The 576,716-nt window shown below is 39.9% G+C and overlaps 26 protein-coding genes, 1 long non-coding RNA gene and 1 pseudogene across 56 annotated transcripts; 17 read left to right on the forward strand and 11 right to left on the reverse strand.

Annotated features, from left to right (window-relative positions):
- Positions 1 to 7,336: 7,336 nt before the first annotated feature.
- inpp4b (inositol polyphosphate-4-phosphatase type II B) lies at positions 7,337 to 185,073 on the forward strand. 10 transcript variants are annotated; one of them, XM_088303809.1, is made up of 23 exons: positions 36,462 to 36,591; positions 36,678 to 37,046; positions 47,677 to 47,721; positions 52,196 to 52,314; positions 60,140 to 60,256; positions 103,615 to 103,694; positions 133,036 to 133,141; positions 138,612 to 138,678; positions 143,158 to 143,305; positions 150,856 to 150,986; positions 155,793 to 155,897; positions 158,268 to 158,376; positions 166,807 to 166,990; positions 171,416 to 171,670; positions 172,454 to 172,598; positions 174,181 to 174,356; positions 175,263 to 175,386; positions 175,493 to 175,619; positions 175,938 to 176,078; positions 177,168 to 177,265; positions 177,358 to 177,470; positions 179,001 to 179,155; positions 182,881 to 183,070. In XM_088303809.1, the coding sequence occupies exons 2-23, from the start codon at positions 36,959 to 36,961 to the stop codon at positions 183,053 to 183,055; spliced, it is 2,808 nt and encodes a 935-aa protein (XP_088159935.1). In that variant the 5' UTR covers positions 36,462 to 36,591; positions 36,678 to 36,958; the 3' UTR covers positions 183,056 to 183,070. The 10 variants fall into 10 exon arrangements, with proteins under 10 accessions (XP_088159938.1, XP_088159935.1, XP_088159936.1 ...); XM_088303812.1 differs by lacking the exons at positions 36,462 to 36,591; positions 36,678 to 37,046 and adding an exon at positions 7,337 to 7,447; XM_088303810.1 differs by having other exon boundaries at positions 36,509 to 37,046; positions 174,184 to 174,356.
- Positions 73,045 to 73,757, reverse strand: LOC148331944 (uncharacterized). The gene is made up of 3 exons (XR_015844763.1): positions 73,657 to 73,757; positions 73,325 to 73,422; positions 73,045 to 73,189 (listed from the first exon to the last, which is right to left on the reverse strand). It is a non-coding gene; the product is annotated as an uncharacterized LOC148331944 (long non-coding RNA).
- A 142-nt stretch (positions 185,074 to 185,215) lies between the features above and the next one.
- il15 (interleukin 15) lies at positions 185,216 to 196,210 on the reverse strand. Its single transcript, XM_088303820.1, has 6 exons — positions 195,907 to 196,210; positions 193,382 to 193,464; positions 191,841 to 191,928; positions 191,682 to 191,726; positions 189,889 to 190,023; positions 185,216 to 188,082 (listed from the first exon to the last, which is right to left on the reverse strand). The coding sequence occupies exons 1-6, from the start codon at positions 195,952 to 195,954 to the stop codon at positions 187,990 to 187,992; spliced, it is 492 nt and encodes a 163-aa protein (XP_088159946.1). The 5' UTR covers positions 195,955 to 196,210; the 3' UTR covers positions 185,216 to 187,989.
- A 312-nt stretch (positions 196,211 to 196,522) lies between these two features.
- On the reverse strand, positions 196,523 to 201,151 carry noazfp (nucleolar atypical zinc finger). The gene is made up of 10 exons (XM_088303819.1): positions 201,051 to 201,151; positions 200,573 to 200,716; positions 200,468 to 200,487; positions 200,332 to 200,402; positions 200,177 to 200,253; positions 198,679 to 198,805; positions 198,483 to 198,587; positions 198,345 to 198,391; positions 197,569 to 197,686; positions 196,523 to 197,473 (listed from the first exon to the last, which is right to left on the reverse strand). Exons 2-10 carry the CDS (start codon positions 200,690 to 200,692, stop codon positions 197,217 to 197,219), a joined length of 942 nt encoding a protein of 313 aa, XP_088159945.1. The 5' UTR covers positions 200,693 to 200,716; positions 201,051 to 201,151; the 3' UTR covers positions 196,523 to 197,216.
- Positions 201,152 to 202,440: 1,289 nt separating this feature from the next.
- rnf150a (ring finger protein 150a) lies at positions 202,441 to 216,323 on the forward strand. Its single transcript, XM_088303553.1, has 7 exons — positions 202,441 to 203,308; positions 208,551 to 208,801; positions 211,056 to 211,127; positions 211,198 to 211,280; positions 211,366 to 211,462; positions 212,627 to 212,840; positions 213,413 to 216,323. The coding sequence occupies exons 1-7, from the start codon at positions 202,825 to 202,827 to the stop codon at positions 213,496 to 213,498; spliced, it is 1,287 nt and encodes a 428-aa protein (XP_088159679.1). The 5' UTR covers positions 202,441 to 202,824; the 3' UTR covers positions 213,499 to 216,323.
- A 685-nt stretch (positions 216,324 to 217,008) lies between these two features.
- LOC148331948 (methionine--tRNA ligase, cytoplasmic-like) lies at positions 217,009 to 222,619 on the forward strand. Its single transcript, XM_088303739.1, has 4 exons — positions 217,009 to 217,440; positions 218,586 to 218,803; positions 219,734 to 219,902; positions 220,103 to 222,619. The coding sequence occupies exons 1-4, from the start codon at positions 217,068 to 217,070 to the stop codon at positions 220,285 to 220,287; spliced, it is 945 nt and encodes a 314-aa protein (XP_088159865.1). The 5' UTR covers positions 217,009 to 217,067; the 3' UTR covers positions 220,288 to 222,619.
- Positions 222,620 to 222,761: 142 nt separating this feature from the next.
- On the forward strand, positions 222,762 to 249,002 carry tbc1d9 (TBC1 domain family, member 9 (with GRAM domain)). The gene is made up of 22 exons (XM_088302622.1): positions 222,762 to 223,418; positions 232,916 to 233,026; positions 233,598 to 233,716; positions 234,736 to 234,964; positions 235,085 to 235,346; positions 235,423 to 235,630; positions 236,135 to 236,341; positions 236,434 to 236,589; positions 237,103 to 237,253; positions 238,043 to 238,257; positions 238,337 to 238,454; positions 238,833 to 239,118; positions 239,189 to 239,318; positions 241,911 to 242,009; positions 242,149 to 242,217; positions 242,534 to 242,774; positions 243,048 to 243,113; positions 243,174 to 243,260; positions 243,986 to 244,054; positions 245,133 to 245,236; positions 246,397 to 246,573; positions 248,028 to 249,002. Exons 1-22 carry the CDS (start codon positions 223,298 to 223,300, stop codon positions 248,481 to 248,483), a joined length of 3,681 nt encoding a protein of 1,226 aa, XP_088158748.1. The 5' UTR covers positions 222,762 to 223,297; the 3' UTR covers positions 248,484 to 249,002.
- A 3,984-nt stretch (positions 249,003 to 252,986) lies between these two features.
- ucp1 (uncoupling protein 1) lies at positions 252,987 to 258,280 on the forward strand. Of its 2 annotated transcripts, none has more exons than XM_088302445.1 (7): positions 252,987 to 253,253; positions 253,941 to 254,078; positions 254,144 to 254,348; positions 254,834 to 255,031; positions 255,767 to 255,868; positions 255,972 to 256,152; positions 257,191 to 258,280. In XM_088302445.1, exons 2-7 carry the CDS (start codon positions 253,953 to 253,955, stop codon positions 257,303 to 257,305), a joined length of 927 nt encoding a protein of 308 aa, XP_088158571.1. In that variant the 5' UTR covers positions 252,987 to 253,253; positions 253,941 to 253,952; the 3' UTR covers positions 257,306 to 258,280. The 2 variants fall into 2 exon arrangements, with proteins under 2 accessions (XP_088158571.1, XP_088158569.1); XM_088302443.1 differs by having other exon boundaries at positions 252,991 to 253,253; positions 253,881 to 254,078.
- Positions 257,886 to 263,229, reverse strand: elmod2 (ELMO/CED-12 domain containing 2). 2 transcript variants are annotated; one of them, XM_088302446.1, is made up of 9 exons: positions 263,102 to 263,229; positions 261,681 to 261,830; positions 261,325 to 261,353; positions 260,675 to 260,772; positions 260,470 to 260,599; positions 259,972 to 260,105; positions 259,823 to 259,891; positions 259,382 to 259,515; positions 257,886 to 258,764 (listed from the first exon to the last, which is right to left on the reverse strand). In XM_088302446.1, exons 1-9 carry the CDS (start codon positions 263,127 to 263,129, stop codon positions 258,613 to 258,615), a joined length of 924 nt encoding a protein of 307 aa, XP_088158572.1. In that variant the 5' UTR covers positions 263,130 to 263,229; the 3' UTR covers positions 257,886 to 258,612. The 2 variants fall into 2 exon arrangements, with proteins under 2 accessions (XP_088158572.1, XP_088158573.1); XM_088302447.1 differs by having other exon boundaries at positions 263,043 to 263,180.
- A 1,819-nt stretch (positions 263,230 to 265,048) lies between these two features.
- On the reverse strand, positions 265,049 to 267,316 carry LOC148331952 (natterin-3 pseudogene; annotated as a pseudogene).
- Positions 267,317 to 273,684: 6,368 nt separating this feature from the next.
- On the reverse strand, positions 273,685 to 278,222 carry pgap4 (post-GPI attachment to proteins GalNAc transferase 4). Its single transcript, XM_088302355.1, is given in 6 exon segments — positions 273,685 to 274,468; positions 275,906 to 276,320; positions 277,490 to 277,642; positions 277,802 to 277,892; positions 278,048 to 278,113; positions 278,178 to 278,222. Coding segments are annotated over 6 exon segments (1,554 nt in total).
- Positions 278,223 to 279,366: 1,144 nt separating this feature from the next.
- On the forward strand, positions 279,367 to 284,548 carry gprin3b (GPRIN family member 3b). Its single transcript, XM_088303076.1, has 2 exons — positions 279,367 to 279,566; positions 282,211 to 284,548. Exon 2 carries the CDS (start codon positions 282,266 to 282,268, stop codon positions 283,973 to 283,975), a length of 1,710 nt encoding a protein of 569 aa, XP_088159202.1. The 5' UTR covers positions 279,367 to 279,566; positions 282,211 to 282,265; the 3' UTR covers positions 283,976 to 284,548.
- Positions 284,549 to 291,515: 6,967 nt separating this feature from the next.
- LOC148331955 (uncharacterized) lies at positions 291,516 to 294,119 on the forward strand. Of its 2 annotated transcripts, XM_088303154.1 has the most exons (3): positions 291,516 to 291,897; positions 292,169 to 293,016; positions 293,604 to 294,119. In XM_088303154.1, the coding sequence occupies exons 2-3, from the start codon at positions 292,186 to 292,188 to the stop codon at positions 293,934 to 293,936; spliced, it is 1,164 nt and encodes a 387-aa protein (XP_088159280.1). In that variant the 5' UTR covers positions 291,516 to 291,897; positions 292,169 to 292,185; the 3' UTR covers positions 293,937 to 294,119. The 2 variants fall into 2 exon arrangements, with proteins under 2 accessions (XP_088159280.1, XP_088159281.1); XM_088303155.1 differs by having other exon boundaries at positions 291,516 to 293,016.
- Positions 294,120 to 294,200: 81 nt separating this feature from the next.
- LOC148331956 (uncharacterized) lies at positions 294,201 to 299,442 on the reverse strand. Of its 4 annotated transcripts, none has more exons than XM_088301646.1 (5): positions 299,213 to 299,442; positions 298,905 to 298,997; positions 298,498 to 298,581; positions 296,003 to 297,638; positions 294,201 to 295,376 (listed from the first exon to the last, which is right to left on the reverse strand). In XM_088301646.1, exons 3-5 carry the CDS (start codon positions 298,576 to 298,578, stop codon positions 295,183 to 295,185), a joined length of 1,911 nt encoding a protein of 636 aa, XP_088157772.1. In that variant the 5' UTR covers positions 298,579 to 298,581; positions 298,905 to 298,997; positions 299,213 to 299,442; the 3' UTR covers positions 294,201 to 295,182. The 4 variants fall into 4 exon arrangements, with proteins under 4 accessions (XP_088157772.1, XP_088157771.1, XP_088157769.1 ...); XM_088301645.1 differs by having other exon boundaries at positions 298,905 to 299,000; XM_088301643.1 differs by having other exon boundaries at positions 299,324 to 299,388.
- Positions 299,443 to 302,113: 2,671 nt separating this feature from the next.
- On the forward strand, positions 302,114 to 320,305 carry LOC148331957 (ovochymase-2). The gene is made up of 25 exons (XM_088302361.1): positions 302,114 to 302,285; positions 303,760 to 303,890; positions 305,251 to 305,344; positions 305,424 to 305,564; positions 305,697 to 305,794; positions 306,600 to 306,714; positions 306,799 to 307,014; positions 307,292 to 307,501; positions 308,688 to 308,828; positions 309,407 to 309,652; positions 309,720 to 309,905; positions 310,510 to 310,619; positions 310,704 to 310,804; positions 311,598 to 311,875; positions 311,998 to 312,161; positions 312,235 to 312,418; positions 312,731 to 312,949; positions 313,272 to 313,406; positions 313,950 to 314,171; positions 315,274 to 315,456; positions 316,751 to 316,863; positions 317,640 to 317,734; positions 317,807 to 318,096; positions 318,799 to 318,959; positions 320,103 to 320,305. The coding sequence occupies exons 1-25, from the start codon at positions 302,114 to 302,116 to the stop codon at positions 320,292 to 320,294; spliced, it is 4,197 nt and encodes a 1,398-aa protein (XP_088158487.1). The 3' UTR covers positions 320,295 to 320,305.
- A 738-nt stretch (positions 320,306 to 321,043) lies between these two features.
- Positions 321,044 to 369,199, forward strand: fam13a (family with sequence similarity 13 member A). Its single transcript, XM_088302787.1, has 24 exons — positions 321,044 to 321,296; positions 325,057 to 325,252; positions 326,209 to 326,418; positions 327,067 to 327,244; positions 328,254 to 328,392; positions 330,731 to 330,811; positions 334,693 to 334,898; positions 342,388 to 342,429; positions 344,464 to 344,505; positions 344,591 to 344,758; positions 345,875 to 346,058; positions 347,154 to 347,221; positions 347,404 to 347,446; positions 353,975 to 354,095; positions 359,645 to 359,861; positions 360,047 to 360,188; positions 360,902 to 360,983; positions 361,058 to 361,263; positions 361,339 to 361,422; positions 362,193 to 362,288; positions 364,700 to 364,846; positions 366,897 to 367,087; positions 367,250 to 367,351; positions 367,549 to 369,199. Exons 1-24 carry the CDS (start codon positions 321,270 to 321,272, stop codon positions 367,670 to 367,672), a joined length of 3,096 nt encoding a protein of 1,031 aa, XP_088158913.1. The 5' UTR covers positions 321,044 to 321,269; the 3' UTR covers positions 367,673 to 369,199.
- A 1,766-nt stretch (positions 369,200 to 370,965) lies between these two features.
- ppm1kb (protein phosphatase, Mg2+/Mn2+ dependent 1Kb) lies at positions 370,966 to 384,986 on the forward strand. Of its 2 annotated transcripts, none has more exons than XM_088302746.1 (7): positions 370,966 to 371,117; positions 372,371 to 372,899; positions 373,725 to 373,825; positions 378,388 to 378,553; positions 379,262 to 379,406; positions 379,760 to 379,894; positions 381,017 to 384,986. In XM_088302746.1, exons 2-7 carry the CDS (start codon positions 372,430 to 372,432, stop codon positions 381,146 to 381,148), a joined length of 1,149 nt encoding a protein of 382 aa, XP_088158872.1. In that variant the 5' UTR covers positions 370,966 to 371,117; positions 372,371 to 372,429; the 3' UTR covers positions 381,149 to 384,986. The 2 variants fall into 2 exon arrangements, with proteins under 2 accessions (XP_088158872.1, XP_088158873.1); XM_088302747.1 differs by having other exon boundaries at positions 370,970 to 371,117; positions 372,376 to 372,899.
- A 573-nt stretch (positions 384,987 to 385,559) lies between these two features.
- Positions 385,560 to 400,626, forward strand: abcg2d (ATP binding cassette subfamily G member 2 (JR blood group)). 2 transcript variants are annotated; one of them, XM_088302489.1, is made up of 16 exons: positions 385,560 to 385,632; positions 387,831 to 388,053; positions 390,377 to 390,436; positions 390,517 to 390,631; positions 390,885 to 391,037; positions 391,119 to 391,276; positions 391,365 to 391,516; positions 392,447 to 392,548; positions 392,637 to 392,887; positions 394,744 to 394,826; positions 395,236 to 395,325; positions 395,722 to 395,843; positions 396,662 to 396,816; positions 398,024 to 398,113; positions 398,184 to 398,290; positions 399,847 to 400,626. In XM_088302489.1, exons 1-16 carry the CDS (start codon positions 385,560 to 385,562, stop codon positions 399,992 to 399,994), a joined length of 2,082 nt encoding a protein of 693 aa, XP_088158615.1. In that variant the 3' UTR covers positions 399,995 to 400,626. The 2 variants fall into 2 exon arrangements, with proteins under 2 accessions (XP_088158615.1, XP_088158614.1); XM_088302488.1 differs by having other exon boundaries at positions 385,585 to 385,628.
- Positions 400,627 to 401,870: 1,244 nt separating this feature from the next.
- pkd2 (polycystic kidney disease 2) lies at positions 401,871 to 416,617 on the reverse strand. The gene is made up of 15 exons (XM_088302161.1): positions 416,521 to 416,617; positions 413,818 to 414,669; positions 413,181 to 413,294; positions 412,296 to 412,429; positions 410,478 to 410,953; positions 409,181 to 409,409; positions 407,949 to 408,119; positions 407,068 to 407,249; positions 406,527 to 406,647; positions 406,361 to 406,459; positions 406,161 to 406,282; positions 405,144 to 405,261; positions 404,061 to 404,227; positions 403,831 to 403,978; positions 401,871 to 403,063 (listed from the first exon to the last, which is right to left on the reverse strand). Exons 2-15 carry the CDS (start codon positions 414,233 to 414,235, stop codon positions 402,857 to 402,859), a joined length of 2,706 nt encoding a protein of 901 aa, XP_088158287.1. The 5' UTR covers positions 414,236 to 414,669; positions 416,521 to 416,617; the 3' UTR covers positions 401,871 to 402,856.
- On the forward strand, positions 416,189 to 427,946 carry g3bp2a (G3BP stress granule assembly factor 2a). 4 transcript variants are annotated; one of them, XM_088302162.1, is made up of 13 exons: positions 416,189 to 416,355; positions 417,743 to 417,861; positions 417,950 to 418,031; positions 419,046 to 419,219; positions 419,316 to 419,406; positions 419,579 to 419,684; positions 419,761 to 419,944; positions 421,195 to 421,290; positions 421,376 to 421,478; positions 421,573 to 421,632; positions 423,192 to 423,323; positions 423,443 to 423,570; positions 425,283 to 427,946. In XM_088302162.1, exons 2-13 carry the CDS (start codon positions 417,767 to 417,769, stop codon positions 425,565 to 425,567), a joined length of 1,536 nt encoding a protein of 511 aa, XP_088158288.1. In that variant the 5' UTR covers positions 416,189 to 416,355; positions 417,743 to 417,766; the 3' UTR covers positions 425,568 to 427,946. The 4 variants fall into 4 exon arrangements, with proteins under 4 accessions (XP_088158288.1, XP_088158289.1, XP_088158290.1 ...); XM_088302163.1 differs by having other exon boundaries at positions 423,443 to 423,561; XM_088302164.1 differs by lacking the exon at positions 421,573 to 421,632.
- Positions 427,947 to 429,810: 1,864 nt separating this feature from the next.
- Positions 429,811 to 449,576, forward strand: uso1 (USO1 vesicle transport factor). Of its 4 annotated transcripts, none has more exons than XM_088303643.1 (27): positions 429,811 to 430,062; positions 430,622 to 430,708; positions 432,413 to 432,477; positions 433,041 to 433,117; positions 433,298 to 433,309; positions 434,305 to 434,405; positions 435,634 to 435,736; positions 435,815 to 435,870; positions 435,954 to 436,074; positions 436,859 to 437,037; positions 437,253 to 437,393; positions 437,473 to 437,561; positions 437,860 to 438,014; positions 438,357 to 438,562; positions 439,377 to 439,397; positions 441,145 to 441,255; positions 441,582 to 441,700; positions 441,795 to 441,976; positions 442,985 to 443,106; positions 443,183 to 443,321; positions 444,067 to 444,236; positions 444,567 to 444,632; positions 444,718 to 444,816; positions 445,602 to 445,706; positions 446,339 to 446,554; positions 448,280 to 448,377; positions 449,276 to 449,576. In XM_088303643.1, the coding sequence occupies exons 1-26, from the start codon at positions 429,997 to 429,999 to the stop codon at positions 448,328 to 448,330; spliced, it is 2,859 nt and encodes a 952-aa protein (XP_088159769.1). In that variant the 5' UTR covers positions 429,811 to 429,996; the 3' UTR covers positions 448,331 to 448,377; positions 449,276 to 449,576. The 4 variants fall into 4 exon arrangements, with proteins under 4 accessions (XP_088159769.1, XP_088159770.1, XP_088159771.1 ...); XM_088303644.1 differs by having other exon boundaries at positions 448,280 to 448,354; XM_088303645.1 differs by having other exon boundaries at positions 448,280 to 448,344.
- A 985-nt stretch (positions 449,577 to 450,561) lies between these two features.
- On the forward strand, positions 450,562 to 479,515 carry coro2aa (coronin 2Aa). 2 transcript variants are annotated; one of them, XM_088303851.1, is made up of 12 exons: positions 450,562 to 450,736; positions 468,965 to 469,165; positions 470,526 to 470,642; positions 471,209 to 471,358; positions 471,732 to 471,911; positions 472,663 to 472,779; positions 474,668 to 474,772; positions 475,500 to 475,596; positions 476,362 to 476,474; positions 476,545 to 476,635; positions 477,216 to 477,430; positions 477,608 to 479,515. In XM_088303851.1, the coding sequence occupies exons 1-12, from the start codon at positions 450,722 to 450,724 to the stop codon at positions 477,740 to 477,742; spliced, it is 1,536 nt and encodes a 511-aa protein (XP_088159977.1). In that variant the 5' UTR covers positions 450,562 to 450,721; the 3' UTR covers positions 477,743 to 479,515. The 2 variants fall into 2 exon arrangements, with proteins under 2 accessions (XP_088159977.1, XP_088159978.1); XM_088303852.1 differs by lacking the exon at positions 450,562 to 450,736 and adding an exon at positions 459,775 to 459,983.
- An 816-nt stretch (positions 479,516 to 480,331) lies between these two features.
- On the reverse strand, positions 480,332 to 488,468 carry anp32b (acidic nuclear phosphoprotein 32 family member B). Of its 2 annotated transcripts, none has more exons than XM_088303857.1 (7): positions 488,201 to 488,468; positions 485,094 to 485,243; positions 484,904 to 485,026; positions 483,195 to 483,378; positions 482,378 to 482,508; positions 482,214 to 482,280; positions 480,332 to 481,073 (listed from the first exon to the last, which is right to left on the reverse strand). In XM_088303857.1, exons 1-7 carry the CDS (start codon positions 488,252 to 488,254, stop codon positions 480,991 to 480,993), a joined length of 792 nt encoding a protein of 263 aa, XP_088159983.1. In that variant the 5' UTR covers positions 488,255 to 488,468; the 3' UTR covers positions 480,332 to 480,990. The 2 variants fall into 2 exon arrangements, with proteins under 2 accessions (XP_088159983.1, XP_088159982.1); XM_088303856.1 differs by lacking the exon at positions 488,201 to 488,468 and adding an exon at positions 485,316 to 487,202.
- A 3,072-nt stretch (positions 488,469 to 491,540) lies between these two features.
- On the forward strand, positions 491,541 to 495,251 carry hemgn (hemogen). Of its 3 annotated transcripts, none has more exons than XM_088303853.1 (4): positions 491,543 to 492,693; positions 493,450 to 493,540; positions 493,897 to 494,798; positions 494,876 to 495,251. In XM_088303853.1, the coding sequence occupies exons 1-4, from the start codon at positions 492,636 to 492,638 to the stop codon at positions 494,911 to 494,913; spliced, it is 1,089 nt and encodes a 362-aa protein (XP_088159979.1). In that variant the 5' UTR covers positions 491,543 to 492,635; the 3' UTR covers positions 494,914 to 495,251. The 3 variants fall into 3 exon arrangements, with proteins under 3 accessions (XP_088159981.1, XP_088159979.1, XP_088159980.1); XM_088303854.1 differs by having other exon boundaries at positions 493,450 to 493,528; XM_088303855.1 differs by lacking the exon at positions 494,876 to 495,251 and having other exon boundaries at positions 491,541 to 492,693; positions 493,897 to 494,806.
- A 799-nt stretch (positions 495,252 to 496,050) lies between these two features.
- On the forward strand, positions 496,051 to 503,584 carry trmo (tRNA methyltransferase O). Its single transcript, XM_088301816.1, has 6 exons — positions 496,051 to 496,263; positions 497,648 to 497,790; positions 497,871 to 498,045; positions 500,087 to 500,244; positions 501,536 to 502,015; positions 503,146 to 503,584. Exons 1-6 carry the CDS (start codon positions 496,175 to 496,177, stop codon positions 503,379 to 503,381), a joined length of 1,281 nt encoding a protein of 426 aa, XP_088157942.1. The 5' UTR covers positions 496,051 to 496,174; the 3' UTR covers positions 503,382 to 503,584.
- An 837-nt stretch (positions 503,585 to 504,421) lies between these two features.
- On the forward strand, positions 504,422 to 518,073 carry spag5 (sperm associated antigen 5). Of its 2 annotated transcripts, none has more exons than XM_088303735.1 (25): positions 504,422 to 504,596; positions 504,698 to 504,779; positions 504,882 to 504,992; positions 505,437 to 507,349; positions 507,894 to 508,086; positions 508,162 to 508,278; positions 509,025 to 509,117; positions 509,934 to 510,068; positions 510,159 to 510,278; positions 510,378 to 510,470; positions 511,723 to 511,857; positions 512,098 to 512,191; positions 512,294 to 512,441; positions 512,991 to 513,041; positions 513,136 to 513,310; positions 513,778 to 513,899; positions 514,642 to 514,810; positions 514,893 to 515,031; positions 515,450 to 515,678; positions 516,387 to 516,519; positions 516,654 to 516,734; positions 516,810 to 516,959; positions 517,526 to 517,600; positions 517,679 to 517,759; positions 517,845 to 518,073. In XM_088303735.1, the coding sequence occupies exons 2-25, from the start codon at positions 504,753 to 504,755 to the stop codon at positions 517,914 to 517,916; spliced, it is 4,656 nt and encodes a 1,551-aa protein (XP_088159861.1). In that variant the 5' UTR covers positions 504,422 to 504,596; positions 504,698 to 504,752; the 3' UTR covers positions 517,917 to 518,073. The 2 variants fall into 2 exon arrangements, with proteins under 2 accessions (XP_088159861.1, XP_088159860.1); XM_088303734.1 differs by having other exon boundaries at positions 504,423 to 504,596; positions 515,441 to 515,678.
- A 1,085-nt stretch (positions 518,074 to 519,158) lies between these two features.
- On the reverse strand, positions 519,159 to 523,173 carry foxe1 (forkhead box E1). The gene is made up of 2 exons (XM_088301820.1): positions 523,027 to 523,173; positions 519,159 to 522,598 (listed from the first exon to the last, which is right to left on the reverse strand). Exon 2 carries the CDS (start codon positions 522,573 to 522,575, stop codon positions 521,511 to 521,513), a length of 1,065 nt encoding a protein of 354 aa, XP_088157946.1. The 5' UTR covers positions 522,576 to 522,598; positions 523,027 to 523,173; the 3' UTR covers positions 519,159 to 521,510.
- A 16,243-nt stretch (positions 523,174 to 539,416) lies between these two features.
- On the reverse strand, positions 539,417 to 572,301 carry sh3gl2a (SH3 domain containing GRB2 like 2a, endophilin A1). Of its 2 annotated transcripts, XM_088301817.1 has the most exons (13): positions 572,031 to 572,301; positions 549,663 to 549,731; positions 549,506 to 549,578; positions 548,493 to 548,636; positions 547,404 to 547,537; positions 547,181 to 547,339; positions 546,840 to 546,943; positions 546,034 to 546,152; positions 545,090 to 545,104; positions 544,945 to 544,956; positions 544,733 to 544,744; positions 543,303 to 543,314; positions 539,417 to 543,227 (listed from the first exon to the last, which is right to left on the reverse strand). In XM_088301817.1, exons 1-13 carry the CDS (start codon positions 572,073 to 572,075, stop codon positions 543,031 to 543,033), a joined length of 1,095 nt encoding a protein of 364 aa, XP_088157943.1. In that variant the 5' UTR covers positions 572,076 to 572,301; the 3' UTR covers positions 539,417 to 543,030. The 2 variants fall into 2 exon arrangements, with proteins under 2 accessions (XP_088157943.1, XP_088157945.1); XM_088301819.1 differs by lacking the exons at positions 544,733 to 544,744; positions 544,945 to 544,956; positions 545,090 to 545,104 and having other exon boundaries at positions 572,031 to 572,299.
- Between the last annotated feature and the right edge of the window lie 4,415 nt (positions 572,302 to 576,716).

The following is a 576,716-nucleotide window of genomic DNA, read 5'->3' on the forward strand; positions in this document are numbered from 1 at the left end:
GAGTTTGCCTGTTCTGTTCAGAAACTCATAACGTTATTGAAATGTGACGTGGAGTCAGTCAAACCAGATAGGAGGATAATAAACAGATGTATTCAGAAGCTGTAAGTGGAGCGCGCACAGACAAGCACGGCTCGCTCAGCACGGCAAATAAAATGTTCACGTGTTTGCTATAGTTTCTCTTAAAACGGCATACATACCTTAACTAGAATCCTGCATTGCATTTTATCCAAAGGTCCTTGTTAATCTTATTGTCAGAACTGGGCGGAATGGTCCGGCTCCTCCGGCCTGACTGGACGCCCATTTTTGGGGTGGGGTGCGGGGGGTGACAAATTTTAAAAAAGGGTTCGATTAACATCGGCCCCGAGGTTGATTTTAGTCCGGCTCTTGAATCGGCCCTTGCGCGTGTGATGAACCTTCTCGCGAAATGGGCAAATCACAAAAATTGCGCCAGAATGCGTCAAAAGCGCCACTACCAACTGTTTGTGTATGAAGAGACGTGAGACAGCAGTGTGCGTTCAAGCGTGCCTGCATTTCCCTATTTTGACATCATGTAACCTGCACCTTCCACCTGCTACTGGGGCATACCATTAGGAGAGTGGGGGGAAACACCACCATCTCTATAACACCAACAGTGCGTACTTACGTGCATTGGGAAATCTTATGGTGAAAAAGAAAGAATGAGACTAAGAAGACAAATAAGCATAATAACACCATAATCAAATAAGTAGATTTGAATCGTAAATTAGCCAGCTAATGATGTTTAAATAAAGCCTAACATCTCTCCCACGGTGGCGGCATGCACGGATTATTTTTTTTTTTTGGAACGCGTCGCGAGACAACAATTTTTTTGAATACGGCTGCAGGGTCGAGGCCGGAACGATACAAGAGATCGCGGCCCGAGGGCAGGGGACCGATCGGCAAGAAAGGGTCAAGTGCCCAGCTCTGGTAATTGTGCATTATTACTTCCGGTGACAGTGATTCTTCTTCGTGGTTTTAAAATTGCATTAATCCACCAGAATTGTACCTCGGTTAAAATGCACCGCAGGATTCTTGCTGAGATAAGTAGATTTTTAGGATAAAAATGAAAACTTTAACGTAGTTATTAGCCAAGGTTCCTCCGTAATCGTCCGCTTCTGGGCTTGTAGTTCAAGTTCCTCTCACAGCCTGCAGCTTGGTATTCATTGTTCATTTTGCATTTTAAAATTTACACTTGTTGTGTAACAAGTATATTGAAGGTTGGGAACCATGTCGGGAGGGTCGCAACGGTGTAATAGAGGCGTAAAATTCCCCAAAATAACAATTATAAATAAAAACGAGGTATTGCTGTACTTTATAAAGAAATGCTCTTATCCATGTCATGGCTGTCGGAATTTGGCAATTCCTACGATGAAAGTCAACAATCTTCATCTTTGAATGCACGAAAATCTGTTCACGTAAAAAGTTTGAAGTTGTTTGCAGCCTAATAATAATAAGGAAGATAAAACAATTTGAAGTGCCGTCCTATCGCTGATTGGATCTACAACACATTTCATTGCTTTGTTTGTCTTTGAAAATGGCAACTTGCAAAAATTTGTCACCTTTATTTCCCATTTTGCTATTCTCTAAAATAACCGAACTCCTTCCTTTTTGTCTCTGCTTGCTTGCACATTTGTCATCATGCCGCTCTTTTCTATCTGATTGAAACCGATTGCGTTTCTTATTTGTCATTGCCACGGGTTTCTCGCTCTGGAAATGTCCACGCTGGGCGTGCAGTCACTTTTCACAACATAAACTAGAATGGCTCTCAGTACAGCGCTGAGAGCGATAATTTATTATTTCACATCATGTAAGAAGCCACTCAAAAGTTTTGACTGTTTTATTACATTTTGAGCATACATATGAAAATAAATCAAATAGTTAGACAATAAAGTTGTGGCTCAAGTCATATTTGAACATTTAAAAAAAAAAAGAAAATAGGCAAAACATGACATGGATGACTAGCAATCTTCACAGACTAAAATAAAAAGAAACATTTTTAGAAAGCACATTGACATTTTGTAATTTATAATGTGAAAGTAAAGATTTATAATAAGGAAAGCACAAGTACACTTTTTCGCTCATAATTACCATGGATGAGCTACAAGACGTTGGTTGGATTACTTTCCAAAACAAACGCAAAATGTACCCATTAATGTGCGTGTGCGCGTGTGTCCGTGTGTTTGTTTTTAAACGCTCTAAATAAGGGTTGTTTTTTTTGTGGTCTTTTTTTTCCTCTGCCCGGAGGCGGAGAGCAGCATCTCTGCAGACAGTCAGCCATACATAAACATACTGTATGTTCCCTCTGTCATTGAAATTCATGAGGAGAGGAGGGAAGGGAAAAAAAAAAAAAGCACGGCCAATATTTCAAAAGCGGGTTCACAAGCGGCGGGCTATTTGTAAAAGCTGTTCAGATGAATACACATGAAACAAATGTTAACTCTGCTGACAGGCTATTAATAAAAAGGATGCTGTGTTTGATTTAGAGCACAGGCTGGGGAATAAGGACGAGAAGAAGGGGGCGGGGGTAGAAGCGGGCTGAATGAGGTGATATGTTATCTTGGGCTAACTGGAGGAAAACGACATTGAACCTGTCGTGAGACATTTGAGGCGTTCGGCATCTTGAACCCACGCCACAGCAGATATGAGGACATCTCATGACTGTCGAGGAATTAACACGAGAAAGATTTTCTGTGTATGTGCTGTATGTATATGCGCTTGCTTCATCTCGCTGTTTCCATAACAGGAGCAACAGTGGTAATTAAGAAGCAAACACACAAATGCTGTCCATGGAAAGCAAGAGCTTGTGGTGACATCGACAGACTGCAGCATGCCGAGACACCTCAGATGTCCCCAGTTGTTGCTTTGCCTGACAAACACCACAGAGGCTTTACAAACCTGACTTGGTTTTTGAAGTGCAGCCTGAGAGGCGCAATTAAGGGAATTGAGGAATCCTTTGGCCTCGATGGGGGTGTGTGTGTGTGTGAGTGTATGCGCGAGGTCTCTCATACAAATCTCCTTAATAGATTTAGGACTAGATTGGCATCATTCAACTTGATGTTGATTTGTAACAATCCAGTCAAGGTAAATTAATTAAACAAGTTGAATGAGAGAAGACATGCTTTTTATTAGTTATATAATGATACCAGTACTTACTTTGCACCTTAAATAGTATTTGATGCTACCATGGTGCCCTTTGCGACAACTGCTGGCAAATATTGCCAAAGACGACATTTACATAAATGCATCTTGAGTTGTCAACTTAGCAGCTGTGTTTACGGAAGCTTCGGAATGTCAATGTGGAGTAAACATTTTTGACTGGCAAATGTTCAAACGTATTCGCAAGTATGTTCTAACATATGCTAAAAACAGTTGGGAATTTTTTTTTTCCCATAGTGCCCCAGGTTATTGACTTGCACATGCGCATGTCCTTACAGTTAATGGGGAATAAAATGCAGAATGGAAATCATGCACAGCACGCATAATAAAATACTATAAAAAATGACAAATATACATTTACTTACCGTATTTAAATATCCAACTTATTGCTATGAGAACAATTATCGGTACAATGGTGAAAAAAGTGTTTTTACTTTTGCATGTGTAACTCCACGTTTGCAGTTCCAAGCTTCCGTCTGTATTGGATGTGGCCAAGTGAAGCGATTTTTTTAATATCCCTCATTCACTTGCTCATTGGTGATGTATCATCAAGCCCGAACTCTTTGGATTAATACTAAACCATTGCTTTTGAATGAATCATGTCATTCAAACTCAATTTTATGAATATTATCTGCTGATTTTATCGGTAATACGATGGACACATCCAATATGGTGGATGCTCTGACTTTGCTTGCAATGGACCTCCTGGGTCAACGGGTGTCTGCAGCAGAAATAAAAAAGAAAAGAAAATGGATCTTCATTTTTGATGTTGTGGTTCCTATGGTTTCTTTTATGAAACTGGTTTTCCTCCCCCATAGAAGCTAATGTTGCTTGATGAGGAAATCGCTTTGTCCATAAAATCCCAACTAATGGGGCGATACTTTTAGACCAGGGGTGCTCACACTTTTTCAGCATGCGAGCTACTTATAAAATGACCAAGGCAAAATGATCTACCTACTCTATAAAAATGCATATATATATATATATATATATATATATATATATATATATATATATATATATATATATATGCATTTTTATATAGATTTATTTATACATAAATATATATATACATTATATATATATTTATATATATATATTTATTTATACATATATATTTATTTATACATATATATAATTTATATATCTATATCTATATCTATATATATATATATATATATATATATATATATATATAGATATAGATATAGAGCGAGAGAGAGAAAGATTTTTGTGCAATGTATGTAGATGTAGCCAATCTCGGTGGCGGCTTTCGCTTTTCAAGCAAGTTGTCTGAAAAATGACTGCTGTCCTGACAACTGGCTTTTTAGTTCCTTCACCTTTCTCTTCCTCGGCTCGCTTTTCGGCGGAAAGTCGGTATCATATTTTCCATGAAGACGCCGAAAAACCCGCTCCACATTTCCCTTCTTTGGTATTGCGATGGTAGACTGGCAGATGAGGCAAACGCTCTTCGAATGTCATTGTGAAAAACAACTCCTCCCCCCATTCCGTATTAAAGTGATACCTTTTTGTCTTCTTACTTGGTCCAGCACCCCCACTCATGTTTATACCCGCCTTGAGTTCAAGAGAAAAAAACGAGGGCTTAAAATTGGAGGTAACCAACTCGCTCGCTTGTTAGTTGTGCTGCACTTAGCACCGTTGTTTGCCCATGCGTGGTGACCTATGTGTCACAAAAAAAAAGAAATCAGGTGTCATGTGACTGGGTGCCCTGTATCAATCACATGACGGATAATGATAAGCTGATATCTATTTTTTAATGTCATGCGATCTACCCATACTACCTTTGCGATCGACCGGTCGATCGCGATCGACGTAATGAGCACCCCTGTTTTAGACGATGACGGTATAGTAGAGATGTCATGTATATTTTGGTGACAAGTGATTGCAGTTTTCTGATATATGAAGCAACAGACACATTCCCTGAGTCGCATCAATTGATAGCACAGACAATTCTTTTGTATAGTTTATAAATATTTTGTTCTACTGACGTTTACTTTCGATGTAATTGGCACTGTTGGTCACTAGATGGTGCCACACTATTTAGTTTGACCCTGTAGATTAGAAAGAAGATGACAGAAAAAGTTTTTCGGACCAGCCTAGTTTTTGATGATTTACTGTGAAATGCTTTAATCCTGCTTTTTACGCCTACGGAGAGCATTGGCTCTATTTATTTTGTTTTGTTTGTTATGATTATTGATGTGGATTGTGAGAAGTTTGTTAGTAAACACATAGGCATTGTGCAATGTCTACAATATTCTTTTTATTTTATTATCAACTGCTCCTTATCTCTCTCAAGATATAAAATATCTGAAATCTGCTTGTATTATTTTCAAGTGTGTTTCAACCCCTTAAAAATATGTGCTGTAAACAGAGTATTTCGATAACCTTATTGCGGGAGTCATTTGGATGGACAGTAGAATGGCGATGAACATGTGTTCGGGTGGCGCTTATAGGGCTCTCTGTTGACCAGCTGTCACCGATCACGCTTGCTACTTTGTTTCCAGCCTTCTTGCCTTTTCCTTTCCCCCCGTAGCTGCCATCACACTTAGCCTGTCTTTAGTCCTTCCCCAGCCTCTCCTTGTGCTTGTCTTGCCGTTGAGGATTAATTATACCGAGCGCTCCAGGCCAATTGCGCTCTCATCACGGCCACACCAGATCCTTCACCAGGCGTTTTTTCTTTTCTTTTCTTCTGTTTTTCGTTGTCCCACCACTGAGCTCCTTGTCTCCCACAGCAGCCTCGGGCTGATCTAGGATGTTCCGCTCTGCTTTCCAAAGGGGAATGCGAGCAGAGAGAGTCTGCTGCAATTGGCTCGCCTCGTCGACCGCCGAGTTTTTTTACCCGCCTTTTCAACTCCTCGGGTGGTCCTTACATGTCCAAGTTGGGCGGACAAGACTCGTCTTAACCTCGTAGATATTAGCATTTGTTTTCACGATGAACCCGACGCAAATGGTTTGATCCTTGTTAGTTCAAAGCAATTATGAGCAAAACGATCCAAAGAAATGTTCAATTTTCAGAGGCATTGTTGAATTGTATCTCAGAATAGCAGCATACTTTTTTACCTAGCCTTGAGTATTTTTGTTAAGCGGAAAAGCAACTTTTTTATATTTCGCTTGATTGGAATCACTCGCTACTTTTATTACACAACCTTCCAACGCATGGGTTACGTTACCAGACCATCAATGCAATAAGTGAAAACTACGAGCATGTTTTTATAGCATTTTACACTTCAATCCGTTTACAGTGGACCCCCACTATTCACGGGTAATAAGGAATAGTGAAAATGTGCGTGTAATTGACGCACATGGAAAATAATTGTTGCAGCAATTTGTCGTGAAGAGTCCTTAAATCCCTAACGAGTCATATGACTGCAAAAGTACTCTTACTTGAGTACATTTGTTTGGCTATTTTCTTACCCACCTTTGGTTTTGTCGTACTTTCGGGTTGGTTTACCCAAAATGTCTTTTTTCCTGATTCACTGCACAAGGTTGCACTTTTCAAGGTTTACAAAGTGCTCATGTTAAGACCATGGATCATTCTGCAAATGCCTTTTTCAGGGCTTTTTCATATGCAAAAAAAAAAAAAAAGTACCAAATTGTGCAGGCGTGTTCATTGATGCGAAAGATGTTGGATCTCAAGGAATCGCTATATTTCCACAAGAGGCGCAATATTCATTGATTAACCTTAAACTAATGCATCACCAAATCAATCGCTTGTTATTTTAGGTAATCGATTATCATTTTGATACATTGTTTAAATTCAAAATGATCAAAACTTGCAAATTTGAGGCAAATTTCTGTCGTCCCCCACGAAAGCGGACTGACCACCAAAATTAAACATTTACTTTGGAAAGCAATGATCAACATTTTCTGACCAGATCCAAACTAAATGAATATTAATTAAGTTGTGCCATTTCTAGAATACACTGTCAGGTTGAAATAATGTCCAGATTTAAATAAAGAGGTGCAAATTAAAATTTTTGTTCAATGCAATTCATTGCCTAATCAACAGATTATCTGATTATTAAAATAACATTTATGGCCTTCTCAGACCACACGACCTTCTTGTCCTTCACAACAGTTTTATGTCAGACTACAAGATGTTGTTCTGTGTATTACAGCACGTGAGACGTCACACCAAGTCCGTCACCGACCAAACCCCGCCCAATCGTCGCATGCCTCCGTCAGGATTTTGTCCATCCGCGCAGGTCCGTTGGGGAGGCGGAAGAAGCAGCTGTCAGTCATATTCACTGAGGTATTATGGGGACGTGCGTTTGTTCTCTGCTAGAACGAGGCAAAAAAAGGAACAAAGAGACTTTAGAAGTGTTCCTGGATGGTGGGGAGATGGCAGTATGGACTGTCGAGTTTCCAAAACGAACCTAAGATAACCAGATGTGCAAAATCTGGCTACATTCGTGCATTAAAAGTTAATTTCCACCCAAAACCTTTTTGAGGAAAGATTCTCCAATGGAGCAAAGACCGCATGGCCATTATTTTGTTTCCGAGACCCGAGGGCGGCCCGACAGGCTTTTTGACCAACATGTTCTCCACTTTGACAGAAAATAACTTCAAAAAGAGAAATATGTTTTGTCATGCTGTGTTTTAACAAGCGCAGAGACTTTGAAAAGGGTGAAGACTAAGCGTTGGATTGCAATCATTTCTACCAAAACCCACTCAAAAAGTTATTTTTAAGTGCAAATCCAAAGTTCACTTATCCCCCTGCTACCTCATCCCGCAAAGTGGCTCGCTTTTTCGAGTGTGGCGAAGTGCTAAAATTTTCCATAAAATGCTTTAAATCATACAGTCGTGTGTGTTTCCTTCTTCTCAGGAGGAAACGCTACCATTTGTGTGGGTTAGTGTTGAGTCCTGACGGTAAAACCAGCTCAGGGGGTTGCGGTCATTATCTTTTAAAAAAAGCACAAAAATAGAGTGAAAATGCTCAAAAGTGTCTGGCTTCTGTTTTGTACTGCGCTGTGATTGGCCAGCCTGCATTGAGGGTGTTTCTTCATGAACAGTACATTAAGAGCAGGCCTTCTCAATTTGTGGGCGGCCCCCCAGGATGGTTGTCTGTAACCCCAGGAAACCTGCGTTTTTTTTTTTCTTTCTTCTTGTTGTTCTAGAATAAAGTGTAATTGCACATCCACGACAGTAGGTGGCAGTGGTGATCTCATTGGCAGAGTGTGCACAGGTAGTATTAGCTCTAAGGTGTTGGGTTTCTCTGCATGGATGGATGCGCATCAATAAACCATTTTTTTGGGGGGGGGAAATGCAGATTGGCACTTTATCCCTCCTTATTCAAGACTTTTTGGGGTTTAGAAGAAAAAAAGATAATGAGCCATTTGTTGTTGCAGTAAAATTAGGTTGAAGTGAGATGGCTCGGGCATCTGATTTGACGCCTCCCTGGTGAGGTGTTCTAGGCATGTCCCACCGGCAGGAGGTCCCGAGGATGACCCAGGACACGCTGGAGAGACTATGTCTCCCGGCTGGCCTGAGAATCCTTCCCGAAGAGTTGGAAGACGTGGCTGGGGAGAGGGAAGTCTGGGCTTCCCTGCTGAAGCTGCTGTTGCTGCAATCCGACCCCGGATAATCAGCGGATTTTTTAAGTGTGATATTGCAGTGTTTTGGGATCATGATTATGTGGCGCTATGCAATAAATGGTTACATAGAAATAGTTGCCCCGCCCCTCACAATTTTATTGTCGTTGGGCTTAATGTCATTTTCTAATGAGAACATGAGAGTTTAGTGTCTGTATGTCTATCAGGGTGCAATATTAGCTTCGCCAGCAGAGGGTGCCTAGGACCTTGCTCATCAGAGCCGACGCTGACTACCGTAGCAGAAGAACAGTCAGTTTGTGATGACGCAAGAGAAGCTGCGCTCCGAGAACATTTCTCAATGTTACTATTGTGCCCTGACAGGTAAACTGTATTGTAAATAAGTTAAAAATGATAAGAAAGAGTAGACAATGGTCACAAACGTTGAAGGTGTTGTAGATGTCTAAGCTAGATAGAAGATGTTTGTATATATATTAGTTTTTGAATGTGATTCGCTACGACGTACGTTTGCAATGGCGGATACGTAGTGCGACGCGACCGCGGGAGACGAAACACAACAGCATGATATGTCTAATTTGGTAACTGACGTCGCGATGTGTTTAGAAGTTGAAGTCGTGGCCGAAGTTAATGTGAAACAGGATAGGTTGTGTTATGAGGTGCCAGTATCAATCTTAGTGTTTCGCTAAGCTAAGCTCCAAAGTGCATGTTGAGGGCTTCTATTAGCACTAACCCGTTAGCCAGTGCTGGAAGCCATTGTCCACAGTTAATGTTTTAGAAATCTATTAATTTTTAGGTTTCATTACAAAGATATACATTGTTCATCCTGAAGTTGTCACTGTTTAAAACAACTGTAGTAAAGTGGATTAAACCAGTTCAGTATGTGAAAAAGTATTGTAAGAGCAACAGCTAAAACTATTTAATTTAATTATATTTTATTGAATTATAGTCTTTGTTATTAAACGTGCATATTGTGTTTTCCCTCACTAACATAATACAGCAAGTTATGTGGGTTAAGATATAAAACCATTGTCGTAGAATTGTCAGAAATTGTAATAGAAATGGTTATGGTGTAACCGTAGCAGAAGAACAGTCAGTTTGTGATGACGCAAGAGAAGCTGCGCTCCGAGAACATTTCTGAATGTTACTATTGTGCCCTGACAGGGGGAAGTTGCTGCTGATTGGAAAAAAATAAATATGTTGCACGGCAGATGAGTTGGCCCATCATTCTTAGCTGTGTAACAGTTACAAAATGACATTTTATTATTATTAATGAAATGTGTTGGGGGGGGGGTCTACTATTTGCAAATGTTTTGTGGCGAGTCTTGGTCCCTAATCCCAGCAAACTGCGAAGCTTCACTGTATATATCAGTCCCCTATTGTGGGACTGCTACAATAAAGGCGTAATGGCCACAGTAGGCCTCTGTATTTTCAGCAGACCATAATGTATAAAGTCATGTAAAAGCACCAAGTGGAATATTGCCACTCCATGAATATTAGCACAGCTTTAATTTGACAGCTGCTGTGTGGATGTACATGGTGTTTGAATGCAAACGACCAGCATAAAGATGGCCTGTATTAACTTCCCATTCACTGTGGGAGGGCTTTGCAAATGGGACCACCCGGGTCCCGGTCAAACAAGAGCTGGCACTGCATTAGAGCAGCTTTGGTGAGGTGATTCTTACTGGTAATTAAGCACAAACTCAAACTGAAAAGAATCAACCCTTGTTGACTTGCCTTTTGGGTTAGCATATACAGTGAAAGAAAAAAAATGTAAAAAAAATAAAAATAAATATATATACATATATATATATATATGTAGCACACGCTCAGTGTTTTGAAGTAACATTAATCAAGAGCAGTGAATGCGTGTTCACATGACAAATATTTGCTTATGCAATGGCCACTTTTTGAGAGAGGCCCAGTGTGGTTATAATGAGCTCTCCTTTATTTTTAGATCATTAGGACAGCGGAAGCTAAATTGGAATTTAAAATTGCAATGTAAAAATAAACACTCTGGAACGTATTAGGGGGTGCGTATGCTCCAAACGCGGCATAATCCCAGAAAGATAACTGATTCATGAAAAAATTGTAATAACAAAATCAATGAGATTTTGAAGCAAAGATGTTTTTAACAAATTAAATAGGAAATCTTGTGAGACAATATTGTAAACATAATTAATAATTGAATTTATTTTGTATTTTTTGAGAGTCCATTTTTACAGGAATTCCGCATGAAAAACACTGATGGGCAGACCCGTCAGTCGCTTTTAGTCCGGCCTGCATTGAAAAATAAGTGACGAGATGTTGCTAAGTCAAAATGGCGTGAAAGCAAATTGGAAATACAATCTATTAAAGAAGAATGATGGATTCGGTGGCGCGTAACACATGCATCACATTTCACTATGCACTTATTCATTATTATTTGTGTGGAGGACAGCTGAGCCATAACTCTCTCACACATGAGTGGAGAAAAATCACACACACACACGCACAAAAGATCAGGTTGGGCTTTAACAGGTGGAGCATAAATATGCTGGGCTGTATAGATCTGGGTCACGACGGTAGAACTCGCATATAGAACAGTGGTTCTCGAACTTCTTACCCAAAGCGCTACCTGAAAAAATGCGTATCTCGACTCCAAGTGCCACCTCATGACAAAAAAATGTAAACACATTTGCATAATAGGCACAAGTATTCAAAAAAACCGATGCAACAAATTTTTATTCTTAAAAAGGCAATTTCATATCATAAGACTTGTGTGCACCATGCTACATTCTAATTTACTAAAAGACTGGACTTAATGATTGAATAAAAATAACATGAAATGGTTTTGGGGTAAGGCAAGGCAAGGCAGTTTTAGCTATTTTGCGAGATTGCCAGATTATGACGCAATTTCTATGCAATGATATTCTGTATTTTGATATACAGTTGGTATGACTTTTTTTGGGGGGGGGTAACATACCAGTCGCTATTTACTATATTGGGAAATACAGGTTTAACTATGTTTCATTCTTTACCAATGCAGTGCGCAATCCTCATTGCATGTTCCGGGTTTTGTGTGTTGTTTTCAAGCTCGGCATAAGGATTTTTTTTTTTCTTATCTCCTCACGCTAAGTGGGGTCTTGACTGATATGTGGGGGGCATAGTTGTTGTTGTTATTTTGATCTATTGAACAATTCTTTTTAGCTGTATATTGGGTGCGGTGTAATTACACTTTCTACCACTAGATGGTAGTCCACCTATTTAGTTTGAGATGTATACTTGCCAGTAGAAGAACGCAGCTGGATTTTTTGTTGAATATGAGTGAATGTTATTTACTGCAATCCTGCTTTTTCAGCCAACAGAATGCCACAGCTGTAGGTCTGTTTTATAATGTACATCTTTTTTAAATGTGCCTGTAAAAGTGCTTTAAATGCCATAAAGCATGCTTATAGAGTATTTAAAGCGGGGGCTTCTTTAATAGAGATTTCTGTCTTTAATGCATGTTCTCGTAGCTCGTGTGATAAGATAAGGCGGCAAGTCTCCAGCTTTACTCAGCACTCCTTTTTGTCAAACCACCCAAACAGATGGACTTGCATCTCGGTTCAGCTTTTTGTGAATAAGGAGTTATTTGTTTCTTTCTGGACCCGATCAAGTGTTGACGTTTGTTTCCGGAGAGATTGGAAATCCTATTACATTTCCAAACGAGCCCGACCACTCATCCAGCTGGGTGCTTGATTGCCACGACAACCGCCGCTGATAGAAGGGCGACAGGTCGCACCGACGGTGTGTGTTATGTTCTGCCCGTTATACCTCATACAGAATCTATCACAAAGGTGTGGCTCATACTGGTCATGTAGCAGTTATTTTCACACACAGTGAGTGCAGGAAAGTGGTGTGCAAGTGGAAGTTAAAAAAAAAAAAAAAAGTGTCGTAAATTGTTGATGGCAAATTCTTGGGAGGGAAAAAAATAGAATAAAAAAATAGTCTGCCTTTCTTCCACTGTGTTGGCATGAAAAGTGCAAGAAGAGAAGCTAATGAAACCCAACAGGAATTGGTTCCGTTCTTTGAATTTTCTGCATCGAGACTGTCCAGAATTTCTTATTACAACCAGAGAAAAGGCATTAATTGATCAAAATCCAAACATATTATAAGATTTTAATGTTATTTTTAAGTCATTTTGGGTATTGCGTGAATATAAAGTAGGTCAAATTTGCCAGATTTCATAGATTGTTTTGTTTTGATTGCCACCTCAGAGCGACGCGCAAACTGACATTGGTTCAGAGCAACAAAATGTGCAATTGAAACATACATCCCACATTCATGTTAACAGATATCAGAAAGAAAATAGAGACTGCTAGATTTGGAAGGGCAAAATCAGCACTGACTGTATACAGTAAATGATGAGCAACGTATTTTGTAAATATCAAAGATGACACTTTTTTTTTTTTTAACAATAATGCCTTTTTCTTCCACTCTACCCTTGTAGAAGAAGTTGGGTACATGTATAGAGATTGTTAACATCTGAATATAGTATTAACAATAATAACATTTCATGAATATTTGGTCCCAAATTCAAAAGGATCCAAACTAGGATTAAACGATGACAACTCAAATTGAAACTGACAACAAAGTGAAGTAGAATGTAATTATCTATGGTTATCATTACCCATTTTCTCTTGACAAGACTGCGCAGCAACAAATAAAAGCCAATGAACAAGCGAGTTGACTCACTGTGATGCTCTATTCCACACCTTTTAATGCGATTATCCCCAGAAGTGAACTGGGTTGTACACTTGAGTCATCTCTTACCTAATTGAGAAAGACGACTGCTAACCACCTACCCCCCCCCCCCCGCCACCCCTGAGCTCCAGCTCGATATCCCATGCATCCGAGTCTCCTCAATTTGCTCAATACCAGAACGCCCCTCGGCAGCCCGAGATCGATGACGCCTCCCAGCACAAATCCTCTTGTCAGGTCTGTTAAAGGCTCGGGATCGAGTCCCAAGCCTGCCGAAGACCATCCATTTGGACTTTTGAATTATTTAGCATTCTCATACACACGTGGCTCAAGTCAAATGCGCGCCAGCTGGAAAATGACTTTCCCCCAATTAAATTGCTATTTGCCGAGTAAACGTGGAAGCGAAAGGCAAAGAGGAAGTCCTTCTTTGTGACTTTCTGTGCAAACTGGACATCTCGTTCCCATGAGCTAACACTGTCAACATTAGCTCCGCCGCTGTTGAAAAAAACAAAAAAAACATCAGCTGCTCTCTATGCAACGACAGCAAATCAAATATTGACATACTTTAGCATCATTTTTTTATGTGAAGTGTGTGGAACTGAGGCATTGCTTATTCACTCTCAAGTTTGCAGGCTGAAGAAGCACAAAACACGGCATTAGCGGAAGCGAGTTGCGCTACGTTCGTGCTAGGGAACAGCATTACTCTGCGACACCGGCATGAAAACAGGAGTTCAGTACGAAGTTCATCCATCTATCCATCCATTATCTAAGACACTTATCGTCATGAGGGTCGTGGGGTCAGAACAAAGTTCAATCACAAAAAGAAAAAGCCAGGAAAAACTCCATGTACTCGTGGAGCCTATTACATTAGTGTGGAAGCAGGGCTTAAGAACATGCAGAGAGTGGTTCCCATTTCATTAATACACTATGTCTTTATTAAAAATATTAGAATTAAAAAATAATAATGGACAATCAACTGTGAAGAATCACAAAATATGCGAAAAACATTACGTAAAAACGATTTTTTCATTTATATATTTTTTTTATGTAATTACACGGGTCAACATTATTATTATTTTTTCTTTTTACAAAATGTTTTAGTCGCAGATGGTAGTAAACTAATTTTTTTTTCTATAGCATCATGTTTTCATAATAATAATCATGTACATAATATAGTAATATATTTAAGAATTGAGGATTTTTTTCTTAAATGTCATAGCTACAAATTACAACACATGGTAAAATTAACAAAAAAAATAGGCTCTCAAAAATCTGATGTGCTAGGAAAAAAGTAAAGAGGTGTCAGGTATCAAAAATCCTCATCGTGTAATGACAGCAAAAACAATAAAATGTTTAAAAGCAGACTCTTGAGTGCAGGCTTGACGTTTTACCAATTTGTCTCTGCAATTTCAAACTGAATTCTACTTTTTGATGTTTTGTTTTTTTTCTAAAAAGCCAAGTGAGTCTACTTAATCCCCAATTGGTCACACATTGTGTAGTTTTCCTCTTTGGTGGCTCAGAAAAAAAGCACAAGCAAAAATCCACCGTGCTTCAGGTAAGGCGTCGCCTCCCCACTTTTTCCTTTCAGCATAGAGTCCGTCGACAAAGTTTTCCATTAAAAAGAATTCCCTTCAGTCGCTGCAGCAGTCATACATCAAGCGAGCGAAAATAGTCCTCCATTTTTGTGTCGGTGTGTATAAAAAAGAAGCCTCTGCGGTAAATATGTAGGCTATGAATACACACACTATCTCTTCATCTGACCATACTGGCATATCTAGTTTGCTCTTCAAAAAGCAGTTGAATTTCTATTACTCCAAAATAATTGACTTTTTTATCGCTTGTATACAAATCGTTGGGTCTCGAGGGTGTCTGGCCACCCGTCAAGTGTGGAAAAACACAAGCGAGTAAATCTTCTGTTCGATTCCCATTTCCAGAAAGGAGTCTGGGGGTGAGCCGTTGAATTGTATTTGGGGGGGGCCTCCAACATTTAAGAATGGTTCTTAACATGATTTAATAATTGATTATTAAAATGTACTGGATTATTCACTAGATTGTTTTTTCAACTTTGTGTGCCCCCCCACCACCCGTTCCCCAACACCAAGCAACATTATTTGTTAAAAAAATGAAAAAATACCATATATGCCTTCAGATTATTTCATAATGGTCTTAAAGTGAAGTAAAATAACAACCTGCCACCTAATAAAAAATATAAACCATCTTATATTGTGTATTCCAAATTATGCAGCCACCATATTTTCCTGACCTGAACCCTATTTAGAGCATGTTTGTGAGGAATATTATACATACTCTATATAAGGTAAGTTGAATTGGCAATAGTTGTGTTAAAAAAATGTTAAAAAGGCAAATTTTTCTCTTGAAAAATATTTTTTACTTTCATGTAAAATTAGGAGTCGTTCTCCGTAAGGTTATGCCTTATTTCCCATGCAAAACTTCACATTTCCCGTGTGAATTCAAAAAGTAACACATTTTTGTAACATCACATTTTTTTTCCCTCCATAAAATAAATTCATTCTAGTAAGACGTTTTTTTTCTGTGGGCGTTGAGCTAGATAGTCAGACTTTTTGGGTGAAATGAACAATTTGATTGGGATTAATTTGATGCACTTATATCTTAAAAAAAATCCAATTCAAATAGTTTTATCTTACATCCCTACTTATTCTCTAGAAAATTACTCATCTCGTAAACTTACCACATTTAAAAAAAGACTTTCCCTGGGAATTTAGACCTTAAGCTTGAAAAACGTAACTTTATTCTGGTAAGACGTCGGGAAACAATACTGACAACATATGCAAAGCAATCTCGGTGAGAGCACTCGAGGAAGGCCTGAATCGCGAATATGAACAAAGGGACTTTGCACTAAAACAACATTGCTCGAGCGCGGCCCGGGATGGAGTCGCGATTCTTTTATGAAGCATTTCACACGTTCCTCTCAGCACTCGTTGGTGCTTTCATTGGTTTCTTTGCAAACTGGCAGCTGCTTCCCTTAAACTAGTCTATTGTGCTGCAGACGTGGCGCTTTATAACTTTATTATGGCTTTTATTTCTCAAATGTCATCAAAGTGGTCTAATAGAATTATGCACCTGTCTGCATAGAACTCGTTTCATTTATCAAAAAAAGGGAAAACTAATCCTGGTATCAAGTGAAAAAAAACATGACGGCCCGTTTGTATAGGTCTAATTCGGTACTGTGTTTCACATAAATGGGTTGTGTACTTGTAAGTTCTGCTAACGAAGAAATAATGCCATCAAACTCTGGTCACAACTTTTTCTCTTAATCTTAACATAAATAAAATAACTGGTATTTAGAATTATTAAATCCAACTTTACTTTTGCGTGATTAAAACTCCTGCTAGAAATGACCATTTTATTCCCATAACATGAAGACATCCCCCCCCCAAAAAAATAGTTTAAAGTTTATTTTTTTTAAAATATGGACTTTTTCCTCAATTGACATTGTTCTGATAACACAACTTTATTGTAAAATGTTAGTGGCAGCGAGACCATTTAAAGATTTGAAAACAAATAATAGAATCTTAGAAAGAACTCTAAAATGTACAGGGAGCCAGTTGAAGGGATGCCACATGAGGAGTGATGTGCTCCCTTTTGCGAGTACCAGTCAAGAGGCGAGCAGCAACATTTTATACCAACTGAAAACGCTTGATGGAGGATTGATGACTCCAAAATAAAGTGCATTACAGTAATCTTAGCGAGATGTGACAAAGGCATGAATTACTGTTTCAAAGTTCTGTTGAGAAAGAAGATACTTTAACTTAGCTAGCTGCCCAAGAAAAAAAAGATGGATTTAACAACAGCACCAATCTTCCGGTCCAATTTAAAGATTTTAATTATAAGACCAAATAATAGAAATACCATGTTTCCTTAAGATGGAACCTAAAGGGAGCGGATACAATGAAAACAGCAGAGGCGCCAGGATTGAACCCTGTGGAATACCATACGACAATGGAGCAGTGCGGCACTCCGAGCAACCAAGCCTAACACAACAAATTTTGTCGGCCAAAAAAAACCTAAACCACTCAAGGGTGCTATCACTGATGCCCACGTGGAGCTACAAATGAGCCGACAGAATACTGTGGTCCACTGGATCAAACGTTGCAGTTAAATCCAACAAAAGCAGACATACCTAGTCTCCAAAGTCATTTACTAGGAGGATGTCATTAAAAACCCGTAACAGGGCTGACCCTGTGCGATGCATCATCTTGAAACTTGACTGGAAGACCTTTATGATGTTATGTTCCATCCAAGAAACATTTTACGCATGTGTACCACTTTTTCCAGATTTTTTTAAATGAAAGGCCGCTTGGAAATGGGTCTAAAATTTGACAATACATCTTGATCAAGGCCAGGTTTCTTGAACAAGGGTTGCACCACAGCATGTTAAAATTGTTAGGGTACTTCACCAGAAGACAGACTGTTGTTGCTAATGACAAAGACCGATTTACCTATACTTGGCAGAACCTCCTTAAAGAAATACGGAGAAACAGAGTCATAAGGGAAGCTGGATGGCGCAGTTTGGCAAATCAAATCCTCTGAAAATGTCAGGGAAACGGTTTCAAAAGAATTCAACACTGCTGAACACGGAACATTGGTGGTGGGATCACCTGTGATGTTTGAAACAAGAGTCCTAGCTGTGAAAAGTAAAAATATTAATAAAAAAAAGAGGAAAAATACGATCATATCGGCAGCCATTTTGAAGAGAAGCAATATTTCGTAGAGATAGGTTGACTGGGAAGATTTGCAAATATCCATGGTCGACCATCTTCATTTTGCATTTTTAAAGTTAAATTTGTCTTGTTACAAGTATTTAGTAGGTTGGGAACCATGTCAGGAGGGGTCGCAAGGGCGTAATAGAAGTGTAAATCCCTCAAAAATAAAAAAAGCCAACCTCCACTTTGCGGTTTTTCACTTTCGCGAGAGGTTCCGGTCCTTATTAACTGCGCAGAAGTGATTACTGTCCTTGATGAGTGCAAAAAACAAAACAAGATAAAACAACTATCCAAACATTGATATTGCTCCCTCAAGGAAAACAAGTTCCATTGTGGATTATTGAAGAGATCCGCAGCATCCTGACACTCCTCCACGTAACGAGCTCCTCGCTACTGCTTCACCTCTAATGATTCCGCAAAGGAATTTGTTTCTTGTTGGCGCGGGGGACACTATAGATCCCCCACACACACCTGCGCCAGCCAGACAACAGCTCGGCAAACGTTGTGTTCTTAATTGCACAGGTAACAAACCCCAGAAGGAGCAGGAGTTGACGACTTTCTTTTCTTCTTTTCTTTAGTGTGGCTTTGGTCAAGCGGTTCGTCCTAAATTATGGATGAGAAATAGAATGTCGGCAGTGAAGGGGTCGCATGCAAAGCTCTCACTGGTCCCAGCTGAATCTGCAGCACTGTGACACCAGCACATTCCTCGTTTTTGCAATGTTCTAATTAGCGAATGTAACGAGAATGCGGCTAATTGGTAAAGTTATGAGGATAATGCAGAAAAAAAAAGTATTTTACTAACATTGTCTCTTGGATTTTTTTCTTTGAAAAAGTCAGACTTTTTGCCTGAAAGATTTTGCTCACTAAAGACTTACATTTTTTTTTTTTTAAAAAGGCCACTTTTTTACTCTATTTAACTTTGCTCTTCAAAGTAGCTCCCCCCCCCCAAAATATAATTTTTAAATATAAAATATAAAATTTGGACCGCTCGAGTTTGACTGAGAGACAAGTGGAAACGTAATAGAGAAACACACACACGGGGGTCATATCCTTGGTAGAAACTTGCACGCACACGCGCACCTTTGTCCATTCAGCATCCATCACTCAGAGTTATCGTAACCACGTTCCGCCTTCCGGAGCGGCCGCGCTACACTTCCCCCTGTGGACCTGTCGTACATGCCTCACCGCCTCATTTTCAATTGTTCTTCGGCCACTCATCAATCACCCTTCAATGCGTGTGCATGTTCGTGTGCACACATCACACAAAAAATACTTTCCTCACCAAATAATATCATAACGACGAACATTGAAGTAGAAAGTTGGCCCAAATTTTCACCCAAAACAGAGTAGTGGTTTCATTCCCCAAAATGTTCATTTCTGGTAGGTCCCATTTGGCTTTGTTACTGGTTTTATGTAGGTAGGTCGCACCTTGCTGTTTTTTTTTCCCATTCTTACAGCCCTTTGTGAACAATGACAAATTTTATTTGTAGGTTTTGCAACTGTTGTGGCATGTTTGAGTCTCCAATTTGTTGTAATTAACATCTTGTGCTAGCGCCTTGCTATGATAGAATTAATCTCAACAGAATTGGCAGTACCTCACAAAAGTGAGTTCAACTCAATTTCTCAAACTATTTTCTCATGTCATGGGATAACGGTAAAGAAATGACACCTTGCTGCACAATAAGGTTGTCTAACTGTAAATTTACTCTCCCCACAGGTAACTCAACACACAGCTGTTAGCGTCTAATCTGCTTGCAACAAAAACGAGTAAACCCCTGAGGTGCCTTATTGAACTTCCAGTGACCAGTGTGAGAGCACTAACACCAAATTTAACACAGCAGCCCTCCATTCACACCGGAGACCTTCTGAACAAATGACATGACACCATGCAGGTAAAATCCCTAATTGGGCCCATTGTGGACATTTTCACTCAGGATTATGCTCCCCTCTGTTGCCAGAGGTTTAGACGTTAATGACTGTGTGTTGAGGGCAAAGTAAATTTACAATGTACAAGATCGATGCACATAGACTCCCTTATGTTGTAACAAAGTATCATTTCTTCAGTGTTTTCCCTTGGAAAGATTTGATGAAATATTTAGAAAACTGAAATGGGTGTCCTTAGTTTTGTGAGATGCTGTCCTTTTGAATGTTGACATAATGGAAGTTTAACTGTGTCACTGCAGTGGCTTCAATATGTCAATATAGGCAGTGCTCCCAGCGGCGCTCATATCGAGCAAATCTGCAGAGGCGCACATGTACTGGGTTAAACAGCGCACCTGTTTTAACTTGACAACGGCGCAGGTCGCAAGCTAAGTGATGGATTGTCATGTCGGAATCCCATTTTTTAACGGCCAAACGTAGCCATTCATCACTGTCTGTCCTGCTGGAATGGCCGCAGCAGTACGATGTGGGGTCAAGTAATGGGATACTCGGGGTATACATCGAGGTCTCTTTTTATTTTATTTATTTACTTTGTATTATTATCATGTAAAACTGATTGTAGCTTTTCTTGTCTTGTTCTTTTTGGGAAAACAAACTGAAATGCGGACGCGTTGCGAGGGACGTTTAAAAGGCACAGCTCAGAATGTCCCGAGTCATGACGTGCTTGAGTCAGAGGCTGAGCAGCATTTTGTTTGCTAACATTGTAGGAAGCATTCCATATGGAATTGATCAAAATATGACGTTATGATTTTGTTGATGATTTAGTGTAGCTGGAAACAAAAGGAGCCAGTTAGCAGGTTCAGGTACAATCGCTGATTAATTTGTTAGCGTTCGACTTCCAGTTTGTGTTGACATAGACTTACGTTAGCTTCTTTTGCTAGCTACGAAGTCTGATAGCCAGTTTAGACTCTTGGATACATCAGTCCAAATAAAATTCAACTCAGTGGGAAATACTTCCTTTGAAAGTTGACCAATTGGAAATCAGATTTTTAAGCAATGTTGGCTCTGTTTTTTTTTATCTTATTTGGGGAGGGTTCGTTTTCATATTTTTGATTGATTGACTCAAGCAGGTTTTTGTGACCCAAGATTTTTTATTTCGCAACAACTAACACACTTTTGAGTCTCATCTGTTTGTGATGTTTGGCATTGGCCTTAGGTTGGCTAATTGCTAACTACTGCATTATGGCTGCTGTTAGGACTCTGAAAAGAATTTCAAACAGAAAGGAATTTTTCTGGGAAATGTTTTTTACAGTTTGGCAGAGAAACAAAATTAGCCTGCTTTAGGGTTTTTACTTTTGACTGCCACTTCGTTAATCCCTAACAAAGACATTACTTCATCAAAACAGAAACAAGCTCTGAATGGAGCCTTTTTGGAGATAATACCTGCTCTTTGAGGTGCTCTCTAACCTCTCCAGACGACTCAATACCACATCCTACCGATTCTGTTTTACACTGAAAACAACACTGCGAATAGAAACATGCTTCAGAATTTTCTGCGCGTTTGAAGAACCTTCATGTTTTTATTATGGCACTATACCTCTCTATTGATTAAATACCATTTATTTGAGTCATAGTGTTGCACGCACTAAATCCCTGAGTAAAATTAGTCACGAGGATGTGTTGGCGGTGATATAAAATCAATTCTGGACCTCGGGGAAGAGTGTCTGGTAAGGTAATGGTACTTTTTTTTAGTCTGATAATGAATGTTTGAGACACATTGTCTTCATTAAAGCCGCTTTGGGATTGAAGCATGATCTTGTTTGTCTGGTTGAGGCGGGATCATTTTAAACTGTGCTGTAGAGTGTGTGGACTTGAATGCTTATTTACAACATTAAACATGAGTTTGTGAATAATTAATAGGCGTAAATGGGAATCTAACAGCTCCCGCTGTTTGCTGGACTTAATCATGGCTGGAAAAAAAGCAAACGCCACGAAGGATTTGTGTTTTTAAAGTTGTTTGATTTCATGATGAGAGGGATGGACAAACCTTGGGGAACTTTGGCGGTTTGGGTGAAGAATTTATTTGCAAGCATATTTGTAAAATTACCAATTGAATTTGGGTGTGCAGTACGGACGCGTTCACAGTTTTCCAAATGAGAGTCAAATTGTGCTTAATTCAAATGTATTTTATTTGATTTTTTTTCTTTATCTCCCAGTTCAAGTCTAATGAAAGTCAGCAAGCCTAATGCAAACACCAACTGACTAACTACTGAAATTAACATATACATTCTTCTGTAATTACAAAACTTCAAATGCCTACTTTAACACACAAGGTGCAGCAAGACAAACAGACCGTACAACATTATTTATATTACACAATTGTTATTGCGGAATTCATTGTTGAGGATCTTCTCTGCCTCATCTTCTTGCTCTTATGATGCATCTAATCCAATAAATCTAAGTGCTGGTTGGTGTGTCGCGGTAAAATGTGGTAGTACACGGAAGGATCGTAGCCCAAAATTGACCTGTGGCAGTCTTAATCATTTTTAGCCTTATTTATCGAGCTCACCCTTTCCCCCTCGCGGCCAATTTGTACAAGCGGCAGATGAAAAAGTGCCACGGCACAACGTCACTGGCGCATTCATCAATAAGCCTAAAATGACAGCCTCATTCGCGAGCCTCGTCGGCTGTGTCATTCCTGAGCCATGTTCGCGTCCGGTGCCAAAGGCTGTCCATTTACGGCCACTATCAGGACCACACATGTGCCACAAGCTCGGATAGCATCTCCATTTAATCCGCAAGCTCCGAGTCCCAATAAGCGCTCTTAGTCGTTGAAAATAGAGATAGCAGATGCCGATCATCACGGGCTTATTTATTTTGAAAAATATGAAATAAACTTTTAGAGCTCTTTTGTTTCACGGTTGACAAACAGTTTCCATCGCAACCAATTTATGGACGCTAACAAACATTGGCACATTTCTAACCGTCTTGTAAGTATGAAGACAAGTTAACCTTTGTATCAAAACACTAAAATAAAGTAAAACTCCGCGCCTTTGATAAGCAAGTCAATTCAATTCTGTTTATAAAGTGCCGATTCACAACAGAAGTTATCTCAAGTGACCTTACATGGAGCAGGAATAATCCACACTCCTCGTCCCTTATATGCATGTGTTTGGAAAAAAACAGACTCAACCTTGAGCACCTGGTAATGGTGGCAAGGATAATCAACCGCTCCGGGAAAAACCTCAACCACAACTCAGGTTTTGTTGGGTGACCGTCTGACTCGGCCTGTTGGTTTGAGCGACACACACGGTAGATTATGGAGAGCGAAAACAAAATAGAAAGGTTGAGCGATTGGGGGAGCAGCAGGAGAAGAATGGGCAAAACAACTGCGATATCAACTAAAATTGATTTTTAGAAATAGAAATAGAAATCCCTTTATTGTCATTGTACTCAAGTGTGCAACGAGATTAGAGGGCTCCCCTCTCCAGTGCAATACAACAATAATACAGACAAATATATAAATTAGATAAATAAATAAGACAGTGCAATGGAATTCAGTACTGAATAGGGCATATAGAAACACGTCACAATGCTGTTTTGCAAGGTTAGGGTGGTCTCGTGTGTGTGTGAGAGTTCAGTATGGAGATGGCTCTCGGAAAGAAACTGTTTCTCAGTCTATTGGTCCTTGATTTGATGCATCTGTAGCGCCTGCCAGAGGGCAACAGGTCGAACAGGTGTGAGTTTGGGTGGGTATTGTCTTTGACGATGTTGAGAGCCCTTCTGAGGCACCGGGCGGTGTAGATGTCCGACAGCGAGGGGAGAGGGCAGCCAATAATCCTTTGCGCTGTTTTGACTGTCCTCTGGAGCCTCACTCTGTCCGCCTCAGTGCAGCCGCTGTACCAGGTGGAGACACAGTACGTCAGCAGGCTCTCGATGGACGAGTGGTAGAAGGCCAGCAGCAGCTTCCTGTCCAGGTTACATTTCCTGAGGACTCTCAGGAAGTGCAGACGTTGGCGGACCTTCTTTACCACTGCTGTGGTGTTGTGACTCCAAGAAAGGTCGTCGGAGATCTGTACTCCCAATGAAGATGCCTGACGGACTTGAAGTAGATCTTTAAGGAATTAAGAATATTGCCTGCTCGTCGGCTTGTCTTTAGCCATATTGCTAACAGCTTTATGTTTCCAAGTTAATATATATTCCTTTTTATTTTGGTTGTATTGTGGGGCACTGGTTATCTTCACACTTTGATAGTTACAGCACAAAAACACACCAAAAAGTAAAAGAAAAACACATCTAAAATGTTTTTTTGTTTTTTTTAGCCTCAAAGCTTACCGAAAAATGAACACGGCAAAGGGCAAAGTAGTCTACCCTGAGGGACTCCACACTGCAGACCGCATGCTTATATTTTATTGCTGTTGCTTGGCACGAAAAAAGCTGAATAAATTCCACGTGTAACCATACTTGCCTGCACCATAACACTGCCTCTAGCATGATGTGGTATGCTTTGGATGATGAGGTTTTCCTTTCCTTTTTCATGTTTTTCTCTTAGGTGAGCCACACTTCATACAGTATTATCTCTTATGACCACAGGCACCGGGAGCCCTGGGGCGCTTCAAATCATGAATTTGTCTCACTTGGGCGGTAATTACGTGCCGATTGTGACGCTTGTTTTTTGAAGAGCCAGCCATTCTTAATGAAACCTAAAATGGTGCCTCCGAGCACTCATTCCAATCGCTCCTTATTTAGAATGTTTTTACCCTCGCTTTTAAATCCAGACCTCTGCTATTTTACACTACACTCTTTACTGCATTATTGATGCTAATAGAACATCATTATTGTAATTCTTATGACATTTTTTTGCGTGTGGCATGTGAACATTTCTCAGGGTGAGCAAACTCAGCAAGCATGCGAGCTGTAATGTTTGCAATGCGAGGCCGAGGGCCGTTGTGACGCCAGTTTGTGTTGACAGCAGATGTCGGTATTGGCCAAAATGGCAGCCCCTTGAAATGGATTTCAGTTAAACCGCCCTGCACGTTTGTTGACTTCAGATCTGTTTGGTCAGCAGTATAAGCCTGCCAATAAGAAGATTGATCACATTCTCCATCAGTGAGCCTCGCGATACATTCAGGGACGTCCCGTCACCTGCGGACCACAGTGACGGCATATTATGGAGCTTCTTGTTCGTACCTCTGTTCAACTGATTTGATGCTTTGAGGCAGCCGTCCCCCTCCTCGCCACACTCTTCTGTCCACGGTCATCCGCTCTCCTTTTCTGCTAGGTAGGCAAGTCTAGGGCAGAGGCACGACTTGAAAGAACCCTCACCTGCTCAACATAGTAGTCATGGCGATAACATCTCGATGCATGCAATTAGACGTGGTTAGAAATGCCTACGGATGTCAGGAGAAGAATTAAGCAAGAATTCTGAAGGAATGGATCACATTAAAGCTCTTTGTGATCCCCTAAATGTTATCACAGATGGTCTAGATTAGGATGAATGTGACTGTGCTGCTTCAGTGATGATAAAAGACTTTTTTACGCTTTGAAAATGCAAGAAACATAAAGCTCACAATGAGACTGGGCACTTTCAGTGTATATATACAGTAGATTAATTAATTATGTGGTGTATTTGTCTTTAACCTTTGCACGTTGAGTTTCCTTCCTTGTGGCCGAAAACATTTAGTTACGCAACTATAGTGAGTGCCAGCCGTCCACTTGAGTGGAGGCTTTTGTTGTTACAAAACATGGATATTATGTCGCTCAATTTTTTTAAAATATAAAATTATAAAATTCAATTCTAACATTCAGGGTGTACCCCGCCTACTGCCCGAAGACAGCTGGGATAGGCTCCAGCAATAATGGATGGATTTTCTATGATAAAAGTTTTCTTCATGTAACAGAAATGAAAAAAACTGAACTGTGTATATTGGTCATCTTCAACACCGCTTATCCTGTACAGGGTTGCGCTGGAGTGGGTGTTGCGGAGTGGCGTAACACCAAATTCGATACACCCAACTTTAAGAATTTCTTCAAGATGCTATCCTAGGCTGCAGCATATATCAAGATAATTTCGTAACGCCTTTTCCATGGGAAACAAAAATGAGTCTTACATATGTTATTTTTTTCCCCTGCTGATTATCTTCCACTAGGAGTTCCCTCGAGTCTTTCCGTGACACTTCACCAGGCTCCTTCTCCTTTTGTTGCTATTCGTTTCCCAGGTTGTTGGGAGTGAAAAAATAATTATCATTAGCTCTCCATCCTTATCTTCTACTCATTTTCCCCCTGCCATTAGCCTTGTCGCTGGGATTTAGCTGATAATGATTTGGTGCGGCAGTGTAAAGCTTAATGGCTTCGCTTTATCTTCAAAGGCTTCGGGTCGACAAGTTGCCGTTGCTTAGCAGACAATTATTAGGCTCCGAGCATTTATTGCGGATGTTTTTTTTGTGCTTGTGTACTGCCCAGACGTGATTAATCTGGGGCTAGCCCAAGAAGCTAATGTAGCTAGTGTATACCTTTGTGGCGCTTGTTGTCCAAGAGTGCAAACAGATGGACAAGAATGCACCGCAGCACTCACAGAAGATGCAAATTAAGGTGATGTGTTCACAAACTCGTTGGTGGCTAGCTAACAAGCAGTTTGTGTGGTACGCTAAAACACTTTGTCTATGTCTCCAGTGTTTCTTTTGTCAAACCGATTCTAATGCGTCATTCATGAAACGTCAGTCAGTAGCAAGTTGCTAGCATGAGAAGCCGAGTCAATATTATGTCTTCACTTTGTCAAAACTACAACCAGATGGGCTCAAATGCACAACAACAGTCACAGGAGTGATTTGTCCACAATTTAGCATCGAGTGTGAGCCGGCTAATGTAGTATGTATCATTGTCATTTGTCCTTTTTGTTTTCACTGCGCGTTACACTATAACTCTGCTGATAGCTCTTGAAATCACTCTGCCAAACACCTCATGTCTTGGTTGTGCTGTCGGTCGTCACAGCAGTGTGGCGCCTGAAGTGAAGGTTTTTTTACTTGGACAGAGTATTGTGCATACACAATAAATGGATTTGTCGATGGCTCCCTGCGCTCGGCTAATTGCAGTGAAAAGGGTTTGAAAAGATGGCCACTGATTTAGGAAAAAACCTGAACTGAAAACCTGCCCGTCCCCTTGAGAAATTCCAATCTATTGCATGAAGTGTTTTGCTCGGTTTGCTTTGGTGAAAGATGAAGTTGGAATTTAGTCACCAAGCAAATGCGAATTATGAGGGAATAAACCCTTAATTAAGAAAACGTACTCAATGCGTGTCCATGGTATTAAGAGCCTTTTTAAGGTCAGTGAAAACACTTGCAAAATATGGCTTTCATCTTCTGTGGTGGATATTTCTTCAGTTAATTCCACAAGTGCCATTGATGTCAAGTGCTTTGTTTAAATCCATACAGACTATTCTTAAAATATTGTATCGCTCTATGAATATATGTAACCTAATTTCAAACAATTTCTCCAATATCTTTGAAAATTGTGGAAGGACAGATATTGATTGGCCTGTAGTTGATCTCCATTTTCATGAATTGGAATAACTTTGGCTATTTTTATTTTGCCTGGATACACCTGTGAAATAAATACCAATGTACGTAAATGGTTCAATAACCAATTCAATAATATTCTTTACCAATATCATATCCGTATTTATGTAGTCAGTGGATCGCTTACTTACGCAACTTTTTACTATTTTTAATATTTCTACTTTTTCTATCTTGCCAAGAAAAATAGTATTCACATTATCGATTATTGTGTTTTTATTTCCATTGCCTTTTTTTAAAGATATAATTGCTGCAAGATTAGGGCCTATATTTACATATAAGTCATTAAAATTGTTTTATCAAAATTGTCAGAATTATTTTTCACTAAATGATTTGGAAGAGTTGATTTTATTGGATCATTTTTTAATTATGCTTTTTATTATCCACCAAGTAGCCTTCATGTTGCTTCTATTTTTATTTAGTAAATTGCCATAATGATCTTTTTATGTCTTTTTATTATCCATATTTTTAGATTTCTTATACCTGTCTTCTGCTTCTTTTGATCTCCCTTTCAAAAACATCTATATAAATAGCTCTTTTTCTTACAGGCATTGTGGTTTGTCGCTAGCATTCTTCTTTATAATCCTCCGGAATCCACAGCGTTTTTCATACAAATCTATCAATATTGTCATGAATGTATCGTATGGTATATTTACATCATGTACATACACTCCATCCCATTTCGGTTCTTTTAGGCTTTATTTCAGTGCCTCCAAGGCTACATTTGATCTGTTTTTTTTTAAATTTTTCTATGGTAATGCCCATTGTATTCCATTGATAATTTTTATAGAATGTATGTAAAAATAGGCAAATGATCGCTAGCAACACCTGTCAGGATCCCACACAGGACTTTTCCATCAATTGCGTTTTGTAAAAATACTACCAATGACCGTTGCACTTTTTGATGTTTTTCTTGTTGGTTTCGATATCGTTGGAGACATATTCTAACTGTACATTGAATTCATGAAATCACTTTAGTTCAGGGAGCTGGAGTTTTCCAAATCAATGTTTACATCTCCACATAAAAACACAATCTTGTTTTGATTTCAACAGGTCAATTATTAAATCTGCGGATGTTTTAAAAAACAAACCTGGAGATCTATAAAAACAGCTCATTATAACATTTCTAGACTACGGAAATCAACACATTTAAACTAAGTAATATATGAACGTAATGTGAGAATAATATAAAACCAGTAAACACGATCACTTGTCATTACTGTGCACGGTACTTCTGGATTCATTGATATAAAATAAAAAATATATAAATATAAAATAATAAATCCTTTTTGTTTAATAAATTCTTAACACCTGCAGTCAATATGAACCTGTTAATGTTGATGATCGACATCCTGCCACGTAAATACTTAACATCATGCCACTTGGATATGACAATCCTTTAATGGCAATAGTCTGAATACTGTGTTCCGCTGCTTTGTAGTCTGCAGTCTTTTTGTGTTTGTGTCAAGCTTGATGCAAATAACTGTGCTCCCTGACTGATGCCCATCCATTTTTCATGCCACCTTAAAAGCTGCCACTCCCCCAGCGACCGCACTGTATTGTTCACCTTGTACTTTGACCCTCCACATCGCACTCCTCCTGCCTCTATCGGTGGAATCAATAGCATTGATTCTCCCAGGGTTAATGGATTTTGCCGCCAAGGTGAGCGGGATGCACTTTAATCACGGGAGATCTTAAATATTTTATCAGTGCGAGCCAAAAGGTTTCCGAGACGGAGTCGGCGATGACAGAGGAAAGAGGTGCGTCGTGCATCTCGCACGCCATGCTAACAATGGGCCGGTGTTTCCACTTCAGTGGCACGATCGGGAGACAAAAGTGCAGGAAATAAGAGTGGAAAGAAATATGTTGAACTTTTCCTTGGGATTATTTTTAGGTTTGACGATAATGCATGTTGATGGACAAAATACGAACCACAACAAAACGGCACCAGCATTGATTTGAAAGAAGAATCTTTTATTGGTCAAATAATACAAAGTACATGACTGAATTGGACTGTCAGTTAAACCATGTGTCCAACTGAACTTGCCGAATGTCGCTTGAACGGTCTGTTAGTCAGCGGGTTTGTGAGTTGGTTGGCTGCTCATGGACCAGTTAAGGTAGGTTTGCTTGGTTGGCCAGTAAAAAACCTCGAACAATCGTCCAATTGAACTTTCCAGTCTTTTTTTAGTATAAGCTCTTTGATTGTCAAGATGTTTTTCAGGTGCTAATACACAGACTTAGTCACAGGTTTTGGTGGCTTTCAAAAACGTAAAATGACTTCCCCTTTTGAAGATGCTTTCCGATGTTGCGCTGTGCTGTACACTCCAGGCACAGAAGTGAGAGCACAGCTACAAAACAGGGAGCCTCTTTTATTTGCCGAATAGAAAGTCACTTGAAAGCTCTACGTTGGTTCAACTTGTTTTTGCCGGCGGTGAATATTTAAACATCGTCGCCATCTCTCGTTGCGATCCTTACTTCTGCTCATCTTTATTTGCAGAAAGTCAAACTCTTGTGCACTAAAAGAATAAATAAAACTGAGATGATTTGTTAGCGGGGTAGTTGGTTGGTTAATAAACAGATCAGTGATTGGTCAATTGATTAGCCAGTCTGTTGTGTAGTTTGTTGGTCTGCCGGCCCATCATTTAATCCATCCCTTGTTCAGTCAGCAGGTTATATAGCTGGTGTCTTTGTTAGTGACCCGGTTGGTCAGTCAGTTAGGTTGTTTATTAGTCATTCAGTAAGTTAGCTTGCTGTTTGGTCGATTGGTCAGTATAGTTGTGTGATGGGCAGCTGGTGAATCCGTTGTTCAATCAGTCCGTTGGCTGTTTGGTCAGTTAGTCATGTCGCCGGTTGTTTTGTTTGATCGTTGACGAGACAGTCAGTGGTTGTTCAATTGTATTTGTCAGTCAGTCGGTCAATTGGATGGTTAGTTTATATTTTTGTCTGGTCTCTCAATTAGTTAGTTTATTTAGATCTCTGTCCAGTTAGTTTATTTGTATGGTCAATTAGTTCGAGTTACTTGTTGGTTAGTTAGATTCTTGTGTGTTGTGTACGAGTGTTTCCAAAATGTGGTTGGAGGTTTCATTGTATCACACTCCGGAGCCATCGTCGTGAGAGCACAGAAAATAGCTAACACATTGTTTACCAACCAACAAGTGACTTTAAAGCTGTTTTTTTTTTTTAAAGCTGGGAATTTGTTTGCCATCCCTGCTACTTGTGAATATTTCAACACCGTCGCCACCTCTCCGACAGGAAGCCGTACCTTAGCTCATCTTTCTACCTTCCCTTCCTGCAGGAAATGAAAGTCGGGCACACTGGGAAGTTTTTCATCTCCAACCCAGAAGCAGCCACTTGCCAGTCTTAAGTCGTCTTTGCGAGTCATTACAGAGGTCTGACCGTGATTGCCAAATTGGATTAACAAAAGAGGACATTTGCATGAGCTCTTATACGCTGCTTTTAAATCTCACGCCGGCTCTGATTGTATTCGGGTCTCTTTTGTTCACGGCAATAATGAGGAAACACAATGATTCTTTCAAGAATTGACTGCTGCGTGATTAGTCCTCCACCCACCCACAACCCCTGCGAGTAATAAAATAGAGGCAACAAAAATGTATCCTTGACATAGTGTCAGCCTATAACTTTGATTTGATGCTACCAATTGTATTCTGAGCTTGTTTTTCAGCTGTCAGTGATGCTGCAAAATATAAACCGATGCGCTGGTTGTTTATTCCATCGTGTTTGTAAGGCCCATAGCATCTGCTCTACATATTCTTAAATATTGATTACTGACATCTTGAAGCAACCAATGAAGAAATCCAAATTTTAAACTCTATATTAACAATGTACACATTTTGTACATGTACATCTTTTTTTTTTTTTTTTTGATGATGTATGGAAGAAAGGACATGGCCGTAAAGTTATTGTGTATCTCTATTTTATAAATGAGAACAAAGTGGAGGAATATTAAAAATAATCATACTGGAGAAAAAGTTTGAAGTTATTTAAAAAATGTTTTTATTCATACCATGGCCATCAATTTTCTTTTGACAAAATTATCACTTCACTTTTGCAGTATTTCAATTTTATACTCATAATGGAGACAACTGATGCAATTTTACTTTGTGTGTCCCGAAATTGACTTTTCCTTTCTTTGATATTTCAACATGATCAAAATTACTTTATTCATGTAAACTGATGGCCTTCTGTCTCATATTAGGACATCATTCTTTTAACATTTCAACTTTAGTCTAATATTTATATCTATCTAGCTATCTATACATATTTACAAACAATATTATTTAATATTTATATTTATATACCACTTTTTCATGCAAATTTAGAACTTATTTGTTTAACATTTCCAATGTATTCTAAAAACTATTACTTAATTCTCTCAAAAGGAATTGATTTGTTCAATGGTGTCTTTTTTAAAATTTCATTCTTATAATTACAACCCCATCCTCCATTGGTCAGTCAGTATAATCTGTTGAATGGTCGATAGTAAAATTAATTTTTTGGGCCCGTTAGTCAGTTGGTCATATAATTAGTCCATTGGCCAGTCAGTCTGTTATCTGCTTGGTTGGTCAGTCAGTAAATTGGTAGTTGGATTGTTGGTCAGTCACTCAGCCGGGTGGATGGTCAGTGAGTTCGGATGTTGTTAAGTCGGTTGAAAGTTTAGATTAGTTAGCTTTTGTATATGTACAGTAGTTAGTAGCCAGTCACTTACTTACTTGCTTGACTAATCAGTCTGTCAGTGGGTAGGTAGTAATTTTCAGTTAATTAGTTAGTTAGTTGCTTAATCTGTCACTTGGCTGTTACTTGCTTGACTATCCGGTCAGTCAGTAAGTTGGTAGTTATGACAATTTTCAGTTTGTTAGTTAGTTAGTTGCTTTATCGATCTCTTGTTGCCGGTCCTTGCCTATGGAATGAGCTCCTATTAAATGTTAGGCGAGCCCCCACTCTGTCCATTTTTAAAACTAGTTTGAAGACTCATTTTTATTCTTTAGCTTTCGACTCAACACGAGACTGTTGCTCACTGTTCTTCTGGTATCTATTGTTTGTATTTGAATTTGTGTTCTAATTTCCCACTAATTGATTTTAAACCATATGGAAAGCGCTTTCTTACAGCTCCAGCTGTTGTAAAACGCGCTATATAAATAAAGTTGTTGTACTGTCTTGTCAGTCAGTTACTTGCTTGATTAGTCGGTCAGTAGTTGGTAGTTATATTGCTGGTGAGTCAGCTGGATGTTGGGTTGGTCAGAACGCTTGTTGGTTGGTTGTCTGGTTAGATCATTGGTTGGTAAGTTAGTCAGATAGTATATTTGTTATTAAGATGGCTTATCAATCAGTTGTGTGGATGCTCAGTTATTTAGCTGGACTCATTGTTGGTTAGTTGGATCACTGGGTGTTCTGTTAGTACAAATGGAAACAACCAAAAAGTGACTGATCACTAAAGAGCTTCTAACATTCGACTCTATATTGTTGCTTTCTCAGAGTGAAGTAGTAGTTGTCTGTAAAAGAAAGGCCTCCTGCTGGCCTGCAGCATCAGCAGATAACAACAACAAAAGCAACAACAGCTTTGGATTGGAATCGGCCCACGTTTCGACCTTAAGCGTCTCCTCCCTGCAAGAGGTCTGACCTTTTCCCATGAATCTCAGCACGTCGTTGATCCCCGAGCACCTTGTGCGTTCACGTTCCCTTGTCTTATCTAAAGGTTTGCTTGACACATCTGGCCAGAGCGCTTGTTGGAGTGTTTGTCAAGTGCTGATGCAGTCAGACTGAATGGGTCTATGCGGATGAACAGTACCATCTGAAATTATGAAAACTGGAATGTCAGTCAAAAGAGTTGAGACCTCCACTAAGGCCAAAGCCGGTCAATTGGCACGATAAATAACAGGAATTTATTATCTTTCAAATAGATAAATAAATGCAAAAATTCTATAGATTTACTCACTCTTTGAAGACACTTGATAGCCATGGATAGGGAATAAAAAGGTTTGTTGCCTGATGGCATTTTATCGGGATGCTTGAATTAATGCATTGCTCCTTATTAAGCCTAAAATGACAACTTTATTCTGAACACATTTCACTTTACTCATAACTACAGCAGTCCTTGTAAAATGATGACTCATGAATCAAGCGAAAAGAACTTTAAAGCTTAACACAAGCACGGAACATTTTGCACAGCTTCTAATGGGTCTCAAGTGCTTTGAGGAGGAGGTTAATGTGCAAATCTATTTTCCACTATAGACTGTTTATTTTCTGCACTGCCATGTACTGGCACTTGTCTCCATCTGCAGGTGCTTTTCCTAATGACTTCCCCCCAGTCTTCCTCTTTTGTCGTCAGCCTTTGATAAGACGCGTTCGCTTTGAAACAAAGCTGAATTAAAATATTAATGGATGAACGTTTCCATCAAGATGAAGACGGTGGTGTTCATCCTGTTGTGTTTGCAGCGACACAGCCATGATGAGAAGCGAGGAATGGATTTACCTCGCGTCTTATTGCTCCATCGGGGAGCAATTTATCTTCATTCAGGGCATTCGGCAGCAACCCAAAACTCAAACCAGTGCACCCCCTACCCGGCGAAACTCCAATGCGGCTTGGCTTCAGTCAAATAATTAATCATCACAAAATTTTTACTTTTAATGAGTATTATGGATTTTAGTTTGGCTCTGTGATTATAATTGCATTTCCCCTTTTTGCCATCACTGGTAAACCTTCTGTGGTTCTGGCCTCACCACTCTAACCAGGCCGTGGCCGCCCCCAGCAAACACCCTGGAACAAATATTAAAAATAAATAAGTAAAAAGCAAACAAAAAAGGAAATGCACACTCAAAATATGATAAAAAAAAAAGCAGCAATTGTGTAACCTATGTAACAAGCAATGACAGGAACAACTAATGAATGACCAAACTATGCTCAGCTAAAAAAAACAAAAAGAAAAACTCAACTAAATACGCAGCCATCCAACCGACAAATTAGTTTGCGAGCTATCCAGTAAGCCAACTAACTAGCCATTTAGTGAACTAGCTTTGTAACATACAAGCCGTTTTCGTTCTTCTTTACGGACCCGAATCAGATGGCCTTTCACATTTCTGTCACACTTTGTTCCAACAATAATTCCAAACATGTATATAAAAAAAAAAAATCAATTCTCATAACCCACCGTTTTTGATATTTTGTGCTAATTCACATAAATAACTTTAAATGTTTCTATCAACATTGTTCCAATACCACTCGCATATTCTATCACTAACCGTGATTGCTTATTTGCATATATCGCATAACCTGTAGCGGAAGTAACCACCGCAACTTTAGAAAGAATATTGACTTTAGGAATTCATATCCTCGGATATAGAGGAGGCGTATATCTTATTGGCTTTAATATGTGTGCCTCCTCTACATTTTAGGATAAAGCCCTTCTCTGAATTGCTGTACAGTGCGATAGAAGTGGCGATGTACGACGTATGTCTTTGACGGGTACTTTGGGAACGAACTGTTCTGCAATCTATCGAAATGAGAGAAAAAAGACACTTTTTTTGTCAGTGTGGGAGATTATGTGTAAAGATTGTTTTTCTTTTTCCTAAGGAGTGACCTACATTGTGTAGTATATGACATTTCATCACTGTGTGAGGCGTCGTTTTATTAAACTGATCACACCCAAACAAACGTGATTGCAAATGGCCATCGATTTGGTGGGCTCTGTTGTGTGGTGACCTTGTCAGGCGCACAGTAACAAACGCAAAGATGTTGTGGCGTGAGCATAGGCGGAATGTTGAAGCAGACGGTAAGAAGACGCATACCAAACTCGGCAGAGACCGCAACCAAAGCCCTAAAACCTATTGTTCCTCTCCATTCTTGAGTGTGAGCATCACTGCAACTTCGTCTTCTAGGTCTGTGGCCCATTAGGGTGATGTCTTCAGTCCACATTTTTATCTAGACAGCACTAAAATAAACCAATGTTGACCACCCCTCTTCTGAAAATCATTAACTGATTGAGTAAGTAGTTGATAGATTGAGTAACTGGTCTGGTTGATAGACTGACTAATAAAAGCAATTTAGTCAACTAACTGGACGATAGACTGAGTAACTAATTGGTTTATAGACTATCAAAACATTAGTCCACTAAATAACCAAAAAGTAGCCGATTAGTTAATTAACTAACTGGCTGACTGACTGACTAGCCATTTAACCAACGATCCAACTGGCTGGTGGCTGACTGACAGCCTTAATGAACCAATTAACTGTAACTATTAAACAACTTGCCCAATTAGCTACTGGTATACTTGGATAACTTGCTCACTCACTCACTATCTGGTTGACAGACCAGTGTGACCGAAATTGGCATATGGACTGAAAGTGTAGCCATCAATTAACAGGCTGGCTGACTGACCGTCTTAGCCATCGATCCAACTGGCAGAGGCGTGACTGAGTGACTGACTGACAAGTGTATCAACTAACTGACTGAGCGACTGACTAACTGTTTAGCCAACGGGTTACTTGGTTCACTCACTCACTGACTGACTGACTGACTCACTCACTCACTCACTGACTCACTCAAATCAATGCCTGACCAACTGTGTAGCCAGCTAACTCACCTTTTATTCAACTAGCTTCTTGGCTCACTAACTAATTGACAGATTAACTAATAAACTAATGACTAAAAAAAGTTGCCATTTAGACACTTCGCATACAAGACTAACTGACTGAGCAGCTACTTGGCTAACTAGCCAACTCACTGGTGGCTTGACTATGATTAAAAAAAAAAAACAACCTAGAGACTCATGCAGGGAGCGGGATTTAGAGAGAGGCAGACGGATGACAGGAATCAGAGGGAACATGTCTGCATTCAGTAAGGCGCGAGGAGAAATAGAGAGCAGGAGAGAGAGTTGTGTGTGTGTGTGTGTTTTTTGGCACTGTGCGTCGTCGAGGTGCGCTCGGGCAGCCTGAGATTAATGGATAGAGCCGCGTATCGCACATAACATCAATTCTGTCCTGCTTTTTCTTTCATTCCCAGTCTCACTCCCTCATCACTCTCCACCTCTACACCCCCCACCTCCCACTTCCTCCCCCCTCCCCTTTACCCGGTCCCTGGCTGGTCCCTCGTCTCCGAAAGGCATCTCGGATGCTGCTCGAGCGCGGTCGCAGATCGCTATCGCCGTGACGGCAGCTTCCCTGTCCAACTGTGCCGTTAGTCGGAAGTGGGTGGGGGTGGGGGGGAGCAAACTGGACTGGACGGTGGTGTTCCGCAGAGGAGGCTGGAGAAGAGGTGGAGGACCAGAAGGGGGAGCCGGACAGATGGATGCGGCTCGGGAGGCGGGATACTGCGCGGTTGACCTGAAGGAGCTGAGCGGCTGCCCTGGAGAGGAGTTGCCTCATGCCGCCGGTGAGCCTCCTGCATTGCCTTGTCTTTTCCTCATCCGGCTCCTCCACCTGTGTCCTCCACCCATGTCGTCCACCTGTGTCCTCCAGCCTCATCGCGCCGTTAAGCATCTCTGCAGCTTGATCGTTTCCCCATCTGTTTGTGTTTGCACCGGTTGCAGATTGCTTTCTAGCCCTTTAACACACATCCCATAAAGTGGATGTTTGTGTGTGTGCATGTGTGTCCTTCCAAGCGAAAGAAGATACCCCAGAGGGTTAGGGAGAAGATCAAAACAAACATACGTGACGGTGATTAAGTACATTGTGACAAATCATAAAAAGCAATTTCAAAATGGTGAAACATTTCCAGTAAATATGTTATGCAATTCTTAGAATTTTGCAACCCTACCACAAGTCATTCCCAAGTTAGTGTAGCAAAACATTAAAGGAGGCTCCTCAACTCACCCCAAAAAGAATTATATTAGACCGTGCTTTGGTGAACACGAAAAGAGCACCTTGGCGGGCTCATTGCGGCTATCCTGTGTTTGTGAAGCAGAAACCGTTGGATATTAAAACTGAGTGGAAGAAACTAAATACTCGAGTCCCTGCTATAAATCAAGCACCCATCTGCATGTGTACATTGAGTTGCTGTTCTGTTTTTTTATTTAAATAGTTAATTGGACTAAGTACCTAACTATTTTTGGTGGTTAGGTTCAAATTTTTTAAACGAATTTGGTGTTCTTGTATCAAGTCTATCAAATCTAATTGTCACATGCGCTTATAACTATCCTTCTGAAGGAAGGAATAAGATTACTGTGGTTTGAACCTGATGGTATGTATTGAGCCTTTTTTGGCGTTAAGCGACGCCATACTCAAGTTTAGCAATGTGGGAATGAGCTAGGCCGTTCCTTGTCAGTGAGTTAAAAAAAAATGTCACCTTCACGTATGTTTTAAGTTTTAAGTAGTTTGAACCGTGTGTTAAACTTTTTTATTTTTTATTTTTAAATTCATCTTTCCAAGCAACCATACCTTGTGTTAGGCAATGCCAAAATGATCCAAACAAGTCCCATATAGTCAGGGTGTTCAGCAAGCTAAGGCACTTTTGTGACATAGTGCAGCTGTCTGTCATTTTGCACTTACTTGAAGATCTCAAAGTTACTAAACTATATTAAGCCTTTTTGATCCTTTTATGGCCACCATAGTCTTGTTCGTCAATGCATAAATGTCCCATATAAGTCCCTCGGTGTGTTTAATTACTTCACGTTTGTGGTCTGGCGCAACCACGTATCCAATCTCATGAATGTACTTTTAAAAGAGAGGGGAAAAAATGACAACTTTAGAGTAGCTAACCAAATTGGGCCTTACACAAATAAAGTTGAATTGTATTTTTCAGACCCTTAGGGCCATATCTACACAGATTTGTGTTTGGCAATGCAGAAATGAGCGTCGGTGTGGTTAATAATGACGTTTGAGGCCCCAAGCAAATTTTGCTTGAATTTATTAAAGGTTCCCTTCAGGACCACCACATTCATGTTGGCCAATGGGCAAAAATTAGCCAAACAAGTCCTAGTTGGTGTGTTTAACTAGCTGTTTCATGCTCGCGGCATGGCTCAGTGCCTGTTTCAGTAGTAATTTAGGGTTTCGCCATGCGATTGCAGTGAAAATCCAGAGTGGTATGTGGGAAAGCGCAGGCCTTGTCATTTTGGCTGGCCTGGTATTTACTCGAGTGGTTCCAGAGAGTAAACATTGTCGTTTGGTACACTGGGGTTTGGGGGCTACACCTCTTATCTTTTCAACTTTTAAAGCAATGTGATAGGACATCAATCCTCCCTGTTTTTGCATAAATCGACTAATAACGCGCAAAATCTTTTGTTTTTAAGTAATGCATCTCGCTCTGGGGTCGGCAACCTTAATTACTCAGAGCCATTTGGACCTTCTCCCTCTGCCACAAAACCATTTTGACATTTAAAGAGAGGATAACGCGATATCATCGGTATGTTTAAAAAAACTATCGCATGTAACAAAAAAAAAAAAAAAATGGAACGCTGATTATAAACTCAGTTGAAGCAACCGTACTTTCAGGACTAAAAATCTAATTTATTTTCGTAGGTTGGCTTGACCTGCGATTTATACTCTGGAGCGAAAGAACGGTAATTACGCAGACAGCCACGAGAGGGCGCTCTAGCCTTATGCACTGATATCAACTATGCCTTGCAAAGACAACTGAAAACAGCTGAAAACACAAGCCCCTCAAGAGAATCATTCTGTAGACTAAGGAAGATGCAAGTAGTGAAATTTCAAGCTGACAACCGTAATCGATCAGCAGAGAGAAAGTTTGGCCTGAATGACAAACTTGTTAGGGAGTGGCGAAAAGCAGAGGCTAATCTCATATGAATAAAGATGAATAAAACAGAAAGCTTAGATGGTCACAGCTCGAGGAACAAGTTAGCCAGTGAGTGTTTAAACAACGTGCTGTGGGAAAGTATTGACAAAGATTCAATTACGGTACCTCTCTCCACGCTCAGGTCGTTGCCTAGGCGATGGATATAAAGGACTTTGCGGGAGGACCTTCTTGGTGCTTCCGCTTCATGCAACGTAACTGCCTCTCTATCAGAGCACGGACAGCGGTGTCCCAAAAACATTAACGTGAAGACTAAACACCTTTTCTGTTTGTGGTTATTTTTCATGTAGCTAAATAAACTTCATTGCTTTAGCATATCTAACACCTTGATGTATGTCATCAGGCGGCAGATGAGGTAATAGTGTGAAGCGCTTTGAGTACCCGCAAAAAAATGTGACTTATAGACCAAGTGTGACTTATATATGCGTTTTTTTTTTCCCACCTCATCATGCATTTTTGGGGCTTGTTCCATTTATAATCCGGAGCTACTTGTAGTTGGGAAAATACGGTAACTTTAAAATAGAATAGACATTGTCTACTGGATTTCTCGTCTTAGTCATGCAAAAAAACAAACAAACTAGCCTCCACTTGCAGCTAAACATACCGTAAGTGTGAACTAAATATGCATTCTGCTTCTTTGTTCTGTTATCATTTTATAGTTTATGGAGCATGCAGTCAGCCATCAACTTAAAAGAAAAGGATTATGTCACTTAACAAAGTCACATAATATACAAAATACCCAATAATCAGAATTAAATACACTAGCTAATTAAAACATTGATATTAGCTGCTTAATGGGATTTTTGTCCCTAAACCTCAGCTCAAATTGTCAGTGCATCAAGGCTACAGACGTCATCTTCATCTTAACACAAAAAGTTATTTTTCAGTTTTGTTTAAAACTGTTGTGTCTTACGTAACTACCTAATGGACTGGATTGACTAATTAACTGTTATTTAGTGTAATAGTGCCATCTACCTGGCTAACTAACTGCCTGGCAATTTGATCTTATACTGCTCGCTGGTAAGCGAACAAACTATGCTTTTTTTGTGCAACACTTCAAACTAAATGTTGTTGTGCAATATTGCTGTGTATCTTAACTGACCACCGGAGGTATGCCGACCCACGTGGGCCCAGTCCATCCTTCGTTGGAAGCCAGTTAGCGTCCAGAACATAAATTCTACGTCACGCACAGGCCTCGCACAGGCAGACCAAAAAAAAAAAAAAAAAAAAGGTCTCAAGGCCATTTGGCTGACTCGTACCGCCTGGGCGGACCTGAAATACTGACAAGAACTCACAGATGGACTTAAGTAATGACAATTGCACCCCTTCCTATACTATTGGTTAGGACAGTGAAGTATTGTATTTAAACTATACAGTGGATATCAACATACTCGAGGTTCAACTATATGCAGATTTTCACTATTCGTCAGCCAATCTGGTCAGTCCAGGGGTATCTAACAAGCAACTTCCTGTCATATTTGTGCAATAATGCAAACTACCTGGCTGACTAAGTGACTGAGAAGCTGTGTTGCGTCATACTGCTACATACCATCGCAATGCACTTCATCCTCCCAATTAACAATTCCCTCATTGCATTTTTGTCTTTTGTTCTAATTCGCACATGCACAATTAAATACATGCAAACACATTTGCATTGGCACAATCCAACCCCAGTTTGAACCCTACTTATGCCAGTGCGGGCATTCACTCCGTCACATTTGTGGATGATGTGACAGATGTGGGAGTGGAGCGGTCACCCTGCTGTGCTGCGTTTTTGTTTACCCAAGAAGAGCAAAGGGAAGCGCGTAATTAGCATGTTGCACACGCAAGACGGGCTTGACAGGCCCCCATTATCGGTGGCAAGGTGACATAGTTTACCTCCTTCTCCTCCTCTATGGTGACAGCACAGGGAAGTGGGTGATGCTTGCTACTTTGAAAGGTGGAATCCAATGGCAATTTTCCACTCCTCTTACCATGACGTTATGCTAATTTACTGGAGGCTGTTCACAGCAGGATTAGCCTGAGGTTTGTCACTGTTGTTTTTACTAAATAAGCTAACTAATTGTGGGGTTACTCTGTTGTACGGCTTGCTAACTAACAAACTGTTAACTAGATAACTTATTTACACTGTGCTGGTTATTAATTATTTAATGAAATAGCTAATTGATAGCTCTGCATCTGTTTAGCTAACTTGTATAAACAGTGCCAAAGGTTGAGTCTTATTAGTTTTTTTCTTTCTTTCTGTTCCATGCTCAAATACAGCACCAATACCTACCATCCATAACTACTGAAGTGTCGCAATTTGACTAGTTAAAGACTCTTAGTTTATCATCAACTAACTAACCCATCGTCCGTTATTTGCAAAATGGCTCACACACATTCTCACTCAACAAACCTTTGGCTATTTAGCCTAAAATACTGTATGTAAAAAAACCAATCGTAAATTTTCTGTAACATACCAATGTTTTTTTTTTTGTGCTATACCGTTTGCTCGCTAGTTAACCAATTAACTAAACACATAATTTTGTACAAGACTGCTACCTCCAGTTACAAGCTTACAAGACAGCATCTTGTGGGCTTGCTACTCGTGGTGACATAATCCACAATTTTGTGGGATTTATACTCTCTAACGGATTAATCGAGTTGGGTTATATCTTTCCCGTGGCGGTGTTTGTGGTCTGGCGAAAACTTGAGCGATGGCCGGCTACATCAAACATACGCGATGAGCCAGCCACGCATGCACGCACACACACGCAAACTTGAATTATTAATATCATCTCCAAATCCAAAGTAAATAGCATTGGGAATATAAACAGGGCTCGTTCACAGGCTAGGGCTCTTCCATGTAATATGTATTCATGAAGAGGGTAAGGGAGGCTATCGCCACACTGAGGGCTTTATCAAAGCTCTTTGGCAATTGCTTGTTCTTCTCACTGAGCCTGCAGTATATGCAAGTATATATTTATTTATTTATTTACTTTTTTTTGTAGAGTCAGGACTATCCAGCGTTTCTGTGAGGCGATGCAGCTTTCACACCTGCAAAATGTTACAGCGTCACGCTTTTCGCAAATAGTGGTTAAAAACAAGTGATTGACCCCGTGAATGTTAACTGCCTATATCATTAAATTAAACTTAATATACCACAAATTATGATCTTAAAACATTTTCATCCTCACTTTACAGAATTTCCATTAACAATAAATGGCTACAAATGAGTTGATTTTTGGAAAATAAATAAATACAATGATGTACGCACACAAGTGTTAAACTCGTAATTTCTGCTACCAAACCTGGCTCAATTGAGCCCTTCCACAATATAAAGCTTACCTCGCAGTCGATAGATGCCTTCAACGTAGTTGTCATGGACCAAGACAGCCACCCGATCTTTCACACATTCTAATGAATTGCCCTCACCCGTGTGCTCCCGCCTCCCAACTACGCCGATAGTGCCACCTGCAGACAGGCCTTGATAGATGTTGCTGTTATTCCTCCAGCCTCGATGAAAAGTGCACTGCAGCAGGCGATGCACACCTCATTTGCTTTTGGGGCCCCCGCGGGAGTCGCATCTGCATGTCGCCTGCCGCCTCGCCGGACTCATTAGCATATTCATAATGCCAGCGGATATCGATTGTGAGTGGTGCACCTGTGCCACTTGTCTTCCCGCACATCCGCGCCGCGTTTAGCTTTATGATTGTTGCTGATCTGTAATGAATTTAATTATTTTAATTAGCCATCCTGCATTTGCCTTGGTCCAGTTGATCCCTAGCATGTGTAGTGCTGAGGATAAAATTGACTTGTAATGGCCATGGTTACAGTCAGACTGCCGTAAAACACTAAAAGTTGAGGGAGTGAAAATAAAATAACCATGAATCCCTCAAAAAGGTTGTGCGGGTTCAAAAGAGGGAGCCATAAATCCCGCAATAGTCGTAGTAAAAAAAAAACAAAAAAAAAACTGCTACCCCCAGAAAGATTGGACTGTTTAAAAAAAAAAAAAACTCTTGAAAATCCTTCAAAAATTGCGCACATTTAAATAAGACCACTTTGAGTTGCACTGGTTTAAATAATACATCTCTAAATCTTCCAAAAGTGGATCAGATGACCATATTCCCCTAAAATGATCACAGGTTAAAAATATGACAATCAGAAAAAAATCCGACTCAAATAAGACTAAGCAGGTTAAAATAAATCTACAATAAATCCACCAAAAGTTGTGCAATTCAAATTAACTCAACCAGGATCCAGTAGTTGCTCACGTTTAAGTGAGACCACCGCAACTCCCTGAAAATTGTGTAGGTCAAAATAAGACTACAACTAATACCTACATGATTCGGAGATTAACTTTACTTCCATAAAGCCTTAAAAAATGTATGCTTTCAATTTAAGTTGTCTCAAATAAAACTACCATAAATCCCCCAAAATTGAACATGTTATGATAACGGTTCAGTAAATCCCAGCCCCCCAAAAATTGTTTGCGTCAAACAACACTGACTTGAATCCCTGATTCGTTGCACAGGCAAGACTAACCATAAAGCTCCCTAAAGTGTCCTAAACATTCCACTCAGACTTTCCTAAATTCTTCAAAAGTTGTGTTTGTTACAGAAAGACTAATCCTCCAAAAGTTCCACCAATTCAAAATAATACGACGTACATTCTTCAAAGGTTGCGTCTAAAATAAGACTGCCTGACATTGAACCAAGCGTTTTGCGCGCTTGTAAAGGACTTCCTTTCATTTTGTGTCCGCAGTATTTTAAGCCGACTGAAACATGTCATTACAGATAGCGGCGTAGTTCCCAGCGTATAGGGCCTCCCGAAAACGCCAGAAATGATAGATGTAGCCATTCATTGTAGATTATGCAAACACGCTGCAATCTTGGTGAGTGTCAGCGCAAGGCTTTCTAGTTATCCATTGTCCTTCGGGGCTCCCGTTGCGATGATGGCTGCAGGACCGACGTCTCATCCGTCACCGCTGCTGTAGCTCATTCATCACGTTCACGGTCGGGCACACAAACCGATGGAGCGAAGATCTGCACTGGATGGAAAATGGCAAAGAATCCTCTTCCAGGACGGCCTCGGACACAATCGGTCCCACCGTGGCTCATCAGCTCCACTAATGGACCGCGAAGACAATTCTTACCAAAGTACAGTACAAGGGAACCAAGCAACTTTGGATAACAAGCATTTTATACAACATGTGTGTACACACTATTCCTAAAGTATTGGAACAGTGAAGCCTTTAATTTTTTTAACTCTAGACTGAAATCATTTTGGTTTGACATCATAAGATAAATGTGACACAATGGAGAAATAGCTCAGCTTTCATTTCCAAGGATTTATTGTACATCAGGGACAGATTGAACAGCTTTTGTTTGAACGTTCCCATTTTTCATGTGTGTAAAAGTATTGGAATGCGAATATCTCCGGATGGATTTCAGAGTTAGCGTATGCCTGTGAAGACTGCTTTTGTACTTAAGGTTTTTAGCAACATGAAAACCTTTTCAAAATGAAGAGTCAATCTGAAAACAGTGGCCACAGCCAATACAACCATCTGGAATCCCCTGAAGAAGAAATAAAGCACTGGTGTACGAAGTAACAGACATCAAATGGGTAGACCAAAAAAAGCAGCAGCTGTTGATGATGAGAAACATTTTGAAAGAAAGACCCTAAAACAACTGTTAGTGACATCAATAACAGCCTCCAGAGGGGAAGAGTGAAGGCAATCAGCAAGTACAGAATCAACTCATAAGTGTGCGCAAACATCTGGCCTGACAAGTTGAAGAATTTTACCAAAGGAGTTCATTATGGACGGCAAAAGAGGAATCTGGGGACAGGCCAATCCCCAGACTTAAACCCCAAAGAGTAAAATTTTTCATTATAGTTTGTCATTTTGAGTTTTTTCTTTAAATTTAGTTAGTTTTAATTCATTTTCAAAGTGACTGTTAACTTTTTTGGTTTTGTTGAAAATGCCTCATTATAGTTGAATTTATTAGTTTTAGTATTGGTTTTATTTTATCGATTTATTTTTTTGTGTCCCATGATTGGTTGTCAATCATTCCAGACTGTACCGTGTTTCTCTCACTGAAAGCCAGCTGGGTTAGGCGCCAGCTCACACGCAACTCTAAGGAGGACACAAACTATAGTGAAGGGATCGTGAGAAATCAATCTCCAGACTTGCACTCTATAGAGCATGCATTTTTTTCCCCACCACATCCAGATAGGGTTGAGTGAATGAAGGTCATGAACAAAAGTACAAATGCTACACTAGAAGTTGCGTTTCTCCAGTCAACTAAATAACTAACTTATTTTGATGAAAAACAAAACAACATCTCACCCCTAGCCGGTTTCAGTCTTTATTTTTACGTGCTCGTAGGCACTCAGATACAGGCAGGCCAATTATCTATCCAAATAAACTTTTTTTTCTGCCGATTCTCGGCTTTCCAGTTCCTCAGGATGCGGCGTGTGTGCCGTTGTCGCGTTCGCGCCAGTGCTGATGAAACTTTGATAAGCGGCGATGACATGTCGAGCTGCGGCAGCCGAGAGCCCTTCAAGCTAGGAGGGCTGAGACGCTGCCAGATGTCAGGCCTGCGGGAGGGATTGTCACTTGAAACTCAGATGTTTTTTGGGGACTTTTTTCTAACAGTTCCTCTGCACATGTAGTGAAAATCTGTCCTGTTTTTTTTTTCTCTGCCGAGTGGCTATTAAAAATATCACAAGCCTACAAATGACAGAGGCCTCGTTATCGCATGCCAATTGCTACTGTCTTAATTGCGACATACACGCTTCTGGGGAATTTTTTTTTCAAACCAAATAATTTCTGAGCCTTTATTTTCAAGCATAGTATTAGATAAGGTTTGAAATTACATGAACACGTTTGTGCTATATTTACAGTGCAAAGTATTTATATATATTATCTAAAACCTGTTGCCGGACACCAGCAGTGAAGGATGCCGTCAAGCTGGAAAAGGAGTCCTGTTGGGTCTTTTTGGCCTGTGGGACTCCGGGGTCAGCTAATGGGTACGGGTTGGCCAAGCAGATTGCAGCCTTGGTGGTCACCGAGGCAAAAACTCGGGTGCGGGAGGAGTTTGGCAAGGCCATGGAGAATAACTTCCGGAGGGCTTCCAAGAAATTCTAGTCCACTATCCGGTGTCTCAGAAAGAGGAAGCATTGCACTGTCAAAACTGTACATCATGGAAATAGGCTGCGGCATGCCTCAACATGGGATGATGTAAATCAGTGGAGAGAATACTTCGAAGACCTCCTCAATCCCACTGACATGACAAACCCGTGAGGAAGCAGAGTCTAAGGTCTCTGAGGTGAGCTTTCTTATCTCTGGGGTTGAGGTCAGCGAGAGTTCCTAAAGGCTCTGGATTTTGTGCGGGTGTGTCCTCGTTGACACGTCCCTGCAACATCGCATGGACATTGAGGACAATGTCTGGGTGGTGGTTCCCCTTTTTAAGAAAGGGGACCGCGAGACATGTTCCAACTACAGGGGGATTACACCGCGGCAGGCGGTTGGGTGCAGCGTCTGCAGTGATGTGGACTCTGTATTGATCCGTTGTGGTGAAGCGGGAGCTGAGCAAGAAGGTGTCAGGAGTCTGTGTACGTTTCTACACTCACGTCTGGTCATGAGCTGTGGGCCGTGACCGAACGAATAGGATCCCCAAAGTGAGTTGCCTTCACAGGATTTCCAGGCCCTACCTTAGAGATAAGGTGAGACGCTCAGTCATTCAGGAGGCACTCAGAGTCGAGCCGCTGCTCCTCCACATTGAGCGGAGCCAATTGAGGTGGCTCGGGCAGTCTACTTTTCCCGGTTTATGAGCGCAAGTAAATGTGTAAAGTAAGAATATGCATCAAATATCGTGATGGAGGAAGACAACAGACCACCCAAACTGAGTTAGCATACTGCGGTCAGTTGTATTTGTTTTAGCTCATCTGTATCTGTTTGTAAAACAAAAAAACAAGAATTGTTTCTCTATTCTTTGTGAGGAAGAAGTTACATTGAATCAAACAGACACAGAATACAGAGGAAAAAAATAATACAATTTTCTGAACCAAATGTTTTTGGTTGACTGATGATCAATACAACCGCTGCCAGTATTTTAATTTGACTTTTGACTCTGAGCCACCCAATAAAAAAAAATAAATCACCCACAACTTGTTTTTGGAGATTGTGAAATATCAGTCGACTGTAATGATTCTCCAGCATAATCAAAAATGTTTGCTTCTTCTTTAACAAAAGACTTTCTTTTCCTTTCAGGTAATCCTCGCTTTCCCAAGATGCCCCAGGTGGAGTTCAGCCTGGGTAAGCACATTTTTTTACCCCCTGTCGTATTCAAAGGTTTTTAAGTAGAATCAAAGAAATAATGGGCCCTTTTTACTTTGATTAAGTTCTTACCATTTGAAGTGACATTATTAGTGTTCTCGTCTTCGTAAGTATGAATTTGTCTTTGATATGGCAAAAAAAGTCGCTTTGATCCAAATTGGCACTCTTTGCAGGGAACAGTTCTCTTTTTTTCTCTCCTCATGATGGACAGGCCTTCCCAATGTTGTTTTGCTTCGTGAAAGTGGCTGTGACCTTGTGAAGCAGATTACTAGAGTATTGAGTCATTAAACTTCTACCACCATTCTCCACCAGCGTCCAACGACGAAATCTAAATACATCAAATCGAGTATTTGACAAGAGTGGCTCAAATTTGGCAACAATCGGAAAAAAATATCTCTTAAAAAAAAAAAAGCGACCTTTTTTTTTTTTTTTTTTTTTTTAATTTTGAGTGGGACGACCCACAAAGATGCGGATAATGAAACTGTCTTCAGGGTCTCATGTTTGCCAAAAGTTTTAATATTTCCAAGCCATTTTTGGGGATCATATCCTGGATGATGGCCAAACGTTTTCTTTTTTAACCAGATGAGCACACCTGCATCATTTGTTGATTGTCACTCAAATGCTGATTTATGCAATTTGGCCTTAGAATAAAGAAAGCAATTTAAGCAGCAGGCCTTTGCAGGAGCCAACAAAGTGTCACAAACACAAACAAAGGCTGAGAGAACACTGTTGACACAATGACGAGAGGACATCTGCGAACTTTGTTTTGTGTTTGGAGATGCTCTCATTCATTTTTCATTCCACCCGAGATGTCGAGAGTTCTATTTCGAGAGAGTCCACAACAAAAATTGGAGATGGAAATGTTCCTTGAAGAATATTGTTTCCTTACTTACCAAATACTACTGTGAGTAGTAATTTGTATTTTTAGATTAGATTAGATTAGATTTAGATTAGTATTTTAATAGTCTTCACAAATTGTTTTTAAGACCACCTAATTTTCATTTTGATACTCAAGTGAAAATAAAAATGTCATAGCTGACACGTGACATTTTGCAGTATTAATAGGAAATCGTAGATGGTGCTAGCCGCTGCTTACAGTGTAACCGATCGCAATTACTTCCACCAAGGACAAAATTCAAGAGTTATTTTACAGGTTGTTTGTTGATGTCATGTGACAAAAACTCCTATCCTAGAAACTGGCATGGGGAGCAAGATAAAACCGGTTTTGCTTAAAAGGTGAATGCTTCTCCTTTAATGCAGGAAATTAATGACAATTTTCTAGTCTCTTTTTTTCAATTTCTCTGCTTACAGAAGCGGCATCTTAATGCCACAGAAGAGCGGCTGATAGTGGTATTGACGAGACATGAAATAAGGCCAGGTATCGGCTCAATATTATGCCTGGTATCGGAACTCGCTGTATTGATGATTGTTAGTTTGTAACTTCACAGCCAATTATTCAAACAAGCTTTGTGTGTGTGCGTGGGTGTGTGGGGCAATATACATTACAGTGAAGATTTGTGTTTTTTTTTTCTTTTTAATTGAGTCAGCCCCCCAACAGTTTTTTGGGCCGCAGATCATTTTCTCACAGACTTACTGTAACAGACCAGCATGAAAGCAAATAAAACCAAATGATTTTGATTGGACGTGAGATTCGCTTACTCCTTAAACTAATTTATCTATTGGAGAACTCATTAGCCAAGTAGTTCACATGTTTACATGTCCATATATTGAGTTCACCAGTGGCGGGCCGTGCATTTCACACCGAGGCCTTCAGTGAAGTCCTGCTTAGTCTGACTTGAATAAATCCCCCTCATAAAACCATCATTTATGACACAACGGCAGGAGAAATAATATACATACACACACTAACACGCTGCTGGGTGCTGGATGACTTGAAATCATGAGTGGCGGAACAAAGGATAAGCAGTTTTGGATCCAGCAGTTGTCCAGCAGCTTTCTAAACCAGTACAAGCATAATTAATTTTTTTTCTATTGTCTCTGATTGCCTTAAGTTAGGTGGACTATATAGCACAATGTTAGCACTTTTCTTGAATGTTGAATGAGTCTATTGTGGTCAGCTAATTTACGTCCTTTCTTATGACAACAAAAGCCTGATTGCTTTACTAAGCTTGGCGAGTGGCAAGCTGTGAGGGACCCCTGTGGTGACACGCCGAACCGTTGAAAAAAAAAAAGAAATATATATATATGTATGTATTTCCATTTTTACACAGGAAATCATGTAAATATAAATCTGTTCCCAGGTGGTTAAACGGTGCCTCCCACTCCCATCAAACCTATAATGATTCCAGTATAAAAAATTTTCACTGTCATAGCCTACTAGTGGAAAAAGAAGTTAACTGCAATGTGATCGAATTAAAAGTACTGATGACACGAGAGACAAGTAGATTTTGCAATTTTAACTTTTTTAGAGAAAGAAATTGTAAAATTTGGAGAAACAAAGCAACCGGTTAAATTTGTAAAGTTTTTTTTTTTAGTTTAAAGTATAATTTTTAAAAATACATATATTTCCGATGATAGAACTGTTTTCAAATGTTGGGTATTTGGGTAACGTTTCACAAAGAAAAAAGGAGCATTTTCTTGAGAATTATTAAGATATTTTTTAAAAACCATTACATTAATTTTTTTTTATGGAAAAATGTCTCATCTTTTAAGTTGTATATTTTCACAAGAGTAAGTCAGATAATATGTTTGCAAAAAACTGTTGTTGAAAGTCCATCATTCCATCCATCCATTATCTGAACCGCTTCTCCTCACAAGGTACGCAGGGGGGGTGCTGGAGCCTACCCCAGCTATCTCCGGGCAGTAGGCGGAGGACACCCTGAACTGGTTGCCAGCCAATCGCAGGGCACACATAGACGCACACCCATCCGCGCTCACAATCACACCTAGGGACAATTTAGAGTTTCCATCACCCTGCCATGCATGTTTTAGAATGTGGGAGGAAACCGGAGTACCAGGAGGAAACCCACGCAGGAAGACTGGAGCCGGAATCGAAGCCTGCACCTCTGCACTGTGAGGCGGAAGTGCTAACCGGTCTTCCACCGTGTCGCCGTTGTCGAAAGTCATTCAGAGAAAAAAAAAACTTCTTCTTCCTAGATTCAAAGCAAGTACATACAGCTGGTTTGTGTTCACTAATAAAAGGAAAAACACAAATTGAAAGAAAAATTGTATGATTTTGAGGGGTATTCACTTTCCGTGGTTCGACTGTGTGATGTTCTAGGTCGAGTTTTCAGAGTCGGTCGGTAGCCTAAAGACAAGCGTGACTTTGCCAAGGAAAGCGAAAGAGTTTGTTAATACATTCGTCATTGCCTCATATTGGCCGTGTTGGCAGCCGCCGGTTGTTCTTGAGTTCACTCGCAGCGCCTTTTGATTTGATTTGATTGCATCTTGAATTGAAAGGCCAACAGCAATGAGGGACAGCCTCATAAACATATTACTTCACTGCCAGGGCACTTTGTTGGCTTCTGTTGTCGTCGGCCTTTGATGCAATACAATTTTATGATTATTCCCCAGACTGTGTTTTGTACAAACGACTATTGGGCCCACACTCAAAAGAAAAAAAACCCACATTAGTCAATAAGTAAGATGAGGCTTAATTTTTTGTGATTTATTTTTTGTAAATCACCGAAAAAGCATATACTCATATCTTCTTTTTTTTTTTTACTGAGAAGTTGTGTTTACGAGAGAAATATTTATTTATGAGGAAAACAAATGTGTATATTCACATAAATCACATTTTCTTGAAAAACAAATATTTCCTGCTTTTTTAAATATTAAAATGCAAACAGTTTTAGATTAGACCAAGATTTTAAATAAACAAATTCAAAAAAGGCTTACTGACGATTCAACCTGATGAAACAGGAATTTCACCACTTGTTATTTTGAGTTTTGAACTTCACTAGTGTGTTATGTCTTTTGCTCACTTTTCTTTTTTTTTTAAACCAGTGGAGATTCAAAAATAGTGTTAACCGCAAAACAAAAATCCGCAACAAACTGCATTGACTCATACCTCATATCAAAGCACTTGCCAAGAGATTTCTTTCTGCCATAATTCTGTCAGTGTCTTCATGTACGATGATGTAATGATGAAAGAGAGATTTTTGTTTGGTCATGCTGAATATTAGTCCACAAATCAGTAGTCAGTGCCACGAGGTCTTACTGTACGTATCATTCAAACAAAGACCAAAAGGCGTAGACTGGAGCTGAAGGCATTTCATTCAAAGACAGAACATGGAGAAAAAAAATTTGTTCATGGGAAAAAAATGGAGTATAAAACCAATACAATCCGGTACAACTTTATTTGTATTGCGCAACCAGGGACAAATACAGCAATAATACAACAACAATCAAATTAACATTTCACATAAGAACACAGTCCCGTCATATGTACAACTGTAAGTTACACAAATGTTTTGTCTCTGCCCATGTGTAGCATGCAATGACCTGATGACATCAGGCCGAGACGGGACGCCCAGTGCGGTGGTCCACGTGGCTGTGGTGGACCCTCACAAGGATCGCCTGGTCTCCCACGCCTGCACGGAGATAGTTGAGGTAGGAAACACATTGTCGCTTCTCTTTTTGTGTTGGGGTTTCCAACTCCTGACAGGAGTGGACTGTAGCATTGAGCCAGGAGTGCTGTTACAGCTCCAGCTGTCGTCAAATGTGCTATATAAATAAGTTTGTATTGTATTGTCTTGTACGCACAGCCTGTGAGGGAGTCAATGTGGTAAGTAGCAAAAAGGTCAGGACAGGACAGAAGGCAAGAGCCAGCCTGTACTACGCAATGTGCGAAGGTGACGCGGTCAGTAGCAACGACAACAGGACAGGTAAGGACTGGAAAATTGAGGTAGGCAGTTTCGCAGGAAGTTGATGCAACTAGTAGTAAATAATTTAGGATTGGACGGGACAGGACAAGACAGGACAATTGAGGCAGTGTGTGGCACGAATGGCTATGCACTCGGGCTGAACGATTTTGAAAAATCAATTTTTTCCCAACTCAATCCTGCTATTGTGATTTAATAAGTGATTATTTTTTAATTTTCTAACAAACGCAAGTGGTAAATAAATCTGTATTAGATAAACACTATCACATTTTTTATACATAAATGTTTTGGTCGTCTAATGTAGGTTAGGCTTAGGCTAAAATAAGTGTCCGTGCCAGTATTTCCAAACTGTTTCCTTTCCGATTTGTAAATTGCATTCTCTTACATTGCGATGTCGATTTGAATTCGATTAATTGTCCAGCCCTACAATGCACTGCATCTTTTCATCGCCGTGAGCTCAACAGTGTGTCTACAGCAGCTGCCCCACTCTAGAAACACACCCCCTTTTACACACGCGCACGCCCCCCTAAAAAATCGACTGAGACTGGAATCATGTTCCCGCTAATCCACTAAAACAACCATCTCATTCAAAGCTGCGTTACGGCTGTTTCCCCCCCACCGCCCCCTCCCGTCAAGGAATCATGTGTGTGTGTGTGTGTGTGTGGGTGTGTGTGTGCTGGAAAGACAGGATGTGGTAGGATACTGAGTGCTCACTCTGCAGACACTCTTCTCAGTGCCATTTGGATTTCATGGCTGAGAGTGTGGAGGACTTGCAGACAGTATGGACTGTTTTGGATTTCCAGGCAGGGTAGGTCCACTCATCCTTTCAATCAAATGCGAGGACACACATTGTTTTATTAGCTGGTGAACTCTAAGACAACACTGGAGTGTTCAGTCCCTTTGAGAAGTTGACTTTGAACGGAGTGTTGTGAGGATGAGCAGAGCTTGTTTGGTCTGGAAAGTAAACACAACGGGTCTTGTAATTGCACAACGGTATTGTGGACCGGGAGGGTAGTGCCCCACCAGGTCCTGCAGATGACACTGTTTTTCTTCCCTTCCAATTTACAAAACCTTTGACAACAATTTGTCCCGAAGGAAACTACGGAACGAGTAATAATGAGTCATCATAAATATTTTATTACTCGATTGACAATTCATGACTGGCATACAAATATAAAAGGAAGTCAACTATTGTCAAGATTAATCATAAAAATAAAAAACAAACTTTGAATATTTTTAACTAGTCATGAAAGTGTATGAATAAGTTAAAGCCAACACATCTTTTTGTCAAAAGTTTTAGTCAAAGTAGTGATTGTTCCAACTCAGGAAGTCGACTTCAGAGTCAGGAATGAATGACTAAAGAATTTTAATAGTCAACTAAGTGGTGTTGGAAAAATCAATTCAGTCGATGAATCCATGATGCCATTGATATTTTTTTTTTAGCACAGTACAGCGGTTCTCGACTTTTTTTTGCATCACAGACTGGTTTCACTTGATGAGGATGAAATGTCAGAAACACCCAATTTTGAATTAACCGACTTCAAAACAAAGTAGAAAAGTCGATCAGTCCACTGATCAGTTCAACCTAAAAATTAACAACATAAAATTAGATCTTATCATAATTGTTTTTTTTGGTGGGTGACTGCGCCACATTTGGGAATACAATTTGCCACAACATCTGTAATCTTGTGAAGTTATGCTGAGGTCTCACAACTAGTTAAGGCTTGCATGGATTTTTTGTGAAAACTTTAGTGGGGCGAATTTTTGTACTGTATTGATTTTTTTTATCAACCGTATTTTCCGGACTTTAAGCCGCTACTTTTTCCTTCCTTTGACCGGTGGGGGCACCTTATAGTTCAGAAAACACGGTAAATAAATCTAACTTTATTATTTTTTTTCTCTTGGGTCTGTTCTGTTTTAATTAGCAAAGTTGTTGCCGTGTTAAGTGGCCCTGTTTTAAAAATCTGTTTATGTACCTTTATGTGCATTCACAGTAAAAAATTGTTCTGTACATGCAGTAAACAACTATTTTTTTCAACATAGAAAACTGCGGCTATACTTCGCCCTTTATTTGAATTTTTCAAAAAAGAGTTACTGTGGCTTATAGTCTGGAAAATACGGTAACACAGAGTTACGATCAAAGTTATTATAATTAACGAAAAGTAAAGAAATAGCGAAAGCTTAAATAGGAAAAAAAAGTTCATTAAATAAAATTAGAATGCTCTTTAAGAGATGAACTGAAACTACATTTTACATTTATTAAACTAAAACTTACTGTCCTTTTACTCATCATTATCAATTAATAGCATACATAAGCTTTCAGGGATCATTTTAAATTTCGTTTGAGCATTGTAGTTTACTTTTACTCTATTACACAAGACTCAGTGACCTTTTTTTGTCACTTACTGAAACTAATTAAAAACTAAAGTAATCCAATTGTTTAAAAATAAATAAATAAACAAATAACAATCTTCGTCTATGTCAAAACAAAAAGCTCCAATGAAAAATCCCAAACTATTGTAATCCTGGTTGTGATACAATTGCCAAATATATTCGGATGCATATCTACTCGTTTGATTATGGAGTTATGTCTTCTGTTTCAATTTGTGTTGTCATTTTCTGATCATTTATATTACGCCTTATGCAAAGCGCTTTGTTACAGCTCCAGCTGTCGTGAAATGCGCCGTATGAATTCAGTTGTATTGTATTGACGTCCTGTTCCTGTCGACAAATTTTCAAAATCTTACAGTAATCCAGGACGGAGCTCTGCTGCGAAACCATCAAAATAATCATGACCTACATTAATATCTCAAATCATAAAAATACCACCAACTATTATGCCGCAACACTTCAATCAAGCTCCTTTTCACCTTCTTACCAATAAAAATGTCGAACAACCTCCGATAAAATGATCTCCTCAACATTCAAAGCTTGTCTCTCATTCCAGTTGTATCACTACAACCTGCATCCTTGACAACAATTCCTTGGCAGAGCCCCACGAAATTGGCCTCGCAACAAGTGGCTGCACTAATTATTTCCCACATAAACACCCCCCACTGCTTAGAACGCCATTTAACTTATGAGGCATCCGATTTTTATGAGCACGTGTGTCCGTGAGAGAAAGCGTATGTTTGAAAGCGTAGCCGAGTGCCACCGCTACTTGTGACTGCGTGTGTGCGTGTGCGCCATTCCCAGCATGTCTCCTCCCAGCAGCTGCTTTCACTTGTGCCGCCACACACGATTGGCTTTGTGCGATCAATGTGGACTGCTCACTGGATGATGCGAAGGATTAATTTGGAAGATCAATGATGGAACGTGCCAGGTGCTCTTTGCCTCCCTCTCACTTTTGTCTTATCCATTTATCACATGGTGGGGTTAGTCAAAAGGGAACGTGACAGGGTTTAATCCCCTTATTTGGGGGCCATGAATGTTCTTTTGTTGCAGCTGTTTAAAGGGGAGGGTATGAAGGATCAGTTACACTAAGTTCCAAAGGTGGGCGCAAGGCAGGTATGTGCCAGTCAGAAGTCTCAAGCCTTAACCTTCAAGTTTCAAGCAAGTCTGAAGTGACCGTGGCAAAACAAAGTTAAGAGTCGAGTCATTTTTTTAGGTTAAGCAAGTCCCAAGTCAAGTCATACAATCTTGCTCGGTCACAAAATACAGTGATTATAAAAAGTCTACACACCCCTGATCAAATGTGAGGTTTTTGTGAGCTAAAGAAGTTCAATCTTAATAACGTAGCCGACTGTAAAACCTAATGCAGATCAAACTTAAAATGGAAGTCATCAAACAACTGACAACATATCAGTACCTCTGCAGAAAATGTTTAGATGTCCTAGAAGGCTTTCCCTGCCATTCTTTGCGTTATATTAGAAGCCGGAAGGTTTTGTACTAACGCTGACTGGTTTGGTGGCAGGTGTGTGCTGACACGCATTTAACATGCACTTCCGATATTTCAGAGTCCAGCAGTGGCTTGAGATCCAAGCGACTCAACGCATGAGTTTTACGACATACAAGGTGATGGTTGACAGTTTCTTTTTTTTTTGTTGTTTGCTTTTGCTTTGGCTTGCTGATGCAGACTTGAGATATTAGCGCTTTACGGTGGCAGCAAACTCAACACATTTTACAATAAGAATTTGAATAGTTCTTCACAAAAGACCCTTCAAGCTGTTTCATGCAGTGGAAGTTTTAGGTTCATTGTCAAACTAAACATAAAACATATTTCTACCTTGTGTATTTAAAACAGCCAACCGTTTACTGCTAATGCTAATTAGCGTCTATGAAACTAAGTACACTTGTCAATTAGTGAGTGAGGATCCGTGTCTGTCGCCTCTGCAGGAAGCACAATTTCTATTTCCTGTTTTATGCTTAGAAATAAACATTTTCGCAGAACATTCTGCTTGAACACTACATTTTTGGGACTTTAAACTTTGAAGGTTTCACCGTATAAAATCAGGACTTGGTTTTTATTCAGGCCAAGCATGTCTCCACGCCAATGGTCCTCTTAAGCACTACAATGGAAATGTAATTAAAAAAAAAATGTCATCGTCCTTGCGAGCCCCAGACTGTAAAATTTCTATTTGATCCACTTCTACTAACCCTTGTTAGCGTTCTACACATTTGCATCAATTTCCTGTATTTGACACGCGTACACCCTCTTTTCTGGCTGCATTGCATAACTGGGAACACATTAGCATTGCGAAGAGCTGCCAGCAAGCCCTCTAATATGTCTGCGGGAAAATCACATTTGCACACCACGGGAAGGGGGGGAAGATTTGACATCCGGCCAGGAGATAAAACGGCCTTTCATGCCTTGCCCTCTCTCTTGTACTGTATGTGTGTGGGTGTGTGTGTTCAATAATTATGAGTGGCCAAAGGGAGGGACTAAAATGGTGGAAACACAAACAGGCACACACAAACACAAACACACACACATAAATACACACTCTAAATGCCCCAAATTGTCCATTCCGCAGAAATTTGCGACCTTAAATGGCCAAAAACCCTTAAGTGCGCGTGTGTGTGTGTTTACCACTTGTACGACAGCCCGGTGCATATGTTTGTGTGCACGCGTGTCAGACTTAGCACTTGAGCTCATCTCGGCCCATCGGCAACACTTTAGAAGAGTCGCACCCGGCTGAGGCTGCCAAGCATGCTGGTAAGCTTGAATGAAACCTTTTCAGGGTGCCAGATTCTGAGTGTGTCTGTGTGTTTCTCTGAGTGTGAGTTTGGGTGCTCGTGTGAGTCAGAGTGCTGCTGTGTGTCAGGTGGCTGTCAGTGAGTTTGTGTACAGTAACTAAAAGAGAGTGCAATTGTGTGTGAGACTACCCATGAGAGGTGTACATGTCCACTTTTATTTCCAATGTGTCATTAATAACACGCGAGGCAATTTCCGCAAAACTCTGTGGAGCCTCGTGGCTCACGAGGCCACAGATGAATCCATTAAAACTTGTCTCAAAACGTTTGAACATGACCTCTCACGCCACCCGAGAGGGATTGAAAAAATAAATGGAAATGTCGACATAAATGTCAACGCGTGCCTCAGCTGCTTCCCGTTGTTGTTGATGTTCGACGGCAAACACTTGAACGGCTTCCAAATGTGAGATCTTTCGCCAATTGCTCACTGCAAGGTTAAGTATGAACACACACTTCATGTTATGTACTGATAGCACAAAATCTCACCGGTGTTTGCCAACTTTTTCATTTATTTATTTTTTACATTCAAGGGTGTGCCCAGACTTTCTATTGGATTTATCCGCCAGTCTGTCTAAATGCAAGTCATTAGTAAAGAAACTGTTGGCTGGAGACGCCCGGCGGAGGAGGAAGAGGAAGCCTCTCGTGTAAACACGAGAGTGCTTTGAATTAGGCCAATAGATCCAAAGTGGTTAAACCAAAAAAAAAAGAAGCCTTCACTTCCTGCTGTGATTCATGACCACACTTGTACAGGAGTAATGTTGTTGCTTTTAGACTCCAGTTTTCGATTATTTCATTTGGACGATGCATTATTTCTTGTCTTTCTGCTTATTGCAAGAAGGGCATTACCATGAAGAGCTTGCAAAAGTTGTCGTTTTCATGAATAACTGCTCAGAGGAGGTTTGCCTCAACCTCAACTTGGAAATTGGCCATTGACAATGCTGTTAATTTTCAGCTTCGGTTTTAGATTATTTGGAGGAGCTTTGTAAAACTTTTAACAGCGGATTATTTCTTGTCATTATTGTTTTAATAATAATAATAATAATAATAATAATAATATTGCCTTTATTAGTCCCACAATGGGGAAATTCGAGATTCAAACCCAGGCCTCCTGGGGAGACTGGGTCCTGAACGCGGCGCCTTAGACCACTCGGCCATCCTGGTTTAGTGGTTATTATTATTGACTTGCACGGGACAATCACATTCCAGTAATTGTATGTTTCTACATTTCATGTGCATGTGGCCGAGTCGTGGATTTTATTTTTTTTTATTTTCTCTGTGGTTTATTTTCAGTCTTTGTGTTTATTTCAATTTCTTATTCGGCAGGGTGGCAGCTTTTGTGCATGAGCGGCGAGAGAGGAAATTACATCAATTAGTGTCTGGCAAATTATGCGTTTCGCTTTTGGTCTTATTGTTCACAATGCCATTTATTTTGGGGATGTCGGGGGGGGACAATTTGTGGGTCATTTCTAGTCTGTTCATTCCCATTATTGAAATTGTAAAATTGGCCACAAATGGATTGTTGCTTTTGTTAAATCCATTTTTTTTTCCATTTCTTAATCAGCTGGCCAAAGTAATGTCTCCCCAGCACATAGAAAAATTAAACAAGTGATCCATGCCTTGGTTACATCTCGGCTGCAATGTACTTTATTTTGGAGTCAGCCAGTCCTCCCTCAAGTGTCTCCAGTGCTGCTGCTCGCCTTATAACTGGTGCAAATGCAATTCTGGCCTCCCTTCACTGCTCTCCCTGTTCACTTTGGAGTTCATTTTTAAGATCCTTTAATTGATTTTTAAATCTATAAATGGTCTCGCCCTTTTTTTTTAAGAGCTCTAAAAAAGAAAAGTTTATTTGAGTTGAGGTGAAAAAAAAGTACCTTCACTTTCATTGCAAATTCTGTCCGCGCTGGTACAAGAGTTGTATTGTTATTGTTGTTTTTGAACTCCAGTTTTAGACTATTCTATTTGGACGATGGTTCTTCCAAAATTAGAAGGCACACGCAGTCATATTAATAGCTAACAGCTGGCAAAGAGGTGATGTCCAGCATTTGAGCCCTGTGGTGCGTTTAAAGCTCAAACGTGACGAGCCGTGGATGGTTTGTACCTGTCAACATTTTTGTTCCTGGCTTCCATGCCAGCGCTCCGAGGACGTCCCCCCCCCCCCCCCCCCCCCCCCGGGGGACATCTCTATCTCCTTCTGTTGAGGAACGATTGATCCCAGCTGTTGGCTCGCTCCTCTTGCCAAAAGACTCCCATTGTGTGGCGCCCGTTTGGCTTCCTGCCTGTTCATTACCATGTCGTGCTGTCGGGGCGCACGCAATTGCAAATACGGAATTCTCATTCACGTTCTGTTTCTGACCCAACAGGCAAACAAGGACCCGTGCTTTCTGACCGGGGTGACCTTCTCCTCGGACTGTCCCGCCACCCAGGAAACACTCGTCAAGCTGACAGTGTATGATGTAAAGGACAAGCGCCAGGAAGCCGTGAGTAAACCGTTATATATGTTACGGGCTGGCAGCATACCTCCTGGCCTAAGGAAAGGGGACGTGAAATGAGTAAAAAAGAAAGCTAGTTCCTCTAAAAAATGAAGTCTGTTTTTTCTTCAGCTGAACTGTGGCATTAGTCAAGGTGGAGGGAATTATAAACAGTTCCAAATACCAGCCAGTGTTTGCACAAAACCTTGATGCTTCTTCTAGAAAGCAAAACATGTCAACAAAAGCCTACTAAAACATCTGAAATGGATTTGGCCTTAGTCGGAGGCACTCTATTTGGTGGCAGATATGCGTTGTCTGCGAGTTGGAATGTGATTGGATCATTCCAAACACAGCCAAATTCCCAATTATACAGTAAGTGGGTGTGCGCAATTGTGCAGGATTTAGCTTTGCTTCATTGTTCAAGTAAACTTGGCATTTGAAAAGGGATGTGTAGACTTTTATATCCACAGTATTCAAGCTTACACTTCTTGGTTTGCAATGCATGACACTTGATTTAAAAAATAAAATCAAATAAATATATATATATATATATATATATATTTTCTTTTTTAATTCAAAACAATAGCTCTCGCATAGCGGTATTTTTTTTTTCCTTTTACGTCCAATTTATTCACGTTAGATTGCATCCGATAGATTCGGCTGTTTAAAAAGGTCATGTGTCGCGACTTCCATAATTCATACTTGTCACTTTCAGACCTTTTGCTTTACGTTTTGAAAAAGGATGCCCCCCCAATCCCCTTCCTCAGAGGACATCAATCGAGACACATCAGTAGGACTGCCAAAAAGAACAAGAAAGGGAATCCTTCAAAGGCCGGGACCTCGCGTTCACACATTTTCAAACAGACGTTATGAGCCGGCTGTGCGTTCCCGATATAAATGGAGCGTCTCGTCGATCCCCGGGCGCCACAATCTTAATTTTCCATAAGTTCCAATGAAACATTCATGAGCTTTATGGTGAGTAAGGACTCCATTAGAGGACCGTGGAGCGGAATGAATCACGTTTAGGCCTCACGGAACATAGTTTGTACATTTGTGTTGTTCTTGTTGTCTTAGTTTGGAAATCGCAGCTTCTTGCAACAGTACACTAGTAGTTTGTATAAAAAAACAAATTGAGCTTTGCTTTCCCTGCCTTGTATCTATGTATATAAAAAAAAATCCATATGCCCAACCGAGCGAGTACTAGTGCTGGAGCGTGTCCCATTTTCATTACAAGATAAGCAAAACAATACGCCCAACAGACCGTGAAAATGTGGTCATGTTGAATAACATTGGATGAATTGTGGGAACTCTTCCAAATGCACCGCACATGTCTACCTAATCTATTTCTCTGTTACAAACACATAAATACAATAAAAAGCATTTTAGAGTGGTGTTTTAGAGGGAGGAACTAGGAATGCGGGACTGAAAATTTCGTACTTTTTTTAATTGATTTTCACATGTATGTTACATTCAGAGTCGTTGTTGGTGTAGTGGTGCATTCGCCTACCTTGTGTGCGGGCGGCGTGGGATCGGTTCCTGTTCAGAGACGGTTTCTGTGTGCCCCGTATCTGCCTCGCGACCACTTCACGGTGTAATCCCCCTCTTGTTGTAGGTGTTGAAAAATTCACTATTATTTTATATGATTTATTATTTATTCAATGTCCATGTCTACGTTTGCTCAAGCACCTTGACATTAAGTGCTATTAATGACATCCGATATTTCTGAACGAAGGTGGTTAAATCTGTCCCGTAGTTTACCTGCCTTTTGCAATTAAGTGACAGTTTTGTATTTGTGTGTGCTGGTGAAGCAGAAACCCCACTCCTTCTTTTTCGAAGTTAGCTTCATAACAAGAGCACAATAGTGTATTCTTAGGTGCCATTGAATATTCATGCGCAACAACACCCAAGTGAGTGCCGCACCGTATCCAGCCTCTGTTGTTTCTCCACCTCCTTCCTGAGTGCACGTCTTATCCGCCGCTGCCAGTCCCCACCGGAGGCTCCTCTACATATAGCGGCAGGCTAAGTGACTCAACACGTTGTGGACACGGGCGTTTTTTATTTCCTGGGCTCAGATTCCTCACAGGTTAGTGCTGGGAGGTTGAACAACAATTCAAAACCCTCCAGAACAACAGTTCGAAATAACTGCTACCGTACGTCATAGAAAACAAACAGAATGACTCGAAATATTCTGCATCGATTCGTCACTCATTTCTATCTAACATTTCTAAATAGTAACTGCCGCCTTGCACAATAGAAATAAACAGAACTGGAAAAACAATGTCAAGAAAGTTGCTGCAATGCAGTCTTGTATTATAAAGTGATACCAAATGCAAACACGGTGTGCCTGCTCAAATAAGCAGCTCAAAAAAAAATGTGTATATATATATATATATATATATATATATATATTTATATATATATATATATATATATAGAGAGAGAGAGAGAGCGAGAGAGAGCGAGAGAGAGCGAGAGAGAGAGAGAGAGAGAGAGCGAGCGAGCGAGCGAGAGAGCACGCGCATTGGAATGTCTGATTCTGTTCAATTTGATACACTCATCTTTTAAATGGAAAGCAATTTTCATATTAAAATTGGCATTTAGTAAACACGCTAGGCTACCTAAAATACGCGGAACTGGTAATCTATAAATTGAAAGCCAATGGTACGCTTTTGCTCAGGCACTTTCTTAATTCACTGCCATTGTTGATTAAGTCCCCCCCCCCTGAAATCAGTGGGTGATTATCTGATTATTCTTCACTGTAAACAAACATGGAAACGACTGTACTGATGCACAACCTCCAGTAGATAACATCCCAATTTTCCGATATGAGATCAGTACAGTTTTGTGAGTCCACTGGGTGAAACGGCTAATGCAGATTATAAAAGTTCAGAAAAAGGCAGAATCGAGATTTTTCTTTTCCTGGTGAAAGGAGAGTCTATTCTTTCATTTGGTAGATTTAGTGTATATGTAATCATTGATCACAATCTCCCGTGGGTCTTGGAAATATTGAAATGCTCTCAAATTAATTCAAAATCAGTGCCATTATTCCCTTAGATATTTAGTTCATGCTAACTGCCGCCTTGCACAATAGAAATAAACACAACAAGTCAAGGTGAGCGTGATTCTTTGAATGACTTCCTTGAAAGTACTGTCGAGATGCCGACACCTAAACACCTGGCTTTCGCACCGCTGCATAGATTTATTTTTTCCCTTAGCCGTATTAGCCTCGTCATTTTCAAACTAATCCCTATATTTCATGCCGTCGCTCACTGCTGCGCTTTGGAGTGCCATTTCTCTCTCGCCGCTGTCACTCTGTCAAGAGCACCATCCATGCAGAACGCGACGCTTCCCCTCAAGGAGGAGGCTTGGGAGGGGCTGAAGCCCGCCCGCTCCTTCCTTTCGGATGCAGCCCAAGCTCTCAGACGCGGGTTTTTGCAAGCAAAGACTTGAGCGATGACTCCAGTTTACAGTAAAAGAAAAGAAAACCACTTGCAAATGTTCTCTTGTTAGATGTTGCGTGGCTGACGTGGCGAAAGTACACTTTGCACTTGAGTTGACAGATATTCTGCCACAAAAGAGCTGTGAAAGAAAGAAGGGCTGGACATCATTAAAAGTAAGTAGTAGTAGTAGTAAAAGTATGTAAAGCAATAACTAACAATTAATATGATAGACTTGTCCCAGAGGGATTTCATTTTGGTCTAAAAAATTTTTCAAATAAAGTGCTTGCTTCAAGCAGTTCATTGCCATTCACAATTGAAGTTTGATGTAAAATTCAACAGAAAACCAAGAGAATTGTGTACATACCACAAGGAGAATCACTCAAAATCAAAGCACATGATGTACAAAATCGTTTGATGAATTAACGCTTGTGAAAGCGACTTTGTTCGTGTTTTTTTTTTTTTTTCAGCTTAGATGGGTAATTTTTGTCGCTGTCGTCTCAAGATTTGATAAGGTTGGGGAATTGTTGCCGCTTGCGTTTTTTTTTCTTTTTTTTGACTTTTGCTTTGGCACAGCAAGCCTTTGTGGCTTTTATTATGTCTCTTCCAAGACACTTTGCCCCGCAGCTGACAAACTCTCAGTGAGTCAACTCACTTGTTTGAATGCATTTGGAGCGACAATAGTTGCCGCTTATAGTAAATGCTTGCTCATGCAAATCTTACTGCCCCTACCCCCCCCCATAGCCTGCCATTCGGCCAGTGGAAAATTTCAATACCGTTTTACATAAAATTTAATTGCCATTTTTGACTGTTCCCATATTTGCGAAATTAATATGACAGTTACTTGGTAGCGTAAGCACTGATAATATTTGAACTGAGTTTACGAAGCAGACAAATACTTGACTAATAAATTAGTATATTAGTAAAGTAGTACGACTACTTTGTTGAACAATGGAAATGAACTCAAACTAACCTCCAAAGTAAAAGCCCGCGGCCACTTGCTCACGCACAACCCGGTAATTCCTTCCGAACGCTTTTTATTGCACAAAGCCGCCTCTTTGCATGCTAGAAACAAACCAAACGATTTCAAATAAACAATAATGCCGGTCGGCCCCTAAACGGATACAGCTTGACACAATGCAGCCTGTCAATTGGTCACAGGGAACACTCGCCTCTTGAAATAGACATCCGAATGTTGTCTTTTGTAGACTGGCGTTTATACAACAGACACGTTTGCGCCAAGCGGTAGCGTTGGGTTCACTTGAAGTCGGGTCAACAACAGATATCGTGAGATGTCAATACAGGCGGCACTACAATTGGTGTGAAACCCTCATTTGGGTAAAGCGGAGGCGTTTTCAGGTGAACAGCATGCAAGAGTGATTATTTGCGCGTCGCTTTTGGTGCTCACGAGAGGCTTAGAGCCTCGCTGATGACTGATGCGCTGCTTGTCGGCACAAACCTATTAGCTGGCAAACGCATTCAGCAGGCCATGCCGTTTATCACTTTGGACGGTTCTCGTGGTTTTCTCACCGTAAGCGAGTTGATGATGATGTCCCATTGTTTTCATAAAGCTGTCGTGAAATGTCAAATGGAGTGAAAATCCGCCTATTCCCACAAAGATATTTGTTCTTACCAGGCAGGTTTTGTGGAAAATCATTGCTTGATTTATGCATTTGTTCCCTCAAATATCACATGGTATTAGAATTTATTGAGAGTTGCTCTCTGGCTAGGCGGAAGAACAAATCTGTGTGTGATTTAAGAAATTAGTGTGTGTGTTTTTAAGCAGGCTTACTTATTTTAAGAAATCCTGACCAGTCCAATTTTCCTTTTCTAGTTTGCATGAATTAAGTGATGCATTCCTTTTTTGGCTTGTTTATTTTTTTCAAGTCCATCTTTTGTCGTGCATTTGTGACGTGTGACTGCCACGTGTGAAACACCACATGCTGCCTTCGGAACAGACGTGCTCTGCATCTGGAAAGCTGACATTTACGCTGGAGTTCAAGGCAAAAGTGCTGTCTTTGCACTAAATAACAGTCTGGCCTCGTCGAGTAAATAATGTCCAGGTCACACACTGCCAGCAGACTGGACATGGCATCTGTAAAGCTGACATTTTTGGTGGTGTTCAAGGAGGAAGTGCGACTGTAAGACAAAATCTGGGCTTATTAAAGGAAAAGTCAACCCCAAAGTTTTCTTTACAAGAATATGTTCTGTGTTTTCACTCGTCAAAATGTGGCTTAGTTTAAAAACTAAATCTTTAGCCATCGAAGGGAGCGGCCATTTTGCCACTTAGGGTCAACTGAAAAGGACATAGTTGCTCAGGCTTTCAACGAATCATGGGTTGGTTTCAGACAACAGGTGAGCCGTGATTCGTGGTTACCTGAGCCCTGAGCATGTCATTTTATTGAAAATACGGTTTTTGGGTTGACTTCTCTTTTTATTGTATCGTATTACATTAAGGAAAGAAACATCCATGAGAAGAAGAAAAAAAACATGTTTTAAGAGACATTTTAGCCTTTGAGATAAATTTTCAAAGCATAAATTGTGTGTTCAAGTAATAGATATAAGTCTTCATGTCTCACTGCCTGTTTTTGGAGTGGGGTAGCAGACATCTCAGCAAGTCCGTTTGATCATGCGCCGCCGCTCTGGAGTTGCGGTTCCCAATTATAAACTGCTGAAGTATGGAAATAGCAGCGTCAGTTAATCTTGGCCTGTCAATAACGCTGACGTGGAAAGGGCGGCGTCTTGACACTTTTTGGCACCGGCGGCTCCTTGTTCTTGGATGAGTGTCAGTGTGGTGGCAGTCTTGTGTATCAGGCCGGGGGTGGAGGGGCTTAACTATTTATTGGCAACGGCCTGGGCTGCAGTGATGAACGGCTGCATTCGCATCACCTCAGAGTTGCGATAACCGCCTCAAAATCAAGATGGGGAGCTCAATTCAATCCATAAGATCATGCGTTCAAATTTTCCTGCCATGCTCCACCTAAATGCAATGAGGGAACGTCCAATTCCTTGGAATTTAGTATCCTCCATATATCTCGTATACAAGGTTCAAAATCTCGGGGACATGTCCATGTTTGCAGGAGCCCGAGAAATGTCTAAATTGACTATAAACTTGACTCTGCATGCCAAAATGACAAACTGTGTCTTTTGAGGCATTGCTTTTAGTGACGCGACTCATGATAGGCATGCCCAGCGAATTTGGTGAATTTCTGGTTATGGGGAAGGTCTCGAAATGGGGGTTTAGTTGGCCGAAGAATAACAATGACCTTCCAAAAAAAATAAAAAATCTCAAGTCCCTCAAGAAATAGCTAAAATGTCCTTTTCAAACCAAAATGATGACTTCCTGTATCATTTTGGCCATGGCTTTCCGAGACTTATTTGTAACTCTGCTCCCGAAATGATGTGTCTACATAATTTGGACTTCTTAAGTGAAACTAGATGATCACACCAGCAAATGTTTGCGAGTCTTTTGGATTGGAAAAGCCCTCATCAAGGTTTACTTGGCCTTTTTTTTCTGACAATGTCATTTCAAGTGGGGCTTGACGCCACATGCTGAGGCTCCAATAAAACCTCAGAGTGTCTGTTATGAGAAGCACATAAATGCTTGCGCTCTATCAGAAATGACATTGCTCCTTACATCCTATTTTATAGGCAGTGTTAGGGTAACGTGTTAGAAAAGTAATGATATTACATTTAGGCGGTTACAAAATAATAAAAAAACGAGTAATTCTTACTATTTTAGCAATACTAAGCCAATTCATGAGTCTCGGAACATATTATGAAATCAGTACTACAATACACATTTAATCACATAAATTATAATGGAGTGCAGTTTTTACCTCACTTATAATGCAAGGCAAACACATCTGCTACTCTCAATACAAGCAGGAACAAACCTCAGTAAAAAGTTTTGTTAGACCAATTGCCAATGATATCATCTATCGCTACTATTTGTGTTAATGTGAGTACGTTGATAAGATAATCTCTGGTTTACAGTCTGAGATTTTCTTTTTTATTTACTGGACAAAATATCAGTTACATTAAAAAATGAATATAATCGATACAAATATTGATCAAACATATTGATCTCCCACCATAGATTAGAACACAGCACAATACAACTTTACTTATATAGCGCGTTTCACAACAGCTGGGGGCCTGCCTAACATTTAATCCACAAGCATCTGCTCTGCTGACCTGATGCATTTGAATGCAAATATTATCTTAAAATGAACTCTAAAATGCACTGGGAGCTTGTGAAGAGAGGCCAGAATTGGGGTGATGTGCTCCCTCCTCCGAGCTCCAGTTAAAGACAAGCAGCAGCATTTTGGACCAGTTGGAGCCGTGTGAGCGAGGAAAGGCTGACTCCAAAATAAAGTCCATTACAGTAATATAGTCTCGATGTAACGAAGGCATGGATTACTCTTTCTAAGTGAATGATCAATGACCAAATGATCAAACTTCAATTGTAATGACCGTTTCAAACCAAAGTGGCAAACTTACTTTTTCTATTTCGGCATAGTCTCTTGAGACTTTCTTGTGGATCAACAAAATAATGACACGCATACCCAATTTTTGGGGGCTGAATTTTCACGAAGAAATTTCATACACACATGATAGACATGCAGACCTAATTCTGGATTCATAACTGGAACTGGTTTCATGGACTGAATATTTAAAAAAATTACACATCCCTGGAAAGGGCCGCAAGAAGGCTACTTCAAGCCAAAATGGCAAACTTTCTTTGTCAGTGTATCTTGATACTTTTTTTGTGGGTCCACTCTTGATCGACATGCCTACCAAATTTCCGATCTGTGATAATGGATGGGGGCGGGATGGCAAGGTTCGGTCCCAGGCTCTGGCTTTCCTTTGTGGAGTGTTCATGTTCTCCCCATACCTGCTTGGGTTTTGTCCGGGTACTCCGGTTTCCTCCGACATTCCAAAAACATGCATGCTAGGAACACTCTAAATTGATTTTGGGGGCAACATTTTCAAACAACTGCAGACCTAATAAAATCTCACATGGGTTCTGAAGGGAGAAAGCTTCGCCAGTCTTGGTCTGCAAATGGTTCAGTTTGTACCCCAGACCAACAGTTTAGAAGCTCACAATGTTTTATCGACCGCTGAGACATATCAGGTCAAAAACATTTTCTTTTCACAAACCGTCCAACGCTATTAACTCATTGCTTTATTCCCCTCGAGTGGGGCCATAGAATGGCTCATCATGTCCATGAATATTTACATAATTTTTGTGGGCCTCATTAAACAAGAACCAGAAAACCAAATTAAAGCAGAGAGGCTAATTACTCATGCATATATAGGAAAAAAAGTGCTATGCAGATGTCTGACTGTGAGCTAGTTTAATGTGTGAAATAGAAATAAGCGTACTGAAACAAAACACCATCATGAAAACCTTTGTCTGCACAGGTTCAGTTACTTTAGTCACAACGTAACATGACATCAACAAACTCAATTCTACAATTTTCTCTTGGTAGTTTGCATTCAGTGGCTAGCTTTCAACGTCACCGCCTGTTCTTTTAACCTTAAAAAAAATTTAAAAATTATTATTTAATGAAATGACACATAATACAACAGTTATCGAAGATTTTTTTTAACCTGACCACTATTTTCATTTTCTTGACCAAAATGTTGAAAATGCACTTTGTGTAATTGATTATTTTTCAGATTTACAATATGCAGTAAGTTAACCAATTATTAAATAAATTAATTTAAAGTAAAGTTTTTACAAATACTTCTATAGATTTATATTTATTTTTTCAAGAAATAAATTGATTCACCAATTATGTGATTTTTTAAAAAATAATAAATTAATTATTTTTAAATACGCTAACATGTTCATTTTATTGATATTTTTATTTGAATATTGACAATAAATTAAGAAATTCAATAAAATTTTAAAAAGTCAAACTTATACAGTGTATATGTAATATTGTCCATTTTACAAATATTGGTTATATTATTAACCAATTATTTGGTAAAATCTCTCTGAAAATATGCTGTCATGGTGGGCGGCAGGGTGAGCGACTGGTTAGCACGGTGGCCTCACAGTGCAGAGATTTGATTCTGGCTCCGACCTTCCTGTATGGAGTTTGCATGTTCTCCCCGTGCCTGCGTGTTTTTTCTCCGGGTACTCCGGTTTCCTTCCCCATTCGAAAAACATGCATGGCAGGTGATTGAACACTCTAAATTGCCCCCTACGTATGAGTGTGAGCGCGGATGGTTGTTTGTCTAAGTGTGCCCTGCGATTGGCTGGCAACCAGTTCAGGGTGTACCCCGCCTACTATCTGATAGCTGGGATTCGCTCCAGCACCCCCCGTGACCCTTGTGAGGACAAGCGGGACAGATAACGGATGGATATTTTTAAGAAAATTAGATTATTACATCTGAACAAATGGTAAATAAAGAATGAATACATTTTAAAGCATTGGTTGTCAACTTTTGTGACCCGCATTTCCTGTTGTTGCAACTCACTTGGACAGAAGTTAGAAGCAATCAACTAAATGTTATTCCCCCCCCACCCCCACTACCTCAAAACCTTTGCACAGCACCATTTATCTTACCGGGCACACCCCAGGTAAGCCAATGGAGGTCACAGTGTGAACCTTATAGCGTGATGCGCCAACTCAAGGCTAAAGGAGCCATTTCCCAAAGCATTATTCATGTGAAAACTTAATCAAATACCCAAAAGCCCCCACCCAGCGTCCTCCTTGCGTAAATGATTTCAGTGATTGTTGGTGTCATCGGCTATGGAGGAGATTAGCAGACAAATGAATTAGTCCGTCATGGCTGATTTAGATGCTTGGGCAGACATTAATTTCTTTTCTTCCTGGGAAGGTAGTTTAGTCGAATTTTTTGCCATCCTATAATTATTATTATTATTATAATAACATACCTTTTTTTTTATGAGGAAAGAAAAGTGCTTGAGGAAAGTCCCCTTTCTGCTCGGCTTCCTGTGGCTTTCTGCTGTGTAATGCTTTCCTCTGAGAGAGAGACTGGTGGAAAGTGCTGATGCTGTTTTTTAGGTAGTGTGTGTGCGTGTGGGGGGGTGCGTGTGGGGGTTTGTGGGGGCGTGTGCGTGTGTGTGTGTTGGGACTCTTATTTTCCATTGTTAACTGCACAAGTGAAGAACATGCCAGCCCATGCCTGTGTCATGTGGCACGATATCGACTTAGTTTAGCCACCAAAACTAACAAAATGACGAAAACTACAAATAAAAAAAAAAATGATTTAAAAAAAAAAAAAAAAAACGCCCGAAAAGGATTATATAAACAAAAAGACAAAACAAAAGCAAAAAAAAAACAAACAAACCCAAAACTACCGAAACTACATTTTATGTTTACAAAACGAAATTAAGCTATCTATAATTGTAGAGAAAATGTCCTTTTTAATCTTTGGCAATTCATCTAATACGCGAGGCTTTGGGGTTGATTTTTAAATGTATTTATTTCATTACTGGCCGGAAAGATTGAACATCTGGGATTTGAAATCCTCTTGATGTGTGTCGCACAGAAGCGACATTGTCAAGCAGCAGCCAATATAAAACTCCCAGCAGATGAGGTTGCTTCGAGCAGACAAGTCACCAATCCTGTTCATGTTCCAAAGAACCCTTAATGTTCAGTTCATGTTAACCTGCCGACACCATAGCCAGGCAAAGAAAAAATGTCATTTGTCTCTTTCACTGCATCTATTTTGCTTTATGAGGTAGTAGATTTGCATATTTTACCAGTCACCATGCCATCTTTTTAAATTTTTGTTCAAATATTTCCAGCGCTTGAAATATCCGTCGGAAGTATGCCATGATGCAACTTATATATTGCAACCACAGACGCACTCATAGTGTCATAATGTGTGCGTTGTGTACGTGTTTTTTTTTTAATATATATAAAATATATATATATATATATATATAATATATATATATATAAAATATATATATATTTATATATAAAATATATGCTGTCAAGTGATAAATTTTTTTAACTAATTAATCACAAAGAATTCCATGATTAATCATGATTAATCCCATTTTTCAACTACTATTTTTTGCAAAGCTTGTAACAGATATTTACTTCCATAATATCTTCGAATTCATGCTAAATCACCAAATATGAAGTATATTTAATTCAAAGACTGTTCTATTTGCTTTCTTTACAAGCATTTTTCTTCGAAACATTCCTCAAAACTGCCCACAAGCGCCACACTCCAGCAGTGTTGGTTTGCAAGGCCCAGTGGTAACTTGAACAGTGTTTTGTTCTGAGACTTGCTAAAGATGTACAACTAATATGGCACAATATTTGCAAATTATTTTTGAAGTAAATCAAACTGAGTTAATTGAGTTAAAATGTTTAACTCAGTTAAAAGAAATTGGATTAATAACCTGAGTTTATGCTTTAATTTTGACAGCCCTAATATATATATATATATATATATATATATATATATATATATATATATATATACACACACAGTAGTGTATTGTATTTTTTTGTTTTTTTTTTGCTGATGATTTTGAAAGCTCACAATATAAACTTATGTGGCAGTTGCAGGAATACGATGGTGAGAAGGTATGAGCTGTTAAGTAACCGCAACCGCAAAGTGAATTCACAGTTCAATTTTGGCACTTCACTTGAAGAAATGTTCTCGCACCAGCTGCGATGGTCAGGTTATGCCTTAAAACCAATCCTCGCCCTAACTGGTGGAAGTTTTTAAATGAAGCTTCACCTGAGCGATAGAAGGTCACGGGCAGTCAATGTTGGTTTTTGGCCCTTCCGCTGATATGCGGCGATTTTCCTTATTCTCTGAATCTTTTGATATGTTGTACATAGACGTTGAAATCCCAACATCGCTTAGAATTGTTTGTTGAGAAAATTTGCTCATGCAGTTGTTCACAAAGTGATGAATCTCACCCCATCCTTGTTTGTGAACAAATTAGTCTTTCAGAGATGCTGTTTTTAGACCCAATCATTGCACTTACTGCTTTCCAATTAACCTGTTCACTTGTGAAATATTCCAAACTAATTCAAACTAAGAGAATAATTGTACAACAAAAAACAATATAGGTCATCATTTGACCATTAATGAAATTGTTTTTTTTTAGCTTAGTTGTAGGTCAGCATAGGTTGAACAGGATGTGAAAATCGTTGTATTGTGTTTTTCTTTACATCTTTTTGCAAAATGCCCCAAGCTCACTAGAATTGTGGTTTGTACTCAGGTTCTCATTTGCTTTTCCAGTATAAATAAGTGTTCAAAGAAAAAAAAAACTTGAATCTCAATATGTTCACGTCGTAGAATGCAAGAAAAGATGCTCACCTTTTTTTTTTTTATAACTTTTTTTAATGCGTTTCAACTAAGCTACAAAGATAGATCGAACCTCCAGCCTCCTCCAATCCATTCAGGCACTTAAAGATGAATCTTTTGGAGCATATTGCGTTGGCGTTTGTCTTTGGTCAGGCATTTGCACATTCCTGACCTTTGCCGAAGATAGCTGCAAGACAGAGAAATGACAATGTGAGGATTCCTAACGGTTTTAATAAATAAGAGGGAAAGTTTTTTTATTTCTTAAATAGTTGTAAACTCCCCGTTAAAGTAAACCAAAATGGAACACTGTACAGCTACTCACGTGGTATGTTACGGCAGACTTGGCCTGGCTTACATACGTTACAGCAGTAAGACACCTCCCAAAGAAGTTCAGACAATATTTGCATTCCAGAGCGTCACCTGAGTGGTCGAGTGGAGAGGGTTATTGGAGACAAGTTGAAATTCTTTTTTTCCTTTCTGCGTGTCTCATTATGGCTATTTTTCCCATCAGTCTATTTTCTGCATCTACCTCTCGAACACCAACTGTCCTGATGTCTTCCCTCGCTACACGTACACGAAAATTGTTCTTGAATACGAAATCTTCATATATACCTTCACGTTAAGACTTGAATGAAGAAAGAAAATGACACTCACCAGCTGTGAGCAGCACGGCAACGCAGAAAGCCAAGAGCAACCACTTCATTGTGTTGTTTACCGCAGTAGCCTGTCGTCGACTTGTCAGTTAAGGTTTCTTCCACTCAATGATCACTTCATTGACGTTATTTACTCACTGTGGGTGCGGCCTTCCCAGTCTTCTCCAAATATGTTTTTGTCAAGTGCTCAGTTGATTATTAATGAGACTGGTTCCAATCTCCTGGGATGATTTTTATAGAGCAGAAATTTTATTGTGTCATCAGCATAGAAACTTGCAGCGGAGTTGCCATGAGTATGGCTTATATTCGAGCTGTCGCAACTGAAATATTGAGCCCCGTAGGACACCTTTGAAAAGTGGTGACAAGTGATAGAAGACCTTCCGCACTCACTGACTGCATGCCTGACAGAGCGGTAGCTGTTAAACCTAGTGACCCGGTTTGATTGATTCATTTGTCGAACATGCAAACACATTACAAGATAAAAACACAAATTGGAAGAAAAGAAAGATAGAACATCATCAATGTCAAAGATCACTCGGTTTGCATGTTCAAATGGAGTCCAAAGAAGTCCAATACATATGTCGTCCTACCCCTTAGTTCACATATCAAATGATTACCCTGGTAGATTATTTTTATACAAAAAAGGATAAATGCTTATATACCAGATTTACATGGATACACGAGTTGTTTTTACAACATTTAATATATTTCTATATCATTTACAGCACGAAAGAACATACTATGGAAATTATTTTTAATACATTTATTTGTTTTCACATTTATTGGATCAGGAATTTGTTTTGCTAGTTTAGTACCAACTTTAATCAAATAATTATTGCATTTGTCAGTTAGATCTTTTTTTGATCCCTTATATTATTTATGAGAAGTCCACTTCTTATTTTATGATCAATTTTATTTGGGAATTGTTATCAATTGTGTCTGTGCTCTGTATCTGTTGTTATTCAACGAGGCTGCGTAATTACTGGGAAAATACAATTATTATGCATTATATTTACCAAGTCAGCTTTTCTTTTTGGTAGCCATAAGGTTTTAACAAATCAACATTAATTTATCCACAAAACCTCTCTCTTTTTTTTATTTCTTGAATAACTGAGCACATCTACTAGTTTCTCCTTGAAAATATCAAAATATACTGATTAACCCGTCTCAGTATCTTCACCTGAGGAAATTTTCTCACCTGCTGTGGTGAGCAATTTATGCAGTGTAAACCAATCCTCTGCCTTCTTAGCAAATATGTACCCATTATCCACCCAAATAATAATTATTTAAATTTATACTGAGTCAAGATCTTTGTTGTATTTTCCTGATCACCTCCAAAAAAGTGTTGACACTAACGTCACACAGGTTCAAATGAAAATAAATATAGAAGACTGAAATATTCTTTTACATAGATTGTACATCCGGGGCAGGCCACAACTGGTTAGCACGATGGCCTCACAATGCGGAGGTGCAGGATTCGATTCCGTCTCTGGCCTTCCTGTATGGACTTTGCATGTTCTCCCCATGCTTGTGTTGGTTTTCTCCGGGTACTCCGGTTTCCTTCCCCATTCCAAAAACATGCATGGCAGGTGATCGAACACTCTGAATTGCCCCTAGGTTTGAGTGTGAGCGCGGATGGTTGTTTGTCAATGTGTGCCCTGCGATTGGCTGGCAACCACTTCAGGGTGTCCCCCGCCTACTGCCCGAAGACAGATGAGATAGGCGCCAGCACCCTCTGTAACCCTTGTGAGGAGAAGCAGTACAGAGAATAATTTCTGTGATCCGTTGGATATTTCTCTTCAATGTTTCTCATTTTGTCAACCATAGCGCAGCATTTTGTAAGATCAAACAAGCTGACATCATCGCCTGACTAAAAAGATGTGCACTTGTTTCTTGGACCGTGTCTGTCACTTGTACTTTGATTTTATTTGAGAATTGACGTTCCTATTGTTTTCGTGAAAATTCTTTTTTTTAATATTTAATAATTAAGTCGCAATACACGAATACTAAAAAATGGGTCTGCACCGCCCCTTAGAGTGGTTCATCTGGGGTTCATCAAAGCCTTGCCGTTGTAAGTTAGACCTACGGCTATGAAAATTGTGCGGCACATGTAGCTTATTGAAATCTTTCGATTTCGTTATACGCTCTTGTCGCGGTGCTGTATACAATGAAAACCCGATACTGTTTTTTGAGGTTTTGAACCTGGGCGAAAACTCAAGAAACTTTGCACACACAATAGACCTGGGATGATAATGAATATTTTAGAGTTATCGTGTGCTATTTTCTACAAAAAAAGATCTATAGCGTCCCCTACAAATTTGTTACAAAGTGTGTTCCTGGTTCCATGTTTCACGTATATCTGTTAAAATTGTGAGGCATATGTAACTGTCCAAGACCTGCACACAACAGGCCTGGCATAAAAAAAAAAAAAATCTCTATTTTTGATGGTCATATTCCGATGTGTAAGTACCCAGACGTGCAAGTAACCCAACGTGGCAAGGGTTGCGAGGGCCCTTTATAGCTGCTCGCAGATCTAGTTTTACGTGTCATTGTGCTACCGGTCTCACTTTTGGGGAACTATTCCCAACACTTGAAGCGTCCACCGGCCGGCCGTACTACAGTAAATGTACAGCATACGACATAAAGTCGGTGCGCGTTGTGTCCGACAATTTCCATGATTAGTGAAGTTCTCATTACCACATTGTTGCCCGCGCATTATTGGACATATTATTTTGCCATTGAAGATCGAGCTTCAATTCGCACAACTGCCTCCGCTCCTTGCCACTCGTTCCTGTGCCGTTGCCGCTGTTGGCAGTCTTTTAGAATTCAAGGCGATCAGACTTGCTAAAACAGTGAGTCAAAATAATACTGGTAATTATCATGGATATTAACACTTCAAAAGTTGAAGATGGTACTGCATTGTGTGTTCTTGGTGGAGTCGGGTTCATGATGAGTTGATGCCTCTGCCAACAAAACAAAAGGTACTACCTCCCTCCACACAGGTTTGAATTAAAAAAAAATATACAGGAGGTGCAGTCTTGATCCCACTTGTACATTTTGTGTGACACAGTTAATAGTTGAGAGACAAGAACAAGACTGATTTTCCGGTTCAATAAGATTGGTTCAGTTTTCCTGTCCCATTCAGTCTTTTGTGTTGAGGGGCATCATCCGTAGAGCAGTCCTGACGATAAGCTAACTGGGGGCGTCGAGTGTGTTTGGGGCTGCTTCCTTTCTATGTCATGGCGACTTTCTCAAAGCACTTCATCATTGAAGAAGGTTTTACAAAGATGATATATATCTGTGAAGAGCAGCTAGGCTAAGCTGTGTAGAATGACGCAACGCAACAAAACCGGAGAACACTGAAATGACTGTTTCCGAGCATTGGAGATGATGAGCAAAGAGCTCATGACCACCACTTTGACCGTCATTAAAATATTGTTGCGCTGTAGGCCTGTAGAGGAGTTCAGCAAAAATGCGGTTGAGGTTTTATTCCTAAAAAACATTATTGTAAGCCCCAACAACATTCTGCACAGTTTGTACAGTTTATTCAGAAATTCTTTCAAGTACCACTAGAGGGAGCCTGCTCACCAATAATGGCACGTTGATCACTAATTTAGATGCTCCAGTGAACCGACATGAACATACATGTTTTTGGAAACACTGAAGATGATTTAGTGTTCTTGCTGAGTGACAAGATGGATGTTTGAGTTGTCTCACACCATTTGTGAAGAAAACGTGGAGCCTTAAAGCCAACAGCAATTTTCTATCTTCTTCGCAAATATGTACTAGTCATCTATCCAAATCCAAACTTTTTTTTAAAAAATAAATTACACATATAAAGTTGTAGCTTCAGTTAGCCTGCCATGGAAAATATGCTTTTTAAATTTTGGGGGGTTTCAAAATGTGGTAAAGTAACAATTACACGGCTCATGTGCGGTTCACAAGATGAGCCGTGATTGGTCGTTACCTGAGATCTGAGCACATGTCAACAGCAAGTGGCAAAACGTGTTTTTAAAGGTGTTCAGTGAATCCAGGCAAAATATGAACTTTTCACGCCTGAAAATGGTTACTCTCCCTTTAAGGCAGATTCCTTTTATAGCCCCTCCAGTTCAATTATGTGCAACCAATGTACACAACGTACACATACAAATTAATTAAAGCCGAAGGATATTTTTTTTCAACATACAAAAAGGTAGTGACTGTTAAATTACAGTGCCTCTACATAGGTTGCCTGACTACAATCATTCCAAGCGCCTTCTGCTGTGTTTTTGTCCCGCCATTGGCCCAGCATCAGGATAGAAATATCTGGGCCAGGGTATACACGTCCAGCACCTAAAACGGCCTACTTTAAGCAAGTCAAGACTTGTTTACCCGCGGTAACGGCATCCAAATGATTACGGTGACAGTCTAACCAAAGGGAGATCAGACACACGGCAGCCGGAGGTGCCAGGGGCGCCAAGCCAACACAACTCATGGTAATCGTGAATTAACAAGGGCACTCCGTATGAAAAAAAAACAAGCAAGTAGTGGTCACTGAGACACACACGTTTTCTTGTCATGCACCCAAATCAAGATTTATTCAGATCAAATTGTCCACTTTTAAAACTCGTTTGAAGACACATTTTCATTCTTTAGCTTTCGACACAACACGAGATATGTCGCTGTTCTGCTGTTCTTCTGGTATCTATTGTTCATGTGTTTTAATTTGTGTTCTAATTACCCGCTAATTTATATGACACCATATGGGAAGCGCTTTGTTACAGCTCCAGCTGTTGTGAATTGCGCGATATGAATAAAGTTGAATTGTATTGAGTTATATTTCAAAAGGGTCGCACCTTTGATGAGTGTTGTTGATTATTATTGAAACATATTATGGAAACTACTGTGAGCTGTTTAAGGGCCTGGATCTTACAAAGAAATGGGTCTTTGATAATCGCCACATGCATGATTACTCAGTAAACTTGCCGACTCGGTGGAGATGCGGCTGGTATGTGTGCTTGATGAAGTGCCTATGCACCACATACAATGTTGTGTGAAAACACTTCTATTGTGTGTGTGATTTTTTTTTTTCTATGCTCATAAGACTGTCTGACCATTGGCCCAACAGGATAGCGGCATATATGGGACAGCATCCAAAGTGGGCTAATTTTGGAAAGACAAGAATTGTTCAAAGTATATGCCACAGAATGTAATAAAAAATGCTCACATTTTTTTGAAGAAGAGAGTTTGATTCTCGAATCTCTTCAAACCCTTTTATGCGCTCCCTTATTTAAGGAACGCTGCAGAAGTCCATTTTGGAGCATGTTGCGTTGTGGGGGTGGGGTTTGTCGGCTGTCAGGCAGTCTGTTGTCACACTGTTGCATCTGCAAGACAGACAAAGGACAAAATGTGACAATCTGCAATGAATGACAGTGAACCCCATCACACCTGTGAAAAATCAACCAATCAGTGACAGCAGTTGTGTCTTTCTGGATGGCAATCATTAGGCGACAAGTAAGACAAAGAATAACCCGCGTGTCTACGTTAAACTCAGATAGTATAATACAGTTGTAAAGTTTTAGACCACTTTTTTTTCTCTTAGATATCTCAAACAGACCAATTTTCTACAGCTAACACAAAGATTAGTGATATGCTTTTTTCAGGGCCGATCCCGATTATTAATAGTCATGGATGCTGATATTTGAAGCCGATATTCATTAGTAGACAAAAGTGATTAAAATGGTGTCAAAATTTTGAAAATTAAAAACTGCAAAACTTGACTTAGTTTAAATTCTTTTAAGCACCTGTTTATTAAACAGGTTTAGAGATTCACAACATTTTAAAGCTTTTTTAGATCTTATAAAGTAGACTTTAAACTTTTTTTTTTATAAGTCTAACAAAAAGTGCATCGAGTTCCCAGGCTCAAATGCATGTCTTATAGTTCGATGAAAACAAACATCTCCTTAAAGTTTACGACAGCAAATAGTTTTCTAAATATCCACCATAATTGTAATGTTTATCCTTCACACATTTTTTTAAAATTCAAAAACAGAAAAGTGCATCCTCAATGGAGCAACTTCCCAGAAAAATAAACATCTCATCAACACATCTGTGTCTCCTCCCCACTGCTTTTTTGTGGGTGTTCTGTCACCAGAAAACGTGACATTTTTTGCTCAAGATGTTTTTTTCTCTTGCTGTAATTTGTCGTCAATTTTTGCACCATGTACAGATTTTCATATGAAGCGATGGTTGTTTTAAAATAAGTTTGAGTTGAGCTTTTAATGACATGTGACTTACACCCGCAGATTCCGGCACTCACTCACTTCTTTTCTCACCATTTCCCTCTCAGTATTATGATCAACATCTGCTTATCTCTGAAGCCATGTCGCTCCAGTTGCCAATGACCTCTGCAAATGTTACAATGTGGGAGCGATTAAATTTACACTCAAGGCAAGGCAGCAGAACTGGGTCTGAAACCCTTATTTTTATGTATATGACATAAAATGTAATGTTAGTGGTTGTGAGTTGAAGTAGACGGACATTTATTAAAATTTGGGTAAAGTCTGTTGCCTTACAACCGCTACTGTAGCGCGTGTGACTCAAGGTGAAAAAGCTTACAGCTGATTGGCTGCAGAAGGAACCAATCTGATGGTGCTGTAGGCGCAACAGAGAGAGAGAGAGACAGAACCGTGCTGCAGTGAGCGAAAATAAACCAGCTTTTACTTTATCAGACTTTCAATTAAAAAAAAAATACAAATGCCAAATATCAGCCCGGATAATTGGCCCAGCCAATAATCAGTCTATCACTAACAAAGAGCTGCACTTCTCAAAATGAAATTCTTTTCCATGGTCAGCAGACGTTATGCCGACTTCTTCAAATGCAAATTGCTTCATTCATTTGCTCCATTGGAGTGAAGATCTGAAGCTCTGAATCAAATATATTTTTTTAACACCATACTGCTAGGTTTATGGCATAATTGACAGTTTGTTTGGCTCATAAAATGTAAGTCAAACTTTTTCAATGCCCCACCAGACATCATCACTGGATTGTGGGTGGAGCAACTGTCGCCAGTGATAAATCCTATATATTGACATGCTATTGAAAAAGTTGCAATATTTTGCAGTAAAAGCGCTAAATGTTTGGGCCGAGGGAAGAAATATCTCGTTTGTGTTGAACACCCAAAATGTTTTGATCCCAGCAGGACGCTACTGTTAATCAAGATACAAACAAGCTGTATAATAAGCACATTTTATTTATTTTTTGCTTTCTCTTAGCATTCACATCACACAAATAAAGAATTTGAAACTCATTAGTGCACACCAACAGCGCTGGTGCATCCTGGCGCCAGCTGTGTCAGAAAGCGCAGTTGGCCTCCAAAGTCGCTTTTCTCGCGTAGGCGTTGCAACTCGGCAACTGACGGCTACAAGGTTGCGTTCGCTAAATACGGCGAGGTGCAAAAAATAGCTGATGGCAAGACGCGCACTCCCTTTGCAACTTGTTTACACCGTCAAGGTGGTCTGACATTACAGCCGCTTTATAGTCTCGACTTTACAGGCGTCCCACAGCGAAGGCAGCGGAACGCCCACACAATAAGGGCAAACCATTTGAGGGGTAGAAAAACACTGCGAAAACGGCATTTTTCCCGTTGGCATGTGGAAATGTCCCTCTTCTGATTTATTTATTTTTTTATTTCTGTTGAAAAACTCAATTATGAGCCATTTTTGTGCGAATAACAAAGCAATAAAAGTGGTGCTTTGGCGCTGTTTATGAATTCTTGGTGGTGGTGTTAGTTTAAATTTGTCGCTTGTGTTTTTTTGTTTTTTTTTTAAATTTAGTTTTGTTGTGTCATGACCCGTTCGGTCATGTCATGTCTTTGTTTTGTTGTCCCAGCTGAGTGGGGGGCGTTTCCTCCAGCGCTCGTTCCCTTCCCTTGTCATCGTTGCATGAGAGACGCGCCCACCAGCCACACACCGGTTCCTCATCAGTCACGCAGCTGTGTCACATTGACTGTCAATCACCCGGACTACTTAAGCGCTCAGGACCGACGGCTTGTTGTCGGGACATTGCTTCCTTTCCCTGATTGTCACGGCCGATTCCTGATATCGTTCTCGTTCTCGTTCTCGTTCTCGTTCTCGTTCTCGTTCTCGTTCTCGTTCTCGTTCTCGTTCTCGTTCTCGTTCACGCGCATAAGTTATTTGTCACTGACCCTGTTTTCCTCGTCAAGTTTAGTCTGTCCAGTCGCGTTCTTTGTCATCCTCATTGCTTTGCACTTCGTACGTTTGTTTCCCCGAGTTCATTGTTTGCATTAATTAAACTCCCCTTAAGTTACCTTTTTGCCTGGCTTCCCTGCATTTTGGGTCCTCCTCCTTCACCTCGCTACAAGCGAGCCTGACATGTTGATGGTCCATGAATGCATCATGCGCTGTCAACGTGAAATTCAGTGGCAGGCTGTGCATTTCTGACCCATGACTTAGGTGACCTAAACCAGTGTTTTTTCTACCATGCACCGGTGGATACAAAACCACAACTTTTGCGTTGGGGGTGGTGTTGGTTGACTAATAAGATGCTCGAGTAACAAATGCAAATCCACTTGTATTACGCACCAGACACCACAGAACAACTAGAACGCGCATGAACGAGTAACACAAAAACGGGGGTATTTCGTAGATATTGCAATAACTATTGAAAAGTGCGAACTTAGGGCACCACAGAACAAGTGTGACGCACCATAATGCTTTATAACGAACCGCTTAGCGCGTATTGTGCAGAATAGGCTTCGTACGTGGTTTGTTATTTTATTTATTTATTTATTTATTGCTAGATTTTGGGTTTAATATTAGCATAATGCCATCGAGACAATTTGCATTTGCACACGCATGAAGAGTCCATCATAAGATGGATGCGACCCTTCAAAATAAAATATTTTTCAGCCTCCAGTAATAGATAAACTGGAAGTACTTTTTCTTTTTTTCTTCTTTCGTCCATAGTGGCCCACGACCCAGTGGTTGCGGACCACTGACCTAAACCACTAATTAATAACGCCACTCGCACGATGTGGCAAAAATAATATGCAAAATGACACTACATTACAGAGCAAGAGAGAGGCCTTCCGTCCGTGTATGTAAGAATGAATACCATCATTACCAGGTCACGTTCCAAATTATTATGCAGTTTTTTTTCTCTACTTTTGGCTGCATCTGGTAAATTCAAAAGGGACCTAATCTCAGCGTGACCAAACCATCATTTGTCCCTGTTAATGCTCCATGTAGGTCCTCGCTGTCATTTGGTAACTCAAATCAACCCAACTCTGAACTCAAACCTTCATCCCATCCGTCTGCAGACAATCAGCCGTGGCGAGCACATTGTTACGTGTTGTTGTTTGTTATTACTGTTGTGTGCTGGAGGCTTTAGGCAGACCTCAGTGTGGTGTGCCAACATGCACGTTCAGCACCTCGCCAGTCGCCCTCTCCTCCTTGTAGGCCTAGGGCATCAATCGCCGGCTGTTGGGGCTGTTAACCAGCCCTGAGCTGCACCATTGATCTCTGTAATTGTCTCCCACTCTTCAAAGGCAGCCGGGAGTTGGTTTGATCCGAGCTGTTTACTTTCGCAGGCTCCTGTGGAACTAGCTTTTTGAAGACGAGAGCTATCAAGTACTTCAGGCATGAGCAGGCATATTATCGTACCATTACTGTGTGTGCGTGAGGGTGTGTGTGTGTGTGAGACGCTTAAAGGCCCGTGGCGGTGGTGGGTAGGTGGTGAGCCGGCAGCCCCTCACCATTACATAAGGACAGGGAATTTCAACCAGGATCTTTCCTTTCATCTCCTATAGAACAGTGACAAACGGCTCAAAAAGGACAGGTTTCAAGCAGCTTTTGGGCACCCCAGATTGAAGGTGATTGGAAAGAAAAGCTGTACGGCTGGTGTCCCAAGAGATGTATTTCCAACCCAAAGTACCAGTTTTCACTCTGCCGTGTGGGACACAATCAACCAGCAGAAGAGATCTTGCAATTTTTTGCTTCATTCAGTGCGTGAGAAGAGGTGAGAGTAGTGGCAGGCAACTTGTGGCTGCTTCGCCATGTGCTCACAATGGCCTGAGCATCTGACAGTTCCTGGCCGTTAAGAACATTGCTGTGCTGGGCCAACTTCCCTACTCACCTGACACTGATTCTGTGTAAAAAAAGATTTCTTCCTCTTTCACAAGCCCTAGGGGCTCATTAAGAGGACCCAATTTGAAGATGTGGATAACATCAAGATTGGAGTGTTAAAAGGCATAACAGAGAGGGCTGAGAATGTGATTTAAACACCAAGTGGATTATTTCAAAGGGAAAAGTTTGGTAGTTTGGATTTCAAATACATTTTGCAACATCACCTGTATGATCATTTTGCCATTGCGTTTATTTTATTTTTTTATTTATTTTTATGACAGTCTGAACGTCTCAATTCAGATTTTTTTACACCCTACTTGGGCCACAATGTGGCAATATGTGATTTTTTTTTTTTCTTTTTAATGCAACCGCAGCCGAACGGCCAGGTCGCATGTATTGACGTTGTTTTGAGTAACAGTATTGACTTTCTATTTTGCTGTCATTTAATCGCACTTGAAACATGAAGCATAAAGTGGCGCTTTACGGTGATAGTAACAATTCAGCTGCTAATTTGTTACACACGGCAATGACGTGATGTCTCCATGAAATGGAATTGAAAATCTTTGCCTCGTCATTATCGCCAAATACTGTATTTCTAACTCGAATTGAATTGCTCTTCTGTCGAAATGACCCGACATTTAGTTCTGTAAACACTACGTCGTGAGTGACGTCGCCTCTTCTGCACTTGCCACTGGCAACGCGTATGCAAGGTCGCATTTGTAACGTAATGTGAACGCTTACAAAAAACACTTTTTCTCTTGATGTTGATGCCCACTTTCTCAGCAGTGTTGGTAAGTACAGTAAATTATTATTTTTTTTTATTTTATTTTATTAATATGAAATATAAAACATCCATCCATTATCTGTGCCGTTTCTCCTCACAAGCGTTGCGGGGGGTGCGGGAGCCTATCCCAGCTATCTTCAGGCAGTAGACGGGGGACACCCTGAACTGGTTGAGTATAAAACATGTATTTGTATTTACTGAGAGATGTAGGGAGTATTAATGTTTTGATTCCAATTTACACGGAAATTAAGGTTACATTGCCAGCATAGGAACAGACCTCGTTCGTAAATTGAGGACTTCCTGTATCTTGTCCTAACTACAGTGAACCATGCGTTATACATTTCAGACCCACCTGCAATAGATGAAAATCCACAAAGCTTGCTCGCATCAAGTGAATTTGCATTTCTGTTGGTTAAATGACTGCTGTGAAAAAAAAATTTAAACACCAGTGACAACCAAAATATGCAGTTTTTTTTTTGTTTTGTTTTGTTTTGTTTTTTTTGTCAATGTTTCCAATGTCAAAGTTATCCACCAAAATAGAAAGCCATCCAAATAATACACGCTTGACTTTGACGTTCTTCCTCAAATTGTTAACATGTGTTTTTCACTCAACACTTTTCATCCAATGCTGGTTTGCGGTTTTGGGGGAACCCGAGTAATAAACATAATGAAGAAGAGAACGCTTTAAAGCCTTGCGTTCCAAAGCAGTAAAGCTGCTGTTGATGTGGTTTCTTGTTAGGGAGTCGACTTGATGTCAGGGTAGGAAGATGGAATTGTGCACGGGAGACGTGGCACACCCAAAAACAAAGTCGAAGCTAGATGCTAGGAGGCCTCGATGTGCCTGTTGAATATGTACTGTAGAAAACATTAAAACACATAAGGGCCGTATATATATATACATACGTATATATATATATATATATATATATATATATATATATATATATACATGTATATGTATATATATACATATATACGTATATATATATATATATGTGTTTTTTTTCTTTAATATATTTTTGTGTATTAATTTGTGTTCTAATTTACCACTACTAATTTATATTACACCATATGGAAAGCGCTTTGTTACAGCTCCAGCTGTTGTGAAATGCGCTATATAAAGCTGCTTTGTATTGTATAAAAAATAACCAGAGTAACAAGCCAAAACTAGTCATAAAAAACATACTTTGGGAAGATGTGAGCCCCAGTACCAGGAACAGAAACAGCAAACACAACTAATGACCCAACAAAGACAGAAAGACACCAGGGAACTAAATACAAAAAAAAGTGGACAAGAAAACCAATGAAACAAATGAGGAAAAAAGGGGAGAACATGACCAAACTGATGACATGTCCACACGGAAACAAAAAAAAAACTCCAAATAATGAAATGCATGTGTCTCTGGAAGGCTGTAATGTATATGCCTAGTCTGAAGAGGCGCTATTGCACAGCCATAGAGGTCACCGGAAAACAGAAGAAGAAGCCTGAGCGTAAAAGACAGACAAAGAAGACTAGTTTGAAAAAAAGGGTGAGTCCATAATTCAACACGATCATAGAAGGAAAGTTGTGTTTGGATGGATGATGAGGTGGAGCTGAAATGAAGAGATGGGCGGGTAAAGCTTGAAGCATTGAAGCTTATCTTCAAATTGGGCAAAATGCCTTCAGAGCTTTGGTACTTTAGTGAATGCATTATTAGTGACATCTAGTGGAGGAGTGAAGTCAAAGCAACCTACGGCTCTAAAGAGTGAAATATTCCCTCACTCATATTTCAGATACAATAGTCAAATAAATACGATGCCGATCAATGTATTTAAAGAAGCGTTTAGAATTCAGACCAAGTTGCTATTACGTTTTTGTTTGTTTTTTCGAAAATAAATGTGTTAAATAAATAATCTTGGACGTTCACCCAAAATATTTATTTCAAGTTTGTCAAAAGCTAAACTGTCTGCGATGTTTTTTATGAAAATGTGCATTGTGTTTGATGCTTCATAAAAACATCTATTTTTTGTTGAAGACTAAACTGTTTTCGAAGCTTACCAAAAGTACGGCATGGTCTTCATTACGGGCTCTAAATTGTCTTTGGTGTTTTTGTAAACACGTCTGTTAGGCACCTCAACGCTGGAAGGTTTCAAAAATTCGCTATTTTTCTCCAGGAGTAAATTGTCTTTGATGTAAATGCGGGCCCTCGAGAACAAACAGTTGTGTATCAAAGCGAACGGGTAGACGGCACGAATCAAGCGTTATCTGCTGACGGAAGCAAGAAAGTCGAAAGCAGCCATGCAACTTTATCAAAGCAACTTTATTTTTAAAACAAACGACACTCAAATCGATAGCAAGGGATTGGACGGGGTCACTATTGCCGTTTCTGCCAAGTCATGTTTGCAGACTAAGAACAGAGGATGCCTTGATTTTTTTTTTTGTTTTATCACCTCGTCTGCACTGCGTTTTAACATTAAAAATTTACGGAGTGAAAAGGAGCGCGAGGGAAGGTATCAGGAGTCTACCGCGCCTAACTCCGGGGAATTAGATTTTCTAGTTAGTCTCTTCAAAGGACATCCATAATAATCTCACTGTAGCCTACCCGCGCAAGCCTCTCAAAGGTCCTGCATAATCTGGCCGTTGGCCGGGCATCAAGTCAATGCTGTTGATTACGAAAACAGGAGAAAGGGAAAGGAGTTGGAAGTAATTACGCAGGTTTGCGAGGGCCACAGGCACTGTTTTCATTACATTGCTTAGTTAATTAGCTTGTCGTTAATGTTTACAAAACATGTATGCTGGCTACGATGCTTATGAAAACAAATACTATGTACCTAATTGTCTTCGATGTTTATGCGCGTTAGGTTAATCAAAGACTAAATTGTTTCTGAAGTTTTAGGATTTTGGATTGAGAGAGAAAATTGTCTTTGATAATTGTGAAAAACTGCTCGGTTAATCAAAGACTAAATTGACAATTATGTTTATGGAAGTGCATTGATAAATTTCATCGTTAAAGCAACGTTTTCCAGATAAATCCTGACTGCTTGCTAGCTTTAGGCTAAAGTTAGCTTTGTTGCACTCAGGTCAATTTATTAGCTCGTGTGTGTGTTATGGTAATGTTATGATAATTTGTTGGTTGTTCTCTTAACATGTCTTGACCGATGCAGTTAATGCAGAGCCAGTCAGTGGAAAACTCACAATAAACGAATCAATTCTACTGCTTCCATCATCAGTAAAGACTCGTGAGCCTGTTCCCGACATGCAAGCCCAAGCCATGACATTATTTACGTTCGTCATGCTTCACAGATGAGCTTTGAACGAGATTGGAATTTGCATAAAAGTTCAGAAATGAGCCACAAAAGTTTTGGAACAAAATTTTATGGACTGATGAAATCAAAATTAAACTTTACCAAAGTATGGTGAAAGCTTATGAGCCGGATAAAATGAAATAAAAGCTAGAATTGTGATAATTTGAAGATATTTATCTTTTGTTTTACATGACAAAAACCAAGGAGTTGACTTTGCCATTCCAATACTTTTGGAGGGAATATATTTTGGCATCTTCTGTCTCGTCCTTGCCCGAGCACGCACAACTGATTGCGGCGATATCCTCAATGTACTCGGAAATCACAGAATTTTTTTTATTTTTTATTAACAACCTTGGCGGAGGTCTGCTTCTCTCCTGCGTGCTACTGTAGCTGTTCTTTTTTTTTTTTCCTTCCTTGTGCTGGCGGCAAGCACTGACAAGCTGAAGAATGTCTGCACAGGCAAGCGGGGGAACGTCTCGCCATCTCAGTTCCTCTGCAAACGCTATCGGTTTGCTCCAAAGGAGACAGAGATAGATATTTAACTTGCGTGTTTGTCGTTCAGTGTTGAGTAGATCTTGCGCTGCTCGCAACTTGCCGTGGGAGAAGGAATCTATAAAGGAATTTCCCCAGGTGGTATCGAGCAGACAGCTTTGAGTGAGTAGGCCTATTTAGCTCCCGACTGAAATAGCTTTCCTGCTTTCCTAACCCTAACCTGTGTCACTCTTTGAGCCAGCCTAACTAAAAATTTAAAATACATTGCTTAACATACACTGTACATGAATTAATGTGCAACTAATTCCCTCTGGACCCATTTTGGGCCCCGACCAGAGTTTGGAAACCTTTTGCTTTTCGAGAACACATTTAAATGTTTTCCGCAACCAAACCGCTTCATCTGGGGATAATCCCATGAGAGATTTTGCACCGTCGTAATCTGATTGTTTTGAACATATCCGGCTTTGACCTACTGAGGCTATGAAAATGATGATTATTATTATTAATTTTTTTTTTACAAATTAATCTTTACTTGACATGATTTTATTTTCATTTCAGCACCCTTAGAAACCTCACTGATGACAGTGGTTGTTCTAATGTCTTTTATTTATGCCGTTGTTTTCTCACCGTGAGAATGCATTTTGGTTTAGGACAGCAAAAATGAACCTCGTAAGTGGGCAAATGAAATCATGGTTATTGGCTCTTTGAATTTCTGTCGCTCTTCATCTGACGTACGGCGGTCCCTGAAGGCCAAAAAGTAAAGCGCTGCGTTGCAAACCTTGAACGTGGAATAAGTTGGTGAGATATCAATAAGAGAATGAAATCAGCACGTTGAGGAATACAAAATGGCCACTTCAAACTAAAATGGCAAACTTGCTGTGTCTTTTCAAACAATTTTTTCTTTTTTATTTAGCTTTTTTTTTGTAGCTCTGCTTCCTGTGTTATTGCCTCCCAAATTTTGTGTTGCTAAGGGAAACTGTCTCTGGCCTTGTGGTGTTGAAAGTAGTTGCATAAAGCAAGCACAAACTGATTAAGGCGATGGTGAGTGCATTGAAATGAACCCATCAAGTCTTCATTTACACACAGGTACCTTGACTGATTAGTTTTGTTTGTTCTCTGCCCTCAAATTACATCTCAAATCAACTTTGCCCATTGAAATAAATATGCCATCAATTAACTTCAGTTCCCTCCCACCCCAATTTCTAGAGACAGAAGTGTCACGATGATTTTGAAGCGTCGACTCAGCGATCTAACGTATTTTCTGAACTATAAAGCGCTCTTACCGGTGAAAAAAAAATCCACAGAAAACCGCATTGTTGTATTAGCCGCATGGTTCAAAATCTAGGAAAAAAGTATCGGCTTATAGTCCGGAAAATACGGTACTCTAAATTGAGACCTGTACCGGGTTATTGGTGGATATTTTTAACATAAACCTATCAGCCAATCAGAAAAAAGCTTTCCTACATGTAGGGTGTTTTTTTTTTTTTTTTTTTTTTAGAAACCATGCAGTTGTACTATTTTGCAGAAGTTTGAAGGCATTTTTGGACCCAATTTTCTATCAGTGCTGCCACAAAAACATTCCCAAAAAAGATCCTCCCTCCAAAAATGAAATTTTCCAGGATTCATCTTGCCATTTTCAAAAATGTGGCTGTGTTGTGTTCCAGCTTGGCTCAGGGTTCGAGTCATTTACGGTTTAGCTAATATGAATTGTTTAAAGCTTTTCATTAGCTGGTAAGACAAAGTTATGTGGTTTGACATAAAGACGTATGTAATTGGAATTGTAAATATGTTGGTTTAAACATTCAGTTTAGAGTGGAAATAAACAGGTCATAAATCAATTTGTGACATTTTTGTTTGGTGGTGTGCCGTGATATTTAGTTTGAATGTCAAATATGTCCCTTTACTCCATAATGATGGGGAATCATTTGAATACACTGCAGTTCGATCCAAGCTGGCATCCCAGAAGCGACGATTAGGATGGATGGACGTGCATGCTGTTTGCCACTCATTTCTGCACACTGCTTATTAAACCGTAAAATGTGTTTAGCATTGACATTATGGCTACGTTGGAGCTGTTTATGCTGAGATTTTAATAATGCTGGGATATTAAAATATTGATCTGGTGCTTAATCTCCACTCTAATAAAACCAACAAATTGATTCACCATCCAAATCACCCCCCACTCCTGCTCCCAGCCGTTTTTGTTTTTCTTGTTGTTACTCATTGTCCACTTCATAATTTATTTTACGCACTGCGAGATGCCAGATCAGAGTTATCGCTAAATTATTCGAGCGTGTGGGGGAAAAAAAGCCACAGCAATTAAAAGTGGGCGTCCACGATTTAACACACTATAATTGCACTAATCACTGATTCAAGTTTCCCGCGGTCCAAAAAAAAAAAAGCTTCACACAAACCCACGAGGCATTCATTTGTTCCTTCTTTTAATCTCGTTTGTGCAATCTTTTCATTTTTAACGCGCCTGATTCAATACAAATGCAACTGATTACACTGTCGTACATCTAAGATGGTGTGATGTTAAAAATTGACCATGACAACAGTTCCAGAAACTCATCAACAAGTACAAACAAGTGTCATTATAGATTATATATTGCCTTTGGATGTGGAAAAACCCAAAGTGATTGAATGCAATTGGCTCATTGGGGGAAAGCCAGCTCTACAGATGTCATGCCTTAACCACCAGAAAAACACTTGCCAAAAATGATTTAAGTCCAAATTAGTGTTCTTACCTTTTTTTGATTTAGTTTCCTAAGGTTATTTAATTTGGACGAGCTGTTGATTTAATTTATTATTGAAGGCACAGTGTCTATTAGGCTGTTGGAAGAAATACATGGCCCAGTGTCGGTCTGTCTGTCCACGTGCTAGTTAGTTTGCAGGATTACACAAAAGCTACTGACCGAGTAATTGAAGGGGTGGCTAATGGGCCAAAGGGAGAGCCTACTTAATTTTGACGCAGGGCCAGATAAAAGTATGATCTGATCTACATCGCGGACCAAGTGGGACAGTAAAGGTAATTACGGACAATTTGCAGCACCATGGGCCATTTATTTTCCCATTGAGGTTAAAGGAGGCATCTATTTGCGGCACTGTGTTCATTCAGTTATATAGTTAGGAAGGTCGGTAACAAATTACTTGAATATACCTGACTAATTGAAACACATACATTTGGGTCCAGATCCAGATAATCCAGATGGAAGAATCAATCGCTTTTGTTCTAGCCCGTTTGTGTCAAGGGCCAAGTGAGGAAGTGTAAATCGTTACACCATTCCTCCAAATCCGCACAATGAGGTCAAAGTAGACGATTAAGTCAGGAAAGAACGTGAGGCACCGTGTCGTTGGTCAAGCGCCAAGAATGAGACCATCAGCTGACTTCCTTTTTTCTCTGCATGTCGGTTGACTGCCTGTTCCTTACATGCACCGGCACGTCTCAGGCCCACTGGGTATTAAACAAAAAATATGTATGTGTCATGAGAGTTACAGTCTTCAGGCAACTGCGGGGATAGGTTGCAAATTTCTTCCTTGAAAGCCTGAATGAAGCCACCGGGAGCTTGCCAAATCAAGATCAGCTCTTGTTAAAGAAATTTAAGTTTGTATGTTCATCTGTTAGTTTTGTTGTTTAGTTTGTCATCTTAGCAAGTTTCAAACTATAACTAATCTTACAGGCCCCCTTTGTTGCACATGCATTCGTATCTTTCTGGCCTCAAATTGAACTGTCCTATGGGTGCCAGGTACGGCTCCTCGCGAATGTGACTCCCCAACGCCAGAGCCCTTTTCTGTGAACACCTCCCTTGGGGTGTTGATGACCTCTTAGACCCTTAGCAGATAAAGTGAGACTCACTCGCTTCTAAGGCCGTAACTTATGACTTGGGGAGGTTCAGCACAAGGCTTGGTACCTCTAAAGCAACAATATCGTCATGGCCAGAGAGATAACTTGTATGTGTCAGGCCTTGTGAAAATACACCATACACCAAAAGATGTCTTGTAATCTGAAACCATTAGAATGGGCTGGAAGAGTGTGATGGAGTCAAATGTCAAGTTTCCCATTCTGTATTGCATATTCAAATTGCTTATGCTGATGCAAATAAAAACCATGTGTGCAGTCGAACACGCTGGCTTCGCCTCGGAGTTTGAGGGCTGCCCCGCGCGTAAATGACAGACAATCTTGGCTGGTTGATTCATTTGTTCAGGCTTGTTTTGATAGAAACATCCCTAACAGCTCTCTTGGTGTGGAATGTTTTTAATTGGAAAATATGTCAAGCTTGGATGCAGGACTGCCTTCTCATATTTTCTTGTTTTTATTTCGTTAAAACGGGTCTTGTGGTATAAAATATTACATAGAAATTACATGTAAATATAAAATATACAACTACCGATTATTATAATATTATTGTTGGTTATTGTGTCAATTAATCAGATTTAAAAAACAAGCTTTAATTTCCATCCCTATATTCAGAGCTAATGTACGAATATATGTTTATTAAGATTTTGTAATTGGTTAGGTCTGTCAACATGTCAGAAAATAGGCAGAATTGTTTGCAAATGTTTTATTCTGATTCAACACAAGTCTCATAAGTCTGCTTTTGTAAGAACTTCAGACATCTGATGTTAACTGCTCAGAGACTGAAATCCCGATGATTTGGACAGTTCTAAATCTAACAACAAAGCCTCCAAACAATCAATTATCAAAAATAATTGACGATTAATTTGGTAGTCACTTCGTTGTCGATTCATTGTTGCACCTCAAGTTATTTTCTAAAATCAGCTCCAATGTTAGCTTTTCAAATAAGATGACCCGAAAACCGATGCTTCTAGGCTGATTTGATTTTAACAAAGCAGAGAAAAAAGCTTACTTTTTTTTTTTATCAGTAGGGCACAAGATACAAGACCGAATTATGAATCGCTCTGTGCAATTTTATTTTATTTTTTTGTGGTAAAAAAGTTGTCGCAGTGAAATTGGCATTTTAAATGATAAATGTGTCAGTGAATATTGCTTGAATATCAAAGGTGGGTGCCCGTGGCCTTGTGGTGGAGGTTTACGCTCTGCCGAGTAGCTCTCCAGTTTACAGTGCATTCCTGCTAAGTATGTTTCAACTCATTCTTGGCTTATGTCGGCATTCAGAGGAGGGGATTTGCACATCAAAGTGTACTTGAGTCCCTCATCGTCAGGGCCAATAAGAGCACATTGACTCCATTGTGGGAGGTTTTACTTTTTCATCCTCTCGGCACGCGGGTCATCGTGTCCATGCGTGGTGACTTGACTGTTGTTCTGCTAAATGGATGTGGAAACGGGTTTAAATGTCTACTTGTGTTTGCCTGTGTACCTGCTCGGGGTGATAAGGGCCTGTGGGCCGCACCCTTTGTTCCGACGGAATTATTCGCTAATCCAACATGCCAGTGCAGACGGGTTAAAGCCGAGCTTGGTGTCACTGACTGTCGTGTTTTTTTGTTTGTTTGTTTTTTTGTGCATGGCCCGCTGTGGTTGTTCTACTTTCGATTCATTCATCGAGGCTCTTCAGTAGATGGCACTGTGGTGTATGGTGATGTATTGTTCTTATCTTTCTTTACTTTGCCAGTGTGTTTCCATCGGAATGTGCCTCCTGCCATCTTCCTCTCTCTTTTCTGTCCCAAACATCTTGAAACAATCATGCGGAACTTAGCTGACAACAAAGCTGATCCCCTGTAATGCGAGTAGCCTCCCAATCACAACCCAACCGATCGCCCCCTAATTGTTGTCTTGTTGACGAACAGTCAGTCACCAGCAACCCATTGATAACTTTACGGAATATCGACGAATCAACCAACAGATTGCCCATTCATCAACTTCTCACCAAGCAAACCAAACTGGCATTGGCAACTTTGCTGACCCCGCGATCATCCCCGGATCGTTGGCATTTTAATATCTTGGTAAATAAACTATCACCTACATAATCCCAACCACAATTTCACCAAACAACTGATGAACCAACTTTGCCCTGAACAAGCAAACGTCCCACCTCACCAACTGCTTGCTGAATAAGCAATCCCCTTCATCCCTGCCATCAAAAAATTCGCTGACGAATCGATTGGCCGCGTTGACAAATTTGTGCCACACAATCAATCACAATTATCTCCGTCGACAACTTTGCCCAATAGATCACCGCCACTCCATAGATGCCAACTTTATTGAACATTCAATCACCACGAGCCCATCAGCAACTTTGAAGCTCATAATTGAACTACACGACCATCGCAGCAACTTATTTAAAGATAAACCCCTGTCAACCATTTTGGCATCGAACTAATTGTTGGCAACTTTGCACCAAACAATCACGCATCCCCACCACACCCATTGACATCTGCATATGCATTGATCACCAACAACTTGCGTTGCCAACAGTACCTCACAACTGCTCACTCCTCCTTTTGAAATGTCCAAGCTCACCTCCCGATTATCTGATAAAGCTCCTTGTCGTTGTCAAGCTGCACATAAATGATAACCACCACCCCATTTTGATAACTTTACCAATCACCTCAGTGTTTTAAACAAACCGATGTAACATCCGTCGACCCCTTGACCAAACAATCTAGCACCAACACTCCGTCCAACCACTTTGCCAAAAAATAGATTGCCACATTTGCTGAACAGCTGTCCACCCGCACGTTACCAACTTAACGGAACAACCAATCAACCCAACCGAACAACTTAAACCCCAACAATCAATCACTACCAACCTACGTATTCCGCAACCCAAGAACCTGCTGTAGTTGTTTACAAGCAGTAAACGTAAACACAGCGATATGGGTCACATGTAAATAGATACGGATAGAGGCACTAAAACAGGAGCACTTGAAAGCGCTGCCTAAATCCTGGCTTAGCGGTCGCTGCCCCTTCATTGTGCGACACTCCAGTGTTAATGTTACACACACGCAAACACACACCATGCTGGCGTAGCGGGCGATGCTTTTTCTGTCGGCCGTGTGAGTCACGAGCCCTTCACTCCCCTCTGTCCTTCTCTCTTTCTCTCTCTGTCTCTAGCCTCCCTTCCTTCCTGTCCGTCTCGTCTTCCTCTCTGGTGCTGTTCTTCATCCCTCCCTCTCGCCGTCCCACCATTGCTCGTCCCTCCCTCAATCTCTCGCCCGCTCCGTCAACCGGTACGCCGGTACGCGCTCAGTCACAGCAGAGGCGTCTGCTGCCAGCGTCTGCGTTTTGCCTGTTGCTGCTGCCAAGAGCTCGATATGTGGACTTACTCCAGCTGACGACGCTTGCACGGCATCCTGGGAGCTTATTGTTGTTATAAAGAAGAAAAAGGGAGCAGGGTATCTTTGCCTCTTTCTTGTGACCTCTCCTTTCATTCTTCTGGCTTGGTGGCTGCAGCTGGGCTTGTGTGCAACATCACTGTAAGTCGACTTGCTCGTTTCTTTGTTTTGGTTGGATGTGTCGTTTAAAATGGAAAATGAATGTTCTTTTTTAAATATTCTCTGCCTCCCTCGGGTGTGGAATGTTCTGCACTCCTTTTCCCACTTTCATGGTGTTGCTTCAAGTTAACATTTTGGACTAGTATTTCACACAGGGTCTGCCAGCCTTATCTTGGTAAAAAATACAGACTTGCATATGTGGAACCTTACAATAAAAATAAGCAATTTTTTCACCCGATTTGAACTTTGAGACAATTTAAAGATTTCATATGGGCTGTGAAATATGTTATGAATATGACATCCCTTCTATTTTCTAAACAGTAAATCCATTTATTCCAGGATAAAGTTTTTTTAGGCTTAAGTTCTTATGTCATTCTTTTAATAACTGCATACCACATAGGGGGACCCTCACCCAGAAGGACTGTTGCACTCCTCGTGATGCTGCCGAGTGCCATTGTGGCGCAGTGTGTGGGGAGTTCTGCCTCTAGTTTTTATGAGTGGCTGACTGTCCAATAGTTTTTCTGCGATTCTGAATTTGAATCCTGCGTGAACATCATTTCAATTTTGCAAAAATGTCATGTTGTAGCACATGATCATTCACACACCAAAATTACATTTCCCGGTACCAGGATCAAGATAGTCCCAGCCAAAGCGTACCAATACAGTAGATACAGTATACTGTATTGCAATAATACTTGAGTAATTTCTTTAAATTTTTGCACCGAAAAAGCAAAGCATGGAGAGTCTCCGTCGCCATGAGCCTCTCAAAATAGTCACTCTCTCTTTTTTTTTTTACCTGTTTTCTGTCTGCAGGATTATTATTGCTACTGCAGCCAGAGCAGTCTTACCATGTTTTCCAATTCAGCCACGTTGCTTGATGTGCAGCGGGCCTAAAACAAAACATAATATACCAATTACTTCGCCTTATCTTGGCTTTGGGCCAATTAAAAGCTTTGTTATGATTGTGTCGTATCATTACAGCAGAGTAAATTGTTGTCATGTGATGCAACAAGCCTTTTTTGATTGGCTGTTGCGATATCATTTACCTGTGATTCAGATTTGGGATCACAGCCAAACTAACGGCTACTTGTGAAAACAAATTGAAGAACAACTGTGCCCTGCGTGACACTTCAGTCAGATTTGGCGGCGTTGCTTGGTATGCGCTGGGTCTGGGATGCTGTAGTACACAAAAAAAAAACTTGGTTTTTGCTAAAATAAACAAAATGAAAGAGATTATTGGTTTATTGATTTTGATTTATTTGTTTGTTCATGTATTTAGAGAGCTAGTTATTCAGTTGTGGGGAAAATTCATAAAATCTTTTTGGGAGAGTATATTTTGCGCATTTTTTGCTGTGACTTGCGAGTAAAATTTTGAGATACAAGCGCTTTATGGTAGCAGTGAACTCAACTTCACAATGAGGAGCTGCTTGGCAGATAACGAACAATTCTTTAACATGACACTTTAAGCTGTTTATTGCCACTGCCAGTTCAGGTTTTCTTTCAAACGAAACATAAAACAAAGAATTACGTACGTATTTATAACTACGTACTGTCGATTTGCCTTAAATCCGTTTCATGCCCAGCAATTCAAAACGTCCGTCTGATGAATAATAGCTATGTGGCGTTGTTGTAATGCTTTAAGCAATGGAAATTCAACACAACCAGTGCATCAACACATGTAGACAGACAACATAACAACACTCATACATATATTCTTTATCCTTAGCAAAATATGACTAACATTACCGCATCTTAATGAGTCACAGTGGTTGTAAAAATCTTTCTGGCTGCCCCCTGGGGCCCAATTCTCGCACACCAGAATCAAAATATAATGCAGAGTTTATTTAGATTCAATTTAATTATATTATTTAATTTTTTTAATTATTAATTTAGTAAGTACTATTTTTATTATTTTTTATATAATTCAAGGCACTATTAAACATAGACTACGAGACTAATCCTTTTGTTACAGCTTCTGTTTTAACATTAAAAACATCAAATGGCAATAAATTGACATTGCGCCGCTTAACAGTGTTTTCTTCTTCTCCGATGCCACATGACTTCATTTTTAATCGGCGCTGTCCAAACATTTACTCGTTAGCATATATGTGCATTTTCACCACATCTCTAACGACTTAATGAGGACAGCCAGTTCGGCCTTGTTTGCAGTGAAGGAAGGAGCGCTTTATTAGTGCCGACAACGCCGCTGACACTTCCTGGTATGAATGTGCTCATAATTCATAAATAAGAATCACATGATGCCTCTGATGTTGTTTTAAGTCACGCGCTGGCCCGGTCTGAACGCTTGTCCTCCAGAAGGCAGATGAGGTGGAAAGAGATGATGGACGGATAGTTTTGGCATGTGTGTGCATGCTTGTTTGTATGCGCGGCGTGTGTGTGCATGTCTGAGTGTTTGTGCATCACCAGTTCAGAGTTAACTTTAGCCAAGATATAGCAAGACAGGAGAAGCATTGGCTTTTAAATTCAACATGACCTGATTCATATCTAAAATTATAGTTTTCATTCATTTTTAGCTTATATTTTCATTTTGGTGCGAATAATTAGCAAGTTGGCTATGTAACTATTTGGATAAAAGGGTATAGTGAAATATAAGATAATGTTATTTAGATAGTTAGTTAGTTAGGTAACAAGCTAATTGGCCAGTTGTCTTAATGACGAGCTAGATGGCTAAATTGCTCTTTTCTTAATGAGCTATTTGGTTAGCACAGCTTTTGGGTATCTATCGTTGTCTTTTGTTCGTTAGTTGGTTAAGGGATAGTTTGTGACCAAGCTAGCGAGTTAGCTACGTGGCACAATGGTTATTTCTTTAGGCGTCTCAGTGGTTATGTATTTATTTGTTTAGGAAGGTCCTTGGTTACTTGCCGACATGGTTAGCTGATAGAATGTTACTTAACTTGGCTTGTTGACTAAGTAGTTAGATAGGTACTTAAGTTGACGACTCTTACTGGTTTGTTAGTTAGTTAGTTAGTTAGTTGAATGTTTGATTCTTTGCTAGCTTGTTGGTTAGTTGAGTTAAAGACTACCTGTGGTTATTTGGCAGCTAGTTATTTTCAGCTAGCTATTGTTTTAGTCAGTTGGTTCAGTGGTTATCCATCTATGGTTTGTTTAGTCTGTTTGCCACGTTTGTAGTTTTATTCTTAGCTCGCTAGTTAGTTAGTTGACTTGGTTAGATTGTACACTGTGTTCAATAGATGGCAAAATGATTACTGTAGATGGTGAGTTATCACTATAGTGCTGTGTATCTAGTTGTATCTGGTTTGTTGCTTTGGTAGACAACTGCCTAGTAAAACATTTGGCTCTATGCGTGTGCTTGTTTGTTTAGTCGGTCGCTAATTAGTTTGATGGATAAATGTAACTATTTGGATAAATGACTATCATCCATCCAATATCCAAGCCGCTTATCTCACAAGGGTCGCGGAAGTGCCAGAGCCAATCCCAGCTGTCATCAGGCAGTAGGCGCGTTACACCCTGAACTGGTTGCAAGCCAATTGCAGGGCACACGTACATTAGTTAAGCAATCATTGCTTGTTCCAGTTCATTTTTTAAATGAGTCAATGAGATGAGTTTGTGTGTCTGCCAAATGATACCAGTTGCATTCCAATGGTCACAGGTGCAAAGATGCATCAGGAGCGGAGCTCGGGAGCATCATAATCAATCCTTCTTGATCCTGCACTGGAGCGCCATTTGTCTTCCTCTGTGCTTTCTTTCGCGCCTCCTCTCAGCCCCTATCTTCCTCCTCATTTCACTTTGATCTCCCACCTGCGAGGGATGGTCTCTGGAGCTTCATTACTTTTAAAGCATTCACAGTGCGCGGCCATAAAAAGATGCCACTGAATGGATTTCCAAGATGGACTTGTAAGTAATGGCTACACTGGGCTGTAATGTCCCTGTGTAATGGTTTCGTGGTCTGCCACCCTCTCAAATACCTGTTTAGGATCACCACATAGCACCTGTCATGACCGCCATGTGGCAAATCTCAAGTCCTCTCAGATTTTGTTAGTTACTAGTTTTTGTTGCAACGTAGTTTAATAAATGCTATCTCATTTCGGCTAGTTGACCCAATGGGTAGATGTTCATAGTTTTTTCTTTTGAAACGTCACGTGTCGCATTTGCGACATTGTTGACAAGGTCTAACTTGACCGTGCAGCAGTTATAAAAAAAAAAATTCAAATTTCCCCATTGTGGGACTAATAAAGGACATCTTTATCTTTAGTTATTTTGTTAATAATAATATCGGCATGCATCACATTTATATGGCACTTTTCTGGACAACTGGACACTCAAAATGCGCACATTGGATACATTATTCATACACTCATGCATTCACACTGTGGTAGCGGTAAATTCCGTTCTGTGCATGGCTGCCAGTGTGCATCAACAGCCCCTCGGACCACCACCAAACAGTCACACCGAGCCTACGCCAGAGTGAGCAACACTGGAGGCAATGTGAATGAAATGTCTTGCCCAAGGACACGACGACATATGATTCGACAGGGCAAGAATCAAAAAGCGGACCCTCCGGTTACAGAACAACATGCTCCTACCTCTGAGCCGCGGTCATAACCGTGTTAGTTTGTGGTTAGTTAGTGCAAGAGCTACCTATCTATTTGATTCAAGGGCTCATTTTTTACTCAGCTGGCGAGTTGACTAGTTGAATTGACAATCATTAAGCTAGCTATTTAGTTTGCTAGTTAGCACAGTTTTTGTATAGTTAATTATTTAGTTAAATTATTGAGTAGCTTGTTGGATTAGTGGCTAGTTTACAAATATCTAATTGACTAAATAGTCAACAGTCCGCTTGCTATTTAGTTGCTTCTGTTTTGTTTGTTTTTTTATTCGAAAATGGCTAGTTTTCTAGCTACATATTTTGTAGATTGTGGGCTCTGTGTTTGTTTATTTAATATCGTAGCATAAGTGACTAATTTGATAGTTATCTAGCGCAGTGGTTCTCAACCTTTTTTCAGTGATTTAAAAATCTTTTTTCAGCCAAGTACTCCTTAACCAGCACAAAGCATTTTTGGGTTAAAAAAAAATCAACATTAATTGTCCTCTTTTGGATCAGAGAAGAGATCTGCAACTTCTGAGAATAAATCCAAATAAAACGTCACCTTCAACATACAACCGGAATTTTGCCGACTTTCCCTTCTTTTGCACTTGTGCTTGAGTTTTTCAGAAGGCTTACGCTTGAACCATGACTCCATTATTTGCGTCAAATGAACAAGGTTTATTCATTTAATTTTTTTCAAGTTCGGCGGGCCAGATTAAAACGTTTAACGGGACGCATGTTGCCCCCGGGTCGTAGTTTGCCCACGCCTGATCTAGAGCATTGGCGAGCCTACTAAATGGCTTTCTGTCGTTTTACAATTGTGTATGTGTTTGCGCTGGTTGACATTTACATGCATTTACTGCGCAAGTACGCAAATGTTTAGACATTCTTGACTGTTTATTTTGCATGTTCACATTTTCATGAAAAATGGCTTGTTAGATATATGGCTCAAAGACTCTTCAGTTTGTTAATTAATTTAGCTAAGTGGCTCGTTTGTTACTTAACTGTATGATTGGCAAGCTTACTAAATGAATCAATACTTAACTAAATGGCAAATGAGTTATTTTGTTAATTTAGTTCCTCACCCAACATTAGGTCAGTGAATGCTTCGTTAGTTGTCTTAAGTGGCTGAATGGGTAGCCAGCTAGCTATTTAGTCACTTATTTGGCTAGTTTCTTGCTTTGGTATTAGTTGGCACATTCACGACATGGGTCAGTCAGCTATGATAACAAACCTCAAGTGCTCTTATTGTTTTTTTTTTCCACATTTGTCGACTGACCTTTTCGTCCCCCGTTTCTTTCCGTGCGGACACTTTTTGGCCTTGAGCATGTGCGTGGATTTGGTGAGGGGGAGCAGGAAAAATCTCAAGGAGGAAATGATTGAAAGAAAAGGTCAGTAGGCATGACGCCTTTTTTTTTTTTATCTGATCCACGATTGCAAAGAGAGACACAAAGAGCATTTAGTTTCAGGAAGGAAGCCACATTTAAGTTAAAATTGAACAGACTGCAAGTATCCACAAATGATGTGGCTTGCCACTGTCGATGTAATTGACCAATGCAATGGAAACCTTTTGTACTACTCTGTATAAAGGTGCCTTTAATCACATCATCTACTTGTGCAGTATATCAAGTCACTTACATTTAGCTATCATTAGCACGTGCAATCCAATTGCACAATCAATTGCTGATACAAGGTCTTTCTTATTATCAAAATGATCTTCCTTTGTTTTGTAAATCCTTTCCAAAAGCCCTTTTCACTCAACAATAAAACATTTGGTACCACTGTCTACCATGATGACACCCACAAAAAAGTACCATGAACCCACCCATATAAAAAATTAAGGATGTTCAATAAGTATTTGTGGGTTATTTCGGTTCCTCTTAGGTTTTATTGGGCCTGATCATGCAGTAGGAAGCCCTACTTGAAATTTCCTAGTTGTCAAACTGAATGTCAACTAAATCCCCCCAACTTAGAAACTCAGCAAAGTATGCAGGCGTGTTCATCCGAGAGAGAGTTTGCGCTTTGTTCAAGGTTGAGGATGTTAACCACCATCCATTAATTTAGCTCGGTAGGGCCCCTGAAATTTGGGGGAAAGTCTGCTCCAATTCAACTAGCCAAGACAAATATGTGTTCCAAGCTAATTGGTGAGTTAGTAATTTTAGTTAAACACTAAAAGTTTGTTGCTTAACTATCTCGTTAAAATAATGGCTTGTCAGTATGTTATCTTGATGTCTAGTTGTCCACTAGCTGCTTATTGTCTCTGCTTATTTAATCAGCCAGTTGCCAGCTTGATGAAATGGCTAGCGAGTAAGTTAGACAGATCTCTAGTTGTTAGTGAGCTATCTATTTAATGAGCATTTATGTTAGTTAGCTAGTTAGTTAGTTAGTTAGGTTGAGCTGTTAACTAGTTTGGTAACTTTTAGTAAGCTTGTCACTTAGGTGAGTTAGTGCGTGCATGCTTGAGTTGTAACCAATCTGGCTGACTAGTTTGTACGTTAGCTAGCTTAGCTAGATGACTTTTGGTTAGCTGGTTATTTAGTGAGGTTGTTGGCTAATTGGTTTGATTAACTTGTTTCTATCAGATCTTTTAGTCTTGGCGCTTATGGTTCCTGTATTTTTCCAATCAGATATGTTTCAGCAATGGTGCTCACAAAACTTCTTAGTTCCGGGTTAAAGTTCCACCATGCCACTGTACAGCTGCTGTCATGATTCAAGATTTAATGACAACTTGTTGCCACGGACAGAAGCTGGTGAGACAAGAGTCAGTTGATTGGCAATTAATTTCTTGGTAATTGGCGTGAGAAGTTGCAACGTTAGTGTTAATTAATTGGAAAAACTCAACAGCACCTTATTTGTAATCAGTGTTAATCCGCCAAATGGCACAATTGGAGATGTTTAGAGATGCTTTGCGGAATAGAAGCTAGTCATTTCTCACCAAATCAAGCGGGATGTGCTGCCGTGTTTTAATTACGATCTTTTTGTATTTTTGCATCTGATGGTAATTACCAATTACTGCTCAGCGTCCTTGGCACTATTAAGGTCAGGCTTTTAGATGGTCTTGTGTTTTGTTTTTCCAACTTCCTCTAAATATGTCTTCGCTCACCTGGTTATTGATGGGTTTTGCTTCATGCTTTTCTTTTCTTTTCTTGACCCACTTGTTTGTGAGGCATCTGCATCACGCTCGCGGAAAACTTGTCCAAACTTGGCAAGTCTGAAAACTGCTAAATTAATGTTCAGGTTTGATTCAAAAGGTGTAAGTTACCTATTTTTTGTTGTCTGTCTCGTTTACACAGGGCAGCTTCCTGGGCAGTGCCACATTTTCGGTAGGCGATCTGCTTCGGGCCAAAGATGAACGACTGTCCTTGAGTCTCAGGTAGGCACATCTTTCTCACTTTTATTCAACTATAAAATATGTTCGCATCGGAACAAACGTCAAGTTGAATTTTTGTGTAACTGCCGTCGTCGGAAGCCTCATTTCTTGAAGAAATACAGGACACAGGGCAACATGGTTTTAGCTTACCCATTTGTCACGAAACTATTGCAAAAACGCTGAACCCTGAGCTGAAGTCTCTCAAGGACAGCTCATTCTGGGGTATTTGTTATTTGATTTATTTACTTATTTTTGCAAAGATGAATGGCTAGCTATCTAGGTCAAGTGCATTCACATGAATTGTCATGTAAAACAAAACTAATTTAAAAAAAAGATTTTGAGGCTTGCTAAGATAAAGTCTGTGAAGAAATGTTGGGCTTTGATGCGGATGATGGATGAATGGTTGATGAATGGATGGACGGACAGACGGATGGATGATGCATTGACAATGTGGGATTATCAACTGTTCCCTTTGATTGATTGAAAGATCAATCGACTCACTGTGTGGTATTCATTGGATCATTAACTGTTTCCATAGACAGATATCTCGGTAGAGAGATGGATCAATGAAAAGATGGTCATGTGGCAAATAGAAAAATAGATGGGAAGATGGTCAGACGACAATGTACAATAGAATAGAACGAAAATAAATAATAATACAACCTGTCCTCCATGATGTGGAAATGCCGCCATTTCTGCCTCACCACGCCAGTTCCACATTGCCATGATTGGTCTGTGAATTCCAGTAGTAGTTTCTTTCAAATAACAACTACTGATAATTCTAGCGTAGTCCTGAATCTGGCGAACCATCACTTCCGACCATCGAGGAGTCACGGTTTAAAGCTTCTTTTGATGCATGGGAAGTTGACTGAGGTTACTATGGCAACTGTCAAGACAAACACAACTCCAACTAAGTGCAGCGGTGTAATTGAGTACACAATGCCTGATGGCTTTTTTTAGCGAGCGCGTTCCACGGAGGACTGTGGATGTTTTTGCATTTATCTGTCATCTGATAAGATTTCACTCCCATTTGTATTGTCCGACCACGTGCAGTGGGGAAAATACGCCCCCTTTGGCAATTTTCTCTCTTTTGTTCCGCTTTTCATTTCCTGTCTGGCATAGCGGGAACACGGAATATAATTGTATCTCTCGCACAAACTGCTTTATAAAGAGCCTGCTCCCTATTTGCATTTTGCCATAGATAGCGTGACAAAGTCCTCCGGAGGCATTGTGCAGAAGTCTTTGGTTTTAATAGCTTCAGAAATGAAATCTAAATATATTTTGTCCCCGCCCCATCTCAAGTGTCACATTTTCTTGAGTGGTTAGCAGTATTATAGTTTCCTCTGATACTAAATATCACTTCGTCATCTCAATTCAGGAATGGAAGAAGTAATCGAATTACCATAAAAAAAAAACATTGCAAAACACAGCTATTCATCCTCACTAACTGGCCTAAATTGTTCAAATATAGTCGTATAAATCATTTTGATTGCTTTTACGGGAGTATTCGCTCTTATTCTGGTGAATTTACATCAGCCAGGTTGAGTAATGATTTTTCTGAATGTTTAAAAACAAATCCCTGAAGAAAATGAAAGTATTCTGTTTCTGGTTTCAAACTGCACAGGCCGTGTTTTAACCCACGTGTCGTGTTTAATGGCTCAACATAACCTGCTTCTTGTTTAAATGGCAAAAAAAAAAAAAAAAAAAATGCAAATCCAGGTTTGGTACGTAGTAGTAGTGGTACGCTCGCCTGACTTGTGTGCGGGCAGTGTGGAATTGGTTCCCACTAAGTGACCGTGTCTGTGTGTGTCCTGCAACTGGCTGGCGACCAGTTGAGGGTGCAATGTGCCTTTCGCCCTTCGTCAGCTGGGATGGGCCAGTACGGGACAAGCAGTGTTGAAGATGACACAGATACAGTCGGTAAAAGTGTAAAAATTGTAAACTTCTGTCATATCAGTATGATACAATTATTATTTTTTTAATTGTCAATTGTCACTTTCACCATTTAAAGTGATTGGATCATATATTCAACATTTTGTGCACAAACATCCGACAATAAACACACATTATTTCACTCATCTTTTTAAAAGATATGACTTTTTCTTTTTATGAGTCATCGTCGGCTGTTTGACCTGCAGATGAGCCTGTGAGTCACGGGTCACGTTGGCTCAGCTGGCCAAGCTGAGGACTGCAGCAAGCGCTTTGGTTTGAGATGGTGCCCTAAATGCAAAGTTACTCCGCAAAGGAGGGCAACTTGATTGAATCCTTTCAGCAGATCTCAAAAGCAATGTGACTTGGACCCGTGTTGCCTTCATAAGATCAAGTTTTTACCTGGCGTGGAGAATTGTAGGAAGGAAACAGCAATTTTTTTGACCCACACATATAAGTACATAAGACATTTTGAACTTAGACGAGAATCAAAATCCTCAAATTGAACCTGTCAAGATCGACATGATTCATAACCTTGTAAACATCAGAGGGAAGTTGACTCATTTTGTCGTGAATTGCAGTGAATTAGTTGCAAATAACACAAAAGTTGCCAACATCCAATCAAAAAAAAAATAAATGATCACTTTCTATACGGCTGTGACACTTATGTGCTTATGGCCACCGTGCAGCCTAATAGAAAATCACACAGAAATCCTAATCTCTTCAATGGTCAAACTGAGGACCATAGAATCTATTAACTGTTCAGGCAATGTTTTAATTAGCATTTGAGTATTCCTAACAGCAATGCAGTGTAAAAAGAAGTACAACATTGATGAGACACAAAATGAATGAATTAAATAAATAAATATTTAATGGGTCCTCGCCGGCGTTCCAATAGTTTAGAATTTTTCCATTCTCGTTAATTTTTAATTTTGTTTGAACTTTTTTTTTTAATTCTTAATTTTTAAATTCAGTTTTAGAGCAAGTTTTTCAGTTTCTAGTAATCATTTTTTGGAATCCATTTTATTTGAGTTTTTACTAGTTTTAGTCTCGGTTTTAGCCATTTTTTAAGATATGGATTATTTGTTGAATGCAACATAAAAAAGGTCACAAAGTTGTGTGTAATAAAGTAAACTCCAATTCTCAATCAAATGTTAGACCTTCCTTCTTCTGTACGGATGTACAGCAATACCGAAATAAATAAATTTAAAATGCACCCAGAGAGCCCGAATGTACATTAAGTGACAATTGAGCAAATAAAGGATATTTTTGCTTGAATTATAACTGTAGTTAGTTTTGTCAACGTAAGCTTGAGCTTAAGTTATCCTTCATTTTTCTTTTCAAGCATTTTTGTTTTCTGAATAAAAATATTTTTTTTCAATTTCAGCTTTATTTTGGTGGCCCTCACTAGGACCGCTGTTTGAAATTTAAGACCCAACACTCACTTCTCCCACCCTATTGTGTAAAAATCACACCAGACGCTGACATCATATCTTATTATTTGATGTTGCAATACTATGTTACAGTGCAAACGCGCACACTGTTGCGCCATATCCTGCCTGTCCTGTATAAAAGGCTCACCATGGGATCACCATTTTCAATCAGCCGGAACTGGGGACGTAGTCAAGGCTGAAGGAATTATCTACAGTTCCAAATACCAGTCAGTGTTGGCACAAAACTTCCATTGAGTTCAATTAAATGGTTTGTTTACCGCCAAGTCACAACAGAAGTAGTCTCAGTAACACATGGAGTGGATCTAGAACCACATTCTTAAGAGCTACTTAAAAAAAAAAAAAAAAACACTTCCGTGAGAAAACAAAAAAAATAAAAAAGTACTAGAACAGAATTCAGAGTGCAACCACAACCCCAGAAATAAGAGGGAGTGCAATTACTGTTTCTGTTGTTTATTTTTAAATCCCCTCGCAAGAAGAGTTCATTAATGTTGTATTGAGTTGTAAATGTTATAGGTCACGTGATTGTAGTGGAGGAATAGGGGTTAAAAACCTGGCCTTTGAATAGGGGTGTGTAGACTTATCATATCCACTGCAAATACATTTTGTTTTATAAATTTTAGGATAACGGCTAAACGAATGCAACAACTATTACAGGATCGTACGTCGCCCTCTGGCCATATGTTGCCCACCTCTTCTTTAGACACATCGTGACTCGTGGCTTTTAAAATGCAATAGCTCAGTCAAAAGAGCCGCTGATAGTCTCCGGCTTCCACGTATCCCAGGATGCCTTCTCTTGCATTGTGCGAGAGACTCAAAGACGGCGGTGCCGCAGAGCTCTCTCAATAATGCATGTTGTGTTTGCACACAGGAGGGAAATGACGTCCAGAGAGCGGAAGGCGCGTTCGCTCTCTGCAGTGATCACGTCCAAATGGTTGAGGCGCAGCTAATGTCCAAAATTGTGTACATCAAATAGACATTAGCGGCAATTTTAGGAGCAAATGAGTCCCACGGTGCGGACACAGACAGGCAGGCTCTCCTCTGAAGCTGCATTCCTTCAGGAGCATGATAATTTCAGATTTTTTTTTTTTTTTTTTGGGGTTATTGTTTTTTCACACTCCTGCCTGCGTAGTCATGGGAGCTCAGGGGAGTTTCACGCGGCGATTCGCCAGCATTTTGCATGTGTTATCCTATTGTGTGCGTGTGGACACCCACAGGGGAAGGGCAAAGCTGGCCCCTGCTGATGGAGCATATATGAATAAGATACATAATTTAAGTGCATTGATGTTGTTCTGTGGTTCCCATTGTGACATTGTGTTAGCATTTAGCATGGATTAACCTTAACGGAGTCAGTCGGGCTTTACTGTTTGTACACTCTAAGAACAGTTACATTAAAAATACAGAATAGGATTAAAAACGGACCAATCCGCTACTTGGATTAATTTGACCCAACTTTCTGGGTTGTTTTTCTATCAAATTTGGAGAAAAAAATGGGCTGTTTTCTACAAAACAACGCAAGGTGGGTCCAAATGACCCAATGAGTGGATCAGTCCATATTGACCCCAAATTGTGATTTCTTACCCAACTGTTTTTAGCGTGTCCCGTATTATTAGTACGGCTTGGCGGCAACACGCCAGCCGTCTCGTGTTCACTGGTTTCAAGCACTGATGTTAATTTTGATTGGCTGCGCATAACCAGTCGGCGACAGGCGTCCGTGCGCTCGGCATAAAAAAAGGCATATCTTCATCTTTCTGTGCCGGGGCAAGTCTAGTTTCCCACGTTTGTGAATTTGGGAGGCCACACTAAGCCATGATAGGCATTCCGGCGTTTTTGATTGTGTGCACCCGGAACATCAGGCCATTTGGTGGTCAAAAATAGATTTGGATTTTAGACTACCTAAAAGCAGGTATGAATTTTGGCGCAAGGGTTTGTAGATGATTTTGTTGAACTTGATTGAGACACAGGGCGATTATGAGGTCTCTGCACGTCTGTGGTGCATGTCATCTTATTCTATGCGTAAATATGACAATAGTGTGAGACAATTCCAGCCATTACTAAATCACTCTCGAAATAAATTCAGTGGTCCAACTTTACATCGACAAGCGGAGATGTTCTTACAGTTGCTTTTACTGTAAATGAGCTTTGCGCGTGCCGAGCCTTCGTCGACTCCAACGAATCCTTCTGCCATGTCGACCTCACGCTTCTCTCTGCGCTGCATTTAAAGGGAATGAGCCGGAAGCCGCTTTGATCGTCCAGTAGTCAATGGTGCAAACGCCCTCTTCTATCTGCGCCAGTCAAGCAAAATATCAAACGAAAGAAAACTCCACCCATGTACACAGTTAAACTCTAATTGAAGTATATAACTAAACTGTCTGTTAAGACAAAAACGTTTTTGTATAATAAATCCGATTGGACTGATATAGTCAATGTGGCGTGGTTTCTCATGCTTTCCCGCAATTTTGAGAGTATTAACCGTCGTGTCTATCTCACCTCATGGATTTGACTGTTATCTCTCAAGCGGAGGGCTCTCCGTGACCCACTTCCGCAGTTTAACATTTGATTTGAATGTGAATTTTAATGCTAGAGTTGAAGTGTGTGTATGTGTCACAGCGAAGCCACATTATCACGGATCACCGCGCCTGCCGCCTTTCGCCACGGTTCATTCATCCTCTCTCCGTTGGGTCCGAACATCTCCTCAAAAGTTTAACCTGCTATCGTGGTCCCATAACTCCCGTTCATCCTCACTAGGCCGACTTTACACAGAATCCGCCGTGGCTGATTATGTGTAAGCCGCAGCTAAAAGCCGAAAGATGTACCGTCTGATCCAGTGTTAGCGTACTTTTGCTTCTAATTCAGCGTAGTTAATCTGAAACGAGTCAAATAAATCACACTGTGGATGAAAACCACGCCACGCACCCCCTTCGATATCCTGACAAGAATGGTACACGCCCACTCCTCTGCTAACACCCTAAAAACAATAGCCAATGAGGGCATCATGTTTAATCACCCAATAATTATTTGTCGATAGATTCTGCAATGTAGTCACATTTACAGTTACACTGGTGATGTTTAAGCGCAGACGTTGCGCACCGCGTTCAACATCTGACGGAGCTGGCGTGCCCCTTCTCCCCTCACAAACACACCCAAGAAAGATCTCATCAAAGGATGTTAGTCACCCCGCCATTTACCGTGTATTGAATGTTTATCAGCCTTTCTGAGGGAATTTTTAAAGTTTTAATTCTTGTTTTTTGCATTTTAATGGGCATCAATTTTATGCCCGTTTTGGCTATTTGTGATCGGTTATAATTTTTTTTCCCAAACTTGTTGACAGATGATCATGTTAAGGCTACTGCTCACCACCTTTACCAACCAGACAGACATGACATGCCCCCTCTTTCTCACACGCAACATAAAAACTGTCCATTTATTGCCAATATTTTGTTTCCTTTTGAGCTTGTGCACTCCAAACTTGATTTCCTCGTCTAGACTGAGTTTGCAGTGTAGTTAAAGTCCAATTAACTTTTGGACAAAATTGGCACATCTGCTCTTCACTGTAAAAGGGATGTTATGTGCCGTGAGGGAAACAAAAAGTCCACAACCCAGGAAGCAGAGATAATGAGCCACCAAAAAAAAATAAAAAAAAAATGTATATTTTGTCCAAAGTAGCAACAAAAAATTACTATACTCAGATATAACCAAACTATCATATACTCAATAAAAGAAGGCTGCAACTGAAAATCACTTCATTCAATTTTCAGGGAGGGACTTGTGACTCCAAAAATGAACTAGCTCACCTCAGTACCTTGGCAAGACGGTGTGGAAGTCAAGGAAGCTGTCTAAATAGACTCAAGCTGATGTGGCTCAGGTGAGGGGGTGAGTCGCCACCTCTGTGTTTGGCCCCGCCTCCTGCCACGCTCTAGCACTGCAGAGAAGGAGAGGAGAGCAGAGATGAGGAAAGGGAGAATCAAGAGTAGGCAGAGCGACATGGTAAAGGCGAAACAGAATTGTGACAAGGGCTCTTTACAAATATTGCCCAATAAAGGCATCTAATCATGTTTAATCATCCAAGCATCATTTTTCAGTTTGCGCCACCCCAAATTGTGAATCTCTGGGTGATACTGACTTTACGATACAGTCAAAGGCGGTGTAATGCAGCAGTACTGTTTACTTTGGTAATCTGCATTAATTATCGTCTCGCAACAATGCCACATGGTGATTCAATACATTTTTAAAAGGCAACACAGACGCACATACTCAAAATCCAAAGCAGTCTCATTAATTAAACTGTCCGAGTTCCCAACCCCCATTCCTCATGGGGGTCGTGCTCATTCACATTTTTTAATTGTGTATTTAAGGAGTCGCTCGCTTTTACACCAAATGAATATCAATGGCAGTCAAAATAGAGAGAAGTCAGAAAAAAAGAGGGATAAATATTGTCTGTAGGAGTCTATGACGGAGAGCATCATTTACTTTAACTCAGGCCCAGTTCAGTGAAGGACGGTTTATTTGTCACAAGTGATGATTTCAGACAGAGTACCGTTTAAAAAAAAAACAAACAAAAAAAAAAAAACACGACAATGCTTGTCTCGTGACTAATACGTACTAAAATACAGTTGTTAAGTTGTGGCAGTGCATGAAAACCCCCCAAAAGCATTCCACCAAACGCACCTCTTTTGATGTGAAGCTGATGACTGATATTTTGCAATATTAAGTCCCTAAAAATATTTCTTCATTTTCTCAGAAGAGTGTGCTTCACAGCATTGTATCTGAATTTGGCTTACTTTGCTCCTAAAACTTTGCTTCGTTTAGCCTTCAAAAGCGCATCAATATCAGGCATCAGATTCGAAGCAAAGGTGAATTCCAGAACATTCAAGTGGCAAGTGGTTATTTAAAGGGTTGTCAGTACCCCCTCCAGCAGACAAAATTGTGTTCTATCGCCACGGGCCGGATTGACCCCCCGGAGAGGCCATTTTTGGCCCGCAGTCCTTATTTGTGACACCCAAGCCAAAGACCATTATATTCCCCCAACCAGACACTACTTTGAAATTTTGGAGGATATTAAACAGGGATGGGCAGGATATTATACATGACCTTGTCACCTCTGTGTGCATTTTGTGAATGGGAGTCAAAAGGAAAGATTGCATTGCTCTCGTTTGCGATGGTGCTGAATGGAAGAACACCGCAATGCAATCTTTTCGGCGCTTTGACAGAACACATTCAGACAAACCTGTTTGTACATTTCACACAATTTGTTGTCATTATTCTCCTCTCATCTCCCGACAATTGCGGCATTTTGCTCCGTTTATTAAATGTCTGCACCGTCTCGTTTGTCCTCATCGGAGCACCCGGCGCGTGTTAAGAAGTCAAGCTCGAGGAAAAAAACCTAATGAATGATGGACTCAACCAAATGGATCCCACAATATCCCTTACACCTGCTTTAATAAGGATGTTCGCTTTAAAGCTCTTCATCACGGATGCTAGCGCCCGTTCCATATAGCCCAATCGTAATCACTCATAGCGGGTAATTAATGTAGCTTGTCGGGGTAATATTTCCTATTCTTCCCCTTCGGATGTCACATAAGTGCAGCTCTGGCCGAGTTAGTTATTTTCATATGCTGCCGGTGAGCCCCGGTGCCTGAGGGATCTGACAGATTATGCAGAAGAACAGTGCAGGAATGAAGCAATTTAGCATTGAAGGAGGGAGAGGAAGGAAGTAAGGAGGCCATATGGGCATTTATTTCTGGCCAACCGAGTGCCACTTCTTTCCTTTGCGGTGTATGTTGTGCGATTGCATTAGCACGTGGCGTATTTGTGTGCATTTGCAGTGGTTGAGAAACATACTGCCAAAACAGCTGTGAATATTGCAAAATGCCTGCCAGGCCAGCAGTTGGCAGTGCCACTTAGGAATATTTCGGAACTGTCTAATGGATCAGATACATATTCCCACATAAAACATATTAAGCAAAGATCAAGAAGTGTCACTGTAGTCAAGTCTACGCTATAAACAAACACAGTGCAGTTCAGCCTCTGCCTTGCAGTCGTCCTGGCTACCTGTGCTTCATCTGTTAATTTGTCTTCCAGGCTATTCTGTTGGAGCAAAAGTGAGAGCAAAGGCCATTTTTTACAAAAAGTGAATCATTCTAGCGCAGGCGTGGGCAAACTACGGCCCGGGGACCACATGCGGCCTGTTAAACGTTTCAATCTGGCCCGCTGAACTTGAAAAAAATGAAATGAATAAACCTTGTTAATGTTTTATTTTCTAAATACTGTGGTGTGTCAAAGACATATATTTAGTTGGAATGCTTTTTGTTCATTTTCATTTCAAATTAAATGTATTTTTCTTCTCCGATGAGGTGAGGTTATCAAAACACTCCATCTAACTGCTCCTGGTCTGGCCCCTCTGTCAAATTTTAGAACCCATTGTGGCCCGCCAATTAAAAAAATGTGCCCACCTCTGTTCTAGCGTAATGTCATTTAGTTCAAGAAGGAGATTTTATTGGACCATGCGGAGATTCAAGAGAGCCTGTGCCGGTGTTTGTTCCAGGATTACAGTCGGGCTGCTAGATGTGATCGGGTCCTTCGGTGGCCTGCGCGCGACCACGGCTGACATCACACGTTATAATATAATTTTGTTATACATTTCTTTGATTCCATGTCTGTCACCCCTGTTTGTTGGCATTTTTGAGAGATGGGTCTCAATTATGTTTTGGGGCTGCATCCACTACATGTTGTCTTTTGTGTTTTTTTTTTATTGACGCAACATTTATTTTTTTTTTATTAGCTCCTTGAGAATGTAGCCTCAATATTGCAGCTCCACACTGTCGAAGTTCAACAAAGCATATAAAGAGCAAATGCGATCATAAGTTAGTGGCCACACTTGCCCGATTATTACAAAAAAGACTGCTCTTTCGGAAATGTAAGGCATTAGTCTGGCATTTACGGATTTGCTTTTGCACAGAATCAAAGGGGCGACGGGATATTGCCATTGCCAACTCATCACGCAAACATATCACAAGTTGAAGTCAGAGCCAGCATCTGCTGTTGACGTATAAAACATTTGTCAGGCTTTCGACATCTTGGCTAGAGGGTTGAGTGTACAACTTGACACAAGTGGACCCAACTCAGATGCCGCAAAATTGTTGACGTTGACTTACATATTATTTATTATTACTTTTATTTTGCTCCAGATTCACAAACACGTTTGTACAAATGAACTTTACCTTTAAGTAAATAACATTGCTTTCCACCCCACACGGCAGAAGTGGTAATCGTTGACAACTCTGGTACCCGGAATTGGGGAATGCCATTATTTTCATTTATTGCGCCACCTTTGATACGGCTCTTATACGAGCTCTGAATCCGTGAAAGTGGCAAGTTGATTTAGTTTTCAACACAATTTAAACAATAAACTTGTCCACCCCGTCCCGGCATTGTAAAATTCCCCTTACAAGCAGTCATCGTGCGTCTCGATTACGGCTTGGATGTGACCAAAATCATCAAAAACATCATATGATGTATTAAACAGTTCAATAATCATTTCAAAATGTTAACAGAGGCAGGAAGCAACCTAAAATGGAAACCGTCAGAGCGTCTTCCTTTAGTTCACACAATGCAAGACTGAGTAGAAATACAAAAGTCATACAGCAGTTCCTCTGCTTTTCTTTAACTTAAATGAAGACGTGAAGTGTTTGATATGAGTGTCCTATGTACTGAACGTTGAGCATGACTCACCAACACCTGTTTAAAACTGTCCATCCACATGTATATAATTGGCCAATTAGTGCAGTCAATCGCGAGCATTAGGGAACAACACTTTTGTTGGGTCCCATCTTGTGTTTCAAATAAGGTACTACACCGGGAACTAATAGCTATGAGGAAAGAAGGTACTGAAGAGACAAGTAAAGTTAAGAGTTTCTTGCCTTTGGTCTTTTCCTCCTATTTATTCGCCTTTGGCAACACAGTCGTCCCCAAACAACCCTTTCCGCGTCGGTGCAGTTTCGCCCAATTCACATTGTTCCGTAAAAAGACCACAGTATTATGCTTATTACCTCTACTAAGGGTAAGATTTTAAATGACAAACACTTATGTGCACTTTCTGCATCACTCTTGTAATTCTGGAACAAACAACAGAGGTCACAGAATACAGCCAATTAAATTAACCATTTCCCAGAGGAAGAGACCAGAACGGGCACGATAAAAATATATTTTGGAGTAAAATGTCTCATTAGCTCTGTGAAACGTTACAAAGACATTAGACCCAATGTCCTCTGGTAAACATACAGTAATAATAAGATACAACATTAGACAAAAAATTTGGGTTTTAATTTGCTAATATGTTATAATGACGCACACGAAAGCCACTGTGTGTCCTATTTCCGCGTGATGTATATCCTCTATTTAGAGCGTATAAATAGTGTTTGTGTTACAGAGTGTGCGGTGAGTAAACACTTGTGTGACTGAAGTGATTTTGCAAGCAGGTGAAAAGCTGGCCGTCGCTCTGAGCTGCTGGAAGGCGGTGACGCCTTTGAAAGCATTACGTCATCTGCAAGAGCCACTGGTTTCTTTTATATGCTTTGCTGAACAGATCAATAGATGTTTTATGACTTACTGTATATCTACTTGTAATGTAAGTTGTATTATAATTATAGTATTTTTAATAGCAAAGAAATTGTCACTGTGAGGAAATAAACAGTCTGATCCACAAAAACATTATGAAATATTAAAGTTAGTTAGTTTCCAATAAATGCTCAAACCTTGCTTGTGTGCATGTGTACAAATTGCAAAATAAATGCTCTGTATTTAGTTGTCCAGTTGGTTTGTTAGGTAGCTCAAAGGTGCGTGAGTAAGTTGGCCCTTGGATTCATTAGTTTGTTAGGTACGTCGATGAATGCATTTGTACGAATGGCTCAAGAAGTGTCCTATCTCATTAGTTTGTCAGTCAATCAGTCAGTTAGTTGGTTGGTTAGTTTTTACATGTAAGGGAGCCTTGTATGATTCCTAATGACTCAATTGTGACATATTGTCACGCCTGGTAATTGGTGCAATTTGTGTAAAATTCTCTTGGCCTTGTGGGAGTTCTGCACACCATTGAGTACTATTCTAATGTTTGTTATTGTGTCTTAATTCCAGAATGCCGCACCTTCATGCATATTATTAAGCGCACCGTGACTCATCGCACCATAATGAGTCAGTTTGGGGTATTATTATGTAATGCTTTCACTTCCCCCATTTCTATTCACTACAAACTGTCGTCAAGGTCTGGTTAGCTGGGTTTGTGTTCTTGGCAAAGGGCTTGGGTATTATTAATTCATATGCATATGTTGCCTTTAGGCGTGCAATACGTGGTATATTGTTGGGATTTGGGGTTCATGTGGCCCAAGTTTGGCGCAGAATGTACCGTCAGTTAATTTACAGAAAAAACACAGTGTCACTATTGTTATTGAGTTCCTATTCTCACACTAGATTTTATTTTTGTGGTATGACTGTTACTTATATAACTGGATGTGTAATAATTTCGGATATAGCCAATTTATTTTTATTAGTTGCTCAGTTAGCCAGTCACTTAGTAAGTCAATTAAGAATCTTAAACTACGTTATTTGTTAAATTGAATTTTTCCTGACTTCTTTGCTGTTTCGATAATAGTGTCTGTTTGGTCATTGACTTTTTTTTTTTTTTTTTTAAATGTGTTAGTCAGACAAATAAATGTCTGACACCTAATCAGTTAGTTTGAAATTTGGCAGTGGAGCAGGCAAAAATTGTATATTGTATAGCTTCGGGAAAAAAACTGTTGCCTTTCGGCCAGTAGAAAACACTGCTGCTGTTGTTATCGCCACGCACACAACACTATTTGCATAGTCACTGTTCCTATACCAGGTTGTATTTTTTCCCGTAAGACATCCAGAAGGAGCCTATGCAGAATGCTGATGAGCCGCCTTGTCTATAGTGATAAGAGCCAAGCTGTTAAAAGGCAGAGAGAGGAAGCTTCGCAAACCACCATCTGTAACCCGACTTTCAAAAGGCGCATGCAGCTCCGGCTGACCTTTCTTATCATGTTCCTGCGAGTGACAGAGAGGAGGTGCCCTCGGGGAGACTCGGCCCGAGACTGGCCGGCTTCTTATCTGATGTTTGGGCCTCGCCGCATCATAGTGCAGCACTTTATGATGCTGTAATTACCCCCGCCAAATGCCAACATCACAAGGTGAGAGGTGCGGTTTTTATCTACAGTATATTTGTTGTTTGGAGGCTTGGTTAGTTTCCATATTTCCTTTAAAAGTGGCCCACGGCTGTAGAAAGTACCCAGCGATAATTTGAGGTAAGGCGTTTGTAATTACAAAGTGGACTGGACCTTTACAAACTGTAAAATGCTAGATTGTTTTTCTATTTAGCAGATTAGGTTACTTTGACCCAATTTTGGTTGAATAATTTTGACCCATCAAATTGATTTGAAGATTGCATTTGGGCAGGCTGGAGAGCTGGAGGTGGTCACCATTTTGGATACAGTTTACCGTTTGTGTGTGTGCTAATTCATAAAAAAATGTTAGCTGGATGGCTTGGTGGGTAATACTACTGTCTTTGGAAATACAGCACAATACAATTTTATTTATACAGCGCATTTCACAACAGCTGCAACAATTAAAGCGCTTACCGTATGGTGTGATCTAAATTAACAGGAAATTAGAACACAAATTAAAACACATTTACAATAGATACCAGAAGAACAGCAGAAGAGTGTCATGTCGAGTCAAAAGCTAAAGAATTAAAATGTCTTCATACGAGTTTTAAAAGTGGACAGAGAGTGGGCTTGCCTAGAATTTAATGGAAGCTCATTCCATCGGGAAGGACCAGCAACAAAAAAGGCGCAATCCCCCTGAGGCTGCGCTTAGTCTTCGGCACCTCCGGCAGCATGTGGTCCGCAGACCTGAGGCAGCGGGCAGGTGCGTAGGGGAGGAGGAGCAGGCAGAGGTAAAATGGGGCGAGGCCATTTTAAGATTTGAAGACAAACAAAAGTGTCTTAAAACGAACTCTAAAGTGCTCTGGGAGCCAGTGAAGAGAGGCTAAGATTGGGATGATGTGATCTGTCTTGCGAGCGCCAGTTTAAAGGCGAGCGGCAGCATTTTGGAGCAGTTGGAGGCGCTTGAGCGAGGACCGGCTGACTCCAAAGTAAAGTAAAGAAATGTCTCCATCAATTTGAAAACGTCACGAGAAATGTGAACTGTTGAAAAATGTGGAAATATTTGTAATGTGTACTTTCCAGTACAGCCCAACCCTATATCGACAGATATGATTGCGTTTAAATTCAGCAAAAATGTGCCTTTTTTTTCCAGACTTCTTTTTTCCCCCTCACATCTAAACAAATTACAACATAGGAAAAAGATAGCGACAGTCAAACAATCCTTAAAACTAATTCGGCAAAAATGGGCAGATCAGTACAAATTTTTCTCTCTGTCAGAACGTTAAATCCTGAAGAATAAAGTATTGAAAAGCAGTCAAATGTTCTTGCCTGTCAATCATCGTTTTGTTGTTGTAATCATTTAGGGAAATAACAAAATTTGTTTTTTATTACATCATGAAATATTTTTCTAAAGAAATATCGGCATCAACCACAAATCCATATCGATCGGTTAGTTTTCGGCACGTTACGAATGAGCTGAACATTTTGAAGTTGAAATAGTTTAGATGACAATTGAGTTGAATTTAGAAAACGTTTCTGGGGTATGTTTCATGGAATATGTGGAACAGTGGAAAATTTAGAATGAGATGTATGTAAAAAAGTAGTTGCCTGGATATCCTGAATAATATTTCAGGTTGGAATAGTTAGAATCCGCCAAGAATTGTGGAAGAAGTAGATAAAAAGTGTCAAATTTCTGCATTAGTTTGGTCATCTGGTCTTGGAAATTGTGGAATACTGACAAAGGAATTCTGAATAAGCTCAATATTTTGACACTCAAATGAGAAATGTGGAAGAAACCACCAATTCTATACCCCATATATTGAACATGTTCATGTTAATTTTACTCCGTTTGGCTAAATTTAGATTTCCGGCACAAACCTCCCACCGAGCAGGACTGCCTTACTCCTCATTGTGTGTGCGTTTGTCACCCGTCAAAATGTTGTGCCTGCCGCACATTATAGGAACTCCCACACCTCTGCGCAGCACCGTTGCTGGCGTCCTAATACGCATTAAATCCTCTCGAAAAGGCAGGCACACGCTTTTATCACTCATTGTCCCTGGATCAACATGTCTGCAACTCATCTTCATGCCACCTGATACAAGCCAGGCTTTTTTTCTTCTGGCGTGGTGGCTAGCAACGATGCTTACCACAGCTCCTCGTCTTCTTTTTCCTCGTCAAAGGGGAAAAGTAGGTTTTATGGTAGTAAAGAAAAGGGCAGCAATAACGAGCATTGACACAGTGGCAAAGAAGTATGCGCAGAAGCAGGGACGCTCAAACAGGGGAGGCAAAATCGGGAATTGCCTTGGGCCCCGAACTGAAAAGGGCCCAGAGGACAGCGCTAACGTGGCTTCTTTTGTCAGGGACAAAATGACAGCAATTTTAGACATGCAACGTCGATGCATTGGGGGGAAAAAATGCACACGAGCTGTCACTGCCCCGAAACACGGCCAATATCGAGCCAAATCAATGACACCATCCTGAAAACTCCCCATAGAAACTGCAGCGATACGTTAAAAACGGTTCCTGACTGCCTGTGGTGAGCTTTCTGCTGTACTTCTCATGAAGAAAAAAAATGAAGCGAGCGTATCTGTCAGGACATGCAAAATGAAATAAAAAGAAGATGACGAAAATGAAAACGGCAAAGTGGTGAGGTCAAGTGCTGTAATCTGGTATTATTTTTATTTAGTATTGTCTGTAGTGTAGTCTCACAAAGCGCAACTGGACATGATATGTTGAGTGCACCTGCTTAGCTAACCACTAACTTATTTGTATTTGGGAATAAATCTCCTTGAATTTTCTGTACGTCACATTAAGCAAATATAATATCAGGACCTGTGGAATTGGCTTTTCATTTTTTATTCCAGATCTTAATATTTAGTGTGTAGCGACACTACTGCAACGTACACAATTCTTGTAGCGTAAATATTAGTGCTGTCAAGTGATTCATTTTTTAACTAATTAAAAAATTCTATGATTAATCACGATTAATCACATTTTTCAACTACTATTTTTTGCAAAGCTTATAACAAATATTTACTTGAATAATATCGTGGAATTGATGCAAAATCACCAAACATGAAGTATATTTAATTCAAAGACTGTTCTAATAGCTTTCTTGGATTCTTGAATAGGATCTAAATGGAGACATCTTTGCAGACATTTATTTTCGAAACCTTTGTCACAACTTCCCGCAAGTGCCACACTCAAGCAGTGTTGGTTTGCAAGGCCCAGTGGTAACTTAAACACAGTGTTTTGTTCTGAGACATGCTAAAGACAGCTAATATGGCACAATAATTGCAAAGTATGCTAATTATTTTTTTAAGTCAATCAAACTGAGTTAACTGAGTTAAAATATTTAACTGAGTTAATTTTTTTGGGATTAATCACCTGAGTTAATGCTTTAATTTTGACAGCCCTAGTAAATATACTTTTTCTTCTCCGTTGCTTCTTCCAACCCGGGGTTCTTTGTTGTTCCTGAGGCCTCAACAGCAACAACAAGTTGTCAACAACAACTTACCTCGACAGATGAAGGGAGAAACTGTTGTTTTTTTTTGTTTTTTTTAAACATTTAAAATACAGTGATTTGCTCTCCTTTTAAATCGATCATGATATGATTTGATTTATTGTCATGCAATTACTGTTTTGCATTTGTTTGCATTTTCAGAAAAGCGCTTGATAAACTAAATGCATTTTTTTTAACAAAAGACCATAAACTATTTTTATTTATTTATTTTTGTTCTTTTTTTATTCTTTTCCTGATTGTGTTACATATTTCAGCTGCCTTATATTGCATTTAAAGTTTTCTTACACCATTGTGCACTTGTGCTATTTAAAAAAAAAAAAAAGTTTTATGAATTGAAGGGCCCCATGTCCGCTCTTGCCTAGGGCCCCCAAGGTGACTACTATTAAGTCGAGCTGCATCAGGAGTAAAGCAGAAACAAACAAAGCTGTTATCCACCAAAGGACCTTGAAGTAACATTTGACAGAGCAGTAAATTAAAATGTAGACACGATGTTAGCTTCATGCTAGGCGCCGACCGGCTAGCTGCTATATGATTTTCATTCATGATCAAAATGTTTTTATTTTTTACGCCACAGAATATTCTTTCTATTTCATCAGCCATGCTATCACGCTGGACTGCACTAAAAACAGAAAAAAGGCTGTTTTGGTATTCAAACTCACCGTTGTGATTTTGATGCCTGCTCTTTGTGATTTTTCACCTTAACAGCTTTGTCGGCGCCGCCGCCTTTCTTTCTCCACTTTCATTCCCGCAGCATCCCTGTGGATTATGGTACCTGCCGAGGGTGTTAGCACAGATCCCCGCAGTATGTTATGTTATTGTGTGTGCGTGTGTGTGGTCTCTCTTACTGAATTCTCACATTATTCTTCTTGTTCACTTGATTCACCTTTAAGTGTCAACGGAGCACAGAATCACTTTGCTGGCCGCCAAAGTCGACACAACATGACTTTGCACACGCACGCACACAAAAATCTCCTTCAAGTGCACACAAGCATGCATGGACGCTTCGTGGAGAGCAGAATAAATATGTAGATTGCTGTTAGCTTTTCATTCTCGTCGTTTTGTAAACTCGGGAAATTTTGTGAACTAAGGGGCTATATTCTTTTACCTCTTCTAAGTTTTTTCTTGCATGCCTGGACTTGCACATTTTTCATCTACACGTATTCTCCCATCCAGAATTCTAACACACTCACCTTGCGTAAACTGCCAATGAACATGGCAATTCCAAAGAGGTGTGATTCACTGAGACTGCCTTGAAATGATGGAGACGTGGACTTTTCATTTGCAAGCATCTTTATTCATTGTTTGATAAGAAGGAGCACATGAAAAAAGATACGTTAGTCATATTCCCGTCACCCATCAGGAGAATCCGTCTAGAACGGCTGAACTTTATTTGGGGCTAATCAGAGGTCCTTCAAATGCTGGCAGGTGTGTTTTGACTCCCATTTCACGTGAGTCTGAATGTGATTGGTTAATTCTGAAGCCACATACCCAGTTATAAAGGATTTGCAACCACGTTATCAGTTTGTTTACGTCCGCTCTCAAAGATTTCTTTATTTTTTATTTTTGTTATCTAGGTTATAGGACACATTAATGGTGGAACAAGTCAAAAAATCCGTCATATTGTTTTAACGGTGCCACGGTGGATGAATAATTTGCATGAGGGCCTCACAGTGCAGAGGTCGTGGGTTCGATTCTGGCTCCGGCCTTCCCGTGTGAAGTTTGCATGGTCTCCCCGTGCCTGCGTGGGTTTTCTCCGGGGACTCTGGTTTCCTCCCACATTCCCAAAACATCCATGTTAGGTCAATCGAACACTCTAAATTGTCCCTAGGTGTGAGTGTGAATGAGGAGGGTTGTTCGTCTGTGTGCCCTGCGATTACAATTACATATGAAAAATAACTGGTAGAAGTAAGTGGGGCGGAAGCATTTATTAGACCCAAAATTGGTAAATTCAACTTGTAAAAAAAAAAACTGAAGTGTGTGCCAAGCATTTTCCTTGTGGAGCTGCTCAGAATCCAACTGGCCCCTTTTGTGATTCCTAGTTTACCACTCCACCGCTCCCAGCCACTCCTCCCTCTTGCGCACACGGTTATAAAGGTGATGCTATTGTCTCAGTTTAGGTGAATCAATAGTCTATTTGTAAGTATGGCAGGGCGGTTGTTCCGAGATTAATGGGATTAGCCGTGTGTGAGTGTATGCTAATGAGCGAGCAACTCAATAAAAAGAACAGCGACTCGTCGGATTGCCGACTTTGTTGCAATCTTCCCCTGTCTCTCCCGCGTACAATAAAAGCAGAAGCACAACAAGAAGCGAAATGCAGGCGGACACTTGTAAAGCACAAGCACATATTAAAACCCTTTATCAAGATGCTCAGTTCTCGGAAATGTTAGTCGATAAAAAAGTCATTTGCTTGGATGTTATGTTGCCTTTTATGAAGTCAAAACACGAGGTAGTAGTCCTTCTTTTTTGGCAACAAGCTCAACAACAGACACTGTGCAGGTAGGAAGAATGAGTCTTTTGTGTACGCTCCTGGAAGACATTTCTCTGACTGCTCCCACCCGCGCCAGAAAAAAATTGCCTGTGATGTTAACAAAGACATGTATATTAGGTTTGATACAGGCTGCAAATATTTGGAACGTTCACAAAAAGACATACTTTAGGCCTATTGAATTGTCTTTGATGCGTCGGGATACACGTACGTTAGGTTGTTTGAGCATTAAATGGCCTGTGAAGTTTTACGTAAACAGAAGAATCTTTGCATCTCCGAGGCCATCGTTTATTTGGAAACCAGAAAATAAAACACTTTGTTAATATTGCATCGTCAAAAAGAGCAAGACGTTTTCAACACTGTATGTAGCTGAATTATTTAAAAAAAAAAAATAACAAACCAAAGTGCGGACACCAATAGTATTAAATTGTCCAAAAATGTGAAATTAACCAAATGTGGACCGAGGAGGTTTCGGTCCAATGGCAGCAACACAAAAGCTTTACTAAAAACTAAATTGGTTTTGATGTCTTTAAAAATACAATTATTCGTAAGTAATGATTCAATTCATACTTAGTATACAACTGTACCAAAAAACAAACAAACCATTCTTTAACTTTACATGAAAGTGTGTTTTACCAAAAAGTTAAATACAAGTAAACTGTACTTCACCAGTTTTTCTTTCGCGAAACCACAAAAGGGAGCTCGCATATCGCGCTTTGAAAATCACAGCTATAAATCATCATTAAGTTTACTTTTGACGTCTATTTCATATTTATGGAAAAGAGTGTGTTAGATTATTTGAAGTCTCTCAATTAGCTTAAATGTTTACCAAAGTACATACATTAAAGTTATTGAACATTTTCTTCAGTGTTAATGAAAAATTAAAAAATCAGTCGCATACTAAATTGGCTCTGACGCTGGCCAAATAAATTTTGGGATATTTTTTTTTTTTATTCTTGTGGCTCGGCAAATCTCTGATATTGAGATAATGTATTGATACCAAATAAAATTTTCAGTGTATTCAATTCCCCTTACACAATATGCAGAAGGTTTTTGGCAGCACAATCGCGAGCAGTATCAGCAGACAAACCACATTTAAATATTTTAGAAACATTGTACTTCATTAATATACAATGCCATTTGAATAATTAAAGAGCCTATTACAGACCCTAGAGGTACCCCATGTTCATGACTATAAATTGACTTCAATGTTTTCAAAAACACTTAAATTAGATTTGTTGACGGCGCTAAATTGTCATTATCACCACCGTGTCTCATTCTGGCTCTTCATATTTGCCAGCCGTCACCCTTAACACTCCCCTCCCGCATTTCAGTTAGCTCGTTAGCGACAGTGTCAGGTGTTTGCGCTGCTGGCTTCTTTTTTTGGGGGAGCAATTATAGCACCTAAAGCATCTGTTTAACACGGATCATACAAGCCTCTCTTTTTTTTTTATGTGTATAAATAATTAGGCGGCCTCCAAGGCTCATTAGTTGCGACGTTCACTCTACCTGCTCAGTACACTTAAACGTCACTCTTCACTACGAACGTGATACATGTCCCATTTTCATTTGTTGCATCACTAGTTCTGTTTAACCCCATGTAGCCTTTAAGTGTTGAAGATGCGAGGCAGTGAAGGTCGCTGGCCATCAGCCCATTGGATTGTCATTGATCGGCACTTAGCTCGTTGCGCCGGTCCGAGGCTAGACTGTAATTTTGGCGCGTAAAACATCACGCCTTTCATTCGCGGGAGACCCTGAAATGATGTGCTTGTCCTCTTTGTGTCTTGGACCAAATCCAAATGTCTTGAGAGATCATTGCAAAGGCCTCTCAGCTTCACTTGCTAAAGTCACAGAAGGGAATCGTTGATGGTTTTTTTTTTGGGTGGCTTTGGTACAATTTGCTACAGAATTCGGAGGAATTTTTTATTGTGAGTTGTTTGTTTTTAGTACAACAAAAAAATTCTTGTTACATTTTAGCCTGTTCTCCCTCCCCCTTTTCTTTTTAAATTTAAAATTATCGAAAATGAAATTGATGCGTGACGTCCATATTTCTATGGACTTATAGTGCAGTAATTTCCGGACCATAAGGCACACCTGTATATAAGCCGCATCGACTCTTTCCGGGGAGAATTTATAAAACACTGATATACACGCCGCACCAGGCTATAAGCCGCAGTTTTCTATGTTGAAAAAAAAGAGTTGTTTACTTCATGTACAGAACGATTTTTGTACTGTGAATGCACATAAAGGTATATCAACAGATTGTGAAAACAGTGCCTTTTTAACACGGCAACAACTTTGCTAATTAAAACAGACCCAAGAGGAGGAAGATAAAAAAATCTAGATTCATTTAGCGTATTTTCGGCACTAGAGAGCGCTCCTGGTGAAAGAAAAATCCACAGAAAAGCTGCACCATTAGCCGCATGGTTCAAAATCTAGGAAAAAAGTAGCGGCTTGTAGTCCGGAAAATACGGTATATTATTATTATTATTATTATTATTATTATTATTCATAGTTGTAGGAGTGATAATGTGAAATAAAAAATAAAATGAAAAAATAAATACCTTAAAAAATTTAAATAAGACAATTAAAAATCTGTGAACCTTCTATTTCTCATCTTACACACTTGCGCTAACATCAGTGCAAACTGTTTGAAAAATATATTTTGTTGTTTTGTCGGTTGATTGGCACTCTATTGATGATTTTTTTATATTGTGAACGCACTTAGCTCAAGGTGGGCAAATTCAGATTTTATTAAACTAATTCAGATCAGCTCAATTTCAGTTTAAATTCAGAACATGTTGAACCTGTTTGCACGAAAACCCCGCTGAGCAAAGCGCAAGTGAATGGAGAGAGGTGATTGGTTGACACAATGGGAGCAGGGCTGATGAGCACATGTGGACACTGAGACACAACGGGCAGATTGAGTTGAAAAAAGAAAAAGAAAACTAAATTGACCTCTACAGCCAAAAAGTTAAGAAAATACAGTTCATGACCGTTTTCCTGTGGACAACATGAGTAAGCTGTTGATTCTCGGTCAATGCTTCGATCTGACCCTGGTAGTCACCCTTTTAATTACCAAAGCGCTTTATCACTGCTGAGTCATTTAAATTGTCGGCCATCCCACGAGAGCGTTGAGCCAAAAGCTGGCATGCCGCATTACGCCACGTCCCGCATCTGTCCTCAGTGAAAGCCGTCCGTCGCTATATTTAGCACATGTGCGCAGCGTTATATGGGTCAAGAATCCCATCGTACACCCCTCCAGTGTTAGACTGCACCGCTCCGGCATTCGCGACTGTGCTGCATCCCTGCAAGCTGTTTATTTCCACCCTCCCCCGGACACTCCCTTTCCTGGGCGTCATTTGTTGTCAAGGACTTTTTCAACGTTATCCTCAGATAGCTTGTCGCAGGTTGTCAACAGCTGATGTTGTTTTGCTTCTCATTTCTGTGTGTCGTCCTTTCACGCACTGGGAGCCTGAAAGCCACAGCATCCGTATATCAACTGCGAGAACCTGAGAGGGTACGATGACTGGTTGCCAGTCAGTCAAGGGACCAATTCCACAAGAGCCAATTCACGTTCATAGAAACGCTGTGTCGCCTTTCGTTAAGTTGTGTTGCGCCAAGTTACAACGGGACACGTTTCCTTACCATGTGATATTTTACATTACATTTCATGTTTCACGTTACGGTACATCAAGGTTCTGTTAGTCTGAGGGCTTCGCGATTAAGAAATAAAAGTATTAATTAAGAAATCCCGATTGCTGAATTTTTTTGGGGCTTTTCGTACCAAACCTCCCCAAAAATTATAAATGGAAACAATATTAAGATAAATTAATATTTTATTGATATTAATATTTTATTTTGAAATTTAAAATAAGGTGCAAATGTATAAACTTTAGTATGGTTTCCTTATATAAACAAACAGTGCATTTACTTCCTATACACTTAGTATATAAAGAAACAGAAACAATTTCAATAGAACGTCCGTCCATATCTTTAAGTATACTCGCTATGGCATTAGACATTGTAAAATGATAAGCATTTTTTGCAATGATGCCAATTTTGTAATCATTGAGTATAATAATTGTAGCCAGAGTTGATTAATCGCACCACCCTCGTTACTCTGTTGGTGCGTTACGTTACATTGCATTATTTTACCTCGTGTTGCTTTACGTTACGTTATGTGTTATTTTGTCTTATGAAACATTTTGCAGTGCCAATAAATCCCATTGTTAGTTAGTCTCTTAACAGGATTGAACTCACACAGCAACAGCAATTTCCGCAAAGCTTTGTAGAGTGGGGATTTTCCATGTGAGTATGGATCCTGTTTGTTGTCATCTGTATGCGAAACATTTTTGCCATTCTTCATTGTCGTTGTCAAATAAGCGTACATTTAATCTGACAGTCAGTCCCTCCAATCATTCGTTTGTTAGCAAAATATGGCACAATCGTTTAACATCAGACTTTGTAGAGGGTGGGTGCATCGGCCAACATTTAGAAAGTGACGTTGCCTGCCACTTTTTCCCATAAGAGGCAATATTGTCAGTCTGTGTGAACAGGGATCATCGTGCAATTGCAGTCCACTTGCACTGGGGCCAATTAGCGCAGTGACTCACCGATTCTAGCAGAAAGAGTTCTGGTGTTCGCCAGTTGGCACCTAGTTTGCAATGTACATTATTGTGCATCACAAACAGTGACAGTCACGTTCAAAACGATTCGACCTTGGCTCATGCGAATTCCGACTGCTTCTGACACTCTCTCAATCTTCCATTCATTTACCATTTTTCGTAAAGGTGAAATTAAATTATTAAACATGTTTAGAGCTGGTATTTGACAATAGAACCCATAATCAGGCTGAACGCTTGCATTAAAAATGTTTTGTTGTTGTGCCAGAAACTTCTAATCAAAGTCCTAACAAAAGGATTGGTCGAGGCTATAATGAGAAATAAGACAACAATGACTTGTTGTCTTATTGTAAACATGGATTACATTTGAAAAACATCTGTCGTCATCTGAAACAATGCAGATAGAATTCTGAAAAGTTACTGTATCTACTCGTTAAACTGTCATGTGAAGGTGCCAGCGGGTTCTATTTCTTGGACTTGCAACCGCATAACATGTGGTTTACATAAAGCAATGCTGGTTGCTTATTGGACGAGCAGACTAGCTGTATATATATATATATATATATATATATATATATATATATATATATATATATATATATATATATATATAGGTGAAAGGTCACAACGACACAATGGCAAGGCCTAGCTCAAGTCACCTATCTTCTTTTCCGGGCCAATTTATTTATTTATTTTTTTAAGGTAAATTAGATTTAATTTTCAATCAAAAAAATAATAATTGTGACTTTTTTTCTCCCCCCTTTTGCTGTGGCGCTATTAGCCCTCATGGGCCTCCGTAACGTCCACCCTCCCTGTTGGTTCTGTCACAGACTTACATACTCCATAGACGAGTGCAGCCTGGCTACGGCTGAAGGAAGTTTGAGTCCAAGAAAGGAGTTGCATCATCAGTGGTTTGGAAAAGGTTTGGATTCGCGGCGACACACGTGGAACAAGGGTCTGTTTAAACCACATTGTAACAACCAACTCATTTCAGCATCTAAAACAGAGGCAGCCAGCTGAGTTTGTGAAATTTCAGGTTCCGAAGTAATCTTTAGTGCGAAAAAAATTGATAATTTTTTTTATTTATCGCCCATAGAGGCCTAATCGAACGTCATTGCATATTTGGGTGGACGTGTCTATTCTAACAGGATTTCCAAAAAAGACCAATGTCCAAAGTCCAGGGCTTGTACTTTGATAAACTCCTACTATAGAATTTGCCCAAATGAGCCTCAATCGCAAGCAGATATCCTAGATGTGCTTGTTTTTTGTGCCTAGGCCAAGGGGTGTCAGACACATTTTAGCTCATGGGCCACATGGAGGAAAATCTATGATCAAGTGGGCCGAACCAGTAAAATACTGATCTTTAACATAAAACAATCATTGTCAATATTAAGCAGATTATCGCTAATTGCATGCAATTCTGGTGTTAGCACTAGTTGATCATATTTAACACCTTTGTGTTTTATTTATGTATTGGCCATTCGGTGAATTTGGGGCGGCTCTTTATTCAGTTGGCACGTACTTATACTTTCCCAAATCTTCACGCGGGCCAAATTAAACCCATTTGCAGGCCAGAAATGACCCAGGGGCCGTATATTTGACACCCTTGGCCTACGCCATCTAATGGGGGTGGAGCACTGTGTCAAAGTTAACATGGTTTTTTAAAGGATTCACCATCATAAAGAGGCCTGGGAAGTGATCAGAAAAAAAGCGTCAACACAAGTTACACCCATTGAAATGAAAATGAGTACACATGTCAATTAGAAGACGCATGAAAAAAGGACCCATGCCTGCATTTGAACAGGAATTTTGCAAAATGTATGCCTTTTACGTTGACAAACTGCTATTCAGGAATTCACCCATCTAAGCTCCAATCAGAAGCAGGTATGGGCATAGTTGGATGATCACTTCCAGGATTCACCATGACAAAAGCGTGAGCGATGGCCCCTTCATTGCTGCTCGCGGCTTAACGCTGTTACACTGAAGCCTTGTACCTAATAAATATTTGTCCGCCAGCAGTGCCATCGTCCCAGAGTCATCCATCTGAACAACATTTTATCTGTCACTTTCACAAAGGTGTGTAATGAAGTGCTGCCATGAAACAGATTGTGGGCCAAATAGATGTTTAAAAAAAAATGTTGCCCAGGAGGGAGGGGGCGAAGTGGACATTTATTACAACCTTTACACTCACTCCATTCCGCCAGAAAGGGCGTGCCACCACAGTCTGTGAGGAAATTAATGCCTCTACACCTTTTTATATAACTTTCTTTTACAATGTCGCATTAAAACAGCGCTAAATCAAATCATGTTGGCCAACTGGAACGATTTAATTTCCTCACGTCCAAGTACCGCCCACCACCAGGTGTTGACTTGATGTTTGGCTCGGAGTCAAAAACAAGCCTGTGGAAGTTGCATTAGACGATTGAGATCTCTTAAAAAAATAAGGTGAGCGAGGGAGCAGCTGCAAGGTGGGGAGCGGCACCCCCTCCGGCAGATTTGCTATCACGGAATGGGACACATGTTAATCTGGCTTCCCTCGGTGATGCGCATGACGGCATTTGTTCAAAGTCAGGGTGACTTTTGGCGACAAGTTTTGCGAGGGCCAGGGAGATGATGAACAAGTGGGAGAGGAGGGTGGATGGAAGAGTAAACATTGTGACAGGTGTCTGGCGAGGGACACTGATTGGATTTATAAAGCAGGCAATGTTATTGTGTCTGCTGTTTGGGGGTGCTGCGGGTAGGACCGCTATGACATGTGGATCCAACACAGGCTTTCTCAGACTTATTGACGCATTAAACAATAAAATACAAGTTTTGGGAACTCAATGATCATCAATCAAACAACCTAATGCGGGCTTTCCTTCAGTATTGGGCGGTCGAGGCCTTTTCTACTGGCCTAACATTACCAAGAAATCGTGATAATTTTATGAAAATAATTCTAATAATTATATAATTGAATATATCTGTATATCCCTTCCATCCATTATCTGTACCACTTCTCACAAGGGTCGCGGGGGGGTGCTGGAGCCTATCCCAGCTATCTTCGGGCAGTAGGCAGGGGACACCCTGAACTGGTTGCCAGCCAATCGCAGGGCACACAGAGACGAACCATCCGCGCTCACACTCATACCGAGGGGCAATTTTGAGTGTCCAATCATCCTGCCATACATGTTTTTTGGAATCTGGGAGGAAACCGGAGTACCCGGAGGAAACCCACGCAAGCACGGGGAGAACATGCAAACTCCACACAAACTCCACACAGGATGGCCGGAGCCGGAATCGAACCCACGACCTCCGTATTGTGAGGCCATCGTGCTAACCAGTCAGCCCACCGTGCCGCATATATATATATATATATATATATATATATATATATATATATATATATATATATATATATATAAAATATATATATATATATAATATATATATATAAAATATATATATATATATAATATATATATATATAATATATATATATATATATATTATATATATATATATATATTATATATATATATATATATATATAATATATATATATATAATATATATATATATATATATATATATATATATATATATATATATATATATATATTCAAGTGTAATAATAATTTAATAATTTTCGTTTTGATGTGACACTGATCGAGCATGATGTTTTGACTAATGACTTGCCTACATCTGCCGTTGTGTGAAACCAAGTGACTGTAGGCTTCTTCTTCGGCTAAGAATAACTAAAGTGCAATTGCCCTTCACTGCCTTGTGAGTGCCACAGTAGAGCTAATACTCAATTTATTAATATGGAGAGCCGCGGCTATTTGTCTGAGGTGTCTAATATGTACTTCCGTTTTTATGGCTAGATTTACCTTTTTGTGTCTTTTAATCCGGTATGATTTTTAGTCCAGAAATTACGATGTGGATGTCAATACGAAATTAGCCTGCACATGAGCTTTAAATAAAAATTATGAAACCTTTGCCGTTAGCCTCTTGTCATGCACAGACGTTTTTTTTGTTTTGTTTTGTTTTTGGAGTGGTGGGGGACGGACTGGTGAAATGCAAGAATGGACGCGCTTTAAAAGGACGCAGGACGAACTCGTATGCAGGAAGATTATTATATGAATAAGGATGGGTGCCCAGGTCGCGGACGGCAAGTTCGGGTAAAGTGGCCCTCTCTGGAGGTCCGTATCGATTAACCTTTTATTGAAGGATAATTAAGAATACTGCGATTGGATGGCAACCAATCCAGGGTGTACCCCGCCTACTGCCCGTAAACAGCTGAGATAGGCATCATCACATCTGCGTCCCTTGTGAGGATAAGCGACTCAGATAATGTGTGGATGGATAACTAAATATATTCAATGAACCTAACATGGCTTTTCATGAATGTTGAACACTTCACCAAACCAAACATAGACTTTTTTGTAAAACCTCATTCCTCCCTCACCATCTGAATTTCCCACCCACCCTCAAAGTCCCCCTCCTCATCATCTTGTCTGCTCTTGTCCCTCGGGTGCAATCCGATTTTTCCCTCTGGCCATCCAAGATGGATTATCTCTGAGAGCATCTCTAATTCAACTCCATCGCCATCCTTTTCTTGTCTCGCGTCACCACCCGCCCCTCACGTATCCCCGCGCTTGTCTTGCCTGATCACCGGCTGGCATCTGATATTTCCTCCGGCTGGAGTGCAACTGAGCATATTAACAAAGCTCCCTGTTGCCCGTGTAACACCTGGGGATCATTTTTCTTTATTCCGCCGCATCGGACTTTGTGCCAATATCATAGATTTTCTATCAGCGACTTAATCGAACGGGAAGGGGGTGTCGCGCTGTGAAATCTGTAGTATCAATTTGGTGTCCGTCAGAGCGCATCGCCGGGGTTATTAGATGGCCATTTGGAGCGTTATATGGAGCACACCCTAACTGGGTTCCATTCGATTCCCTACGGCGGCATAAGCAGCATGCCAACTCTTCAGAGTCTTAATTAATAACGTCTCAACACTCCTTGGCAAAGGTATCAGAACACCTGATTGTTACACAGAGCGGGAAGACTTTTTTTTTTCCAAATATTTGGGGGAAAATATTTGTCAGTGTACTGTTTATTTATTTACCTATTAATTTATGATATTCCCTTTCTCTTCTTTCTCTGTCCCGTTCAGGTCATCTGATGGTGGGTGCGAAGCCGGAACAGTGGTGGTGAGTCGACTGAAGATGGGTGAGATGGAAGAAGCGGAGCACATCACCACTGACGTACCGTCCCAGAAGGTAAGGGGGGAAGAAATGGAGCAGGGATTTCCAAAATGGGATATGTTTAAGCCTGGGGGTGCTCAAGCGCTCTCCAAGTAGAATGACAGTATGGAAAAAGTGATTATTCAAGTTATTTGAATAATACAAAGACTGTATATACAAAAATGAGCACATCAAAACCTCTGTCTCTATTTGTGTACTTTTAAAAGTAACATCGACTACTCAGAATTAACGCTGGCGAATTCATCGTCTTTTGGGCTTGCCTTCATAAAACTTTGAACACACTGAATTTTCATTCAAATCAACGTACTCATTTTCACTTTATGAAAGATGTTGTTTACATTTGCTCTATCTGCGGATATCTGTAATTCAGTTGTGCTTTTTCCAAAAAATTCACATCCTGCAACATAATAAATGACACTTTTGCTATTCATGCAATGTTTGTCATGACAGCTAGCCGTGCGCTACCCTGGGGTGTCAGATTAAAAGTGTGATGGCGAGTTTTTATATTTTGGAGCCGTATTGGCAGAAAACAATTATGATAACTGATTAATCGTCTGATTGGAATGGCAACAATAGAGATGTGAATTACAGGCAGAAAATGTGAGAGTTTTTCAATACTGTGTGCTTTAATATTTGTTTAACTTTACAACAGAGTAAAATCTGACATTTCTTGCTGTTATTATAGTTTTTTTTAAGGCAGAAATGTCTTACGTTGTTTCATGTGTCAATGTATTCCAAACAAAATTCACAATCAGTCGGGCCAAGTGTTTTATTTGATTTTTTTCAAAGGAGGATGATTCTCGGACAGGTATTCCCAAACTGAAGAATTCTCCCCCGGGATGCCAACTGCCCGTTGTGTAACTTTTTTAACGATTAGTCAAACTTTGATGCGCTGTTGTTTTCAATGTAAAGTGTAATTTACACACATACATACATTTTTATGCAAAAGAGAGCAGGTGTGCCAAATACGTTGTACGGGGGTGCGTATCTTCTAAATTTTCCGGAAGGCTGCTCGGGGAAATAGGAGTCCGTAATACGTCTCAAATCCACCAATAAGATTAGAGAACCTCCAGTGTAGCCTAATGGGGATTTGCAATGTGTGCGTGTGTGTGCGCACTAATCTCCTACAAAGCACTCACCTTCCCTCGAAAGCGACCATCACGGGACGTTTTTTTTCTTCCTTATTCCCAATGGGATGCCGGCACACAAGGAATGACATCGTACGTACTCTTCCTGATTGCCTGCACACACTTAGTAAAGACTTGCTTTTGTGTATTACAACGTAAGCGAGGAGATTTGAACCGAGGTCTGTATGAGGGAATGTTGTGGTTTTCTCGCACCACACTGCATGTCTTCAGCGTTTTTTTTCTTCCGCGCGTGTGTGTGTGTGTGTGTGTGTGTGTATACACATGCATCACTGTTTTATATAATTGGCCGAGGGCTTCTCACATGGCTGACTGACTTTGGGTTGTGCCCACTCGCGTGGCTGGTGAAGGGAGGTTCCCTGCCAGGCTCCGTAGTGTCACTGACAATCTGCCATGTCTCGATGATGAATCTCTCGCCATCCATGTGTGGGGGTGCGCATGTGTGTGAGTGTTCTCGTTACACACATCTTCTGTGTGTGTTGTTGTAGAAGATGAAGGGAGAGAAAGATGATAAAAACTGAAAAGGAGTGTGGGTTAGTGTGTGATCTGTGTGTGTGTGTGTGGGTTGTCGCGCCACATTTCTACTTGTGTTGTGTTGTTTTTGAAGCAAAAGACGGAGGGAGGGGTGTGTGCGTGTGGCATGGGCCTGAGCATATGTAGATTGTCACTGCTCATTTCTTCTTGTATTAGTTTTGCAAAAGATGAAGGGAAGGACGTCAAAAGTTGCTCAAGTGTAGTGTGTGTGTGTGTGTGCATGTCTGCCTATACTGTTTGGCCCATTACAAAAATGTGCAGGAAGATAAAGACTTGCTGTGAGTAGAAGAAAACCACAAATATTCGATGACCACCCATTTTTTTTCTGTGGGAGTGGGATGTCGCGTGTCACCTTCTAGTTTAAAGCCTTTATCCAGAGAATACGGGCAGTCAAAGTTAGTCAGTGGCGCAAAGACAGGCAAAGATGGACATTTACGTAGTTCTACTTAAAAAAGTTGCCCGACATCTTATTGGAGAAATCTAAAATAATATGTGCATTTACAAAAAATAATAATATATATTAGTATAATATACCATATTGGTGTACGACTTTGGTACATCATTCAACAGTTGTGTTTTGCAGGAAAAAAATGGAATTCAATGATCATAGGAAAGCATTTAAAACAGTCTTTGATTGAAATACACTTTTATTCCTGCCCCCATAGATAAATTCCAAGATTTTACTCAAGTAAATATCTGCCACAAGCTTTGTAGAAAATTGTAGCGCTATCGAGATTTACGATGAAAAAGCCGAAAAATGCTTTCAATCATTTAAAAATGCAGACTGAGTTAATGGCATTTATCAAATCCTTGCTGGCAGCTTTTTGTAATGGTTGAGAAAGTGTCACCTTATGTGTGTTATTCCCACTACAGAAGATGAAGGGAGGAACATGTCCGTGTGTGTCCATCATGAATACTGCATGTGTGTGACCTCATAAAAAAAAACAAGAGTGAGCCTCTGATCACCTTTTGATCGTGAGCCCATGAAAGACATGCTGACAACTATTGGGGCAGGGGCGGGGGTTCTTTTACAACTGTGGCCCCCGGGTTCTTTCCTCTCTTCAACTCGATCCTCTTCGGAGACCTCTTGCCGCTGAAATGTTGCTCGGCGTTATCGTACGCCACGAGCCCTGTAGCGCGTATCTGATAGATGAGGACTTGCCAACATTATGCTTCTTTTCGTGTGACAGCTTTGCCTGTCTAACCTTGTTCAATGACTCATGCGGCAAGAAAAACGGCCGCTTGTCACCATTTGTGTGAAGAGGAGACCAGACTTAATGCATCAGCTCTTTGCGTGAGCATCACAAACATAAAGCCCTGTCAAGACGGGTATGGCTAGCATCTGGACTCAATGTATATTTATTTATATTTTTAGTGAGGCTAAGCGGCTTGGATAATGAATGGATGGATGTGCTTGGATTCCAAATTTTGCTACTGTTGAACCTCTAGTATCGAGGTACTCATCCTTTTTGTGGCCCCCAAACTGTTCCGGCCCTTTTCAAGGTCAGATGAGATCGGGCATCGTCGCCTGGCTGCAAGCAACACTTGGCTTCGCACAGTTTAGTGCGCATGAGGTCGACACCTAGGGATATCCTAATTAATTTGTTTTCGTTGGGTCAGCGTGTGTGGACCCAGACTTGTCTTTATCCTGAAGGCACATCGACAACTTGTAAATAAAACAATTCACTGAACTAAATAATTGTGCATTTCACACGTAGGCCTTCAGTGAAGTCCTAATTGGAAAAAAATCCTCCCTCATATTACCATCATTTATGACACCACAGCTAGATAAATAATATACAGAAATGCACTTTACCCATTACTGTGTGAGTGTTGGACGACCTAACTTCTTTTGAAAGGTCCGTCTTGAAAATGGCCTTGTGAGTGTATCTGCAATTAAATCCTCCCTTTTCCCTCCTTTGGCTCTTGTGGTTTAAAAAAAGCAAGTATATATTTTACATTTTCGAACGGTCGCCAGTTACGACTTCTGGGTGTGTTGATTCTGCATAGCGCTGCCCCCTCACGAGTGAGTATCCAATCACAAGACGTGTTCATCACCTACAATGTGAGGCCAACGAGAAGGCTCACTGTAACCAATTTATGATCTGATTGGCTATCACAACTGTCTATCAATTGTATCTGAAGGCCTCCGACGAATAGTGCGTGCTCCTGGTATTGTGAAATCTACCTGGCAACACAAGCTAGCTGAATTCTGATTCAATAAAAACTCTTACTAAAAACACAACACTAGGATACAAGATGACATCAATGTGAAGAATATGATCATGAGTTCTTGATTATGTTAGGCCAGCAAAGAAGGCCTTGAAGGCCTTGACCGCCCACCACTGAGATTACTGGAACAGACCAGTTGCGTTTGTGTGGGTCTTCATTCAGCTGTTTGCCACAATGCCAAAAAAGAGAGTAACGACAGGCAAGTGCCTCGTTAGCATCAGCTATTACTTGTTGTGCCAGAATGCTTTACTGGAGTGTTTTGCATGTTTCTTTGTCAAAGTTGCTGTCAATTACTAAGTTGCTGATATAATTTGCAAGTGTACACACTTGATAATTATCAGAAATTGCAATTCCACCCCGGGTATGGAACGGACGGATGCCCATTTTGTGGACCTTTTTTGAAAAGTATGGACTAAGCAAGGACGGAAATGTGTTTCCGTCCCTTTAATCGTCCCTAACTGGGTTAAGTGTCCACGTGACCCAATTCACTGACAGAAACACACCCAGCCTGCTTTGCGTGTATAATGCACCAATACACCATTTCAGGCCGAATGTGAAATATCAAGATACGCTGGGCCCGTCCGCTGCAATGGTTGCTGCACGGACTTCTAAAAATAAACGTTTTAACGTTGTGCCGCTCACAAAGCAGTAGGAGACAATTGTACTTTAATCACATTGAAACTAAAATTATCTCATAACAGCAAATTAAATAGCATACTAGCAAATGATCAAACAACCAAAAACATGACTGAAGAAATATAATTGACACAAAACATGCATTTTAAATGATATTTTCTTCCTTGGTGGCGCAAAGCATGCTGGGAGGGCATTGGCCTTAACGATGACGTGACATTATTATTCGTTAATTATATCAGAGTAGCTATTTTTGTGTTGTGAAATACTAATGTTGAGTTACTTATCACCATCCATCCATTATCCAAGCCGCTTCCCCTCACGAGGGTCGCGGGCGTGCTGGAGCATATCCCAGCTGTCTTCGGGGCAGTAGGATACTTCCTGAACTGGTTGCCAGCCAATCGCAGGTCACACAAAGATGAGCAACCTTACATACTCACAATCACACCTGGGGATAATTTGGAGTGTTCAAAACTGTTTTACATTTCCCAGAATTTTAGAATCGTCTGATTGTTGGTCCCACTTGAAATAGCCGTTTTAGATGCACGTTCTGACGTCAGCACAATGCCGCTCTAGCGTTGAACGTATTTGTACTTGAGGGCACGTCATGTCACGAGAAATGGCCACTCTGGGTGGTCGGAGATGGTGTTCCTTCCTCACAGCACATACGCAATGAATGGGTTCATCAACTGTGCAGTGTGAAAAGGCCTCTCGTCGTTTCCATTGAAGAGGGTAGCGACAACGGGGAGTTGATCGTTGCTCCAGTCATGGTAGCCGCAATGATCATCCAAGGCACGAGGCAATCAGAGAGGCCTCAGCGGCCGAGTTCGGTGATTGCATTGCAAGCTCTCTGATGGAGCCTGGAAGTTGGCAACCAGGATTTTTTTGTAAATAATATGTTCATATCACTCGTGTTAATTGTATTTTTTTGGTCTTTGCAGTGCCCCTTAGTGTGCGAGTCGGCATCCCACAGCTGCGTCGAAAGAGACCACCTCCTAACAGGACCAGGTACTTGTGTGCATTAACACGGTTTGCTTAAACCTATCAACATCATGCTCTTAAACCTTCAAAAAAGAGAACCTCTCAGTGCCAGACACACTATTTTGTGTGTGTGTGTGTGTGTGTACGTACATTACGTCATCGCTCTTATTAAATTTGTCATATTTTCTTTCTTTTGTTACACTCTTCGTAATCTTTTTAATGTGACAAACATTATAATGATCAAATCTCCAGAGGTCCGCCATGTTCTCAAGCATAAAGCATTGTTTTGATACACGGTGATCTCGTTCCAAAGAAACCCAATGCTGCATTTGCATTTTTCTTTTTAAAACGTTCCCAGCTTAATGATCAAACCAGAGCTGGCCAAGACTTTTCCCGGCTCCAATGTAGTTGACGTTTGCTGTTGCTGGCGCTCCTCGTCAGGATTCCCGTTATGACATTTCACATCAACGGCACTGAAAGTGTTAAAGTCACGTCCATATTACAATCATTGCACGGTGTACCACTCATTATATTGATGGAACCAACCAATCACTGGTACTGCTGTCTGAATGTTTGGAAATGACTAGTAAGGAACATAAATGCCAAATCAGTACTGTAGAATGACCAATGGAGAGTAAAAGTAACAGTCAAAGGTTCTGACTGACACAGTCTGACAAGACGCGCCCCTCAGTTAGTGATACTGCATAATAACCAGTGGCTGAGTGGTTTAACTCACCAATCAGTGTTACTGTACATTTGTGAGAGACGTAGATTGAGCTACCAACGCACAGATGGAGGGTCCTCAAATGATTTAACATAATGGGGAGAGCAACACTTGAAGGTCCGGCGGGGAAGCAGACTAACCCTTGAACTTCCCCCGTTGTCGTTGCACCGCAATTTAAGAAACCAACAGGCTTCGCTTGTGCACCGATTCACTGCAAAAAAAAAAAAAGAACAGCGACTCCATGACAACGGTCCTTGAAGTTTTGACACAGCGGGAGGTTGCGACCTTGTGCAGTCAAAGCTCTTCTTATTTCACTTCCCCACTGCTGATGGAGCAGCTTTCGGTATTCGCTAAATGTCACTTCTGGCCCAAAACAGCCATTTAATGGAATAGTAAATGATGAAAGTGGATACTTGGGCCCCAAAGCCAATTACCTGAACGGCTTTGAAAGGCCACCTCGATGCTAATTGAATTAATAGCAACATGGTGACACGTTGATGAAGATGGATGTTAAAAACAATGAAAACTAATCAAAGATTTATGCGCCGGGGCTTAAACATGAACTATTGTTAAAAGATAAACTAGTGTGATAGATGACGCTTGCTCCTGTTTGTAATTATTGACATGTAGAATGCTCAATGACTGGTGAGGGTCTGTCATGAGATGCGTCAACATCGATTTGCTGGTCAGGTTAATCATTCATTGTCGACATCGCGATATAATAAGATGCAATTTTCAAATCGCAAAGGCTGAAAATTCTTCTGCTTCATTCCCACTTAACCACCGGTCCCCAGATTGACTAGTGATGTTCAAATGTTTTTTTATTCTGTCAAAGGCAGAGGAGTCATCACCACTGCGTACAAGTACGCGAGTTACGCGGCACATCACAATATTTCAAATTCGGTCTGAAGCTAGCATTACGAAAGCCAGCAGGCGACTGATATGATCACACAGAATTTTGGGTGACTCACGCATCGACGTGTTTCGCAAAACATTATTTGCTGAAGGTTGTCTTTGCTTTTCGGTTCGAGTGACGGACGAAAATCGTTTCCGTCGCTGCTTTATTCTGTCAGTGTTTCGAAGTTCCCATCAGTCATCAGTGCGCGAGAGAACCGGGACTCCGTCAGTGACGGGCTGACGGACCTTCTGTCGGTACAGACGGACTGCTCACCACTGGTCAATGCTTTAAAGACAAAAACATTTATGGAAAAATACATTTAAAGAAAATATATGTAGATTTTTTTTACTGTAAAACAAAAATAAAATACAAGGACAGACGGGAAATAGGACCTTGAAAAAAAAATCCCATATTAAATCGTAATCACAACTTTATTTATTGTCATTGTACTCAGTGTACTCCAGTACAATATATAACAAATAATTTAATTAAACATATCAATTAAATCAATTAAACATTAAATAATAAATAACTGTATTTTACAAAACTCATTGTGAAAACGAAAAGTTATTGTTTGAGTAACACTTTTTTGATACGGATTTGCATGAACGCATCAAATCTTCTTGCCGAGTCTGTCGTTGTACCGTAGCAAAGAATATTTCGTCAGGGAACAGACTAAAGCAGCGCACCTCCCACTTAGGGCGGCCGTGCGTGTTTCAATACCTCCAGTTGTCAGCGCAACATTTCACAGTGGCCGACTTATTGACTGACTCGCTGTCTGACGGCAGCATTGGGACGCCGAAAGCGGCGGTAAACAGCGTTTCAAGGCGCGCCGCTTCCTCGCCTCCTGCTGCTAGCGTGCAGATAAGAGCATTAGCGCTCCTCCACGCCGTCGACATTTGCACTTTTTGAGCCGCTCGGCAGAAGATGTGCAGGAATGGAAATTGGCTTAATGGGAAGGAAGTCAGGCAGTTTGCAGTTTCAAAATGACTCGAGTGTTGCGCAATAAATATGGAATTAAATTGAGAATAGAGAAAGTGAGGACAATGTTTCTCTTTCTGACAACAAAAATGGGAGTTGAATGGCTGCTTATCTGTGGAAGACGCAGTTATTGATCATCAAATTTAATTTTTCCTTCATTCTCCATTTGAAGGATTTAGTGTGCTTGCTGTGCTTTCCGCCTTTTATCTTGAGTCACATCACTTGTACTTTGTATTATGCAGCACAACTAATTGGTGGGTTTAGTAACTTGCAGAGCTGGGCCTCTGGCCACCTTAACACTGCAAAAACAAAGGAGATTGTCGTCGACTTCAGGAGGAACAAGACGGTGCCGCCCCCCCTCTGCATCGAAGGCGTGTGTGTGGAGAGGGTCCACACGTTCAAGTTCCTGGGAGTACAGATCTCCGACGACCTTTCTTGGACACACAACACCACAGCAGTGGTAAAGAAGGTCCACCAGCGTCTGCACTTCCTGAGAGTCCTCAGGAAATTCAACCTGGACAGGAAGCTGCTGCTGGCCTTCTACCACTCGTCCATCGAGAGCCTGCTGACGTACTGTGTCTCCACCTGGTACAGCGGCTGCACTGAGGCGGACAGAGTGAGGCTCCAGAGGACAGTCAAAACAGCGCAAAGGATTATTGGCTGCCCTCTCCCCTCGCTGTCGGACATCTACACCGCCCGGTGCCTCAGCAGGGCTCTCAATATCGTCAAAGACAATACCCACCCAAACTCACACCTGTTCGACCTGATGCCCTCTGGCAGGCGCTACAGATGCATCAAATCGAGGACCAATAGACTGACAAACAGTTTCTTTCCGAGAGCCATCTCCATTCTGAACTCTCACACACACACGAGACCACCCTTACCTTGCAGAACAGCATTGTGATGTGTTTTGTATACCCTATTCAGTACTAAATGCCATTGCACTCTCTTATTTATTCATCTAATTTATATATTTGTCTGTATTATTGTTGTATTGCACTGGAGAGGGGAGCCCTCTAATCTCGTTGCACACTTGAGTACAATGACAATAAAGGGATTTCTAATTCTAATTCTAATTCTATTCAGAAAACTTGTTGGACCCCGACCCATTCGGTCGTCCGCCACCCACCCCATTACAAAAAAAGTGTCCGTGCATAACACCGCCGCGAGAGAGATGCTAACGGCAGAGGTTTATTTAAAGATCGTTAGCTGGCTAATTTACTATTCAAATTTTATTTATGATGACCCGCTTCATTTCTTCAGTTCACCCAAGCCTAGCCTTCAACTCGATCTGCTGGGCCAAAAATAATGAACCCAACCTTGGGTAAAATAACCCAATCGTCTCAAAATCCACAACGACCCAGCGAGTGGGTTCGGAAAACAACCCAGCGGTTTTCAATGTGCAATCAATATTGTAATAAGTCCAATTGATTATGCCACTTGCTTGTCTTTGTTCTGCCAATGTCAATCAAAAGTCACAATATCACTAATTGGCACTCTTGAGCCGTTGGAAAATGTATGTGACACTTGTTACATCATTCCCCCATTGCTCATAGTTCTGTCCATGTCGATCATTAGAGCGGTGTTGACGAGCAATCATTAAATGTCACTCATAAGTGTCACTAGCTGGGAGATTATGAAACTTGCGACTGATTGATCAATACCCATGCAGTGCCACTAAGCAATTAAAATGGAAATGGTGGAAGTAAGGACAATGTTTCTCTTTCTTATGACAAGAAAGAAGAGAAGAACGGCTTATCTGCGGGAGGACACAGCTATTGATCATCAAATTGAATCCGTCCTTTGACTTTGAAGGATTTAGTCTGCCAGCAATTTTTTTTTTTTTTTTTGTGTCGTCTTTTCATCTCGTGTGCCTCATTTGTATGCCCCTGCTTCTCCACAGTGTTCACCAACCCAGTATGCAAAGTGTACAGGTTCCAGACAGTGGACAGCAAGTGGATGCTGGTGCGTGAGCAAATGGAGGAGTGCACGTTGTCCTTCAGCATCCCCAAGCAGCTGCTCTCGCTCTACATGGAAGAGGACATGAGCAGGTAGGACATGTCATGCGATCTTTTTGCATCATTTCCTAATAACTTCGGTTCGGTTTCCAAATCTCAGCGCACCTAAATGCCTGGCAACAAACCCACATGGTGTCGATGTCTTCTCTCATTGGTCGGCAGCATGTAAGACAGAAGCAAGTTTAATTTACAGACTAATGTACAAATGATCACCAATCTCAGGTGCTGTGTGTTTTTCCAATACACTGTGACTTGTTTCTCACTTGCTCTATTAAAGGTACAGTGTAGTATTTAGTGCCATCTAGTGGTGAACGAATCACCAATTTCTTAAGCAGAGGTGCAAGCAAAATGTCACTTCTGGCAGTCCCTCAAGTGACGAAGTAATTGCATAAAGATGGCAGCCTCCTGTAGGGGAGACATGCCCTATGTAATATAATTATTGATTACTCCCCTACAATTAGATAAAAAAAAATGTGTTGATGTGAGAGGCCTTTTTTTTTTTTTTTTGCAAATTATTGAAATTTAATAATGTTTTTTTGTCTCTTTTGGACACGCTTATATATATATATGTATATATATATATATATATATATATATATATATATATATATATATATATATATATATATATATATACAAAAATATTGAGTTTTCTGCATCTTTTTTCAAATCTTTTCATTTTGTTTTACCAAAGTAATCATTGGAATCTTATTATTTGTACTCGTACTTATTATTAAGTCATTTGGGTAACTTGTTTTCCATGTCCCATACACTTTAAGGACGGGACAGTTTAAAGTGGAACGATTGAGTATGACTGTATGCACTCAGATTTTTTGGAAAACCGATTCTTGATTTACATTACACGCCTAGTAACAAGTTTCATGGTGTCATCTTTCAATCATGTGTCAATCATTTGAATGTAATCAATCAGTACATGCCATTAAGTGGTCATGTTTCGTTGCTCATTATTCAATGGTTATTATAGATGTCAATTGTTACGTGCACAATTGCTAATTAGCTTGGTTACGTCAATTACTAGTCATCGGTCAATTTCCCTTCAATTGTTAAACACTTAATCGTCACTTGGTCGGTGTATGTAATTCACTAGTCCTTGACCGACAGGTCAGCCACTGCCCACGATACCAACCCGTAGTTGGTTACATCACACATGGATATTTGGTCAATCGACATCAAATGGCCAATCAGTACATGCAGTCTTTCTAACTGGTATCCACCAGTTATAGCTCAATGTCATTCACACAATAGCACCAATTGGTAATTGGCATAATGTCACAAACTAGCCAGTGCTCAATTGACAGTTTTTACCATTGGGAGGGGAGTTCTTTTGCTTTGATATTGCACTTGTGGCATGTAGTCCCAAAATAAATGTGTTCCACCACATCAAGAATTGAGGCACAAATTCAAGTCTGGTCCAATATGAGTATGAGGACAGGTCAAGACCAGACAAGTTTCCTTCTTTAGACTTGAATTGGGTTTGTCACCACGGATTATTCCGCCATTGTCCTGTCGTCCTTGGCAACCTCATTTTATCCAGAACACACTACCCCCCGCCCCAACACACACACGCACACACTTTGTTTCCGGTCAGTTCCTTCTGCTCGTGTCATGACAAGAAAGATGAAAAATCGGAGCCAGTCAGACATTTGGGTGCTAATCGTGACAGAAGAGGGCCAGGTTGATTTGTACAGCAAGCGTCAAGGACACACGCACGCTGCAACATGCACACGCCGTCGCTGATTGTCACAACGAGAACAAAGGTATTGTTGCGCCATAATCATGCATACGACTGCCTTTGTTTTTCCAAGCTTCTTCACAACTCACTGAAACAACATTTTTTCCGGAAATATTCATCTTTGAGTCCAATCCAAACATTGAACAGAATTTGTAGTAAATAGCGTAATGGCATACAGTTTAGTGGGACAATGCACTCAAGTGTTTTCAGCAAAGCATATCAGCCATGTTTTTTTTTTTTTTTTTTTTTTTGGGAGTATCAAGCGTTTGTTGTTGTAACATGTCACCAGTTATTGTCGCGTGTTGTACCATGTCAGTCATAATGTGAGAAATGGCCACCAGCTTTGTGGAATTTTCTAAAAAGAAAAAAAAAACATGAAATGATCACTTCAAATGTCACTAAATTCCTCCATTACAAATGCATTAAGGGAAAAAAAAGAATGTCTAAAGTACTTAACCTGCACTGCTCTCATAGTAATGTTCAATTTGTTCTATTTAAATCGAGGGTTTTTTGTTTTTGTTTTTGTTAGGGCAAGTCATGGAAATTTCAATAAGTTGACTTGGAGAACTACTTGGAAAATTTGCACGTCTGAGTCTTCTGGTGGATATTTTTAGCTGAAACCTCCAGCCAATTAGACGAGGAGTTGATGGTGTTGAGTCGAGGAGATATGTTGAGAAATAATGAAGGCAATTTGAATCTGAAAGCATTTTTTTTTCTTTTTTGATCAGTTTTGCTCACACAAAAACATTCCCCAGAAAGGACATTTTTTTCTTTCTCTGAAACCCGTCATCTCATTTTGAAAATTCTTGAAGTGGCCATTCCAACTTCATACAAAATGTTGACAGGCTTGTCACATCGCTGATGTCAGCCATATTTGAGGAGTGCGCTACAAAATGTCTGACATTTTTTTGAGTCATGTTTAGAGTGTCAACGTCATGTTTGTGGAGTGTTTTGCACGTAGCCTGCCACCTTTCACCATCACGGCCATGATTGTGGAGACTTTTGCAGCATGTCGCCCAAGTTGGAGCCCGCCTTCCATTTATTTGGACAGCATGAACTCAAAATAGGATTTGGCTCGGTCTGCATCAATATTTCTATTTAGTCATTTCATTCTTAAAAGGTGGCGTGAGAAGTGTGAGTGTCAAAAAAGTTGGGGGATTTCGATACCCCAATCACAAATTCTATTACTGGTACTCCTAAAAACTTCGATTAATGTGGAGCTTTTCCAAATACCATTAACCCAATAACATAATTGGACGCATTTTTTTTCTTTTTTTTTTTTTTTTTTTTACATTCTCGGAAATCAATAAAAAAAAAATCAAAGAAATAAAAGCAAGTCCTTCTATTTTTCTGTATGCAGTCCTCAGAGGAAAAGGTTTGGACACGCCTGATTTAGGATGTTGTAATGGTCCATATTTTAAGAGTATTTCGCAGCATATCAGCCATGTTTGAGAACTATGTGGGTGCATGTCGGCCATGTTTGTGGCCATGTTATATAAAGCAATCATATATATATATATATATATATATATATTTCCTATCAGGCATCAGGCTATTATTGGTACCTCATCCTAGCTTTAATTCCACGCCTTCTTTCACCAAAACTAATGTGCACGAAAATAAATTCATGCTTCTGTTTAGCAATACTAATGTGAGCCCTTATTGAGGAGGACTTCAATTATTTTTGTCAGCACTAAAGCGTGATTAACTATGATTTGCTCCCTCCACAGATCATTTATGCTACATTTAGAGTTGATAATAAATTGTGTATTAGTTGCTTATCAATGTAATGCAGCACATGCGAACACAGCGGGGTTTACCAAAGCATGACCACCGTACTTAATGCTTCAACGTTATTCGGCGATGATGTGTGCTCCCTCGTATTGTCATGTATTTTCAGCGAGCACTTCGTCACTCTGAAATAAAGAATACACGTGGGTGGCAATTACACACCACTCATTAAGAGATGCCTCGTTAATAGTTAAAAAAAATATGGAGGTGCTTCCTTAATAAATAAGCGGTGGTAATGTGTGTCGAGAACGCAAGGATTTGCCTCATTTCCAGTTTTGTGGAAATGCGTTGTAGTTGACTTTTGTTGGTTTAGTCAATTTAGTTGGTTTAGTGTGAGTTTTGTATTTCTTTTGGGCTGGTTTAGTTTGCTAGTTGGTTCAGTTTCATTGCCTTTTTTTGGTTGTTAAGCTTCTATGTGGTTTTTTTATTTGGTGTCATTTATTTGCATGAATTAGTTCTGCTGGGTTGTGTGTCTTTCGTTTCTGTGCTTGGTTTCGATTTGGTTGGTTTAGATTTAGTTTTTTGTGTTCAAAAGTGTGTCCAGTAGTTCACTTTTCATTTTGCGCAGGATTTATTGAGCAGGCGCACAAAGCCCCTATGTGATTAAAATTGAGCCAGCACAATAACACAGCATGAAATAAAGGCGGCTGCTCAGCAGCTCGCGGCTCTCCATGACACCGTACGCTTAAATTTACAGCGCCATTACGGCCAAGTGACCTTCATCAGACGTTTCATATCATAAATAAAAGATGTAGGAAACTGTTCAGGGCTCCCCGCTAGTACATTATCATCACCGATTTTGACAATGATGAGGAATGAGTAACAAAAGTCCATTTGGTGATTGGCAAAGATATACAGCACTCAAATTTATTGGTGCAGACAATTTGAATTTTTGCATTTAAAGCAACATTGTGTAATATAATTACCTTAAAACAATGGGCTCAAAATAAAAAATATTTAAAAAATCTATGGAATCTGTTTTGAATAAAAACATGAAAACCCCAAAGATTTAGAAGATCAGAGAATTCAGATGTTCCAGTTGGTTTGACTGACATTTTTGTAGTCACATCTTCCGGCACAACCCAGAGTGTGCAGAGAGCTTTCACAGCATTAGAGGGGTCGCATTGGGCACAATTTTGAATCAGGAGAAGGGCACAAAGGGATGTCCATGACATTGAATTTCAATTTAAATGAAAATTTGAACACCAACAAATGGTATTTATACTATTTGTACTTTATAAAAGTGGCACGGTGGGCCGACTGGTTAGCACGATGGCCTCACAGTGAGAGACTGCATCGGGCGTGGGTTCAATCCCGGCTCCGGCCTTCCTGTGTGGAGTTTGCATATTCTCCCCGTGCCTGCGTGGGTTTCCTCCGGGTACTCTGGTTTCCTCCCACATTCCAAAAACATGCATGGCAGGCCGATTGAACACTCTAAATTGCCCCTAGGTTTGAGTGTGAGCGCGGATGGTTGTTTGTCTCTGTGTGCCCTGCAATTGGCTGGCAGCCAGTTCAGGGTGTCCCCCGCCTACTGCCCGAAGACAGCTGGGATAGCCTCCAGCAGCCCCCGCGACCCTACTGAGAAGAAGCGGTACAGATAATGGATGGATGGATGACTTTTTAATGTAACTGTACATGGCTGACACGCTATGACACATTCCACAATTGTTTTATTTTATTTTAAATTTATTTGGTCCCTTAAAATAGCAAAAATGATTCATCTATCATGGGAACAAACGAGAAAACTTGAGAGATACATAGTTTTTGCTTTCACTTGAAAACAAAATAGAATAAAAAAACAATGAAAAACTAAAAGCAAATTTTATTTAAAGTAAATTTAAAAGTAAAAAAATAAATAAAAGCAAAAACAATTCACAAAAAATAGTGCAATTAATAAAATTGTTTTTGATTGTTATTTTTATATACATACATTAAATCCCACAAAAATATTAATTGACAAAATTAAATATTACAGTAGTATTTTTAGAATGTTCAAAGTCTTTATTGTTATTATAATTGTAGTAAATCACTGTAATAATTTTTATTATTATGTTCAAATCCATGAAGCAAATATATTTGTCTTTGCGTGTAAAATTTACCTTTTTTTTTTTTGGACAGGGCAAAATGTTAAGTACATATATTTTAAAATTGTATTTTGAGGCTAAGCGGCTTGCATAATGGATGGATATGCTATTCATTGTCTGAAATTGCCGAATGTAGCGCTCCACCTGAAGTTGCTCCAACTCCTGACCAAAACGAACCACATTCATTTAGAGGTGTATTGTCTACTTAATCAACGGCATGCAACAGCTTGGCAATGTCAGCTTTCTAACATGCATATTGTTCATCTCTGTGCACCTTGACCCTCCTCAGACAATAGCACTCTGATTAAACAGACTAACCGATCACATGATCTCTCCCTGCCGCCATCTCTCGCTCGGCCTGATCATCCCGAGCAGATGTCCCTCTTCTATTTGATCCATCGAATCATCCCACTCGCCTCCAATGGACATTTTTATCATGCAAAATCGCATCAGACTACTTTCTTTGGTTGGAAACTGTTTAGTTTCTTTCCCGGAAAAGCCACAGCATGCATAGCTGAGAAGGATTTCTAATAGCGCCATTTGCCTGTAAACATTATGTCAATAGAGATAAGCTAGGCCATTGAAATAGGGCGAGGTTTTTTTCTGCCTTTCATTTGAAGATACACGGACAGCTTACAACATTTATGAGGCCTAATTAGAGAAAATTGGGCTCGTTCATTGTCATGAGCGCATATTACTGTTGCACAGCTTCGAGTTGTGTTGGATTTAATTTGGAGCCCTTTCAAGGCCCTTATTAATGTAGTATGGCTGCAATTTTAATGAAGGATAAATTACTGGTTGTGTCCAACCCATTCCGCCTTTACCATGCAAATCATGACAAAGCCTTGCAAGAGGCTGTCCTATGGGGGTGGGCTTTGTTGTTGTTGTCGTCGTCCCTCCCACCCACACATACACACGCACACGCACACACATGAACACTACTTTTTTAAAGAGGTAGCGGTTTAGTTAGTTTGTCAAGTATGGATTATTTTTGATAATCGATAATCGAATTTAAAAAAAAATGCTTGAATTTCCATGCCTTTATTCAAAAACATGACATTTTATTAAACGTGTTAAATGTAAAAACTCCAAAATAAAAGCAAATGTTTTATTTGAATTTGTCCATGTCTATTGGTTGGTTGAATTTCATTGGTATTTTGGATTTCTTCGGTTGTCTAGTTTCTTTTGTTGATTAAGTTTTGCTTGATTGGGTATATTTGGTTTGTTTTGGTTGGTCTCGGGCCTTTACTCTGATTGGTTTAGTTTCTTTGATTATTCTCTTTTGTTGGTGCGGTTTTTGGTTGATTCGTTGTTTTGGGGTGGGGGGGTTCTTTTGGGGTGATTTAGTTTTGGTTAGTTTAGTTTTAAGTTTCTTTGGTTGTGTTATTTTGGCTTAGTTTTGGTGTGGTTAGTCTTGTTTTGTTACTTTGCTTGGTTCCGTTTTGGTGGAATTCTTTGTGAGATTTTGTTTTGGTTGATCTACTTTCTTCAATGTTTTTTGCGTTGGATTGGATTAGTTTCATTTTGTTTGTTATTTGGGGTGGGTTTAGTTTTTAGTTTTATTGTTTGACCTAATTTCTTTGGTTTGTAAAGTTATTCTGGTTGGTTAAGTTTGCAGGGAAAGCAGGGGAGAATTTCTCTCTCATACGATAACATTAGGCACACCTGCACTAGTTGGAGATCCAGTAATTAAAAATTGTCGAACACATTCTCTAATCTCGTTGCACACTTGAGTACAATGACAATAAAGGGATTTATAATTCTAATGGTTATAAGACGTCAAAATTTAGTCTGTAATTATACTCCCTTTTTCATTGAAAAGTTTGATGGAACGCCACTTTTAGTGCGTTCCAACTGCGTTTTCTTTTTTCAGGTTCTGTGTGAGGATTACGCAGACACGGAACACCGACAGAGAGTAACCACACGGGTTCTTGCAAATGTGTGTTTCTCTGCAGGGTGCAGGATCTAAAGGAGCTGGGGGAACTTTCTCCACACTGGGACAACTTACGAAAAGAGGTGATAACGCGATACAGCGGCATCATCAGTTCCTACCAGGAGACGCTGGCTGAAATGGAAAAGATTACCGGTGAGAATGATTTGTATGTTGTTGTTTTCATTTGCATGGGCACAAAGGCCGCATAGCGCAAATCATTTCAAAGGCAAACGAAATGCGTGGCCTGTCCTTGGCTCCGAAGCGTCCGCTTCCTCCGACGTCTTTGTGCGAGATTTTCTCCGCTACATGTAAATTAACTTTCGTTGCTCTTATCGTCATTTGTCCTTGGAATTCAGTGCGCTCGCATTGAAATGCAGCTGGGCTCCTCCAGTGCGGCTTCGCAGCTTACAGACAAGAGTACTACACTCGCCAAGGACCCCTGCGGAGCTTAGCAATTAACTAGTGAGGAAATTTCCCTTTCCGTGTCTGGAACTCATCGCTTCTTGGTATCAAAGGTGACACTTCCGATGCTCAGGCTTTGATGATGCTCGCCGATGAAAACCTTGCATGTCCGCGTAATGACAACAAGAGTCTCTGTAATCTCCTCTGGTCACTGCCAGAAGTGTGTAGCCAAACAACAAATGAAAACATGTTGGTTTAGTTGCTTTGCCGATATTGGTTTTGCTTGAATTAGTTTCTTGGGTTGTTGGTTCAATTTCCTAGGTTGATTTGGTCCCTTTCGTTGGTTTACGTTCAGTTTTAGTTTACTTTGGTTGTTTAATCGTAGTTCTGTGGTTTTATTTAGTTTGTTTTAGTCTGGGTTAATTTCTTTAGTACGTTTAATTTTGGTTCGCCAGGTTCATGTTGTAGTGCAGGAGGAGGAGTTCACTTCTAGTTTTTCGCCACCAGATGTCACTGAAGCTTTGAAGCTTCAAAACCCTTTTGAACCGATTGCTTCAAATGGTTCAGTGGTTCATAAAAGCTTCAGAAATCCGATTCTTTGCCTTGTTTAGTTTTGGCTGTCTTGGTTTGGGTTTTATAGATTGAGTCTTATGTTGCAGCTTTCACGGCACACGAGGACACACCCACGCATTAACTCTTCTGATAAAACTGATGACACTGAATAATAATGCAATTACATAACAACACGTAGCTTTTAGAATAGGCAACTCTTCCTGGAAAGGAGCGGTTGGCACTGATTTCTAATCCATTATCTCATGAAGGTTTGGGGCTGCGTGGCTTCCTGATCCCACAGGAGACCCACCGCTGCTCTTTCTACTCGACCGCAGTTTTTGTATTTCCTATTTGTTATATTAAATATTCTAAGACAAACGGAATATATCAGGGTTTCATTTGGAAACAATATCACCTGTAAAGATGACAAGAACCGGGGTGCAGGAATTCCACAATGGACAATTTTTTCCCCTGACGATTCCAAAGGGCCTTTCCACCGGCGTGCTCGTTTAGTACCTTGGGTTGGTTTAGTTCCTTTATCGCAAGTTCCTACGATTGGTTTATTTTTTTTTTTTATACTCTCGTATAAGTGGTTTGGGATGTTGGATGGATGGTTTTGTATCTTTGATCAGTTTAATTGGATTATATTCTCTTTACATATCGCTCAATCTAGTTTTCAGGCTTGGCTTGGCTTCTTTGCGCGAATTATTTTGGATTGTTTTTATCTCTCTGGTGAACTTTGTTTTGGTTGACTTCATTTCTTGGGCTGGTTAGTTGGTTATGATTCCGTTGTTTTGCTTCATACATGCTGTTTTTTTTGTGTGTGTGTTTTACAATACTATGCTGCACACCATTTGCAGCCACTGCCACTCGCAAGCTCTGGATGAAAAAAAAAAAAAAAAGGTGCTTGCTTCAGTGAGGGAATCTGTTGAAAAAACTGCCAAACATGTCATGAGCGTAAATTAATGCGACAACCTCCGACATAAAAAGTCACCGATTCTATCAATTAGCAATTGTTGTGCTTCTGCTGTCAACTTTAAATAGAAAAGAATGAGCACAAAAGAAGACATGTTGTATTTACTGTTTACCAAGTAGTACTAGTGTAATTTCACCTCAACTTTGAAACCCGTTTTAGCGCCACAGTGGCCTCACAACAGTTGATCCCCGCCGTAGCCGCAGCAGCTGTATCGGCGGGAGGACAGTTGATGGGTTCCCTGATGCATTATGGCATTTGTGTGTGATATGCGTCTGCACCGTGCAATTTTTTTATCGGCCTGTCGCAGTGTTTCCATAACAATGCAGATTTTTGAGGGTCAGCTGAAAACCTTTTAAAGCCTGGAGCGTCTTACACAGTCAATGTTTTGTCTTTGTGAAAAGCGAGAGGAAATATTCTGCCTTTGACTTTCTGAAAGTGCTCCTGCAACAACAGGCGTGGTTTACAAAATAATTTGCGTGCTCTGGATTAATGCCATGAAATAGACTGCGCACGATACTCTAGGGAGGGACGTAGCTGGGTAGACGGAAGTCTGGGCTTCCCTGCTGAAGCTGATGCCTCCGCAATGCGAACCCAGGTAAGGTAGATAATTAATGGATGGATGGACAATACTCAACTGCAGTGATTAAAAAAAAAAGGCCATTTTTCTATTCAACACAAAGATTTGGAAAATGTGGTGGTTTATATCTAATTAATACAGCAAACATCCGTCAAGTCCATCCAAATTTTAATGACAGATGATAAATACTATTTAGTGACACACATGCCGATGCAGCGGCAGCCAAGCTAAAGCTCTCCTTACTTTTTGAGTCTTCAATCCATCTCTGAATTCCAGGGATGTTGGCCCTGTGTCGCACTGATAATTTAGGAAAAACTACAAGGCAAAAATGGAACCGAGTTCGAATAGAGTAAGCCCACTCTAGTTGTCAGTGGCTCAATTAAAAGTCATAACAAAAGAAATAGCAACATTTTCTCTCATGTAAACAGCCCTCCAAAGCATAACAAGCAAAAACAATGATCAAATGAACTCATGTTTTAGTGGGCATGAATACCAATGACTTTTATTCCACTCTCATTCCCCTTAATGACTTATTAGATTGTACTGCAGTTTTTTTTTTTTCTTTCATCCCTCCACGGATGAGCAATGAAGACTGCTAATATGTGCCCGGGGCTCTGACGAAGGCACCCACAAGCAAAAGGCGTTGCGGCGGCGTTCTTCTTCTATACTTGCTGACAGAGGTCGCATGTGTGGCCCACATTTGCCAGAGGTAGGCGGCGAAGCCTCTGCGTTGTGATCTCGTCTGCCGTGAAGCAAATGCGTCGATTGCCATGTTGCTAGACAACCCGCGTGGGCGAGTTGCTGCTCATTAATTATTGATAGATAATGTGATTACATGCAAAGTGGAGTCAACATTAGAACGGCACTAGAGGCAATAAGATGATTAGTGCAATGATTTAAAAAAAAAAAAATACTGTTGAAATAACACCATATTTTTATTTTGAATGAATAATTATGACAAAAATAGTACATTGGATATAAAAAGTGTACAAAGCTCAGTTCAAATGTCAGGTTTTGATTAGTGAAAATAGGAGGCAAAGAAAAAAAAGGTATTTAGTAAGTTTTCCCACCATTAATAATAAATTCTCACAACACATGTGGGAAAATGAGTTTGTGGAATTTGGGCCCGAGTCAAGAAAGAGAGGAATATGGACTTTTCCAAATGGTAGTCAAGATTAAAACACAACTGTTGGCCTTCTGCTAGAAAGCAAAAAAAAAAAAAAAAGTCAGAAAAAGCCCTCCTGGAACAGAAGTTTATTTGAGTTCATCAGAAGCACTTTCAACGGTGGCAGATGATTGGTTGATTCTCAACATAGCCACACCCCCAGTCATAAGAGGAAAATATATACATAATATGCAAGTTGTATTTCATATATTTTTATTGTTTTGTTTTTTTATTGTTTTTTAATTTAGTAATCATGATTCAAAAATCTGGATTTTTCTAAGCGACAATACCTTGTACCACTTTAATTTATTTTTTAAGGGACCGTTTTTTTTTTCTTTTGCTTTAATAATGGTGTTGAAGTAAAGTGCAGCTATGTAGACGTGTTATATGAGGTAAAGTTTTTTTTTTTTTTATTATTCCGTATTCTACAATGTCACATGTTCACACATGCAGCACAGCAAAAAAATCCTCCAGTCGCCTGTCAACCATCACTTACAAGCCATTCTCACGCCCCACTCCTCAAGCTCAGAGGGAGGTCCAATCAGAACAAAAAAAAAAAAGTGCAAAGAAATGGCCTAAAAGAAGTAAGTGTAGGCCAGATGTCAGCCTGCGTTGGCGTGGGCCCTGCTGTCCGCACACCTGGGCTAGCAGATGGACGTTGATGTGGCTAATTCATCTGAGCTTCGTGAGTCAGCAGCTTCATCAGCAACTACGCTCTACGCTCGGCACCGCCACGAATATCGGACTTTTATTAACGCGCATCATGCAAATGTGCTGACTCATATCGGGAAAAGCCAACATTTACGACTCAACAGGACTCAGCAATACGCTTGTCACTTTTCCTATGTTCATCAATCATAATTGTTTTAATATACAACTTGACTGCCTAGCTGTGATGAACCATGATACCATTTCAGAAGCTTAATATTGCTGCCATTTGTTTATTTTTTTTCATGTTTGTTTTTTTTCTAATTATCTATTTTACATCTTATTTATAAATTGTTTTCACTTTTGTTTTTTGTTTTTGCTTTAGCTCTCATTAGTTTCTGACTCGTGTTTTACTTGTCCCACTCCCATGAGCAAATCCCTGGTGTATTTCTTGAAACAAAGCCGCTATTATACTAATAACGATATCTGATCGTTTTGATACGTTTAATGGTGATAGAAAATGTTCATACCGTATCATTACTGCATGCCAATTTCCTGCTGGGGTGTGGAGTGAACCTCTGAGTTATCTGGCAGCGTGACTTTATGTGTGTGTGTGTGTGCGTGTGTGTGTTCTTTCAGGTCCATCCTTCAAGCAGAGTTGCTGCAAAGCCCAGAAATCCCTGGAGTTCCTTCCAATCAACCTGCACACTCAGAGGATGAGGGTGACGTGCCCCAGAAAGACAGGTCCCCTCATGTTTATTTATGAGTTGCTTTATTGACTTTAACAAGCATCGCCTCACATCGCTCCACCGCTTTTAATTGCGAGTGTAACCTCGGAACGAAACCAGCAGGCAGTGTTGGAAGGCGCCTTTTATATGACACATACACAACTCTACCTTGTGGAGTCATTAGAGTTTTAGTCCAAAAACTTTGTCGCTGTGTTTTGCTCGAATGTAAAAAAAGACTTTGTAGGTTACTGTTGGCCATTTGTTTCGAGAAAATGTACTTGTATTGGGATTAAATCTGTTCACAAATTGTGCGTTGAAGGAGGCCCTGGAAATGGACAAACTGACCTGAAAACTGCAAATATGTTTTTAAATTGAAATACAGTTTGCTCAACATATACAGTATCCATAAAATCGTGTTTTTTCTTCCATGTGCGTACTTTGTGTCACAACAACCAAAAGAAGGCATTCCCGCCTTCTGTCGACTAGGAAAGCTAATGCTAACAACCCGAGCTGGGAACTTGATCCTCTTTTGATGGTCAGTTCCCCACCCTGATGCCACGACCTTGGTACCCTTCTAGCCTCAACCCTCCAGCATTATTCCTAAAAACTGTTGGCCCCCAACCCCGTTACGGCCAAACCTCCCACCCCCAAAACTAAAACTCGTCCATGCATGACACCACCACGGGAGAGATGCTAACGGCAGAGGTTTATTTCGAGATCATTAGCAGGCCAATTTACTTTTCAAATTCGAAGTGGGTTAACATCTCCTCCTTCATTCCCTTTTTTCTTTCTTCTAATCCACGAACGTGCCCAATGCAAGTACGCACAGTTGGTAGTGGCACTTTTGACATGTTCTGGGGCAATTTTTTTAGATGAACTTTTAGCCCCCTCACGAACACATCACACGCACGAGGGCCGATTAGTGGGCTGGACTAAAATCCACCTCCGGCTTTGCTTGTCAAGCCCTTTTTTTTTTTATTTGTCATTCCCCAGCTTCCGTACCAAAAATGGACGTCCAAAGGGCCGGACCGTTCCCCGGGTCAGACTACGAAGCTCTGCTAACAACAAAACAGTGCGCTTTATTTAACCGCATGTTTCCACATTTGTGTCGAAGCATGGATGAGTCAAATGTGGTACAAATCAGACGAGGGATTGACCTTGAAAAGGCTTCTTCAAACCAAATTAGCAGTCTTATCACATCTCAGGACTTGTAATGTTACGCATTTTAATGGCGGTTTAAATTTGGAATTTTTAAATGATACAGTCTGTAAAAAAATGGCTTCAAGAGGACGGTAGTGTCTTCACATATCAGATTTTTCTAGGGGAGATGTCGACATCGTAGGACACAAACGAGCACAGACGTGTCTTTGTGTCCTGAGTGCACTTGGCTATACTTTCTTTTCTGCAGCAGAACCAATTAACAGTGAGTCGAACTATCTGAAAAGCCCACAGGGGGCGAGGAGGGCGTGAAAAGAAGTGTAACGGGAAGCAAGTGCCACACGGCCCTGACACACAGAGATGATTAATGGAAGTAGGTTGGCGCAAAGTCACAGAGCACCCCACAAAAACCATACATGTCAAACGACTATTGTGGTGTTCTGGGCGGGGGGGATAAAGGTCAGGGTCTTCCTGTCACAGTGGACAAGAACCATATCAGTTGTGGTAGTATTTCCTATAACAACGTCATAAACACTGGGGGGAAAAAAACGGATTTATAATAAAACACCAAGTTGGTGTCTTCCTTGTTTCTTGGGGGAAATTGAACAGCAGACATGAAGAAGCATCCTCACACAAAACATTGAGCCGCCTCATGATTGTAAACATACACGTGTTACTTGGCGAACAGTGAAGAGGTGGACCGAAAATCTGTGAGGAATTGACAAGCCCCAAAAGGTATTTTTATTTGCCTTAAAATACCAGGAAAGCATTTAAAGCAACAAGGATCATAAAAACAGTGACCTGCCCTGGAGTTCAAATGCTTGGATTGATTTATTTACAGTAGTCAGAAACAAGACAGAACATCTAGCATGTACACAGTCATGAATCCATGTTACATAAACAACTACAGAGGCAGTCAAATTATTTATCAACTACAACAAATTAAAATGAATGACAGGACATTGGGCCACCGCTTATTAAACATACACACCACAAGATTATGTTGCCAAAGTTATACTTGAGTTGCTTCAGCCTGAACAAAAAAAGCTGCAAATAGGCAAGATTTTCAGCAAATACCGAAGGGCAGGTTCCCTAAAAAAAAACAAAAAAAACTCAGTGGATTAGCAAAAGTTCCCAAAGCATATTAATGTGCACTTTTTCACAAATAATTCACTATATGCGTGCACGAAGCAGAGCGCACTCAACTCTGCGTCATTCTCTTTTGCAGACGCGTCGTACGACATTGTCACGGCGGGCGCCCCCGCTGCACACTTCCAGGGCTTCAAGGGCGGCGGTCTGCAGCGTCTCCTCAGCAGATATGAAGCTGACAAGAAAAGGTAAGACCGCCCTGGATTGTTGATTTTTGTTTAGGGGGGGGGGCTAAACCCATTTTACGTGGGAAACATATATTGGATGTTTATCAGCTCTTTGGTCAACACCTTTTTATTAGTTTTTTTGGAGATGCGGATGAATTTTCTAAAATATTTGATAATTGATTCCGAATGTGACTTTTTTTCAGGTTTTCGTAATAATAATAATTAAAATGTAATGTAATATACTTTGTTATATTTATGCATTCAGGTACGGCATAGCATGTTATTGAAAAGAAGCAAAGACATTCATGAAATCAGCAGTACAGGGACACACAAAGCCATCTCTGGTTTGCTGTTGATCAATGTTATTTGAGGTTTAATTTATTTTTTTTTTTTTTGCCTGCTGCATTTCAAAATCGCGCATTTTTTTATTCACAGACCAGCTTGGTCCCCATCCCGGTGAATAGTGTGCTTTAAATATATGTGAACCTTTTGAAATTCACCTTTCTGAAGTATTCCACAAACCAGGTGAAGTGCACATAAAGCAAGTTGGTGCGTTTTCAGGGAGCAGCTGGCTAAAGATTCCATAGAAATAAATACAAATTGTGGATTTGAAATTTGTGGGAGATTAATGTCGTTCATTTCATTTGGAAAATAAAATTAATCTTCCAATTAAAAGAAACAGAAAAAAACATAACACGTGGCAATCTAGCTTGATTTAAGAACTCTCGCCTGAAATTGAACAGGAAGTCGACCATATTGCGTTGAAGCATCTATTTCAGTTGCGTTCCAGGGCGTGTACTTTCATTGCTTTTTTAACGAGGGCAGAGAACCTTTCTTGATTTTCTTGAAAAAATGCCTCAGACACCAGTTTCACAAAATTAAGTGGGCATGTCTATCAGAAAAAGACGCACTGAAAAGTCTCAAAGACCTGTGGTCCAAATTGAAAACGACGCCGGCCGTTTGAACCCGTAAAACAGTACCCAGGGCCCAAGAAGGTTTTCCAGCCTGTTGTACTCAATGTTTCATTTTTCAAGCATCCCCAAGACCAAAAAGCAATCCATGGTGTGCCCTGCTGTGGCCACCAATGTGATTTCCTCAAACCTGAAAAATGAGCACTCCTGGCCTGTTTGGATGCAGAACTGAGCCATGTGTCACCGTCGTTCCCTGTGTGGTCACTTGAGTGACGCCAGAAAAAAATGAAGGGTGATTTTTTTTTTTTTTCCCCCATACTGACCTTGCTCCCCGTAGATTGCAAAGCCATTACAGTCCATGCCAAATCCAATTAGCGGTGGGGTTTGCTGCGGCACCACACCAGAAGTGAACTGCAAGAAAATGAATGAAGAAAAGGACTTTTTTTCATTTTTTTTATTTTTAACCTTACAAAAATAAAGACTTCTTCACGCCAAAGCACACACGTGATGGTCAGTCCTATCTGCTAGCAGAGCGTTATGGTGATAAACTGAACATATAAAGAATCCGTTGAAGTGAAAAGGGGAGATTAGACTTGAGACACAATCCTCGAGGGAGACAAAAGCTTTTTGTTTCATATTTGATTTAGCTAATGATTCGCTGTAGCTTAAAAAACTTCCCAATTTTCCGCCTGGCTAGCTGCCGAGAGCCTGGCGCTTCACCTTATCCACGTTTTGACTCGCCCCATTTGACAATCCTCTTTACAAGTACGACGTAATGTTGTTACTCTTCAGTCATGCGCTATTGGACGCTTGTCCGACTCCACTTTTTGTACACCTCACTAAAAATATTTAGAACCACCACTAACAGCTGACCCTATCTTTCGTTATTTGTAGGGGTGAAACAAAAAAAGCAATTTGACTCGGTTTTGATTTAAACTATGTGGTCGCATCGGTACACAAGCTATTGAATCTCAGCTGCTCTCAATTTACTCTCGCTTGAACCAGTCCAAAAACGATTACGAAGTTCTCAATGAGTATAAATCGGATTGATGTTTCTGATGATTTGTTTTCCGACATTAACAGCGGGCCTGATGGCCCGGGCCATCACGTGACTGTCGGCCACCGTTACAAACTTTCGATATAAATGAGATGAAATCAAGAAAATCCATCCATCTGAATCGCTTCTCCTCACGACGGTCACAGGCGTGCTGGAGACTGTCCCAGTAAATTGGATCGTATTATTTATTGTATTGTATTTTGGCCACATTTCACAAAAAATAAAGGATTAAAAAAAATGTGATTAATAGCAATCATCGCTACGCAGAAAGTCATCAGCCACGTACATGTGTGATGTCACCACATACTGACTTTCATCCCCAAATTTACAATCTTCAACGTGATATGAATCCATCACAGTTGGAGACGGACAGAGAGAAGGCGGCGAAGCACAGAGGTGTTAGCGGGAGACCAATAAAAGAGCAATTTGTCTTTGTTCCCGCACCTTAGAAAGGAGGCGGGGATGTTCGTCTGGTGGATTGTTGTGTGCGTGTGCGTGTGTGTAGCTTTCAACATCTATTAAAAACCTTACATCGGCCCAACTTGGCAATGAGCGGCACGCCTGATATAGTTTGTCTTGCAGGATGGGCCCCGAAAGCGTTTAATCAATATTTGCGTTTAGTATTCTTTGGGAGGGCGCGGATGCAAACGCACAAGACATTTATCTTCCTTTAATACATGCAGTCCCGCTTTAATTGCTCTTATAAAAGTCTTCCTTTAATGGAACCCTATACACTGCGCATTTACTGAGGCGATCCAATCTTACATTAACAGCCTCTTTTTGACTCTCTCAGATTTATAATGCTATTTATTCTTTCAGCAAAGACCAGAATCTTGCTGTGTTTTGACAGCAATATGAATTAGGAAGTAGTCTGTAAACAAACAACTAATCGTATCGTTGGGTTCCAGATGTAATGTCAAGCAGTATTGAACAAAGTAGTCGCCGTTGTTCTGCGACCGCACGTCACATAATCGTCTCCTGGGTGTTTTAGTGTCCGACTTAATGTGACGTGGCAGAATGTTGTCCAACAGAACGACTTCCCGCGTGTGTCCATTTTATATATTGTGACTCGTCTAACTTGGCTCGAGACAAAGAGCTGTCAGGGTTCTTCCGGCCTCTTATACTGAAAGTTGAAATCTGGCCCGAGGGTGCTGCTCTTCAGACGGCCATGACATGGTGTCAAAAAGGGAATGATTAGCTCGGTAGCCATAGAACAGTGGGGACAGAGTGTGATTCAAGGGATGAGAGGCTCTTGTGTGTGAAGGTTATCCTCCCAGTAGAACTGGGTTATATCCTGGAGTGAGGATATTTCTTTTCAGTCCATAAACTCAAGTGGGCTGAACCTTAGGCAGTTGAGTGCAGAGATAGGTGAGGCGCTTCTGTGTCATTGTAACTCGACTGGTTGAAAAACCTAAAGATAAAGAACAAGGTTCAAATTCAAATGGAGTCAATTCAGAGTCCTCAAATGTGTTTTCAGAAGTAGTTGTAAGGCCGTCGGTGGTATGGAAGGAACTTGGTGGCAAATGAACTCTTAAGATTCAAACAGGGGAGTGTTCAAAGCTTGGTCGAGGATTCTCGTCTTTAGAGTTTTGACAAATAGTGTCAGAACGCCTATAAAAATGTTCAGGGTTTCTGTGACTTACTATGTCAGAAGCAGGATGATTAGCCGTGAGTCCATCTGTTTAATGCCCTGCGGAAAGGACCCTTAGTTCATGTGAGTTATGAGAGGTCCTTTGGTGTCATGCTAAGTATCTCTGTTTTTCCACAGCCAATGGAGCCAATGGTGTCAGAACCGGGATAAACCCGAGTGAGATTACTTGCTGTCATTGTCAGCGCGCAGCTTATTTCAACCCAAAAGACCCAGTTTTCAACTGGCTTTTGAGGGAATTCTCAGAGGTGGTGTCAGCTGTAGGGCACATAATCGTGAGGTCATTCGTGGTGTGGCGGATGGTGGCAGAATTAGGATGGACCTTGTGCAAGTTAGTCCGGGGATGATATTTATCCTTTGGTGTCTTGGTACAATATAAGTGTAAAGGTTTTTTCAACTCAAAAGACCCGAGTAATGAAGAATTCCTATTAAAAAAAAATAATAATAATTAAATCACAAGTGGTACAATTGGCCATTTGGAAGGACTCTTAGGATAGGCTCAAGTTAGAATTCTGGTTGAGGGAAATGACACTTTTTGGGTGTCTGAAGTGGTATGATTAGTTGTGATGGGAAGACGGGGGAAAAAAACACGGAAAACAAACAAATTGTAGAAATGCTCCCTGGTTGTGACCTATTCTGAGGCAATATGATTCTTTCCAACATACAATTCTGTCCAATTACAGTACATACACTCCATTTAAGATACGATGTGACAATTAAGTCCAATATGATTAAGCTATGATGCGATAAAGTCCAATTCTAATGTGATTCACTCATATTATTTTATGATTCACACGATACATCTCGGTTGAATTACATTCTGGTTCACACTATGGACTTGACTTTAATTATGAGATGATTCATTCTGTGATGAAACAATACAATTAAGTTCAGTTCCATCTGATTTACAGAACACGATTCAGCCAAATAGGCCGTGATTCACTGCAACTGCAATATGATTTACTGACATTAAGATAATGTATGTTACAATTCTGTCCTGTTTGTTATGATTTACACAATAGAATTTATTCTAATCTTCTTTCAAACATTTGGATTTGCTTCATTTAAGAGACAAAACCAGTCCTTTTCTAAAATGATTCACTCCAATTTGATATGGTTGATAACTGCACTATTATTCAGTTTAATTTGCCTATATTTACGCTCGTAATGATACTTCATCCAGAATAAAATTATTTCAAATTACGATCCAACTCTATCCAAATAAATCACAATTCACAATGATTTTGTCAAATATGCTTTGATTTACTCCAATTACAAAAAAAAAATTATATTATACAAATTGCACCAATTAAGACGCCGTACTATTCAGTACAGTGACTGTGACAGATTTGCTCCGTTTCCATGTACGTCAATTCTGATCCAGTTCAGACGATAGGATTCACTCGAGGAATACGATTCAGTCTCATGCGCCATAATTCATCTTCAATCACGATACTATTCTTACGATACGATTCACTCCAAAAAGGATACGGTACCATTCGGTCTAGTGACTATTATTATTATTTTACTCCAATTATGACACAAATCTCACAATATAATTCAGTCCAGTTACGATCTAATTACATGAACTCATTCACTGCCATTGATGGATAAAGACGTCAAAAATCTTCTTTTTTTTTTTTCGACTGAAAGGGAATGAGTTAAATTACAATACGATCAACTCAAATTATGATCTCGGCTCACGCCGCTAAATTGCAATATGTTTCGATAAAACATGTTTTTCTTGTCTCGAAAAATAGCTACAACTCCAACTACACTTTAAAGATTTACGCATACTGTAGATCCCAAATGCTTCCACCACCTTATCCCCTTCCATCCTTTTTATTTTTATTTTTTTTGCATCCCTTGTAATTTAGAGCAAGGTGTCTTCACTGAAAACAATAGCAAGTAAAAAGAACAAACTCAACTTTGAAGTTGTGCATCTCAACAGGAAGCCGCTCTTGCCCCCTACCTAAACCAAAAGGAAAATAACAAGTTCTTCGGGGAACAAAAAGCCGAGTTGTGCTAATCCGGGAAGTTTGCCGGATTGTCTTCTTCACCTGCATGTAAACGTTAATTTGCTTTTGGACATCCAGGTGTGGAAAGCACGTCTTGTTTGATACCCTTGGTGTTCAATCAGACATCCCAAGATTTTTGAAAGTGCCAGACGTTAGGAGTGTACCTCGCACATTCGATTGCATTTGAGACTGACAGAACTGCTGACGAGGCAATTTAAGTCTCTCAATCCTGTCCTTGCCTTGCTATAAGATGATCAGTTAGGGCAAACTGATTTCATGCTGCTATGCCCTTTGAGATTTCTGGTGTGCTCACTTTGACCACAAGGGGCTAGTCTGTTATTTTAAAAATAAATAAATAAATGCCTACATAAAGAAGATGGTATCCTCTAAGATCATTAAACCGCATTGATATTAGTTGATTTTTTTTTTTACAGAAGATAAAGAATCTGCGCATTGTTGTATTCTCTATAAGTCTTAAAGCGGTCCAACATTTCGTCAGCCCGTCCTGACCCATCACCAGAACCCTTTAAGACCTCGTGTGAAATCATTTCAAAAAATGACAAATGGGAAAAAAACATTTTGTTGTATATTTTATTTTATTAGTGTGACTCAAAAGCTGGTTAGCCACGTTGACTTCACACAAGGTCCTTAAGGGGGAACATGAAATGCATGGGGGGGGGCAAATTAATATTAATGGCCGACAGACAGCACTTACTTTGCTCCATGTATTCGTGTGGCACTGCAGCCCTCAGTCAATACAATTGAATGACGCCTTTTGCGACAACCGCGAGCAAGAATAATCCTACACAGCATTTACAAAAAATGTACAACACAGCCGTATTGGATGCGGCTAAGTGAGGCAAATTGTGACGATCCCTCATTTGCTTGTTTCTTGGAGAGAAATAATCACGCAAGAACTCATTGGAATAAAACTAAATTATTGCTTTTGATTGCATTATGTCATTCTTACTGTAGACACATCTAATATGGCCAATGCTCTGATGTATCGCTTTGATGTCTGCTGCAAAATTGAAAAGAGAAATGATCTTCATTGTAAATGTCCAAAGAGTTTGTGGCTCCCGGTGGAATCTTTTGTGAAACGGTTCAAATACTGTTTAGTTGCTGACACTCATGTAATCTGTCCCGCCTCACTTGCCTTCCAGTGACGCCCAACAAACAATGTAGGAAATTAAATGTGGCTAATGTGCAAAAACTGCAATCAATACTAACCAAAATTGATTTAACATCTCTGGTTATGCTCACACCAACTTCTGAAAATATTAGAATGAACGCCCAAGTGATGATGGATTTTGGGGTGTTTTGCTCTTCATAGAGAGGCGCTCATCACAAAGCTGAAGACAAAGATGAAAACGGTCAAGAATCAAACAAAAAAGCAAAAATAGCTACTATGATCAAATTAAATAATAATAATGATAGTAAAAGTTAATGTTTTAGTAATACGTGCCTTAAAATGGGGGGGGGGACACAATCTTCTTAGTGGGGTGGCCCTTGGTGATGACTCTGAGCCAGTCTGTGTAATTTTGCATGGGAGTAAAACACAATGTAGTGAAATGCAATTTTCAAATTGCAAATTTGAAAAAAAAATTAAAAAAAACAACAACGAAAAGAAAAACATCTCTGGTTTTCTCTGATCAATAACTCCTTAGGCTTTAGTGACTCTCGGGCTTAGCCTACATTCAAGCTTTACAAATGACTGCCTCGCTCATGGCAGGAAGTCAGTGGGGGGAAAAAATTACTAAACTCATTCCAAGTCTGTGGAATGTTCACCCCGGGAGAGTGTTTGACTGGAGTAATTTGCCCCGGATCGTGGAAGTGACAAAAGGTGTTTTTGTCTGAGCCTAAACGGCTCCCTTCAAAGAGAGGAAAAGATTAAATATTCATAAAGTGACACATTGAAACACATTGGACCTGCGGCTTGAATTTGACAGCTCAGCCTGAAAACCTGGACAGTGTTTGGACAGTTGGGACATGAAGCAGCAACATGGCGTGGTCTTCACTACTTCTTTATTTTATTTACATACATATATTTTATTACTTTATTATTATTCATATATATATATATATATATATATATATATATATATATATATATACTTTAATTGCAAAATCGACACCATTTTGCAGAAAACATCATCGAGCTTTTTTGCAAATAAAAAACATAGAACAACAAAGAATACATAAATAAATCAAATTGGGCTTATTTTTGTAAATTCCAGCGATTTTCTTCAAAATATATATTTATATGCACAATATGGTGGTGCGTTGAAAAATAGTCTAACTTTGTCCTCATTTTCCATCTGTTTTCCTATTAAGATGAAGTGTACTAATGGACAGTAGCAAAAATCCACCATTGACCCAAAAGGGGTTTAATGACGAGTCGAGATTCAAAGCAAAAAAAAAAAAGAGGATCATCAAACATCAACGCTACACCTGTTCATAATCATGAACCCATGTGACATAAACGACTATATTAGATATCACACATTATTCAACACAATCGATCCACGTTCACACGATGCTTATCAATACTATTAGCCAAAATAACGTTGTACCAAAATAACACAGGGTGCATTCTACGTCCACCAACAAAACAGGACACCTCAGACCAACACGATAAAAAATGATAAATCAACAAAACTACAACCTCAGGACTCCCCCAGATGGCGCCTAAGTAACACTTTTATTGCTTTGTCTTGAGTACAAAAAATGTTACTCGTGGATGTTTTCAGCAAATAAGCGATTTTCACTGAAGGTGGAGAAGTTAATGAAATCTATTTGTTGTTTTTGTTGCTGCAGTTTCAGCACGGCTTACCAGTGCATCTACTATTCCCCCGAGCACACGGCCAAAGCTCAGGAGGTTTTGAGCAGCGTCAGCCTCCTGCAGCCGCTCATCGGCACTTTAGCGGACCAACTACTACATGCTGCTCACGAGCATTCTTCTCCCAGCCTGAGGGAGGCGCTCAAGAATCTCTCAGACAAGGTGAGGAAAGACGTAAAGCGCCATGCTGCGTTTGGCCATTCATGTGCGCATAATACGAATATTTTTGATCAAGTAAATGAGACTTAGGAAATGTGAACATGTTTATACTATTTTTCCAAGCAAAACTTTATTCCGGTAAACCTCTCACTTTTTTCTCAAATAAATATTAGTTTGTTCTTTATTCTCATATGATTTTTTTGTCAGATGATATTTTGGGTGAATTTATTTTTCTAAAAAAATACAATTGTGGTTTTTTATATGACAACTTATTTTTTGTTTTTTTCCAATACCCCCATTTTTGGAAGAAAATACATTTTGAATGTTCAATGTTTTATTTTTCCCCCCATGCATTTAAATGGTTGTCCACTGGAGTGCACATTCTTTTCTCAAAAACTCGGTATTCCTCTACTATTGCCACACTTTTCTTTTCTGAAATAAAAAATCTGACTTTGAATTAATTTTCTCAATTCTAATTCTACAACTCCGGGCAGCACGGTGGACAACTGGTTAGCACGAGGGCCTCACAGTTCAGCGGTCGTGGGTTTGATTCCGGCTGCGGCATTCCTGTGTGGAGTTTGCATGTTCTCCCCGTGCCTGCGTGGGTTTCCTCCGGGTACTCCGGTTTCCTCCCACATTCCCAAAACATGCATGGCAGATCGATTGAACACTCAAAATTGCCCGAGGTATGACTTGTTCGTCTTTGTGTGCCTTGCGATTGGCTGGCAACCAGTTCAGGGTTTCCCCCGCCTACTGCCCGAAGATAGCTGGGATAGGGTCCAGCAAACCCCCGCGACCTGAGTGAGGAGAGGCAGCTAATTGATGGATGGACTTAATTTATGAAGAAAATATTGAAATGTTCTTTTTTTATGAAAAAAAATTCTACATCACACACAATTTTTCCCAAAATATAAAACTTCTTAAACTTAATCTGATTTATAAATAATTGTAACATTACAAAAACAAATCTCAAAGGTTTGCCTTTTTCTCACGGTAATAAGAATTCTTTTCTTCAGTACATAAAAAAGTGTATTCCTGTTGCATAATAATTCCTCGTTCACGTCTTATCTCTTTACGTTGAATTTGTTTTGGTACTCTTACAACTTGTTCCTGGAAGAATGCAACATGATGGCGAGCTTGCGGTTGATCGGAGCGTCGCGCCTGCCGCTGACATCTTTTTTTATCAGCGTAATTAATGAATGACATCTGCTGCTGTCAGACTGCAATCTGTTGTGCCAGAGATTGTTTTTAGCCTGCGTGGAACGAAGCCTAATCAGCCCGCGTTAATTGCCGCGCTCGCTTCGCTCTCATCCCTGATTAGACACACATGCTTACCTGCCAGGGAAATGTCGGCCCTGGACAGTGGACGCCCGTCGGGGGGGTTGAGGTCTCTGATTGGAATCTCAACAATATGTGTGTGTGCTTGTGTGTGTACAAAGTGAGTAATAATAAATAAAAATGATTTCATTTGTTTCTGGAACACATGTAATTTGCTCAGGTAACATCACCTACCAATGACATTTTTAATTTTATCTTAATTTATTTGACAAAACAGATGCCTCAAAGGACCTGAGAGTGTGTGTGTATATAAACTTGTGAGTCTGTGTGTGTATGTGCGTGACTGCGTGAGTGTATGGAAGAGAAAGTGTGGCACAGTCATACACTTGCTCGTCGGAAGGCGTCATTCATCAAAGCTGCGACGAATTGCGCTGGCTGATTTTTTTTGTCTCGAAGTAACGTATCTGAAAAAAAGCTTCAAACCAAGAATCGTCATTTATAACATTTTAAACCTTTTACAATTTACAACTTTTTTTTTCTCTCACTTTATTTTTCAGAAAATTACTATGTTTTATTGTACGATTACATGTTTTTTTCCCCTTGTACACGAATAGCTTTAATTTTCTTTGATTCCATTTTTTTGCAAAGTCGTCTTCTTTCCATCCATGCACATTGTGTTGTTGTGGTAATAACACAATAACATTCTTATATTTGGACAGGCAAACAGAAATTTAAAAAATTTTTCATTCACGCTTTCTTTTGTGTTCATTTTGTTTGGACTTCCTGCTTGCTTTGTCATGACTCTCTTTAAGTTGCCATCATTTATGTTCAATAAGAGGTGTTGTGTGGGGATACGCTCGAGTGGATGTTATTAGAATGATTGGTGGCGTTCCCCGGCGAACAATATGTCGGCTTACCTGGAGGTAGAGATTTCAAGCCTTCTGCTATGTACAAATATGCTATTTTTATGTCAGTTTTTCTTCTGTTTTGTTCCTATTGCTCAGCTTAGGCAGTCCACAGAGGCCCATTTTACCTCCTCCATAATCACATACGTGCAGGTGGAGTGAGTAAAAGAATGTCTCCGGGGCGGCGTCTTGTGCCTTCGTGTGTAAAAGAGAAAGAAAAGCGCAGAGGAAACGCAAAGTTGCCATTTAAGCGCTTCTTCGCACACAAAGAGCCGCCTCGCTTTGAGATCCTTTTGAGGACGCATCCTGCGGCGCTGCCAAATGCCACTTTTTTTTTCTCCTTTTTTTCCGAACACTGCAGGAGAGCAGTTGCGTTATCACTCCAGTGCATCTGCAAAACAACAATGTGTGAATCACAGTAGGTGCTTGAAGAAATCAGCAAGTCCCAATTGTTGCTTTTCTGGAACTGTAAAAGTGTGCTCACTACTACTGTTGAGGTTAATACTCTCTAAAAGTGGTCCTCAATTTAACATCAAGTGACTCCTCAAAAAATAATTTGCTCGCCAAAGTTGGAATTTTATGCAGAAAAAAAATACATATTAGTTAAGAAAAGGCAATTTTTTGATACTATATATATATATATATATATATATATATATATATATATATATTTGTTGATTTTTTTATTATACTTATGTTGTGGTTTAAAGAGAAACATTTCCAATTTTTACTGGAGTAAAGTTGTACATAAATCTGTACATTTTTGAAAATTGTTCCGAAATATGAGAAAAAATAAACTTGTGATTTTTAAGAGAGTGAATTGTGACGACTGTAACTCGCTGATGAAGGGCTTCTCATTTGCTCGGGTGTAATTGCATCGCGGCAAACATGACTCAGGAGATCTTTTATCACTTTCACTCTGGCGGGAGAGGAAGGCTAGTGGCATTGGCGTCTTCTTTATGAACGTCGCTAGCAAAGGAGGAACACTCCTCAGAGACGTCGCCTGTCCAAGTAATTGAATAGTTTGTTTTTGTCTCCACTCACCGGCCAAAAGGGCTTCCTTTAAGCCTTTCTTTTTTTCTCCTTCACTTTGAAAAGCTACGTCACGATAGAAACAAATGGCAAATATACCAAATAGGCCATTCTTTGAAAAAAAAGGGAATTCAACCTCTTTGTATGCCACTCCCAGTTGAAGTTTAGCCTCAATCTAAACATAAAAGCACGGTAGGAGAAATACATACTGCGTGTAACCAACACATAGCTTAGACTTTAGTTCGCTGGTTTAACGCTGATGCTAACACGTAATGGGAAATGCATTTTGCTGGCGTCGAAAAAAAGGCATGCTTTTATCACCATAAACAAGCAACAAGCCAATTTCAATACTTTAGATTGGTCAATAATTTGTAAAAATGACACCTAACACGTGTGGGCTGACAAATAGTGTACATTTTTGAAAAAATAGGAGCCTGACCCCAGCAATATACTGCATGTATTACTGCAGAGAATGTTTTTTACTTGACTTGAAATGATATACATTTCTTTTCATTGGGGAATGTCATTATCGTTGTATTAATGTTGTCATGAGTAATTCAGAATAAAAAATAAATATATCGGTCGGGCCCAAATAGGAACACGGGAAAAAAAGTCCCAAAAATATTTTGGGAGGGAGTGGGGCAGATATTTTGTGGTGAGGGGAATGATGAATTATTGTTTTCCTAATGTTGGAATGTGTTGGTGTTGAAAAGAAATCTGAAAAAAATCACATTTCAAATAGCTCCGGTGTTATTGACCGATGAAATCAATTGAGCCCTTATAAAAAGGAACAGTGGAAAAAACAATTTTCTTTCTTTTTTTTTTTTAAATTTGCAAATATTTGGGGGAAGGAGAGTATTTGAATGTCATTATCGTTGTCTTAATTGGCCGTTGGAACGTGTTAATATGTTTGAAATAAAATAAATCAAGAAAAAATGGGCCAATTTTAAAACAGATTAAATCAGTCCGGCCCTTATACAGAGTGGTACCTCCCCAACTAAAATTTAGTACTGATGTGGTGTAAAGGATGAAACATCTTCAACAAACCAGAAGACTCCAATTGCGATTTGAATGACTAAGAATCTTACTTGATGGCATCCCTTTATCCCTCTCTGTCACTCCTGCTTCCTCCGTCGCTGTCATTTGGGTATGATGGTGGCTAACACCAGCTGTTTGTCTTTTCCCACCACCTCTTGTCTCTTACTGACTGCAGACGGAGCAATTTGTACACACGCTCAAGGACGAGTTGGTCAAGTGCGCCCTGTTGGCTCTGCATGCCGCCCAGCCCGGTTACGTCTCCAAGAACCAAAAGTGCGGCGAGCGAGATCTGAGTCCCGTCCGGAGCGCGTCGCCCTCGTCACCTGCCGTCAACGAGGCCACATTGTGCAACAATGTGGACGGGACGCAGGGCCTGAGGCGCGGCGAAGACTCTATCCCGCACCAAAAAGAGTACGATGAAGAGGAATGGGCAAGTATCATCATTTTTTTGGTTCATTTTGTACTCAGATTCAACAATTGCTATTTACGTCATAACAGCACCATGTCTTGGTCAGTGTTAAAATAGGTTAGAATTTCACATCCTGCTTTTTGTTTCGTTTTGATTTAGATTTTTTTAATTATATAAATAATAAATATAGATATAATATTAATATTATATTCACTTATTCTTAATTTGGGTTTGTTTCATCAGTTTTATTTTTTTAATATTTGTTGAGTGCAAAATAAAAACAAAATTTAAAAAAAAAGTCAGTATTGTGTAATAAAGTAAACGAGCATTCCCAAATGACTGCTCAATCTTCCTTCTTCTGAACGGCGAAACAGCAACACCGAAATTAATACATTTAAAATAAGCTCTGAAAGCTCATGTATGATATTGATTAAAAACAGAGACAAATAGTTTTAGTTGGTTTTATAAACATGAAATTTTGTGCAACAACACGCCGGTTCTTGATCATCTCAAGTCTTCACTGTATTTATACACATAATGCCTTGGATTTCTTTATATAATTATTTTTTAAGTGCCAGTGAAGAGTTGTCATGAGAATAACAACTCATGTGCGACTGCTTTTCATTGTCGCATTTTTTTTCCCCCAAGGACATTGTTTTTCTGTCAGAGCATCAGTTTCCTGGAAACCTTGGCCACATGATCCATTTTCTCTCGTCGTCGTCGTTTGGAGTGATTGGCTCTCTATGTATTAGTTGGGCGGTTAGTGTGGTGAGTGTGCTGTGTGTAATTGTTGGATTCTTTCAGGACAGAGTTTGGGCCAGCGTGGCCAAGCGTCTCAACTGTGTCATCGCCATGGTGGACCAGCTGGCCGACCAGGACGAACGCAGGATGCAGGAGCGGAGCGGGGAGCGGCAGCAACTCGCTGACGTCATCACCTCACACAACCCTGGTAAGGGAAAGTTTTATGTGGAAAATTATAATACAATTATTCGGGCCCCAGAATATCCGGCTAAAATGGCATTTTTACATCCCCGTTTTTTTTTGTTTTTTTCTTTTGTAACTACAGCCCCCAAAAAACATAGTAGAAGCAGACTGGCAAAAAATATAAAATCATGACTGTAAAAACTCAGTAAGGCAGCGATTTTGTGAGGTTGGCCATTTCAGCTTCATTTGGCCACCTTCAACGCTCACGCGCGTGCTCTAGTGGGCGAGTGTGTGTGAGAGCGTGCGTTTGCGAGTGCGCCTGTATTGGCTGGGGGGGACATCATTGACACAACACTGCCCCCTGTTGACAGAAAATCACATTTTATAAATAAACTGCAATGCTCTCTCTCTTAACCTGGCCAATGCAATAAATCACACAAACAATGGAAAGCATTTGTTATTCTTTATGAAATATAATGTTTTCATTAAAATAAGAAAACCGCATAGATCAGGATAATTTCATATTTAGATGACTTGTTGCTTGTTAGAGTTCACAGGGCTCCATTTTCTGACGGGATAGCAATATTAGGGATCTGTTGAAATAGAAAAAATTAGTGACTATTTTGGTTTATGCAAATATTTTCAATATAATTTTACAGATTTTTGAAATATGAATGCAATATTATTTTTTTTTACAGGGGTGTTGAAATGAGAAAAGGTCGGATTTTGTGGAGAAAACGTGATATAAGTTGTAATTTCCTGAGGAAAATTATGAAATAGTTTAATATTTTATGAAAGAAAAACGTTATTTTATGCAGAGCAGGTTTATAGTAGTTTTGCATTTTATTTCATTTTGACTTTGGATTTTTAGTTCGTAGGCTTTTTTGCAAAAATGCTTCTTTTAGTTGAGACTTTATTACTTTTAGTATTAGGTTTAGTGTTTTGTCATATGGGGCATTTGTTGAGTGCAAGATTTTAAAAAATGTTATAAAGTATTGTGTAATAAAGTCAAATAAACTACAATTATCAAACATTATTCTTCCTGCGTCTTTACGGGCGTACAGCGATACCGAAATAAATACAATTAAATTCTATAATATCAACAGACAAAGATGAAAACGGACATTTTTGCTATAATGATAGTTTCTGTTAATTTTATAAATATAAGACCATTCAGTTAGTTTTGTATTTTTAAGGAATTTTCATTTTTATTTCCTTCACAAAAATCTTTCAATTTTAGTTGATTTTTGTTTTTTATTGTTAATTGATTGATTTTTTTTATTGTTGTTGTTAAATAAATTAACCTTGATTCAGAGAAAAAGGTTGTCGTATGCGAGCATGTACTCGTCACCGCAGACTGCTGAAGTCATTTCATTCTGTCTTGTCTTTTCATTGACGTTGTGTCCTTTCTATGAAGACAATTTCATGTTGCGTTTAATGACCTGCCGTTATCTGTGAATCATCTATTATGCATTGTGATGCGGTATAAACAGTTGTCCTTGCGAAGCCAAATGTCCTAGAATACAGGAAGAGATGTCTTGCTCGCTTTGTGTGCCAGTGAGTCAACACGTAAAAAGTTCATCCATGTTTTTACAATGTTGGCACAGCAGGTGACTGGCGGGAGCAGTTGTGCCCCCTGGTGGCCAGGTTGAAGGAGTGCGTGACCCAGGTGGTGGACAAGGCCAAGAGAGCTGTCACCTTTGTGCTTCTGCAGGAGGCCGCCTGCAGCATCCCGCAGGGATTCCTCCTACAGCAGAGGAGGGACGTCGTCTTCAGTCAGGCTGTAAGTCAAAACAACAACATTACTAAACTAACATGGATAATACATCAAATAAAATAAATGTAAATTAAATTAAATCAAACGAAAATTGTGAAATGTGTGTGAATAAAATCACGGAATGGAATAAAATAGGTTTGAATCAAATTAAATTTAATATCATTGTTGTATGATTGATGCAGCTGTAAAAAATACAGGATAAGTCGAAATAATAATGTAAGCTAAATTAAACAAAACAATTATAACACTGATAGAAATTGGATTCAATTAAATGTAGGCGGCAGGGTGGATGACGGGATCCCACGATGGCCTCACAGTGCAGAGGTGCAGGGTTCAGTTCGGCTTTCTTGCATGGACTCTGCATGGTCTCCTGTGCCTGCGTGGGTTTTCTCCGAGTGCTCCGGTTTCCTCCCACATTCCAAAAACATGCATGGCAGGTCGATTGAACACTCTAAATTGTCCCTAGGTATGAGTGCGAGCGCGGATGGTTGTTCATCTATGTGTAACCTGTCATGTACCTTCTCTCTTGAATGCCAGGTCAATGTGAGGTTTACTGTTATCTATCTTTATTGGTTTAATCAATTTTTAACACATTAAGTTATGGCTTTATTTCTTTATATTCTCTTACATATTTTAGTGGCCATGTGCGAGTGCGTTATCAGCACATGGCATACTTGGGAATGGTAAGAAGGACGTGGCAGCTCAAGTCCGTATCGAACCAAGAAGAAATATGTCAAGTACATTTTTAGAGTCGATAGTTCTTCATACAAGTGGTTGGATGAGTCTGAGTGAGTGATTTTAGCCGCAAAGTGTTCAAGCGCTTTGTTACAGCTCCAGCTGTTGTGTAATGCGCTATATACATAAAGTTGTGTTGTGTATCACTAAGACGAGTGTATTTCTCGTGTGTTCCAGCTGGCAGTGCTGGCGTGTGGTTTCGTCATGCGCGTGTATGCAGGGATGCAGGACAAAGGCTTCCTGAGGCAGCTCCACCTGGTCGGCCTGGTGGCCCAATTTGAAAGTCTGCTCAGCACCTACAGTGAGTTTGGAACTGCAGTTAAACAAATTCCAATGTAGGAGAACAGTACAGTGCCGTAGCGGGTTTTTCCGCTGAGTCATCACTTTAACGTGGCACCCGTCCCAAGGCGAAGAGATCGGCATGCTGGAGGATATGGAGGTGGGCGTGGCGGATCTCCAGAGGGTCGTGTTCAAGGTGACCCAGGCCAGGACGGACCACCTCAGTGACCTTCAGCCTGTGGTGCGAGGCAGACGGTGAGATGTGCGCCCATCCCTCACTACGGTGGACATTTCGTGGAAAGCCGCAACCTTGTCTACAGTATGCATGAGTATTGATGTCCAAGTTGCACATCAGTCATGACAGTGAACATTTATTCAAAAGCTGCTTGTCTCTTTACCTCAGTCTTTGTCCAATGGCAAACTGCCGTAATGGCGCATGACTGCCACCACCTGATATTGTCCTTCCACTGCACGAAAGCCAGCGTGAATCAAAAATGAAAGCTGATTTCCGATGCCAAAGGAAGGAAACGGCTTTAAAAATATGTCCCGCTTTGGCATTGTGGTTGTGCTCAGGGACCACTTCACCGTGGAGGTCCCACTCCCAGGCCCCGCCTTCCAGAACATGCCAGAGGAAATTAAGGACGGCCGTCCGCTGCGAGTGTTTCCGGTGCTTTTTAACGTGGGCATTAACGAACAGCAAACCATCGCCGAGAGGTCAGCGCCCATCTTGTGTCAATGCTTTGAACTTCTCTCACTTTTTCATATTCTCCTCCTGGCAAGAGAGACATTTTTTCCGAGGACCCCCTCATAATTGTTACACCAATTCGACATGGATCCATAAAGACAAGTTGATATTAAAAGGACATGTAAGACCGCGTAAAACTTTTTTCTTATTTTTTTCCGTACTACAATAATGTGGAAATACACATCCACTACAGTGGCACGATCATTTTAATTAGCTTTTTTTTAAATTATTAATTCAGGCACATTGATGCACTTGAAATCTTTTCTGATACATGTTATACAAATAATATTTAAATAAATATATATCCTTTAGGCTTTTTTTGTGTTTCTTGCAGGGTCTGGTTCCAAATGGTGTCTTATGTATTGTTTTCACAATCCTGGAGAAATAATTTAGAGACTAAAAAAAAGTTTCAAAATGTTTTCTTGTTCCAGGAGGTGTAACAGAAAATAATTGAGAAGCACTCTCTTAGAGTCAAATTTGTACAGGGAAAGGAAGTCATATTTCACTTAACTTTCTTATATATGCCACAATCTTATCAGGGATTTTAATTGGACCAAATCTAAAGGAGGTCGATGTAAGATGTTATGTTACATTCGATTCTATTTTATTTTGTGCAGTATACAGGTCTGGAAAAACTTAAGAGCACTTCTGTCATCAACCTTATTTTGAGCTTTTGAGAAAATTTTTTTTTTCCTTCAAACCATTCACAACTCTTAAAATTCAAATGGTCATTTGAGTTATTTTTCTATTTTTCTGTATTTTTAAGATTCTGTTAGTCTCTAATCATGATAATAAATGCACTTCATAAATAAATTGACTGAAAATGAAAATGGTCAAAATACCAAAAAGGGAAAAAGAGGATGTTTTTTACTCCTAAGTGTTTCCAGATGTGTTTATGCATTTTTCTTGGTTTAATTTATTGATGCCTTTCCCAGTACTTATGTACCTCTTTAAAAATGATAATCGCATCGTAATTCATTGCAAGCTACGGCTCGCAAACCCCGATAACCCCAGTTTGAGACGCAGTGATAAAGAAACGGCGTCCACTTTCTCCGCAGGTTTGGAGACATTTCCCTTCAGGAGAGGATCAACCAGAAGAACTTTGAAACGCTAGAGTGTTATTACAAAACGCTGAGCGAAAAAGTGCCACGTGAATGTAAGTTTGGTTCTCACCAAAGTGTGCTGGGACAGCCCACAAGTGAAGGTTTGACCCTCGCTGCTTTTTGTCTACCATGTGGTGTAAAACAGGTCTACCATGTTTCCAAAGCCAGACCGACATCAAGGAACTACTTGAAACCCTGGGCCAGAATGTAGTCGCTAAGCGGAGGAAGAATGTGGAGATTCTGTGGAGCGCCGCGGCGGTGAGCACCGACCATCTCGCTCCGCCTTCGGGGGAATGTAAATTTCCCACGCAGACGTGCAAACAAAATCGCCTTGGTTTGCATAAGTCACGCATCTGGAATTTGAAGCAAAAATGTTGGCAGATAAATGGTTTGCACCCATCAGTTGAACTCCTGTAACATCTGTCTTATAGTAAACATCTGTATATCTGCGGTTCGGCATTGGAGAATCCTCCGTTATTCGCTGAACGATGTAGGATGTTCCAGATAATGTTTTGTGGCATCTTGGTCCCAAGGAACTTTGTTGAACTGAGTTGTGCAGCTTTATTTAGATAAAAGTAGTGCTTTGCCAACATTTCCTGGGGTCTTGCTGCAAAGGTGCTGCGTTGCGCCGCTTCATTTAGACAAGACTTGTGGTGAACAATTTTGAAGTCAGTACTGAAGCTTCATTTTGATAAAAGTATTTATTTGCCATTAAGGGTGCCAAGGAAATATGTTGAAATGGGTTGAGGGGCACGGTGGCCCACTGGTTAGCACAATGGCCTCACAGTGAGAGAGTTTGATCCCGGCTCCGGCCATCCTGTGTGGAGTTTGCATGTTCTCCCCGTGCCTGCATGCTTTTTCTCCGGGTACTTCGGTTTCCTCCCACATTCCAAAAACATGTATGGCAGGTCGATTGAACACTCTAAATTGCCCCTGAGGTATGAGACTGAGCGTGAATGGTTGTTCGTCTCTGTGTGCCCACTGGTTGGCTAGCAACCTGTTCAGGGTGCCCCCCGCCTACTCACCGAAGATACCTGGGATAGGCTCCAGCGCCTCCGGCGACCCTAGTGGGGAGAAGCGGTATTGATAATGGATGAATGGATGGGTTGAGGGGATTTATTTAGACAAAAGTAGTGCGTTGCTGTCATCCTGTGGCATCTTGGTGGCAATGAGCTATGTTGAAGAGAGTTGAGGTGCTTCATCTAGACAGAAGTATTGTTTTGCCACTGTCTTTGTGCCAAAGAACTATGTTGAAATAATTTGAGCTTCATTTTGACTAAAGTAGTGCTTTGCCGCCATCTTGTGGCATCATGATTCCAAGAAACTATGTTGAAATGAGTTAAGGAACGTTACTGCGACAAATGTATTGCTTTGCTGCGATCTTGTGGCACCTTGGTGCCAAGGAACAATGTTAAAGTTTGTTGAGGAGCTTGTGAACTATATTGAAATAATTTGAACTTCATTTTGACTAAAGTAGTGCTTTGATGCTATCTCCTGGCATCTTTGTGCCAACTAAAAATGTTGAAGTTTGCATTTTGACAAATATAGTGCTTATCCGCTATCTTGGTGTGTAGAGACAATGTTGAAATGAGTTCAGGAGCTATTTTTTGACTGAATTACAGCTTTGGCCCTATTTTGATGCCAGGAAATTCTGTTGACATCAGTTAGGAGCTTCATTTAAAAGCAATGCTTTGACTGTCCATTTAAAAAGTCAAATGTTCACCGTGAGCTCAAAAGTTTTCCCAGCCTGGTTTAGCTCATGAACCTTATTTCCCGATGTCTGTCCAGATTTGCCGACGTCTGAACGGCATCAGGTTCACCAGCTGCAAAAGTGCCAAAGACCGAACATCCATGTCCGTCACGCTGGAGCAGTGCGCCCTGCTACGTGACGAACACCAGCTCAGCAAAGACTTCTTCATCCGCGCGCTGGACTGCATGCGGAAGTAAGGCTTTCCACGACATCACCATTGTGTTGCTTCTCCTAAACTGTGGGATCAAACCAGATTAAAGGGTCATTTCATCTAAAGCACCTTACGCACAGGCAACCGGCCACTTTGCTTTCAGAGTGCCGATTCAAATATAGAAAATTCAACAAACATGAATTACACATTACAGTTCATTGCGACTGAACTGTACTTAACAAATGTGCTGCACTTGTTTTGCAGACGAGATAAACAAAAAAACCTAAAGCTACTGTCATATTCCGCACAGCATGAACGCTACACTAGTGATCCGTGGAGCGCACATTTGGGAATAAATGTGCTAGAACAGGGATCGGCAACCTTTAATGCTCAAAAGAGCGTCTCCCACAGGACAAAAAAAAACTGTGGGAACCACAAAACCTTTTTGACATCTTGAGTGAGGAAGTGAGGCAAACACTGTATAGAAAAAAATAATAAAATCTCTATTCAAGTAATCCATGCAAACGAATAAAGAATTAGAAAGAAAAGGATTAAGGACTATTCCACTCAACGTTAAGTGAATATTTGCAAAATATTAGCCAATTAAAATGTGATGTTTGCTCGTGAAGCCCAGCATATAGCATCAACACATAAGTCGTCATCTTCATTTTAACGGGAAACGTTTTAATTATAAATTCATGCAGCATGAACATTAAGTATTCTGTTTTCTTCAGAAACTTTTCTTGGATTTATTATTTATCAGCGCTTGTGGTAATTAAGTGATAATATTTTCAGCGGCAAAAAAAAAACATCTAAAAACTGTTGAACACTAAAATCTTCACAATATAATTGCGTTTACAAAATCAACAAATTAGTGTCATTTAAATTTTAATTACAAATTACTCATTATGTTCCAAACGAATGGAAGACGAATGAGCCACATATGGCACTGGAGCCCCGGTTTGCAGACCCCTGTACTAGACTGATGGATGGCGGGTTTTTCTCATGCGCTCGAAATAGCCTCCAAGACTGTTAAAAATTGTTAGCATCCGATGCCAGAGCATCTGATTGACACAAAGTCTGATGCGGAAAAATCAGTAAAGAACCTACATTGTGAAATGTTCCCGAGTTATTAACCATTGTAGTTGTTGAATTTGTCTGAACTTTGGGACATTTCCGAGGAATCGTACCTCAACAAACTTCCCACCAATAATTTGCGTGATCCAAAATGGAAGACACATAATTCTATGATGAGTTTTGATCATAGGACGAGGAAGCTTGCAGTCAGAAATTTTGGAAATGGTGGGATCGGTTGTCTATGCTAATCGCATGAGAAATTAAAAACCTCAAACAAACTCCAGTAGCTTTCTCGTGAAAATTTTCTTTTTTAAAAAATACTGACTCTATTGTCATTCATTATTCTCTTCTTACAATCCAGATTTGGCCTTCAAATGGTAGGTTCCGGTGTTCCAATATGTCAATTGTCAAACCAAATTTTAGTCTGAAGCTGTTTTAACTGTTTTAACGGCTCTTTAGCCTCAGCAGTTGCTCAAAATGTTGGTCAACTGAGTGGATCTCGTTTTAAAGTGAGGATCACTCAAAAAGGTGTTGTTTTGGACATTCGGCAACAAGATGTCTGAAAATGCAAATATTTAAAAAAAAAATGGCTTGAACTGAAATACTCTATTCAAAAGGCTGGTTTAAGTGGCATCGCCACCTTCTGGCGTGGCATGCTCACTGCAGCATTTTTGAAGATCTATTTTCTTCTTATGAGGTATAAGCATCATGTAAGCGATATAAATGCCCAAGTTACGAGCAAACACTCAGTTGATTGATTCCTTTATTTTTGCTGTGTTTTACGAGTCAAAATTTGCTTCAGGAATGCCGCCGCCGCTATATGGCGACAAAAAAATACCACAACACCCAACCGTTACCCCGCCGCTCGCTCACGACAAATTAGATCCATAACTCAACTGTACCACTCTATTTAAACTCCCTCAATGGTGAAAGTAAACTTGAATTCATTGAATTGAACTGACCCTTTAACATGAGTTCCATTTGTGTCCATCCACTCACCCCTGCTTGTCGCATGTCACGATCACCACGTTCACATCAATGAATGCTTCCATCGCTACGCTTCCCAAACACCACCCAACAGCAATGACACAACTTCACTTTTAGAACTGTTCAGGTTGATCAAGTTTTCAAATGAGCAAACGGAGAGATTAAAGAAAGGTGTTTTGGTGTTCAACTGAAATGCGCTTGTGTTTATGCATGCCGGAATGCGCTTTGGCTCAACGCGTGGCTCGCATGCATTCTGGTGAGATGACAGTACTCGTTCAAAACAAACTCATAAAACATACCGTATTCAGACAAAAGTAGGTCAGTGATTAAGACCTGCTCGACTGGTTGTCATGTTGTCATGCGCAGCATCCACTGTCGGTACGTCGGTAGATAAGTCCGTTGTCGGTAATAGAGTTACAATACACTCCAAGGTAACTCTTTGTTTACCAGGCATTTTAGGTATGTGGTAGGTTCAAGTCAGCAGTGTCAAGGTTACAAGAGCAAAGTCCTCAAGGGTATAACCCCGGTGACAACCGGTCCAATCATTTTTTTACCGGAGGCAATGGGCAGGTGGGTCGAGCCATTGTCTGAAATAAGGGTGCAGTTGACTCCAAATGAAATGTTTCTGTTATAACCAGCATTCATTCAGAAAGGTATGTTCTCAAGATGATAAGGCCGAGAGTACAAAAGTAGAATCGTCTTGAGTACAAGCCCAGTGACAAGTTTTGTTTCCCTGAAGGTGCCATAACCTGACACTGAAGGTAGGTAGTACCTTCTGGTCCAATTTCAATCATCGAGGTACAGTAGACTTCAAGGTAAGTCTTTCTAGGTTTATCGGGACCCAAACAGTTTCGATATGTGGTGTGTTGAAGTTGGGGGTGTCAAGGTTACAAACGCAGAATCCTCGAGGGTATAACCCATGACAAACTTTGGATCCCCGAAGGGACAATAATGTACGTATTGTTTTGTCAGAAAAAAGCATCCAGCAAAATAGCGGCTTCAATTATTGCTAGCACCTCAAAAGTTCTGATATGTTGTAAGTCAAGGTTGAGTGGACTACAGAAGAATCCTCCCTAAAGATGACAGCATTGTAGCTTTTCCTGAGACAATGGATAGGTGGATAGGGTAACGGTCAGAAAATGGGATCCAGCTGACTCCCAGGTAATTGTTTCTCGCTGTACCAGATCCAAAAATATTAAGGCTACATCCACAATATTTAAAAGTCAAGATGTAGATTGGTGAGAAGGTTGGAATCGATTTCTGTGCCTCAAAGTCGATCACATTTCTAGAACCAATTAATGAACTCAAAGGGAAACTGTTTCTAGTCTATCCTGATACAAAAATATAAAATTGGGAGCTAGACACTCAGGTGCGTATGTCGAAGGGAGAGTGAGACAGGCAGGAGTTAGGTCGGGAGGACATTACATACTGTCGCTGGCTGCTTGGGTAGGAAGTGAGAATGGTCCTTCGAGGTTGGTAGGACAGTGGGTGCTTAGTTGGAAGGTTAGATGATTGGTAGATGCGCTAGGTAGGTGCATCCTCCTGCATGCCGCCTTCCTCCAGCCATGCTGCATTCTCCCATTTCCGCTCCCTCTCTTGCGTGTTGTCTTCATCTTCCCGGGCTAAAAGTCTCTCACTAACCTGCCTTGTTTGGCTCTCTCTCTCTCTGCCCGCGATCGGGGGCGGCGTCCTTCCTCCCTCAGTCGGCTGTCCCACGGAGAGTTGGGGCGCTGGGAGGACCCCGAGGCGGGCGCGGCGGCTGAGAGCAAACCGACGTCGCGTCACTTTTACCCCATCGCCCTGCTGCTCGTCAGCTCTCACCTGCTGGTCGTCTGGCTCATTTTAAGTCTGGTTTTTCTGCTGGCAAAGTATCAATAAAGCTGCTGACAACTACCACGCCTTCGCTCGCTCTCTTCGGCATCCGTGCTCACCATTCTCCTTCGTCTGATCACTCGCACGCACCAATGATGTGGGGGTTGCACTATTTTGTGAGCAAAAAAAAAAATCAAGTGTGTGAGAGCATTCAGTACTGAGCGTGAGTGTTTCAGCAGTGTGTGAGCAAAAACTGCATACCATGTTCCACTCGTGTCTGCGTGTGCCTGTGGGTGTGTGTGTTCCAGTTAGTGTAAGAGAAACAGAAGGAACATGCAAATATTTCAAACATGAAATGAAAGACAACATGGCAGTCGTTACCTGATTGTCACGGCAGACGTCCCTTTTGGTGCTCTAGCAAAAAATGTTTCAGAAGTGTGACTTGGGCTCACCTCCTTTCATGTTGCAGCTTTTGATCCAATCCTCACGCATTCGCTTCTTCTGAGGGTCTTCTAATCCGTATGGTCCAAACATAGGTCACACTGTGGAACAATTCCTTTGCAATACTAATAGAGTAAAATTAGGGGTTAACTTATAGACATTCACTCTAACAGAATGTTTCCTAGCTTGGAAACAACCGTGTGGTTTGGGAAATGTGCGGCTGAGAAAAGTTGAGACGTCGGTGACGCAAGTCTGTGTTGTCCTTTTTCAAGTGGACTTTGCTGCTCTATTATGAGCTTGTGAACGCCGCACCCTCAAGAAGGCTTGCCTTGATGAGTGTAGATAAAGAAGAGGATTTCATTTTTTGATGACTGCAAATTTTTCATTTGTATTGAACAATCCTATTTGCACTATTAACAGGGCACTAAAAACTAAATTGATATTTTTGCAATGGAGTGAAAACAATTATCATTATATTCATATTTTTTTAATATTTTATGACTTTCTATTGTATTTAGGTTCAACTTAAAATGGTAGTAGATAATACATATAAAGTGGAATCCTTTACCTTGTGGAATGGGATTGGCCGGGTCCATGAATAGTGAAAAACTGTTCCTTAGTCATTGACTAATATATAATAAGAATTGTTATTGTTATTTAAAAATGAAGTAACAATTCAAAAAAAAAAAATCTGAGGGAAAGAAAAAGTCACGGTTCAGATTGGATCACAGACTTTGAGTCACGGATTGGCTCATTTTTCAGATCAGCAAAAAAAATAAAATAAATAGAACTATGAATTTATAATGATGGCGTAATTAACTATTGTTAGTTGCTCCCATACTTGCGACTAATGTGACCGATGAGAGTTTCAACTGCCTCTGCTTCTATTATATGCAGACTAATCATGATGCCTTTATATGAACACCCAGTTTTTGTTTTGGTTCTTTCACCAACCATTCCGCGGATCGTGCCGGGCCAGAGCGTACGGATCACGACTTCATATAGTACAAAAAGTCAGTAATGTCATATTTATAGCAACGGCGTACTCATATTGCTTTCTTGATTATATTTAGCCTTAACTTCATTTTCATTTCCCTTATTTTAATTAAAAATATTTCTAAAAGTATTCCACTACATTACAATGTTACTTGTACAATAATATCATTAGATTACATTCATTTATATATTTTAGTTTAGTTACAGCATGGATTTTAGTTATTTTTTTAAATACCAATTCATAATTAAATTTTTTACAGAATTAAAAAAACTGCTAACACTACTAAGACCTCGGCCTTGAATTTGAAAAATCCCGTTGTGACTATTGTTTTTTTTTTTGGACTGTCAGAGAAGGCTGCCGCATGGAGAACGTGGAGAAGAACATCGGCTGCAGGAAGTATGCCTTCAACATGTTGCAGCTGATGGCCTTCCCAAAGTCTTACCGGCCACCCGAGGGATCGTACGGAAAAGTGGACACTTGACCGTTTCCTGTCTTTGTTGATTAGTTGCCGCCTGGTGTTCGCTGATAAGGTACAGTCCGGTCCGGACGAGCAACTCGACGTGTCATTTCATTATACTGTACACCAAATATTATTTATTTTTTCTATACCATTTGTTGCATTGAAATAAAACTGCCTTCCCATTTGCTCATCGTGTCTTTATAAGCTTGTATTAGAGTGCAACCAGAAAGTTGAGTGAACCCGAAGCAACACCTGCATCACAAATCATCCTTTCCTACTGAAATGAATGGAAATCGATTCTTATCCCCGATAAAACAACAACAAAAAATGTGTCAATGTGTTTTTTAATAAGAAAAATAAACCTACAGTACAGTCAAACAGCGTAATAACATATTGAAATAGCCACCAGTGGGCAGTATAATATATACATTCATGTATGCACAAAGAAGACGGTCACAACTGCTCAGGAAGCTACATACAGTAATGTTAGTCGTTTTTCACAGAGGATGAAGAATATGTGCCAGTCAGTATCATGTGTCTATGATTTTTGTTCTTTAGCATTAAGCTGGTGAGATGTCAACGTCAACCCAGAATGGGAAAAAGTACTTACATCTTGAAGCAAGCACCTTTATGAAGTATTTAAATTTGACTTTGGGGTGAAATTTCAGGATGAATCGCCGAACGTAATTTGACTATCTGTAAACTTTTGAATCCAACTGTTCCATAACTTGTTGTTCTCTCACCACATGCTGAATGGCAAAAGTCAAGTGAGGTGACCGATACGTTTTCTGGTTCAATGAAAACTGACATTTCAACAGACCTCTTTCATCATGCTGTTGACATTTTGATTCTGTGGAATGCCTTTCATCCAACCACCCAGAGGATGAAGAATCGTAAACATATTTCAAAACAAAAAGTGCCATTGTAACTCACGGGAGACTTCCGCCTACAAAGGCAAGAAGCATGCAAGCAGTCGGCATGACGAGACAGACGAAACGGACCGATATGGGAGGAATACTTTTTGGAGAAGCCTCCAACCGAAGAGGGTTGATGGCGGCTCTTGGGTGGCCCGTTTGTGTATGGGAATTTGGGAAACATGGCTTGTGTCACATAGAACAGGCTTTCAAACCAGTGAGGTACAGTGAAACTACCTCGACATGGCCTTCACGTCCCAGGATTACGTTGAATGTAACAGTGATGCTGATTTTGGCATTTCACATTATATGTTAGCATTAAGCTAACCGACTTTCATTATTTATGGTACGGTTTGAACATTATCCTTATCAATGTTATTATATTTAGCGATAACTAATGGAATGAAATGAATTGAAAACATTTTAGTTAAGGAAATAACATGCTTTCAAAAAATAAAATAACGAAAACTAACTGAAACAAACTTTTTCATTTACAAAGCTAACTTTAATTAATTATTAATTAATTATCGTCAATATCATACATGAGCTTTTGGGGTTTGTTTCCTTTATTTCACAGTACTTTGTGACTTCTTTTTTTCTTTACCTTGAAAAACACTCCAGATATTAAAAAAAAAAGTGACTAATACTAAAACTACTATAAATTAAATGCAAGAAATACTAACTGAAATTAAAAAAATATATATATATATAAACGATATTCAAGTTAACAAACATGGAAACTCCAAACCTATTATGACCCCGGTACCGGTAAGGTTGCATTTTGTTTTGGCCACCAGTTTTATAATGAATTTTTGGTCGTCTCGTGCGCAGATTTTCACTAATTTTGGGTGGACTTTAAAATAGGACCGACCCAACTTTTTGAGTTATTTAGTTGAAATGAATAACCTAAAAAACAACCCATAAAAATGTATTGGGCTATTATAGTGGTACATATTCCCCACGATAAACAGGAGTTCACTGTACTACATGTTCGGCATATGTTGACTTATTCCATTTTTTTTCTTTTGGGCAATTAGCATATTTTGAGCCAACAACATTCATTTCAAGCATATTTTAGGATTTGGTCAACATTCATGGCTACTTCGTAATGAGATTATGGTCACGGTCAAATATTGCTGAGCATTGCCACACCCTGCTACATATCATAGTGTCAAGTCCAAGCACAGTAAAATATTTCACACATTTCATTCATATCAACCTGCAAGGCATTATTTATAACAACAAAAAACACAATTAGAAATTATTTACATGTATATATACTTAGGTGCAGTGGTATTTGGACAATGACAGTTTTTTTGTTTGTTTTTGATCAAATCCTTGGATGGATTAAAAAAATAAATACATTTAAAAAATTTAATAATTGCACGAATGTAGGCACCGGATGAAGTATGTTGTCAATTAAATCCTAAAGATTAACAGGAACTCTGATCGAGAGGAAAAATAATACTAATAATAATACCTTATTTAGTGTATTCCTGTTTTCTTGTAAAAAAATAAATAAATAAATAAGAGTTTTGGTAACATGACCAAATATTCTTGTGAATTGTCATTTTTCTCATGAATTAGGTTGTATTTCATAATTTGTGATTTTTGTAAATTACTTTCTTCTGAAGACAAGATTTTCTATTGATTATTCCTGTAACATTCTGTTTACTCTGACATACTTTTAACGCCAAAATGTTCTCATATTTTTCTTGGCCAGCTAATGCTTTATTCTCATTATATGAAAACTTTTTTTTTCTTGTTACCTACAACATTTTCTTGTGACTTTGACTTCAATGTTTTAACTTATTTTGTTTTTTAATGGCAACTTTGTCAGAATTTATTACTCTGATGAATTCCAGGTTTATTCTCACATTTTCTTGAATTCGTTACAGCTTGTTGTGACGTTAAGATTTTATCTTTGCTATTTTTTTTTCTTATGAAATCGCCATTTTATTCTTGGAAAAAAAAAACATTTTGTTCTCGTAAATGTCCACTTTTATGTAGCAGTACAACTCTTTCCTTATAAAATTTCAATTCTTGGGCCTACTTTTTTCCCCTTGCTTTGCAAAGATTAGAATGCTGTCATTGTCCAAAAATGTGTGGACCTCACTGGTCATATAAAGACATTTTAGTTTCTATACAGTACATAAATAATGTACATCTTGTGGAATTTGATCGGCATTCATGAAGCCATCGCTTGCAGAAGGGTGTTCAGTCTTTTCAGAAAAATTGTTATATTCCCGAGTGACTGCGCCTCACATGGTGGACAGCTGACCTGCAAGTCAAAACAAGATACGATTTTATTGTTAAAATCTTTTTTTTTTTTTGGAATGGGCGGAGTTTTTTATTGGGTTAATACAATGAACACCCATTGCGGGCCGTACTGTAATAGATGAAAATTCGCAATATAGTCGATATGGGCTGGGCCATGAATAGTGAAAATCTCAGAATTTTATTCATTATATTTTTTTAATTAATTGCCTGATTAATTCTTTAACAGTTTTCAGTATCGATTTTTTTTCACAATAGGCATCGGCCTAAAAAAAATCCATATCATTCAGAGCCTGGACCAAAATATTACCGGCACCTCCTATGAATATTTGGATTATTTTAATGACAGAGAGATGGGCATTCCATCCCAGGGACGGAACGGTCAGTCCATCCGTCCCGGACGGACACCCACTTTGTGGCTGGAGGCCAGAGGACGAGAAGTTTTTTAAAAAGGATGGACGAAACAAGGACGGGGTTTTTTTTTCATCCAGCCCTTTAATCACCCCTTACGGGGTCAGGTATCCACGGAAGCCGATTTCACTGACAGAAACACGTCCAGCCTATCTTGCATGTATATTGCGCCAATACACTACTTCAGACCAAATGTGAAATATCGCGACGTGATAGGGCAGAGGGGGGTGGGGTCTTCCCACCAAGATGCTTAAGGCACTGATTGCTAAAAACAAATGTTTTATTATTATTATTTTTATTATTATTATTATTTCATTTGATCATAGTGGCGACTTTTGTGTTGTGAAATACAAATGTTGAAATGCTTTTATCACTGAGACATTAAAAATGTGACAAAAGAGCCATGTCATAGTGTTTGATTGATGACCAGTCATATCTACAACAGCCAATCACAGCCTCGCTAAAAATAATGTTTGCTACGTACTACGCAGGCTTATCGCCACAAATGTGTCAATGTCTGTGGCATTATTTAACGTGCTAAACATGTCTGTAAGAAATGTATGCATTAGTAAATAACGAGACACGGAAGTAGAATGGCACTTAGGGCAGCAGTCAAAAAAATTAAAAGCTTCAGTCGCTTGATATGTCAGGCTGCCAGGATGGCCGAGTGGTCTACGGCGCCGCGTTTAGGACCCAGTCTCCCCAGGAGGCGTGGGTTCGAATCTCGAATTTCCCCATTGTGGGACTAATAAAGGGAATATTATTAAAACTGCAATCACTCATTCCCAAAATGTATGTGGACATCTCAACTTATGGCCACATCAACCTCTAAAAATATTGCTCCAATATTTTGTATTTTATGGACGACGCATTTCTCTCAATTGTGACATCAGCTTTGTAATGAGCGCCTCTATGAAGAAGAAAACACCCCAAAAAGCTGAAACACTTGGGCGTTAATTTTAATATTTTCAGAGGTTGGTGTGAGCATAACTAGAGATGTCAAATCAATTTTGGTGATTATCGATTGCAGTTTCTGCACATTATCCACGTTTTGTTTCTTACATCAAGCATTCGGAGTGTCGTGTTGTGTCACTGTACAGAAAGTACCCCCCTGTGACCCTCGTGAGGATAAGCTGCTTGGATAATGGACGCATGAATCATATAAATAATAAAATACTGATATGATCGCTACGTCTTCCATTTTTGTCTATTGCGGGCATGTTTCTGCACATCGTGGTGCTACATTGAAGCTGCTCAAGTCTAAATTTCAATTTTAAAAAAAAATCAATCACTTCATAAAAACAGCAATCAAGTAGGAACGTAACCAACCAACTCCAATTTAGCGCGGGATCACTGTTCGTAAATAGTGTAGGAGAGGGATCCAGTGCACGTGACTCACAGCGTTGCCTTTGGGATGCAGACCGTCGTTGAAATTGTGGATGCAGTCGGCGGGAATGTTGTCAACTTCTTCTTCGTCCATGACCATCACCAGCTCCAAAAAGTAGCATTTAAGGGACAGAAGATGACACTTGGCCTGCGGGAGAGAGCAACGCCTTAGACCAGGGGTGGGCGAACCTTTTTGATTGGCAGGCCACAATGGGTTCGAAAATTTGACAGAGGGGCGGGACCAGGAGCAGATGGAATACATTTCATTTTAAATGAAAGTGAACAAAAGCATTACAACGATATATATGTCTTTGAAAAACCACAATATTTAGAAAATAAAACATTAACGAGGTGTATACATTTAATTTTTTTCAAGGTCGGTGGGCCGGGTTAAAACGTTTAATGGGCCACATGTGGCCCCCGGGCCGTAGTTTGCCCACGCCTGCCTTAGACGGATCTACAATGAAGGTTTATATATAGACAGGGATCCGTAAAATAAATGTTCCCATGTTTGGTGAATTCAATTCATACAGTAATTACACCATTTATGTACTGAACACTAACACAGTGTTAAATTTGTAACTCAATATTGAACATTTCTTTGTTTATTGTTTTTTTTTTCTCCTCTCAAAGGGATCAAATTAATTCATTATTCTCGCAAAAAAAATAAATGAATTCTTGTGAAAGACTTCGGAACACTAAGACTTTCTTTGTTACAATGAAACGCTATTACATTACATTATTCAATTCGGTGAAATTCTGACTTTCTGTCATAAATGGCAGACTTTTTTCATGGTGTGAATTTTTTTCTTATGTTATTATTATATACGCTGGACGCAGGTTATTTGCTGGATTTAGGGACCAGGCCAGGCCACATAACGAAACCCGCGTATAATTTGACACTCACACAAGTGTTGAACAAATGCTGATAAACCTCCAACATATGTATTTTAATACGATGAAAAAAAAATGCCAATGCGTGAATCTACGGGTGTCGAACCACAAGTATGTGGGGGTCTATTTTATTAGCTGATGACTTTTGCATGTGTAAAAAAAACAACAAAAAAAACTACAGTTTTTCTTGTAAAATGAAACATAATAATAAAATAAAAGTATTATAATTTGTAAATTACTGCTTTTGATTTAAAATTCTAATGTTTGAGTAACGTGATAAATTTTTCTTAGAAATTATGACTTTTCTGACTTTATTCTCATAATGGTACGATTTTCTTATAAATTAATATCTTTCTTGTCCAACTGCGTAACATAACAAATCATTCTTGGAAATCATGACTTGTATTCTCGGTACGTTAAGAATTATATTCTTGTATATAATGATTTTTTTTGGGGGGGTGACATTACGACTCCTCATAATAGTGTGATCTTTCATTTTTAACCTCTCTATTTTTTTTGTTAAATGACTTTTTCTTATAACATTCTGACTTTATACACATAATTTGACATTTTTATTTTCTTTAAATTACGACTTTCTTCTTTTAACATTACAATTCAATTATTTGCTTAATATTCCAATTAGATTTGAGAAATAATAGTTCTCTTGGAAATTGGCCACTGTTTATGATGTTATAAATTGCCTCGTAAATTGTGATTTCTTTTTTTAAACAATATAATACTGCACCAACTTTAACCTACCTGTGTTTGTTATTTCTCTTTTTGAGTTATTCCTTTAGTTGCTTCCTGAGCTGAAGTCTCACAAAATTGCAGTTGTTTCACTTTTGTGGTCTAGGTTTCCTGGAAATTTCGCTTCTACGCTAATTACAGCATTTTGGGGGGCGTTTGACTTACTTGAATGTCGTTCATGGTCGGAGCATACAACATTGCGCGGGACTCCTGAAAGAGCAAAGTTGAAAACATTTCGATGTCGCTTTGCCGAATAAAAGCGAAAAACGTCGCTTGTTGTGGCAAACCGCTGAAAGCAAAACAACTTGTATACCTTTTCCTCACCTCAATGGAGGGTGTCAGGCCACTCAGGCACAGCTGCAGCCGTTCCGAGTCACGTGCGGACAGTGCACACGATGTCGAAATCAGGAGGCTGCGGAAGGAACCATGAAGTCCATCATATAGTTACAAACATGTTTGCGTTGTTGATATGACATTGATATAAATACTCTGGTGCTCTCACGAGGACAAGTCAATTAATGATTGATGGACAATTAACTTTTAATTGGATTGCAAATAATTGTCGAACTAAACAACCAAGTAAATCTTTATTTGCCTAATTCTAATTCAGTGTGTGAGCGAGCCGTTCCACACTTCTAACCGACTGTTGCGTAATAGCAGTGCAGATTTACATTGTAGCCGTCTCTGTCAATGATATGATTGGCTAAACTGGGTGAAGATTCAGAGCCACTTTCAAGTGGCGGCTGGTCTTAAGTGAAGGCCCGCAAAATGACAGTTTGTCACTCGCGTCCGCCATGACGTGGATTGTTAAGTTTTGTTTTGTTTGTTTTGTTTTTTACAGTATATGGATGGTGGTGCATCATTTTTAAGAGAAGAGAAAAAGAGGCAGAGAAGGCCCCCTACTACGCTGTAATAAGAGCAGAGAGAGCATCACCCTGTTGGTAAAGATTTAGGTTGCTATTTATGTGACGTGTTCCGGCAGCAGTCTTGTGAAATGCGCTATATAAATAAAGTTGTATTGTATTGTATGGCCTTCTTCGGAGTGTCACATGATGTTGTGTGACAAAAAAAAAACTAACAAAAAAGATAAGGGAACCAACAAATTTAACTTTTGTTATGGTTTGCAATTGCCAGAGGTAAAACTAGATTGTGTTCTCAAAGTCACGCCAGGCAACGGTTGGCTCTGGAGCATAACACTGAGCACAGGTATTATTATGCACATATTTTATTCTTATATACATATATATATTTTGCTTTATTGTTTTTTCAAATCATTTGTACTGTTTCTAAAGCATGTTAAGTTCAATTGTCTCATGTGTCTATTCATGTACAGCTGTAGAGGGGTGGAGAAAATGGAGTTGAGTTGAGAAACCTAAGCATCCCCACTGCTCCCAAGTAAAAGACAAAAGGTAAGCAGAGCTGCATTGACACAAATTAGCATTAGATTCTGATAAACAGCACATATAGTACTTGAATAGGTGTAGTGAATGTATAAAATAATTCACAATTTGGGAATTTTATTGAGCACAGTTTGGGTAATGTGAGAAGTACTGCAATATGAAAATCTGTTCTTAAAATGTTGTAAACCATTTTAATAGGTTACATTTGCACTGGGAAAGATGTGAAACTGTTTTTATGTGTGAAAAATGCGGAAGTTTGGAATGTCATTTTTAAAACGTGGGAAACAGATGGTGGAGTGGCTTTAACGAGGAGTAATAATTTCAGTTGGAATTATTTGAATCAGTGGAGGCATGTAGAATGTCAAAAACTGGCGGAATGGTGTTTTTCCGCACTGGCACGATAAGCCACTCGATTATGCATGTTTGCACGGGAACCAAAGCGATCCTACACTGCTGTTGTCGTACCTCAGCACAAACACACAAAGCCACACCTGAGTTGTGCGTCTGTCCCTGCACAGGTGAGGGCAGAGCTGCAGCCGGATGCCTGTCTGGAAACAACACGGACGGGTTAGTGCACATCCTCGCATGTTCGCCGCTTCCACGCTTGAAAGACGCTGCTGGCCCTAAAGCTACTGCGCAATTACATTATCAACACAGATGGCTAACTTCCCCACAAACACAACTGATACTTGTTTTTGTTACACTACAAAATGTTGCCATGGCCAGTACACTCACTTTTTGATTGACACAGTCAAAGAGCTATTTATTTAACCATGTTTATTATAGCGGGTTGCAGCTGTGAGGGGTGACGCTGTTATTGTTCCCAATGTTTTGATTATTATTTGGCTGCAGGCGAGGGAAATAAATGATAATGCCGCATTAAAAAAAATAATAAATAAACATATGCCTGTGAGCATTATTATCCGTCTAAATGTGTCAAATACGCGTTGCTGTCGATGCTAACCGTTAGCATGTCACTGGTGTTTGTTTGTTTGTTTGTTAGCATTAAGCTAAGCGGTCTTTCTTGTATAAATCAAAGTTAGGTTGCTTTAGATACACAAAGTGTGATTTTATTAGCTCATGTTAACTGTGACAGTAACCATCAAAAGAATCTTGAGCCGCTTTTTACAAGAATTGTCCGCGAGTATTTTTAAAGGCTTTCCCACAGATGATGAAACCTGACAGGCGGGGCACACTCCGACGTGGGTGTCTAAGTTACATTTCCAGATGACACACTGCGTCTTTATCTTGAATGCTTGCTTTCGGCTTGTCTATGTTTTGCATAGCTCAAGTACACAAAAGGTTAAACGTAGCCCTTGTTGTGTTGTTTGTTGTTTACTGTTTACTGTTTGCTTAAATGGCTGAACGTTTGCAGACTTTCACTCTTTCTATTTTGAATTGTGCATAACTTTCACATGTCTCCAAATTGCTGGAGAGCTGTGGCAATTGTATTTGAAAGTTAGTTTGGCGTCATTTGTGTTTAATCTTACAATGGACACACTTCCTGAATGTCAAAACGACTTCCTGAAGTCGACCATTAGAGCAAATCTGAAATGTCATCCAGATGGTTTTTGCAAGGTTTCTTCGCTAGATCCCCTCCCAAATCTCTTTTTTCAAGTGGAGGGATAAAACCAATCTGGATTTTTTTTTTAGCGCAATGCTGATTCTGATATTTCAGGCTGACTGACTGTTTTACAATAATCTTTTGGTATTTGTATAACTTTACAACAGGGAGAAAAATCAGCAGGATAATCTGATGATTTCTTAGTCTTATGGTGTGATGTGTTATGTCTAAAAACTAAATACAATTTGCAAAAATGTATATTTTTATATATATAGAGACTTTGTATCTTTACATGTATGAGTTATCTGAACCACTTCTCCTCACAACCAACGGCGCTCACACTTACACTTACGGACAATTTAGAGTGATCAGTCAACCTGCCATGCATTTTTTGGAATGTGGGAGGAAACGGGAGTACCTGCAGAAAACCCACGCAGGCAAGAGGAGAACATGCAAACTCCAAACAGGAAGGCTGGAGACAGAATTGAACCCAGAACCTCTGTACTGTGAGCCAGACGTGCTAATCAGTAAATCCTATTAAAAAGCAATTAAGTTGTCTATCCACTTTTTATCACGATTTTCCCTCATGTAAAATATGTGTCCTGGATTTAAAAAAAAAAAAAAAAAAAGTTAGTTGGAAACACTGCTCTAGACAACCACTACGCCTGCTTCAGGCACTCCAAATCAGTTCGTTGTCCCACGGTCAAATAAATAAATATAGCTAAATTATTATTTTTATATAGACACGTTTTTATTCTTTAGCTTTCGACTCAACAATCGACTGTCACTATTCTGCTGTTCTTCTGGATGGCCGAGTGGTCTAAGGCGCCGCGTTCAGGACCCAGTCTCCCCAGGAGGCCTGGGTTCGAATCTCGAATTTCCCCATTGTGGGACTAATAAAGGCAATATAAAGGTGTTTATGTGTTTTCATTTGTGTTCTAATTACCTGCTAATTTACATTATGGTATATGGAAAGCGCTTTGTTACAGCTCCAGCTTTTGTGAAATATGCCATATAAATAAAATTGTACTGTATTGTATTATTGATCACTGGGCACACAACTTGGACCCAGCCCACCTGTGTCAAGAGTCTGTCAGCTGAGTGACGCCTCGAGAAAGTGTTGTAGGCGGTGTTCCCAATCGACACCCAGATGAAAATGAAACTTTTCAGCGCTTTTGACGGACCTTCCAGTTGCGGTTTATGAAAAAAAACACATTGGCCTGGAATGGAAATCGTGCTTGCCACAGAAGCGCACGCGAGGCTCACGCGGTTAACCGCTCGGTGGGTCGTATCACCAACCGCACCGCACCCTTTCCACGCGTTGTCCTACGAACGAGACTTGTGCGGTTTCGATCGCAAACGACGCGCACGCACCAACCAACGCAGCCACTGAAAAGGAATTGAGAGAACAACATAGTCATCTTACAGTTCCGCGAGTGATCAGCCGGACGGGGACCAGCGGGCGCGCCGTCATGAAGTCAGTGTGCGCCCCGTTAGTGGGGCTCCCCTGCGGAGCTGCAGTCCATGGTCATCGCACCATGACGTGTCAGTGGACTACTGCGGGTCGGTGTTGGAAACTTGGAATGATTCCTATCCGCGCGTGCGTGCTCTTCGTCGTCGGGTTACAATGCCAGGATGTGCAGAGATTCCTCCAGAAATCAAGCCTTACACTTTACACGTACGAAAAGCTCAGTGTGGAGTGAACGCTTCTGATTCGTCATGTGTGAGAGAGAGAGAGAGAAAGAGAGAGAGTGCGCGTGCGTGGAGAAACTTGTGGTGGTGAATACTTTCTGCTACCATTCAAAGTGACAATGATTAACTAACTTCAGAGTTTACGTGACTACAAAAAAGGCAGGAAGTTGTACGACAACAGCTGCTCTTTATTGAGGCTACAAAAACAACAGGAAAGGTATACTAGAACTGCATGTTTAACTTGATTTGGGGTTTTTCACAGGCACCTTTAATGGAGGCAATTAATGTGCTGATGTAACAGGTGTGTTCGACTGCGTTGTGTTTCAGGATAGTGACGACACACAGTAGGATTTCAGCATTGGTTGTGTTTAATCGCCTCAGTCGCAAAAACCTGACGATAACAGCACAAAACAGCGGGTACTCCCGTTTCCTCGCACATTCCCAAAAAGGTTGATTGATCACTCTAAATTGTCCCTAGGTGTGAGTGTGAGCGCCGTTGGTTGTTTGTTGTTGTGTGCCCCGCGATTGGCTGGCAACCAGTTCAGGGTGTACCCCGCCTACTGCCCGAAAAAAGCTCCAGCACCCCAGCGACCTTTGTGAGGAGAAATGGCTTAGGACATCGGTGTCAAACTCCCGCCCTGGAAGGCTGCTTTCCTGCTTGCTTTCAATCTCTCTCGGTTGCAACACACCCCATTTGAGTTGAAGAGGAACACAAGTGTGTAGACTTTTTATAATCACTTGTTTTTGTTTCTCTTACTACTCATTCACTACCATTGACAGGAATAAAAGCCAAAAAGTAGGTACATTGTTTTTACCTGGGCTGGCAGTGTATGAGTTTTAATAGATGTGTGCCTTTCCAAAAATATTTGGTTTGCCAGCAAAGACTCTTGGTTCATTTCTGAGCTTGTGTTTTATTCAGACATTGTCCTGTACTTCAAATTCATGTGACGTATTTGAAAGTGAAGTCAATCAAAAGTTGCTGAAATGGTTGCGGGGGGAACAAAACCGCCACCTGACTTTCAATAAAACCGTCTTGTCCCGTTTTTAGACTTTGGCTGCTGTGTCTAATTTAAGAGCGGACATTTCTTCTTCACCGTCATCTTCTTCGTCATCCTCGTCATCTTCCTCGTCTTCATCATCATCATCATCATCCTCCTCATAATCATCATCGTCGTCGTTATTGTAATTGCTTCCTCCACCTCCAGATGCAACATTCTTCCAGTAGGCGTCGTAGCCTGACGCCCCATAATCGTCATCGTCATCGTCAGCCCCGGCCTGGCGTCCGAATTTCAACGTGCGCGCTAAGGAGCGGTGAACACACACACGCACACAGGATGATGGTCATGTGACACACTCACACTCTGAGAATGCAGATGAGGTGTTTCCGGGGACTCACTGGACATGCTGAGGTCTTTGGTCTCTTGGGTCTCGTGGCCGCACTTTGGACATGGCGGCGCTTTCCCCTTCTCCTGCTTGAACACTTTGCTCTTAGCGTGGTCGTCGCAGTAGCAGGCCTGGGAGAACGACAGGACCTTTTAATGCCAACTCATCAGGGCCATATCAGATTTTTTTTCATCCATAAACGGGCTAACTTTAATGTGAGATTAAATCGGCACATTTTTGCCTTTGTTCTTTTCAAAATGGACATAATGTCCCAGGCATTTGGAGATGAAGTCAAAAAATAAAAAAAAAGTTAAATCTTTATGTAAAATTTCATGCTAAATAATATGTAAAAAATATTTAGACACTAATTCGCTCTCATTTTAAATTGTATTCATAACTGTTTCAATTGCAATTTAATTACTTAACTAATAGAAATTAGATTTTATTATAATAACACCAACAACAACAAAAAGCAGCAATTCAAATAGATAATATTTTGATAAAAGAATCATTATTAAAATAATCATTAGTTGAAACCTCAATGTCAACAAATATCACAAGACAATAGGGATATTTTAAAGAAAAAAAACATAGCAAGCCTTATGTGGACCTCGGGCCATACCTTTCCCACACCTGGTCCATAAAGAAGTATGCAAGAATTCATCTTTGGTGCATTTTCACCAACACGTCACAGCCAGGTTATTAAGACACCAGGCAATTTGTAACTAATATGCACAAAATAACATATACTGTTGTACTATGCACAGGTAAGCAGAGCTGCATCCCCACCTTACAGCGCAGACACGAGTGCTGCCCCAATCTGTTGCAGGAAACGCCTATATTGGAACAACGGGGTAGAAAAAAAAATGCATTTAGCTGTCATTGCATACCTATTTGTAAATCTTAGCCAGAATGCCAGTGACTCACATTTGTATGTTTCAGCCTGAAGGACTTGGCAGCTGGCTTGATGCTCAAATTGATCATCCTCGCACAAGAAGTTTTGACAGAAGGAGCATCGGAAAATACGGCCACCTGTTGTAGGAATGAGGGGACTGTGAGGGCCTCGTGACTTGATGGCGGGAGGGGGTGTGCGTGTGTGTGTGTGTGTGTTCAGGGTCCTCACCGTGGTCCCACACACCACGTTCACACTCGATGCAGTCGGCTTCAGTCAGAGGACACACGCAGGCATGAGTGCTCAGGCATTTCCTGCTGTGGCACACCCAAGCTTCACAGAAGTCACACACTGCACCCTAGTGGCCACAAAAGTTAGTAGCGTCACAAAATCTACGTCCAACTTTCTTCTCATCAAATAGAGAGTATTTTCGTTCATATTTTTTCCACATAAATTGCTCAAATGTTTCTCTAATGATGCAGGATTCTAACATTTCGTAACATGATTTTTTTCTCAGGTGTTTTATTCTCATATAGTTGCAACTATTTTCTTACATATGTTTACATTTTAGTTTCTTGAACTTTTTCTTCATGAGTCTTACAAGTTTTAATGTGAGTCTGCTTACCTCACAGAATATTCTTGTTTTCTTAACACAAGTGTATTAAAAAAAACAGACGAATAAAAAGGTATAGACTTGATTTAGACCTTATTGTTACTAGTGTCATTCGATATCCTGATGTCACATGATGACGACTGGTAATCCTAATTTAGCGAATTTTAAAATAAGGGATGCTCCGATGCCAGTATGAGATCCAATACTTTACATCTGTACTCATAGTAATACACGTGCGGCGAGACAACTTTGATGCCACTTTACCAGCCTGACATATTATTTCCTCACTGAAAGTGAGATGAGCAGTTTGGCAGATAGCAAAGAGTCCAAATGTGCTTGTTTCAGGACGTTTATTGACACTCCTTAAGTTTACTGTAAAATTAACCAAAAGAATAGAGAACTAGACTTTGTATATTTAACAACACAGAGGGTAGCTTCTTAAAATGTTTGCTCTCTTAAATCTAACACAATGTCTAACAGCAAAGATGGGCTAATGATAATTAGCATCGATGTCACGGCACAGACTTTTAAGTAACACATTTTCAAACGCAAAAGGTGCAGCAACATATACAGCAGAAGGATGTAAAATACTCGCAGGCATATATTCTTTCTATTCTGCAACTTAGCCAAAAACGTTTTGGTCTTTTCATCAAATTACATTTTTGCATACTTACCTCACACTGCCCACTGAAGGGAGTGTAGACTTTCCCTGTCATTCTTTTCACCCAAATAAAGTTCAGCTGTGTAGACCTTTTAATTCAATTTTATTTTTTGTAAAAGTGTTACTCTTGATTGAAATGTGGGCCACGATCAATAAAAGTTAATGTTTTTTTAACAATATTATTTAAAATAAAACATTTTCATCTCAACTGTAGGACAAAGTAGAACTGTCATGTATCTGTACTTGGTATCAGGAAGTACATGCACTTGTTCTATAAAAAAAAAAAAAAAAAAAAAAAAAAGTTGCATTGGTGCATCCCTGCGTTAGGCATATTTTTTCCCAAATTGTACAAACTCGGGGGATGTTCAGAGTTTGGATGTTTGACTGTATGCAAAGTAATGATCAATCAATTTCTTTTAAGTGTTGCAAAATTTGCTTCTTTTTTTGCAACTTACCACCATTCCCATCCCGGTGCTGTAAATCCCAGGGTGTTTGACGACACAGTCTGAAGTCTTCATACACTTAGTTTTGCCTTGAAACAAAAAAAGCATACCGCTTATAATGCATCAAAAGAGAGCAAAACTGAAATATTTTATCCAGTTTCACTCACCGCATTGTGCGCACGTGGGAAGTTTTTGCACTGAATTGCAAAAGTAACAGAACGCTCTGTTCTTCTGTTTTCTAGGAAGAGAAAACACGATTAGCGTTTAGTCGATCCGAGCTGCGCTGCTGATTGAAATGCTCACCTCTGACATTTATCACAATCCTAAATAGCATAGAGAAAGAGCATAAAGAGGCATTAGTGGTTGTGACACTTAAAATGGAGAAAGCGAGTCACTGTGGCATCTCACCATGTTCACATTGCAAGGATGTTTCGCCAAGTCCACCAGGTCTCGGTTGGCTCGGCTCTGTTTCTCTCGTTCTTTTCGGTTCTCCGCCTTTTTGCGGGCACCCGTCTTCTTTTTGGGCATTTTGGCACCAAAATGACAACCAACCTGGACACGAACAAACACAAAACATACTGTGGCCATTATAATCAAGTGGCAAAACTAGTGTATGTATATATATATATATATATATATATATATATATATATATATAGGAAAAATGTCAACGGAAGTTTGAGGTATTCTCGCAGAGAACGACAACACCTAGCGGCTAGCTACGAACGTGAGGAGAAATGACATGCGCAAGAAAGAAGAAAGAATCATTTACGACTTCCACTTTTGGAGACACAGCTAAGTTGTCAAGCTGTTATTTTAATTGTTGTGGTGCTTACAAGAAATGTCATTGGAAATGAAAAGACCAAACATTATTGTTTTACTTTACCGAAAAAGGATGAACGAGTCCACTTTTCCGTTCGAAAATGTAATCGGGCAAGAAACAGTACCCGGTGTCGTTAGTTCCGTAGTCGACACGAAAGCCCTCAAATGTGTACACTGTTTATTTTTTTAAACTTTACTTCAGCGACGGATAAATAATAAAACTAAACTCAAGTAAACAATTCTAAAAGTGCCCCCCGCCCAAAATGCAAGCTATATTTTATTTTTTTAAAAAGCAGAACGTTACCAGGCCCATGCGTTAATGTGATCCGGAGAGATTGTTATTATCATCATTTTTTAATAGCTATACATTATATCATATGTACAACACATGTTGGAATGAAGTATTGTTATACAGAAAATGTAACAGTCAAGCCTCAAGAACTCGTCCAAATAAATAAAAATAAAAACACTAAATTTCTTTATGACAAACTAGGTAAATTAGGTTTGGACTTATTTTTACGTTTCAATTTTTAAGGATAAAAAAAAGCAAGAATGATGAGCGTGTTAATGACTAATTCATGGGGTGGATATTTTACATTAATACCAGACAAAACATTTTCTTATGTCAGAAAAGAGATAGTTAGGGAATAACCAGTCATACAAATATTCCCAGAAAGCATTAACAAATTTGCAAATCACACACATAACACAATAGATGTCTGACATCTTAATTTCTCTCTCAGGATGAATAAAGAACATCTATCTATCTATCTATCTATCTATCTATCTATCTATCTATCTATCTATCTATCTATCTATCTATCTATCTATCTATCTATCTATCTATCTATCTATCTATCTATCTATCTATCTATCTATCTATCTATCTATCTATCTATCTATGTATTTATCTCACTGGCTGAGTACAGTTCAATTGAATTTAATAATTTAGTTCAATTCATCAGGATTTCATTTGCGAGAACTATTGTTTTTAATAATTTTAACGTGCAATCTATTTTTGATTGAGTATTATTTAAGTACAATTTCTTTTTAATTTTCCAATAGGTCAGGTCGCGGTCACTGATGGTGTAGTTGTACACTCGCCTGACTTGTGTGCAGACAGCGTGGGTTCAGTTCCCACTGGTGATGGTGCCTATGTCTACCCTGTGACTGGCTGGCGACCAGTTCATGGTGTAGCGTGCCTTTCGCCCGTAGACAGCCGTGATAGGCTCCAGCACCCTCCCATGACCCTGTACAGGATAAGCGGTGTGGCTAATGACATGACAATAAGTCAGGTCAGTGTTAACAAACCGTGTAATGTTGCAGCAGCATAATAACAATCGTTTTTAAAAATAAGTCGTGTTTTTAATCTTTTTTTTTTGTTTGTTTTAAGTTCTCACAGGCCGAATACACAACTACATTTTAATGTTGGTCATTAGGGTGGCACTCATAGGTGGGATTTTAAAAAAAGAAATATCTACTGACTAGGTGTTGCGTTTTTTATTTCGACATAAATGAATAATGTCCTCATTCGTATATTCAATTGTACTCTGTATTTTTTCCAGACACGTATCAGTCGAAGGCTTTTATTTTTAGTCAGGCAGATCCACGGGCCCCTGTGCTTAAAACCCACATTGGCCGCGCCCATGTCACGTGGGCGACGAGCGCCCGGCCAATCAGAGAGCGGCTGGCACTGCGAATGACCACTGCCACCTCCCCCTCCCCCTCCCTCGCAGGTGGTGATGTGTAGAAGACTTCTCACAAGTGGATCAGCACGCGAGAGTGGTCCACCCCTCACCCGTGTTTGTTTTTCAGTTGTTGTGGTTTTTATTTTTTAAATGTGTCTATTTCCGGGTTGCACCATGACGCCGTCCATCACTCGCCTGTGCCGCAGTGTGGCTCTTTCGACGTGGCTCGTCTCCTCCCTGTGCTCCGTACACCTGTTGTGCTTGGACTTCACAGTGGCCGAGAAGGAGGAGTGGTACACGGCCTTCGTCAACATCACCTACCTGGACCCGCTCACCGCCAGGCCGCGGAGCGACAAGAGCGAGTGCGGCCGCTACGGCGAGCACTCGCCCAAGAGGGAAGCCCGGGGGCTGGTGTTGGCTCCGTCGCTGCCGCAGGACCGACAGATGTGCGAGCCGGCCGCCCGCTTCCCGCCGGCGTCGCGCTCCACAGCCGCTTGGGTGGCGCTGGTGGCCGCGGGGAACTGCACTTACCGCGAGAAGATCCGGAACGCGGCCGGCCACAACGCCTCGGCCGTGGTCGTGTACAATGTGGGCTCGAGTGGCACCAATGACACCATCACCATGCCTCACTCTGGTGAGACAAACACACGCATACACGCACGCTTCTTCTTCATTTTGCATCCTGGGAGGAGCTCAGTTTAGCCTGGGTTGTTGACATTTGCATGAACCCCCCAATAGCGTGACTATTTGAGGAGCTACAAATTCCAAAATTCCCATCATTCTTTTTGTTACCTAACCTCCGTTCTTGTATACTTTCTGTCTTTGTGCTTATTTTGAGGTATCCTATTAGGCTACATTCACACTGCAATATGAACTAACAAAAACGGTCAAATTATGTGCATACATGGAAAATATGCGCTCTTAACCATATTTCGTTTTCAATAATACATATTTCAATGCATGCGTAGATGATCCAGTGTACGCAACAACAATGGGTTTGAGGCAAACAACAAAATAACCACAAACATTTTTTTTCCCTGTGCAACATGCTTTCTTGCATAAAAAATATATTCAAGGACAGCACAAAACTGTTGAACAAGTTTTGTTGAACAAGTTTTGAACATGACGTGGAAGAACTTATTTCTTTCATTTTCTTCACATAAATCAACTCACTCAACAGGTAATATTTTTGAGGTACTGTGTTTGTACTGCATGTCATCACAAATCCACAAATTATTAGGCCTACTCACGTGGATTAGGAAAGTGTAAGACACAGTTTAAGTGCAACTAAGACATGACTGCCATCTACTGGTGAATTGTGACATTCCAATTTAAAACTATAGTCATCCACTTTAGATTTGCAGTTCAGCACATGTGGATTTCCACAATTGCTGATTTTTTTTTTTTTTTTTTAAATATGTTTTCATATTTTGGATTTCTGAGTAGTTTTTCCAGGATTTCATTTGCCATTTGCCTTAATTAATAAAAAAACATTTTTGGGGGGGTTGTAAATAAAAAATAAAGAAACTGAAAAAAAAAACCTTGGGGTGGGGATGTTATGCAATAACTCAATGGGCCACTCAGAGTGTGGTTGCCAGTTGCCCATCCCTGTTTTAAAGGAACCAAAGGATGCACATGAAACTTCCAAGTTGAATGCCTGTTCATTTACAAATCAGTTTAATACGCCACAAGTGTTACAGCTGTAAATATTCTCCCAGTCTGTTGCTAGTTTTCATGAAGGAGTGGCCGCCTGCTACCAGAATAAAAATGCCAGGATTCCTTCAGCCTTATTTGACTAATGGTTCCGCTTGGAAATGCGTGACTCCTTTTTGGCAATTTGTCAGAAAACTATCAGATCTATGATGAAAGTCCATAATTTTTGCCAATTGAGTCGTGGAATGGTTTCAAGAAGGATTGGCCTGCAGGAATATTTTGTCGTCTATGACAATAAATCCTAAAGCATGGCAATGTGGCACCAGCCCAACAAACTACACCTGCACCAAAGCACGTAATCGTTCCAAGCTTCTTTTTTTTTTTCCAGACCTCCGCTTCCTTGAATCAGAGAGGCGAGGTGGGGGGGTCGAGGGGTGATGTCACCGCTGGCAGACAGACGAAGAAGGCGTTGTAGAGCGCAACGACCGATGTTTCGGACCCGACGCGAGGCTGCCAAATAAAGAGCGGAACACTTTCTGTGCGCCGAGCCAATGCAGCTGGGCTGTTTAAAAAAAAAAAAAGGCACTCAGGCTTGTCTGGGTTTAACCCTTACATGTCACAATTGGATATTTAGATCAGTCCTGAGCCTATAGGCACTTTAATTTATATTCATTTTTATTCAGTTGACTTGTGAGTACAGACTTGAGATACAAGACAATTACTTGACAATTAATTGTTTACATTGAACACAAATGCAAAATGACAACACTCACAAGGAGCTGGCCAATCCGACTTTAGCTCCTGGCATCGCTCACTCGACCAGGTCCCTTCAAGACACGCATACATACAAATCTGAAATGCAATCTACGGATAGTAATTATGATTTAGAAATTCAGTTTATGGTTAGCACGTCTGCCTTTCAATGCAGAGGTTGTGTGTTTGAATCCTGCCCCGGCTTTCTTGTGTGGAGTTTGCATGGGTTTCCTCCGGGTACTCCGGTTTTCCCCGCCACATTCCAAAAACATGCTTGGCAGGCCGATTGAACACTCTAACTTGCCCCTAGGTGTGCCCTGCGATTAGCTTAGCAGCCAATTCGGGGTGTACTCCGCCTACTGCCAGATGACCTTCGTGAGGAGAAGTGGTTTGGACGAGTTTGTAGTTAATTATTATTATATTAATTAATTGGGCGATTAAAGGGTTATTGGAATTTTATTCTGCCAAATATTGGCATTGGCTTCAGGAAACATTCCTATTATTGTTTTTATAGAATATAGTGCAATTTTTCTTTATTAATACAATGCTTTTGTTTAGGAATGGAGGAAGACTGACCCAAACAACAAAGAACTAAGCTGTCTAACTCCCTTGAACATGAGCAAGGTTGATACCACTACTCATTAGGTAGTTAATTTCCCTCTGCACCAAGTGTATAATAAAATCATAAATGATCGATATCGCTATAGTCCTCATCCATATCGCATATTTTTCCAAGATCGTGCAGCCCTCATATTAATCTCTCAGCTGACTTCTTGTGCACGCACACACACATTACACCCCCCCCCCTCCACACACACACACACCCACACCCCCACCCCTTCACACACACACCCCCACACACACATGGATGCTGTCCAGAGCTACTTAAGTGGACCTGCCTATTTGGCTACATGGCAGCATGAACCATCTGTCATTGTCATCCCTGAGTTGACAGCTGATCGCCTGAGTTTGCCGTGTTGGCGTGAACATGACGAGCATTATCTCCCTCTCCAAACAGCTCGCGCGTGTTAACTCTGGCCACTGTAAGGAGAGCACCATTAATGTGTGTGTGTGTTATTACAAGCATGACCAAGCCAATACCTTGTTACTCTGTGTTTTAATACCGAGCACCATAAATAATGTTTTTAATTGATTTGACTCAAGGGCCACAATTGGCTGACTTTTACAAGTTACATAAAAGGATTTACTGTGTGGTGCAACAAGTGGTAGGAATGTTAACAGATGTGCACCGGTCGCGCTTGTACGACAGCAGTCGGTATGTTTGTTGTCTGGGAGGTTCAGAAGTCCCCCCTGGGAGTTGCCATGACTTCACTGAGGTTGTGGAGGGAATAGGATGTGCTGCCTCTCTCTTGATGCAACTTCTTGGAAGCACATGATTCGCATATGGCGAGGGAACTGCCGAGGTTCCACGCATCACCAGACTGTCCAGAGTGCATCTTTAAAACCAGAGAAAAAGCATTTCCCTACCACAACGTGGTAAAGGAGTAGACCTTCCATTCATATTTGAAACTGTAATACAAGTGGGGCTTCTGCTAATGATTATCATAATAATCGATCAATCGACAGATCCGAATACTGTCGTGGTCTGTGTTTGTTGTTTTTAGTTTAAAAAATGTTTTGTGTTTTTTTTTTCCTTGTGTTCCTTTTGTGTCTCTGTCTTGTCATGCTGATTGTGTTCACCTGTGATTGTTTAACCCATCCCTTGTGTTGACCAATCAGCTCCCTTCAACTCTTTGTGTCCTGTCCAGGTGTTCCTTGTTGTCTCATCAATTTGTTTGTATTTAGTTTCCTGGTTCCTTTCAGTCCTTGTTACTTCATTGTGTCGTATCTGCTGTCTCCTGTCATGTCCTCCGTCCTGGCTCCCTTACTCAAGTCAGTTCATGGCAAGTTAAATTGCCTTTGTTTTCAAGTTTCTTCTTCCTTTAAATCACTACCTGCCTCACTTCCCTGCATTTGGTTCCTCCTCAAGCTCCTTGCAAAACCTGACACGTACATGTGTAGTGAGAATCTGTCGAAGAGGGAATGGGAAGGTGTGATCCAGTGCAGTTTTATTGGTCGGACTGACGTGTTGGCTGAAGGACTGAGCCCTACTAGGAAGAGCAAATATCTGTGATTTTAGTGCCCGACCAATATGGATTTTATTTTTGAGGGCGGGGGGCACAATGCTGATTCTGATATTCGTCAGAATAAAATTAAGTAACACAACTTTATTTATAGAGCACTTTAAAACAACCATTGTTGCATACAAAGTGCTGTACATGGCTTATTAAGCAGCCATAGAATAAAACAGATAATTAAAACATTACAAAAAACATTAAACACCATACAACACTAAAAATGCTGAGTCAAAAAACATGATTAAAAATGTATTCTTAAGTTGAGTTTTGAAAAATAGGATTGTGACAATATTAACTGATTGAAATTCAAGACCTTCGGTGCCATCCAGGCCTTGATTTCCTCCAGAATGGACAAAAGTGGCCTTAAAGAGACCGCGTCCTTTTTGCTCAATGAGACATAGATCTTACTTTCATCCGCCTAGCAGTGGAAGGAAATTTCATGTTTTCTTAAGATGTATCTCAAGGGTAGCAAATTGTATAATGAATATCGCAGGGCCCCAAAATTGAACCCTGTGGAACACCATATGTCAGTGGGGCAGAGCGGGACTCAGAGCAACCAAGGCAAAAAAAATTAAAATTAAGATAACTGATAAATTGGCCAATTATTGAAAAAAGTATAATTTTACCGTTTTACAATACTTTTTCTGATTGTATGGAACTTTACAACACAGAAAAAAAAATCAGGAAAAATCTGTTTTTTTTTCTTCAGATTTTATTTTGAAGGAATGTTTAAATTATCTTTCTCCCAGGCTCTCATGCGTAAAAAAAAATAAAAAAATCAATTAAAATAGTGCATGGGCTAATATTGACAGTTTAAATCGGTGGGCCCAACATAGTACCGACATACATGATGAAACATGAAGACGCTGCAGCAATAGTTTTTTTACGGAGCGTGAATAGTACATGCCTGCCGTTACTGCTCAGTCTGCATGTGTTGCTGCACTTTTGTGGCGCTTCGTATTATGTGTTAGCGTTAAAATAGCAGATTTTGGCAAGACAAAGCTATTTGTCCTTGTGTGAGACAGAATGTTTAATTCTTTGTTTTGTGTGTAGTTAATACTTCAACTAGGACAGCCAATACCGCCAAACGTTAGCTATACTTTTGCACTTTGTTGTTCGTGAAAACCACTCGTATGTAAAATGTTTCAGTCCACCTTTCATCCAAAAGTCAGCTCGGATGTGCTTCTATTCAGAAAATGTTTGGACAGATAATTGTAGTTATTTGCAAATGTGCCGAGGCTCTACTGCATTTGTTGTTGTTGTATAAATCAAGTCCCATTGAGTTTCATGTACACAATGTCTGACCCGTTGCCGTTTCCCTCGTGTCCGCAGGTACAGGCGACATAGTGGCCATCATGATCCCAGAACACAAAGGTCGGGAGATCATGGCGCTGCTGGAGCAGAATGTCGCCGTCACCTTGCACATCACTGTAGGGACGCGCAACCTGCAGAAGTATGTGAGCAGAACGTCGGTAGTGTTTGTCTCCATCTCCTTCATCATTCTCATGATAATCTCCCTCGCCTGGCTTGTCTTCTACTATATCCAGAGATTCCGCTATGCTAATGCCCGAGACCGCAACCAGGTATGGCTTGAGCTCTTTTTTTATTGTTATGTAACGCCAATATCTGTTTAAGAGTCGGTCGCTCCGCTATAAAATCCAGTCGCCGGCTTTCAATGTTTCCATCTGGTGCCGGCTGCCAGGGAAAGGCCGGAATTAGCTTGACAGCTGGCCTCGTACAAACCAGTGAACCATCAACAAGATCAAATAGCGGCTCGTTACATCATCGCTGTGCCTGTTATTGTAACTAATCTGCAGGCGCGGCAGCCATTGTTTGCTTTTTAACCAAAGTATACACAAGTGACGACTGCATCATGTTCAGTATATTGCCACCTTTTCATTTTTTCCTTTCACAACTTACAGGATGCCTTATTTCAAACTTGAAATGTCCCTGGAAGGAGAAATGAAACCAATAATTGAATGAGTTTTGCATTCTCATTTTGTTCACTTTAAACAAATTAGTCTGAAATACTCTTTATACCAATGATGTCAATTTTCTGTGAAGCTCTTAAATAATAAAAAACATGGGAAAGGAGGGTATAAGTGACTGTCCCCTCCAAAAGTATTGGAACAGTTGGGCAAACTCTTTAATTGTTGCCGCAAGCTGTAGATCACGATGGGCAAAGTGTAGCTGCGGGTCTTGTGTGGTCCGCTCTATTTTTTTTATCAGACCCCCATTTCATAATAGTTAATTTGTTGCATCAATGTCTCCCTGCCCTTTAGTTTTAATCCCGTTTTTGAAATAATTGTTCACAATCGATAACCTGTTAATTTGATAATGTTCTGTTAATTTATATAATTGTAAATTGGAAAAAAAAAGGAAAAAAAAATTACACATTTTGTGAAAGCAATGGTTAAATATAAATTAAATGTAAATACATTAAAACTGATTTTTATTATATATATATATATATATATATATATATATATATTAATCTGCAAATCACCTGACCTGATCAAAAGTAGTTCTTGAATATAAAAATTTGCCTAACGAACTAATCTAAAAGTCCTTTGGATGAGGCATTAAAGGACTACAAGACATCAACAGTTCATCTTTTTCCAGCAGATATTTACATCTGGATTAGCCACAGGACTTAAAATATGGCAGTATTTCGAATGCAATACCAACTAATTAGGGTGAGCAGAAGTATTGGAACAGACAGATTAAGGGCCATAATCTCATTTTCCCTTACAAGAATGGCGATGCTCAGTGGTACTTTCATTAATTAGTGTTCTTTTTTTTTTTTTTTTTTTTGCAACTTGAATTAGTACGGAAGAGGATTAGGGCCATGAATGAGAAAAAAAAAAAGATTGGAAGGATTCTGACTTTAATCTCAGAATTCTGACTTTAAAGTGAGAATTCTGACTTTAATCTCAGAATTCTGACTTTAAAGTGAGAATTCTGACTTTAATCTCATAATTCTCACTTTAAAGTCAGAATTCTGAGATTAAAGTCAGAATTCTGAGATTAAAGTCAGAATTCTGAGATTAAAGTCAGAATTCTGAGATTAAAATCAGAATCCTTCCAATCTTTTTTTTTTCTCATTCATGGCCCTAATCCTCTTCCGTAAATTAGTGATTGCGCGTGATTTCACGATGCTGTTAGTTTGATCTTGGTAGCAACAGTATAACCGGGGGCATTATAGCCTCCTGTCAAAGTTATTAAGAAGCAACAACTGTTCCCCTGACACTCGGCCAACAAACCTCGGGCCAACTTCAAAATGAATAACTAATGTCCATTTGTTATTTGGTAGGATAGGTTGGCGAAACTCAGGAATATTTGGAATATGAACAGTTATTCAAGTATGTCCAGAGCTGAAGCTACAATGACCTGTGCGGTCAGAATGCCCCACAGGGGTATGCAAAATTGGCAGAAATGTGGCAAAGTGCTACTCTGGAATTTGAGTCAACTTGAAGGAGTTAACAGCGAGTGGGGAGAAGCTGTTTGCTGGTTTTGGTTGTCATCTGAAATGCTGTACTTCCTGTTTTAAATCTTCTTTAGTCCAATTTACAGTGTCAAACTAACTACCGTGCCACCATCTAGAGGTCATTAGTGGAATTACAGCCAACATAGGCAAAAGAAAACAGTGTTATGAACTGTACCTCAATAAATGTGTGGAATAGCGGGACCGCAAACCTGGTTTACTTGATTGTGTTGAGAAATGTAGTGAAATGGTGTCTATGAACCTCTTTTGAAGTTATGTTGTTCCCCGGGTATATTAGACTTTGACGCATCCCCGTGTCACACTTAAGAGTGTGTTCTGTTAACGACCCGCAGAGACGCTTGGGGGACGCTGCCAAAAAAGCCATCAGCAAGCTTCCAGTACGGACCATTAAGAAAGGAGACAAGGTATTCGGCTGTTATGCGACATTATTTATTTGAGCCTCATTACCTCCATGTGACGGCATTTTTCTTCCAGGAGACCGAGCGCGACTTTGACAGCTGTGCCGTGTGCATCGAGGCCTACAAGCCGAATGATGTTGTCAGGGTGTTACCTTGCAGGTATGGTTTTGTTTGCAAATGTGATGACAAGCTGTGGTCTGTTTGTTCTCCAAACGCAGTTGCTCTCCACCGTATGTTTTTCCAGGCATGTGTTCCATAAGCACTGCGTGGACCCCTGGCTGCATGATCACCAGACGTGTCCCATGTGTAAAATGAATATACTCAAGGCCTTGGGAATTTCGGTGAGTTCTTCTCTACCTGCAGTTCTGCCCTCACTTCGGATAATCCTCATGTGTCCAAAACTGTCACTTTTCAGGAAAGTAGCATTGAATCATCAAAGGAAGCAACCCACTTTTAATACTTGAAAGTGACACTTAAGACTATTGAATTGTGGCAAAAAAAAAAAAAAAAATTTAATTGACCAAATTTGGACCAATACGAGCTAAATGCACTGCTTACACTAACGGCAAACAAAAAAGAAACAGTTTCCCTAAAAAATTCAGTATTGACAACTGAGCGATTTGGCCACTATATTACTTTTCCAAACCCTCTGGTGATGATTTTTCCAAAAAGTGACTTTTGTTCCAGGTTACAAGCAGACAACATGAGCAGAATCATTTTCACATTGCCAAAGACCATTTAAATGTGGCACAAGTGTGATTTATCCAACCTTTGAAATAATTCGCCTCTGGAATGTGTTTCCAAGATGCCAATGTAATCATAAAGGCTGCAATGTAAAAAAAGAAAAAAAAAACATTTTATTACATTCAGTTGGTAGGCTTTAACAAGTATGTATATTTACATGTCATTGTTTAATCAAGTAGGAAAAGTTGAAGTGATAAACTCATTTGTTTGCATTATTGTTGTCATTTGATTTATGGGTTATTTACTTGCTTTAAGTTCACGCCACACTTTTTTAAAATTTTGTAATCTTTTCATTGTGAATGCTTGGAAGAAAACAATTCAAAGTATTTAGTAAGTTAACTATAAATGGTCTTTTACATCCATTCCTTGTTCAATTACTTTTATTTTAGTTTAAGCCTAACATATAGGACATTTATGTACTGTATAATAAATCTGCTATTGTTCATTGTAGTACTGATTAATTCATGCTTGTTTGTTAAAAGAATACATGAGAATAAAACCTTGAAAAAAAAAAATTCAAATATTAAGTCACAATATTATGGGGCGGGGGGTTTCCAGTCCCAATTAGATTTGTTATCAAAATCATTCAACCCCAGTAACGACGCCATGTGTGTTAGACAATCGAATGATGACATTGTCATTTGCTTTTTCCATAAGAAAAGGGGGAAAATAGATTCTAATTAGATTTTTGAAATCTAATTTATGTGAAGCCATATATCCCTGTCCTCCTTCATAGTAGTCAATCTATGCGGTCTGTGCAGCTCAATGCGGACTGCTCCGACGAGTCGCTGCCGGAATATGAGGTGACGCTGGGGAGTCCGTCCGCCAACCCGGTCATCAGCGGGGCCAACGAAATCACCGTCAACGAGAGCTCCGTGGCGCTGGAGCTAGTCGAGAGGGTGATGGATCCAGTCCGGCCTAGTCCCAGCATGGAGTTGGCGCCGCAGGCGGAGGAGAGCTACATCATTTCCAGCAGTAAGTTCGAATTAAGCGTGTCCCTTGGTAGTGTTTCCAAACCTTTATTGAACATTTCAGAATGCAGAGTTTGCATATTGCCCAAGTTCATTTCAGTTGTTTTCAACTATTTAGGTCAATATATTTCCATTTAATTTTTAAAAGCTGCTTGTTTATACGTTGGGGCCGCTCTGGTGTTGCCAAAAAAGGTGTTTCAATTTTAATTTTATTTCGTTACGATGTACATCAATCAATGAATGATTAAAATATACATTTCAATAAAAAAAAATAAAGGACAGAATTTATTTTTTCCAAATTGCTGTCTTTTTTATTTTTTTAAATTTTATTCTACTACATTGTGATGTTGATTTGAATTTTATTACTTGTTCAGCTCAACAGTGATATAACGGATTAGTTTTGTATATTTTGTCATAAAATGACATAATCTGGTTACACATAAACCATTATTCACCATCCCTGTAAAAGGATAGATTTTCTCTACCATGCTCGTTTGTGCCATTTTCTCCACTACAGCATTAACAAAACTGAAATCCAATCTGTCCTAAATCTCAAATGTGTTCCCCTTTCGTCAGGTGAGCCTCAGCTGCCACTCAGCAGCAATTCCGACTCATCACTCAACACTTTAAGCGAGCCGCAAGTGGACAATGTTGAATCCTGAACCGGCACAGGACTATTTAAAGGCGAGAGAATTATGGAAAAGGCGGACACGCATGGATGGAGCCCAAACACATGACTGTGAGGGCCAACGTTTGGAAAAAGTAGCACTCTGTCGCCATCTACTGGACAGTTTTTCATATCAGACGCACCCCCCCCCAACACATAACGAAAGGTTTCAACTTCCCAACTATTTGTCGCACCCGCAGGGTATGTGATGATTTCAACATTCACACTTGTCATGGTGAATGGTTTCGACTCCCACACTCATCTCCGCTGTTATTGCACAAAGACTAACAAACATGCACACTTTTCCAGATGAAAGGTTTCAAACGCACTTTCCATCACACCCAAGAGGAACTTGGTTGTTTCAACACTCAGACTTTTCCCAGGGAATAGGGTTAAAACCCACAGTTTTCCCACTGCTTTTGCCCAGTTACGCCCTCAATACCCGCACTTTTTGAGAAACGAGGGATTCGCTCCAATGTCAGCATCCACACCTTTCCTAAATGAAAGGATTCAACAACCACGCTTTCCAGCACAACACAGAGGAGACGGATGTTTTAACATCCACACTTTGCTTGGTAAAAGGTTTGCAGTAGGGCTGGAACTCACGATTACGCTAATAATCGATTAGTTTGTCGAATATTTTTCTATTAAGCGATTGATCGGTATAAACCCCATTTTCCACTTCCGTCCTTTTGTTAAAAAATAGGACATTTCAAACTGACAGTGCAAAAAAAGCACAAACAAATTGATTGGGATTTAGTGACTGTTTTTTTTAATTGACAATTGATGAATATGTTGATAATCCATTACTGAATTAGGCCTTGTTTAATATAAAATTGTCCTACTCCTCTGAATTTCAACCTTCCAAAAGTAATTATTTTCAGATTTATTTAGTCCTCTATAAAAGATGACTGATTATCTTTGTTTTTTCAAAATAAAACATTTTCAGATATCTGCTTTTCCTGTGGTAAATAATCATCACGATTTTTGAAAAATTTCTGACGTTACAGACCAAACCAGGAACTGAGTTAATAATTGTTGGCACATTTCATGAGCTGTCAGATTAACATAATGTCTGTGAGTAAAGGAGTGGCTATTAAAACAAAATCGAATCACAGTTTTTCAGAGTAAAAGCAGATGTTTGCAAATGTCTTATTGCTTTCATGGAGGACTACAGAAATCAGAACATTTACTCTTGAAAGGTTGAAATTTCGAGGATTTCATCAATTTTAAGTTAAATAAGATTCATAATCGATTATGAAAAAAATTAATATGATAATCGATTAGTTGTCCATTAATCTTACCATTTCTTGTTTGCAGCAAAGACTGCAGAGATCGTTGCCTTTTCACTAAAAGGACTAGAACACACTCTTCTTTCAAGTATGAAGCTTTTCATGAAATCCAGAAAGAAAATTTACATTCAGGATCACTGCCAGTTTTGTTTTCATTTGAATTTATGGCCGTGGATTTTCGGCTCGGCCCGCTGTCTTGCCAAGTCCTTCTTACATATGGACAATTGTCGATTCTGCACAAGTGATGTCAACCGTCAGGCTCAGAAGGAGAAACGCTGGCTACATGGCACACACGCCTCAGAAATACGTCAACTCTCATGGTTTGAAGGGAAATAAAAGCGGACCAATCACGGGACACCCTGTATAACACTAGTTTACTGTTGCCAAGTAGAAAATGCTACATCAATTATGGATGTCGTGTCTGTCCCAATGCGTGTATTGATACTTAAAAAAGTCTTTTCATATGAGTTGGATGTGTTTATGTTGTCAACTGCAGAGTACTAGGGGTTTATTTGGAAGAATAGTTAGGATTAGGCATCAGCGTTACTATTCTTAGGAGCCCCCCCAATCCTCAAAAGTCACCGATACTTTAGGCATGTTCATTCTGGTAAAAATGCTCAATAATTTGACATTTTTTAAAATTCCGCCCCTGAAGCCAGTTTTACACCGCCACGCAAAATTTGGTTGTTAATCTGTTTAAACAATTTATTTACTGTACTGTCTACACCAGCATTTCCCAGGGGATTGGGACCAGCCCAGGAATAGCCAAAATTTGCCTATAATTGACACCCATTGAAATGAATTGGGGGCGGCGCAGTGGACGACTGGTTAGCATGTTGGCCTCACAGTGCAGTGGTCATGGGTTCGATTCTGGCTCCGGCCTTTCTGTGTGGAGTTTCCATGTTCTCCCCGTGCCTGCGTGGGTTTCCTCCGGGTTCGTCTACGCGTGCTCTGCCATTGGCTGGCAACCAGTTCAAATGGATGGATGTAATGAATTGGGAAGAAATAACAATTAAATCCTAAAAATTGATAAACATTCTGCACAAGGAAAATGGGGTGTGGAAACACAACACACCCTTCGCTCAAAAAAACAAAAAAAAAACTTCAGGTAGGTAAACAAACCCGGCCACTGCTGTGTGAGGAAATCTGATATTTGTAAATGAAACACATCAAACACCAGCTTTACTCAACATAGTCCTGTAACCCCTGCCTCTTCCACTGTCTGTTTTTTCCTGGTACCTGTCTCTTGTGAACCTGTTGCACTTTATCCCTCCAGTGAGTGTGAGACAACTATAAAGCGAGGGACTGAGAATGTTGACATGTAGCATCGATACAGCACATGACTTGCTCTTGCTTATATTTGATGCCTATGAGGGGGACCAATGCTGTATATTGCACACTGTCCAGCAAATATAAAACCATCGCTGTTTTCTAATGTTAAATATTCATGTATATTCTGAGCAAAGTGTCCCTTGTTAACCTTGATGCACGTGTAAGCATTGTGCTGAAATAAATTACTGTTTTTTTGTTTTGTTTTTTTACATTTTGTGTTTGTTTACACATGACTCAAACTTGAACTGAGCAAATTATAGCAGAATTTTTGATTGATCGGTGGATCTTCTTGGGGTGTGTAGGTGAACCCTTATGTCAATTTAAGAAGAAATGCTTGTGGTGTTTTTGGGAACACTTTACAGCCTATTAGGGCAACATCACTTCAAGTGTTGTAGCATAGAAGTTGGTACAAAATAATTGGTAATAATTTACCTCATAGTAACGTAATTCTTGCTGATTTAGTAGAAACCACTTAAAAATAAAATGTAATAAGCAGTAAACGAATAAGATCATAATATGCCCATTAAAATATTTTTGGGGGGTGCTCGGGGTCCAACAATTTTTATGAATAAGGCCGGGGGTCGAGGCAAGAACGGTACCGAGATCTCGGCCGAAGGGCGGGGGACTGACCAGCAAAAAAGGGTTTTGTGCCCTGCTCTGCTAATCAGGTGCCCAGTCGGTTAATTTATGATCAGCTGCTTGTACTTTAATTAAAATCAATTTATAGTTGTATGAATATAATTTTATTGTTTTGAAATTAAATAAATCTACCATACTAATCATTCATTGATATAAGATAGGCGGATCCTGTAATTTACTTTTCAATTGCGCGTGTAATGATATGGTCTTGTGGGGGGCAGTAGCGTGCCTTTGCACCAGTACAAGCAAAGAGGAAGAAGAAGCGTTTTTCCGCTAACAACAGTTCATCTCTGCGTCAGTGATGGGTCGCAGCGGAGAGCTGAGCGATTTCCAGCGGGGCACCGTGGTTGGTTGCCACATGTGCAAAAAGTCTCTGCGGGAGATCGCCACCTTACTCAACCTTCCGCGCTCCACCGTCAACAACGTCATCGTGCAATGGAAGCGAGAGGGCCGGACGTGCCCGCTGCCCCGCTGTGGTCGGCCGCACAAGCTCAAGGAGGAGCACCGGCAAGTTCTGGAGCGGATGGCCCAGGAGGAGACCTTCCCATCCCTGCAGGCGCTCGCCGCAGAGTTCCGGCGGGCCTCCGGGGCTAACGTCAGCGCTGCCACAGTCAGCAGGGAGCTCCGGGAGATGGGCCTCAGTCGGCGGTCGTCCTCAGAAGGCAAGGCCAAAGGTGAGTTACGGCCCTGGGGGCGGGGGCCTGTTAAAGATGATACTCAGCCTAAACTGAATTATTTTTTGCCTCTTAATGTTTTAATCCCGGAAAGGCGGCCGCTGTCTGGTTTCAAAGCGTTACCAACGATTGGGTGGGAGCCGAAATGGATTTAGCATTAGCTCAATATGGCTTCTGAAGATATACGCTGTACCCCCGTTATTCGCGGGGAATTAGGGACCAGGTCGGTCTGTTACAAATTCGCATAACATTGACGCACATTGAAATGTATTGGGCATAAAAATGTTTTTTTTTTTGTTTTTTTTAAAAGAAATCTTTAAACACGGATAAATATTCAAGTGTGTTTTTGAAGGATGTTCCGATCACATGTTTTTGAACCCGAGTCAGAGTCACTTGATCATGAGGATCTGTGGTTACAGAATCCTGATCCGTTACATCAGCGGTAATATATTGAAAAGAGCGCATCCAAATAGTCTTTTTTTTTTCTCTTCAGTTTTTCATCGTATTAAATTTGTGTTAAATGCAGCTCTTTCCTCTCCACCGCCCGAAATGCTCAATTTGCACACACTAAAAATTGTCTCATCTTTCTACATTAAGATATTTCCTCACTGCAGACATCATCATTGTTTTCATGATGCTAGCGGGAGACATTTTCTGGGACCATGCGGTCCGGAAAGTCCCATAAGGTTTCCATGGGATGGAGTGAAGTTTACACTTAATCACAGGATTGGGATGGTACAGGATAAAGAGGTAATTGGGGCAGGTGGGAGCGGGATTATACAGTTAGGGGAAAAAAATGGATAGAAGCCCTTTTAGTGTGTCAAAATGGGAGTGGGAGTCATTCTGAACTGGAGTAGGACAGAAGTGGGAGTCGTTTTGACTGGGAGCGGGACAGAATTTTTATTTTTTTTAAACTATTGTCTGAGACTGGGACAGGATGGCAGTTTTTTTTTCCTACGGTCTGAGACTTGGATTTGGGGGATTTTATTCTGTGAGACTGGGATGGAACAACATATCTATATTTATAAAATTTTGTAGAAAACCTCTTGGGCTGGCGTCTATTTAGTCTGGCGGCTCGCCCAAGTATTAACATGGTGTGGGAAACGCTGTATATATATGTCATTTTGCTATTTCTCTGATGTCAGAAAGGAAGAAAGCACAGAAGGTGGCAGAATCCTCCATTGAGGACAAAGCCGAGCTGGACGGCCCAGACCAAATGGACGTGTCCCACCTGGACCTGCGGGCAGGCTGCATCATCAGGACCATGCAGCTCCCCGGAACAGACGGCTTGTACTTGCAGCATGTGGATGTTGGCGAGGCTCACCCGAGGACGGTGGTTGGCGAGTGTGCGGCTGTCAACCAGGTACATCACCAAGAATTACAGTGTACCTTAACTTTTGAATTTGAAGGGATAATTTATTAATTTGGTAATTTTCAGGTTAATGTTTTGTTTATTAATTTGATGACTTCATTATTTTTCCATGTGCAATTAATGCTTTTAAAAAAACGCCTTTTGCCACGTGATGTCAACTGAAAATGATGTGTTTGTTGTCCGCTCAAGTAACAACCAATCACGACTCAGCTTTTTGCGGGGAAAAAAATTATCCAATTCATTTTACACAAAATACTAACCTACAGCTGAAAATTACAACGTTAGTAAAGTATCCATGGTGGTTCCATGACCACAACAAGCAGCATATACTGAACAATTCTTCAGAAAAGAAAACAAATGTGCGCGCTTCAAGATGTTTATTGACTCTCCGAGTTGATGCTTACTGTACAATGAAACAGCTTAAAAAGTCCTGAAATGTTAACACAATATTCGGCTAACCAAACTAGGTTGTTATTAACATAAATTAACTAGTGGTAGCAACATATGCTGACAGAATAAATAACTATTCACAGGCAGGATATTTTTGTATCCACTGTGAAAAAATATTAATGCAGCAAAGACAGTATTATGCTTTCATCATCCAAGGCGTTTACTGTAGTGTAGCTATCCTTGCGTTGTACTGCCCCCTGGTGGCCACGATGAAAAACATTAACAAAAAAATGAACTGATGTCACAAAAATTAATTGGTAAGTAAATCAGTTTCTTATTTCAATCAACAAGGAATAAAAACATGACCTGAACAATAGGAATGGATGTCATTATCAGATTCAACGATGAAAAATTGTCCTAAATCAGTCAAAGAACGTCTAACTTAAAAAGAAAAATAATCAGGGCACCAGTATATTTCCCATTCTGCTCCGCTAATAAAGCTAATGTTAGTGTGCTTGATGTATCATGCAGTTACAGAACTGCATGGCTGTTCTGCTGTGCAACCTGAAGCCCACGCAAGTGCGAGGCGTGGCGTCCCAGGCCACGGTCGTGTGCGTAAGGTCGCCAGGCAGCGTGGAGATCCTCGCACCTCCGAATGGAGCTGTACCTGGCGATAGAGTTACCATCCATGGATTTACAAGTACTTACACACTTTATGAGAGCGACACCATATGTTGTTTGAACATCGCTATGGGGATATTTGTGTGAATTGTCTCTCTTAGATTGAAAAAAACAACTTCATTAGAAAAAAGTTATTTCTCAATTCAATATAAGAACCAAACGGCAGCCTCAATTTAAGAACTCATGAATTTGTGAATGATCCTTGCTTCTTATGACCAGGCGACCCGGATAAGGAGCTGGACTCCGCCAAGGTCTACGCGCAAATTGGCTCAGACCTCCGCACAGACTTCCAGTGCGTGGCCACCTACAAGGGCGTGCCCTTGGAGGTCGTGGGCAAGGGCGTGTGTCGAGCACCAACCTTGAGCGACTGTGAGGTCGTCCTGACTAATGGAGGAGTGGCGTGAAGTAGAGACTACACTTTTTTTTTGGTTAAACCATGTACTGTGGACAACGTTCCCACCGGAAGGAGACTTATTTTATTTTTTGGTGAGGGGTGGGAGGGGGTTATCTTCATCTCTGAATCATATTTTTTTCAGCAGCCATCTTTATGCATCATCCATCCATCACTTCTCCTCACAAGGGTTGCGGGGGGGGGTGCTGGAGTCTATCCCAGCTATCTTCGGGTAGTAGGCGGGATACACCCTAGACGGTTGCCAGCCGATCGCAGGGCACACAAAGACAAACAACCACCGGGGCTCACACCCATACCTAGGAGCAATTTAGAGTGTTCAATTAACCTGCCATGCATGTTTTTGGAATGTGGGAGGAAACCGGAGTACCCGGAGGAAACCCACGCAGGCACGGGGAGAACATGCAAACTCCACACAGGAAGGCCGGAGCCGGAATTCATCCCACAACCTCTGCATTGTGAGGCCATCGTGTTGACTTTTTGTGCATCATATGTTTTCAATTGAACTTACCGTATTTCCTCCATTCCAATAGATGTCGTGCCTTAAACGCTTCCTCATTCCCCTTTGTGATAAAACAAAAATAACCGAGTGCCATTAGATATGACAGCCAAGCAGAGATGTTCGACATGCAATACGGTGAGCAAAATGCACATTTGCCCATGTGGTCTGAAACATCGTTCTACGGATAAACACCTCATTCCCTCTCATCTAAGAAAAATAACTGTGAGTTCCGTTAGGTTTCTTTATACTGCCAACAGTCAAGACTGTCTTGATCAGCCCTTAAAAAAATGACAAATATAAAAACCTTACTTTTAGCAAGTAAATAAACTCTTTGTTCCTCATCTTAAGAATAGGAGCTGAGAACTGTAATTAACATGGACGGAGCCACAGAGTAAAGAGGCACCGTTAATACTGTAAACAAAATTCTCATTTGTCTGGTATGGTCTTAATATAAATGCCTTTCTTCCATTAAACAATCCCCATCAAGTACTATTCATCTAATTATCTACAAATTGAACGACAGGGGGTGATATTGAGTAACTTACTCTTACCCATCCAATTATGCAGAAGCCCTAAAAAAAAACAAATATAAATGCCTTTCTTCCAATAAGTTAATAGTGAAATGGACATTTGAGCTGTCTTGTGTCTGTGAGGCCATTGCAAACAGTGCTACATTATCATAGGATGCACAAATAGAAACCACTAACATCGTGACACCAAAGTAAAAATTCTGTCGACTGATCTTTTGTGTGTGCTGTGCCCTTAAGAAAAGCCTTTGTGCAAATTTGAATGCCGTACTTCCAATGAAGTGACTAAATGGCCTCTATTCGTGGAGGAAATGCGGTAACCATTGTTACCTTTTCGTCAATAATTTGCTGGATGTCATTTATTGTCATGTTTACTATCTATTGGCAACAATTCTGATACATGATTTGAAGAATGTATGGATTGAATCAAAGCTGGCGCTAATTTTTCTCGCCTTTTTTATAACGTCACCTCATCGTGTATAGAATTGTGTATTCTGTCTTGAATAAAAGTGAATGGAAAAGAGTTTTGAGAAGACTGTTTCACTGCCGTGTGCCTGTTTGAAGACTTGCTGAGTTTTTTTTTACTTCATATTTTATATATATATATTTTTTTGTAATTTATTTGGTATTCAGATATATTTCTTGTACTCATTGGTTAGCAAAAATGAAATTTTTTGTTTACATTTTTTTTTTATTTCTCTTTTTATTGATTTGTCCTTTAATTGTATCTCACCCGGTGTATTGAGATACATATCATGTCATCTTTTTTGGGAGAAATGCACACCTTCAGTATGCATTTTTTTTTGTAACTTTTATTTTGTATTTGTACTCAAAGTGCAGAGAGCAAAGATTTATTTCATTTTATTTTTCATATCAGAAAGTGAGTAAAAACAAAATGTTTGTCAACTTCTGGAATGTATCCCAGGTTTTTGATTTTCCCAAAAACTCAACTCACTTTTTTCATTTAAATGTGTTGAAGAAATTATTTTATTTTTTAAAAATAAATGCATCAATAATTACTTATTTTTTGTTATTGTTGAATCTGCAGCTGTAACAAAGCGCTTTGTACAAGAAGCATTTGTAGTGGTGTATAGTATAATGTATAGAATAATTTGTGTATATACAGTATACCGCACATATGATATACTGTATTGTATACAATATACATTAAAGCCTTATTTCTGTGATTTGCCAATAGCTCATGCATTTGATAATTTGCATGTGAATTTGAGAAAACGTCTCAAAATGTAGACGCTACGTGGAAAAATATATTAATAAAACGTTTTATTTGTATGATTTATTGGTTTGTTTTTTTTATCCTGGAGAAAAACAAAACAAGAAATAAAAGTCTTATATTTCTTGCCTCTTGGCTTTTGCCGCTACACGTAGTGCACAGATTGTGACGTCATGCGCTGTGTCCAGTTTGTGACGTCACGCGTATTGCACAGGCTCTACTTTCCGTCAAGGAAGGAGGAGGAAGAGGGAGGGAAGAAGAAGGATGGTGTCCGCCGACCAGCGTCATTGTCATTCGCATGTCGACGGCGCCGCTGCAACAACATAGAAGCATATTTTATTCATTTGTTTGTTTATATTTGTTGGAGCGGCGTTGGAGAACGAACACCGAATCTCGTGGCTGTGCCGTGTAACGAGCGTCGTCGTAGGTCTGCGCACCTGTCACGGAGCCGGAGCACAGCAAAAGCGTTCTAAAATGGCTGCGACCCCCCAAGAAATCCAAATCGTCTTTTAGTCTTTTTTTGTATTTTTTTTAATCGATGCCATCGAGAGGAGGGCGTTCGTTGTTTTGATGACGTTCGCACCACCAGCTGTGTTTGTTTTTAAGCTAGGAGTCTGGCTCGCTTACTTCGCTAACAGCTCACCTTATACATTTTCCTTTTCTTTCTTTTAACAATCCCAATTAGAGTAATAAATCATTAGTGGTCCATGTGTCCTTAAAAAAAACGGCTGAATTCATAATCATGTGGGTGAGTCCAGAAGAGGTGTTACTGGCGGGCGCCCTGTGGATCACGGAGCGGGCCAATCCCTATTTCATCCTCCAGAAGCGGAAGGGTCACGGTGGGGAAGGCGGAGGACTGGCTGGTAAGGGGCTTTCTTTTTATTATTTATATTTACAAGTTCAAAATTCGTATTTTAAAGCCAAATCTCTGGCCCTGTAAAAGGAATACATTGTTCCTATGAAGCCCCACATACATATGTATTCAAGCGAAGACTGGACTTTAAAGTAGACGCGGCGGAAAACGTGGAGGGGCAGTGTGGGCACAACCCCCCCCCCCCCCCCCCCCCCCTTTGGCCCAACTTTGCTGTTCCTATCGCATATTAGGACTGGATGATTAAGGAACAAATAAAAACGATTATTTTGATTGAGATTAAAATCACGATTATGCAATACAAAACGTTTATTTATTTAGCGCTTTCACAACAGCTGCAGCACATTACAGAACATTTATTACAAAATGTAAATAACTTAATTGACTCAAAACGTATTTATTCAACTGTTAAAACTCAACTACACAGAACTGTTATCATAGCCTCACATCCATTCATCCCCGCTCGTTGAACACTATTTTTCTTGAACCCTATTTTACTTGCCAAGTGCAAAACAACTTTGTAAACATCATGTGAAATTCAAGCCTCTTACTTTTTCATTCTGCGACATCCACACTTACATCTTTGCACACATCGAACCCTTGAATAAGCATTGTGAGCCTTATCTCTGTGTCGCATATTATCTTGTTATTTTACCCTAATCTCTATCACATTTATTTGATCTTATTTTCACAAGTCTTGTGACTTAACTGGGATAACCTGGGATTTCTGGGATTGGATTTCATGCCATGTCATGTGGAAATGTATGTTTGTATGACAAAAAAGTAATTGAATCTTTGTGTCCTTTTGACAAAGAGAATATTCTATGAGTCATTGAAAACCCCCAGTTTAAATATAAGGTCAAAGAGAAAATAAATTAAGAAAGTGAAATAAAAAATATAGCCTGTTAGTGGAAGTGAGGTGTATCCATGTACACAATGATATAAGAGTAGAGTAGGAGAAGGAAATTGCAATACAACTCTATTAATAAAACTTGTTTTCCACAGATTGGAAGGAATGTGTGCCTTTGAGTAGTGTGTTATCTTGCCTGCATGTTTGTGTTTCCACAGCGTTTGTGCGTGAATATTCATTATTTGAAGGAATATCACTTACAAACTCAAGGCTAATTTCAAGTTAGCATTTGAATGGGATCCTTCAGTGATTTAAGCACTAGCGATGTGTTACAAATGGAGCATGTTTCGTATTTAAATATACGTTGTGTACAATTCCTTTTGTAGAGTGTTTAGTTTTACAATAAATTCCAACTGGGTGTCATTCAATATTTTTTTTAAAGATCAAGATGCTAAAATCAAAATTACGATTACATTTTGATTAATCGTCCGGCACTCTCACATTTTTTTTCACAGACCTCATTTATTGCAAGGAGTGATGTTTACCACAGAATAATTAGTAGAATAATTATTCTGGGCCTAACAAAGACCGATGTGAATGGAAAAATGGGTTTTGATTTAAAAGATCTGAGTGTATCGAATCCAATCAAATCATTCCAGTTGAAACGATATGGAGATATGTATTGAATTGGATCTTATTAGGAGAGATATCTTTGAAGGAAATGCATCATTTACAGAACAACAACATGTAACAAAGGGGTTTGATATTAAAGATGCAAGTGTATCGAATCAAACTCAATTGTTCCATTTTAAAATCTTAGGAGATAAATATCGTGTCGTCAACTATTGGACAGAGATGTCTTGGAAGGAAATGCCACATTTACAGTAGTGAGAAGTTTATTCATATGTATGTCAAATGACAACAAGCAAGTCATCGTGTCATATGCCCTCTTGAACTGAGCCCTACCATCGTAATCGTAATGAATTGAATAGAATTGTTCCAAGGGTAAGCATTTATCGAGATGTGGGTCAAATCGTCTTTTATGTGACAGATGTGACCGACCCCTGATAATTATGCATTATTTCTGGAAAATTAAGTACTTCTTATTATGGAAATTTACCCTTGAGTGTTGTTTTGTTTTGCTGTGCTGCATTTTCTGCTTGTGAGATTTTCAAGACAAAGTTTGTTTATTTGGACAATTCAAGTGTTATACAATTGTTCTACTGTATAGTTTTGTGCAATAAAATGAAAGCCATGCATTTTAGTAGGTGCTATTTACCCATTTCCAGTTTGTAAACAAAGATGACATAATCAGGATGCACATGCAATGTTGGTGCACAAAAAATGGCAGGGTTTGTGAATACATGCACAAGCACATTGGAAAGCACCTAAGGGATTGCAAAAAACTACAGAGATTACATAGTGGGAGGAAGATGTTACACAGTGGTCCCATGTTCATTGTTATTTAGTGGAGAAACCTAGTTTTTATACTAGCGTGAAAACTGCAGCCCTGTTTGGGCCATCATCAACAGAAAGGAGAACTACATTCTCGCAACTAACTCAACTTGCTTTCATGGCAGGGTGCGTTCCAAAGCCAGCTAGACCCCTAGATGATTTTGTCGCTTCTTGATTATATAAAAGAAAACTGATAATTTTGTCAAATTGTTGTGATTACGATCTGCGTGGGATCGCATTGCAGGGAAACTTTGAAGTTGCTAAGGTAAACATCACAAAAAAAATAATAAATTAAGAGCTCGAGTTACATGGAGCTTGTGTGCATCATAGCTGAATGATTTAACTCCCAGTTACTGTCAAACACTAGTAGCAAACCCCTTGCCATTATTTCATAATTCCTGACAACTTACTAAACATTTCAAGACGTAGAGGTTAAGTTAAACCAAATGGCCGCAATAACTTACCTGATGTAATGAGCACCGCGAATGTGGTCATTCCTGATTATGTCGTCGGTCCAGTCTGTGCGTCTGCAGGCTCCTCGGGTGTTTTTGAAATGGCCTGATTTGAGTCAATGATGCGCACTCAGAAAAAATTGGTCCATAACTGAGCATTTCAACCTACACCCAATCCTACCCATCACTACCATCCAGAAGTTGTTCCATGTCATTGCATGAATATGGCCAAAATGAAAATCACAATTCTTTGTATCAATATTGTAATCATGAATAATAATCACAATTATTTTTTTTTTTAATTAGTCTTCATATTGCACTAATTTTCAACAATATGTAAATGGTTTTGAGTGCAACATAAAACTTGAAAGAGTAAATGAGAATTAATTTTTAAAAAATCCCCAAGAAAGAAAAATATATAAATGGCTAACTGAATATGGTTGCTAAGATAAACGGTTCAGAAAATGGATGGATGGATGGATGGATGCATAACAGAGTGCAGTCCAGTCTTTTTCGGGTCCACGTGCTGGTGCAGTCCTAACTGAGGAACAGTTTCTTTCCGAGAGCCATCTCCATTCTGAACTCTCACACACACACACGAGAACACCCTTACCTTTCAGAACAGCATTGTGATGTGTTTTTATATACACTATTCAGTACTAAATTCCATTGCACTCTCTTATTTATTTATCTAATTTATATATTTAAGTCTGTATTATTGTTGTATTGCACTGGAGAGGGGAGCCCTCTAATCTCGTTGCACACTTGAGTACAATGACAATAAAGGGATTTCTAATTTCTAATTCTAATTTGGAGGCACTCACTCCTCACCATAATGCTCCTCATCTTCAATTTTTGCTCTACTTTCTTCTCCTGACATGACTCACTCTCATCAGTCCCCGGAATGCCTGTTGGCGTCATAGCCTTCTTATTTTAAGGCACAGGCTGAGAACCAAATTTCTGTCATAAAATGTCGATTAAAGTTGACAAAACTCAAAACGGGTGAAAACCAAACTGAAAAAAAACACGTGAGCTGTGATTGGTCGTTACCTGAGCAACTGTGACATCTTTGTCAGTCCACAGCAAGTGGAAAAATGGCCGCCAAAACTGGTGGATTTTGCTGCTTAATTCATAATCCACAAACTCGGTATTAATCAGAATGCCTGGACTAGTGAGAGCACATATAGTGTCAAGAAAACTTTTTTGAATTTAGTGCTTATTAGCAGGCTCGATGTTGCCATACACATGCAAACACTTCTGGGTGTAGCGCTAAAACGCCCTGCGTTTGCACACGACGCATGTGCAATGTCGCACAAACTGAGATGCGATAATAATCAGTCAAAGAGTCCTCTTTTGATGCTTCACGCGACAATATATAGAATTCGTTCTGACTTGAATCAGAAAATTCAGATTTAGTGTTCGTTTTTAAGGACCATGTCGCCACTCACCGCTGATTCGTGTAAAACACTAGTTTGCACCTCACTGAACTTGCTTCTCACATAGCGTCTCTTTAAACGCGATAAAGTCAAATAATCATTTTGACTGTGCATACAGTTGATTCATCACAGCTGTAAAGCTTGAAAAAGGATCAGGAATGGCTTTTAAAAATCTGAAATAAGCGTCATTATTTTAATACAGCTCTTGTCAGTAGATGTTTTTGTGTATCTCAGCATCACAAGAATAGCGTGTCGATCACATGACCCGTCAGGTGTTGCTGGTGAACTTTAAACATCACTTTAATCCATCATAAACAAAAAAATATTTTTTTATTAATTTCTTTTTTTTTTTTAAGTGTAGCGCAACAAGGATTTCCAGCTGGTGGATTCCAAAAGAAATCTAAAATGCCTCAAAACAAGAATAGCAAGCGTGTTGCTGCCTGTTTACAAAACGCCCTGACAATGCAGACGCTTGTGTAGTCTGGGGAAAAAAACAGCCACTGTATGTATGTGCTTCGTGCTGAATCATTCCGCTTCCTCTTATTTCCCTAACCCTCTTCCCTTCTTGAGCTTGTATCTGAACTGGGTTTAAGTTTCACTTCCTGACCTCTGTGTTCACTTATAAATTAACTTCTTTCGATCCAAATTAGGGTTTGTGTCATTGTTGTCTTGACCTGGATTCACCTTGTTTGTCAATCATTGTGGCAGCACATAGCAGTGAGAGTGGGTGAAGAGCGTCATAAATGTTTTGTAACTTGACACCACTCATGACATTTATTGCATTTTAACCAGCCAATTCTGCCAACTCTTTTTTTATGGTTGACTCGTATACTTTTTGCGAGCAAAGTCAGGGGATCCTCAACCTGACATGTTCATGCAATGTCATCATAAAAGCCATTTAAAATCTGGTGTGTTTTTAGGGGAACTGAAGTGGATGTTTTATGTTTCTGTCAGTAAATGTGTCGTGTTTACCCATGTGAAATTGCCCCCTGCTGGCCTGGGGCGTACACTCCAGTGCCTTACGTCTTCATGGCCATTGCTTTGACTGTCGTCCATACGTGAAACTTTTCAATAACTTCTCGTTTATACCGGGTCGTAAAATATTTATAGCAATCGTTCCATTCCGGTCTTTGAAGTCTGACTCAATTTGAAGCGATTGGCTGCTCCCATCAACTTAGATTATGTCTATTGCTTTTGTGCAGATAAGTGTACCGTGTTGCTTTGTGGTTTGTTACATCCCCATTCCGGGTTCGTCTTCTTCCTCATGGTTTGCGTCGACAGTTTGAAACACTACGGGCACCGACACAACTTCAGTGGAACTGTAACGGCCCGAATGGATCAAATGAGCAGTCAAGTCGTGTAGCTCTTCACTTCACTTTAATCGTTAACTCGATTCTGTTGCTAAATAGCTGCATTGTTTCTGCCACAGCGCTGCTGTGTCATGAAAGCGTCATTGTTATGGCAGAACTAAAAACGACACTTGGAACACTTGAATTTCTCGCATTAAAGTGTTTGTGATAAATCCTCTCTTGCTACGAAGTGCTTGGCAGTGCTGGGGGGATGATGTCATCCTTATGTAAATGCTGAGCTTGCTGGCTTGCACTGTGTGCCAGTTGGCAGCGCAACCACATGCTCTTCTTTTTTATACACAGTTGTCAGCACTTGCAGGATGTGGCATTTTTAGACTTTCATCGTTAAACATGTTTTTTTTGGGGGTTCTATTTGTCAAATTTTCTCACCAAAAGACTCTATTCAACTACTTGCATATTAGAACATTGTGTCTTTTCAGATTTTACTTGTCATGACTCAAGCTTAACTGACAGACACGTAATAAACACAAATACAACTCTGAAATAGGGCCATAAACACAGGTTTTATGCAAGCTGCTTTTGACACAACATCAGTGTAGTCTGCCATTTAGCTTCCATTGTTGTCTATATTTTTTGTCCTTCAAACACTCAATATGAAGTACTATCTTGGAACACAGCGTCTTGCAAATTGTGCTCCTTAATCGAGTTGAATTTATTTTTAGCTTATCGGACTGAATAAACTAAAACGCTGAAATAGACCATAAGCACGTCTTATTCAATCAGGCAAGAAACAGTACTTTGATGCAGCCTTATTTCACAATGCTAGCAATTATTTCTGGGTTGAAAGTCAGCAAATCAGTCAAGTAATTTTAAGCTTCTTTCTGTGCAGTCATACATCTTTACAGAGACTTTATATTGGACATTTCTGGCGCTGAGCCGCTGACGTGCGAAAAAAAAAAACTGGCAGTTAAAGAAAAATATGATTCAAAGTAATCTTATTTGTTTTGCTCTTCGTTAACAAAGCACGATTTATGATTACAAGGAGACAACTTATCACATGGTTTCAAAGATGTTTATGCCTGTGGGGGTAGATAAAAGGTTGGTGAAAATGAAGCCTGTTTCCCTGTTACATCACACGGATTGGTAGGCGTTGTGTGCGCCTTTTACCCCGGTCTGATAGGGGATTTCAATCTTTGGTGAGAAGCCTCACCAGGAATGTACATTTCCAAAAATAAAAATGGGTTAAACCTTGAATAGGACTATTATTAAACATGGTCAGCATGCTAAATAGACTTTTCAGATATGTTGCTGTATGACTCGTATTGGGTCATAAATTTTATCATTAAAATTCCGAGTTCAATGTTTTGATTGTCCACATTGTCTGTCACAGAAATTTCACCAAATGCCCATCCCTAAAAACATTCATGCCCAGCTTTAGATGGACTGTTTGCCATACTAACAATAAAAGAACTGAATGAGCAGCAATGCAGACAAAACAAAAAAACTGAAAGATTTCATTCCAGATCAGACAGCTCTCGACGCCTTTGATGATCTCATTGCAAGGTTTTCGTGCGTTAAATCTTCAAGATGCACCGTTGTTTTCTTGCTGAGGTCTCCTACCCAAGAAATTGCTGGGACAGGGCTTGATCGTCTTTTTTGTTGTTGTTGTGTTTCATCAAGCAACTTGTATGCCGCATTAGTTTGATTCAATGCAAAGAGTTTGCTTTCATAGCAAACTACAGAAATCCGTTATTTACTGTTACGAGACAGAAACTGTAGGATTTGAATAATTATATTAACTAAACAAGGCCTCTCAACAAGTCATTGATTGTTAAAGTAATTAGGCATGCATTTGATAAACAATTAGTTGTGTGACTGTGGTGCCGCAAGCAGCCTTGGTTCAGTTCTCACTGGATGAGTCCATAATAGTCAATAAATATGAGTGTGAATGGTTACTTGTGCCCTGAGACTAGCTGGTAAACAGTCCAGATTGTAGTCTGCCTTCGCTTGGAGTCGATTGGGATAGGTTCCAGCTCCTCACGACCCTGAACGGGGTAAGTGGTATAAAAAATGGATGAAAGCATAGCTATTCCGATTTTTAGATTTATTAACTCAACAAATGTACTCCTTGTTGGTTTACATTTCTTTCAGTATTGTGACAATACTAATAACCGAGATAACTCTATTTTGGCTATTGTGGCAACAAGAAAAAGTCATTCTCTATTATCTTATTACACAAAGCGCCTTTTAAGACTGAACTGTCGCAAACTTTTTTTTTTAAACAGTAATTTGATACGTCAAGTACAGGCTACGATTTACAAGGCTTATGACGGGAAGTGCACACCCAATTTGGAAATGTGGCTTTTGTTGAGGCGCTTTGTTCAGTATTGGTTCTGGTCAAGAGTGGACAGGAGAACCGAAGAAGCGAGACAAAAGTCAAGCGATTGATGAATACATCCACATTGAAGATATGTGGTGCACGAGAGTCGCAAGGAAGGATTCGAATCTTAAAGCACGAGTAGACAACGAATGGCTTGTGGGCCATATACGGCATGCAAGAGCGTTTGATTCGGTCTGCCATGTAATTCTAAAAAAGTGAAAAGGCTCTTGATTGGAATTTTTAAATATAAAAAAAATAAATACTTTTTTTATTGGGGGGGGGGCCCATTTAGCAGCAGCAATAATTTGACTTGAATTTACCCATAAACAGCAAATTTTGATTATTAGGTTTACTTAAAGGGTGTTTCAATCAGGTTCTCTGGTTTCCTCCCACTTTCCAAAAACATGCATGGTAGGTTAATGGGACACCCTAAAGTGGCCCGAGGTGTGAGTGTGAGCGCCAGTGGTTGTTCATCTTTGTGTGCCCTGCGATTGGCTGGCAACTAGTCCGGGGTGTACCCTGCCTACTGCCCTAAGACGGTTGGGATAGGCTCCAGCACTCCCACGACCCTTGTGAGGAGAAGCGGCTTAGATAATGGATGGATGGATGGTATTCCAAGCATAATCCCTTGCACCTTGCACAACATAGTTTTTGATGTCATACCTAACAGTACGAACTGGACCTAGGGTGGGAAAAATAATCCATTAAGATGATTGCATTTCTTTCCATTTTCTATGTACCAGACTGTTTGCCAGAAGCAACTGGCACCATTCATATAAAAAAATACTGAATGTTTTTATTTTATAGTGCTTTCCCTCTCTCTCTGGGTTAAGTACCCCTCGCGGGCATTCAGGCTGCTCCGATGGCCCGTAGTGGATGCTAGTACCTACTTACAAAGTTCCAAATGTCATGCATGCCTGCTCTTTATTTTTTATTTTTTTACATTTCCCACAATAATCATGTCACTTTACTCTCACACTCAATCACGGCTTACAGTGGTTAGCGATGACACACAGGCTACAAGTTAGCTGGAGATGTTTTAACAAGGACTGAGACAAGTTTAACCAGTCACGGCAACTCAGTGGAAGACACTTGGCTCCTGTAAAGTGGAACGTTTTGTAACAAAGATTATGTTTTGTTTGGTGTTAATTTACCTAAAACACCAAGGCTGTATTGTTGCTTCCCCTTGCAAATTCCCATGTTATAGTCTCCAATCTCCGACACCTGCGCTTTAGCAATAATTACTTAAAACTTCATTTTTATCCTTTTTCAGTTTGAAGCAACCCCAAACCATAGCCATATTTATCTCCTCCATCGACACTTGATTACAGAAAAACACGTTTGCAGCAACAAATGCCCATGTGCTTCTCGATGCCACAAGTACGCTTTTAAAATGATTAATGATAGTTCCGAGGCAGACATTTTTGTGTTGACCAATTTTGGCGGTCGACTTAACCTAACCAGTTTATCGAAACCCTCATTGTCACTGCAATTCCTAAGCTAACCTGCTCTCTAGTTTTGTCCTGGAGAGAACCTTTGTCATTGATTTTTGGGTTTTCCCATTTGGTGGCCTTGCCTAAGCACTCTGTTTTGCATTTTGTCACAGGACTGCTGGTGGGGACTTTGGATGTGGTCCTGGATTCAAGTGCCCGGATGGCTCCCTACAGGATTCTGTACCAAACCCCGGACTCTCTATCCTACTGGATCATCGCACACGGTGTGTAATCGTCAACTCAAGCAGTTTGGGGTTACAGTCTTCTTTGAAAGGAAGGAGACGTGCCCTCCCCCTCCATCCGGAACATATCCTGCCGTTTCCCAAGTGTGCAGCTGAATGCAGCACGTTACATCATGCTCTGGTGGATGTTAAAGGGCCAGAAATAAAATGGGGGATATTGCACTTCAATTTTGCACTCCTGTCTTCTGCAGGTGTATCCTCTTGCTGTTTTTTTCTGTCCAGTCAAAATACTTTGTAAACAAGAGAATTTGTCCCCTCTACTGGGAAGATTTTCTGTAAGTGTTTGGAGTGTGTTTGGACACAATTGTATGCAATTGTTTGGGTAAAATCATATTTGTTTGGTTCTAGATTCCTTTTCCAGAGCGAAACATGGCTCATCCGCCAAGGGTAATCGCCAGTGGTAGTCACTCAGAGAGTAGCTGAGTGGAGAATTTCAGTTATCGATTTAATCTGTGGCTAGAAAAAGAAAACAATTTAGATCTCGCTTCTTGTCGAGGTTGCTAAGTGTTGTGCTGCTCTCGCAGGAACATTCACATGTCGGTTTCTTTCTCAGGAACGTCGCGTAAAGAGATCACCGAGCACTGGGAGTGGCTGGAGCACAACATGCTACAGACGCTCTCCATCTTTGAGAATGAAAATGACATCACTACCTTTGTCAAAGGAAAAGTCCAGGCAAGTAATGGACACACAAAATAAAACGTGTAAAACTTAAATACTGATACAGTGTGCCCATGAGGCCCTGAAAAAGTGTGTTTTGTTCTTTTGTCCTTTTGTTTGAACCATTTGAGAGTCCAGCATTGCTGATATGGATGCACACAAAATGTTTTTGTACACTGGTTCTCGAACCTTTCACATCAAGTAACACCTAAAAGAATCCACAGTAATGTCGTATGCCCAAAAAGCTCTAAAAACAAACCAACCATTCTTAAAGGTTGAAAGCAAATGTATAGTACTGTTCTTAAAAGTTAAATACAACAGAACTGTACTTGGGGGAAAAAAAGTATTGTATGTGAGAAATGGGCTGTAAGCATGCTGTAGCTAAAAGCTTCATTACAGCCATGGTACCATACTTTGAGATTGGTTTTGCAAATTTGGTGGGTACGAAATCTCATTACGTATGGTTTTAAGAGAAGTCATAATTGATCCCACCCCATAATAAAGTATTTTGATTTCCAAAGTGGGATTTGGCCCCACACCTGCCCCCTTCTTTTTAAAGTGTATTACTTGTCGTCCAAAACTCAGTATTTGCTGTACAGGGTACGGATAATGGATCGATGGACTTGCTAAACTAAATTTGACTACCTAAATGCACCTTGGCCAGAGTTGGGGATTGTCTGCCTCGAAGTTGATTTAATCTATAGTGAGGAAATATACCCTAAAATGCACCTGTCCAAGTCACTTGATTATGAGCATCTGCCGATACAGAGTCCCGATGTAAGACCTCTGCAATGCAATGAAGGAGAAAAAGAAGGCCACATCAAAATTTTCTCACTTGTCTTATTTTGGTTAATTTGAATAAAAGTATACCAAGATGCTACATTTCTATATGACTGTAAATCAGCAGTAGTTCAAATGAAGTAAAGATTGATGATATTTTTTTCTTAACTCAAGAAATTAGGAATATTTAAAAATCGGACGGTGAGGATCTCAACCCCTGTTTTGTGTGTGTGTGTGTGTGTGTGTCGCTCCAGGGCATCATCGCCGAGTACAACAAGAACCACGACATCAAAGAGGACGATGATACGGACAAGTTCAAGGAGGCTAGCTCTAAATTTCGCAAGCTGTTCGGCATGCCAGACGAGGAGAAGCTGGTCAACTACTACTCGTGCAGTTACTGGAAGGGCAAAGTGCCACGGCAAGGCTGGCTCTACCTCAGCATTAACCACCTGTGCTTCTATTCATACCTGCTGGGCAAAGAAGGTTGGCACTGGATTGGGGGGAAAGGGTCCCGTGTGTGAAAGTGTCCCATCAACCTACCATGCATGCAGTGCTGTTATTCACTCATTTGTTTGTTAGTCAATTTTCATACATGTCTTTCAGTCAAACTAGTGGTGCGCTGGGCTGACATCACACAATTGGAGAAGAGCGCCACCATGCTGCTGCCCGATGGCATCAAAGTGAGCACGCGCAGCCACGAGCATGTTTTCTCCGTCTTCCTCAACATCAACGAGACCTTCAAACTGGCCGAGCAGCTGGCCAACATCGCCATGCGCCAGCTGCTGGACAACAAGGGCTTTGAGGAGGACCGCTCACTGCCCAAGCTTAAGAAGAAGTCACCCAAGAAGGTGTCTGCACTCAAGAGGTGACCTGTTCCCACCAATTTGGACGCTTTCTTTTCGCGTTTTACTTGCTATATAACGTTGTCATTCTTTCTGCAGGGACTTGGATGCTCGAGCCAAGAGTGAGCGCTACAGGGCACTCTTTCGTCTGCCCAAAGATGAAAAACTGGATGGGCACACGGACTGCACCCTGTGGACCCCCTTCAGCAAAATGCACATCCTCGGACAGATGTTTGTCTCCACCAACTACATCTGCTTCACCAGCAAGGAGGAGATGCAGTGCAGCCTCATCATTCCCCTCCGTGAGGTCAGTCAAGACAGAATAAATGGACAGGAAACGTCATTAGGTATATGTGAATTCCCTGTAAACCCATGGTTTAGGCAACACATAAAAATGTAAAATCATTTTATTCCTAGAAAATTATATTGTCCTTGCTTACAGTAATTTAAAATATTTTGTTCATCATTTATTGTAATGATAGATAGATTGCAATTGTGTTAACAAGTTGGTGTGGCCCTCTCCACCCGTTTCAGTTCCTCACATGACCCATATGAAAATATTTATTTATATTATTATTTAATAGAATTGCCCACCCCTGATTTACAGTATGGGACCGAGCGATCAGCAAGCTGTTGTTGCGCCGTTCTCCAGAGCAATAACCTGGTCCCCATCTTTTTTTCTTTAACTTCAATTTTAAACTGCACTTCATCACAGTGGGGGCATTATTTGAATATTTTGTCCCTCATGTCATTATTTTATTGGATCTCGTTTGATTAATCAAGTGTACCTAATAAAATGAACACCTTTCAGGTGACCATTGTGGAGAAGGCTGACAGCTCCAACGTGCTCCCCAGTCCTGTTTCCATCAGCACCAAGAACCGAATGACTTTCCTCTTTGCCAACCTGAAGGACCGGGACTTCCTGGTCCAGAGGATCTCCGACTTCCTGCAGCAGACGCCCTCCAAAACCGGCCTAGAGCGGGAGCTCACCGGCAGCCTCAACAGCTCTGACGACGAGGTGAGGGCTGATTGTTTGGTGCGTGGTGGCCATCACATGAAGTTCTGCTTCCTGAAGATGCATTTTATTCCCCCCCAATTTGCGCTTTCTAGGTTTACGGGTCGCTGCTGTCCAGCAGCCCGCAGCACAGCGTGAGCTCGGAGGGTGAGCGCACCTTCAACCTGAACGACGGCGGCGTGCCCACCGCCTCACAGGCCCTCATGACCATGTACCGACGCCGATCGCCTGAGGAGTTCAATCCAAAACTGGTGAGCCATTTGGTGATAAATATACTTAATGAGGAGTCATCACACTTAAATTACTGAACAATAATGTATCAAAGAAAGTGGCAACATTTTTTCCTGGTACTATCTCCAATAGATATTCAGTGGTACATGGACAACTATTACCAGAGGTTACATTTGCTGTTCTATAGTCACCGTTTTCCTCTTTGCCACCACTTGTACCTACCTGCCTGTGGTGGCGTCTGGGTGAGGAAAATGGCACAAAAAAAGGCAAATGTGACTACATATAGCCTGCACCATTCTTTAATCCAGCCCACCACGTATTTACATCATCAAATATTAATTTGCTGTTTTTTTGTGTTTTTATTGTTTTTTATTATTCACCTTTTTAAATAATTGATTAAGTTATTCATTGTAAATATATATATTTTTTTTAAATAAATTGTCAAATGTACAATTCCACATATAATATTTTTATTTATATTAATTTTATGAAATCATTGTGTAATTAATATCTGTTTGTCCCTGTGTGCTCAGGCTAAGGAGTTCCTGAAGGAGCAGGCCTGGAAGAACCACTTCACTGAGTTTGGCCAGGGCGTGTGCATGTACCGCACAGAGAAGACCAAAGAACTGGTCCTCAAAGGCATCCCAGAGGGCATGAGAGGAGATCTCTGGCTACTCTTCTCTGGTGAGCTCCAACGAATCAATGAATCTCTCCTACGCACACCAAAAAAAATCAAACAAGGCAAGATTTGTCATGTTTGATGTGGAACACGACAGGTTTTTGGGGGATAACTGGACATGCATTATTGCATGTAATTGTCTACAATGAAGAATGGAATGGAAATCAATTTCACTCCACAGATAAAACCCAGGATTTCAATACAGGACGAAGTTCACAGTGCTAAAGTAGCATCGGTTTTATTACAGGGGGTCCTCATTGTATGAAAGTCAGAACCAGCTAGAATAACTATTTGGATTAAAACACGCCATAGACATTATGGTGGTAAGTGAGCATGGCGCTTGTCGTGCCACGTGATAATGCGGTTTAAAGGCTGATACGCAAATCAGTTCATAACCTTTGAGTGACGTCAGAGCACCAATTGACCCTGCAATTCAGCGGTGGCATTGAAGGCAGGAATTGGAACACAATTCAAACAACCTTTAACGCTCGTGTTCACACAGAAGGACAAATTAGTATTCATTTTACCAAAGGGCGTGTGTTTTGGGCATTAAGGAGAACATGGAGAAAAGATCCAAACCTTTCACAGAGATTCAGGAAAACATTCTAACCACTATCTTGATACAATGTTATTACATATGTAGATCTTATTACAATACAACAATTAGAGGATTACCGCTTATTTGCAAGAAACTAAGGAAATAGCAATGGGACAAAAGACCTGTTGTACTACCCAAAAACAAATTATGTCATCAATGAATGCCTTCGTTCTCTTGCGGTCTCTGGTATTCTCAGGGGCCATCAACGAGATGGCCACCCATCCCGGCTATTATGAAGACCTGGTGGAGCACTCCATGGGCAAATACAACTTGGCCACCGAGGAAATCGAGCGGGACCTCCACCGCTCCCTCCCAGAGCATCCCGCCTTCCAGAATGAGATCGGCATCGCCGCCCTCCGCCGGGTCCTCACTGCGTACGCCTTCAGGAACCCTAACATTGGATACTGCCAGGTATGGTGCTCAATATCTATGTAGTGACTTGAAAATTGATGCGCATTCTTTTTTTGTTCATGTTTTGATGACATCACAGGCTATGAATATTGTGACGTCGGTGTTGCTCCTCTACGCTAAAGAGGAGGAAGCCTTCTGGCTACTGGTGGCGCTCTGTGAAAGGATGTTACCGGACTACTATAACACTAGGGTTGTCGGTCAGTATGCAAAGTCAGTACATTTAGCCTGTTTTCCCGAAACGCTCATGTTTGTTTAAATATGTATGTGGGCACAAAAATGAGAGGGGGGAAACAAGCCTTAAATAAATGGCCCGATAAAAATTGCAATGGCCACTGAAATTACATTAAGCTTTGGGGCTGCTTTTTGCTGCTTCTAGCATTGGCTGAATTGAATCATGAAGGGTAATGATGAATCTCAATGCTATCAAACATTATGGAGCCAAATATGCTACCTAGAATCAGGAAGCTTGGACTGTGTTTTCTTCTGGAGTGGATTTTTTTTAATTATTATCTGGCACAGGCTTACTTGAATCTGTGCAGGGTCCAATGAAATTCTGCAAAACTTGATTTTCTTAGGAGCTCTGGTGGATCAAGGCGTGTTTGAGGAGTTGGCCCGCGAGTACGTGCCTGAGCTGTACGACTGTATGCAGGACCTCGGCGTCATCTCCACCATCTCGCTCTCCTGGTTCCTCACACTCTTCCTCTCAGTCATGCCATTTGAGAGCGCCGTGGTAGTGGTGGACTGCTTTTTCTTTGACGGAATCAAGGTGATCTTCCAACTGGCGCTCGCCGTGCTGCACGCCAACATCCACCAGCTCCTTGGCTGCAAGGACGACGGCGAGGCCATGACAGTGCTTGGCAGGTGAGCAGGTCACAAAGACAAGTGAAGTGTAACCTTCTTGTCGTCTTGACGAGACTTTTGTTGTTCGTAGATACTTGGACAACGTGACCAATAAGGACAGTACCTTGCCACCCATCCAACATCTGCACTCCTTGTTGACAGACAACGGAGAGCCACATCCAGAGGTGGACATCTTCAAACTGGTCCGCAGTTCTTACGAGGTATTTCTTATGCAAAAACATGTCTGGCCGTGTCATTTGATGACATACGACTGTTTCTCAAACTTTTTACACCAAGTATCACCTAAATAAATGCTCCCCACTATGATGACCAACATTAAAAGTGTAAGTGTTTATCCTAAACAAGAGTCTCAAATGTGTATTTCATATACGTCAGTGGAACATGCACAGCTTGAACATTAATATTGTACTTGAATTGAATGGTATCGTAATGATTTGTCTGAAATGTATAGTCCAAAAATAAAATAAAATTGTATCTGAATAAAAGTAAAAAAAGAAACAAAAAAAAACACTCCTTAAAGACTAAATGTGCAAATGTGTTGTACTAAAAAGTTAAATACAACTGAATTGTACAGGCAGTAATTATTTTGGGTAGCACCAGAGAGAACACACATAACACTAGTTTTACTCGTACCATACTTTGAGAAAAGCTGACATTAGATAAATCATTTGGTGTAAAGTGTAAAATACTTTGTAGTCTATTCAAGATGGTAAGGACGAATACAGGAAGTCCTTGAATTATGACGTACTCGACCTGCGACGTTTCGACTTTGCGACGACCGTGCCTCGTCTGACATTTTAGGTTCGCACTGCAGGCAATGACCCAGAATGTATTTTTTTTTGCTCGTGTGTGACCTGTATCTTTTTTTTTTTCTCCTTTTTTTTTAATGACAGTCTGAACGACTCAATTCTGATTTTTTTTTTTTTCAAAGATGAATTGGGCCACTATCATATGTGGTACTAGATTGGATACATATGGGATTTTTTGGAACGGCCAGGCCCTGCATGTGGGCGGAGGAAAAGTGCTAGCAACTGGGAGATAGACTCTGAAGTTGTTTTGAGTCACAGTATTGACATATATTTTACTTTAATAAGCTTCGCCTTCAAATACTGTATTTCTACCTCCTATCGAACCGCTCCACTTGTAGAAATGCTGGACCATATTTACTTCCGTAAACACTACGTGTGACGTCGTTTTTTTCTGCACCTGCGGATCACTTTAGGAAAACAATTTTCACACACCAGACAGACCAAGGTTGCATTTATAATGTAACGTGAATGCTTTCACAAAAAACTTTTTCACAAGGATGGCCCACTTCTCAGCAGTGTTCAGTATAGTATGTTATTTTTTTATTGTGTTAATATGAAAGACAAAACATGTATTTGGATATTTATTTAGAGATTTAGAGAGTATTAAAGGGTATATTCCGACTTGCATGGAAATTCAGGTAATATCCCCAGCATAGGAACTGAACTCATTCGTAAATTGAGGGCTTGCTGTAGTTTGTTTTTGTAAATTAGCTTCCAACTTACTCCTGTAATGAGCGTAATGTCTTGAGCAGATAAAGTATAAAATAAACATTTTGGAGAAATTGCATCTGCATCATGTAAGCATATGAAGCAAATTCAGTTTGTTAAATTAGTCATAGCCTATAAATGATGCAAACTTTGACTAAGAAATTCTTCGAAACCTAAGACCTGAAACCCGAAAATATGATATAAAAATATTAAACAATCTTACTAACTGCAAGGGAAATAATTTTTCACTCAATACTACTTCTAGCTAATTGACAAATAAAAACATTGTGTTTTTAATTATCTCCAGTGGCTCAAAACGTTTTCCATTTTTTTTTTTGTTTCGTTTATTTTTAGCTAAAATGTTCACTCTCTTAAAAACCAACAGTTTTGAATTCCTTTTTGAGTGCTTGCAGCCTTGAGCATAATGTTTCGTGATAAGTGCCAGTTGAAATTGGGTGGCTAAAAGTAGCTACTGGCCAACAAATGATGGCAGTTTTAACATCCAATATCAAGGCAATGCTTTGGAGACCTTGTGAGCTTTATGGAAACACCGTTTAATCTCGCTGTACATTGTTATAAACTTTGAGGACCTTGAATGATTAACTTTCAGTGCTACACAGCTAATTGACTAGTGGCCGCAACTGAAACTAAGCAATTAGTCTAGATCACGCATGGGCAAACTACGGCCCCGGGGCCACATATGGCCTGTTAAATGTTTTAATCCGGCCCGCTGAACTTGAAAAAAATTAAATGAATAAACCTTGTTAGTGTTTTATTTTCTAAATACTGTGGTGTGTCAAAGACATATACGTTGTTGTTATGCTTTTGTTCACTTTCATTTAAAATGAAATGGTTTTTTTTTCTCCGATGAAGTGAGGTTACCAAAACACTCTCTGTCAAATTGTCGAACCCATTGTGGCCCACCAATCAAATAGTTTGCCCACCCCTGGTCTAGATGATTGATGAGCTCAGGGCCATTTAGTCATTAAATTGGCCAGTAGTCATTGACATACGGAAATTCCCAAGTAAAATATCAGTGCAATGCTTTGTCGCTATGTAAACGTAGTCCTTCATCTTGCTACCGTTTGTGACAAGCTTAGAATTATGTCAAATCGTCTGTTCTACTGGAAAGAATGTTAATGTGACATTCACACGGTTGTTATCAGACAGTGTCAGTATGATGTAACCTTTGGCTAAGGTTATAATTCCTGCAGATTTTTCTGGTCACCCGTGATTTAACAACCAACCACCTTTTTTGCTCTTTTCTGCTGTAAGAAATTTGGCTCCATTCGCGCAGACGCCATCGAGCAGATGCGTTTCAAGCAGAGGCTGAGGGTCATCCAGACTATTGAAGACACAACCAAACGCAACGTGGTAAGAGAATCCTCCAATCAAATGTCTCATTCTTGTACATGTTAATTGGAATCCAAGTATGACAAAGAGCGCTTTGGAGTCACTGGAGGACCTAATCATTCTTTTAGCTTAACAATCGTTACTGCTTGGATATTTCTAGGTCAGAACTATTGTAACAGAGACGGCCTTCAGCATCGACGAGTTGGAGGAACTCTTTGTTCTTTTCAAGGTGGGCCCCTTTTTTCACCGCCTGGAAAAATCTTATACTTTTTGTCTGTCATCAAGCAAACTGCACCGACATGGGAAAATACAACCCATCAACAGTGCGTTCATTATTGAGGTCATGAGCAATTGGTTCATGAGACAGCTAACAATTTAATTTTAGCAATACAACAAATGACATTTTCTTATCCTTGGGGTAATTTAACAACAACATCACTCTAACACCAGGAATTTGTTTTAAATCATGAAAGAACTCTATAATGCTTCCTTTGAATTCCGCATATGTCGCGATAAATCATTTGCCATTGTGCGTATCCTTTTAGGCGGAGCACCTGACCAGCTGCTACTGGGGAGGTAGCAGCAACCCAACGGAGCGCCACGACCCCAGCCTGCCCTACCTGGAGCAGTACCGCATCGACATGGAGCAATTCAAGGACCTCTTCAAGCTCCTCTTCCCCTGGGCCAACGGCTCCCACTCAGACCCCTTGGCTACCCGCTTCTTTCGCCTGCTCGACCACAATGGCGACACCTTCATCAACTTCCGAGAGTTCATCAATGGCCTTGGTAGGTGCACATGCAACTGTACAGTTCCAATGTACAAGTCATCTATTACTGAAAAGACTGAAAAAACAAAAACAGGACACATGATTTTTCAAAGCATTATGACATTTCGGAAAAAAAATCCATCTATTGCCGAACCTAACCCTTGTTTCATAATTATTCTTATTATATTACATATGATATTATTGTTGTTGTTATTATTATGAAAACTGTTTTTTTTTTTAAATGTGAAAAATATTTTTACTACTGTTGTCATCAATTGTTGGTGTATTGCAGGCGTTCTGTGTCATGGGGACCTGACAGAGAAGCTGAAGCTCCTTTACAAGATGCATGTTTTACCGGGTGAGTGCCAAAAAGCCCTCGTCTCTTGCTTGCACAGAATGACATGATTTTCATGTATAGAGGTGACCAACGAACAGGAAGAGCCCGACTCGGCCTTTGAGGCCACGCAGTACTTCTTTGAAGACATCACCCCGGAAACATCCCTGGGTAACCATTTTGCAACCATCAGCACTGCACATGAATACGTCAGCGCTTGCGGTAAATCGGGATTAGAAATAATCTGAACCATTTTGTTTGTTTTAAATAATAGAAATACTATAACAAAACAATTCAGCCCATTTTTAAGGAAGTTATCTTATTAACAAATTCAAGTATCATGCACCCATCCATTATCTGTGCCTATTCTCCTCACTCGGGTCGCGGGGGTGCTGGAGCCTATTACAACTATGTTCGGGCCGTGTGCGGGGGACACCCTGAACTGGTTGCCAACCAGTCGCAGGGCAGACAAAGACGAACAACCATCAACTCTCACACTCTCACCTAGGCACAATTTAGTGTCGAATCAACCTGCCATGCATGTTTTTGGAATGTGGGAGGAAACCAGAGTACCCGGAGGAAAACACTCAACACAGGAGCCAGAATCGATCCCATGGCCTCAGCACTGTGAGGCCATCGTGCTAACCGGTAGTCCACAGTGCTGCCCTTCAAGTAAACAAATTATGTGAAGTTGTCTACAGTGAATCAATTAAGTAGGCATTTAAATTGATTTTAATGACCCCAATTACACTGTAAACCATCAGGAAACTTTTGACTCGAGGTATGTGCTTCCAAGCTGAAATCTTTAGTTGCGGTCTTAACGCTGGACCAGGTGGTGGTGCACATGCATTTGAAAAATTGTTCAATTGTTACAAAGCATTTTGTCCCCTTCTCAGGCCAGGATGCGAAGAACCGAAGTGAGAAGGACGACGGCTTTGTCAGGGTTACGTTTAAAACAGAAAAAGGTGAACACCACACAAGCGACACAGAGGCCTCAATGTAGCCCTCAATCAAGCATGGATGGCAAAGAGTGCACTATGTGTTGCCCCAGTTTTAAGATCATTTCAAACTAAAGATAAAACAAAGAGAATTACAGGTTGCGGATTTAAATCAACCAAACCAAGAGCAAACTTGTACATGGACCAGGCAAGCCTTGGCCAGAACAACTATTTTTGTAAACAGAAGCACGTGAAATCAAGCGTGCCTTAGCCACGCCCACCAAAATCTGCTCGTTTACTGCTCAGCTAACACTAGACCTTCCTGGTGGAGCATGTAATTCTACAACAAGGTGAAATTTTAAGAAAAAAAGTGCTTTGATACAGTAGTAATGTGTCCAGAGAATGGTTGTTGTTGCCGCTGCAACACTCATGTCAAACAGACACGCAATATCACAAGTCACCTCTGTGAATAAAACGACTAATGTACTGAGTCACTGAGATTTGCAGCAGCTCCTCTTTGTTTGTCCAATTTTGTCAACTTATTTTAATGGGTGTCAATAATATGCGGATTTTAGCTATTCGCTTGTCTACCCAATTGCTATCCCCGTGAATAGTGGGGGTCGACTGCAATGCATTTTTCATTCATTTCAATGGGAAAATTCGTGTTTTGAGTTCAATTTGTATCTCACAGCACCACTGAATTTATAGTAAATATTTATTCCAACCATTTATTCAAATTTGAAAAAAAAGAGCTCATTTTTTAACAAATAATTTCAACAAAGGGTTATTTGAACATGATTATACAAACTCGTAAACGCGAACAAAAGGAAGCTGTAACTCCTTGAAATGTCAAAACACAATATCTCGACATGCTCTCTTGCACCAGGATGTCATGCAAAATTCCACATTTGACAACAAGTTAGTGGAAAATCCATTTGGAACAAATTGTCTAACAGTTTAACAGCATTCATATGACAATTGTGAAACGTTATCTGATTTGCCTTTATTTGCGTGCCGGGCACACTGCATGAGTTGCATTGTTGGCTGGCTGGGCGTGAACCAATGTAATGGCACTGCATCTGATGTTCTGGAAACGTGTTTGCAGTGAAGAAGCTGAATGCTCCTGACTATCGTCACTACTTAAAGCTTTGGACCCAGGACAGCAAGTCCAAAACGGAGTGCACCAAAGATCTCCCTAAACTCAATCAAGTAAGATGATCTCATTCACATTCCTCTTCCTACCAGTTATTTTATGATACGCTTGTATAGTGCATTGCTGCATGTTAAATTAACACACAAAGATGCCAAGTGTTGCGCTTTGGCAGTATTTTGTACGGACAGTTACTATCTATTCTGCGGAACTCAAAAATGTTCCGGGAATGACGAGACGACGTGCGGTGGATTAATTTGGAGTTTGTTAGTAATTCTTTAAATATCTTGGCTTGTGATTGGCCAACTAATCGTGATAGAGGGATTTCTGATTTCTGATCTAATAAGTGACACAACTGACGTTTATCATTAACATGAAAGGAGGATGACTAGTTTTTAACAGAAGAAATGTTAAGGCTACGCCATGCGAAACCGATGTTATGCTATTGTTAAATGTACCGTAGTCATGAAAGGGCGGAATAAATGATTTATGTGGCAGTACAACTTTGAGTGGTTTTCAGGTCATCCCACTTTTTCCGAGAACATTCTCGCCATTCAGCTAATTGATTTTGGATGTTTTTCAGGCGTGTTACAAAAAACAATTTGAATGGAATGACTGAAAATGGGTTTGGATTAAAATGATGTGAATGCGTCGAATCGAACCGTTTCTCTTTTAAATGTACAACCCTTGAATTGTATAGCACGCCATGTAGCAACATATATTGTGGTAAATATTAATATATTAGAATTATTGCTATAGTTAACATGTATTATCTAATGAAAGAAATACATATTTTTATGCCGAAAAATATGTAGGCTCCAATGTATTCAAAGCTAATTAATACTAATGTTTAGTTTTTTTCTCTATTGGCTAGCAATGCCCATTTAAGGTTGAATCAGGTAGATAAAAACATCCGATGTGAAACCTATTGCATGTGTCATTATCCGAATAACGATGTTTATTTCAATGTCTTGTGCAGCCCCTAGTTTACTGATAGCTCTTCATTCATATTGTAAAACGACAATAAGAAACTGATTGCTTATAACTTCTCGAAGTCAGCTCTACCATATCTAATCAAATTGTAATCCGCTGAGTAGAATCTAAGCGTTCCATTTAAAGATTAACCATCTTGGAATCGTATCGCACCCCATGAACCATGAGTGAATTGTTTTTATTGGAGAGATGTACAGCCCATATGTTTGCCCGTGTTGTGGTGCAGACTCAATTCATCGAGCTGTGCAAGACACTTTATAGCATGTTCAGCGAGGACCCCGCCGAGCAGCAGCTCTATCACGCCACTGCCACCGTCACCAGCCTGCTGCTGGAGATGGGAGAGGTGGGCAAACTCTTCTGCGCCACTCGCCGGGACCACCAATGCGGGGATCACTCCTCCGAGGTACGCAAAACAGGCCACAATCCAGAGTTGAGTGAGACAGATGTCAAGGAAGAAGAAGAGGCTCTTGTATGTAAGGTTTTGTTGGGGGGGGTTTCGCACAAGGAGAATGAGGATACCAAAAAAATTTCATATTCAGTTCAACTTACTTTATAGAGCTCTTTAACAACAGCAGCTGTAGCAATGTGTTGGACTAGATCAAACAAATAGCAAGAAAGTTTTACATTACAATTATTATAACAATAAGAGTAAACTAATGTGCCGTATAATACTGGGTCTCCTGTATTAAATTATCAAAATTTTCGAAATTTTATTCAAGAATGCTCTGCAACAAGGCAGTGATTTTGGAGTGTAACACTGTGTATTTTCAAAAATGTACACATTTCATCCAAGAGGAGGTTACGGGCAGCGAGAAAACTGGGAGCTGCAGCAAAGTGGATACTGTGGAGTCTTATATTGAATCTCTTGTATGAAATTCTCAAAATTTTACAAGGCTGTGGGAAAAAAGAAAGTGCTGCAGCAAAGCAGAGATTTTGGAGTGTAATACTTGGTCGCCTGTATTTTTCTTTTTTTAAATTGTACTCGTTTTATGCAAAAAGAGACTTGTCGGCAGTAAAAAAAATAAGAATATTCTACAAAGGGGAGACTGCGGCGTGTATTGCCAGATTCCCTGAATTCAATATAAATGTTATCAAAGAGGAGACTGGGCAGAGAAAAAAGAGAAAATTGGATGCTGAAGCAAAGGGGAGACTGTATAGTACCATAATTTGTCCCCTGTAATGAATTTTCAAAAAAACTGATTTTATCCAAGAAGACACTGCGGGTGGCAAGAAGACATTCCAGCAAAGCAGAGAATTTGGAGCACAATACTGCGTCTCTTGGATTCTCAAAATTGTACAGATTTTATCCAAGGAGAAAGTAAAGAGAAAATGGGGAGCTGCAGCAAAGTGGAAACTGGTGGATGAAACTGAATCTCTTGTACTGATTTCTCAAAATGTTAAATTTAATCACAGAGTAGACTAGTTACGATAGTGTGGAGGATAATGACTGTATTCTAAATTTGACAAATTTTATCCAAGAAGAGACTATGGACAGCAAGAAAGCGGGAGCTGCAGCAAAATGGAGGCCACTGAGTAGATAATCAGGTTTCCTGAATTATCTATTACAAATCTCTATGAGGCTAACATCTAATAGGAGACTGTGTGCAGTGGAAAATGGGATGCTGCAGCAAAGTGGAGACTGTGTGGTATAAAACAGGGTCTCCCGAATTGAATTCTCAAAATTGTATGAATTCAATCCAAGCGGCAGAAAGGAAGTGCTGTTATTTTCGCTTGCAACACAAAGCAAAACAAATGAATCAACTTTGGGCACTTGTAAGTCAAGATAATGATGATTTTCCTCCTCTACATTGATACCAATTTCATATTAGAATGTATTTATTTATTTTTGGGGGGAAGGAGGACGAGGAGGAGCGTTCGCCAGCCATGCGGGACATCAAGCTGGAGGACGCATCCCCCAAATCGGCCATGCTCACCTCCGATGACGAAGCCAAGGACGACACGTCGGTGTCATCGTACTCGGTGCTGAGCGCCGGCTCGCACGAGCCCGACGACAACAACAAGCTGCGCTGCGAAGACATCGCCGACGACACGGTGCTGGTGAATAGCGACGAAGGCGACCAGGACACGAAGCAAAAAAAGAAAAGTGGCCACGCTGAGCCCGGCGTGGACGAGGACTGGGCCATCACCTTTGAACAGTTCCTGGCGTCCGTGCTCACCGAGCAGGCGCTGGTGCTTTACTTCGAGAAGCCCGCTGACGTGTCGGCGCGCATCACCAACGCCAAGAACGTCCGCAAGGTCGGACGCAGAGCTCTGTTGTCCGTCAGTGACTATGAAATCTCACTCTCCGGTTGAGAGGAAGACTGTTGACCGCTTTGTATTAACAGTTCAACAGTACAAGTCCAAATTTACAGTAATCCCCCACTATTGCTGGCGGGTAGCAACCGAGCCCTCCCACCAATAGCGAAAAATTGTTTAAAAATGTTTACAATTGTCTAAAAATTTAACAGGATGGCAGCAAAGCACTCCTTTTGTCCAAAATGACACTTCTCAATTAACTTCAACATAGTTGCGCGACACCAAGATGCCACAAGATGGCAGCAAAACACGACTGTTGAGAAGCAAGCTCCTCAACTGGCGTTCAACATCCAAGATAGCGACAAAGCAATGCCTGAAAAAGGTTCAAATTAGAGGCTGACCAATCAATTCGCCAGGCAATTTAATCAGCCAATATACGTTTTTTTTAAATCAGCCCTAAGTTTTTGTGCTAATTTTTGCCAATTGTTTTTATTTTGTATACCCATTAAGATAATGTTAATTACATTCAGTCACTGTCCCCAACAGATTGTCGAAAATTAACAGGTTTTCTCTTGATTGTTGCCCAAAAAAAATTCAAATGTTTTTTTATTGTATCTTGTTTTTTTTTACATATTAACACGGTACAACATACGGTCAAGATAATGACATTTAGACTCTCCGCCACAAAACTTATTTAATTAATTTATTTTTTGCTGCTTGTTACCATGTTTTTTGTTTTCTTAAACGTTAATACAAGATTAAAAATGACATTCAAGCATGACCCTTCCCAAAAAATTGGCAAAATCTGCTGAAATTGGAAACAGCATCTGACAGTTTTAATTGCTCTTATTAATCAATCAAACCGTAAGTGTGCAACATTTTCTTTCCCATGGCACTTAAATTATCATATAATTAAAAGAAATATTCAGATGATTTCATTTCAAAACTAAAACTACACTTCCCTCGTGAAAACATACACAAATAGAAAATGGTGGCTCCGTGAATAGTAAACCACCAATATGTGGGTGATTACTGTACCGTGAAATAGTGCAGTGAATGTGACCAAAAACACATAGAGGCAAATTACCGTAATCACATGTAGTCGCTGTACAGTAGAAGTGCTGTCACTGTATTTTATGAGTTTTTCTCAAACTTCTTTGGAGCCAAGGCACATCGTTTACAGTTTACTTTAGAAAAATCTCACATCGCACATCCACTAAACAAAAATGTCACCATATGTACACACTATATAGACTTGGGCCTGTGTAGCTGAACACTTTGCTATAATTGTGTCGTACGAAGGGCAACAGGTGAATTACACAGGTTAATTTTGCCATCGAGTGGAATAGCATTTCATTGTTCTACCTGTCACTACATCACTGGCATAGATGGATGAACATAGATAATATTTGGAGAAAATAGTCATTTTCAGACCAATTAAGTAGAATTGGGTGATTTTTGGGGCACAGTGGCTGGAAATCAGGAGACTGTCCATGGTGATGCAACACGTTTCTTACTTTGCATGTCCATATGCTGGATTGGTCAAGCAATTTTACAAAGGTTTTCCAGAGGAGACTGGGCAGCAAGCCAACAATGAGCTACAGCAAAGCAAAAACTGGAGTATAAAACTCATTCCTCCCTGTTTATTTTTTTTTTTTTATCTCAGATGAGACTAAGGACATTGAGGAAAAACTGGGACCTACCAACTTCAAAGCGGAGACTGTGGAGTAGAATATTGCAACACACCTTCCTTTTTGAGCTACAAATCTTAAGGCGCTTCTAAGAAAGAAAAAAGTTATCAAAAGAGACACTGCAGGCATTAAGAAAACTGAAGCGCTGCAGCAAAGTGGAGACTAAGGTGCAGCAGGAGCCAGCGTTAAGCAATTAATTTGTCATTTCTAGCCACGTCGCCTCAATCTGGTCAACCAGACTCCAGCAGCGCGTAACAGGACCTAGATAACGGTGGCCACGTTTGCCCGTGGAAAGCCCGGAAAGCGAGTTGACACGAGCTGGTCCCGTGCGGTTGACAATAAGACTTTCCAGAGCTGGGGATTGGCAGGGAGAGATGGTTTGAATTTTTAATTTCTTTGGCACACCCTTCGCCATCGTTGCCCAACCTCCTTCCCCAAACCGAAAGAAAATCTTGGCTCCGCCTGTCCGAGTTAGCATTGCTTCCAAATATACCCCTGAAGTGACTATTGTCCAAGAATTGTCGTGTTGAAAGGTAAACAGGAAGTCGAAGTGTTTTAGTGTATGAAGACGATGACATTCAAGCGCTGTTGTATGGAGACACTACGGTCACTTTAGGTGGGGTCTACAATTAAATACATTTCACTTTGTATTTTATTATATTCCCCACGGCTTTTTTTTTTAAGAATGTTTTTGTATGTTTTTATGTTATGTTGTTTGTATGTTTATGTTGCTTCATGTTTTTTGATGCACTGAATATCACACGGTCAAATTAAAATGGAATTAAGACTGAGTTCACTGCTTAAGTCCTTCTACTATTATTCATGACCTCATCATGGAGAAAAATGATGCCTGTTGCTTACATTCTGGTTCGTTCGTTTGAGTCATCTCAATTTAATATTTTAAAAAGTTTAATAAATTCGGGGTAACAGTGGGAAACTAATGTGCATAGTTGGTTTCCCGGCAATCCTGGCACCAAATATTTTTTATATATGTAATGACAACATCATTAATTAAAAAGTATACCCAAGCTACGCCCCCTCGAAAAGTGGTCACATTTGAATTACGCAATATAAATTTATTATGTGTTGTAATTTAAAGCTTTGATGTTTGAGAATTAAATTCTTGATGTGTTTCAACTAATTTGGGGGCAGATTCAGAATCAGGACCAAAAAAAAACATCTAGAAATCTTTTTAGTCAAGCAATGGGCAAGGAGAGTCTAAACCAAGGCTGCAATTGACCAATCTCTCCACTAGGTAACGCTGTTATGCTTATACTTGTAATTCCATAGAATGATGGGGGTATGTGGGCGATTTTTTTATGTTTAACAATTTATTAAATGTTTTGCTCATGTAATTTTTCACAAGACTAATATTTTAAATTAGATTATGTTAGTGATTGAAAACAATGTAAAGCTGATGATTTTGTTACATATTTGTACAATTAAATTTGAAAAAGGTACAAGAATACCATCCATCCATTATCTATACCGCTTCTCCTCACCAGGGGTGAGCTGGGGCTTATCCCAGCTATCTTCGAGCAGTAGGCGGGGTACACCCGAACTGGTTTCCAGCCAATCGCAGGGCAGACAGACGAACAACCATCCGCGCTCGCACTCATACCTCAGGGGCAATTTAGAGTGTCCAATCAACCTGCCATGCTTGTTTTTGGAATGTGGGATTTAACCGGAGTACCCGGAGGAAACCCACGCAGGCACGGGGAGAACATGCAAACTCCACACAGGATGGCCGGAACCGGAATCAAATCCACGACCTCTGCCCTGTGAGGCCATCGTGCTAACCAGTTGTCCACCATGCCGCGACTAGAATACTGTATATTTAAATTAAAAAAATAATTTAGTTATTATTAATATATATATTTTTTCATTTTTATTCTTTTATTTTTTTCATTATACTGTGCTAATAATTTCAGGATTTAAACACTAATACAGAAAATACTAATTAATAATATTACCTCAATAACTAATAACACTAGTTTGAAAAAAAATTAAAATAGAAACGAGTTACAAATATTTACAATTATATAATGACTGTCATATTTATCAACACGATTATTTTACTTTGGATCTGCATTATATTACAAGTAATATAGATTTTAAAAATTAAATTAATTACACTATAATAAATCCCCAAATGTTATTTTGATTCTCTAAAAAGATTTAAGGCTACGTAGAGCATAAAAAAAATTATCCAAAATGAAATTATTCATATAAAAAAGAGTAATAAATCATTGAATCATTTAAAAACCTATAATAAAAATAAATAATCCCTGCATGAGTGAGCTGTTCCAATGAGCCACGTGTTTTGCAGTGAATACCATCTTACAATTTGAGGTAGTGTGGTTGCGCAAGTGTACACACCCTCATAATTGGGATGTGGCTATGGTCTAAATGAACCAAAAGTATATATATAATAAAAATAAAGCGCTTTGTTACAACTCCAGCGGTTGGAAAATGTGCTATATAAATAGTTATATTGCATAACCAATCACATTCGAGCCTCGCATTAACCCTGAAAAAAGTTAATATGTTCAAGCAGGCTTTTGCTGACATTTGTCATCTTGGTTTGTGGACTTTTTCTTCTCTACTGTATGTCGTGTTTTCCACATGCGTCTGTAGCGCAAGGCGTTATGAAAACACGATGCAAAAAACTCTTATCTGCTCTTCTGTGAACTTCAGTCACAACTTTTACCATTGTCGTCATTAGGAAAAAAAATGAATGGAGGACTTGGAACGCAGAACAGCCGGACGAGCCTCCAGTAGATGTGTTAATATTAGTTAATGATGATGGGGAATTACATTTTACTCGTCATGCTAGTCACATGTTACAGTGGGGACTAGTGGACATAATAGGTTGGGGGGGGTCGTGGTTGGCCTATGACAAGGTTGTTTGTTTGAAGAGTGCTCAATTGAACATTGACTTTTTGACAGTGGCTGGACTTTTGACTCCGGGGGACACAGTAAGAAACGCCTCTCGCGTTGTGTATCATAAAGTGGTTGCAGGGGGCGGGGGTGAAATGCATAAATAACGGAGCCAAACCACATCCTACCTGATCTTTATGGATTACAATCTGCTAATCCTGCCCAGCAACACCTGAGAATCCACATTTCACGTCAGGTAAATCAACAGTTTTTTTTTTTTTTTAAATGGCATTCTTGCACATACTTTAGGCATGCTGAAATTGTTTCTCCTAACTTTTTTGTAGACAAGACACATATTACATTACAAAATATACCACCTCACACTATTGAACAAAATGTACTGCGCATATACTATAATGCCAATATTAATCACAAATTGAAATGTGGACTAGTTTCATTGCAAACTTTTCCATTGCTATTTTCTATGAACGTCAACCAGTTGATATACAGTTCAAATGAATTGGCTCGCTCCCTATAGAGTGGAAGAGCATTCAATTGTTCTGATTGGCACTATATATTGTTGACAGCGAGATGATACAACGCTACATGACAATCATATTCAAAAAGAGAAGAGTTTCACTTCAGGGTGTACTCGCCTTTGTTGCTAGCGGACATTAATGGCTACGTGTGTTGAGTTCTTTGAAATGGAAAGTAAATTTACAGTGCTAAAAGCTGTACACTGACTAGAATCTTTTTCAAGATTCGTTTAGTCTGGCCATAGCCTTGTCTAATAGCAAAAAGTGCTTTGACGCCATCTTGTAAGTAAATTCAAATCTTTATGGGTGAGCAGCAATTATTTTCTGATTTTCGCTATCTGTTGTAGGACTTGGTCGTGATCCCGCTATTCAGAGTATCCTGACTTGCTTGTCTGTGAGACCTCCAGATTGTGGGCGACATGGTAGGGCTGAAACCTTCAGACGTGCCCCCACCTTTAGGGGTGAAGATGGCAAGCGCAGGGGCAGCAGCGTGCATCGCAGACCTCGTCACATTTCCCCTGGACACAGCCAAAGTCAGACTGCAGGTAAGTACCAGCGCGTGTGAGTGTGAGATTACGAGAATTCCCCAAAATACTTTTCTCGACTTCAGATCCAGGGCGAGAAGAAGGTGGCGGCAGCCGAAGGCATCCGCTACAGAGGCGTGTTTGGGACCATCAGCACCATGATCCGCACCGAGGGTCCGCGTTCGCTCTATAACGGGCTGGTGGCAGGCCTGCAGCGGCAGGTGTGCTTTGCCTCGGTGCGAATCGGTCTCTACGACAACGTCAGAGATTTCTACACCGGAGGAACAGAAAGTACGTTTTTATATACTACACGGGCAATAATGAATTACAAGTTGTCATTGTGTGTGTGTGTGTGTGTGTGTGTGTGTGTGCTGGTAAGGAAGTTTGGGATTTTTCTTTTTATTTCATTTTGAGTTTTTTGAAATTCAGTTGCTTTTAATTATAATTTTAGAGCAAATGTGTCAGTTTTTATTTTCTCCAAAAACTTTGGCTTTAGTTTAGTTTTTGTTAATTTTAGCCTTAGCTTTAGTTTTTTGAATAGAGTATGTGTCAAATGCAAGATAAAATGTTTTTTTTAAAAAACAAGGTCACTAGGTATTGTCATAATGTAAACTAAAAAATGAAAAAACAAGGTCACTAGGTATTATCATAATGTAAAATAAAGCTGTCCCAAAATAAATCAATACATTTAAAAGGAACTAATGTTTTCATTTGGTTAGAGGAAATGTTTTTTTCTTTTTGGTAAATTTTCATCAACTCTAATAACCTTGGAACAGACCCAGGAGTGCTTGTGCGCATCCTGGCCGGCTGCACGACGGGCGCCATGGCGGTGTCGTTCGCTCAGCCCACCGATGTGGTCAAAGTGAGGTTCCAGGCTCAGATGAACCTGGACGGCGTTGCGCGGCGCTACAGCGGTACCATGCAGGCCTACAGACACATCTTCCGCAACGAAGGACTGCGTGGACTCTGGAAAGGTGTGTTGCGACTATTACAAAGTAATTGCCGTTTTGGGGTTCATGCTCGGGTGGGATTGTACAGGTTAGCCACGGCAGCGTCTGTACCTCGGTTTTTGGGCCACGTGGGGGGACAATCCAAGACGCTCATTTTGTGCTGTAGCCTATTGAAGCTTCCCCGTAAACATTTTGCAAGCTTTGAAAAATGTTCAGTGGTGGTTCCCCTTTCAAAACAACTTTCTGCTTCTGAGGACATACGAGAACATCCTTTCCAAAATAGCTGACACGAAGAGGACATGAAAACTTTTTAGAATAAACCTTCCAAAAAGTTTTTCAACCACAAACATTTCAGAAAAAAAAATACAAATTTATTAGAAGAAATTAAATTGGGCTCATGATTTTTTCACTGGCCTTCGCATAATACCCAAATGAACAATGCGGTACGCAAAAGCAAGATGGCATTTGCTTGACTTCCTGAAAAGTAGTCATTTCGGAAACCCATTTACCCATTCTGTGATCATCGTAAGATTATTTAAAAAATTGGTTTATTTTCATGATATTTGTGAGTGAAGGAAAGATTACACTTCCGGGTCATTTGCAAAAGCCTCTAACTTCCCTTAAAAGCATAAAACGCCAGTTTCGCGAGACCAAAATTTTCCGGAGTATTGTATATGTATGTATTATTTGGCCTCTAAATGACAGTGATTTGTTTTGGGCGTTTCACGCAAATCTCTGCCATTGCGCTGTTCCCACCAGGAACGTTGCCCAACATCACGAGGAACGCGCTGGTCAACTGCACCGAGCTGGTGACGTACGACATCATCAAGGAGGCCATCCTGCGACGCAAGCTCATGTCAGGTGACGCACGCACCGATGCAGCCCATTGGCCCGGTGCCCTCACGCCCTCCAGCTGATAAGACTGTTGTCGGTGTTGTCTCTCCTCCCCTCCCTCTCCCTACAGACAACCTGCCTTGTCACTTTGTATCGGCTTTCGGTGCTGGTTTTGTCACTACGGTGATCGCCTCCCCGGTGGACGTAGTGAAGACGAGGTACATGAACTCGCCGCCGGGTCAGTACCGCAGCGCTATCAACTGCGCATGGACCATGTTGACCAAAGAGGGTCCAACGGCTTTCTACAAGGGGTGAGTATTTAGTTCCTAAGCCACTAGAGCGCTGGATTGATCATGTACTAGTACGCTCCTCGTGCAAGATAATTCTGTGCACTAGTCAAACAAAAGGTGCCTGGTCCAAGTGCTTTTAATAGTGAGGCAAAACTACGGCACTATAATATTGTGCTTTATAAAAACTTCAAATAATAACCAGAAATAGGTATTGCATTCCAGGGGATGGACACATGGAGGACGAGAATTATTATTATTTTTTTTAAATGAACTAAGCTAGGACGGAATTGGGTTTTTGTTCTTTCATGTTATTGTGCCTGACTGGGTCAAGTACTGCGGGTATAGAATTAAAAAAAAAACCTATATATATATATATATATATATATATATATATATATATATATAAATGTTTGCACTCACTCAGAATGAAATCTTGTCATGATGTTTTGCGAACTAGTCTGTTAACTGAGAGTTCAGCTGAGAGCAAGACTCAAAGTCAGCAAAAACATGGAAGCGATACGCATGGCTGTGTGAAGAAGCAATTGAGAGCCAAAATAAGCATCTTAAGTTGCTAAATTTAATTGCTAAAAAACAATTGTGCTCAAATATCCGTTGCATGTCAAAGTAGGACTTTTCATGCTACAAATGAATATTTTTGTTTTTATTTTGTTTTGTAAATGACAATGTTTTTTCAATTGTTTTTTGGGGTAGTAATTTCCTTAATTTTCATTAAATATGATAGCCAATAGCCATGTTTGAAGTTGGATTCAGTTGCAGGAGACATCGCCACAAGTAAGCGACACACTACTAGTCCACCAGTCACTTGTTGACTCCACAAGTCAACTTAGTGCACAGTGTTTGTACTAGTGTGCGGAAATGTAAAAAAAAATAAAATAATTAGCACTGGTTAAGACAGGTGAGTAGTGTGCTGAATTGTCTAACTGGTGAGGAAAAGAGGCGTGTACTAGTACATGGGAAATTCAGCGGAATTCCAAATACTAAATGACCTCTCACAACTCTATCCTACCATCTCATAATTTTTTCTTTTGTGTCTTTTAGCTTTGTGCCGTCCTTCCTGAGACTCGGCTCGTGGAACGTTGTCATGTTCGTCTCCTTTGAGCAAATCAAGCGTGCTATGATGGTGACCAAGAAGCGCTTTGACACCTCCAACTGAGTCTGAATGCACTGGACACAGCATTAGGTGCACTCAATACACCTCTGTGAAATGATGGGGTGATCAAATCATTTAATAATTAAGTTTATAAGGAAGTAAATGTAATAATAAAAGGATATTTTTTCCACATTGAATATTATTAGAAAAAAAAATATATAATTTATTTAATATCTTTTTAACGAATTCAGAAAGAGAATATGTTGAACAGGACTTTTGTTCTCAATATTTTGCATGGCTGAATTTAATATGCAATTCAAAATTGATTAAAGGTGAGTATAACAATTTTATATTCTAAAATAATTATTTAGATATCTTTTGAGGAACATATTTATGATGCCTACAAGAAAAAAAAGCGTTAATAATTATATATAATGGAATGATAGAATACAGTGGTGCCCGAAATATATGGTAAGTATACATATAAAATATAATAATATTTCATACGCTAAACAATCCCATGTGCTGAACAATTAATAATCGCATTTAATAAATTAACATTTAAAATGATGAAACACAAGTAGAGTAAAATGTGTTTGTATAGTTTCAAATAACATAATAGCCCAGTAATTTGTTTCTTAACTGTAGAATTAGTTCAGTCCTGAGCTGTTCCATATCTACAAAAAAAAAAAAAATAATTGAAGGCGCCTTGTGCTCATCTATGCTCTACGACATGCCTTTTTAATAGTATCAAGGTATTTCTTGATTTTATTTGCAACCATTTTGTTTTATTTTACAAAACACAAAACAGTATTTCTTCTAAGAGATCAAATAAAAAAGAAAAAGAACAAATAAATAAATAAAAGTGCACCTGATGTTGTGTCCAGCGAGTGTGATGCACTTTGTATGAGGGGTGGGGTGGTGTTTGTTCACATTTGCACTTTAAGTTGTCCAACTCTGCCCAAATGTCCATTGTACTCACATGTAAATGTAATGTTTATATGAAGAATAATATATAAACAAAGTTCACCTCGTTTACACTCTGCTACGTGTGCCTTTATTGTGCAATTTAGTTTCCAACAGGATGGATGTACACAGCGCGCATAATAAAACAATGTCTTTCCAAAACAAAAAACATTGGTCACATTATTATGGACATTAAAGTCGAAATCCTGAGCTTGCCAAGTAAATGTTATTTTGTGTTATATGTATGATTAATATTATTGGTTAGTTGACCATTTTGCACTGTTGAAGTGTCTTTGGACCTTAATCATCATCTTCCTCCTCCCAATATGGCTGTTACCTCTCATTTCCAGAGGTTTGTGCTTGCGTCTTGCTCATACCGCAACAAGGCGGGTGTCGTGTTAGGTTCAGGACGGGGCGCTCAGTGTGAGAGACACTTGCGGATCCTCCAGGAGGGTCCGGACGACGTGGTGGAACTTCTCTCTGTACTGGTTGAACAGCATGATGCTTTCAGGTTCCTCCGCAAGCCAGAATTTATCAAACTCAAATGCCAGATAGCCTGCAGTGGCAGATGAGCAAAAATCAAGACAAATTGCACTGAATTGAGTCACACACAATTTATTTCAATGCAAACCACAAGAGGACATTTCAAGCAACTTAATGCACGCATTTAGAGTTTAGAGTATTCCACAAACATGGTTAGTAATCGGGCTGCCCAGATTAGTCGACTAATCACAGCGACGTCGTAAACTAACTATGGTTATAAAGAGCAGCTGCTTGCTGGTGCGACATGCCACAATTTACATAAGGTCCAATAAGTCGACTATCAAAATAATCGTTTGTGGCAGCCCTAGTTAGTGATAAAAAAAAATATTTGAAAAATTGTCAATATGTGAGTACATTTTATTATCTCATTAACAGCACACTGATTTTTGTACATGGATGATGGACGCCGGGCTGTTTTCCAGCATTCCATCAAAATGTTGCGCAAAAATTCTGCGTCCCCCACCTGAAAATCGGACGATATGTAGCAGAGGACGCTAGTTGGCCTGCAGACATCCAGCACTTTTTTTTTTCATGCCATGAATTATATTTTATATCATCCATATGACGCTTAATTTCTTCCAAACTCACTCAAAGCAACCGAGTCGCATCTCTTAAGTTTGGTGTACTCACAGTAAAGCTGATGAAAGTGTCGTAGCTGGGGGGCACCCGGCACCGTGTTGTAGAAATGAGCTTTGAGAGCGCCACTCTTCAGCAAGCTGTACGCCATCTCAGTCAGGTTGATCCCCACGATGGCGTAAGAGTAACTGGGACACATAGCAAGTACCGTATGGGATGGCGTTTCCAGGCAGTGGGAAAAAAGGTTGCAATGGCACACCATTGAGTTTTACACACGGTTCAGACAAAATTGAAGCATTAGAGCACAGAAGATCAATTATTGCCCGCCTTTGACTTTTGTTCAGCTGGTTTTAGTTTCTCTCCAAGACTGAACCTTGGCCACAATTAGATCAAACCCACAAGTAATTGATGCCCCCAATGAAGGTTTATAATTGACTACAGATGCTACGAGATGGGGCGGTCGCCAAGACAAAATGAAAGGTGCTTATGTCTCACCCCAATTTGGGATGGTTGGCATGAGACAGGACCAGGCGAGCTTCTTGTGTGTAGTGTTCACTGAAGAAGCTGTGAAAGAAGCAGAAAAATGAAAGATCAAAACAGGTTAGCAGAAAAAAAGCCCGTAAAATGTCTGCCCTTTCGCTCACAGAAGGTTTGTGAGGCCCAGCACGCCCATTCCTCGGAAATCCGTCTTGGGGTCGTCCCCTTGGAAGCCGATGTCCCCCCACTGCTTGGTCACTCTGGACTCCAGCGGGACGCTCGGCATAAGCAACTCCCAAAGCTGAGTGATGTACAATTTGTTAAGTGGTGGGACGGTACAAAGTTCGGAATTGGATCACAATTACGTGACGGACTTTTCCCGAGTGCTACCATTTGAGACTTCAGTGTTCTTTAACAGACTTCGATAAGCATTTAAAAAGAAATAATAAATCTGTTAAGATTTGGAAAATAGGCGTGTGTGTGTGATGCATCGCCACTGTTCTCCTATGGCCAATATTATTTTTAATTGGAATAAAAATTCTACGATTTTGAAGTTCCAAGTTTTGTTTTGGTGCCGTTTCATTTTATTGTCATGCTCTCGTTTCAATTTGGCCACCGGCGCTACCCCGGAGTGGATTAGTTGTGTGCATCTTTACTGTTCATACCTTCAACAGCACGGCCTCATGTTGAGGGTTGTCAGGGCAGAACGCTTCCTTCCTGACGTCTTCCACAGACACGTACAGGCTCTTGTATCCCGTTATCTGCCGGAGCGACGTGTACAGGCTTTCCTTGAAACTAGACGGAAGGAAGTGCAGCAGGTGTGTTATGTGATCACTTGACTGCTCCGTTTCTTAAAGAGTGTGGCCTTACAGGGCATTTGTCTGCACTTTGATGTTCTTCTCCTTCATTATTTGCTCCACGTGGTTTCCCAAGTGCTCCTCGCTGCTTTCCACAGCACCTTGTAGAAGCTACACAGAAGAAGAAAGAGTAAGGGAAAACAAAAAGAGGAAAGAATTATGTTATTATAATTGTTATTATCTCCGTTCTCTCCATCATTGTTTGTTCCTTCTGCAATTCGTGGCAAAGAACTTTGCTCTGCAATTTGTATTGTGCGATACTTTTTTTACACCATTGGCTTTTGCTCATTGATGATATTTTGTTACAAAGTGTGTTGTCAAAGTTTATTTGATGAAAAATAAATCTTTATGTTAAATTGATCTTTTATTAACCACAAAAAAAAAAAACACAAAAGTACTGAAAATTGTTACTTTTTGTTGGGTAGTACCAGGAAGCGGGAATCTGTACTCTACGCATCCCCCATGTCTTGCAAGAACCATTATTCATATTCGAAACTAATTACTATCAAGGTGTAACAAGACCACAAAACGAAAACAAATCAGGAAGGGTCCTGTTTGCAATGCAGACCTTTTCACCATTGATAATTGTGGTATTGTGACATGGCCATGTATTATCTAGACTTGACCAATAGTGAAACCGTTCAAACCGAGCAATCTGCTTACCTTGCTCTTTGAAGACTTCAAGGAGTATTCTGCAATGGCACAGACATTATCATGACACACTAGCTCAAAATCAACAGTGGGGGGCGGGGGAGCGTTATCTCTGGTGTCGGCCTGAAAACTATGCCCAAATTTGATCAATTTTATATTTTTGAGTATTATTAATTGTTCTCCCATTTCTTTTTTAAACAAATTGCTGACCAATCTAAAGTGTTGATAAATAGTTGCTTTGGTTGACGGATTTAATGTTAATCATTCACAATCATGCCATTTTTTAAGTTTCCTGAAAAATTAGGGTTCTGGAGCCGCAAGGTTTCAGCCCGTCACCAGCGATATACAACTAAAACAATTATTTCTACCTGTATTCATTGTTCTGGCCGCCCCTGGCCCGTATCCCGAGCATATCCTCTGCAGCTCACATGTCCCCGCTGCCTGCCTGATGAGCCACTTGAGCCAGTACCTCAAGTAAGTTGTATACACGTACTGCCAGATGTACGCAAGCATGCTTCCTGCAATTCCAATAGAGAAAAATACTTAACAAGTAAATATGAAGTGACTCAAATCAAAGGCACAGCATTGAAATTGGGGTTACCACAGTTAACAAACAGTGATAAAATCCCATATTTGGGTGAATAATGTACAGGGTAAAAAAACAAAACTAAACAAAAAAACATTATGAAAGAATTAGTGTAATCTTTTATTATTATTCCTAATTTAAACATTGAAGGCTAGTTTAGTTATATTTTTGGTGTGCATTATTAAGCAGTAATATTTCTGTTGTTAAAACTATTTTTTGCAAAAATCTTAATTAAATTCATTATAGGGAAACTTGATAGAGCTTAACATTGGCATTTATATAATAGGTTTGCATGCAAAAATGACATCAGTACCAAAATGCAAAATACATTTTGGGGCCAGTTGTATTTTGACATTATTAGCGGCATATTTAATATGACTTTGAATGGGCAAATTGTGATCAGTCCCTGTCACGTGACTGCCACCAATATATGGACGAATGAGACTAGCGCGGCCATATCCCTTATTTTTAGGGCACGGTTTTAAAATCTTGATTTATTCACTGATTTCGCCAAAATAAATAGATAAAATAGAAAACACAAGCTAATATAATTTTCTTGAAAAAATAATATAAAATTGAGCTTATTATTGAAAAATGGACCACCCTGGCTGGATGATCCTAGTTGTAGCTGAGCAAAAATGAGCATGCAAAGTTTCTACCAAACCTTATTAAAAAAAAATAATAATAAAAATAATCTATTCACACGCGAATATTTATTTGTTGTTTATTTTTTTACTACCAAGCAGTAATATTTCCTACGTTAAACCAACAAAGCGCCTTAAATATTTAGTTATTACATCAATGTGTTTCACTGTGGCATGCGCAGCAAATTTGAGCTAGCCCTTTACGCTAATTCATTGCTAACAAACAAACATTGAGCTGATACAAACGCCGTTGTGTCAATCGCTCATCGCTTTCACTGTCCGTCTACGCAAACAAAGCAGCGATCGTGTCACTTGCGGAGAAATCTACGAGTCAACTATGCGGCTTCGTTCTGACATGTTATGACAGCGAAAGCGTCGTCCGGACAACAGGTGAGGGTTGTCACCCGAGCGAGCCAAACTAGTGAGCGTCACTAACTCAGAAGCCTGCTTGACACCAGTCACAACTAGCAAGAGTTTTCATTAAATTTAGTTTGTCTTACACTTCGTATTTTCCTATAATTAAACAAATTAAACGTGTCCAAAGCTGATCTTGAACTACCATCCAGAGTCGATGAATCTGCAGTCATAAGTGCTAGCACAATTTTCGGCAAAAGCACGTCGTCGTGGCGACACTTCCTGTTGCAGCTGAAGTTACCGGAAGTAGTTTCTTTGACCTGCCTGCGTTCTGTGAGGCTAGGCTCGTGGGGGCAAAATCTCAGCACACTGCATGGTTGTGAAAGTCGCAAAAGCAAAAATACCAGAGTTGCATGCTTTGTTATTGAATTATTGCTAATTTATGTTATACTCGATGTTAAACGCTTTGCGGAAGCTGCCGTTGTTGCGAAATGCTCAATACAAATAGTTATATGGCTGTTTTTTTTAAACCTTTATTACACATGTTGTGAAATAAAGATGTCCTGAAGATGCGCTATAAAAACACTGTTATCTTGTATTGTATTGTATCGTATTGTATTCACACAATGCAATATACTAAACTCACAATGGCAGAAAAAAAACAATTGTGTTTGTACATTAAGTCGAGTCAAGAAGCACCCCCTTGTGGTGTGAAAGTGTAGCTACGGAGCTACACACTCTCCAGACAGGCATTACCAAATCGCCACACGCATTTGGGAGTTGTCCACGGCAGGACTGTAGCAAAAGTCACATGTACGAATGCAGCCAATCAAGAGGCCCAGTGTTAATCGATCGCGCGCTTACGTGGAATTTCTGTACGCATTAAATTATGTGTTTGTGCATACATTTCAATGTACACGTTTGCAGATTTTTGTCACATATTTGTGACTTCAATCACGCATTTGTAGATTCATGTTACACATTTGTGACTGTGGTTACAGATACGGATTCTTTTCACATATTTGTGGATTGAAATACACATTTCTAAATGGTTTAGCAACAATAATGGCCCCCAAAGAACAGTCATGTCCATCACTATCTTACAGTGAGCTTCTCGTCCTCCTCCTTCTTCTTCACCGCCATTCTTCTTTCTCCTTCTGCACGAACATGCCCAATAACATTGGGTGGTTGAAGATGAATAATTTAAGTTTGGCTTTAATTTCCTGAAGAAGACGAGGACTTCCCGGTAAAATTACATTTCATCATTTCATTGTGTTATACTCACTTTATATATTTATTTATTTTTTTGTCAAAACGTTTTATGGCTCCTTGTTTTTTTTTTTGCTTTGTTTTTTTTTTCTTGTGGGCGACGGTCAAAATGGTTCTTGTGAGTACAAAAGGCTGCCGACTCTACACAAGATGTGACCTTCACTTTGAGCATAAGTTGAAGCCTTAACTGTTGCTTGAAACCTTACTTTCAAAGGCATACAGAATGAGGCAAGTGTTGTTGTTAAAACTTTATTGCAGATTAGTATCATTGACACATCCAGTCCAATCCAACTTTATGTAGAAAGCACTTCAAAAGCAATACTGTTGACCAATGTGTTGTACACAAATCAAAGGACGAAAAAAGCACAAATAGGCCAAAAATAAAAGGGCACACGGATAACTAAACATAAAAAAAAAGTAGTACTGTTGACTGAAAATGACATAACAGTTGCTCGGGGCTCAGGTAACGACCAATCACGGCTCAGCTTCAGAAAACAGGTGAGTTGTGATTGGTTGTTGGCTGAGCCTTGAGTAACTGTGATGTCAACAAAAAATAACAAAATGGCCTCCCATTGACATGGCTAAAAACAGCTGAATTTTGCTGCTTAACTCAAATTCCACAAACGCAATATTCATCAGAATGCCATGTTTCGACTATTGAAGGAAATTGAAGGCACATAAATCATATTATTGCAAGTGATTTTGGGGAGTTCACTTCCCCTTTAAAAACAGGAAGTGAATTGGCCTGTATGATCTTCAGAGGGAGATTGTTGCACAATTTTGGTGCCGCAACTGAAAAGGCCTGCAGCAAATCAGACAAGTACTGAGGTGACATTTTAAAAGCAAGCAGAAGAATTTGAAAATCAACTTGACATCACGGTCGTCAAGGTGACGGACAGGGCTCCGCGTTGATGGGGATGCATTTCTTTGGGATTGCATGCACCTTGTTCATCTCGACGTTCTCGAAAACACCTTTCACGAACGTACGGCGGGTGTCACCATTGCTGTACGTGCGGCTGAGATAGGCTGTGAACGGGATGTTGGACGTCATTTTCTGGCCCTCCATTCGCATCTCGCACTTGTGCATTGGAGGCACCATCATCTCCGCCGTCACAGAGAGGGAGATGGCTTCCTCCACGGTGGTCCCAAAGGAGAACTGCTTCGTTGTCTCACTGCTCAGCGAAAAAGATGCGGACATCTTCTGTGGTATCCCGGCCGTGATGAAGGCCACCACGCCCGCCTTGATGGACCGTCCGGTGTTCCACGTGGACTGCTTCTTAATGGACAAGGTCATCGTCACCTTCTTTATTACCTCCTGCAAAGAAAGTTGACCGTCAGTTTACAGGAAGTTGACGTTTCTATGGGGCGTTATCAAAGTACTGTTTTTACAAATTGACACATTTCAATTCTGGGAAATTTTGTCACTTGAGAGTCATTTTTTTGGGAAGGTATCATATTCAGGCAAATTGGTGAAAAGATGGGAAGTTGAGCACCTTGTTGATAAGTGAATTTGCAGTATATTTATCGTGATTAATTGAGAATTGATGGCTTATGTAATGAAAAAATTCCCGTTCATGGCCATGGAGCATGTCTGAGTAATTGCCTACCTTGCACCCAATATTGGTGAAGTTGGTGATGGCCAAGGTCATGGGCGGGCCATTTAAGATCTTCGCATCGCTCAGGGTGTAGCGGACATCAGCCATGTGATCCTTGTACGACTTCCGGTTGATGGTCAGGACCTCGTAGTATTTGTACCATTCATAGGTCTTGGAGCCCTCCCATGCTAGGAAGAAAGCCTCAAACTTTGGCAGCACCTTACCAAGGCCGTACTTGTTCCTGCCCACAAAGACGTTCTCATCGAGGCACGATCGCACTGAGTTCTGCGGCACAGAACCGTACGAGTCTTTCTTCCACTCCAGGAGCTCGAAGTTGTCCTTGTTGACCAGGATGTAGAACGAAGAGACCTTGAAGGGGCAGTGGCAGTAGGGCCCCAGGTCGGTGCTATAGAAGCCCACTTCGCAGTCATCCATGCACACGTAGTCGGTGCGCCGCGTGTAGCTGTTGTAGATGGACACCGCACCGTAGGGCACGTAGTTGTCATACCGCTCCCACCTCAGGTTGGCGTTGTAACCGAAAATAAGGTCAGGCGGAGCGGCGCGCGGGACCCTAGCTGGGGCCGGAGCCTGCGTGGGAACCGTGCGATCTTGCTGCGGGTTGTGGGGGAGCACTGCAGGGGAAAGCGAAGAGGTTGTGAGGAGACGCGAAGCCATAATTGTGCCTTTGTGGACACCCGTAGGTCAGGTCATTCAAAAATAAGGTTAAAAAAAAAAATATATATATATATATAAAATAAGTTGATATAATAATAACAATATTATTATTAATAAATAATTAATTCTGTTTTAAATTGATGTTGTTTATTTATATTTTATTTTTGTATTTAAATTTTTTTGTATTTAATTGTATTTAAAGTCACAACAATGAATTCATCAATTTAATAAAAACAATATATTTTTAATAAATTAATTGTATTTACAATATTTAATGCAATCATTCAAATGAAATAAAATCAATTATTTTGATAAAATAAAACCCTTTAAAACTTTAATGCTTTTAATAAATTGAATTAGTTTGCATGTTTTAATGCCATCACTAAGACATAAATGAATCAGAATTATGTAAGTAATATATATGTTATTAATCTAAGTGCCATGTTTACTCTTATTTACATTTCATTTAACTAATGGATTAATCAATTATTTAATGAATAAATATACATATTGATAAATGCAGGGTGCAATATGATTTATATATATATATATATATATATATATTTTTTTTTTATTAACCATTGATTTAATACATTAAATAAGGCATATTAATTGATTAATTGTAGCATACATGACACAACTGCACAACTATGTAAGACAACATTCAACCCAACTAACACAGATTGTAACGTACAGCAACACACAATACAACTCTACAATACTTTATTATTTTTTTTAATTGACAAAACAAATATAACAAGAGAATCATGCAATTCAATTAACATTCACCTTTCTCATCCTGGGCGCTCCTCTGGACGATGCCGGCATTGGCCCCGCCCACAAGCACGCACAGTAACAACAGCGCCCCCATCTGGTCAGTCAACATTTTCACCTATTCAGGGCTGGATTTAGAAAAAAACGAGGACAGCTACATGTTATTAATGAGGAAAAATTGAAAAACTAAAACATTGCAAGGAATTTAGGGACCATCAAAATATCATAAAAGACTCAGAGAATGTGGATAAATTTCCAAATAAAAGTGGCAAGCCCAAAAAGCCACATTGAAAACCCTTGACCTTTGATCCGTAACATATTATTTTACTAGTGTGTTCTCGTCATTTTACTAGTGTCGTAGTTGTTTCACGAGAGCAGCATCATTGCAGTTCTACTTGTGCGCCCAAGACATTCTACGAATATGACTGTACTAGTGTCGAAATGCGCTCGGTATGAAGAGCTTCACTTTTCGTAGCTAATACTTTTAGTTAGAACAGAATAATTTGCCAATATGCGATCGATTATGACGAGGCATAAAGGGTTATTGTGTTTCTGGTAATTCAACCAATAAGACAGACAAAAGTGAATTATTTCAACATTGAAATAAAATAAAATGGCAATCCATTCAGGCATTATTATTATCGTGATTACTTTGACTGATGATGACGGATCAATGATAGCTCCGGTTCTGAATGATGAAACTTGACTAACCTTGATTGCGTGCTCTTCCCCAAAAGGGCCGACACAAGTAAAAAAGGAAAAGTGGAAAACTTCACGCCGGGCGCAGCAACGAGCGGGATCCTCCCAGGCCTTGTTAGTTTCACCGAAAAAAAAGACTCCAAATAATTTGAAGAGAATTTTTTATCATCCGAAAAAAAAACTGAGACAGTTCTCCAGCTCTGATGAGAAGGGTCTGAATTAATCCCGAAAAAGCGGCAACTTTTATACCATTTTCAAGACCATGCCTCTTTCTTCTGATTGGTCGAAAGTGGTCTTAGTCCATTCTAACAATGTTTCCAAAGTCATGTTTAATGTTTACGACCGTGGTGACTTCCGGTGGTGTCTCGGAGTGTCTTTATGTCTTTTCCATCCATTTTACGAATGAACTTTAATTATATTGGTGTCACGCTAGTCGTGTTGATTACAGAATTCATGGCCCTCTTAAAGCCATTGTTTTTCTTTAATTTGTCATTTCAGTAAAAATATTTCATTGACAGTGTAGCACATCACATGTTGAGAGACATTATCCAAACAGTCGTTTAAACAATGCATTGTAACCGTACACTCACGCACAATAGTTCTAATTATTTTTTAAGGCACTTGTAGTCACGCAAATGATCCTCATGTTGGTTCTTCATTTAGCTCTGCATGTGCCTTTAGGGTGCTCTTTCGCTGACGCCGTTCAAAAATGTCGTATCTGTCTGTTTTGAGTTTTTGAAAGATTCTGTATAAATTCTGGATCTGCTTGCAGAGCGCTTTGTAAGCCGTACATCTTGGTATCTTTTAGACTCGGTTATTGTGTGAGATGTTTGAAAGGGCCTTGACTGGTCCTTGGATCTGACATAAAGAATTAACGCTGCACATGCCCCACGCGTATGCTGCGTGTAGGAGTTCCTTGCTCCTGCCATACACAATATAACATGTGCGCTCTGGGAGTCGCCTCCAGAAAGATTTGGCCTCAGTTTGAACTCTCCTAGTAGCAAATCTTGTGTCGCTGCTTATCAGTAGGCTCTTTTTTCCTTTTGCTCTAACTCATTGATTTTCATGCTAATTTACATGAGTTGTGTACACTAAAAGCACCAAGCCCCCCCCCCTGTGAGATAATGCCTTTTATAAATCAGAGCCTGTCCCTCCTTCCCCTGAAGAGCTGCCAATTCTAAATCCTACATGTCTTTCTGTGATTGCAAGATTATTGACTGCGATCTGCGTTAGGATAAGGGTCCAACCCTCACTGGCCCCGCTGAGGTCACCTAACAACACTTGACGTGGTAGGTCTGTATGTGTGATAAACCAGCGCTTATGATGGCCCCAGGCTTACCGGCTGCTCACTTGGAGGTTTGGCTCAGGTAGATGAGTCCCTGGGACACAAATGTGTGTGCACAACATGGAAAATAAACTTGGAATATTGTGTCTAGAACTCCTACACTGTAGAATTTGTAGAGAACTTATTACTCTACCTATCATTGTCCTGTGTACATGTCATGTCAAGTTGCTTTTGTTTGGTTGGCTGGCTGTAGTTTAAGACAAATTCCTTTATTATTATTATTATTGTTATTGTTATTGTTATTCTTATGGCCATTATTATTATCATATATTATTATTATTATTATATTATTATTACTATTATGGCTATTATTATTATTATTATTATGGCTATTATTGTGGCTATTATTTTTATTATTATTATTATTATTATGGCTATTATTTTTTTCTCCTTTTTTCTGCTGTTTTGGACTTTTGGTTTATCCCAGTGCCTTATTTACCATTTTATTTCTTTCAATTAGATTATTACGAACTACACTGCAACCTCGCTTTCCTGTTTTGGGGTGCTCCTCCCCATCAAAATCTGGCATCCATGGAGCTTCCTGACACATGCTAAGCCCCTTAGCATGTAGCGGTCACGTGTATTTGCATTAGAAACCATTGAGTATGTGAACGAAGACCCCGCCCGAAATGTCATCAACATCTGGTCCAAAGATGATGTCAGGGTGAGGTTCTGGATTGTTGTCTGGGACCGGACCAGGTGAGTCTGTCGTGAGGTCCTCAGAGCATCCTGTTGCTCCCAGATCATGTGGGCCGCACACAAAAAAAAGAACTTGTTTTTTTCAATTGTGGGCATGTGACGGTCTTTGAAATGTTTCAAAGATTAATGGCTATCTAAATAAATTTGACTAGACTTGAAGAGCACATTTTGCTTTTAAGTTTTGCTGTTCTGAAACTGCTTTTCTGCGTTTGCAGCGCAGAGAGATGAAAGCTTGTATTTTACACCAAATTAAAGATAAAAGTAGAAACAACTCATCAATTTGCTTTGGAGCAACTGACTTGCTTGGTTCGTTGTGCTTCTCCTAACTAACATTTTCCCCGTAAATGTCAATGAATTACATTTTAAAAACCCGTTTTAGCCTCCCAAATTACAAGTTGTGTATTTTTCTACAGGGCACACTGTAACACCAGATGAGTTATTTCAACTGGACTGGTTTTAGGAAAGTGATTGCAGAGAGTTCAATTTAATAACTCAAACAATTAAAGAAATATTGGATTTGAGTAAAAATGTCTCACATTCATTGTTTCAGCAACACAAGTGAATTACGATGTGTCACCTTGAAAAAACCCCCCCAAAAAGTTGCATTTATCCAAATGCTTTTGAAATGAGTAAAGTGAACTTCTCTCTTATCTCCTTCACGCCACGGACACCAAGCCACCTGCATGCCCTCACTTGTTTTTCCAGGAAATCAAAAAATTACATTGTCGGCGTGACAACCGCAACCTCCTCTGTCCATTTGATGAAACTGAATGTGGTAAATCATTTACGTTCAAATAACTTGAGTTAAATATTGGATCTCTCTTCAAGCGATTGGCACAACTTGTCAATTAACATCCCAAATTAATTCAGTTAAATAACTTAAACTAATGAGTAATTTGCATGTATCCAATGTGGTATTTTAAAGGAGTGAATGTGTGGCGTCCACTACAAAAAAAAAAGCCTGCTTATCTGGTTCTGTCGGGGGAGGTTGGCTACGTGCAACACAGAAGGTGCTTGTTCACTTTATCTGGGGAAAACATTTTGCACAAAACATTCAAAAATCATTTGATACTTTTTGCCCTCATCCAATAACCCAACTGAGTGGTTACATTTTGTTTTTTCTTTTGTATCAAACCGCTGCGTTTCACTGGCACATGTCCTTCCACGTTTCTTTGACGCCGTTCCGTCGATTTTATCATCGCTATTTAGTTGGTGGAGCCTGTTTGCGGCCCTCCGAAGGGGCCTAAAGCCGACTGTAAGTCCAGGTTTAGGCTTGTGTGGTTGCATCTGGAAACGGACTCACTTGTCTTTATGGATGATGTAACTCATGGTGGCAGCAGAAGAATGAAATCTGAAGTCTACAAAACCATTTTATGGGGGAATTTTTTGGGACGGTCAGTCCCTGTCCCTCCAGCCGCGGTCTGGGTAGACTTCTCACCTCGACCCTCCAGCCTTATTCATAAAAATTGTCGGCCCCGACCTCATTCAGTCCTGCCGCCGCGGGAGAGATGCTAACGGCAGAGGTTTATTTGAAGAGCAGAGGATTATTCTCCTCACCTCTTCTCCATAAACGAGCCCAATGCAAGTCAGTATGCACAGGTCGTAGTGGCATGTTGCGAATATGGTGACAAGCTTGTGTGTGATGCATGGGTGTGGTGTGCGCATGCGTGAGGAAGCGGGCAATAGAGTGGAGAGGTGCGTGAACGCTGGGATGATGAGCGGGGGAATTAAGAGAAGTATAGAAGCAAAAGGAGAAAGTCTATGAAAATAAAGCGAGGGTTCAGTGCAAGCCTTGTCTTCCTGTGGCGTGGCATTGAGGCTCCGTCTTTTAACGATGTGTGCCAGCCGCAATCTCAGAGTCAACTCTGGGTTTGGAGAGGGATCTCCCCAGCATCCTCGGACCACGGTCAGGCGAACGGACAACAGGTGTTTTTGAGACGCTCTGAGGAGATTTACGCCGTTTTCCCATTTGGCCGCGACCACATCCCACGCACAAGGGCCGTTTTGTGGGACGGACGAAAATCAACTTCCAACTGGCAGAGCCTCAGAACTCTTTAGCGCTGCCCGAGTGGTTCCCTGGAACTTTTTCAAAAATGTTTGAACATGGAAAAATACAGGGGTGGGAAATATATTTTTGGGTTTAATATGGTTTCTGTAGGAGGTCAAACATGACACAAACACTCTTAACGTTTTCCAATGCTGTAAAGAAGCATATAATTAATGTGAAATTTCAACATTTCTGTCAATGAAGATTGCCATTATAACCTGTGATGCACTTTTTTTTTTTTTTGCGACACACGCTTCTATCTTACAGGGCGGGATGTCAGGCAGGTGGCTGTTGAAAACAAACCGGTGGCTGTGTGATGGGCCATGGATCCCAAAGGGAAAACGCAAACAATAACTAAGCAGAACAGAGGATTCAACGTTTCTTGTACCGAATCATTTGCATTTATTGTACCCAATTGGGAGTGAGTGAGAAAGTGCAACTGCATTACTTCTGGAGAAATTAGAGCAGCACAAAAATAGATTGAAGAAGTGGATTGCATCTCCAAACTCCATTACTGTTGCAAGTTTTGTTCGCAACCCGGGATAAAACGCGAAAAAACACCCATTTGCGGACTTATACAGAATATTAGAGACATGTCTCTCTCCGCTAAGACCGTGAAGGAAAGGACCATTAAAATGGCAGGCAACATCACCAATAGGCTAATCAAGGGCGTTAATTTAGCGCCGGCATAGATACATACAGCATATGTTGACTTCATTAGAAGGCTTATATAAGGCTTTTAATTTTTGGCGGCTCCAGACAGATTTGTTTTGGTCCAATATGGCTCTTTCAACAGTTTGGGTTGCTGACCCCTGGCCGAGCCAAGTCGTGTTTTTATGTTAAGATGGGTGCAAAGTTTTATTCCGTTTGAGAGAATGTGGCCAATGAGGTGAATATTGCGCTTTATATTTTGCTTTCTTTGTTTTGTGACCCATCCTTATTTTCTGTGCTAATTTCGCTTTTATATTGCTGTGTTCGTAGTTCTGACAGCATTGTTGGGGTGTTGTTTTAACATGTAAAAACCCATCGACAACATTAAATGTCTGTTAAACACAAAGAACAAAGTTGAGCCTTGATTGAACTTGAAAGGAGTAACACACGGTTTTGCATAAAGACCAAAACTATCACTAAACAGCAAATAATGAAGTGGAGTGCTCAAGAGAGTTACATGTGCACAGATTTGTGGAACTCAGTCCCGCACATAAGGCACTCCGCATTATATGTCAGTTTTGGAAGAAATTTGGGACTTTTAGGTGCGCCTTATGGTTGTGAAAATACGGTACATGCCAATATGACATTTGAGCGACAGCACACCGCTGTTGGTGAGCGACCTCGACACACGACAAACTGTAACCTTGAAGGACAAAAGAAAAAAAAACGAAGCCAAGATTACCAAACTACATTGGCGCAAAGTGCATATTTGAAAATGATTTGGAAGAAGGTCACAGCACATCACCAACAAAAATCTGCCAAAAAAACAATTGTGGATGCGACGTGGCTTTTGCGCCGGCACAGAATCACGTGCTGATAATCTGACATCCTTTGTCAGGCCCCGTGTCGTCCCTGGCCCGAATTAATCATCAAAAAATCTTATATGTCAAGGCACCCTGGTAGTCCAACCTGATCCACAAGTGTATAGCTGCAAGGCGGTTTTGCGGAGGTCAAGCAACGCATCCCCACAGGGGTCAAAGCAGTTTGGGGTCGTCCGGGTTGAACCTGATGGAGGAGAAAGCGCCAATGTGCCTGACCAGGTTGGGTTCCACGCTGTGTGAGCGTTCTCCGGGCATGTCACGAACGACCCGGTACAGGACCGTGTCCATGCCGTTTCCCTGGTAGCAGTATTCACGGTCCAGGTAGGCCGCCACCCTCAGGGAGGCATTGCCCGGGTACAGCATGGCGGGCATGCAGCACTCTGTGGCCGGTGACACGGCATAGAGCTGCGGGGACAGGCGCCGTAGCTCCAGGAGGTAGTGACGGCCCAGCAGCTCGGCGATCGCCATCACGTACACGGCCAGGAGTACCAGGTGGCCGGCGGACATGCGCAAGGACAACAAGCACGGGTTCCAGACAGCCAGGAGCTGCAGCAGCAAAGTGGCGCCTAGCAGGCCCAGACCCACCTACTCCAGGATGCGGTAGGGTTCCGGGTTCCAATCGCGCTGCAGCCGCTCGGGGTGGTAGAGCTTGACGTAGGTAGAATGCATGACAAAGCGTCGGCTCAGGAGCTCCTGCACCACCTGGAAGAAGTCCGGATGCGGCACGGCGTCGTCCTCCAGGACCACCATGTTCTGTGGCTCTGCCAGCTGGTAGGCGTGGCGCAGGCAGAAGATATAGTCCTGCTTCTCACGCTCAAACGTGTTGACAAGTTGGTGGCGGACACCTGTCCGGCGGACCACGCGAAAGTGCCGCTCCAGCAGTTTGGCGTCCTCGTTGATGTCCGGGCCGCTTTCCACGTCGCACAGCACCACCTGTCAAGAGACATTCATTGGTTTAGAGGACACACTTGGGTTGACTTTGAGCCTCAACAGCACAGCTGTCCAACTTTGGTCATGGAGGTCGCTAGCTTAGCGTGTTTTAGATGTTTCCCCCACTCCATAACATCTGATTCCAATAATCAGGATCGATAGCAGGCTCATCGTTTGGTGGAGGGAAACATCTAAAACAGTGGCCATCGAGGGCCACAGTTTGGCACCTGTGCTTGACGACAAATGACTTCATGGTTTGAAATGGTCTGCTGGATGAAGAGCAAATATTTTCATCATCATCAAGAGAACATCTGCATCTGCATGTCCGCTGCTCCTGACTTGTTAGTCTTTTTATGGCTTATGTCACTTTTATTAACACGGACAACTCAACTATGCACAAGAATGATGACCAAACACTGCAGGACAAGACTTTACTTGAAACAAGATGGACAGACGAAGGAGTTTTTCCTTTGTTGCTAAGAGTGTTTAGGGAACCGTTTGCAACGCCTCCAAAAAGTAAACATTAATTTCACTTTTCTGCCATTTTTCCCCGTTTTTTTTCGTCCTTGTAGGGTTACGATTTACGTTAATTGCCGGGTTCTCCTTCCAATGGGATGCGTGCGTGGAGGCAACCCATTTCGTACACTTGTATTTGCCATCTTGTTCTTGTGGTCAGGACCCACAGTTTGTAAACAAACGGTGAGGGAAGGAATGTATATTGGGGCCCACAAATCTTTTTTTTTTTTTTTTTTTATATCTGTCTTCATAATCCTGTTCCTCCCTTAGTTACCTTCCAGTGTGGAGATGCTCAGAGCTCTGTACTTGGGCAAAAACTGTTTTTGGTCAGTTGTGCAGGCGTTTCAGAAAGTACCGTATTATGGCTATGCTGAGGATGTCCACGAATATTTCTCTGCCAAACCTGATAATGTGATAGACCAAGCTCCATGAGTGTATAACTCGGGTCAGAAACCTTTTTTCAAAAGTGAGAGCTACTTCTTCCTTCTTATTAAACCTGTTAGGTACCCACTTCTGAAAATAATACATTTGCACGTGTTACCTGTCGAATGATCACTTTACCAGTGAGTTATTTTTAGAAGAGTCCTGTGGGATAATTGTGTGGTCCTTGGCGACTGCTTGGTGCCCGTGGGAATGTAGCTGCTACCAATGAATGGATTACTCCAAATTGTCTTCATTTGAACCCAGACCAGAGGTTGCAAATCCAGGTCCTCGTAAACCTTTGTTTACCAGACAGTTGATTAGATGCACTTGTGGCTAAAGCCAAACTGACCCAGGGTTTTTATGTTCTGGACCTGGATTTGCCATCTCTGACCCTGACAAAAGTTCTTGGAATTCATCTTGACCTCTTTGTCAAAAACACTAAACTTTGGAGGTGAAATGAAACTAGCAACGCCTGAAAGGCATAATAATGCGGCAACACATCTGGGCGCAAGGCCGCTCCCCGCAGCTGCTCAGGAGACTGTTCAGCTCACGCATCACTTGCAGAAGGTAATGGTAAGGGAGCGCATCAGGCCGCCGCGTCGTCACTACCGCCACAAGCAGCTCAGGATGCTGGGAAAGTTTGGCAGTGGTGGGGGCAGGCTCGGGTGTGGCGCTCTGCCAGAAGCGCAGCGCATCCTGACCGCGCTGCTGACTTTGGCGCAAGGCATCCTGGCTCATGGTGTCCAAGTAGGTCGAACGCGTGAAGTAGTATGAGTGCAGCAGGCGGTGGCAGAGCGCCGGAAGAACCACGAAGAAGGTCAGCGGAAACACCACCAGTGTGCGCATGGCACCACTGGACCTGCGCACGCGGCGTGTTAGCAGCTGCATTGCGGCTAGCGGCACGATTTCACTGGGACAACCTGCAGGAGAAAAATAACAGAATAACCCAAAAAATAACAATTCAAAACAAATGTATTAAAAGGAAAAAAAGGTCAAACTTAAACTCATTCACTAGCAGTCGAATTAAAAAATGGATCTTGGTCGTCTTTATCCGTCATTTGCGTGACTGACTTATGCTCTTCTATTCACCCATTAACTGAGCCACTTTTTCCACACGAGGGTTGCAGGCATGCTAGAGCCTCTCCTAGCCGTCTTGGGGCAGTGCGCGCGGCACACCCTGAACTGATCGCCAGCCAATCGCAGGGCACGCAAAAACAAACAACCAGTCACACCTAGGGACAATTTTGAGTGTTTAATTAACCGACCATGCATGTTTTTGGAATGTGGGTGGAAACCAGAGTACAGGAGAAAACCCACGCGGGGATGGTGACACATGAAAACTCCACACAGGAAGGCTGAGGCCAGATTCGCTTGAGTCATTTGGAATAAAAAAACACCAAATTGGAGAACATAACTGATGTCCACTACGGAAGACGTTTTATTAACTCTTCGAACTGTTGTCAGTGGACAACTTAACGAGCACTAACAATGGGAATCTCTTTTTTTTTCATGGGAACGGCTGCAGAAAAGTCTTGCCTGGCTCGGGTTTGCTCATTAAACTGGGAAAGGAAGAACAAGAATATTTACTATGGGCAGCAGATGGCAGCATTGGGTTCTTTTGGAACGAGATCACAGTCCATCAAAACATGCTTTTGAAAACGGTGGACCTCTTGTCAATGTGACATTTCCCAACAGCTTGTGAGTGAAAGGTGTTTGTCAAGTTGAATCTGTGACAGAGTGTCACAAAACAGAAAGGCAAATGGCAAAGATTTTTTTAAAAATTTTGAAGTAGAAGTGTTGATGTAATTTACGTATACAAAGGCGCGGACACAATACTATTACTAAATAGTGTGCAAATAGTTGAACAGTGAAGAACCTTGTGGAACACCAAACGACAAAGGGGCAGATCTTAACTGCATGAGCACAACCATTTCCAAAATTTTAGAAATAAAAGGCAATCTGGAAATGGGTCTAAATTTTGACAGAACACCTCCATCAAGGCCAGGTTTCTTTTGAGCAGAGGTTGCACCGCAGCATGTTTAAATGGAGCTACGCCACAAGAAAGACTGCTGTTGATAATGGCCAAAACCGTGTGTCACCGGGTAACGTCTTATCCCAACTATGCTCGAACGCAGCTGAATCGCCAACGTCGCTCCGTAGGTCCAGCAGAGACTGGCGATCATACACCAGCCGCGAGTCACCAAATCACCAGAGAAGAAAATCCCATACATCAAGAGGGTCACTGAGAAAACAAGTGCACTTTACGCCATCTTGATCAAAGACCGTGCTAATCTATTAAGAATCCCATAAGAAGATGGGCAAGGCAGAGGGACGCGCACATGCTCGCAGGCACGCACAACTTTTCACTAGACACCAGCATGTGAACAGAATCAAATCTCACCGAAAATGGCTGTGTCAGAGAAGTTATTTTTCCACCACCAATCCAGTTTTGCTCGGCTGTCTCTCCGAAGGGCATCAGAGACAAAGCCACACTACAAAGGCAAAATACACGACAAGATATCTAAGTTGTCAGGAAAGCAAAACATGATTTGCATCAAACTCACTATTACGGGCCAATTCTACCCGTTGTAGTTTTCACTTGGCTTGCTCGTTCAGAGGCCTGGAGTGAATTTACGCAGAAGTTTACCTTGAATTGTTTATTGTAGTTGTTGTTGAGTCCGATTGTTGCTGTTGCCTCTTTTCCTGTTGATTGCTGAGGTTGGTAAGAACATGTGGCCCCAAACACTGTGTCTCCTCCCAGAATGCTCCTGAGTCACCCTTAAAGACACTCCCAGTGCATTGCTTTCAAACCCGCCACCCATTGGTCAAAAATATTGCATAACTAATCAAAACTAAGACAGCCCTTTATGAAGAAGATATGATATAAAAGAGTAGAGTTGGGATATTTGACATGTCATAAGAACTTTGAATATGTTAATCACTCATAGCAATATTTTTTGCACGCTCATTGTTTTGACAATGGCCATTTTTCGCTTTTTATCCCCCCCACCTATTTTTCGACAACGTTTGAAGAACTCCTGGAAGTGTGATTTCTAAATATTATTATTATTTTTTTTTTACTTTCAACCACTTGAAACGTTCAAAGGTATCAGAGCATTCCCTACATATATATTATTTGATTAATTTATAAGATAAGATAAGATGCCCTTTATTAGTCCCACAATGGGGAAATTCGAGATTCGAACCCAGGCCTCCCGGGGCTACTGGGACCTGAACGCGGCGCCTTAGACCACTCGGCCAGCCTGGCAGCCAAATAGATATAGAATTTTCTGGTTCCTTTTTGGACAATAAAAGCAATATTGAGTCACCCATAAATGCAATCCCACTGCTGTGTTTTCAAACACGCTACCAAGCGGTCCAAAATAGTATTGCCTATAAATTCAAGGGCGGCACGGTGGATGACTGGTTAGCTCGATGGTCTCACAGTGAGAGACAGCAGTGGTCGTGGGTTCGATCCCGGCTGCGGCCTTCCTGTGTGGAGGTTGCATGTTCTCCCCGTGCCTGCGTGGGTTTCCTCCGGGTACTCCGGTTTCCTCCCACATTCCAAAAACATGCATAGTATGCCGATTGAACACTCTAAATTGCCCCTAGATATGAGTGTGAGCGTGGATGGTTGTTTGTCTCTGTGTGCCCTGCGATTGGCTGGCAACCAGTTCAGGGTGTCCCCCGCCTCCTGCCCGCAGATAGCTGGGATAGGCTCCAGCACCCCGCGACCCTAGTGAGGAGAAGCGGTATAGATGATGGATGGATATATATATATATATATACATATATATATATAAAACAACGTACACTTAGTATATTCAACATGTTGAATATTATTGCACCTTTCAGTCATAAATTTCTTTTTTTGTGTGTGTATTTCCCAGTCATTCATTCATCACTTCATTTTTTTGTTTACTCTGATGCATGGTGCACGCTCTCTTTTTTTGTGTTTGCGGTGACTCACTGCAGCTCATATTGAGTTGTGTGCGGAGCTTCGCCCCCCACCCCAAAAAGAAAGAAAGAAAAAGCTGGTCCTGGTAGGCAGCGGGAGGGCGTGGCTCATGTCACTGAGTGTGTGTCTCCATATTCATGCGAGGGCTTCTTCAAGCCTCCTCATCTCTCGTTTGCACGGATGCGCCAACCGCAGCGCCCCCGTCAAGGTAAGCGACACCCTCTCTCTTCTCTCCACACCACAAATACACACGCCACGATCGCACCGCGCTTTGTTATGTCGTTGCGTACACCCGCAAGGTCAAACCTGAAAAAAAAAAAAACACACACATTGCATGTTTGTGTTTGTGGCGTGCCCCCCCCCCTTGCAAAGGCAAAGGAAACGCAATGCCTAATTCTTAACTGAATTAAATTGAAGCCACATGTATTTAAAGGCAATGACGATGTGTTTCCCCATCAATGTTTGCTCTTTGATGACAGACGAGTGCATGAATGGTAGGAGGGCAAACACAAACGCTTCAATTGTCTGCCCACTAAGGCACCTGCATGTTGTGTGTGTGACCCTTCCATGGTTGGAAACAATGATTACTGAATCAGGCAGCATATTTAAAAACAACAACAAAACTGATAGTGTTTGTGTGTGAGGAATACATCTGATTGCCTTCAACAATGTCGTCACTGCAATTGATAAAATAGTGATGTAGTCTGTCTGTCTATCGATCCACCCATCTAGCTCTCGATCTACAATATCCCAGTGTTTCACAACCTTTATTTTAAGTTCGATAAATCTCACAGCTTACCACCAAACAAATATCTCACAGCAATACAGTGTAGCCTACTGGACTGACACAATGATACTGTAAGAGACATGGGTTAATTATACCTTCTCCCATTCAGTAGGTAGGAGCATTTAATTGTCCTGACTGGATGTCACTATATGACTCTAACATAATTAGATGAACAAAGATACAGTATGTTACTTATAAGGTCAATAAGTAATCATTTTCAGACCAATTTAGTTAAATCGGATAGTTTCAGTGCAGACCTGCTGATTTCTCATGGCACGCTAATGAGCCGAGGTTGGAAAAGTCGCAAGTAATGGACGCAAAATCAACCGCTCAGACGTGTTTAAACCATAACAAACCGTAATACAAACTATCACCTCCAAACATCCATCCATTATCCAAGTCGCACATCCTCACGAGGTTCGCGGGCGTGCTGGAGCCTATCACAGGTATCTTCGGGCAGTGCACCCCCAAACAGTTAAACATAATTTCAAACTCATTTTGCAACATTCCCCTTTAAAATACTTGCAGATAATTTGATTTTGAACAAAACGCACCGGAAGTGCACGCGCACAAGAAGTGAAGATTCTCCGCTACAATCCAGGCTAAACTTAGCTCCTCCCTGGCAAACTTCAAATGTCTCTTTGCTGAGCTCTATTACTTCAGCATACTGCATTTGACCCATTGTACAACTTCTCTATTCATACAGGACTTTGGTGTACAAGGAAAGAGTAGAAAAAAATGAAACAATGTGACTTTTTCAGCAAATAGCAGAGGAGAGGTAAAAAAAAAAAAGTCAGGGAACATCTATCTATCTATCCATCCATCCATCCAGCCATCCCTTTATTTTTAGTTCGACATATCGATCTGTTTAAAAAGTTCTTAAAGAATAGTGATTGAAAAAAATATGGAAACAAATTGTGGATAAGGGGAAAAAAAACTCAAGAGTACTGTTTTTGGATCCCTAGAGTATATTGCACGCGATTAGGTAACTAGCTTAATTTGTTTTCTATATGTTCAATAAATTGAAAAATGAAAATAAATCAATTCCTCCCTGGCGGTTGGACGAAGGCAAAGTATAAATAAAATACAGTTGCAGGCACGGCAGGATTGTTGATAACTATTGTATTGAATCTCTTGTGTACTTAATAAGTGTTTGATGAGGTTTGAGGAATGTTTATGTTTATTGACATCTGTCTCTATGGCAACAGCAGATGGCAACTGAATGACCCAGTGCCACTAACAAGAATAGTTGCGTCAGCAACATTAAAATGGAGCGTGACAACTCAGTGTTTCCCAACCTTTACTGAGTCAAGATCGTTTTATCGTATTAGATAGTATTTTATTTATCTTTAGATTTGTATTAGTAGATAAATAACATAATCACATAACAAAGTTCAATATTTGGATTTGTTTAATTTTTTTTAACCACAATTTTTGCGAATTTTTCATCGTAGTAAAACGTAAATTACTCAACTTGATATTTAAAACATTTTTATCACCGCAATGTTTATTGTTGTTATGGCAAAACAAATTATTTGCACATTGCTCTTATAATTCTTTTCAAGCATAAATAACAAACCAGATGACACTTTTTAAACAAATGAATAGTATCCTGATTTATTTTTGTTACTTTTATGTACGGTAAACCTCGATCAGGGTTCCCCAAGTCCGCTCCTCGACTATCTATGCAGTCTGTTGTAGATGTCTCCCTCCTCAGACACACCTGATTCAAATGATCGACTCATCAGCAAGCTCTAAAAAGCCTGATCCTGATCATTTGATTGAGGTCTGTTGGAAGAGGGAGACATTTAAAACAGGCTGGTGAGGGGCTCTTGAGGAATGGACCGAGGCACCTCCTATTCCCTTATTCAGTATCAAAGTTAGCCAACTGCTTTATTATCCTGCAATGTTGCAGAAATCAACCCCTCCTCTACCTGTGGTGTAACATTGCTGCAATGAGTTTGTAGTTGGTGCATAAATGATCAGTAGTCAATATTTTTAGAAGAAATTGAGGGCCCTAAACTAACTAACTGAATGATCGCTGCTGCTTTTTCTCCTACCGTAGGAGAGTGCACATTTGGATTAAAGCAGCACTTGAAGCGTGAACGCATCCATTCAGCATGGGATCCAACCCCAAAAGGACAGTGACCGTCCAGATGGTCCCTCAGCTGCCTGCGGCAGACATGCTCGCTAATAAGGAGTCCAACGCCAACTGGACCACGGAGCCCAACCTGAAACCCTCCCGAGTTTGTTGCACATCACCTGGCCGGAAACAGGATAAGACCAAGTCGGTAGTGCCCGTTAACACACTCAAGAAGACTGAGGTCATGTCAAGCAAAGGTGTGGCTGAGGTGGGAGAGCTAAGAGATGCTAATGCAAACATTAGCACCATGCTAAGCCTGGCTGATAAAAAAGTTTGTAAGAGTCCTGGTTGCCGGGTAAAAACACCCAAGGACGAGGCTCCTGTCAAAACCTCAGCACGGAATATCTCATCCAACCATAACAATGACTCAAGACACCTGGTGCCTGAGCCGGATAAAGAGGTTGCTGCGGGGAGTGTGTCTGTTCACAAAGACAAGGGCAGGTCGAGTCCCAAGGAGCCTGGTCACAAACGAAAAAACTCAATTTCTCTTCTAGAGCCACCAGAGCTTAAGCAAAGCACGGAAACGGTGCCCTTGCTCAACTCAACTTTGCCTTCGTCCAACCGCCAGGACATCAACAAAATACCTGTAGACAAAGTATCAGTAGAAAAAGAATCTGTAGACAAAGTATCCCTAGACAAACACCAGCCAGTCCCCTTGCAGACGGATCCCTTGTCTTTGCCTGTGGTGACGCAAAAAGTCCAGGAACATCAGGAAAGTCTGACCAAGTCTCACTGTAAGCTCTACAGGGAGGCTTCCACCATGACCTCCCCGCGACTGCCTTCCAGCGTGGTCGAACGGGGCTGTGACGCCGAGGTCCAGGCGGTTGCCAGCACCAGCTGCAAGGCCGTGTCCACCAGCCCAAGCCTGCTGCCTGTCAGGCTGAACACAGCCGACCATGAGGAGGCACAGAGCCTCACCGTCATCTACCAGTCCGACGGAAGTTTGGGCTTTCGCCAGATTGGGCCACCAATGAATGTGCACTCACCGCCAATCACAGAAAGGCTCACTGTTGAGGCGGAAATGTGCCCCTCTGCTGCCACAGTCGACTCCAAGCTGGGAGCGAAGCTGAAAGAAAGCGCCACAACTCTCAGCAGCATTCAACCGGTGTATCAGATCAACATTGAGCACAGTAATCGCAAGGAGCCAGAGAACAGAATTGCGGTGGAAACACCCGTGACTAAATTAGAAGAATCCCAAAAGACGGTTGTCCCTAGCAAGTCTGGATTTGCAGACAAGGCTGTTGCAGCTCAGAGCAATCTATCAAAAACCGCAAATACTTCATCTAAGTTTGAGGAAGGAAAAGGTAAAAAAGACTCTGAAACTGAGATCAATTCTGGCAAGCAGCAGACAGAAGTTGAGGAAAGCGATGACGAGAAGCAGACGCGGAAGAGCGTCCACGACGTTGTCTGGGATGAGCAGGGCATGACCTGGGAGGTCTACGGCGCGTCCGTGGACCCCGAATCCCTGGGCTTCGCCATCCAGAGCCACCTGCAGTGCAAGATCAAGGAGCAGGAGAGAAAACTGATCGCCCAGACCTCCTTCCGCAAATCCATCACTGGCCTGGACTCGCCAAAGGCGGGCAAGAAGAACAAGCGGCGGCAGCACAACACATTGCAGTCCATGCTGCGTAACGTGCGGCGCCCCAACTGCTGCGCGCGACCCCCTCCCTCCGCTGTCCTCGATTAGAGGTTGAGCAAATGTTAAAGTCTCCCACCTTCCACCACCAGCCCCCCAGAGTTCAAGGTGGTCGCTGTATTGAGGCCACGTGACGGGACAGCGCTTCCCGTGAGTATCTCAGAATGTCGTAGACTAGACTATTTGTGACTTTTGTGATCAAAGGAAGTTAAACGGTAAATGAACAACTAATTTTGATAGAAATGGATATTTAAATAAAAAAGAGAGGATATGTCTTTAAAAGAGAGAATGTCTATAAACTAATCCAAGGCAATAAATAGAGAAACGCATGTGTATTAGTTGCAATGGTTACAGTATATGACAGTGAAGAACTTTGCAGATGAAAAAGAAAAGGTAGCTGTTACAGACGGTATGATTTATTTTCAAAGTCCTTGTGCAAATATACGAAACCAACATCTCAGCACAGTTATTTTGGAGATGTTCGGAGTCCTGTATTTTGAAAGTCCCCCACAAAACCCAACTTTCATGAACATTTATTTTCTAGTGTCAGAAAAAGACCAAGAGACTGTACGCATTCATGTCTGTTTACTCTTTGGTTTTCTATTAAAGATGAAAAAAACTCAAGTCTAGCGTTACATGGTCTTTATTTCCGGAATTCTTTTTTTGGAGGCTATATTGTTAGGGAACCGAGCCTTAATGTCTCGTATCATTTTTGCCCCTTTTCCCAGAAGAAAAGGCTTAGTAATTGCCTATAGATGCCACCACAGCTCATCATTTCACTTCAGCACAGCTCCTTGTAAGGTTGGATGATTAATCAAAATTTAATCTTGATTTCAATCTTGGCTTCTCGCGATCTTTAAAACATTATCATAGAAGAAAAAGTATTAATGTGCAGATTTTTTCACGTTGCGAAAATCCCCTGAATGCACCACGTTGCTTACGTGGCAAGTGAGTAGCATATGTGATTCTGCCGTTCCCGAGCATGCTTTTAGCCAGGGGTGGGCAAACTTTTTGATTGGCGGGGTGGTGGTTTCTAAAATTTGACAGAGGGGCTGGACCAGGAGCAGATGAATGGAGTGTTTTGGTAACCTCACCTCATCTGATTAAAAAAAATAAAATAAATGATTTTAAATGAAAGTGAACAAAAGCATTACAACAATATATATGTATTTTAAAAAGCACAGTATTTGAAAAATAAAACATTAACAAGTTTTATTCATTAAATTTTTTTCAAGTTCGGCGGGCCAGATTAAAACATTTAACGGGCCGCATGTGGCCCCCGGACCGTAGGTTGCCCACAGCTGCTTTAAGCCCTTGAATGACACCCTAGTTGTAGTTTACTGTAAAATTAAACATATAACTAAAAAATAATTACTCATATTTTATATTTAAATTCAAAATGTGCTTCATTTATAAAACGTTGACGCTAATGCTAAAGTCAATATAAAATCCCATTTAAATGCTGACGGAAAATTAGTGTGGAGTGGAGTGACGTCAACGAATATTCACACACAAACACTGCGTAAAATATACACACGGGTAAGATAGCACTACTCAAAAGCACCAATTCTTCCCAATTTGTGAAAAAACGAGTTATATTCTGAGTGTGTACTCCATCCAAAGAAGGCACCACACTGCCCCCTAGAGGCCAAAATGTGCAGGAACCACTGGTATTTGTTTTTAGAGTTTTTTTTCCAATTGCTATTATTTTAGTAATTCTGATTTTACTTTCTTTCTAATTTATTTTCTCATCCTTTCAAGTTATGTTTGAAGTTAAGTTTTCAAAGAATTTTCCTTTCCTTAAATTCAAGGACATAAAGATTTAAGCACTTTTTTTTTATTGTCGTACCAACACGCATTACCACATGACATAGTGCGAAATACAATCCCAGTGGTCCCAGTTTAGCCCACTAAATCCCAAAATTTATGAGAATAAAAAGCTAAAATAAATGTAATAAAGAGACAAGGGCAATGCTTATTCAAGGCTTCAATAATGGCAATGATATAATTTACACAAGATCATTTTGTACTTGACAAAAAGAACAGTGTTCGAGAATAAATTAGTAGTATAGTTAGTTTTGAAATCAATGAATAATTTAATTTTATTATTATTATTATTATTATGATTATTATTATCATTATTATTCTTATTGTTATTATTATTATTATTTCCATAATCGTTCAGTTGAGTCTTTCTTTTCAAGCTGCCACAAAATGGCGCTGAAGCAACATAAACGTGGTGTAAATAACTGCAACCAAATATTAGTCTTTGGTGCTGTCAAAAATGTGTGTGTTGAAGACCAGGTTGCCTTTTCTGTTGACGAAATCAGTCATGCGCCTTTGATGTATACAAAACACTTATGTGTCTTACAAAACATGGATGTATATTGAATGTTTTGAAAAGACTTCTGTGTCTTTTAGTTTTCAATCGCACTAGTTAGGGATGTGAGTGGCCTGGAGACTATCTCAGCTGTCTCTGGGCAAGAGGTGGGGAACACTGTGGACTGGTTGAGATTTAAGATTCGTTTGATCGTTTGACTAATATTTCTTTTCTATTTATGAATTTGCGTATGTGTCTTTTGAAGTAGACAAAAATGTATATTTGCTACAATGAATACTTGAATACTTAATCATTGTCTTCACATAAACATCTTTGATGTTTAAAACATGCATGCTGGATTTGTTGATAACTAAATCGTTTTTTACTCACTCATGTTGGGTTTGCTAAAGACAAAATGGTCGCCATTGTTGTTGTTGCATCGTCACACATGCCTTGGATGTTTGTGAAAACATGCATGTTGAGTGTGGTAAAAACTGGTGACCACACTTGACTTGTTCAACCTGTTGTCCACCCATTTCCTTCGAGTAACCTGGGTTAGTCTGCCTAAATGCTTTATATTAGTATAACCAATGCAAAAACTGCTTTTAGGCAAAAACATTAATGCCTTTCACGTTTCCAAAAACCTTTACGTTGGGTTTGTTGAAGACTGCTAAATCATTTACTTGTCACAAGATCAGGGGTTTGTTGTAGCGCAATATAAATCTGATGCATTATTATTCAACGCCAAAGTGTATCTGAAGTTTACTTAAAGACACGTGTCTTTGATGTGTCCATAAACATATACAGAACTTGTTAATGTATTGTCAAAAATGTTCAAAGACGTTCTAGTTTTTGCTTTAGTAGATTAATGGCGAGCAACGGTGTTTCTTAGATCGGTCTGACTTGCATATTTTGTTGCTTGAAATCTAAAATATAATGTGCAACACTGATACCAGGAAAGTGACGTCATTGTCTTAACCAGCACGTCCCTCCATGTTATCATCATGTCTCTGATAGCCGGCTGGACAGCTTGTGCAGTGCAATGTCACAAGCTGTAAAAATGGATGACTCGGCTCGCAAGTCACACGTGTCCGCTCCTACAGTGCTGTGATAAATTATTATATACGTTTTGCATATTTATCATTCAAAATGCTTTCATTTCATCAAACCCATTTTAGTATCATACCGAGACAGCCCAAGGATAGATAAAATGCAGTTTCTAAATGATGGTTTTATTTACCAAGGGGGGAAAACAATACAAGGTGAAAAAGTAACTACCCTCTCAAGATAATAGCGAGTTCTGCCACCTTTGGCAGCAATGACAGAAATCAAACGTTTGCAATAATTGGTGATGAGTCTTTCCCGCCGTCGTGGAGGGATTTTGGACCACTCTTCTTTGTGCAATAGTTTCAAGGCTGCCATATTGGACGGTTTTCTAGCATGAAGTGCCCGTTGAACATCACAGCACAGGATCTCAATTGGATTTTAAATCCAGACTTTAACTTGGCCCTGAGGAAGCAAAGCAGCCCCAGACCGTCACGCTTCCACTACTGTGCTTTACTGTTGGCAGCATGTTCTTTTTATGAGGTGCTTTGCCATTTTTACGCCAACAAGTTCAACTTTTGACTCAACAATCCACAGAATATTTCTCCAAAAGTCTTGAGGATAATCAGGGTTCTTTTCGGCGAATGTGAGACGAAGCATTGTGTCCTTTTGTCACAGCTGTGGTTTTTGCCTCCTATGGATAATGCTATTTTTTACCAGTGTCTTTCTTGTCGTGGAGTCGTGAACTCTGACCTTAACTGAGGCCTGCAGTTCTTTGGAATGTTTTTGAGGTTGTTTTCCCCCACTGCCTTGGAAATGGCTCTGAAACCTTTACCAGACTGATTGATTTCAATCACTTTCTTTTCAAGTTTTCTTTTTCTGGAATTTCTTGAGATTGTGGCGTGCTGCATTTGTTGTTGAGATTTTGTAGCATACTTCACTTTTTTTTAACAGTTTCTAGTGAAGTGATTTCTTGATTCAACAAAGGTGGTGGTTGGGTGTCGCCTGTGAAATTGAACTCAGATTTGCCAAAACTGTGTTGAGTCGCATTTGCTTGGCGATTTAGCAAAGCGGGGCAATTTTCTTTTCCCACGATATACATGTGTGTCTTTGATGTTGTGTCTTTGGTCAGCATGTGTGTAAACTGTTGTCAGTGGTGTGATTTATTAGTCGTACTCTTAACTTCACGAGGACACCCAAAAAAGCCTTCTCTGGTGTTTGGACACAAACAGGGAAAGCCCAGGCTTAGTTTGCTAGTTTTTTTACCGAAAGTCTGCCAGAATGAGTTGGAACTCCATCTCTCTGCCAGTATCATCAAAATATGACTTCTACTTTGAAGTTCAAATTGACATCTAACAGATGAAGTAAATCTTGAGATTGCAGTGGAGGGGTTTTGCGGGCAGTCATACAATTTAATCCTACGTAATCCAGGATTTAAATCTGCAATTTTGATGTCTCAACCACCAATAAAAGTTGTACTAAACTATGTGGGGTTTTTTTTGTCATTTGTCATAGATATTTTTCTCAAACAAAAGACAGTTTACAGTTTGAGCCGGCTAATATTTCAAAATAGATATTTTTAATTGGATTGAATTGAGTAATTCATGACTATTAATGTCAAAATAAAGCAAATGGCTTTTTGTGCTATTTTCTTCTGAGTTCTCTATCTATGCCTTCATATGCATTCCTGCCTTCAACTCGCCTGGCCCATTTTCGCCGAAACCGTAATGAAGCAGCTGAGCTTCCCGAACAGCCGAGTGATTAAAAACCTAATCTCCGCAACGTTTCCCCTCGCAAAGCAGCATGCGAGGGCTCCTTCCTCTTGTTATGTATCCAGGCGTTGTGTCGCCGAGAAAGTCGTTGCTTGTCTTCCTGACGGCTGATCCTCTCCCGATGGAATACGTGGCCTACATTTGTTTGCGGTGTGGTGTTCGACTTGAACACACCTTCATCAAACCATGTTTTTTATTTTTTTTTCTTCCACTGCATCCCTTTGTCTTCCTATTAGTGGACGTTTTCTAAAATGATGTTAAAGGAGAAATCAACCACCAACATTTTTTTATTTTTTTACAATAAAATGTTTTATGTGCCTCCAATATTGTAATCATGGCATTCTGATTAATATTGCGTTTGTGGAACTGTGACGTCATTTTCAGATGACAGCGAGTGACAAAACGGCCGTTCTCTGAGATGTGGTGGGTTTTACTACTTAACTCATATTCCACTAACACAATATCAATCGGAATGTCATGTTCAGACTCGTGGGGCTGCATGGAACATATTCGTGTAAAGAAAATGTGGCGGTTGACTTCCGCTGGGAAATAAATGATTGAATGTTTACAAAATGTGCCATCTTTTCCGTTCACAAAATCAAGTTTCTGATGTCCAAAAAATTTATGTTATTAATTTCATACAGTTGTCGATACATTGGAAGTGATACGATTCAAGGACTGGTCATTCAGTGGTCCAATTCGTTTTGATTCAGTTTGATTCCGATTCGATTCGGTATGATACGGACATCATTCAATGCGATCGCATCTTTTAAATTTTATATTCTGATTCAAATTGAATTTCTTTACATGAGGTCGTTCATATTTAAAACGTGTGCTATATATTGGTTTTGTTGGAGACTAAATTGTCATCGGTGTTGATGAAAACATGTTTACAAAAAAATCCAACTTTGAATAGACTCAGTTGACTTCAACGTTAAAGAAAACCTATAAAGGAATTTTCTGATCATCCTGTATGAGTCTTTGATTAAAAAAACAAAGCAAAACAAAAATCACATGGACCGGTATGTGGCTTTGTGCTTAGAACTGTTGCAGTCTTTGGTGTTTTCGGAAGCACGTTTCCAAAATGTATGTAATCTTTGTCTTCAATGTTGGCAAAAAAGTGTTCTCTTCGTTGCCGTTTATGACCTTACAAAATGTTAGCTTGATTGAAAACCTTTAAGTTTTTTTTCTTCTTCACATCATCATCATCATCTTCCAAAAATGCATGTTAGGTTGAAGACGCTAGTTGTCTTTTTTGTGAAATGACGTTTGCGTCTTTTTTATTGATTCATTCACATTCTTTGATATCTGATATTGTCTTTGCTTTTGACAAAAATAGTGTTCTTGATGTCTCTAAAAACTAGTGAGTGCAAAACGCACTGTACGTGTCCTTGGCTTCAGCAAAAAATGTTCAAAAACTGTATTTGGGGTTTTGTAAAACAATTAGTTTCTTAGAAATGTTTTGGTTTGTAAGGTATTCTGCAGTGTTAATGCAAACACTTACACGCTTTGATGTTTCCCCCCAAAATATGTTGGGTTTCGTAGAAGACTCAAAATCAGGGACACTCCGGCCACCTATTTGTGGCCGCATACTGTTGCAGCCCTTTCTTATTACGTTTGTTAAAAATGTTGCTGTTGTGTAAGCACTTGTCTTCATGCTAGCAGCACCCAGAAAGCCTTCAAAAAATGCCCCAAAAATATGATCATCTCTATAAGTGCCTTAAGTATTTAAAACCTTTCTGTTCATTTATATATTTGTATTTATTTTTCACAATTCATGTGTCTTGTGCATGGGCAGTTGCGTCGGGGTGGCTCTGAGCAGTAGCGTGTGTGCAACGGATTATAAATTTTGCTTGGCTGTATGCGTCAATAACAGTGAGTAGCGACAGTGCCTAGTTGGCATTAGTTATTACTTTTTGTGCCAGAATGTGTTATTAGAGTTTTCTATTTGATCTGTGCTGACTGCCAGAGGCGGCGCCTAACAGCACGGATTAAGTGATGTTTATTAGTCAGTTACGTGTATCTAGTAAGTAGGCGACATCCGATACCGGGAGTGGTATCTTTGTCTTTCAAAATAAAAGCATAATGCTGGAATTGATCGCACAGCTGTATAAATTCTGCTAATTTAACAGGGTTCTTGGAATCATTTGTACGGAGCCCCTCTGGTGCCACAGTATGAGAAAAAAATATTTTTTGCTAATCTGTACCCACAGTTTACTAAACTGTACCCACAGTTTACTAAACTGTACCCACAGTTTACTAATCTGTACCCACAGTTTACTAATCTGTACCCACAGTTTACTAAACTGTACCCACAGTTTAGCTAATCTGTACCCACAGTTTACTAAACTGTACCCACAGTTTAGCTAATCTGTACCCACAGTTTAGCTAATGAGCTAGCGTTCACGCCCATGCCATGACGTCAAACGTTTGTGGGTGTTGCTTGATAGAGCAGTACCCACAATTCAGCAAATGAGCTCACGGTCCGTCGTATACACGTCGAGGTAAATTCAATTTGTTTTTTTATTGATAGTATTAGAGTGTAGTGTAGTGTTCTGTCGAATCGGCATGGTGTGATTTACTTTCACTTTCGTTCCCTCATATTATATGATGGTAATATTGCTCTAGTTCCTAGTTCATATAGCAGTTTTAGCAGCGAACGGCTACAATTAGCCAGCGCGTTTCTTTTCATTTTTCGTGCGTCATGTTTTGAACATTCGCTGCGTTTTTAAGCAATCGCCCGGCGCAAGCAATCATCCAGTCCTCGCTGGAGAAGGAGACACTCACTCGGTCGCATTACAAGAGGATACAATTACGTCTTTGGGGTTTCAAACACTGTAAGTACCTTTTCTGCGGTTATTTTTGTGTAATGATAATAGTTTGTGGTTACTGCCGTTTTCTCCCGTGTTTTTCCTAGCTAAAAGTATTGCTTTAATAGCTGCCACGCCATGAGGTTTATGTTAATATGATATTACAACTATTGTTTTTAACGTATGTAAACATATTTAAATGTAATTAATATTTTAATTAATAATTTGATCACATATTCTATCTATTCCACGATGTAATCAGAAATCAAAACATAATTCTATTTTGCTCCACCTACAGAATGCACGCATGAGATCATGGACCAACTTCAGATCATTGAGTTCTATTTTCATTTGGGCCTGAGCTACAAACACATACTATGTGTGCTGGGCTCCAAACACAGGATTGTTCTGAGTTTGAGGTCCCTCAAACGAATTCTTAAGAAGCATGGATTGTTCCGCCGAATCCATTATGACCACCCAGAGACAGTTGTGGAATTCATCAGAGAGGAGCTACAGGGCTCTGGAGCGTTGCATGGCTACCGGTGGATGTACACCAAATGTAAAGACAGAGGACTGCATGTACGAAAGGAAGATGTACGGCTGCTCCTTTCCGCAATGGACCCGGAGGGCACGACATTTAGAAGGAGAAGAAGACTGCACAGGCGAGCATACTTTGCCAAGGGTCCAAATTTTGTATGGCATGTCGACTCATACGACAAATTAAAGCCATTTGGCATTTGCATCAATGGAGCCATCGATGGATTTTCAAGGCGAATTCTGTGGCTGAATGCTTACCACACAAGCAGTAATCCAAAAGTCATCAGTGGCTACTTTCTTGAAACTATTAATGAATTAGGTGGATGTGCGCGCATCGTGAGAACAGACATGGGGACAGAAAACAGTTCCATCCGTGATATGCAGCAATTACTTCGTCGGACCCACACTGATGTGCATGCTGGTGGCAAAAGCTTTGTTGTTGGAAGAAGCACATCAAATCAAAGAATAGAGAGTTGGTGGGGCTTTCTCCGTCGAGAGTGTGTGGAATTCTGGCTGGACCTCTTCCACAGACTTAAAGATGAAGGACATTTTGATGGTGACTTCTTGGACAAGAACCTCATGTTATTTTGCTTTCTTGGTTTAATACAGGCAAGTAGTAACACTTCACAAGCACTTTATTGAATAATTTTTGCCATATCATGGTCAAGTTATAAATGCATTTTTATATTTTCTTCTCATGAATACAACTTTGCTTTTAAAGTTTTCAGAACCTTACAAAAAAAAATAAATCCAGACATTTTCCGTGACATTGTAGATGATTTATGTCCACCTTGCTTTCACACTGCAGTGCATTCGATTTGCCTACCTTGGTAAAAAGTTGAGGACCCAATGGTCAGTGGTAACTGCAAACATACCAAACCTTACTGTAACATGCATTTTTTCAGTTATGGTTACCATACTTTGTTTTAATTCTACCTCCATATAGACACAGACACAGAAGTACGCTACAGATAAATTTGACCTCAGTGAATGGATGGATGATCAGATAATATTTGAACTACTTAATGCCAGTATTTTCCTTCACTTTCACCATGCCACTTTCATATTTTGGTGACTTCCACGTGAATGCATCTGTGTTTGCACAATGAGCTGAGATTAGTCTTCGAAAAAGTTTATATTTTCAGTTAACATGTTTCTTAAAACATTTATGTAAATTGTTTTTGTATCACCTGCAGGATGAGTTGGATGCAGTCAAGGAGGTGTGGAACAGCCATCTGATTCGTCCATCCAAGAATGAGCGTGTCCCTTATGGTCGGCCTGATGTCATGTTCTTGGTCCCGGAGCTGTATGGCACAGAGGACTTTTTGTGCCAAGTGACTGAGGAGGATTTTTTGAGGTGTGAAGGTGACTGCATCCACCGCAATGATGTTGCTTGTGATGCTGATGTGTTCACTCTGTGTACACACATAATGTCACAGAACAACCTCCAAGTCCCAGTGGATGGATATATCGCCACGGACAACTACGTCAACTTGAGAGAGGAGCTAATAACACTCTTAGGTCTTTAATGGATGCAGTCCAGGTGTAAAAGGCTTCAAAGTCCTTTTACAATCCATAACGTATCACACCATTAATCAATGTGCCCTGTCTTACCCCCTAATGGTGTGTGTGCCCCCTCGCCACACCTCAACTGCTGTTTATATGGAGCCCTCCCATAACTAAATGACAAATTGTTTTAAGTTTGAAGCATTCTGCTCATTATGGATTTTATCAAGTGTTTTACAACATGTGTAATTTTACTTAGAATTTTTTTTGTACATTTATTGTGACTGTGTGTGCACCCATTCTTGTACATACATGGGAAATGTACAGAGAATTGTTGAAATTCATTTGATATATACTGTACATATATTTTGTAATTTGCTTGATGGTTCTACCCAAATTAACTGTTGCTGATTTATGGTTTTGTAAAATAAATAAATTGCTGCAAACTCCTCCGCATATTGACATGCATTGAGCCAACATGTAAAGATCTTTGATTGGTATTTAAAAAGCCACATTCAAGCTCGCTAAAATACATGTGTGTGATTCAAATAAATTCTAAAAGTAAAATTGATTGTCTTCTACATTTTCAGGTAGCCAAAGTATCTTGAGTTGAAACTGCTATTCAATCCTTAAATGTATTTGTGGAAACTATTTATGTGAAGCGAAGTGGTCAAATTCACACAAATGCACACCGTCAAATCAGACAGCAACAAGGTGACAACTTGATAACTGTAGACTTGAGATTTGGGTACTCAATTCAGCAAATAATGTCTCCTACATACAGTCTGTCTGAGAGCTGAGTGAATGTCACTGTCTTAACTGAGAAAAAAATTCAGATAGGAGCAGTTGCACATTTAATTTTTATAAAATTTGTGTAAAACAAGACATTGTAGTCGACCCCAGCGACACAACTATCTGCTTGCAATACAAGCAGTGGAGCAATTTTATAAAAACCAAAAAAAAAAACACACGTCTTAAAGCTGTTGCATAACAACCATAGTCAACAAAATTGTGTCTTACCACAACAAAATTGCTTCCTAATTTTGCAAAGAATCAACTATGCAAACAATGACTCACTCAATAGTCAGTAAATATAAACAACTCGACTTGCAGTCCAAGAGTATGAAATACCGGCATAAAACAGTAAATCTGGCCCCCATGAATCAGACCATGCAACTACATTATAAAATACCATTATGAACAAATTCCAGACAAAACAGCCGCCAAACCCTCTAAGAGTATATGGGAATAGATTTTGCAGAACAGACACTAAATTATGTCCATCACCCACATGTTGGCATCAAGTACATTCCCAAATTCCTCAGACAACTCAGGGTACGACCCATAGTTGTTGGCCACCTCCAGAACACAGCCACATGTATGGGACATTGGTCTTCGTGTAAATAGGTTCTCAGCCTCAAAGAATCGCACATGGATCTTCTCAGCCACTAAAAGATCTGCACCTTTGGAAAACAAAAATAAAATATTAGTTTAGAACCACATACCACCACCAACTCTATACTAGAACACTCGTGTCTATCACCTCAAATGAAGGCTCTCTAATCATTGCCTTCAATAGCTGTGTATTTATTAAACGTTTACATCAGGTCCGCCGAAGTTGAAAAAATTAAATAAATAAACCTTGTTCATGTTTTATTTTCCCCGTAATTCTGATAAGTGTCCCCACTAGGAGACACACCCTAAGACAGGTATTTTGTTGCAATGTTTTCATTCATTTTCATTTAAAATTAGAGCATATATTTTCTCCATATACGATATGTATTTTCTTTCTCAGATAAAGTGAGGTTACCAAAACACTCCATCCAAGTGTTGCTGGTCCGGCCCCTCTGTCAAGAGAACCCATTGTGGCCCACAAATCAAAAATTTTGCCCCCCGTGTTTCAAAGTCAGCTGAGGGCACATTTCTTTTGGCATATATACACACACACACATATACATATATATATCCATATATATACACACATGTATATATACATATGTATACATATACATATATATATATATATCAAATTTGACAAGTGAAAACAAATGACAGAATTAGGATTAATCGTAAAGATGTGAAAGATTACCAGTGCAAAATCGAAGACATTTCTTGAGCCGATGTTCGTTGCAACTCCTGATGAATTTTTTCAGAAATTCAAAACTCTGCATTTCTCTCATGTCGAGGCCCTCATGCTGTAACATGGCGATTACTCTTCTTGGTGTTGGGGTAAGGCTACCATATACTTCATCCAGGCCTCCCAGTGGTAATTTCAGTTCCTTCAATATACTGGACCAGCACTCAGCAATATAGGCGGGATCTTGAACCAGTTCCTTATGCGCCACCTCAATTAAAGTCTTCTTCACGTTCCCCTTATTGCCAATAACTTTAACCTCGTGAGTTTCGAGGAAATCCATCCACTCCTCAGATCCAGCGATAGACAAAAAATCAATCATCGCTTGTTCAGCCACTTGTTTTTCTTCAGAGGGAATTGTGTCTAAAAATGCCGAAAGCAGGTCATTCTCCATCAGGTCAACGCCGAGACAATACAAAATAAAGGGCTTGGCTAATGCTATGGGAAAATATTGCACAATGTTGTATCCAAGGACCATAACTTTGGCAATGTTAACCCATTCGTCTTTCATGTCGAGTCGTGTCATTGGTATCTTCATTGTGCTTCCATGAGTGCATTTACTGAAGAATGTTTCCCAGTATTCACTTAAGGCATCACGTAACACACCACCATTATCTTCTCCCTTTTCCATTGCTCCATTGGGTTGGAACATCTCGATCTCCACCAGCAGCTCATCAGTAGTTACAGTGCCGTTTTGAAAGGCTGCATTTAATTCATGGAAAACATTTCCCCTGTGCAGTTTAAGTTTTCTTGCTTTAAGTGGATGAGATTCTTGCCCTGGGGATGGATTTTCAACCAACAGCTCCATGGGGATGGTGTCGTCGAGGGTGTCATCGACATCATAAGTGGCATAATCAGCAAATGAATGTCTGAAGACTATTTCTTCATCAGCAATAACATTTTCTAACAGTCCACCTACTGCTCCCACCATTTCACTGTCCAATGGAGGCACCTTGGCTGTTTCCTCCAATGCAGTAAAATGCACAGAAGCGGTGTCATGTGGCTCATCAAGCACTTTTGCAGGGGCATCAGCACCAACTCTTTTGCATGACAAATAAAGCCGTAATGTTTTCACCTTTCTCTTTTCATACTGCTCATTTAATGTTGTTTGTGGTGAAATGATCTCTTCAGTGAAGTCCCGTATTAGAAATTCAAAATCGCTTTCCCTCCCTAGTTTTGATTTTCCATTTGGAAAAAAGAGTGCTTTGCCTGTTTCCATTAATTCTGACATTGTTGCATTCTTCAGGGCCTTTAAATGTCTTGTGCCTCCTCCTCTTCTCTCTCTAACTTGCACAATTCGGTCCTGAGTCTCTTCAAATAGGCCCATTTGGTAGTTGCGGTGTTCTTTCATAGCATTAGTGTTGCCAGACATTTTTTTCACCCGCTCATCTGTGCGGCCATTGTCAAAACCCCGCCTTTGTTGAATTTTTGAAATCAAAGACTCAGTTGCTTTGGATATTGTTGTGTTGGTTCCTTCAAGCGCAGCTACTTCTCTTCTGTAGTATTGGCGTATTGCAATTCGGTCTCCAGCTTTGGGAACATATTCTGTGAGCTGCTGGTCTGTCATCGCATTGACAGCATAGCAATCAATCTGAGGAAAAATAGAACATTGGTAATGAAACAAGTTTTAAAAATACACAAAGTACATGACCAGCAATCATTTTAAAACATGGAAAGTAAGACGCATTTTGAACAGCAACGTAGAAAAATGATTGGCTGAACCTCCAATAGTGTACTCACTACGCTAAACATCATTCATAAATATGAATTAGAAATGGTGTAAAGGGGTAGGAACACAGTTTATAATTCTTCCTACTCCATTTCGAACTGTATATATATATATATATATATATATATATATATATATATTTGACAGGACCCTTCAAACGTAAAACAACTGCCGTGGTTTGCATATGGAGACAGGGACAAAATGAGAGCTGCCCACATCTCATTGAAATTTCATTACATAAATAATCTGATTGTCGTGATTTCCTCAAAAGGTTCTGCAACAAAATGTGTTTTCTACCATAATTTTTGTCAAGGCCTGTTTCAAAATTTTTGATTTTTTTTTAACAATTCCAATGAACCACAATTAAAAAAATCAATGTCCGATTATGAATGGTGATTTTTCCTTTTTATTTTTATGTATTATGATTGTTATATATGTTGTTTCCCTCTTTCCATGAACAGACAACACTTTTGTCAATGTGTGTGTACTTCATTTACACTTAAATGCTTCTACTAGAATTACAACCTGCCCCAAAGAAATGCAAATCCATTTGGGTGGATTAAACTTGATTATTGAGATTGATATTAAGAATAGAAAAATTTGAATCATTACAATTTTCTTTTTATGATCAACCATGTCTCACAACATATAATATGCCCAAAGCAGTTTTCCTTAAACACCCACATTGGTTAAATGACATGTTATTGCCTGTTGTACATACCTTCTCATCGATAAAGGTGGCAATGACTTTATCATCTAACTTTCGCTGGTCTTGGAGAAATTTTAGAAAATTCGAGTCCATCTTCTGAAACAGAGGAGTAAAATGGCACTACTGCTGCATTACACATCGTCTCAAGGCAATTAAAGAGACAAGATGCAAAGTAAAACTACAGTATTGTACTTTGAAAATATGATTCTGCACGTTTACAAAAATGTCATGTCATCCTGACAAAATGAATAGATAAGAATGCATGATTGTTTCCATCGTTTCACAGTTTCATTATACAGCCATATTTAGCAACCCAACATAGCCCAGAAGCGAGTTATGAAGCAATTTACGACAAGCACGGCAGTAAACACAACAAATTGTTGTCGTGAAATAAAAGTAACTTTAGACAATGTACTTACAGTGAATGTCAGAGACGTACTTGTCTCCTCTTGTGGTGATTCGTGAGTGTTTGTACACTTCTCCGACGAGGGCTCGACTAAAACCACTGATGCCTGCTGATACGCCAAAAAGACGACAATAAAATCAAACCGTGGCTAGGGTGACGGTTGTCATGATTGGGTGACTTGTGGCGAGCGAAATAATGCGCGAAAAATGTTTAAAACGTGACGCACGAATAGAAAACACGGAGGCTAAATGTAGCCCTTCGCTGCTAATACTGCTCTATCAAGCAACAGTCACGAACTAGAGCGATGTACACCTTACTTACATTTGACGGAATGGCATGGGCGTGAACATAAATCACGGAATTACAAGTCTTTAAGCGATGCAGAACACACTATACTCTCGTACTATCAATATAACATCTAATAGAATTTACCTTGAGAGATATACGACCGCGTGGGTACTGCTCTATCAAGCAACACCCACAAACGTTTGACGTCATGGCATGGGCGTGAACGCTAGCTCATTAGCTAAACTGTGGGTACAGATTAGCTAAACTGTGGGTACAGTTTAGTAAACTGTGGGTACAGTTTAGTAAACTGTGGGTACAGATTAGCTAAACTGTGGGTACAGATTAGCTAAACTGTGGGTACAGTTTAGTAAACTGTGGGTACAGTTTAGTAAACTGTGGGTACAGATTAGTAAACTGTGGGTACAGTTTACTAAACTGTGGGTACAGTTTAGTAAACTGTGGGTACAGTTTAGTAAACTGTGGGTACAGATTAGCAAAAAATATTTTTTTCTCATACTGTGGCACCAGAGGGGCTCCGTACATTTGCAAGTTTACGCCTGTGATTATTTATCATTTGTTTAGGTTAGTTTAATTTTTTTTTTCTCACTCTCAAAGTTTCATTGTTGTTTTTTGTTTGTTTATGTATAAAAAAATATATAATTGTTATAAAAAATATATATTTTACTGCTCCTGATATATTTATTTTGGATTCACGATTGGGGTCACGTTTTGTTCAACTTTATATTTTAATGTTTCTCAAAATTAAATTGGTATTTTATTTCCGTTTTTATTTATTTAGCTTTTTTTTTTTAATAAAACTGACATTTTTAATATGACAGCATAATTGCATGTGCCCTGACCTCGATAAATGGGCAGAACAATTTTTTTGCGACCCTTCAGATTTGTTAAACACCCCAAATTAGCAGTCTTGGCAAGATACGTATGCTATGTTTAGAAAATGGATTTTGTTTCATTGAAGACTTAAATTGTCGTCATCGTTGAGACACATGTATGTTGTTTCTGTTTGCTGCTTTTAATGAAAACGTGAGGTCCGATAAAAACTAGATCATCTTGATTGTTGTCACAAACAAGCACGCATCTTTGTAGTCTTTATTTATTTATTTATTTTTTTTGCCACAAGTCACCTACAGTTAAAATGTCACAAAACATTGCCGCGGTTACAATGGTAGATTGATGGTGAGTAAAGGTGACCATAATCTCTTAAATCTGTCCGACTGGCACATTTGCGCTTGGAATCTAGTCATCTTTGCGCACAACAAGCGCACACAAGGGTCACCTTCTGTGGCTTCATTACGCACTGCTGTATTATGGCTCACAGATGTGGCCATAAATCACCGTGGCTCCTCCAGGCGAAGATCCACAAAGACCATATTGATGAAATGTGTCGCATTTATCAATCCGCAATATTCCACCCCAAAAACAAGCTTGGGGAAAACGGTCGCATTATGTAAGGATATTTTTCTTCTTATTGCCTTCTTCTTACACCCACGAAACCAAAAACTTTATTGCATCATCTGCTCTGTGATGCAGAGAAAATAAAAATATAGTACTAATCTGGAAATAAAAAACACTCTCCCATGAATTAGATATTTAAAGTCAAAGCAGCTGTATGCACCTAAACAAAACGATCTGAAAATTGTGTTATATACAATATACAATACTATACAACTTTATTTATTCACGGAAGAAGTATAGCATCTCTGCTGTTGTCATGGCAACCTCACATGATCTACTTGACTGTCTAGTGGACCAGCCAGGCCACTTCTTGCCATGTTAGCATTCACATTAGCATCAATGCTAACATTACTTTTCCAACTTCATATCGCCTATTACAGTTGTCTACATCACTTTCTTGTGTGAGCATTAGCGCTGATGCTAACAGTACTAATCCGAGTCATACTCGATATAATACAACGTGGCAAACCCAAATGGGTGGTCTAATACTGGTGGACAAGCCAGGACTCCTGTTGTCATGTTAGCATTAGCATTGGTGTTTTCATTACCTTTCTTAGTCATGTGCAGTATTCGTGATAACTTCCTGTTGTCTAGTTGAAGAATCTTTCATGTTGGTCGACCAACCCTGCACACCTCTCTTGCCATGTTAGCAGGTACATACCACATTTTCTATCCGTAGATTATATTCTGCCTACTAGAGAAGCAAAACAAAACATTTTGTATTAAGGTTAAATAAAAAGAAAATTAAAAATCAATTCAAGTGAATTCTTTAGCACAGTACATGCCCCAAAATGTATTAATATGAATTGGTGTCCAAGTAAAGTGAAATATGTTTATAAGTATTTATTTAAGGGTTTATAGGTAGTTTCCCAGAATTAGTGCACCTCTGTCGTGTAAAGTTTTTGGTTCCATTTAAAATACACTAAACTTACACGTCAATGCAAATTCCTTTGCGGATGGCTGCAGCACCACACGAGCACACTAAGACAAGGATTGCAGCGATTTAACAAAAATCGAATCGATATCGGGGACTGAAAATCAAATCGCATCGGGGCTTGAGTAAATCATCACATCCCTAGTTTTAATTCCAAGTTTCAGTCGCCGACTTGTGACAGCTCCATATAACATCGGTACAGCAGAGCATAGAGAACTTTTGTCACATTAGCCTAATTATCAGTGCTAATGTTAGTTGTTGCTAACCGATAGTACCCATGACACTGGTTTGAAAAAATGATCGATAAAAAATTAAGACAATTACAATTTAATTAGCGCATTTCATGGGACAAACTAGTTTCAAATGAATGCTACTCACACGGGCCTTGTCTGATTTAAGCTAGTGATAATGAAGCAATTGGTCTCATTGCTCATTTACTCGCCTTAATGTGACGCCGCACCTGACGGCCAAAGTACACGTACACACACTCGCATACACACACTGCACTGTTCAGTTTCCCCACCATGGCGAGGAAAGGGATAATGGATCTGGCCAAGGAGAGTGGCTCTTCCCGGGGTCTGAGCACCCTGGAAACATGCCTGATGGTCCTCTTTTTGGTCATGACTGGTGTGAGCGTGGCCTTAGTGGTCCTCTACTTCGTCCACAATGAGGAAGACCCTTCGCCTCTTCAAGAGGGTGAGGATGAACCATTGTTAATTTGAACGACTCAAATGAGGAAAAGTGCTATAGAAAATGGATGGATGCATAGAGAATTGTCGCAATCGCTTCAATTTGAAATTCGCTTCGAAAAAAAAAAAGAACTATAATAAAATAAGTGCATAAAAAGGTTGCTCTTCACAAAATTAATCGATTTAATAAAATGAAATGACCCATATGGTTACAATTTTCAAAGAAGCAAAGTTGTGAAAAGTCACAAGTTACGCTTTAAAAAAAAGAAACAATTAAAAAACAATAATAATTTCATATACATTTTTAAACCAAATACAAATGCATGCATTTTGAAAGATGCAGAAATTGGAAGATTCCTTAAAAATGTCATGTTTTTTGAAAAACTGAAAAAAATGCAAATAAACTGCAAGAGTATAGAAAATGCAGCACTTCAGCTTTCAGAAATATAATTAATTGTAAGAAAACGACCCATGTGGTTATATAAAATACAAAAAAAATCAAAAAGCAAAGGAAATGGAATAATTCATCTTAGGAAAAAAAATCTAATAATAAAAACCATTAATCATAGAGCCCATCTGGCTAAATCAATATGAACATAAATATTTGCTAAAGGCAGAAATTCATCTTTAAAATATTTTTTTTTTTCAAATAAAATCTAAACAAGTTGAAATAATGAATTTCTTTGAATTGGCAAAATACATAAGGTGAGATTTAAAATACACTAAAACGGCACCTACTGTTATAGAAAATAAAAACTAAATAGAACATTGTTCTGTTTAAAAAGTAGAAACTTGACTATAATTAGGATGTTTCAAAATCTCTTGACAGTGGTTTTAATAGCAACACGTGATGCGCAGCCCACTGGGCGCAATCTGTGATAGTGAATGCAATAAATGCCTCATTAGTCAACCAAATGAAGCAACGTGTTTTATCTGTCGCAATCCTCACTGACAAATATGTATTCCAGATGCGTATAACCCTATGACATCAAATCCCACTGCCGCGTCTGCTGGTCGGACATTAATAACATGCCGAATAATCAATGCCGTTACCATGACGACACTAGTGATTTTTAACAAGAAACAAAAACGCCGTTTGTTGTTATTTTTCTTTAAGAGTTGTTCATTTTGACATACATAACAGAAAGATAAACGGTTGCAGGTTCAAACCATCAAAATCCCGAATCTCAAAAATATACAACATAAAAATGATATGAATGAAATGATGATATATTAATCCAAAGTTTTTTTCGCTTTTGTTGCCGATTCTTCACTTATAAGGGCAAATCCCCTTCTGAGATTTGCTTTATTTGTCCTGATAACCAAAGAAGAAGCGTTTTTCCCAAGCATTAAATTCAGTGCCGTGCAAAGTGGGTGGGGCCAAGGGGGACAGTCCCCCGGGCCGCCACCTCGGGTGCATCATTTTGCGACGTATAAATAGGCACCACGTCTTTGAACAATTAACTGCATCATCTCTCCAGGGCCGGACTCGGGATGCGGTGGTCCACAGGAGCTCACCGGAACGTCGGGCACCTTCACCAGCCGCCACTACCCCAGTAGCTATGACAACGGCAGGAGCTGCTCCTGGCACATTACCGTGGACCCTGATAAGGTGACTTACTGTCGCGTCCATTCACAGCGGTAGAAATCACCTTTCTGATTTTGCACGCCTTTGGAATATATGTTCTGTTCGACTTTTTTTTTTTTTTTAATTTTGCTTATGCAATGATGGATTCTCGAGCGTTTCTACATTTTATCGTTTCCTAGTTCAATTTCATTGTTGTCTGTTTTGGACAGCTATGACATTGACATAATGGACAATTGTGAATGTTTTTGTTTTTTCTGATTCATTTAATTAACGTCTGACAGTTACAACATTTCCTTGTTTTAGTTGTGCGAGGATGGACAGTTTCAACCGTTTCCCGTTTTTCAAGTTAATTTCTCTGATAATGAACCGTTATGTTTATCTCATTTTTTTTGTTTGTTTGTTTTATTTCTGTGATGGTTGAAAGGTCTTTCTCTCATTTGTTTGGCTTTGCTTTTATGATGATGGCCATTCATGAAATGATCTCGTTTTTATTTGTATTTAGGACAAGTTCTTCTTTTTCAGTTTATTTGGAATTTTGTCGTCTTTCTGTGCCATTTCTCTGGTGGGCAACCATTTCATTTGTCGTTGCTTTTTGTTTTTCTGATTGACAGTTACTATGTTTCCTCGTTTTAGTTGTACGATAATGGACAGTTATGAGAGTTTCCTGTATTTCCAAGTTAAATTCCTTGTTGATGGACAGTTATGAAGTTCTCTAATTTTTAATCTTCTTTCCGCAATTATGGACAATTTAGATTTTTTTTTTGGGCTTAACACTGCGACAATAGACAATTGTGAGCATTTTGTTTTTTAGTTTGATTTCATTGATGTTATGCAGTTGCACATTCTCTCATTTTAGCTTTACTTCTAGGATGATGAACAGTCACCTCATTTTCTTGTTTTTGATTTTATTTCTGCGATAACACTCTCACATTTTCACCATTTTTCATTGCCCCTTGTTTGAAATTGGCGCTAAATAAATACATTTTTACGTGACCCGTCTACTGTTGTCCGAAGTAGATTTCCCCCTTGAAAAGCAGCTTTTCTTTTGAAGTGCTGGCACGGAGGCTCAGCATGTTGCCAGATCGCAAGTTGAGTTTGTTTACTGATTGTCTAATGTGAAGCCGAGCAGTGGAGGACAGCTGGGATGGACGCGAAACAGACAGATGGCTGCCTCTGTGCCCTTCATCCTTCTGTTCCGACAAAAAAAAAAAAATAGAAGAAGTATCAGACAGCAAAGAAAACCTTAATGCACTGCTGCCTCCGTGCCAAGCTTGACACTCTTGAAGCCTTAACAGTGTTGTCGTGTCAGTTATCAACATCTCATTTCGCCTCCCACTCTAACCAATAAAAAGATGAATGGGATGATGAAACATTTGTTTGGCAGGTGATCTCACTCCGGTTTGAAAAGTTTGCCTTGGAAGACACCAACTTGTGTACTGCCGACTTCATCACACTTCGAGATTCACTGGGAGTTATTGGTCAGTTGGACCGTGTGAAATCGAACAAGTCCGAAAAGACAGTGAGTGTTTGCTGATGATTTTTGCGTGGCGTTTGCAGGCAAATACTGCGGCTACAACAAACCGCTGCCTCTGGTGTCTCTGACCAACCGCCTGACCGTCTACTTCGACACCAATGACAGAAAAACAGACCAAGGTTTCAAGGCTCATTATGAGGCCGTGTCTCCGGAGCGCACATCAGGTAAGATGACGCCACCTATTATTGACCCAGAAAATGGAGTGTCGCTGGATGAAGGTGGGGGAATGGGAGAAGAGGATTGTGTGTGTTTGTGTGTACCCTTGGAATTGAAGCGTCCTCCATCTTTGCCACCAGAAATAGCTGGTGCTGGTGGCGCTCTCCATGGTGACCAGGGGGATCTGCTGACCCCTGGCTTTCCTGAGCAGAACTATCCCAATGGCGCGTTATACCAGGTAATGCAGAACCCAAAGTGGCCCTGGGAGCTTTTATATTGTCATCTGTAGATGATACATGCACTTATTTGAAAGAGGCATCTATTTTCATCCAGGTGAAAGCTTTCAACAATCACGGAATTTGGTGGGCATGTCTACCATAACAGGACGCATGAAAAAGTTTCAAGGACCCAAGCCCTAAATCGAACACATCAGCAGTTTTGGTTTCATGAAAGTTTGGTCATCATTTGAAGAATTCTCTGTGGAAAAGGAAACTCAAATTACTCGACTCCAGAAGATCGTATCTTGATCAAACTTCTACTTGTTAATTTGCATCGGCACGAAGGATCTGAAACAGATGGTCAACAGTAAAATTGCGGGAGTAGCAAAAAATGTCTAGAATCGGAAAATTGGTTTTGATTTATATTGACATGTTCACGCCTATTGTAAAATGACAAAGAGACTTATTACATCATGCCCTGTAGAGCTGAGCCGTTCCATAATATGTCCAAACAAACCCGAATCGTTCCACTATAAAATAAACCGTCTTTGAATCGTATCGCACCGCTTGTATCGAGATATGTATCGAATCGTCTTTTAGTGGAGAGATCCACACCCCTACAAAGACATTTCGAGCCCATTTGAACTCTAACGGCTAAGCAAAAAAGCAGCACCTACTGAATCATATGAACAGTCTTGAAAAGTATACTCAAGATTGTCTGTTACCTTGGTAACAACGTCTTAAATGAAAATGAGCTTTCCTTTCTTTGGTGTGTGGTCGCTCCACGTTTGTGTGCATCTAAGTTTTTTCGTGTGTCTTTAAAAGTGGAAAATCACCGTGCCCAAGGGCGAGCGGGTTCGACTGACATTCACCTCCTTCGACCTGGTACCGGAAGTGTGCGGAGACTTTGTGCAGGTCTACGATGGCTCTTCATCATTAGGTAAGTGAACGATCATGACCTATAATACTTTGCTAATGAACTTTATTTTTTAAAAAAAATTCACATTTACATGTTCGTTGGAAGGTAAATTCTGTGGAGGAGCCTTGCCCAAGCCGGTGGAGTCCAGCACCAACACCATGGTGGTGCGCTTCAAATCGGACAGCTCCAAGAGTTCCAGAGGGTTCAGTGCCACCTATACGAAATCAAGCCTCCCACCTATCGTCATCCCCACCACCATGAAGCCCACAACCACGTCCAAACCCACCACCCAGACACTCCCGCCTACAACCATAACTACCGGTAAAATACCGTTCCACCTTGGTCCTGTTGGTGTTGCTAATGCTTGTTACAGAATGAATCAAGACCCGCCTGCTATCTGGCCCACAATAACATCAGCATTTTTTCATCCTCTGATTGGTTGGACAGAGCATAACTCGCTTTGACCAAGTTTAGCAAAACACGCTTGTCGTGATCTGCAGACATGAATTGTTCTGTCAACATTGCAGATTTTCACCTGTGGCATGTGGGTCCGTTACATATTGTCAAATCACACAAACAGGACTTTTCTTTTTTCCAGGTGGTTCGATTATTCTCAGCGGTCGCAAGGGGGTCATCCAGTCAGAGGGCTTCCCCGAGCCTTATCCCCCTCACCAGAACGTTACCTGGAAGATAAGCGTACCAAAAGGGTTTCTGGTGAAGTTGCACATCGTTGAGCTAGCCATCACGGGGGAAACGGGACAGTGCAAGGAAGACAAGTTGGTGGTATCGGACGCTTACAGCACACTAGGTGATTCATTAATACAATCCGATTGATGAAGCAGGTGTCAGATGTGTACCGTGACAGTTGTACAGTGTTAGCACCATTCGGGATGATGTTGTAGTTTTTGCCTAATCCTGATAGCTAGTCAACAAGGACACTAACTAACTAACTAACTAACTAACTTGTTCAACGAAGAAAGGAAAGAAGGTTACTGTCTGACTGACTGATTGAATTACTGCTCAAGCTAACTACTAAACTAGCATTGGAACACACAAAGGAACAAATTAACAAATGGGTCTGTATTTTATTTTATTTTTTTTGTCATAGTCCTTTGAGCTAGCAAACCTAGTAAAGACCGACGGAAGGAACGGACTAATGAACAAACTAAATTAACAAACAAGCTAAGAAACTAAATACTGTTACTAATAAAGAAATGAAGAAATTGACAAACAAATGAATGAACTGAGAAATTACTAACGAAGTAACCAGCTAAGAAATTAAGAAGGTAACAAACTCACAAGCTGACAAAGTAACTGACCAATTATTATGTCATTTATTTGCATAATAACTCAATAAAAAAAAGTGAATGTTAGTTTTTTCCATCTGTGCCTTAGCACCTTTAGATTCTGCGGTATTCCTCTCCACAGTCTCCACAATTTGGCAGCACTCCTGCAACCCTCAATCTCTCCTTGGATAAAATACATTCCCGTAAATAGTATACTTTCATGTAAAAGTATTGTCGGCGACCTTGAACGAATCCTGACGTGAGCGTACATTTGCTACCTTTGCCAACACTGGCAAACCTTTGCCCCTCAGTGGGATACGGGCTAAGTAACAAGCAAACTAACAACTGAAAAAACTATTTACCAAAATAAACTAGCAAACAAACTATTAAACTGACTGACTGACAGAAAGTATTATTCTCCACAGTCTCTGCTATGCTGCTGCACTTGCTGCCCTCAGTCTCCCCTTGGGTAAAACGTGTCCTCTTAGAGAGTGTACTTTGAAATATTGTCAGAATGCTATCAGACTGTAGATACAGATAGAAGATGTTTCCCTGAAGTGAGCCTCTTTAACTTTGAAATGAGGATCTCTGATGTAGTGGATATGATAATGGAATAACGCACACACACAACCACTCTCACAACAATGGTCTGAATGATAAATGGTGTCCTCTGCATGCCCGCCTAATGGTCTCCATGTCAATTTCCAGGCACGCACTGTGGCTACATCCGTCCTCCAGTTGTGGTGGCCGCCACCAACACTCTGTCTGTCTCCTTCTTGTCTGACAGTCGCCTCACTGACAGGGGCTTCTCTGCCAAGTGGGAGGCCGTGTACCCTGAAGATATAGCAGGTACACACACTCGTAGCTTAAACTCACATGCACATACATCAAGGAGCAGCTCATGAAGCTTGACAGTAGAACGTGACACCCTTATATCCCGCACTTAGACCAAAGCTATTACAAAAGCAACTTGAACTCTGTCACGTTGCGGAGACTCCAGGAGCATGAAAAGCAAGATAAGAAATATTGATTTTATAGCTTTCTTGATAAGGAAGCAAGCTCATGAAAGGGCATGATGGAGATATGATTACTATTGAGCATTGGGAAATAGTGTATTGCTCATAAAATGAACAATGAACAATGTGCATTGCAAGTGATAGGAGTCTGAATCACACAATAATTTGTTATTATAACTGACACACACACACCCACCCCCACCCCCCCCACACACACACACACATATATATATATATATATACATATATGATTTTAGTTTGTCGCATTTAGTATGTGAAAGAGGATCTATAATCAGTAAGGAAAACATGCCCATTTTTATTATGAGACCTTGGGTCAGATTCACTTGAAAACCAATAGGGTGCTTGCTTTGAAAGGACATACACTGAATTGAAGTTTTGATTTTCGTTCAGAAATCCAGGGATGCGGCTTGTCTTCAAAGGAGGAGATTGGAGTGATGAAGTCTCACAACTGGCCAATGAACTACAAAGCCAACGCTGAGTGCATGTGGAGCGTCGGGCTGCCACTTGGCAAGAAAATCACACTGACCTTCACTGACTTTGAGCTCGAGGCCAAAGACTTCCTGTCATCCAAGTGCTACGACAACGTTGTGGTCTACGACATTAACGGCTTGACCAACGCCTTGAATCAGAAGCATGGTGGGTACTTGCGACGCGCTGCCACCTTGACATGAACAATTCAAATTACTCTCTGAATCCTTTTTAGGACCATTTTGTGGCACCAAGCTCCCTCGAACCATCCAGACCAAAGGAAACAGACTTGTGGTGCGCTTCCATTCAGACTTGTTCACGGAGGCCAAAGGTTTCAGGGCCTACTGGACTACAAATCAAAGCCTGCCTGCACCAACTGAGCCACCCGTTCCACCTAATCCGTGGGACGGCATCACCATAGGTGGAGTATTCCTATGAAAATGGAATGTGGAGGGGTTAGGGGTCGGATAAGGTGGGGGGGTTTAGGTTGGGGTTACATGGTTTTATAGTTCGTGGTTGAGGTAAGTGTTGCACATTGAAAATGCTGACTTCAAAGATTCCACTTCCAATGGCCCATGTTTACTATTGGGATGGGAACCAGGGCATTTGGAAGCAAGTATTGGTAAGTTCCTTCTCAGTCCGATTGCGGGAATTGGACCTTGCAAGTTGTGTTTCCAAATTATGGACTACGTTTTTCTTTTGGACGTTTTTGAGAGTTCAATTTCATGTGAATATTTGCGGCTAATATTTTGAAGCTCGTAATGGGGGTGATAGCTCCAGATCAGAATCTCAATTTTAATCTTCAGATTTTTGTCAAATAAAATTTGGGGGGGAACTGGAATTAAGTTGCTCAGGAGGTAATAAGGATCAATTCTATGCCTATTACCTATTACCCAATCCGAGCATGTCAATTTGGTTAGAGGACCCTGGGATTAGGTTTAGGATGTCCACAGTGTGATACCAAACAGTTTTTCCACCTTTGCTCCAACAAAGAGAATAATAATCTGTTTCTGGTCCTCTTTCAGACTGGCCCAGCACATGCGGCAAACCAGCCATCCCTCCCACTGTTATGTCCCGCATTGTGAACGGAGAACCAGCCAGGCCACACTCGTGGCCCTGGCAGGTGTCCATGCAGGTGGGAGCTCGCCCCCCTTAAACCACCACCGCGTTTACCAGGGATTTTGTTTTAACTCTGACATGGTGGGCTCTTTACTGTCAGGTCTGGCCGTCCAGTCAACCTGAACCAACTTTCTTCCACACCTGTGGCGGCACTCTCATTCATAAAAACTGGGTACTCACGGCAGCTCATTGCTTCATCAAGTAAGTCTGTCAGTGTGTGCGTGTGTGTGCGTGCGTGTGTGTGTGTACTCGCAACAAACGTTACGCCCGCTGTACAGCGAGTCACACAGCTAATTGTAACTCAATGCAAGAGACGACTGTAACAAAAACAGTAAACGTGCGAAAATGAAGCGGCACCTGGTGATGATCGCCCCATTGATTGACTGATTGATTTCGTCAGCAGAGGCTCACTGTTTCGCTTTTTAACCAAAGGTACTTGAAAAAATTATCAAATTAAATCTTATTGTAAAACACATTATTTATGCTGAATTCACTGCATTGATAAGGTTTGGCATTTCGTACCCGTTCCTGAAGTGTTTTTTTTTTTTTTTTGTTGTAAATGTTCTTTCCTATTGGTGGTTACAATTGCAACATAGTGACACCATTTATCTGTGATTTAAATTTCAAGTCACAGCAAAACTAGTGGCTCACTCATGAAAACTATATAGTCGTAATGTAAATTGTGGAGCTCCGTTTTGTCTTTTGTCAATTGAAAACATTTTTGATTGAGTGGAATGTTTATATGAAAACTCTACATTTGAAATTTGAATGGAAAGGAGCAGCGAAAAGAATGCTTCTCATATTTGGAAGGGAAAATAAATAAACAAGACCCAAACTATGCTCCTTTAAGTTAGGAGTGCAGTATTCTGGAAAAAAACATGAATAGACATAACATCAACTACAAAATTTGTCATTCACAACTTCCCACCCCTTTTTCCATGAAATACTTGCATGTCCCATTTGAATTTATTTAATCAACCTACTCCCTGTCTAGCTATGCTGACGAATTGCACCGCTGGCAAATGTGTCTGGGCAAGCACAACTTGACCATCACAGAGCCCAGCGAGCGCTGCTATGCCGTGATGGGCATCTACCGCCACGAGGGCTTCAAGTACCCCACTGTGCCCACCGTGGAGTTTGACATCGCCCTGGTCAGGCTGGACGGAGAGGCCGAAGTCGGGGACCAGATCGCTTATGCCTGCCTCCCCTCCTCGGAGCAGGTGCTACCCGGGGGAAAGAAGTGCTACGCCACGGGTTGGGGGGATGAGACAGGTCTGTCAGCATCTGTTTTGAAACACAATTGACTTTGTCTCCTCCATTACGCAATATAGATTCGGAAATTTCTTGATGGGTATTGGAAGATGAACAAAATTTTGCCGCCGTCGTCTTGTTAGGGGATTCCCTGAATGCCAAAGTGGCCGAGGCTCTAAACCAGGTGGCCTTGCCTGTGGTACCGTACAACACTTGCAAACGGATGGACTACTGGTGGTTCCAGGTGAAGCCCTCCATGATCTGCTGTGGTTACACGCTGCCTGACGAGCTCAAGTCCGTCTGTCAGGTAAAATCAACCGACGTGAGATGGGCGGCTGGAGTTGTTTACCCCGTGACATTTCCTGGATTTTTCCACACAGGGAGATTCCGGCGGTCCTCTGGTGTGTCAGGATCGTCCTGACAGTCCCTGGGAAGTGCACGGAATCACCAGCTTCGGTCCTATTGGGTGCATCATGAACAAGAAGCCCTCAGTGTTCACCCGCTCATCCGCCTACCTTCCCTGGATCAGCAACGTCATACGCAGGGACATCTACAACCAACACAGTAAGGTTCATTCTTGAGACTTGTGGCAAAACTACTCACACACTCTTCTGAACTGTCTTGTGGCTGTTTGTGTCCAGACCACTCTTTTTTATAGCCATTTTTACTATAGTAATGCAAATGTAATAAAACTTCCCAAGAGCTACATTTATACCACGCACAGATTAGACAGAGAGTTTTTGAATGCGTTCAAAACAAATCATTCTTGTTGCCAACAACAGCAACAAATCTCTGAATTAAGGACATCAAGAAAATTACTTAAGTGAAGATTACTTCGCTTTTGCTTGATTTTTACCATCCGTCCTCTCCATGTAGCATCCGGCTGTGGTGGAGCAAAGGAGTTGACGGGCACAACCGGCACGATGTCCTCCATGGGCTTCCCAGGCAGCTACAGCAACAAGGCCCAATGCCAATGGAACATCCACGCACCTGCTGGCAAACTGGTGCACCTTCACTTCGCCAACTTCTCTCTGGAGGAGAGTTCAATGTGCTTGAACGACAAAGTCAGCATTTCAGACGGAACAGGAAGTCTGGGTATGGAATTGTAACATTTTTATACGGAAATATATATGGAATATTTATATATGGAATATATATATATATATATATATATATATATATATATATAAATATATATATATGATCTTTTTATTAAGGTTTATTTTATTAAAGTTTTTATTTTTTATTTTGATGATTTTAAATACATTTTTAATACATTACGTTTTTCCAATAATGATTTTGAATTCTATTTTAGATTTTATTTTTTTTTCTATTCTAGATTTAATTAATTTTTATTTTTTGCGGTAGAGTGTTTACTAACAACTTATGCGTGTTTCTTCCCTTCCTTCCCTGTCAGGAACCTACTGCAGTCACACGCCCCCCATGGACCTGGTGAGCGACGGCAACTCAATGCACATCAGCTTCTCGTCCAATGACAAGGTGGTGGACACCGGCTTTGCAGCCATCTGGAAGGCGGTAGACCCTTGGGAAGGTAAAAGCTTTCCTAGACTCAAACTGGGGTCCACAAGCTGTAGCTTGGAGGTCTGCACAATAATTTTGAATGAATTATTGCGGTATCATTGAAAAATAAAGTGCGATTGCCGTGATGATAAAACAAACGCAATAAGCGATTCTCAAAAGTTAGGTGCGTGGGCTTCCTCTTGTGGTATTAAAAGAATCACTGAATTAAATAGAAATAACATGACGCTTGATTGAATGAGACTTAGAACCACAGACATTTCAAAGTCTTTCATTCTCCTTGAAGAACTACCGAAAGTAATTTTTAAGGTGGTACTTGGAGTAAAAGGTTGGATAACCACTCCAATAACCCATACTGATTTTCCAGTGATAGACTTCAGATTTCTATTCTCCAAAATGGGTATCTTTTTAATTAATATTCTCTTTCTGCCATTTTAAATGTCATTCAGATTATTAGGTGGCCTTGGGGAAAATGTCCCCCTGGACCAAAAAAACTTTAATAACCCTAAGTCTAAGGATGTCATCTCAACTATTGTACGACTTCATTTCCTGACAGCTCCTTGCGGAGGAGCATTCAGCAGCCCCCAGGGCGAACTCACCAGTCCCAACTGGCCAAAGGACTACCCCGCCCAGGCAGTGTGTACATGGAGGATCCAGGTGCCCGCCGCCAAAAGCATCTACGTGGCCTTCACGCACTTTGAGCTGCAGGCCGTCAACCTACTGGGGAACTGTGTGGACTACGTGGAGGTCTTCAGCGGATGGAACATGACGCCACAAGGTCGGTCGCTATATATATATATATATATATATATATATATATATATATATATATATATATATATATATATATATATGCACACACACATGCGCACACACATGTGTATAAAGGAGCAGCTCATGAAGCCTCATTGGTAAAATTTGACAGCCTTCTGTCCCGCACCTAGACCAAAGCGATTACAAAAGCAACGTGAACTTTGTCACATTCGTGAGCCTCGAGGAGCATGAAAAGCAAGATAAAATAAATAGAGATTTTATAACTTTCGCGATAAGGAAACAGGCTCATGGACGGGTACGATAGAGATAATATTAATATTATGCATTGGGAGCTAGTGTATTGCTCTTAAAATGCACAATAGATAAAAGTGTTTGTGCATTATAAGTGATAGGAGTCTTAGTCACGCAATAATTTATTATAACTGACATAATATATAGTTCCCATTAGGACAACAAACACAATAAGGATTTGATTGATTCCCTTTTGTATTATTATTTTGGCACATACGGTAAACATATTTGATAGAAATGTGCATATAATTATATGAAAATAATATTAATAGTTTATAAAGATAATTATTATTTTGAACTGTATTTTATCCATCCATTCATCCATCATCTGAGACGCTTTTCCTCAAGAGGCTCACAGGCGTGCCGATGCCTATCCCAGCCATCTTCGGGCAGTAGGTGGGGTACACCCTGAATTGGTTGCCAGCCAATCGCTGGGCACAAAAAGACGAACAACCGCTCTCATTCACAATCACACCTCGGGGAAATTCAGAGTGTCCAATCAACCTGCAATGCATGTTTTTGGAATGTGTGAGGAAACCGCAGTATCCAAAGAAAAGGCACAGGGAGAACATGCAAACTCCACACAGGAAGACTGAAGCCGGAATTGATCCCATGACCTCTGCACTGTAAGGCGGACGTGCTAATCAGTCATCCAGCCTGACCCTAAGAGTATTTTATTTTTTTATTTATTATATATCTTTGAAGGAACTACCGCATTTACAGGACTGAAGAGTTAATTCATATTGGAAAATGATTCCCAGTTGAGGTTTACTGACAAACAAAACATAAAACTAGAAGATGTGTGTTTTCTGCAGGTCGTTTCTGTGGCTTTGCCCCGCCGCCCAAAATGAGCGTGCTGGGCGACACAGTAGTCATCCGCTTCTTGAGCAACAGCGTCAACCGGCAGCAGGGTTTCCGCGGCTACTGGACCACCGATGCCGACGTCATCCCAACTCTACCTCCTCCCCCGCCCAACCCGTGGGACAACATCACCATCAGTGAGTTTGGAAACGTGCCTCATTTAGAGTCGAGTTTAAAGTACCTGAGAGCGACTCTTGAGCGGAAGTACAAATATATTGACAGAAAATAACTTTGGTAGAAGAAAAAGTTGTCTCAGTTAAAAGTGTGAAAATATCTCACACTTGAAAATGCTTGAGTATTTGAAGTAAAAGACTTTTAAAAAGTGAGTCGTCGGAAATTTTTAATTGTTTTTATTTCCTTTTTGTTAATTTAGTTTACCTCAGTGTTATTCAGCAAAGTTAGCTCGCACACTCTGTCCTCGCCGTTAGCCACATGCCTAAACAAAATCAGACTGACTTAAAGAACATCGTGGCTTCCCTGGATTTATTTTAATCAGGACTGCCAAAATTAAAGCGGCAACTCAAGATTAATTAAATAAATTAAAATCTAAAATTAAAATCTAAAAATTAAAAATGACAATCAATTAAAAACTCAGTTAACCCAGTTTTATTTCCTTCAAAAATCAATTTGCCTATCTTGCAAAGCCAAATTCAAACACTGTAACGTATTAGCTGTACATCTTTTGCACGTCATCTCAGAACAAAACACCGTGCTTAAGTTACCACTGGGCCTTGCAAATTGTTTCTGAGAATAATTCCTGTAAAGATGACTCCATTTAGATCGTGTTGAAGGATCAAAGAAAGGTATTAAAACAGTCTTTGATTTAAAATACACTTCATATTTGGTGATTTTACATTAATTACAACATATTATTTACGTAAATACCTGTTAAAAACTTGCAAAAAATGCAAAAAAAATGCAATTAATCGCAATTAATTGGGAAATCTTTTACAATTAATTAGTTAAAAAAATGAATTGCTTGACAGCACTAATATAAATTAATAAAACCTACCAGGTTAGATGGAGAGTTTTTCAATGCCATTATTTCTGTAACTTCGGGTACACATAAAAGGCATGTCCTACTGCCCGAAAAGTCAAAACAATTCTTGCAAATACTGAAGCCTACGTCCACGAGGATGCAACATTATCCTGACTATCATCCCTTCACTAGTTTTGGGCATCGTTTTTTGCTTGAGATGTCCAAAGCAGCCGTTTCCATTTTAGCTTCCATCAATTTGTACTGTGTGCCTGACTCTGAAAAGGAAGGACTTCTTTTTTTATGCTTCATGCTTTGCAGTTCAGTCATTACGTCAACGAACAATTTCTTGTGATTTTTATTTTGTTGCAATGAGTACCCAAGATGTTTAGAGGAAATGTATGTGGAGTAAAAGCAAATGTTGTATATTTAATACTTGGGATATCTTGTACCAGGCTGGCCCGAGGATTGTGGAAATCCGGCAGTGGCCCCCAATACTGGCACAGTGAGGATTGTTAATGGAGAAGAAGCCGTACCTCACTCCTGGCCCTGGCAAGTTTCCATGCAGGTAACAGTCCCAGAAGAATGGCAATCATGACTAAATAGGCCATGTAATTGTAATTTGAAATGAAAGTGAACCAAAGCCTTTCAACAATATATGTGATTGACACACCACAGTATTGAGAAAATATAACATTAACAAGGTTTATTCAATTAATTTTCTTCAAGTTCGGCCGGCCGGATTAAAACGTTTAAGGGGCCACATGTGGCCCCCGGGCCGTAGTTTGCCCACACCTGGCATAAATAAAGGCCTTGCAAGCTTCAACCTAAAATGCAAATTGAAACTCCATTTACATGCTAACGATAAGCATCGATAAGGTGGTTTTAAAGCACTTCAAGGAACTGATATCTGCACACAAATGGGGAGCAACACCTGAAATATTGCGACACCACAAGCATCTATTTTTTTATCTACAGCGGGGTGTCGCTCGCTGCTTTGTGTGACAAGCTGGCTACGTACGTGCTATTGTTACTTTTTTCGCGAGCTTGATCACGCTAAATTACAAATAGCATTCGTTTAGAACTGCAAATTGCACAACATGTTCCTTACTCACATGCTTTCAGCTTTTTTTTTTTTTTTTTACTTTTTGCTTGACGGATAGGCTCGCTTCATTATTTCTTGACGAGAAGTGCGATATTGATATTGACAAAAGGACTAATGTTAGCGCTGTCCTGCGGGCCCCTTCCAGTTCGGGGCCCTCGGCAATTGCCGAGTATGCCACAACATTGTAGCGTCCCTACATTCATACATACACATATTTTGCCTTTGTGTTTCTTCGGCAGGCCTCGCCGATGTCTCCCATCCCTTACATGCACGGCTGTGGAGGTTCACTGATCCACGAGGAATGGATTCTAACAGCTGCTCACTGTTTCATGACGTAAGATAAATGCAAAGCAATTTTATTTTCTCCCAAAAGTGTCACTTTCAAATGTTCTTTCGCATGTTCCAGCCCCCTCAACCAACCTTCGTACTGGCGCATGTGCCTGGGGAAGCACCACATGAATTCCTCATGGGACACCCCGTCGGCGGAGGCGTGCTACAAGGTTGACGGCATCATCCGTCACGAGGGCTTCGTCTACGAGCAGGACCGCAGCGACATCACCCATGACATCGCCCTCGTGCATCTGGCTCAACCTGTCAACGTGACACGGGAGATCAGCCCTGTTTGTCTGCCTCAGCCCAAGGTGGTGGTGGCGGCAGGGACGCGCTGCTTTGTCACTGGTTGGGGGGATGAGAAAGGTATTTATTTATCTATTTATTTATTTATTTATTTATTTATTTATTGCCGTTGTGAAAGGTATCGAGACAGAAACAGTGACGAATTTGATCCGGAAATTTTCAGGTTTGTGGGGTAGTTTCAGAGCCGTAACACCGGCAGGACGATGCCTGTGTGTAAGTGTACAGTAAAGTCCTGCTAATCATGAGCTGACCCTCTGCCCCAAAAAATATTCATTTCTATTTGTAAGGAGATTTCGTCAATGGCGGGAAAGAGTTGTGACTTTTAACACGTTGCACTTGGCTGAATCTCTGTGTGAAATGTGTTTCACACTCTATGTAAAACCAAACTAAATTTTTCCTGTCTCACTGTTCTGCATGAAAGGTACGAAGAAAGAATTGGGTGGCGAAATCTACCCAGTAATTTTCATGTTTTTGAGGACGTATTAGAGCTAGTAAATTTAGAGCCCCTTTCACACAGCTCATCAAAGCCTGTTTCAAACCTGCGTGGAAGTACCAACACAAAGTGAAGGGACAGAGTCTACCAGGAAATTTCCAGCCGTCTGAGGCAGCATCAGAGCTAGTAAATTATGAGGGCCCCCCACCGCCAAAAGACCCGTGTACGAAGTCAGGACGCAAACAGAAACAAAGAAACCCAACTCACAGCACAGTGGAACAATACATGCAGACCAACTTGGAATTTTGACCTTCTGTGTTGATTCACAGGGAACCTCTTCCCCAAAGTGTCTGAGAAACTCAACCAGGCTGCTCTTCCTGTGGTGGACTTCAAGACCTGCAGCAAGCCCGCCTACTGGTGGGACACGCTGCGGCCCTCCATGATCTGCGCCGGGTACGAGTCCCCTGATGAGCTCAAGTCAGCGTGCCAGGTGAGAGGACACCTCTGTCCATAGGTGGCATTTTTACATCTCGATGACAACAGGAATAGGGGGATGAAGTGGTCTTGGCACGTAACATATCGAAGCAGGTCCGATGGTGTGATGTCTGTCACCCGACACCCGGTTCTGTGTAAAAGGCAACGGTGGATAAATGCATAATCTAAAATTGTATGTTATAAAAAAATTGCAGCATTTCTTTTTGAGAAGCCTTCCACGCTGCCCCTCAAGGAGGTCTTTTTTCTGTCTGAATGGTACTCATTTAGAATGGAGGAAGAAATACTACCTGTCAATCTTTCGGTTTTGGAGTCACTAGCAAAGAATTAGCAAAGGCACCTGCAGGAAAGGGTTGTGAAATTGAACACATGATACTCGTACACTCACATCTGCTGTTGCGTTGAAGGCATTTGTTGCTGACAAGTATTCACTTTAACTAATCTCTGGATCTTTTACAACTGATATGCCAATTTTGTGGAATGTGCAAGAAGTGGTCTATTTAACTTAAAGCCCCTTCCACACTGCCCATCAAAGACACCTTGTTTTCTTTGTACTGAACGGAATGATGGGACAAAGTCTACCTTGAAATTTGTCAGCCTTGGCGGTATAATCTGAACCTTAAAAAAGGTGCGGTGGCATCTGTGTGTAAAGGATGTGAAGTTGAACTTTTCCGGCCTATCCCACTTATCAGGCTGTTGCTGGGTTCTGTGTGAAAGCCGTAAGCTAAAGGCAGACTCCTGCACCGACTAGTCAATAGTCCCTTTCACACAACTTGTTTTTTTAACCCGTGTCACTGATCTGTGAGAAAGGTACTGTAGGAATGAAGTCTATGAATTTTCGATTCAATTTGCTGGATCTTCCGGTATTTGCCCCGATACACCAATTTTTCAGGCTCTCGTCATGAAAGAGGCTAGGATAGAAAGTATAAATTTGTGAACATTTGCCTGTATATTTCTGGACTTAGGAATGTGTGCTGTCCTCTCACGAGTCACGGCTGATGTTTACGTAACCGCCTGTTTTGTTTGTGATCATTCATCCAAAATACCTCTATTTGCGTGCTTAATTGCACAGAAAGACCAAAATAGGGCCTTTGTTCTATTCTTGGCTTTGGCTTCATCCAAGTCTCTCTTCACCCCGCAGGGCGACTCTGGGGGCCCCTTTGCATGCAAGGCTGGTGGGGCCAATGCCACCTGGGAGGTGCACGGAATTGTCAGTTTTGGACCCCAGGGATGCATCAAGGACAAGAAGCCGTCGGTGTTCACACGCGTTTCTGCTTTTAGCCACTGGATCCATGACAACATCAGGAAGTTCATGTACGAAAGGCACAACTAAGATACGGTGGTACCTTGAGTTACAAGTTTGATTTGTTCTGTGAACAAGCATGTAACTTACATCAGTCATATCAAAAAGGAAAGATGGCACTCGGCAGTAATGTACTGTTTAAAAACATACAATAATTAAATAAAATGTAAAGAATTAAAACTTTTTTTTGCATTATGATTTCATGCTTTAATCCTATGCACATTGTGCTGCTCCCTCTGGTAAGAGGAGCATATTATTTAGAATACTATATATATATATATATATATATATATACATATATACATATATACACACACACATATATATATATATATATATATATATATATATATACACATATATATATATATATATATATATATGCCCGCACACAACTTGGGCGAGTGTACTGTACACTACACCATCAGTGACTCATATATATATATATATATATATATATATATATATATATATATATATATGTGTGTGTGTGTATATTTATATATATATATATATATATATATATATATATATATATATATATATATATATATATATATAATATTATATTTTTAGGCATATTATCATGATTTCATGTTTTTTAAAAAATAAAACAAAAACCTACTGCGTACTTTTTTTTTATCATTGCAACTGCGCATGCGTCGAAAGCTGGGATTCCACAAGACTGCCGAAATGCAGTTTGAAGTTGGGGCCAGCTCATATGACCACGCTTCTCAGCCAATGGGAGAGCCCGACTCAGATTCCAGCTCAAGAAGTCGAAGACGAGAGGGAGGAAGCGATACACAATGAAAATAATGAACAAATTAGCGACATAACTTGACCGGTACCTTTGATACATTTGTATGCCTTTTCGTGTCGCTATGGGGTAACTTAATGGCGCATGTCGGTGCGAACAGGACTCTCTGGGTTTGTAAGTAAGTTTACTCCGGACGTCTTTAAGGAGAGACGCTTTTCTTCACCCCCATCCTCACCTTGGATGGAAGAATGGGGGCCGGAGCTCTGACCATCTGTGTGAGTAAAATATTTAATTTTAAGATTCTAAATGAAGTCTTCCGTGACTTTGCGCTTCCGAACTTTCGTACAGTGTCAATGTACTCTTGTAATGACGCGTGATGATGTTCTAAATAGCTTTTGCATTAAAAAAAAGTTGCGTGAGACGTGACGTCATTAACCATGCACCAGAAAATGGGCATAATTCTTCCATGTATGTTTTTTTCCTTAACATGCACTCTGTGACATCACTTAAAAAGAGAGGACTAGCACATCATAACTCATTAAGTGCGTAGATAAGTATGCAGTTTGTCGTCATCAATACGCATTGATATGTCATCCGCATGCAATTTTAGTCCATTACAAACCGAAACAAAAAGAAAGTAACTTTAGGAAAAGCTGCAATCAACAGTATATGAAGAGTTACTTAAAAATAATCTATTACTGTTTTTAGACTCTTCTTAAATTGTAAAATGATAAAATTTCAATTGCAACGCCTAAAAAAAACATGTAATGTGAATATTACATTTTTCTCAGTTTTCACAGCACACTGTATCCATTTTCAATGCCTAAAAAAAATGTAAATATTGAGTCAAAGGGTATGAGGGGGAGAAAGACGTAATCATCCATAGGTTTGATAAATGTTGCAAGAGAAACTTTTGAAGGAAAATAAATGGATCATTCTTTAATGGCCATGGAAATCACCTGATTTCAAAACAATACTATAGCATGCTTTGCGCACACTGCAGAGCCAGAAACAAGCTTGTGGTAAAAATAATTGGGTAAAAATAGTCTAAATATTGGCAAAAGCTCATGTTACTGGAAAAAAATTAATGCTAACATAATTACTCTGTTCCTTTATTGATAAAGAAAAATGCTAACAAACAGATAACATGTTTAGAAACCAATAACTGTGTCACTATATTGGGAAAGAAAAAATGCCAGCATGTTGTTTAAACATCAATAACCGTGTCACTTTATTGGCAAGAAAAATAATTTATGGGTCAAGAAAATGCTGAGAGACCACAGATGTTGTCCCTTCTCGGTTTTGCGCTCTAGTCAATATTGTCGCCGCATAGCTTGCTTGTAAAATTCTCATTCTAACTAGGGTTGATTGCGGAAGCATGTCGCGTTAGTGTAGCATCTGCTATCGTCAAAGTCTGCTGGGCGACATATGTGATGTGGTGGTGGTGGGGGTCGGGGGGCATGCTAGGGGACTTAAGCAGCTGACCCCTGGGTGGTCCATAAGCCACTGTTGTAAGCCACAGCAAGGGTATGTAGTTTGTTCTACTGACGCCATGGAAATCAAGTCTGACAGACTCTAAAAAAGCAGTCTGTTCAACTTTGATGTTTCCACATTGACTTATGAGCGTTAAGGGGGTTTTGCAGCAGTTAACTTCTTTTTACAAAAAAAAAAAAATCTGAATTATGCCTTTGTCTTTTTTTTTTTCCATTTAAGCACTTGTAGTGACCACACCTGGCAGGCTTTGTTGTCGTTACACTTTCATATTATAGTGGGGCACTAGGCAGGATACACCCTGGACGGGTTGCCAGCCAATCCAGGGCACACAAAGACGAACAACTACTCCCACGGAGGACAATTTCGAGTGATCAATTAACCTAGGATATTTTTGGAATGTGGGAGGAAACAGAAGTACCTGGAGAAAAGGCACGGGGAGAACATGCAAACTCCACATTGGATGGCTGGAGCCCAGGATCAAACTCATGAACTCAGCGCTTTGAGGTGGACGTGCTAACCTTTCGACCACCGTGCTGGCCTGGCATAGCAGTAACCATATTAAAATAAAACAAAATGAACATACAAATCTAATAATCACATTGGGAGTAAATTACTTAGTAATACCTATCAAAAAGTAAAAAAAAAAGTAACAGAATTTAAACATTACTAAAATCTCATAATCGTATTGGATAAGCTGTAGCTGCTAAGATAATATTAATAAATTTAAATGAAATAACATTTAGACAGAAAAAAATCAAATCATCATATTGCGACTCAAAAATAACAGATTTTGAAAAACAACATTACAAATGCAATAATCATATTAGAAGTAAACAGTATATATATTAAAAAATCGAAAAAATCATACAGAGAGTAAACAATTACTGTATTTAAGAAAACATAATAAGCACATTAACCACATTGAAGTATTTGATCAGTCGTGTGCATGTTGAATCTGAAATAACATTTCAAAATGTAGTTCAACATATCGTGCATCACTTCCATGTTGCTGTTAACAATATACTTAGCAAAATAATAAATAAATGGGCCAAGAGTTGGGTCCTTACTGTGCGAATGTAAACAAACGTGAGAGATGTGCTTGTCAAGTGTGTTTGCGCACAGGCACAATATGAGATGAGAAAGACATAATAGCGGCTGCTTAATGTTTACCTGTGGAAGCTAATGTGCTCCGTGATGCCGGTCTTTATATTGTACAGGGCATCCTGAGGTAGTCCCTTTGTTCACATTTTGGGAGGTTGCAACTTATTTCAGAATGGAATCAATTCAAATTTCCCTTCAAATTCTACTCACAACCCCCATATGAACAGCATGAAAAAGCTGATTTGAAATTTCTTCACAGTTATTAACAGTTAAAATTAGGGCCCGACCGATTAAATCGGACGATTATGGCCCTTCAAATCACCCAAAATATTCATCCAAATGGACGATTCTTTTCAATTGTTTTAACCTTTATGCACTCTAGCTAAATTTGAACATCTGTGCATACTTGACACACATTAAAATGCATTGCGGGAATTTTTCTCATTTTCTGCACGATAATCTTTTTAACTAATCTGCCTATTAATCTGTAATCAGAATTTTTGCATGCCAAAAATCTGCATTTGCATTAAAAAAATAATAATAATTTATAGCGGTCAAGCCCTAAAGACAATAAAAAATCAAAAAAAATCTGGAGAAGGGTTGCATGACATACCAGTGTCCTGCCAAAATGTCCTACCCTTGCGAAACCACCTACGAGAAGCTAATTAGACAGCCAAAGTACTACTGTGAGCTTTTGGATTTTTTGGTTTACATGCATACAGGTCGAACTTTTAAAAAATCCCAAAACACAATACTTGCACGCAGACGCAAGCAGGTAGGATGTCCTGGCGGTTTGATTTATAGAGTATGATTATGCGTAGATAAGTTTACAAACATAACTTTTACTGGTGATATCAAAAAAGTATGGTATACATATGCTGCGTGAGTAATATGGTCGACAAAAACACACGTCAAAAGTATTTTGAGAAGACTCAACGAAAATGAAAACATTAATTACTCCCTGCTTTTAACGGCACAAATGAAAGATGGGACAAAAAGTTCCAAACTTCCCACGAAATCACTACCGGCGTCGTGCAAATGTGTGCGCAAGCGCACTAGGCTTTGGTAGGACGTCTCGATGGGTAGGAAGGAATTTCAGAACACCGGTAATATAAAAGGACTGGGATGCACAGAAGAAATTGAAAAGAATCCATTTTGGAATGTGGAAAAAAAGGAACCCTGTGACTACTTCCCAGATGCACCGCATGCGAGGGTGAACTCCTAATGAGACATTCATCCTCCTCTGCGTGCTTTCAACACCTTTCACCTCCCTTGAGGACTTGTCTATAAGTGCCTCCATGTGCAGCACATTTCAGGTGTTGCGTGGTAACGCGAGATCTGTCGTAGCAACGCTCTCCCTGGTCTCCTCTTACCAGCACGTGGTCGCAACATGGCCAGATCCTTCTTCTTCTTCTTTGCTAACCGCTGTTCTGTGTGCAGCACAACGAGGCGGCGGTGCAAGTGAAGGAGGACATAAAGAAGATGGTCCAGATGCCCGTGCTGAGACCGCACTCGGTGTCGGCCAAGCACACCAGGTTGTTCGGGACGTCGCTCCTCGAACTGCAGGAGAGGGGCTTGACGGAGGACGGCGTGCCTCTGGTGGTGCGCAGGATGGTGGAGCACCTGCGCAACAACGGTGAGACAAAAACTATCCATTCATCTCGTTTCAGTGTGACCTGTCCTCGCTAGGAGGGGTGCTCGAGCCTATCCCTGCTGATTTTGAGCGGTTACGCCCTGGACTTGTCGTCATTTTGCAAGGGCACATGCAGACAAACGACCATTCACAATCACAATTAGAGGCAATTCACTCTAAAATAAGGGCAAATGAACCATAACTTATTTCATATGAAAGATATTTTATTTCTTGACTTCTGTTAGTTGTTAACTTTCTAAGCGGTTTGACATGCAGTCTTCATGAGTTCACTGTGACAACTTGACAAAAAAGCTCTTCTTTCTGGTTCATGTCACTGATGGAGCCCTACGGCATGAGACAAAGATGTCTCCAAACACCACAAAAGAGGATCATATCCAATGTTTAGGCTTTGTTCGGGTGTATATAAATCTTATATGAATAAGTACCATAAATGATATACAGTGAGGTTCATAAATGTTGGGACTCTAAACATCACCACAATGGATTTGAAATGAAACAAACTCAATGTGCTTCAACTGCAGATTTCTCAGCTTTCATTTGAGACTAGTGCTTCCTTTCAAATCAGGTGATCAATGTCGCAATTAAAGCGGTTTTATATGTGTGCTTGCCACTTGTTTAAGCAACCAAAAGTAAAAAGAGAATCACCTGCTTAGGATGGTGGGCATTTATGGCTGCCATTAAAACTGGTTCCCTTGTACTACATTTATTGACAATGTGATGAAATCTGAAGCGTTTCAAGCAATTTCTGCTCACATTCAGCCAAATGCTCCAGAACCTTTTAGGTGCACAGTGCCGATGGACAATGACCCGAGGCATACTCTGGAAGCAATCTAACATTTTTTTAAAGAAATATAGTGTACTGATTATGTTTGACCACTAGATGTCAGTAAGAGAAAACAGTGATGGGTGTGCACCCCCCTCCCTTCTCCCCTCCCCAGCATTGCAGCAGGAGGGCTTGTTCCGGGTGAACGGAAGCGTGCGTGCCGTGGAGGCTCTGCGGCAGCACCTGGAGAGCAATGAGGACGCTGACATCGGCAGCGACGTGGACACGTGCACAGTGGCCAGCCTGCTCAAAAGGTACCTGAGGGACCTCCCCCGAGGCCTGGTGGAGCCTGCTGTTCAAAAAGCGCTGGTGCATTACTACCAAGGTGAGGAGAAGATGTGCTTGGTTTGTTTGCTGGCTTTAAAATCCTCTGCAATATCAGACATATCATATGCAACTAGACGACTAGAGGAAGTCTGGTGGGACAACTGTGTTATTCTAGTTCCTTAAATATTTAATAATCTCAACATATTTGCAGGCTCTTTGCAGCACACAAATGCTCACCTTTGCCACCCGGCACAACTCATGAATGGACAGGAGCCTTCTTGCCGTGCTTGCCGCAGCTGGGGAAAAACAGTCAATTGTTTCGTAAAGGGACTGAAGAAAAGATTACTGAATAAACATGTTATGCCATAAGTCTTTTTCTCTGACCAAATCGCAGCGGGGCTGGATTAAGGTTACGTGAGGTTCTAGGGCACACATGTCAAGTTAGTGGTCATCTTACACTATTTGAAAAAGCCTGCAGTGCCCCCGTTACTGTTTGGCCGAGTAATCAAACTATTTAGGTACAAAAGGGCCCATATTTTATGTACATGGCCAAATGGACCTCCACATTTGCGGTAAAGAGGGGCATGTTGGTGGCAAACCACAGAGGGTCGATGTGGTCAATATGGAGTACCCACTCTTTGTAAGTTTTACAGTGTCCAAGATTCTATTGAAGTATTATACCTTGATGCATTTTGTGTTTCCTTAGAGTACGGTGATGAAGGCTCCTGCTCAGGCCTGAGGGAGCATCTGAAGCACTTACCGGGAGTCCATTTGAGCCTGCTACGTTATCTGTGTCACTTTCTCACACTGGTGGAGAGCAACCAGCACGACAACCGCATGAACGCCCACAACCTTGCCACCGTGTTCGGACCAAGCATCTTCCAGTGAGTGTGAAATGTTATTATTATTATTAGTATTATTGTTGTTGTCATCGTTGTTGTTGTTGTTATTGTTGTTATTATTATTATTTTAAAATGAAATTATGTCTAAACCGATGAGTGGACGAAAATGAGAATTTTTGACAAAACGAGGTCTCAATGTATAATCTACCCATCCATTATCCGAACCCCTTATCAAATATATTTTAAAAACTACTCATTTCCAAAATTTTCTCCAATAAAATGTGCATGTTTTCCGTTAATTTTCAGGCGTCCCTAATTGTCAGTGCCCCCTCTATTTCTCTGAAACTGACCTCTGAGGAGTGTCTAAAGCGTCTGTGTGATATTTGACCAACTGGCGGTGCTGTTGCCTCTCAAGAAGGCATTTCATTTTCAGTCGCTTAACCTACTCATAGAAAAAGCAAAACACCTTCATATTGAACGATAAATCATAATTAATAATAATCTAATTATTTTTACAAAACAAAGCACATTAATATTGTACCATATATCACAGTCAATAATATTAGGATTATTTTTACAAAACAAAACACATTAATACTGAACCATAAATCATAATTAATAATAATAGGATTATTTTTACATTGTATGGAACAGTTCAGAATCAACATTCCACATTATGCACATTCCTTTTTGCATTGAGAGACTCACAGACATTCAGTTAACTCTTGAGCCCGTTAGTACTTTTACCAACCAAAATAGAAGCACCTACCGTACAAAATAAAGTGTCCTTCAGATTATTTTCAGTGTGCAGTATTTGAGATGGTCTCATATTATACACTGTAGGTACGCTCTTTTGAACAATTAGTGTAGACTCTGATCTGATGTTGGATATTGAAGAGTTAGCCGTTTGAACGCAGCTGCTAACAAAATCAGCAGCACCAAAACAGTCTCTCATCTGGTTTAAATCGTGTAGAGTTAATGCATTAATTAATTCATTGATGTTATTAATAAGTTCCAAACACATCAACAACAACTTTTTCCTGCCATCCAGCGTGGCTGCCGGGTTAGAAGCCCTCAATGAGCAGAACGTCTGCAACAAGATCCTAGTCCGGCTCATCCAGAACTACAGCAGCGTATTTGAAGCAGACACAAAAGACGAAGAAATAGAAGAAGACGTCATCCCGGTGAAGGTACGTGCTGATTTTGTTGTTATTGTTTCTGCTGAGAACAATACAGCTGACATCGTCTGATGCCTCTTCAAGCGTCTGACCTATGACATCACTCCTGGCCTAATTACCCAGCAGGGCGGCGTATGGACAGCCGCTTACGTAACCACAGGCTCAAAATCGATCGCTGTATTGATTGTGGGGGGCGGACGTCTTGTCGCAGGTGGCCTGTGTTCATTGATCGCCTTATTTGGCCGGCAGGAAACCACCGGAACAAAACATCCATCTTAAAAACATCCATCTTAATATATAGCATGGAAAACTTCCAAATCAGTGATCCATAAATTCTCTCTTCTGGGACAGTGGCTTAATTTTTTTTTTAATCTAGTAATTAATTACATTTATTATGTACAGTTCATTTGTATTTAACTTTTAAGTACATTTGCTTTTATTCTTTGAAGTAACATTTTCATTTAACTTACGTGCACTACGTTTTCTAATTGAGAACCGCTGCTCTCGTTGAATGATTGGACAAAAAATATTCTTTGACTTTTGGTGAGAGGCAAGTGCTGCCATACACAATGTGAGACCTCAGCTCAGTTTAGCAGAAGGTTCGAGGATGGATGCACTTTTTCCCTTTTTCTTTTAATTTTATTTTTTATTTATTTATTCTGCTTTTTCTCAATAATTAATTTTCAATAATTATTCCAAAAGGAGACGTCATGCGATGCCTCAGCTCAGTTTATTAGGCATCAGGTGATGAACGTGTGCGTCTTTTGCCTTTTCTTTTTGTGTCATTTTACTTTTAATTTGGCTTTTTGGGACATTCTTGGTATTATTTATTTGAAAACAAGACAACACGTAACGCCTAAAACAAGTATTAGGAAGTGATCAATTTGGCTTTTCTTTCTTGTTCAAACTGACATGAATTTAATTATTCATTGAATGAATAGTTCAGTGTTGTTTTTACTGTGACACAGTTCCAGCGTTAAGGAACGTTTGGAATTGCAAAACCTCGCTTGAGGCACCACTTTAGGAAAGTCATCATTCACAGTGACGTCTTTGTGGGTGATGGATGGACGGATGCATGACGGCGTGGTGAAACGTGACTTTCACTACCAGGTCGCTTGACCACCTACGAGATCGCCTTTCATTTGAACATACGTGCGCACCCAAAAACATCCAACATTTATGCCCAAACTGTCTCCACCTCCGTTTGATATCTTGACAACTGCACACACAATCCACGCCGGTGCGCTTTTTTAATTTCAGGTTTATTTGTAGTAGGGCCAAACTGATCTGGATTTTTTTCGACCAATGCTGATGCCAAATTTTAGCAGAACAAAATACTGATTACAGATTAATCGGCTGATTAATAAAAAATATATAATACATAATGCATGCATAAAATAACCTCCAACCTGATTAAAATGTATCTTTTTTTATTAATTTAATGCACGTATATTACATTAAGATTGGTATCTGTATCTGAATTGGCGGGACCAATTATGGGGGTTGGAAGGGACATTCTGTGGTGCTGCCATTTCAAAGATCACAGTTTTTTGTCTTAAAATATTAAGATGTTTGTTTTCTGCTTTGAAGACAACAGACAATCAAGTAAAGTGTCTGCTGAGCTGCACTGCCACCTAGTGGCATTCAATAGCTATTGCGTGAATCAATAAGGAGCAATTAAAATGCACATAGTCTAATTAGTGTTTGCCCATGCAATGTAAGCGTCATTACTACAGGATGAATTTTGTGCGTCTTGACAAACCAACCTGAGCGTTCACAACCCGGAAGGCTTTGGCATTGTTGTTTGCTCCCGACATCCCCAGGTGCGTGCGCCCTTCAAATTCCCTCACACAGACCCTTTTAACACCGACCATGTGACGCATGCGGAACGATTAGCGTGACGCGGGTGGTCCTGTTTATGGAAAAGCTGTTTTTCTGCGTGCGCTCACGGCTTTGCAGATGATATCAGCTGACTGCAACGGGGGGGGATGGTTATTCCCACACACACCAGTGTTTCGAATATTCCAATGACTTACTTGGAAGTGTTAAAGTACAAATACAATTATGAAATAATTCAACATTTCAATTCATGTAAATTTAGAATTACATTTCTGTGTCAATTAGGGTGTAATGTTCAAATTGAATTTCACAATATCTATTTTTATTTGTTTTTATTTATATATTGAAAATATTTCATTTCGAAAATACTGATATTCAATTCAGATACCAATATTACAAAATGACATTAGATTTAAAGAAAAATAATAATGTTTTCTGCGGAAAGTGGAAAAATATTTTGGTGATTATATATTTTGGTATTTAATTTTAAAGTTTGTTTTCTTTTCTAAAGGTTGGCCATATTGGTGATGCAGATGCAGAACCTCCATGCCAAGCCAATAGCAGCACCCATGAGAGGACTAGGAAGAGGAAGGTACAGTACGCATATCATTCATTTAAAGGCTTTAACACTTTACTGCCTGTTTCTTTTCCTTTTCAAGAGCTACAGTAGTTCCTGCTCTCTTATCTGAGCTATTTTTTTCTGCCTTGCCTCTCCTCAACACATTCTAGTTGTGTCTCAGGCCTAATCGGATGATGGTCACATGATTGATTGAAGTATACGGCAGTAGGAAGCAAAACAACTACAACAAACAGTAACTGGCACGTTAAATGACTCATAAGGGAAACGGGTGCTTTGATACTGGTTGGAATTCTTCCAAAATTCTTCCACAAATCATCCATTCCAAGATCATCATAAAACCTTGCTGTATAGGGAATGTTGTAAAGGAAATTTGTTCTCATAATTCAGAATGGTTTCCATGTGTCTGAATAACATATTTGTGTTAAAATACACCAAGGATCAATAATTAAAATCTTTAACTTCGCTTGTTTTGAGGGGGCAGTCCTGTTTCGTAATAATGAGTGAGTGGGCACCATTGCCAAGATGAGCGGGGTTTGGAACTTCCACTCAGAAAAGCATAAAGTGAGGAGGAAAAATAGCAAGAGCGTGAAAAGACAATATGAGCATTTTACCTTATGAAAGAAGGAATTCATGGACTTTAGGGAGTCTTCTCGGTTCGATGGTGGTGCAGTCCTATGACAGCAATATAATCTGAAGTTGAAGCGTCCCGTTGTGTATCACTAACCTACGCTGATGCAATAGTAAAGTTATGTACAGTAAAATACCTCTCAGCTTTAAATATCAAACAATTGCCAAGTATTATTTATTATTGTGAAGGTCCACCAAGAAACATAAAGGTACCCCTTTACAAACATCAGGCATGTAGCACAACTCTGTCAAATTAACCCTAAACAATGTCTTTCGAAGGCATTACCGTATTTTCCGGACTGTAAGCCGCTACTTTTTTCCTAGATTTTGAGCCATGCGGCTCATACAATGTGAATTTTTCTTTCACTGGTCGGGGCACTCTTTAGTTCAGAAAATACGCTAAATAAATCTCGAATTATTATTTTTTCCTCTTGGGTCTGTTCTGTTTGAATTAGCAAAGTTGTTGCCCTGTTAAAAGGTACTGTTTTAACAATCTGGTTATGTTCCTTTATGTGCATTCACAGTACAAAATCGTTCTGTACATGAAGATATGTACAACAGCTATTTTTTTTTTTCCAACGTAGAAAACTGCGGCTTATAGTCTGGTGCGGCTTGAATATTTTTTTAATTTATTTATTTTTCCCCCCTGGAAAGGGTTGCAGGTGTGCCTTATAGTCCGGAAAATACAGTATCTCGTCAATATAAAACAAGTACAGTAAGTATCCCCGCCTACGGACCTCTGTTAAACGGAAATTGCCTCACCCGGAAAAGAAACGCATGCATTAATGCTTCTACTATATTACGTTAACGATCGATTCTTCAACAACGGAAATTCCAATATCCGGAACCCGGAAGCCATAGCGAAGCCCGCAGTAGCGCAAACTCAAGCAGTTCCTCCCTCCATACGACGGAAAAACTTTGACCGCTCTGCCATGATCGGATCCAAAACGGCGACATGTATGACTTCTTTGACATGAGTTTTACTGTAATTGCGAAAGATTTAAATTTCATTCATTTACATTTACGTCTGAAGATCATAAAACGGTAATGACCGTGGAAGAGAGAGTGAAATGCATCCGATTAAGCGAAGCGGGATACAAAGTAAAAAAAACAAAAACCCAACAAGGAATCCATTTCGGCCCTGTACGATTCCGACAGTTTACCTGCTCAGAGGAAATTGCTCGCGACTTGACTGACGAAGTACAGCGGCGTAATTGAACGTGTCGTGGAATGCTTTAACTGTTGTTGTGCGAAAAACTTCCCGCTAACTGGACCGCTAAAAAGCGTCCCATGGCTAGCTTCAAAAGTTCGTTGAACAACATCAGCTGAGCAATGGCGTCTTGTGTGGTGAGGGATGGTAGGTAAAGTTAGAGAGTGAGTGAGTGGAAGAAAAAGCGAAAAAAAAAAATGTAGTCTGTTAACATACTTGCACATTCAGGTGTTGCGAGCATTGTGACAAACTTGTGTGGGTGTGTGTGCACATGCGTGAGGAAGAGTGCAGTCTGCAGCACACTTTACAACCGTACCGTAGTCGTTTCCCACATAAGGAAATTCCGTTATACGGAAAGATTGGACAATGCAAATATGATTCCGTACTAGAGAATACTTCGTGTACATGGAACAGAGCACGTATTCCTGCGTTTTCTGCACAAACGTTGTGCGCCATTCAGAACCTTGAAACAACTCTGGACGTTATGTGCTCTATTTGTGTAGCTGAAGCATGCGTGTGGCGCATGCAGCGGAGTCATTGCCAAGCATAAAATGCCCCATCATCCTCCAAGACACTGAAAACTTCACCAACCAACTACGTTACTTGCTGCTGTGCATAAAAAAAGATGAAAAAGAAAAAGAAAATGCAAAAGACAGTCAATGCTCCTGCTAATCCCTGAACCAAGTCCTCCGCAGTTCTAAAAAATCTTTCTCTGACAACTTCAGGGGCTTTGGATACCGTTGAATCCCAGAAATTCCTGGCTTTGACCTCCTTAATGATTGATGAGCTCATTAATCATCACTACACTCATTAACTTACTCCATAAAAGTGTGTGTCTTTGTCTCACCCTCAAGGCCAAACACACCCGTGAGAGATTTTCAGGTAATAAAAAATATCTATTCATATCATTTCTGTTTGAAATTAGTGCTGACGCACACACACAGACATCAGGGCTAAAGCTCTGTACATCATCTGAGTTACGATGCAGCAACCATGAAGTTGATGTCACTGTATATTTCCTTGAATAAACACATCAGTCATGTTTATAACCTTTTATATTGTACTTCCTCATATGGTGGCTGGGTAGTGTTTATTTTTTCAACTGCAGAGTATATCAAACACCTCTGAGGTCGCTGGTGTCAAACTCGAGGCCTTGGGGGCAAATTTGGCCTGCGACATCATTTTATGTGGCCCGCCACAACAAATTATGTGTCGTGCTGAAATACTAAAATTGCAAATTGTCTTCACTTTCATCTGATTTCAAAACTATTCAACGGATTGTTGTGTAAATGTCATATGAGGCAATCATGCATTTATTTGGGTTCACAGTCCTCACTGCCCTCTGAAGGAAACACTTATGATGTCCTTGCGACAAAAATGAAGAGGATAGTTGACCATATAAGAAGTCCTGTAGTGCCCGTGGGTGGTCAATTATTGGCTTTCTGCGAAAGTAAAATAAAATCAATACCACAGCAAGGAAGAATTGCAATCGGGTAGCAGGTCAAGCTGAAGGGAGCAGCAGCGGTGGCACTAATTCTAAAAATTCAGCCATTAGGTGACTCCAATTGGGTCGATGAGGCATTCAGCGAGGCGCTGGATGGAAATGGCCTGTTGATAATTGCCTTTTAATTGAACCTAACACGTCAAGCTTTTCCACCGCTGGCGTTATCCGTGACATCAAAAGCGTTTTGTGCCCGAGTCCCACATTTGGACGGTCAGTTTGCCGAATTTGATGATGCAGAGGGGTCCTTGTCGCAAGGTGGCCGTGGTCAAGTTACGATTCTTCGCCTATAACACAATCGGCGGCTCGCTACAACTCTACCCACTCAGGGTTGGCATTTTTTTTTTTTTTATTGTTTCACCCGCGTCTTTAATTGTTTGCTGGCATCGCTGCCGTCTGCGGCAATCCTCGCATGCACGTTTTATTGCATCCTGTGTGTGTGTTTGTTTGATATCAGATGGGCAGCATCCAAATGTCAACGCCATATCACTGACCTCACATGCTGACACGCCTTTCCCTGCACTTTTCTTTTTTTCTCTTATGGTCATAAAACAGGTGAGGAAAGCCAAGACTGACGGGGACGCCCTCCAAGTGCCCCCCTGCGCCAGGCGCCTGGTCCCAAAGCCACTGCCCCGCAGCCGGGGGGCTCTCGGCGTACCAATAGTGGTGCCTCTGAGGAGCGCCAGCCCCGCCGAGGTCAAGGAAATGACTCGCGGAGACACCCCTGACCCTGCCTGTTTCCGTGTTAATCTAGATATCAGGTAAGATGGTACACGGCACATTTCAATGGGATGAGAAAAATAATTTTAAAAAACGATGATGAAAATTTTTTTTTTTTAATCTGATGAAAAAGAGGAGAAAAGTAGAAATAATCTTTAGACCAAACAACAACCTTATATGTAATTTGATAGTTTGTGTTTTGCGATTCTAAAACCAATAAAAATCAACTATTCTTGGTGTAGGGTAACAATATTTATATTTTACTGGTCAACAGCACGTTTAAATCAGGGATGGCTTTATGTGTGCCTCGTTATACACATGATGATTTTGAGATATTGTAATATTTTTATTTTAAGTTCGATCTACAAAGCTTGCGCCATACGGAGTTTACCTTTTGTTATGATTTATAGCTATGATGTTTCTTTAAATAACATATGCCTGAACCTAACCCTTAATTGATAAATACTACTAAATATATATTATTGTTACAATACCTCGCAAAAAAAATGAATCCTGAAAAGTTAACTTGCATCTCTGATTAAAAAAAAAAAATAGTACAAATTTGTCAGCCAGCATTATTAATACAGTGGCCATCCCATTAACAAGTAGGAGATGCAGAGATACAAAAAAGTGACTTTTTGATTCTTTATATGGATAAAATGCAGACACAGAGACAAAACTACTGTAACCCAAATTCCAGTGAACACGGCAAGGCTCCGGTCATGGTAACTAAGTTAGTTACAGGACCGCCACAAACTTGTGATGTTTAATGTTGACTGTGTGTGGAGGGGGATGGTGTGAAAAGTAAGTGTTTGACAGCAACCAGGAATCTAAAGCCTGAGCCACATGGCCTTGAGCCTGAGGCATGCACACAAGCCTATTATAAGCATCTGAAACTGAGACCGTGTCAGTGCCTTTCACGCAGAACTGCAAGACGGGAAAAAGACGGCTTTGACGGGCTGTGTCAAAGGGGCTATTGATTTAGTTGCGCTGAGTCTACCTCAGAAGGAGGAAAATCCTGGGTGACTTCATTCCCCCACCCCGCCATGTCTGTACATTTTATACACAAAAGTGGAGAAAAAAGCTGCTTTTAAAAAGCATGTGGTGTGGAAGGGGCTTCAGATGTGCAAATTAAGACCCTTTTGCATGTTAAAAAGTAGAGACAGCACCGCATCATGGGGGTGAGAACAACATGTGAATTTACCGCATCTGAGGTAGTGTCATTACCTGTTTATAAGGGTATTGAAAAATTCTGCAACTGGGGTGTGAAATTTAAAAACACATTTCTCCCACCCTGATGTGTTGACAGGACAGAACCTCTAAAATATGACGAGTTGTCCTCACATTCCGAAAACGACGGTATTCTTAATTTTATTTTATGTATGGCCAAGTTAAACAATGGAGCGGCACACCATTTTTTATCAATGCTACTGTGGTTACATAGGACCACACACTTCCTAACCAGCTGTAGGACAAAAACACTCACTTGAAAATGTACAAAATACATGCACATTTTTCATAATAGATTTCTTAATGTATATATCAAAGATCCAGCCTCCAAGCAACAAAAGGTTTGATCAATTGAACTGTGCAATTGGCTCTCATACATAAAGATTACAATTCAAGGATGGCACAAAACTGCTGAACAGCAAACCAACATTAAATGCAAGAACTTGTGTTTCATTTTTTTCCCACAAAAATCAACTAACTCAAAATTGTTGAGTGGTATTGTATTGTATTGTGATGTTACAACAATAGAGTGGAAACTCACTATTTGTGTGGTATTGGGACCAGGCTCGCCTGTGAATAGTCAAAATTAAATCATAATTGATGCCTATTGAAATACTGGGGAGGAAAAAAGCTTTGTCTCCCAAAAAAAAACAAAGCAAAGAGGAAATTGAAAGAAAATAAAGAAATATTGAAATCAATCGTGGGCCACCCCGTGGTCCGCCAGTGGCCCATCACTGTTTTATTCGAGAGGCTCCACATAAAAAGCACTGACACTAAACTGCATCAATTAGGACGCAGCGTCTCTCTGCAAGAAGCTACTGGGAGCTTTTCGCTTTGTGATGACATCAGCCAGCCTCAATAATCAATATTACCTTTGAACCCAGCTTCCTAAAGCATTTAAAACAAAAAATCTCTAGAGGCTGATTGATCATTGGGCCCGGCAATGCTGACAACAAGCACGTTCCCTCTTTGTCTGACCGCTGACCTTAGCGACATTACACTTACCGAGTGGCACAGAATATCCGTTAAAATCTATAGCGGGGTTTCATAGACTTGGAGTCGGGGCTCAACTAGGTCATGGGTGGGGGTTTTTGGCTTAGGCATAGCACGACTGCTTTCTGTATTATATAGCACATTTCGTAAACAAGGTATCTCACTTTGCTTTACATAAGTAAAAGTACAACGTTTACAAAGAAAAGAAAAATCAAGACATTAAAAGTGAAGTAAAGAATTGTTTTTTAAAAAAAATGTGTCACGTTATGGGAAGGTTATTTTTGGTTTTGGGTTCGGAGTTTATGGTTAGAATTAGTTCAGAGTTGTGTTGATGTTGGGCGTGGTCGAAGGTTTTGTTAGATTTAACTTTTTTTAATCTGTTGATGTGAAGCGGCGCAGGACCTATATTTATACTAAGACTGTCAGGAATAGAGCGTCAACTCTGGAGATTAATCTCAATTTTTTTTAACTCAGTTTGATTTACTTCAAAAATAACTTGCATTTAGATCATATTCAAGAATCAAAGAAAGCTATTTGAACGGCCTTTGAATTAAATTTACTTCATATTTGGTGATTTTGTATTCATGCCAAAATATTATTCAAGTAAATATCTCTTGCAAATTTCACAAAAAATAGTAATTCATAAATGTGATTCATTTTTTGAATATTTTTTGTGATTAATTAGTTAAAAATGTAATCACGACACCACTGATCTATACGTTTAAAAAAAACAATCCGTAAAACTGAAACCTGTTCGGCATCGGCCTGGCTCCAAACGTCATCCTTCCGGGCACAAATATAACACGGTCGAGGTAGAACGTGCAATATGGAGCAAAGCAATAAAACTCTGTTCGGGTGATGACACTGAAACTGTAAGGCGAGACATCCAAATCATCCATTACAGCTCAACCGAACTCTTAGATACATAGTGTCAAATTAAATTTTATAGTGTGTCTGCATCAGATTAATCGACTTGTTACATAAACATTTATATGACACATGCCTGGGAGTTGGGGGTTCACCACCAGGATGACCTCAATTAGCATTGATGATTTGAGAACTATCTGACAATTCTACCGCTAACTCCCTCAATTAGTGTAGGATGACTCAAGCCCTGACGTCTTCAGTACACTTGGCACACCAGACATCCTCATGTGCTGTGCGTGCAGTATGTAAAGAGTCAAAATAGCGTCACGTGCAAAGCGCAGCAGTAAACCTTCGAGGGGCACCTTGACATTCCCCTTGTCAGATCGTATTCGGGGACCGGCGTACAGTATGGCCCGGGGACTGCAGTGAAGTGCGTCAGCAGCCCGTGCTGATATTTACCAACAGACGCACACACAGTGGATCAAAACTGAGAATCATATACAGTATGGACATTCAATGCCGGGGGGATACATTTCAGACCCACTGGCAATATATGAATATCTGCAATATTATCTTTGTTTACTTGTTCTTAATATAAATAGTTGTATGCCTCCAATGAGGTTTAAACTTATTGAAACGTACTTTTTAAGAAAAAACAAAAAAACAAAACAAATTCCAAGCATAAACCGTATACGAAGTGATCTTACAGTATCTAAGTGTTTTGTGATGTCTACCGAGATGGCAGTTATGCCAAAGTTATGTAGTTCTTCTCCTAAATGGTCAAGATCGTCTTCTGAAAGCCTTTGCAGACGCGGAAGCCAAAAAAGCCTTTGTCAGGCTTAAAAAAAAAAAAAACTAAGCGCGCAATTGTGATGTTACTGGCTGCTAGTCAGAGCCTAAGAGAAGAAAAACCTGCGAGACTGATGAAATGTTCATTGTTTTATATACATATTGATTTTTTTTACTGCATTTTGATTAACCTGCATATTTTTGGAATGTCGGCAGAAGCATTAGAACATGAAGAAAACACCCCTCAAACGCGGGACAACGTAGTTTGTCTAATAGCATAATTGCCCGAGTCATTTTTAAATGTTTTTAGACAATATGGGAAAACAGAAAGTACCGTACAGCCAACAAGAAAACTTGCCGTGATTTAACATTTCCATATTACAATGACCCAAAATTTACCATCTGTTAGGGATATTTTCCACAGAAACCTCCCTCCTGTTATTAAAACAACCTATATGTTTTTGCTTGTTTTAACAAGGCTGTCAAAAGGACGTGCAATGGCAAGCTGCGCCGCCTTTTAAAATATATGCATTTTTGTTTTTTACACTAAATAAATTTTTCAAAAAGGGGGTGAAAGAAAACAACAAAGTGGTAATAAATCAAATTGAAATAAACATTCATCACGACCTATTCTTTCTCGACCTCAGGAAGTTGTGTGATAGTATCCACCAGTAACAGAAAAGGTTGCCAATTTTCCTGATCAAGTCTTTTAGTGAAAATCTGAGTTTTTCCAACCTCAACTTGAAAAGTACCTCTTTTATCCACAAATTATGGGATGAGTGGTGGGCAGGCTACGAGCCAACACCGTAGTAAAAGCCAAGGCCTCTTTTGTCCTCTTACCATAATCTTTTTTTTTTTTTTGTATCAAATAAATGCCTTGGCTGTCTCACCTGCACCTGAAATATGACACCACCCTCACTGGCTGCTCATGAGCCAACATAGCAGCGTCATGTGAACTTGCTGTGCTCCCGGTCGCATGCAGGGCGATGCATGGTGGCTTTTGTGTGCGCTTGCCATGGTCCACCCGATGGCTGTTATGCAATTGACGCGTTCTCAGAAGCGCCTTCGGAGCTGGGTGGGAGTGAGGAACGTCGCGATGAGGTGCGAGGGTGAGTGGCGATGGCGTTGCTGGCAGCTTGTCAGGGCAAGACTCATCCATCTTCCATTTGCAAGAAAGATGGAGTTGGAAAATCTGCTCTTTTCAAACGGACCTTAAGTGCATGTTTTTCGGTGAACCGAATGGGATACCAAAGACAACTCCACAAACCTTTGATTTACGTCCTTGACATCGAAGAAATGTTAACCCTTGAAGACAATTTAGACTTTGGTGAATCTAGAAAACGTAGAAAATGTCCTCTTCACTGGACCTAACATCCCGGAGATGCTTTTGTCACATTGATGACAATTTACATCGTCCAATGAACCTAATGTGTGTTTTGCAGAATATTACATATGCTGCATTCACGTCTGTGCTTTTATTTAACTTCAAAAACATTGTACGGACCTCATTTCCACCTATGTATTGTGTTTTCTTCAAAAAAGTTTCTTTTAACCTCATGCATGTGTTCTTGCAATGGAAGACACATTGGACTCTTCAACAAACCTAACACATGCTTTGATAATGAGACAGCAATGACAATGTTTTGCAAAACATTGAAGATGATTTACAGCAGGCATGGGCAAACTACGGCCCGGGGGCCACATGCGGCCCATTAAACGTTTTAATCTGGCCCACCGAACTTGAAAAAAATTAAATGAATAAACCTTGTTAATGTTTTATTTTGTAAATAATGTGGTTTTTCAAAGACTTATATATTGTTGTAATGCTTTTGTTCACTTTGATTTCAAATTAAATGTATTTTTTTTCTCAGACGAGGTGAGGTTACCAAAACACTCCATCCATCAGCTCCTGGTCTGGCCTCTGTGTCAAATTTTAGAACCCATTGTGCCCCGCAAATCAAAATGTTTGCCCACTCCTGATTTACAATCTTGAATTTTAGTCACCAATAAACCTAACATTTATTTTAAGACTTACAATACATGGATTTTTGTCGGCCGATAACAATTTCATTATTTGGCAGAATAAAATTCCCAGAGCACACACACACACACGCAACTCCCGATGGCCTGGCTTGTTTTGTGTAATTTTCCATTTCTCTGCAGCCTCACAAAGCATGTTGTTATCCCTACAGTAAGGTAGTGGGTAAGCTGGATTTCCGCTATTTTGCAATGCACGACAGCAGCGAGGCTAATATTTAATACGCTTGCCAGACTGTGAAAACACCCGCGCGTAACGGAAAATGGTAGTGGCAGAACAATTACCAAAGGAAAAAAAAAAAAATCTCAAGCTTAAAGGAATTGGCCATGTCTCTTACACTTTGTGTTGTTCTTGAAGACTTTTGAAGTTCACTGAACTTTGGCCCATTTTGCTCACTGCCCAACTAGAAACCTAAATCCTTTGTTTTGAACATTAAATGTACTGCCTGCCTGCCCCGAACAGGAAGACACAAGGTAGCCAGTCACGTACCAAAAACACATCAGGGTAACACTCAAAAAAAAAAGAAATAAATCTTTCTCGGACTTGTGACACCATTAGGCTGATGTTTATTTGAACATATTTCACAAGATTTCCTCCTCCTAATTAAACCCAATACATGGCAGCAGCAACATTGGTATGAGTATTTATTATTTCAGCTCATAAAATATGCGCGGTTTGGTTTTCAATAAGGAAATAACATTTTCAGGATTTTTTTAAATCCAGTAATCCCTCACCACTTTGCGTTTCACAGTTCGCGGTTTGTTGTATTGGCCAGGCGATAAACGAACGGCACTCTTGAACAACGTTCTGCAAATAATGTTAAAGTGTTTTTTAAAGTTTGTTTTAAAAACATCTTAACTTTTTCGTAATGGCATAATGGAGGTGTAAATCCTCTGAAAATAAAATTATTGAAAATACATTTTTTAAATATTAATGGTAATAAAAAAATGTCAACCTCTACTTCGTTTCGTGGTTTTGCCTTTTTTTCTGTCATGTCCCAATTAGCCACAAAAAATGAGGGATGAGGTAGATTATTAAAACAATTGATTAAAAAAAAAACCCAATGAATCCCAAAAGGTGTGACGCGTTTTTTTTTTTTATTATGTATTATTACCACTCCTAATACGATAAAAATACTATAATATGCACAATAGCTCACTTTTTCTGCGTTTCGTGTTAGACTCTTCTTTTACGGCTCTTAAGTGGTAATTTTGTGGCAATCTGTGCACGGAAGAATCACATTTTTCTTAAGGGACTTTTGACATTTTCACGGAACTTTTTACTGTAATCAGTTCAGTTCTGCACTGGTTTGTTTTCAGTGTTATTTTGCCCCTTGTGACTTTTAAGGAAGAACACACAACATTCAAGTCAGCTTTTGGAGAAACAATGCAGTGATTATGAAATTTCCTCCTGCCAGTGATGGCGTATGAAAATATGAAGCAACAACCTCAACGCTCCCTACCAGTGCTGTGCCGCGCAAATCGTTGCATAATTCAACCATGCACTGCTTGGCTGTCTTAAATCCAGTCAGCCTGTGGAGACTCGCTATAATCAACCCCAACAGCTTCCAGTCACCACAAAGCTAACTAATTCTATTTGTCTCTATGTTTTAGCGCCCAGGAAGACGAGAGGCCAATATCACCTTTCTACATGAGGTAGGCCATGTCGGAAAGCTCCTGAATGGTGTTGTTTCATCATCATCTTCGAAAGCCTGCACAAAAAAAAATGCCACAGCACCAATTTCATGAGTACATCAGAACATGGCAACATGCTGACCTCAAGCAAATTTGTATATGTCGAGACGACCCCATGTTAGCATCCTCTATTGATTTTGAGGTCACATGACTAACCTGACCTGACAAATGATCGCATCTCATCAGTGACATGAATTGTATCTTATTGACGAGCTGTCATTATCTTCGCTATTTCACTTGCACTCATGACTCCCCTGGTCACCACCGCGCCATGAAAACTACTCGCTTAGTTTGTGAGACATATTAAGTGTTGATTGGATTGACTTTCTGATATCTTTTTGTTGTTGTTGTTCTATGGTTTTTCACATTTGAGTCATGATGGAATATTTAATCTGGCTTTAGAATTGAAATTGGTTTGTCCCTCTCTTTCCGCATGAATTTAGGCCATAGCGTGCTTACCTACACACAGACACAAATCATCAACTCCATCCATCGTTAACTCGTGCAACATCCATGAATAAAATTGCGTTCCACACACGCTTCTACAGCCGGACTTGTTTGAACTTTTGCCCACCGGTTATTGTGTTATTCTTCCAATGAATGCTTGAGCACAACCTCTGAGGGTCCTGGCTAATAAGAGACTATGGAGCAACACGGGATGAGCAGACGAGCGGATGGCCCAGGTTACACAGTAGCATCCTGATCAAAGAACAACTCAACTACACTCTCATTTAATGTGCATTTGAGCTCTAACGACAGACCAAAGCAGACCATTGTTTGCAGTGCACGATACACTATCTAATATTTCTATGCGTAAGTGTTAGGGCGTTTAATCTCGCCACTTTACAGCAATTTTGAGTCAAAGGTTAAATCAACACTGGTAATCCATTAACCTGTTTATGTTGCTTTAACCTGGCTTTGTAAATGGCATCTATTCTTAGTGAGTGGTCTTTTTGGGTGTCTGTTATTATGTTTTCTTTTAAGGAGTCAGTGTTTATTTGATTGAGCCCATACAGTACAGAGGTGGGCATTTGTCAGCGCGTCAGTCTGTCAGTATTTCAAGCCCGCCCAGTCGGTCCGAGGCCGCCAAACGTAATTACCGGTACCATGTCACATAAAGGTGCTGCACATCTGACACGCAGCCCCATGAAATGACAAATAAAACCCATTCATTGATGACACTGATGGTGTAGTGGTTCATCCGCCTGATTGGTTCCCACCTGGTGATGGTGTCTATGTCTGCCCTGTGACTGGCTGGCAATCTGTTCAGGGTGTGGTGCGCCTTTCGCCTTTAGTCAGCTGGGATAGGCTCCAGCAACCTCCCGCGACCATGTACAGGATAAGCGGTGTGGGTAATGACATGATAGTTTCGTACACCTTTCGGTCCCACAGGACCGCAATGATGTGTGTGATGTGGAAATGTTGTTCTCTACGCCGATTGGCTTTCGCGAGTCGGGACGGACTAGGCTCACGTATACTGAGACAAATACTGACGGGAACTTAGTGTTGCCCTGACGATGCCCACCTCTGTATGGTTGGTAAGACGCAGTCAAACTGTCACAGTCACATTGAGTGCTGTTGATCCCTTCGTCAGGCCTGCGTGACGCTGTGCTGTTTATTGTAAACTCTGGTGTTTGTGGAATATTTTTCACAGATCACTCGACACGTGTTATAAGACGGCGCTTCTCTGTGTGTTCTGTGCCGCCACATTCCTAGAAACATTTTTCATGTTTTTGCCTCCCCTATAGTAATTTGACCTTTAACCAATATTGTTGTAGCTTTGTTGGTTGGTTGCTTGCTTCTTTAGTGGGCTGGTTGATTGTCATCATGCAAGGTTCACTGGTTTTTAAATAAAGTACATTTGTTAGTTTGGTGGTAGGTCATTGGAATATTTTTTGTTTGGTAGTTCGGTTGGTTGTTTGTGTGTTTTTTTTGGTCGGTATTTTTTCCCCCCTTTAACTGAGCTTCATTCACTGTTGCCTTTCCTTCTTTCAGCCCTCACTGCTCCCCCATAGTTCGCTCACTTGATGCTGTCAAGTAAGTCATGTCTTCTCTGAGCACATTCATCGCTTTATACTTGCCTTTGGGGAATATTAATTGTACGTTCATCCCCTCTGAACAGAATCTTGGACAGGACCATCCGTTCAACAGTTAAGCAACACCTCTTCGATGGCCATCAGGCGTCAGACGGCGAGCTGAGCCCGCAGCAGCTCGCCCTAACGGCACGGCAGCGACGACGTTACCGCAGGGAGCAGCAGGACCACAGTGCCGGACAGCTGGACAGAAGCAGGTACGGTGACAAGAAGTTGATGCACGAACACTGGTTTTCTTAGAATATAATAATCTCAACCTGAATCATTAAGGGATAGACTGATTATTTGCCGCTAAACACCGACATTTGTTATTTTGAAGCAAATCGGCATCTGCCTTTTATATAAAATTCGGACTGGGAACACAAAGAAAAATGAACGCCGAACATTTCAGTTATATTGAAATGTTGGAACTTTAATTTATTCTAGAAAGCCTTAGGGAGCTATTTATTGTTGAAGTATTCATTTCAATTTCAGACATGCTGCTAAGCCCGGAAGCTCACTGGTGTTTTCGTTTGAAATTTAAAACAAAGGCTTTTTTCGTAAAAAGAAAAAAGAAAACCCCTTTGACAATTTGCAAATTGGAAAAGCTGTTTAACAAAAAATCTTCCAGGGGTATAACGACACTTAAGTGTTGAAGTTTCTATTATTCAAAATTTTGAAGGCACTATTTTCCCTTTTACTGCTAATCGATATTGGCTGCAAATCTCTGTTATTGGCTTCCTTGACTCCTTGATTGGTATCAACACTGAAAAAAAACATCAGTCTATATCTCGTACAGATGGTTGGACTCGTAAAACCGGATACCTTTACTTATCCAGGCGCACATTGAACTTGTGATGTCATCGCAGCAAGTGCTCAAAACTAGTTTTTTGATAGTCCTGTCAAACTAACCCTGAAGCACAATAGCATGCGCTGTCTTGACTATTCCAGATGTCATCAAACTACCTCTCACATGCATGCCGATCATGTGATGCAATGTCAACAAGCACCCCTCAGTCAAATCAACCCTTCAACAATGGTACATACTCCAGTGCAGTCTCATCGTGTCCATTTGAACAAGTGAAGTCATCGCTGTTTTATGCTAAGTCCTTGTTGATGGACACCAGGTGGAGATATCGCTGACCGGGTGTAGACGAGTGCATTAGTCAAGCAATGACTACACCCAATGTCAATACAGCATGTGGACGGTAAACAGAATTAGCCTAGAATGCGAAACAACACAAAGGCTGTAAAAGGTGTGCTTTAACTCCGCGTTGAGATTTTTACCAAGACCACAGCGCACGCTAAGTAAATCTCTTTCATTCTCCTCACAGAACGGACACCAACAAGGAGAACATTCCAACGTTAGGAAGCGGTAGCAGCTGTGGTCCAAGTCTGAGGGAGGACATTTATATTGACTCACACGGTGAGCAGAGCGCTCAAGTGGTGCGAGGACCAAAACCCAGGAAGTGGAAACACAACCCGACGCTGGCGCAGCTCAACCAGGACGCCCACACAGTGAGTTTTCTTTACGGACTGGTCACTGTACTCCCTTTACACAAACTAATAAAAATAGGGAATTCTTTTCCCTGCTCATTTGTTTTAGGATGGAGTTCCCTTCCGACTAGCATATACTAACACAGTAAAAAAGTCATAATTAAATTAAATATCGGCATGAAAAACACTTTTTGCTCGAAAATAGAAACCAATCCTAAAGTATTTGTTATTCTTTGCGAGGCCTTCGAGCAGAATAGCCTGCAGTGTCGTTGAGTATTTCAGGCATGTCTTATAGACACCTCAGGCATGTGGCACGATGTCGGCAAGCACCACACCGGCAAATTAACCCTCAACAATCTCACTCACTCCAGTGGGGAAGGTCCTGAATATCCATCCATCCATTGTCTATCGTGCTGTTGTTGGGCCAGACACTGAATGCTCACAATCACACCGAGGCACACTAGAGCATAAGCCTTCAAAATGGCAGCCTACATAATGCTAAGGGTTTTTCACACGGTTTATTTAGCCCAGCGTAGTGTTGAACATCCCATTTAGTGAACACTGGTCGGTCTGCTGCTTGGCATGCCATGACGGCTGGCAGTGCACATGCCACCATACCTGACGGGGAAGAAATGAAAAAAAAATCTGGTGGAGATCTCCACTATTTTGAATGTACCAGGTTGGTTGAAAATGGTAGGAAAGTGTGATTTTTTTTTTTTTCGCATTCTCAACAGGAAAAAAGTTTGCCTATTTATAAGTAAAGCCAAGACTTTTACATTTTAACAGTGTCACATACATATTAACGTCCTCGGTCCTGCCCCATGGTAAGTGCAAAAAAAAAAAAAACTAGGTGTGGAAGAATGTTTTTTCCTTCATGTTGTGTACACTGAGACTTGACTCCATGACAATGATTTCTGGACAGCTTATACAAAATACCACACGATCATTTATTATTATGCAAGATCTTGTGTGTTAGTTATGTGGAATTGTGGTGCCTTAAAAATGTATTACTTTTGTGTCCATTCGTGCATTTCTTATTCAAACAATCAAGCTCACATGGCGTATACATGGGCAGTGATGACATGAAGTAACGAGAAATTTGTTTTCCCATCGAAGGAGTCTGCTGGCATGTCGGCAACATTTGAGAGAACCAGGCCCAGCCGCATGGAGCCTTATAAGAAAAGGTGAGTGCCTGTTTTGGGTTTTAAAATGTGATGTCATCACAATATCCTGTAAAAAGCTTGTTTTGGGTTGACGAGCATGTGGCTGCCACCTGCAGATCTCAGCGCCGTTATGTTTATACAGTACACTGAGCCACTGGACAGAATCCGACATAAACAATTTTTTTTTCCGTCACATTTTCCAGGAATGACGCTTCAAGAAAAGATGACCTTCCTTCGCTCTCACAGGTACGATCGCACTATTGCTTTCTTCCCCTCCTGCCACACTCTTACGATTAAAATTCATTTAAAAAAAAAAAGATATGATGTCAGTCAGCGGAAAGCTGAGGTGCGGGAGCCCAGCGTGTACTCTTAAACAGAGATCTGGTAAAATGATTATCAGAGCTATAATAGAATGAAAACTGGCCTTTATCCATTGAGCCAAGACCGATGATGTGACATTTGTCAACTCCAGCTTGAGGCAGGAGACGTCAGTGTCAGGGTCGTCCCCTATTTCCTTGTCGTTGTCTGGACTGTTTCTCATAGAGACCCTGTCAAAAAATTGCAAAAAAATGCTTTCAACGCATGGCGAGATAAACAGGTGTCATGTGCAGACTTTACAGTCCTCTCCCGCATTGTGATACTCTTACACACCGGTGATGTTTTGGAAATATGCTGGTATTTACAGGCAGTGTAAATGTATTTTTAGCTTCTTCCACACACACATCCAGTAAAATGAACACATCAAAGCGAGATATTGCCACAACATATCGGCATTCCCTGATACACACGTGGTTTCATGCCTCTTGTTCCGTCACTAAAAGTACCGCTGAAAATGGAAAATTGCTGGGTTAAATAACTGCATCTCCCCCAACCCACGACGGTAGCGATTAAATTAATTGAGAAAAAAAAAGAGTAATTTTGGGTCTCACACAAGTCGCCTAAAATGAACGCATGATATCCTATTTGAAAGAAAAATTGGCGGAAAAATGCCACGTTTGACATCATGTTCGCAGCTTTTCAAAGTCCGTTACGCTCTTAGTTGCTCTTGTACACCTTTTCCCGCCTGTAAGCGGTTCCTGTACCCCAAAAGTTTGAATCCCACCGTCGGATGCGACACACTTGCTTTCAGCACAACAGGGTGAGAAAAGTGTTGTTAAATGTCACACTCCAGCCCGGCATTGCGGAATACTCATTAGAGCAGGCGACTGCCAGCTTTGACATTGTGAACAAGGGCTTACATTGGGCTACTTTTAGAAAGAGATTGGCTCCATCTCATCCACAACACTCACAAGGACAGGTTGTACAGAAAATGGAGGGATGGATCTTTTTGGCATTCCTTTACAGCAGTAATGCCGGCCTGCTGCACATTTTTTATTGGCCCGCTGCATATTAGAAAAGCCCAACGCCAGGGATAGAAAACGTAAAGCATGGATGTTTCGTGTGAACGATGAGACCAGTGCAGCGTTGGAGTCCCCCCCTGCCAAACTAAGTTGTTTTTGTCGGCAGGTTTACGGGAGATTACGGGCGACAACATAATTGTTATAGGGCATAGGGGGGTGCACCAGGCCAACAGACGACCTTATCAAGTCTCTGCAGCTGTTCGGTGTTTTGTTACGGTGCTACACTGAATCGGACAACAATTGCGAGTGCTAAGTGGTCCTTCTCATCAAAGACACACTCCCGCAATGCTTTGCACCTGCTCGTTCATCATTCAAGTCAACGTTGACAGGGAACTGATAGCTATGATGTAGCAACAAACTACAATAAACATTGTCTATTTGTGGAGAGGCCAACAGTTGTTGGTAATCATTTTATTTAGAAGCCACTGTCGTCATTTATCATTATTTAAATTTATTGATGACATTTGTAGAATTTTAACATTTGCTAGTTTGGTTGCAATTTAAAGCTCTCATCTTATCCGATTCCAAGTGCTGCCCCATCTTGTCTTTTTCCAGTTGTCTTCAAATTCCAATGTTTTTCCTTTTTTCCAAATCTGACTGAATGCAGACAGATGCTGCTTCCCGCTGATGTGGAGAAGCATTCATTCTTTTAGAAGGTTAGCTTTGTACCGCCGCAATTTTTGAGACCAATACAGTCACAGTGGCGTTGGAAATTTCCTATTTAAATAAGATTCATATGATTTTCTGTATGTTTGAGATCTATATGCTACTTTTTATAAAATTTTACATTAGCATCGCCTACGATTTTTTGATAACAAAAAAGCTATATTGTTTATTTAAATTGACATAAATGAAAGGTCGGACAACTGCAATTTATCCCTCCCAGAATCCCCCTTTTTGTTATGTTTTTAATGTGTGTACATATTTTTCATTTTATTTAAAGATCTAAAACACAAAGAGATAAAATCCACTACTGTTTCAGTCAAATTCTTAAAAAGAGAATAACAGTTTTACAAAAGCAAGCTGTTTTGTTCTCGTTTCATGTTTGTATCCAACCAAATTCCGGTTGAAACATTGGATGCCAAAGACAACTAAACAGTAAGTTATACTTCATTTCAGTAGTTCGATTCCAAACTCATTTATTATAATGGATAAATTTATTTCCTTTAAATTTAATTATTATAATTTTGATGATTACAAAACACCCCAAGATCCCAATCGCAACAATTTTGGATATTACATAAGAAACCACTAGAAGGATTTTTAGAATTGAAAAGAAGTAGAAAAAACTTTTCAGAAGGCAATTTCTCAACTTTTTTCAGGGCATATTTGATTCAACCCTTTGATAACCACTGACTGGAGAAGAGTACAACAATCTTAGTTTATTGTAGCTTTTGTAATATTGAGCATCCTATGTATTAAATATGACTTTCCCTTTTTTATTTGACCATATTCCAATTTATTGAACTACACCTGTGATTATTTGCTGTTTAATTGTTCAAACATAATTAACTTGAGCTGCAAAACCGGGCTTTGCTTTAGGGTGCGACACATAATTTCCACGAAGCAACAATTTCGTTAGCGCCTACTAATGAAACGAGCGGCGCCTCGCTCCCTTTATTGGGTGCAATTAAAACCTACACAGCACCCGCGAGGCTTTAAAGCGTCATCTTGGTGCTTGGAGTCAGTGTTACGTAAAAAGCTGATTGACAAACATCAATATGAAACAGCAGTTTGCTCCTTCCTCACGGCTGAAAGATTCTCTCGTTGCTTTCTATTAAAGACAGTTCATCAGATGAACATGATTGACTTTGTGGAATAATCATTATGGGATTACAGTGAGGTGCAAAATGCGAGATTCTCTGAGGAGTATCAGATGGGATTAACGTGAGCGCAGATGTTGTAGCCACACACACACACACACACAAACTTGCCCCTAAAGCACCATTACGTCATTGGGAGAAGCCCAGCTGGTACAACAGCAGGGTAAGCCGGCCAGTGCTACACACGTGCCTCTTTTACACTCTTGTCGAAGATGGTGTTTTGCCAACTTTTTCCTGTCATTCTTCTGTGTAAACGGACATGGAATGTGGGGTGCGCAAAGTCAACCATGTATTACTGGGGTAGTGTCAGAGATGTCAGAGAGGCTGGAAGGCACCTGTGTGTAAAGTGGGAATGTCCAAAAGTTTTTTTTCCACTGAGGGTCACGTGCAGAAAAATGGAAGAGACAGGCCAATGTGTGGTTAATGCTAATGCTTGCTGGTTCAACGTAAAGTAGGCTACAATTGATCAACTGATTATATAGTTCACAAAAACCGATTGAAATAACTAAAATTGAAATTGGAAGAAATATTTTCATTCACAAAAAAATTAAAAACAGAAATTAAAAATAAACAAAACCAACAAGCAACATCTTCCGTGAATGAATATAATAATATAATTCTGTTGAAAATGCCCTTCGTTTTTTCGTCTTTGTCAATTAAAAAAATATACAAACTTTCGGAGTTCATTTTAAACTGATTTTATTTCGGTAAAAATCAAAAATTACTCATTTGAGAATTGTGGTTTATTTTACACTTGGCGTCTTAAACTATATATATATATATATATATATATATATATATATATATATATATATATATATATATATATGAACCAAAACTAAGAAAAATAATCTCAGAGGAAGCATTTTGTAAAAAAAAAAAAAAATTAATTAAAACTAACTATTATGAAAAAGCCAAAATTACCAAATTATTAGTGCACTGCTAACGACAGTTGTAAAAACTGATCAGAATTTCCGTACTACAAAGCGCACCTGATTTTAAGACATTAAAACAAATATGTACATGTATTGGCTGCTTCGCGTTATTAGCCGTTGGTCTCTCCACATGCGATATTTCCAAAGAAAGAAGTCACGCAGATGGATTTTTTTTAAAACTTCTCATTTAAGTCCACATTTTTTCCCAAGCAACGCCAAACACAGTTGTAGTCAGGAGTACTACTTGACTGCAGATTTTCAAAACTGTCTAAACAACGCCGAATTCTTAACCACCAAACTGTCAACATGATAAATATTATATCGAATAATGGGTTGATAAAGAAAACGGACACTAGGCGTGACAGGCAATTATAATAACACCCCTCGCTTCACAATAAAAGAAATGCATTCAGTCAGCACTGTTGAGAAAGTAGCGTTTTGAAGAAATACTATCGACTTTTGAGTGGCAGCACAAACTGTCTTGAAAAAGATATAGATACATTTTTCAAAGAACCTTTCACACGCAGGTGAAAGAGGACATTCTGAAAGAGATGCTTGTAGTCTTTTTTTTATAGTTAATAATTTATTTTAATTAATTTCTCTTAAAATGGATGTACTAGAATTATCGTGCTTTAATATCCGTGTCATTAGAAGAAAACATTAACAATATTGTCATTCATCATGATTTTTATTTTTTTTACATCAGTTTCTGTGAAATATCCTGCTAAAAATTAACAGTTAACAATTAACGTAACGGCAGACTCATTTTGAGATTTGTTATGAATAAAACTGCATAAAAAGGATTTTGGTGGCATGGGGCATTGTATTGCTCTTCGACTTCATTGCAGTTGTACCTCTTATTTTTTTTTTTTTAATGTAAAATTTGAGCCTTGACTTGTAATGGGTCAGGAAACACTGCCTGAAAACGTGGCCTGTACAGTCCGTTTTTTACCATGGTGGGAAATTCATATCAGCATCCCAGATCAGCACGTTGTGAGGTTCCAATGCTTGACAACCAGTAACGGGATCTAAGTGCGACCCTTCCAGTAAGTAGCCTGTGACATTTAGGAGAGCTCCTCATCTTGTTTTTCCCTAAAAATAGCCAGTCCCACTCCCAGCGACAGAGGAAATGGGACACTATCAGTTTAGTGTAAAGTGGGCGCGCTCTAAATGCACGTCCAGCTCGGAGCATGCGTTGCTTTCCCAGTTACATTCCCCTCCAAAAGTATTGGAACAGCAAGGCCAACCTTTATTGTTGATGTCGTCAGCAATCTTTTGAACTCTTGTGATGCTTTCCAAGTTTTCTTTTAGTCTCATTGAGCAAGTGAAAATCATACTCTACAGGGTTTAACTCTGGCCAGTCTGAAGCGTTCCACTGATGGATGAACAACTCTTTGTGTTGTTTTGGGACTTGATCTTGCTGCAAAATGGAAGGTTAGTTCATGCGCATATACCAGACAGGAGCTCAGATGAAAAGCGAAATATCTTTGAAAACAACCAGAGCAGTCCAGTCCAAGATGAATGAGAGTAATCACAGGCATATCTTCCTCATATTGATTCATTGACTGAGATTCCAAATGGCGAGTGCTAAATTGTGTGTTCACTATAACAGACTGTGCCCGCTGTTGGTAGGGTGTGTTGCACATGATCTTCCAAGATTGTGATCTCTTCTGAAGAATCCCCCCAAAATTGTGTGTTCATGCACTCTAAGAGAGTGAGCGTGCTGTTTGTAACAAAAGTAAAAGTGTTGGAGACCGCTGTTTTTAAACTCATCCAAGCAAATGTTATAACACATCTCACCACGCAGAAATTGTTCAACAAATATTAGTAAATGTTGCTCATGACAGAGGCTACACCCTGGTTTTAGAAAGGATTCAAGTTGACAAATCCAAAATTTGCTACCTTTGCAAGTCTTCTCTGCTTAATGAGATGCATCTTTACATGCAATTTTTCAAATGTCGCTGTCCCCAACGGCTGTTGATTTTCCTGGTCTACGTGTTCCACTATGATGTGACTAAGATGTTATTTTTTTCTTCAGGCTATCCCAAATATTTGTTCTGGTTTTGGCTCAAGTTTGTGCACTGGCTCTGACTGATGTTCTGTCATCTCACTTGTGGCATATTTGGAATATAACAAAGGAATGAGCCGCACTGTTCCAATACATTTTTGAGTGGTATTTATGTCTTTTATCCAGACGTGGGAGGTAAGATGGAGGACCTTTAGTGTAAATGCTTCTTATCTGAGATGAATGTTTGTCTAGAAAAAAAACAGCCCGTCAGCCTACGTGTGCTGGCTCACAAGCTGTCTCCTTTTTTTTTTTTCTTCCCCTTCTTTTCTCGCGCACCCCTCCTCCCCTCCTGCTGCCGTTGCGAGACAAACAAGTCCTGGGTGTGGAAGAACACGCCCACTCTCTCCCACCCAAGCCACGAGCAGATGGGCGTATGTTTTGGCTGGCCCCCTGGCGGCCAATGGCGAGCCGGATCGCCGAAAACCAGCCCTCCCCACTCCGACCCCCCCTTCCGCTGCAAGCTTTTAAGACACCGAGTGTGCGTACACTTGGAATCAAAGCTCAACCGAGCGCCTAAGTCTCTTCGTCCTTCTCTAATGGTTGTGCAGACGCTCAGGATGAAGATCCAGGAGTCGCCCGTCGTGGCTTGCGGCGGCGGTGAAGTGTACAACCCGGATCGGGACAAGGCGAGCTGCGATGACGTGCCTCGCCTGGACAACAACTGGGGAGGTGAGGAATGACGCTCTGTTAGCGTTCCACGCCACACGCAAAAAAAAAATAATAATGCAGGATTTAAATGGCACTTATCTTCAGAAGCACGTGCAGTCATGCAGCATAATTTTGCTGTTTGTTTACATATCGCTCCTGCACGTTGTGCTCTCGTTTTGCGTTTTGTCCAAGTCACATGACCAGCATGTTTACTGGAAGCGAGCGCTAGTATTGTTTTTTTTTTGTTTTTTTTTAATTCCCCTATTAATTTAGAACACCCCCGGATGTTGCACTCGTTGTGATTTGCAGGTTGCTGTTGCTTGTTTGTGTCTTGGAATAACGAGCAACAGGTTTATGACGCCACGTGTTTAAAATCCCTCCTTTGCAGACGATCCATATGTTTGGCAAAACTGTCAACGTGAATTAAGTAGCAACACTGGGGAGGGGCGCGCGTGTGTGCATGCGTGAGTGTGCATGCGCGTGGTGCGTGGGTGCTGGGGCAATTAGCAGGAGGCTGTGTAGGGGGGCTCTCTAGTGGTCAGCTGAGAGAGGACGTGCACTATTGCACGATGGTGTCTGTGAGCAACAAATGCTTGATGTGAATGCCGAAGCTTATTTTCTGTTATTATTATTATATATTCTATAATATATACTCTATCTATTGATTCACAGCATTCCAATTAGAAATTATTCATCTTATACAGGTCATCTCAGGAACTCTTTTCCACATTCACACCGTCCTGCTTTGCCTACAATTCCACAGTTTCCATAAAATTCCATAAAAACTATTGCGGACATTGTCCAAATTGAACATTTTTTTTCATAATTTCACCGCTTATTCAACTTAATTGAAAATATCCAGATCAATCTTGGACATCTTGGGGACCATTTCTATTCCCAGTTTTTAACATTCCCAAATGGAGCGGTGTTTTTACTAATTTAACCGCCTCTTTCCACATTTCTAGGCCGACATGATGTGACCTATTTATCACACTTCTAAAATTCACAATTTTTTGTAATGAAATTGCAACATTTTTAAGTGTACATATTTAAGTCCACTTTTGTTGGCAATTTCAAACAATTCCAAAGTCTCACATTGTACATTTCACCAATTTGCTTAATTCAACAGCATTTCAGTTTACTTTCAACTGCTTCTCTTCTGGCTTTCATGACTGTTCTAGTTTTAGAAATGCGGGTCATAAGTTGGTTACCTACCCCTGCTAGTGCAACAGTGGAAGTTGTTGATCACTTCCAGTTTTGACTTTGTGTGTCTAATGTAATTACTGAACATACGTTGCCGGAGGATGGCGTGAGTTGATCCATTTGAGTTGTGTTCCTCAAAGTGTGGTCCGCGGGCCACTTGTAGACCTCAGAATTCTACATTTGGAATTTTTGGGCATTTTAGATGGATTTTCAAGTTTCATAGTTCCCTTGTATGCTCTTGAAGTTTTAGGTATGTCTTTTTTAGGAATATTTCTGTTGTACTCTATAACTCAGTCAATTCCATAGTAATTACTTCGTAAACCTCGTAACGTAGCTAGTTAATATTTTCTGTAACGCAGTAGTCAAACTCATAATTTATAGTAGTTAGTATGTCAAGTCAAGTCAAGTCAAGTCAATTTTATTTGTATAGCCCTTAATCACAGACAGTCTCAAAGGGCTTTACATAGCCACAATCGACATCCCCGATCTTAACCCCCAGGAGGGCAAGGAAAAACTCACAAAACCTCATTAGGGGAAAAGTGAGAAACCTTGAGAAGGGACCACAGATGGGGGAATCCCCCTTCCAGGATGACCAGGCTGCAATGGATGCCAACTGGGCAACATTTGGCACATACAATGATGCTATGCAATAATAGATGAGATAATATAAGAGTCAATTGAATGAAGTGCTGCAGGAAGATGACTTCAGTGGAGTGGGTCCTCATCCAGGGCCGTAATATCCATGGCAGCATATCCGAAGATGAGCCTTCGATCTTGTACCGGTCAGTTGGTGTAAATTCAGTACAGCCACTTCCAAGTGAATCGCCATCACCTAATTCGGGGAATTGGGAACAGAAAAGAAAGAACAGAAATAGCAAACAGGCCAACAAGTAGTTCAATGAAGTGCTGAAATATAAGGAAATCAGAAAAGGCGCTGCATGAAGACGACTTCGGCAGAGCAGGTCCCTTCTATGTATATGAGGAACTTCTACATCATAAATCTAAAATAATCCAATGAAAAATGGTATGCCAGAATCATTATTTGTATATTTTGCAAAGTCTGAAAAACTAAATGAAAACCAAATGGTCTTTTCCTTTGTTTGTTTTTTTTAATAATTAAAAGAACACTCAGTCCCTTTTCCAACACTACACACAATATTACTATGCAATTTTGCTGTTTTGGCAACTCAACCTTTTTGCAGTCAACGCTGATGACTCAAACTTGTCAGTACAAACATTGATGCAAGAAAATTCCACAATTGTCTTAATCAGCCGACTCATCGACTTTTATGTCTTTTCATGTGACTTTGCAATGCTGAGCTAAAGACAATTCACATTGTTGACTGTAACTCCTTGTTTACGTCCAGCCACTATGTCCTATTTCTTTATTTATTCATTTATTTATTTTTCCCTTTTCTCCTCCAAAAAGAATTATGGATGAGTTTTTGGTACCCTATAAGGTTAAGTGGTTCGTTACCAAAAGGGTGGCGCTCAATGCAATGCTGTTTGTTGATTGGTCGACAGCTAATTGTCACCTTGATGTGAAATGTTGTTGCAGCAACATCAAGACCAAAGAATGTCCCGCGTTGTCTGGTGAGTTTATTTGTGCTGACGCAGCAGTGCTGCGATTGTAGCATTGCGGGCCTTACGCATGCTGGAAATATATTGTATAAATAAATGGCGTGGCGGCGGGAGACACCTTTTTTTTGCCAGCAGCGTCCGTCATTGCGAGCCGACAGTTGCCTGTGCTGCATTGTTGTAGGTCTGCCAGCAGACATTTGCCGTGCCAAGCCTCTCGTGGTTGCAGATGCGCCAACGGGAAGGTACTAGTCTCCTGTGTTTGTCACGTTCCATCCGAGTAACCCTCAAAATATCTGTGTTGCTAAATATGGCTACGATTTTAGAAATGAAGCAAGTTGATGAGTGCGTTTTTTTTTTGGGGTGGTGGGGGGGCAGTTTTTCTGCCGCTGTGCCTCAGTTGGTGAAGTGGGGCGTCCAATGACTGAAGAGTTCGTGGTTCAAATTTGTTGCGTGAGAATCTCATTAAGATAGATGTGTATTTTAAATAGGATTGCTCATATCGTGCTTTAAATGCAGCTCCCATTTCCATACGAGTTTCCATCTCATCCGAAAAGCTCTCCAATGAGGTCTTTTTTTTTTATTTCTTTTTTTCTTACAATTTTTTTGCAAGCTGGTGGTCTAACTTTTTTCATATACAGGTTTTCCCCGGTTCATTAAAAAGCATTAAAAGTTATTAACTGGATTTTGTTAAAAGTAAGACTTTAAAGAGCATTAAAAAACATGTAATATTATGTCCAGAAGCATTAATTACAAAATAAAAACACCTTGCTAAGGCTGCTTGTTAGTAGTGCAGAAATGGCAATGCTGAGAACTTTAGGCAAACATAAAAAAAAATATATCATTTTATTTATTTATTTATTTTTAATCTATTTATTTTTATTTTAGATTTGTCAAAATAAATTGTCCCCATGTGTTGTCTTTTGGACTTTTTTTGAGACGTGGGTAGATTGGGGGGGTCACCATTTAATTTATATAAATTTTTTCATTTTATATTTTTTTTTAAAATGTTTTATTGTGTTTGATGATAACATGCTTGTTGTTGTCCAGCGACTATTTTTCTCTACATACACTACAGTTCAGTGTATATATGCTGGTTTGTGCGAATACATCCAAACCTGTCTGCAGCAGAAGTCATCCCAATGACCTTTTTGGTGTGCATGGCAACACGCTTGAGTTTTCTGGAACATTTTGTCAACCTTTAGCTAAATGGCAAGCTGGCATGTTTTGTGTTTCATTAGTGCACTTCATCTGGACACCATTGATTTAAAAGGATTCTAACAAGGACATTTAGACACGACAGCTTTTCTGCTGCGTGATGAAGGGCACGTACATAGAGCCTGCAGGAAGATTCAAGCCTCTCCTTCCCTGGGGTGAATTGAAGCAAACTCACCACGGCTAAGGAAAATATGCAGCTGCACTTTTAGGTCATTTGTGTTTTTCCTGCTGTGGACTGACATCTTTGATGATTTTACTGATGCTTGGCTTGTTTTTTTTCTTTTTTTCTTCTTCCACGGAGGCCACACTCAGCCTGCATGGCCCTTTTGCCCACTTTTGAATCTTGAATTGGTGCTCCGGCTGTTCTTAGCTCTCTAGATGTCCCACCAAAGAGAGTTTTGGGGTAGTCATATTTCTATCCCTACACTGCATATCTTTTTGTCTGGATATTCACACTGGATGATGAATTTTAGCCATGTTGAGGCCCCCCAAGAGCTTGCAGCATTTTCAAATATATGTATGTCTGTGTACTGTACACACAGTACAGTACATGCTGCAAAAGGCACGAGTGTATAAATACCACATCATCTGTTGCTGGTTCTCGTGTGTGTGTGTGTGGGGGGGGGGGGCTGCAGATCTAGTGTAGCAGTGTCCTCTCTGACAAGCTGCCGCACTCTCTCCAGTGCACATGTACACATATTTAATGTCCCGCCATATGGGTTGAGGTACTAAAGAACAAAGTGTACCTCTCAGCGGGGGTGGCGCCCTGACATTATCCCACAGAGAAAGCGCCAAGCATTATTAATAGAGCGAGGATTGTCAGTAGACATAATTACGGCCCGGGTGGAGACGAGTGGATAAACAGAGAATAGAGAGACAGAAAGTCCCAGTGGAAGCTGGACGCCCAAATCGGCGGGGGGTGGTTGTGCTGCTGTCCGGTGACTTTGCCAGCATCTGAAGATTTAGCACGCAGCTATGGTAACACTCTGTCCTCTTTTGTCTTTGAACACAAGCAGCGAGGAAAAACAAGCACAGGGGCTTTACTTTTTGTCTCTTGACCATCCTCCAACTGGGCAAAATTGTCACCATTCGTCCAAATATGCGTCTTTTAGAAGCTAACATGCTGAAGTTATGCACAAGTTTCTGTTCAAAATGTACCTCAGACAATATATAAGCATAAACATTGACAATAGCTAGCAGTTCCACTTGTTAGTGGTGCCGCATCCTCCGCAGCATTTCCATTATGTATTGTTTTCAGTTACCAGTCATTTCACTTTTTTTTTGGGGGGGGGAGCATCCTTGGTAACTTAAGTGTGTCCCCAAAATTGAATAGCCGTTGAATATTAGGTCATCAAGTCCATTTTGTCTTTGTTGGAAACCATGTTTAGTAACGTAGAGGTGCAACACTCATCCGAAAAGACACTGGAATATTATCAAAGGTGATAATTCAATCTAGAATATGAATAAATGAATAAATTTTTCTTAGTTTTCATATTAGGTGATTTAAGTGTTTGAGAAGATTAATATGCCATCTATCCATTTTTAACACGTATGTTCATTGTGTCAAACAGAACCTGTGCCGGCTTACTCTGCGCTACAGCGGGAGAACGCGGACCGCGAGGAGGCCCGTCTGTCGGCGCACGCCGGCGGCCGGCTCATCCGCCAGCTGCTGGAGGAAGGCAGTGACCCCATGCCGTCCCCCCGTTTCTACGGCTACGGCCAGTGCCAGCAGTATCTGGACGACACGGAAGTGCCGCCGTCGCCGCCTAACGCCCACTCCTTCGTTAGGTAAACACCATTGTTCCAGCGATAGGACATTAGCTACCCCCCAAAATATGACTGGTAATATGAAATGTTGTGTCAGACAAAGAACAACCATATTTGGCCTTGATTTGATGACTTGAACCTTTTGTTAGATTTTAGTTTTTGCAGTGTAATAACAGTGTATTCATTATTATTACTCATGTGTGTAGTCGCAGGAGGAGCTCGTCTTTGGGCTCCTGCGACGACGACAAGGAGGAGCTGACCACCGCCCAGCTAACCAAGAGGATCCACGTTCTAAAGAAAAAGATCCACAGGTTCGAGGAGAGATTTGAAGATGAGCGGAAATACCGGGTAAGTGAACACAACACCGTATGGACTAAAGTGCTGGAGCAATTAATGTTTCTGTCAAGGATTGTGCTGGCTGTTGGGCAAATTGAAAATCACATACTTATCCACACATAGGCTATGACGGTTTTTTATATTTTGATCTAAAGTGCAAACACGTAACAAAATAGGTCAAGATTTATTCCTTTTTATTCATTTGTGTAAAAAAGAAAAAAAACATTTGTGAGATGTAGCTCATGCTTTTTGTTGGGTGTAATTTTGCTGATGATGATGATTGTTCTTTTTATTTATTTTTTTTAAAATCTGAAACGCAGAGACAATTCCAAAAAATATTTTATTCATTTAGCTAAAAATACTTTCACATTTGACAATTTGGTAAATGAATCCCTTCACAAATCTTAGTCAGTCCACACGTTTTTCAAATAATTGACCAATATGAATTGTTGAAAATGTCTTTTTGATGGTACACGGTTAAGGTTTGAGCAAACAATTTTTTATAAGTCTCCAGAAAAGTGATAATTTTACTGATCTGAGGTTTGTGCCTGACGCCAGCAATGTATATGTTAATTGTTCATCATTTAGTATGGGTTGTTGCATCCCTCTTTTTAATAATTTTATTCTGACCCCTTCCAAAATGAACAATTCAAAGATTCCTGCCTGGATGCTGACTCACAAGAGGTTTTAAACTGTCTACCATTTGCTGTTTTTCCTTTTTCCAGCCTTCCCACAGCGACAAAGCTGGAAACCCAGAGGTGCTGCGATGGGTGAACGAACTGGCCAGGTTGCGCAAAGAACTCAAAGGTAACCTCCAAGAACCAGCCCACAAGTGCTGGATGAAGGAGAAACAAGAACATCATCTGTCCTTGTTCCCCCAGAGCAAAAGCTGATGAAATCAGAGGAGGACCTGCCACCGTTGACGCGGCAACGCAGCAACACGTTGCCCAAGAGCTTCGGTTCGCAGCTGGAGAAGAAATCTATGCTGGACAAGGTGCCCAAGCCCCCCGTAGAGAGCACGCTCGACGGTATCCTCAAGAAGTTGCAGGAGAAACGCCAGGAGGTCGAGCGGCCTGAAGACATCAAGGTAGTGCCACTCTTGTAGAACTATAATAACTATGATAGTCGGACATTTGACTCACTGTGTGTTCAATTCTGATAGGATATGACCAGAGAGCAGATAGGAGCTGAGAAATTAGCTCTGCAAAAAGCTCTTCTCTACTACGAGAGCATACATGGACGACCTGTAAGTCAACACTCTGGATGTCACGAGTCTGTGAAAACCCTTGCAGGGTCAGAATAGTTTTCAATTCTTCATTATAGGTGTTTTTTTAAGTTCAGTTAGATTTGAACCATGTTCATTAGTTTTTATTTATTTATTAAATGTCTCATTTTATTTTATTTAGAGTTTATTTTTTTCCCCAATACACTGTTTCCTTAACTGTAACAACCATGGTGCCTTGAGATAAGGGTTTAATATCACATTGAAATGAATAGAACTGCCATTAATCTGGTGCATCCCTGCTCATGTTGCATCCTATCTAAATTACTGTGATATTAGTAATTTATTTTACAGGATAAAGAATATTTAAAAAAAAATATATATATATATACTTTTCTCTTGGATGAAATTTTAGCCCGTTTCCACTGTACATTTTTACATTTTATTTTAGGTCTATCTTTGTTAAACCAACAAGCAGCTACGATGCTGTAGAAATATATTTAGGGTTCCTACTCTACTGTTTAAATAAAATAAACTAAATAAATGGGGTTTCTTTACCTGATCTCCTTGCTGTCCCTTGGGTCCATACACTGAGAATAATCTTGTTTACACTTCCCCTGTGACCCAGATTGCAAGTGGAGTGTGAACAATGACTCAAGCAGTCACGGTGATCATCTCAGTTCACTGACGCTATTGTTAAGAGATTCCCACTGATTCCATTCGCACTCTGTTGTTAAACCAAAACAGCACCACACCATGATCGCATCATCCCTGTTTTCATCTCCTCTCCTCAGGTAACCAAGAGTGAGCGGGAGATCATGAAGCCGCTGTACGACAGGTACCGGCTGGTCAAGCAGATCCTGTGCAGAGCCTCCACCATCCCAGTCATTGTAAGTCACTCCGATATAATTCCAGCCTTTTTAATTTATTTTTCTTTTAGTTTTTTTAAAACTGCCCTCCGGCCACACTCATGTCGAGCGCACATTGATCAAACGTCTGCAGACGCTTAATCCCAGCTCATGTTGTTGGCTTTAGTGTCAGCTGTGGCCACACGTGTACGGCAGGCAGTGAATAATTTTTATTTTTTTTAAATTATTTATATATATATATATATATATTTTTTTTTTTTTTTCTTTTTTTTTTATTTATATTAGGGCTATCCAAATTAAAGCGTTAACTCAGGTGATTAATCCAAAATGTTTTAACTCAGTTAAATATACTAACTCAACTCAGTTTGATTTACTTCAAAAATAATTTGCATACTTTGCAAATATTAGGCCATATTAACTGTGCTTCTTTAGCACGTCTCAGAACAAAACATCGTGTTCAAGTTACCACTGGGCCTTGCAAACCAACACTGCTGGAGTGTGGCGCTTGTGGGCAGTTGTGAGAAATGTTTCGAAGAAAAATGGCTGTAAAGATGTCCCCATTTAGATCGTATTCAAGAATCAAAGAAAGCTATGAGAACAGTCTTTGAATTAAATATACTTCATATTGGGTGATTTTCCATCAATTCCAAGATATTATTCAAGTAAATATCTGTTACAAGCTTCGCAAAAAATAGTAGTTGAAAAATGTGATTAATCGCAATTAATCATGGATTTTTTTGTGATTAATTAGTTAAAAAAATTAATCACTTGACATATATATATACATATATATATATTTATATACATATATATATATATTTATATATATATATATATATATATATATATATATATATACATATATATATATATATATATTTCTTAAACATTGCACCCATTCCTGTATTTGTTAACCATTGTTCATTATGTAAGCAATAATCTCCGCTGAATGTCGTTACCTAACGGTCTTTCTGTAATCCCCCCACATTACACAAATTGGGACCACTGTCCTAGTTGTGTCCACGGTGCCTCGGTCTGTATTATTCTTGCAAAGGTATGCAAATGATGTGCACGGTTTAATCCTTAAAACAAATACATGCAAGTCCAAAAAAACATGGCTTGGAGTCTATCTGGTGAAGAGCCGTTGTGAGGCATTTATAAATATTTTGGCTTTAAAACTAAAGATGATGTCAAAGGGCGACTTTGTGCCTTGTAGCTGTCATTTGTCCAGTAAACGTTATATCAAGATGCAAACACACCACACACTTGGTCATATTACTGGTGTGACCGGTCAAGTACGGAGGCGCAGAATTAAATGCCCGTTAACTGTTTCTATTCTCTAGAGTTTATAATCAGTGGTCCAACTAATTAATAATGCACACCAAAAAATTTAATGAAGCAAGCACTTCTTCTCTTGCCTCTCTCTCCCTTTCTCGTAGGTTGTAGTTTTATGTTTCACCGACATATGTGACATATATGACTGTGAGTGGGTGAATGAGCATGAGACGTGTACATTGTCTCATGCTGAATGTACAAAACGTCATCCCTAGTTTGCTGGAGGAATGGCCATTTAAAAAAAAAAAAATCATGGAGTGTTATTCTTTTATTTTACATTTAGTTATTTTTTTGTTTTACTCATCTGATTTTATTTTTTATATATGTTGTGGATTTTGTCATACAAGAAGAAAGGATTTAATAGTTGTGTAGTGGAGCACGCTTTAGAGATAGGCATTTGAAAAAAAGACCTCCAAATAGACAGTAAAAAAAACATTATGAAATAATTTTTCAGTCTTATTTTTCATGATAATTATTCACATTTATTTCTTTGTATTTTATTTTATTTTATTCATGTTTTTTTATTTTAAAAGTTATTTTTACATCTCTATTTTTTGTTTCCTTTTAATTTGAATATTGTAAATTAAATTTAGGGTGGTACTTTTTCATTACATTTTTAGTAAAATGTAAAGGGTTAAAATAAATAATTTTTTGAATGTGATTGTTTTAAAAAAATGTCTTTGTCTACTGTAGTACAGTAACTGTACATTTATTTTATTTTTTAGTTTTATTTTTTTTATTTGTTTTTCTTTTATACTAATTTATTTTTAATTGGCTCATATTTTATTGAACTATTTTTGTATGTCACGAATGTTGTATATTATTTTGGTGTAATCATAAGCATTTTTATTTTGTTCTTTTATATTTTTTTTAACTTGCCAAATATGGTTCCCTATGAGCTGTCAGACTGAAAATAAGAACGGATAACGTACGTACAGGACATTCTCTCAAAAGCTGAACTTGAATGACCTCATGACGCGCTAACTTCTACGCCTTGCGGAACTTCACTCCGCCTCTTCCATTTCCACCAAGTCACCATGAAACTGTAGGCATGGTGTTTTTTGCGATGCTAACGCCGAAAATGTCCGTGTGGCCAGTGTGGCGGCGGCGGCGCTGTAACCTCCACACCGGCTAACGGCTACTTCTCGACGTCACCGCAGGGCTCGCCCTCCAGCAAGCGCCGAGGTCCCCTGCTGCAGCCCATTATCGAGGGCGTAACTGCGCTTTTCTTCGAAGACGTCAAGGTGAAAGGGCTGATTGTTGCATTGAGCTGCTTCCATAATCAGACCCGCCCACCCATTGATTTTTATTTTATTTTTTAATTAATCTTTTCTTTCTTTTATGTTTTTTTTTTGTTTTTTTTAGACTACTCTCTAAAGCAGGGGTGGGCAAGTCACGGCCCCAGGGCCACATACTGTACATGTCCCGTTCCACTCTTTAATCTGGCCCATTCAGCATTAATTTAACCTTGTTCACATAAAACTGATTCATTAAAATGTATTTCTTCTTTTTAGTTCAGTTACTTTATTAAATAACCTAATGGATTTTTTTCAGTGTTGTTGATGATAACTAAATTGTTCCTAATATAAAGCATTTCACAAAATTAAGCAATGCGTGAATTCCAATGAAATTATGTTTTAAATAAAATTGTAAAAAAAAAAAAAAAAAGCATTTACTTCATTTTATAAGTTGGGTGATTAATAATCACATTAAGCATATAAACAATGCTTATAGCATTTTACACGTAATACTAAAATATCTAAACATTTGTTAAATATGAAAATAAGTATGATTCAAAATTAACATGAATTATTTTACTATAATTTGACTAAATTGTATCATTTTCCAAAATGTGTTATTAGAATTCTTCAGAACTTGTTTAATTTTTCAGAACTTATTTAGTTATAAAACACTTATTTGAAAAAAATGTTAAATGAACAACTTTTCAGGTTCCATGTTTTTAATGAGTTGGGTAATTAATGATAAATAAATTACAAGTAATAGAATTTATAAGGGCCCGTGAATTATTCTGGTATTAAAATGAACAATTGTACTTATTATACATACTATGTTTTTTTGCTTGATGAATGACCTTGCCCATCTATCTTAAATTTAAATGTGGCCCTTGAGCTCTGAAGTTTGCCCACCCTTGTTGTAAATGCCCCACATCATGGCTGCCTATTGATTGGACAGCTGCCTGCTGTTTTCTTGATGAATCAGTAGATTGTGGTTGGTTTTAGTTTTGTTGTTGCTTTTGGGACATTGTACTAACACGGTCCTCACCAAATACTCTACATCAAGCTCATGAAAAGATGCAACATGCATACATCGGAGTGACTTCCACCAAGGCAAACCCTCTCAATGCATTTGTCTTCTTTGATATTTTTTTTGTGTGTGTGTATTCCTGATGTGGGGGTTGTTGCTGTGGAGCATGAATTTGTATTTTTTTTTTTTTAAACTATTGTCTTAAACGTATTAGATTGTGGAGCTCAAACCTGTGCCAAGACAGATCGTGTTTTGAATATGATTGTACTAACTAATAGTTGAAGTCTGAATGAGGGCTAAGAAAGGTTAGTTTTGATTCTTAGTCACTAACCCTAATCACAGCCAGTGTCTGGTTCTGACTAGACTAGTCTTGACCAGTGTGGAGCAGTCTCAAACTGTGTTGTCCTGACTCGATCAGGCACAGCCAGTCTTGTCTTGACTCAATCAGTCAAGAAAATGTCTTGGCCCGACTCGTAATAGCCTCACTTGAACAGTTATGGCCAGTCTCGACCTGACTCAACAAGCCACAACCATTCTCGGCCTTACTCAACCAGTCAAGACCAATTTCGATTTGTCCTGACCCAACTTTGTTGGTAATGGCCTGACTTGAAAAGGCGTGGTCGGTCTTGGAACGTACCCGACCAGTCACAACCGGACTTGACCAATCAAGGTTAATCCCCACCAGTCGCAGCCAGTCTCAAACAGACTCGACTTGTCTGAATCATTCTCAACCAGTCACTGCCAATTTTACCTATCGCAACCTAACTTGACATGTTTTAACCTGACTTGACCAGTCTTAAACAGTCAGTAGTAGTCTCATACATCCTCAACCTGACTTGAGCAGTCTCCGGCTGAATCGCTTCGTCTTATCCTGACTCAACTAGTCACGGCTAGTTTCACGCTGACTTGACCAGTTGCATCGAATCTCAACCTAACTCAATCAGTCATGGGTAGTCACAGTCTGTCTCGAACCCTCGACAAGTCACGGCCAATCTAGAACCCTGTTTCAAGCTCTCTTTGCCCACACAGGAAGAAGAGGATGGCTCGGAGGATGATTGTGACGCCAAGACGCAGTTCTCTGTGACCGCTCGCCCTGACCTGAACGTGTTCAGCTTCTTGGCTCACGAGGACGTGGACGGTTTCATTTCCCCAGTGGACGAACTGGCGCCCTCCAAGAACGTCACGGACATGCGGTTGTCCAACCTGCACTCGGCCACCACGTAAGCCTTGAATAACTGCGGAAAAATTTAACACAACATACGCTACGCACAAAAAGTCTGGGATATGTTTTTGGGGTGAAATTCAGGAGTTAAAATGCACTGGTTAGTTGTGTAATTCAGATTGTTTTATTAATGTGAGGTTTTTTTTTCATCATCTTGTAGACAAGAGTTGGTGGAGCAACTCCAGGAGACCCGAGAGGAGAAGAAACAAATCCGCAAAAATCTCAAAGAGTTTGAGGAGCAGTTCTTCCGACAAAATGGAAGGTAAAAACAGGGTTGCAATCAAAGTATCGAAAAGTACACAATTGGATTTCATACATCACAGCACAGAAAAGGGGAAGCAATGTAGAAAAAAATGTGTATCCTTCCAAGACCATTATAGCTGTTCTATTTTCTAAAACCTAAAGTTAATTATATCTAAACACTCAACTAAACTGATCATTCTGGTCATGTTTTCTCAGGAACGTTCAGAAGGAGGACCGCTCGCCTTTAGCCACCGAGTACAATGAGTACAAGCACGTCAAAGCCAAACTGAAGCTACTGGAGGTCCTCATCAGCAAAAGAGAGTCCACCAAGCACATCTGAGCAAAAACAACATCAGACTTTTGTCGTGATGCTTTGACCAGCAGTCAGTCGGTGGTCGCTGCATAGAACCTCAAATCTTCACCGCAAACAATCACGCTTGTAATGTCTACTAATTTATTTGTGTTTGTTCGTACCACCACAACAACCTTTCTCACCTTTTGCCATAGTCTTAAAAAAAATATACAAATGCTATTTTTAAAAAATGTTGCTCGGAAGATGGTGGATATTTTTGTACAAGAGACTTTATTTTTGTTGTAGATTTAACGTCTGGGGTGACCTCTGTCGAAGAATACTTGCTAGTAGCTAAAAAGATTATTTTGTTTGGATTATGGGCCACAATTAAAATGGGTCAAACAAAATATCTATATGAGAATAAAGTCAGAGAATTACTGGGATAAGTTGCAAGACCTAAATGAAGATTTATGCATGATTTAGGAAGAGAAAAAAAGACATTGTTAATGTAAGAAACTGGAATTATTGCATGTAAAAAAATTATATATTTACAAGGAAAACAAGAAATGACTAACATTTGAGAAAATAATTTCAACGAGCTAATTATCACGTTCATGACCCCCCAAAAAAGCTAAAATTGAAGTAGTTAGATAAAAAAATGGCTAAATTGTTTTGGGATGAAGTCTTGACTTGACAAAACAAAAAAACTCTTTTCACGAGAGCACAATATTTGATTAGTCCAACCGTTTTTTTTTTTTAAATCATAAAATAAGGCTTTTATTACAGCTATTTTAACAGTTTTTCCATAACATTGTTTTTTTTTCTCTCATAGAATTATTTTGTTTTGTAAAACTGCAACTTTTACTATATAATAACTACAAATACTTTTTTCTCAAATTACAGTTCAGAATATTTGTAGCATCCAACATGCAGATTATTTTACACATTTTTTAAAATGGTAACTTAATTCTTGTAGTAATGCGTCATTCCCATTAAATTATTCTTTCGCTGGTTTCTCACCCCAACAATTCAGACTTTATTCTCTTCCTTCTATTGAAAAGCATGTATCTATATTTTGTTTACTCAGAAAGCAAACCAAAGTCCTTACATTTATGATAAAAAGAAGAAAGGAAATAATTAGGTGCAATATTATTGGCTTGCTTCTTTGTCATTTTTTAACGTGGCCCATAAAACCTGCATATAGAATAAATCTATATTTTGTGATCAGTAGTAAAATCAGACTTAGCATGTTTGTTCAATTTAGTCTGCGAGTGTATGAGAATTTAATGTTAAAATAATAACTGGAAGAAATGTCCCTTTTTTCCCCTCCTGCTGTAAATCTGAACAACATATGCATGTTTACATTCGTGTGAGCATGTGCGTTTCTGTTCTTTTTCCAAAATGGATATGGATGAGGTTAATCAGTGTGACTATTGGTTTTTATTGAACACAAGCACTGGCGAGGCTTCGCACATTGAGAGTGTGTACATTTTAGTACATAAACTGTATTTGTATTTTGTACATAATATGAATGTAAAAAGATATTTTTACTGACTTTGGCCTTTGTGGCTATTCTTTTGTCTTGAGTCCTTTTTTTTCTTTTTTAAATAGGAATCGCCTCACCCAAAAAATTGTTTTCATTGCCTGTCAATGCGCACGTCTGTGGCAAAACACCACTTTGCTGTGGTCCTATTAAATGAAGCCCCTCCTCTCACTGCAACATAGTTCCATGGCACAACATGGCACCAAGGCTATTCTTTTATTAGATTTAATAATTTGACGATTATTTAGGGAGAATACTATTTTTTTAAAGGGCTTAAAGTCTTGGAATTTTGGATACAACTACACCAACTTTTTTTCTTATATTACTGCATCTCAATATTTTTTTCCTCATTACATTAAGGATTATTTCATGTAAACTGCAATCTTTATTCTCAAAACAATTTATCTAGGTGTCACCAGGGTGCTGGATCCTTTCCCAGCTGCCTTCGGGCAGTAGGCGGGGTACACCCTGAACTGGTTGTCAGCCAGCTGATCACAGGGCACACAGAGACAGACAACCAAGAGTGCTCAAACTCATACCTAGGGACAATTTAAAGTGTTCAATTAACCCGCCATGCATGTTTTTGGAATGTGATAGGAAACCGGAGTACCCGGAGAAAACACATGCAGGCACGGGGAGAACATGCAAACTCCACACAGGAAGGCCGAGAATGGAATCGAACCCTGCACCACCTCTGTACAGTGAGGCGTATGTGCTAACCAGTCGACCACCATACCGCCCACTTTAGTACTCTAAACTCATTTTACAACATTACCATTAAACATAAATGGCTTCCAAATCATTTGGTCTTGAAAAAAATGTGCCGGAAGTACTGTCTAAAATTAATATTTATTACTTTCTAGGGAATTCCCTACTGGCTACATTTGACATTTTTTATTCAGGGCCTGTCACCTGACCTCAGTTCTACAGAGAATTTGGTGAGTGGTGAAATGCAAACTGCCGATGTACAGCAATACAGAATTCAATATCACAGAATTGCAATCTTTGATTTCGTCCTAAAATCGCTCTCCCCAAGTTTTGAGAAAGATTACTGTTCATCAAATCGCAATGCATGATCCCGTATAACTATAACACTTGAGTACAATGACAATAAAGGGATTTCTAATTCTAATTCATAACACAAAACCCCAAACTAATTCTACCAGGGGAGGATCATGTGATGTAACGGCATGATGATGTTGATATTTTTGCATCTAATCCACTCAACAACTAGAGACACTGCATGCTTAATAACGCAAGATCTAAACCACTTTTCTGGTGTTTATTTAAAGAGTAGCAGAAGGGAATGTGGCATGATTGGAAAATGAAAACAAAGGCAAACAATACTATTGGTTGTTTGCGTAGGTCCAACCATTTTAGGTACCCAATTGCTGTGTGACTGTGACAACACATTTTAAATCATTAGCAAACATTTCGTCCTTTGCTAAAAATTAGAAAAACGATAATAATAATGGGAATTATTTTTTAATTTAAAAAAAAGTGGGGGGGGCACACACATTGACGCTAAGTGTTTAACTCCTCCCACAGACTTAACAAAAAAAAATCAAAAACATCCACAAGAAAATGAATGTTTGCTCTCAACGCCGTTTAATTACAACAAGGGAAGTGAGAATAACCTTGAACAGGTAGGAATATTTATTTATTTATTTATTTATTTATTGGGTTGGTTCTCTGAGCTTTCGTCGGCACTCTTCTCCGACCAATCAGTTGCCTTGTTCTAGGGGCGTCGACGGAGCAGTAGAGGTTTCTAGCGTTCCAATTGGCTGGCGGTTCTCTATTACCTTGTTTAACAACATTGCGTTTATACAAGCTAGCAAGACCATTGAGAGGAGTGTCTTTGGACAGCGCGCGTAAACCATTTAACAGTGCAACAAAATTAGTATCTGGTGGGGATTTAAGCAAAACTGTTGTCTATTAAATACATCTAAGGTAAGATTCTTTATTGGCACATTTTTTGTTGTCCAAATCGTCGAAGCAAGCTAGTCGGCTAACTAGTGCTAACTAACAGAAAACATGCTAGTCGTTCACGCAGTATGACCGAAATGCATGGAATTTTTTTTTCTTCTCTGTGCTAAATATATGCGACACTGCTTACATTACATAACAACTGGAGAGCGTACAAAATGCGAAAGTGGCTACAGTACCGTCTGTTGAACTGCCAGCTAATGTCCGCCGAATGACCTGGTCGCACGTAATCATATTTAATATGCATTATGAGTAATCTCACAATGTATCTATTAATCATATTTCCTGATACCATATATATTTCATTAATGGTTGAATTTTTTAACTGAATATGTGATATTTTGAATGTTGTGTTAATTGATTCATTAAAGTTAAGAAATATATATATACATATATACACCACGACATACAACAGCACCGAGGTATTTGGGTTGTCGTAGTGTGAGCTATCCAATGGGAGACAATTGGACACTTTAAATACAAACGTTTTACTGTATTTCGATGTCTTGTACCTAGTGGTGGTGGTTGTGTTTATCACCGTGATCAGGCCATACCAATAAAACATTCATTTGACACCATCTTGTGGCATGTCATTGCCATGGAACTATATTAAAGTGAGTTTTTGGCGACAAAGGAACAATGTTGAAGTGATTTGGAGAGTTTAATTTTGAATAAGTTATTATTTATTTTGGGAATTGGCAAGTTCAAATTTTTGGAGGGTGGCTGTGTCAATTGCTTTATATAGTCTCTAAAAAGGTTTAGTGCAGTCCACGTGTTTACACATCATTGTTCCATAAAACATGAAAGGTTGATGTGATAAATTCACAGATTTGTTTGCATAATTATTGTCGTCTGATTTATGACTTGCTGACTTATATCTACGGCACACTGGTTTGGTTGAATTTTTTGAAGTTGTCAGAGTGAACTGTTAGGCGACTCCCAATCAAAGTTAACAACTCTAGTTGAAATATAAAAAAATAAATTGTCTTTCATAGTAATTCATGGCTCATTTTCTTTTACTAAAGCATAAGCTTAACCTTTAAGACCGACCCATTTAGAAATAGTGTAACAGTGTCATTAAGTAATTAAAAAATATATTGCATATCAAATTGCAATCACAATATTTAGGCAAGAAATTCACAATTACATTATTTTTCTCAATCGTGAAGCTCACCTGAATAAAGTCAAATTATTATTATGTCTCCTGTTTTTCCAAGGTTAGGTGATAGCGTTCCTCAATATCCCGTGCTTCTCTGGTATTCCTGCCGTAAGGGTGATGTCAATCGCCTCTCTCGCCCGCCTGGCAAGGTGCAGTGGCCCCCATGTTGGATGTAGCGGCCTTCCCCAAATGGCCCTGGCGCCCCTCCCATTGAAGCACGACATCATCCGTCACTCCACCATTCCCAAGAGGCCGATCCACACCCCTTCAGAGAAGCGGCGCAGCGGCACGCGCTTCGACGCCGACAGCAGCGGACACCCCACCACCTGGGATTCGTTCGGCATTTGGGACAATCGCATCGACGAGCCTATCCTGTTGCCATCCAGCATACGTTACGGCAAGCCCATTCCCAAAGTCAGCCTCTCCAATGTGGGCTGCGCCTCGCTCATTGGGCAGCGCAAGGAGAACGAGGACCGCTTCCAGCTCTCCCAAATGACTGACAGCGTCATCTACTTTGCTGTGTTTGATGGACACGGCGGGCCGGAAGCGGCTGATTTCTGTCACAAATACTTGGAGACTTTTATCAAGTAAGGATGAGGGTAGAGAGCAAGTTATCTCTTAGGGGTCCGTCCTGAGCTCTCCTCCTATCACAGCATGTCTTTCCTTTCTCATTATTCTTGGATCGGTGTCAAAATGTCTAGCACCCTTTTGCTCCGGAATGTCCCCGAACTTTGTAAAGGTCAGATTTACAGATGCCGGGGTCTGCAATGCAGGCACTATTGTCTGCGAAGCAGTGCTTGCGAGCCATTGTTCTGTGGCACGTTCATCGCCAAGCAATATTATCAAGTCATCGATTTCACTTAATTGGTGGAAGAATTATTAGTTAGTATGTATAAAAAGTCTACACACCCCTGTTCAAATATTATGTGATCTAAAAAACGAGGTCAAGATAAGTCATTTGAAACGTTCCACCTCTAATTTGACCCATAATCTGTACAACACATTTTGGAAAAAAACAAAACAAAACATCTTTCTAGCGGTGAAGTAAAAACTGAGGTCATGTGTTAGCATTAGAGTGCATACTAGTGACTAACCAATTTGTTGCTATTGCGTGTGAAAGCCACAGACATGAAATGACGTGGTGAGGGGGGGGGGGGCGTTCAAGAGCTCTTTTGTCATCATAGGTACATTCACATTTTTTGTGAAAGGGAATAGCAGGAAGTCAGGACAGGGGTGTGAAGTTTGACTCAATATAATTCTCCCACTTGTGCGTGAAAGCAGCTATTGTGCCACACCTTGTTTACTCTTCTGGCATAAATGCACACAGCAGAGGTTAATATTTGAGGAATTTATTTTGAGCGTAATTTTCACAAAGATGATCTCTGTGCACTTAGATTTGTTTGTTTTTGCAGGGATCTGGTGGCAGATGAGGACAATCTAGAGCTGGTTCTAACTCAAGCCTTCCTGGAAGTAGACAAAGCTTTAGCCAAGCATTTGCAGCGCTCTTCAGATGGTAGGTTGATGAAAAATATTTGTATTTCTAACAGAGTTTTCATTGTGCCGTGATAACTTTTTTGTGGAGTTCTGTCATTTAAAGTGAAGGTTAACTCATGATTGACGGCAAACCAGAGAAATGGCAGAGCAGCACACTAATGTATTGTCAACTGCTTTCAGCATGTTTTGAGATGAGTGACACACTTAAAGGAAAAAATATGCAGTGAATTCAGGGGTTGCTCAGTTTATGACAGTCGCTACATACAAGACTTAGGACCTGATTTTCTAAGATCCCAACTAGCAGGCGCCTATTTGTATGTTCACGTACTCTTTTGTGCATGTTGTTGGTAACGGATTTAAAAACGGTGACAACCACTGTTTTTGAATTTTAGGGAGCTACAGTGGCTTTCAGAGTAGAAAATGTATTTAGAGCACCACAAGCTCCAAATTAATTTTGAAGTGTTCATGAAAGAGGCAAAATACGTTACATACAAGGTGATATGGCATGACACCTTGTGACTGACTCCAAGTCGGTCCATATCTCATTCAGAATCTTCACAAATCAATTGCTAAATATGTCATAATGAGATTTTTGTTGGCATTTCAAAAATGTTTACACAAGCAGAAAAGTTTTCTCTGCCTCCTCTCCTCTTACCAGCACTACACTGTAGAGGTGCGGCGGATCTTTTTAAAGTCTTAAGAGGCATTGAATCAATGAATTTAAAAATTAGGCCGTGATTGGCATTCAATTAAATGAGTTTAAATTAATCTTTCAGATGTCAATAGAAAATGTTCACACCTGATAGATTTAAAAAATAAGTTACTAAATGATTCTCGTGGCAATATCATGGAATCACAATAGCGGAGCAAACAAAACAATGTTGTTTTTTAGACAAGACTCTTCAGAGCATTTGCTTTTCATTTATGTACAACAATACAATAAAATACAGCACAACTTTATTTATACAGCCCGTTTTGCAACGGCTGCAGCTGTAACAAAGCACTAGCAGTGGAACATAATATAACAATAATACAACAACAAAGAGTGACAACAGTGAAAGCAATAAAGCAAAACCCAAATTAATGATACTAATATTCATACTAATGATGCAATAGGAACAATGTGAAGTTGCTTTTAAATTTACTAGTGGCTGCTAAGCACACTACAATTTAAGTGACGAAAAGTTAATAATTGTAAAAGAAGAAACGGATAAGCCGCTTGCTTAAGTCTGTGTGTAAGGAGCCTCACCTCCAAAGAACATTGATTTTCAATTTAGAATGTAAAAAAAATGTACAAAGTCAACACCTTTGGCACTTAGAATGTGCTGATAAATCGTCATTGTGATGTGCGCCGCTCGGAGCTTTGAAACGCCCCATGTCGTGACTGTCATAAACCGAGAACCCCCGACATTTTCAGTGGAGAATTTATTATTATTATTAAAAAAAAAAAATTGGTAATTGCAACTTTACCAGCATCCCAGAGGATTATTTTCAAACTTTACGGTTTCCCTTAAACAATGGCATTAGACATGAACCATCATCAAATTGTATGTCCTTGGTTAGGGCATTTTAAAGTCATTGTCATCAAAGCACTTTTCGGAAGATTTTCATATCGTAAAGAAATGTCGCTCGTTTACTATTTGCATTTTTTATTTGGCACCATCTCAAGACAAGTAATGTTCCTCAAAAGAGTGGTGCAATATTTTTTAACATTATCATTCTTCAAGAAATTCTTAATTTTTGTCAAAGTGCTATGTTCACGTTCAGACTGCATAATGTTAAAACCTTGGTGTTGATCAACACCGAGACCCACTGCGACTTTGTATTTTAATGTCGGTTTAGATGGTGGTACTTAGAGAGCAAAGTATTATTTTTGAAGTGTTATTTGTTGTGGCGGAAAAAAATCAACAACCATCAATCTACGGCATACAGTGCATGCAAATGATGAGTTTTCCTGTGAAACAAATTCAATATTTAAACATAATCCAACTGTGTTTGTTTCGGCTAATGTTAACACTACGTTGACGTGGCACCCAGAGGGGGGCCGCGCTGTGTGAAATGTCCCAATATGCCTGTGTGTGTGTGTGCATGTTATCTACGGCAGCTGCGGACCCAGCTCAGAGCTGGAGGCCCTTGGCACCAATGTGGATGACGAGGGGCTAGATATTGAAGGAGAGAGAGTCCAGCGGGTCCTAAATCCTGGACTTCTGGAAGGTTCCCTATCTTTCTCTCACTCTAGCGCTCTCTCTTCATCTCGACTCTCTCTCTCTAGCTCTCTCTTCCTTCTCTTAACGAGTGTTTGCAAGAGCTTCTTGTGAGAGCGCGCGTCAGTTGGAGAACGTCTGTTGTCACCCTCTGCCAGAAATAATAGTATGAAACGACGCAGCATGTCTAATGTGCGCAATTGGCCTCGGAACACTGCTCTTAGCTTACGGAGCACTCATCTGTGAAGCAAATTTGGAGAGCTCAAGTTCAGCGGCATTGCATTGAAGCATATCGTTGCTGTCCAATGACAACCCCGTGCAAAACACATCTTTGATAATGCGTTTATGACGGTAAACAATATCATATGAATTCTCCTTGTTACGTCAACACTCAATTTACAGTACGCGGCCAATGACCAACATGTTTTACGTTGTCGTCTTCACCAGTATCACTCCCTACTTTTGCTTTGCATCAGTTAAGGCTGCGATCATGAATTGACTCACTCCAATTAGATTATCAAAAACGATTCAAGCTAAATCTCTTTCTCTACTACTTCATAAAAGACAGAATGTTCAAAGTTTGGAGTAATTTTACACCTCAAATGGTTGAAGAGAAGCGAGTACTACATTAGAATGTCACATTTATACACAAGCTGCCAAACTGGTTAGCCATTTAAGAGCCAGTCAGTTCGACACGCTCGTTCACCGACACCCACATCACTCACCAGGCCAGGCACCACCTTTTAAAGTGATACACATGCAGACATAGATTCTCCAGTTTCCATGCCATGTTGTCTTGGGGGCAGAGCTCGAGAGTGGCTACTTGTTGATGACAGAAGGTGAAAAAGTGACAGTGAACTGTGAAGCAGAAGTGTGAAGTCAGCACTTAATTTTCAAGATGCGGAATTACACTTGTCAATCAATTTATTTCTGGATCAAAATGTGAATGTGTTGAATGCAGCGGAAACATTACATCCAATGCTAATATGTGCACCCACCAAAAGTACAGCGTGGCTTAACTTTTGGCTTTGGCATGATAGCATTTTAGTTTGTTTTTTTTCGATCTTTGCCCAGCTGAGCGGCCAAATCATGACTAGAAAAAAAAAGTAAATTACCACTATTATTGTGTCACGATTTGAAAATTCTGAACAATTCACTCTTAGCCACGTTTTTTTTTAAATAGGCAGTTCACAAAAGATTTACTTTGTTTTTTAAATGTCATACTTGATGCGTGAGACTCAACGCGTTGAATAAAAACAAAAAGTGCAATTTTGTGAATACAGTTGATATAAAAAGTCTACACACCCCTTTTCAAATTCCATGTTTTTACATTAGATTAAAAGTAAAGAAATCAGGATAAATAATTTCAAAACATTTTCACCATCGGACCTTAACACGCTCTCTCAAAAATGTGGGAAAAGTTGTTTCAGTCGTATGCAACCATGTTTGACATTTTTGGCCGTAATTCCAAAAGGTGTGTTTGGTGCAATGTTTTATGAACAGTTCCAAACACCAGTCTGTGTTACGTCTAAACCTTAAGGCTTCTGCTCAAATGCAAATATTGTCAGGAAAGCCTACTAGAACGGCTGATTGTTTTCTGGGGGGGGGGGGGGGGGTTAAATCAGAGGCACTTCAAATGATGTCCGATGTGTGCTGATACTCATTTAACATGAGTTTGATTGTTATTGTATATTTCTGACTACAGCCACTTCCTTGCTGTAAGAGGGTGGGCGCGAACTATTTCAGATGTTTCATTTGCTTCTTGTGAAGATGTAAACAAGAAAAAAATAGATTTCTAGGACACATTAATGGTGGAAAGTTATTAAATGATTTGTCTTGGTTTAATTTTTTTTATTTCTCAAACCATCAGTTGAATAGGGGTGTGCAAACTTTTTCTATTCACTTTATTTCCCCTTAAAAATACCATACTACATTGAGCGCTTAGGGTGGTTGAACAGCAACGAAATGTGTAAATGACTGATTCAATTTGAGAAAAATTAAACTGATCATTTTTGCTGCTGGTTTATAGTGTAAACAAAAACATCCACACCAGAATGCATTTGTATTTGTAGATGACTTTGTATGTGATTGTTCTGTTATTAAAGCAATGCTAAGTGCTGTTTGAGATGTACGTCTAAACTCAACACACGCAGCTGTTCCTGTGCATGTGCAACAGTCCACCCCCCCCCCCCCCCTGCCCCCTTCATTCAAAATTGTATTTACTACATGACCCCCTCACCCACTCCTGTCTTCATGTCTGTGTGTTGTGTTGTGTGTGTGCGCTGGAGATATACATCAATCTTGTGGTTGTTTGTGCACACATCCGCAAAGCGTTGAGTTGCGTCTCTCATGCTCGCCCTCCGTAATGTCTCTGTAGCGCCCGGAGTGAACGCGGGCACCACTGCCACCGTGGCGTTGCTGAGGGATGGCATCGAGCTGGTGGTGGCCAGCGTAGGCGACAGCCGAGCCATGCTGTCTCGCAAGGGCAAGGCGCTCAAGCTCACCGTGGACCACACGCCCGAGCGGAGGGACGAGAAGGAGAGGCAAGTGTGAAAACGCTCCGAATTGGTGCAAGTTTGGTGTTCAATCCATGTATCGGGCTGATACCATATTTGAATATATTGGGTACTCGTGAAGGTTGTCGATATCAACCACTAATACTGACGTGCATGGTTGCCATGCAGTGGGCAGCAGCTCTTGTGTGATTAAGATGCGGTGTAAAAAAAACTATGGCCAGCAGATGGCTGCAGTGGACCTTGTATCATTTGTGAATGTGTCTCATTTTAGAATTATGATGACAAGCACAGCTTGTAATGGATAAGAAGTGCCCCCCTCAAATAGCGCCAGTCCACTTTACCTGTATTTTGTGATACGCGTCTGTGGTGTAGTAACGTCCAAAAACAAGTTCTGTCTTGAACTACATTATTATCTTGAACTCTTGCTTCACTCATTTGAGTAAGCTGACCATCAATGATAACTGAACAGTCAAAAAAAAGAAAGAAAAAAGAAGCGTCTTCTGCAATTGTGTAAACCGAAATTTTATGTATCAAAGGTTCGAGTGGTATCTGTCAGTACTCAGTAGTGATTACTCGAACCTGTATCTGTAACGTGATAGGACCTGCACAGGTTGAAAATTCCCAGTTCTAATTTGTGCTCCCGTTCTGTGCCGTTTAGACGGAACAATAACACGGAAGAGAAGAAGAACAACCTTTGACGTTAACGTGCCTCGGTGTGTGTGTGTGTCTACTTAGGATTAAAAGGAGTGGGGGCTTCATCACCTGGAACAGTTTGGGGCAGTCCAACGTCAACGGCAGACTGGCCATGACGCGAAGCATCGGTGACTTTGACTTGAAGGGCATGGGAGTAATTGCCGAGCCAGAGACCAAGAGAATCGTGGTATGTTGGTGTGTGTTGGTATGAGATGAAAGTCCTCCAGGTTATTCATGGAGCTACGTATTTTAATTCCTGGCTAAGGAAGAGAATCTGAGTCTGTCATATAACACGCGGGTCAATTATGGTTGTATTGACTAAATTATTAAAAAAAAAAAAAATCTTGATTGCATTGATGAAATGTAAATCCCAAAATAGTCAATCGGTACCAGTATACTTGAATAGCTTTCGATGCTCCAGTCACATAAAGACGCCTCTAGGTGGTGACAACCTCCCATGAACACCTTTGTACGATTTTCCATGCTGCCAAAGCTTTAAAATAGATTTCATCATTGAGGTCTTCTTCGCCCTCCACCCAGCTGAGCCCCGTGCACGATTCTTTCCTGGCGTTGACCACTGATGGCATCAACTTCATCATGAACAGCCAGGAGATCTGCAACGTCATCAACCAGTGTCACGACCCAAAGGAGGCGGCGCAGCGCATCTCTGAGCAGGTACGGGCGGACGTGGCCTCAGCAAGGTTGTCACCTTCGTTTACAATAACAGTGCAAAATGTTGTAGTTTGGGCTTTAATTTCATTTTTTTGTTTTGGAAACTGCCATAACATTTAGAAATAAAACAGAAATTATTAACGTGCCCAGCCAACAAGTAGACTTCCTAACATGCTTGCTAGGTTAGTTAAAAAGCAAACACTGTAGAAACCTTTTAACAACAGTTGAATTTTGTGCAATTGAAATGTTCAATTTGCTCAGAAAATGGACAAATAGCAGAGGATACGTTAATCAAAAATTAATATCTGCGAATGCTGATTCATGAGTTTGCGAAGGTTCAATTAGTCAAATCCAAGCTGTAATTTTTTGTTGTATGTTGTTTGTATTCCATTTGCAGAAATAAGTGATGTACACTTTTTTATTTTCATGTTTTAGTAATAGAAATATTACGTGCCATGCCACATACGTTTTACATGCTAGGATTAAATATTTCAAAATATGTCCAAATTTACTCCCATTTGTGTATTTGTACTTCTTACTCAAATCGATATCGCTGAACATCCAATTAAGCAAATTCAAATTGACATGAAATTGTCGCACACTGCAATTTCCACATCATTTTTTCATGAAACTGGTAAAGTGATAAAACCATAGATTTCTTTGCATTATTGTTGGAATCAAATTTTGTTTTACGCCTCACAGTGTGAAGTAACTCAACAACTCAAATTTAAATAATTTAATTTAATTAACAGTCTTTCATATTCATTCTTGATTCATCTGCCCTTATTTTATCTTAAGTCTAATAAATCTGCTATTGTTTATTGTAATACAGACTAATGCTTGTGTCAATTAAAAAAAATGCGAGGAAAGCAAACCTTGAAAAAATGATCACTAACTAAATCTCCATTGCATTCGCAAATTCGCACTTTGATTACTTTTCGAAATTATGCCCCAATATTGGAGCATTTACATAAAATTTGCATCGAATCACAACCTGAAGAATCAAAATTGGATGTAGTAGTGAGGTTCTTTTCTTCTTATTATACCCGCACACACACTTGGACACCCATGGCTCACTGGTCATGCGCCACGACTTCTAAACGACCTTGGCGTGTCCTCCGGCAGGCTCTGCAGTACGGCTCGGAGGACAACAGCACCATCATGGTGGTCCCCTTCGGCGCCTGGGGCAAGCACACCAACTCGGACACCAGCTTCTCCTTCAGCCGAAGTTTCGTGTCGAGCGGGCGCTGGGCATAGTGGCGGCGTTGCGCGGGGGATGCTCGGGGGAAGGGGCGTGGTCCGCGAACCCTCCCGCTCCCAGCAAGTGCAATAGTCGATAACAGTTCTTTGTGGGGGGGGGGGTCGTACATGTGAGACAACTGCTGTGTGAGCTCCATTCAACAAAAGTGCACTCTAAGTCTGGACACGCATTCTTATCCTTTGCGAGGCCAATGAGCTTTTTGCTGCTAACCGCAAAGACGTTTCGGACAAACTCGTGGGGATTGTTGGTGTCATTCCAACACGCTTGCATTGGAAACGCAGTGGAACCTCTAACGTTGTGGTTATACAAGCTAGAATCAAACAAAGCTTTTCTTTTAAATCACACTTGCTGTGATGTAGCGAGAGCACACAAACTAAAGCCGTTTCTGAGGATTTTTTTTCTTTTTTTTTTTTGCAATAAAATGTTGAGTTTGTCATTAGACAGTAACCATGTTTTTGTCCTGGTTGCTCAGTATAATACAAAGTCCACAAATATTATTCAATGGGATCTATAAGTATAAATTTTACCAATGTCGGCAACATTTTTTTTCTTGTTTTTCAGATACATGTTTTTGTTTAGCGGAATGACAAGTTCAAGCTGAGGAAAAAGCTTATTTTATTTCACGTTAAATACATTTGTAAGTCAGAAGAAAAAGGTTGAAATTTTATAGAAATTAAAAGTAAATATCTAAAAAAAAAAATTGGTTTTAATGAGAGAGTAATAATTTTTACAGCACAGGTTTTTCAAACTTACGAGGAATAAATTACTATATAATGACAAAAAATGAAAAGTTGTAATTTTATGAGACAGAAGTTGTAATATCAAAGAACAAAAGTTGTGCGTTTGCAGCAAAGCTATGTTATGAGAATGAATATGTAATATTACAAGGCAAGTAATTCATTTCACAAGAAAAAAAATATGTCAGTTTAAGAGACTCGCAACAAAAATAGTCCGTATTATTTTACAAAAACAATGGTCATATGTGAAAAACAGACAATTCTAGAGTTAGTTTTTCATCATACTTTTTTTTAAAACACTTTTCATTTCCTCCAGACACCTTCAAAACAATTGTTTTTATGATGTTGATATTTAAAGTGGGAGGTGTTGCATTGCTCACCATGTTATTGGTTCGGACCTTAGAGGTTCTACTGTTGCTGTTGGCAGCATTTACCTTTTACCTTTTTGCACTTAAAGAAAAATCAACTTGATGAGTTTCATTTTGAAATGATTCAACTTAGTCCAGTTTTCAGACTGTTAATAAGAGGATGTGTTGTTGAGTACATATTTAAGAGCTCTGGTGTACATAACTGTAGAACCTTGTGGAACTAAAGCAAGGGTGGGCAACTTTTTTTTTTTTTTTTTTTAATTAATTTTTTTTAATTTGGTGCTACTTGAGGGACACTAATGAAAGCATGATGGCACAATTGAACCAAACACTTCCGGGGCGTTTGAGTTTTAGTTTTTAGCATTACAGTGGTACCGTACGAGTTCAATTTGTTCCGTGCCCACGCTCATGACGTGTCCCTGTAGCCCCCAAAAATGTCTCTCTTGTGCTGTATATTTATAAACTTACATTTTTAAAAAGTATTTTTTCCAATAACATCAATCCAAATAAAGTAGATCAACCCAAATCAGGTCACTTTCAACTGATTTGAAATCATAACACGATACAATATGAAAGCGACCATGCTCCAAAAAAAACCCAAAACTTAATATCGCTCCCGTTCACACAACTGACCCAAATTTACTTGAGGCTCCCTATTTAACCCATTTCGGGGGCACACATGCCAGGACCAAGCAATCGCATAACAACGAGAAAAATATTTATAGGTCACGTTAAGACAACCACCGCTGTATTCGAAGTGCTCTCCACGGAGCAAAACTAAACTAAATAAATAAAACAATTTATTAATGAAGACAGTAAAAAGCACAAAAACTGTAAAACCAAAACCAAATTTCATGCTGAGTCAAAAGCCAAAGAATAAAAGTGAGTTTCAAGATGAGTTTTAAAGATTGGAAGCGAGGGGCCTTGCCTAACATTTAGCGGGAGGTGATTCCAAAGAGAAAGAGACCAGCAACGGAATTGGCCCGATGCTTTCCGAGCTTTCGCTTAGTCCTTGGTACCTTTCATAGTGTCGAGTCTGCGGAGATGAGACACCGGGGCAGGTGCGTAAGGGTGTGGTGGAGCGCAGCAAAGTAAGATGGGCCAAGACCATTTAAAGATTTGAAAACAAATAATAGAATCTTAAAAATGTACAGGGAGCCAGTGAAGGGACGCCAGAGTCGGAGTTATGTGTTCCCTTTTACGAGTACCAGTCAAGAGGCGAGCGGCAGCATTTTGGACCAACTGGAGACCCTTGATGGAGGACTGACTGACTCCAAAGTAAAGTGCATGAAAGTAATCCTGCCGAGATTTGACAAAGACATGAATTATTGCGTCAAATTGGTGGTGAGAAAGGAGATATTTTAACTTTGCCAGTTTCCCAAGAAGAAAAAAGCAGAATTTAACTGCGCCAATTAGCCAGTCCAATTTAAAATCGCTACATGTAAGACCCAAGTAATGTGGCTGCAATACTAATGTTTTTTCCATGTATTTCTAAAACTACTTATTTTGCGTCGAAAAAAAATATTAAATGGATAACAGATGAATAAAATAACAAAACACAAATAGCCAATTGAAAAATACTATTACAGGTATCTGCTGGTACAAGCAGGTTTTATATATCGGAATCCCCGCTCACGTCTAAAATGATTTAAAAAAAAAAATCTCTCTATTTTTTTAATTTTTGCAGCACATTAGGTTTTTAAGATTTTCACATTTATTTTTTATTTTTTTGTTTCTTATCATTCCTAGCTTTTACATTTCAGAGTAAAAAATCAACCCGTTGCTAAAACTAAATGTAAAATCACAAATATTACTAAATATTGTATATTGCTATGTTACATGTTACATTATTATTTAGGGATGGTTGAGTGCCGATACTGACCTTCTGTTAAGGTATCGAGTACTTGTGGAACAGCTTGAAGCAAGCACACTGTTTTGTTTTGGGGTTTTTTTTGGGGAGGGGGGAGGGCGAACTGTTTGCTATCTTCCAAATTGTGCACAATTACAAAAAAGATTACTCATCAGACAAATTTAAGACCCCTAAAACTTTGACTGAACGATGGATGGTAACTTGAAAAACGTGTATGTTGGGTCCTCTTGAGATTTGGTACCACTGTACATGGCTAACGTAGGTTGCACACCCCTGCACAAAGAATCATTACCAAAAATGATTTGTACATTTGCCTCTAGAAATCATTTGCACAGTCTAGCTAGCGGGTCTGCCATGTGAATGAACAGCATATTTTTTTGCCAGAATGTTCTCTAGGCCCCCAACGAGTGAACCTGACATTTGTAAACATTCTATTTTATTATCATTTGCTTTCTGTAATCACAATCAAGTGTTCCACCGAGATGAGTGAGAGCGGCGCTGAGCCATATTCAGGGTACAGCAAAGTACATGTTCTGTTGTGTAAATAGGAGCTATTTATGCAAAGCTTTGTTGATTTAAATGCATCGAAAACAACTAAATGAAGCACACCCGCAGTTGTAATTTATCAGCGTCCATCCATCTATGTTTGTAAATATTGTTCTCCATGGAGAACGCAACCTCATTTCAAGCCCACCCATCTGTGAACGACACTGTTTCCCTTCGTTGCCTTTTATATTGAACGACGTAATCATTGATACATGTGGAATGTATACTAGAGACGTACTGTACATAGTGGACATGTATTGTGTTTCACAGCAATGACTTGTAACTTCATTAAATTTCTGCTTCTGGAAATGAACTAAAAGTCTTGATTGTTTTTGTATTGGGGTTATTTATACAAGAGCTTTTAAAAAATTTGAAGTGGCAGTGGCTAATCCTCACTTTTGAAAAACGATATGAATCATGATCATTTTGACAATATATTTTGTTTAAAATGTCTTAAACTTGCCATCCAATAATAATAATGTCATGGTTTAGATTTTGTATCTCTTTTGCCAGTGGGGGAAAAAAAAATATATATATTTATATATATATATATATATATATATATTTATTTATATATATATATATATATATATATATATATATATATATATTTATATATATATATATATTTATTTATATATATATATATATTTATTTATATATATATATATTTATTTATATATATATATATATATATATATATATATATATATATATATATATATATATATATATATATATATATATATATATATATATATATATATATATATATATATATATATTAGACAAGTCTGGAAACCTGTGCAGTCGTGAGTGTGTTTGGTGAACAAAGGGTTAACGCAGCATGCTGTGACGGTGACCTTTGACCTGGAGCTCCCATGAGATGCTTGTCAGCCGCCCTGGCCGCCTCCTGACCAGTGCAGCAACGCTCGCTTGCTCGCAAGGCCCGCAGGTGAGTTTCTCTTATGGTTTCATATTTCTATTTCTGTTTTATTTTAAACACAACGGCTAACTTCCGATGACCGCTCGGCACTTCTGCGGCCGCTTTTTTGTTGCTGTTTTGTTTTTGTTTGATTTAATAAGCATGTTGGGTCACTCATGAACACTCTAGTTTACAATATTTTATACATTTTGTTTTATGATACATATGTTTTTAATTCAATCTTCATCTATGTTATGCTTAAAGGTATGAAGTAGATTACACTGCTGATACAGAAAACGGACTATTTTAAAAAAATGGTGATAAGACACAAATAATCACAATAGTTATTGCAGATTAACGTAAAATATAAGGTTTGTAATAATTTTTCAAACATGCTATTTGCCCAAATAAACACATGCACTTGCGAGTTTTGTTTTTCCCAAATTTCCTCTAATTTAGAATTTAAATATGGAAAACAAGAACAATTGATATCAAATACATTTTTCAGTGAAAATAAAATGCTCTCCTTAGTTACCGCATAAGAGTTAAACATCATCGCGTAGAATCAAATTTGAGCCTCACGCATAATTAAATGAACTTTTGATGACAATATAATATTTGATAGAAAATTGTTTACGAGTACTTCGGACGGCAAAAGTAAGCTTGCATTTTTGTTTTCAACACGTTCAACCTTCGTAAGTGTCCCAATCATATAAAAAATTAAAAAAAACGGTATTATTCGCATAAATCACCACTTTGCTTTCATGTTCATTCAATAATGTTAACAATTAATGCAAGCTTTTATGTTCAATTTGTTTACTCTTTGCTATAGTTTTCCTAACGATGGTTGCAATTTTCTGTCTTTTATGAGTAGCGTATAAAAAAAAAAGGTCCCTGTGTCAAGAGTGCTATTTGACCCCGCAATTGGCAAATGATGGCTAAATCCAGCAGGGAAATGCGTTTCTGAAGAAGAATAGTTCAATGCTCTGCCCAACATGAACAATATTAGAAACAAACATTTCCCAGGCCTCAGAAAAGACGCCTAATAATCGTGTGTGAAAATTAAATGATGTTCAGGAGCAAAAATTACCTGAACCATGTGGGGGGGGGGGATGATTCAAATTACCAAAGCTATTACTTTGCTTTTTAATTCAAATAGTGCAATAAATTATGTTCCCTACAGCGGTTCATTGATCTCATCAATCCTTTTAGCTTCGGCATTCTGAGTTGAAAGACTACCGAAATGTCTTCACCTTCTCCTAGATTTGTTTTGATATTCCGCAGCAGTTAAGAGATACTATAAAGTGCAAAGTCAACCGCTGGAAAAATATGCTTAATTGCAAATCATTAAATATAAAGGTTCTAATTATTTGGATACATTTTAAATCAAATCCCACCACTCACAAAAAATGTGACGCAACAATGTTTATTTTTTATGTCATACTGCATAAGCACAAGAGCGCAAAGGGGCGAGTCCCAACATTGGCTTGGAAAATGTTTGAAAACGCAGCCCCCAAAGCCGATTTCACTTAGCAACAGAAAATTGGGTAGGCATTTCTATCACAAGTTGACCTACAAAAAGGATCAAGAACCAATGCCTGGAAAGTCGCAGGCAGTCGGATTTTTCTCACTCCAAGCCAACATTTAAGGGCGGGATTTCTGCCATTTTCAGAGGTCAGATTTAAACCACAGATGGGCAACTCTAAATTGTGAATGATTATGAGGTATATATTTTTTGTCATTCAGTAGAGGTGGAGCATTACAACCAAATCTTGACACACACATCTCAAATAGCTCCACTGCAAGTCTATCAAGAGTAGACCCCCAAAAAAGTCTCAAGAACCAATGCCTGAAAAGATATAAGGAGTCTGCCATTTTGTCTTGAAGCAGACATTTTAGTGTCATTTTGGCCATTTCTACGGATCCTTCGAAGACAGACTTTTCCCGAGAGATTTTGTCAAAATTCTAAGCAGGTGGGCGACGCCAAATTTTTGTATGCGAGCGAAGCGAGTTGGATAAAAATGAGCGCAACCTAAAATTAGCTTGAAAAAGTTTGAAAATTCAGTCCATTTAAGCCAATCTCACTTAGCCATATGAAATTTGGTAGGCATCTCTATCAGGAGTCGAGTCACAAAAAAAATTCTAAAAGGCATCGGAAGTCGGCCATTTTGGTTCATTTTTTATATTTCCAGCCAAATGCAAATAATTCCCCTTGTGTATTTCCGTTGACAGTGTACAAGATGGAGCGAGGCTGCCACGTCAACGTAGCGATGCTGGACGACTTCGGCGTCAACGGCTTGGTGGGTTCGAAGGTCGCCACGGTTACGGAGCCGGCGCTCAAGCAACCCTGCGGCTCCACCGTCAGCTTCCACGAGGTGGGCTACAAAGTTGACGTGAAGGACGGCTTCTTCTGCAAAAACACGTCAAGTCCTCATCAGATAATACTTGATCTCAGGTTAGTACATTTGCTTAAAGTCCCTCTTGTGTGTGTGGTTTTGGTGGCTTTGTATGTTAATTTTACAACCTTTTGTGGTAGCATGAAATAAAATGTAATTCCTCCCAAACCTGTTAATCGATTTTATTCATAACGACATTAATCCCGAAAGAAAAACCGTCAAATTGTTAGTTTTTACTTCCCTCCTGGGTGTTTTCAAGTCCCATTTTGGGAATGTCTGTCGTTTAGGACAAGCATAAAATAAACGTTCATTCTTCGTAACAACATTAATTGTGATTATTTTGTAAATTGTCATTAAAAGCACTCAACTCCTTGAGTTAACTGTATTTTTGTGCACGTGGCATTCCGTCCTTCTATTCCAGCATGAAATACAATTGCATACCTTTTAGCAACATGAATCCCTATAATTTGTCTGATTGTGTCTCATAATGAATCCCATAATTTTATAAATTGTCAATAGAAAAAACAAGTCCTTTTATTATTGTGTTTGTGACTTTTGTAAGATAAAATATAAGTTCTTACCTTATGACTCCACTAATCCCAAAAACGTGTTGTAGTTGGTCCCAAAAATGTCTTTCAATTATATTTATATATATATATTTATTTATTTATTTATTTTATTTTTTTAATGAAAGCATACATGCAACTTTCTGTCCTTTTTTTTTTACGTGCATAAAATACAATTTCACGCCAGCGCTTTTAATCACAATACAATTTTGTTTGTTGGCTGAATTCTTTGAGATCTGATGGACGCCAATTTTTTTTTTCTTTTTTAAACGTCGCTTTTGTATGTATGTCATATCTGTGTATGAAGGCTGCGTTCTTTTTTTAATCACGTTGACATCTGGCATGTTACCTCCTAATGCTTTTAATCACAACGCAGCTTGACAATAGTCAATAATTAGATTTTGACAATTAATATATTTTTTTTGTCCTTGCTGAATTGTGAATGGCCCCCCTTCACATGACTTTCTTTCTGGTGTGTGCGTGTGCGCGTGCGCGTGTGCGTGTGTATGCATGTAATGTTTCCCACACAAATTATTTCTTGCGTTAATTATGGTAAATAATATAGTGCTTTTCCACCTATTAAGTCACTCAAAGCGCTTCACACTTTTATCACATCTACCTACTGATGACACACATCCAGGACCAACTTGGGGCTTCAGTATCTTGGTCAAGGATACTTAGACATGGTCACAATAGCCAGGGATCAAACACACAACCTCTAGGTTGGAAAACGACCACTCTATCACTGAGCCACGCCGCCCCCAATTATATGGTATTAGGCATGGTTTCTTGCTTATAATCTCTCAGTATTGTCGCCGTCTGCCAAGAGAACGCATTAAAACGGCGTCACGTGACCCATGGCCAGGCTTGTGGACAATCTTTTAATTCCATTTTATTAGACTGCACATTCATGTGTGTGGGGGTGCGCGTGCGTGTGTGTGGGTGTGTGTGTGTATATTATATGCTCTCACCAAACTCTTTGGCCACTGAGACAATTTAATGAGATTCAATACAAGAACTGTATCAAAAATCCTGCCTTCTTGGCAGACTTCCATTAATACTGATTAATCCTACTTTTGGACCAAGCACTACATGGAAACCCCTCAGAGTTTTGTCAGTTAGTTTTTTTTCTTTTTTTTTTTTAATTCATTATTGACACACATATCTCAAATAGCTCCACTGATTAGATTAAATCTATTTTAAGAATACTTGCATTAGTTTTTTTCAATGCAAACATTTTAGATTCATATAGTTAAACCCATGGCAACGCCCGAACGACAAAAATGCTTTTGTTCGGCAATCGCGATATCCTTCGGGAATTACTTCATTTACAGAACATGGCTGTTATACTGCATTGTTTATTGTCTGGTGAGCTGCTCAACTCACATTGTTGTTGCATTATTCGGCGAAATGCCTCGGTGCTGTGTGGCGATGCATTGTTTGCTTTCTGGTTAGCATCTGTTTGAGTGGCCAAAGCAAAAAATCAATTTCGTTCTGGCAAAGAGAGGGAATTTCAGGCGAGTGTCGACGAGTGTTGTTTGCCACCTGCACTTCGTAGATCTCTGCTTTCTCATACCTTATAGCTTGTGTGTGAATGACGCCAGTGATTTATGTCTACGGAATGCGCATGTGCTGAATGAGGACTGAGTGTGTGAGAACAAGGAGTTCGTATTTGTATTTTAGCGTCTATTATTTGCATCTTGGTACAGTGTTTGTGTGATAATCAAATTGCTACAATTTGAATCAATCTTGGATTGATATTGTACAAGAAGTTTACTAATCTGAATATTTTGCATTTCTTTGTTTTGTCCTGCAGTGGTATCATGAGGCCCGGCCTGAACGCAATTCTCGGGCCGACCGGAAGTGGAAAGTCATCGTGAGTGCACCTGAGTTCAGGAAAAAAAAACAAGGGATGTCTAGATGAATGTTTTATCTTTTTTATGTCTTCCTGCAAAGTTTTTTAGATATTCTTGCTGCGAGAAAAGATCCCTCCGGCCTCTCTGGGGAAGTTTTAATCGACGGAGCGCCGCAACCACCCAACTTCAAGTGTCTCTCGGGCTACGTCGTCCAGGTATCTTTGATGTGAATTTGTAATTTATAAAACGAACTTTATACTAAAAGTCCCTTTGGGCCAACAGAGAAGGCTTTGAAGGTCCTGACTGCATGCCATTGAGTCCATCAATTGTATTAGCTTGCATACTAGCCTAAATAACATGCTAGCACTAATGGCAAACAATTATGGAAAAATAAAAAAACATGAATGGTATTAAGTCATCAAACTCACCTTTTGGCTCTTACACATTTTAGTTCTTCCTCTGTACCAGGAGGACGTTGTCATGGGTACGCTAACAGTGAGGGAGAATCTCCGTTTCTCAGCAGCCTTGCGTCTACCTGCGCACGTGTCGGAGCGTGAAAAAGAGGCCCGCGTCACTCACCTTGTCGCAGAACTTGGTCTAACCAAGGTGGCTGACTGCAAGGTGAACGATGACATTTCAAGAAAGATCCATTTCAACAGGGGCGTTGTCATTGAAATGTTCCTGTGACATTCTTGGCAACAGGTAGGACCGCAGATGACTCGTGGCATCTCGGGAGGTGAGAGGAAGCGGACCAACATTGGTATGGAGCTGATCATTGACCCCCCTGTACTCTTCTTGGATGAGCCCACCACGGGCCTGGACGCCAGCACAGCTAACTCGGTCCTGCTGTTGCTACGAAGGTAGCGACTCAATTATTATTTAGCTATCTCTCACTCTCTCTCTGTCATATTAAAAAATGTTTGTCTTTACTGACTTGTGTGGCTTCAGGATGGCCAATCAAGGGAGAACCATCATCATGTCCATCCACCAGCCTCGCTACTCCATCTACAGACTCTTTGACTCGTTAACCTTGCTGGTTGGAGGCAAGATGGTGTACCACGGACCGGCGCCGAACGCATTAGACTATTTCGCAAACATTGGTGAGCACTTTCCCTGTAGTTTGTTCTTTTAAACATAAAAGTGCCAATAATAGTTTACATGCCATGAGACATTTGAATTAAAAGCACTGTTTTGTAAACATCAAAGACAATTTAGTCTTCAACAAGCTAACTATTAAACAATGAAGACAATTGAGTCCTCACGCAACCTAACACGTTTCTGTAAACAGGATAGTTTAGCCATCAGTGAAGCTAAGATCCGTAAACATCAAACACGCTTGTGTCTTGTCATGGCTATCGCCTGTGGCGTTCCCCAGGGGTCAACCTTGAAGCCGCTATTGTTCAACCTCTACATGCTTCCGCTAGGCCAGCTAATACACATTTATAAATTGCAAAGGAGACTCAGCTCTGCTTGTCACGGATAGCAACCAACAAGATCAGTCTGTGGATATAAACAATTTTCTCCACCTGTACTCAGACTTGACTGAAATCATTGTCTGCATGTGTTTTCACCTTGACCAACTAAATCCAAATAATCGAGTTTTAAACCCAAGATTAATATTGGACTCAGACATGAATTTTAACTGCCTCATTTTGAACATCTAAAACAGGCGTGGGCAAACTACCGCCCGGGGACCACATGCGGCCCGTTAAACATTTTAATCTGGCCTGCCAAACTTGAAAAAAATGAATTGAATAAACCTTGTTAATGTTTTATTTTCTAAATACTGTGGTGTGTCAAATACATATATTTTGTTGTAATGCTTTTGTTCATTTTCATTTAAAATCAAATGGATTTTTTTCCTCCGATGAGGTGAGGTTACCAAAACACTCCATCCATCTGCTCCTGGTCTGGCCCCTCTGTCAAATTTTAGAGCCCATTATGGCCCGCCAATCAAAACGTTTGCCCACCCCTGATCTAAAAAAGCATTTAAAAACATTGCCAGTTTAGTTTTCGACTTTGCCTTTCAGGATATTCCTGTGAGCCCCACAACAACCCAGCTGATTTTTTCCTGGACGTGATTAATGGAGACTTCACTGTCACCAGCATGTCCAAAGTCAGCCTTTCTGAAGGTGATGCATTGTCTTTACAATTCCAGATAGTTTTGATCAGGCCATTTTAAGAATGAAATGTGGCCTTCATATCCCTCTCCTTGAGTAGATTTGGACTTGGACGAGATGAGCAGCTCCAGGCAGAGCATGGAGGAACGCCTTGTGGAGGAGTACAAGAATAGCAGCTACTGCAGCGACACACTTGCCCAGCTGCAGCGAATCGCCCTGGACAAGCGGCACTCCCTGCCACCTGCCTCCCGTACGGTCACCTATAACAGCTCCTTTGGCCACCAGCTGCGTTGGGTGCTGCACAGAACCTTCCAGAACCTCATGCTGAACCCACAGACGTCCGTGGCACAGGTACGCACCTCTTGTGTCAACTCATCTATTGGAAACAACGTGTCTTTCCGCAATATGGCTACCGATATGGCTGTATTGTTTTTCTTTTTCTTTTTTTAATTAAATATTTTGGAAAAAATCCATGAAACTCTGAAACGGCGAAAAGTGAAACGCTAAGTGGCAAGGGATTACTGTACTAGAGAAATGCACCACTTTGTGGCAGAATGAGATATTACCTCTAAATAGCATACACAGGTTTTCCAACCATCCGCTTTATGTGGATTACATATCGATTTATGGTTTTATAAATCGATATCAGGCTCTGAAAAAGAAATTGATTAAAATCGATCATCTTATTTTTCAAACACACCTCTACCCACTTCATTTGTGTGTTTGTAAACCTCAAAGACAATTTACATTTCTAACAAATTTGACTTTCATGTTTTATAAACATTACACAACAACTTAGTGTTGCACAAACTCATTTCTTTCAGCATTGACAACAATAGTCTGTGGAAAGTTTTTTAGAAACAAAGTTTTCAATAAGACTAATGAATATGTTTCTGTGCACACTGAAGTCAGTTTAGACCTCAGCATCTACAGTATCTTGTGTACCGTTTCATCTTAAAAAATATATATATATTTCGTAAACATCTGAAATCTTCATTTTAGCCAACATTTATGGATAGATTTGTGTTTTCATCAACATCAAAGATGATTTAGTCGTCAATGAACCTTCTCTGGTGGGATCAACCTGATTTTTCAAAGCCTTGAGAAGTCTCCTCACTTTAAGAATTATTAACAGCCAATTGGGCCCAGATAAAACCCCATAATCCCACCAGTGGGGATCTGGACGGCGCGGGCGCCGTAATCGGCTTTGGTGACTGCTGTGACCCGACTCTTGCCTCCTCTGGACTTGATATCATATCTGGCCTAAGCCCCCCTTGAACTCAAACCCCACTAGCCCTGCACCAGCGTGGCCGCCGCTACGGCCGATGCATCACATGACGTTGTCACCATTCATCACTCCAGCGCCTAGAAGATTACTAGCTGATCCCTTCACCCTGGGAACCGCTTAATTCTGTCATAATGTGTCAATTGTTGGGATTAAAACTTGTGTCCTTTTTTGCTTTTCTCACTCTCTGCTGTCAAATCCCCACAAAACATCCCCTCGCCACCACTGAAATGTTTGTGCGTGTGTGTGTGTTTTCTTCCCCCTCATTGGGTGTGAGGTGGTCGGCGGTCTGTCCATTCAGACTACGTGTGCGTATGTGTTTGTGTATGTGTGCGTGTGTGCGTATATATATATATATATATATATATATATATATATATATATAAGGCTGTCAAAATTAAAGCGTTAACTCAAGTGATTAATCCAACATTATATATTTTAACTCAGTTTACTCAGTTTGACTTACTTCAAAAATAAGTTGCAAATATTGTGCCATATTAGCTGTCTTGAGCACGTCTCAGAACAAAACATCGTGTTCAAGTTACCACTGGGCCTTGCAAACCAACACTGCTGTGAGTGTGGCGCTTGTGGGCAGTTTTGAGAAATGTCTTGAAGAAAAATGCCTGTAAAGATGTCTCCATTTAGATCCTATTCAAGAATCACAGAAAGCTATTTGAATTTGTTTGAACTAAATATAATTCATATTGGGTGATTTTGCATCAATTGCAAGATATTATTCATGTAAATATCTGTTACAAGCTTCACAAAAAATTTTAGTTGAAAAAAAGGGATTAATCGCACTTAGTCATGGATTTTTTTGTGATTAATTAGTTTAAAAAAATTAATCACTTGACCGCACTAATGGGAAATTGTCCCAAATTAATTTTTGGTATAATCAGCAATTGTGTCAATGTGTGTGCAGGTGGGGGTGCACGTTTTCCTGGCTCTAATTGTGGGAGCCATTTTCTTTAGGGTCAAAGACGATCAAAGTGGCATCCAGAACAGGTGAGTAGAAACGCATGAAGAGCTCAAACACAAAAGCCCCCCAGAAAAAAAAAAGAAAAGGAAAAAAAAAAACATTCTGAAACCAGATTAAAGTGCAACACTCTCGTGGCAAAAATTAACTTAAAGGGAAAAAAAAACCTATACGTCCCTCTCCTGTACGTGGGTAATGCCGCTCTGAGAATTGCATTAATTCCTATGTGGACTCGCTAATCCTCTTAATGTTGGCACAAGCTGGTACTCACAAGGTCAGCAAAGCACATTTGAAATCCCAACCAGTCTCCGGACCCACCATAAGGTCATTGCATTCACACCGGACTGGTGGATGGGGCTTAAGCGGTGCCCCTTAAGGACGCCAGTCGGGGTTACAGAGTGGAAAGCGGGCCTTACCTCTATCTTTGTCTTCTTCCAGGATGGGGGCGCTCTTCTTCATCACAACCAACCAATGTTTCAGCACAGTGTCGGCGGCCGAGCTCTTCATCGCTGAACGGAAGCTCTTCGTGTATGTTGTCGTTGAAGTTGAACAATTGTGTTTTAAATGTACGTGTGCGATAATGGATGCCCCCCGCCTTTTACTTCATGTTTTTACATAAGTGCCTATTATAATAGTGTAATGTAAAAAAGGTTTGATTTTGAAAAAAATGCAGTCAATTGATGAGATGCAAGGCCGCTGGTGTGTACTGTAGGTCGCAATTGGTCACTTGGAAACATCAGATTCAACAAATTTTTAATATACATTTCTGTAACTATCACAGACAATGTTAGTATTCGATAAAATTATGTATTTCGTTAACAATGACAGTTTTAATATTCGAAAACCTGTCGTAAAAGTCTCATTTGAGTATGTGACACAAACTTAAATTAAAAAAAAAAAAATTGTGACTGTTTGTTGCCGCAGACACGAGTACATCAGCGGCTACTACAGAGTGTCCGTCTACTTCCTGTCCAAGGTGTTGTCCGACGTGGCCTTACGCACCGTCACCTCCGTCATCTTCAGCTGCGGCGTATACTTTATGATTGGTAAGAACAACTCATCATTTCTCCCGTGTAAAAAAAAAAAAAAAAAAAAAGTTAACCAATGGAAAAGTTCAAACCGTTGCACCCATGGTATGTGCTTCTAAGTCACACATATTTGGACGAGGTCTCCTTGACCCGCTAATACAAGGTGACACAAAAAAAACTAAAATTTGCTGAAGTCTAAAATGTCATTTCATTTATTTATCAATGTTCATTTATTTAGAATTGTGTTTACATAAATGTTTTGACAAAAAACATCTTTTTTTTTCTCCTGGAGGATTTTTTCATTCCCCGGAAGGAAGAAAAAGATGTGCGTTTTTAATATTTTGACTGAAGTTTACCGGGGAAAAAAAATGTGCAAAAAGTTTTCATTTTCTGAGAACCAAATGGTAAATTTTATGAGGAAACAAAACAATCTTTTTAATTCTGCCTAAGGATGTATTCGATTTTAGCAGGTGGTCAGCATGCTTTTGTCTAATCATAACTCGGGCCATGATTTTAAGAAGCTGACAATATTACAGTCATATATTCTTTGTCTGCTGTGAAGGCTTCCATGTGCAGGGTCTGTCTTATTACTGCCCCCAGGCGGCCAAGGTGGGCAGCAACACAGCGGCCATTTAATTAATGCCTAATGACATTTTAAAATATTTTCCTGTTCGTGTACTTTGGGTCTTTCTAGGAAGTCATCAGATTTCAGTGTGAAACGATGACGTTTTTACCGCTGTCAAATGTGGAAACGGGTCAAAGGTGACCCGAGCAGCATGTAAGTCTCAACACTTTATTCTTCTCTCACCACCGTGCTTGATTTGGACCTTATTCAGGCCTGAAGTGCACCTTGTCCGCCTTCTCCGTGTTCACGTTGACGGTGACGCTAGTGGCATACACGGCCACCGCCATGACAATGGCCATCTCAGCGGACCAGACGGCCGTGGCGCTCGCCAACATCTTCATGACCATCACCTTCGTCTTCATGATGGTGAGAGAACGTATCGTTATCTTTAAAGGACGCAATTTCTGAGATATCACAATGGCTATGAAGCCATTGTTAATTATGGTATCGTTTTGTGAAGAAAACATTCCATTTTCTGAGAGAAAGACATTGTAGTTAATGAAACTAAAGTTGGACTATCATGAGAACGGTCTTGTGCAAAAAGAAAGAGCGGTCCTGCAGATGAGTCAAGTTGTGATATGTGAAAATAATCTGAAATTGACTTAAAAATTGTCATTTTTTAGAGTGAAGTTGTCATTTTAATATCAGAAAACTGTTGGCATTTTATAAGAATTCAATTGACTTTCTTTTTTAAGAATAAAGATTAAATTTTACAAAAACTAAATGTATATTTTTCAATAATAAATTTAAAATTATACCAGAATGAACTTACTAGTTTTTTTTACAAGAAAAAACTATTTAATTTTAAAAGAATAAATATGAATAATAAATACTATACTTCCTTGATAATTAGATTAAAATTTCCAAAAATATATATATTTTTATTCTCCAAGAAGAACTGTATTTTAACAAAGATTACATTTTATTTCTTTTTAGAGAATGAAATCAGATTTTCAAATTAAGTCACAATAAAATTGCCAATTTAATTTAACATTTTGTTTATTAATTTTAAAATAATGAAATCTTATATCCTTTTTACGCATTGAAAATGTTTATTTTACAAGAAATTTTACATAAATTGAATAATAATTTTACAATAGTAAAGCTGCGTTTGCAGTTTAAAAAAAAAAAAAATCACCTTTTTGTCACTTTTGTCAAAAGTGTTAATACAAAGCTAATAGTAGTAAATTAGTAATCTGATGCGTCCAACAACAAAGAAAAATCATCCATCTTTGGCTCTTTCGTGTACCTCTAATCAGATTTTCAAGAAGCCACTAAACCCGATGAATACCAACCAATCAGACGGAAGGTGTGACCGGTGAGGTGTGTAACATTTACTGTGCACACTCATCGCCGTTTTTGATCAATTTAATACATTTTTTATAAAATAAAGTAATCCAACATTAAGTAACTACTTTAGCAAAATAAATCGGACTTTATAGTACAATACATTACCACTTTATTTATATAGCAATAACATTACGACTTTATTGAAATAGGCTGACTATATTTTTGTAACATTAAAACTCAATTTATTTGACTTTATTCACAAAATGTTGCTTTTTTTTTGTAGATCTTCTCAGGTCTTCTGGTGAACCTTCCAAGCATCATGGACTGGCTGGCGTGGCTCAAGTACTTCAGTATTCCACGCTACGGCCTTGCGGTAAGTCCTGCGTGATAGAACAAACTTCCCTTGGTCGTTTGTTTCTCACTTTGGACTTTTGGACCTTCAGGCCCTGAAGATCAACGAGTTTGTGGGTTTAAAATTCTGTCAGAACGTCAACATTTCCGCTGCTGTGACCAACCGCAACTGCAGCGTGGCGCCCACTGTCGGACTGACGTGAGTAGAAAAACGCTGCTGTGTTAGCGCTGGCTGTGCCATTGCAAATTTGAACGACGTTATTTAAAGCTCAAAAAAATGATTTAAATGATTAAGTCCTCCATGGTAGTTTGCAGTGTACTGTGGTAGTTTGACACTTTGGTGAGTCATCTGCATCAGAAAGGAAGGTCTTTGTTCACACTTTTCTGCCATATTGTGTTGAAATAATATTAATATATCAAAAGTGCGTACCTGCGGTATCAGTACTCGATATGGGTCAGTATTCAAATACTGATCCTGGCATCATCAGTATCATCCCAAATTGCAACTGTAATTATACCCCCAAAAATTGTGAATTTACAAGAAAATGTAATTTTACATGGTTAAAGGCGTGATTTTAGGAAGGTTTTTGTAAATTTTACAGGAATAAAGAGGTAACAGGGTCACCCATGAAAAAAAGGTCCTCGCTGAAGGTCCAGACCAAGCATGACTAAAAGACCCCAATGATGAGTAATTTAAATGGATCCAGTTTTCCCTTGCCCAGACGCAGGTCATCGGGTTCCCCCTCTGGAGCCAGGCCTGGTGGGGGGGCTTTGTTGGCGAGCTCCTGGTAGCCGGGCCTGCACCCATGGGGTCCGGCCGGGCACAGCGCAAAAACGCAACTTGGATCCCTAGGACTCCTGTACCTGTCCTCTTGAGAGGGGTTGGACACTCTTCCACTTTGGAGTTGCACAAAGTGAGAGGCGCCGAGCAGGTGTGGGCAAAATTATTGCCCTCCGGCTTGGCACCCGTGCGTTGGGGTTCACCCCGGTGGACGAGAGGCTTTTTCCTTTTTGGAGTCCTTGGAGGGTGTGCTGGAGAGTGCTCCTACTGGGGACGTCATCGTTCCACTGGGGGACTTACTCACATATGGGTAATGACAGTCAGACCTGGAGGGGCGTGATTGGGAGCATCGACGCCCCACGATCTGAACCCGAGTGGGGTTCTGATTTTGGACTTCTGTGCTCGTCTTGTTCAAAGGGTGTCCATATGTGCACTTGGCACCAGGACACCCTGGGCCGCAGTTCGATGATCGACTTTGTAGTCGTGTCATCGGATTTGCGGCTGGATGATTTGGACACTCGTGAAGAGCGGGGCGGGGCTGTCAACTGATCACCACCTGGTGGTGTGTTGGCAGAATCCCTTGTCAGAAAGATTGTCAACTCCCACCTCCGGCAAAATTTTGCCCACATCCCAGGGGACGCAGGGGGCATTGAGTCAGTCACACGCCTCAGTTTCCCTGGTAAGGTCTAGTCAGGGGTTCTGGAGAGGAGGGTCCATAGGGAGGTGGGAGGCAATCATCGGTGAGCACGACGCACACACATTTCCCTAGTCACATTAGCAGTGCAAATTGAAATCAGGAAAACATTTAATTAAAAAAATACCGTCTGTGGGCTGTAAACATTCTTCTTCACATTAACATTGTGATATGAAAATGCATGATCTGGATTTTTTTACAACCTAGTAAGTTTCAAAAAACATTCCAAAAGTGAAAGTAAAATCGTTTTGTTTTGTTTTTGTGTGTGGTCTTGTTGTAGATGTGCGGGGGAACAGTACCTGGACTATCTGGGCATCCAGTACGACACGTGGGGCTTGTGGCAGAACCACGTGGCGTTAGCCGTCATGCTAGTGGCCTTCCTCCTCATTTCCTACCTGAAACTTCGCTACATAAAGAAGTTCACTTAAGAATTCAGAGTGTGTGAAGCAAACCTCTCATGTGCAAAGGTGTGAAATACTTTATGAAGCTACCTAATGTACCCTCACCAGATGAAGTTATGGATCTACCTGTCTGTCTCTGCTGCATGCTGCACAAGTGGTTTGTATGACTCGTTCACATTTTTTCTGCTTTGGATTTGAATTGTGGGTGCTCAGGCTTCGCAAAGCATTCAAAACCATGCATATCATACATCCATAAGAAAAGGAAAAAAACAGAGAAATATATGAAAATAAACATCATATTGATTATTTTTTTGTTGTATTAATTTCTTAAGGCATATCTGGTATTGGAGCAATCCAAAAGAAATTAAATGTATTTAAGTTCCATGAATATTACGACACTTCATGACATTACTAACTGCATTTTGTTACAGGTAACTTGTAACTGCATGTATGCTTCCATTTAATCGTCAGATGCACCCCGTGTTTGGAATAAATGGCTCATATATTCTCATACCTACCGTTGCTGACTATTGTTATTCGGTTTAATAGTATAACTTCATCAAGTCTATTCTAACAATTCATACGAAAAAAATAAATGACAGCATGTATCATTCCTGCTCATATCATAACGGACGACATCGGAATCGGACATTACTCAAGGCCGTAGTATCGGGTCGGAAGTGGAAAATGTTGTATCGGGTTGTCCCCAATTTTAAACTGTTTATTTATAAATATTCACATTAAAATGTTCATTTTTTTAAAGTAGATATGATTTTTGTCATACTTATCACTCATGTTTTTTATTGTTCATTTACCTCAGCAGTAAAGATTTAAAATGTAGATGAAAATTGCTATCGCCATTGATTTTATTTGATTGTTTCAAACAATTCACATGATTGTATTAGCGTATAAATGTCTTTTTTTTTATATATATATAATCGGTACTCAATAACCTATGAACTAAAACAAATAAGTGGTCTATAAATATATTCAAAAATGATAAAAAAAACAAAAACATAGTTTTGACACTGATTGATGAAAACGTATCTTTTTTTTCCACATCGGGTTGTTTAGGATATTTTTATTATTTGACCTCTAAAGCTTCCGCAATTCAAATGTTAATCTGTTGTCAATATAGCTGTGACGGTTCAGAAAAAAGAAATCCACCTGTCGCTGGACGTAACACTTAATTCAAAACTATTACTATATATATATATATATATATATATATATATATATATATATATAAAATATTTATATTTATATATATTACGGCTGTCAAAATTAAAGCATTAACTCAGGTGATTAATCCAAAAAGTTTTGACTCTGTTAAATATTTTAACTCAGTTAACTCAGTTTGATTTATTTAAAAAATAGTTTGCATACTTTGCAAATATTGTGCCATATTAGCAGTCTTTAGCACGTCTCAGAACAAAATACTGTGTTTAAGTTCCCACTGGGGCTTGCAAACCAACACTGCTGGAGTGTGGCGCTTGTGGGCAGTTTTGAGAAATGTTTTGAAAATAAATGTCTGCAAAGATGTCTCCATTTAGATCGTATTCAAGAATCAAAGAAAGCTATTAGAACAGTCTTTGAATTAAATATACTTCATATTGGGTGATTTTGCACCAATTCCAAGATATTATTCACGTAAACATCTGTTATAAGCTTCGCAAAAAATAGGTGAAAAACTGTGATTAATCATGGATTTTTTTTTATTAATTAGTTAAAAAAAATGTTGACCAGTGTTATCTAAAATACAATACAAATACATTTCAAATGATCAGTAACAATAATAACAAATCACAAGACAAATCTAATTATGTAATAAAATATTTTGCTTTAAAACAAATTTGAAACTGTGAAAAATCCACCCCCCCCCTTACAAAAACCACTAAACCACTCCAATTTTGATATCACTTTTATTTGATAAACACTTTTTTTTGTAAAAAGGCAAATAAGAAAATATTAAGGCACAGGATAAAATATAAATGCATGGGTTTCCCATGAACACTATTCGCACTCCAAATTGAAGTTTGTTTCAAGTTAAAGTGTGTGTGTTGTGTGTACATTACACTGATAATAATAAAAATAATCTAGTTAATTGGAAGCTTGGATGCAAAATGTACATAATACTGTGAATTACAATCAACAATGAACATGGAATACAAAAGGTGCTTCATTTGGTGTGTTCAAACATGACAACAGAATGTGAATGTGTGCAAAAAATATATAACAAAGGCGAGCCACATTAGAGCATGGATGCTGGCAGCCAGCTGGCGTTTGCTACAAAGGCGCATTCAGGCCACACTGCAAAGAACAAAGTACATAACAAAAAGGATACAAAGAGCAGAAGAAAGTTGTACAAAGTCAAGGATACATTACATAGAGTATTGATAATATGGGAACTAAATTGTCATTTTTTGAAAACAAATGTTTTTATATATATTGCATTATTGAAAAAATTTATCATTACTCAACTCCACTTTGCTCATTCTTAAATTAAGTTCAGGGATGAATCTAGAAACGTCTAAATCACGTTTTAGTTCAAATTTTGACAAACTCATTTTTAAAGTTTTCAAATTGGCAGATTTTGCATTCATGAAGGTAAATGACAAAATTGAGTTAGTCCACTTCAGCTCTCAGGGACTCACTTTATTTTTCTAATGATGCGACAAAAATTGATCAAGTATTTGAATTTCTTTTCAGCGTGGTGATCCCTCATTCTAGTCTTTCATCAATCCTCCATTTGGCTGACGCTGTTTTTGTGACTTTGTGACTCAAGAGAGAACCTCAGCCATACCGCCAGTCTCCTGCTTTTCTTGTCATTGCTCTTATTTATTTGCAACCAAGGAGCCGCTTAAAGTGTCTTTTTTTTACCCTTGCTTTTTACACGTGAGCGCTCCCGTTGGTGTCCGCGGCGTCCACAGACAGCGAGGAAGGGGGACGGGGGCGGGGCCGCGGCGTAGCTGTCCCGGAGTGAGGGTGGCCCACCTGCGAGGAGACGTCGTCCGACTCCCAGCGCTCCAGCTCCTCTCTCACCAGACGCTCTTGCTCGCTGTGAGCGTCGGCGTCCCGACCACTGCCGCGCTCCTCCTGACAACACATAGTGACCAATTTGGAATTGTGTATAATTGCCACAAGACAATCATCAATCACAAAACTATGTTACGTAATCATCTATATTCAGTAGTTGAAATATTCAACACAAACGAACCACACACAAGAAGTTCGTCAGGATTTCAAAGTAAGATCAAGATTTAGAAGTAGGGATTCAAACTAGGCTTGGGTTTAGCGGTGGAATTTCAAGCTAAGGTTAGGGTTTCAAAGTAGGGTTGGAAAAAAGGCTTAGGGTCCAGAAGTATGGTTTTAAACTACGGTTAGAACTTTAAAGTAGTGTTTTAAACAAGAGTTAAGGTTTAGAAGTAGGGTTTCAAGCAAGAGTTATAGGGATTTAAAGTAGGGTTTTAAACTATGGTTAATGCTTACGGCTTTCAAGTACGGTTTGAAAATAGGGTTAGGATTTCAAATGAGGCAAGGGGTTCAGAAATGGGTTCAAGATTAGTGTTAGGGTTTAGAAGTAGGGTTTGAAACAAGATAAGATTTAGAAGTAAGGTTTCAAACATGGGTTAGGGTTTCAAATAGGGCTATAAGCTAGTGTTAGGGTTTAGAAGTAGGGTTTGGGTTTAGAATTTGGATTCAAATGAAAGTTAGGGTTACAAAAAAGGGTTTGAAATTATGTTTATGGTTTCAAAGTAGAATTTCCATGGAGGTTCACAACAAGAGTGAGATGATGAATGTCAGAATGTGGAAGGTTTCAAAGTAGGGATTTGTCTTGCAATCTCCACGAATGAACGCCATACCTCCATGGCTCCTTCGAAGAGTCTTCCCAACACGTCCCTCCTCTTGAGCGTGACCCTCTCCATGGCCTCCAGTTTGACGATGACGGCGTCAATCTTGGAGACGATGCTTCCGATGGAGTGCTCCATCCTGTCCACGCGTCTCACCAGCCTGCCAACGACAACACAGCTGTGACGATGGCGAAACAGCTTCCCTGATCGTCCCACCCCCGTTGGTTTTGAGCGCGCCGTACACTTGAAACTCCTCGTAGGAAACGCCGCCCGAGCTGCTGCCGCGGCGCCGCGAGCTGTGCCCACTGTCCTCGTCATCATCCTCCTCTGAGTCATCCTGGCCACGCGGCGGCAGGCTGCGCCCGCTGCACGCTCGGGTAAGGGAGTTGCGCTCCAGATCCAAATCCTCCTGCAAAAACATTTGCAGTCATGAAAAGGAAAATCTCCACTTTTGGAATCTTTTTTCATTTCACTCATAACTAAAATATGCTTGGTTTTTTTTTTTTGTGGCTCAACATAACAAAAAAACTCACAAACTTGTAATCCCAAACCGGACTATTTCGTATTTGCTGGAAAAAAAAAATATATATACATTTCTTATTAGGCAGTATGCATATTTGCATATTGGCAATTTGGGGGGAATCTATCCCCGGTTATCTATTTATTTTTTACCAAATCTCTTACTTTTGCATTTCTGGAATGAGCATCAATTATTTGTGGATCGCTATGCCCTGCAAATAATGGGCACCAATATAATTCTATTTACCCGATCACTAAAATTACCTAAATAAAGTGTACAATTCTGAGTTGTTTTTTTTGTTTATTACATTTTTTATCTGGTAAAATTACCAAAATATTCGTAAAATGATGATTGTTTTTCTTGCAACATTTTTTTGGGTAACATTCAATCTTTTCTCTTTCCAAGTAAACAAAAAAGAGGATTTAGTCTTAACATTAAATATAATTTCCTTTTTTCATCTCGTATCTGGTAACACACTTGTGGGAATTTTGCAACCTAAATGTTTTGGGCCAAAACATCCCCCCAAAAATTTGCTCTGCTTTTCATTGGACAGTGAAAATCTGTGAAATTAAAATGAAAAATGCTGTGATCCCCTCCCACCACTTGCAAAAAGTCAATATGAGAATAATACAAGAAAAATCATGATGCAGTAAAAAGTCATGAGAACAAAGTCATGTTGTGAAAATAAATGTGTGGTCTGCCATTTTGTTTTGGGGTTCACAACACTGAATACATGTCCTTCATTTTGTTGCCACCCTCATATAAGAGCCCCCTAAAATGCTTGGCCGATGGTCTATGTACTAACTCGCTCCTTCTCCAGGTCGTCTCTCATCTGCTGGTGGTCGTGTTCCGTCAGCTCCTGATGACCGTCGTGGTCATATTTGGCAAAGATGGCCTCGATCTCAGCATCCGTGTGGCCCTTCCTGTGCCAAAACAGCGCCAAAAACTAATTTATATCCTCCTGAAAGGCGCTTCCAAATCTAATTTTTAATTATTATTATGATCATTCTTAATAAACAATGAGCAAATCAAATGACTGCGCTCAACCTATTCACTGATTTTGGACTTAAGCCAACGCAATATTAGCATTCCTTGGGTGCCAAGGAAATTGTGATTTTAGGTCCTTTACAGCCATCTAAACTATTTTCTCAATATATGCTAAATTTATTTACAGTATATATGTATACATACATACAAAACCGTTTTTCATTAAAAATGATCAAAAGTTGGAATACTCCAACTTTATGGAAAGAAATTGACATTTTTCTCAGAATAGTCTGAACTTTTTTTCTTGTAAATCTGTGACTATTTTTAAATAGACTTGTACTTTATTCCCATCAAATTATTTTTGTTCTTCTAAAATCAGGAGTTATCTCACAAGATTTCAACTTAAACTTTCCAAATTTAAAACTGTATTTTCGCCCCCATTAAATTTATATTTCAAGTTTGATTTTCCCATTATTAAGATTATTTTTTTGCAGTAAAATTATAGGTTTCATTTTGTGATATATATTGTTTTTTTTTCTTTTTTATATATCTAATTATGTTTTTTTGTTGTACACATCTGACTTTAATCTTGCCGATTTTTTCCCTCATAATGTTGAATTCTTTTTTCATACAGTTACATTTACCATTAAAATTAATCTTTTAAAATCTAATCAAAATGCTCATTATTTTACTTATTTCACCAAATTTTAAATAGTTATTCATCTATCTTTCGTCTTTTCATATGACAAATTCCTCCTAGTGAAATAACTTTTTTCCCTCCGCAGAATTCTGCCAGTTGAAATAATCTGGCCCTTGGCGGAGGTCACAATCTCACCCCTTTAAATGCTGTCTCAGTTCATCCAAGTTGAGTTTTCCTCCAGCCCGACGCAGGCTGTCCGAGATGTCGTCCACCGCCGTCTTCTTCAGCTTGAGCTTCATCAAGGCTTTGTTACAACCCTGGCGGAAGCACTTTTTTTTAATCGCACACTCCTTAACTTGTTGTTGGCTAAAAAAAGCAGAAGAAGCCTGTTTTACCTTCTTGATGAGGTCGCTCATCTCCATGTCAGACCTCTGCTGAGACATGTCCGCCTTCACCTCAGAGTACGTGTCGTTGATGATGGCCAAGAACATGTTCTGTAGCGAAAACGTCGTGATGAGTATTTAACAGATACGTGCGCTGGTTGCACAAGTGCGTGCTCACCATAAGGATGAAGAAGATGAAGAAGACAAAGGTGGTGAAGTAGATGGGTCCCAGCACCGGGTTGGCCTCCTCAATCTCTGAGAACTCAAAGTCTCCCAGGATGATGCGGAATTGGGTAAAACTATACAAAAACATGAAATACATTTTCCCACGCATGAATCTTAGTCTATAAAATGATGACAAAGGTGGAGCTGTTTTGGTTAGCAACAGAGTGTAAATGGGTAATTAGAGTGAAACGCTGGTTACTTTTCTTAAGGAGGAAAATGTTTTGTTTGCCAACAGGTTAGGCTTTTATGTGTTCAAGTGTATGACACACTCATGGCATTTAATTTTTAATTGACTGCAGTTTGTTAGAGCGCAGACCACTATTTGAGGAATTCAAAGGTGGTGTCAGATGTTATAGGAAAGTTAATTATCGCTTAAGTGCTGCTGTTCTGGTTAGCAAGAGAGTTCCAAATGGGTATTTACAGCCAATGAGCGGTGCAGAACCACTTGAGGAAATGCGGTGAATGGCATGCGGGCTTAAAGTTGCTGTTCTTACATGCTGGCCTGGAATGTGCTGAAGTCGTTGACTTGAGTTCCGAAAAGCAGGTAGGCCAGCTGGGCGTACGCCAGGAAGATGATGAAGAACATGATGGCAAAGCCAACCAGGTCCTTGGCGCAGCGAGACATGGTGCCCGTCAGCTGGCTCATGGTCTGGTTGAAGTTGATAAACTTGAAGAGCTGTGGGAAGGCATTGCAATTACAACCATATTCCTGTAAATATCATCGCTTCATTGGCAAAATTTCGAAAACCCAGAATTGTTTCTTGTAAAATTGCTTTTATCTCATAATATTAAATCTTTATTCACATTATTACACTTTATTCTTGCCAAATATAGAACACGGTCAAACTACTTGTAAACTTGCAAATTAATATTATTTTCATCTTACTCTCATAAAAATCTTGTAAAATGATGACTTTCTAGCAATATCACAACTTAATGCTTGCAAAATGCATTCATGTTGTCTTGTATTAGCTTTCTGGTCAATTCAAAAACAACTTTATTCTAATACAATGACATAGACATTAAAATAAAATTGTGACTTTTTCTCATAATATTATAACTTTTGTCTGATATATTTTTGACTTTTTTTTCACTGGGTCTTCATTCCATAAAATTGTAACTTTTTACATGTAATACCACAACTTTTGTTCCGAAAAATTCCAACTTTTTCAAATAAAAATAAAAAATAATAATAAAAATTAAAAAAAAAAAAAAACTTTTCTGAAAAAAAAAGAAAACTCCGAATCAAAGAGTATCCCAAACCAACATAAAACATTTCTTATATAAACTGTACCGGGAAAAAAAGCAGCCCTTGGTGGAGGTAATAAGCACACTTTTCTCATTCCAGTCAGAATTGTGGAGTAGGCAGGCATACCTTAAGCCAGGAAAAGAAGACGATGATGGCCACCACGTTGTTGAACTGAAGCTGCAGGTTAGCCAGAGGCTCGAACGTGGGGTGGCTGGTGTAATTCTCCAGCAGGGTCTTGAGCAGGTGGCTGACCATGGCTGTTCTTGTTATGTTCATGATGATGGCCACCACACTCAGCTGCAAAAAGAGATCACAATCACGACATCTTTGTGATCAAAATCAATCATAATATCGATAAACAGCCATTTATTACAATGTAGAGTGAAAGTGGAGTTTAGAACTTAAAAAAAGAATATTACAAGGAGATGATGGAGGTTGGGCAAAGTCAGTAAGTTGTGACGTGGTAAATAGTACAATGGGTTCATTTGAGGTGAGGCATTTATTATTTTTGAAGTGGACAACACACCGAGCAATTACCTGTGAGCCAATATTTGAAACAGTTCTATATTTGTTACCGGACGCACGCCGAGCATCTGCATGGCGCAGAGCCGTCGGCTAATTTGAACATCTGAAGCAATTTATGCAGAAAAGAGTCCACGGAATCATTTGATAATAATAAAAATTATTGTGGCTGCGGTGCTGCAGTTTTGGTTTGTTCAAATGGGTACAAAAGTAGCTCCCTAGTGGTACAAGCCTTCATTTCTTAAAGAGTGGAATTCGTATATTTGATGTTTTCAAGTGGACGACACAAGCAGTAAGTCATTGAGGCAGGGCATCTTCTTGCATGGCAGTCACTATTTGAGAGAAACTACTGTGTGACACATGGTGGTGTGAAAAATCAAAGAAAAGTTAATTATAGCCTTGGTGCTTCTGTTGTGGTTGGCAATGGGAGTTGAAATGCGTAATTACAGCCTTTTTGTGATAACAAATTTTGTGGCAAATCTAACTTTAATGGATGTGAGGAATTGATATTTTTCAAGCACATGACACAAAGAGGATGCCAACATGTTGTAACTAGTGACACGAGGTGGCATTCGCATAAAAGTGGTCATTTGCGCTGCTGTTTTGGTTAACAACTGAGTTCAAATGGGCTTAGCATTTAACGCTTTAATGCTTGTGTGTGAAAATAGTGTCTATTAATTGACTAATTACTTTTACAAATTGTCTTTGCCCAAAGAAAGAGATATTTAATAGACTTCAGTGGACCACGCATCTGGAGCACAATTGGAGCACGGTGTCTGTAAAAAGGGACAGCCGCTATTTGAGGAATCGTCTCAATAGCATGAGCGGATACGTACAGTGACAATGAAGACGTCCAGGCAGTTCCACAGATTCCTGAAGTAATGCAGGCGGTGGATGCGGATCTCCAGCACTTCCTCCACCACGTAGTAGAGGATGAAGAGGCAGAATATCACCTCGCACAGGCCCATAAAGTAGTCCCAGCTGGACACGTATCGGATAAGACGCACCGTCTGGAACTGCCATGAAGTCACTACCCCGCCGGTTGCTGGGAACTCCACCAACAACCTAACAAACATTGTTAGAGTCATTACACACAAGTTTGGTTTCGGACACCATTCGGTGTGCTGCTCAGACAATATATGAAAATAGTTATCGTGGCTCGGGTTAGAGATAGCAGACTGCACTATTAACTCAAGTGGGTTGGGAAAAAATGGGCCACTAATATTGCTTATATTTTATATATGCGACAATTGAGTAAGAATTGTCTAATAAATGCTGTGCTTCTGCAATTTATGTTGAGTAGAAAATGAATTCATAAATTAAATAAATATTAAATATAATTGCGCCCTCACTAACTAATACCCGTTACTCACAGTAGGTGAGATCATGAACACCTAGCTAAGCCTTCCTCTAATAAACCCTGTGCTGTAATGAATCACCAGATTAATAGACATTGTTAAACATCGTCTTTATTCATATGGCTACAATGTCATGTCATGTCATTATCCACACCGCTTATCCTGTACAGAGTCGCGGGAGGTGCTGGAGCCTATCCCAGCTGACTCCGGGCGAAAGACGTGCTACACCATGAACTGGTCGCCAGCCAGTCACAGGGCAGACATAGAAACCGTCACTGAGTGGGAACTGAACCCACGCTGCCCGCACACAACTCGGGCGAATGTACCACTACACCATCAGTGACACCTGACTACAATGTAATATGATAAAAAATAAAACATGCCAATTTTCTCATAATAACTAATATATGCCTGGTACTCTCTACAGTTGCTCAAATGAAATCAGAAAAAAAACGGGTCAAAAAATATAAAAATATCATTTCACACTGATCTTACAACATTACCCTTAAATATAAACGTTTATGGATGATTTTGTTTTATTGAAACAGATCCAAACACGTGACGAAGACTGTACTGAACTTCCGGGCTAAATTTCGCTCCTCCCCAACATTCTAAGATTTTAAACAGTCATGATGTGTCATTTCAATTGAATAATTAGTCCATGGCACCATTATCCAGCTTTTGGTGCCATCTAGGCAGCTAGGTGATTTTTTTTTTGGATCAGTTCACCTTCAGAATTGTAATAAATGTGTGTTTTCATGCAGACAATTCTCACCTGACAATGCAGAAGAGGTTGATGTTACCGTTGTAGACAGCGAAATCAAGGAAGACAGCTCGGGTGCCTCTGTCGAGCCACAAGTGGTCCTTGAGGAAGCGCAGCTGCACCGCAGACTCCTCCCTCGTCCGGGACAGGTCTTGGTAGTAGCCCCCAGCGCCGTATTTAGACACCCGACCCCAGTGGCTGCTCCCGTTGGCGCCGGATTCCGCCACGTGCGTCCACGCCGTCCCGTTCCCGGGCCCGAAGGGGGCGGTGTCCTCGTTGGCGCGCGTGTAGACGTCATAGCAGTCGCGGACTTGGTCGCGCAGGTCCTCGTGCACGCTGCACGACTCGTTGCGGACCTTGACCTGGCGGAGCCGCGGCACCCCCAGCAGGAGGTTCTCATAGAAGATGAGAGTGTGGTTCTCGGGCAGGCTCTTGTTGTTGTACCACACTTCCCAGTACATTCCGTTGAGAAAAGGGCCCTCTGTGAACTTGGAGGATGAGGAGGCATGACTATATTGCAGTTACACAAGTTTCGATTGTATTTGACATAAAATGGCTATTCACTTGGTGAACGCCATGTTTTTGTGAAATCTCTCCAATTAAAGTCTAAATTTCTAATCCAGGAGTGGGCAAAACTTTGTGGATTTTATTTTTTAAATGGACAGTTGGCCCAAGTCATTCGTAGTTGAGATAAATGAAAAGCTTCCAAATTAACATGTTTAACTCGAGGCAGGTGTTGGAGATTTGAAACACCGAAATGCTAATCCTCTAATGAATACACATTCATATTTCATGAGCCTTTTTTGGACTCCAAAGTACCACTGCAAAACTTCCTTGTGCATGAGCAACAAACAGAATCCTACTCGCTTCACTAGATGGCGAGCTCTTTCACTTTCAGTATGTCTGCCTTTTTGGTTTCTCTGAAATTCATTTTCTCAGCATTAAGTATCACTGCCAAACACATTTATTTTGAAACCAATACTACATGAGATGAATCATGAAAATATAGAGATATGGTATATTTTATCTCCTGGTTTTCCACCGTGGGCAGCTCTATTTTATTGTTGCAAATTTGCAAACTGTAGACCTGAAACGTACCAGTGGATGCTACATACTTTATCTAATAGTTTGCCTTTATTTTGAGCAATAGTTTATACTTGGTTTATTTTCCTATCACCAGTGTTTACTAATTACTTTGAGGTGCCATTGTGGGTATAATCAATGGAAAATTAAATCATTTGGAGTGAAGTTACACACTATCAGGGGCAGATTTGACCAAGAGCAAATGGCATAAAAGGATGTTTATTTAATTGTGATCAAAACTGATGTTGCCTAAATTCCATGGCACATATTATAATAGTATACAGACTGAAAGCTTTCGTTAGAAAACTATTTTACAGAATACTCCAGTATTGTATTATGGTAATGGTAACCGCCTGGATGTACCCTCAAAAGTGACAAGAAAGTGTCCCAGTCATGGTGCGTATGAAGTGAAATATGAAATGACAAGTGGGATGGCCATCGTGAAGTGGTATGAGAAGGCAGCGTTACAGGCATCATCCTTGATTGAACCTGATCCTTTGATTGATACAGGTGGTCGAAAGAGCAGAAGGAATATGTGGAAGTGGACAGACACAGATGTCTGGGTGTACAACAAGAATAACGGGGGAGAAGTTGACATGGCGGACATGTTTTTTAGGTAGCGCTCCGTCACATTGAAATCCGTCCATAAAATGCAGCGGGCCCTTGGGCCGTACTTTGCCCAACCCTAATCTATTCTATGACGTGCTATTTGCGCTATCGTTGAGATTACAGGATGCTGTGATGTACCTTCCAGAAGTCTTCCATAGTTGACAGGCTCCTAAACGTGGCTGTCTCTCCAGGGGAAAGGGGTGTGTCCAGGAAAAGCTGCGACATGACTTTGGTGTAGTAATACATGTTGGTGCTCACCATCCCGTAAGTCACTGCACACCATTTCAAACACAAACACACACAGATATACACATTTATAAACACTTGATTCTTTTACACACAGATCCAGAACACAACAAGGGTTCCTCCAGACTAACTTTATTTTTTTTACAAAGGGCATGGTGACCACTGACCGATAATTATAGGGCTGCAATTTCAACTGTCAGATTTCAAGTAGGTAAAAATCAAAGCTCTAATACAAGCAGGACAGCCAAAACGCCTTCATAAGGGTGTAAAGTTTAACAACCCACTCTAATTTCTCCTGCCCTATTATTGTGTTGAAAGCGATTGTCGCGATTCAAGTATTCTACATAATGCTAATATCATCTGATTGTGGGACTCCAAATTGAGGTGTGACTTACACAGTTCCGTCAATATCCCACTTGACTGGGCTCTGCGTAGAATGCATAGTTTGATGAAACAATTTTGTGGCATTTCCATGTGGAAGAGGCTCTCCTCACAAAAACATAAGCTTCTCCTGCTCTGTGCCAGGAAACAGTTTCCTGAACCGCCCTTAACCACAAACTGGAAATTTTATTTTTTTACTGAAGCAGCAAAAAGGAAAGAGCAAAATGTAGCTGTGATAATTCGGGACACTAGAGGTGCATATGCTCTCAATTTTCTGGCCAGTCGTGTAACTTAATCCCTGTGTTACGTTATTCTGTCTGCTCAACTCATTAATGGGGATGTTTGTGCAGTTTTCTAGGTCACTAGTAATATTTCAGGTTTAAATTGATTACTTACGGACGCAAACGGTGATGAGGAAGGCGATGTAGGTGAGCATCTCTCTCAAAATGTTCCATAAGTACCGCTCTCGACTGCTGTTATTGTCCTCCATCAACTCTGTGCCCCAAAGAACTACAACGGGGGGAGACAAAGTACAGTTTTGCAGGAGTTCATCTTGCAATAGTTGAGTTTGCTATTGTTCGTTTGATAAAAAAATGGCCTTTCTGCAAAGATGGCTGAAAACTCCAAAACAAAACTTTCTAAAAGGCGTTTGGAGTGAAAATCTTAGCATTTTAGGGGTTCCACTAAACCCCCACCACCTCAAAGAAAAACCTCATCTAGTATTTCTGCAAAAAAAGTCATCTAATGGCAATTATACATAGAAATTTCAAGTGTTCCGTTTTACAAACAATGCGTCTTGCGAACATCCTCTTGGAACACATTTTGTTTGTAACTAGTGGAATTTATATGATTATCAGTTAAATTGCTGATCAATTGATTTTTATTAATCGATTAATTTTCGGACCTCAGCTGTTTTTTTATTTAATATTTACAATAAATCAATTGACCAAAATCGAGATCAACGAATACATTGTTTCATCTAACTCTGAACAGATTTTAACGTGCAAAGAGGATGAAGACGAGTGTATCTTACTTCTAATTTTCTGGAGTATCTGCTTCATACAGCTGCTGTGCTCACGCCTGCCCCGCTGCCCCTCATCCCCAGTCGGGCTCGGGTAGGCTCCTCCATCGAGAACGTGGGGGGCACCTACTCCGATGCCGACGTTGTAGCTGCCCAGACCGCTGCTGCAGCTGCTGTTGCTGGAGGCCGTGGACGCCGACCTCCTCCCGGGACTGGCTGGAGGCCAGTCCGCTGCCATGATCTCGTCGCCGGGCTCGAAACCCGGGTTATCGCGGCTCCAGGCTTGTCTAGACGGCGAGGACGGGGTACCAGCTGTGATTGAATCCTGATGCTGCTGCTGGATGTGCTCCATCTCGATGCCCTCGCTCGCATCGGAGGAGTGCGGCGAGCGGGTGGCGTGCTGGGGTTTTATCCGAGATGATGAACTCATGGTACTCGGGCTACTTTTTTAATCCAAACGAGCATGCGTCACGGATGAGTTTAACAGTTGGAATATTACACAACCCCTCCCAAAAACACAAAACGACAAAAAAAAAGTTACACTATGAAGTAGTTAAGAAATTCGTTAAAGGAAAAAAAAGTTACTTATTTCTTGATTTGACGAATTGGCTCCTAACTCGACGTCGTTGCCCAAAAATCCTTCCAACTGAACTTCGCCTCTCAAATGGCCCACGTCGCCCCCAAATAACAAACACATAAAAGATGCCTTAGAAAGCTTTAAGTTGTTTTTTCTTTGTTGTTTTCTTCCACAGAGGCTATAGAAGACGGCAATTCGTCGTGTTTGCGAGATTAAGAAGAGAGCGAGAAAGGTTCTCTCGTCCCGGGACAGCCATCTTGTTCTTTCGTTGTACCCCGCTCCCCCACCTTAAAAAGAAAAAAGAAAAAAAATAAGAAATGGGAAAAAGTTCTTCTCGGGTTACATTTACAGTCAGGGCGTCGAATCAAATCCTGAACGCAAAAATCTGAACGCAAATCGACTGTCGACACTTCAAACGTATCACTTTTACTTTCAATTAAAATGTTGTAGCTTTTTAATGATTTTTCAATCCATTAGTTTGTCTGGCTGGTTGCGTGTTCATGTGCATAATCTACTTAAAAATTTGGGTTAAATAAAGTTTTGGGGAGTCTAATTTAGCTGATGTTACATAATGTTGTGTACGTTAATGAACGGTTACTATGACAACCAGGCAGCACAAGCCAAGTCAGGGTTTTCCAAACTGAGGCGAGGGGCTCGTTTTTTTTTTTATTTTAAGCCAATCCAATTTTATCATGGCAACATGGTAGTTTGACTGACTTAAGTATTTAATGTCATTAAGATACTTGGGAAATGGTCTACAGTCTGTCCACTGCTAATTTGTCCATATAAACAAAAAATGTGTGGTGGGTGGAGCCAAGGCTCCGTCGTAAAAGTTCGTAATGCCCAGTGGAGGTCGCTATTGTTTCGTTTCCCTAAAATGTCTATTGTATTTTTTTTTTATCCTTGGGGGTAGTTTGACAAAAGCATGCCATATTATTAAGACGGTTGGGAATGGCTTTATATGATGAAGCAAAAAAAAAACATTAAAATGTAGAATGTAATGAATTTGTAAAATGAATAAAATTCTTTGCCCCATAAATTGACAGTCCGGAGAACGTTTCTTTGGGAGGCGGGGCCAATATTGTGTCGTCTCGGTCGGGCTGCCCAATTGAGGCCGATGATTGGTTGGTTGAAATAAACGTCACTTGTTCTTTATTATTTATTATCACTGGTACATTTAAAAAAGCACCCCACAAACATTATAAAGACACCTGATAACTGTTTGAATTTGCGAAAATTAGCGTTTTTGTCCCATGATAAGTGAACATTTTGGAGAAAGTTTTGCTGTGTCGTCATGGTTCGTGTTGCCCAGTGGATTGGATATCCATCCTGACTTCGGGTGGCGTACATCTTAAATTGTTTGCCAGCCGATCGCAGGGGACACACACACACAAACAATCGTTCACTCTCACAATCACATTAAGGGACTAATTAGAGTCCTCAACTAACTTACTATGCAGGTCTTTGGAATGTGGAAGGAAACTGGAGTACCCGATGAAAACCCACGCGGGCATGTGGACAACATGCAAACGCCATAATTCTATATTTTTTATTTATTATGATTGGTGTTTTTTTTAGAAAACAAACGCCACAAAAATATTCTAAGAAATTTGGGAATTGTTTTACATAGTGAACAAAATGCAAGATATTGTATATGATCTTTCTCCCATGATGAACAATTTGTAGAAAGTTTTTTCGTAGGCGGGACTTTTGCTGTGTCGTCATAGTTGCAGAGTCGCTGATTGGTCAGCTTTCCACGATTGGGGGTTCCAGCTACAAAATGCAGGGGTAAAACAATAAATCGAAACCTATCGCTTTAAAGATTCAATCTCATACCTTACAGATCATAAATCGTTGGCGAGGGCACTGTAAACACCTGGCTGTGTTGTCGCGGTTCACTGTCGCTTAGATTACTATAATATTATTATTATTACTATAATCCATTCTGTCTGCATAGATAGGTCTTTAACACGGTAAGTTAGCCTCCATCCTTCCTCATAGCTAATGTGGCTGACTGACACGGTAAATGCTAACTTTAGCTGTATTGTCTCGTCTAAACGCTCGTCAAGAAGAGAGGGCAGTAGTTAGATGTTGTCAAACAAACTCGTATTTTTTTGTGGACAAACACTCCATATTACCTGACAATGAGTAGGTTTTGTGCTTCCTCGCCGCTGCCCATTGTCTGCCAGACCACACAGGACTTAGCAAGTTGAAGCTCGACAGTCAAGTTGATTACAAACTGCGGAAATATTTTATAAAAAAAAATAAAAGAAAAAAAAGAATAACAGTGACATTGACTACATTTAATGTTACGAAAACGTTACAACGGCTACCGTCGCTTTTCTGTTGTGTCGTTGTTGGTGTCCACCTCCATTTGCATTCCATGTTAAATTTCAGTGACGTACCCGCTATATTGTGTGGTTATTCTTGCGTGCTTTGCTACAACGCGTATAAAATGTGTTATTTGAGCCACATTCTTGTTAATGTAACCGCGATTGGCCTGAAATGAATAAAGACGACGCCACAAGTTAGCATAGCCCCGGTGCTAACCCGAGTTAGCGCGGGCTAGCCGGAGGGTCAATTTGTTTGTTTATCACACACGGAAGTCGTTAAAATGTCATTTTACATATGTTTTTAATTATGATCATTATTGACTAGTCCAAGGACTGCAGTGTACGCTAATCAATAGAGATGACATCATGCTACAAGGCTTGTCTTGTGCATGCAGGCCATGAATGTCCGAAACGACTCATTACAAAACATAAAAACATAAATTTGGGGCTTATATTTTCTAATAATCAGCCTCTTTGCTGCCTCGTCTAGCGTATCCCGTACAATATTGACCAGCGTTTTTGTCTCACTTGATGGACGTGATGTGACACATAGATTCTGGTTCTGATTTAGCGTCCATGCTAGAGTCAGCTGTTATGTGACTGATGCAGGCCTCGAAGTGGGACAAATAACCCGTGTATGTTTTTTAAGCATTATTCCAATAAGAGTTTGGATTTTTCCTGTATCTCAAATTTGGTGGCGGGCACATCTGCTTGTTTTTCGGCCCCCTTAAACCTCATGGACGTTGTTATGAGCTGATCATTGTAGCACAGGTTGGTTGTCATTTTTTAACTGCAATTGCAGTGTTGCGTCGACTGAACGGCGCTATAAAAAAGACAATTGGAAGTCGCTCCTAAAACATATGACAAGAGCAACACATTTCCCATTCTCGAATAAAAATAATCCAGACTCTGCTTTAAATTGCTCCAGGAAAAACCCTGAAATCAACTTTGTCAAATGAAGTTGCACTGACTACTACTTTAATGTGGATGAACCATGTTATAAATAAACCCTCTTTCTGCCTCACAGCACTTAATATTGTTTACCAAAGAAATGGTGATGGAGAAACCAAGTCCCCTGCTTGTAGGGCGGGAGTTTGTGAGGCAGTATTACACACTGTTAAACAAGGCGCCAGACTTCCTGCACAGGTAATGATTGACGTGGTCGTATGAGGTGCTTTGCCACTTGTTTAGGGACAGTGTTTTCTTTATCTGTTTAATGCTGCTTTGTTTTCAGGTTTTATGGGAGGAACTCTTCCTATGTTCATGGGGGTCTTGACCCAAGTGGGAAGCTGGTGGAAGCAGTGTACGGGCAGTCGGTATGTTACAAACGTTTTTTTGTTTTGTTTGATTCTTTATTTTTTTTTTTTTTTAATTCACATCGAAAACACAGTGTGGTGGTAACCTGAACTACGAACATCCCAACCTGTGCGGTGTTGTTTAAATTTTTTTTTATTTTTTTTTTTTATGAGCCATCTTTTTGCTGTGTAAGTGGGTGAAAAAAAAGAGCAATTAGCGTACGTGATGCCCTGGCGCGTGGGCAAAAAGCGCTAAACTTCCTGGTGAACGTTCAGTTATGTATTTTTATCTTTGCTGCTGTAACACTGCTAATTTTCCCTTTGTGGGACTAATAAAGGACATCTTTATCTTTATCTTATTTGACTGTCAGCCACACAAATACAAAATGAGAACATGCACAAGGAGATCCTGTTGGCAACGACTCTCACTGAAACACTGGCTAACCGGCTCCAACCCCTGAAGTCAATCAATGGGACATTTGCTTTCAAAGGCACACATCCAACACACAATACTACAGTATGTAGTAACACCCTATGCGACCAATTTATTTCTTTACCATCTTTTGTTTCTGTAATAAAAATGTAACAAATAAATAGAATTTTCGTGGCTGGAATGGATTAATTGTGTTTTAAAACATTTCAATGGTGAAAATTGTTTAAATTTGGGCGCTGAATGAATTCACCTCATGAGTTAAGACTGTGTAGGCTGGTTTTACAACTCATGGCTCAAGTGACAATTTGTTTCGGAAAAGGTGTCTCGTTGGCGTTTAATTGTGTTGCTTGGATTGGTATTGGGAGCCAGTCACTTTCCTATGTCACCATCCGTTTTATGATAATTCTTACTCTTTTCATCTTGACCATGACTGGTTCCCTTTTGGTGGTGGCATCAGAAAAATAAAGCCAAAGAAAAATCAAGTCTCATATTTAGTGCCAATCCTTCAATTCTGCGCTCCATCCTATTTACTGTGCTTCACTTAACGTTAATGTTTAAATCAAAATCGGATTGGCTGACAAGTTTTGTTGTGTGTCTCGTAGGAAATCCACAAGAAGGTCATGTCTCTGCAGTTCAGCGAGTGCCACACAAAGATCCGGCACGTGGATGCCCATGCCACGCTCAGCGACGGCGTAGTGGTGCAGGTTCTCGGAGAGCTCTCCAATAACGGGCAGCCCATGCGGAAGTTCATGCAGACGTTTGTGCTTGCCCCAGAGGTAGGCTACTGCTACCCATCTTGCGCTCTTATCCACAGATGTGGCATCTGTTTTACAAATTTTCAAAATGTGTCTCTTTTGATTTGCCTTCGCCAGGGTTCAGTGGCCAATAAGTTCTACGTACACAATGACATCTTCCGTTACGAGGACGAAGTTTTTTGCGACTCGGAGGCCGAACTTGACGAGGGTAAAATAATCTGCCACGTCACACCTGATGTTACTGTGTATTTCATGCCGTGGTTGAAATCACTGCCTGAGAGGTTCCACTTTGCCATGTTTCTTAGGTTTTAGCATGATTTATTACTGTTGTTGCAAATTCTTTGACCAACCGGTTGTCAATATAATTGTTTTCCCATCAGAATCAGAGGAGGAAGTTGAAGAAGAGCCAGAAGAGAGGCCGGCATCCCCTGAGCCACTGCAAGAGAGCCCCAACAACACCACCTACTATGAGCCTCACCCCGTCATGTACGCTCAGACCTGTTTGCTTTTATCCACTTAAGGCATTGATGTAAAATTTGGAGCCCTTTTTTTTTCTCCGCAGTAACGGAGTGGAGGAGCCCACGGAGGAGCCGGCTCCCGAGCCAGAAGTAGAGCCAGAGCCTGAACCCAAAGTTGAGGAGATTAAGTCCGAAGTAGATGAGAAGGTTCTGGAAGAAATAGAGGAAAAAGCTCCCTCACCAGTCACTGTGGAGTCTCCGCCTCATGCACAACAGGAGCCACCCAAGGTATGTGATATGGAATTTGTATTATAGTTTTTATTTCATTTTGAGTGTTTTTAAATTGAGTTAATCTTAATTAGTTTCCATGGTGGCTTTGTTACTTTACTATTAGTGATTTTAGTTATCTATTTTTAAAAGCCCTTAGTTTAATTTAGTTTTTATTTTGTTTTAGTATTTGTTTTAAAATGTTTTACTTGTGTTCATGATTAGTAAAAAAAAACATGGTAAATATTGTGTAGTAACAATTCAACAAAATAATGTAAGTCATTTTGAGAATCCAGAGTACAATTTAAACAGTCTCCAGACTTTGAATTACAATAAGTTCAGTGCATTATACAGCTTCTAAAGTTAGATGCATGCGTGCATGCCTGCATTTCAAATTATAATAAAAAGCCAGGATCCCTTCTCTGCCAAGTTAACCAACTTTGAAAGTAAATTTGTGACTTGAATTAATGTTAAGCCACATATAAATTTGGAGCCATCTCGTGGCCCTTATCTTATTGGTTGCAGCCTTATCACGTCTCCCAAATGACTGTTCAACCATCTGCTTCATGCAAACGGCTGCTCTGTGAATATCAAAATAAATGCATTTAAAATCAAGCCCAAAGGCTTATCAATTTAATTAATTGCCAAAGATGAAAACTGACATTTTATCTTGAGTTACAATTAATTTTAATTTAATATATGTAAAATGTAGTTGGTTAGTTTTAATTTTTGAATCGTCGTTTTTATTTTATTTCATTTTTTTTTTAATTTTCTGTTTAGTTATTTCGTTAGTTTTCCTGAGTTAAAATAATGCCACTTGAAGCCTTGTAACACATTTAATCGATCAGAGGCTCTTAACAAATTTGCTTGAAGCTTTGAATAGTTTTTTTTTTCTCCCTTCACTTCACCTTGCAATCTGTGTTGTTTTTTCCCTCCCTTGTTCCCTTAGTTACTGTAACAGAAATAAACTCTTCAGTGGGTGGATAAATGTGGAGATTTAAATCGCAATTGTTACTTAAATCGTGGCAATCTGGTACTGGAATACACATATTTCTTGCCATCTCTTTCTTGGCTCTTTCCACAGATGGGCTATTTAGAACATTGAAACATGGGCAATGGTAGAGAGAGGTTTACATAGTAATCTTGTTACAAAACCTGATTTCATTGGTGTTTGGTAACGTACTTCTTAACAGGACTCATAGGAGTTAAAATCAACTTAATATTGAGGTACAATCGTTGAATTGGGCATTTGAATCTCTGCTCCCCCCCAGACTTTCTCATGGGCCTCAGTGACCAGCAAAAACCTGCCTCCCACCGGCACCTCCTCTGGAATCTCACCCCACGTTGTCAAAGCGCCAATCTCACAAGTAACCATTCTGTCTTTTGAAATTAAAATTCATTAATCATCCCCAGCTTCTCCCATGTTTGAAATTTAAATTGATTCATCTGTAGGCCCGTGTCGAAACTAAGCCAGAGTCGCAGGCGGCACCGCTCCGACCCCGAGACCAGCGCACTCGCGACAGACCGATCTTCCCCCCACGAGGCCCCCGACCAGGTACTGACCAGTTTCCTTCTTTTTCTACCTTAACTTTCTTTCAAATTCAATGAAATGTGACGTAGGCGCCACTTTTGTTTCCTCTCACCACTAGACAGCGTCCAGTCATCAGATGCACAAATGGGAAAACCTCACCTGAGTTTTGTTTACAAAGGTAAATTGGAATTTTTGAGTCACATTGCAGTTGAAAAAAAAAATTTCTCCACAAACTGCAGGACGTTAGGAATTGATTTCCATATGTTGGAAAGGGGGGGTGCACAGCAGACATTACTACAAATGGCTTTTAATTTCCTTTTCTAAAAAATACCCGTTACACTCTGCAACTGTATGCTTAAGGATGTCCCGTTCACTGCTCTAGTCGGCTTCTTATTGGTTCTCTTCTCACTTAGTCTGTCTATTCCATTTTCTGAATGGTTCTTTTCTCCTACCCATGTATTATTATGTCTGCTGATTGGAATTCATCACTGTGGTTTGTTGTTTTGTCTTTTGTTTGGTGACGAGATTCTTCGTCAGTTTGGTTTTCATTTCAATGAATGACTTCTATTTTAGTTTTTGTTCCGTCTGCATCGTAAAAAAAACAAAGTAATTGACCAAAATTTTTAGTCAACGAAATTGATGACGAGTCCCGATCTGATACCTTCACAAGATATCAAGGAAGAACATTTTCTGTTGTATTAGCTTTTTTATTTTGAATGAATATCCCAAAATGATAGTTTTGGTTAACTAAAAGTCGGTACCTGGGAATCGATACAGGTACTCAACGCTACCCCTTTTTAGGACTTTTTCTGTTTGTGGTAATAAATGATTTATTTTACAGTAAGTGCGAAGAGAGCCTATGTGAGTATGCGTTAGTTACGCGGGTGTGCATCATGTGCGCCATAGAAAATTGACAACTCTTCTACTCCCGCACAGTTGTAACTTAGACAGACACGCTTCGGAGCTGAAACATGGCACCATTTGATTTCACGTGAGTCGGTGCTCTGTAGTACCGACCCAGATTGGTCCGTACCCCAAAACGTAGGGGTGGGCATCATCAGTGGATCACCCGTCAGGATTTTAGGCTGACCCGCAGCAGCCCAGTCTGTCCCTTGTTGGTGATAGCCAATCAATGTTGGAACATAATTTCCTAGTTACAAGCAGGCCAAATAAAGACACAAATGAAAACTACACGCACACACATTGTGGTGATGAATATATGGGACACATGTCTGGGAATGAAAGTTACACAAAACATTTTTTTTTCTAACGAGAACTCACAGACTAAAGCAATGACAAATGCATCTTAGGCAACCGTCTATATTTAGGAATTCAGGGAATAAAATTCATTCAATAAAATGAGCTTGAAAATTTCGGTATCTCATAGCTGTTGGTGGGACTGGGAAATTTAAATTGTAAAATAAAATCCAATTAAATTTCTTTTTGCAAACATTTAATTTCTGATTTTATGCATTTTCTTGTCCTTCAATAAATTGAGAGACCATTAACACGCTCACTGCTAGCCCAGGTAAAATGGTCATTTTTGGCTTTTATATCCGTCAATGGCAGTGAATGAGTTAAAAACAAGTTTTGGTCTCTTGGTTGTATTACTCTATTGTGTGGACTTCATTTCATCATTTTAGCTTTGGTGGCAGTACAAAAGTGACATGTAATAAAAAATAAATAAATAAAATAAATTCTACATATAATAAATTCTTGCTGTGTTTTCTGTGGCAGGCAGCCGAGGAGAAGGTGAATCCGGCGAAATGGAAGGCAGGCGAACGGTGCGGTACCCGGATAGCCACCAGCTTTTTGTCGGCAACCTACCGCACGATATCGACGAGGGCGAGCTCAAAGACTTCTTCATGAGTACGCCCAAATTATTTTAGAACATAATTTAGACAACGGCTGGCAAATACATAAGCATCCATGACCAAGCATTTCAAGTTGATATATGACATAAGTTTGATCATTTTCCATGTTTGCAGCTTACGGGACTGTCGTGGAGCTGCGCATCAACACCAAGGGTGTGAGCGGCAAGCTCCCCAACTTTGGATTTGTGGTGTTTGACGACTCCGATCCCGTGCAGAAAATCCTTGGGGCCAAGGTAGACGGGGCATGTATTGACATTTCATTACCCCCTTTTACTCACTGGGTGGTGCTTTGGTTTAGGTCAGTTATTTCCAACCACTGGTCTGCACAACTGGTCCTCAATATTTAAGAAAAAGTCATATGTCATTGTTCACCTACTGTATGTATGTATGTATGTCGTAGACTTGCAGTGTCAGGCAGAACAATTACCGTATTTTCGCAGTCATAAGGCGCACTATAAAGTCACAAAAATTCTCCTTAACAAACAAAGCGCCCTGTCATTAAATGGACAAAGTACCACACACGTCCATCAGCCCTTGTCATCAACGAGCTGTTGGAACTGCGTGTTAGCACACCCTGCTGGGCAAAGACTAAGTTGTTCATGCTTACAATCGACCGTGACAAATACACTATCTGACTATAATGTTTGGGTGATGGTGTTGGAAAAAGCTGGACAAAGGGCAGCTGTCCACAATGTTTTAGTCTGTCTTATCATTTATGTTATTGCAAGCAAGAAACGTCCCAGGTTTAGACAACAGACAAAAAGTCCAAAGCATAACAGCACATCTCTTTAAACAGCCATGCAAATCTCTCTAAACCGCTTTGGGATTGTGGGTCTCTGCTCCCAGAATGCATTGCTTGAATTAGCTAAGGCTGAGTGGCTTTTGTGTTATTTTCATTTTTTTTGGGTATATTGATGGCATGAGAGATACATGTTTGTGTTAATCTTATTTCTATGTTTCATTGTTTGCTTGTATGATGATTTTTTTTTTTTTTTTTTGAAACCGTGACTCTAAGGAGTGTGGTAAGCAGCCAAGTCCCTCCCCTGACGTTGCTTTGTAGCCTATTGCCAATGCACCTAATATTGCCCTGAGCCATTGTAAATGTCATCTATTGTCAATAGGGACTTGGCATCTGCTGCAACAATGGGGTGATTGCTCATGTTATTGGGGCATAGTAGGCTGCTATCGGCTGTGTCAGTGTGGGCAGCTCTGCCAAGTTCATGCTATGCTAACAGCAGCTGTGCTATCGTCTTGTCAGGCGGTGCGTCCAGTATATGTTACAAAGACAGAAATAGCGCCCTCAACAGGTGTTGCGCCCTTTGACACGGCGCGTCTTTTGGGTGCGAAAATACGTTAATGCCTTTTCACAAGATGGCACAACGCATATCCTTAACCTGCAAAGCCGCCATTTTTGCTTGATGGTATGCCTTGAGATTTTTGTCCAGTTATTTGCCTTCGCTCAACAAAGCTTTAAGTTAACATAAGGGTCCAGCACTGATAAGACTTGGGCTGCACGAAAAATATAATTGCGATTTATTTATTTATTCAGACGACTAACGTATAAATGTTTGTAGTTTGCCCATAAATAGCATATACCGATTTAATTCCTCCCTTAGGGCACGGCGAAGCTGCTCGGGGATATACCGTAAACACTATAAGATTATGCAGTAAATAATTTATTTAAATAGACATATTCTTCTATTTTGTGATCAGATTTTTTTTCACCTTCTTGGATTTGCTGTATTTTTTTATTTTTAGCTTTGATACAGTTTTTCCGTATGGTTCTTTGCCCCCTCAACCCCACCCCCTTCAAACTTCCACAGAAATACGACTCACGAATCCTTTTCCTTCCAGTAATGTGCCAAAAAACAAAACCAAACAGTTTTTCCTCTTATGAAGTATTTATTGCTTTGGGTATTTTTCTGCCGTCCTGAACGTGCTCTTCCTCTTGCAGCCCATCATGTTCAGAGGCGAAGTGCGTCTGAATGTGGAAGAGAAGAAGACACGGGCAGCGCGTGAGCGAGAGATCCGGGGCGGCGGTGGCGATGACCGTCGAGACATGAGGCGCAACGATCGCGGACCCGGAGGCCCGCGCGGCATTATGGGAAGCGGCATGATGCGGGAGCGTGACGGCAGGGGACCGCCACCTCGGGGTGGCATGGCTCCTAAGCCAGGCATGGGGTCCGGAAGGGGTTCGGGGGGCCTGGGTGAAGGTCGCTTCACAACCCAGCGCCGTTGAGAAGAGCGCGGAGTCACCGTTGTCATCCGTTTTAATTTTTTTTTTTTTTTTTTTTTTGGGAGGTTCCCTCTTTGCTTTGGAATGTGACGCATCCTGTCAAGCTTATTTAGTTGTGAGCTGGAGGTTTATTTTTTCTCCCCCCTTCTTTTTGCTACGGCAAGTAATCACAAACTTATCATTTGTACATTTTGCGTGGGGAAAGAAACCAGGAGTCAACTTCTGCCACATTCGGAAGGACTGAAAGACTTTAAGTACCATTTAAAAAGAAAGAAACAGCCCGTTATTCTGGATAAAAGAGATTATCTGCCTTGACTTAACCTTCCATTGCACATTTTCTATGCTAGTTACTGTTGGAAGATGCAAAAGTTGTTCTATTCTGAAGGGAAAGGCCTGCCTTTTTTCCACCCTTCCCCCTTCCCGAGAGACCACTGTTTCAAAATTTGCAGACCGCATTCGCCAATATGCACTCATGGATGCTTTTTTTCTCTTTTTTTTTTTCCCTTCTTCCTTACGTCGACATTCTCGCCCGGAAATCTGCCGAAGCGACACGACACGAACGGGGCAGGCCTCGCTGCTGTGACCAATGTACACCGAAAATTTACAATTTACTGCTGAATGGACAAGGTGACTTATTTTTGCCTCGTTTCGAAATAGAAATAATCTTGGATGTTCACCAAAAGAACAGTATGTTTCGACGTAAGTGGGTGGGCGGGACAAAAGATACACAAGAATGGGAGAGTGGCCCTCTGTTTTCTTTTCATTCAAACTTTCTCATTTTTTTTTTCTTCGTCAGCTAGGGATGAAGGACGCCTTTCCTGTCATCAAAAAGTGACAGAATAAATGTACAGCAAAAGTCATAGTTTACTGTTTCGCATTCCTTTCTCTTGGTATATAAAAAACAAAAACAACAAAAAATGGTGCCTTCTGCGTTCACGTTTTTTGCTCTTACTGAAGCGATGCCATCTTTGGACTTTGGCCGGTTTGAAGTTATGTTTCTGGTCCAATTCCAGTTTTAAGATGTGACTTTTTGTACATTTTTTTGCTTTTGTTTGAAATTTGAGGGGCCCACCTTAAAGGAAAAAAAAAAGGTAAATTTTTATATTTCATGTTTAAACATAGCGCCCAGCCACTGTAGTTTAATTTTGATGTATTGGAACCTCCAAAGTTAAAAGAGAGAGGGGGACAATAAAACAATTGGAAAAAAATGTGCAGTTAATTATAAAGCTATGTAAAACTGCACGTGCAATGTTCGGATTATCATCAGCCAAAAAAATTAAGTCGACTCATGCCAAGTTTAAATGTTGACTAAAATAAAGTAAAACTACTCACCATTGGAAATGAGTCATTGTCACCGAGTGGTATTTTGTTAACATCTATGTGGTAAATTGTGTGAATGTCATGAATGTAGATTACAAGATTGCTTTCTTGAAGATTTTTCTGTTTAATTTCCTGCTATATGGTATTAGTCACATTTTGTCCTTTCCTGTCACTGGTACTTTTCTGTGGTATGACAAAATACAAAAAAATAGCTAGTTTTGATTTCTTTCCTCACCAAAAATTGTGTTGAAGTCCAACTTTTGGAGGTTCCACTATATATTTTTCTTCCCTCTCCAGGTGTTCATGTTTCTCAAAATTAAAATTTTGTAGACCACCTAGCAAATACCTGAGATCACTTTTATAGCTAGATGCATTTGTATTTTTCATTATGTAAAACTCATTGCGCGTGGTATTTTCATTCTTGTACCCTACAGGAGTTCCTCTTTTTCTTCCCCCCGCCCCCCCCCCCCCCATCTCCTTTTTTTCTGTTTCGGCTGGAAATGAAATGTGGTTTTGTTTTGATAATATTGCACTGAAAAGGGGGAAAGTGATGTAGAATCAAAATATGGTAATGAGGTCTTCCTTGTTTGGTGGGTATTGCACAATTTTTTTCCCTCTGTTTTGTGTTAGGGGGTGGGGGCAACATTTCCAGGGACAATCTGTTGGTTTTTAACCCGGCCTCCAAAATTCATCTAAATCAGTGCCACCTAAATCTGAGAAGTAGTCTTGTTCAATGCTTTATTTTTTTTTTTTTTTGGGGGGGGGGGGTATGTGTGTGACAGTGAAATTCCGCTCCTCACGGATCTTCAAAAGTAGACAAAGGTGTAAATTATTTTCCTCTGGTTGCAAGTAGACTGGATAGTCACAGTGAATCATGCCAGTCCCTTTTGAGTGGAAATAGACTGTGTGCTTAAAAACATGATAGCCATATTTTACTGTGTTAAATTAGCCTTGTTGCGCCAATAGATTTTTTTTTTAGTTGTTTACCTTTTTGATTTGACTTTCCTTTCCAATTTGAATGTGTCAGACATAATAAACTACTGATATCAGCACCACTCATAAGATCGCTCATGTGCTTTCCTATTATTCAGGCTTTCTTTAAATTTTACGATGGATCACCTAACAGGTATAACTTGGAGTTCAACATTGATTCGTGGAGACGTCTTGCATCTTAGACTTTTATGTCTGCATTATACTGTCACCTAGTGGCTCTGGAAATGTATTACTGGTGCTGCGATTGCAGCCAGACTCCTGTTTAATTTTTGCTTCTATGGTTATCATCACATCTGGCGACAATGGAATAAATATCCATCCGTTTTCTTTACTGCTTGTCTACGCTAGGCTCACAGGGTGGAATGGAGCCTATCCCAGCTGACTTTGGGTGCCAGCCTATTTCAGGGCAACCATTTACACTAAAATTCACACCATTAACTCTGAGAATAAAAATCCATGCAAGGGGAGAACATGAATGCGGATTTGAACCCTCTACTGCATAACTCTAACACGACTGTAGATAGTCTTATTAGAAGGTACATAAATACAAGAAAACCACTTGACTGCTCACTGCATCCTCACAAAAAATACTTTTACTGAAAATATCTAAATTCTCTTAATTTGTATTTTTAAAAAAATCATGTAAAAACAAATGCTCTGTTGAAGCAAACATTAAAGAAAATATTTAAATTAGAAAATAAAACCTTGGCTCAAGATTAAACACTAAAAGGAATCATAAACAAAGCAATAGTTAAATAATTCATTAGTCATTAAATTAAAAAAAAATCACATTTACTTAAAATTACAGTTCTTGTTTTATGAATTAATTCCAAGTCAAGTACCTGCATTTCATAATGTAATGCCCTCTAATGTGGTCAAGGATGACAGATGCAGATGCACTTTATTACCCGAGGCCCAACCCGAATTTACAATCATACAAGAGCTATCTGGCCAACTCTTGCGTCACTGAGCAAAAGCTACGCCCCTCACAAACGTGCACGTGACTGCTGTTCACATGTACTGTTTACAAGTAGATGGAATAAATCAAGCCTGCATCGCTAGTGGCATGGATTATTCACGTTGGAAAGGTGCCAAACATGAAACCTTACCGGTTTGATGTGTCTTTTGGAATGCACAAATAATAAAAAAGTATAAGAGGTGGATTGATTGACGATCCAGCAATGGCATGCCCAATTCCTTATTTGTAATAACTAATGTAATAACCGAAATTGAATAATCCTTCCAAGAAAACTATCTCTTGTGAGCTGTAGTGATGCAGCCAGACCAGCCGACAGATCGTGAGCGTGTGCGTGTCTGTGGTTGGCCAGTTTTGAAGGGCTCTGATATGTTTTGAAATGATAATTAAAAATGACATTGGAGGCATAAGATGGGGCCAGAGAGGAATGAATTTAATTTTACTGTCAGTTTAATCAAATAATTTAAACAAATATGATTTAATGTTTCCCTTTTTATTTATTTTTTATTACAACGACCGTTACCAGCCCACACTTAGAGACAGTGATATTACAATTTTTCTCCTTTAAATTAATTTATTATTATTTTCATCATCCATTATGCTACTACATGAATGATATAGTACATTGAAATCAATAATTATTATCGATCCAAATGCGTTGTTTTTATTTCCATAATCAGGCCCAAAATGGTCTTTGTATGTATTATTTCATTTTTGCTGTTTTATATAATTTACTTAATTTTGGTCCAAACTGCTTACCCTAATTATTGTCATTTGGTTGCTTTGTTATTATTGGCTCAATTTGGCCCAAACTGCTTTCCGTATTTATAAATATTTCGAATCGTTTGTTTATATTTTGGCCCAAATGCCCCACGTACCTTGTCCCAGATGTTTTTTTTGTCCTCGCCCTTTAAATAGCCACTAATGGGCCACGTATCGCCACGTCCTCGCGCATGCGCAGTCTCCTTCTCCCGCAAGGAGTTCCGGGGTCGAACTGTCAACCTGACAAAATAATTTAAAAACTACAACAACACATCATTGTGTACACTTTTCTCAATATTACCCTCCCCGCTCACTCGAATCACGTAGAAGAGACTCCGGGGTGTCGTCTTCGGAGGGGTCGCAAAGGGGACGTCTGCAAAGATGAACTTCATCAGGGGAGTGATGGGCGGGCAGGCAGCCGGGCCGCAGCCGACCGGAGCGGAGACGGTATGAAGCTAACCCCTGCTGGCTGTGATTAGCTTAGCATTTGCTTCCCAATACATCAAATTCGTATTTAAAAGTGCCTTTAAACTTTAAACATGTACGTGGCGTCCTCCGTTTAATGAAGTAATTAGCCTCGTCTAATTACATTGCCTAGTGTCGATGCTAATGTTGCTAACCTGTCATTTACTGCCTTTGCTACTTGTTGCCTTGATAATTGTTTTTTCTTTAAATGTATTTTAATATGAAATGGTCGCGAAACTAGTTATGATGTTGCAAATGGATTTGAACCGATCAAGGAATTGTATGTCACTTTGCTTAACTGTATCTATAATAGCGATGATGTATGAAGTTATTATCAACGATCGAGTATACATTTGTTAAGACAAACCTTGCTTAGCAGTCAGAATCATATATTGAGCCAATCATATAGTTTCTTTATCTGCATTATATGGTCCAAATTGTTTGGCGTGTGCTCTTCAACATTTGGAATGACATCAGAATTGGCGATTATCGTTTTTGGGCAGAAAGCCGAGTTCAATAATACAATTGCCTCTGGTGACAGATCCAGAAATTGTGTGACAGAGTTGCCTCGTCAACTCTCCTCGAAGATCGCAGGGATGCTGTCCGTGCACTTAAGTCCCTCTCTAAGGTAAGATCTCAACTGTTAAATCAGTGGTCAATGACAATTTTGAACCTGAGAGCCACTTCTTAGGTACTGCCCCTCACAGTTCATGATAGTAGTACATATGTATGTATGCTATCTATCTATCTATCTATCTATCTATCTATCTATCTATCTATCTATCTATCTATCTATTAGTGATGGGTCCAGCGACACCGAGGCGTCGATGCGCGCGCCGAGCTTCCAGGGCAAACCCCGTGTCGGTGCGCGTACTGCTTTGAGAAAGTCACGTGACCACTACCAGAATCGTGTCGACACAGCGGTCGCGCGCCAAACTGTGTTCATAAGGAAGCGCATCTATCAACAGGATGGACGCTCAAAACAAGCATCGAGTTATTGGCACGTTACTTTGCATTAAATATCCGCAAGATGAAAGACGTCACTGTTGATGCGCACTCAGAGGTGCAGCGCGATACGTCAGCAGGACACGTTGCACGTACGGAAGACCCGCTCTTATACTGGAAGTCCATGGAGGCAACGTTCCCTCACCTATTTATATTAGCCACACAGGCGTTGTGCACACCGGCCTCTTCAGTGCCTTGTGAGAGGATTTTCTCAAAGGCGGGGGAAATTGCCTCAAAAAAAGAAATAGACTGAATAACAAAACGCTGGAGAAACTAATTTCTTTTGAATAAAAATCTTTAATTACAATGAGTCCATTGTCATTCACAACACTTTTATTTGGGCATTCATACAGATGTTCTCTTAATTTATCAACTGCGTCTCAAATATCAAAGATTTTTTTTATGAAATTGCGTGTATGTAAAAATAATGTGAAAGCAAATGCCTAATCAGAATCAGAAATCCCTTTGTCATTGTACTCAAGTGTGCAACGAGATTAGAGAGCTCCCCTCTCCAGTGCAATACAACAATAATACAGTTAAATATATAAATTAGATAAGAGAATAATTAGTGCGATGGAAAGTAATAAGAAATAGGATATATAAAAACACATCACGTCGCTAATCAATGGAATTGGATAAAATTAGTTTGACAGATCAGTGTCAGATGACCCTGTCAAATATTTCCTGCAAGTCCACCAGGTGTCAGTATTCAGCAACACAGTGTCAACACAGTGTCAATACATTGTGTCACTGTGTCAAAACAATACAGGATGCCTCATCTACCCATCACTACTATCTATCTATATGTCTATCTGTCTATCTATCATTCATTCTGTCTTACATGATGCCCACCTTAAAAGTGAGCTTTACAGATGCCACACCAACTCAGTGTGGTGTCAGATGTTTATCACCCAGTGCAGTGGTTGCAGTGCAATGGTTGCGGCCCTCGTTAAAGTGGATAGATTGATAGATGGATTGATAGAGGCACCTTGTGACATCACCTCTTATATTAAGCAGGTGCCTATTCAAGGTGCGGCGTTTCCTTTTCAACTGATTGACAGACCTGCTGTCTAGTTGAAGTGAGGCTATTATTTTAGGAAACGTTCATAGCTGAAAACAATGCACGCTCTTGAATGTTGACTTGTCATTTATTTTGTCATCAATGAAATGATGAAACATTTCTAACATGAGCTAATCATTGCCAGGAATTGTGAGTTGAGTTGTATTTCCTTGAGTGTATCAGGACAAATGGAATTCGGAAATACCTTTTAATTGTGTGGCTTCTATTGACCTACCTGTGTTGAAATGATTGCCATTTGTTTTGCAGAAATATCGTATGGAGGTTGGCACACAAGCAATGGACCACTTAATAAACATCCTGCAAACTGACAGGTATTGCAATACAGTTGACACTGATTGTCTTTTATTTTTTCCTCTATTGGGAAACCCGAGAGCCATCTCCATGCTGAACTAGCCTTACCTTGTAGAACTGCAACATAATGTGTTTTTATTTATCCAATTTCATATTTATTTTCTATTTAATATTCAACTAATCTAATTTATATATTAAATTATACTATTGTATTGCGCTGGAGTGGAGAGCTCTCTAATCTTGTTGCACATTGAGTATGATGAATGACAATAAAGGGGATTCTGATTCTGAACTACTAACAAACTCCCGCCGCCATAACACCTTTGATAATTTCACACTTCAGCATATCCAAAATGAAACATATTTAAAATTGTTTTGAGGATCTTAATCAAAGGTTTGAGATTGAGCATTTACACTCTGGGCTGACTTCTCCTGTGTTGGCATCTTATTCCATTTGTGTGCAGCATAACAGCTAAATGCAGCTTCACCATGTTTACTTCAAACTCTGGGCTCCACTAACTGAGCTGAATCTGCAGTGATTGTACAACACTACTCTTCCCATTTTTGCTTTGAAATCCAACAGGTCTGACTCTGAAATCCTCGGCTACGCATTGGACACGCTGTACAACATTATCTGCAACGATGAGGATGAAGAGCAAGGTAGTGCAGACGTTGCCACTGATTAGAAATAGAGAATGTCATTTAAAGGTGTCAATGTGGTGGTGTTGTGGACAAACACTCAGTGTGCATTGCTCTCTTCCTGTACACCAACGGTGTTCGTGTTTTAAATGTAAAGATTGTCATCTCTCTCTTCTTCTCTTCCATGTCTTAACCTCACAGACGAATCAGAAGGTAAAATTTTTTCTCTGCGCATGATTGCCCCCCCCCTTTCTCATAACCCTCCACCAACATCTGCACACCTGACAGAGGCCATCATTAGTAAAACATTTAGAGACACTTGTGTTGACTTTACTAGTCTACTGAAACTAAACGTCTTCCAAGCAAGCATATTGAGACATTTATCCATCTTTGCCTTTTAAAGAGAACCCAGCCAAGGCAAATGTTAAGGACTAATCAAGTGTTTTTGGCTTGAGGAGGAGTGGAAGCTGCTTGCAGCAACAAATAAGTGCAGTGAGTGAAATGCTTTGGTAAGAGACGGAGAACCAGTAAGGAACATCCGCAGACTCAAGCAGGATTTTGAACAATTTATCAGCCCAAATTGTGGCGGCTCCGTGTTGTTTCCCACAAAGTTGTAGAAAACAACGTCTGGACATTCTATGATCTCAACACACTGCCTGACAATGGGTTTATGGGCGCCATACTGTCAACCAGGAACTCTGATTAGGCATGTCTTTGCGTTAGCTATGGTCAGTTTTTGGCCTTTTCAGGTGGATTTTTGGCAGTTTTTTTTTCCTAATTATTTTAGGCTGATCCACGTCCCCAAAAAGCATGCAGTTGCAACCCCACCCCCCTCAAAAAACAATAAAAAAAAAAAACAACAAAGACAAAGGCTTTGGGCACTAAATAAAACTATGAATTAAATAAAATAAAATTACTAAAACCAGAGCAATAATCCATTTATGTGTAAAAAAATGTATATTTAATAAACAAATGGAGATATTTATAACTTGAACCAGTGCCATATTCGACTTCACTGTGACCTGTGTCAAAGGATTTCTGTTTGGTGCCAATAAACTTCCAATCCAATTAAGGAGCTTTCAGTCAGTGCTAGCTGACAACTAACTTGGGGTGAATGCGGCAAACTCCCTCCATTAATAGGTCTTCCAGTATTTCTTTGTGCTCCCCGCACAAACTCATCTGTCATTTCCTTCTCTTTTTTTTTACAGATGAGACTGCCCAGAAGCAGGCAGATGACCTTGGCGCCAAGTTCACAGAAGCCTTCATCCAGGACTCCGAGCATATCACGCTGCTCCTCACCATGTTGGAGGTACTGCTCTCTGAGAGATGAGGCGCAATGGCCTTTACGTTAGGGGTTAGAGTACCACTCATTCTCCTCATAAAGTGGCTGGCGGGGTGTTTATTTAGTTTACTGCCGAGACTACAAAGTGTTTATTCAAGTTAGTGGTTATTCGGGAGGAAGACTTTACTTGGACCTTTTTTCGATAGTAAAAACATTTTATGTATTTTTATAGTATTTAATATTACATGTTAAGGGTTGACGTGAGTAGTCAACGTATTAACGTTTCCCCTCTGCAATGACAGTTATCTAATTGTCAAACATCGTTTGGCATTAACAGCGCGGACGCTTCACAGAAAACAAGCAGCGTTGACTCAAGCATGTGGAAAGATGTTATTAGCAATAAGACCTATAGCACAGTCAATTGTAAAACATGCAAGTCTATCAAATGCAAAAAAAGCACAAGTGTGTTGCCCGCCTCTTTAACTTATTCAATACCATTGACGGATAAATACGTCAAAATCCTTTTTTTTTTTACTGGGCTGGTTGTGAATGAGTTAAGAAAGACTATTGCCAAACATTCCCTCCTTTTTCTAAAAAAAACTAGAATACTGTAACAATGCTGCAATTGTGTCACCACGTGAATTGTTAAGCTCTACATGTCCCGACTTTCTGTGAGGCTTCTAAGGTGTCTGAATGTGATTGGATAAGCGAGTTGGAGTGTGGGAAGAGTGAGCTTGCCTTTGGAGGCAGAGGCCCAATTGGCGTCATCCACTAAAGACAAATTCCTCCCTCAAGTAGCGTGACTTGGTTCATCAATAAAAAAAAAAAAAACTAAAACAAACAAAAAAAACCAAAACAAACGTATTATCTCTATAATAGATGCCTATATATTTTTTTATTATTACCCCTTGACAAAGAGTTAAAAATGCAATTTTATAATGTGTACATATAAACACGTCCTTAAAATCACATTACCCTTGAGTCCCGTTGAACTATTGCTAACCAAAACAGCAGCTGCGTTACATAAACATTGCTTTTTTTTTGACAGGTTTATTTATTTGGAAAAAAAAATTCGGATATAAATAAATGCCACACGCCAAATAATTAACCCCCACCACCTGTAGTTGAATAATAATTTGCGGAAAGAAAGTATTTTTGGGACATGCACTGCTATAGCACTTCCTCTTTCAAAGTCAACTTTACAGAGGCCACTTCTGCTCTGCCCTGCATTTCTTTCCGCATGTTTTATTTGTAGGAGTTTGACTTCCACGTGCGTTGGCCCGCTGTGAAGCTGCTGACGGCCCTTCTGAGGAACCAGTGTGTCCAGTTGCAGAGCATCATCCTGGTCAGCCCCATGGGTGTGTTTGTCATCCTTTGTTTTCCGCATGTCCTCTAGCTCTTTCCAGAATGTGTGAAAGAATTGCTTGCACTTGCAGGTGTCTCCAGGTTGATGGACTTGTTGGCTGATTCCAGAGAAGTGATACGTAACGACGTGAGCGCTTCAAAATTTTTTGATTCAATACAATTTTTTAAATTCCATTCAGAACCTAATTGAGCCATTCCATACCTCCGCAGGGCTTGTTGTTGCTGCAGCAGCTGACCAAAGGCAACGCTGCCATCCAGAAGATTGTGGCTTTTGAGAACGCTTTTGAGCGCCTCCTGGATATCATCACAGAAGAGGGCAGCAGTGACGGAGGTACAAAAAGCTCCATTGCAGGAATTCTCACAATACAAGTGTACATTAACCAATTAATTGATACAACCCCTCGGTCTCGTCTTCTGTCCTTACAGTATCGGGGCCAGCATTGCAACTGTGCTCTTTCACACACTGCATCGACAATGATCCAATCTTTATTGCGCCACAGACCGGTTTCACAAGACAACATAATTTGACGGAGTGGCATGGAAACAAATAAAAACAAGTGATTTAAATACCACTCATTATGCCAAATGTCGTTGCTGTAATTAGCGGGAGCCCTACACATGTTTCTCCTCAATGAGCAATTGTGCAGTCCAATGCAATAATCCATTCTCATTATGAATGTATTATTAACAAGTCATTAACCAATTATATAGGGTTGTAAAAATAAATAGTACATCCATATAACATATCTTTCCAATGAAAATAACTTACCAATTAATAATAAAAGTGACTTTAAATGAACAAAACAAAATACCTTAAACAATTTTAGGGAGAAAAAAAATACACTTGACTTTTGATCATGTAAATGCTTTTAGGCCATACTTTACACACCTCTATTAAAACGACATTGTAATCTTTTCAAATATAAACAAAAAAAATCATTTGGCAATGAGGGCTGTCATATTTATCTATTTTTCCTTTTTGCCATACCTGCTACAAAATGCTGAAATCAATCAAAAAATAAATCCTGGTGGAATTTCGCGCCTCACTAATCTGAATTGACACAAGATTTACCTCCAACAAAGCTTGTTTGTGTGTTGGGTGTCTTTGTGCGCAGGCATTGTGGTGGAGGACTGCCTGCTCCTATTGCGCAACCTCCTCAAGAACAACAGCTCCAACCAGAACTTCTTCAAAGAGGGCTCCTTCATCCAGCGCATGAGGCCATGGTTCGAAGTCGGTGACGACAACTCGGGCTGGTCGGCACAGAAGGTCACCAACCTCCATCTCATGCTGCAGGTACCATACAGCATTCTAGTAGGCCTTTTTTATTTAATTTTATTTTTTTAACATAAGCTCATTTGGGTTCTGACCTCCACAAAATCCCCTCCCTCAAATATATATTTGCATTGTATATGTTGCAAATGTGTTTGAATTCATTGATAATTTTGAGTATAATCCTCGCTCTGTTTTATGGCGACACAACTAAAATACACTTTGCTCATTGATCCCAGCTGGTGCGAGTCATGGTATCCCCGGTGAATTCACCGGGAGCTACGGCCAGCTGTCAGAAGTCCATGTACCACTGTGGCCTGCTGCAGCAGCTGTGCACCATCCTCATGGCCACCGGCGTGCCGGCAGACATCCTCACCGAGGTAAATAGCAATCAGTAATACACAACTGGACAAGTGAGCTTTTTTCATTTTCAAGTCTTCTGTCGCTGCTTCCTTACAGACCATCAACACTGTGTCAGAAGTAATCAGGGGCTCACAGGTCAACCAGGACTACTTTGCATCAGTCAATGCGCCATCGAACCCACCCAGGTAAGACAACAAATGGACAAAAGAGTAATCACCAGCTTCAAATATTTATGTTGGTGTGCTCTATCTGCAAAGCCCTAAAATGCCACATCATGTCACAAAAGCCCTGACTAAATAAGAAAGCAGTAAACCACCCAACCCCAAACGCAAGATGTCGAAATGAAACTACTCAATCACTTCTAAATAGTTCCTTGATACCAAGTTGGCACAAAATGGTGTCAAAGCACTATTTTGACACCAAGATGGTGGCTGAAATTCACTACATCTCTACCATGTCCCCTCCTCTCGTTTTGGTCCGTAGACCTGCTATAGTGGTCCTGCTCATGTCCATGGTCAACGAGAGACAACCTTTTGTGCTACGCTGCGCCGTGCTCTACTGCTTTCAATGTTTCTTGTACAAGAACCAGAAAGGGCAAGGGGAGATCGTGGCCACGCTGTTGCCCTCCACGATTGACGGTCAGTCACACTCTTCATACGAGTCAGCTATTATTAGCGACATGACGTTAGCAGGGAGGCATTTCATCAAATTTGCCACAAATCCATTCAGTTTCGGTGGAAATCTGAATAAACACGTAGTTCTCCATAAGGTAAATGATAAGGTAACGTGTTGTCCGGTTAAAAAAAAATGCATGTTCTCTTTTGACTCATTCTTGTAAAGCGCATGCTGCCAATCACAGTGAATATTGTCATTTAAATTTTTAATTCAAAATAAAAATGTCTTCTTTTTTATTAACACATTTATTCTCCATCATTACTCCGATGTATTGAGCAACCGTTTGTGTTGTTTGCGTCCCTCAGCCAATTCCATCTCTGCCGGACAGCTGCTGTGCGGCGGCCTGTTCTCGGCCGACTCGCTGTCCAACTGGTGCGCATCGGTGGCCCTGGCGCACGCCTTGCAGGACAACCTCACCCAGAAGGAGCAACTGCTGAGGGTCCAACTGGCCACCAGCCTGGGCAAGCCTCCCGTCTCCTTGCTGCAGCAGTGCACCAACATCCTCTCCCAGGTAGACGGGGGGCCAAGTGGACACTCATAAGGTGGTGTGGGTGGAGATAGTGTTTTAGTCCAGTGGTACTCAAACTGTGGTCCCCGGATCCCCTGGCGGTTTGCGGGCCGTAGCATGGAGGTCTGCAAAAATATTTGACAATAAATGTAAACCATGGGTCAGTGATCGTTTTAACAAAACAAGCCAACTGAAATGTAACCAACCTAACTATTTTTATTCCTTATTGTCTAAAAACAACCAGAAATTAAATCCGGATGACAATTACGCCACACAGCCTCTGCAAACTGTGGAAATAGATGCTGTTTTGCAACAGAGCTGAGTTGCATTCAAGAGCGCCAATGTAAATTTTTTTCAAACTGTTTTTCACCACTTTAAATTACTTTATATTGCGTGAAAACAATATACATATCAGTATCGATTAGTGAAAAAATATGAATTTGGGGGTTTTCACCTGTTACATTATGTAACAATATTTACTGTTACTGTACATATTGTATTTGAATACAAGAAAATAAAAAGTATACTTAATAATTAAAATCATATATATTACTCATGTAAATCAAATTGAAAAAATTACCGAATATAGTATAGCCAAACAGTTTTTTCATGCTAATGCCGAGAATGTCAAAGTTTTCGGCAATGATTCTCTACCACACTTTGAGAATTACTGTCCTGTAGCATTTTGAGGTGCAAGTGGTTTTGTTGAATTACTGTTACAGTTAAAAAGGAAAATCAAAAAGTTAGAAAAGCCCACTTTTAGTGGCCCGAGGATGACTTTCATTGATTCAAGCGGTGTCACGTTGTGGTTTTTCAGGGTGATAAGATCATCCGTCGGGTGAGTAAAGTGCGTGCTACATGTGTTTGTGTAGTTTCAGCGTGTTTTTTTTTAACTTGTGTCTCAGCTTGGCTTTTGTTGGAGGAAGGTCTTCTGGGGGGGAGGGGCTACGTGCGTGTGTGTGCGTGCGTGTGTGACGGGGATCTTGGTGACTAGCAACTCCTGGTTCCCCCTTTTTATAGCGCAGCTTATATATTATCAGGTTGCACTGGTGCACAATCACCCCTTCTGGGATTTCAGGTACCAAATTTCTTTATTTGGGGGCCCAACACAGCGTTTGTTTACTCCACTGCCGAGCACCAGGTGTCTAGGGTCATTTGCAGCATTATAAATTGGATTTGGGTGGAGGCCCTTATTTGTACATATCAATTTTTATATATCTTTCTCTAGTTTATTTGGTTTGAATAAAATTGATGTGTTACCTATATTACCTTCAAAGGCGGATAATTGCCAAGTCAACTTTGCCATCTTAAAAAATATTTGCCATGCCCCCAAATATTTAATTGGAATAACTAGTGTTATTAATTATTAGCATTTATAACATACAAATTCTTCACATTCCTTTATCAATTACATAATACACAATTCGATCATCTCTATTAAGATTAAAAATATTATTCACTTACAACTCTCTTAAAATGACATCTTAACAGATCCCTCTTCTACTCCGCAGGCGGTCAACAACCTTTTTTTTGTACAACCTGTTTTATTTTAACCTCATTGGGTGGCCATGGAAATCATCATTCAGGCACATTGTTGTTTTAATGAAATGTAGTACATACAATATAGTACAATACAACTATATTCATATAGCGCTTTTCACAACAGTTGAAGCTGTAACAAAGCACTTTCCATATGGCACATCATCTTAACGCTTGTTGGCCCGCAGTACAGATACTAGTTAGTCAGTACTTCTTAATCAAGGAGTTCTGACCATATTTCTACAGTACTCTGACAGCATTTGTAGCCTGTTCCAGCATACTTTGTTTGTCCAAAAAGTGATTTTGTTTGTTTCAATTTTGTGCATTATGTCCTACTTGGAGACTAATTCTGAAAAGGTGACTTTTATAAACTGCCTATGTTGTGAAAGGCTTAATAGGTTTTAGCTTGTTGCATGTGGTTTGCAGCCTGCAGCTACAGCTTCTTGCCTTCTCACTGTGTTTTTAAGGGATATTTGGCTGCATTTTCATATTTTTGTTCCCCACAAGAGGTGGACTGATTCATAATTAAAAAAATTTAAAAAAACTATGAACGAATATTTAGTCTGTATTTATAAGCAAGCCGCTCATTTGAAAAATGTGTTCTCCCACATTCATGCCAAGATCATTGATTTTGTAAGAGATGCATGTACTGCTGTACCTAACATGTCCGCTGATGCTGTTTTTTCCCGCTAACATTATTAATTACTGCTTTTTCACAGATTCTGCTATGCATTACTGCATTACTGACTTTGTAATTTAATATATATATTTAATATATATATATATATAATATATATTTGCACAGAAAATTGCAACTATTGCATTTATTTATTTAATTTTACAAACAGTATTTATTAAGTACTGTACTAAAATAAAAGTACCTTTTTTGAAAAAAACATTTTCAGGATGTGTAAAATACGCTTGCTTGTAACTAATGGCTGATGGGGGATGAAAAAAATGGAGTAACTATTGATTTAATTAGGATGCAAAGATTAAACTGAGATTTTCCAAAATTGAATTCAAGATACCTGTGTTGTGTTCCTCAGGGCAGCAAGGTGCAGACCAGGGTGGGTCTACTCATGCTACTGTGCACGTGGATCAACAACTGCCCCATCGCCGTCACCCACTTTCTACACAATCAGGAAAACGTCCCCTTTGTATCCTCAATAGCTGTGCTCTATGCGATGGTTCTCTCTATTTTTGATCGGCAAATGAAAATGAAAAGACAGAAATAATTATGTTCTTTGTATTTTAATCCAAAAACAACGACAAGATTTTTCAAAATTCAAAATTGTGCTCAGATCAAAAATGCAAAGTTGAAATTTGGGCGACAGGATTGAATTTGATTTCAAGTTAATTGAATGTGTTAATGTGACCCAGAAGTTTGATATCAAACATCAGCAAAGCATGTGCATAAAAGCTTCTCCGCACTGCTAATATAATTTTTTGTCTTTAAGTGTCCTTGACTCTCACACCCCTGCAGCTCACTGCACAGATCTCTGAGAACCTGGGAGAGGACGAACGTCTGGTGCAAGGCCTGTGCGCGCTGCTGCTGGGCATCTGCATTTACTACAACGACAACTCGCTGGAGAACTATACCAAGTGAGCTCCTCACCTCCGCACCGCTTCAACATCACTTGTTTACTTGCGGCTGAACTTTTCTTTTGTCTCTGTGTGTGTTCGTTGTTCTCCTCAGAGAGAAGTTGAAGCAGCTAATCGAGAAGCGTATCGGCAAGGAGAATTTTGTGGAGAAACTAGGCTTTGTCACTAAACATGAGCTGTACTCGCGCGCTGCCCAGAAGCCGCAGCCGGTTTTCCCAGCTCCGGACCAGATGCTCTTTGACCACGAGTTCACCAAGCTGGTGAAAGAACTGGAGGGTCAGTACACAAGGGAAACCTTTGAGGTTTCATTTTCTGTTATTGGAAACCAAACAGTATAAGTTCCAAACGGCTGTCATCAAAAAATATGTGCAAGAAAAATAAGATTTGACATTTCATATAAATTCTTATCTCACTTGTAATTATAAAACACTTTAAGACGACCAGCGCTGTATGCAAGGTGGTGTACATGGAGTAAAAGTAAGTCATACAACAACAAACAATAAAACAAACTAATAATGACGACCGTAAAAAGCATAAAAACATTAAGCAGGCAAATCTCATGCCGAGTCAAAAGCCAAAGAATAAAAATTAGTTTTTTGATGAGTTTTAAAGGCCTGCTACTCCACCACTGATGAAAAACTCTTAGAGCAGGTGTTCACCTAATGCCAGGGAAAAGTACCGACTTCAGGCTGTTGAGTATCAGAATCTTGGCTTCAGTTCTTTGCATGACCTGAAGTCTGCAGGGTTATTGTAGTTTGGGATTTTTCACTATACTTTTTATATTTTTGAGATTAAAAAATAGAACAACCGATTTTCATACTTTTGAAAATACTCTGTTTTTAGTTGCTTTTAGTTTTAGTTGTTTATATATGTATATGGAGTGATTGTGTGCAAGATTAAAAAAAAAGGTCACATGGTAACGCGTAGCAAAGTAATCTACAATTCCCTAACGACTGACTTTACTTCGTCTGAACACACTCAACTTTATTTACAGTATATTGCACTTTCAACAACAAGAACAGTTAAAACAGTAATTGAATATTTTGTGGAAACTAATTAATAATTAATGAATACGTATCTTGTGTGATGGCAGCCCATTTATTTGAAAATTGGGGGAGAAAAAAAAGCTAACTACAAGCATGTCCTCACAATGTCATTTGTTCCGTTTTTTGTCTTTCTGTACCCCCAAAATATAAAGCCAAAGAAATGCACATGGTTTGTTTGACTTTTGAAATGTCTTTTCTCAAATACTTCAAAACTGATTTGCCTTTCTGGCGTACGTAGGTGTGATAACCAAGGCGGTCCACAAGTCCAGTGAAGATGAGAAGAAGGAAGAGGAAGTAAAGAAGACGCTGGAGCAGCATGACAACATCGTCACCCAGTACAAAGAACTTATCAGGGAGCAGGCAAGAACCTTTCTTGAGGGATAACTCACATCCAGAGCTTGAGTACTTGTGCGATTGATTTTGCTTTTGTGGTCAGGACGCCAAGATACAGGAGTTGAAGGAGCAGGTGTCCTCCATGACCACCCAGACTGAACAGATGCAGGCCACCATGGCCCAGCAGCTGAGCCAGATCCAGCAGCACAAGGACCAGTACAATCTCCTCAAACTCAAGCTCGGTATGTTCACCTACACACTATTTTTTTTTAACTGCGCATTTGTAGACAGCAACAAACTCAACATCAGCCCAAGCGTCTATTTTTTTTTTTAGCTTCTTTTATTCATTATTGCTTGGGATGGGTGAGTACCAAAGGCAGCTATCAGTATCGTGCTGATACAGCCTCATTTGAAGCTGTCTGGTACTTGTGGAGGCTGATGATACCAGCTACCTACCTATACTTTAGGCAAAAACATTCTGACATTGAGTAAATTCTCCCTGGAAGCAGTTCGCTGGATAAATCATCTCCGTTTAAAAGGTCTTTGCTCACAATTTTGTTGTTGTGGTCTTAAATTAATTTTTTTACATCAAAAGTACTTGTAGTATAGATACTTGGGGTCTGTGAGGACTCAGACTCAATAGTCGTACTGGTATCGGTCTGAAACGTAAGTGGTATCAAACATCCCTAATTATTACCTATTTTAATCGAAAGAGGATATCTTTTTATTTTCTGGATATACAGTTAATTTTTCTATTATTTCATAAAATAATAATTATTACATAATTATAATTTATGTAATCTATGTAATCCTAAAAAATGCAATAAAACATGTATTATTATTATTATTATTATTATCATCATCATCATTCAAGTCTAAAATGTTTTTACATACACATTTCAACCTTTTTAAGTGTCATGCCTTCCATATGAATGACCTGATCTGGCCCATTTGTCAGTGTTAAAAATGAAACCTGTATGTGTGTAGGAAAGGAAACATCGAGTCAAGCCAACAACACGCTAGGAGATGGCGCCCACCTTAATGGCATGCAGACTGAAGAGGCGGCGCAGCTTCGAGAAGAGATGGAAGAGCTGCGCAGTCATCACGCCTTCCTCCAGACACAGCTGGGTGAAAAAGACGCCATCATTGACTCCTTGGTTAGTAGTGACTTACGACTTTGTACACCACCACAGTGGATATGTAGTAAGAGGCAACATGCAACGAGAATCTTGCCTTTTTCGACATTAATTTGCATCAAATGAATATTACATTTCGGGATGGCGCCCATTTTATACCCTACATGCATGAATGTACATTGCAGGAAGCCTCAGAATAGTTCCAGGATTTTTATGCTCTCTTTTTTTTCCCAGAATATAAAACATTTCTATGTTCTGAACAGCATGTTTGTTACATGCTTTAGTGAAATTACCCTAAGGGTCAAGAATTGTTAGTACACCTTACGTACTTGATTGTGCTTGTTCTCTTAGCGGTCGAATGGGTCTCAGCCAACCGAGGACGCCACAGGAGACCCGGACAACGCAGAACTCCTCAAGGTGACCGACACTTTGCCGCCGTTGATGATGGTGATGATGCATGGTGCTTGTGTGGTTCATCTCCATGACTTGGTGTCGCTTCTAGGAGTTGGCACTTCTGAGGCGTCAGGTCCAGTCGCAGGCAGCCGAGATTAGCCAGCTAAAGACAGACAATGAGTGCCTGCTTAGAGGAGGTGAAACAGAGGTAAATGCATTTGCCACAAACTAACACACATCTTGGGATTTGATTGGGCATATTCGATGCATAAATAAACTCCAAGCAGGAGCCTTACTGTTGCTCGGATGTAAGGAGATAAAAAAACAATGTTGTTGTCTTTTGTACACTTTAGTACAGAGCAATTCCTATGGGTTGCATGGAGCTGCCAGTGTGGCGTAAAACTATTATGACTGTTCAGACCAACTTTTTTTTTTTTTTTTTTTTTTCTAGGAGCAGAAATAATAGGAAAAAATACAGAGTGGAAAATATACCATTATGTCGAAAAATTAACTAAGTAAACATTGTATATTTCTTTTTTTTTATTATTAGCATTATTTTTATTTTATTTTATTATATCATTCTCTGTCTTTTCCTCTCATCATTGTTTCCCGTAATGGCACGGGGTATTTACTTCCGCATGCACATAACCCGTAGCATTATGGGGAAAGAAACAAAACAACAAATGTCAATCATGAATTGCAGACATAATAAAACCACACAATTACAGTTGAACAATGTTTATTTACTTAATTTTCAAACGTATTGTTTAATAATCAAATTGATATTGATTTTGCCCCCGCCCCCAAAGTCCTGCTGTATTTGTGCAGTTTGTCGATGAGGCTGAGTTAGTGACATATAAAACTGAAAACTTTGGGGACTTAATCAGGCTGCGGGAATGCATAATTATGATGAAAACCTCAACAAAAGGAGAATATAATTTCAGGGCTATTTTAACATTTGATATAGTTAATAATCAAACTGAACCTCCTCAGTCTACAGGTGCTGCCCCAAGCGGTGACTCCTCATTGGATGCCACCAAGACGGCTGAACTGGAGAGCAGACTAGCCGCGCAGACATCCGAAATAGAAAGACTCAAAGTGTGTGGGGAAAAATGTCTTTCACTTTAATGCAAATTAATCATTCAAATTGTTCAGTTATCCTCTGCTGTATCATACAGCCTTCTTTTTTTGTCACGAATACTCCAACTATGTTGCAGAAATCTGTGATTGATAACAATTACATATTGTGTGGTTGTTTTGGTGGGGGGGTGCTTTTACAGTATACAATACCTTTTTATTTCTTTATGTATGCACATTTAAGCAGTTTATTGAAAGCCGGGAAAACAGTAAACAGCCAAAAATTTCAAAACTGCAATAACTACAGTGTTTTGTATAAATTTTGTTTGCTGAGATTTTTTGTGATTAAATTTGTTTGCAAAATGTTTAAAAAGTGGGTTTTAATAAGTTTAAATGTGTTTAAAGCTAGAGGTAGCTTTGAAATGACTTTTTTTTGTTGATTAGTCAATGAATCATTTTAAAAAAGTTTTTATTGCAATCTTTAGATTCTATAACAGTACACTATTTCAAATTAATCTAGAAAAGTTTACGTGCATCTCCGATTGGAAAGGAATTGTAAAAAATTGTCAAAAATAATTCTATAAATAGGTGTTGATTCAACATTGCATCTCTGCTGTATCCCCTTTTTTTCTATGTCATTGTCCACTCCTCAGGAGGAGGTCCAGGACCTGAAGGAGGGCCGGGTGCAGCTAGAGCAACAGGCAGCCTCGTCCACCAGTTCCGCAGCCATCCTGCAGACGGAGAGGGCCAAGCTTGAAGCGGACCTGTTGGAGTCCAAGAAGGAGCAGGATGACCTTCTCATGCTGCTGGCCGACCAGGACCAGAAGATTCAAAACCTCAAAAAGCGACTCAAAGGACTCGGAGAGACGGTATGCATGACTCGGAGAGACTGATGATAATGACCTTAGAACTAGAAATTGAGCTAACTGTGATGTGGGGAAAGGGTCTGCCACTCTTTTGTAACCCGGCAATACCAGTAAACGGCCACGAGGTGACTGGATCACTCTTTTCTGGAGTTAAACTACAATAGAAGTAAAACCACTTGCTTTTGAAGACACCTTATGATGATGGCGATAATGATGGAGGGTTTCCGCGGGTTATTAGAAAGCATTAAAGTCATTAAATGGGTTAGTAATAATTCAGGCCTTAAATGGCATTGAAAAGCATGAAATATGATGACCAGAAACATGAATTAATTCGAAACACGATTGGTTGACAATCCTTTAGAACTGCATGGGCACCTCCAGACCCCTTTGAGAGCCAAGAGCCGAGTATATGCCCGGTAACTTGGAGTGACTGCAAGTCACTTGCACTTGAGACTTGTGGCATATTTTGTTCAACCACTCCTGAAGGTAGCTCATGTAACCTCATTGGTGTTATTACTGGCCCAGTTGAATGAAAGCTGCGTCACTAATGACAACACACATAAAACTGAACTCAATTAAATTAGTTTTATAAGTTTTAATTAATCAATTAAAACAATGTTGTGCAAATGAGTCGCTCTAACAGCGTTTAGCAATAATAAAAAATATATGTCTCTCTAGAGACAAGACGAGTTGTAATTTACAACAAACAAAATGGGCAGCTTTCCACAACTTTATTCATGTTCCAATGAATTTATTCTTAATATGAAAAGAAAATTATTCTGTTCCTGTCACCAATGTCCAGCATGAAACGCTAATTCCACCTAGTGGCAGAAAAATTATCTCAAGACATCAGACACATTTTTACACTCCTTTTTAGTATGGTAACTTTTTTTTTTTTTTACTTCAAATAACTTTATAAATCACGATAAGATTACTGTATCGATGAACTAAAAGATAGGACCTTGTTTTTATTCTGTAAATATATTTGTGCACTTTTATGTTCACAAAACAAAAAACTTGAAAAATATACATTGTACACTTTGAACAGATTGGAAAAGTGCCATTAATTTGTGATTCATCACAAGTTAACTAGGGAAATCATGCGATTAATTATGAATAAAAATTGTAACCGCTTGAAAGCCATACAGTGTATATATACGTGGATATATAGAAATAAGTGTCTGTGTGTGTATATGCAGTTGGATATGGCCATTACATTTTTTTTTAAGTTTCATTAAAAATGACAATAAGTGTTAAATTAGATTTCCTGATACCTGTGGAAACCCTGTGATAACCGTAAAACCATAAATTGACCCAGTTGTGTCGCCGGAAGCGGTTTGGCTACAATATGAGCAATATTGCAAGACTTGTTTCCTGAAATGTTCACTCCTAAAACGGCACTAGGTGATTGGATTGGTCTGTTATTGAACGAAAGTAAAACTGCCGTATTTTATCGTTGAATTTGACACATAGGAAACGATCTGGCAATAATTCCAATAATTGCTGTACCGATAAAACATACCAAGCTAACTGTAGTAGTCATAAATTATAAAAATACTGTAATAATAATGTAGTATAGTGCAGTGTTAGAAAGGGCGGCCTGTTACCAAACAGGTGGGAGACCCGACCTCTGGTTTAGAGCACGACTTGATGGACATTTTAGTTGACCTCCATGCTATGTTTCTGAACAAAATATATGTAACCAATTAAGACATTTTCTACCCGCAGGTGGACGATGAGGACGAGCTGGACACCAGGGACGACGAAGACGAGGATTAGAAGACGAAGAACCGGTGTGAGGAAGTAGGACTTTGATATCAAAGCAGGTGTCTTTCTCTCCGGCGGTTGCCACGTTTGTTCTTCACGTTCCTCACGTGTACACCTTTTTAGCATCTTGAGTCATAAAACAAGTCGGTGCGTTCATCTCGTAGAGTTAAAACACGTCAAAACAACACAATTTAATTTGAACTCACTTGACACATTTAAAACATTAAAGTAGCGTAAATATCCCATTTAATTGCTCTATGATATGCTGCAAAAACTGACACAAGATGTAAAAATGGGCAAAAAAATATTTTTGTCATCCAGCTGTACTGCGTAAACATTTATGAGACAACTTGAAAGCAAGAGTTATGGAAGGATTATAATTGTTGGTAAATTAAATTTTACTCAATCAAAAATTGCGGTTTGCTTGCATTTGTTATCATTCTAATCACATTGTCACAGATTTGTTTGTGCGGATGGGTGTGTCCTTCATTTTACGTTGTAGTGTCTCTTGTTCAACACTAGAGAGGGGCAAACACCTTCCATTAAAAGAAAAACAAAGCAAACCATTGCAGTATGTTCTATAAATACACATCCAGCTACTGTCTCCCTACACAGATCCAATGTAATAATATTTTTTAAAATGACGGCTGAACTGTGCTAGTGTCAAATCAGGAATATGAGAATGTATTGAAATAAACAGTTTTATTAATTTGACCATTTGAGGAAATTTTTTAACATATTTTTTCGGTAAATCCTGTGGCAACAACCAAGACAGCATAAGGCTTGATCATTAGATTTAAAGAAACTTTATTTGGTGTATTTAATTCATAATGTGATATACAATGGGGATACTACAGTACTGTTGTAGTTTAACAGATTGACGTAAAGAGCAATTTATTTGGAGTTGTGCAATCAAATGTAAAAATAGTTCAACTTAAGTTATTCATTTATACGCAGTACCTGACTGACTTTGCACGAGAAGCGAGGAACAGCTTGGCCAAGACACCAGTAATTCGCTGTAGATCAACAAGCATTCACACCGAAGGACAATTTGGAGTCTTCAGTGTGCCTAACATGCATGTTTTTGGCATCTGGGAGGAAGATGGAGGAAGCGGCGGAACCACATGCAACCACGGGTAGGACATGCAAAGTCCACCCAAGAAGGCCAGAGAATCAACTCTGTCAAATTTGAGGCGGACCTGCAAACCACTAACTGACAGTGATGCCCAATATATGTAATAAAATCTTGTAAAAATTGTGTTCTTTGATTTTTATTTAATTATTTGAGTTATTTGGTTAAAACCTTTTGCGGCGGTGCCTTGAGATACAAGTGACCCGACTTGCGTGTTTTTCAACAATATGTGTCTTTTAAAACAAGACCTTATAGCACAGGTGTCAAATTCAAGGCCCGGGGGCGCAGATCTGGCTTGTCACATCATTGAGTGTGGCCTTCGAACACAAACCGTGCACGACTACGTTTCTTGATAAAATACCTAAGTTGCTAATTGTCGTCAATTTTAAAAACGTTAAAATATTGCAAGCATTTTTTCTTTGTTACCTATCCCACTTTTAAAATGAATTGAATGGTAGTTTCCTGGATTCTGATTTTAAAAACTAGTTGTCCCATCAGTTGTAAATAATAATAATGATTGATTTATATGGGTTCATTGTCATGGAGGCCCACCGAGCGAAACCAAAACTATGATGTGGCCCGCGAGAGAAATTTGTTTGACACCTCAGCTCTATATCGTACAATGGAAAACACATCCGAAGGCACAAGGGCTAATATTTATTATGCAATGGTGTTAACCTTTAAGCAACGGATGTGTGAACAAGAATGAAACTACACATTTAGATGAGTTGTATTCTGATCAATCGTCCACCAAAGCTGATCGTCCGATTTCTGTGGCATGCCGATCACACGTTGAACTCGAGACCAGTTTGTGTGCGCTATAGCGTCCCCTCCCACCTTCCTTTAATACTGCACGTTATCGACCTAACCAGTACTTGAATCATATTTGTGCATTTTCTTCACAGTCAATTTTAGTAAATAAAATGCTATATTTTATGGTCTTATATAGGTGAAAGATGAGTTGAAGTAAAAAGTAGCGTTTATTAATTTTTCACCCCAAAGTGGCCATTTATTTAAAGAGTAAATTTGAGTACTGAATGTTTCCTCGCGAGGCCTCGCCCATGCCCCCCCCCCCCCCCCCTTCCCTCCCTCTCTACCCGAGCTCTTCCTCCTCATCCAACCCCTTCGGCAGCTCTAATCTCCCGGGCTCGTCAGTGTGTAGCACCGCCGAGCACCATGACGACACCGGCGCTCCGCTAACTGGGCATCCGCTTTCCACGGTACCATTCCGCGGGAGGGGGGGAACCGCTGTCCGCCACTAGCTCCATCGCATGACCGTCACGAAGGTGAGTACTCCTCCTCCGCTGTGGGACGGGCGGCAAGACGACATGTTGGCCGGTGTTAGTAAGCACTTTCGCCTCCAACATCCGTGACACGTGCACCTGCTAACTTTTAATGCAGCACGTTTTGTTCATGGCACACCAAATATGAAGACACGTTATTTCAAGCAGCATAAATAATTTAAGAAGACAAAACAACAAATGTCTGGTGGCCAGCTATCTATTTTCTGTTTTAAACTGCGAACCATTGACTTAAAGCATATTTAATGCAGGGGCGTGATTTATCTTGAGGGCCTTTCATCCATATACTACACTGGCATAAGTTTTATTTTCACCAAAACACTTGACTGATACAGTTGTTGAAATCCTTCTTAGGAATTCTCTAACATGGGGTGATTCTCGGTAAATTGCAGTTCACTGTGTTGCATATTTTTAACAGAATTTCAATCCCACGTGAACGAAAGAGAAGCAGGGGTGTGCAAAGCTTGAGGTCGATGGGGGCAGGGATCCCCAGGCATCCACTTGAGGGTGTGGGGGGGTCATCCACAGGTAATTGTACCTTTTGCCATCTTGTTGAGGAGTAGTTAATTGTCCTGTCTCTCCGCATCTGTATCTACCTAAAAAAGTAAACAAAACTTTTTCAAAACTTATCTATGATTATGCAAATCAGCGGGGCTGAACCCGCAAGTGTGCGGGGATGACTGTACAGTATTTGAGGTAAAAATGGGCCACAATGGGTTCTAAAATTTGACAGAGGGGCCGAACCAGGAGCAGATGGATGGAGTGTTTTGGTAACCTCACCTCATCGGAGGAAAAAATATATATATTCAATTTTAAATGAAAGTGAACAAAAGCATTACAACAATATATATGTCTTTGAAAAACCACATTATTTACAAAATAAAACATTAACAAGGTTTATTCATTTAATTTTTTTCAAGTTCGGCGGGCCAGATTAAAACGTTTAATGGGCCGCATGTGGCCCCCGGGCCGTAGTTTTCCCACGCCTGCTTTAGATGATACTATGAAAGCTACAACGACTAGGCTTTCTGATTGATATGATAACCACTGACTGAAGAAGAAATGACCAACTCTATTATACAATTTATATATTTTCTGATGCATTTGTCTACACATTTCTTTGATAATTGCCTGAAATTGGTCTGTGTTAATTTTAAAATACCATTTTGACATGAAAAGTTGTTTGTTTACATTTGAAGGACTGCTTTGCTCGCCTAGCTTATACTGACGATGTGTTCATGACATCCATTCTCTCCTCCCCGCAGGGGTGGTGTTGTTTTCAGTGAGACCACCAGTCGGGTAGATACTCAGGGGTCCGCATTGTGCGCTCTTGTCTTGCGCCCACATAAACAACTTAAAGACAAAAGAGCAAGCGGTGTGAGCGTGTAATGACCTGACGCTAATTTTGCATCTAGTAGCGGGAGGAGCTGGGTTGCTTGCGCACACGTGTGCTCTGTTTTGGCCCATTTGAAATATGTTGCTAACCAAAACAGCAGCACTATCCGTTTTATTCAACTTTATTATAGCGGTATCTTGGCTTAAGGGTTAGTCAGTGTTCGGCCTCGTAACTGGTTTCCACGTAAAAGCCCAAGACGGGTAAATTCTGTCCTTTGTTTCAGCTTAAATGCGATAATTGACAAGATTTTCCCAAAAATGACATGAATACAGTGCACCAAACATTTTGAAAGTCAAATCGTCGTAGACGAAATTGAGTTATGTGTGTGTGTGTGTGTGTGTGTTATGTTCATAAGTCAAGTTAATGTGTCTCATTGAACCAAATGGTAATGCAATTAATTCATTTCCGCCTAAGTTATAAGTAACTTTTTTTAAAATAAATATAATGCAATATATAAATAGGTGTAACACACTATTATAAAGAATTAAAACACTTTTTAAAAAAATAACAATTTTGTCTGTTAACTTTAACTAAGGAGAGAAGAAAAAAGGGAGTACTACAGCTTCTGCATTGAAAAAGTCTTCTTTGATAATAACATGGAGAAATTTAGATTTGTGTTTTTTTTTTTAAATTCTTATTATTTTATATGTGTTTATTTTCTAATTCGTTGGTTGATTTTGGCATACTATTTTGCTGGATCTTCTTCCGAATGTGGTTAAACATATTCCGCTTTCACACTGCCTGTTAAGTCAAAAGATGGACGGTTGAGTTAAGGACCAAAGACCGCTGAACGCAAAGACTTCTGTTACGGCTCCGAAGCACCAATTTTGGCGAATCTCTGCGCAAAAGACTAACCTTTCGGCCAACTCCAGCATCAGTTTGAACATGTTTGGCAAACACTGTTCGATTATCCCTGAGTCAGGAATTTTTTTTAAAGCCCAGACATGTCTCGTTGCAATAAATGAGTCAAAGGGGTTTTGCCACCCTGGGCTAACAACAAACTGTGTTGCAGTGTGTGGAGGTGCAGGTGGTGTGTCAGGAACCAACAAAAGCTGGACTTCTCCCAACCGGAGAGGACATAATGAATCAATACTTTCAAACGGTGAAATGAGCAGCCGAATTATAGCGCGTGCTTTCATGTGGACTTGTAAAAGTTGATACAAGTTGGCGTGTTGTGTGACAGGCTGTTAACACATACCTGACATTCTCACACTTTGTACGAGCGATGACTCATGTCGTTAGCTATGTAACGAAAACTCACCAGTATAGACGCCCCCCCCAGCCAAAACGTTACACGTTCCATCTTGAACTGTAAAGTGTACTTTTTTAAGCATTTAAAGCAGCGGTTTGGTGAACAATTTAGCGGTTTAGTGAACAATTTATCAAAATCAAAGAAGCTTTAATATATTTAACGCCATGCTCAGTTTATGGTCGCGCTAAACTTAAAACAAAGAGAATGTATTTACAACCGACCGATTTAATACGGCAATATTAAATTTTTATTTTAAAGGCAAAAATTGGCAAATAATCATCCGATGCATGTGGGCAAGGAGCATTGCTATTTTCCGTTACTGAGAACACACCACAAACTTTTTTGTTTTGGTGGGGGGCTGGACAAAATGAATGAAAATGCAATCAATTTCATCTGGGAAAATTGATTTAATGAATTGAGGCACGAGCTTGGTCACTGTCTAGGCATGTCACCCAGAATAAAAATGTTTTACCTTTTGTCATTGTATGTTTTATTTGGATCCTGTTCACATTTTTTGATGGCAAAAAATGGCATCGCCAGGCTCCATTTCGACCAACGTACGACCTTAGTTGAGCAGTGGTCTGCCACATCTCGTCTTAATCGTCACCACTGCTCATGACGTGAGGTCGCTCATGACATGACAGCTGTGCGAGTGCATTTGCGGATTATCTGATGCAACTCCCACGTGGCCCACACAACCAGAGGATTAACCCCCCCCCCAAAAAAAAATAAAAAGAAGAAAATGCATGTGTGTGGATTAGTTCTACGTCACCCATTGGGGTTTGGGTTTTGTTTTTTGTGTTTTTTTTTGGTTCTTTTTGAAAAGGGCACAATAATCAGATCTGATCCTCGGACATTGAGCAATGGCGGACTAAATTTGTTTTGTTGTGTGTCCTTTTGATGTCATGTTTTCCAAAACATTTGCGTGATTAATTGTTTTGTTGCAGCAGAGTCAAAAACATTGTCAAGAAAACCGACAAAAATCAACAATTTCCCTTAGTTATTTTTTGCTTTAGCACTAACTTAATCAGAAAATGTTTATAAAAATGCAATAAATATTTTCTTTGTGGAGATGTGTAATTTATATAAGGGATGCAAATTTTTTTTTTTTTGGTTTCTATTTTTCACCTTAGAGAAATTGGATATTTAATTTAAAATGTAGTTAAATAAAATGAATTAATAAACAATAACAACATGCTATATATGATATGACTAAAATATAACAATTGATCAGTCACATTTGGTCACATAAAATACAGCAGTTGCTCGATTTAAAAAAAAGAAAATTGAACACAGTACAGCGATTAAAATGTGTCAACTGTAGGGTATTTAAAACAAAAAAATAAATAAATTCATATTCAGATTCAGGCTCAGAGTGCCACTATTTGTATTATTTCTAATTAGGAAATCCTAACACAAAGTCTTAGCAGGCAGGTCAAACATCTTCTTCAAAATAATTATTTGATTATAGCAATTAAAATTATCCATCATGGACCCTTCCCATTTCAATAAAGTCCTCCAAAGACCACACCAACTTTATAAAAAATGCAATTGAATAAATATTTAATTATTAGGCCTATATATGATGAGAATTTAACTCTATTGTCCTACTTATTATTATTTATTTAAACCTTACCTGCTGTATAACAGCAGATGGGTCATCGGAGTGTGATTCATTATTCATAAGAAGAAAAACAAAGATTGGCTGTCGTTTGTGTTTGTCCGCCACATTGATTCCAGAAAAGTTGCCCAAATGTCATGTTTTCTTGCGTGACAAATGTATGTTGTGTTCTCCTTTAGATCTCATGGAGCTCGTTTTGTTTATTTTCGACGACAAGTTTCATGTATTGGCAAAGTGGTAAAGAATCACTGCTCGGCTAATGCTAGCAAAGTACGTGTGGCTGCTAGCTAGTGATTTGGCTCAAAAGTGTGAAAAAAAGAAGTTATAAGAAAATATTTTGTCAAAAAATATTTTTTATCTTGATAGCACAAACTTTGAATCATTTATTTTCTTTTAGTTCAATTTTGAATTTGCTTTCTTTTTTGTTTTTCTTTTTTTATGTACCATGAATAATGATGACAAGGCATTTGAGTTAAAAAATGAAAGTGAAATCTAAAGCAGTATTAAACAGATACAGAAAAAATGGAGTCAGGAAAAAGGGAGATTTAAGTAAAGGAAGTAAGGATGCAAAATAAAAGTGTAGTTGGAAGGCAAAGGCAGAAAAGTTGGTTTAAGCGAAGGAAGGATGGAAGTAAGGATCCAAGAATAAAAAGCAAAGGCAGGAAGGAAGGCTGGCAGAAAAGCAGTTTTCAGAGATGGAAGGATGCTCAAATGAAGAAAAAACAAGCGTCATAAGGAAAAGAAGGAAGATATAAAAGATTGAAGGCAGAAAGAAGCTCAAAGTGAAGGAAGGTTGGATGTAAGAATGCAAGAATAAAAGCGTCCGAAGTAATGTAGGAGGGAATGAACGAAGAAAATTCGGTTTAAGGCAAAGGTCATAAGCTGTAAGGATACATGATTTAAAAGAAATCTAAGTAAAAAGAAACGGAAGGATGTGAGATTGCATGAATAAAAAGCAGTTGTGAAGAAAGGAAGGTATGAAGAATTGGAAAGTACGTTGAAGCTAGGAAGGAAGGATAGGGAAGGAGAAGCAGGAAAGAGGTCTGAAGGGAATCTAAAAAAAAATTCAAAATAATGTATATCCTGACTCCCCCCCCCCTCTCAAAAGCCAAGGTGGTCAAGTCCTTTCTCAAACGGCCCGATCCAGCCTGTTAAAGATGTGTCCAACCTCCAACAACCCTGGATTCAAATAATCAGGTTCGTTATCAGACTTCTGCAAAGCTTGCTAATCAGCTCATCATTTAAATCAGGTGTGTTGGAAAGAGGGAGGCATCTGAGACAGGTTGGGTTAGGGGCTCTCGAGGACCGGACTTTGATACTCCTGCTGTATAAAGGACAAAGAGTAGATCTCCAAGTGCTATTAGCGCAGCTGCTAGCCGGCGTTTCCTGTGCGCGGCGTATCGCAAGACATTAATGCGTTTAGCTGATGGAGGAGATCTGATTAGCGGTCTGTGTGTGTTGTTTACCAACGAGGCTCAACGCAGTGTAAAGACCAGCCAAGATAATCTCCTCAGCCCCCCCACCCTTGAGCCGCAGAAAGTGAAACTCACCTTGACGACTGTCGCTATGGTTAGCCTATGGCTGGCTCTATGTACTCGCGGATGCTTGTAATGGGGAATTGGTTAGCACGTCTGCCTCAAACTATACTACCACACTACTGTCTGACGTCTCTTCATACACAAACTGTTTATCGTGGCGCTTTTGATCCAATTTTTGTTGTTTGCCCATTTCGCGAGTTGGTTCATCACACACACAAGGCCAATTCGTGGGCCGGACTAAAATCAATCTCTGATCTTTGTTATTCAAACCCTTTTCTAAAATTTGTCACTACCCCCCTCCCAAAGATGGGCATCCGGAGGGGCGGACCATTCTGGCCCCAGGACGGAGTGCCCAGCCCTGGAAATGGGCGTCTTACAAAAACAGCAAAACCTCGAAACATCCTGTTCCGTTTTTCTGGCATGTAGTCATCCAAAAAATGCTCGACTTTATTCATGGACAAAACCAACTGCTAGTTTCCTATGATGTTGATCCAGTAAACTGTTAGCTGCTAACACGTTAGCCATGCGGTGAGATCATCCCTCGTACGTGTTAAGGTATTCATGGGAGCCAGTGGAATGGACCGCGCTGCACGGGCACGTCAAGCGTACGTAACTGGCAAGGCGGGCGGGGGTAGTGGTGAGATCAGGCTGACATGCTGTACTTTAGCTGTCAAAATGATGAAATAGAGCCTTTTATTTCAAGTCTGCAATTCCTTGGCGAGCAAGTGGATGACTGCGTTCGTACAGTGGCGTCACATCTAGGGAAACTGTTCAACTTAATGTGTTGGAGGCTCATTGTTCTGTTCCCGCCCCCCGGCTCCTGGATCCAAAATATCGTCCTCTGTGAACTGGGAATCAGCTCACTAATGTGCTTCAAGATTAAAAATGGCACAGTTCTGTTGTATTACATCATAAAGAAGTAGCTGACACACATTTTCCCCATTTCTTTCTGTATCAACCGAAATATGTAATATAATCTACACGACACTGTGAGATGATTGTTTTGTTTTTTTAAGACATTGCCAGCAAACTGCATTTCCCTTCATTTGGATAAGTGTTAAATTGTTAAGTGCTTGTGTGTGTTTGCGTGAGTGGGGGCTAATAGACTTTAAAGACAGGGCAAAAGCTAGCAAGTACAAGGAGAGATGCTCTGTCATCAAAACATTTTCTGGACTAATAGCTGGATACAACACAAGAGCTAGTTAAGCTAATAGCCAGCTCGCTTCTGTGAAAAACACAAGAGCTAGTTAGCTAGCTCGGTTCTGTGAGAACCTGAGCGCTTGTCTTGTGATGCTGACCTTCCGACGGCCTGCCGTTGTCACTTGTGATTAGCGGTCTGGCTCTATTTTGACTGGAAAACACCTGCTTGCGTTGCCTTTGTTGCAGTCTACGTTAGGGCTGGGCGATAGCCTATGGCCTAAAATTATTTCAAAAATTAGAAGGGAGGTAATTCTGAATGGTTTGTATAGCCCTTTGGAGAAGCTAAATTGGAAATCAAAGACAACAAAAAGCCTCATATATGATGTCACTTTGAAAGCATTTATTGTGTAATATTATTATTGTGTATCTCAAAAGTCAAGATTAAAACTCAGCAGTCGTGAAAAAAAGTCATATTTTTTTAATTTCATTGGGAATGACGCAAGATGTTTAGCTGTTAGTTTTTATTCTGAAGCCGAGGGCACCGTTCTCAAAGAGAGCATAAAAAAAGTTCCAGAAAAAAAATCCATGTGAATTCAATCCAACGAGAAACACAATTACTTTAAAAATCGACAAAAGCTTTTTTCCTTTCTTTTTTTTTTCTTTTTCATTTTATTGGGTAATTCATAGAGAATGACATAAGAACGTGAATTAAATGGATGGCCTCGACCATTTGCATTTCGGCGCTGCTCAGTCAAAACACGAAACTCTGCTACTCTCCTGATTTCCATTTTTAGTTTAACAGATTAAGATTTTTGTTGTTTGCTTTTTTTCTAAAATATTTTTAGAAGAGTTTGTTTATATTCTGATTGTATTGCCTTGATATTGGGACTTGATTACATAACAAATTACAACTAATTTCACATAGTTCAATACAATACAACTTTTTCCTTGTGATATTGCTTTATTGTCACAATATTATGACGTTAGTTAATACACATTTTGAAATAAAACATCTTTAAGACCGAACAAATGGTGATTTTTTTTTTCGTTCAAGTGTTTGTCTTGAGTGACCGTTGGACTTTGTCGTTTGCAAAGCATTATGGGTTGCAGCATGTGTATTTTCCAATAATTTACATGTAATCCATATTCAGATTTTGACTTGATCTACGTGGTTGAGTTGAGCGTAACAGCTATTGATCAGCCCCCCCCTGCGCTCCTCCCTTGTTTGACCGTGTTGAAGGCCACTTCATTTGTCAGTTTTGCGCTGTGCACGTATGGACCAATCAGCTGGCGTTCTGTGCTCTCTGGTCTGATGGCCTCTTGTGTAACCTTTGGCTTTGAGTGGCGTTCTTGTGGACTGGCGAGTGTCCGTTTAGCACTCTGCAAAGACACGTTTGGGGACACTCAGGAACTAGTCGTATAGTACAATGAGGAAGAGAAATATGATTCTTGAAATTACATCTTTTTATTCCCTCAATACTCAGAGTTAATTTTTGTTATGATTCTAACCTCATTATATTACGACATAAGGTGTTTGTCCGTAGACTTTGTTTTGAAAATATTGCGATTTAATTCCTTTAATATTACTTCTTTCCCCTGGCATTAAACTTATTCCCATATTCTGACTTAATTATCATAAGAACAAGTTTGTACCTGTTGTATTACGACTTTGTTCCTGTAGTATTATGGCCTTATTCCTACAGTGTTACAACTATATTGTAAAAACTTTATTCCCATATCATTACAAATAAATTCCTTTACTTTATTATCATAGTACCGTCGTATTATAACATTATTCTCTTTGCATTACAACATTATTTCTGTAGTAGTACGACTTTATTCTTGTAATATTACGAGTACAATTGCATAGTATTGCGACAGTATTCCGGTAGAATTTTGAATCTCTTTCAGTATTATTTCGATGGCATTCCGATAACATTGTGACTTTATTATAAAAAGATTGTGAGCCTTCATGTCCTGCCTCTCTCTCGCTCTCTATCTCTTTCTCTCTCTCTTGCTCTCTCTCTCTCTCTCTCTCTCTCTCTCCCTTGCTCTCTCTCAAAGGGAGTGTACATACTCCTCTTCCCTGTGCTTGTTCACACACGCATTTTCCATTACGGCGAGTGTGTGTAAATGCAGCGTCGGTGTTGGATGTAGTTGTGAAAAAGTCAATGTTCCTTCTTCCCCGTGCCGATCCGCTTTGCCCTGGAGACATAACAGATCGTCCCGCAAGGACCCCTTCCTGCTGATCCCCCCAGCCCCACGGTCCCCCTCCTCCGGCCAGGGTGAGTGTCATTCTCCTCCCGAGCGAGTGCTTTCATGTCCTGGCGTGACAGGTCACTGTGTGGAATTTGGCGTTAGCTTATTGATGTTTTCACTCTACCGGCTGCTGAGTCCACAGCTGCGCTTTTTCCCCTGGAGTAAAACTCCTGACGGGCTTGGGCAAGATGAAACCTAATTGTGTGCTTCCAACTTGGGTTGTGTAGTCCTCAATACGGATCGCCGCAGGCACACTTTGTCATTGCCTCCTCCTGAAGTTGACGCTGACTCTGTCCACAACGATGGAAATGACATCACCTGAGGTCTTGTGCCTATACGGTCCATGGCTTGGATTGGGACAATTTATAAAGATTGGACCTTTTCATTGGGGCAGCACCATGCCATCGTGGTCAGCACATCTCGGTCGCTTGTATAAAGTTCTTGGTTTAAATCTCAGCTGCAATTTTTATGTTCTTGCATACTCCAGCTTCGGCCCACATTCCAAATAATGCAAATCAAATGATTTGGTTCCTTGGATTTGGACGTATTCTGTTAGATTGACTGTTTAATTGGGGCAGTATGGTAGGCTAGTGGTTAACATGTTGGCCCTCTTTAAAAAGGTAAACATTTTGTAATAACAAAATTAAATGGAACATAAAGAATTTAAAAAGTTTGTGCCCCGTGATTTAACCTTGCAATTCAATTCATAGTTGTGCTACTTTTGGTATCCCCGTCTTGGCCACTGGGGGCAGTACAATACAGTGATGCAGACTTTTTGTTCTACTACCACTGTCAGTGATTCGGTTTTCTAATGTGTCTTTTTTACGTGCCTGTCTCTGTTTATTCTGTCTGTCTCAATGCATTGCTTCTAAAACTGCAATTCTCGAGGCTAACCATTACCATGTCAACTCCGTTGTCAGCATTAAATTAAGTGGACTTTCTTCTACTACTATTGGTGACTCCGTAAAATGCTGCAGTACTGTGTTAGTCGTTTTTCATCGAGGATAAAGTATATATATGCCTGCGAATATTGTATAAAAGTTTTAAAACTGCCACTATGGATGCTCATTGCTAGCATGCCAATGTTATTTTGCATTGCTTGTTGGAATCAAGCAAGCACGGCCTTTGTTCAGGCGTGTGCGGTTGTTATGTTTCGTTTGACAATAAACCAACTGGGAGTGCCATTAAACAGCTTGAAACCTTGCACATAGCATCCACACATAATGTATGTTGCGCTAAACCACAAAAACACCTTCCTCCATTCTCCACTGCTTCATTGCATAATTTCAAAAGACTCACAGAATTCAGGACGCCTTGGTATTACTAACAAGCTCCAAAGGTTCCCAACCTTTTCAGAATTCTTCGTTATCATTGGCTGACTAGTTAGCACGATGGCCTCACAGTGCAGAGGTGCAGGGTTCGATTCCGGCTCCGGCCTTCCTGTGTGGAGTTTTCATGTTCTCCCCGTGCTTGCGTGGAATCCGCCAGGTACTCCGGTTTCCTCCCACAGTCCAAAAACATGCATGCGATGAGCTGGCAACCAGTCCGGGCTGTACCCCTCCTACTGCCCGAAGATAGCTGGGATATGCTCCTACACACTCGCGACCCTCGTGAGAAGAAGCAGCTCCGATAATGGATGCAAGCGAATGAGACAAGTTTCCCATCTTTACCTTTCTGAATTCAAACTCTTCAGCTCATTCAAAACATCTTTTCACATTCCAGTAATTCCCACATTCCGTAAATTCCATTCTTTTCACAGTAAAATTCCCAAATGTTCACAATACAGTTTCACATTTACCTCCTGCTTTAACATTTTTTTCAAACCATTCCAACTTCAAACTATTCAACCCATAAATCATCTTTGGAACTTTTCCTGGTCTCAAAATGACAATATTTTCGCAATCAAATTCCAAAATAAGAGGGTCACTGTCGACCTATGTCCAAATAAATGTCACCATTTTCGTTACAAATCAATGTTACTAGCAATTCCCTCCGTGGGTTTGTTATTTTTTTTAATTATTTAGCATGTTGAAATTGGTTTGAAACTGCATACAATGTTGAAAAACAAACAAAAAAAAGAGATTACTTGCTGAGGATATTTATCTCCTCATTCAACATCTCTTGACCGATTCAAACTATAACAACTTTTTTACATCCACCAGATTTAGTCAATTCCATAGATTTCATTTCACCTCTTTGACATTCACATCAAATTTCAATGAAAATGTCATTCTCTTTGTTTTTTGTTTACATTCCACTTTCACTTGACATGTTTTAAACACTTCTACAGATGTTTTTTTCCCAATCTGCACTTGAGTAATCCGTTCCAGACTGCCACTATCCTAAAACACGACGTCTGCCAATCACGCTGCTCGCACCTCGCCCTCCGCACTCACTCCTGTATGTGTTAATCATTACATCTCTCGATGTGTTCTCTTGAGCCGCCCGCTTGTAAAATGGGCTTATCTGATCATGGAGAAAGGTGGACGCCACCAGTTATTCATTTATGACCAAATGCCTTTTGAAAAGTGCAAAACAGTTACAACTGGAAGCTTCTGTCAAAACGCAAATTGGGAAGTTTTATTTATTCTCACTGATTGACACCAAAGTTATTGTTAATGAAAACTAATGAAGTAACAAACTAAAATTGAAAAAAATAGTTTTGTTGATGAGATAAAACAAAATGCTTTTTAAAACAACAAAACTAATTGTAACATCTCACGTTCCCAACGAAAGCTAACTTTAATAACAGCCAAAAAAATTGAATCGAAAATGTATTTAGAACAGTACTGCTGTACATCTGTAGCGCCAGAAAAAGGAAGCCCAGTTGTTTCACAAATGTAGTTTATGACACAATATTGGTACTCAGTGACCTTTTTTTAAACTTAATTGTCCATATATCATAATAACTAAAACAAATACTAAAACTAATTAGAACTCAACTAAAACAAAGCATTTAAAAAAAAATTAACAAACTTGCTTTAAAAGTAATTTCAAACCAAGTGTATTAAAAAAAGTAAAAACAAAATAAAAACTGCAACGAAAAATCCCAAACTATTAGAACCCAGATGTGCTTCAACATTGTAACAGAAAGTCTAACTTCACACCCAATTATGCGTCTGTGCTGCTGTACAAAAAAGGACGCAAATATGCGAGGCCGACCTGCTGGAAATGTACCGCGTCGTTCCGTTTATCCAGAATAGCGATGCTGAACAATCACGGAAAATTACCCAGTCGACTTCGGCAAAATATGAAAAAGTGGGGAAATCGCTTACTTATATTCCCTCATACCCTTTGAAGCATCTGGTGGATTAGCTTGTCTGTTATCCTATTACAAAAGGTTAAAACTCCCGCTGGTTTTTGTAGGATCACGTCTCGACCAATGACCTTCAGGTGACCTTGACACAGATACGATTTTTTTTTTGCCCCCGTCGTCCAAACATCTTTCCGTACAGTAGGTGAGACTGTCATCCGCATACGACATCACAAAGATTCAATCAATATTGTGGATATACCGTAGTTTAACCCTTGTGCCCTCCTCAGGACATTTTGTTCCTATTTTGTTTGGAAATATTGTTTTTCGTGACATTTTTACCTAATACGAAATTTTGATGTATTTTGCATCTTTTGGCCACCCACTGGACAAAAATTGAACAAGCAAATAAAGTAAATGTGAAAATTGTCAAATTGGGTAGAAAAGACTAACAATGTCAAACACCACCGCTTTTTCATCGATACGAAAGGCTGCCATTGCCGAATGTATGATAAGTGGTATAAAAGCGACAGAACGCCACTCAACATGCATGAATATATTCCATTACCTGAGCTGCTTCTCCTCACGTGGGCGTGTTGGAGCCTGTCCCAGCTATCTTCGGGCAGTAGGTGGGGTACACCGTAAATTGGTTGTCAGCCAATCGCAGGGCACACAAAGACAAACGAGCATTCACACTCACAATCAAAACTAGGGAAATTTTGAATATGGGAGGAAATCGGAGCACCCAGAGAAAAACCGCCTTCCCGCATAATTTTACGCATTTTTACCTCTGAATGAACAAACGACATCAGTTGCATTCAATGAATGGGACTGAGCCCCGCACTTTAAATATGTCCCCATCTTTTTTACCTTTTTCTCACGCGTGTCCTCTTTGTATAACAACCTCCGTCTTACTTAACAGACATTGACACATAATGAGTGAGGAGCCTTGAGACACGATGCAGGTGTGCAATATATGTTTTTTTGTGTAAATGTATTTTTTTCACATTGGTGTCCAATTAGTCGTAGATTTTGAGGCAGGGACGATTAGCTCATGTACATTCCTCGTGTGCAGGGGATTTGACATAGACACAAGGTGAAAGGACAAAAGAGGAAGTTGTCTTTTTGGATTAAAGGCTGCACAAGGTCACCGTCGTTTGGATTGGGAGTGCTGGCCGACAATTGGATTTGAGTTATTGATGTGGGTTAGCAGATTGTAAGCATGCAATGTGTAGCACTGCAGCGCCCGATTCAGCGCTGTGTTGACATCGCATGTAAACTTTGAACTCCCCGCGACTGTTTGGCCAAGAGAGGAGTGGCTGCCTGTGTTCTAGATTATGACTTGCTTTAAATGCGGTATGCTATGCTCTATATACTGCAGCATTAAACTCCAGTCCGTAGACGCAGATGTGCTGTACACTCCTTTTCTTCTTCGCTCTCTGAGCCAGGCGTGGTCAAAACAGACTGGTATAAATGAATACACCAAGGCTTATTTTTGGTCTTTTTTGATCAGCAAGGAGCTGCGTGTAAAAATAGCCACCTTGGTGTTTTTCGTCATCCGAGCTGCCCGCCCACTGCTGCGACTGCTTGATGCCCGCTTCTTTTGCATCATTACAACCTGCTTTTTAATACACCGTCTTGAAATGTATCTTGAAATTGCTCTCTACTGTGTTCTGAGGTTTGAATGGAAAATAGGGTCTGTTTGTTAACATAAATGCAAACATTTGAAAAATGCTCAGTATCGTCCGTAAAAGAGGACATTATCCTATTAATGTTTTCGGAAGGCAGCTCGGTGAGTGAGTTGTTAGCACATCTGCCTCACAGTGCAGAGGTGCAGAGTTCGATCCCGGGCTCCGGCCTTACTGTGTGGAGTTTGATTGCGGATGGTTGTTTGTCTTTGCGTGCCCTGCGATTGGCTGGCAACCATTTCAGAGAAGCGGGTTGGTTTAGGGACAATGTGTACAAATGCTCCAGATTTTTTGTCATCACGGTTTCTCCTAGTGGTGCAGCGGATTGGATTGCTGATTTTGAGCCATGAATCGGGCCTCCTGCCAGATTTTTTTTTTTATCTTAAGAAAACATTTCATTCATGATTTAATGAGCAAAATTGTTTTATAAAATAAATGAAGACCACACAAAGCAGAAACTAATGAAACAAACAAGAAAATTCTTTGGTCGACTTAATACCCCCTTTCTGTGAGGGTATCGCTTCCACAGAACTGTAACACCCCAAACAAATTGATGGATTGACTGCTTGAATAATTATCCCTGTCCCGTGTCAGTGCCGTTTATTCTCAACACTGTCATAGAAAAAGTCTGGAAATGTATGCATTGACTTCCTCCCCATTTTCTGTATCATAATAATAGGGAACAGCGTCGCATGAGGAAAAAAAATCGGGAAACTTGTCGGGTCACATTTCCTCCCTTTCTGCGTGTGTCTAGGAAAGTGGTTCTCAAATGAGGGTACGCATACCCCTGGGGTACTTAAAGGTACTCCAGGGGGTATGCGAGCTTTTAAATAAAACAAACGTGCAAAAATCCTTTCAAAATAATTATTGAATTAATTAAATGTTTCAGGAAAATATAAGGTCACAAAACGAATCATATTTTCCATAGGTTATTCAATTTCATTTTTTTTAAAAAACCCCAAATGAGAATGGTTCGACGTAACTAGTCACGTACCACCTCCCGTTCCCTGTCAAGCACTTGAATAGGCAAATGTTTGTTTGTTTGTTTTCTCAAAGTACAACAATGCATCACACGAGTGGAAAACATTGCCTGGTTGGCTCATTTGCAATAAAAAATTTCCGTCCACAGTGCTGTCTCATGGACACGTTCATCAGCTGCAGCACTTGTCTCTTTGTCCAATCCCATGCTTATATGGAGCTAAAAACCATTCCCAACACCCTCCTTTTCTTCATTTTGTCAGTCAACGCTACAAAGCCCTCAAAAGCGTTGGAATGGCCGATTAATGTGATGCCAGTTGTACGCCGGGACGTGCCAAGAAGCGTCTTGGCGCTCTCCCTTGGCAGCGTCTCAGTATAAAGACCTGGCTGCTCGTGGATCGACCCAAATGCTGCCAGGGATTATCGCACGTAGCTCCGTGTAAACAAACCTCTGTCAGGGCACGCTTTGGTGACGCATTCGCAAAAGGAGTGGAGTCACTAGCGCTGATTGACCCTTGGCCATATTCAAATAATGGTGTTGTTTTTTTTATTATTGTGAGGCGGAGCAGGTGGCGTCTTTTTAGAGGAGATGACTTACTTAGCTCCACAAAAGAATGCGTGGAACAAAGTCCAGTATGTTGATACTCACGTTCAGGCATGGATCTTAATAAAACGATCACTCCATTTGATTCAGTAGCTGGTAACGGCCAGGATCGCTTTTACCTGCGAGGCTTAACGAATCTTGTCAGTATTGAAGGAAGACATTCCAGCTTCTCAGTGGCGGCCCGAGGGCGAAAAAAGAGAGAGGAGAGTGTAAACTGAGACGTGGTGCGTCATTATTCTCATTCTTACTTTTTGTGGCACTCTTAATTCGATCTGAAAGTATCACCTTTAACTTTATCTAGAGTAACGCTTCTGCACCACTTGATTTGTCGTCTTTGTAGGAACTCCTTGCGCTTCATTTGATTTATTGGCCTATTTCCTGGTATTTCTTCTCACCATCTTGACACTGTGCTGGGAAATAGAGTAGTAGTCCTGCTGCAAAGTTTTTGTCCTGGCTCTTGGGATGTCTTCCAAACTGAAGACACGCCCTTGAAGGTGCAGCTTGTGGGCCTGTTGCTGGATTGCCCTGCAACTCTTCTGTTGCACTGGCCTGCTGTTATCCCTTCCACACACTTGATGCTGTACTGGAAGGAAAGGAAGTAGGTTGTGGTTTTACTGCTTGCTTGATGCAATCCTGGCATTAACACCTCACAGACTTGTATCTCCTCCACACCAGAATGGTTGACCCAGGGGCAGATTATGGTCTTGTTGCTGGGTTGTTGCGCCCTTCACCTCATAGACCACCGCCCGGCATACTGTACTATCTGCTGGTACCCGACGCTGTTTACTGCCCTTCTTTCCACCCCGACTGATATCTCTTCCATCCGCTTCACGCTCTGCTGAGAGGAAATCGAGCAGATCGCAGTCTTGCAGGTTTTTGGCCTCCATTGACCACCTCCAAGCATCCCCACCTGTCTCCTGGCAACTCCTCTTTGTTCTTGACACTGTACTGCAAGACAAAACAATGGTGGTCCTGTTGCTGCGTTCTTGCCTTCCTTTGACCCCCCTTCTGGTGTAGTCGCCTGTCTCTTGGTATCTCCTCCACTACTTATCACTCTGCTATGACCATCACTTGATGCAGTGGCTTGTTTCCTGGTATCTCTTGTCCACTCAATATTGTACTGGCAGATAAAGGAACAGATTATGGATCTTCTCGGTTGATGCCCTCCTGTGCCCCCACTGCACCTCTACTGGTGATCTAGCCTGTCTCCAGATGTCATCACCATGCTCTCTGTACAAAACAGCTTCGTGGTAATGCTACAGATAATGATATTTACAAAAAGTGGGAGTGTGTATTACTAGTTATGCTACTTCACTGTCGAAATGACCGATGTGGATAGTAAACCAATAAATCCAGTGGTGACTTTAGGCAACTGTAGGTTACTGGATGTTCTGAATGTTTTGCAGGTCACTTGCTTTTAAGTCAGGAAGTCATCGATTGACATCACCGGAAGGTGACTTGAAGGCAGTTGTATGTTTTGACAGGTTTCTCACTGTCACGACTTGAGTTTCCATGTAAGCAGCTGCTCAGTCTCAACGTCTTGTCGGTCAAGCTTCTCCACCCTTTATACATAAGTAATGAGCATGCAGAAGGCAGGCAGGCAGGCAGAGTAGCCAAGCAGACATTCTGGCTGGCTAGCCTTGGTCCCAGTGGACCAGACTCGCTTATCTTGCACCATAATGACATATGCATCGACTATCTGGAGGGGGACTCAGTTCACTCAAAAAAGCTGGACCGCTGTTCTCGGAAATGGCTCGTCATTAGTTGCGTTTGAACGCCTAACCCTTGCCTGGCCGATTGAAACAGTAGAAAAACAAAAATTGTCACATGAAAAATTAATTAAAGAGGATGTAGGTGAAGGTTGCACAAGTTCTGATGTTTGATGATGAGACAAATCTGAAAACCGGCAAAGTGATGCTTTCCATTCAACTGTGCTTGAGTTATCAGACTGGATTGGAAAAATAATCATTGGATAGGGCGCGGTTTGGGAATAAGAGTTAACTTCTTTTGGGGAAGAGTAGTTGTCTCGCATCCCAGAGGTTGGGGGTTCGATCCCCGGACAGTGTGTCGAAGTGTCCTTTAGCAAGATACCGAGCACTCGGTTGCTCCTGATGCTGCGTCATCGGTTAGGTAAATCCGGTAGCACTGCAAAGCGCTTTAAATTCCAAATGTACTACTACTACCACTGCTGCCACATCTTCTACTTCTACTATCTATGATGTATATTACTACTACTGGTACTCCGATTAGTACTTCTACTCCTATTGCTTATCCGAATACTGCAACTATTGTACTTTTTTTCATTTTGTCTGCTTTTGTTACTTCCACTTCCATTACTCCAATACCATTCCTATTATTCCTGTACCTACTCCGACTCCTTCTTCTTGTGTGTTCAAAATTGCAATTTGTTCTTTGTCAGAGACAATCTTTTGTTGTTCTTGTCCACAGAGCCTATAAATCGAACCTCTTTCTTTTTGTTGTCAGATGTCATGGCGTCCTCAGTACCGCAGCTCCAAGTTCCGGCATGTGTTCGGCAAGGCGCCCCCCAAAGAAAGCTGCTACGACGGCGTGCCCATCACGCGCAGCGTCCAGGACAACAACTTCTGTGCCGTCAACCCTCACTTCCTCGCTGTCATCACTGAGTGTGCAGGGGGTGGGGCCTTCCTGGTCCTCTCTGTCCATCATGTTAGTGTTCAAACCAAAACATGTCTTAGTGTGTAAACACACAAATGCTCACGCGCACACTCCACATGCATACATCATTATCCGACAGCCCATATTCTTTAAGTTATGTCTAATAATCATCGTACATTCAACTTAGATCAACTTTGCAGCTCGTACCTGCATTCTTGCCTTGTTTTTAAATCCTGATGCATCTTAAGTTGAAGGCAATACTGTGGCCTTAACATTGCTAGCTGTCAATTGCACATTTGCTCTACAAGTACTATGAATACAAAAATACTTTTGAACATGTTTACATATGCAAATGACAGTCAAGTAAAATTAAGAAAAAGAACTGGACTAAACAATACAAACAAACACTTGTAAGTTTTATTTTTTTATTTTTTTTATCCAAAACGCTTTGCTCCACTATTATGTTTAATTTTTAAAAGCACGACAATTTTGAAAGCACTGGAACAATACAGGATAACGTAACAAACTGGATTGTGGATTTGTTACCTGTTACGGTGGAGTGGAGGGATTGTTTGATTATGTAAATTTGAAGATCGCATTAAATATAGTCAGGCACAAAGCCTCGATGTAAACTTGTTGCCGTGGCACCGAAGTAGACCCCCAAGTCGCTAGAAATACTACTTCACATAGGTTGTCACACTTGACAGATTATTTGAACATATCTAACAGACTAGAGCAGCCAAAAATAAAATATAGCTAACCTGACTATGTGTGGTCAATGCATTTGACTTTTTTTCCCCCTCCCTTTATTGGTCGCACAGTAGAATCCAAGTATTACTTCTCGAACGGAGAGAGAGGTCAGAGTGAGCGTCAATTCTAAATGCACTTTATTAACACATTTTGAAGACAACACATGGAACATTTAGATCAGGGGTGAGCAAACTTTTTGATTGGCGGGCCACAATGGGTTCTAAAATTTGACAGAGGGGCCGAACCTGGAGCAGATGGGTGGAGTGTTTTGGCAACCTCACCTCATCTAAGAAAGAAAATACATTTAATTTGAAATGAAAGTGAACAAAAGCCTTACAACAATATATATGTCTTTGAAAAACCACAGTATTTAGAAAATAAAACATGAACAAGGCTTATTCATTTAATTTTTTTCAAGTTCAGCGGGCCGGATTAAAACGTTTAACGGGCCGCATGTGGCCCCCGGGCCGTAGTTTGCCATGGCTGATTTATAGGAAAATATTGAATTTAGAATTGAAAGGTTCAATGCCAACAGCCAGGGGTGGAAACTGAGTGGTATTTGGAAAGGGTAGAAGCTGCCACTGCTTGCCACCCTGTAAAAAAAATGACGTTTATTTTATTACTTTTTTTTTTTTTTTTAAACAATATATTTACTCTTCAGACTGGTAAAGTGGACCCTCACCATCCGCGAGTGTCGGGCCACAGGGGCAATGTGTTGGACATCAAGTGGAATCCCTTCGACGACTGCTGCATCGCTTCCTGCTCTGAGGATGCCACGGTTTGGAAACACGCATACTCATGCACACAGAATACGTGCCTTAGTGAGGCGGCATTCCCGTGAATATGAGGGAGTACAGGCAAGATAATTTCCCGGTGCCTCACAAAAGGCTTAAAGAGGAACCAGGAGTCATCCCACACATTCCTCAGGAACAAATCATCGCTTTACCTCCTCGGTTGTGACGTTTGCACCTCAATGGTTGATTTGTAAATGCAGTTCAAATTACAATCCTGCATAAAAATACACAAACATTCAAGCTTTTGCTTAAAAGAAAAGGCAGGAAAAGCAGACGTGAGATGCTCAACTTTAATGATAATTCGTCTTTGTCTAACTTTTTAATAGCATAAAAACATTTGAAACAGGGGTGTGTAGACTTTTTATATACAGTGTGCTGTGTATGCAAAATACTGAAATAAATACCAAATAAGTGTAAAAACTCCAATATCTTTGTTGTGGTGTTAAACTCATTCACTGCCATTGATGTCTATAAATAAAAATAATTTCATCATAACTGGCAGTGACTTATGAATAAATGAAATGTTGAATGGATTCATGTGCACCTCCAGGTGAAGGTATGGGAGATCCCCCCTCACGGCCTGTTCAAGAACATGACGGTGGCGTGGAAGGAGCTGCAGGGCCACAGCCGCCGGGTGGGCCTCATTGAGTGGCACCCCACCGCCAACAACATCCTCTTCAGCACGGCGTACGACTACAAGGTAACGAGCTACGACCACTGGAAATTCCGCGTCAAATACTATTAGCGAGCACTGGAGTGTGTCACAATGTAGCCGAACAGGTCTTAAATATTTTTAGAAGATTTGTTGATATGATGAAGATTACACACAGCTTCACAAAAATAAAAACAAAACTATGACGGAAGCTGGCTGACTCCAAAGTAAATTTCATGACTGTCCTTCAGACAAGATATTATCAAAGCATGGATTGCTGTGCAACAAAAGACGTCAGCTATGCTTCTTGAGGTAAAAATAACAACAAAAAAAAAACAACTGGACTTAAACTTAGTTACAAAACAAGCCAAATCTAAATGTTTAGCTGCTTTACTGTGCTTGAGGCATCCTCTCCTTCCAGGTGATGATCTGGAACCTGGACTGTCCGGAGCAGGTGATCAAGAATCCCGTACGAACCATCAGCCTCCACACGGACGTGGTGCTGTCCATGTCCTTCAACACGGACGCCAGCCTCTTAGCCACAACGTGCAGGGACAGGAAAGTGCGACTCCTGGAGCCGCGCACGGGGACCCTGCTGCAGGTAAGCTTCAAATCTATGGGAATTCAGTCTTCTCCAACCTTCTGGGTTCGTTTTCGACAGAACTTTTATTGCTTTCATACCACTTCCGGAATATATCCCCAACTTCAATCCTCTCATGTCTTGCAAACTTGACTCCATTCTTCCTCTGATGGATTTCCGCCTTTGAAAGCTGAAAATGTTCAGACTTTATCTTCACATTCAGTTTTAGTGCTGATTACAAAGAACATCATTTGCTTTCGACACAACACTAACACAACACTATTGATTTGTTGCACCACTTCTGGCTTTTATAACAGCTGGACATTAAGCGGAAGTTAATTTACTGTTCAATTCATAATCCGCAAACGCAATATTAATCAGAATGACGTTTCGACTAGTGGGACTGCATAGAACGTAAATAAACGTGTTAAGAAATCTTTTGGCTTGAATTTCCCGTTAATGAGTGAGAAACATTCATTTTCATCATCTGGTTCCAACTTTTTCTAATTGCTTTTGTCAGATCAGCTTTACTGGTCGGAGCTTTCTTCATGGATCATTTTCTTCAATTTGCACCAAATATTTTCAATTGGCTATTTGTATCCCACCTTATGTCTAGATGCATTATCATCTTGAAAAATGATGTCATCATCCCCATACATCCTTTCATTTCATGAGATCAGAAAAGTGTCCGAATTGTCAACGCAGACAGCATGAAGGATTGCGATGTAAGGTTTGCGACGTTTAAGCGTCTGTGTGCTGTGCCGGTTGCCAGGAAGCCAACTGCAAGACACACAAGGCCAGCAAGGTGCTGATTCTGGACAACGTGAACAAGCTGCTCACCTCAGGCACGTCCCGATGTAACCAAAGACAGATTGCACTCTGGGATCTGGTAAGGACCGGCACACTTCTGCACACCTAAAACTGATTTTATTTTTAAATTTTTTTATTTTTTTGCTTTAACACCATAAGGTTTTTCTTCGTTTTTCAACCATCGAAATTATTTTATTCATGATCTTTCTTTGTTTTATTTGACCTCAGTGTTGTGTTTCTTCTTCATTTTAACACTTCGCTATTTTTTTCTACTACATTTTAATACGTTAATTTATTTTATGTCCCTTAATTTCACCCTCTTACTTTGATTTATTGAAAATAATTTTTTCCAACTTAATTTTGTTTCATTGTTTCATCCCCTAAACATTGTTTTTTAAAGAAAAGGATCATTCATACATTATCATGATTGTTGTCCCTGAATCTAATCATATATAGTAATGGAGACATTGTCATATCATATCACAACTTTGTATTATTTACATCATTTTACCACCTTATTATTTAGTTATATTTGACTCGTGACGTGTTAAGCCTACAGGTGTGATTTTGAACCCAGGAGAAATGTTTCTGACGTGTGTAAACTACAGATTATGTTCCTCTGACCTCATTTTACCTTCGTGTCCAAGAGATTGTTATCATTTCCGACCCAGCACAACCACCACAATAGTACAAATAATAATTCAGATTCATGTGCAAGTGGGGAACCCAAATAAGCTTTTTGTTTAGCGTCCTCAATCAGAACACGAATAACGTCGATAAGATTGAAGGTCTCTTCAGTCAGACAAGTTGTTGAAGTATTGTAGAAATACAACTCTGACATCTAGTGGACATATTCAAGCACAAGCATACCAGTAATTATCTGCCGATCTGCTTTTAAAGGGACGCTTCATTGACGACAACATTATAAAATAGATTTACATGTAAATATGACATCAGTACTAAATTTATATATATATTTATTTTTATTTTTTTTATATATTATATTATTTTATATTATATTAAAGTAGAGCATGATTTAGTGTGATGGTTGTCAGTTGCTATTTTATTGTCCATTTTATTGTGATTATGTCCAAAGTGAAGGATTAGGGATTTAGTGCTTTTTGTTGTCGTTTTTAATTCTCGGAGAGAGAGACTATGCAAATAAAGTTGTATTATATTGTCACTGGTGTTTTAACTTTGAAATATTCACGTGATGTTTGATGTATTTGAAACATGTAAATCTCTTTAATATCTGTTTACTTTCATCTGCCGTCACTATAACGACCACATTATTTTATTTGCTTCCATATTACTGCCCTTTGTTTTATTTGACTTTTTCACCATATTTTAAAAGATATGCCGCCATCCTTTTTATACTTAATTTACCTTACTCTGTTTTATCTTAATGCATTTGCGTACTTTATTGTAGTTTACCTTTTAACCACCGTACTTTGTATAATTTCACTTTCTTTCCACCTAGCTAGTTTAATTCGCCGTTATACCCCCTTACTTTATTTAATTTCTACACCAGGCTTTGTTTTAATTTATCTTATTTTAGCACCATGCTTTGTTTTATTTAACTATTTTGACCATCTCACTTTATTTTAATTTAGCACATTACCCACCTTACTTTGTTCATTGTACCAATGCCAATTTTTATGAATAAGGCTGGAGGGTCAATGCTGGATGACTTCCGAGATAGCTGCCGGAGGGCGGGGGACTGACCCGCAAAAAAGGGTCAGGTGCCCAAATCTGGTATTTTCACACCTTTGTTCGATTTTTACTCCTGACTTTAACGCATTTTATCGCGGTACTTTCGACCATGTTATTGAATTTTAGTTTTGCCATTTTACTTTTTCGTTTGACTTGATTTGACGTAACTTATGCCTATGACAGGAAGGGTGGGGCAGTGTAAGGGAATCAGATTTTATTCATCTAACTGTAATTTGTTTATGATTTTGTTTTAGGATGACCTGTCAGTGCCTTTGTTAGAGGAAAGCCTGGATAGTTCGTCAGGGTTCCTCTTTCCGTTCTACGACCCTGACACACACATGCTGTACGTGGCCGGCAAGGTGAGTCGTCCCGCAGAATTTTTGACGCGCTCTGCTAAATATAAAGCAGTGGTACCTTTACTTATGGTTTTAATTTTAAGATTTTTACATGACAGTTTGTGAGGTCAAATGCATTTTGTGCTTCATGAAAATGTATTGAAGAGCAAAATTGAGATTCAACCACTTCGACAAGTGAACTAAAACAATTCAACTGGAAATTTTAAGAAAAAAATATGCTAACTAAGAAAAATAATACTTAAAATAAGCAAAATTATCTGCCAACGGTACAAGAACATTTTACAGAACAAGATTTTGAAAAATGAGAAAATAATACTAAGCCCATATCAAACACAGGAGTCTTGAAATGAGTAGTTTTAAACTAAATTATAAGAAAAATGGTGCAGCACAAGAAAAAAATGCTTAAACTCATTCTCCTAAAATAAGATTACAAATCTATATAAATTAGACATATCAATAGACAATATCTTTATTTGCACGAATCAACAATTATCTTTACTTGGACTTTTTAAAAATTTTTTACAAAGTCCCCTGCTGCCATTTAACAGTGGCGTGCCACATGCTCACGCACATCAAGATTTTTGATTGAAGCACAAGGCAAAAAAATTGTGCGAGCGACAGCTTGTAACTCCAAAAAGTTCTAAATTGGGATACTTGGAAGTCAAGGTACCACTGAGCGGCGTATTCAAAGACTTTGATTTAGCTAAGAAGCGCTGGTTTCTCCCTCCAGGGGGACGGCAACATCAGGTACTATGAGATCAACTCGGAAAAGCCGTACATCCACTACCTGACGGAGTACCGCTCCAATTTACCTCAGAAAGGGATGGGTAAGAACCACGCAAGTTGGATGTCTGCTGTAATGATGCTAGCACACCTGCGAGCAAATCTGCTGCATAAATTGAGACATCAGTCCAACTTTTGTCCTGGTAATATTTTAGATTTATTCTCACCATATCGCTACTTTACCCAAGCGACATTTAAGTTTGTGCCACACGAGTCTAGGAAGGTACAATACACTCCCAGCATGCTTTGCGGCACTAAAGAGTATAAATAGCGTTTAAAATGCCTATTTTGCATCAATCTTTATTTTATTCTTTTATTATTTGTGAGTATCCTATTCAGTTTGCTGTTGTGTAATAATTTTAGTCTTAATGCACGGACGGAATCGCCGTGTTTTTTTTTTCGTGTAAAATTTTGAGTTTATTATTTTTTTTGTTCTTTCAAACAATTGAGTTTATTCTTGTGAATTAAAAACAATAAAACAAAGGAGGATTTTTAACTCAGAAAATTTAGAATTTATTCCTGTGAATTTCTTTTCTCTGCTTTTCTTGGGAGTTTATTCTATTTTTCATATTGATTTTTGAGTTCATTCTTGAAATATTATAGCATTAAAAGCAATTCTCATAAATTTTGGACTGTCTTGGTAATATTGCTATTTCTTTGGTTCATTTCGGGTTTTTTCTTTAAAATATAAGAGCAAAATAGTATTACATAATTCTTCCAAAAAAAACAATCTCTGCCCTTTATTTTTTTCTTCTTCATATTCCAACTTCAAGATATTAAGAAAACTAATTTTCCTTTGCCTTTCTCAGGCGTAATGCCAAAACGAGGCCTGGACGTGAGTGTGTGCGAAGTGTTTCGCTTCTACAAACTGGTGACCATCAAGTCTTTTATTGAGCCGCTCTCCATGATTGTCCCTCGCAGAGTAAGAAAACCAACTCACTGCAATCAAAACGCTTTTCTGAAGTGACATCCTATTTTATTGCGTATTACAGTCAGAGTCGTACCAGGAGGACATTTATCCGATGACGGCAGGCAACAAGCCCGCCTTGACTGCGGACGAGTGGCTCAGCGGCATCGACAGAGGTCAATTAGTTGTGTCATTGGATTACTTTTTTTTTTTTAATCCTTAGAATATTGCAATTTATTGCCTTTATATATTTTTTACATTTTTGGGGGCAATTTGATTTTTTTGTCAAATGTTGAGTTTGTCACTTTTTTTCAGATGTTGCATATTTTTATTACTGTACTTTTACAGCACTTTTTCTTCAAATGTTTTCAGTCCATTGTTAAATTTTTTGGGGGGTAATATTACAACATAAATTTTACAATATTGTTTTCTTACAAAATAATTTAAATTTTTTTCTGGTAGTACAACTTTTTTCTTATTCTTTCCTCTTAATTTTGCAATAAAAAGTTTATTTGAGTAAATAAATCAATAAAAAATCATTGTACATAATGTTACACAATTATATTAAAAATAACATTTTGAGTTTGTTATATTGCACTTATTTTTCTAGTAATGTTTAAAAAAGAAAAAAAATTAAAAATAACCCTAAAATAAATTTTCAACTTTGCTATGGATACCCCGCCACCTCCCACTTCTACGCTCATGCTGTGTCCATACATTTACCATTCTTTCCAATTCCTACTTTCTGGAGTGTAGGCCCGGTGCTGATGTCGCTGAAGCCAGGCCATTCGGTGGACGAATCGAACGGCGACACCGACAAGGGACTGGGCAGGCCTCACGGCCGAGTGTACGTCAGGGAGCAGCCGGGTGGCGGCAAGACGGACAACAACGGCGTGGCAGATGACAGCAGGATGACGGTTAGCAACGGACAAGACTTCCTGCTGTGCTCGCCACCGAAGACGGAAAATGAGGTAGTGTTTTTCAGATTATGTCACCTGGGTGTGGGGTTTGATTGACAGGTAGGACCGTTCAAATCTCTATGGCTGCAATAAAAGGTAGGGCATTTTTGTCTTGGTCAATGTACATATGAATGTATATCCACACACATACACACGTGACTTAATCCCTGACGCTGATGTCGTCCGCAGCTTCGTGTGAAGTTCCACAAGCAGCAGGATGAGATTCGGAGACTGGTGGAGCTTCTCCACCAGAGGGACGTGCACATCAAACAACTGGAGCTGGAGATCAATAATATCAAAAACTCTCAGCAGAACTCACTTTAACACCTTTCGCATCTTTTATCCTTTCTTTTTTTTTTTTTAAAGACAAGCACGCGCTTCGTGGAGTCGCCTGACACGCATAAGGTGCACATATTGTTGATGTAAATACACTCAGTGATTCTTACCCACACGCTTTACGAACTTGCACATTTTTATTTTATATCGCAGCTATGCAAATTTTTAGCTTTTTTCCAAACGCTTTTTGTAAGCGGAAAGAAAAAAAAACAAAAAACAAAGATGCGTGGTGATTGTATGTAAACACGTTATTTGTTGGCTTCAATGTTCGAAAACTACACTGAAAAGAAAAAAATGCAACTGTGATAATAGAATAAACGTCATATTTCAAAGATTAAATTTGTAATTTTTATGAGTGAATTGCAAAATTCACAACTATTTTTGTTAAATGTTTTCTCGTAATGTGACTTTTATGTGTTGTGTACTTTAATGTGACTTTTTTTTGTAAATTTCACACTCTTTATTCAAATTATTTGTGTCCCTTATTTTTAGGTTTTTTAATCTCAGGAATCTAATCAGAAATTGTTTTTCCCCCACAACATTTGGAGAATAAATATGGCAACCCAAAAAAACTTAATTTATAAGAAAGTCAGATTATTATGTAAATAAAATTTTCCGACAAAATATTGTTCACAAACAAAATTTTACAAGCAATTTTATGCATTATAATGCCCAATTTAAATTTTTGGGAGGAATTAACCTCAGAAAAATAAGATGGAAAAAAATATTTTGTAAAGTTTTAATAGATTTAAAGTTAGGCTTTTTTGTAAAATTGCTGGATTTTGTGTTTGTCATTTTACCAGTTTTTAAATTACGTATTCATAAAAATTCTCCTAATTTAAAAACGTTTGGAGATCACGTTTATCTTCAAAATCGTCTTGTATTTAATTTCATGAAAAGAAAACCTAATATTCCATTCATTCTTGCAATATTGCCAAGTTTATCATCACATGTTGACTTCATATAATCTTTTTCCTTCTTAATTCCAGTTTTTTTTCTCGATAAATTTTGGGTGCGTTCTCACTTTCTACTAAATTTGGAAAATCAAAGTGTAAATTACAGATTTCTTAAAATATTGCAAGTTTATTAACTCATTATGATGCATAAAAATAGTTCAACAGAAGTATTATTTTTGTTTGTTTAGAATATTCCGTAATTCAAAATGTTTTCTAGTTTGATTTTATTCTCATACTGTGGTTATTGCATTCTCATGAATAAAATAATTATTGTAATAAAATAGTCACAAAATTGCACTTTTTCCGCCCAGAATTAATTCTCCAAGTAATCAATACTTTTTTCTTGTAATATTAATTCATTTTGGTTGTAAAATATGCCCTTACAAAAGTTTAAATATACCAAGAAAAATTATGCATTCTGTCAACTTTATGTGCTACAGTATTTTTCTTCTTTTCATTGTACGGATATTGGGCTTCCTTTTTTTTTTCTTCTTTTTTTTAAAATTATGATTAGAATGTTTCCATCGACACTTTTGATGGGAACCTTCGTACATGCCGAGACCAAACGTGCGCTTCCGTCCTCATCTCTTGTCTGGCATGGATTCAGGAAGTGGCTCTGCTTCATGGAAACTCAGGCTCCATGCGTTTGGACATGACATCAAAAGCTGGCGTGCATGTGTACTGACATTCAGCTACTGTGATAAAAAGTTAGCATCTATTTTAAAGCAGACCTTGAGCAAGCACTTGTTCACTTTGCGTTGATTTTCCATTTGAGCAAGAATAAACTGGCACACGAACAAAATGCCTTATTGGTGATGCGTTATGCATTTTATTCATTTGTTTTTATTCAGGAGTATTGCATGTTTTTCTTAGATTTTGAATTTCTCACAATATTCTGACAAATCCAACATTTTTTCTGGTTGGAAATTTTAGTCAATTCTATTGGTAATATTCTCACTTGTAGTATTCAGATTTTTCCTGATAAAGTAAAGAAAGTCTAGTGAAATATTGTTGCAATATTGCTTTTTTTCCAAATATGTCTTAATATTACAACTTTTTCTGAAAATTATACTTAGCACAAAGTTGAATCGCAAAAGATTTTAGATTTATTCTCATATTCTTACTTCGCTGTGTGTGTGTATATACATATATATATATATATATATTTCTGGTAAATAATGAATTTAGACTCAAATTTGAGTTCAGTCTAACCTAACTGTTGAGTGCTCAGCTGTAACATTCAGAAGTGTTCCTCATAATCAAATTCAGTGGAAGTTTTATATTTTTGTCATATTTAAACGTTCCAGATTTTTTTTCTTTTTATCAGTGACCCTTTTTTTTTATCTTAACCATCTCATACGATTGTGACTTTTAAAATTGTACTCACTTGATATTATAAAATGTTTTCTCTGAAATTTTTTCATGCGTGTGAAAAGCACACGAGTCCGTCCAGAATCAACTGGTTCCTTCGTTCATTTGTTCATCCAGGATTACCGTCACGCCATAGAGATGATTACTACATCATTCTTGCAGTACTATGAGAATGAACTTATAAATAAAAAATCACACACAATTTGCTTCTTGATCCTACTTAATACATTTTGGACACCTGCAAAGCACAAAATGTTAACATTTTATTTACAAAGTTGTTTTCTTGTCATACAGAAAGTAAAAATGTCGCTACAACCATGACTTGTGCAACAGGTGGCCACGCCAAAAACAAAATACGGCATGGCTCACTGGCTGCACAGCTGCTATAGCAATAATTTTATTGGGGTGGGGTGGTTGGGGGTGGGGGGTAATGAGTGAAATGAAACACAAACAAAAAGAAAATAATAAACCCCAAAAACAAAATGAAATTTCAGTCAACAAAATATTAAAAGCACAGACCCAAAAACGAGACCAGTCCCAAAGTCCTCACACGGGATACATAATATGGGATTGACAGTGAAATTGTGGAATGCTGGGTGGCAGGCTGCCTGAGAACACCGGGGCTGTTTTGGGGGGGGTGGGCGGAGGTGTGAGGTGGCTCTCACTTCCATGGGGGAGAGGAAGGGGGTGGTAGGTAGGTAAAAAAAAGTAGTTTGGTGGGTAGTGTTGGTGGCGGTTGGTCCACACGAGCCACCCATCCAGTATAGTCTTGGCCCAAAAAAGAGCTTGGAGCTGTGGGAAGCGAAGGGAGGGGGGGGAGAAAGGGGGCGGGATTGCAAGTGGAAGGAGGTTGGGCGTTCAGGTTTGGAGGATGAGGGGTGGAGTCGCTAAAAGCGCTCCGCTTGCTTTCTAGTCGTCCTCTTCGTCGTCTTCATCCTCATCTTCATCGTCGGGGTCTCGCTTTCTCTTCTCACCTTTGCCAGCTACTGCATCTGAAAGGAGGCGAAAAAAACAACAGCAAAAGAAAATTCAGGATTAACACTGGTTCTTGTGTGACCGCAAAAAGGTAAGAGTAGGTATGGATTTTTCATTTGATTCATTTTTAAATTCATTTTAAGGTTCTTTTTTTTTTAACTTGAGTTACTTTTAGTTAGTTTTTAGAGCTAGTTTTAGTTCATATCCTCACAAAATATGCTGTTTTAGTATTACTTTATTTACACACACACACACACAAATTGACAGATTAAAACAAAGACAATTTCACCATAATCTGTGTTATAAACGTAATTTGTTTCTGTTAGTTGTTTTTTTTTAAAGCTATAATTAAAATTTTACCTATTTGACTTTTAGTTATTTTGTTATGTTTTCCTAAACTTAAGGACATTAAGTATTATACTGTATACTATAACTGTCACCTTGAAACAATGTTTCACATTACCAAGCCAAGGTACATACTTTACATTTAAAAACAAGACAAAATTAAAACAACAAATACAAAAATCCAATCTCATGTTTCGAGTGGTCTAGCAATGAGCAGAGTGAGGTTGATGATGAGTCATGAATCTTCGAGTAGTGTTAGAGTCTAACACTACTCGAAGATTCATGACGTCAGTCTAACAGTTAGACTGACGTCACCAAGGTTGAACAAAGTACGACAGCGGCATCTTGTGGCAACTATGTGCAGTTACAAAGCTTTTTTGTATTCGTGCAGTTGAGGATCTCATCTCAGTGTACACAATTTAACTTAGTGTGAAATCTGGGTTTCAAATTTATTTTTCTCAGGTGAATTGTGGTCATTGACTTTGTTTTCTTCATGAAATTCAATTGGACAACTACTAAACTACTCAATATCGCAACTTTTTTTCTTTGGGAGACCTCAATTCATCACATTATTTTTATAGCATTCAACCTTGACATTTCTCTCAAAATGTCCCGACATTTTCCCCTGGTAACTTTTTCACATCCACTTTATTGTCATAACATAAAATGTTTTTTCTTGTAATTATTTTCCTGTATTGAGACTATTCTCACATTAAGAATTTATTCTCGAAATGTCATGCTATTGGAATTGAATTTTCTCCCCCCGAAAATATTCCTTTTCCATAGCGTTGTCTATGTCTGATGTTTCATACCTTCATCGTCTTCCTCTTCATCTTCCTCTTCATCATCTACTTCCCCATCAAGTCCATAGTCTTCCTCCTAGCGGGGAGCATTTTTTTCCGGTTTAGTTTGGATAAAACCTGACCCATCAACATTGTAGCGCCGAGATGTTTTTTTTTTTTTTTTTGGTCTTTACCTCATCTTCTCCGCTGACCTCCTCGTCATCGTCTTCTCCCTCGACCTCCTCCTCGTCTTCTTCGTCCTCGTCTTCCTCATCAATGTCATCGTCTTCGCCGTCCTCGTCTTCCTCATCCTCTCCCTCGCCCTCTGTGGGACAAAAGGCACAAGTTTAGAGCTCATTGTTAAGGGATGCTTGAAACCAATTTTTTTTTAGACTGACACCAGTACACGTACTCAACACTACAATGCGTAACATTTCAATCAAACCAATGATTGTATTTTTGAAGAAAGACCTTTTGTTTATTTCTAACAAGAGGCAGAAATGTCAAGCTGCAATAGAGAATTTAAGTTCAAAATTAAAAAAACAACTCACTCTGATTTAGGGTTCATTTGTAATGAACTGAAGTGTGAAATAATACAGGTTGAACTGTTAAGCATGACACTATGAAGTTGGCAAAATACGGCTGGGCAGTACAGCTGAAAAAATATATTCACGGATTTCATATCAGCCAATGTTGATGGATATAGATATTTTTTAACCTATTTTACAAAGAAAAAAAAACATCAAATGGATTCAAGATTATGTACATCCAGGTGGCAAAAGCTCAAGCATTCGCCGGGTGACCAAGGCCTTACATTTGACCAAGGCAGAGCAATTGAGCAGGTTAAATGGCTTCAAAGATTATTTTAGCCTTCTTCTCTGCCAGAGTCAAAATAAGATTAATTGAGGTGAATTAAAGTTCAAAAGTACCCTGCCGCCTATTGTTCAACAAACATTATGAAAAGGTCTATTGTAAACTCCAGCTACACACCCTTGACACCTTCCCATCTACCTTCGTCGTCGTCGTCGTCTCCGTCCACCTCTACATCCGAGTCGGAGGCTTCCTTGTCCTCGCAGTCAAAGTCATCCAGGTAGGTGAGCTGGGGCAGCAGTTTGAACACGCTGTCCTTGTAGTTGTTCATGTCGGTCACTTCGCAGTTGAACAAGTCCAAACTTCTCAGGTGTTTCAGCTTTTTCTAAGTTCCAGAAGGACGGTCAATTAGCGTGATACAAAACATACCCCCCCCCAAAAAGGCCTTGCATTTTGTGCAAACAGGAAGAGATTGAAAAAAAATCAAGTGTTTGGAATGTGATAGTTTTTTTGTGCTTAATTCATATTCACGTTTGACATTATGGCATTTGAAACGGAGGAAAAATTTTGGCCTACTGTCAAAAGAATAATCACTTGCCGTGATGTGCGCTAGTCTGCATTATATTCATTAAGAGTCCTTTACCAAATATGTTCTTGCGTGAAAGCTCCATATGCTGCACAAAAAAAAAACTCTTAATCAACAATCTGTGACTTATTATTGTAAAAGGGTAAACGCACAAAAAAGCCAAAGTGATTGAGACGAAAAGTGCGTCAGCTGATGCTAAGCTAAGGATTCGACTATGGTCCACATGTTATGCCGAGTTAGTCTTTATTAGTTCCGTAATTGAGAAATTAAAAAAAAAAATTAAAAAATCACTGCATAAATTAAAAAAATATATATAATAATTTTTGGGCAAACCCCCAACGGCTCAATCCATTTTTTTAACATTATTGATTTTTTAGTGCCATCATCAGAGTGTATAGTGAGCCTCTGCCCTGCTGCGAATATCAAAACCTCTGCAAGTCACAGACACACACCCAAAAAGAGATTGTAGATAGTAGATGCAATGAGATAAAGCATTTTTTTCTATTAGACAAGGCTTTGATGTGACTAAATGAAGCGCCTCCCTGAACTTCAACATAGTTCATTGGCAGACACAAAGAAATTACAATACGGCAGCAAGGCAACAATTTTATATTTAATGTGGCTTCGACCTGAGCACTAAGATGGCGAACAAACGTCATTTCAGCAAATAAAGACGGATAGGTTGCCCCAAAAAATTTGCGAATGCCAACCCGCAAACATGCAGTGGTTCAGTATACAGTACTCCATTTTTCCTCAAGACATTATTATAGGGGATCTCGATATACGGTGTTTCGTGGTCAAGAACGATGTACAATGAACTATTTTGTGCCCCTTTCTCTTAAACTATGTCGCATGACACTAACTTCTACCATATCGTAAAACACTCGTGTGGAGTGTTGGGCTAGCTTTGTTGTGACACTAATGTAGCTTCCAACATTTCTGTTTTATCATTTTTCTGTGTCACTTTCTCGGCATGACTAATAGATTAACGCTGAATCAAACTGTTACGTGTTTTTGGGCTTCACTCATATTCACGTTGACGTGATGGCATTTCAAATGGGTGAAAAACGTGTTTCACAGTATGATTAAGGAAGTTTTTACCCAGGATCACCCGGGATAGACTGCAGTAGAGCCCATTTTATGACAAATAAAATGACTCAGTATAAAGCCTATATATTTGAAGGTCTTATGACAGAAATAGTCTAATATTGAAAAATATTTCTAGTCCTCCACATTAGAAAAATCCCACATCCAAATGATGTTAGTAAAAGGTGTAAAACATAAATAAATTTAAAACTAAATAAATAAAGCGCTTTGGACATACCAGTGGTTCCAGCGTGCTGATTTCTTTCAAATTATTGCCGCTCAGATTTAGATGTGTGAGGTTGGGGAGTTTCTGCGCTAAGACCTCCAGGCCACCGCTGATGTTGTTGTCGCTCAACTCCAGCTGAGAGAGAAGAGATGCTCAGTTTGTGCAGCTTCTACGCAAAAAAGCGAGTGCCCGGCCACCTTACCTTTTTCAGTTTTTCTAGTCTGGGTATGTTGGAGATTGATGATAAGCCGACATTTATCAAACTGAGGAAGACCAGGTTGACAAACTCATCTGTGAGGCCTTCAGTATTTCCCTCAACCGTTCGGCAGTCGTCGAGGACGAGTTCTCGGACCTGAAGTGTGGAAAACAAGACAGCTATTGTTAACCCCCCAAAATGAAACTTTTTTTTGGACAAAATTCTTACTATTGGGTCTGTATACTGGATCTCAGTAGACCATCTAGGTGTGCCTAATGTTGTGGCCATCTATCCATTCACCTTCTAAACGGCTTATGCTTGTTAGGGTCGCAGGTGGGCGAGAGCCTATCTAAGCCACATTTTAAGTGGGAGGTGTGGTACAACCTAGACTTGTCAACAACCAATCCCAGCCCTTCACATCACACCAGGGACAATTTAGTCTTCAATTAATCGGACATGTATGTTTTTGAATTGCAGATGGCCAGATGCCGGGTTTGAACCAACAACGTCAGAACAGTGTGGTGGATACACTAACCACTGTCCGCCGTGCCACCCATCTTGTAGTCAGTATATCGTAATTGCGTTGTGGAACTCTTTCATGGCGCTCTGACATGACTAACAAACACCTTGACATTGTTGAAATATGGAAAACATGTTCAAAGAGCCCCATAAGCGAATATGAACACAGCTATATTTGTATAGATTTGTTTTAAAATTAAGGACCCCATAGAAGTTGCATACTCTTGAGATTTTAGGCACTGAAATACTGAAATGTTAAGGACTCATTGAGTCATACTTTTTGAGACGTTAGGGACTTGTTGGAGTTGTACGCTTTTTGAAAATTTAGGGAGCCTTGATGGGTAGAAGAATCAAACCATTATGAAATTTTAGGTATTTCAGTGTTTTGAATTTTCTGAAAGTTTTGAACTTTAGCCTTTATGTATTTTTTTTTACTGCTCTGGTCAGTTCCAAGATAATCTAAATGTAACGTAAACGTACTACACATTTCACCTGACAACTAAACCGTATTTTTATTGTATGTTTCTATACCAACAATAGCCCTAAACCTAATACAGGAAATAAACGAAAAGTAAAGCATTCTTAAAGTAGTTATAAAGAAAGGGGGGCGCAAGTGTGAAGGTCGAGTTACTTCGGCAAAAATTAAAACTAAACACTGCTTGCGCTGGTCAACAAACGTATTTGCAAGACAGCAAAAAGTTACAATTTCTCTTCGTAAAACACAAAAAAATGGAGGCTCTCTCATTTCTTAAAACACAGTCCCATCACTAGTTATGTCCACCGTCGATGCATTAAATTGTCAGCCTGGCCGTGTGAGCCCCGGATGGCGTGTTCGCATTGCCTGTGACAAATGCAATGATTTTTTTAAGTCAGCTAAGCTACAAGCTAGCAGCTAGCAGCCATTGCCCCTTTTAAACGCCGCCGTGCAGTAGACGAGAAGTGTGCGCGGCCGCCATTAGCCCAAGCCGCAGCAACGGGCAGGATTGCGAATACACCCTTTTTTAGTGCACACTTTTCGCGTTTTGTTTGCACTCGGCGGAGATAACGGAATATTCCTCGCCGTCGAACGAACGGTGCCCATGATTTTGCTTTGACGATGTTTTCTGGTAAAAGTGTGGCGAAGGGGGGAAAATACTGCGAACGGAAATTTAGTCGCCCCCTAAAAAAAATCAAAGATGGAGACTGTTCCTTTCTTCCAGACCTTCAAAGACGACAGAATGGCAACATGGCGACCTACGGAGAAACAGTATGCTGCTCCGAGCCTGTTTTTTAAGCGACACGCGTTATTAAATAGACATTGTGGGCGATCGACGTGTTAACACGGCAGCTTTTAAAAACACATTTCGCTGTCATTTTACAGTCCCGAGGACAAACAGCGGGCGTCGAGTTTTTGTCTGCCCACGCATGGCGCCCGCCACTAGGTGTCGAAACGCGTGTCAACACGAAGGGAGGCTCGACTTTTGGGTTAATAAACCCACCGGGCTAGAACACAATATCCCGAAAATATCATATCGAATGTGACAACGGTGGCGTTAGTAGTCGTTTGGGATGTGTGTTGAATTGTATCGGGGTTTAATGACGCCATGCGTTTTTGTAGGGCTGCCACCACTTTGGCGGATGGGCTAATATGGCGGGAAGACTGCAAGTTGGGAGGCTGCCGTTTAAAATGAGCCACGCTAGCATTGTGGCCATTAAAAAAATACAGCGAACATTTGATACGTTTACAAAATCGGGAATATTGCGAATAAGTCATCATTCTGTAGTGCGCGGTGACTTATTTCCGAGTTTTGCAACACTCCCTTTTTAACTTCAACAGCTCTCTCAACACGCACAATACGGAAATTTGCTTGAGTTGATTATTATATATGAATCAAGCTAAGATAAATCGGGTTTTATGTATATATTTTATAAACAACATGATAGTTTCGCGAGGAGCAAAGTGTCTGTTTTTTTTTTTATTCATACAGAGTGCGGCTATTAGCGCTAACCTAGTTATAATGACGTGACTCCCGAGCGGAAATGGCTGTATTTTTAATATTAATAAATACGTTAGTAACGCTTTCGCTCAATTTGCAAAATCGATTCCTAAACCTGAACAGTTGAATGTATTTTTTGTTCAAACGAGCGCCCCCGATCAGGGGTTAAACACCATGCTAAGTAGCAGCAAACATGGCTACCCAACTCGGTAGAAAGCCCCACCGCGAGAGCACCGAAATGCAGCAAGCGTGGGGCACATTTCCCTGAAATGTCCCCAGAAAGAGCGTACTCGTAGTCGCGTCGGGACCGCGGTGGCTTAGGACCTGCACTCCCGAACACACGAGGGGGGTGGCGGCTGTGAAACGGTTAAAGCGCCGCAATAATGCCGAAGCGAGCGGAGGAATTGCCGTCTCAAAGTAGCGAGCGAACGCTGCGTTCCCCCTTCGTCTCCCGGCTTGAGGCTCCGCTTCAATCGACATGAGAACCGTGCGGTGTCCGTTACATTAATCGTACTCGGAAGCAAATTTCAGGGAAGGAAAAGTAGCAAGCTAAGCTAACGCGGCGAGCTCTGGAGAAAACTAAAGGGCTTTGCTTAAAAAAAAAAAAGCACGACTCACTTCAGACGGTGTCTTGTTTCTTAGCTCCAAGTGGATCCTGTTTTCCATCAACATGGTGCCCGCCGGAGGTGAAACTTTTCTCGCCGGGGCTTTTTTGTTTTTCCTTAAGAGGGTCCTTCAGTCCAAAACGTAGAGAGATGCCCTAACGGCGGAGGGAGAATATAGGGGGGTGGGGGGTAGCCGTGTATAATGAACTGAGCCGACGCTAAGTTAGTCGGAGAGGAGAAACCATGGAGGGAAACCGGACTGAAACAAAATATATTGCTCAACAGCGCCACCTGCCATCAGAAACGCCCAGCCCAGCGCCTCCTAAAGGGGAAACGGCAAAGCTTTAAAAACAACACTGCTGTGCTCTGTCTGAGTCTTGATGCATTAAAGTTAAAACAAATAACTAAGTTAGTTAAACATGTTTAATACGATCAACTGCTAAAAAAGTCTACATTTTCCTCTGTGCTGCTTTAAATTAGTCAAACCTTTGATTATTCCTGTAATCATTGTGACTTTTGATTAATAAATGTTATGTTGGTTTAATCTTGCTGCTATCTTTATTTATTTTTACTGAGTGCCCTTTTTCGGGGGGGGGGTGCATTAAAGAGAGCGTTGTACTGTACATGCAAGGTATCCAGGGTCCACCCTCAATACTAAACCCCTCCCACTTTCCTGAAACATCAGCTCCCCAAAATTTCAAAAGTCCACAAGGCATTTTTATGAAAGTTAAGAGCATGCAATGCATGTTATTCTGCATGACAATCCTATAATACTGTTGCATGAATGCTGAAGAGCATTCAAATGAACTGTTTTATTTTTTTAATCACGGTTAAATCATTTCATTCTCAGTTCAAAACACTCTGCCTTCAAAACGTTAAGCTCATTCAGAACAACCATGTGCCAGTTTTTCTGCATTCCACAAATTTGTACTTTTCCCATAACTCCACTTTTTTTGCGATTCTAAAACGGGTAACAAATCTTTTGGATACTATGAGCTTCTTCGGTATTGATTAATTTGATGGGCTACCTGTGTAATATGCTCTTCTTAACTAACTAGCTCAAATTATTGGGGGTAAATCATCACTTCTCCACCAATGCCATGATTCAGTCATTTGATGATGCCCTTTGACCTATACAGGTTTTTCTCTTTAAAAAAAATAAAGCGCATGGTAAGTCAGGCTTTTTTTGCTTTCACAGTCATAACAAAATACCAATCCACGTGTCACTGGTGAGCTAGAACAGGCCTGCGGGCTACTCACGTGGTCCTTGGGGGCTACCTGTTGCCCACAGGCACCATGTTGGTGTCATCTGTTCCAAAATATCCAGATCTTTTTACCAATTCAAGCCATTACAATGTCAAAATCTGTGGTTCATTAACAGTATAAAATGCATCCTTTCCACGTTCCATAAATTTAAACTTCTCTGACATTCCGATGCATTCATATCTCTCAACCAATTCAAGCCATTCTGACTTTCATTCTGACCATTCTGAATTTCAGTTAATTCAGACACCTAAGCTGGTGTGATTCACATTCCACAAATTTGAAATTTTCCAATAATTCTACAAGGAACATTACATATACAAAGACATAAAGATTTTTAAACTGAGATTCTTAAACTATTCAGAACATCAGTGCTACACTTTTGACATTCCTCAAATTTTTACCTTTCCTAAAATTCCACTTTTATGTTAATATAAAATACTCACATTTCTCAGCATTTTTACTTCAAAATATATATTTAAGAAATGAATGAATGGAGCAGTGTTAAAATTTCTTTAATCCTGGCGGCACAGTGGGCGACTGGTTAGCACGATGGCCTCACAGTGCGGAGGTCGTGGGATTGATTTCGGCTCCGGCCTTCCAGTGTGGAGTTTGCATGTTGTCCTCTTACCTGCGTGGGTTTCTTCTGGGTATTCCGGTTTCCTCCCATTTTCCAAAAAACGCATGGCAGGTTGATTGAAGACTCTAAATTGCCCCTAGGTGTGATTGTGAGTGCAAGTGTTTGTTTGTGCCCTGCAATTGGCTTCCAAACAGTTCAGGGTGTCCCCCTCATACTGCCCGAAGACGGCTGGTATAGGCTCCAGCACCCCCCGCGATAATGGATGGATATACCTGCCTTTCATGTTCTAATTTGAAAATTCTGACTTTCAAGAATTCAACATCTTCCATCAGAAAAGTCCCCAAATTCATGAAGAAATTCCACTAATTTACACGTATTCTATAATTAATCTTTTTCCTTTTCAGTCTCACATTCAATTTTCCATCATTCTAAATTTTGTTTTACAAAGTCCGACAACGCCTCTACATTCACAAGAAATTTCTAAAAAAAAAAAAAAAAAAAAGGCATTGTTGTTTTCATTGACAGTAGTACATTTATATTGGGAAAAATACCAAATTTCTGAGCTTTCATTAGCGTGTTAGATGTACCTTTTGTGTCAAATCATAAATTATTCTGATTAATTGCAATTTTCCGTACTAAGCAAAGTGTACCAGAAGATGGCACTGTTGGGTGATTCCTCAACATTGGCTTGCATTGTGCAGCTTTTTTTTTTTTTTTTTTTGCAGCACATGGCGTCCTACAATCCTCCAGTCATCTTTCATGTATCTTGAGATACGTGTGCCTACTTTTACACTTTCTCGATGCATCTTGACAGGATCCTACTTGAAAATGGGTTTTATAGACATCCGTTTCATCTCTGGGACTCAAGCATGATATATGGGGAATGAAAACTGTTTCTCAGTCATTTAATTTCTCAGAATCCTAACTTCTTTTGCCAGATGATTACGCTTATCGATTCCTCTTACGTCGCCTATGAGTGACAATGAGTGTGTGAAAGAATGTTATACTCTATATTATCGAGTGATATAAAGACGTCTACCGTACGATACAACGGAGCTGGTGTGATTCCGTCAGTAACAGACTGTTGGACTGGCATTGATGGACGCAATTGTTGATGATGACACTATCAGACTTCCGTCAATCATCAGACCATCATTTTTAAAGAGTGTCACGAGTCATTCATCACTAGTCTGACGCAATGCCCACCGCTGCTGAATATCAACTGTATTATTTTATCTCCTAACGCTCTCTTCATCTATGTTTGTGTTGTAGTACCAAGACTGACCTTTGAGAAGAAACATTGGGTGCCTCAGGGATTCCAGACTTCCGGAAATACAAAAAAGAAATCGAAGCAGCTAGGCTGACAGTTAGCTAATTTGGTATCTACATTCCGATTGCAAAAGGACACCTGGTGCTGCTTTATACGTGTCCATACTGCCACAGTGTGAACTTCAGTTTACTTCCTAATTGACTCGTAGTACCTTTTACATTACAATCTCAGAGTCTGTGCCTTGATTCAGAGTTTTTTTTTTTTTTCATTGCTATAAATTAAATCAAACATTAAATTCAATTAAACACGTATAATATTGACATTTTTTGTCCTTGACCATTTCTGAGCAGGTCATGGAAGATAAATGACTCCTAACATACACCATATCGACAATTGGTTAGGATAAGCTTCCGGAGACATCCAACAACTGAGCTTTTCGGTGGCTTTGATTAAAAAATGAGGAGATGACCTGATCATTGGGAAGTGTGCGCCCAATACACAATTTAAATAAATGAAATAATAAATAAATAAATAACCTGAGATGTCCCAAAAGCTAAAGTCTGTGAAACTGCTGTCAAGTATTGCTTGCACCAGCCAGATGCTTTTTAAAAGAATCCTCCCTTCTAACATACTGTAGCTTTGGTCGCTATTAGCTTAGTTAAGTGTTATTTACCCTGTTGGACTGCCTCCTCTTCTACACACACACTTACACAAACACACACATGCACGTGCTGGAAGGGCTCAGTGTGCTGTGGGAAGATTGAGAACACACCCCTGTTGAGCTGACTCCCTTGGTGTGAGATAAGTGTTGGGGTGATTTCTGTTAACAGGGAGATACATTTTAAAATAAAACAATCGTAAGGATTTCTGGGTTGTAAAGCGTTAAGTTATCCAGTGCTTTTTGTACCATCGGGCAATTTACAGTAGAGCGACTCAGACCCTCACCTGTTTGATATTGGCTAATGTAGCAATCATTATCCAACGTTGGTCAAAGGTTACTGCTGTCCTGCACTGCAACTCACATTTCATGTTGTTTAACAGCTCACAAAACAAGCACTTTTTTTTCCAGTCATGATATTTCCTGCTGTACCGCGCGGCACATAACTTGCTGGGTGTACTTAGCTCTGTCAGAGCTGTGCCAACTCCTCCGGCTTTACAAATATGATAAGACCAGCCCTGTAGGAGCTCTCGCAGGACAGCGGTAATGGTTAACCAGATAATTTCATATTTGGGCGGGAGTTGAAGACAAGCTTGTCTTTCGCCTTTTTGTTTTTTTTTCTTTTTCGAACGCCTGCCTTTCAACAAGCTGCCGTTCATTCATAACGACGTTTTACCATGGAGGAGACTTTGCAGCAAGAGATTGAATATAAAAGCCAGAATGAAGAAGAGGAAGGTATGGATTCAGACTTGCTTTTTATTTGAGAATCATTGAGAGCATGTACTCCAAAAAGATCTTCACCAACAGAGAAGAAATCCAAGACAACTTTTTCTTGGTTGTTGAAGACAGTTCACCTTTAATCCAGAAGAAGATTAAACCACAAAGATGAAAGCAACTAACAAAAACTGTGATAGCCTTCAATTATTTTGGGATTTCTTCAAAGTTGGTGAAGATGTTTTACTTTTACTCCAAAAGACCTCTTCACTACTTTTGGATAACAGTTGAAACGTCTTCAACAACCAAGAACAAGTTGCCCTCTTAGGTTTCTTACATGGTTGCTGAAGAAATTTCACTTTTATTAAAAACAACAAAAAAAAAAAGAATGAAAGAAGCCAACTGGACTTCTTCTTGCTTGTTGAAGACCAACTGGAATTCTTCACGGTTGTTCAAGAGTTTTCACCTTTAATGAAAACACCTTTTGGATTTAAGTTGAACCATCTTTCAAAAACAAGAAGAAATTCAAGAACAATCAAAGGCAACTGGATTGCACCGCTTGCTGATGAATATTTACCTTTAAAAACCAGACTTCTTAAATGTAAAACATCTTCCGCAAACAATGAAAATGTTCCTGCTCTTACTACGATCTGGATGACGACGTTTTTATTATTGAGTTTCTCTACAGCCACATATATATACAATTTTCTCAGGTCAACACTTAAGGCATTTAATGTACATTGATTTTGTTTACCAGTTTGTCTTCTGTTTTGAAAGGTGGGATCCGTCACCGACTGAGGGATAGAGAACTTCTCAAGAGGAGACGAGCCGAAGCGGAGGAGAAGGAGACTTACCAGTGGGTTCTGGGGTAAATTTGTAGAGAAGCAAGCATTATATAGTCCAGTAATTGACATTTACATTGGATGGTTGGGTCTTTTAATTGTTTGACAAATGAAATCTGTAAAGACAGAGTTTGCAAAGGGTGTGGTTTCTAAACGACATGCACCATGAAAACATTATCACCACTTAAGATTATCACTGCTCTGCTTACACTGAATATAGGGCAAGAGCGACTGCCAAAAGGTTGCTCCTGTCTGGTGGCCTCTATTGATGCTGCACATCCAGGTCATGGACTTTGTGCTATTAGCTTTTCCAAAAGCATCAAAAGAGCGATATCAACATCCGCAATTGTTCAAACTAATCTCAATTGTGGGGGTCTTTCAGATTGGAGAGCCTGAGCAAAAGACAGAAGGCTGAACAGAGGAGAGGCACAAAGCGGAGGGGGAGGCCCAGGAAGACGGATGACACACCAGAAAGCTCTTTTACCCAGGAAAGCAAGGTTGTGGATCCTGAAGGTCCTGCTGTAGTGATTCTTCCACAATCAGTGGAGGTGATACCAGCATTAGGATTAGATTCTCTACCCACTTTGGCCAGCGGGACTCTGGAACCAGTCTCGACATGGTTGCCAAACCCTGTCCTTACTTCAGGTCCCAATGTAGCACTTGTTTCACCTCCAGGTCTGGTTCCGCCACCCACCACAGTTCCCCCGGCCCCAAGCCAAGATCTGTCCATTGCTTCCGATGTTTTTCAGCCTCCCTCTTCAGTTCTTCCAGCTCTGGCCCAAGATCTGGCCACTGTTTCAGATGAAACTTCAGCTCCAGATCTTGCTCTGCCTATCAACGCAGTTCTTCCAGATCTGTCTACCGCTCCAGATCAGGATTTAGCGCTAGATTCGGATCCTATTCCGCCTCCCGCTCCTGTTCAAGATCTATCTACAGCTCCAGCTCCAGCTTCAGCTCAGTCTTCTTCTCCAGATTCAGATCTTGTTCCGCCTCCCACCACAGTTCCTCCAGTTTCAGCGCAAGACCTGTCCTCAGCACCTGTCCAATATTCAGCTCCTGATCTTGCGCCATCTTCAGCTCCGGATGTTGTTCTCGTTTCCGCTCTATCTGAAGCACCTGTTTCTGAAGTCGTCGGACCTCCTGTCAGTGCCCCTCAACGGGTGGAGACCCTGTCCACAGAGTCACAAGACAGTGAGAACGTCGACTTGGTTCTCATTGAAGACTTGGGTCCAGATAAGCTGAAATATGATATGCCTTCAACTCAGGACAAAACAGCCGATGAAGGTGATTGAATTGGTGTAAGGGTAAATAAGATAGTTTATCTAATTGTGTTGCAATATATTGTCTGTTTTATTTTCCAGATGTGAGTGAGACCCCGTCAAACACAGAGCCAGAATAAAACAAGATATTCATGAGTCCATCATGGTCGTGAGACTACCTCCCAGGAAATTGATTCTGATTCTCTTTCACTGCTCTTCAGACTCTGATTTAGTACAGGGGGCGCAGTCCGCCGATGGGTTATTTTATTGTTCTCTTATTTGCTTCAGTATTATTTTAGTCCAAAAAGTGGTGATGCATATTGTGCCAGAACAAACAACAAATGAATTGTTCCCCCTAATAAAACCAATCACTTTCTCGTCCTTGAACGTGTCTCAACAGCAATATCATTGTAAATGGGGAATTATTGTGTTGGCTCTGTAAAAGCCGTTTCACCCAATAAAGAAATATTTTTGCTCACGTCTGTGGTTATTGCTATTAATTGTTATTTGGGCAAAAATATATGTGTTGAGATTGATCTTCAACTCAACAGTTATCAGACTAGAGCCCTTATCTACCAGGCTATTTTTTTACAGGCTTAATAGCCGTAGTAGTGCAAAAAATGGTTGATCACTCTCTATTAGCACTTACCAATGTCAAATTGTAGACTCGCCTTTGGCAAATGGTGCAGCGATATACTGTTTGTGTCCTTTTCCTTACTTTATTTTCATTCTCGCTTTATTTTTAGCTACATTGTGCTTAGCCAGGAAGCAGGTCACTCTCAGGATTATCTTGACAGAAAGATGTATTTTTTTAATCTAAATTATATATATATATATATATATATATATAAATATATATATATATATATATATATATATATATTTTTTTTTTTTTTTAAATATCATAGCATGCATATGAAAATATATCCTGGCGACTGAATGATCTGAAAATTATAGTGCATCATGCATAAGATTACTGTATTTTTATTACCCTGAAGTAAAAGATAACGCTGTAAAATAAGACAATAGGACGGAAAACGCATGGCTGCATTTTGCTGGTTAAAAAATGCAACGGGGTGACATGTGAGTTTGATATTCTTGAAAATATTCTTTTTTACAGCAAAAATTTAAGGAAATGTTTAAAGGACATGAACAAGTTAATAAAAACCGTGGAAGAAGTTAAAAAAAGTCACATACAAAGTATGCAACTACCGTATTTTATAAACAACACTTGACGCCTATGAGCTGCCGTTCCTGTCTGATCGATAGGTGGCAGCAGCGTTCCGTGATTCATTTTACCTTGCCATTGTAAACCCAAGAGGAAGTGTGTTTGCGTTGTGACGTACCCGAGCTTAGCGTCAGAGTCTCTATAGCGAGGGTTTTGTGCGTTATATGTAAAAAATGAGTCCTATTTGTGACTGTTGCGGTGAACACGTTGATAAATTGAAACAGCAGGTGTCCGTGATGCGAAAAGAAATCAAGAATCTTCGGTAGGCTGCTTTGAAACGTTTTTAGTAGTCATAAAAAGCCTTTTTTGTACTATTTCAAATAGTCCCACTTGTCATCCAGCCATTGATTTTTTTTTCTATATTATTCTGTGTTTGTTGCAACACTATAGATTTGATCATAAATGTCTTATGATTGCTTGTTTCCCTTCAAAACAAAGTAAGCACAGTCCTGTATACTAACCACGCCTGTACAAGGTAATGGTATACTATACTAGGGGTCTGTGACAAATAAGCCTTTATAAATATAATCCAGTAATGTTCACTGTTGATATACTATATAAAACTATTTTAGACTACACTATAATGGTGTAAAACTACTGCAATTGCAAAAAAAATGCATATGTAAAATTGCTTATTTTCCTAAAATAAAAAATGTGTAAAGAAAAAAATTTAAATGCTTGGTGGGCAGAAATAAAAAAAAAAAACAGCATGCTTTATGTGGCTCCCAGGCCATACTTTGCATGCCACTATGTGATTTTAGATGGCTGGATTCATACACTCTTCATCAAGTGAGAGATATTAGATGAGCATTTAAGCAAGATTCTTTGTACTCATATTTCTCTTGCGTGGTAACTATAGGTCTGAGGTTTACAACAGTCCAACATATGACATTTTGAAGTTTTGAAAACTGTGGCATAAGAATACATTGTAACGTAACACAAGAATATATGCTAATTTACTAGTGATAAATCAAACATCAAAATAACTATTTTGAGGATCAAATAATTGTATAGAGCTATTGTTTAACTTAAAGTTGTTCAAGTCATCTAATTTCAGCCTCTCAACATAAATTATTTTCTGGTTTTTGTGGTGCTTTGGAAAAGTAGGTTAATCAAAGAAAGACCTTTGCAAATGCTTTTACCGGTGATGCTGGGGGAAAAAAATGACCAAACCAGTATATTAATCAGTTTAAAAAAGGTTGGATGGTCCAACATCAAATCAACTTGTGTGATATTGCTCAATTGTTGTTTAGTTGTTTTTTCTTTTGTTAATCACATAAAATACCAAATAAACAACTATAATCGGTTAATAAACAATCAGGTAAAATAGTTTTGCAATACAATTAGGTGCAATATAAAATTGATTCAATTATTCAATGTAATGGAATCTTCGATAGAATAATTGATTCTAAAAATATTAAGTAGTCATGGTCAATTAGTCTTTTCCATTTAAATGTTTTATATTTTTGGCTTAGAATGTTTTATTAAAAGAATTTATTGCAATTATGACTTTACTATTGCGTTAGCACAGTGAGAGACGAAGGCACATTTTGACTATAAATTGGAGTTTCGTTGCCACCGTCGAAACAAAACTTTCTCATATTACCAAGGCCCTCCTGTTTTCATAATTTGCCTTTTACCAACAGGCAGATGCTGGACAGTGCAAACAGAGCTCATCGCAAACATATGCTTTCTATTGAGTCTGCTGTGTCCAAAGTTGGTGCCTGGGAGCCCAAGAAAAGCCAACCTCCACCTCTACCGACTTCACCCCAGACCGCTTTAGAGCATGGTAACAATAGAAGCAAGTCAACACTCACCGTGTTCAAGTATTTTTTAAATGCAAATGTGCAATTGTCTGTGCCATTGCAGGAAAAATCCAAACATTGCCGATTGGTTACATTCATTCCTGTTTCTCCGAGAAGAACGGGACTCCCAGGCAACCCACTGTCTGTAGATCCTCGAGGGCGCAACTGCAACTCCAGCGCAGTGTCTTCAATAACCCCGAACATGCCCTGCTAGGGCTAGAACAGTTTTCTCATATCTGGTAGGTCATGTTTTTTCTGACGCTCCAACATGGTTTACTTAGACTCACACTTCTGCAACATTGGAACCTCTCAGTATTGTTCATATTGAAAATGACAGAATATTCCCATTTGGAAATTATTTAGATTAAATGAAAGTAATAATAAGGGTAAGCCTTTTTTAAATTTCAGTATAAAGGCATTGGTTTTGGAATTAAGAGTACACAAAACCAAATTTCACATAATTTTAAGGTAGTAGAATATTTAATGTAGTGGTTTGGAAAAAAAATCGATATTCCGGTAAATTGTTGCGCTCTTTTGTCTCAATAATGAATCGATAGCCTTGAAGGCAAGTATCAATATTTTATTACAACACACACAAGGGATTTATCTCGCCACTGTCACTGTCATTATTTAATATTTCCTGTCCTGTTTGTGGGGGTGCTAATCCCATAAACGGTTGTAAAGTGGATGGGAGCAGAGATTGGCGAGGAGTTGACAATAGAAGAAGCATAAATAAATGAATGCCGTAAAATGCTAACACAGAAAAATCAAATCAAAGACCCACTGGCGAGTTTCCGCTCTAAAGTTTGGAGACACTTCTGCTTTTATGAGACAGATGACGGGAGAACACTGGACAAAGAATATAAATCTCCAAGTATTACTTTACAAAGGTCAAATATAACAGCAACACTAAGAATCTGTAAAGCCACCTCGTTCGCTATCGTGATGAACTATTCGCAGGTGATAAAAAAAGGCAAACCAAGTCAGTCGACAATCACGATTGCTTTTAAAGCAAAGTTCCCTTTTGGGCACAGGTATCACCAAGTCATTGCTGAATTTATATTCAAGGACCTTCAACCTTACAGCGTGGTCAAAAATGTTGGCTTACACGGAATACTAACAACACTGCAACTGAGATATGACGTACCTTGACGGCACTTCACAGAGAAAATTATCACGCCGTTGTTGGGAAGAAGCACCGAGGAGAGGGGCCCATCAGTGATGTGGACAAACCACCAAAAAAAATACCATCTGCACTTGCTAACCTCCTTAGACAAACGTTTCAGCATGCCAGATTTTCCCGATCCCATCGTCACCTAGGTCTGAGGCTGAAAAAGGGGTTCAGCAATATCACTTTCAGATGAACTGTTGTTGGTGGAAATGTGAGGCATGCAAGTACCCAGGCTCATAGATCCCCGTGAGTCCCAGACACTCGTGTGCCATCTGAAAAAATCTTTTGTACTGCTGGTGACAATCTCTGCGCAGAGCTGTGCTCTTATGTCTGAGCATGCCGATCAATTAGTGTTCCTCAAGAAGAATATGCCTTTATGTGGCCACTGTCCCGGTTAACTTAAAGCACTTTAATGGAAATTGCTACTGACGTTTCAGTTTCAGAAAGCAGTGCACTGTCCTGGTTTACTACATAAAACATGTTATGAATGTTTGCGCACTTGAATGTGTCCACTTTTGCACGGTGGTGTTATTAATGTATATGCACTTTAATCTATCCAGCTGTAGCTAAAGTGTTTTTACGTTCACAAGACTTGGAGGCAGGGAGGTACTATGCAAATGTACGTTTCTTTGTACGTTGTGCAAGTTTTGCAATTGAATAAATACAGACGTTTGCCTTTTTCATGGGTATTCTTTTCCGTTTTCAGTCATTTATTTTGTGATGTACCGTTGAAGAAATCTCTAGCAATATATTGAATATTGTAGACATTGTCATTTGTGATATTTTCGCTATCGTGGGCCACATATCGTCACAGCATTACCCGTATCGTCCAACCGCTAACTTAATGGTTCGGTAATAGGTATAATGGTACCAAATTTGCTCGGAACTTTAGGTGTAATTTTGGCGACCGATTCAGTGACTGTTTTTAGTTCTTTCAGTCACTAAAACTCAGAGAACCTGGGAACAAAAGTTTTCGCCATACGTTAGCGAGCAGCCGTAACATAGTTGCTGCATTTTCCACTGCTGTGATGCCATCACATGAAAAAGCACTCGTAGAGTTAGTGCTTTGAATGTTCACTGACCTGAAGATTTTCTTCTTTTCAATCCAGGGTTATCTTTCTCTTCCACAAAAACGGCCATTTGAGTCACAAAGCCAAAGTGAAGCCCCCAAGACTGAATGGTGAGCGGGTCGGCCTGTACTCGACTCGCAGTCCGCACCGGCCCAATGCTTTGGGCTTGACTCTTGCAACGCTGGACAAAATTGTAGGTGTGTATCAACCTCAAAGGCGTCATATTGTTATTTGTTCTTCATAATTTCTTGCATGTTTTCCAAAAATACTCCTCGAATAAACAAATAGTCATTTAAAAAAAAATGGTCTCCCTTGTATAGTTGGGCTGTCACAAACGTCCATTTTTGTTCGTCGACTAGTCACCAATAGTAGTCGCTGTTAGTCGGCCAATCTGATACTAAGCAAATGGCAGTATATCATACGAGCAAGCAGGTGCTCATATACAACCATAATGGAACCAAAAATTGTTCATTATACTTAGTCACACTACGAAACGATTTTATCTATAAATACCAAAAGAAATGTTTGTTAACATATTTCTCTCTTTTCAGGCATTAAGCATTTTTTATGTATATATTCTAATCAGATGAGTACAATTTTCAAAAAGGCACTGCGAAAGAAAACATAAACAAAAATAAACGCTTGTATTATTATTTTTTTACTTTTGTAGCCCTTATCCTTTATTTATTCTTTATGAACTTGTTTTGGTTCGATTCAATAGCCTGTGTGAAGGGGCTTTAAAAGTATCAAATTGATGGAGGAATCAAAATGAGGCTTTTCGCCTCATCTGTTTTGTCGAACAAATGCAATATTTGTCATCTTTTGTTGTTAAAAAAAAAAAAAGAATTGGACTGTATATATTGCATGAAAAAAATCAGATACATGTCCCATATGCGCAAAAACAATCTGAATTTACCTGCATTGTGAGCAAAACATATAAATATATTGCAGTAAAACATGAGGATAAAGACCCCAAGTGGACAAAAATATTATTTGCACAATTACTGAAAGAATTGATAGGCTAATTCCTAGAATACTAAAACTATTCAGTGTAAGACATGTTTTAAATGAACATTTACAATCCTGGATCAAGTCACTTTCTTCTTTTTGTGGGTGTGGTCCTATCCCATGGAAAAAAAAAGTTTTGACAAATACATATTTAACTGAAAAATTAGTGTAGTTCTTGGAGCAGGCTGCCAACTCAAACAAAAGTGTCACCTTTAACCTTCTACTACATGGACCCGTCTCGCTGACAATTCAAAGATGGAGAAACGTGCTATGAGTGATGGCATTTAAACTGGCTCTATTGTTTCACGACAACGCGCAGAATTTCAGATTGGTTCGCTCACAATCACACTTCCAGAAATACAGATCACTAAATATTTACTTGACGGTTCGTTTTCATTCTTGATTGGTGGGCAGCACATTTCTCTTGACAAGTGGACAAATGCAGATTGGTGCATTGATATCTCTCTGCTGCATTTCTAGGCGACACAATACATCTGTCAGACATTGACATGATTGCAGGCACCCCTGTGCTGGATATTAAACCCTACATCCCTGCCTATGACTCCCCCTGCAGTCGGAAGACCATAGACTTGGACCCTTGTCAGTCCAGCACAGATCACTCCCCTTTGGCGCCTGCTGAACCGATGCAAGCACAGTTGAAAGAAAAAGGAGAAGTTCAATTTGATGATAGTCCAAACCCTGTGGACGCTCTCAACTTGCTGAAGGAGGTGAAGGCCTACCTGAGCAAACGGGACCTCAGTCAGCTAAGTGACGACTACAAGCGCATCTCCGTAGACCATGAGGGGCCTGAAGAACAGGACCGGCGCCCGTGTTACACCGAGGAGGCCTACAGCACCATCGCTGGCTGGATCAGAGAGCCGCCAGTCGCCAACCTGGAGGTGCGCTTCACCCCTCACGCGCAGAGGGAGTTGGCCGGGTTCCTTCCCACCAGCCGGTCAGGTAATCTTTTGAGTTCTATTCACCAGATCAGCCACATTTTCATCAAGTGGTCTCCAAAGTCATAAATCTGGGTGGGTCGGTTTGGTGAATAAGTTGGTCAAGCAGTGGAGTGGTTGTATGGTCCGTCAGTCAGATTATTGGTTAATTGGTCCTTCAGTCAGTTAGCGCTTTTACTGCGTGATGGTGCTCAGCCGAGCGAAAAAACAAGATCAGGCGCAGTTGATTGATCAGTTTTTTACTTTGTTGGTTGGTTCGGCCAGTTAGAACATTGCTATTTAGATTGGATAAGTCAGTCTGTTTATTAGCTAGTTGGTCCGATGGTTGTTTATTTATTTTATAAAGTTGGTCTGTGAATTAGTTGGTTTGTTGGTCTGTCAGTGAGTTGATGGTTAGATTGTTGATAGTAGGGCTGCCACAAACAATTATTTTGCGAGTCGACTAATCACCAACAGTCGTCGCAATTAGTCAATGAATCGGATCATATGTAAATCGCCCCATAATTGCACCAGAAAGCAGCTGCTCGTATATGACCATGTCGCGTACAGCTTCAATTTTTCAAGGGATGTATGAATGACCAATGAAGACAATTAAATAATAGTACATTCAACTTATTTTTGCAGCTTGTACCAGCATTCCCGACATGTTTTTGATGGGAGCGCCTGAAATTGAAGGTGGTACTGTGGCCTTAATTTTTTTAAATGTCAATATTTAGTGCATTTTAAAATGGAACCAAAAACTAAACACTAGGCTGAGTTGTACTAATTCGATGAAACTATCTGTAAATGATTACAAAAAGAAATACTTGCAAACATATTTCACTCTTTTTGGGCACCAATCTTTTTTTATGTAGAAGTGAGTAAAATCACATGAGTAAGTAATTTAGTATTATTTTTCTTTTGATTATTGGTTTTTCGGTTCGTCGAAATAGTTATTCTATTGGTCTGTAATTTAGCTGGTTGGTTGTTAGTCATTTACGGCCAGCCAGTTCGTGGGTTAATTTTGACAAATTCAGCAGCATAGTTAACTGAACAAAACGGGAGCACAAGATGGAAACTAATTTAAAAAAATCAGTCTAAATAAGATAATTAAACAGAAGAAAGGTTGTAATACAAACTTTTTGTGCGTTCCAGTTCCCTCTGATAGCGATCGTCCAAGGTTCAGGTTTCTGCGTAGCTCAGAAGAGGCTGCCATCGCCATCCGGGGAGTGCTGTCTGCAGATCCGAGGTCGGTCTACAGGAGAACTCGATGCAAAGACAAACTTTTCTTCTTCACCCTGGACACTGCCGACATAACCTGCTGGTTTGGACCAGGCTTCGCAGAGGTGCTGCGGGTTCAACCTGTTCAGTGCCCCGTTGACTCCATGTAGAATGATTTCCTTTTTGGCTGCCATTTTGTTTTGGTATTGCATTATCAAGACAAATGTCAAAACAAATTATGTAAAAAACAAAACAAACAACCCCCCCCAAAAAAGCACACAAGATCTGCATTTGTACTTTTTCTCTCTCTCTTCTTAATGTGGTAGAAGTACAGGTCCTTTACTCTATCCATTAATAAAAAAAAGAGAAAATATTCTATGATGATTGACTATTTATTTGTCCCTCTCTTGTTCCAAACCTATTTCAGCTGATTTGGGGTACACATTTGATTTGTCGCGAACCAATTACTGTTAAATAAAGGTTGTAACCAGTGCTATAATATTTAATATCAATGTAATAAAATAACCACGGCTTGTTTATCCTGCTAAACGTAATCTTAAAGTCAGTAAATGAAAATGGGAGTGAATGTAATTATGAAAATTTAATAATTAAATAAACTAGCTGTAGATTTGAATTAAAACGGATGCAGTATCTTTTATTTCAAATGTACGTGTTATTGGATGGGTTTCATGTGCTCCCCACGACTATTTTTAATTTTGAAATTATTTATTACAGCGGCACGGTGGACGAATGCTTAGCACGATGGCCTCACAGTGAGAGACAGCATCGGGCGTGGGTTCGATCCCGGCTCCGGCCATCCTATGTGGAGTTTGCATGTTCTCCCCGTGCTTGCGTGGGTTTCCTCCGGGTACTCCGGTTTCCTCCCACATTCCAAAAACATGCATGGCAGGCCGATTGAACACTCTAAATTGCCCCTAGGTATGAGTGTGAGCGTGGATGGTTGTTCGTCTCTGTGTGCCCTGCGATTGGCTGGCAACCAGTTCAGGGTGTCCCCCGCCTACTGCCCGAAGATAGCTGGGATAAGCTCCAGCACCCCCCGCGACCCTAGTGAGGACAAGCGGTAAAGATGATGGATGGATGGATTATTCATTACGTCCTGAATACCACTCCGTCCCTTAGGTGGCAGCAATAGGCAACTGAGTCCAAACATGCTTATTCGCAAAGAGCGAATAGTGACGAAGAAGAAAATGGGCCAATAGAAATGCGGCTGTTTCTGTTTTGAATCAATCGCGCTTGTTGACGGATTAACGGAATGTCGGACTAGTTTTCTCTAAACATTTTTATTAATGTCGTAAGACATTTATTCGGCATTATTTAAAGCTTTGACCATTTGTCGACTCCCTCCCGACAACTTTATAGAAACGGTAGGTTCAACGATCGCGCTGATTTCAAATTACAGGCATGTCAAGCAATGTCTGTAGGTAGGATTCTCTTACGTATTTATTTTTATTTTATTTTATTGAAGTATTGAAGCAGTGTCCCATGCTTGCTGTTACTAGCTGTTTTGCAGCACTCCAACGATGTCAAGTGGACGCTTGGAAGGCTCGGTAAGAGTATAAATATTTTTTGCCTCACTGTTGTATCGTCATACTTGCAAGTACTGTTAATTAATAACAATAGTTGCTATTTTGATTTGGATGATTATTTAGCATTCCAGAAGATGTGAGCCGCGCCCTCCCTTGAGAAGTGTGGAGAATGAAAAGCAGCATCTGTCGACTCCACTAAGACGCAAGTCCAAGACACGGTTGAACGTAGAAAAGGTACCTGTTTCTGTTTAAGCACACTAAAAACATGTGTTACTTTTAGAATTGGAAAATGCAGAACAGTGCACTGAAAAATACGGTGATTACTATTCAGATAATAACGTTTTTATTTTTACTGTACCCAAAAGAATGTGTATAAAATATTTGACCATAAAGGAATTCAAATGAAACCCCCAAAATATTTATTATGTGAGTAATTGTGTTTTTCGAACCTAATAAAATTAATATACAGTAAATTCAAATAGTCTTATTTAAAACGTATTTTGAAGGTACAGGTTTTTGGCCCAATGCCCGCGATCTACATTCATTATTACAAATTATTGTACAGTACTACAATTGAATTTAAAACTAGTATTAAATATTAGGAATATTTATTTTTTGTAATAAAAAATCTAAAATACAATTATTTGTGTGTTCTTTGTTTCTCGTTTTGACCAACAGGAGGATGTTTTTCTTGGCCTGTGCTCTCCTCCACCAGCCAATGTGAAACAAACCATCGAAATGGCTGCTTTTGGACTTACTGATGTCACATTTAAATCCTTCATTTGCTCTGGTGGTGAAGTTGTGATTTCAGAAGAGCCTTCACTGTGCGCAGAAGACAACATTATCTTGCCTCATGACCAAACTGTTGGCCATGCTTGTGAAAAAGAGGAAATGGGGACCAATGAGACCTGCAGCATACACATGGAACATCCTTACTCTCACACTGGTGCGATGGATGTCACTGGGAAGTTTTTTGCGTGTGACAGCAGTGAGGTGGAAGTTTCAACTTCCTCCAGGCAACCGGATGAAACCATTCCTCTTGTAATAGACGGTGAACATGTGGATCATCCCTACTACTGTCAAGGTGAAGGCGCTCCTAGTGCAGTTTGTGATGTGATATTCAGGTCATTCACCTGTGCTGGGGGTGAGGTGGAAATTCCCAATGTCAGTGAAATTATAGATGAGACAGTTCCTCTTCAAACAGAGCAAATGGCTACCGGACATTCAGAGCTGAGCATTTTACATGCTGATGAGCAGCTCTGCAGCGATCACCTTGAACATCCGTACTGCCATGTTGGGACCTGTGTGGACACCTTTGGACAAGAGGGTGCCATGTTGAGTGTTTTTGTGGCTGAAAACTCCCAGTTGCCCCATAATGAATCTCTTACAGTGGATCACATTCAAAGTCAAATTGACGATGTCGTCGTTACTCTTAAAAAAGCATCAGAAAAGACTTTGTCTCATAATTTAGTTCCTTTCAAAGTTGAAGATGATTTTGATGGCATTCCTGTAGTCAATAAAATGTTAAATGACACACTCTCTCTTCCATCAGAGCAAATTGCAAGTGGTCATTCCGATCCACAAATTTTACCTGGTGCTGTACAGCACTGTGGTGATGATTTAAGCTGTCATTTTGAGAAGAATCCTCTGGATTCACTCATCCAGACAAAAATGGACAATTGCGGGCAAGTTGCCAGTATTCCAGAAGGACAAACTGGTGACTCAGAATTCCGAACCAAGAACCAAAGTCTCTCAATGGATCCCATCCAAAGGAACCAAAATGATGACAATGTTTTAGAGGCTTCTACACCATCTTTGGAAAAGACGTTGGCTCCTGAGTCAATTTATTTAAGAGTCTGTGATACATCAGAGTGGCTTGAAAATGGCAAGATGCTCCCTGAGGAGCAGCCGAATCTGGAATCTAGCCAGTCCAGTGATGCCAAGGACAGCGCACTTGGTTTGTCTGACAACAGACCGCATGTTCCATCACCTGTGGACAAACCTCTCGCAGAGACCATGCCCACCGTTTTTAAAGTGCTTTCAGAGTGCCCCGCTGTCGTGTCGGCTCTTCAGCTCATCAGTCCAGTTCGAAGGGCATCCCTCTCCCTCATAAAAGCTCGGAAGGATCCTGGTGACAACTGCGAGAAGAACGTGTTTTCGCCGGACGGTACAGAGCAGGCAGCTTTGTGGACGGACCACTTCGAGAGCCCAATGCCTCGTCCCCTCTTCAACTCCACCACTCTGTGCAACAAGCTCCAGCTGGAAGCTCCTCGGTCAGAGGATTTGTGTAGGAAGATTCAGGGGTCAGAACCTCTCAGTGGACCTATTATTCCGAACGGTCCGCTCCAGGTGCAGCTGCGGCAAATGGCAGAGTTTCTCATCCTGGCTTCGGGAAAGATGGATTTTGTTGCACCTCCTGCTCCTCCTGGAAGCGCGACTCCTCCTGCAAAGTGCTGCAGCGTTGGTGTGGGCGTCAGCCCCGTGAAAAGGTTGGATCGGAGCCTTAATACGTCGGGAGAGTTTGAGAGAAAGAGGGATTTCTCCAGCATGGATGCCTGTACGCTCACGGATCCTCTTCCTCTACTCTGGAAGTAAGTGCTAGAAATTTGTGAAAATGCTCAGATTTTGGAGGAAAAAGTGTTGCCAGTCCTGGAAAGAGGTAAGGTGAGTTGCTTTGCGTTCACTGGCACCAAATATCTCAAATTACTTCTTGCAAACAAAAAAAATATATATCTTCAGTCGAATAATGGCTCTTATCTCAAAACTTGGCATTTGTCTCACAAAGCACCTCTGTATTAATTATGAGTTAAAGTTATCAAGGCTAGTCAAACTAGTTGTATAGTCCTTAATCCCAAAGGCGTCTCTAAGGGCTTCATAGGCCCACAGTGTCACAATATTTGTGACATCCCCTGATCTTAACCCCCATCAAATTATCAATTTGACATTTTTCTTAAGTCATTTTCCATTTTCATTTAGAAATAAATTGGATCATTTGGAATTTTTGCTATTACTACTACTACTATTTTGACTGTGTGGAATATTTTTTTCCAAGGAAATAATTTTTGGTGACTTGTGCGGGAAACTGAACTTGACCCTTTACTCTAACTTGTCTTGCCTGTTTGTGTGCATGGGCAGCTGCCCCCCAGGAAACTTGGATTGCGTGCCAAGAGAGGAGCTCGAGCAGAGGCTGATGTCAAGCATGGTCATGGTGGAGGCCTTGGTGCAGCAGCTGGCCCTGGCCCGGGCGGTGCGAGCCCCCTCTGTGGGCCCGCCGCCCTCTGAGCTGCGAAACAAGCTGGTGCAGACGGACCACACTGAGCTCAACCAGGTGAATGACTTGATGTGGAAATATAGAGATCAGAAATGAAATCATTGTTTAATATATTGCTTTTTCGTCACTTAGACAACAATGTACAGGGACTTGTATATGGAGGCTTTGAACAGGATTGGCGACTTGGAGCAAGATGGACGGTCACTACAGGAACTCGCCCAGTGTATGCAGGGAATGCGTGTGACTATGGTGAGACTCGGTGCCGCCCCCCCTTTTTTTTTTTTTTTTTTTTAATGTGGTAGGCAGATTCTTCTTTTCAACACAAGGTTCCAATAAATGCTTGAAAATGTTGGCATTGTAGTGGTTCTCAACGTTTCCCAGTCGATAAAATATTACTATTTCAGTCCCGGCAAATAGCATTTGAATTGTTTGCTCATTAGATGAAGAAATTTGTACATATACCTGGTGTTGTCCTGTAATTTCTTCTTGAAACCTATTTGCGTTAATATACTCTCCAGCAGTACATAGATTAATTTGTCGTAATTTAAAACACTCCTATCTCAAATCATCTTCGACATTCAAATGAATGGAAATACCATTGAGCCGTTTTTTTATTGAAAAAATTAGCACTTTATGAGATGTTACTTAGTTAAATTAATGTAGTCATTAAATACTCTATAAAGAATTAATCAATCATCATGATAAGCAGATCATATAATGGACAATTCATTGTGGCACCTTCTGGTGTGTCTAACTTGACCACCGGGGGGCAGTATAATCCACCCATTAAGTCACAGACAAATGAATTTCCTAACTACTGTAAAAGCTGCTTTGGTTTCCTTCTTTTTTCTCTTCTGATATCCTGAACAAAATAGTCTTAACTTTTGGTGTTTTCCATTGTTTCTTATTGTGATATTTCAAATGCAATGTCGATTTAAAAAAAACAAAAAAAAAAAACAAAAAAAAACTAAACAAATCTAAATCTAACCCAACAGACCTCTTTGACCGATGACACAGATGCAGCACTCACAGACATGAAGCAAGTGGAGGCACTCGTTAGAGAGGATCATCAAAGACTCGCTTCTCATGTAAGCCTTATCATAAATATCACTTTAGTCAAGGGGGAAAGTCACATTTTTGTTCATGAGGGGGGAAAAGCTGTTTTCAAGAAAGAGGCAATATTAAAATATTCAATTATTTTATGAATGAAATGCTTTTAATGAAGGTCATATTACAGCAAAGTTGTATACTTAAGTGGAAAAAGTTGGAATATTTCATGACGCATTTTTTTTTTTTTTTTTTTTTTTTTTAAGAAATAAAGCTGGTATCTCACTGAGCGGCGAACGCTTGCAAACAGCAAATGTTGAGTTTTCGTCAGGGTTCGTAAATAGTTGCTAAGATATTTGTTGACTGTTTGTAATTGTGCTAAATAAATTTTGAACATATTCCAAATATTGCATTCGACCGCTTAGTGAAATACTAGCGTAAGGTTGTATTATTATACCAGTTGTATTTTATGTAGAACATTTGTATTTTTTCAAGAAAATAATTTGTTTTTTCATTATGTTGGAATTCTTGAGAAAATAGTGTGATTTGTATCAAGCAGTATGGGCATATCACTTGATAAAGCATCACTTTATTTTTTTGAGATATTCCACCTTCTAAAAAAAATACAAAAACAAAACAAATGTACTGTACAAATTTCTCAAGTAAAACTATATAATACAATAATTTTTTTTATTGAGATTTTTTTTTTAATAAAGATTTTGTTCGCTAAATTGTAACAGGTGAGAATGATGAGGACAGGGTATGCAAAAAGGATGTACATTTACAATTCATTGTCTACAACATACAATACAGTCTGTGCCTTGTAAAACTACAATTAGTGCATGTTCTTCTTTTAGTACGGCGAGATGAAGTTGTTGTATACTAAGATGAAGGAAATGCAGCTGCGAATGATGCAAAAGGTCGACGAAGCCTTCCGGCACAGAGACGAGATGAAGACTCAGATGCAAGACGCTCAGACATCCAAGCAAGCTGTAAGCCTCAAAGATACAGTATTAATGCTCATTTGTCAATGGCACTATCAAAAAGGCGACCATTTGACCTATTTGTTTGTGCGTGCCCAGGCCTTCAACACTGTGGAGCAGCTGAGGATTCGCTGCGCCAGTGAAATGGCAGAGCTGCAGAGGAGCATCGGCTGTCAGCAGCAACTGCTGACTGCGCTCAATGCTACCTTCCCAGAGCAGGTGAAAGGAAAACCATGACGCAAACTCGCAACTGTCCATTGATCAACATGCTCTCTGAAGATGTCGCTTTAAACCGTGTGTATGCTCTACGCCACACAGGTTGCATTAAACAAGACCAACAGTGAAAGCCTGAACTCTGCTTCACATCTTCTGAGCCAAACCATGGAGGATCAGTCCAATTTGACGAAAGAAGTGGGTTGAATCTATTTGAGCAAATTTACTTCTTATCGCACTCGCTAGCTTGCTGTTTTATAATTCACCCCCGTCACACTTTAATGCTTGGATGTTTGAATGGACACCTGTAAAATAGACAAGAACAGTTTCAAAACAGCTTCTTAAACATCTGTATCTTTGTGTGCATTTATTGTTTGCATAGAGCAATTTGCAAATTTTAATTTTTTTTTTTTGTCCTAAAAACATTTTTATTCACAGAGTATACAGTGTGGCCCCAATATTCCTTTATAAAATATAAGGCTACTATTCGTGTACAAAAAAATAAACAAAAATTGAAATGACTCCTGACCCCTCCTGTCAAGACAGTTTTCCCCAAATAAAGCCCTGCTGAAAATGGAAAATAATTGCCAGAAATTCTTAATTTTTCTTCAAACATTCTATTTATTTGGTTAAAATTTAATTTGTTTACTTACCTCATTTCGAGTCAGCGAAGCGCTTTGGTTGTGTGTGCTTTTGGTAGTCCCAATGTATTAAAAGCACGGTTGATCTCTCCACCCCTGAATCTGCTGTGGCGTTGGTGGTCTGCCAACCAACCTCCTCATCCAACTGCTGCCACAGGTTATGTCAAAAAAGAACCAAAAAATCTAAATCAAATGAGTTAAAACATCAACTACTTCTCTAGCCATTTTGTGTCCCAACCTTGCTGGTTGAAGAACCGACAGAGGTCTATTTGTGAACTCCTTTTTAATTTTTCTTTCCCAAAATTCTCACCCTTGCACTGCCTCAGCATTGAGGAGGTGATTTTAATTGCTTATTGTTGTCATTGTTTTTATTACATAGTTGATTCAAACAAATGCAACTTTTACTTTGCAGAAAATAAAATTAATAATTTAAATCAGTTTGAATTCCGATAGATCCAAGCAAAACTGCGAGGAACAGGATAAAGGAAGGTAATAAAAACAAATTCCTTAAGATGAAAATGCTTGAAACGAACAATTGTACTTCAAAATATCTCTGATACTTTTGTCAGAGACGCATCCCGTTGACAGTTAATGGTTGCACTTCCTTATTAAGTTTCTGCCTCACTCACAGGAGAAACAGCAACAGTATCTGTGACTTTTTTTCTTTATGCAACACGATGGACACATGCGCCAAAGCAACGGTGTCGCCCGACCCATCACAAGCCCAAACTATTAGTCGTCGAACATATAGAAAGTCTAAATACCTAGGTCACTACTGACTCCTCCTCCCTACTTGATTGTTGTTGCAGTTGTTCACGGTCAGGAGCCTTGTGCAGAGGACCGCTCCCTTGCTGGTGAAACTGAACGAGAAGGCGGCGACCGCTCTGAGAGAAAGAGATGAGCACATGTCAGCGCGAGACCAAGCTCAAGAGGAGAGAAAGCAGGTCAGCCTGGAATGAGCAGAGGGAAAAAAAAATCACTTTTCTTTATTTTTCCACACAAGCTTTAAAACTGTCTCCCCGCCCCAGCATTTATTTGAATCAACAGAAGTGATGGAAATTGAAATGAGCATTTTTTCCACTTACAGAAAATAAGATGCACCGCTTGAGATAAAAAAAAAAAATGTGACAGTAATCACCCAGTCCCAGGCTGATGTAATGCTTTCTGATTGTTTTTACATACAGCTGGAAGAGGAGCTGAGAAGAGCCACATTAAGTGTCCAAACAGCTGAAGAACAAATTTGTGATTTGAGTCTGCAGGTTGACATTTTGGCCTCAGGTAAAATACACAATATTAGCAGCAGTGTAATGGGAAGCTCTGCCAAGTGAACCTTTTTATTTATTTGTGATTTTTTTTTTTAACCTCTATTCCCCCTGCCAGAAATGGGTGTGCTGCGTCATAAGCTAAAGGAGCACGAGGACCAGCGAGGCCAGCTGGAGAGGACCGTGACGGAAATGTCAGCCACCTTGTCCTCTACGACGGCAGCCCACACCTTCCTGGAGCACACCCTAGCCGAGGAGACGTCCAAGTACGTCCTACTATGACTCATCAGTGAATTACAGAAAAAAGAGCCTGAGCAACATGCGTTACAATCGTCGCGCTATTAACTCATTTGTGAGGCGTATATTTGTTCATGTGGCATGAGATTTCACCCTCACTTAAACTGTACTTGCTGTTCTTCTTGTGATTATTTTATAATTATGGCCTAGTGTTTTTTAAGGCAAACATTTACTATAAATTCAAGTATAGGTTAATATTTTGGGGTGTCTGAAAGGGATTATTTGGATTGATGTAATTTTCTACCGGAAATAGTGCTTTGTTTTTTGTACAAATCACTTTTAGTCAGACCTTTTTCACTCAAATTAATAACCAAATCTGAGTACACAGCTTGGACACCCATTTTTTTTACTTTGTACAGTCCCATGGTAGGAACCGCACTCATAAATTGAGGACTCCTTGGTAGACTAGAATAACCAAACTGGAACTCCCCCGGTGGACATTACACTGTACTGCACTTTTATGATTGATTTACAAATGCAATTGCACCCAAGATTGATTACAAATGCTGCTGTCGCAGGTTGCAGCAGGCACAAAGAGACGCAAGCAAGGCCAAGGAAACAACAGAACAGTAAGTTATGTCTCAAAACGTTTTTACTGGCTTTGTTGAAATTCAGGGATTCTGCAGTGTTCTGTTTTAAATGCCTGCAATTTGTTGTGCGCAGATTGGTGTCATCACTGTCCCATGCGGAGGAGTGGGCAGACGAGCTCAGACGTAATCTGGCCGAAAGAGAGGAGGCCTTAAATCAGCTGCAGGTGCTCACGCACTCGCAGAGCTCACAAATCCAGCAACTGAGAGACGTCTCCGCTCAGCTCAGCACCGCAGTGGAGATGAACGAGGTGGGCTTGAGCCACTGTTTACAGAATCTAAAATCATCACTTGTAAGGAAACCAAATAAACTACATACCTCTCAGTAAAAACCCACTCCCAAAAAAAAAATCCCCAAAAACTACATTTGTCAACCATTACAATTCCATTATCAAAAAAGTAAAATATTAAAACAAGAAAATAGCAGAGCTGGGCATTCGTCAGTGCTTTAGTCCGTCTGAGTATTTCAGGCCGCCTAGTCAGTCTGAGTCAGCAAAACTACACTGAGAAGAGATTTGCAAAATTTTGTATTATATAATGCTTAAATGGGTGGAACAAATAATAAAAGAATCTTGATAACGTGGGATTGGCCGGACTGAAAAACAAACAAACAAACAAACGTGCTCTAGGCATGTGAACCAACCATACTTTTACGTGTGCGACGGGGGTGTATTCGGTTAGTTCACGCAATTTACAATGTGCTTTGTTTGGGTTTCAGTTCCTTCAGGCGGAGAACGAGGTGGCCCGGGAGCAGCTTGCTGATAGCGAGAACATGCTCAGGGTTCTCCACGAAAGGAACATCCAATGTGAAGACTTGAAGGCAGACCTCTTCCATCTACAGTGAGTCTTCTGTTTGCGCCACAGTTATCGAATTACAGTTTTGCTCAAATTACTGGCCTCCAGTCCATAAAAAGCAAAAGTTCATAACTTGAAGAATCCATAAATTGGGACCCCTCATACAGTATGTAGGGCTGAACAATTCTTTCAAATCAACAACACAAAGTAGTAGAATGCAATTTTCAAACAACTATGCTTCATTTCAGTCTGTCTGTAGTCTTTGCTTTTGATTTGTTTATATATTTACATGCTTAATAAATGCAGTGAATATTTTTACATATAGTTTTATGAAGTAATAAAGCCACAGATTTACTTACTCTTGTAATATGGTTTTGATTTACTAAGCCGCATCGGTTTAAGCCACACTTGTTTGGGGGAATTTTGTGAAGTTGTCAGAGTGACTGCTTAAAAAGACTGCAAGTTAGTGTTTTGTAAATCAGCAACTCTAATCAGATTAATTTATGGTTCATTTGCCTTTATTTTAGCGCAAGCCTAACCTATGGTATAAATTTGAAATTGTTTATTGTAATACAACTTCATTTATTACTTGGCTTTGTTTTTTTTGTTTTTGTTTTTTTAAATGAATGGAATGAAAAAATATAATAATAAAAAAACATGTCATCGTATTTTAAGTTGCCATCACAATATTGAAGGGGGGGATAATTTTATTAGTTTATTTTCCCAAATTATTCAACCCCACTCATGACATTTGTGGTGTGCTGACAACTTATCTGCGTGTATGCAGGCAAGAGCGGAGGAGTGTCCAGGAGGAGCTGGAGGCCGCACAGGCGAAAGCCAGCACAGCCCACCTCAAGCAGGCCGAGGAGCTCGCTCAGGCCGTCACGGAAATTACCTTGCTGCACCACACACTGCGAGGGGTGACCAACGAGCTACATGATGTGCTCGGCAGCGAGGTAAATAGCCGAGCTAAGCGCATTCTTCACTTTGTTCATCTTTACATTGTGATGCATGAAACGATTGGTGCACATTTTCCAGAAGCCAAAACCGAAGAATTCACAACCAGCGCTCAAAGTGGAGCATCGGCACCCGTCCGGCTCTTTTGTAGACAGCATCATGGTTGCTCTAAGTACGGAGCAGAAGGAGGAAGAGGAGGAAGAAACCAAGACTACAGATGGTAACATTAAGTCAGGGAGTGCTCAACTTACTCCCTTCATGGGCCACATCGACAGTCCCCAAATATGTGTTGAATTTCAGGAAAGTAAACTGTGGAATTATGGAAATGATATTTAAGCAGAAATGCAGTTTACTTCATCAGACAGACACTTTATGCAAAATTAATCCAATCAAGAAGCATGACATTTCAACACATTTATTGTAGGTAAACGTTCTTTCATGGAAGAAAAAAAAATATTTTGTTAAACTGAGTTAAAAAAAAAATCGACCTGACACAACCTGTTTTAAAAATTCATAATGTACTTTGACATCACAGTCAAAAAAGTCAAATGGTTCGAATATATTATCCCCCATCCAAAATGTGTGCGTGTGTGTGGAGCCCGACCTAAGTTGACATTTTGTCTCTTAAGTCTCCACAGACTCGCCAAGAGACAGCATATTCAGCAAGAACAGTGCCTTCACACGCGTGCCGGTCACCCCAAAAAAGAAGCTCATGGCGCAGGAGCTCAAAGAAGATGAAAAGGACGAGCCGAGCGGCGTGCTCGAGGTGGTGGCTTACCTGAGCAACACGCTCACAGAGCTGGTCGGCACCCTCGAGTCTGTGCAGCGGCACAAAGACGCTCGGGCGGAGGAACTGCAACAGTCCGTGTAAGTAGACAAAGTCAAACCACCTTACTTGTTGTAGGCCTTTCCACTAGGGAGAAAGTCAACAATCAATTCATTGCTCTTTGTAAAATATTTTTATAGGGATGTGTGGATCTCACTTTAAAGGTTCTGAACCCCGCGGTACATTTTTGGCAAGGGAAAGTGAGTAATGTTAACGCACCTTTTTCGGGGAGGTTCAATGCCATCATGTTAGAATTTTGAAAATGTTCACTTTTTCTTTAAAATAATGATAAAATTTGGACTATTCAGGGTATCAGGTTTAAAAAGAGGCCTTCAAGTATGATATACTGTACATGTAATTTGAAACAACAGATTTGCATTGTATCACTGACATGGCCGGCAACTTGCTTTTTGTAGTTTGTCAAACTTTTGAAACTTGCAGTTTCCCAACAAACTTACAAACGTTTTGATTTCCAAAAGAAAAAATAAAATGAGAAGAGAAGTATTTTATTTTCATTTTATTGTATAGATTATTCTAGAATGGGGGGAAAATTGAAAACACTTGCAAGTAGCATGCGGGCAACAAACAACCATGGCCGCGCCACATCAAGGCACATCCACACACACAAATGTACTACAGCGTGTGTGCTTGTGACTTTTGTCTCCATTACAGTTTATACCTTTTCATCTCCTTTTTAGTTTTTGTTTCTGTGCATTTCATTGATCAAATACTGATACGCTTTCTTCCAGCTGTAGCCTGGAGATGGCGCTGCAGGACACAAACAGCAAGCACAGGGCAGAGGTGTCAGAGCTGAACCGTCAGCTTAGTCGCATGCACCACCAAGCAGAGCCCCGAGACCAGGCATTGCAGCAGCAAGCTCAGGTTGGAGGCGCTGCTTCTTCTTTTCACGGTGCATCCAGAAAGCATTCACAGGACCTTGAATTAACAATTGACAGGCCCGTGGTGCTTGCTTGTTTGAGTGCAACGAACTGATTGTTTATTTTTTTTTATGACAGGACTCAAAGATGATAACAAAGCTGATGAATGATGTCTCCGAGGCCCAGGAGCTGATGACAAAACACAAGATCGATTATAACGTAAGAACCCTAAACTATCTCTTATAGGGAATTAGGTTACATTTTTAACATGCTTTTCGTTTACCCCCCCAACAGGAGTTGCGTAAGGAGATGACGGAGCTGCGTCGTTCTCTCCAACAGAGTGAAACAGAAGTTCAAATCCTGCGCGCCGAACTTCGGAAAGCTGACGCACAAACGGCCGGCGAGGTCGATGTGAAGGAAGAGAAACTCCTTTTATTAAGAGAGGTATGACCCCGTTGGCCTTCTTGGGATGTGTAGGCATCGACATGTTGCCATGGTCCCCTAGTGTGCCGCGGGATATAATCAGGGGTGCCCTGGGAAATTATGCAATTCTTCTTTAGCTAACTAGCAACTTATAGCTACCTCCCAAAAATGCATCTTCAGCTCACAATATCTGAAAGCAGAGATAGAATAGATAGTCCAGTCAACTTGTTGCCTTCCACACAACAAAATAAGTCATTGCTTCCTGTGAGTGTATAAGCTTTGTTTTCAATAAAGCAGGCCCAAATTTCAAACGGAGTAAGTCAGTTGGTTGAGACAAACTCTTTGTTCTTTCTGTTGTCCAGTATTTTAATTTCCTTTTTGCTTCGGTAAAATGTGTGCCTTGATTCTGTAAAACTGCTTGGAGCGATTACATATGTTATGTTCTGCTGAAACCAAGGTTGAACTAAAATTGTATATGCTGAAAATGAGTTTGTATGCTGAGAAAATTCCATTTTCTATTTTCTCATATATTACTATTTTTATAAAATTAGCTGTACCTGTACCCCTCTCCTTCATCTCCTACGCAGGTGAAGCGATTGAAGATGAGCCTTCAGGAGATGGAGCAGACCAGAGGGAAATTGCTTGAACGGGCAAAGCGACATGTAAGTGGACGACACGTGTACACGCAAAATAGCGCACAAAGGGTTCCGTGTTCACTGTGTGTCATCTCCTTGCTGCAGCAACAAATCCAGCAGATGAACCAGCAGAAGTGCGAGAACGAGGTGCACATGTTGAACAACATAATCAATAAAGTCAGAGAGGTACGTGCTCTTCGTCTGTCGCTTACTAACACATCAGCGCTGTCATTGTTTGTCACAGATTTGTATTTGTTCCTTTTCCTTGTAGACGTTGTTGTCGTTGCCCGAGGTGGTGAAGAAGTGTGAGCAGCTCCAGCAACTTTTAGAATATTTAGGCTGACATTTTTTGTTTTTACTTTTTATATTCATGAAGTAGAGTATGTTTACATGTTCTGCCGTTTCTGTCTCGAATGTTTTTATACACTCACTGTGTTTATTTAGGCACTTTTTGTGTCGTAATTTTTAATGTAAATAAATACCTACATTTGAACTAATAAGTAATCCATGTGGCATTTTATTGGTCTGTTGTATTTTGTACGTAGGTTTGTTTTGGTATAGTTAGACAAAATGTGAATAAGCACAGTTTTTTTTCAAGGGATACACATTTTAGATTGGTAGTTAATTTATTTTGAATCAAACTGCAGTTAAAATCAGTAGTGGCAGTGCCAATTCTGATTAAAATCTACATTTAGAAAAAAAAAATTACAATTAAAAATGCCATCATCCAGTCTACTTTACTCTTTCCAAGAATAAATTTGTATTGTTGGGCAAACATTTTGTAATTTTATTTTGTAATTTATTTATTTTTATAACCTACAAAGTGTATCAGAAAAGTTCCAGGACTGATGTTTTGTAATGTTGCAGTATGATAAAGTTGAATGAGGAAAGAATCACATTTCAACAAGCATGTCTCAAAAATTACACTCATACTGGACACCTTTATTCTGTAAAAATGGGACTTGATTCCTGCTATAATACACCTTGTTTCAAGAAACATTTATGCAGTGATATCAGATTTTATGTGATGATATGCCATTCATATCCGATGTGGGCCAACACTGAGGTACGGACGAGGATTTGATGTGTTTATTTTATTGGCACACCCGTATGCACTTTTTAAAATGTCAAATTTTCCTACTAATTCTTTTTGCAGGCCTCGATCTACAGCTCGTGGACCCCTGAGGGTCTGAAAAACACATTTTGAGAACATCCAAGTTATGTATTCCGTGCATTTGTCAGCCCCACCACTTACGAACTGTAAGATTCCGCTGCACTCCACTTTTGGAACATCACAGTTCAGCCCTGTCTGTCACTACGGCTTCTTTCCGAGGCACGTAATCACGAATGTCACGCAAATGACACGCTTACTTTCAGGTCTCATCTTGTCTGGGTTGAGACATAGCTACTGACACTGTTACTGCTCAACCCTTTCCTCCAAGGCTGAATTATCGCCTTACAAATCATTGCATCGCTTGAGCACATTTACCATCGACAAGCTTAAATGTTGAGGTGGGTCAAAAAAAGAAAAGAAAAGAAGCCTGGCTTCAAAAGGAGCAGAGGAAGCATTGCGGGCAACAAAAATGCACCATATGACGCCTTTTGGAGAAATCCAGTTTAATTGAGATGTTTTACTCTTAAAGAAATGTCTTATACAATTTCAAAAATAATATATATTTTTTTGCAACACCAAACATGCGAAGTTCTTCATACAAGCTACTTATTGCAAAGCCTTTGACCGTCAAACCCAATAATTTAGCAAAAAACAAAACAAAACACATTCATCTTGAAGCAATCCGAAGGACATTGTTTAGAATGTTCATTTTCTTTCTTTTTTTTTTTTTTTTTAACGTTCAAGCCATTTTGACTGTTGAATGACTGTAGGTTGTATTTTCCGGGCTTTATTCAAAAGGAAACGTTTAGAATACATGATTCTGGTCTTTAAACTAGCCAAAAATGGCAATGCTTCAGAAAAGCTCACACATTTGTTCTGAACGAAAATGTTCAATTGGAAAATCAAATGTTGGTCCCATTTATCTGAACTAAAACTAAGATGATTCTTTATGTTCAGATTCAATTTTGGATTTCTGGCTTTTATTATTTGACCACTTGGTGACGCTATTTTCCACATTCAAAGCCTGTAGCATAAATTTAGCCCTTTTGCTGTTTTCCGACTGAAATGATAAGCGTCTGTTGGATAGTACGTTTTGTTGACTCTGCATAATTCCATTTTGACAGTGTATTAATTTATAAAAAACAAAACAAAACAAAAGTAGTTTCTGTACCTTTTAAATTTTAAACAAAAAAAAGGCTAAAACTACACAAGAAATTACATATTTGCTTTCTATGACAAAAATGTCCATTAGAAATGCTTTTTTATAATCCCACATTTATTTTATGAAGATACTCGCGCACAATGCTTTAACATTTGAATTTGGACTGATAGAGTTTAATGACACTACGGTTTGTATCATCCAATGCATGCAGCAAAAATTTGACACCTTTTTACCATTTTGATGATGAGCCTGTCCCTCTATCAACATTGGACAATGGTTTGTGCTTTGAAAAGAAAGTGTGTGGTTTAATATTTAATTTCTAACCTTATATTTCTTATCTCCAAGAAGTCCACACTCTACATTAAATCTAATTTAATCAAAAATTCTTTAAAAATATACTTTTGTGCTAAAGTAGTTTTAGACCAGCTAGTCATTTTAAGTAGAATGAAATTAACAGGACACTTGTGCCTCGGCACACATGTATAGTGTCTTAAAACAAACCAATTTAGTGATGTAAATATTTAATTTGGATTATTTAAAACATGCAGCTGAACATTATCCATTTTTAGTATGTATATATATATATATAATGTATATTTCTGGCAAAAAAACAAAGGGAAGTGGACAATATTTGTGTTTGGTGACAAACGAGGGAGGCTATTTAAATGGCCTCAAACAAAATCAAAACATGTCCATCAAGATGCTCACAAGCTGTTAAAGGTATCATTTACTCTTGCGTGCCACGAAAAAGATATTGTCATTGTAGCGCTCACTATAACCCAAAAAAGTTTTTCGGGTTAAGTTGATGAATCAATCACTCTGTCCTCAGGAATGCATGAAGCAATATCTGACAAGAGCGTCTGTCAATGGGTGTACTGGAGTATGACGTTAAACCGCGTCCTACTTGAATTAGAAGGTTGTTGCGTTACGAAGCCCCAGCTAATGTCTTAAAAAAAGTTCTTTGTGACTCAGTGCCGTAAAACTGTATTGGAGTTCAGAAAATAAACGTATTGCCATATGGATAAATCTTGGAGAATCCAAGTCTAGGCCCACGGCTGAAACTGTGGTTGGTTTCAGGAAGGGCGCAGACTAGAAAACTTTAGCTACAACTGGAAATTATGAAATTGTGTTGTGTGTTTGTATAGAGCTTTTCTAGATTTGCAAAGAAACTCCTTCCAAATAAAATTGTAACAAATTTATATTCATGTCATCTCAATGACTAACGATAATTCAGTTACAGTCGGAAATACTCTGACTTGTTTTGGTTGTGAATGTATACGTGATTCTTCTGCTCCTCTGTAAAAGGGAAGATCTATTCGAGTGGGCTACAGGGCTGCACCACCCCCAAAAAAAATCCCCAAATCTTTGACCTTTTGCTTTACCATGCAGCTATTTAAATATTTACATTGATATAATTCCGTAGTCTATCTTCACCGACACAATAGCTTGTCAAATAAATAAAAAATGAAGAATGTCAAAAGGGGCCCTTGCATCCTTCGCTTTTTTTCCCGCTATATTTGTACATCTGGACACCGATGAATTCTGATATCCTAGTGCAGAATCTTGAAGGATCAAGGCGTGGGTGGTTTAGCGAGAAAAGGCGCCGGGAACAAAGTGTCTCTCAAGTAGTACCTTTACAGGGTGCTATATGCTGTTAGCTGTCAGATAGCAGACACAAACCTGTCCATGTTCCCAGAGTATGACGGGTGCCGCAGGTAGCCCCCTGCATTGGCGCTGTTGTACTGGGAGAAAGACCCCAGCTGTACTGGCGAGACTCTGCCGTAGGGGTCCGCCATCTCCCCTGAGGAGGCCAGGCGACTGGATGTGCCGTACACTTGGCTGTGTCCTTGTCCGTAAGGGCCCTGGGTGGGGGCATTGTGGTGATGCGGTTGACCGCTCGATCCGGAATAGGCGAATCCCGGGTGCACGGAGACGGTGGAGCGGGGTGGGACAGCCCCTGTGCACGTCTGACTCGGGAAACCTGGCGGTGCCAGACTACAGGGGCTGGAACCATTCGGGATCCCCTCAGTAGTGAAACTGCGGCCGGGCTGCTGCATCCCGTCTGGCCCTTGAGCTCCAAGCACGCCAGTTGGAGGTCCGATTATGTTGTTGATACTGAACATGCGAGTTTGAGCTGGGCTGAAGCTGGGTGGCGACGGGGAAGGGTAGTAGACCGAGGGAAGCTGCTGCCCGTAGGATGGGCTGAGGGTCATGTTTGGGTACACTGTGTTGGAGTAAGCCGCTGACCTCGAGATCGGGACCGGTGTGAAAACCGGATTCTCGTGCCCATACGAGGCATAGGTGCTCAGGTCGCATCGCTTGAAGCGTTTCCTGCGCCGCAGAAAACTGCCGCTCTCGAACATGTCCTCGGCATTTGGATCCAAGGCCCAGTAGTTGCCCTTCCCCGGGCGCCCTGGCTCCCGAGGAATCTTGATGAAGCAGTCATTGAGTGTCAAGTTGTGACGGATGGAGTTCTGCCACTTCTTTGAATTGTCCCGGTAGAAGGGGAAGCGCTCTGTGATGAACTTGTAGATGCCGCCCAACGTCAGCTTGCGGTCCGGAGAGTTGGCGATGGCCATGGAGATGAGGGCGATGTAGCTGTAGGGCGGCTTGCCTCGTTGCAGGGGTCTTTTCCTGCGTCGACCTCGGGGCTGATCCTCCGGAGGGTCGGGTGCCGCAGAGGATGCGTCCGCCGGAGGGTCTTTCTCTACTTTGACCACCGGCATTATCTTTGGCTCCTTGAGAAAACCTACAAACAACAAATCACAAGGTAAACCTACGGTCGACGAGTGCCTGGGTTCCAGTCCTAATGAAGTGATTTTTACAAGCTTGCGTAGCGTGAACATGACATGACAGGCTGACATTTTTGGCGGAGGGTTAAAATAATAAGATTGTGGCGTTAAACTGCTAAATAATTTGTTTAACTCACATTTCCATATGTAAGCAGATGACCATAGCTAACAGGATCTTGAGGAATAATCAAGAAAAACATCATTCTAACACCTTACATTGACTTTTTAACTTGTGACTAAAACCCGCCTTGTTGTGGGCTCCTTGAGAAGGCCTGCAAATGGAAAACAACGTAAAGGTGGACCTTCAAGTAGAAGCATGTTCCGATCTTTGATAGTCCCAGTTGGACAAAACAAGACACACCGTAGTCTAATGACAGCAACTCACAATCTATGTCCAAATCCAGCGCTTCTTCCGAAGGCGGTCAAACGAGTTGGGCTTTGCCGGTGGTGCGATCCTGGCTCATTCGAGCTCGTTCTCACCAACGTCTTCCGAGGTTAGGTGCAAGTGGCGCGCGGTGCGTCCTCCATGCGTGGCGTCTGAGGTGTGTTTGAAAGTGAGTCATGGTGCTGCCTGGGAGGCATTCGCTCCACAGTGAGTACCTGAGGGACCACACCCCCTTGTGCGAGCATCACATGCCTCCTTTGCTATTGTCTCCCTGCATGTTGATGGACATGTCGACATCAACAACTGATGTATGTGTATCTTGAAATGTCTCCCAGTGAGCCGTAAAAACTTGCCATGGTTTCCCATAGTTCGTTTATGCACCATCAAACAAAAAAATATTACATGCGTATTTCACCAAAACGCGACATAATTTGGTTTTCCGAAAGTCCACTAGTTTAATCTTTTCACTCGTTGCAAAACGCAATACACAACCTATCAGAATGAGCATCGATGTTGCGTTATCGGTAAATCATAAATCAACAATTTATATGTGAACTCAAACGGTAGCCTTGGTGCATTTGCCCGAATTAGCCGCACAATCCCCGTTTGAATTAACATGATGCGCAGTTTCATTCTTTGCATTCTATAAATCTTTTATTGTATTTTACGATATTTGACTTATTTAAAAAAAGAGCACACTCATTATACAATTTTTGTTAGTGTTTTTTGGAGTGCTGAGATGGATTGATGACATTTCCATTCATTTCAATTGGGACAGATGACTTGCGGTATGAATGTTTTGAGTTGCGTGTGTGGTCCTGAATGAATTCAACGTAATTTAAAGTCAAGGCACCACGGTGGTATGGGGGCTCCCTCTAGTGGTACTTGAAAGAATCACTGTCTTAGTACAGTATATTTATACTTACCTTTAAAATCCTACAACAGCTTAACAACAACATATTGGGACGTTCGATCCCTCTACGACCGCTGGTGTCAGAGTTTTGTCCAAATTCCTAACAATAATTCTGACTCGAATGCTGAGAAAGTTGGACCCTTTCACACCTTGTCAAAGTTTGATGACTGTGGGGAGAATTAAAAAGGTCCTGAAAAGTTATTTAGAAATAAAATGTGCCCGTGATTGACCAGATGAACACACCTGTCAGGATTCATGAAAAAGTCCATCCCATCAAATGGGATGGAGCAAAGCGGCAGTTTGATAATATTTAAAGGATTCGCCCATTTGTTGCTATTTGCAGCTTTAATTCCTCTTGGTATGCAAACTCCCCTGAAGTCAACCTCAGTTTCTTTTCCAAAATGGTCCTTGATGTTTGGAAGGCCGCGGGCCTAAACGTCCTCTTTAGCGGCGAGTTGCGCCGCGTGTTGTTGTGCCAGGCGGTTTGTCTTGTTTGCTTTGCCCCCGTGCTGAAACGTGGCAGATGCATTTGAGGGATGTAAATGTTTTGCGTTTTTCCAACCTGTGATTTCAGCATGCAAAATTCAGGCCACCGACTTATCCCGGTGATTGTTCCTTTATCATGGACTGTGGTTCAATAGCATCAAAAATGAGTTGAAGTCCATACAATGAATGCAATGACTTGGTCTTTGAGTTTGTATTTTTAAATCAACTTGCCATAAATAAATAAATAAATAAAAACCAATTTTTGGCATTATGGTGTTGAATTTTGAGGGGGGAAAAAGTTATTCCAATTTTGGAAACATACACATCTATGAATACATTTTTCACCAAAAAACAAGTAAGCATTTCAAAAATATATCATTTATCATTTCATTTTTGTAGTATTATGAATTTTTCTTAAAATCACATTGTGATTGTAATATTAGTTGCGTTTTCTTTAGTTTTGCTTGTTTCTTTCTTGTAATTTAACATTATTAACATTCGAGCATAAATTTATCATGTAATATTTTATTCTTGGAATATTAATGGTTTTCTTAATTTCTTTTACATTATTGTGTTTTGATTGTTTCTGCATTAAAACTCTGTTCTTGTAAAATTATGATTTTAGTGTGCAATTATTTGTTTTTATTGATTTTTTTATAGGTTAAAGAGGCTCAGTTTATCACAATTTATTTGTCATGCAAACCCTTCCAAAACCTGACATATTTTTCAATATCTTTTTGTTTCATAGGGAAAGTTTTTTTTCTCCATGTGCAAATACGTTCGTTTGATGTGCAAAGTGGATTTTCTTTGTCATCATGCCACAGTTTGAAACCGAAGTTTTATATACATGAATGAAAACCTGTACAGTACTTTCTTCCAATCATAACCCCCCCCTATTTCTGCTCTCCAATTGAATAATCTAGGAGTGCTAATTCGGTTTTTAAAAAGTCCAACTCAGTCAGATTAGGGAAAATTCTGTCATAGACAGTTAAGTAAAGATACATGATTTGTAGTGTAATATTAATTCTCTAACTAATTAAGTGAAATTTGATACCTAGTAGCATACGGGTTGGGAATCACCAGATTATGGCGTTTATATGCATTTTACAAAATTTGCTCTCAGTTATACTCTCAGAAAACACAACTTTGCGAAAGGAGAACACTCCTCGCACAATTCTACAAATAAATTTGAAGTCATCTAATTTTATTTATTTATTTTTGGTCAATCCTCGTTGATAATAAGTGAAAAACTCACATATGCTAAAAAGTTGCGTCAAAAATAACAACATTTTGGTCTTAAATAGACCGATCCACTACTTGGGCCATTTTAATCTATTTGAAACGATAATCAAATGTAGCTGTTGTTTTGTGCTATTTCGGTCTGTTTTGCACAAAACAACCCTAAAATATTGGTTAAGAATGGGAAAGAAAGATATCTCAAATTGATGTGATGGATCGATCCATTTTTTTTTTTACCTAAATTTAGTTATTTTTAACCCAACGGTTTTTAGGATATAAAAAAGAAAATTAAACAGTGGGTTGTTTTATACAAAGCGGCCTAATTTTGGAGGATTTTAATATTATAATAGTTAATATTAATCCCAAATAAAAAGAGAATTTATACATTGTATATTTAATTTTTGGGGTTGTTTAATATAAAACAACCTTTTTTTCGGGTTCTTTTGTGCATAACAACCTAGAAAGTTGTCAAATTGATCCAAGTAGGACATCTGTCCATTTTTGACCTGAATTGGAATATTTTTGACTCAACTGTTCATAGTATATAAATTAAAAGAGAATGAAACATTCTATATTCATGCACCAAAATGTACAACTGAACCATGTAAATCTTAATGGAAAATTAGCATAGATGTACGGTAAGCAAGATTTACGTTAGTTGGTTCTTTTCTTTAGTGCGTGTAAAAACGTACTGACTGAGTGCAGCTATTTGGGCCCAACAAGGATGGGCTTCAGTGCCTTAATCCTTAAAACAAACAGTGAAGAGATGGCCCCAATCACTCTCAACCTTAGGGCGAGCGCGTGCTAAGAGTCGAGCGACGGGGTTAGCTGCTGATGAACGTTTCAGTCGTGCAGCCCACAGGCCGCCCTGACAAGTATGTCGTCGTTGAAGTTCTGTCATTGTGATGTGCATTCAAATAATTTTAAGCAAGAAATGATGTCACAAATAGTACAGAAAAAGTTCATACTGTATTTGTGGAATTGTGTCTCTTGGTTGTTCTCTAATAAATCAAGATATACGTATATAAATTCTGAAAAAAGTAAACGTGCACATTTTTGCCATCCGGATTATAAACGCTCACGTGAAATTGTAGTTTGATTCTTGTAATATTAAAGGTAGAATTGTTTACCACATCTTACAACTTTGATCACATGGTTATAAGTGTCCTATGAAATCATCATCGCTCGTAATTATGAGTTGCGTTCAAGTCATATACATCTTTATTGTAATATTGATTTTTGTTTTTCTCATAAGATTAGGACTAGTAATTAGTTATTTAACTTTTATTATATTTGCATTTAATTTTCAAAACTTGTTATTTTTTTGTGTGTTATACATCCTAATTTAATCATTTAAATCTATATTTTTTGCATACTGTTCGAATTCCTTACAATATTTGTAATAAACATGCTCGTTAAGAATAAAACCACTTTTTTTTATTATGTCTACTACGTGACTGCATATTAATGTTTGTCATGGTGGCACCTGGAAGATTAAGTATTTTTTCTATCTGGTACTTGATGTAAATGTTTGAGAACCACAAGCGTTTGCATATAATAACCAATTGGTCAAATGTACACACAATTAACACCACAATAGTGCAGTCTAAACAACTCCAATTGAAAATTTCACACCAATAACAGGTTTCTGTTTCCTTAAGCCGCGTGTAAACATTTGGCATGTAGGTCCCTTGCCTGCAATAAGACGCGTTTGATTGTGTGCATACTTTGCCGTTTGACAGCCGTTTGACAGGCGTTTTTTTGCAGGCTGGCCTCACCCTTGGCCCTAAGACGGCTTCTTATGCTCGGTGGCAGCGAACAATTGAAGCTGACTCATTTCCCAGCCCGCTCTTGCTCATATTTGCCATAGTTTGCTCATGCATCGGCATCTGGCCACCGTACAATGTGTACACTTGATATTTGTCCATGATCCTCTTTATCTCCTGCTCTGTGCTGCCACATTAAAATATGAATTGGCACCACTGAAAGGTCAACAACAGCGTGTCCTTGTGCTATTTTCATATGATAAGTATGATAGATGTGCATTGTTATGCTTGTAAATGCATCATGCTTTGTCAGTTGTAAAATATTTGGATTTTTTTTTTCTCATCTAGAAAACTAAAATGCATTTTATTGCGCAGTATTATTGTATTTAAAAAAATGTCTATTCCTTAGAAGCGACAAAAACCAGTGCAATATAATAGTGGGAATTAAACATAAAATCACATTTTTAATAAATGTTCATTTTAATAATGTTAACATATTTTTTTAATTCATCTTATCCCTATAGTTATTTTTTTGCATGCAATGAATTTTATCAGAAAATAAAAAGAATATATGAAACAGGAATACCATAATGTGATATGGAGTAAATAATTCAATCTAAATAAAGCTAAAATAATAATACCATATGATAACATTTTATTTATTTTATATATTTTTTTATATTTATTCAAATATTTTTAATTTTTAAAGCATTTTAAATGTAGATCTGCAGAATTGTATTGGCTTGGACATTAAAAAAAATATTCCACAGCACAGGTGTCAACGTTAGAATTCAGTGCATTTTATTTTAATAAAAGTAATAACAAAATTGCTAGCAATATTTTTCTTTTTCTTATTTTTTCTTTGTCTGATATTTCATACTAGTCACTGATTGCTAATGCTAAGCTGTTTCCCATAGCTGCTGAAACTATTGTTGTACTGCATTATGTTTTCTGATTGACAATACTTAAATAGTAATTTCTTGGGTTGTAAAATTAATACTTCTGAAAAACAATTTGAATGATCAAAACTCACAGAGCTTGTATTTTTTTTTCCAGTCAGTGTATCTATGTATCCTTTTATTTATGTATACACAGCATCAATTTAACTAGATTAGCATTTGTATATATTTTGTAACTACTATTTAGTACGAGTAAAGAACGTTGCTCTTCCCTGAAGGTGTATTAAGTAAGTAGCATACATGGATCATGTAAAGATGGCAATTGACCGTGCATGCTGTGAAGGCCCTCATCAGTGTGTGGCAGCATAACTAAGGGATAATTGCAGACAAGCCTGGGCCAGCCCTCGACTCCAGTTTAGGATGATCTTTGGCATTTGTCAATGTGATGAGGTCTTCATGAAGAGCTCTTGGCTTCAGTCAAGCAGACAACCAGGGCTTGATGGGAGGGGGGAGGGATAATGGGGAGGGACATTGGAGGGCTTCCGGCTGTCCATCGTGAGACGCGAATGGTGGCTTCATGGTGGGGTGGGGCAGTTCTGTGTCCCGTGCTGCTTTTCTTTTTTCCCTTTTTTTTTTTTTTTTTTTTAACTTTGGCCCGCCGAGTAATGCTCTCTGAGCAAACAAAGGCAAGCAAATGAGACATTTGAATGTCAACACTTGCACTTGGACAATGTATGCTCACAGGTGCCGCAATGCTTGACTGACAGGAGTTCATACGAACAAATGTATACATACATATGCATATCTATATATCTATATCTATACATTAAAAAATATCTATTCACAAACATTATATATATATATATATATATATATATATATATATATATATATATATATATATATATATAGATAGATAGATAGATAGATAATTCAGCGACCTCAACGTATGATAACAAACACTGCCTGAATTCAGTTGAGTTATATTTAACGTTATTAACGGTATTCTGATGAATAATGGTTGGCTGGTAAATGTTGCACTTTTGTTTGAGATGTGCGCGTGTATGTGCGAGTGCGTGTGCGTTTGCATTAGCAGCTGCAAGGTATTATTGCAGATGCAAAGTCTGACGGTTGACTTGCTCCCATCCCAGGCCAGTTTACATAACTGAAGAAGCACTGCAATGGCCACACACAGTTTGCTGTTGAATGACCATTTCCAAAGCCCAATTGCAATGAAGTTGCGGCAGACATAAAAATAGCGTACAATGATTTGCAAATCCTTTCACAACTTATATTCAATTGACTACAAAGACAAGATATTTCGTGTCAATATTTATAATGCCTTTATTAGTCCCACAATGGGGAAATTCGAGATTCGAACCCAGGCCTCCTGGGGAGACTGGGTCCTGAACGCGGCGCCTTAGACCACTCGGCCATCCTGGCAGCCACGAGAATCGAACCCAGGACTCCTGGGGAGACTGGGTCCGGAACGCGGCGCCTTAGACCACTCGGCCATGATAGATTCTTCGTAAAAGCATTGTCAGTTGACACACTCATCTTTCAAATACAAGTTGCAACTCTACTGTGCAAAGCGACAACACCCAGAAATAGCGTTGGCTCATCTAACTTGGACTGAAGCAAATTAGAAATTGTGCGGGGGTCTGATGAATCCACATTTAACATTTTTTTTTTAGAGTTCAACTTTTTATCTCAATTTATGGTTTCATTCATCATTCTTCAATTTATGGCTTAAAGCTACAATTTATATTTTGAAAAATAATGTCACTATAGACTGGAATCCTCGTAAAATTCTGACTTTAATTTAAATAATTTTATCTCAATAATAGGCGCCTTTTTCCCCCCAAATAAATAAATAACTATTTTTAAACTATTAAGACATTAAAAAAAATAAATACATTATTTTCTGGAAAATTGGCAAATTTTCTTAAATGTTTATTCATATGTACTCTGCTTGATATAAATAACTGAAATAAAATCAATCTTAACAGAATAAAGTTGTCTGAGTTGCCCAGTAGGCTATTTTTCATCAGTAATCCTGAGACCGATGTTCCCTAAAAAAGGCAATAAAATACATCACGACAACAACATATTTACTAAAAAGTACTGTTAAAATAGATTTGATAACAATAGCTAGCTAAGATTGCAATGTTATACTTAAACTAGTAAGTTATTTCTGTGTACCCATAATATTCTTTTACATTAGGTATGTATAAACTATTAAAGAAAAATTAAAAAAAAAAAATAAAGAAAATAATGTGATGATTACCAATACTGTTATTTAATGGACAAGCCTAACACATTTTTGACGCACTTGATTACATTATGGGCTGGTGGCAAAACCCGCTGAACTCAATGCACTTTTTGAATTTATTCCGCATTGTTACGATGGACGCTTCTCCTGAAGTTTATCAGGTCGACAATCACATTCTCCCCACGTGTGTGTCATTCACAGTCGGTTGCAGTTCAGGTTTTATTTTCCGAATGACTCACGGGCCCTTTTGTGGGACTCACCCGCCGCAATGCCGCTCATCGCCTCGACTCTCACGCCTGGTTGCAAATTTCACTGAAACTGTGTCAGTTGCGGCCCTGCGTCAACACCTGGCACCTGGCTCGGCCCGAGAGCCGATCCGCCGCCGCGTCGTTCTCGGACCCGAGAGCAGACCTCTTTGCTTTTCTTCAACTCCATCAGGCGACGTTCCTTTATCTCGACCCATCTGCTTTCTGACAGATGGCCCCGTCCCTTTGAGAAGCACTGTCAAATTTGCGAGGACTCTACATTGTGTCGTCAAGAGTTGTGAAGCGTGCGTGGACGCACAATCTTAGAGTTGAGTCACTCTCGGGCTACTTGGATCGTAGCATTCCCCAAAAAAGCAATTCATCAAATTGAGGGAAAACGTGTAATCAGGGGAATTCAGTAACAAAATTACCCAGAAAAAGTCACGTTTACTGATAACGTGACTTTAGATTTATCTTGATTTACTGATTACTTGATTTTAAAAGTAACAAGATGAGATTACAAGTTGCTTCATTTGTTACATTCAACAGATGTCGACAACCCCATTTCATCTAAAATTGAAAAGCAGTTTTTCCAATACTTTAGTAGAAGTACATTTTTAACAGTGATGTTAAAGAATAAAGCTTCTTTTTCTAATTAAACATGTTTAACATACTCTTATCATTTTTGAAGCTTGATAACACTTTGTCAGCAGCCCACAATGCGCAACTTACCTTAATATTTTCTTCAGCTGACCCAACAACTCAAAATAGTGAAGCATGAAAGCAAAAATCTTCTGTCTTCCTTCACTGATATTTTCCATGCGGTCGAAACGGGACATACTAGATTAGAATGAAAATGATCACATCCCAGCATGCTTCACTTCAAGCCTCTCTTGTGTTTTATAATATACGCTTGTTTGCTGTGTGTCTTCATCAAGAAATGAGGTCTCCTCCTGGATTTTATGATATGTTAATTAGTTTTGTACCACATGAGGGAGGGAATAGTGTTCTTATTCAAGTGTTTCACTCACTGTTGCTTTCAAGAGCCGGTGAACGGCCCAACTTGATAATGAATGGCGTGAACATTACATTAGTTCCCGTGAGACGATTGCCACGATTGATACGTGTAAGTAATACAGTAATGAATTGTGAATTTGAAAATGCGTTAGATTAGTTGTTAGTGTCCAAAACATAGATAGATGAGGGTAATGTGTTACTGGCATCACGGCTCACAAGCGTGATGGAGCCTTTCCCAGCTGACTATAGGCGAGAGGCTACCCGGATGGGCAAAATTGAAATGGAAAAAAAATAAAATATTCATGCGTTTGCATTAACGAGGCTCTACAAAGCACAAACGTTTGACTTTATAAGAAACAAATGCTTCACTCCTCAGCTCTTATGAAGTGATCATAAGTGCTGCTTTCGGCATAACTGTCGTTGCCCGGTGCACAAGGCGGCTTTTGTGCATCCATCGCTCCTGACAAGCTTTCAGCGCCACCTAAATCCTCCAACGGGCGAGCAGGAAGACGCAAGCACTCAGGCGGCTTCCACCCAGATCCGCCGTCCGCACACTCGTGTTTTCTCAGCTGTCACAGTCCTCGAGAGCACTTGTGGAAAGGTCCTCGGCTCACCTTGACACGCATTCTGCCAACATGATGTTCAGGCTCTTCAGTTATGTGAGGAGATTTTTAATTTCCTTATTCCAGTAAACATCTGTTTATCGTGGAAATGTTTTCACGTGATCATAGAGAGGCCATTTAATGCTTTTAAACATGTTATGAATTGTTTGTATCACTCTCTTAAGAAAAGACAAATCTGAATAATCCATTTTATGAAAATTAGCCAATGAAAATGAGACATTGCCTTTGAAATGTATTTCAATAGAAAACTTATAAAACAGGCCTGGACAAAAATGATAGTCCAGAGATTTCATTGCTCCTTGCACAGATTCAAAACATCGTGCGTCAGCTGCAGCAAAACAAGCCCAGAACACAACACGCCTCCTCCATACTTCACTGTAGGGACAGTGTTCTTTTCTTAATTTTTGCATCTGTGAACATAGCGCTGATGTGCCTTGTCAAAAAGTTCCACTTTTGAATTGTTGCCCGCAAAGCAGATAAGTACACTAGAAAATGGATGCAAAGACATTATGCTCCACTTCCATGGTCCAAAAATATGTGATTCACCTGAAATGAATCACATCTATTAACAGGATTAGATACTGTAATTATTGGCCTTTTTGATTTGTGTTCACCATCTTGCATTTTTGAGCGATGGTTGCCGCCGTCGCTCGCATTCAGGCCGGCTTGGCCGAGTTTCAGGATGGCAACGAGCGTCGAGATCGGTATGCGCTTCCTTTGCAGTGCCACCTGTGTGTCTTTTACCAGAGGGATTTGTACCTCCTCAATCTTTGACACGGGGGGGATTATGTGTACTTAGGTCAAAAAGCCAAACGCAAGCCGCGTCTTGTGCGTGCCAGCAGTCAGTCAGCCACTCAAGCAGGAGTGCAGAACTCTTGCGCTCCTCAGCCCGCTGCTGTAATGACTGTAATTATGTAGCCGGATATAAGCCCATTTTCCATGCGTACTCTTTTGTTTAATAAAACACTTAAATGGGCTGGGTTGATGTCATTTAGTCCAGTTATTTTCACACGTTTTGGTTCCAGCGGGGACTTTTTTCCAAAGACAATGTCACGATCCTAATGCCATTTAACTCAAAGTACCATTCACTAAATGCCATACAATCAAAGCTTACCTATTTTTTTTTTTTTGAGAAATTAGTCATATTTTTTGGCGACTTTGTCCTCCCCCAGAAATCTGCCTTTTATTTTGGGGAAAAAAGTGATTTTCATTTCATCCAGTGATGTCAGATTTACAGTATGTGCTGGTAAAACACAATCATAGCAGAACCTATAATTGCTCAAATAAAAGTTATATAAAGTTATATAAAACTTTTTATTAGCATACCAATCCCTGTATGTACTTATGCACTTTTTCAAAAACTGAACAACATAATTTATTGCAAATTATTTTGTGCATCCCTAAGTTACGGTGGGACAAACACTGGTTGAATAAAAGGAACCCTTGAAAAAACAAATTTGCAGTTGCAATGTGTGCGTTTGCATCGTTGAGCCGAGCTCAGGTGCTCGCTGAGATAACATGAGAATGAATGAGAACGGGAAATTCAGTCCAGTGAAGCAATGTTGGAGGACCGGGTGGGTCTGTCGGTCTGTCTCTTTGGGGCGTCACGGTCTGCTTGCTGCCGTCTTAATGATGATGTTGACTTAAACAACGTCCATCTGTTGTCGTCCGTGCTGTGTGTCCCACATGAAAGTTGTTGAAGATCGTGTAAGTAAGTTGACAAGGTGTAGTCAGATGGATGAATTGCAGACCTGTACGTCAAATTGCAGGAATTAATTTGGCGACTTGCTAAAGAACATCCTCATGACAGGGTTTGATAGATGGCCATGCTGATTTTGGCATTCCAAAAAGATGCATCTTAAAAGTGGTAAGTCAAAAGTCACCCAAATTGGGTCAAATGTTTCCCCAGCTCTGGGTCCAAAAGGGACCACGTAGAATCTCGGTTATTTATACCCAGCACATTGGGTTGGGGATTTGACCAAGCAAGTTCGGTGAAGAATTTTATTTTTTATTTTGATGCAACAAAATATGACCAAAATAAAAGAGACTTATCCTCTTTCCCGTAACATTTTGAAAGTATATTTAAAAGTACAGTGCTTTCAGATTAATTCAAAGTGCGAATTTCAAAGGGTTTATCAAAGTGCCTGTGTGGACTTTTTACCATGTTGTTTGAGACAAGACGTTAATTGACTTGTGACCAAGCACCATTGAGTGTGCACGTTTGCGGTTACGGGACATGGGCTGCACTGCCACGGTCCTAAACTTGGAGCTCAGAGGCGCCGTCATGCGTGGAGAGGCATGGCCCGCACAATGGGCCGTGCGGTAGGCGCGCCCGTCTCCGGGATTAATGCAGGTGAAAGGATCCACAAGCAGACAGGTTCCACCAGCCCGCAGGGCTCTGCAAAGCTGCTCAGGGGCACTCTTAAAGGGGTATAACCTAATTTAAAAAAGGTTACATAAGAGGTTAGTGAAGCTTTTATACTTTTTTTAAATTTTCTTTCAAAAGTTTCCTCTGTGTGTTTACGGTAGGGCTGCATGATATTGGAAAAACGCGATATGTGATATGGATGTTGACTATAGCGATATTGATATTATTGCGATATTTGACATGCAGCTAAAGAAATGCCATTTTTAATTATCAAGTGGAAGAAAGTCTTTGCGATATGCAGGTTGTTACCACGATTTTGATGTTTTTTTTTTCCAAAATATTGTACAGCCCTATAGTTAACGGTAAGTCTGATTCACATTACCCATCATTCCCCAAGATCGTCACGGTCCACTTGACCCTTCACAAGAGAGCGCAAATTTCTCATAGAAATGCCAACTCTCAATTTTTAATTTTTTCCATTTTTTTCTTGCATGACTGGTTAGCACATCCACCTCACGGTTAAGAGGTTCAGGGTTCCATTTTGGTTCCGGTCTTCCTGTGTGGAGTTTGCATGTTCTCCCCTGCGAGGTTTCCTTGCACATTCCAAAACCATGCATGGTAGCTTGATGAACGCATCTAAATTGTCTTTCGGTGTGATCGTGATTGACTGGCAACCAGTCCAGGGTGTACCCCGCCTACTGCCTGTAGACAGTTGGGATAGGCTGCAGCATGCCCGCGATACATCTTTTTTTGAGAGAAATCATTGAAATGAAATATTTAATATGAATATTAAACTACATTTAATATATGAGTCACTGATGGTGTTGTGGTACATTGTCCTGACTTGTGTGCGGGCAGCATGGGGTCGGTTCCCGGTCCGTGACGGAGTCGCTGTGTGCCCTGCAACTGGCTGGCGACCAGTTCAGGGTGTCGAGCGCCTTTCGCCCATCGTCAGCTGGGATAGGCTCGAGCACCCCCGGCGACCCTGTACCGGATAAGCAGTGTGGATGATGACACATGACACATTTAATATATGAATAAATACAGTACATTTAAATGATTAAATGTGTAGTTTAAATGCTTTGGTGGAAGTCTTTATTGATGCATTTAAATTTTTTTTTAATCGTTAGCCAATTTAAACAATGAAATATTTTATGTAATAAATATCTCAAATGAAATTGAAATGAAATGAATTGAAAACATAAAATGAATTGAATGAAGTATTTAACGTGGGAAGTTACAATCATCGGAATTGCCATTGAAATGTCAAGAGCTAATTGTCGGTGGATCAACTTTTAGTGGAGGTGCCATTTGAATGGGCCGACGGATTTGCACGCCAAATGTGCTGCCATTGACGTGTTTTGCATTCGGGCCTCATTTGAGGGCTTCGCTCTTGTTGTGTCCACCCCCAGCCTCCTCAAAAAAAAAAAAAAAAAGAACCTGTGGAGGTTTGCGAAGCAAATTTTCAGCAGTTTTTGCACTATTTGTGTTGTACTGTACAAAATAATTTTGTACAGAATTTTGTTCATATTTGAGAACCTCAGAGACAAATTTGGACCTCGTGACATCCACTTTCTTATCTCCTTTCTGCTGTAATTTTCAAATCACACAAAATTGCATCCACCCAGTCAGCACACGCACAATGGCAAACACACACATTCACACAGAATGATGTGATGTGTCTGAGTGACAGCGCTGCAGTTGGTCAGGAATCCAGAAGTGGTCACAAACGACACTCGGATGTGAGACCTCCAGAGATCTTTACAGAAAACAAATCCTCTCTCTCTCACACACACACACGCATTTAGGCTGCCACATTGCTGTCCGACCTGCCTTACTGGCTCGTTTGTCATCTGCAATCAGCGTGTGTGTGTGTGTGTGACAGACAAGGGTATTAGCGGCCTGTGTCGGGTGTTGAGAGCCGGGCTTTGCCGCTGAATAGAGCAAGTATGTATCAAGGCTGCAGCCAAACGTGTAATGACACACACGCTGGCACACTCCCACCAACAGCTGCTTCATGGGTGTGTGTGTCAACCCCTTTTATTCACATTTTCTTTACCCTCTTACATAGTTCGACAACCTAACCCTGCTGTAAAAAGTTCAGGTGGCCCGTTAAAGTCAGAAAATGTGCAAGTATCGTGGCAGGATGTTAGGTTCACTCAAGCCCACCTATTATAGCTTACTGGATTTTTCTTTTGAGCGAGGAAGTAAAAATGAACAGAAATAGTGTGATTGCAAAAGTGTGCACACCCTCTTCAAACTGTGGAAGTCATATTCAAATGCATGTGAAGCACACAACTACCACCTTTGAACGTGAATAACTGAATAACCCCAAATGAAGTCAAGCTGCTCTAGTCGGCTTTTCCTGACATTTTTTCACTTGCGAGCAGAAAAATTATGGTTTTGTGACACACACGGACTGCAACTCGTCACAACTCCATCAAGCACCTTGACCAAGCCTCCAGTCCCAATGGAAGAAAAATAGCCCCAAAGCAGGGTGCCGGCAACACTCATGTAATTTACGACTGTTTTCTTTTTTTTTGGTAAAATGTTAGATTTTAAAATTCAATTTTAAAAATTGATGCATGAATATAATTTGTCTAAATGGCTTCTATTTACAGGTGGATTAATCATTACAGAAACATAAAAAAATGTTTTGGTACATATCAATGCTAAACAAGACATATTAAAACATTATAGTTAAAAATAAGGTTAGTTTATTTTATGTATTCATGATGTGCTCGGTGACTCAGTAATTCTTGTACTTGAAATTAAATGTGTGTAGTGCAATGCAAAATACTAGCGGGTGTAGTTTTCTGAACCGGTTCTTGTGGTGAGTTGTGCTAATTGCATGAGTGATAATGTGGTACTGTCGGAGACCGCATTTTTTTTTTTTTGGTCCGTTGTGGTTCAGAGGCATCCCACTATTTATGCATATGGCATTGACATAGACCGTTTTCTAAATAAAATAATAACAATAAGAATATTTATAAAAATCATGTAATTGTTGCATGTAAAATGCTTGATGATTCGTGACGATGGATCACGTCTATGTGTTTTTGTGGACCACCCACCCAGAGAGAGGCTCCCTAGGAATGCTTTTTCCTCCATTGCCTCATCTACCCCCCATCTACACGTACACACACACACACACACACACACACACACACACACACACGCACGCACACACGTCATATGTGTGCGCGTGTGTGTATGTTTGGCTGCAATCATGACATCTCGCTTTACTTGAACTGCAACACACTGACTGATCATGTTCATCTCGTTTGACACCAAACAGACAGACGGATGATATATAGATGGACGGATAGAGAGAACGATGGATGGATGGTTGGACAGATCGATTAATAGATGACGGATGGGTGAATAATTGATAAATATGGATGAATAAATGATAGATGGCAAGATGAATAGAGGGCCATGTCAAGAGAAATTGAAGGTTGCAAGGGTCACCTTGACATCGATCGACTTTAACAAAGACTAAAACCAATTAATCAAGCAATTATTTATTATAGTTCTTTTAGGTGATTTTGTTAGTTTTTAAATTATTTTTAACACCTGTTAAAGGGGATATGGCAAACAGTTTGGAATTTTGCATGATTTTGTGGTGGCCCACAGCAGGGGTGCCGAAAAGGGGGGAATAAGGAGAAGGATTTTCATGGGGCCCAAAATCGCTGGCTGCATCTCTGCTCACAGCCCTGCATCCAACTGGAATAGTGTCGCACCTGCCCTGAACAGACGTCCACAAAGCAAGAGTAACAGTAAGAAGATGACAATTTAAATTTTTTTGGATTTTAAACATTCATGTTATATGTTCACAAATCAGACCTTGACACAGCCGGCCGAAAGCGGGGGAAAACATTATTGTTTCTGAAACTGGAATATCATAATTCACAAGACATTATAAAGGGTGTGTATTTTAGTTGTAAATCGTTTATTTACATATGTAGAAAAGCTCGAAAGTAAACGTTAGTAATAAAAAAAAACAAAAAAAAACACCCGCACTTAGGTTTGAAGGCAGTGTCAAAAGTTTGTTTTTATATCTGCTGGGTGCCGCGAGAAGATGGACTGCGGGCTGCAACTGGAAATAGATAGATAGATGAATGTGGAATTTTGCGTCAGACCACCATGTCGTCTCCAGGGGGCGCTGCAGCTCCATTCTTATTTGTTCCTCTTGTGTCGTGACTCGAAGAATGACAAAGTGGGACATCATTTTAAACGGCGGGAAACAGGACGGGAGACCCCCAAACTGTCCACACTTCCACTCAATGCCTGTGTGTGTGGGTGTGTGTGTGTGTGGGGTTTATCTGCATGTTGTGATAAGCAGAATGTGACTGTACAAACCCTCAACTCCAGCACGCCTTCTAGTGAGTGAGGCACCCCCCCTACACACAGACACATTTTGGCCTGTTCTAATGATAATTAGTAAGATGTTATACAAAAACCCAATTAAAATAAATAGCATAAACAATCAGGAATTGCCGAATTTAGTCCTTGCTCTATGAGCAGATGTCCGCAATCACCAGCTCAGTAGCACAAATGAGCACATTTCTCTGTTTATTGGAATAAAGGACACCGACTTATCACATTGTTGTTGTCATTACATCAAGCATACACTCTTCAAATCCAAAGAGCAAGAATGAAACAAAACAGAGAAAAAAAAACAATCATGTGCAGAACAGAGAATCTCTCCTTCTTCGTGTCTTATATTATTGTGAATATATATTTACATCTATATAATCATATTAATACTTTGTCATGGTTACAAAAATAAGATTACGTTACTGTGGGTGAGCGACTACACACACATACACGCACGCACGCACACACAACACACAAATAGCTGTACAGTCCTCATTGAGGGCAAAGATACACATCATATATATATATATTTTTGAAGTCAAAACAAAAAAGAGGGATTATTACCCTTATTCAAAAGAAAAACATAATGACTTTTGTGAATAACCAGCAAATTGTACCGGCAGTTGGAAGTTGTGTTTCCATTTTGTCGAGAAACAAGAATGGAGGCGCAAAACAAACAGTTGAATGCCACAAGCCCTCAAAATGAGCGGACCAATCAAAATCCAGCTAGAGAGCGTGGCGAGAAGCGTCTATACTTTGACTGGACGTCAAAGGTTGGACATGACTTTTCGACTTGGTCAATTAGCGCCTGGTAGACTAACTTGGTCTAATCGCTATCCAGTAAGCATTTGGTGTAATTTATGACAGAAATCTCCAGCGGTGACACCAAAATGTGGATGCATTCAATCCAAACAACAAGACCAACAATGCACAGATTTACTCTGTGCATCTTGACTGGATATATGCATATCAATCCACTGTTACTGTCGATCACATTCGCAGTAAAGAAAGAATTTTATGCAACCGTAATCTTTTCCATCATTTTTAACAGGGGCGCAAGTATTCATATTCCAATTTTTCAGAATGGCATAGCAAGTTCCCACAGCAGCCACACATCTACTCTGTGACCAAACACAGTGCTGCTCAGCTTCTGGCTGGAAGATGTCAACTCTGGTGGAATTTGGGAATGCTAAAAAGTTTGTAACACTGGCTAGGCATATAACATAACCATATATATTTTTTTAAATTTTTTTGGGATAATCTCCCCAAAATGCAATAGTTTAAAAATAGTAGTTTGACTTAATTTCTGCAGCGCAAGTAAAATTATGACAGGCCGTGTTCTTTTGACCCTCATGTTTAGTTTTTTTTTTTTTTTTTTTTTTAAAAACAAAAACAAATTATTGCACTGCTACTTGCTTTCAGTGCGCATTATTTTGTTCACCATGCCAACCACATCACAAATATTCCCGTCACAAAGCTTTTTAAAGGCATTAAGTCCTTAATGGGATTGTTTGACCTATTCCTTACGTCTATTACACGAGCTACGAAGATGACATTAATGGATACCAGAGGGTTAATAACTCTCAATCGTCAATCCAGCGAGACAAAGAAAAAAAAAAGTCTCACTCTGGTTTCTTCGACTGGCTAAACTACGATAGAATTCTTACCGGACTATAGTGAGGTTGCAGCGAGACAAACGAAACAAAACATTCAGCGAAAAAAAACCCAAAGCAGTAAAGTTCTAGTAAAGTGTTATGTTATATCACGACATCAAGTTTTTTTGCACAAAAAATCTAGCTTTGAAAAAAAAAAAATGCTCACTGGCAGCGTACACACTGTAGTTTTCTTACATGAAACCACAATGTGCTCTTTTTCGTCAAATCATATCACTTCACTGACCATGAGCACGAATGTGGAATGTTACACACTCGAGGAAATACTTCAGAATCCGCACACAAACATAAAAGTATGGAGAAATGTCAAATGTAAATGCGGTTTTACATGTCACAATATTCAAATGATGTTGGATGTGTGGTCTTCTTTTTGTAACTGATGAGATTTGACTATCTGATAGTTTAAATTAAAAAAAAAAGAAAAAAATAAAGAAAAAAAAACAAACACATATTTGGTACCGTAGTTTTATGTCGTTATTTTTTTCCAGATGAAACCACGTCACAATTTTTAGTAGCTCCAACGTGGAATGTCACATACTCGCCTCCACAAATAAAAATAAAAAATACAGATAACTTTGGCTTGAGGACCTTATTTTACATTAAAAATATCGAAAAATATCTCGGCTATATAATGAAAAATGAAAAAGGTGATAATCTTTTTCTTTTATCGACGACTCGGAAAGAAAATGTATTGTTGCAACATATATTTTGCACCGTAGTTTTCTTGCGTTACATCACAGCTTACGTTTTTCTTAAAATCACGTCGTCACTTCACTAATCACCAGCTTGGATGTGCGACGTCACACGCGCGCGCATACAAATTGGATTTTCTTACGTTACGTCACAATTTTCGTAAAATCACATCGTCACTAATCACTGGCTCGGACGTGGAATGTCACACGCATGGATATGCTTCGGAATTGCCTCCACATCACCTGCACAAATTACAACGGGAAAAACTGGACATGGTGATTTTTTTTCGTCAACTTTGCTGTTGCAACCCCATTTTACAAGATGCCAAAAACGTTTAAGAAGGATGTCGGTAGTGTCATCTTCCATCTCTCACATTTATTTATTTATTTTTTAGAATGTGAGAGAAAATGCTAATGTAGCAACATCGCTGATTTAAAAACGAAAAAAAATGAAACTGAAAACTTCAAAAGCCATGTCGTCACTTTACAAATTGTGGAATGTCACACATTTGTGCATATAGTGGACTCACACACAACAATAAAAAGACCCAAAAACCCAAGACTGAAAAATCCAACGCTGACTTTTCGTTTTCGTGTCGACACAACCGCTTCTTTAAAATATTTTGTAGAACAATAGAACAAAAAGGATGTAACGTATGCTTATGAGAAAAAACACTAGTTATTTAACAAATGTTAGATATGAATTTTTGAGACCAGGATAAAATTCCTTATTCAAATAAAAAAAAAAAATAATAATAATACACAACGTTTTCTCATGTTACATCACAACTTGCATCTTTCGGATAATCAAGTGATCGCTTCATTAATCACTGGCTCGGACGTGGAATTTCACACAGACAAATACTGTTCCCCCCCCACATGCAAAAATAAAATTTCCGCAAAAATGAGTGATCGTAAACCTTCTGTTGATTCATTTTGATATTTGAAACCTATTTTACACAACATGCTGAGACGACTGCAGTCCCAACTCATAAATAGTTACAAACGTAAAGAACACATCGCAAACCCAACGTTGTCATTTACATAGCGTGCCGAAAATATTTTGGAAAAAAAACATTGAAGGATATGGAATCGCTGAAAAACACTTTCTTTTGATCTGCTAACGAATATGATGCACACAATGTTTTTTTCCCAGAGAAAAATCTAAAAATCTACTGCAGCGGACGTTCACAAAGTACGGCGACGACATAAAGTGGGATGGCGGAGTGGAAACGATGACATCTGGGAGGGGTCAACTACCGCATGGATGCCGAGTTGAAACTACGCGCTGGCTGCTCGGTGCTTTATCGTGGCATACAGCAGTTTGGGTTCACTCGGGAATGTGAGGTTGTTTCGGGGGAAGAGATGTTTTATTTGTTGATTTCTTAAGAGGCCATTACTACATTAGAGCGACGTGCGGCAGGTGGCACTCTAGTGCGGCAGGGGCACCAAGATGTCCACATAGTTGATAGGGAAGAAGCCTGAGTTGCCGTGCAGCATCCCCTCGTACCAGTTCTCGTCGATCTTGTTGGTCAGGGTGATAATGTCGCCCTCCTTGAAGCCCAGCTCGCCTTCGTTCTCCGGGTCAAAGTCGTAGAGGGCGCGGCAGCAAGGCTGGTCCATGGGGGCTGGAAGAAATACAACTTGTTGGAGTAGGAAGATGATGCGACACTCTTAAAAATGCCGTGAACAGCGGGGCTCACCTGGTGATCGAGCTGAAGGCAACGTGAGAAGGAACAGGATGTGCCGCAACGGCAAAGATAAAGACAAAGAATGAAAACATTAGGAACAAGACTTTCACGATTACATTTATGGTAGACGCATGGTGCTTCAGGAAAGGTACAGTTTGACATTTTGGGCATCAAAAGTGGAGCCCCGACTACGCTAAGCTTGAACTTAGAAATAAGTGAAGCAAAATCAAAACAGACAAGAGGGAACTATAACAGAGATAAAAGAAGAAATTCATTGAAAAAAATCAAACAGAAACTTAAATATTTTAACAATTAAGTGGAAATTAATCAAAAGAGAAAAGTGAAATGAAACTAAATACAACAATAAAATAGAAATGAGTAAAAACAGAAAAACAAAATATATAGTTTCATTAATAAAACGCTGGAACGTAAATTACAAATGTAACTCCAACTAAAAAAAAATAACCTCTGTTAATTTTATCAAACAAAAATTAAATTAAAATAAAAAAAATAATTCCTACATTTTACTTCTTAAACTATTATTTTGAACTTATTTTGGAATTAATATATAGTTTCTATCTTTCTCCTATTATCATTTTTATTATTTAAAAAGGCTGAAATTATTTGTAAAACAAAAATTTAAAAAATAAGACAATGAAAAAAAAATTATATATATATATATATATATATATATATATATATATATATATATATATATATATATATATATATATATTATACTTCCTTTTTCTTTAGTGATTAAATTAAGCACTGCTGGGGGCAGCAACGTCATTGATTTCACCTATGACCTCAGCCATCTTTTTGGAAAAATTGCGAATGGCTGTGTTTTTGTTTTGAAATTTTTTGGACCTCTCGCGTGCCGCAGACCACAACTGTTTTATTGTTGGAATTGCATTTATGATGATAAAAAATAGAAAAGAATGTCTTTGTAATTGATTTTAAAATAAAGATAAAAATGAATATCAATATGAATTTAGCATTAATATGTAGAAAATGACAATTTAGCTTCATTTTGAAAACTACATAAAATATTTTCAATTACAAAATCTAAAGAACTATGTTAGGGATTTTTAAAAAAAAAATATTCCTAGATATGCCATTAAAAGAAATATTTAAATTATTCTAAAACAACGACAATGACAAAAACTACAAAAAATAAAACATGAGTTACACATTTTCAAATATTAAAAAAATGGTTCAAAATATTTTTGTAACTTTGACTATAGGGGCTCCTTGTGTTTCCCCGAATGTCAAACTTTGACAAACAGAAAAAAAGAAGAAACAAGGGAGAAACAAACAGGTTAGACAGACAAGAAAAATCAGTGTAGACGAGGCTGCACTGCGGACAAAGGAACCTCCACTGTGTTCAAACGAAAACATTAACGGACGACTAAAGAGTCCCGCGAATCCCTCGTGCTCACCTGGAGATCTTGCTGTGAAGGGGAAAGGAGAAGACAGGTGAGACCCCCAAAAATAGATTACAGTAGAAACAATTGTGGGTGGATGAAGAGATGGGAGGAAAGAAAGAAGGTCAATGAGCAAAACGAGCAAACACGGTCTGCGCTGGCTCTCGGAACACAAAAGGTGAGGCAACGATGGAGGAGATGACGTGGAACCTTCTGTTTTGTCTCACCTGGAGACCTGGCTGCAAACGGGAAGCGGCCGGGCGATAAAGAAGGAAAGGGGGAGGGAAAAGACAGCAAGTCAGTTGGAGCGGATGAACGCGGAGGTCATGTGAAGCCGCAAGTGGACGGCGCGTGTGACCTAGGAAGGCTCACCTGGTGACCTCGCCCCTGCACGAGTCAACAACGCATAAAGGGAGGGGAACAAAAAGAGAGAAGAGCGACACAGTTGTGTTTATTTGTTGGGGAAGTGAAATGTGGCAAAAGGAGCTGGGAAAAAAGAAGAAAATTAGCAAAGTGCATAATGAGGTTATGACCACACCAAACCACTTGACGGGAAATAGAGTATTACTCAACTACATGGTTGTTTAGTCACTTAAGGACAAAAACATTACATTTATTACATTTTTGTTTAATAAAATAATACAATTACAAATGGTTGCTGTTTATAAAATTTCCCTTGCTGTATTCGTGTGGAGATGACCTGAAAATTTTGCTGTGAACTCCCAAATGTTCGCTACAAGCCAATGTGCCATCTGATTTTTTTTTTTTTTAAATTGGCTCACATTTGAGAATTGACAGGAGAACAGAAAAACATTGAGCAAAAGAAATGTGGGTACCGCTTTAATATAAGGGAGGCCTTATAAATTGTTAATAAACAGGTTAATAACAGTGTAATGATGCCTTAATAAACAACTAAATAACATACAATAATAATATAATATAAAACATACACATGACTGTTTACAATAAATGTGAGCTCCTTATTTGCCATGGGGAGGTATTAAAAACCAGTTGATAATTACAAAAAGGGAAGTCTTTTTAGAGATTCATAAATAATAATGTACTTATTCCTTTCTTCAAATAAAAGCATCAGTTATACATTGAACACTTTTCATTTTTGCCATTGTAGATACGTTCACTAGTTGGTTGGTGGTTGGTGAGTTGCCTCACATTTGTTTATTAAGGCTTTATTAAACATTAATAACCTATTCAATAACCAATTTATAAACAGTACCTGTAAAGTGATACAAAAACAAAACAAACATTCATGTCCATTCTTGGACATGATTTTGCCAGGTTCTTGGGTGTGCACTCACCCGGAGACCGAGCACTGTGAATTCCTCCATTGTGGTTCTCGCTGATGGAGGAAAAGTCCAGAGTGGTACGGGGCTTGGGGACGTACTCTTTTCGTGACTTGTGGGAACAATCCTTTATCCTGCACAGCCGACGACACAAGCTCGGCTGGTCATATGTTCCCAAACAATGGGGAGCAGAGCGACAACGCTGCAAAAACTGGCTTTTGATAATGCAATGAAATGGTTATCTATTAAGTTTCCATTGAATGTTAGCATTAGCATTAGAATAGCGGACTAAAGTCTAAACTTTGAAGTTACTTAATCTAAGCAAAATTATCTGCCAAAAGAACAGGGATTTTTTTTCAACTAAGTTAACCTAACTAGCCTCAACAACCCTACTGATGTCTTCAAACTTGTGTATCTATAATAACAGCATCTAGATACTCTCGATTTCAATAAATCATGACAACAAATTTGACTACTTTGTAAGAACAAATAACTTGATAGAGAAAGAAAAAACATATTTTGCCTTTAATTTGTTAGTCTAATAGTGTAGTTGCCAAAGTCATATTTGAACGTGTATGGAAAACAAGAAAAAAAAACGCAACAAATTCATCAAATAATAAATGCCTTGATTCAACCTTGACCTAGATGACTGCGAATCGACACCGAAAAAGAAAAATGAAAATTTTTAGCTTTTATTGCTATTGCGACGCAAAGTGAAACGTGACTTTAAAAAAAAAAAGTGCAATTAGGCTAACGTTATTGAATCTCAGTTGCTATTTTGCTTTCGCAGAGCATCGAGCGGACGTTGTGGAAGAACTGACCGTTCATCAATCTTGCTGCACAGCTGCGTGAGGATCTCTGCCGCCCGGCTGTGATATTCCACCTGAGCGTGGACCAACGCCGCCAGCTGGCTCACCTGCTCGATCTGCAGACGCAAAACGTTTTTCGATGATTTACGAAACCCTAAAGTTACGTTAATTGATTCGAGAATTGGACTCGTTTTGCACGTTCAACTCTCTGACATTCAACAAAAATTCAATGAAAAATTATGCATTTAAACAAAGGAAACACTTTTTAAGGAAATACTAGTATGTGTGCACATGTGTTACGACCACAGCGTTTCAAACTTTTCTGCCCCATCATTTTGCGGGCTCACGCTTACGTCGCTCTCCAGCAGGTTGAACATGCTGAGCTCGGCGATGTCCTTGGATTCGTCGAACTTTTCCAGCGCTTGCTTGAGCTCGTCGTCCGTCACTTTTCCCTGGCGCTTCTTCTTGTAGTCAAAGTCCAGACGCCGGCCCTCCATCTTCTTCAGGTGATGCTGTGAGACACCAGAGTCGCGCGTCTTGAACGCCATCTTTCTGTGGAGTTACGAACAAACCAACCTGAATCTCCTTGAGGTCTTTCTCATGAAGGTTCTGCAGCGGGTCGATGAAGTTCTGCTTGACTTCCATGTCTAGGGCGTCTTTCACCTCGGCCAGCTCACGCATGCACTCCCCGGCGTCGATCAGAGCCAGGCCTGAACACAAAGCAAATTGTGACCTACAGCAGCACTCGAACTGCAACTTTCAAAAATGTTCAACGCAGTCGAATATTGGCGTGTGGGTTTTATTGCAGGTGGAGCAAACTCAATTTGTCAAGGGCCACATCAGAGTTGGTCTGCAATGGAGGGACCTTATGACAGTGAACCCATATGTATTATTATTTCCAAATGTATTATCCCTCATATTATCAAATATATTGCACACAAATTGATGGAGATCTGGTTTTAATATCATAAGCCAGGATGAACAAAAACCAACCCCGTCCCAAAATAAATAAAATAAATAAATGCTTGCAATATTGCAGTGTTAATAAAAGTCAAATTGACAATTTGCAATTTCAGCACAAAACACAAAGTCGCCACACATGATTTGCCATAAAATGGTGCCATCTGCGTGTAAAGCAACTTTGTTGAAGAGAGGGGAGGAGCTTCATTTAGTCAAGCCATAGCCTTGTCTAAAGTGTCCATGACAGATTCGGGGACAATAAAGTATATGTCATCAAGTGAAATGACATCTGGGGGCAGTTACAAACCTTGCTAGCTGGGTACACTATAATTGACACCCCCCTAAAATATATCATTTATAATTTCATATAGATGCCAAATGAAAGCATAACGACTGCTCAACTCATTTGAACATAGTTCCTTGGCACCAATATGTCACAAGATGGCGGCAAATCACACTTTTGTCAAAATGAAGCTCCCCGAATCAAGTTATTCTAATAACCGAGGACAGGTTTCCAAAAATAACTTAATCTGTGGTCCCTATCCCTGGCAAATAACGGGGGCTCACTGTATTATAAAGCATCACTGCATCATTTGAAATTGCAATTCTGACAATATTATTGATAACACTTCACACTTTGCAAACATTGCACACATTTTGAACGCCACGGTAATAAAAAAAAAAAAAATGCCGTCAGCCTCTCACCGAAATTGGACTCCTCGCCGAGCTCGCGACCGAAGCGCTGCATGGACTCTCCCAGGATGGCTTCTGTTTGGGTGTATCCGGGTCCCTTCTCTTGACCGCGCATGCGAGACATGGAGTTCATCATGCTCATCTTGGCTCTGGTGGCTGCAAAAATAATAAATGCACAAATCAAGACTGCAAATCTATGTTATTGCTTTACACTTTCAGTAATGAAGGTAGTTGTGGCCTGAGCACACCCAAATAAATCATTGCATCAATTTTGAAGGCATGTTTAGCCTGGTGACAAGATGCCATGATTTTGGGAGTGGTGGTGAGTGCGACTCCTAAAAAGTGGATCAGCACCACTCCCCAAAATGTCTTGGAATAATCGCTCAAGATGAAAGCCAGTTTCACATCGTGTTATGAAATTTTGGGGGGTGGGCATGTCTATCATAAATAAAAGCCACCCAAAAAAATAATTCTGTCATTTTGGTTTGAAGCGATCATTTTGAGGGATTTGGGCCATTTCCAAAAATCCTTCCAAATTTTGCAATTTGATTTACAGCCCGAGTTTTACTTTGCAACATGAAATTTGATAGATATGGTCTATTGTGAGTAGACCTGCCAAAAAGTCTCGCAAACTCAAGCCTGCAAAGACATAGGAAGTCCAATATTTTGGTTTGGCTTCGACAATTTGACTGATTCGAGCCATTTACAGGTCTCCTGCCAAAAGAAACTTATCCTCGGGATTTTGTTTGATGTCAACGGGATTTTAACCACAGATGCTCGACAGACAGAGGAGTCAAAATTGCAACATTTTTAGTTTTCGGCATTTTGAAAACTCATCGAAAACCCATCAATCATTTCCGAGAAATTTGCCATCACGGGTTGAAGTAAGCATTTGGGATGATTTTGACTAGTTGCAGGGGCCGTTCAAAAATTAATGAGTAAAGGATTTCAGTTTTCATCATTTCTTTAAGAAATGCCATAAAACATGAACAAAAAAAATGACGAGCGCATCTCGGCCACGTCACCTGGGTTGGGCTGCAGATACTCCGTCGTCTTGGTCATGATGTCCATGACTGCTCGGGTGGTTGTGTCCACCTTCTGCGCAAGTCAGAAATCACAATAAAATTGAGATCATATTTCTTTGTACACCTATTGTGGATGTAATGAATGACAAAGTCTCGCCTTTTCCATTTCAGTGAAGTCCTCATCGAGCTTAGTTCCCTCAGCTCCGCCCACTTTCTCACTCACTTTCTGCAAAAGACCCATATTACACACTTAGAATGCGGAATAATATGTACAACGGCAGTCACAAATATGAAATTATTATTGATTTCAACTTTTATAGAGGAACCATTATTTTTTTGTCCTGGCCTGTTTCGTAAGTTTTTTTTCTTAAATAATTCTATTGGATGGCAATTGCAAAGAATCACCTGATTTTCATTGGCTAATTTTCTACGTTTTTATGACTATTATTCAGATTGATTTATTTGTTAGCAGAGGGATTGCAACAATAATGTCCATGTATCTATGTTGTCTGTCTCCAAGTGTTGAAGCATCAAAGCGATTTTCGCTAGCCAGTCTATGGCATTTTGCACTGTCTCTTTGCATGAAGCTAGTGATGCCGTTTGGTTAAATACAATGTATGATTCTCCTTTAAGTTTTAAATTTCACTCGGAATGGCAATAGGTAGTTTGAGGCAGACAGACATCCTCTTTTTTTAAAGAAACGTTCATTATCAGCTACTTGTTATAAAGTTTTCTGCTACTCGCAGTGTCAGCCCATATCTTGAAATATTCACTCGTTGGATCACTCGCAAGTTGCGTACCAATGTAACGATATTAAACTGAACAAAACTTTTTGGACACTTATTCAATTCCATTAAATTCCTTTTTTTGTTGTTGTTGTTGACTATTAATCAACATTATTGGTTTTCTCCAGCTTGTGCCAAAAGGTGGGGAAAAAAAAACAAGCCTGTCTAAAAAGACGATTTAAGTCGATGAGAGATGAGTTTTGAAATTTGAATTTCCTCCTGATGTGATCACAAACGCACACACACACACACAAAGGTTTTGCTGTCAATCATTCATATTTCTGCCTCTGAAACCGGAGCTGGATGCTGGCTGTCGCCTGGAGAGGCCAGTGATCTGACACAATGAGGACACACACACACACATTTGAGCAGGCGTACGCGTACACAGGCACACACACACACACGCACGCACCGCCCCCCCCACCCCCTCGATTTAATGAGAGAGATGGTGACAAAAAGCCTTCAGGTAACATTGCCATGAGTGAATGAAACAACACTTGTTATATTATTTGAGTTGAATGAATATTTATGCAGACAAGCGAATCAAAATATTAAGACTTTTCCTTCGTGTGATGCATTGGACCACTACACAAATGGAAACATTGTTCAACGAATACCTTCAAAACGGAGCGTTTTTCATTTGTAAAAGCACCATTTTCGACAAATTCTCATGAAGTGAATGTCATGAAGAGTACCTGATGATAATGACCAAAGAAGGTGATTTGTGACGGAGTGGAGGATGGATGGGGAGGTTATAATGTTGAGCCGGTGACAGCAGTTTACGCAGCGAAAGACTTCCTGAGGATTTGTGTGCTCTATGAGTCATTTCAGCAAAAGACACACACAGGGACACGCACCCCCCCCCCCCCCCCCCCCACACACACACACACACAGACTAGAGTCTCCAGCCATTCGTACATCACTATGACTTCTTCCATCCACGCCGGTTGCCGTGGAGACCGTTATCTGCCCCGCGCCGGGCTCGTCAGATACACTCGACAATTGCGACGTCCTCTCTCATGCCTGCTTTGTAAATCACCATTCCAGCTGCCGAGTGATGCATTTGCATAAATAGTGTACATATTTAACGATATGCGAGAAAAGAAGTCTGACATCAAACATGATTGAAACGTATAATGAGTGTAATTGTGGAGCGTAACAGCGGCCGAAGACTCTGACAAATAAAGATAAGGCTAATTATCCCGTCTTTGTGTTTGTAATCAGTAAGAACATTGTGATTGAGACTCGACACGGGCTTTAGAAAGGGTCTTTGAAAAAATAAGTATTAAACATGCATTACGGCACAAGATAGTATTCTAATAAACAAGAAAGGATTTTTCAAATAGACAAATATGCAATGATGCAAAACATAAATTGGATGTGAATACAAAACAATAAAAACCCCACTGAACTCAAAATTGCATGGCAAAAATGATAAGAATTTAAGTTTGGTAATGGAACAAAATATTTTTTATTAATTTCGCTAATGTGAAAATGGACTTTTCCCACATTTTCAACAAATAAATAAGAGTTTATAGACTTATAGATAGAAGCAAAAACAACTTGCTTACTTTGTTGCGAAAACCAACATTGTTGCCATAAATATATTCATTCATTTGAAAGTTGGTCCAAATGAAAGTACTGTTTTACCCGAAAAAAAAATACAATTTGTGTTTATTACAGTGCAGTGCTTGATAAATAATTTGATCAATTATATAATTGAATTTTTCTCAAATTCTCAAATTTATTTTAAAAATATTTTTCTTTTATCTATTAATTATTCTTTTTTTTTTTTTTATAAATAAGAACCAGTAATTGAAGAGTAAAATTTTGATTATCAAAACAAGCAAATTATCCTTTCTCAAACAGCAGTGACTTGAGCGTCACTATCTCCATCCAAAATCCGCCAAATGTGAAAATGTCCCGAAAGTTTAAGTCTCGCAACCTGCAGCTCCCTTCCTCCCCTCCCTCGAGAGCAGGCTAAGGTCAGCACAAGTTTGCAATGAGCGACAGTGCAGGTGACGTCACGACGTCTCGACTTGGAATCAAACGCAATCGAGTCGTGACGCTAGCGAGGAGGCACGCGACACAAGTGACATGCGTGTCATTTCTTTTTGGCGATGCCTAGACAGGTTCAGTCGGCATCGTCGTCAACATCGTCATCTAAATACCGTCATTGATATATTTGAATTTCTTTCATTATTATCACTTGATGTTTTGTGCACAGTTTTGTGTGCACGTTGTACACTTTGTTGCATACATATTGAGTTGAATTTGCTTTTATTTGATCATTTTCAAGGCTCTGTTATGTTTATGAAGATGTACGTTCTATTTGTAAGCAGGGGATGATTATTTTAATTAGATAGATTCATTTATTGGATGAGTCTGTCGATTAATAATGGGATTTAAAAACATGTTTTCATTTTCCCGTCTTTATTCCAAAACAGGACATTATTTCAAATTGGCAGAGCAGAAAACACAAAAACATAACTGAAATATGATTCAGTTATTGGTTTGATCAATGACATGTAAAACAAATAAATAAATCGGCAATAATTATTGGTCCTTGCTTTCTGGACAGCAGAATGTAGAGCGCTTTGTATCCAGCAGTGCTTTAATTTAACTGCTTCACGAATACACTTGAGTTGAGTGGAGAGCCGAAAATTTCCGAGCATTTGGTCAATTTTAAATTCAACAAGGTCTCGAAATGATTATTTGATTCGCTGTGGATGAGTTCATTATTTAATTGTGACATCTCTAAACTGTTTAATCGTATTATTAAATTGGTGCTTTGATGTTTAGGGGAGAAAAATTCAAAATGCTAAATTCCTCTTGTAGGATTTTGCAAAATATTCTTGACATTTGGTGTTTTACAAACATACACCGATGCTGGATTTGTGTAATTTGTATTTGATATGTAGAAAAACAAAGTTGGATTGACTGTCCCGATAAAAACATCTTTGTTTGTTGTCTTAAAATAAATTGAACATTTGCCGCCAAATTGTCTCTGATATTTGCAATAGTGGTGAGGAGGCAGACGAAGTGGAAAGGTTTTTTTTTTTTGGAGTCAGGGAGGGGGGGGCTTTAGATACTCTCCCTCAGGAGGATGCCCGGGGGGCCTCTGCCCCCCCTTGCACATAACTGACGTAATTCATTTCAATTTGTTTGCTCACTAAACGGCTTAAGTTGGCATCATCAACGTCATCCTCACAAAGTTTTGCAATTCTAAGTTGCGGGGGGGGAGCTCCAGGCGCCACATCTCTTCTGCACCTGGCAACCACGCGTACCCAATCAGATGGGATTAAACGGTCTAAATGTGGAGAGGAAGCGCTGCGGGCGAGCAAGCAGGCGACCTCGCTGCCTTTTGTCACCCAGAATCACCCGCATCATCAGCCAACGCTCTTTAGCGCTCGCCCGCACGCGCGCTCTCAAGAGGCAAGTGCCTAGTGGACACGTAACCCGATGATTCGTGTGAGACAACCAAGACAAGAATGGCAACTATTTTAATGATTTCGTCCGATGATTTGAATTTGCATGTTCTGACTCTTCTTGCATCACTAATGTTCTTGAGTACATGTACTTACTGCAGCAGATTTTATTATTATTTGATTTACATTGTATTTTTTTCATCGTCTTTCTATGTCTTGTTTCAATCTTTAATTGTGTCCATTTTATGTATGACATTATCTGTATGTTATTTCTTTACTGACGAGTCAAAGATACATTTCCATTTTGGTGGACATTAAAGATGTATTCTATTCTGTTCTAATATTACGAAATATATTTACATAATTATATCATAAACTAAAAACCAAAATTTGGCTTCAATGTTTACAAAAATGTACGTTTGGTTCTTTGATAACTAAATTGTGTTTGCTGCTACTTAAAAAAGAAATAAAAACTCTGTTTATTGAGACGAAATTGACTTAATTGCCTCCTCATGTCTTCTTATTTATTTATCCATGTATTTTTTGACCAGACGGAAACGCTTTTCCCGCCCCATCCTCGACCTATTTTAGCATCCGGGAGGCTCACATGCCTCCCAATGTGAGTCTGCACTCGCCCTGCCCCCATCCACGACTCGCCTCCCCTTCTTGCTCGGCGATCTAATCGGAGGCTTCCTGCCTTTAAATACACACACGGTGTGGAAGAGGCAGATTAAAAACGACAAGAGTGATTAGCGAGGCTATTCCGAAGGGACAGGTGACTGCTGGAAGAAAACAGGGTGTCCTTCAGAGCCATCTTAAAACACCTTTTCATGTAACCAAGCAGTTGTCACACTGCTTTTGGGCCCTGATTGGACAAGTCATTATAAGTCGAGCGACCGTCAGGAGAGAAGTCCTTCAAATTCAAGTGAGGTAGAATTAATCAACAACTCATCGATTACCAAATTAATTGTCAACTGCTTTGACAACCAATTAATCGTTTTGAGATGAATCATTTTCGCTTCTCAAGTGGAAATATTCTAAGATTTCCATAGTCCTCATGAAGCTGACTGATTACTTTGGTGTTTAATGATAGAAACATTTTTTAAAAATCTGCCTTTCCATTGGAAAACAATGATCAACATTTGCTGACATGTTACGGATCAATCCATAACAATCCATAATTGTTTTAGCAGTTGCAACATAATAATGTTCACTGGAAAATAGCATCCAATGTCAAAGGCACATCACGAAAACACTCTGGAGTGATCACACTCAGATTGGTTAGCAGCAGTGTTCAAATGGGCTTCGGTGTCTGTAAGTCATTTTTTTAGTATTCACAGGAAGCTGGATGTCTAACAGACAGACACACAATTGCGGAACGATGAGATGAGTGTTGGTGCTGCTGTTTTGGTTAGCAACGTGGTTCAAATGGGCTTTAATGTTCCCTGAAAACCAACTGACCTCTTAGCATAGAAATGCGAATTGAATATATTTTGTAAACCAGTCAGACGAGAGCAAACGTTAATTTGTCTGCTGTTCGGCTTCATCGAAACAAGGGAAATCCATTCGTCCTTTTTGAATCCTGAAGCTCACGCCAACATGCGGGCGGGCGGTCAGTTTTTTTGGATCCATCCGGTCGGCAACCAGAGGGGAAATTAAACTGTACGCCGGTCATTTTTGAACAAGGCACACTCGTTCCAATGTCAATCAACAAGGCTATTTGATTTCTCACGACGATATGAATGCCTCTTCTCGGTGTCCGCACTGACTGACCTCTATGCTCATAATGCGTGTTTGTCACGTGACGCCAAAGCCTTCACTTATGTAACAATAGCCGTGAGAACGTCGCCTCAGAGTCGAGCACGCTCTCCAACACCGCCCCTGTGGCGCTACGTCGGCGGGGGAGGCGACCAGCTGGCACCCAACGTGTGTGTGTGTGTGTTTGAGTGTGTGGATCGGATGCACGATGATGATGATGATGATGAGAGGAAGACTTAGGATGAGCAAGCTCAAACATGACAGAGGAGGTTTACCCAAAGGATGGCGTGCACTAGGTTATTTTTGTATTTGGCAGGAGAAAATTTGGTTTTGATGTGACCACAATGTAACATTCAGCCAGTTGTCATGCTGGATATTGTAAACAGTAGAACCAGACCGATTAATCGGTCAGACGATAATCCATCCATCCATTATCTGAGCCACTTCTCCTCACGAGGGTCGCGGGCATGCTGGAGCCATCTTTGGGCAAGCGGCGGTGAACACCCTGAACTGGTTGCCAGCCAATCACAGGGCACACCGAGACAAACAACCATTCATGCAAACAATCACACCTTGGGGCCATTTAGAATGCCCAGTCAACCTACCTTGCGTGTTTTTGGAAAGTGGGAGCAAACCGGAGTACCCGGAGGAAACCCACGCAGGCACGGGGAGAACATGCAAACTCCACACAGGAGAATTTCACCCTGTACCCCTTCACTGCCACCCCTGACCAATTATATAGGTAAAAATTGTTACAGGGAAAGAAATACATTATTTGTCAATATTAATGTAATAATGCATTGATATGAATAGAGACCTCCTTTATTATGAAAGCCTCACCATGAATACGCCTAAAACTCCCACCTGTCCATCATATGAGGACATAGTAACTCTGGGTGCGCAAATTCCTGCAAATCCACGTTAACGGTGGCTATATCAGCTCTTCACATTATTTAACATTGCAGTCACGATGCCAAAAGATGCAAAGCACACGAGAACTCGAAGCCCGAGCCGACCGGGAAGATGAAAATAAACCAAGCAAATAGGCTGACTGTGACTCCCTGAGCGCATTACACATTTAACAGAGTGAAGCCGCAAAGATGGCGTTTGGCCTGCAAGAAGATTCATTATCACGCCTGATGAGGAAAAATTGTCTTCAAGAGAGCCGGGCAGTAACGCGCCCCGGAGGATACAAAGCAGCCATGCGTTCATACTCGGATCAATAAAGACAAAAAAAAAAAAACTGTAGAAAAACAGATTCTTCTTCAGTGCAGACGTTCGATCAGACCGCAACGATTCTTTGGCAAAATAATAAAGAGCAATGCATCCTGGTGACCGAATAAAAGAGGTCAAATATGAAACGCCTTTGCAGAGTTTGGTATGCTTCACGTTGGCTTTGTATTGTATCACTTTGTCACCTGCAGACTGCTTTCATTACATTTCATCGACTCGATCTATTCTCCACCGGGGGTCGCCAAATTGTCTTTTCCTTTGAAACACGGTACTGATACGACAATGAATGGACTTTGGATTTGAGTTGGTTTTTCAGGTTGTGTGCTGGAAAGATGTGAACGCTCGGACACAACCACAAATGTGTCGGCCTAAATTGCTGCAGAGTTAATTTTTTGGGTTATAAGAGTTGGATATCCAAATAGATTAATTCATTGAATATGCACAATGTGATTTATCGAAACCCATGACGAATTCTGTTGTTTCAATGCAATTGCAATTTGTCGTATGCGCCCCAACTGGTCTAGACACGGTAATTTGATTCATAATGTGTTCGAGGAAAAAGACCGAAGCAGATAAATCAATTCAAGGGCCGTCTTTTCGGCCAATCACGCCCTCTGCTGTCGACAGAAATTGACATTACAACTTTCCCCCGGAACGTCACGTGACCAAAGCCAGAAAACAGGTGAGCTGTGACTGACGGGGGTCTGGTTGAGTTTTGCATTTTACAGTGAGTCATCCAATTTTTACGTCGTATTCTAGCCATGTGCAATTACCAATGGAGGATTTTTTTCATTGGAGGGACCAACGATATCCCAGGTGGTCCACAAAGCAAAAAAATAACGAATTTTACACCCACTCAGAAATCTTCAAAAAAAAAAAAAACGCCGATAAACATCTTATATGTTCCCTGCAACAGATGATGGGAATGGTGGGGAAAAGAATCCTGGGAAAACTCTGGAAAATACCCCAAAAAGCAATTATCTCGTCTGGCACCCGGGAGGGCCCATTTTAGGAGGTCTGTCGAACATGTGGTTCACATTTGCTTGCAGTGGGACTATCTCAGCCGTCTTTGGGCAGTAGATGGGGGACACCCCCGAACTGGCTGCCAGTCAATCACAGGGCTCATAAAGATGAACAACCCGCTGTGCTCACAATCACACCTAGGGACAATTCAGAGTGTCCAATCAACCTAGCATGCATGTTTTTGGAATGTGGGAGGGAGCCAGAGTACCCGAAGGAAAACCACGCAGAACACGCAAACTCTACACAGGAAGGTCGGAGCTGGAATCGAACCCACGACAGATGCACTATGAGGCCATCGTGCTAACCAGTCATCCACTGTGCCGCCCGCAATGGGACATAATCTCGGCAAAAATTTCTAACCATCACCTGAGGAGCAGGATTTTGGGCCCAGAAGCAGACATCGCAACTATGTTGCGTTTTTATTTCCAACAATTGAAAGTAAAAACAGAGGAGGCCGGATTCAGAGGAGAACCCGCATGCTCACTCGAATAATGCTTGACATACTGAGAATGTGTCACTCAGTAACTCATGATTAAATACTGTTAAGACGTCAGGCCTATTTGACATAATAAAGGAACAAAGTATAAAAGGGCCAGAGCATCTGATACATCAAGATAAGTCACAAGAAAAATGACCCCGTAATGGTTTGTTCAATCCAAAATGGAGCACTTCCTTTGTCTTTTTGGGCACTGGTTCTTTTTTGTGGCTCTGTTCGCGATGGACTCGCCTACCAAATATGTTGCTTCATGGAATTGCCTGAGGCTAGTGGCATTTTTAAAACATTTCCATCTTCGAAGGACCCTTGGAAGCGGATGGATACTTCACACCAAAATGGATGACCCAGCGAGTCTTTTTGAGCATTCGATTTTCTTTCTTTTTTTTTTTTTTGTGCGTCTAACATAATAATAATAATAATAATAATAATTAATAATAATTTTTTGTGCGTCTAACATACAAAATGTCATCTAACTTAACTTAACTTTGGGCAATTAATTTTTCAAATACTTAGCTGTTGCAAAGAGCTCCATAGTCATAATTGTTAATAAACATTTCTTCAAAAATTGTCTACGGCCCTTTAATCGACTTCAATTTTAAAGCACATTGGCTGTTAAGCGCACAGCATCTCAACGTGCGGACGTGACGTTGGCGTGTTCAAAGTAACATGGCAAATGAGGAAAGGAAGTGAGTCTGGCAAGCCTTGCAGCACAATGCTCATCCTGCACTACAATTACAGTTGAGTTATGATTGATCACCGTCTTCAAATTGAATGCGTTTTAGGCCCATTAAACTCAACACGCTTTCTGTCCGCAACATGACAGAGTGGGCGCAGTGATGCGAGCACGTTTGCCAAGATTAAGGCCACACGGATTCTTAGTCAATCGGATGCCAAATCACCGCGCTCGGATTAATGACACAATAATCCCGGCGGAATCATCCAGTCTGAGGACTGCTGTGGGCCGGCTGGGGAGGGCGGATGTCATGTCGGGCACGTGGCAGAACAAATGCCATCATCTCGTAGTTGTTTTTTAAAAAGCGCAAGGAAACGTGAGGTTGCACTTTTTTTGGTTTTTGTATACATGGAAAACTAATTAGTGGCGGGTAAAGGTTTGGCGCACAAGCAACAGAGAACAGATCTGTCCTGTAATATTTGGTCAATTATAATTTTGTTTTTTTTTAATTGGCTAATTACCTTGTGGTGAATTATACAAATGTTTTTTTTTTTTTTAATTGGTCAATTACCTCGCATGTTTTCTATTTTTTAAAATTCATTTATCTCACGGGTGATTCGTTAAATAATAACATAGCAGTAAAACAAACCAATTTACATTTTCTAAAAAGTAAATTATAAAATAATCAAATAAAAAATTCATATGCATGAAAAAATGTCGATTATACAGATATATTTTGAAGTATTTTATTATTTTATAACTGGTTGATTATTAATAATAGAATTATTCGTAAATAATAAGTAAAACATGAGAACAAATTCTTCTTTTTTTTTTTTTTTATTTAAATGTTTTACATGCATTTTTTTAAACCTGATCTACGCACGACCTGCTCCATCTGTCCATTTTTTAAACTCATTTGTGGCCCTCGAGCACAATAGTTTGGCCAGCCGTGATGATAGTGGTAGTGGCACAGAAGACTTGCGTAGGATGAAAATATTTTCTCCTTTCTCATTTTGAGTCACGATTCAACCCCAAAATAAAACAGGGAAGAATTCAGTATATTCTATTTCATTTTTGAAAGGGATTAGTGTATTTTTTGGTTAATTGAGTTATTTTTGGTTTGCAATTTTTAGTGGAGAGTTGGGCTCAAAATAGAGGAATGTGCCATCTGCAGCTGGACGCTACAAAGAAGAAAACAAGACCAATCGCTTCCCTTAGGGGACAAGCCGCTACAGCTGCCTGGAAGCAATCATTTCCGCTTTCATTACATGTCTCTATCGATCCCATTCAGCCTTTCCCCTTCTCAGTCCAACGCAATGTGAGTCGGAGCTTCCCAGTAGGCTCATTTGGACGAGCTAATTATGGACAAAATCAAAACTTTTTGCTTCATTCAACAGCTGCTGAATTAGCCCCAGTCAGATTCATAATGTGACGCTCGGCATGCTTTGTGCTATGTATGCGTTCAAGCTACTCCGCCTTTTTAAAAAGTCACAGAGACAATCCACACTATGAGGTACACTAATATAGTGGAATTATTTGTAATATTCCACATTTAACGCGAGAAAAATGCTCTTCCATTTGGCTAACACTTCTTCACAGTCCTGCGTGGAAACTAACACAAGCAAATTGCTCACCAGTTAACTAAAACTGGATCTGTCTTTATTTAGATTACCATGATGAACTTTATACACTATTATATTGAAACTTTGGTGAGCTGAATAATTATAATTTCTTGCTTTATGGACAGCTATCAAACGTTCCCACCATGTTCTGTCAACACGCAATGAAAAAAACTGAAGTATCACCATTCCGCATCATCCATCTGTTGAGAAGAGTGATTGCCAACCAGGTGCGAAGAGAGAGTATCAAATGTGATGCAGTAAATCATCCAATTTCCTTGAATCAGTCCGAAAATGATCTCTTTACTCAAAGCGATGTGTTGTTGTGCAACTTTCTATGCCAGCAACGTAGAGTGACACGCAGAACAATTAATCCGCTTGAGGACAGTAGGTACATGACTTTCCTGTGTCCACTTTTTGTTTAATGTTTGCTTTGTGGCGTGCGGTGAGGTTTTTGTTCAATTGTAAAAACATTTGTGCATGTGGTTCCAATTTCAGACAAATTTCTCTAGGATGAGCGTGTCTTTCGAGGATTCATGAAAATGGACAAACAAAAGCTGCCACTTCAGGACAACGTGGCAAACTTCCACTGTCTTTTCATACATGGCATTTTAAAGAATTTTTTTGTGGGCCGTCCCGTGACAGACGTGCCTAGCAAATTTCATTTTGCTTAAATTTCCCCCCAAAATTTCATCACGGTTCTCTAGGACAAGTCTGTCTTTGAAGGGCATTGCTCATATTTCAAATTTGGTGTAAACGACAATTCAAGGATACATTTGTGTTTAACGGACCCTGCAGCCAAAAAGATCCTAAAGTTGCCGTTTGCACCCAAAATGTCAGAACTTCAAGCAGCGCTGAGGCCTTGCGTTCGCGACCTCTACTTGACTTGATCGACCGTTGAACTCGGATCCCGTCGATATGCACCTGCAAGGTCTCCGAGGCTGTAAACACCACATGTGCATAATAACATAGAGCCATACATTGTCGTGCCCTTCAGTCAATGGACTGAGCCAATCAAGAAGACTGAATGAGGCTCGAAGAAAGTGACAAGCGGCCTCCATTCAATTCGATAACGATGACACCATTGACCTCAGCTGGATTCATGACGATTCTCTGGCTGCTCAAGAGCACACTGGAGCCTCTGAGAGAACATCAAGTTGAATCTAATTTTTACATTTCTTGTTGTGTTTAGGTCTCTGTAGTGCCTGGTGAAATCAAACATCTAAACAAATAAACGACAATAATCCTTTATTTATAGCGATAGTTCCGTCCCAGTCCATCTCATGATAAAAAGATGACAGTTTTTCTCAGTTGCTTTGGTACATTTCCCACATCGAGAGTGAAATTCTCAGAACTACTTGTTCAATCTTCTCATGATTGTCCACATCACAAAAAGCAGTTGCTCATTTCTTTTGATGGAGTTGTAAGTGCTTTGGCGCATCCATTGATGATGGACAATTCTCTGCTGTTTCCTGCAACAAATGTCAGTTTCACTGGGCCCGAGCTCAATGTGGAAAAGTGTGCTGCGGTCTGACGAGTCCGGATTTTAATTGTCTTTGCAAATTGAGGATATCATGTCCTCGTGCCCAAGGATGAAAAGGACCATCATGATTGTTATCAGCGCAAAGTTCAAAAGCCAGCATCTATGAGGTTGTTTTCGTGTCCATGGCATCAAGCAACTTGCATATCTGTGAAGGCACCATTAATGTTGAAAGGTACATCCTTGCCAGCAGTCCAGACCTGTTTTCTCTTGAAAATAGCTGGCGCATTATGCGTCCATCCATTATCCGAGCCGCTTCTGCTCATGGGCGTCGCAGGCATCCTCGAGCCTATCTCAGCTGTCTCTGAGCAGTAGGCGGGGCCCACCCTGGACTGGTGGCAAGCCAATCGCAGGGCACACAAAGATAAACAAACATCCGCACTCACAATCACACCGAGGGACAATGTAGAGTGTTCAAGGAACCGAGCATGAGGGAGGAAACTGGAGCACCCACAGAAAACCCACGCAGGCACAAGGAGAACATGCCAACTACACACAGGAAGCCTGGGATCGAACCCTACACCTGAGCTATGAGGTGCTAACCAGTTGCCCACCGTGGCACATCATGAAACGCAAAATATAAGAGAGAGCCCCAAATTTGAGCAACCCTAACCCAGTGCAAGAATGAGAAGGAATTCCACCTACAAAGCCTCAACAATTCGTCTCACAATGTCGCAAGTTCCCTGGAATTGGGGTTTGTGCGATATTTGTGGCTTATGTCATGATCATCAAAATGTATTCTAATGGGTCTCTCTTTAATATTGTCACACATTGCCGCATTTGGGCATTCGGTCAAACAAGTCTTTACATGCAAAATGGTTGAACAAGTTGTCATGTGTCGTGTATTTCGATCCATTTTCATTCGACTTTTCATCAGACTTTGGACGAACAAGGAATCAGAGGAAGAGGAGTGACACTGCATGACAAGTGAGCCAAAAGAAGACGAGGACAAATGTACGATCATGAGTAGCAATTCGGAGTAAGTCAAGGTCCTCCCGTCTTTCTATTTCTATCAAATATCCGTTAATCAAGGAAACAAACTTGACCCAAACACGTGCCAAGAAATTCCCTTTCAGAGCCTCAAGCTTCAATCCACTTCTGTGCAGAAGTGGACGCCTCGGAATGTTCCACACACTGAATAAAACATCAGCCATGGCCTGAATACTGATGCAGCGAGAAGAGGAGGAGGATAGCAGAGAAAGGTACATCTTCACTTCATCTTCACTCTGCAAACAACGCGTCATTTCCTTTGGGTTTATTAAATGAAGTGAGCGCACCAGCACTCCCATTGCGACCAGCTAAAAATAGGCTCGTTACAGACACCAGCCGTTTGCGATTAACCCCCAGCAACAAATATGACGCCGGGGAACGCGGCGACCTTGCACGTGAAGCTTTTTAAATCATTCGGGCGGTCACAGACAGAAAATTGCAAGCAAGGGAAGTAAATATTTCAATGGAAGTGGAAGCGCAAATGGGGGCGGGAGGGAGCAAACGCTTGAAAAACACATCAGGTTTCATTGAAAATTGTGTTTCACTTCACCGCAGGACATTTAGGAGGCATTTCTGTCATGAGCAGACTCACAAAAAAAGTCTTCAAACACTCAGGAAGGCGGCCATTTTGGATTGAAATGGTCTTTCAAAAACATGACTTGGCCAAAAGAATTGTGAAGAATTGTCACTTTAGAAAATTCATCTCAAGAAGACTGTTTTCCTGAGCAACGTGAAATCTAGTCGGCATGTCTCTCACAGGTAGATACACAAAAAGAAAATTCCAGAAAAGACAGGGGCAGAGTGACATTTTGGTTTGATGTGAGCATTTCTACAGGTCCTTCCCAGACAGACAAATTATTTTTTTAATTTCGGCCCCAATGGACTGTTTCACTTTGCAGCATCAAATTTGGTAGACATGTTTATATTTTGTCGACCCACAAAAAGTCCCAAGATTCCATGCCTGAAAAAAAACCCAGGAAGTCTGCCATTTTTGTTTGAAGCGGGAGGGTCTTCCTCCTCCTGACTGACTTGTCGAATAGAATGGCTTTCAATTTAAGTTTTTGAAAATTCAGCCCCCAAAGAAGTTTCATTTAACAGTCTGAAATTTAATTGCCATGCCTAATGTGAGTTGACCCAGAAAAAAAAATCCTCAAGAATCCACAGGAAGACTGCCATTTTGGTTTTAAAGTGGAAGTCAAATATTTTCTTTGCAAAAATAATGTGTGTGTGCCCCCACTAGTCAAAACATGATATTGTCATGATTAATGTGTTGATGGAATAAGAATGAAGCAGATTTACATCCATCAGGTTGCTGCCATTTTGACATTTTACCGCCTTCTTCCCATCGACTGGAACAGACGTCAAAGTGCCTCCGGGGTCGAACTTACAAACGTCACGCGACCAAACCCACCAATAGGGGAGCCATAACGTTCGCAATTCTTATTGCACCATCGCAATATTCCAAAGTGGCAAGTGGATGCCGCCGTTGTGTCCTTCAAGTAGCACAGGATGACAGCAGGTACCCCAGAAGAATGGCAGCGGAAAGTGGTGCAGTATTGATCGCGTCGCAGGAACAGTAGCGCTCTGTGTAAACAAGGCTTTCAATCAGAAGCCGGAGTGCGTCGCATGCATCCCTGCAGGATGAGGGCCAAAAAAGCACCAGAGGGCGGAGTCATGAGTCAAAGTCAAATGAAGACTTTACGGTGGTCAAAAAATGGAAAAAGAAATCTTTTTTAATACGCCAGAAAGGAAATCACAAAGAGAAGGAAGAAAAGTGCGGCAGGTGAAAGAACACTGAAGATGAAAGCTAGGATGGGACATGTACTGCTGGACCGAATGGATCGTGTGTGTGTGTGTGTGTGTGTGTGTGTGTGTGTGTGTGTGGTAGGTTGGCAGAACATGAAAGTGAGGAGGTTTTGTCCTCTAACATGTCACCATTGGAGACACAATTAACTTGATCTTTGACATGACGTGACCGCAATGAAAGCACTTTCGATTAAGTTCACACAAGACTACAATGAAAGTGTCATGACAGGTCGAGCGGACTGTAAATTATGAAAATAGAAGAGGTCGTCTGAAAACAAAACATCTTTGGGGGCTGCAATACTCTTTTATTTTATTTTACACTAAATTGTCATCTTTGGTATTTGATATTTCAAACTCATCTCATTGTTCTCATCCGAATTTCAAACCTTATTTTGTATTCAACAACACTGCATTATAAATATTTTATCAAACTGTCAACATCGTAATACCAAAATAAATTAGCATTATTCACCTGTCACTGCATTATTTGAAATAATAATAATACATAATAATAATAATAAAAACATTACAATATTATCAATTACTAAAATTCAATAGTAATGCAAAATGAAAGTATTAATAAAATATCAACATATTATTATTAGTAGATTAGTTGTTTTTTTTAAACATTGAATCTTTTAATTAAATGTATTTACCGAGACAACAAAGTTCCTCCTAACTTTCATCAAGTTTTATAATGAATTTTTTCAACCTTTGTGTTAGGGTGGGATTGACTTTGGAATGACATCAACGGTGGTGCTTTGAGATCCAATCTTAATTTGTTCCTGGACAACACTTGTAACTCAAAACACTGAACGGAAATGCCATTAATTTGTTGCAGCTTATCAAATAAATACATCTCAATAATATTCTCATGAAGTAAAAACATACAATAATGACTTAATAAATGCCAATTAATTATCTGAATATTTTTGTCACACTTTCTACACCATTGTATATTAACATTCATGGCTCTGATTTAAAGCCACAACTTTCAATTATTTTTGTTCGATGTTTAGTTTGACAGTAATTTAAAAAGACCAAATATCGGCCAATATAATCAGCCAGGCGATTAATCGGTCGGTCTCTCCAGTTGATGCTCCATATGTGTGACGGTAATGCGGTGATGCCTCCGCATCGCAGTAAGATTTAAACTGATAAAAAGTATTCCATTAAAAAGCAACTCCCCTCCACGGCGTTTCAAACCTTCCCTGATCTCCCTGTCCCTCCCCCATCTGCTATCTCCCAGCTGGATGGACTTTACGCTGTACTGCAGTACTCCCCGCTGAGCATCCAGGCGGCATGAGTCACCCACTTGCAATCTGCTGCCCCTCCAGCCCCCCAAACACACACACACCTGTCTACTATTCCACCTCCACTTCCATCGTGACAAACAATCGCTCTGAATGGATGAACGGAAGGCTGCAAGCTATGCCATCATTCACGGTAACAGTGGGCACACACGCACACACCTTGACAATGAGCGTGTATTAGTATGCCGCTCGCACGCACACAATAGTCTGACGAGGAAAATAAAGGATTCCACTTGCACGCTGCGCTGAAAAACTGCAGCTCGATGCAAAAAAAAAACACACATTAGAGGGAACTGAGGCGTTCTAGCAGAGCAACGTCTGCTCTGTAATGAGGCAAAGTTGTCCAGTAGGTACAAAATAAAACCTTTGACGCACATTTTTCTTCTACTGCTGCTAAATTCATTAGCTAAGTGAAAGACTGCAGTTTCCTCTTCCCTCACGCTCCTGCGCTTCTTTTGCAAAATGGCCGCAGCGTCCTTGAGAGAGACGTCTCGACGCCAGCGCGATTGCAAAAGAGGGATGTAAATGACAACAAGTCGGAGGCGATTGTGTGCCTCGCTTAAGTCTTGTAGAGTGACTTGACACAAAGCTACAAAGCTAGTTAGCAGATGCGCGGTGCTAAGGTCACTGCAGTATTTTTCGGACGGGCCATCTGTTCCCGGCGGGGCGTAAGCCAATATCTGTGTGGCTCTCATTGGTTTTATTGCAAGATGCGCCACAGTGGGTGCAGTGAAAGCTTTAAAGACAAACTCGGCATTCGGTGCAATTGTAAAAAAAAAAAAACTCAGAGCAACTGTTACTAAAAGTCCAGAAACATCCATTTATCACATTTTCCACAGCATTTGTCCTCATTAGGGTCACGGGCACGGAGGCATGTATGAATATGGCCGCTTACTTGCCGTCGGGAGAAGTCGCCATGCATTCGCTTAGCCCGCCTAACTTGAATTCAATGATTTCTTTTTTCACTTAATTTTAGTTGGTTTTCATTTTTTAAAAAGTATTTTTGTTATTTTATTTCAACAATGGAAATATTTTTCCAATTTTCGTTGCACTTTTTTCATGACTTTTCTTTACCTATTGAGTTTGGATGATTGAATGTAAAAAGAATCACTGTCTTCTGCTATACCATAACAAAATCAGTGAAAATGCGCCACTCACGGATTTGCAGCGATTTCGCATTTTCCTCTTGCACACAGAAATGTCTCAGTGCTAGAGTGAGTGTGCCACATTTAAACAAAATGAGATAAACTGCTTTGATTGACGGCTTATGAAGGGTACACATTCCCACAACGGCGCAGCTCGCCTATCTGCAGTTCTGCAGGGCCACACCCATCCACACATACCAACACCTAAACTGCTCAAATTTACGCTGCCAATAGCACCAGATTCTGCTCCTTTTTGGAGCTAGACAGAAAAAGCTCAACTGAGGCCTCATGCTTGAGGACTCTGAACTTTGACATGATCATGTCAAAATACTTCAGCTGTTGTATCTGCTACCACGACCCGTCGGCAAGGCAAAACAACCCGAATGAGGATCGATGAGCAATGATTTTTAAATTACTAAGACAAAGCAGCCTTGCTTCTTTGGTCCCTTTCCATTTGATTCGCTGACATGCAATAAAGCATAAAATGAAGCATTGCTATTAATCAATCACTTCCATGAGCTAAAATGACATTCACTGCCAATGGAGTAATGAGCCATGACTGGAGATATGCATCTGATCCCACTCAGCCAACCGTTACTTCACACCTTGACCAGCACATATGTGTCTTCTGTGTGTGCATTGTGTGTGCGTAGGCTGAGTAAGTCTGGATGGTTCGATAGACAGACAGACAAACACACAAGACAGACAGACGGTGGACAAATAGCTAGCGAGCTAGATATATGAACTAGCCACATAGAGGTAGATAGACTGCATTAATAGATGAATGATTGCTAGATGATGAATGAATTGACGAATGGATCAATGAATGTAAAGCCGCTAAAGCGGATATAAAAGTCTACACACCCCCGTTTAAATGGCAGGTTTTTGCGATATCATAGGTGAGACCAAGATAAAAAAAAACATTAATGATGGCCTAGAACTTGAGGGTGAAAGTGGGGAAAAAAGAAATATATTAGAGAAGGGAGGGTGAAATCAAACAAAACAATGTAGTTGCACAAGTGTGCACACCCTGAATATCTAGGGATGCCGCTGTGTTATTTAACATGCAAGCCTCCGAAAGTTCAGATGTTCTAGCGGGCTTTTCTTGGCATTTTTTTACTTTCTAGTATAGATGTCTGATGCTATTTGGAAGTGTTCCTGATTTCCTCCACCTTGACTAAGGTCCCAGGTCCAGCTGAAGAAAACAGCTTCAAAGCATGACGGTGCTCTTTAGGTGATGAGCAGTGCTGTTTGTGCGCCAACCATATCTTGAGGGACTACGTCCTTTCAGTTTGAAAGACATTTCCAGTTGTTGGCAAAGTTAAGTTCTAATTTATTTTTTCTCTACCATTTAAAGTGATTAACTTGTTTCGACGCAGTGCGCAAGACGCGGCTCAACTTTCCATTATGTCATCTTCATTTTTAAACACAAGTGTTTTAGGGACTTTGCATTACTACTATAACCATTAAAAAACGACTAGCTAGACCATGTTCAAAAGTGTCCAATTATGAAAGGAAGATTTCAAATGGTGAACGTATGACAGAGAATGAGAGGTCCAACTCGAACACATAGTGCCTCACACAATTATATCCTCACACATTCTCTCACTTTTTCTCACACACACACACACACACACACACGTTGGTGCATGAATCTTTGAGAAGTGCAGCCAATGGGCGCCGATAAAACAATCACACTCCAACGACTTGATCTTGGGCCAGTGCAGTGAAATGAGCTGATTAACAAACTCACGGATAAGAACAGCTTTTTCTCTCCTTTCTATCTATAAGCTCACTTCGTTGAACAATTCCACTAATTGTTTTTTTTTTTCAAGTGTTATTTACTTTAAATCACCTATACAAGCCTCTCACTGGGGCGTAAACAACAACATAAATGACTCGCAAACGAACAAGTGCGCCAACAAGATGTTAATTGTGGAAATGAAGCTCTGACCTGATGTAAATCTCATCGTGTTCAATGTGCGTTTGAATGCAAAGGGCAGACAAGAAACAATTTCATCCTCATGACAACTTCTCATGCTGAAGATGTTCAAAAGGACACTCACTTCATGGTGATAACGTCTGCATTTAAAATCTCAGTAAAATTAAAATGAGAACATTTGGTTCTTAAAATGTTCAAATTCTCAAGAATCCCCTCCCAAAAATCGTGCTTTAAAATTTGTTTGAAATGCCACAGAATTCTCATGAATTGAACATGAACATGGATTGACAAAATGTAATGTTGTTCAAAATTCCACTAAATTCTGGAGTAAATATGATATCAATGATTTAAATTCTCAAAGTTAAAAATCCTACAAAATGTTCACCGGACTTCAATATATATTTGTTTACATAAAGTGGTTCTTAAAATATTCAAAATCCTACTAAATCTGAAGAAGATCCTTGGTGCTGAAAGAGTCCAAAATATTTATTCCTCATGAGAACATGTAACATGTGAACATGAGTACAAATGTGGTCAAAATTGGACTGAATTGTCCAAATTGGTGAAATTGAATATGGTCACAAATATGTCAATTCTCACAAGAATATGATAAAGTTATAAGTAGAACTAAATTCTGGTAAAAAAATCTAAATTCTCACTAAAATGGATAAAATGCTGCATACATTTTTATGAAAACATAGCATGAAGCTATGAAATGGGGTCAAAATCCGATCAAATTCGAAAGCAAACTCGACCTGTTTCTTACAATTTGGTGTCTAATGATCAAAATGCGGATACATTTTCATGATCAAAAGCCTAGAAAATTCTCAGGAGGACATCAATTGGCGATGTTCCAAAAAGTCGAACTAAAGCAACACGTCGTGATGGTGACCCAGGAAACTTCTTGTATAACGACGTAGAAATGAACGAACGTGGCAAAACATTATGATGGCGAGTGAACGGAAGGAGGGCGCCATTCATAACTGAGGCGAAGTGCTGGTGACCAGCGGCATCTGAGGCTTGGATTTTTTTTTTTAATGTGGCATTTCCTTTCAAGAGATTACATATGAGGGTTGTGTTTTGATTGAAAAGAATTCAGTGCATGGAATCCAGCTGGTCCACTTTAAAATATATCAAGATATAATGCTACTAAATGATCACAACAACATAATATGCTGTGTAAAAGTTCAAATTTCTAACATGTTTTTGGGGAGATTTTCTGAAATGTCCCAACATGCCATCAGGTGGCGCCAAACCACTGACTAATAGGAAAATAGCACCTTTTTGTCATGGAACTATGTTAAAGTGTTACACTTTGTATGTCGGGGAGCAACGAAATTGCATGCTGAGGTTGTTAGTGGAAGTTGCTGACATTCTGTAAATGCACACTTGCAGTCAAACAAAATGTATTATTATTATTATTATTGTTATTCTTCTTATTATTATTATTATTATTTAAAAATAATACCTGTGTCAATCCACTGTCCTGTATGCCTATTTGTCATATTTTTGGTTAACCTATTATGGATACACAAGGGGGACAAAACATTAGGAACACCTTTCTTATACATTGGTACCTTGAGAGCTTTTAGAAATACAGTACGAGCCGCACCTCTGCAGATTTATTTTTGTCTTGAGATGCAGGCAAAAATGTATGTTATAATTGTCAGATGTTGGCACAGAATTTCACAACAAGCAGCAGTGTGGCAGTTTAAGAACAATTCTTCGAAAATTAGGTCAAGTGGGGCTGTTTCAAGCTGCAAGTTTAGTTTCAAACTGAACATAACACAAAGGGAATTGCACGTTGTGTATTTAACCAAACCACTTTAACTTTGTTTTATGGAAGTGTGCTAATTTAATGCTTAAATACAAGGAAAAACGCAAATAAATGTAGCTTCTATGCCACAGAAGTAAACATTGAGTAATTGAACACAAATGGTGCAGCAACACATGCAGACAGATAATATAGCTAGACTAACCGGCATTTATTCATCATCCTTGACAAAAATTGACAGTTTTTACAGAAAGGTAGTGGCCACCGTTTGTGTATTCCATGTATGTATTATACTGTCCCTAGTGGCCAAGGTGCACACACTAGAAGGAGATGCATTGAATTAAAGGATGAAATTGTGTTTCAAAAATGGTTTCATTCTTTACATTTTATTTAATAATGTTACAAATATGTTTTAGAATGCTGTCGAGTGCTATTTTTCTAATTAACAAACGTTTATTGGGAGGGTCTTGAATGGATAAATGATATTTCTATTCATTTCAATGGATACATATGACCTCCTGCGGATTGCATACTATTACTATAATTATTCTGAATTTTGGAGGTGTACCTAATGAAGTGCCCCTCGCCTATAAATGCTTAGAGGGCGCTCAGGTCATGGCGTGCGGCAGCTGAGAGAGGAGGATTTCCGGCCAGTCGCACTTAACGATTGCATAACACCCCAATCGTGGAGCGTGCGTGCGCGCCTGCACCACAATAGTAATAATAACAATAATAAAAAGAAAAACGTAATTCGGTTGCTCTCACGCGCCAAGCCCACATCACGTGACGCAGAATGTCATCTGAAGGGTAGGATGGAAGGCTGATATGCGGTGGAAGGGCAGGAATTCCGACGAAATAAAACGTTTGATGCAAGGTGATGCAGTACAAGCACAGCCTCCACCCTCGAACACACGTAGTTAATAAATAAGATATTTCTTTAAATCAGAAAAATAATTAAAAAAAAACAGATCATGACATTCCGCAGGACGCCCTCACTTACCTGAGTGGCTTTGTGGAATTGCTTCTTGAGGCCCGCTACAGACATGCCGGCAGACTACAGAGATGGCTCAGGGTTCAAAAATTAATAACAGCAATTAATAATAGGATTATAATGCACAGTGGGTTCAAGTGTGTAGTGGCTGCCGCGCTCTTTCCTCGCTACGTCTTCACTTTGCGGGGGTCTCTATGGGTTCTCCTCGGAAATCCGATTGGACGACGTGGGAGCACGTGACCACGCGCCGGGTGACGTCAGAGACAGTAACTCCGCCGCCTCTGAACAGGACTCCTGCAAAGAAATGAAAAAAAAAAAAAAAGAACAGTACTCGTGCAAAATATTAAAAGGCACTGACAGTCTCATTTAAACCAGTTATTGACCCCAAATATATATATATATATATATATATATATATATATATATATATTCAAGTGACAAAACTATGGGATATTTAGATGGAGGTGGGGGTTTGAACAGCTAATCTAATGGTTTTAATTCCCAGATTAAGACACATATACTACGAGTCACGTGATTTGTTGACATGAGTTAAACAACGGTATTGGAGGGAGTGGAGAAGGGCGGGGGGCACACTTCCGGTGTGCCTGTATTGTGTATATGGTTTATAGTAAAATACACGTCTACATATAAAACACACACACACTAGGTGACATAATAAATATCGATAAATTCATATGTATAAAGATAAGGCTCAGTTGTGCGTGACCTTTGTTCCATATTTTTGTTTTAGTAATACTGTAAAGCAAGAAGAAGGTAGAGCATCAGTTGATTTTAAACAAGGGAGCCACGGCTGGTGTACGAGCAGCGCCATCGTGTGGAAGATGAGAGTACATGCAAGCAAAAAATCAAGCTCGCGAAGAACAGCTTCTTCGGAGCTACAAATGTAATATTTAAAGTCAAAGTACGACTACAGAGTCACATGTTATTCTCTTTAATTGTTGTTGAAATAGTAAGGTTTTGCTCTGTTTAATAAAGCTCAGAATGCAGTAAAATAAAAGACTCATGATGCGCAACACTTCACGTCATTTGCTGCCATCTGGTGCTTGACGAGGACACAGCCATAAAAGTGGAATGGAAAGAGAAGACGCGACTGAAGGCTCATGGAGAAACTAATTAGTGCACAAGGTATTCATTATAAAGAAGAATATAAATGTCATATTATCATTTCAAATTGATTGCTACACGACTGACAATATGGCAATAAATTAATGTCAGCCAGTGATGAAAGATAACAATGAAAGAGTCATCACATTTAAAACAATACACATTGGCAATGATTTAATATAAGATTGCAAAAAGTTGTTACGGTCTTCTCATGGGGAAAATATTACGACGACATTGAATTATTTTATTAGTGCTGCATCCATTATCAAAAAAAGAACACACGATAATGACCATTTTCCCAAGCAACTGAAAACAAAAATACAAAAAACGTCAAGTCATCTTTTACTGTCAATTTTTGCCACATGTGCTAGACGTACAAATGTCTGCATTTTCTTAATTTTACATAAAAGTTTTTCCAGGACATTATCATCATTACATTAAGAAAAAAATCTTGAAATTTTGTAAAATTTTAATTAAGTATTCATTCTAATAATTCTAATGGGTGCACTCACCTACAATATATCTAGAAAATGACTGGAATATATCTAGAAAAATCTTGAATTCTCGCCCAAAAATATGAAATATATTTTTTAAACTCTCCAATTGATCTAAATATTTGATCAAAATTCATATTAAAATTCCAATGCCTCAATACAATGATGATGTGCCCCCCCCCCATATTATGAGCACAAAATCCCAATGATTCTGCAATTTGACAGTCCTGCCTCCTTTCCAAATGAACACGATTAAACTCTGCCCCCTAGTGGACACAAAGCTACACTGACACTCCTAATTTTACATTTTCACCGTTTCAATTTGTTGCACCAGGGTAGCGGGAAAATACGTTTTTTAAACTTTTTTTTTTTTTTTTAAAGAAAATAAGGAAATAGCACTGTAATCATAACTAAGCCCACAAACAAACACTACAGTTCTTGGTGTAATGAGTGCTAATATAAAGTATTTACCAACTGTATAAATATACACACACTGAATTCTCTCTCTCTCTCTGTGTGTATAGAGAGAGAGATAGCAATATATAGAGTGAAATATGTCTATCTATCTATCTTTATATGATTCTCTCTCTCTGTCTCTCTCGCTCTCTCTCTCTCTCTCTCTCTCTCTCTATATATATATATATATATATATATATATATATGTATACATATATGAAATAAAGCACTGTATTTGTATTTATTTTATAAGCTACTAGAACATGTTCCAACATGCTAATGTACCTGCACTCTGCTCTAATTGGTCCCAGTGATGCTGGCCTGCCCCACCTGTGCTCATGGGGTGAGGACGAGGTGGGCTGGGGGCCCTGCAGTGCAGTTACCCACCAGGAGTTCATATTATGCATACAAACACGTCTTTGTTGTCGGCCACTGGAACTGAAGCCAGAGAGCGAACAAGAAAAAAAAAAATCAGGAAGGGTATCTTACTTGTCTGACTTCATTTGGTGGGCTACACTTTAGGGGGTGCTATGCTGGTCAAAACACTTCAGAACCTTCATGCAGCACCGACAATGTGTGCTAGGAGATCATCAAGGTGGAGAAGGTATTTGCAGGAGAACATGTGTCGTCAACACTAGAAAAACTAAAAGGGTCTTCTTCTCATTCTGTTTCTCAGACCTTTTGCGTCCAAGGATAATCCCACCCACCCAAAAAATTCCAACAATTATTTATTTAATAATACTAATTTATTTACTACTCGATGCCAGTTAGGTACGGTGAAAGGCTGAATACTTCAAATGTCTTTCAGAAGGTACAATTAACCTGTGGATTCATCATTATTGAATCAGAGAGAGTGAAAGTGAGTGATTTATGTACTGCATTTTTAATAAAACTACATAACTTAACCTTCCAGTCTGGTAGAATTTAAATGCTGTGTTTTAACCCTTTAAGTGATGCATTGAACAAAAACGGTGCAGCGACATGACAACCGACAACATGACAGTAGTTAGTCATATGTTCCTTATCCTCGGCCTCGAATGGCTAATATTCGTACCATATTGATAAAGAGGGGAGTTTAGACTTCTCTTTGAAGTGTTATCATGAATCACAAAAAGTTCCAGGCAGAGGACTCAACCTGGTGAAATATGATTTGCTGCTGCATCCTGTCTCCATCCTAAGTGGGATTCAAAATATCAAATTCACAGTATATCCATCTCCCACAGGTGGCAAAGACATGTACACCAAAAAAGAGTGGCAGAACGGGCATTCAATGGAATGTTTTTTTTACTAGGTCGCCGTCATGTAAACTTGGGTGGGAAGAGGAGACTGTGAGAGTGTTCTGGCTTCACAATTAGTCGTTGGTAGAGGAGCCTCTCTGGTGACTTTGCTTCGCTGACACACTTCTCTACGCTGCCAACGTCCCACTTTGATATGGGCCGCTGCAGACGTTTGGCACCCGCCTTGCAGATAACAAGCGAACCCAGGACATGCAGCCAACTGCATTTTTGACACATGTATAATGCAGCGTGTTTACTCCTTTTGCATTGTGCCGATAACCTCCATGTTTGCACCACGAGGGAAGCAAAGGTCCTTATCAAACGTTGGATAGTCTTATCTTGCTTCCTCTGTAACAATTCAACTTCCTGTCGCTCCATACAAATCCCCATTGATGTTCACTAAACTTCAAGGCCCGTGGGGTTTTTTGCAAGCTGAATGTCACGTGATGAGCTGGATTTGGACCCAGAAGCAGACAGGAAACCAAAGCGGCCAAGTAAATCTTTATATACAAAAATTCTAAGTAAAAACAAAGCCGGACCGGATTCAGAAGACATGGAGAAAAGCTGACAAACTCACTCGAAGAAAGCTTGATGTACTGATCATTTGTCACCGAGTAACTTGAGGTCTGTATAACATAAAGCACAAAGCACAAAAGGACCATGGCAACTGCATAGCAACTGATATCTCGGGAACTGAGCGTACGTAATAAAATGAACCTACAGTAGTCACTTTCTGTCGGCCTAAAAAGCAGCAATACAGAAGATGACGTTCAACAATTTGCAACAAAAACTAGGCTCTGCAGAAATACTTTGCAGTTTTCTTTCAAATTCGCGCCGTCTCAAACTTCCAAAACTAGACCAAAATATAGTACAAAGAAATCTGAGAAATAGCGATAGCTCGTACTTGGAACCCACGATGCAGTTGAGTTGACTGTATATCGTTTAGAACTCTTTTTACATCACCCTTAAAATTATCGGCCTACTGACTGCTCGATTTCTCTGAAAATTAAGTGCGTCTTTGCCAAGCAATTTCTAGGCTTCCGCTGTTTGTGAAGCCGCACACTGATCGTAAAACTACATTTCGAGGCTACACATACTATTATATATTATTCAACCACAATCATGCCACAACTCATCTGCGGTCCAAATTTAGATTTGCACTCGGCCACTCATTAAACTAGTTGCAGTAGTAGACACCGTGTGGCAAAAGTATTTGGACAGCTAACATTTGCGAAAAATGAAACAAAATCCAAAATGCTCTGTGATTAGAGCATTTTATTTCTTGTGTTTGGTGTCCAGGCAGTCCTTTTATGGTAGCTCCCCGTGGACGCCCCTAAGCCTCG

Source organism: Idiotropiscis lumnitzeri, chromosome 8, assembly GCF_059441095.1.
Source record: "Idiotropiscis lumnitzeri isolate Australia: NSW breed Sydney's pygmy pipehorse chromosome 8, RoL_Ilum_1.0, whole genome shotgun sequence".
NCBI classification, from domain to species: Eukaryota; Metazoa; Chordata; class Actinopteri; order Syngnathiformes; family Syngnathidae; genus Idiotropiscis; species Idiotropiscis lumnitzeri.

What these genes read in the sequence shown, in the direction of transcription:
- LOC148331956 (XM_088301646.1), bottom strand. Translation starts at nt 298,578, where the DNA reads ATGGACTCGAATTTTCTAAAATTTCTCCAAGACCAGCGAAAGTTAGAT. An exon ending in CCACCTTTATCGATGAGAAG is followed by an intron (nt 297,639 to 298,497) that starts GTATGTACAACA and finishes ATTTTTCCTCAG; the next exon opens with ATTGATTGCTATGCTGTCAA. An exon ending in ATGTCTTCGATTTTGCACTG is followed by an intron (nt 295,377 to 296,002) that starts GTAATCTTTCAC and finishes TGTTTTCCAAAG; the next exon opens with GTGCAGATCTTTTAGTGGCT.
- uso1 (XM_088303643.1), top strand. Translation starts at nt 429,997, where the DNA reads ATGAACTTCATCAGGGGAGTGATGGGCGGGCAGGCAGCCGGGCCGCAG. An exon ending in CATCCTGGTCAGCCCCATGG is followed by an intron (nt 435,737 to 435,814) that starts GTGTGTTTGTCA and finishes TTGCACTTGCAG; the next exon opens with GTGTCTCCAGGTTGATGGAC. An exon ending in CGGCAGACATCCTCACCGAG is followed by an intron (nt 437,394 to 437,472) that starts GTAAATAGCAAT and finishes GCTTCCTTACAG; the next exon opens with ACCATCAACACTGTGTCAGA.
- ppm1kb (XM_088302746.1), top strand. Translation starts at nt 372,430, where the DNA reads ATGTCAATCGCCTCTCTCGCCCGCCTGGCAAGGTGCAGTGGCCCCCAT. An exon ending in TACTTGGAGACTTTTATCAA is followed by an intron (nt 372,900 to 373,724) that starts GTAAGGATGAGG and finishes TTGTTTTTGCAG; the next exon opens with GGATCTGGTGGCAGATGAGG. An exon ending in CGCAGCGCATCTCTGAGCAG is followed by an intron (nt 379,895 to 381,016) that starts GTACGGGCGGAC and finishes GTCCTCCGGCAG; the next exon opens with GCTCTGCAGTACGGCTCGGA.
- gprin3b (XM_088303076.1), top strand. Translation starts at nt 282,266, where the DNA reads ATGGGATCCAACCCCAAAAGGACAGTGACCGTCCAGATGGTCCCTCAG.
- sh3gl2a (XM_088301817.1), bottom strand. Translation starts at nt 572,075, where the DNA reads ATGTCTGTAGCGGGCCTCAAGAAGCAATTCCACAAAGCCACTCAG. An exon ending in AATTCCACAAAGCCACTCAG is followed by an intron (nt 549,732 to 572,030) that starts GTAAGTGAGGGC and finishes GGTCTTTTGCAG; the next exon opens with AAAGTGAGTGAGAAAGTGGG. An exon ending in ACTTCACTGAAATGGAAAAG is followed by an intron (nt 549,579 to 549,662) that starts GCGAGACTTTGT and finishes TGACTTGCGCAG; the next exon opens with AAGGTGGACACAACCACCCG.
- rnf150a (XM_088303553.1), top strand. Translation starts at nt 202,825, where the DNA reads ATGTGTCTATTTCCGGGTTGCACCATGACGCCGTCCATCACTCGCCTG. An exon ending in CATCACCATGCCTCACTCTG is followed by an intron (nt 203,309 to 208,550) that starts GTGAGACAAACA and finishes TCGTGTCCGCAG; the next exon opens with GTACAGGCGACATAGTGGCC. An exon ending in CCATTAAGAAAGGAGACAAG is followed by an intron (nt 211,128 to 211,197) that starts GTATTCGGCTGT and finishes TTTTTCTTCCAG; the next exon opens with GAGACCGAGCGCGACTTTGA.
- coro2aa (XM_088303851.1), top strand. An exon ending in TGCTGTACGTGGCCGGCAAG is followed by an intron (nt 474,773 to 475,499) that starts GTGAGTCGTCCC and finishes TTCTCCCTCCAG; the next exon opens with GGGGACGGCAACATCAGGTA. An exon ending in CCATGATTGTCCCTCGCAGA is followed by an intron (nt 476,475 to 476,544) that starts GTAAGAAAACCA and finishes TGCGTATTACAG; the next exon opens with TCAGAGTCGTACCAGGAGGA.
- abcg2d (XM_088302489.1), top strand. Translation starts at nt 385,560, where the DNA reads ATGCTTGTCAGCCGCCCTGGCCGCCTCCTGACCAGTGCAGCAACGCTC. An exon ending in CACAGACGTCCGTGGCACAG is followed by an intron (nt 392,888 to 394,743) that starts GTACGCACCTCT and finishes ATGTGTGTGCAG; the next exon opens with GTGGGGGTGCACGTTTTCCT. An exon ending in CGGCGTATACTTTATGATTG is followed by an intron (nt 395,844 to 396,661) that starts GTAAGAACAACT and finishes GACCTTATTCAG; the next exon opens with GCCTGAAGTGCACCTTGTCC.
- trmo (XM_088301816.1), top strand. Translation starts at nt 496,175, where the DNA reads ATGAGTCCTATTTGTGACTGTTGCGGTGAACACGTTGATAAATTGAAA. An exon ending in AACGCTGGACAAAATTGTAG is followed by an intron (nt 500,245 to 501,535) that starts GTGTGTATCAAC and finishes CTGCATTTCTAG; the next exon opens with GCGACACAATACATCTGTCA. An exon ending in CCTTCCCACCAGCCGGTCAG is followed by an intron (nt 502,016 to 503,145) that starts GTAATCTTTTGA and finishes TGTGCGTTCCAG; the next exon opens with TTCCCTCTGATAGCGATCGT.
- ucp1 (XM_088302445.1), top strand. Translation starts at nt 253,953, where the DNA reads ATGGTAGGGCTGAAACCTTCAGACGTGCCCCCACCTTTAGGGGTGAAG. An exon ending in CAGCCAAAGTCAGACTGCAG is followed by an intron (nt 254,079 to 254,143) that starts GTAAGTACCAGC and finishes TCTCGACTTCAG; the next exon opens with ATCCAGGGCGAGAAGAAGGT. An exon ending in GCGACGCAAGCTCATGTCAG is followed by an intron (nt 255,869 to 255,971) that starts GTGACGCACGCA and finishes CTCTCCCTACAG; the next exon opens with ACAACCTGCCTTGTCACTTT.
- pkd2 (XM_088302161.1), bottom strand. Translation starts at nt 414,235, where the DNA reads ATGAGTTCATCATCTCGGATAAAACCCCAGCACGCCACCCGCTCGCCG. An exon ending in AGCACATTCCAGGCCAGCAT is followed by an intron (nt 406,648 to 407,067) that starts GTAAGAACAGCA and finishes GTTTTTGTATAG; the next exon opens with TTTTACCCAATTCCGCATCA. An exon ending in TCTTCGAAGGAGCCATGGAG is followed by an intron (nt 403,064 to 403,830) that starts GTATGGCGTTCA and finishes ATGTGTTGTCAG; the next exon opens with GAGGAGCGCGGCAGTGGTCG.
- elmod2 (XM_088302446.1), bottom strand. Translation starts at nt 263,129, where the DNA reads ATGACTGCAGATTCATCGACTCTGGATG. An exon ending in TGAAGTCTTCAAAGAGCAAG is followed by an intron (nt 260,773 to 261,324) that starts GTAAGCAGATTG and finishes TCTTCTGTGTAG; the next exon opens with CTTCTACAAGGTGCTGTGGA. An exon ending in AAAGTGCAGACAAATGCCCT is followed by an intron (nt 260,600 to 260,674) that starts GTAAGGCCACAC and finishes CCTTCCGTCTAG; the next exon opens with TTTCAAGGAAAGCCTGTACA.
- hemgn (XM_088303853.1), top strand. Translation starts at nt 492,636, where the DNA reads ATGGAGGAGACTTTGCAGCAAGAGATTGAATATAAAAGCCAGAATGAA. An exon ending in CCAGAATGAAGAAGAGGAAG is followed by an intron (nt 492,694 to 493,449) that starts GTATGGATTCAG and finishes CTGTTTTGAAAG; the next exon opens with GTGGGATCCGTCACCGACTG. An exon ending in GGACAAAACAGCCGATGAAG is followed by an intron (nt 494,799 to 494,875) that starts GTGATTGAATTG and finishes TTTATTTTCCAG; the next exon opens with ATGTGAGTGAGACCCCGTCA.
- LOC148331957 (XM_088302361.1), top strand. Translation starts at nt 302,114, where the DNA reads ATGGCGAGGAAAGGGATAATGGATCTGGCCAAGGAGAGTGGCTCTTCC. An exon ending in CCTGGCAGGTGTCCATGCAG is followed by an intron (nt 310,620 to 310,703) that starts GTGGGAGCTCGC and finishes CTTTACTGTCAG; the next exon opens with GTCTGGCCGTCCAGTCAACC. An exon ending in GCAGCTCATTGCTTCATCAA is followed by an intron (nt 310,805 to 311,597) that starts GTAAGTCTGTCA and finishes CTCCCTGTCTAG; the next exon opens with CTATGCTGACGAATTGCACC.
- LOC148331948 (XM_088303739.1), top strand. Translation starts at nt 217,068, where the DNA reads ATGGGTCGCAGCGGAGAGCTGAGCGATTTCCAGCGGGGCACCGTGGTT. An exon ending in AGTGTGCGGCTGTCAACCAG is followed by an intron (nt 218,804 to 219,733) that starts GTACATCACCAA and finishes TGTATCATGCAG; the next exon opens with TTACAGAACTGCATGGCTGT. An exon ending in TACCATCCATGGATTTACAA is followed by an intron (nt 219,903 to 220,102) that starts GTACTTACACAC and finishes TCTTATGACCAG; the next exon opens with GCGACCCGGATAAGGAGCTG.
- anp32b (XM_088303856.1), bottom strand. Translation starts at nt 485,375, where the DNA reads ATGGCCACAACATTAGGCACACCTAGATGGTCTACTGAGATCCAGTAT. An exon ending in GACTAGAAAAACTGAAAAAG is followed by an intron (nt 485,027 to 485,093) that starts GTAAGGTGGCCG and finishes CTTCTCTCTCAG; the next exon opens with CTGGAGTTGAGCGACAACAA. An exon ending in TGAAGAGGAAGACGATGAAG is followed by an intron (nt 481,074 to 482,213) that starts GTATGAAACATC and finishes GCCTCCTTTCAG; the next exon opens with ATGCAGTAGCTGGCAAAGGT.
- tbc1d9 (XM_088302622.1), top strand. Translation starts at nt 223,298, where the DNA reads ATGTGGGTGAGTCCAGAAGAGGTGTTACTGGCGGGCGCCCTGTGGATC. An exon ending in ATACCTGCTGGGCAAAGAAG is followed by an intron (nt 234,965 to 235,084) that starts GTTGGCACTGGA and finishes CATGTCTTTCAG; the next exon opens with TCAAACTAGTGGTGCGCTGG. An exon ending in TGGTCCGCAGTTCTTACGAG is followed by an intron (nt 239,319 to 241,910) that starts GTATTTCTTATG and finishes TTCTGCTGTAAG; the next exon opens with AAATTTGGCTCCATTCGCGC.
- LOC148331955 (XM_088303155.1), top strand. Translation starts at nt 292,186, where the DNA reads ATGGACCAACTTCAGATCATTGAGTTCTATTTTCATTTGGGCCTGAGC. An exon ending in GCTTTCTTGGTTTAATACAG is followed by an intron (nt 293,017 to 293,603) that starts GCAAGTAGTAAC and finishes TATCACCTGCAG; the next exon opens with GATGAGTTGGATGCAGTCAA.
- inpp4b (XM_088303809.1), top strand. Translation starts at nt 36,959, where the DNA reads ATGGATGCGGCTCGGGAGGCGGGATACTGCGCGGTTGACCTGAAGGAG. An exon ending in CTGACGTACCGTCCCAGAAG is followed by an intron (nt 133,142 to 138,611) that starts GTAAGGGGGGAA and finishes TGGTCTTTGCAG; the next exon opens with TGCCCCTTAGTGTGCGAGTC. An exon ending in TATGAAGCTGACAAGAAAAG is followed by an intron (nt 158,377 to 166,806) that starts GTAAGACCGCCC and finishes TTGTTGCTGCAG; the next exon opens with TTTCAGCACGGCTTACCAGT.
- il15 (XM_088303820.1), bottom strand. Translation starts at nt 195,954, where the DNA reads ATGACGGCGCGCCCGCTGGTCCCCGTCCGGCTGATCACTCGCGGAACT. An exon ending in GCCTGACACCCTCCATTGAG is followed by an intron (nt 191,727 to 191,840) that starts GTGAGGAAAAGG and finishes TTGCTCTTTCAG; the next exon opens with GAGTCCCGCGCAATGTTGTA. An exon ending in TGCATCCCAAAGGCAACGCT is followed by an intron (nt 188,083 to 189,888) that starts GTGAGTCACGTG and finishes TTTGACTTGCAG; the next exon opens with GTCAGCTGTCCACCATGTGA.
- g3bp2a (XM_088302162.1), top strand. Translation starts at nt 417,767, where the DNA reads ATGGTGATGGAGAAACCAAGTCCCCTGCTTGTAGGGCGGGAGTTTGTG. An exon ending in AAGCAGTGTACGGGCAGTCG is followed by an intron (nt 418,032 to 419,045) that starts GTATGTTACAAA and finishes TGTGTCTCGTAG; the next exon opens with GAAATCCACAAGAAGGTCAT. An exon ending in TCAAAGCGCCAATCTCACAA is followed by an intron (nt 421,291 to 421,375) that starts GTAACCATTCTG and finishes ATTCATCTGTAG; the next exon opens with GCCCGTGTCGAAACTAAGCC.
- spag5 (XM_088303734.1), top strand. Translation starts at nt 504,753, where the DNA reads ATGTCAAGTGGACGCTTGGAAGGCTCG. An exon ending in GCCAAGGAAACAACAGAACA is followed by an intron (nt 513,042 to 513,135) that starts GTAAGTTATGTC and finishes TGTTGTGCGCAG; the next exon opens with ATTGGTGTCATCACTGTCCC. An exon ending in GCAGACCTCTTCCATCTACA is followed by an intron (nt 513,900 to 514,641) that starts GTGAGTCTTCTG and finishes GCGTGTATGCAG; the next exon opens with GCAAGAGCGGAGGAGTGTCC.
- fam13a (XM_088302787.1), top strand. Translation starts at nt 321,270, where the DNA reads ATGGGGGCCGGAGCTCTGACCATCTGT. An exon ending in TTTTCTTCGAAGACGTCAAG is followed by an intron (nt 364,847 to 366,896) that starts GTGAAAGGGCTG and finishes TTGCCCACACAG; the next exon opens with GAAGAAGAGGATGGCTCGGA. An exon ending in AACCTGCACTCGGCCACCAC is followed by an intron (nt 367,088 to 367,249) that starts GTAAGCCTTGAA and finishes ATCATCTTGTAG; the next exon opens with ACAAGAGTTGGTGGAGCAAC.
- foxe1 (XM_088301820.1), bottom strand. Translation starts at nt 522,575, where the DNA reads ATGCCGGTGGTCAAAGTAGAGAAAGACCCTCCGGCGGACGCATCCTCT.
- noazfp (XM_088303819.1), bottom strand. Translation starts at nt 200,692, where the DNA reads ATGCCCAAAAAGAAGACGGGTGCCCGCAAAAAGGCGGAGAACCGAAAA. An exon ending in TCCCACGTGCGCACAATGCG is followed by an intron (nt 200,254 to 200,331) that starts GTGAGTGAAACT and finishes TTTTGTTTCAAG; the next exon opens with GCAAAACTAAGTGTATGAAG. An exon ending in CAAAGACCTCAGCATGTCCA is followed by an intron (nt 197,474 to 197,568) that starts GTGAGTCCCCGG and finishes ACCGCTCCTTAG; the next exon opens with CGCGCACGTTGAAATTCGGA.